General features: G+C 37.4%; 31 protein-coding genes, 12 long non-coding RNA genes, 1 other non-coding gene and 5 pseudogenes across 86 annotated transcripts; 20 read left to right on the forward strand and 29 right to left on the reverse strand.

Annotated features, from left to right (window-relative positions):
* Nucleotides 1–2233: 2233 nt before the first annotated feature.
* Nucleotides 2234–8115, reverse strand: LOC126591170 (oxysterol-binding protein-related protein 3C-like). Of its 2 annotated transcripts, XM_050256753.1 has the most exons (11): nucleotides 7797–8115; nucleotides 6741–6834; nucleotides 6422–6538; nucleotides 6247–6319; nucleotides 6042–6160; nucleotides 5606–5727; nucleotides 4965–5141; nucleotides 4414–4558; nucleotides 3375–3553; nucleotides 2931–3178; nucleotides 2234–2646 (listed from the first exon to the last, which is right to left on the reverse strand). In XM_050256753.1, exons 1-10 carry the CDS (start codon nucleotides 8093–8095, stop codon nucleotides 2932–2934), a joined length of 1572 nt encoding a protein of 523 aa, XP_050112710.1. In that variant the 5' UTR covers nucleotides 8096–8115; the 3' UTR covers nucleotides 2234–2646; nucleotide 2931. The 2 variants fall into 2 exon arrangements, with proteins under 2 accessions (XP_050112710.1, XP_050112709.1); XM_050256752.1 differs by having other exon boundaries at nucleotides 2234–3178; nucleotides 7797–8114.
* Nucleotides 8116–19598: 11483 nt separating this feature from the next.
* Nucleotides 19599–24252, forward strand: LOC126591172 (patatin-like protein 2). Its single transcript, XM_050256754.1, has 8 exons — nucleotides 19599–19643; nucleotides 19728–19886; nucleotides 21630–21829; nucleotides 22620–22857; nucleotides 23009–23155; nucleotides 23293–23598; nucleotides 23704–23882; nucleotides 23966–24252. The coding sequence occupies exons 1-8, from the start codon at nucleotides 19614–19616 to the stop codon at nucleotides 24012–24014; spliced, it is 1308 nt and encodes a 435-aa protein (XP_050112711.1). The 5' UTR covers nucleotides 19599–19613; the 3' UTR covers nucleotides 24015–24252.
* A 2445-nt stretch (nucleotides 24253–26697) lies between these two features.
* On the forward strand, nucleotides 26698–28905 carry LOC126591174 (uncharacterized). The gene is made up of 4 exons (XM_050256757.1): nucleotides 26698–27067; nucleotides 27361–27464; nucleotides 28300–28429; nucleotides 28551–28905. Exons 1-4 carry the CDS (start codon nucleotides 26945–26947, stop codon nucleotides 28587–28589), a joined length of 396 nt encoding a protein of 131 aa, XP_050112714.1. The 5' UTR covers nucleotides 26698–26944; the 3' UTR covers nucleotides 28590–28905.
* Nucleotides 28906–29019: 114 nt separating this feature from the next.
* On the reverse strand, nucleotides 29020–31997 carry LOC126591173 (PGR5-like protein 1B, chloroplastic). The gene is made up of 7 exons (XM_050256755.1): nucleotides 31668–31997; nucleotides 31488–31550; nucleotides 31265–31351; nucleotides 30392–30620; nucleotides 30142–30215; nucleotides 29946–30044; nucleotides 29020–29363 (listed from the first exon to the last, which is right to left on the reverse strand). The coding sequence occupies exons 1-7, from the start codon at nucleotides 31887–31889 to the stop codon at nucleotides 29271–29273; spliced, it is 867 nt and encodes a 288-aa protein (XP_050112712.1). The 5' UTR covers nucleotides 31890–31997; the 3' UTR covers nucleotides 29020–29270.
* A 123-nt stretch (nucleotides 31998–32120) lies between these two features.
* On the reverse strand, nucleotides 32121–32192 carry TRNAG-UCC (transfer RNA glycine (anticodon UCC)). The gene has a single exon. It is a non-coding gene; the product is annotated as a tRNA-Gly (tRNA).
* An 843-nt stretch (nucleotides 32193–33035) lies between these two features.
* LOC126590182 (probable xyloglucan galactosyltransferase GT11) lies at nucleotides 33036–45277 on the reverse strand (annotated as a pseudogene).
* Nucleotides 45278–49848: 4571 nt separating this feature from the next.
* LOC126591184 (RHOMBOID-like protein 1) lies at nucleotides 49849–53963 on the forward strand (annotated as a pseudogene).
* A 67-nt stretch (nucleotides 53964–54030) lies between these two features.
* Nucleotides 54031–57372, reverse strand: LOC126591201 (uncharacterized). Of its 7 annotated transcripts, none has more exons than XR_007612285.1 (6): nucleotides 57044–57372; nucleotides 56648–56723; nucleotides 55166–56562; nucleotides 55020–55052; nucleotides 54816–54912; nucleotides 54031–54504 (listed from the first exon to the last, which is right to left on the reverse strand). It is a non-coding gene; the product is annotated as an uncharacterized LOC126591201 (long non-coding RNA). The 7 variants fall into 7 exon arrangements; XR_007612286.1 differs by lacking the exon at nucleotides 54031–54504 and having other exon boundaries at nucleotides 54538–54912; nucleotides 55166–55758; nucleotides 55876–56562; XR_007612284.1 differs by lacking the exon at nucleotides 54031–54504 and having other exon boundaries at nucleotides 54538–54912; nucleotides 55166–56001; nucleotides 56491–56562; nucleotides 57044–57371.
* A 5047-nt stretch (nucleotides 57373–62419) lies between these two features.
* LOC126590183 (uncharacterized) lies at nucleotides 62420–72375 on the reverse strand. Its single transcript, XM_050255710.1, has 3 exons — nucleotides 71962–72375; nucleotides 65541–65650; nucleotides 62420–62741 (listed from the first exon to the last, which is right to left on the reverse strand). Exons 1-3 carry the CDS (start codon nucleotides 72373–72375, stop codon nucleotides 62420–62422), a joined length of 846 nt encoding a protein of 281 aa, XP_050111667.1.
* A 6079-nt stretch (nucleotides 72376–78454) lies between these two features.
* On the reverse strand, nucleotides 78455–79573 carry LOC126591203 (uncharacterized). Its single transcript, XR_007612289.1, has 3 exons — nucleotides 79243–79573; nucleotides 78772–78943; nucleotides 78455–78677 (listed from the first exon to the last, which is right to left on the reverse strand). It is a non-coding gene; the product is annotated as an uncharacterized LOC126591203 (long non-coding RNA).
* A 6067-nt stretch (nucleotides 79574–85640) lies between these two features.
* LOC126591193 (uncharacterized) lies at nucleotides 85641–187465 on the forward strand. Of its 5 annotated transcripts, none has more exons than XM_050256789.1 (4): nucleotides 85641–86147; nucleotides 86252–86297; nucleotides 87708–87836; nucleotides 187340–187465. In XM_050256789.1, exons 1-3 carry the CDS (start codon nucleotides 85841–85843, stop codon nucleotides 87829–87831), a joined length of 477 nt encoding a protein of 158 aa, XP_050112746.1. In that variant the 5' UTR covers nucleotides 85641–85840; the 3' UTR covers nucleotides 87832–87836; nucleotides 187340–187465. The 5 variants fall into 5 exon arrangements, with proteins under 5 accessions (XP_050112746.1, XP_050112748.1, XP_050112744.1 ...); XM_050256791.1 differs by having other exon boundaries at nucleotides 187345–187440; XM_050256787.1 differs by lacking the exon at nucleotides 187340–187465 and adding an exon at nucleotides 182203–182664.
* Nucleotides 94110–94642, reverse strand: LOC126591195 (uncharacterized). Its single transcript, XM_050256793.1, has 2 exons — nucleotides 94307–94642; nucleotides 94110–94224 (listed from the first exon to the last, which is right to left on the reverse strand). The coding sequence occupies exons 1-2, from the start codon at nucleotides 94640–94642 to the stop codon at nucleotides 94162–94164; spliced, it is 399 nt and encodes a 132-aa protein (XP_050112750.1). The 3' UTR covers nucleotides 94110–94161.
* LOC126591177 (probable LRR receptor-like serine/threonine-protein kinase At3g47570) lies at nucleotides 96607–100170 on the forward strand. Its single transcript, XM_050256764.1, has 2 exons — nucleotides 96607–99449; nucleotides 99565–100170. The coding sequence occupies exons 1-2, from the start codon at nucleotides 96731–96733 to the stop codon at nucleotides 99930–99932; spliced, it is 3087 nt and encodes a 1028-aa protein (XP_050112721.1). The 5' UTR covers nucleotides 96607–96730; the 3' UTR covers nucleotides 99933–100170.
* LOC126591211 (uncharacterized) lies at nucleotides 101350–102914 on the reverse strand. The gene is made up of 3 exons (XR_007612302.1): nucleotides 102827–102914; nucleotides 102392–102474; nucleotides 101350–101836 (listed from the first exon to the last, which is right to left on the reverse strand). It is a non-coding gene; the product is annotated as an uncharacterized LOC126591211 (long non-coding RNA).
* Nucleotides 121143–122532, forward strand: LOC126590185 (uncharacterized). The gene is made up of 2 exons (XM_050255711.1): nucleotides 121143–122198; nucleotides 122494–122532. The coding sequence occupies exons 1-2, from the start codon at nucleotides 121143–121145 to the stop codon at nucleotides 122530–122532; spliced, it is 1095 nt and encodes a 364-aa protein (XP_050111668.1).
* On the reverse strand, nucleotides 129255–153269 carry LOC126591191 (uncharacterized). Its single transcript, XM_050256785.1, has 4 exons — nucleotides 153109–153269; nucleotides 131763–131872; nucleotides 131149–131300; nucleotides 129255–130108 (listed from the first exon to the last, which is right to left on the reverse strand). Exons 2-4 carry the CDS (start codon nucleotides 131807–131809, stop codon nucleotides 129735–129737), a joined length of 573 nt encoding a protein of 190 aa, XP_050112742.1. The 5' UTR covers nucleotides 131810–131872; nucleotides 153109–153269; the 3' UTR covers nucleotides 129255–129734.
* Nucleotides 139732–154133, reverse strand: LOC126590186 (uncharacterized). Its single transcript, XM_050255712.1, has 6 exons — nucleotides 153935–154133; nucleotides 153276–153406; nucleotides 142110–142157; nucleotides 140669–140730; nucleotides 140389–140486; nucleotides 139732–140239 (listed from the first exon to the last, which is right to left on the reverse strand). Exons 1-6 carry the CDS (start codon nucleotides 154131–154133, stop codon nucleotides 140175–140177), a joined length of 603 nt encoding a protein of 200 aa, XP_050111669.1. The 3' UTR covers nucleotides 139732–140174.
* Nucleotides 168428–169205, reverse strand: LOC126591207 (uncharacterized). The gene is made up of 2 exons (XR_007612297.1): nucleotides 168985–169205; nucleotides 168428–168889 (listed from the first exon to the last, which is right to left on the reverse strand). It is a non-coding gene; the product is annotated as an uncharacterized LOC126591207 (long non-coding RNA).
* LOC126591205 (uncharacterized) lies at nucleotides 170329–175309 on the reverse strand. 5 transcript variants are annotated; one of them, XR_007612293.1, is made up of 6 exons: nucleotides 174441–174628; nucleotides 174117–174202; nucleotides 172789–173270; nucleotides 171670–172308; nucleotides 171532–171572; nucleotides 170329–170387 (listed from the first exon to the last, which is right to left on the reverse strand). It is a non-coding gene; the product is annotated as an uncharacterized LOC126591205 (long non-coding RNA). The 5 variants fall into 5 exon arrangements; XR_007612294.1 differs by adding an exon at nucleotides 175045–175309 and having other exon boundaries at nucleotides 170343–170625; nucleotides 170738–171572; nucleotides 174117–174529; XR_007612292.1 differs by having other exon boundaries at nucleotides 170343–170625; nucleotides 170738–171572; nucleotides 171670–172305.
* Nucleotides 178906–180761, forward strand: LOC126591192 (uncharacterized). The gene is made up of 3 exons (XM_050256786.1): nucleotides 178906–179396; nucleotides 180283–180351; nucleotides 180467–180761. Exons 1-3 carry the CDS (start codon nucleotides 179055–179057, stop codon nucleotides 180551–180553), a joined length of 498 nt encoding a protein of 165 aa, XP_050112743.1. The 5' UTR covers nucleotides 178906–179054; the 3' UTR covers nucleotides 180554–180761.
* LOC126591204 (uncharacterized) lies at nucleotides 179033–230037 on the reverse strand. The gene is made up of 3 exons (XR_007612290.1): nucleotides 229829–230037; nucleotides 179132–179187; nucleotides 179033–179045 (listed from the first exon to the last, which is right to left on the reverse strand). It is a non-coding gene; the product is annotated as an uncharacterized LOC126591204 (long non-coding RNA).
* LOC126591176 (putative receptor-like protein kinase At3g47110) lies at nucleotides 187185–305033 on the forward strand. 2 transcript variants are annotated; one of them, XM_050256763.1, is made up of 4 exons: nucleotides 187185–187886; nucleotides 240261–241500; nucleotides 303411–304295; nucleotides 304409–305033. In XM_050256763.1, the coding sequence occupies exons 1-4, from the start codon at nucleotides 187293–187295 to the stop codon at nucleotides 304774–304776; spliced, it is 3087 nt and encodes a 1028-aa protein (XP_050112720.1). In that variant the 5' UTR covers nucleotides 187185–187292; the 3' UTR covers nucleotides 304777–305033. The 2 variants fall into 2 exon arrangements, with proteins under 2 accessions (XP_050112720.1, XP_050112719.1); XM_050256762.1 differs by lacking the exons at nucleotides 240261–241500; nucleotides 303411–304295; nucleotides 304409–305033 and adding exons at nucleotides 190123–190364; nucleotides 242742–243069 and having other exon boundaries at nucleotides 187187–190011.
* LOC126591197 (uncharacterized) lies at nucleotides 227586–229248 on the reverse strand. The gene is made up of 4 exons (XM_050256795.1): nucleotides 228966–229248; nucleotides 228621–228662; nucleotides 228040–228283; nucleotides 227586–227949 (listed from the first exon to the last, which is right to left on the reverse strand). Exons 2-4 carry the CDS (start codon nucleotides 228643–228645, stop codon nucleotides 227925–227927), a joined length of 294 nt encoding a protein of 97 aa, XP_050112752.1. The 5' UTR covers nucleotides 228646–228662; nucleotides 228966–229248; the 3' UTR covers nucleotides 227586–227924.
* LOC126591198 (RHOMBOID-like protein 1) lies at nucleotides 233851–298708 on the forward strand (annotated as a pseudogene).
* LOC126591206 (uncharacterized) lies at nucleotides 239990–342907 on the reverse strand. The gene is made up of 3 exons (XR_007612296.1): nucleotides 342761–342907; nucleotides 302036–302256; nucleotides 239990–240125 (listed from the first exon to the last, which is right to left on the reverse strand). It is a non-coding gene; the product is annotated as an uncharacterized LOC126591206 (long non-coding RNA).
* Nucleotides 245632–254715, reverse strand: LOC126591199 (uncharacterized). Of its 14 annotated transcripts, none has more exons than XR_007612277.1 (12): nucleotides 254107–254713; nucleotides 253534–253758; nucleotides 252990–253047; nucleotides 252653–252749; nucleotides 252434–252549; nucleotides 252160–252248; nucleotides 250910–250981; nucleotides 250644–250727; nucleotides 250464–250525; nucleotides 247336–250334; nucleotides 247049–247213; nucleotides 245632–246696 (listed from the first exon to the last, which is right to left on the reverse strand). It is a non-coding gene; the product is annotated as an uncharacterized LOC126591199 (long non-coding RNA). The 14 variants fall into 14 exon arrangements; XR_007612276.1 differs by having other exon boundaries at nucleotides 252990–253099; XR_007612275.1 differs by having other exon boundaries at nucleotides 252990–253758; nucleotides 254107–254714.
* LOC126591187 (uncharacterized) lies at nucleotides 254774–329102 on the forward strand. Of its 2 annotated transcripts, none has more exons than XM_050256779.1 (2): nucleotides 254774–254902; nucleotides 328114–329102. In XM_050256779.1, exon 2 carries the CDS (start codon nucleotides 328213–328215, stop codon nucleotides 328990–328992), a length of 780 nt encoding a protein of 259 aa, XP_050112736.1. In that variant the 5' UTR covers nucleotides 254774–254902; nucleotides 328114–328212; the 3' UTR covers nucleotides 328993–329102. The 2 variants fall into 2 exon arrangements, with proteins under 2 accessions (XP_050112736.1, XP_050112735.1); XM_050256778.1 differs by lacking the exon at nucleotides 254774–254902 and adding an exon at nucleotides 326011–326397 and having other exon boundaries at nucleotides 326517–329102.
* LOC126591202 (uncharacterized) lies at nucleotides 259965–262235 on the reverse strand. Its single transcript, XR_007612288.1, has 2 exons — nucleotides 261265–262235; nucleotides 259965–260554 (listed from the first exon to the last, which is right to left on the reverse strand). It is a non-coding gene; the product is annotated as an uncharacterized LOC126591202 (long non-coding RNA).
* Nucleotides 295142–340513, forward strand: LOC126591190 (RHOMBOID-like protein 1). The gene is made up of 4 exons (XM_050256784.1): nucleotides 295142–295176; nucleotides 338382–338545; nucleotides 339494–339707; nucleotides 340124–340513. Exons 2-4 carry the CDS (start codon nucleotides 338392–338394, stop codon nucleotides 340374–340376), a joined length of 621 nt encoding a protein of 206 aa, XP_050112741.1. The 5' UTR covers nucleotides 295142–295176; nucleotides 338382–338391; the 3' UTR covers nucleotides 340377–340513.
* On the forward strand, nucleotides 299887–345503 carry LOC126591175 (probable LRR receptor-like serine/threonine-protein kinase At3g47570). Of its 4 annotated transcripts, none has more exons than XM_050256758.1 (4): nucleotides 299887–300000; nucleotides 301624–301969; nucleotides 342474–344799; nucleotides 344915–345503. In XM_050256758.1, exons 1-4 carry the CDS (start codon nucleotides 299888–299890, stop codon nucleotides 345280–345282), a joined length of 3153 nt encoding a protein of 1050 aa, XP_050112715.1. In that variant the 5' UTR covers nucleotide 299887; the 3' UTR covers nucleotides 345283–345503. The 4 variants fall into 4 exon arrangements, with proteins under 4 accessions (XP_050112715.1, XP_050112716.1, XP_050112717.1 ...); XM_050256759.1 differs by having other exon boundaries at nucleotides 301624–301834; nucleotides 342339–344799; XM_050256760.1 differs by lacking the exon at nucleotides 299887–300000 and adding an exon at nucleotides 301380–301436.
* LOC126591209 (uncharacterized) lies at nucleotides 305168–315535 on the reverse strand. 3 transcript variants are annotated; one of them, XR_007612299.1, is made up of 5 exons: nucleotides 315268–315535; nucleotides 314488–314583; nucleotides 313842–313901; nucleotides 307853–307958; nucleotides 305168–305536 (listed from the first exon to the last, which is right to left on the reverse strand). It is a non-coding gene; the product is annotated as an uncharacterized LOC126591209 (long non-coding RNA). The 3 variants fall into 3 exon arrangements; XR_007612300.1 differs by lacking the exon at nucleotides 305168–305536 and adding an exon at nucleotides 307480–307562; XR_007612298.1 differs by lacking the exons at nucleotides 305168–305536; nucleotides 307853–307958 and having other exon boundaries at nucleotides 313572–313901.
* On the reverse strand, nucleotides 333130–336196 carry LOC126591188 (uncharacterized). The gene is made up of 2 exons (XM_050256781.1): nucleotides 335055–336196; nucleotides 333130–333437 (listed from the first exon to the last, which is right to left on the reverse strand). Exons 1-2 carry the CDS (start codon nucleotides 335566–335568, stop codon nucleotides 333172–333174), a joined length of 780 nt encoding a protein of 259 aa, XP_050112738.1. The 5' UTR covers nucleotides 335569–336196; the 3' UTR covers nucleotides 333130–333171.
* Nucleotides 345504–361738: 16235 nt separating the features above from the next.
* On the forward strand, nucleotides 361739–365300 carry LOC126591186 (expansin-A6). Its single transcript, XM_050256777.1, has 3 exons — nucleotides 361739–362083; nucleotides 362389–362707; nucleotides 364583–365300. The coding sequence occupies exons 1-3, from the start codon at nucleotides 361930–361932 to the stop codon at nucleotides 364890–364892; spliced, it is 783 nt and encodes a 260-aa protein (XP_050112734.1). The 5' UTR covers nucleotides 361739–361929; the 3' UTR covers nucleotides 364893–365300.
* Nucleotides 365301–366028: 728 nt separating this feature from the next.
* On the reverse strand, nucleotides 366029–369790 carry LOC126591189 (uncharacterized). Of its 2 annotated transcripts, none has more exons than XM_050256782.1 (3): nucleotides 369277–369790; nucleotides 368974–369131; nucleotides 366029–366664 (listed from the first exon to the last, which is right to left on the reverse strand). In XM_050256782.1, the coding sequence occupies exons 1-3, from the start codon at nucleotides 369311–369313 to the stop codon at nucleotides 366146–366148; spliced, it is 714 nt and encodes a 237-aa protein (XP_050112739.1). In that variant the 5' UTR covers nucleotides 369314–369790; the 3' UTR covers nucleotides 366029–366145. The 2 variants fall into 2 exon arrangements, with proteins under 2 accessions (XP_050112739.1, XP_050112740.1); XM_050256783.1 differs by having other exon boundaries at nucleotides 368974–369108; nucleotides 369277–369789.
* Nucleotides 369791–370034: 244 nt separating this feature from the next.
* Nucleotides 370035–371062, reverse strand: LOC126590187 (probable LRR receptor-like serine/threonine-protein kinase At3g47570; annotated as a pseudogene).
* A 976-nt stretch (nucleotides 371063–372038) lies between these two features.
* Nucleotides 372039–375607, reverse strand: LOC126591183 (protein INVOLVED IN DE NOVO 2-like). 2 transcript variants are annotated; one of them, XM_050256776.1, is made up of 7 exons: nucleotides 375518–375607; nucleotides 374401–374433; nucleotides 373584–374170; nucleotides 373433–373489; nucleotides 373104–373337; nucleotides 372617–372838; nucleotides 372039–372463 (listed from the first exon to the last, which is right to left on the reverse strand). In XM_050256776.1, exons 2-7 carry the CDS (start codon nucleotides 374423–374425, stop codon nucleotides 372191–372193), a joined length of 1398 nt encoding a protein of 465 aa, XP_050112733.1. In that variant the 5' UTR covers nucleotides 374426–374433; nucleotides 375518–375607; the 3' UTR covers nucleotides 372039–372190. The 2 variants fall into 2 exon arrangements, with proteins under 2 accessions (XP_050112733.1, XP_050112732.1); XM_050256775.1 differs by lacking the exon at nucleotides 375518–375607 and adding an exon at nucleotides 375411–375502.
* A 16811-nt stretch (nucleotides 375608–392418) lies between these two features.
* Nucleotides 392419–398351, forward strand: LOC126591179 ((R)-mandelonitrile lyase 2-like). 3 transcript variants are annotated; one of them, XM_050256766.1, is made up of 6 exons: nucleotides 392419–392531; nucleotides 394548–394651; nucleotides 395635–395767; nucleotides 395893–396552; nucleotides 396893–397739; nucleotides 397927–398351. In XM_050256766.1, the coding sequence occupies exons 2-6, from the start codon at nucleotides 394625–394627 to the stop codon at nucleotides 398015–398017; spliced, it is 1758 nt and encodes a 585-aa protein (XP_050112723.1). In that variant the 5' UTR covers nucleotides 392419–392531; nucleotides 394548–394624; the 3' UTR covers nucleotides 398018–398351. The 3 variants fall into 3 exon arrangements, with proteins under 3 accessions (XP_050112723.1, XP_050112724.1, XP_050112722.1); XM_050256765.1 differs by having other exon boundaries at nucleotides 392468–392531; nucleotides 394575–394651; XM_050256767.1 differs by lacking the exon at nucleotides 394548–394651 and having other exon boundaries at nucleotides 392446–392531.
* Nucleotides 398352–440359: 42008 nt separating this feature from the next.
* Nucleotides 440360–444906, forward strand: LOC126591182 ((R)-mandelonitrile lyase 2-like). Its single transcript, XM_050256774.1, has 5 exons — nucleotides 440360–440438; nucleotides 442308–442441; nucleotides 442562–443221; nucleotides 443603–444440; nucleotides 444615–444906. Exons 2-5 carry the CDS (start codon nucleotides 442339–442341, stop codon nucleotides 444664–444666), a joined length of 1653 nt encoding a protein of 550 aa, XP_050112731.1. The 5' UTR covers nucleotides 440360–440438; nucleotides 442308–442338; the 3' UTR covers nucleotides 444667–444906.
* Nucleotides 444907–445403: 497 nt separating this feature from the next.
* Nucleotides 445404–446162, reverse strand: LOC126591196 (uncharacterized). Its single transcript, XM_050256794.1, has 2 exons — nucleotides 446077–446162; nucleotides 445404–445851 (listed from the first exon to the last, which is right to left on the reverse strand). Exons 1-2 carry the CDS (start codon nucleotides 446110–446112, stop codon nucleotides 445534–445536), a joined length of 354 nt encoding a protein of 117 aa, XP_050112751.1. The 5' UTR covers nucleotides 446113–446162; the 3' UTR covers nucleotides 445404–445533.
* Nucleotides 446163–454389: 8227 nt separating this feature from the next.
* On the forward strand, nucleotides 454390–461486 carry LOC126591180 ((R)-mandelonitrile lyase 2-like). Of its 3 annotated transcripts, XM_050256771.1 has the most exons (6): nucleotides 454430–454521; nucleotides 455834–455951; nucleotides 458863–458988; nucleotides 459112–459771; nucleotides 460101–460947; nucleotides 461119–461486. In XM_050256771.1, the coding sequence occupies exons 3-6, from the start codon at nucleotides 458886–458888 to the stop codon at nucleotides 461168–461170; spliced, it is 1662 nt and encodes a 553-aa protein (XP_050112728.1). In that variant the 5' UTR covers nucleotides 454430–454521; nucleotides 455834–455951; nucleotides 458863–458885; the 3' UTR covers nucleotides 461171–461486. The 3 variants fall into 3 exon arrangements, with proteins under 3 accessions (XP_050112725.1, XP_050112728.1, XP_050112727.1); XM_050256768.1 differs by lacking the exon at nucleotides 455834–455951 and having other exon boundaries at nucleotides 454390–454521; XM_050256770.1 differs by lacking the exon at nucleotides 455834–455951 and having other exon boundaries at nucleotides 454445–454530.
* A 5040-nt stretch (nucleotides 461487–466526) lies between these two features.
* Nucleotides 466527–467458, forward strand: LOC126591210 (uncharacterized). Its single transcript, XR_007612301.1, has 2 exons — nucleotides 466527–466911; nucleotides 467065–467458. It is a non-coding gene; the product is annotated as an uncharacterized LOC126591210 (long non-coding RNA).
* A 1729-nt stretch (nucleotides 467459–469187) lies between these two features.
* On the forward strand, nucleotides 469188–475488 carry LOC126591181 ((R)-mandelonitrile lyase 3-like). Of its 2 annotated transcripts, XM_050256773.1 has the most exons (6): nucleotides 469221–469296; nucleotides 470460–470637; nucleotides 472882–473016; nucleotides 473139–473798; nucleotides 474141–474987; nucleotides 475150–475488. In XM_050256773.1, the coding sequence occupies exons 3-6, from the start codon at nucleotides 472914–472916 to the stop codon at nucleotides 475199–475201; spliced, it is 1662 nt and encodes a 553-aa protein (XP_050112730.1). In that variant the 5' UTR covers nucleotides 469221–469296; nucleotides 470460–470637; nucleotides 472882–472913; the 3' UTR covers nucleotides 475202–475488. The 2 variants fall into 2 exon arrangements, with proteins under 2 accessions (XP_050112729.1, XP_050112730.1); XM_050256772.1 differs by lacking the exon at nucleotides 470460–470637 and having other exon boundaries at nucleotides 469188–469296.
* A 2951-nt stretch (nucleotides 475489–478439) lies between these two features.
* On the reverse strand, nucleotides 478440–484423 carry LOC126591212 (factor of DNA methylation 4). The gene is made up of 8 exons (XM_050256797.1): nucleotides 484030–484423; nucleotides 481416–482512; nucleotides 481125–481306; nucleotides 480571–480639; nucleotides 480194–480481; nucleotides 479543–479755; nucleotides 479102–479337; nucleotides 478440–478756 (listed from the first exon to the last, which is right to left on the reverse strand). The coding sequence occupies exons 1-7, from the start codon at nucleotides 484050–484052 to the stop codon at nucleotides 479107–479109; spliced, it is 2103 nt and encodes a 700-aa protein (XP_050112754.1). The 5' UTR covers nucleotides 484053–484423; the 3' UTR covers nucleotides 478440–478756; nucleotides 479102–479106.
* A 7029-nt stretch (nucleotides 484424–491452) lies between these two features.
* Nucleotides 491453–493099, reverse strand: LOC126591214 (uncharacterized). The gene is made up of 2 exons (XR_007612303.1): nucleotides 492990–493099; nucleotides 491453–491669 (listed from the first exon to the last, which is right to left on the reverse strand). It is a non-coding gene; the product is annotated as an uncharacterized LOC126591214 (long non-coding RNA).
* A 9385-nt stretch (nucleotides 493100–502484) lies between these two features.
* Nucleotides 502485–503071, forward strand: LOC126591215 (flowering-promoting factor 1-like). Its single transcript, XM_050256799.1, has one exon. The coding sequence runs from the start codon at nucleotides 502539–502541 to the stop codon at nucleotides 502914–502916; it is 378 nt and encodes a 125-aa protein (XP_050112756.1). The 5' UTR covers nucleotides 502485–502538; the 3' UTR covers nucleotides 502917–503071.
* An 18969-nt stretch (nucleotides 503072–522040) lies between these two features.
* On the forward strand, nucleotides 522041–525283 carry LOC126591216 (serine/threonine-protein kinase PCRK1-like). Its single transcript, XM_050256800.1, has 4 exons — nucleotides 522041–522590; nucleotides 523367–523627; nucleotides 523880–524002; nucleotides 524391–525283. Exons 1-4 carry the CDS (start codon nucleotides 522201–522203, stop codon nucleotides 524949–524951), a joined length of 1335 nt encoding a protein of 444 aa, XP_050112757.1. The 5' UTR covers nucleotides 522041–522200; the 3' UTR covers nucleotides 524952–525283.
* A 686-nt stretch (nucleotides 525284–525969) lies between these two features.
* LOC126591217 (probable serine/threonine-protein kinase PBL9) lies at nucleotides 525970–528744 on the reverse strand. Its single transcript, XM_050256801.1, has 7 exons — nucleotides 528414–528744; nucleotides 528096–528194; nucleotides 527570–527886; nucleotides 527346–527481; nucleotides 527110–527252; nucleotides 526902–527025; nucleotides 525970–526702 (listed from the first exon to the last, which is right to left on the reverse strand). Exons 2-7 carry the CDS (start codon nucleotides 528145–528147, stop codon nucleotides 526233–526235), a joined length of 1242 nt encoding a protein of 413 aa, XP_050112758.1. The 5' UTR covers nucleotides 528148–528194; nucleotides 528414–528744; the 3' UTR covers nucleotides 525970–526232.
* Nucleotides 528745–538278: 9534 nt separating this feature from the next.
* LOC126591222 (triosephosphate isomerase, cytosolic-like) lies at nucleotides 538279–541578 on the reverse strand. Its single transcript, XM_050256805.1, has 9 exons — nucleotides 541412–541578; nucleotides 540963–541038; nucleotides 540689–540812; nucleotides 540518–540602; nucleotides 540281–540413; nucleotides 539976–540070; nucleotides 539177–539255; nucleotides 538599–538681; nucleotides 538279–538504 (listed from the first exon to the last, which is right to left on the reverse strand). Exons 1-9 carry the CDS (start codon nucleotides 541448–541450, stop codon nucleotides 538454–538456), a joined length of 765 nt encoding a protein of 254 aa, XP_050112762.1. The 5' UTR covers nucleotides 541451–541578; the 3' UTR covers nucleotides 538279–538453.
* A 22361-nt stretch (nucleotides 541579–563939) lies between these two features.
* Nucleotides 563940–565417, reverse strand: LOC126591221 (probable LRR receptor-like serine/threonine-protein kinase At3g47570; annotated as a pseudogene).
* Between the last annotated feature and the right edge of the window lie 11299 nt (nucleotides 565418–576716).

Here is a 576716-nt window from a genome sequence, read left to right on the forward strand (position 1 = left end):
GGTAAAATTGATATATGCCATGTCATTATTCAGATACGGTGGCTGGCTCACCCATTCAACAATTAATTCGTTCTCTCACTGAAAAATCAAAACACAAGTCATTTTTTTATATTTTACAAAAAAAAAAGTTATAAAATTCGTTGGAGAGTACTTTTAAAATAAATATTTTTAATTTTTAATTTTTTTTAATTATTGCACGCTCTACTCAGGCAACCGCGTCTGTAGACTAAAGAAACCAAAGAAGCAGAAAATAAAAGAAACTCTTGGCCAAAGAGCACATGGTTAATGAGCTTTCTTATTTAGCCTGTAAAATAGTCTGAGAGGTAATTTTCAATTCCAACCAAGCATGGCATAATTGACTATGATATGTCATTGACCCATGACCTAATCCTATCCAGGTAAAGAGGAAGAAGATTGGAACAATATTCAAACTATTTATTTTCTTTTTCTTTTTTATTTATTTAATTATATCTCCAAAATAATTCCCAATAATTATTCCCACCCACATTGGAGATGAAGAACCTATTCGGATTTTATAGGTTTGCATGGTGCAATGCAAGACCCCAAGTTGCGTAAGGGATTATTATGTTGAACTTTTAATTTTAAGGACATTGAGATGATGCTAAAATTATTTATGTAAAGTTTTGCAACACTTTGTCACTTAGTATTACGGTTTAGTAAATTTCTTTTTATTTCTCAATGAGAGGCCTCAAGTTCGAATGTTGAAAATTGTGAGTTGGCAACTAATTTATTTCCCCACTCTTCTTAGAGTGTGTGTGTGTGTGTATCGTTGTGAGTGTAAATATATAGTTGTATATATATAAAATAAAAAAAATTGCAAGACTTATGACCACTATTGTCCACGGAAAAGTGGGTGACGGCCATTGTGAACTATTGATCGATCGAAAAAACTATTGTGTATAATCCGACATGATAAGCTGATGTGATTTTATCAATTTACTCAAATTACAACACGTAATCACCAAACATCTTTATACAAAGTGTATAACATTAATATTGCATGGTAAGCTAACGTGATATTATCAATTTATATACTTCGATTATAACACGTGGTGGACAACATCCTTATACCAAGCGTATAATATTAATAAACAAACACATGCTATAACTTGAATTAAATGGTAAATATCTCAATGGAACTAATAATATAATAGACACCCTAGATACTCATATTAATAGTGTTTTAGACGGTCTTTAATGCATGAGAAATACTCTCGTATAATCGGCGACGACACATGACAAACATCTATTTGATAATACTCTCTGAATACATAGTGTGCATTCACTAGACCTATGACGCCACTAAAATTTGCATTGGTTTCAAGATCATCTAATGTAATAACCAGATTGTCATATTTGAGTACACAAATGGAGGCCTTTATTAGGCAACTATTAGAATTTAGTTGGACACATAAACCAAACAAGCAAGTAAAGTGCAAGTGCCTTCAAATGTTGGGGTAGGACTCTTTGGGGTAGGACTTGGGAGTCGTAGGACCACCACTCTTTGTCTATTACATTTCTTTTGTAATTCAATTGTTTTAGGAAGATACCATTTTTCGGTCATTTGAAGTTTTAAATGCAAAGGGCGGAAAAGCTGTTGTTGATGGAGCCGTCAAATTTGTTAAATTGGAAGGGACACAAAATTTGAGAATCTCTTCACCAGGGTCCATAAATGATGGGGACATCACTATATTAAGACCCATGGGCCCTTGATTTGAAATGAATGTAGGGGCCATGATAACATGGGCCCAAGGTGCCATTGTGGTATTTGAGTTTCAAATGTAAACCATGGTTTTTCCAAGCCAAGAGGAAGGAATGCACAAAGAAATTTATGTTGGGTTGTCTTATTAAGACGACTTTCACACAGAAGAGCAATTAACATAGAACAGGTTCACCGTTGCATGGTTTTCTAGTCCAATAATATAATATCATGTGAAGAGAAACTTACACATAACATTGCATTATTGAACTAGAACAAGCCATAACAACAATGAACCCTTTCGTGTAACTCCTACACCGGGTGTGATAATCGCAAGCTTGGGTGAGAACAAAATACTTGAGGAATACCCTACGAACTTTGGTGGAATGACTTGGGTAGAAGGCACGACCACGTCATACATAAAGTACTTCTCATAGAACATGAGATTCCATGTGACACCACACCTCACACTGGTCTGGTTCGGTGTGAGAGCTGTCCTACTAAATCATAGAAGACAGCCAAAATGAATTCGATTATATTGGTCCTAAATTGAAGGATTATTTTCCTTTGTTCTATTCACTATGATCCATATTTCACAAAACATGAAAATGAAGGTTTCAAATTCTAAGTAGCCATACATCACCCCCTTAGAGCATATAGAGAACTAAGAGAAGGGGAAACAAAACCACAAGGGAAAAAAAAATATTCATATTTTTGTACAGTAAACTAGTGTATTTCTTACCCCAACTCGGGTGTCCGTAAAGCGATATACATCAATGAAGAAAGAAGAAGAAACATGGTCCATGTCTAGAAGGGAAGGGTGAAACCACCACCCAGTAAGAAGACATGACACCAACTCTTTCTCGAGGCTCAGAGCAGTGATGTTGCTCCGTGCACATAGCTGTTTCTACCGCACGTCAGAAGACCTGGCAATGCATCACCGCGATATCATAACATTTACCAGAGACCCATGTAACCTTTTCCATGTCTTTGCTTCTCTCTTTTGTAGACTACAAGATCTTGGTAACAAACAGGAAAAAAATTGGGGAGAGGGGGAAGGAACAAAGAAGAGCAAGGATCAACCGGAAAAGAATTATGGAACGGGATACAACAATGTACACATGCCAACAGAAGACAGACTGCTTCTACAAGCGAAAAAGTTCCAGAACTAGCAGCAAAATCCAATAAGCTAACACGAAGGTGGGTATACCTCATTCGGCAGACAGGTTACCATACTGCCATGGGTTGAATTCAATTGATGTAACATCAACTGCATCAATCGAGTCAGAGCTATCAATTGCGGCTCGGTGTTCAGTGTATTTATTGTTATATTGATAGACTTCCAAGTCACCCCAAGGTGTAGGTGTAACTTCCTCAGTCAAGTCAAACCATTTTGGTGTAAACTGATCATGCTTAGCTTCTCGTTCTCTCTTTTCAGCTCTCTGCCTCTCCTCCAATCTGAAAGAAAAATAAGGTAACAAAGGGACAGTCAGCTTTTTGGGGGAACATAGACTCAATGTATACATGATGACCGGTTATGTTAAACTGAAACAAACAAATGATGGAAGCCCATTAAAAAGACCATCACCATCTGATTCCTGAATGTAAATAACACTAAATCCTTTTTTTTTTTTTTTTTTTTTTTGAGAGAGACCTGCTTTTTTCTGCACCAGATTTGGATAGATCACCCTTCTCAAGTGCATATCTATCAGGCCGCAAACGAGAGTCTGATGCCAACAACTTTTTAGGAGCGGTGTCAAAGCTATTTAGTTTATGTGCAAAATATGTGTACTGAAATTTGTCGTCCTTTGGAACATCAGCAACATGCCAAACCTGCAGAAAAATAAATGTATGCTATTCAGTATTTTTACACAGAAAATTAATTAAAATCATACAAGGTCTGATCCAGTAAAAAACAATGTTCTGGAAAGAGAGCCAAGCGAACAAACTACTCATCATCTTCTTGAAACTGTTGTTTCTGTACCAAAGGACGCAGCTGAAACCCGACATACAAATACTAGTGAAGACCTTCACAAAGTAACAAGCCTTTACACCACTCTGGTGGGAGGCTAGTTGTCTTTAACTAATTGAGTGATGCTAGGGAGACTAAATTTGTAGACTAAATTTGCAAACTAAATGATGTGTCACCAATAGAAAATGAGCACATTTATCAACGTTTAAGTAATAATCCACCCATCAACTTCCATGTTATTTAGTTTACAAAGTATAGTCTCCCTAGCATTACTCTTAACTAATTGTACACAATGGGTCATCCATGAAATAATTGCATCAAATTCTCTTAATTACGGTCATACATCTATATCATCGTGTGTGTGGCAAGTGCGCCTGTGTACGTGTGTGATTTAACTCCAAGAAAAGTAAATGCACATGTTGCAGATTAAACTTAGGGTGGTGCTATCCACACTCCCATTCTTACCTCTTGCACACCCCTCTCAATTTCCGGCCGTTGGATGAATTGAAGAAGATCAATGGACAAAAACTAACAAGGGTGTGTGGAAGGTAAGAAGAGGTGTGCGAATAGCACTACCCTAAACTTAACTGACTGTATCAGAAAAAATAATAATGCCCAGGCTACAGATTTCACCCTTTCCACAGCACAATGACTAGAAATATTAGAACAAAATTTCAATAACAGACCAAATTATACAACAAAGACAGAGTCCATGAGTAACCTCTTTCAATTCTGTGCCTGGAAGGGGTTCCCCTTCCAAATCACATGGTTGATAACTCATTGACTCATTCCATTTCCCAGTCATCAGTATCTGAGGTTCCTCAGCAGCATTATAAACATATCCATCCACTTCATAGCGGCCAGCTCTGCAACCAAATACAACTTTTAATTGTACACCACTAGCAGGTGACAAGTGAGACAAAAGGACATGGATAACCACTAAGAGATCGTCGTATGCTCTAATTTTGGGAGCTACTGACGGAAGTCATGAAAGTGTAACAAATTTTTGCAAACTTTACTTGACTATACTGGAATAGATTATTTACAGAGGGATCCAATGAATCATTTAGAATGAAGCAGCCATCTTCACTTATTAGTTTATAGAGACATTTGAAGCCATACATTAAGAGAAAACGCAGGGTCAGAAATCTATTTAGCATTGTAGAAAGTTCTAATCTCACTAGACCAGTGAATCCAAGAGTAAGAATTAACAAGGCTACAAACAATTCATAGAAAGAAGAGCAGATGTTTCATAGACATTTGAAGCCATACCCAAACCAGCCACATGGCTGAAAATATAGCACAACTTTGTCCCCAGTCGTCAGATTGGTCATAATCATCTCCCCTGGTGAATCAACCCACGTCCGGCCAAATATCAAGTTGTTTACCTTTGTGGGAGGTGGCACTAAATCTAAGACTACACCATTTCTTTTAAGAGTCACACGTGTTCTGTAAACAAACCAATAGTACAAAAACATATAAAATACTGTTACCAAGATTCAAGCTTCAAAGGATGACCAAGAAATAGGAAAACGCAATGATGATAAAAAAAAGAGTACATGATGGTAATAAAATTTCAAAAAGCTAACCATATGCATCAACAAAAGTACAAACCAACAAAACTGAAATGATATAACATATATCCATAATTCGAAAACAGTTCATCTAATTTGTTGATATGTGTATTTAGTGGCCATAGAAAAATACAACTCTTATAATAGCAATGCGTAACCAGTTTAAGATCACACAAAGAATTGATTTAGAAATCATTAAAAAACAAAAGATGTGTAATAGAAAACCCTTCTATTCACACACGGTAATGGCATCCAAAAATGTAAACCATATTGTTGGGAGAACATAAAACACATACATAACTAAATATTTGTTAAAAAAACAAGAAACCTGTGTTCTACCTTCCAACAGGGTAAACATCAACAGAGTTCCCTAAAAATTTAGTCTTCAGTTTTGATGTCACATCATAAGTGAAATGATCATTTTCTGCATGCCCAGCACTCATTGGTGGATGATGACTCACCTGGAACAATGATACATGATGAATCATTTAACATTACTTCTTAAATCGAAGACAGAAGAAAATGCAAGAAAAAACTAACAAGGAAGTACTCGAATACAATAAAAGATTACTAGACACATAAAAGTAGCTTTAGCGTAAAAGATATTTTGCAAAGTTCTTGGAGAAAGGGTTTTTTGGAGAAGTCTAATATCAAGCTTATCCAAGAAGATGGTACTATTGCTTATTGAATGGGACAAAGGTCTAACAACCTCAAACACTCAAAAGCTCATACTTGGGACAACTAACATAGGTAAGACAGTGATATCCCAGCTCACCTGCTCTGCAACAAATGTAACCCCTGAGTGATTAACCATTTCATAAGTCTCCCCAAGGATAGGATTGAATGGCTTCCAAGTCCGCTGGTAGGCATAGTAGACCGATATCGCCCATGATGCTGCAACGGATAACATAAAAGTAATGCATCAAACAGTAATACTTGCATGTGAATCACAAAAAAGTTCAAATGAAAGGTATACTCACTGGCAAACACCAACTGCATATAAGGATCCTCATATTCATCGGCGCGATCCAGCAAGTGTGAATACTCCATTAACTGTCACAGACATTGCACAATTTATACCATACTCGACTATATGTACAATGTGCATAACAATCCAGGCATAACAACACTGCAAAGATATTAAGTAGCACAAACCTCGGCCATTTTCTGCAGCATTGTCATTGGCTCAAAAATAAGTACAGGAAGAGTCACCATTGATGTTACATCTGAACCTATATACTTCTGCATCATCCTCCAGTAACTGTCTCGTTCCTTAAACAGTAAAAATGCAGAGAGCCAATATGTCAGGATGTATAAGAGATGTCAGTTAAAAATGAACATTATAATTTCACATTTGAAGCATAAAAACAGAAAACTTAAGCCTTCCCAAACATGAAAATAGCTTACTAAACCAGAAAATGATAACTAGAATAGCACTTTAATTTCTGGAATTAAACATGAAAATGGCATATACCTCCTGCTTCCATCTTCCTCTTTGTGCTTCCTCCTCTGCATCTTCTTTGCCTCCCTCTGGATTTATGACTTCCACCCCTTCGTAACCAAGCAACCTAAAAGAGACAAGAGAGCCAGATTCTCAACTGACAAAATTCACTGCATAATAACATCTCATAAGGACAAGGACATCTTTTTCTCAATTGGTAAAGTACACAAGAAATGAAAATAGTGTAGAAAACGTACACAAAAAGCACCCATAATAACGAGCACAACAATAATGAACATGCAAGTTATACATAAGTCTGATTAATGGCTCAATAAGAGATTCAGAAGACGTGAAAATCACCTCCCTAAACAGAACCAAGCTATTAATACGATCACTCTTTGGTATATTTAAAAATTTCATCACAATTTTATTCCAAGTCTTAGACTACTTCTTTGTTTACCAATGGAGTGCTATCCAAGGCACCCTTTTCTAGCAAGTAATAAGCATTTCTTTGTTCGAATAATTTAAATTTAAGAGATCTATATAAGAACTGTTTAGTTTTAAATTAATTGTCCAAACTTTTAAACAAATCTAAATTGGTAGGACAATGATGATTGTAAATAACTACACACGCGAACACAAACGCACACACAAGCCGTCTCGCCAGCTTATTAAAACACTACCTCAAGTTAACTTGTATAGTAATTCAAGAGTTGATACAAAGACCACATTGTCTCTTTAAACTAACCTAATCATCCTAAAACCCTTCAAACTCACAATTACGAATCAAACCGCGAAAATCGAAAACAAAACTCTCCATTCAACAATTCACTCACAAAGTTGCATATCAATAACCATATAACCAAATACATCACAGTCTTCGCATGCAAGATCAAAATGTCACAGCTCAATCCAATTACGGGACCCAAATCAAAAAGTGATTAAGAGTATATCTACAGATTAAGCAAACAATCAGGATTTGACGACGCCGCCGCCGCCGCCGCCGCCATGATTCACCTCTAAAGGAAGATAATTTCAAACGGAATATTGAATTACGAGGAAGAAAGGAAGAAAAAAAAATAAGCTAACCCGCCGACGGATCGGTGCATGGCGTTGCCGAACATGGAGAGGCCAGAACTCATGGCTGCGAAGAAGCCCTTGTTCTGATCCTTCTTTGGGCTACCCATCTCTCTCTCTAGATTCTGTGTGAATCGTTCAAACCCTAATTCGAAAATTGGACGGATGAAGGGGAAAAAAGGGTACGAAAAACAGAGGAAAATCGTACGGAAATTTAAGAAACGAAGAACCCAGAAATTAGAGAGAGAGAGCGCGCGGGGGAAGGTGGGGGTAGAATTGTAATTCCAGATTACAGCGAGGACCTGACGCATTTTCGGTTTAGTTTTTGGGATGAGGATCCCATTCGGATTCAAATGGTGGGGATCTTAGTGATCCTTATATCCCAGCCGTTCATTATATATCATGCAGTCAAAAATTATTTAAATTTTATTATTTAAAATTAAATATAAATAGTACCTGATGAAAATGAACCGTACGATATACGATGAACGGATAAAATGTAAGGATTCCTATAACCTCTACCATTTGGATCCGGATGGGATCCTCATCCTGGTTTTTGCGCTCCCATGTAGGAACGCGTGTGTTCTTGCTCCTTAATGTGGTCATCCCATGCGTTGGAATGTTGTTTTGGGATATTGAGATTAGTAGACCTATTTCACGGATTGAGATTCACTCCAAATATTTTTATCTGGAACTTGAAAGTTGAGAGACTCATATCATTTAATTTTAATTTTACGGTTTTCATTAGTCAATTAATCTTATCGGTCTATTTCATAAAAATACAAAACTTGAACGGTTTAGATCTTTTTCTCCTTTTTAACGATCTGAATCTCTCAATATTCTGACTCTGAACACAAAAATATGGATTGAAACTCTTTTTATTTTTTATTTTTACAAACACACTAATTCAAATTAGCCACATATTTTTTTATTGTTACAAAATACTCTTAACTTATAGTCGATATGAATTCATATATTTTGCTTTAATTTATATTCAACTCCATATTATATTGATACTTATCAATGTACTGTTCTTACTGTCTTAAAAATAGGAGTGTGATATCCACACATCCCGTTTTACTTCTCACACACCTTTTTAATTTTCGGTCGTTAGATCGGATGAATTGAAGAAGATCAATAGACATAAATTATTAAAGGATGTGTAAGAAGTAAAATGAGGTGTGTGAATAACACACTCCTAAAAATATTATTAGTATTGTATCAATTTGTTGTCGTTATTGTATTATTGTGTTGTCATTTTCGTAGAAGTTAGCGGATTTGAGCAAAAAGGGTAGTGTAGATTAGTGTTTAGAACAGGGGTGCAAGGCAGAGGGCTACTAATTTTCCAATGTTCTTTGTCATTTTTGTTTATGTTCATGGTTGGATTCATCTACTATACGTCTGATAAAAGAAAATTTCTTAAAGAGATATATACTTCACTTCATTCATCCATCCACTATATGTATGGTAAAAGAAAGCTTCTCAAAGAGATGTATACTTTGCTTCGTCCATCAATTACACATCTGATAAAGGAAAGCTTCTCAAAGAGATATATACTTCACTTAATCCATCCATCCATCCACTATGTGTCTAATAAAGGAAAGCTTTTCAAATAGATATATACTTCGCTTTATCCATCCACTATACGTCTGATAAAGGAAAGCGTATCAAAGATATCAATACTTCGCTTCATCTATTCATCCATTACACGTATGATAAGGGAAAACTTCTCAAAGAGATATATATTTTGCTTCATCCATCCACTACACATCTAATATGGTCTGATTAGGGTTCTATCTTATTGGATTTTTACACTTGCAAAAGTAGGGATAAAAATACTAAAAATACTTGCAAGAGAAATATATAATTGTAGTATAAACGGCTCAAGTAAGGTCATTCTTCATAGGGATTGAATGAATAATTTGTATTTAACTTAATTCCTAATTAACTATTTAAAACAAAGTTTGGAAAGGGTTGATTTTATAACTTAAATTATTAAAAACCAGTTTAAATAAACTACCAAAGTAAAATTAACTAAAATGAAACCGTTTTGAAATTCAATTTAAGCACTAGGGTTCCACTATTATCTTACCAATCTTACATAGTTCTTCCAATTACTTATGACTTACACATACATATTGTGAATGTTAGGTTTTCCTAAAGTATGCTTTACTTGGATCGCCAATAGAACGTATATCAAACATGCAATCTGACTGTAGTATTCATATCAAATCTAAACATGCAAGACTCATTAAATTTTATGAAAACCCTTTGAAAAACCATGCAACCCTTAGGACGTAGTATTCATCATAAGTGAAATTACAACTATTAATCACAAAAAGCTTTCGCCAATTTCAAGGACAGCCCTCTAACTAAAATTGTATCAGAATTAATTTTCTAAATATCATACTGATTATTGCTTTTTGACTGTGATAGTAACATTTTCTCTGTGTGCTCTGATCATGTTACACGAAAGATGGTGCAGTAGTAGGAGCTTGAGTGTAATGAGATATTTGTTCACGATTCATCATTATTTTTATTTGTTTGTTATTTTTCTGATTTTGATTAGAGAGCCGTGAGCTCTAGGTTTTTAGATTTAGCTCAGATCTATGAACATATCATATACATGTCATGTACATACAATGAGCATATCCTGAAAATTCATCAAGCAAAAACTCAAATACAGTGAGCATTTCCTCTGCTTATAATTTCCGAAACGTTTCTTCTATCCTTCTGGAAATTTTCTTCCTCTGCAATCCAAAAAAATCAAAAACCCAATTCAAAATGCCTGGTTTTAGATCGAACCCACTAAAATGTTTGCTCCTTTTTCTCAGTTTGTACCTCCTCGTTGCTTTCACTTCAGCAAGCTCTTACATTTCCCACACAGGTACAGTGGGGTTTTTGAAAACTGTTTTTTTTTTTTTTTTTTTTTTTTGGGTTCTTTGAGAGAATGGGATTTTGAATCTTGAATTTTGGGGTTACTTTTGTGATTTTATCAGGTGGTGGGCGAGGGGATGATGGTGCTGGTGGGTCGGTCATATGGGGAACAATGAGGTTGCTTGCAAGGAACTGCATCGAACCCACTCGTCTCCGATGTTGGCTGAGGAGAGGACGCGCAGGAAGGACACGCTTGGCAACCCCAGAACTCGTCTCTGCTGTTGGCTGGGGGTGTTTTGCTGCTGTGATGGATGATTGAATTATACTAAATGCTCCTTAAGAACTTGATTGGATGCAGACTTGGACATGACTTGTTGAATGAAGATGTGTGGGTTAGGGTTATTTGAGTTGGGGATTGGGTGAGAGAGATTTTCAGAGAAAAGTGCAAATGACTTATGAGAGGAAAACACTCATTTATATACGAGGACAATTAGATCATTTTAAGATGTAGGAAAAATTATATTTCTGTTTTATTGTTGTGGATTATGTGCATGACCGATTTGTCTTATATTTTGAAATTAGATCATTTTAGAATTAATTATCTCTTTAAACTAACACAAACTCACACACAAACTATTTCGCCAGCTTATTAAAACACTACCTCAAGTTAACTTGTATAGTAATTCAAGAGCTGATACAAAGACCACATTGTCTCTTTAAACTAAGCTAATCATTGTTAAAAGCGCTCAAACTGACGGAATAGCCTGGACAGAAGGAATGTTATCATGGATAAAATATTCCTTGACAGCTAGGTTAGCATGTGAAGTTGTATCATTGTTCTGGACAGCAATGACACATGCATCGTGGACAGCAAGGTCACTGCATGTGTATTCTGACTACTGCATCATGGACAGCAAGAACACCACTTCCAGTGCCTTTGTTTATTGCATGTGTGTGTAATAAAATGTATATAAACTTTGCTGCAATTGTAGCAGAACATCAATTCAAAAACATATATTGGATCCAAGTTTAATATGGTATCAGAGCGGTTCTAATCCTTGCTCTGCTCTGCCTTCATTCTTCCGATGCCATAACCACCGTAGCCCCCCTTCATAACCACTACATATATCTCCCACAAACACCACTGTCAACACCATGACAGACTCAACCCAACATACCAAACCTGATGAGGAATTCTCAGACCCATACACCATACACCATTCAGATCATACGGGGCTTATCTTGGTTTCCAAAACACTTGACGGAAACCACTCGGGGCAATGGAGCCGTGCCATGTGCATGGGTCTCAGCGCAAAGAACGAGATTGGGTTCATTGATGGAACCATCAAAACTCCACCACTCTTGGACACAAAGTATACAACTTGGAAAAGATGCAACGACATGGTCACACTGTGGCTTGTGAACTCAGTTCACTCGGACATAGCCAGCAACATCATGTACACCGAAACTGCTGTTGCAGTTTGGAACGATCTCAAGGATAGGTTCTCACAAAGCAGTGACTCAAGGATCTACCAAATTCGACAAGAAATTGTCGAGAATCGTCAAGAGCAACTTTCAATTTCTGCCTATTACACCAAGATGAAGGCCTTGTGGGACGAGTTAGCGTCCTACCATGATCCACTCGTTTGCACTTGTGCAGGTTTGAAGGGGCTTGCTGAACGGCAAGAGAAAGAAATAGTCATGCAATTTCTGATGGGACTGAACGACTCTTACTCAATTGTACGAGGCTCGGTTCTGTTGATGAGCCCACTTCCTGAAACACGCCGAGTTCATGGTCTTATTCTCCAACATGAACGACAAATAGCTGTGGTCAATCGACGCAGTATGGGAACAAACTCCCATGCAATGCAGGTTCAACAAGCTTAAACGTCGCAATTGACTAACAACAAGCACTTCAACACATCTTCACGTAAGTCACTTAAATGCACTTACTGTGATGGAGATGGACACTTAGTAGACCGCTGCTACTACATCATTGGGTTCCCAGTATGACACAGATGGCATGGCAGGAACATGAAACCCAAGAACAAAAGGACAGTAACCAACAATGTCGAGATCATCACCTCCTTATTCACCAACAACTCGGCCGAATCTGTCGGTCCCATGTTCACTGCCGAGGAGTATAATTAGATCATTGCCATGCTCCGCAATGGTAATAGACAACCACTTGCAAATGCAACAGGTATTTTTTTCACCTAAATGCAACATAGCACAAACAGATCCACACTCGACTATATATTAGATTGTTGATAGCGGAGCAACCGACCATATATCGCATTCACCACCAACACACAGCATCATTGATGCTCATCATGAGTACGTTGGCTTACCAAATGGGGAGCAAGCAGAAATCAAACATATTGGTTCCATGAGATTGTCACATGATCTCTCTCTTGATAAAGTTCTTCACGTACCAAAGTTCTGCGTCAATTTATTATCTGTTAGTAAATTGACAAGAGCTTTGCATTGTAAAGTGACATTTTATTCCAATTTTTGTGTTGTGCAGGACATGGACACGAAGAGGGTGATTGGCCTGGGCAAGCATTTTGATGGGCTTTACTATCTTACACCAAGACAAAACCCCCATCTCGCCAACCACATTCATCATACCAATAGCTTCTGGCATAGGCGACTCGGACACCCATCATCCGCACCTTCCCTTTCGTTAGCCAAAAATAATGTTGAAATAATGTTTGATTCCACACACATTTGTGAAATTTGCCCTTTAGCCAAGCAAACTCGTCTACCATTTCATAATAGTGAAATCAAATCTTTTGCACCTTTCGACTTAATTCATTGTGACATTTGGGGACCTCACAAAGATCAAACACACACTGGAGCACGATATTTTCTTACTATTGTGGATGATTTCACTCGTTTCACTTGGGTACACCTTATGAATTTCAAATCTGACACACAAACGATATTGAAATCCTTTTTCTCTTGGGTCAAAACACAATTCCAATGTGCCATTAAAGCTCTTCGTGCAGATAATGGTGGAGAATTCCTTTCCCTACGTCCTTACCTAGACTCATGTGGCACCTCATTCCAACATTCTTGCCCTTACACACCACAACAAAACGGAGTGGTCGAACGTAAACATAGGCACCTTCTGAATGTTGGTCGTGCTCTTAGGTTTCAAGCCAACTTACCTTTACAATTATGGGGAGAAAGTATTCAAACCGCCTGTTATCTAATCAATCGTTTACCTACACCCTTACTTTCCCATAAATCTCCATATGAATTTTTGCATAGCACACCACCAACTTACACCCACGTACGAATTTTTGGATGCCTAAGCTATGCCACCAATCTCACACCCACCAAAAAGTTTGACATCCGTGCTCGTCGTTGTGTTTTCCTTGGTTATCCTCTTGGCCAAAATGGTTATAAGGTATATGATCTAGCCACACGTAGATTTTTCATCTCATGTGATGTCGTCTTTCATGAGCACATTTTTCCTTACAAATCCTCACCCACCATGGATCAAACCGACAAACATATTACTCATATTATTCATCCCACACACGACACCACCTCATCATTATCCCAAATCCCATGGTACTTAGCAGTGAAGTTGAGTCGTCTTCACCGACCAACCTTGAGCCTTCTCCACCCAACTCAAGCCTTCCCATATCACCTGCCACCACCGACACACCACATGAACTTGCCACTTACCACTTACCGCAACATCATTCCCCCATTCCTCCACCATCTGCACCAACACCCCCTGACCCACCCCCACTACGTCACTACACTCGTCCCACCAACCCACCTACTCACTTCAAAGATTATGTGGTTCATCATTCCACCTTGCTCACGCCATCGGAAGGCCTCTCTCTATCCATGTCTAGCACACGATATCCACTGCATCGGTATGTTTCCTATTCCTCCTTATCTCTTGGACATCAGCGTTTTGTTTTTCATATTTCACGCTTGGTAGAGCCTACTACCTATGAGCAGGCTTGTCAAAACCCTTATTGGGTTGCAGCGATGAAGGTTGAACTCACCGCTCTACAGGAAAATTAAACCTGGAGTTTTGTCCTTCTTCCACCAAGACAACGACCCATTGGCTGCAAATGGGTTTACAAACTCAAGTGCCAATCTGATGGCACCCTTGAACGTTACAAGGCACGTCTCGTTGCCAAAGGTTTCACTCAACGTGAAGGTATCGACTACAAAGAGACTTTCGCACCGGTAGCTAAACTCATTACTGTGCGTTGCCTCTTGACTGTGGTTGTTGTTCGCAATTGGCCCTTACATCAAATGGACGTTCAAAACGTCTTCCTTCATGGCGAACTTCAAGAGGCTGTCTACATGTTGCCTCCTCCAGGTTGTCATCGACAAGGGGGAGAATGTCGTTTGTCGACTCCACAAATCTCTTTATGGTCTTAAACAGGCGTCCAGAAGTTGGTTTCGAGCATTCTCGAAAGCAATATGCACCATCGGTTTCTGCCAATCCAAGGCAGATTATTCTCTGTTCACTCAAGTCAAGGGTACTTCACTCACCATTATATTATTATATGTTGATGACATGGTGATTACAGGTAACAATGAGGCAGAAATCAAGAACCTAAAGGCCTTCCTCAGCAGCCAATTTCGAATTAAAGATCTTGGACCTTTGAAATATTTCCTTGGAGTTGAGGTTGCAAGATCAAATCTGGAGTCACAATCTGCCAACGAAAATATACATTGGACATATTGGAGGAGGCTGGCCTTCTTGGAGCTAAACCCATGAAAGTCCCAATGGAGGCCGATTTGGTCATAACCCTTACAGGTAGCACTTCACTACAGGAACCTGCGAGGTATAGGCGCTTGGTTGGAAAATTAATTTATTTGACCATCACAAGACCAGAAATAGCATACACTGTCAACACATTGAGTCAGTTCATGAAAGATCCACAACGACACCATCTCGATGCAGCGTATCGACTTCTTCGATACCTCAAAGGAGCACCTGGACAAGGCTGAATGTTTTCTTCCCAAAGTGAATTGCATTTAATCGGTTACTGTGATGCAGATTGGGCACGTTGCCTCATTACTCATCGATCAGTTACTGGTTATTGTATCTTCCTTGGAAAGTCACTGGTGTCCTAGAAAAGCAAGAAACAAGTTACAATAGCTCGTTCCTCTGCTGAAGCGGAGTATCGATCTATAGCTGCAGCTACTTGTGAATTAAGTTGACTGCGATATTTATTGGAAGATTTACGTGTTGAGCATTCGCAACCGGCAAGGTTATTTTGTGACAACCAAGTGGCTTTACACGTAGCTGCAAATCCTGTGTATCATGAACGCACAAAGCATATTGAGATCGATTGCCACACTGTTCGTGAGAGGATTGAAAGGGGAGAAATTAAAACTTCCTATGTCAGAACAGGAGAACAAGTCGCAGACTTGTTTACTAAGCCACTTCGTGCGCCTATTTTTCAAACACATCTAGGCAAGTTGGGCGTCATTAACATTCACGCTCAGACTTGAGGGGAAGTGTTAAAAGTGCTCAAACTGACATAACAGCCTAGACAGAAAGAATGTTATCATGGATAAAACATTCCTTGACAGCTAGGTTAGCATGTGAAGATGTATCATTGTTCTGGACAGCAAGGACACATGCATTGTGGATAGCAAGGTCACTCCATGTGTATTTTGACTGCTGCATCATGGACAGCAAGAACACCACTTCCAGTGCCTTTGTTTATTGCATGTGTGTGTAATAAAATGTATATAAACTCTGCTGCAGAACATCAATTCAAAAACATATATTGGATCCAAGTTTAATAATCATCCTAAAACCTTCAAACTCACAATTACAAATCAAACCACGAAAATCGAAAACAGAACTCTCCATTCAGCAATTCACTCACAAAGTTGCATATCGATAACCCATAAAACCAAATACGTCAGTCTTCGCATGCAAGATCAAAATGTCCCAGCTCAATCCAATCACGGAACCCAAATCAAAAAGTGATTAAGAGTATATCTACAGATTAAGCAAACAATCAGGATATGCCACCGCCGCCATGATTCACCTCTAAAGGAAGATACTTTCAGGCGGAATATTGAATTACGAGGAAGAAAGGAAGGAAAAAAAAAAAAAAAAGCTATCCCGCCGACGGATCGGTGCATGGCGTTGCCGAACATGGAGAGGCCAGAACTCATGGCTACGAATAAGCCCTTGTTCTGATCCTTCTTTGGGCTACCCATCTCTCTCTCTAGATTCTGTGCGAATCGTTCAAACCCTAATTCGAAAATTGGAAGGATGAAGGAAAAAGAAGGGTACGAAAATCGTACGGAAATTTAAGAAACGAAGAACCCAGAAATTGGAGAGAGAGCGGGGGAAGATGGGGGTAGAATTGTAATTCCAGATTACAGCGAGGACCTGACGTATTTTCGGTTTAGTAGTTGCGCTCCGTTTTAGGAACGCGTGTGTTCTTCTCCTTAATGAGGTCATCCCATGCGTTGGAATGTTTGTTTTGGGAAATTGAGATTAGCAGCCTATTTCATGGATTGATATACACTCCGAATTTTTTTGTCTGGAATTGAAAGTTGAGGCATTCGGATCATTTAATTTCAATTTTACGATCTTCATTAATCAATTAATCTTATTGGTCCACTTCACAAAAATACAAAACTTGAATGGTTAACATCTTTTTTGTTTTTTTAACGATCTGAATCTCTCAATCTACATACTCTAACCACAAAGATATAGATTGAAACTCATTCCTTTTCTTTACAAACACACCAATCCAAGTTAGCCACGTATTTTTTAATTGTTACAAAATACTCTTAACTTATAGTCGATATGAATTCATATGTTTTACTTTAATTTATAATGAACTCCATATTATATTGATACTTATCAATGTACTGTTCTTACTGTCTTAAAAATATCATTAGTATTGTATCAATTTGTTGTCGTTATTGTAATAATATGTTGTCATTATCGTATCAATGAAGTTAGCGGTATTTGAGCAAAAAGGGTAGTGTAGATTAGTGTTTAGAACAGTGGAGCAAGGCAGTTTTTGGTTGGTAAGTTTGTAAGAGGGCTACTAATTTTCCAATGTTCTTTGTCATTTTTGTTTATGTTCATGGTTGGATTTCTATAAAGGTATATTTCATCCATCAATTCACTACAAGTCTGATAAAAGAAAACTTCTTAAAGAGATATATACTTCGCTTTATCCATCCATCTATCCACTACATGTATGGTAAAGGAAAGCTTCTCAAAGAGATGTATACTTCGCTTCATGCATCCACTACACGTCTGATAAAGGAAAGCTTCTCAAAGAAATATATCCTTCGCTTCATCCATCCACTACACGTCTGATAAAGGAAAGCTTCTCAAAAAGATATATATTTCGCTTCATCCATCAATGAATCCACTACACGTCTAATAAAAGAAAGCTTCTCAAAGAGATATATACTTCGCTTTATCTCTTAGTGTCATATATTTTCTTAATTTTATGTGGTGGACTTTTTACATGTTATAATTGTAAAATACATATGTTTCTATACAAACTTTCCTTTAGGTTAGATGACGTTATAATGCTCGGAAATTAGGATAGTTTAGAATAGAATATCTCATTGTAAAAAATCCTTAAAATGGGAACTTTAACGAAAAACTTTTAGATTGTAAGGTTTCATAGTTAAGGATTGTATTAGAAAAGTGATCAAAAGGAAGCTTACACGAAAGATGGTGCAGCAGTAGGAGCATGACTGTATTGATATACTTGTTCATGATTCATGTCCCTTTTACGAGAGTTTTAACGAAACATTTTCATTACTGTTCACTTTAACGAAAAACCACATTTTTACTCTGAAAAATCAATTATGATACCATTCACTTAATTACAACACATTTTTGCCATTTTCGTTAAAACTCAAAAGTTTTCAAACATTTTTCGTTAGTTTTCCTTTTTATTATATGCTCTGTGCAGGTGGGGTAATTTGTATTCCTCAAAGGGACTCCATATATATTGGGCGCATTGCAGCCATTCGTCTTTCTGATTATTGCTTTTGGACTTTGGTAGTTTTTTTTTAATATGACGGTCTTGTAGAAACTAAAAATGTTGTATCCAATGCACAAGGCTCCCGCTTTACGTAGAATCTGGAAGAGGTGAATGTCGGCTAGTCTTCTAGAAACTGAAGAGTAAAAACATTAACGCTTTAAGCCAAGATAGAAGAAATATTCACCGAGTAAGTATTCATCCTATAAAGATTGAAGATAACACTCAGTCACGTACATCACCATGAATAATTATCATGGCAGAGATCGAACTCGGCATCAGACATTGCATTGCGAATGTGTCCCTTGCAAATATAGCAATCTTGATCCATCAACCACGCTCACGTTGGACAAGTGATTTATTTAGACCCCTGAGTCCATACACAAATTTATAAAAAAAAAAAATTGGACTTGGTAGGAACTAGCCCGTTTTAAACACGTTGGATTAGGTCCGGATCTAATTTTAATTTTCAATTACATAACCCAGTCTGCCTCGCTTTATTTTCAAACAGGGTCCGGTCCAGTCCTTCTAATTGTAGGCCCAGCCCGACCCGTGCCCGTTCCTAGTTATTAATGCTTTAACATGAAAAGAGAGATGCTTTCCTATTCGTTAATCATTGCATAATTAATGCCTTAATTGACACGTAAAGAGAGAGCCTATTCGTCAATCATTGCACAAATGCCTAATCGGATGATTGGAAATTTTCTCAAAGAGATTAAGGCTTAAATCGTACAAAGGTTATTTTTAAAGGAAAACTTCTCAAAGAGGTGTACATACTTCGTTTCATCCATTCATCTACTACACATTTGATAATGTAAAGTTTTTCAAAGAGATATATACTTCGCTTCATCCCTCTATTCACTACATGTTTGATAAAAGAAAGCTTCTCAAAGAGATATATACTTCGCTTCATCCATCCATCCACCATATGTCTGATAATGGAAAGTTTCTCAAAGAGGTATATACTTCGCTTCATCTATCCACTACACGTCTGATTAGGGTTCTATTAAATGCTTTCTCCTTTCGTTCTCCTTATTATAAGGGTCATCATATACCATTGCTCCCAACTACATTAGTTTCTCAGACAACAATGGCAGCATTTAATCGTGGAAAATATACCACAATTCTCAGCATTGACGGAGGAGGAGTGAGAGGCATCATCCCGGCCACCATACTTGACTGTCTCGAATCCGAACTCCAGGTTATATATATTGTCTCTGTTCCCGCCTTTTATTCTTAGTTCTTCCTAACTTGAATATGTTCTTTAATTATGTACCAAATTGTTACCATTCTAAAATCTCCGTCTAGCATTGCCCAAGTGCTAGATGGTTGGGTATCTCCCCGATTAATTCCTAGGCATTTGAAACTGATAGACTTGCTTAGGCGTTCGCCTAAGTCGCGACTTTCACTTACATAGAAAATTGATAACTTTTATTTTGCAATTTATTTTTTCAATAAATAAAAGACTTGTTTAATACTGAAATAAACGATCATTATATGTTTGCTTCTCATGTTCTCAATATATTTGAATACTTTATAATTTATATATCAGTTATTTTGCAATTTATGTATCTTAATATAATTATGTGTCCCATTAAGTATAAATAGACACTTATTTATAATATATATAATAGGGTTAAACTCTGTTTACTACCCTGAAGTTTTATGGTTTTCAATATTTAGTACATCAAGTTTTTTTCGTCCCAGAGTCATACCTAAAGTGTAAATTTTGGGACAGTTTCATACATCCGTTAGTCAAACTGTTAAGTCTCTTGTTAACTGTGACGTGACACCCATGTGGACAATGACTGAGCGCCACATGGGTCCACGTGGATTTTTTTTTAGAGAAGGGATTTCAATTCAAAAAAAAAAAAATTCCCGCCCAAATTTTTTTTTCCCACAACCATGTACCTACAATTTGTTTCCCGTCAAAATTTTTTGAAATTTTTTTTCCTTCTTCTTCTTCCTCGGGGGGACGAACCGGGTTCCCCTTTCTTTTCTATATATTTTTTTTCTTCCTCATTCTTCTTCTTCTTCTTCTTCTGGGTTGCAGGGGGTTGGGTGGACAAACTGGGTTCAGTTTTTTATTTTTTATTTTTTTTCTTCTTCCTCCTCCTCCTCCTTCTTCTTCTTCTTCTTGTGGGTTGCATGAGGTTGGATTTTGGGGGGTGGACAAACTGGGTTCGGTTTTCTCTTTTTTTTTCTTTTTTTTTCTTCTTCCTCCTTCCTTCTTCTTCTTCTTCTTCTTCTGGGTTGCAGGGGGTTGGGTTTTTTTTTTTGGGGGGGGGGGGTGGACGAACTGGATTCGTTTTCTTCTTCTTCCTCGAGGGGACGAACTAGGTTCCCTTTTTTCTTCTTCCTCCTTCTTCTTCTTTTTCTTCCGGGTTTTTTTTTTCCTTCTTCTTCTTCTTTTGGGGTTTTTTTTTTTGTTCTTCCTTCTTCTTCTTCTTCCTGAGCGTGGAGTCGAAGATGGTGATGGGAGGGTGGGATTTGTTGAAGACGAAGAGGTGGGTGATGGGAGGGTGGGCACGGGTGGGATTTGGGGAAGGTGAAGGTTTTTTTTAAAAAAAATATATTTTTTTTATTTATTTATTTTTAATTTCCATGTGGATGACACGTGGCACCCAGTCATTGTCCACATGGGCGCCACATCACAGTTAACGGGAGACTTAACAGTTTGACTAACGAATGTATGAGACTGTCCCAAAATTTACACTTTAGGTATAACTCTGAGATGAAATAAACTTGATGTATTAAATGTTGAAAACCACGAAACATGAGGGTAGTAAACAATCTTTTGCCATATATAATATATTTGCTTAAATCTGCTAACCGCCTGGATGCTAAGCCCCACCTTGCTGCCCGACTAGCGCCTAACATTTTTTAGAACCTTGATTGTTACTGATATTGTTCCTCGCATCTGTGTGCATGAAAATTTCAAAAGAAACTGGATGGTGAAGATGCAAGGATTGCAGACTACTTCGACTTCATTGCCGGAACCAGCACGGGAGGCCTTATCACAACCATGCTCACCAAACCAGATGAAAAAAACAAACCTCTTTTTGCAGCAAATAAAATAGTTGAATTTTTTGTTGAAGAGGCTCCAAAATTCTTCCCTCCACCAAATTCTGTGGAGGAGCCAAGGTACGTATATATTGTTGGAGTAATAATAGAAAATGTGGAAATAGTACAAGAATTCCAATGATAATAGTCATAAAGAGAATCATAACATCGATTGTGTACAAGATTATTATAAACAATTAGGGAGAAAGTAAGAAAAATAGATGAACATGGAGATTGAGGCGTGCATAAATGCAATGTTTTAAAAACATAATTTCGCCCATACTCTTGTGCTTGTAGTTCGTTAGACATCTATTTCTCAGGATTCAACAATCTATAATATGAACTTCAGCTTGCCTAGACATGGTCGAGGTGCGCCTTAGGGCGTTTTGAGGCGGCTGAAAACCTTGCTTGAAATATTATGGGGACCCCTCAAAGTCGAAGGCTTGGGCCTCTGAGGCTCTGCCTTCTATTTTTTTTTTTGTTCAGTTGCAACGGCGGCGTCTTCATGAAGAAGATGATCGCAAAGTAGAAGACGAATGATTTTTCTTTAAGACTTGGGCAGAACAACGCCATTTTGTCCAAATCTAATATTTTTTTTTTTAAATAACCCACAATAGTCCCTAATTATTTAGGTCTCATAAGGCTTTGCCTCATGACTCAAGGCTTTCGCCTAGGCGATGCTATCCATAAAACGCCTCTGCTATGCTTTGCCTTTTACAACATTGCTCTTAAGACACGACTCAAAATTGAACAACAAAAAATAAGAGAAATAGAGCGGGGAACCCCTTGAGACCTATTTCTCAAGAGGGTTTTCTCGTGGTAAATCTAGTACTTACTATTTATTTATTTTTTCCAAAATTAAACAACAAAGAATGGGAGAAACAGACGGCATATTCTTGAAGAATTTTAGAAAGTTGAAGAGGCTGGCAGGAAACTATTTGCAGGAGGGTTTTCTACGGCTTACGGGACCAAAGTTCGATGGTGTTTATCTGCGAAACAAGATCGTGCAGACCCTTGGAGAAACAAAGATTCGAGATACCTTAACCAACATTATCATTCCCAGTTGTGATATGAAGTACCTCCATCCGGTCGTCTTCTCCACCTTGAAGGTTCGATTAGTAATGGTTTTCGAAGCATTTTTGTATAACTAATATTCGAGTTTCTTTTATGGATAACATAGTCTACACTAGCCTAAGTCTACTATAATATGAGTTTATTTCTCTAGTATTAGTACTCGTTAACATATAAATCATCATGCAGGCAAAACGAGACCACTCAAAGGATGTTCTGCTAAGAGATGTCTGCATTGCTACATCTGCAGCACCGTTCTATCTCCCTCCTCACAAATTTGAGCAGGGCACAATAAAATATGACCTAGTCGATGGTGGTGTTGCAGCCAACAATCCCGTACGTACTGCTGTACAATTTTAATACTTAATTTTGATGATCTTAATGATGGTGTATGCCATATATAAATTATAACAAATTCCATGAAGATTGCATTATATTCAACAAACATCTTACACTGTCACCAACGTTTCCAGACTCTGCTTGCAATCATTGAAAGTGCCAAGGAGAAGTCTGATAATAAAAGTGGGGCAGAGCGCCTGCATATTGATAGTAGTAAGCTTCTGGTTCTGTCCCTGGGAACTGGATCTGCAAAGAAGGGTGCGACGCTGGAAGTCGGAAATCGCGACGAGTGGGGAATCTTGAAATGGTTGGTGAATCCAAAAAGCAGCAGTATCCCTTTAATTGATGTTCTTACGACTCCAAGTGTCAACATGGTTGAAGTATACCTGTCTGCTTTCTTCAATGTCTCCGGCTCTGATGACAATTATCTCCGGATCCAGGTTTATTTTTCGATTGTTTAACCATGTCCATGCATGCTTTACTTCAATGTCGTCTCCGGATCTGCAGGCACACACCTTCTTACTTGCTGGTTATCCGTGCTGCAGGAGGATGGCTTGAAACCTGATGAAATTGATATGACTGATTCAAGTCCTGAAAATCTCAAAAAACTTGTGAAGGCTGGGACTGACCTCCTTGAAAAAACTGTCAGTGCAATGAACCTCGACACTGGCTGGTATGATAAACCAACTGACATGACATGCAAATACAAAGACGCAATTGCAGGGTGAGTGCCCACAAGAATCATTATGATCCCTTTCATAACAAAAAATGTGGGTGATATGTCTGTTTGTTTTATAATTTGTGCAGATTTGCCCAAAAACTGTCACGTGAAAAAAAGAGGCGAGCAGATACATGAAAATCGAACGTTCTGTTTTCGATAACCCTCTTAATTTGTGGTTTTATATCATAGTACTTGAAGATGACAGCAACGGAGTCTTGAAGACTCGTCTCTTACCAAGAAAGAGAGAAAATTTCATCTTGGAACAAAAAATAAATTAAAACGTATGCCTACTAGTAAATAAATTCAGCCATTTAAGGACTCGCTGAACAAATTTGGTGTAAGTTTCTCTTAAATGTTTGTAATGTGTTGTTAATTCTCTTGTCTAGAAGAAAGTAATTGTTATTAGCACTCTAAAAATCTCATTCTACACTCTAAACTTTCTATATTAGGAAAGAAAAATACACTTATCAGGAGTGTAGAGTGAGATTTTTGGAAAGTCAATAACATTTCCCTATATATATCTCTACTAATTAATAAAACACTCATTGTCAACAAAAACCCTATGAAATTACCAGTTTAACCCTCTAATTAAAATAGAACATGAATAAAAAATATATGGCAGAAATGTAATTTCACACAACCAAATTTTGCTTTTTTTATTCAAATTCTCACCTATATGTGATCATAACATATCTCTAATCATATAAAAAAAATTAAAAAAAAAAAACTTCCAACTCTCACATTCTCTATCACTCCCTTCCTTTTTCCTTCTATTTCAAAAAGAGTAAATTGTGGCTATGATCCCTTAACTTTAACTCAATTGGAGCAATGGTCCCTCAACTAAAAATTCATTACTATTGGTCCCTCAACTCATCAAAATGTGCAGCTATAGTCCCTCAACTAAAAATCCATTACTATTGGTCCCTCAACTCATCAAAACGTGTAGCTATGGTCCCTCAACTAAAAATCCATTACCATTGGTCCCTTAACTTTAATTCAACTGGAGAAATAGTCCCTTAACTTTAACAGAATTGAAGTAATGGTCATTCCAACATAACTCGTTTTGATAAATTTTTTTACGTAGTTAACGAAAATGACCATAATTACACACTTTAATGAGTTGAGGGACCCTAATTATATAAATGGTTATTCCAACATAACTCATTTTGACAAAATTTTGACGAAATTGATGAAAAAGACTATAGCTGCACATTTTGATAAGTTGAAAGACCAATGGTAATGAATTTTTAGTTGAGGGACAATTACTCCAATTTGATTAAAGTTGATGGACCATTACTACAATTCACTCGAAATAAAATGAGCTTGTTTCTTCTCGTTCTTGACAAGCGCGATTCGTGACAGACATCATTGGTGGTTCTCGATCGGGTATCGAGTCTCGCTTGCTATGAATATATATATATATATATATATATATATATATATATATATATATATAATCCTTTAGTTAATTAGATCTACTGCTTGACATCAGAGTACGCGACGAACAAGATTACAAAATAATAAAAATATTATTAAATAACAAAAATGTCGAAACGGTTACAAAATCCAAAAAAACTACATTGCGACTGATTTGTTTATCATACTAAACTACAAACTCTATTTATAGATAATCAAAACCTAAGAAACCCACTAGGCCTAAATCATAAACTAAAAAACAAAATCCAAATATTAAAATAAACTTATATATTAATATTTTTTTTAACACTTCCATCAAACTCATGACGGTACATGACATGAATTTAATAATTGACAATGTGGATACTTAAGATACTCAAAGAAATTTTGTCCTCGAAATTTGGAAGATCTTACTCCTTGTACAATTAAGAAACTCAAAGAAGAAAAGTTCCGAGTAAGTATGTGCTCTTACAAAAGTTCCGAGTAAGTATATCAAAGTGTAATATCTTACTCCTTAATCTCACAATTTCAATATCCTTTTGGTATCTACTTAATCACTACTGGATCGAGACTAAGACAATACCAAAGACTACGAATTTCCATACCTATCTCTAGCATACTTCACCTAGATACCTACATAGGACTATTTGATCCCAAATCTTATTCATACCAAAGAGTAAGATAATACCAAATATATTGGTCATTATATTTCATCAAATTAATTTCAACCCACACTAGATATTATTGAATCCTCAAATTGAAGAAGGGATGTGATTTTGTAAAAAAAACAATAAATTAAGGGTGCTTGTTATACCAAATTATTTCGAATTGGACTAGTTTTAAAGATTAAAGTGGCTTAAATAGATAAAATTGGATTGACTTAATGAAGCGTTTGGTGCAGTATCAGACTAAGCTTGACTAGCTATTGTAAATATTACATCTTTTTCAAGTTTCAATGAAACTTGAAAAGTTTGAACTTTGATAAAATAATAATAATAATAATAATAAATGTATAATCTGAAAAGGTCTTAAAAATGGAAAACAATCATTGCGAGATTCTTTTTATGTGAATTTTAAAGATTTTGTGATCGTAACCGTTCATCATATATCGTGAGATCAGAAATCATTTCAAATTTTAAAATTTAAAATTAAATATGAATAATACCTAACAAAAACTAACTGCACGATATACAATAAACGATTACGATCATAGAATTCCTAAGATGCCAAAAAGAATTCTGGCCGATTCCTTTTCCGAGAGGCGTCTGATTCTAGATTTTTCAAATTTTTTTATTTCAAATATACAACAATTTATATAATGACAACGGTGGTAAAAAGCCGTCTTCACTGAAAATTTTATAATGATTTGAGAGAAATGTGATGTCACGTGCAGTCTATAGCCCACACCCCAAAGTCCCAATCGCAATCTACAGCGAAGCTATTCCATTTTTCTATTCAATTATTCAATTTTATTTGCTTTTCAAATTTATTCACTTTCCTCTCTCTCTTTCTCTGTTCTCCGGCCAAATCCAAAAACCCTAACGAGCTCCGATCATCCCTCTGCAAGTTCGGCAGAAGGCCACTGAATTTTGTGAAGATTTTGGGTTGATTGTTATTGTTTTGGATAAAACTTTGTGATTTTTCAAAGCATGAAAGAAGGGAAATCGGTAAAATTGAACGGTCAACAGCCGCAGCCGCCGCAGCACCAGAACGGTCACTTGTCGCCGTTCAAATTCGCCAAGTTGTTGGATCCGGAAGCTTCCTGGGACAAGGTACTTCAACTTCCCGAGATTGTACGATATGTTTGGTTCCCGAGAAAGTATGATATGTTTGGTTGCCGAGAAAGTTTGATAGAAAACGAACTAGAAAAAGAAGTTTGAATCTTGGGTATCTATTGAAGCATCGGAATTTACAATGCGTTTCTGAAATTTTGGAATTGAAGGCCAATATTGAAACGGTCAAATTTATTGAATATAACGAGCAGAAAATTAATAAAATTCTGCATTGGTTAATATTTCTCATGGCTAACTTGAATGATTTACTCTGTGTGTGTGTGTGTGTGCAGGATCAATTGGGAGATGTCTTGCATTGGATTCGACAAGCAATGGCCCTCGCATGTGGGCTACTGTGGGGTGCAATACCATTGGTCGGAGGCATATGGTTCGTCATGTAAGTTGATGGTTGGACACCTTAATTGCTTGTCATAGTTACCGTTTACGCTTAATCATCATATGTTTGTGTTGCTAATCAGTGATCAGCTCATTTAACTTGAGGATCATTAGGAACCCATCAAATCAAATCTTGGCAAGGAATTTGCCCAAATGTAACATTGTTTGCTTAGTGTTAAGAAATCAGTGGTAATGGGACTTAAAACTCATTTTGTACTGCCCAATATTTGGATCATAAAACATATGAGTAAGTATGCTGAAACTTAGATTCTCTAGGTCGTCGGTGTTACTTTGAAGACTTCAGGAATCCTATTTAATCATAGGGGTGTAGAACTTCAGCTTCCCGTCATTGCCTAGAATCTTAATGGCCTATATGAACACTAGAGCATTATAATTTTAGAGAGTTTCTTTCAAAATCGACATATTAAATGAAGAGTTACCTTCGTGAGTTCAACTGTAAAGCTGGAGCATTCATCAAATTGTTTTCTGCAATATTGTAGTTCTCGGAAAGAGAGAATTACCTCAACTTTAGGGGGACTTAGTGCAGACAGTTTTCAATTTACCGTACCAACTTGATAGGTTTACGCAGGCATGTAATACAATTTAGATTCACACAGACAACTTATCTCTTAGTTTCAGGCCAAGAGAGAAGAACAAATGCCTGAGTTGGATGTCCTTGCTTCCCATCTACGTGTTTGAGAAATATGATTCGATGGTTTTGAGTTTTCTCTTATGTATCATATGCTTCCACCATCTTAAGATAACAATTTTCTTTTTCTCCAAACTAGTGTCATATATTTTCTTAATCTTTATGTGGTGGACTTTTTTTTTCACAGTTTTTTGGTAATATCGACTGGAATTATATATGGCTACTACGCAATGGTACTAAAGGTTGACGAAGAAGACTTTGGTGGCCATGGAGCTCTCCTCCAAGAGGGGCTTTTTGCTTCCATAACTCTTTTTCTGGTAGTTTTCAAACTTATATCGCCTCTTGCCCCTTGAGACTACCTTCTCAAATAAATTAAGATCAATGCGTTTCTTTTAGTCTCTTACCTTTTTCTCATTTCCGTTTCTTTCTGTTTTACAGCTTGCCTGGATTCTAGTATACAGCTTGGGACACTTCTGATCGGCTATCTATTCAATATCGCCGTCATTTCCATCCCCGGTGGTGTTCAGTTATAGGACTTTGGTTACATGAAGAATGATAACCTTGGATACGATGAGAAAGTTTCATTAGAAGTCATTAAGTCAGTACTGTTTTCTCGTTTCTTTATGTTAAGCAACATTATGAGTTGGTGATTCGATGTTCCGGTCAATGTTCCTTCAAAAACGTCCACGCAATGTAGCAACGATGGCCTGCAGAACTGATGATCAAAATTGTTTTAGTAGCCTCTAATAAAATTACCTTCAAGCATTGTTCTTGTGGATTTTGCTGACAATAATATGTGGTTGAGTAATTTTTAAGCATGACACCGCACAAAGTACCAACATTAGCGATTCAGATTGACAATTTGACAACATAACATGTCAGACTATATTCAAATTAAACATTTCCGTAAAGTGAAACTCATATTGTCATATACCGAACAATCATACAAGAATGCAATCGACGAAGCTCAACTGTCCAATGACCAACGACAATAACTTGTGGGAAATACATTTCCTTGACATGGTGGGATAGGACGACTCTATTCAGGTAAAATTGAGGTTTATTACATTATAATTTGGAAAAAGGAGGGCTTGAAAGAATTGTCCTACTGTATAGAAAGCTTCCAATATGCATTTGAACTTGGGATTTCGAAGACATTTATAGCCGTCTTTGGAGTTCGCTTCTGCCTCCTCGCGAAACAAGATAGATACGACCGTATACCCATCTTCTACCGAGTGGTGAAACAGATTTCTGCACAAAAATAACCTCCACTGTGAGCAAAAAACATACTGAGTCATTTGATTCCATAAAATGGCATTGGAACATGTATATTTCCGAACTCCTATATCCATTCAGTGTTCAGAGAGCCTATAAACATTTCAAAAAGATTAAAAAGAGGAAGCATTAACCGAGAGCCAATGACTTGACCCGGGCAGTTTTAGCACCGTGAGGAAAGGGGAAGGGGGCACTTTGCCAAGTGAGATAGTGAGGCCATTTGCTAAAAAACCTCACAACACCTACGATACACGACGTGGCAAGAGTGATGCTATATATACCACGTTTCTGACATTTTACATAAGCAGGACCTACTTGTATAGGCCAGTCACAGGTGGGTTTCACTTCCGTAAGGGAGATGATTAGCAATGTGATAAGTAAATGTAGTTTTATTGATGTAATAAATTGTCAAGAATGTTAAGTCCGAGGATACTTTCTAATCCTGATTGGTTACCTTTTACAGAACCCCATTTACAGTAATAGGTTCTCGTATCTTCGTTAAGATCCAGAATCCCTCAAATAAAATTTATGGAGTGAGAGAGAAGAAAACTAGGTTACCTCAACCTTGGTACGGAACTCTAACAAGCATTCACATACATGACAATTTGCTCTATGCGGGGAGTTATTAGACTGATCGGATTTCACAAATGCAAACACCTGCAGAAAGATGATATAGAAATCAGAAGAACAAAATGGATGCCGCAAAAATTATAAATTAAGAGTTGTTAGAAGTTCTCAGACTGAACCAACTGACCTCATCCCCGCAATTTGGGCATGCCCCTTTTAGTGCCACCAAGTCATTTCTCCACAGGCCTTTAAGTACTTTAACTGTGAGAAAGGCAACTTTAGTATATGCTGACACTTAAACAATTATAATAACATTGAAAGTTATACAAATTCATAATCAATATCCAATTTCCTCGATTTAACACAGAGCGCCCGCATTACATAGCACAAAAATTTGACATCATAAATGCTTTAGAAATGGATGCAGGTTAACTTACCAGAAGCTGATGCAATTGGGTAACCGATGACAGAACCCAGCATCATGAAGAGAATGGAATTTAGCATCGAAAGAGCAGGTGGTTGGTTTATATACGAAAATACTGGATTGAAAGCATCTTGATAAGCTAGGCCAACAGTGTAAAAAACAGGCACAAGACACACTGAACTGCCAAAAGCAAGAAATAGGATCCATATGCTCGCTAATGCAAAAACCTGTGAGAAATCTTCCTGCCCTAACATCCATGTCACTCAATATTCAAGCAGAGAAAGAACGATAGAATCCACTTTTCCATTTCACCAAATAACAAAGCATAACAGATGGTGCATTAACAACTACATTTTGGTTGACAAACTAACATTGCAGTTAAATAACTGAGACTACTGTTAACCATTGATGTATTCTGCAGTGCGTCTAAAGTACATACATTAACGATGACAAGCGTCCAAACAATTGAGCTAACATAAAGTTTGCTCATTAACAAAATGAGACGAATGTTAACTATTGATGTATGCGAGTTCTGCAGTGAGTCTCATGCACATACACCACTGAAGACAATCCTCCAAACATGTGAACTAACATAAAGGTTGCTCATTAGGGAGACGATTGTTAACCATTCCTGTATGAGGGTTCTGCAGTGAGTCTCAAGCACATATATTAACGATGACAATCATCCGAACACGTGAGTAACATATAGTTTGCTCATTAACAAAATGAATGACAAATTATCAAACCCAATTACCCCAACCCAATATCGATTCGAGCATAACCATACTTTGATTTCCTCTTATCTTCCCATGTTTTTAAGCAAAATTCATGAATTAATGCAAAACTTAGAAACAACACTTCAAAAAACTCAATAAAAACCAATTACCTCAGCATCTGCATAAGTTGATTGTCTCCTAAGACTACAACGTGGGTATTTCACGACGCATTTCGATCCGTACCATCTTAGCTTCATCTGTTCTTCCAATTAGTTGCAAAATTTGTCAACAACAAAAAACAAAACTTTGAAACCAAAAAATAAAAAAAAACATCGGCCTATCAAAAACCTATGAACTCATAAGTCACACATACATACATACATATATACATACCTCGACTCTGTCAAACATGTCATCGACAATCAAAGGGTCGCCACTGTAATACGCATCACTTGCCTACCACGTGCACCACCAACTAATCAGATTTCAAAATTTTATAAAAAAAAAACAGAAATTAAAATTTAAAAAAAGAAAAAAAAAAAAAAAAGGGAAAAGGGAAGAAGGGGGATTTACCTGACGGTGGAGGGCTTCGAGGGTTTCTTTGCTGGCGGTTTCGATCGGGCCGACGTAGATGCAGTAGGGGCCCTCGGAGAGCTTATCGCGGGTCGTCGGGTAGTTACTGCCTGAGGAGATTCGGACGGAGAACGGAGCTCCGGTGGTTCTAGGGTTTCTGGAAAGTTCGGGGACTGTGGACCCCACCAAGTGTGGAGTGAAGGAGGCGCTCGTGGCCGCCATGAAATTGGAGTGTGGAAGGTCACGCTCTGAAGTAAGCGGTTGGGAGAGGGGCGGGAGGGGGGGGGGGGGCGAGAGAGAGTTTGGGCCACGGAAATGGTTTTGGCGGGTAAATATCTGGTTGGTTTGATTGGCTGTGGTTCGATGGTTTTGAGGTCCGAAAGTGGGAGAGGATACTTCTCTACGTGACGTCGTTTTCACAAAAGAAAAAAAAAATTAAAAATTAAAAACTATTGCGTTTGCCGGGAGTCGAACCCGGGTCTATTGCTTGGAAGGCAATTATCCTAACCGTTGGACTACAAACGCTTGGTTGTTAAGTACGTTTATGTAACTGTTTAATTACGTTTAAAATACATGCAAGTTAAGCACTTTGCACAAAGGAGTTTTTCTATGCACAAATATCTAGAATTCCTTACCCACCGGGGATGGTTTTTAGTAAACTGCAAGCATCGGGTGCTGCAGCTAAAGAAACAATTAAAATGATTAATAGTGTAAAATTATTTTTTAATTGAGATTATGCAAAAGCTAGAAAGTATAGAAGATAGAATCGTTTCCTTGGAAAAATATGTAGCGCATAAAGTGGTAGATAAAAATGTAATTCCTTATCAAGACCGGTAACAAAATGATACAACAGATGTTAGATAGTGTTAAAAGAAGTAATCATAGTAAAAAAGATAGTAAGTATACATAAACGAAAATTATATTAATGTAGTGCTTTGAAAGAGCAGAAGTGTGGTTTTAGAAGCTTGACGTATAAAATGTTATATGGATCATTGATGATGTGATCAAGATAAGTAAGATTGCACTCTTTATTTGGCAAAGGAAGATGGAGGACTTTGCGACGTGATTTCAATAAAGGAATTGTTATTTCACTCTGAACAAGTTTTTTCAAACTCTTCCTTTGTAAAAATACGAGCATTGTAAGAAGTGCATGATAACTATTCTAAAGATCCGTTTTGTCATGTCTCAAAATATATTGAAGTTATATTGATCTCGTCAAAGTACCAATGATGAAAGAATTCCAAAGTTGAAGCTCAGTGATTCCAAACACCAATAAATTGTACGTGTGAGAGAAAAAGAACAAACTAGTTTACCGTTTCTTTGATTTGATTAAACTAGAGGCTCTCATCTGCCTAGCTAAGGCAAGATTTAAAAATGTTGTCTCTCAAAGAAAGGATCCCACTCAAGTTCCTCCACAGTCCCAAACAAATTGTACTTCCAACTCACTTTCTCTGCGTAATCGAAGCTTGTGTTCTTCCCTTCTCTCATGTCCTTCCTAATTGTTTCCACTCTCTCAAGAACCCCTTTAACCGCAATGTCGAATGCATCCTCCAGCGTCTCCAATCTAGAGCCTGGATCGGCGTATATCACTCTCGGAATTAGCTTCACAACCTCATTCTCATGTCGTAAACTTTCTGCCTCGGAATGTTATGGAGTGTGTTGAGAAAAAGGAGTAAAGTCAGCTGAAGATTTGATCTCCTATTCTCCGTGTATCATGCTTAATTGATTGTACATATTATATTTCCCTTTGTAAGCATTGTAAACTAGGCAACTACTTTTTCCTAGGCTTAGATATAGGATCGTGTTTTCCTATTTCTGTATAAAGGAAACTCATGTATGAGTTTGAAAACATTATCAAATTATCAAAGAATCAATTTCTAATATGGCATCAGAGCGAAACCGCTCTTGGTGACCAACACCCACCTTCCGCTAAAACTCTAGCCACTCCTAAACACAGACCAAAGGTCATCCATGGGAGACGACAACTCAACGAATTCCTCAGCCAAGCCTGTGGAAAACAAGTATGAAAATCCAAATGATCCTCTTTATCTACATCATTCTGATCAACCTGGTGCAATACTAGTCACTCAGTTGTTGAATGAAGAAAACTATGGGACTTGGAGCCGTGCCATGTTGATGGCTCTCAGCGCCAAAAACAAGGAGGGTTTTGTCGACGGTTCAATTCAGAAACCTTCGAAAACCTCTGTAACTGAACTGCAGCAATGGACTCGTTGCAATAACCTTGTAAAATCATGGTTATTGAATTCCATCACCAAAGAAATTGGGGCAAGCGTGATCTACAATGATGTGGCCCTTAATATTTGGACTGACCTCAAGGAACGCTTTTCTCACGTCAACAGCGTTCATCTCTTCCACATTGAACAGGCCATTCATGATTGTACACAAAGCAACATGACCATAGGTGCGTACTACACAAAACTCAAGGGCCTCTGGGATGAGCGTGATGCCTTATGTGCCATCCCATCCTGCACCTGCAGCACCATGAAGGAGGTTCTACAGTTTCGAGAAAATCAAAAGACGATGAAGTTCCTCATGGGTCTTAATGAAACATATGCTGCTGTTCGAGGACAGGTATTACTCATGGATCCATTGCCCACCGTTAACAAGGCACACTCACTCATCCTGCAAGATGAAAAGCAACGCACCCTCTCATCTGGCAGAGGAACTGTACCTGATGCTACTGCCTTTGCTGTTCGGGATAATAACCGAAATTCTGGGAGAAATTTCACACCAAAGAATCCTCATTTGAAGTGTGATCGATGTGATACAATTGGCCACACTTCAGAAGCATGTCGATCGCATCTCAAATGTGATTTTTGTGGGTGGAAAGGACACACGATCGATTATTGTCGCAAGCTCAAGAAGTCCAAAGAAAAAGGAGATGTTCAGGACCGACGTTCATTTTCTTCCAAAGCCAATCATGTTCAATCCAAGGAGGAAGCACAATCGCAGTCTAGTCCCATTAGTTTAACACCAGACCAATACCAGAATTTGTTGACCTTGCTTGGTAACAATAAATCGCCTTCTATGGCTAACTTGGTTGGTGGTTCATCTACCATCAGTAATCTCTCAGGTAAATCATTTCGTGGTATTGCACTTTGGAAAAATATAGCTTGGATTTTGGACTCTGGAGCAACAGATCATATTGTATGTTCAGCTAGCTTGTTTACCACTCATTCACCAGTGAAGAACCGAAGTGTGCGCCTTCCTGATGGCACAATAGCTCCTGTTACACATATGGGGAGCATTCAATTCTCCCATCATCTGACCTTACATAATGTTCTTTGTGTTCCCTCATTCCAATTGAACTTGATCTCCATTAGCGCACTTGTAAATCATTCAGATTATATCGCTATTTTTGCTAAGAATATATGTGTATTACAGGACCAACGCTTGGGGATGATGATTGGGACGGGAACTGAGAGAGGAGGACTCTACTACCTCAATATCACAGATGAGGCTATGTGTAATTCAGTTGGCACAGTCAAGACTTGTCTTTCTTCTTCTCGCCTTTGGCGTCAACGCCTTGGGCACCTTTCAAATAAAATTTTGAATTTAATCTCACATTATGTTAAGAACGTTGAATTTTGTGAGATTAATGATTGTTCAATTTGTCCTTTAGCTAAACATACTCGTTCTTCATTTTCCACCAGTTCTATAAAGACTCATGCAGTTTTTGAAATGATTCATGTTGATATTTGGGGTGGTTATCATGTTGCCACAAATAATGGGGCTCGGTACTTTCTCACAATCGTTGATGATTTCACTCGATGCACTTGGGTCTACTTAATGCACCAAAAATCTGAAACATTCAAGTACCTAACCAGTTTCATTAATTTTGTGGAAACGCAATTTTCTGCTAAGATCAAAGTGCTACGCAGTGATAATGGTCCTGAGTTTACTATGGCCAAATATTATTCCGATAAGGGCATTATCCACCAAACAAGTTGTGTTGCTAGCCCCCAACAAAATGGGGTAGCTGAGAGAAAGCATCGCCATCTTCTCAATGTTGCTAGAGCTCTTCTTTTTCAAGCACATTTGCCAAAACAGTTTTGGGGAGATGCCATTTTAACTGCCACTTATCTCATTAACCGTACTCCTACACCATTGCTACAAGGAAAAACACCATATGAACTCCTCTACTACAAACAACCAGCCTATGATCACTTGAGGGTATTTGGATGTTTATGTTTTGCATCCACTCATGACAAGCGTCCCACTAAATTTGATGCTCGTGCCTTACGATGTATTTTTCTTGGTTACCCGTATGGCCAAAAAGGATATCGTCTATACGATCTCGATACGGGTAAATTTTTTGTTTCTAGAGATGTTATTTTTTATGAGCACATTTTTCCCTATCCTCCTTCAAACATGGATTCCTCTATTGTTTTACCCACTACCCATGATACCACAACTTACATTGATGATACGGTTCTCCCTCCTCCTCATTCGTCTCCACCTGACGACAATGGCTCAGAGTCTCCTCCCATTGAGGTAACACCACCATCACCCTCTCCATGTATTGAAGCTCCACCACATCCTTCGCGGCCTACACGAATTACACAGCCTCCAAGTTATCTTAAAGACTATCATGTTGAAGTGTCCCTTCCCTCTCGTTCCCCCTCGTCATCAACCTCCGCTTTGGTTCGCAGCACAGGTATTTCTTATCCTTTGTCAGATGTTTTATCTTATGATCAACTATCACCTCAACATCGTGCTTTTACCGCCTCCATCTCCGTTGAGAAGGAACCAAGCTCTTTTTCGCAGGCTATACAACACTCCAAATGGCGTCTTGCAATGCAACAAGAACTTGCTGCTCTTGAAACTAATGGAACTTGGTCTCTTCAACCTCTACCTCCTGGAAAGAAACTTGTCGGCTGCAAATGGGTGTATAAAATCAAGTTTAATCCCGATGGCACGGTTGAACGATACAAGGCTCGATTAGTCGCAAAGGGCTACAATCAAATAGAGGGCCTAGATTATTGTGAAACATTTGCTCCTGTTGCTAAACTAGTCACTGTGCGTATCTTACTTGCCGTTGCTGCTACTCAGAATTGGCATCTTCATCAGTTAGATGTCAATAACGCCTTCCTTTATGGTGATCTCGATGAGGATGTCTATATGGCCCTTCCACCTGGGTTCGGACGAAAGGGGGATACACGTGTCTGCAAGCTTCACAAATCATTATACGGTCTCAAGCAAGCCTCTCGACAATGGTTTTTGAAGCTTTCTGCGGCACTCAAGCAAGCTGGGTATCAACAATCCAAAGCCGATTACTCATTATTCGTCCGTACCCAAGGTAGTACATTCACTGTCGTACTTGTTTATGTGGATGATATCATTTTAGCAGGAAATAATTTGGAGGATATTGAAGCAACAAAGTTATATTTGAAGCGGCATTTTAAATTAAAAGATCTTGGTCAACTAAAATACTTCTTAGGCATTGAAGTGGCTAGATCAACCAAGGGCATTGTACTTTCACAAAGGAAGTATGCATTGGAGATTTTAGAGGATGCAGGTTGTCTTGGTGCCAAACCAACGCCATTTCCCATGGAACAAAACCTGTCCCTTAGCAAAAATGATGGGAGCTTCATTGATGACCCATCATCATACCGAAGACTTGTTGGGCGTTTAATCTACCTAACCATTACGAGACCGGATTTAGCATATGTTGTGCATATCTTGAGCCAATTCATGGACAAGCCAAGGATACCACATCTGGAAGCAGCCCATAGAGTTTTGCGTTACATTAAGCACTCGCCTGGTCAAGGTATATTTCTTTCAGCGACAAGCTCAATACAGTTGAATGCTTTTTGTGATGCAGATTGGGCAAGGTGTCGAGACACTAGACGTTCTACCACTGGATATTGTATATTTCTTGGGAAGTCATTAGTGTCTTGGAAGACTAAGAAACAACCAACAGTGTCACGATCTTCAGCAGAAGCAGAATACCGGTCCATGGCTGCGACATGTTGTGAAATTACTTGGTTAAAATACATTTTGGCAGACTTGGGAATCAAACATGCACATCCTGTTAAATTGTATTGTGACAATCAAGCTGCCCTACACATTGCTTCAAATCTAGTTTTTCATGAGAGAACAAAGCATATAGAAATTGATTGTCATTTGGTTCGAGAGAAGATTCAAGAAGGCATGATCAAAACAGCACACATATCAACTGCACAACAACCAGCTGATATTTTTACTAAAGCCTTGAGTTCTTCTCAATTTTCGACTTTACTCGGCAAGTTGGGAATCATTAACATACATTCCAACTTGAGGGGGATTGTTGAGAAAAAGGAGTAAAGTCAGCTGAAGATTTGATCTCCTATTCTCCGTGTATCATGCTTAATTGATTGTACATATTATATTTCCCTTTGTAAGCATTGTAAACTAGGCAACTACTTTTTCCTAGGCTTAGATATAGGATCGTGTTTTCCTATTTCTGTATAAAGGAAACTCATGTATGAGTTTGAAAACATTATCAAATTATCAAAGAATCAATTTCTAATAGAGTGTCCTCTCAATGCTCACCTTCCCTTTCTGTATGCCGATTGCCAGTATGAGGACTGAGTATTTGGCGTAGTACTTGGGGAGATGCCATAGGTATTGAACATACGCGGACCCTGGGTGGAAGAACACTGGAATGCAGCCTGCGAGGATTGAATCGAAGATAGATCTTCGGGTTAGAGAGCCCCCGGGAGGCTGCAGGCAAAAGACGGAGCCTTGGAACATTTTCATGACAAAAACCGGCTTGTGGCACTTGTCCGGACCGGATGTGCATTCTAGGAGCTTGCATTTTCTGCTTGCTGCCCTGCATTGGTCTATGATTTCGTTGCGGATTGAGTTTTGGAGATTAGGCCTAGGGCCGCCCGCGAAGGAGAATAATATGTGCCGTTTTTGCCTCCTCATTCGGTTCTTCCATTGGAACACCTCAATGTCTTTTGAAGGGTGGAAGTATGTTGGATATGGTATGGCAAAGTCATTGCTGTTCCAAGGGCTGGATTCTATTGCCAACATTGTCATGTTTTTTTATTCGGGCAAAAGCATAAGCTTCGTTCCCCACTCCGAGTCCTTGTCAGTCCATCTCCGAAGATCCCAAGTAATTCTTCCTGCCACCATAAAATGATCTCTCCCCCACATTTTCTTCCACTCTGGTTTTTCTCTCAGCCATTTTGCAATCTCAAGTGAGCCAGAATCTCTCATGGAAATGCTCAATCCCCAAAGGTAGCGTGCGACGTCTAGGCCAGCGTAGTAAGGTACAAAAATGGCTGAAGCTAGGGATGAGTTTTTTGTCAAACAATTGTACTGCTTCATTCTGCTGTGAAATATGACATCTAACAAGAACTGATTTGTAGCAAACCAACCAGTGTTTGAGTAAACTTTTTAAAAATTCGAAACATGGGGACCAAGACCAAAGTTTGATGCGAGCTCACACATGTCAGTCCAATTGCTAAGCGAACCACATTTCTTCAACAAGTCCTTGTTAAACTTGCTAGGGATGTCATGAACATAAATGTATATTTACCTAAGCATGATTCAGAAATGGATTCCGAATCCGATTCAACCCTTTCAACCACATGTTCTTCTGGCTCAACGGCATCATCCCCTTTCTCGAATTGAGCTTTATTTTCGCTCAGATCGCGTGCTTGATCATTTCTGTCACGAGGCTCTGATTCCTACTTAGAAAGGTGCCCAAATTTTTCAAAGCCATGTTCTGTGATTCCGAAAACATCTTTCATTCTCAGATTAAAATCCCCAGCACTTCGGTCATTGAAAACAATGTTCATATGAGCATCATCTCTAGATTTTCTGCTACTACTTTCATTGATTTCTTCAGGCAAAGAAACCGAATCAACGGGATTATCAGACTCACTAGCAACATCGACAGAAATGTTGATATTGTGATTACCAAACAATGCAATCAGGCTCTTTCCTACCGTGAACTGCGAGTGGTATACACAAACTGTGGAAATTTGGAACCCAAAAAGGTTTGTATATTTCCCTATATGTTTTAGAACTACAAGAGAGGGCTCTATATAGAGACCGAAAAAGAAGGAGAATAAGCCATACTCCTTTTCACACTTACAATAAAAAAACAAGGAACAATTTACAAGAAAGATAAAGGGCAAAGATACTAAAAGACATAAACCCTAGAATTAAGGGATATGGACCAAGGAATGATTTGGTAGCAAAGAGAGGCAAAATGACAGTAGTGGCAGTAGCAACTCTACCCGAAAAGATGGGATAGAGTTGCAGCTGCAACTTGACATCATAGAGCATGTTGTGTCTAGTTTCAATACTCCCCCTCAAGCTGGATCAAGGGGGGTTAATTGATCCAAGCTTGCTCAGTAGCCTTTGAAGATGAGTAGAGTCCAAAGCCTTTGTGAACAAGTCTGCAAGCTGATCGTGACTGCGAGTGTAAATGGTGTTGATAACTTGGGATTGAACTTGAGCACGAATGTAGTGACAATCCACTTCGATGTGTTTGGTGCGCTCGTGAAACACTTGGTTAGAAGCAATATGCATGGCAGCTATGTTATCACAAAACAAGGACATAGGTTCATTGTCGATGTAGCCAAGATCTGTTAGAAGACGCTTTAACCAGATTAATTCACAAGCCATGGCTCTATACTCAGCCTCTGCACTTGATCGTGCAATCACAGTCTGTTTTTTACTCTTCCATGTCACGAGATTTCCACCAACAAACGTGCAGAACCCGGTGGTAGACTTTCGATCGAGTGCATTACCTGCCCAGTCAACATCTGTGTATGCCATAATGTGATTTGAGCCATGGTTCTTTAAGAGCAAGCCTCTGCCAATTGACCCCTTCAAGTATCTGAGTATTCTTTTGAAAATCTCCTAGTGGAGTAGAGTAGGAGAGTGCATGAATTGACTGATAAGGCTTACGGAATAAGCAATGTCAGGCCGAGTAATTGTAAGGTAGATTAACTTCCCTACCATACGTTGATAGACACTAGGGTTTGACAGAAGTTCACTAGAGGCATCAAGTTGGAGTTTGCTTACAAAGGGAGTGAGAGCAGCTTTGCAATCCAACATGTGAGCTTCCTCCAATAAGTCAAGCACATATTTGCGTCGATTTAAAAACAAACCCTTGGCAAAGGTTGCCATCTCAATGCCAAGGAAGTAATTTAGGGTTCCCAAGTTCTTGATTGCAAACTGTTGATGAAGAGAGGTTTTTAGAGTAGCAATCTCTTCTATGTTGTCCCCTGTTATAATGAGATCATCCACATATATAAGAACAATTAATTTTCCATTTGTACCACTGCGAACAAACAAGGAGGAATCGGTATGACTCCTCTTGAACCCCGCAGTCTCCAAAACCAAGCTTAACTTTGAGTACCAGGCTCGGGGGGATTATTTAAGTCCATATATGGCCTTGTGAAGTTGCATACTTTGTTAACTTCACTTTCTTGTGGGTGTCCAGGGGGGAGCTTCATGTATACCTCATCTTCAAGGTCACCATGGAGAAATGCATTCTTCACATCCATTTGGAATAGAGACATTTTAGCTACATGAGCAAATGTCTCCTTGTAGTCGATACCATAAGTTTGAGTGAATCCTCGAGCAACCAGTCGGGCCTTGTGTCGTTCAATACTACCGTTGGAATGGAACTTGATCTTATATATCCATCTACTCCCTACTGCCTTTTTCCCTTTGGGTAGATCAACTACACTCCATGTGTGATTGTCATTTAAGGCTTTGAGCTCTTCTTGCATAGCTTCCTTCCATACTTGACTGTGTGCAGCTTCATGGAAGTTCCTTGGTTCAACATTCGAGGATAACTGATTTAGGAATGCAGCATGGGATTTTAACAGTTTATGATATGTTAGGGCTTCTGAAATATGATGTCTTGCATTGTAAGTAATGTATTCTTGAAACCTTGGAAGAGGATGTCTGTCCCGAGTTGGGTTTCTTCGAGGAGCTACATACGGTTGTGGGGTAGGAGTTGAGCTTTGTTCACTTGTAGATGTTCCCTCACCCTCAAGTTGTTCCGACTCCAAGTGATGTTCGAGAGAATCATTATGAGAATGAGATTCAAGAAGATTTACTGGAGTAGGTAATGGAAAGATGTCCATAATATCCTTTCTCTGAGGCTCTTCACTGCAGTCTTTACGAAAGAAAGAAGCAAGCTCATCAAATGGACATCTCTGGAGACTCCAACCTTACCATTCTGAGGATTAAAGTATTTATATCCCTCTTGAGAGCTTGAGTATCCCATAAAAACACATTTGACAGCTCTAGGTTCGAGCTTATCTTGATGTGCTGCTTGAATATGAACATAGCAAGTGCACCCGAAAGTTCTGAGATGTGAGATGTCAATGTTTCTTCCCTTCATTACTTCAACAGGAGACTTTGAGTTTAAAACTCGAGTAGGTAACCTATTGATGATGTACGCTGCAGTGAGAAGTGCTTGTGACCAGAACCTTTTAGGCACATTCATTTAAAACATAAGAGACCTTGTTTTCTCCAACAAATCACGGTTCTTTCTTTCCGCTATACCATTTTGCTGTGGAGTACCAACACAATTGGTTTGATGCAAAATTCCATGATCACTTAAGTAATTAGACATGTTATTGGATGTGTACTCAGTGCCATTGTCCGATTGCAGTATGCTTAACTTAGATGAAAATTGATTTATGATGAGTTTATGAAAATCTTTAAAGGCATAAAAAAACTCACTTTTGGATTTCAAGAGGTTGACCCATGTAACCCGAGAGTAATCATCAATGAAGGTGACATAATATTTATATCCATCAAAAGAGCTTACACGAGAGGGACCCCAGATATCTGAGTGAACAATTTCAAACAGTTTACAGGTTCTAGACTTGGAGGAAACAAAAGGAAGCCCAGTAGCTTTCGACATTTGATAGATTTCACAACCATGTGTAGATTTACAACAATTAGGAAAAAGTTTGGTTATCACAGGTTCTGAGGGATGAGCCAATCGAAGATGCCAAATGTGGTATTCTTGAGAGAGACTAAGGCTTGCAAGGGGGTGCTTAAGAGACTTGGAATTCTTTGAGAGGTACTAGAGTCCATTTAGGAGATACCCTTCACCAATCTTCTTCCGAGTGACCTGATCCTGAAATACAACATTGTGAGGAGAGAATATGGCAAGGCAATCTAGGGTGCATGTGATTTTACTTATGGACATGAGTTGGAAAGGGAAAGAATGTACATATAAAGTTGTTGACTCAATCTTATCACTTAACAATTTAAGTTTCTCTTTTCCCAGAATAGGTTCTCTGTTCCCATTTGCAACAGACACCCGTGTAGACTCAGGCATATTGTGAAACTTATCCAAGCAAGAAAACTGATTAGTTATGTGGTCAGTAGCACCTGAGTCTATAATCTAACAATCATGCCTAATTTCATTAAGTGCAATTTTGAGAGCAGTGATGATACCTGAGACATTGTCATGAGTTGAGGTCTCAGCCAAAAAACCTAGAAATTTTCTGAGCATAGCAGTAGGAGTTGAAGTGGTCACTTCTTCGATTTGAGTGTTGCCTCCTTGTCTTTGAAGAAAGTTTGCAAATTCATTTATCAGATCTATTGGATTCTCAGTGAAATTTGAGATTCCACCCGTCGAAGAACTGGATGAGTGAAGGGCCTTAGGGTTGATTCATTTCCCTTCTTTGATCATTCTTCCTTCCTTATCAAATTTTGGTTTTAACTCTGGGTGCAAGATCTAGCATTTGTCCCTTAGATGACCTTTCATGTTGCAGTAAGTGCATTTCCAGTCTGCTTTCTTACTGGTAAAATTTTTTTCACCAGTGTTTTTATGATAGCTCGAGAAAACCCTAGCCTCAGGATTTGATTTCAGCTCAATGTGCATAACTTTTCTTCGAGTTTCTTCCCTTTGAACAGCTTGACAGACACCATTAAATGAGGGCATCTCAGGAGTCATCAATAAGTGGCTTCGAAGGTCTTCATATTAAGCTCCTAGACTTGCTAGAAGTTGAGCTCTTACTGGTAAAAAAATTTTCACCAGTGTTTTTATGATAGCTCGAGAAAACCCTAGCCTCAGGATTTGATTTCAGCTCAATGTGGATAACTTTTCTTCGAGTTTCTTCCCTTTGAACAGCTTGACAGACACCATTAAATGAGGGCATCTCAGGAGTCATCAATAAGTGGTATCGAAGGTCTTCATATTAAGCTCCTAGACTTGCTAGAAGTTGAAATACTTTGTCCTCATCAGCTCTTTTAAGGAGCACAGCGGAATCGGTTGAGTGTGGACAATACATGTCGAGTTCATTCCACATGGACTTGATGCTTCCTAGATGTTGCACGAAGGATTGATCACCTTGCCTTAGCCCAGCAAGATCTTTTTTTAGCTGAAAAATATGAGATGCATTATTTTGACTGCCATACATTTCTTTAATGGATTCCCAGAAAGTGGAAGATGACTCCGAGTAACTGAAGAGTTCAAATAACTTTGGTTCCATGGAGTTGAGTATTCAGGACATAACCAACTGGTCGTTTGCATGCCATGCACCATATGACGTGGATGATTTTTCAGGCGGTCTGATGCTTCCATTGATATACCCGAGCTTCGATCTTCCTCCTAGGGCAAGTGAAATGGCACGAGACCAAGGTAGATAGTTGAACTCGTTTAATAACACTGAGCAGAGACGCAAATTTGGATTGATTTCACCTTGAATGACGCTAGGAGATAAGGAGTTTGAGGAGCTTGTAGCGTCACGATTTGAGGAACTTTCTTCTATCATTGTAGTGAATGAGGCACGACTGAAACAAGGTTTTTGAATGAATGAACAAACAGAGACAGGACCCTATGGTTCCTACTTTGATACCATGTGGAAATTTGGAACCCAAAAAGGTTTTGTATATTTCCCTATACGTTTTAGAACTACAAGAGAGGGCTCTATATAGAGACCGAAAAAGAAGGAGAAGAAGCCATACTCCTTTTCACACTTAAAATCGGAAAACAAGGAACAATTTACAAGAAAGATAAAGGGCAAAGATACTAAAAGACATAAACCCTAGAATTAAGGGATATGGACCAAGGAATGATTTGGTAGCAAAGAGAGGCAAAATGACGGTAGTGGCAGTAGCAACTCTACCCGAAAAGATGGGATACAGTTGCAGCTGCAACTTGACATCATAGAGCATGTTGTGTCTAGTTTCAATACAAAGCAATAGAAACCAGATAAGGAATGAGGCACATACAAACCAGTATTGATTGCGGCACGCTGCAAACGTCACGAAAGGCCTTCCCATGGTGTCACGAAAGGCCCTCATTCGTAACCTTCTCCGATAAGCCGTCGTAATTGTCTACCTTGTGTAAATCTTGGATCAATGAGGATTAAGAAAACTCTATGGAACAGTGTGACAGGTGCAAGAAACGGAACCAACCCATGTGAGAAAAAAAGAGGAATATCAGAAGATTAATGGTGTTTTTGATTGAAAAAGATGAATATTTAGTGTGGAATTGATGCATTTAGAGGCAAGAAAATGAAATGCATGGGGTTGAAAAGGTTTGTATGTGTTTCTGCAGAAAAAATTGATGTCCGGATTGTTTGGAAAGGGGATCGGAAGAGAGAAATATTGAGATCTAATGGGGGACATTGCTAAGCAATTATACATGACTCGATCACTTTCAGTAGCAATGCCTTTTCCTTTTGTCACATGTTATCACTGGCCGTTGGATCAAAACCTTGAACTTGATGGGTTATTTCTAAAATGATTATTAGTTTTTGCTACTAACAATTCAGAAAATGTCATTATGTACTCTTTTAAATTAGTGCTGATAGGGGTGGGCATTGAGTGGGTTCGTTGGGTTAGACTTCAACCCTAGGGGTGGGCGTTGGGTGGGTTGGTCAGGTTAGACTTGAACCCTAGGGGGTGGGCATTGGGTGGGTTGGTCTGGTTAGACTTCAACCGTTTGACCAACCCAATAGGCTTGAGTTGGTATTATTGGAACTAATTTCGACTCAAGAAAATGGGCAAACCAACCCAACCCAAACTATTTTAAGGCAGGTTGGATTGGGCGAGTTCCATAGGTTAGAATTATTTTCTTTCCTTCTTATTCCTAAAGTGAGTATGAATAACAAAAAGAGTCTAAAATACATGTCATATTAACTTTAAATCATGTGAATTTAGTGTTATAGAATCATTACTTGTTACTTGATATTTAAATTCATTACTGAAATAAAGTAGAAACAAACAAGTGTGGTTATATGTATATGTATATATGTTTAAGAATTGTTGATATTTTGGTGGGTCAGTTTCAAACGGGTTAATAATACTTCAACCCAACCTACTTGGTGAACGGGTGGTCGGATTGTGTGGTCGGGATTTTACTCAAAAATAAATATATGAAGTTTACAGCCTAGCCCAACTCAACCGAATAGCCGAACCCAACCAAATTCGGTTGAGTTGGTCAGTAAACCCACTGAAGCGCCACCCTTAGATGCAATACTAATACATACTCTTATTGTGTTGAATTTTAGTGCACGTTGAAATTGTAATACATACTGTTACTACTCAATAAAAAACACATTTTCTTGGAAACCATTATATTTTAGTGAAAATCACTTCAAATTTAATATTTTAGCAAAATTACTTGGTTCAACAATATGTTTAGCGTTTAGTTAGTTCATCATTTGGGCCTTTGTAGATTCATCAATATGACCAATTTTTCGAGAAAATTTAGTGTGTGCGAAATTAAAAAGCGTGTGCTTATCATTATCCCCAAATAAATTATCATAAAATACACCAAACCGAATTAATTGGTCCTAGTTTTGGTTTGGTCGGTCTAAATGTAACACAACGTGAACGAGTTTGAATTTATAACGGGTCAAATGTAAATTTGGTATAATTTTTTTTAATACAACAATATATTTACACTAAGAAATGGAGAAGTATAACACTAAATTATATTACTAAGTAACAAATTTAATATGATTTTAGAATACTACAGGACACTTAGCCATCCATTTAGATCCGGGCATTACCCAAATTTTTATGGCTCACCCCAACATTCCCCGCTTGTATGACTGTTGCTAAGCAGTTTTTGGACATCAAACAGACCTCCCCATAAGGTAATTTTAATGTGGCAATTTCCCCTCTTTTGCAATCAGTTTTGTTACAGCACCTGCTGCTCTAGCTAATTGTCCACCCCTTCCAAGTATGATTTCTATGTTATGTATGGCCATGCCTAAGAGCATATATGTAGAAGTATATTCTTATTTTTTGATCAATCAAAACCCCATCCCAAACTGTATAAGCTTCTTCTGAAGCGTACGGCTTTCTAAATGTAGATGATGATATGGATCTTATATATATGTCATATAATTCTTATATAGATATCATATAATAAAGTACCACATAAGCATATATATAGGAATCAAAATATGTGATTGATTTCTAGGTTTCATCTGAAACCTAATTGGTTACTTCCAATTACGTAAATCAATAGTTCAAACCACTCTCAAAGATAGTCCAGGAGGATCTAGTTACAGGAGAACCAGGAATGGAGAATTTTCCTTCCTGTTCTACCCGACTCTTTAGTCTTAAAAATGCTGGTTTTAACTTTTAAGAATGAGTGATTGTTAGAAAATAATATCAAAATGGTTAATAACTGAATAGTCAATGTTTTTATATTTAAAATTTTACAATGACCAGCCAACATTTAATTTTAGGGAACTTTAACGAAAAGTTACTGCTACTGTTCACTTAAAAAAAATCACATTTTTACACTAAAAAGTCAATCATGGTAATATTCACTTTACCCTTTATTTTGTCCTTATCGTTAAAACTCAAAATTTTCAAGCCATCCTTTAATTTTATTGAAGTGGAGAACTGGAAAAGCCTAAACACATAGTACAAAACAGCAACCCAAGCACAAGAAAAACTAGTTAATCAAAGAAAGTGACTGAAAAACCAGCATGCATCAACATTAATCCAAACAATTAAAACCACCACATATACTACAATATAAATCTAGCTACAACATGCCACTTACTACGGTCTAAGGTTCTAAAATACGTTAGGCGTTGATTGGGCGGCAGGCTGGAGCCTAGCGCCTAGGCGGCTAGGTGGATTAGATGGATTTAAGTAAATCTATTATAGTTGTGTGAATAAATGTCTGTTTATACTTTAAATATATATAATTTCATCATAAACTACAAAATAGAATGACATATATATTATGAAGTATTGAAACATAATGAAAACATGGGAATAAGGATACAATGTGTGTTCATTTAAGTATGCAACAAGTCTCTTACAATTTATGGAAAAAAATAAAATGCAAAATGAAAGTTATCTATATTTTGTCTAAGTGAGTCACGACCTAGGCGAGTTTGGGCAGGCTAGGCGGACGCCTCAGTAAGTCTAGGCACCATTTCTTAATTTTCAAACACCTAGGCATTAATCGGGGCCTATGCGGAGCTAGGCAGGGATTTCTAGAACAATGCTACGGTCTAGTAGTATTCATTTTCACTTGTAAGTGAGAGGACTCAAGTCCGATTCTTGCCAAAGGAGAATTTGAACCACATTATTGTTAGACCATTGTGAGGCTAAGATCACCCCTTCCCATAAATAATATGCTTGTTAAAAAAAAAAATCTAGCTAAAACCTATGCTGGCACTTCTGTTTTTTCTTCTTCCTTCAATTTGTTTTAACCTGCAATTATGTGCTTTTTCTTCTTCTTTAACCTGCAGATGTTTAACCTAAGGTGGATATATGTCTTAATCTGCAGACAGAAACAAAGGATAAAATGATGGGAGTTTTAACAAAATACTTCCGATACTGTTCACTTTTAACGAAAAACCACATTTATATCTTTTTTTGGTACTATTCACTATACCTTTAAAAATGACTTTTCATTAAAAGGGAAGTTTTTTTAGATTTCTCGTTAGTTTTTCTTAAAATTTATGCCAAACGGAGTCTTCAACTCCAAGTACTTGTTTGGCAACGTGGTTTTGATTATTCCTAAACTTTCCTCGTTTGGTAGGGCATGTAATTGCGTGTAGGGCAAATAATAGCGTGATTGGAAGGTTTTGGACATTGCTTTTACTAATGCGTTTTCTTAAAGTTTTCCATTTCCTTCTTTCTTCATAATTATTCAATTAATCAAAATTTTGTGAAAAAATTATGTTGCTAATGATTTAGCTCATTTGGATTTATCATGCAGTTTGTATTCAATCTTTTTTAGCAAACTTCTCATTCTTGTCGTTAATTGCTAGTTGCAGACATAGCTGGAGTCTTGTGCCTCGTGATATTCTTACGTTTTTTTTTTTTGAGGCTTATATGCCTCGTTGTGAACCGGAAAAAAATAAGTTCAATTAATCAAAATTTTGTTCAAGTAGTAGAACCTCCTTAAAACCAAGAATCAATTTCTATTTCCAAACACCTTTGGATAATTTTGGAATTTCTCAATCGACAAGTCATGAACTTATTACCGAATGAGAAGGTTTGCGTCATGTAATGAAATTAGTATGTAAATTAAATGGGAGGTGAGAAGTGTCTTTAATCTTTTCGTGTCATTCTTATTTCTATTTCAAATTAACTCGTACAATTGACAAACACTAATTAGCTAATATGCAAGACATTCGAACACTAATTGCAAGACATCTTCAACATAACCTTTTAATTTGTAAATGATTGTAAAATGAATTTTGTACTCAATACAATCAACGAATATACTGATTACAACAAAATAGACAAAAAAAATCGATAACACACTAATACAAAACTAACATTCTTGCTAAAAGAGACTCACGAATTCTCCTCTTTTTTGTTTTTTTTTTTTTAATATTACAAACGACATTATTATTATGAGCTGTACTAAGAGAACGAGAGAATTTGAACCCAGAATGCATTGAGTTGAAAAAAAATGTTGTATTCACAATAACAATCTACCACTCAAAATCACGAATACTCTATTAGCGCATTATTGCTCGTGCCAAATGGGCTATTAAACAAATCTTAACAAATATAGAAATTGACGAAAAAATTTACACAGGTCTTAAATAGCAAAATGGCAACAACAATACTTGGTACCACATGACAATCTGCATAATTACAAAACTGGCGATGTAATTAACCAACTAATAAGAAAATCAAACAAGAACAAAAGAAGAAGGAAAGCAAAGTACACAGACACAGATAACCAAGACTACGTACCCAAAACAACAGTTTGTTCATAACTTGAAACCAAAGCAGATCCCACAAACACTTTCCAGAAAAATCTTAATCACAAAGCTAAAACTACTCAACCATAAAGCTTTCACATTCCCCTCCAACCCAAGAAACATAAATTATTTTTTAAAAGAACCCCAAAAAGTAGGAAAAAAGAAAAAAAAAAAAAAAGGAGGCAAAATTCAAAACTCATTTCATTCAATTTTGTCCCACATTTTGATTTCGATGAGATTCGAATCAAAACCCAAATGGGGTTTCTGGGTCTGAATCAAAATCCTTGATTGAAGACGATAAAACGAAAAAAGGGGAGATTTTTATGGAGAGAGGCCAATCTGCTGCGCCGAGCAGCTTAGAGATAAAGGTGGTGAGTCAACGGCGGAGCGACAACGTTGTGCACCCTGGGGGACAACCTCCGGAGACGACGACGCCACGGCGGTCGTTCAGCGACTACAGCCCGTTGAAGAGGTGGGTGTCATGGCTGGTGCCGTCGATTGTGGTGGCCAACATTGTGGTTTTTGTGGTGACCATGTTTGTGAACGATTGCCCCAAGAACTCCGACACTTGCTTTGGTCGGTTCCTTGGCCGCCTCTCCTTTCAACCCTTCAAGGAAAACCCACTTCTTGGGCCGTCTTCAACCACGTAAACCTTCACTCTTTTATTAGTTTCTCTTTGTTTAAATTTGTTGGGGTTTGCAGTTTTAGATTGAAATTTGTGTTCTGGGATTTGTTGGGTGCTTGCATGTGGAAATTTGAAAATTTTAGTTGTGAAATTTGGGGAACTGACGCAGTGGCGGTGAACACGTTTTGCTTTCGCTTGTGTATTTTTGGTGAAATTATGATGAGGAGCGTTGGATAGTTGGACTGGGGTTTATTTTTTTTTTTTTTTTTGTGAAATTAGAGTGGGATCAAGCAAGGTTGAGACTTTTTGTGAAAGGTATGTTTTTACAATTTTTTTGGTAAATTTTGTGGCTTGGTGGATTTGGAATTTTGGTTATATTAGATATATTTGTAAAGAAAATATTTGAACTACATGAAGCTTGATGTAATTCTGCTTTTAATCAATGTTGGACTTGGGAAAGTGAATATAGAAGCAAATCTACGATTAGTTGAGAAAAAGGAGCTTGACGGGTAATGAGGGTTTTAGGTATTTTGTGACATTCAGGCAATGCTTGATGTTTATTTGATGTCGGCATAATGCTTGAGCAAAGAAGAAAGGTGCTCGAAGAGCGGCATGTAGTGAACTACTTGGTTTGATTAGATTGCTATGTTAATCAAAATGTACAGTGTAATGTGTTACATGATTAAAGTTTTACATCAGTGTTCTTTAGCGACTTAGTTTCAAAATTTTCGTTCGACTTTCCTTGCTCTGTGAGGCCAATGGTAGAATGATTATGAAAAAATGAAATTGTTTTGTCTTAATATCTCTGGTAATAGCAGGTATGCATTCTTCAAGGACTTGTTTGTCATTCTATTGAGCTGTTTAATGTGCTCATTTCAGTATGCATCATCCAAAGTCTATAATTGCTAAAAGTAGCACTACAAGGGCGGGGGAGCTGTCATCTGTTTGGAAATAACAGCTATAGACATGCCCCTTAAGGGTCAATAGGTCTCGGTTGCATATCTAACTTGTTTCTCATGTGTTTTCATCCTGAAGATTGGAAAAGATGGGTGCTCTGGACGCGCAGAGAGTGGTTCATCAACACCAGGGATGGCGGCTGATCTCTTGTATGTGGTTACATGCTGGAGTTTTCCATGTGCTTGCCAATATGCTGAGTCTTGTATTCATTGGAATTCCGCTTGAGCAAGAATTTGGATTTGGTATGCATCGGGATTTTTAGTTTCATGTATGTTATCATGCATGTATAGCCACATCCATAAATGTTTGTAGTAAAAGATAAAGCACATGACATAAATTGTAGAATAATAAATTAGTTACCAAGAGCAAAACTTCTTTCATAATCTAGAAGAGAAACACTTTCCGGGTGGCTTTAGCTACCTTGTGATTAATCTACAGAGGATTTCTATGCATTTGTTTATTGAATTGTAATCCTAGAATAGTGGTCATGTGGTGCTGGTTGCATTATAACTTACACCAGTATGTTGCTAGGTTTTATGGAAACAAGAGGGCGTTTTATTTAGTGGTGAGCAAAGAAGAGTTTATACACCGAAGATGGGGTTCAAACTTTAGGTTTAGGCATAGTATTCCATTTTACAGAATAAAATTGCTTGAAATAGAAGCTGAGAGATTATTTTAGTTTTACATCACATCTGTGGGAACAAGGATTGTTTTGGATATCCTGTACATGTAGACATAGCGCCTCATTTTGAAATGTTTTGAGATGCTGTCTATTTGAAAAGATTGAAAACAAAAAATGGTTTGATGCTGATCTACATCATGAACAGTTGTTTTGATGAACTGTTATAACTATTTGGTTTGAAATTCTAATGTTTTTTTTATTTGTTCTTCTGCAGTTCGAATTGGTTTCCTATATCTCATGTCTGGTTTTGGTGGGAGTTTGCTTTCAGCTCTTTTTATTCAATATGGTATTTCTGTTGGTGCTTCTGGTGCACTTTTTGGTTTACTAGGAAGCATGCTTTCAGAGCTCATATCAAATTGGACAATGTATGTAAATAAGGTAAATAAAGTTTATGTATACTCAATGATGCACCTCTTTATAGTATGTGCACGACCCTTTGATCTTACAGTTTCAGATTTTTATCTGCAGTTAGCAGCATTGCTTACTCTCCTTTTCATCATCATAATAAACTTAGCAGTGGGAATTCTACCACATGTGGACAACTTTGCTCATATTGGAGGATTTGTCTCTGGATTTCTTCTTGGATTTTTGTTTTTGATCCGCCCCCAGTTTAAATGGCTTACCCAACGTAATGCTCCCGCTGGATGTGTTAGTACTCCAGTTAAATCTAAACACAAGACGTATCAATATGTATTGTGGGTCCTCTCTTTGATACTATTGATTGTTGGGTAAGCTTCCCTCGATCTCTGAAATTTAATTGTTTGACTTCATGAACCTATTTGATTCCCTGCATGAGAATCTGGTAGCCATGGTTGAAGTGTGCAATTTTTTTATTATCAAATCAGAGAACTGGACTTTTTGTAGATATGTAGATATCATGTGTCCTGTAACATGTCTTCATTATTGTCATTGCAAATAGTCTCTTATCTGCTTGTTTCTGATCAGAATGGTTTGGAGAAGGCATTGTGTTATTGCTATTCTCTTTGTAGTACTAATTCGTCACTTTTTTTTTATAGCGGCTTCTACTTTGTTGTTTTGGGTTGTATGTGTTGGCAGTACTTTGTTGTTTTGTTATTGGAAATAAAAGTACATTTTCCTCGTATCTGCATGGCAGGCATTTTCTAACAGTCGTCATGTTTTTGACAGGTATACTCTTGGCCTGGTTACTCTTTTTCGAGGGGTCAATCTAAACAATCACTGCTCCTGGTGTCATTATTTGAGCTGTGTCCCTACGTCAAAATGGAATTGCAAGTCACAAAATATTTATTGTTTGGTAATATGCTGTACTTCTTTTCTGTGCATATTAACTTCCGCCTTAATATTTGATAGATAGAAGTGCTTGCTTATTAATATGATCATGGTTGCATTCAGTCGTTCTAGTTTGGCATGCCGTTTAGTCTAATGCCTTAAAAAAGTGTAATTTAAGAAATGACTCACGAAATTCTGAGTCAGGAAATTGCTTCTACAATGTACTTTGTTAGTACTATAATTTGATTTTGTACTGACATATCGTTCTTTATATGCATACATGCACCAATCTTGCAGTCGAGCGAGATAGGGAATCAGCTGAACTTAACGTGCGTAAGCAACGGTAGAAATGGAACGTATTCGTTGTCGGATCCCAGCCCCTCTCGGACTCAGCAGCTATGTGCTGAGCTTTGCAGTTGACCATACATGTACAGATTTCAGAGTTGATAGAATGTTGATTGATATGCTTCATTCGTATAGGTAGTATTCTTTCTCTTTCTTTTGTTTTTTGTTGGGTAAAAATAGTCTTGTGTGTTCACCAAGCAATGGTTATCATTGTCATTATTCTTTTCATTCTTTTACTGCCTTTGTATCTCTTTTTCTACTATTCATGACAGTTGAAACTTGAAACTCATTCCGAAACTATGAAATTTACTCACCATATTCTTACTTTTGTGGTTTTCATTATTCTCCATGGAATGATCTTTCGTTTTCTTCTTTTGGTGTTTATCCTACACATAGGTTTGCTACTTCAGCTTTCTCCTTTGCTTCCATTTAACATGTTGAACTTCCTCCTCTTGGTGACTCCTATTAACATAGGGAACCATGTGCTGGCATCTTGGTTGGTGATTATGGTATTCACTCGCTTTGTTTAAATACTGATTTAGCCATGAAGATCATTTTTTACTAGAGCTCATTATTTACTAATCGATCTAAATTTTAAATCCAAAAAGTTCAATGCCTACAACCACTTTAGCCATGAAGATCATTTTTTTTTTCACAAGAGCTCATAATTTACCAGAGCTCATAATTCTTACCAAGGATCATTTATACCCTGCCGTTCCCAGGTTAAAAATTTCGATTCTGCAATCATGCTTGAATGAAATTGCACCCTCACCCATCCTAAGAAATAAACAGCAAACATGCTTAAAAAACTTTAGCAAAAGAAAAAATACACTACTTAACCATCTCAAAGAAGATTTGAATACTTCAGAATTCCTCATTTTGGTGGTGCAAATTGCAAAAGAAAACCTGATTTTTCTCTGCGCTGTGATGTTTTCTCCACCAGAAAACGTCTCCTGATTCAATACCTTAAACAAAAATGAGGAATTCCGTATGAAAAAAATTTGCACTCTCCTACATATTCAACTCAAATTACCCAAAATTTAACCATTTGAATGCTCAAATTACACGAAATTAGTGAAGAAACAAACCCCAAAATTTCTTCAATTCATGAGCAAGCAAGGCCTTGTCTTCAAATTTCTTTGAATGACGGTGTGTTCATTTGCACCATTTTAACATCTCCTCATCCTGCGGAATTGCATGTAAATAGCTGCTTGTTTAACTTTTCGTCGAATTTACATTAGCAAGGAGTGAAATCACAACTTTCTAATATAAAATTCAAATAATATGTATACCTGCACTTTCTATTTTTAAGATAACTTGTATATCTGCATTGTAACATGCAATATCAAATTACAGATAAATTATTTAAAAGCATTAAACAAAAGTGTGGCGTTCAGATATATTTTATGAATATATGATAAAGCATTTAGAAAGTTACTTTGCAGATAATTCTTCAATTCATGAACTTGCGCATCTTTGACAAACGAAACAGCGCAGCAGTCAACTTGATCGTCCACTCCAAATTTAATATCTTCCCAATATTTCTATGCAATAAATAAGTTTAGACATCTATATCGATTAGGAAAACGGATCATAAAGAAATAAAAGAAAAAATCTTTAATAGAATCTAAAGGATTTAATCGACAATATAGGAGTCCAACCAGTGATAGAAGGCGATGTTGCACTTTTCCTCACTTTTTCTTTTATGTTTGTATAGATTCCTTCAACAAAGATAATGCAGGAAAGACAGTGGCCACAACAATATCGACATGCGAATTTGTTTTTTAATTTCATAGGGGAGTGATACCGTAGTTCCCTCTAGTGGTAGGGTTAAACCGTTAAAGTCAAAAACACCATTCGGAATGTGTACAAAATTAAAAAGATACATGTAAGCCCATGCATAACACATAAAAACAAAATATGAAAGAATGATGATAGTCACAAAACCAGTAAAGTTATTCTTCTTCCTTCTTAATTTGCCTTTTTTTGCCTTCTCTCAATTTTCTCTTTTCTTAATTTGTGAGACATCAACTGTATCAAGAGTATTATGTGTTTAAGGACAGAAGACTAATAAGTTGATTGTATATAATTAATTATCACAAAGATAAAAGTTCTTGAAGCCCTTGACAGTGAAAGTTTGACAATTACCTGGTACATTATCTTGTACAATCTAGCAGCTGATGCATGAGATAACATGATATTATGAGCTGCCATGTACGGCTTGGTTGAGGAGTTACCTCTAGAACAGTTGACACCAAATGGAGCTGAACATCACTGTGGCGAAAGAAATCCAATATCTTAACCTCCAAGTATAAAAACATTAGGCTCATTCATTGTAGTCCAATGCAAAACTCTATCCTCAAAAATTTTTAAGCGTGTATCTGCAGATGCAGTGAAGTCTTTTCTACATCCACAAATATGTTTCATCATGATCATCTCAAATCCCATTTTCTGCATGTCCCATTTAAAACTCGCCCATAAATGTTAGGAACTAACATAGTTTTTCGACTAACTCATCCTCCACACTCATCGTCAAGTGCCTGTGGGAGATAACTGTAGTGTAAAGTAACATGTGGTTCGATTCTTGGTTGAAACAAACAACTTAATTAATAATGAACATAAAGAATTGTAGATCACTATAGCTACTAAATTATTAATAATAAGTAATATAGCTACTAAATTATTAATAACAAGTAATATAGTTACTAAATTATTGAAGTATAAGCAGGGAACTGTAGAAACATAATTTAGATAGACTGTAACCTGAGCTGATCAGTTCATCAATAAGATTGTTGTAATATCTTACATCCTTTGGATTGACAGGCCCTCTTCCGTCTGAGAGAAACAAACCGATTATTGTTTAAGTGTGAAAGCTACTTGTTTTGTTTAATCTGAGTTATAATTTGGTGAACATGCATACTTGGGATAAGTCTTGACCATGAGATGGAAAATTTATATGCCTTCAAACCAGTATCCACCATTCGTTGAACATCTTCCTGCAATGGTATATATAATATATATGATGCGTGCGTATCAAATAACATCAGCATGTTTCTAATTAGTATGATATGGAATTCTACAATACAAAAAAAACGCTTAGTCCAGAATCGTCTCAACAAATAAATGAAAGGATTTTCTCTATTTGCTGATAAAGAATTAGAGCAAACAAAGAGGGAATTAGCACCAGCATGTTTATTCTAATTTAATTCAATAAATTCCCCTAAAATCCCCAAGAACCCCAATTTGCAAACCCCAATCAAAGGCCAAAAGGAGAGAGAAAACCCAAATAAAGGGAAATTTGAGGAATTCAACATACTGTAATCAGAGGGAGGATGCTTTTTCGATGGCTGAATTCGTCGACGACGGCGGCGGCGGTTGTCAACCGTCGCTGTACCTCCAGTACGCATCCGCTATGTTTGAAGCTTGTCGACCGTCACTGCTTGGTTTGTAGGCTCCACGGAGAGAGATATGGGGAGCGGAGAGAAAGGAAAAGCAGAGGAAGATGAAAAATTATGGATTTTCCAGTAGAGAAGGAGAGAGAGAGAGAGAGAGAGAGAGCGAAGAGGGGGCTCCCCTTCTGAGATCGGTGAATGGAAGTAACTGGAAAAAGCGTAGCTTCTCCTTCCCTCATCACGATGACCAACACGCGTCCCTTCGAATTTTTTTATTTTTATTACACCGATGGCATGGCCGTAAATAAACTGAAATTCCTCACAAACACTGTTCATGCAATTTCCTCCCCTTCTTTAGACTTGAGTAATTCACATCCTCTTCACAATATCCCTTTTTTTGTTGTTGTTAATTTTGCATAATTCAACTATTTTGTTCTCAATTTGCTAATAATATTTTCTGATGTTTGAATGGCAAAATATGGTATGGGAGATGTTAATAACTGGATACGTCTATAGTTTTGAAATTCTCTTGCTAGATAGATACTTGAGCCTCCATGAAGTTTAAAAATTAAGAAAATTTGATCTCACCAGTAATAGTTACAATTTTTAAATAGGAAGACTAATGAAACGAGCTTCAAATCTTTACATTTTAATCAAAATTACCCACTAACTTTATATAATGATAACGACAAAAGCATAAAAATGAAAAATGAAAAACCCAACTTGCAATCGGCGTCCCACTCCCACCCAAACCCCCCATTTTCACACTCCACTTTTTTCTCGCAGCTACATTAATAAATTTTTATTTTTTTATTTTTTATTTTTGCTTAGAATAATAAAAAGACTTCAAATTTAATTACATTCCCCAGTTTTAATTTTGTGGTGTTGTTTCCTAATAGTAGTCATGATGACGAGAGAGTTTTCAATATGTTCAGAACACGGGTTATTACATCACGTGTCTTTATATAAGACGTGAGATTCTTGTGTTAAAAAAATTAATAACATAAAAATGCAATTTCCCACTACTTACATAATAACATGTGGTATATCATTTGTGTTACGGGCACAAGAAAAAATTTCTCTAAGATGACACCCAAGCTTAAGAAATTGGATGGATAGTTATATTTATTATTGTAGGTATGTAAAAAATGTGAGAAAATTTTAATTTGGTAATTGAAAACAGTTTTTTAAATATAATTACTGAGAACAAAATCTTCTCAAGGTTTTGATTTAAAGGGTCACTTATAGGTTCACTGTTTTTGGCGCTATGAGTGCTTTTACAGAACAAAAAATGGTCTAAGTTTCAAACCTTATGAAACTGAACCAAGAATTAAACACTATTTATAAAACTTGACCAATCAGTCGACATTATTCATGAAACTAGACTAATAAGTATACACTATTTATGAAACTGGACCAATAAGTAGACATTATTTATGAACGAAAACAAGAATTAGGCATTATTTCAAAAACTAAATCAATAAGTGGAAACTATTTATGAAACTAAACTATATACTATTTATGAAATTGGAGTAAGGACTAGACAATATTTATGAAACATGACCAAGAACTAGACACTATTTATGAAAGGATCAATAACTAGGCACTATTTATGAAAGTGAATCAATAACTAGGCATTATTTATGAAATCCGACCAAGAAAGAGATACTATGTGAAATCCCGACCCCAAAATTTCACTATTCATTATGTATCTTGTAATTTAAATTTGTATTTCACGTTTAAGTTATTTTTATTACTTAATTTTTAATTCCGTAAATTTTGGGAATTAAATTGAATAGTTATTGGGTTTGAATTTTCGAAATTAATCTTTAAGATTCGTTGACATTTTGAGGTCACAAATAACGTTTTCGAATAGATCTCGAAACCATGAGCACATAGGCGGAAGTCGTTTGAGAGTCCAAGTTTTAACGGTATAGTTACGAACATTTGAAGTTGTCACTAAATTATAGATTTTAAATTTATTTTAAAACTCCCACCTTGTGGGAAAGGAACCAAGGAAAAAAAAAAGGGCATCAGCCAATGAGGAAAGGGAATTCCCCCTCCATTCTGTCGACCCGTGCACCACCATCAACCTGGTTTAATTCCGGCAAATTTCGCCAATTTTTTCGTTGAATCACCACCATCCAACACCTGCAAAACACTCAGTGATTTCCCATCATCCATCTCCACCCAAATTTGAGGATATTTAAGTCCAAAACCATGTAAAATTGTGTGGGTGACCAATGGAGATTTGACGGCGATTCCACCATTCCGACGAGTTTCACCACCCACCACCACCCTGAATCAACTCCCTTTGGACCCAAGAATAAGACCCAATCAGTTGTAGGGGTGTTGGAACATCAAGGAAATCGAATCGAAGAACACCCATCTTAGGGTTTCCGGCGGGTTTGAGTGAATTTGGGGTTTTTCCCAGCCAAATTGGATTTGGCCACATGTATGAACTTGATCTACTCATTGAGATCTACATTTTTGTGAAATTTGGTAATTTTTGGAGTTAGTTGGAAAATTGGGTTTCCGTTCGTTGGAAACCGCCACTCTCGACGGCGCGTATGGTGGCGGGTGGCCAGTGGGTCGACGATATCTTTCTAAGTTCAATTAGATGTCCTGATTTTGTATTTAATATTCGTATGACATGGTTTGATCGTTTGAACCTAATTTTCACTTTGAGACATTACTTGATCAAAATATAAATCGACGATCCGATCGTTTGATCGTCACCAAAATTTAATATATTATAATACATAATATTTGAGGATGTTAGGAACTGACGGATCAGGAATCCAACGTATGGATCTTCCCGAATTGGATTTCTAAGTTTGTAAAATAAATTGTTGACCACCACCTAATTCTAGTAATTGGCAGAGATCCGACCATCAGATCGCGATGGGATTTTAGTATGTTGTTCTAGAAGTGTAATGGGGGCTTTGGGAGGTTATGGATCAGAAATCTGATAGGCGGATCTTTCGGGTTAAATTGCTAGGTTGTGGACCTTACCGTTGACTAAGAGTTGGCTTTTGGTCAGCATGTCTCGAACCATTTGAATTACAAAAATTAGTATTACTAGAGACTCAATGAAGCTTTGCGGACTTGTCTTGGTGAGTGACTTTAATATGTTTGATATGGTGATTACCATATTCTTTATATTAATATCCTTTGTGGATATGACATTGTTTTATAAATGTGTTTTCTATTATAATGTGATTCTTTTATAATTGGCCATCGATCTATTTTTATTAAATGTGATTTGATTCATGGATTGGTAATCATTGTGAAAAAGTGATTCGAATTGCATATTGAAATGTTTATGAATTGTGTTATAAATATACATTTGAAATGTTGAGAAATGCGAAGGCTAGTAGGGGACCGTTACCCTAATGTCACAGGGTTAGGTGACATCGAGTCTGCACCATGTAGCAGTGGTACATAGATGGTCCTGCTTGGTTAATCCATGATGGGGGACCATATTATTTATGGATCATGCTTGGTTAATCTGCGATGGGCGATCGTTATGGCCATGCATACTTAGGAGTGATCATGCTAACATCCAGGATGGGTGATCACTGCCTAACAGTTTTGTAGGTGTGACTCTGCTTAGTTAATCTGCATTGGGGGGTCACTACCTACTTGGTTATCTTGACCTTGCTTGGTTAATCCGCGATGGGGGGTTACTAGTGGTCCTGCTTGGTTAATCCGCGATGGGTGATCCTTATGGCCATACATACTTAGGGGTGATCATGCTTGGTTAATTCGCGATGGGTTATCACTGCCTAACAGATTCGTAGGAATGACTCTGCTTGGTTAATCCACGATGGGGGGTCACTACCTACATGGTTACTCAAGGGTGGCTCTGCTTGGTTAATCCACTATAGGGGGCCACTTCCTGTTTGGTTACTTATGTAGGTTTCGGCTGAACTGTGTCCCTCTAACCCTAGTTTTTAATGTACATATGAATGATGGATTTTGAGAATCTTGTGGTTTGAATTAGAAAAGTCGTTGAGTGCCTACCATTCTCATTATGTAGGCATTGACTTTACATATGACAGGTCTGGGTAGATTACGAGAAATTGCTTGATATTTTGGTTCCGTTGAGTGGTCCGGAACCCGATGTTGTTGGATTCCGTTAAGTGGTCCGGAATCCTTGCTCTTGTTCATTTCCGTAAAGTTATCTTAGAATCCCAAATTCGAGTGAATGAGAATTACCCACAATAGATCTTGTGAATACAAATTAGAATTGTTTGTACCATACTTGATCAATCTCGAAACTACTGAGCACCGATCAACGTTATACCGTCAAGGACCCATAAGAGTTTCCCTCCAACCAGGAGGCCAATCACAGCGCAACACGTGTTGACATCAGAAGCCAATCACAACGCAACACGTGTCGACATCAGAAGCTAATCACAGCGCGACACGCGTCAACATCAAAAGCCAACACAACACGACACGTGTCAATGTCAAAACAAAGCTAGAAACTCTTTTCTATAAAAGGAGATCATTCTCCCACAATATTTCCTAATGTCATTTGTACTAAATCATTCACTTGTACTCACTAAAGGAGAGCTTAAACCTATGTACTTGTGTAAACCATTCACAATTAATGAGAACTCCTCTACTCCGTGGACGTAGCCAATCTGGGTGAACCACGTACATCTTGTGTTTGCTTCCCTGTCTCTATCCATTTACATACTTATCCACACTAGTGACCGGAGCAATCTAGCGAAGGTCACAAACTTAACACTTTCTGTTGTACCAAAGTCCTCACTGATTTTGTGCATCAACAAGAATTATCATGTTATTATTCATAATCTAGCGAACAAGCCTATGCTACCATGGTTGTCGCAATATCCCTAGTAGCCTTGGCATCATTCTACTCCATACGAGTGTACTCAGCTACCAAGATCTCAGATTTCTGCATCATAGCAAGCAGGGAACCCATTTGCGACTGAGATTCACGCCTTCTGAAGAAATTGAAGTCGACAATCTTATTCACGCCATCAACAAACTTAGCGCATGCTTTCTTGTCCTCGAGCAGATCGGGCTTCAACAACTCATGGATCTCGAAAAACTCCCTAAGGCTGGTTTGGCAGGCTGATCATCGATGCTCATGCAGGCAGGCGTTTCCTTCTTAACATGATGGGTCAGCCATAGCACCGCCTTGGCAGTGAAATCACCACTTTCGCTCTTCGTCGCTGCATGCACCTTCAAAATTGGATCGAACTTGGGCACAAAAGGTTGTCTCGAAACAAACTAGGCACAGAGGGCACGACAGAACTCCTCCACTACGTAATCCTGTCAGCAACCGTTCTAGCAACCCTCAGAACAGCAGGCTTCGCAGGCTCAAGTCCAGTAGCATCTCTTTTCCTCTTGAAAGAAGTCAAGTCAATCACAAGCCTCTCAGCAGTGAACGAATTTTCGTGAGCAGCAGAGGAAGTCTTCGACCTTTTCTCCATCGAAGGCTCTCGGGCAAGCGATGAAGGTATCTTTCTCTTGCATTCACTTGCAACAGGCTTCACATTGGCAATCAAACAAGCAAACACATCACCTTTGATTCTTCTAACTTTCTCATGCGGGGGCAACCCGCCTTTGTCCCTATGAAGAGGACTGAGCAACCAACGTCATTCACGATATTCAGCAGGGATCCCCAAAGCGATGTGCACATTCTTCATGTCTGGAGAAGTCTTGGAAGTTGAACCGAATTCCGAATCTACATAAACAGACGAAGACAAATTAGAAGGCAGCTTAACAAAAGTATAAAACAGCTACATACCGTCGATAAAGGTAGTCGAAACGCTTAGCCCAGGCGAGGATTCAGATTCCCATTTTCCGCTGATCTCAAGGGTTTCCCTAGACTAATCATGATCCCCTTTGCTCGAGTGATTGAAGAGCTTATGGCGGGTCTTCAACTACCCAACACCATCGATGTGACCTAAGTCAAAGAAGTACCAAAAGTCATTGGCAGTCAAGTCCAAGTCAAAGAACCTGCTTAAGTTGTGGAACCTCACCATCACACAGACCGCGTTCGGGAAGCACTAAGCAAGAGCACACCTCATAGAGCATATCATCTCTTGGAAGAACCAAGGCATGGGAAAGGAGAACCCCAACACGAAGTAGTAAGGGTGAAACTTGATAGCTTTCCTAGACCCACACGATTCACAGCTGCTTCTATCCTTGACTTAGGGGTGGGTTTGGTTCAAATCGATTCGGTTTTTTGCCAAAATCGAAACCGAACCGAAATTTCGGTTCGGTTCAATTTTTTTTTGTACGGTTTTTTTTCGGTTCGATTTCGGTTTTTTTTTCAAAAAATGAAAAAATTTAAAATCTTAAATTTTAACATATCCAACACAATCATAACATAAATATTCCGAGTAGACTTAAAGATAATGAAAATAATAATTTAAAGTTCAACTAGAATTATAACATAAAGGTTTTCTTTAAATATTTTGGGTTTAAAGTTTAACTGTAAATAGATTTCTTTTTAGACGATGATGATGGAGTACGACCTTATTCATTCCTCTCTTTCTCTCAATCTCTCTCTCTCTCTCTTTATATACATGTATTCTTGACTAGCAATAAGATAAACATTCTATAATATACTATTTATTTTGATTATTGTCTAGGTAACAATTTTTGATATTTTCCTTATCTTTATGGTCCGAATTTTTTTTATCCATATATGTGGTTACATAATATAATTTCTACATTCTGTGTTCAGCTTCTACCACCAGAAAATTTTGAAGAGGTGTTCATCAATATTTTTGAATATATTGATATACTTTTCAAAATTGTTAGGCCACGGAAGCTACTATACTTGGCCATATGTGAGAAAGTTTGAATTTTGTTTTTGATCTCGTAGTGTTTAAAAAACTCATGAGACTTTTATACGTTGTTTGCTTTCCCTAATCAACTGCAGTGCAGTTGAGATATGTGTTCTTATATATGTGTTGCACTTAATGATATAAACTAGAAATATTGCATGTAATGGTATAAGTTCTAATTTTTGTTGTAGATGGAGAAGCTGAGAAGACAATTTGAATTGGAAAGCAAACAAGTCCTACCAAAGCAGCAATTCGAAGTATCATATTCTAATATAATAAAATCAAATAATTAAATAAATAAAATTAAAAAAATATTAATTTAATTATTTCGGTTCGGTTCGATTTGGTTCGGTTTCTAGACCACCAAAATCGAACCTAACCAAAAGAGTTCGATTCGGTTCGGTTCGGTTTTTTCAATTCAGTTCGGTTTTTTCGTTTGGTTCGATTTTTTCGATTTCGATTCGGTTCGGTTTTCGATTTTTTGAACCCACCCCTACCTTGACTCGCTTAATGCGGACCCCATAAGGAATTGCGTGCTTAAACATCTCGATGAAGTCCCTGAACTGTTCATCAGAACCTACCTTGACGTGAGCAACCCTAAAGTAACCTAGCTTACTTGCAGATCCGCCCTAGCGATACAACGACGGAATAAATTTATCATTCTTGTGGTTCGAGGAAGACATGTTCGAAAGAATCTAAAATGGCGCAAGGAAAAATTGTTAGAAGGCTGCTCGAGGAAGAAACAAAAAAAAACAAAAAAAAAAATAGAAAAGAGGGCCACAAAACCCCTCGCCAGGCCCCACGACCCAACCCACACGGTGTAGTAGCAAGGAGTCCAACCCGCGCTGGCTCCTCTATCTCTCTCTCTCTCGGCCCAATGGCCTTGCGGCCCAAACCAAATGGAGGGGGCTGGCGCCCCCGCGCCTCCCTATCTCTCGTATCCTTCTAACGCTGCATGGGCCCAAGCTCAGCAGTGCCTACAACCACACGGGCCCTTTTCTAGTGGCCCCTTTCGACTAGCCCAGGATCGGCGCCCCTGCACCCAAGTCCACACCATTATAAATTATCATCCATTTCATTTTTTTTTTTTTTGGTACAGAGGATGGCAAAGCCAGACAAGCAAAACAAAGACAAACAGAACTAGGCAAGAACAGCCCTGGGAAGGGCTCTGCCAATAGAATCAGAAGCTAGAAAATTAGTAGCAGAGGAAGGAGGAGAAACAAAAACATGAAGGCCAAGGGATAGCCCATGACCCAAGTCAGCCATATGATCAGCTGATGCATTATTTTCTCGATAGATATGAATCATCCATTTCATTTTTTTAAATCCACTAAAAAAAGCAAAAAATTAAAATGAAATTAAAAAAGTGAACCTGGTGGTCACCGCTGATGCCGCTGATGATGAGGAGGACGAGATCATGTGGTAAACTTCCTGCCTTGCAAGTTGGGCGATTCGTGGGGCGAGGTGGGCTGTCAAGAACTTAGCTCAGGCTTAGCAACGTCAAACCGCAAGACCATAACTAATGCAAGTTAGAATGTACCAATCAAATAATGGGTTTAAGGATGCATATCAGAACACTACATACCAAAAATGTCTATTCCAAGTTGAGCATAGATCGGAGAGAAGAAACCATCCACAAAGTGAATAAAACACCATGTGATATAGAAAGTGATCGCTATTGGAAATAGGATCACACTGCAAAAGTGCAAAAGAGCAAAGAGTGAGCAGCTAATATGATATATATATATATATATATATATATATATATATATATATATATATGTGAGCAAAAAGCAGCCTCAAAGAAGGAGAACGAAGCTTTGATCTCATTAGCTACTACATAATGGATGCATAAAAAAAAATCCACACATATATGACATTAGCGTAAAATTTTATAAAATGGGCTCAGTCTAAAACTTGTAATAAGCTAAGTTGTACATTTCTTGATTTCATCTGGCAAAAGGCTAGTTCTCTGTCTTAGCTAACTTGTAATATACTTCTACTTTCAGAAAAAGAGAAAAATAGATTATAAATACATGCCAACAATCTAAGTTTAAGTTCCTATCACTACTAAAGCTGTAAGGACCCGTATTTTCGAATATATATTTTTCCTAAACAAGTTTTAAGCCTATCCTTGCTTATAATATATTTTATTGTATATTTTCCTTGGACCTCAAGTCTTGAAGCCGTTCTATTTTACTATAAATAGGAGCTTTGCTCCATTGTTTTTGGAGCATAAAAAGAAGGAAACATGCAGAGCATGCATTACGTAGAGATTGGAGTGTATATACATACATACATACATACATACATACATACATACATACTTGTGTGTGTGTATATATATGTGTGTGTGTGTTGTGCGTATATATTTATATATACGTTAGAGTGAGAGCTTAGAAAGAAAAGAAAAGGGGAAAGTAGTTTGAGGTGTACGGAGATGTTAGTTGGGTTGTCTTGCCAAAGCTTGAATTATTGAGGTGAGTGGTTTATGTATTGTGTTTAAAAGTTCTTATTTTCGATAAATGAAAATCACGAACAATTGTGAGATTTATTCTATTTACAAATCCCGATCTATTTTAAGTCAAGCATGTTGGATTTGTTGAAATGCCTTTGGAATTATTAATATGGTGATATGTGGATTATTTGAATATGTTCATGGAGCATGAGAACTTTAGTATTGCATTAATCCGAGGGATAAATGTAAACTGCACACAGGGACATTAGGGCGGAAAGGCCAGTAGGGGTCACGTGGTGAGTTACAATTTATGAAGGATGTAATGAACACGTAAAGGGATGATGTGATATGAAATTACGTGGTTAAAGCTTCGATATTATTATTGTATTTTCTAGTGTGTGTAAAAAGGCATTGCTTGACTGGCATATTACATATTCTACTCACTGAGCGACGGTGGTTGTTGCTCACCCCTCACCTATTATTTTACAGATGAGTTATTTGGCAAGACAGGTGTTAGAAGAGCTAAGGTTGATATTGAGGAGAAGTTTAAGGATTTTAATTTATTATTTTTCTACACCCTGTAAGGATCTTGGAAGTATTTTTATAAGAGGAATTTATTTTTCCAACCTGTGTCAATTTTCTTTTATTTATTTTTACTTTTATTCGCGTTCTGGACGCAGGTCTTATTTTTCCGCCTACCCCGGATCCGGGGCGTGACAAAATGGTTCAAAGCTCCGAGGATTCGATACCCCTGGGCTTGTGGTCTAAGTTTTTCATTGTAGCCCAGTTATTAGATAACCTTGGGAAATTGTGGAGCCAGTTAAGTTGAATTAAATTGAGCTAGTGACATAGAATTTTAAGAGTAGACTTTCGGGAGTTAGGTTTAGTAAATTTCAAGGACGAAATTTGTTTAAGGAGGGTAGATTGTAAGGATCCGTGTTTTCAAATATATATTTTTCCTAAACAAATTTTAAGCCTATCCTTGCTTATAATATATTTTATTTTATATTTTCCTTGGACCTCATGTCTTGAAGCCGTTCTATTTCACTATAAATAGGAGCTTTGCTCCATTGTTTTTGGAGCATAAAAAGAAGGAAACATGCAGAGCATGCATTACGTAAAGATTGGTGTGACATACATACTTACTTATATATATATATATATATATATATATATATATATGTTGTGCATATATATTTATTTATACGTTAGAGTGAGAGCTTAGAAAGAAAAGAAAAGGGGAAAGCTAGTTTGAGTTGTGCAGAGATGTTAGTTGGGTTTGTGAACACGGAAAATTCCTGAAACGAAAGAGACAAGAACAACGTGCACAAACAAATATTTGTATTTTTGATAATTTTGGGTTACAATCTCTTTCTAATTTGATCCTCTGATTCGATCTCCGTAAGGTGTTGATTTGTGGATGTTTCGTTGATCCAATGGGCGTCGAGGCTTGATCTTGGATGAACAGTTGGACGTTTCTTCAAAGGGTCGTGGGCTTGATCTTTGAAGGTGGATTTGAGCGGATCTTCAAGGAGCCGTTGGGGCTTGATCTTGAGGATGAGTGTTTCTTCAAGGGCCGTTAAGGCTTGATCTTGAATAACGGTGATGAGCGGATCTTCAAGGGCTTTTGGGCTTGATCTTGAAGAACGGTTGGATGTGTGGATTTGTCGACGTTGTTGATCCAAAGGGCCGTTGGGGCTTGATCTTGGATGAACGGATGATGAACGATGGTGCTTTCTTCAAGGGCCGTCGGGGCTTGATCTTGAATTGGTGGATGGTTGATCCAAGGGCCGTCGGGGCTTGATCTTGAATTGGTGGATGGTTGATCCAAGGGCCGTCGGGGCTTGATCTTGAATTGGTGGATGATTGTTGATCCAAAGGGCCGTTGGGGCTTGATCTTAGGATGAATGATGAACGAAGAACGCTTTCTTGATTCTTCGGGAACCTGGATGCTTGAGAGCTTCGGAGTTTCAGAGCTTCAGAGCTTCAAGAGTTTTGCCTAATGATTTTGGTTCCCCCTTCAAATGAATGAAATGGGCTTGTATTTATAGAAATTTCCGAGGCCTAATTTTGAATATAATATTCCAGATGAAATAAGTCGTTTCTGCCAGGTGTTGACACGTGTCCTATTTGATGACTTTTCCAACTCGTTTCAATTTTCGTTGAATCACACGCTACGTGTAAAATTTATGTAATACATGAGCGTTGAAACTTTGATTTATCGGTCAACATTTATTTACCGAAATTTCGATGTCTACAAATGCCCCCACTTCAAGTCGCGTCGTGTACATGTGCTTGTCGCGTGTAGGAGATGCGTTTTGAAGTCCCTTACTGTAGATGTCGATCCAAGGGCCGTCGAGGCTTGATCTTGAACTGGGCTGGAGATTTCTTCAAGGGCCGTTTGAGGCTTGATCTTGAACTTTGTTTGAAATTTCTTCAAGGGCCGTCGAGGCTTGATCTTGAACTTTTGTTTGAAATTTCTTCAAGGGCCGTCGAGACTTGATCTTGAAGGTTGAAATTGGGCCACAAGGAGCTTCATGTGGTAGATGATCTTTGGCTTTGGTAGTGGATGAATCGGCACGTATTTTGTTACGCTTGTTGACTTTCCACAGCTTTGATCTTGAACTAGGTTGGAGGATTTTCTGAATTCCTCCAATTGTTGATTTTCCACAGCTTATTCTTGAACTAGGTTTTGATTCAAGGGTGGTAGACACTTGATCTTGAACCAGACTTGTGATTTCTTCCAGGGCCGTCGAGGCTTGATTTTGAATTTGGCTGGAAGCTTCTTCAAGGGCCGTTGAGGCTTGATTCTTGAAGGTTGACTCGAACATATGGCAAGCAGGCACGCGGTGAAGGTGACGACTTGTTGCTTTGTTCAATCTTTCTAATTCACACCTAAACAGTTTGGTCAACGATATGATCTTCAAGATTGATGGGTTCTTCTTCCAGTTGGTGACTTGATCTTTAAGGATTTGATTCAAGGGTGGTGAATCGGCACGTGCAGCCCACAACGCCTAGTAAGTCGACCCAAGAATTTGAGGGTCAAAACGAGTTCTTCATCTCAGACTCTTTCTGCCGAGTTGACTGTGCATGATGCATTCTTCTCTGCTTGTTTCTTCAGCACGTTGTCTCCACATGCTGCAAGGTATCATTTTCACTTGCCTTATCTGTTCTCCAGGCAGATGTGACAGCTTCTATGGAAGTACAGCAGCAGTGGGAGACGAGTACTCGAGAGCAGTGCTAGGCAGGCAATCAGGGAAGGGTTCCAAGCAGTCGGTTCCTTACCCGAGTTTGAGTGGAAGTTCCGGCATATTGTTTTCTTTATCCTTGTCTTTGTAGGTAGGAGCAAGGACAAAGGAAACGACAGGGAGAACGCATGATATGAGATACTCTTGCTTTCTACCCTGGTGATATGAGATACTTTTGCTTTGAAGTTATTGGCTTACAGAGGTACCCCAAGGAATAAGGAACACCAAGTGACTCGAGAGGCTTCGTTGGGAAGGCATTCTCGGAGATGAAGAAAGGTTCTGTATGTCTGCCTTGCTATGGAAGGTGAAGGTGGACAGTTATAGGAGGTCCCTTAATACCTGTAGATGTACTATTCTTTCACTTGTGTCGGCAACTAACGCGTGATTGAACAGTAAACTTTCACGTGCTTTCTCCTTCACCGAAAATCTTCGACAAATTGCCCGTGATTTGCGCAAAGTTGAGTGTGCATATGACAGGTGATGACGCGGCTGAAAAAGACTGGCGCCTCTTCGATATCTGGGATCGGCGCTTCGACAAATTACCCGTGATTTACGCAAAGTTGAGTGTGCATATGACATGTGATGACGCGGCTGAAAAAGACTGGCGCCTCTTCGATATCTGGGATCGGCGCTTCGACAAATTACCCGTGATTTCCGTAAAGCTGAGTTTGCGTGTGACGGGTGCCGACGCGTCTGGAAAAGACCGGCGCCTCTTCGATATCTGGGATCGGCGCTTCGACAAATTACCCGTGATTTCCGCAAAGTTGAGTTTGCGTGTGATGGGTGCTGACACGTCTGGAAAAGCAAGATGCCTCTCCGATTTCTGAGCTTGCCTCTTCGATTTTTTTTTGAATCGGCGTCTTCGAATTCTGAGCTTGCCTCTTCGATTTTTGAATTGGCGTCGAATGCTGATTTTTTTCTTTATAGAGGCATGCAGTTTGTTTCAAAGCACACTTGAATTTTTGCTTGTGAAAACTCCCTTCTTGCACTTCTAAGATCTTGATTTGTCCGTTTTCTTCTTCCTTCAATACTTTGAAAATGTCTGGACCCTCCGACCGTCGTTTTGACTTGAATCTTGGTGAAGAGGCAGTCCCTTCTTCTCCAGACAACATATGGCGCCCATCCTTCATATCCCCCACTGGTCCTCTTACCGTTGGGGATTCAGTGGTGAAGAATGATATGACCGCTGCGGTGGTGGCCCGGAACCTTGTCACTCCCAGAGATAACAGGCTACTTTCCAAACGATCTGATGAGTTGGCTGTTAAGGATTCTCTGGCTCTCAGTGTGCAGTGCGCGGGTTCTGTGTCCAACATGGCCCAACGCCTATTTGCTCGAACCCGTCAAGTTGAATCGTTGGCGGCTGAAGTGATGAGTCTCAAACAGGAGATTAGGGGGCTCAAGCATGAGAATAAACAGCTGCACAAGCTTGCACACAACTATGCCACCAACATGAAAAGGAAAATTGACCAGATGCAGGAATCTGATGGTCAAATTTTACTTGATCATCGGAGGTTTGTGGGTTTGTTCCAACAACATTTGCCTTCGTCTTCTGGGGCTGTACCGCGTAGTGAAGCTCCGAATGATCAAGCTTTGGCTCCTCTTCTTCCTGGAGTTCCGCCGAGTGGTGAGGCTTCAAACAGTCAACCTCCAGCGCCTCTTTTTCCTAGAGCTCCACCGAGTACTGAGACACCACCTGAGCAATAAAGACTCCCTCCCGTTTGTTTGCACATTTGTAAATTTTTTTTTTTTTTTTTTTTGTAAAAATTCCCAGAAAAATAAATAAAATGGACTTTATTTCTCTCAATACATTTTTTTTGCTATATACATACATATATTATGTACATACATGTATATGTATATTTACATGGTGCAATCCGCACCATCCCACCTTCCTACTTGCTTTCCCTTTTTTTATTCTTTATTTTTTTTATTTTTTATTTTTTTAGGTATGGTGACAGATCAATCCAGATTTCCTTTTTTTTTTTTATTATACTTTCCTGCGGTGCCAGAGGCACCATTCCTTCTCCTTTTTTTATTTGTATATATATATATATATATATATATATTTTTTTTTTCGGTGGTACTCACACATGGTGCCATGATGAATCAAGATTCCATTTTTTTTTTTTCACATGGTGCCAGAGCACCCAAGACTCCACCATCCCTTCTTTATTCTTCTGGCATACATGTGTATATATATATATATATGTATTTATATATATGTATATATATATGGATGGGGAATAGCATGGAGGAAGGCAAGGGCTGAGGTCGTTGCGGCAGAGACGGCAAGGATGCACAGAAGCTGGAGCAGCGGGAGAAGCATAGCCGTGAAGTTTGGACGGAAGAGGTGATAACGCCGGCGTTTTGGGGCTGCTGGTCGGAGAACTCCTCGAGGAAGGTGATGACGTGGAGCTTGAGGGACTCGAGCTTGAAGTGGATGAGGGCGGACGGGACGGGAGATTTGCAGGAGGAGCAAGGAGGATGACGGATGAAGCATACACAGAAGCTGGAGCAGCGGAGGGCATGAATAGGTCCTTTCTCTGCATGTACTGACGAGTATGAGGAGCCAGTGACGACGATGCAATTTCTGTGTTCGAGGAGTTCTTCTTGAAGAGGCTCCGCGTTGTCCACGACGGCTCATGCAGGTTCGGTGCTAAAGCCATGAACACCGTCAGCGTTGATCGACGGTTGCTGCTTGCAAATATCTCCATCGGTGGAGACGAAGAGGATGCAGAGCTGGTGTGGAGACGACGACGAGATTGCGTTACCCCGTGTGGATGATGCTGATGGTTAGGCAGACCTATAGCCTCTCAGAGTTCCAAGCCGAGCTTATCCAGCTTGCACCTCAGCTCAATGGCGATCACGTCCTCAGCACCTACCTTAACATTAGCGAGACCATGACAGTGCATGAAGCAACCATTTACGTAGAAGTTCGTGCATGGAGGTTCACGGACACGGCGATTGGGGTCTTTACCGAAGTTGCACATGAACTCGACTTCGTAGGAGGAGGAGGAGAACAGTGGGAGTAAAAGTTGGTGGCGTCGGGAGTGCTAGAGCTCCCGGGATCCATAGAGGAAGAGCACCGGTGGGCCCACTCCAATTGAATAGAAGTTAGCGGCGATTTCTATGTAAGTCACAGCTTTACAAACCTCATCGACGCTAATTATGGAAGTCGAACTGAATGGACAGAGACGACGGAGCTCAGCGGTTCGTCGGATGACGTGCTTGGAGTCGTCGAGGTCGAGCTTCGAATCTCTCTGCACACCCATTCTCAAAAGCTTCCTCTGGCATGGCGGCGATGGGCCTGGTGTTGGTCGAATCTCTTTGCACACCCATTCTTAAAAGCTGCTTATTTACTGTGCAGGATCTTTGAAGGGTGGCCTCTTTAACAGCATTCAAATCCAGGTCACTTTGTTTATAGGACCGGGCTTTCTAAGACATCGGGGAAGAGCTTTCTTTTACCGCAATGCAGAAGAGATCTTTTGTATGTCTCTGACGCGAAGAGGGAGATGTGGGTGGTGTGTTGTCTAACCCCAGCAAGTAGAATCCTTGGTTTGCTGTAATTCCAATAAGCGCAAGGAGGAAGAACAGGATGAGAAAGTTTAGAGTGATTGCAGGCCTGTCCTTCTTCTCTAGAAAATAGGCAAAGGGAAGGAGGAGGAGAAGAGCGATGATGTTTCTGTAAACTGGGAAAACGAGCTTGCTAATGCCCATGTTTAGGGCAGCTCTTAAGACGACATGAAAACCTGCATAGCCAAACTGCAAGGCCAGCATGGCACCATGCAGTTGGAGCCTCTCAGGCACCGAACACATTCTCTTTGCAGAGGCCAAACCTGCTGCGTCCGCCATTGGTCAATCACCTAATTAATCTAGCTGATTAAGTCGCCATGACTTCGTGGAGCTCGACGATGTTGACGTATGAGAAGGATGTTGCGGGGTCGAAGATTGGCTCCTTCTGTTTGTAACATGATTTAGCACATGGGCGGCATTGGGTCCACGTCAGATCACTCCCCGTGTCGAAAATGAGGGAGAGCATCTTCTTGGGCGAGCCCAGGCCCACGCTGACAATGTAGTTTCCTGAGCCCACTACGCTTCCGGACTGGGCTGGGATTTTGGTATCGACGGATAGGCGGAGTTTGTCGACGGTGGCTGCGGACGGTGATTTCTTGGTGTCGTGACCTTTGGCAGAGGAGCTAGGGCTGCAGGAGGTTGCTGGCAGCAGAGAATTGAGTTCAACTGTATGAGCATGTTGATGGAGAAGCTGGTTTTCTTCCACGGCAAAGCCCTTCTCCAAAGAGCTGATAAATAGGGTTAGAAACACAGAAAAGCCAAGCAAATAGCTCATGAGGGAGGAGTGGCATTGGAGCTGGGCCCTGATTTGTAGGTGGGCTCGCTAGGGAGAAAGAGCTGCGAGAGATTTGGGCTTTGACAGCCGGGCCTGGGCTTGGAGTTTGGGCTTTTTTTTTTTTTTTTTTTTTTTTTTTTTTTTGTAATAATGTTTGTAATAAAAATTGACTTTCATCAGTCAAACATTTAATACAACCCTTTTTTATTATTATTATTATTATTTATTATTTTTTTTTTTTTGATGTGACTGAACTCGAAAAATTGAACATTCGAGCTGCCTACGTACCCCTCCAAAGAAGAGATCAAGTCGTAACGTAGTTCAAATACATACATATATATATATATATATATATATTTTGTGCCGTTTGCAGTTTCAACTCATGCAAGCAAGGAGCGTTGGTGTTGCCTTTTATGCTCGTGCAGACTAGGAGCGTTGTGCTATGTTGCAGTTTCAGCTCGTGCAGGCAAGGAGCGTTGGTGTTGCCTTTTATGCTCGTGCAGACCAGGAGCTTAGTGCCATGCAGTTTAGGCTCGTGCAGGCGAGGAGCCTTGTGTCCTACAGTTTAGGCTCGTGCGGACAAGGAGCTTTGGTGAATTTGTCAAGCAATTTTGGAAAGGCGTTCCTCACAATCTTCATAGCAAGGAGCCTTGACCGCGTGATTGAAGAAGTCTTCGGGTAAGAAATCGCGCATTGTGATGGGGACGGACGATCTTCGTGTCGAAGTTTCATCATCCTCAACACGTTCACGTTGCTTTGAAGGTTGACAAGAGTTGCTTTGCCCCCTTTCCGATTGGCGGACTTGTGGAGGAGACGTATGCTTCTTGTGCAATTTCTTAGGAGTGACTTGAGTCCATCCTTCAACTTTGCTTGTCTTGGAGTATGCCCCCAGCGGTTGAGGTGAAAACTTTGAGTCGGAAGAGCCAGAAGTGAAGGTGGTACAGTTTGACTCCCCCACATCGTCAAGATCTAGCTCGATGATTCCTTTCTGAGCTAGCTTCATGATGAGATCTTTCAGCACGAAACACTTTTCTGTCGGATGACTGATGAAGCAGTGGAATTTACAGTACCTTGGACTGTCGGTGCGATTCATTTCTTCTGGCCGTCTGCACTCAGGCAAGCTGATCACCTTCTTTTCTAGCAAGTCTTCTAACATGGCAACCACATCAGAGTCGGGGAATGGATAAGTTTTCTCCTCGAGCTCCTTCAAAGTGCGTCTACGCATCTCTTGATCACGAAAGCCTTCGGCTTGAATTGCCTTGCCTCGTATGGATATTTTGATGGGAGATGTGTTGACCGTCATCACTTCCTTGGTGGGTTTCCATGCAGCCTTTTCCACCTTTATCCCAAGAGCTTTGTCGTTCTTGTAGTCGGCGATCGGTTCTTTCTTCCCATGATGGGCGATGCTCAACTCCATGTCATGGGCGCGAGTGGCCAATTCCTCGAAGGTCCGCGGTTTAATGCCTTGAAGGATGTATTGCAAACCCCATTGCATGCCTTGGATGCACATCTCGATTGAAGAGGTTTCCGAGAGCCTGTCTTTACAGTCGAGGCTTAGAGTGCGCCATCTGTTGATGTAGTCAATGACTGGCTCGTCCTTCCACTGCTTTGTGCTCGTTAGTTCTAGCATGCTCACAGTGCGGCGGGTGCTGTAGAAGCGGTTGAGGAATTCCCTTTCCAATTGCTCCCAGCTGTTGATGGACTCAGGCTCTAGGTCCGTGTACCACTCAAAGGCATTTCCTTTCAGCGAGCGCACAAACTGCTTGGCGAGGTAGTCTCCATCCGTCCCCGCGTTGTTGCAAGTTTCGACGAAATGTGCAACGTGCTGCTTTGGGTTTCCTTTTCCATCAAACTGCATGAACTTTGGTGGTTGATAACCCCTTGGCATCCTTAGGGCATCAATCTTCTTGGAATAGGGCTTCGAGTAGAACAAGGAGGTATGTGAGCTCCCTTCGTACTGTGCCTTGATGGTGTTGGTGATCATCTCCTGCAGCTGCTGGATAGAAAGAGATCCCATGAGTGCCGCTGCTTGGTCTGGCTCCGGCTTCCCATCGATTTTCTTCACTGGGGGTTCTTCGTCTCCGCCAGCTCCTCCCTTTAGTGGATCATCTTCTGGGTCGGGTTTATCGCCGTCCTGCGCCTCCAGTCGGTTGACTAGTGCTGCAATTTGCAAGTCTTTTTCTTCCACAGTTCGGGTTAGCCTTGCGATTGCTTCATTCATTTGAGCCAGCTGCTCATCGATTGAAGTTGCTCCAATGGTCATGACTTGCATGGCTGAACTGTCGCTTGAATCGGCATCGGAGAGCATGGATTCGGAGTGTTTCCTTGGGCTTTCCCCCCTTGGTGCCCTTAGTGAGGCTAAGGTGATCAAAGGCTCGTGCCTTGGGTGCTTTTGTTCCCTTGGCAGAGTTGATGCAGAGGTGAAAGAGGCGGTAGAAGTAGCTCTTGCCATGCTTCGAGTCGTGATGCCCAAAGTGACACCAGTTGCGACAAGGACGTTTTTGTTCTTTGCGCCGGTTGCGGGAACAGTTTGAGCCTTCCTTGATGCCATTAATTTTAGAAGTGCGCTTGAATTTCTTGAACGGAGAAAGAGATGAGAGGCAGAGATTGTCCCACTGGGCGTGCCAATTTGTGAACACGGAAAATTCCTGAAACGAAAGAGACAAGAACAACGTGCACAAACAAATATTTGTATTTTTGATAATTTTGGGTTACAATCTCTTTCTAATTTGATCCTCTGATTCGATCTCCGTAAGGTGTTGATTTGTGGATGTTTCGTTGATCCAATGGGCGTCGAGGCTTGATCTTGGATGAACAGTTGGACGTTTCTTCAAAGGGTCGTGGGCTTGATCTTTGAAGGTGGATTTGAGCGGATCTTCAAGGAGCCGTTGGGGCTTGATCTTGAGGATGAGTGTTTCTTCAAGGGCCGTTAAGGCTTGATCTTGAATAACGGTGATGAGCGGATCTTCAAGGGCTTTTGGGCTTGATCTTGAAGAACGGTTGGATGTGTGGATTTGTTGACGTTGTTGATCCAAAGGGCCGTTGGGGCTTGATCTTGGATGAACGGATGATGAACGATGGTGCTTTCTTCAAGGGCCGTCGGGGCTTGATCTTGAATTGGTGGATGGTTGATCCAAGGGCCGTCGGGGCTTGATCTTGAATTGGTGGATGGTTGATCCAAGGGCCGTCGGGGCTTGATCTTGGAAGAACAATGAACGAAGAACGAAGAACACTTTCTTCAAGGGCCGTCGGGGCTTGATCTTGAATTGGTGGATGATTGTTGATCCAAAGGGCCGTTGGGGCTTGATCTTAGGATGAATGATGAACGAAGAACGCTTTCTTGATTCTTCGGGAACCTGGATGCTTGAGAGCTTCGGAGTTTCAGAGCTTCAGAGCTTCAAGAGTTTTGCCTAATGATTTTGGTTCCCCCTTCAAATGAATGAAATGGGCTTGTATTTATAGAAATTTCCGAGGCCTAATTTTGAATATAATATTCCAGATGAAATAAGTCGTTTCTGCCAGGTGTTGACACGTGTCCTATTTGATGACTTTTCCAACTCGTTTCAATTTTCGTTGAATCACACGCTACGTGTAAAATTTATGTAATACATGAGCGTTGAAACTTTGATTTATCGGTCAACATTTATTTACCGAAATTTCGATGTCTACAGGGTTGTCTTGCCAAAGCTTGGATTATCGAGTTTAGTGGTTCATGTATTGTGTTTAAAGGTTCTTATTTTCGATAAATGAAAACCACGAACTATTGTGGAATTTATTCTATTTACAAATCTCAACCTATTTTAAGTCAAGATGTTGGATTTGTTGAAATGCCTTTGGAATTATTAATATGGTGATATGTGGATTATTTGGATATGTTCATGGAGCATGAGAATTTTAGTGTTGCATTAATCCGAGAGATAAATATAAACTGCACACGGGAACATTAGGGCAGAAAGGCCAGTAGGGGTCAAGTGGTGAGTTACAATTTATGAAGGATGTAATGAACACGTAAAGGGATGATGTGATATGAAATTACGTGGTTAAAGCTTCAATATTATTATTGTATTTTCTAATGTGTAAAAAGGCATTGCTTGACTGACATATTACATATTTTACTCACTGAGCGACAGTGGTTGTTGCTCACCCCTCACCAATTATTTTAAAGATGAGTTATTTGGTAAGACATGTGTTATTTGGCAAGACAAGTGTTATTTGGCAAGACAGGTGTTAGAAGAGCTAAGGTTGTGATTGAGGAGAAGTTTAAGGATTTTAATTTATTATTTTTGTACACCTTGTAAGGATCTTGGAAGTATTTTTATAAGAGGAATTTATTTTTCCAACCCGTGTCAATTTCCTTTTATTTATTTTTACTTTTATTAGCGTTCTGGACGCGGGGTCTTATTTTTCCGCCGACCCCGGGTCCGAGGAGTGACAAAAGCATTCCATCTTTCAACTCTAAATATTAAGAATAATCAGAAATCCACCAACTTTAAAGATATTTGACCCTCCCCAAAACATAGAATTGATGGTTTACACACACAGTATCAAACAGAAAATAGTATTGCATATGAACATGATTTGAACGAAATAGGAGCCAGAAGAAAGAAATGGCCACCATCCTGTCATGAACTTTTTTTATGCCCAACTTCTAACAACTTTTGAAAACGTCTGCACAGAGATAAAAAGAGATCAGAATGATTGGTATGAAGTTTAAAAAAAAAGGAGCAGAAACACTCAAAGCATCGGAAACTTATGCCCCAACTTAGGCCACCAAAAAGTAACAAAATTTGACACACTGTAACCGTTTGTTCTTCTCCTTCCGATTCAGAGTGTATTATGCGTCTTGCCCAGTTGTATTATGTTGAAAAGCTGGACTGGGCATTCGTGTGGCTTCCCTTTCTCAGGCCAAAACCAAACAACAGCTTGCTCATCCTCTGCAATTAAAATACCAAAAAATTAAAAAAAAATCAAAATCAAAATAATAAGTTAAAATTTAAAATTTAAAATCTCATCTGGTATGTTGGGTTCGATATTTTACCAATTGTTGTTTCTAAGTTGTGTTTTTTGTGGATTTTCACAACAAAAAATAATCCTTAATACCCAGGCCTAAATTTCTTGTTCGGATTTTATCAGATTTTTTGTACTGTATAACTTACCAATTTCCATTGTATTTGGGAAGATAAACTGTTTTTGTAAAGAACTTTAGAATTCTAAATTAGGATAAATTGCTTACCTTTAGCAAAATGGATTCTACTGTTGTTCTTCACAGGCGACGGTGAATGTTTGGGTGCCGCTGCTGGTTGGGATTGTGCTAGTTGTTGCACACGCGGCGTTGAGGTGGACCGATGGGTTGCCGTGGACGAAGAGAGCTCTGCGTTGTTGATTGGTTATGCGGCACGATTCTGCGAATTCATGGATTTGGATGAATTAGTGATGGCGGTGGTTTGGGTAAAACTATTTGGAGAAACAAATTACAGTCTCACACAGTGGGGAAGCATCCAAAGAAAACGTGGGTCGAAAGACTGAAACGGTGTGGGGAAGAAGAATCCAAAAATGAAATAAAAGACCAAAAAACTAAAGCAGGGCTAAAGACGGAATCTCATTGTACAATAAACAGTGGACAGAAAAAAAGAAGGGTTAAAAATGGAATAACATTCTAGAATAAACAGTGCTGTAGGCAATTTTGTCTTTTAGTGTACACTAGAATTTGTACCCGCAACCTAAATGAAAAATTATGCAATTTCAATCTTGATAAACAATGTTTGAATAAAAAACTGAGTTACCAATGTCAATGCAAATTATACACAATTTCATCATGAATGAAACAAATTTAAATATCAAAAGAGAAACATATTTTGTCTATTAAAAATATTACGAAGTTGTTTGGATACGAAAAAACACATTGTTTCATGTCCAAGAACATTAATAGGTAATGTTGTTTACTGCAATACTAAAAGTTGTCCTATGCTATGTTGGTCATTAAGGAAGCATCTCAGGGGAGAAAAAAAATTGAAATAAATTTATAGACATATCATGAACAAAATAAGGGTAATGTGTATTTACCTAATGTTTTTGTGTGCAGAAAATAGTCTGATTTTGCATGAAATGAGGATGATCTTCTCTGGCAATTTTATAGGACGCGATCAAACTTTTGTGAGTTTCCAACTTGCTTTACAACCAAGTTTCTACAAAAATAGATCGAATTCAAGAAACTAATTAGATCAAGGCGTAAGAGATTATAAGAAAACGTATAGAAAATATAAACCACATATACCACTAAAAATGGAATAACAGTGTTTTAGGCAATTTTCACTTTTAGTGTATATATATAATTTGCGTAGTATGTAGCAGTGTGAGAAAAATAACATGTACTACAATAACACAAGAACTACTAAGTCTACAACCAATGAAGGTTGGTCAGAGTGGAAGGGGCTCTGGTCGCTTAAGCAAGTGGTCTCGGTTTCGAGCCCTTGTGGATGCAGAAAACTTTCTTGGGAGAGGTCCCCGCATATGCGCCCGACAATACCTCGAAGGATTAGTCCTGGGCTTTGCCTGGGGATACCTTGGGAAACCAAAAAAAAAAAAAAAACTACTAAGTCTACAACAACAACAACAACAACAAAGCCTTTTCCCACTAAGTGGGGTCGGCTATATGAATCCTAGAACGCCATTGCGCTCGGTTTTGTGTCATGTCCTCCGTTAGATCCAAGTACTCTAAGTCTTTTCTTAGAGTCTCTTCCTAAGTTTTCCTAAGTCTTTCTCTACCCCTTCGGCCCTGAACCTCTGTCCCGTAGTCACATCTTCGAACCGGAGCGTCAGTCGGCCTTCTTTGCACATGTCCAAATCACCGGAGCCGATTTTCTCTCATCTTTCCTTCAATTTCGGCTACTCCTACTTTACCTCGGATATCCTCATTCCCAATCGTATCCTTTCTTGTGTGCCCACACATCCCACGAAGCATCCTCATCTCCGCTACACCCATTTTGTGTACGTGTTGATGCTTCACCGCCCAACATTTTGTGCCATACAACATCGCTGGCCTTATTGCCGTCCTATAAAATTTTCCCTTGAGCTTCAGTGGCCTACAACGGTCACACAACACGCCGGATGCACTCTTACACTTCATCCATCCAGCTCGTATTCTATGGTTGAGATCTCCATCTAATTCTCCGTTCTCTTGCAAGATAGATCCTAGGTAGCGAAAACGGTCGCTTTTTGTGATCTTCGCTAGATTGCTCCGGTCATTAGTGTGGATAAGTATATAAATGGATAGAGATAGGAAAGCAAACACAAGATGTACGTGGTTCACCCAGATTGGCTACGTCCACGGAATAGAAGAGTTCTCATTAATTGTGAAGGGTTTACACAAGTACATAGGTTCAAGCTCTCCTTTAGTGAGTACAAGTGAATGATTTAGTACAAATGACATTAGGAAATATTGTGGGAGAATGATCTCGTAATCACGAAACTTCTAAGTATCGGAGTGTGGTATCGTCTTGACTTGCCTTATCTGTCTCATAGGTAGATGTGGCATCTTCTCTGGAAGTACTTTTCTTCCATCCAGAGGTGGTATCTTTAACTGGTGGAGATGCACAAGGTAATGTATCAATTTCACTTGAAGCTTACTTGTAGTTTCAGGCTTGGTCAAGCGCGATACAAACCATGTAGTAGGAGTCCCCCAAGTCACCGAGCTAGGGGATCTGCTGAAAGAGGTGACATACAAGGTAAGCAATCAGAGCTCCGGCTGATTGTTCACCTTCTCCCCATCTTGCAGCAGCATGAAGGATAAAGCAAAAAAAAATGAGAAGAGATGATATGGGATACTTTTGCTTTTGAAGAAGTAACTTTCCACAGGCTTATTCTTGAACTGAGCTGGAGGGTTTTCTGGTTTCCTCCAGAGTATAAGGCCGACGGAAGAATTTGAGGGTCAAAACAAGTCCATCAAATCTAGAGTACGTTCAACCCTGCTGATATGGGATACTTTTGCTTTTGACAGAGTAATGGATGTATCGGCGCGTGTGCTGTTACGCTTGTCTCCACATGCTTCCTTGTATCCTTCGCACTTGCCCTATCTGTTCCTAAAGCAGATGCGGTATCTTCCCTGGAAACATAAGATGTTGAAGATGAGTACTCGAGAGCAATGCCAGGTAAGTAATCAGGTAAGGGGTTCCAGGCAGTCAGTTCCTGGCTGGAAGCTTGATTCCAAGTGCTGACTGATTGCTCTCTTTCTCCTTGTCTTGCAGGTAAAAACAAGGCCAAATGAAAAGATAGGGAAAAAGCATGATATGGGATACTCTTGCTTTTAACCCTGATGATATGAGATATTCTTGCTCTAGTATAGCTTGTTTGCAGAGGTATTATCGGGGGGAAAGAAATCTGAATATTTCGAAAGGCTTCGTTGGGAGTGCCTTCTCAGATATGATGAAGGGTTGAGCATTTTTGCAGGTCTGCCTGTCCGTTGGGGATGGAGGTCGACATATATAGGAGTCTCCCTAACAACAAGTAGTAATGCTATTCCTTTACCCTGCTTGGTCATAGCATGGTAGTGGGAGCTGCCAGCTTCACATGTTTTAACTCTGTCAGAGCACTTTGAAAAAGTGGTCTGTGGTATCTGGCTCTCGAGATTCGGAGAACGATGCCTCTTCGATTTTTGAGAAAGCAATCATGCTGGGGGTCTGGCTCTCGAGATTCGGAGAGCAGTGTCTCTTCGATTTTTGAGAAAGTAATCATGTTGGGAGTCTGTCTCTCGAGATTCGGAGGGCGGTGCCTCTTCGATTTTGGAGCAAGCAATCTTGTTGGGAGTGTTTTCTCGAATGTGAGTAAAGGTTGGGCATGTTTGCTAGTCTACCTTGACACGAAGCACAGAGGTTGACACACAGGGACTTTCCAATTATCTAGCAATGGTACTGTTCCTTTACCCTCTCTTCGATTTTGAGAAAGTAGTCATGTTGGGAGTCTGGCTCTCGAGATTCGGAGGACGGTGCCTCTTCGATTTTGGAGCAAGCAATCTTGTTGGGAGTGTTTTCTCGAATGTGAGTAAAGGTTGGGCATGTTTGCTAGTCTACCTTGCCACGAAGCACAGATGTTGACACACAAGGGCTTTCCAATTATCCAGCAGTGGTACTGTTCCTTTACCCTTGTGGATAATAATATGGTAGCTAGACCTTCAAAATTTATGTGTCTAAACTTTGTTAGTGCTGTTTCTTTGCTATTCTTTTACCTTTCTTGGTCAGAGCGATGTAGTGGGAGCTGCAAGCTTCACGTGCTCAACTTGGCAGAGAACTTTGGCAAAGTTATCTGTGGTACCCATGAGCTATTGTTGCGTGTGAGAAGTGGGTGATTGAACAGTAAGATTCATGTGCTTTCTACTTCACCAGAAGTCTTCGACAGAATGCCCATAATTTCCGCAAAGCTGAGTGTGCATGTGACAGGTGCTGACAAGGCTAGAAAAGTAGGTGCCTCTTCGATTTCTGAGATCGGCCCTCGTGGTCTCTGAGCAGCCCAGCTTTTGAGAAAGCGAGCGCCTCTTCGATTGATTCGGAGAACGATGCCTCTTCGATTTTTGAGAAAGCAATCATGCTGGGGGTCTGGCTCTCGAGATTCGGGGAGCAGTGTCTCTTCGATTTTTGAGAAAGTAATCATGTTGGGAGTCTGGCTCTCGAGATTCGGAGGGCGGTGCCTCTTCGATTTTGGAGCAAGCAATCTTGTTGGGAGTGTTTTCTCGAATGTGAGTAAAGGTTGGGCATGTTTGCTATTCTACCTTGCCACGAAGCACAGAGGTTGACACACAGGGACTTTCCAATTATCCAGCAATGGTACTGTTCCTTTACCCTCTATTCGATTTTTGAGAAAGTAGTCATGTTGGGAGTCTGGCTCTCGAGATTCGGAGGACGGTGCCTCTTCGATTTTGGAGCCAGCAATCTTATTGAGAGTGTTTTCTCGAATGTGAGTAAAGGTTGGGCATGTTTGCTAGTCTACCTTGCCACGAAGCACAGAGGTTGACACGCAGGGACTTTCCAATTATCCAGCAGTGGTACTGTTCCTTTACCCTTATGGGTAATAATATGGTAGCTAGACCTTCAAAATTTATGGGTCTAAACTTTGTTAGTGCTGTTTATTTGCTATTCTTTTACCCTTCTTGGTCAGAGCGATGTAGTGGGAGCTGCAAGCTTCACGTGCTCAACTTTGGCAGAGAACTTTGGCAAAGTTATATGTGGTACCCATGAGCTATTGTTGCGTGTGGGAAGTGGGTGATTGAACAGTAAGATTCATGTGTTTTCTACTTCCCCAGAAGTCTTCGACAGAATGCCCATAATTTCCGCAAAGCTGAGTGTGCGTGTGACAGGTGCTGACAAGGCTGGAAAAGTAGGTGCCTCTTCGATTTCTGAGATCGGCCCTCGTGGTCTCTGATGAGCCCAGCTTTTGAGAAAGCGAGCGCCTCTTCGATTTCTGAGATCGGCATTCGTGGTCTTTAAGCAGCCCAACTTTTGAGAAAGCAAACGTCTCTTCGATTTCTGAGATCAACCCTCGTGGTCTCTAAGCAGCCCAGCTTTTGAGAAAGCAAACGCCTGTTCGATTTCTAAGCAGGCGCCTATTCGATTTCTAAAGCTCTGTCGAGTGCAGATTTTTATAGGGGCTGTCATTAAGTTCCAAAGCACACTTGAATCTCCACCAGTAGAAGCTCCATTCTTGCACTTCTAAGATCTTGATTTGTCCGACCTCTTCTCTCTTCAACACCTTTGAAAATGTCTGGCCCCTCCGACTGTCGTTTTGACTTGAACCTTATTAAAGAGGCAGCCCCGCCTTCTCCAGACAACATATGGCGCCCATCCTTCGTCTCCCCTACTGGTCCTCTTACCGTTGGGGATTCCGTGATGAAGAATGATATGACCGCTGTGGTGGTGGCCAGGAACCTTCTCACTCCCAAAGATAACAGACTACTTTCCAAACGGTCTGATGAGTTAGCTGTTAAGGATTCGCTGGCTCTCAGTGTTCAGTGTGCAGGTTCTGTGTCTAATATGGCCCAACGCCTATTTGCTCGGACCCGCCAAGTTGAATCATTGGCGGCTGAAGTGATGAGTCTCAAACAGGAGATTAGAGGGCTCAAGTATGAGAATAAACAGTTGCACCGGCTCGCACATGATTATGCTACAAACATGAAGAGGAAGCTTGACCAGATGAAGGAAACTGATGGTCAGGTTTTACTTGATCATCAGAGATTTATGGGTTTGTTCCAAAGGCATTTATTGCCTTCGTCTTCTGGGGCTGTACCGCGTAATGAAGCTCCAAATGATCAACCTCTGATGCCTCCTCCTTCTAGGGTCTGTCCAGTACTGAGGCTCCGAATGATCCCCCTCCGGTGCCTTCTCTTTCTGGGGCTCTACCGACTGCTGAGACTTCTCCTAAGCAACCTTTGTGAAGTCTCCCTCTTGTTTGTTTATTTTGACTCATGTATATGTACATATTTGTAGCTTATCGGGGATATCAATAAATAAGCTTTGCTTGATTTCAACGTATTGTGTTAAATACACCAAAGCTTTATTCGCTAAGTTCTTTGAATTTTCTTTTGTTGAAGCTTGTATGTTGAAGCTTTCACCAGATCAATTTTGTGATAAGTTTTTCGTACCTTTGAACTAACCCAAGAAACATAAATTTTTTTTTAAACCCCAAAAAGTAGAAAAAAAAAGAGGCAAAATTCAAAACCCATTTCATTCAATTTTGTCCCACGTTTTGATTTCGATGAGATTCGAATCAAAACCCAAATGGGGTTTCTGGGTCTGAATCAAAATCCTTGATTGAAGACAAAAAAATCGAAAAAAGGGGAGACTTTTATGGAGAGAGGCCAACCTGCTGCGCCGAGCAGCTTAGAGATAAAGGTGGTGAGTCCACGGCGGAGCGACAACGTTGTGCACCCGGCGGGACAGCCTCCGGAGACGACGACGCCGCGGCGGTCGTTCAGCGACTACAGCCCTTTGAAGAGGTGGGTGTCATTGCTGGTGCCGTCGATTGTGGTGGCCACCATTGTGGTTTTTATGGTGACCATGTTCGTGATTCGTGAACGATTGCCCCAAGAACTCCGACACTTGCATTGGTCGGTTCCTCGGCCGCCTCTCCTTTCAGCCCTTCAAGGAAAACCACGTAAAGCTTTCACTCTTTTGTTTGTTGGGGTTTGGAGTTTTGGATTGAAATTTGTGTTTTGAGATTTATTGGGTATTTACATGTGGAAATTTGGAAAATTTTAGTTGTGGATTGTGGGGAACTGCCGGAGTGGCCGCAAACCCGTTTCATGTAAGTTGATCTCGTTTGTATGTTTTTGGTGAAACTATGATGAAGAGGGTTGGATAGTTGGATTGGTTTTGTTGTGAAATTAGAGTGGGATCAATCAAGGTTGAGACTTTTTTAGGGAAGAGTAATTGTGAAAGTTATGTTTTTACCATTTTTTGGTAAATTTTATGACTTGGTGGATTTAGAATTTTGGTTATATTACATATATTTGTAAAGAAAATAGTTGAACTGCATGAAGCTTGATGTAATTCTGCTTTTAATCAATGTTGGACTTGGGAACCCTAGTGAATATAGAAGCGAATCTACGATTAGTTGAGAAACTTAAAGGAGCTTGACGGGTAATGAGGGTTTATGTATTTAGTGACATTCAGGCAATACTTGATGTCTATTTGATGTCGGCATATCGGAAATGCTTGAACAAAGAAGAAAGGTATTTGAAGAGCTGCAAGTAGTGAACTACTTGGCTTGACTAGATTGATATGTTAACCAAAATGTCCCCTGTAATATGTTACAGGGTTAAAGTTTTACACTAGTGTTCCTTTAGAGATTTAGTTTAAAAATTTTAGTTCGACTTTCCTTGGTCTGTGAGGTCAATGGTAGAATGATTATGGAAAAATGAAATTGTTTGTCCTAATATCTCTGGTAAGAGCGGGTATGCGTTCTTCAAGGACTTGTTTGTCATTCTTTAAAGCTGTTTAATGTGCTCATTTCAGTATGTATCATCCAAAGTCTATAACTGCTAAAAGTAGCACTACAAGGGCGAGGGAGCTATCATCTGTATGGAAATAAGAGCTATAGACTTGCCCTGTAAGGGTCAATGGGTCTCAGCTGCACATCTAAGTATCTAACTTGTTTCTCATGTGTTTTCATCCTGAAGGTTAGAAAAATGGGTGCTCTAGAAGAGAAACACTTTCCGGATGGTTTCAGCTACCTTGCGATTAATCTACAGAGGATTTCTATGCTTTGTTTATTGAATTGTAATCCTAGAGTAGTGGTCATGTAGTGCTGGTTGCATTATAACTTTCACCAGTATGTTGCTAGGTTTGATGGAAACATGAGGACGTTTTATTCAGCGGTGAGCAAAGAAAAGAGTTTATACACCGAAGATGGGGTTCAAACTTTAGTTTTAGACATAGTATTTCATTTTATAGATAAAATTGCTTGAAACAGAAGCTGAGAGATTATTTCAGTTTTCCATCACATCTGTGGGAACAAGGATTGTTTTGGATATCCTGTACATGTAGACATAGCGCCTCATTTTGAAATGTATCGAGATGCCGTCTATTCGAAAAGATTGAAAAAATAATACTTTGATGCTGATCTACATCTGTACATCATGTACAGTTGTTTTGATGAACTGTTTTAATTAATTGGTTTGAAATTCTAATGTTTTTCTGATTTGTTCTTCTGCAGTTCGAATTGGTTTCCTATATCTCATGTCTGGTTTTGGTGGGAGTTTGCTTTCAGCTCTTTTTATTCAATATGGTATTTCTGTTGGTGCTTTCAGAGCTCATATCAAATTGGACAATGTATGTAAATAAGGTAAATAAAGTTTCTGTATACTCAACGATGCACCTCTTTATAGTATGTGCACGACCCTTTGGTCTCACAGTTTCAGATTTCTATTTGCAGTTAGCAGGATTGCTTACTCTCCTTTTCATCATCATAATAAACTTATCAGTGGGAATTCTACCTCATGTGGACAACTTTGCTCATATTGGAGGATTTGTCTCCGGATTTTTTCTTGGAATTTTTTTTTTGATCCGCCCCCAGTTTAAATAGCTTACCCAACGGAATGCTCCCCCTGGACGTGTTACTACTCCAGTTAAATCTAAACACAAGACATATCAATATGTCTCGTGGGTCCTCTCTTTGATACCATTGATTGTTCCTCGATCTCTGAAATTTAATTGTTTGACTTCATGAACCTAGTCAATTCCCTGCATGAGAATCTGGTAGGCACAGTTGACGTGTGCACATTTTTTTTTTATCAAATCAGAGAACTTGATTTTGTGTAGATATGTAGATATCATGCGTCCTGCAATATGTCTTCATTATTGTCATTGTGAATAGTCTCTGTATCTGCTTGTTTCTGATCAGAATGGTTTGGAGAAGGCATTGTGTTATCGCTATTCTCTTTGTTGTACTGATTGGTCACTTTGTTGATATCGGCTTCTACTTTGTTGTTTTGGGTTGTATGTGTTGGCAGTACTTTGTTGTTTTGTTATTGGAAATAAAAGTTCATTTTCCTCTTATCTGCGTAGTATCAGAATATGCAGGCATTTTCTAACAGTCGTCATGTTTTTGACAGGTATACTCTTGGCCTGGTTACACTTTTTCGAGGGGTCAATCTAAACAATCACTGTTCCTGGTGTCATTATTTGAGCAGTGTCCCTACGTCAAAATGGAATTGCAAGTCACAAAAAATTTATTGTTTTGTAAATTAACTTCAGCCTTAATATTTGATAGATAAAAGTGCTTGCTTATTTATGCGATCATGTTTGCATTCAGTCGTTCTAGTTGGCATGCCATTTAATCTAATGCCTTAAAGAAACGTAATTTAAGAAATGACTAAGAAATTTGAGTCAGGAAATTACTTCTACAATGTACTTTGTTAGTACTATAATTTGATTTCATACTGACATATTGTTCTTTATATGCATATATGCACCAATCTTGCAGTCGAGCTAGATAGGGAATCAGCTGAACTTAACGTGCGTAAGCAACGGTAGAAATGGAACATATTCGTTGTCAGATCCCAGCCCCTCCTGGACTCAGCAGCTATGTGCTGAGCTTTGCAGTTGACCATACATGTACAGATTTCAGATTTGAATATTTCAGAATACTTCTTTGTCTGTTATGTTGCAGAATACTTTTTTGTCTGTTATGTTGCAGAATACTTAACATTTGATAAAAAAAACATAATGATGCACCTCTTTATAGTATGTGCACGACCCTTTGATCTTACAGTTTCAGGTTTCTATCCGCAGTTAGCAGCATTGCTTACTCTCATTTTCATCATCATAATAACCTCAGCAGTGGAGTTCTACCACACGTGGACAACTTTGCTCATATTGGAGGATTTGTCTCCGGATTTCTTCTTGGATTTTTGTTTTTGATCCGTCCCCAGTTTAAATGGCTTACCCAACGGAATGCTCCCCCTGGACATGTTACTACTCCAGTTAAATCTAAACACAGTATGTATCAATATGTATTGTGGGTCCTCTATTTGATACTATTGATTGTTGGGTAAGCTCCTCCTCGATCTTTAATTTAATTTTTTGACTTCATGAACCTAATCGATTCCCTGCATGAGAATCTAGTAACCACAGTTGGCGCATGCACATTTTTGTTTATCAAATCAGAGAATTGGATTTTGTGTAGATATGTAGATATCATGTGTCCTGTAATATGTCTTCATTGTCATTGCGAATAGTCTCTGTATCTGCTTGTTTCTTTTCAGAATGGTTTGGAGAAGGCATTGTGTTATTGTTATCGCTGTTCTCTGTGTAGTACTAATTGGTCACTTTGTTGATTGCGGCTTCTACTTTGTTGTTTTGGGTTGTATGTGCTGGCAGGTTGTTGTTTTGTTATTGGAAATAAAAGTTCATTTTCCTCGTATCTACGTAGTATCAGAATATGCACGCATTTTCTAACATTCGTCATGTTTTTGACAGGTATACTCTTGGCCTGATTACTCTTTTTCGAGGGGTCAATTTAAACAATCACTGTTCTTGGTGTCATTATTTGAGCAGTGTCCCTACATCAAATTGGAATTGCAAGTCACAAAATATTTATTGTAGGGCGATGTACAAAATTGCATGAACTATAGGGGTATTAAGCTAATGAGTCATACAATGAAGCTCTGGGAGAAAGTCATTGAGCATAGATTGAGGCAAGAGACACGGGGTTCGGACAACCAATTCGGGTTCATGCCAGGGCGCTCAACCATGGAGGCAATCTATCTCTTACGAAGATTGATGGAAAGATATAGAGATGGGAAAAAGGATTTACACATGGTCTTTATAGATTTGGAAAAAGCGTATGATAGGGTTCCAAGAGACATTCTTTGGAGGATTTTAGAGAAGAAAGGAGTACGAGTAGCATATATCCAAGCTATACAGGATATGTATGAAGGAGTAAAGACTGCCGTAAGAACTCATGAAGGACAAACCGAAAGCTTCCCCATAACTGTAGGATTACATCAAGGCTCATCCTTAAGTCCTTACCTTTTTGCGTTGGTAATGGATGAGGTAACATGACATATTCAAGATGATATTCCTTGGTGTATGCTTTTCGCAGACGATATAGTGTTGATAGATGAAACTCAGGAAGGGGTAAATGCAAAGCTTAACCTTTGGAGAGAAGTGTTGGAATCTAAAGGTCATCGCCTAAGCCGATCAAAGACAGAATATATGGAGTGCAAGTTCAGTGCAAATGGAGGCCAAAACGAGTTAGGGGTGAGGATCGGAGATTAAGAAATACCAAAGAGCGACCGTTTTCGTTATCTAGGATCTATCTTGCAAAAGAACGGAGAATTAGATGGAGATCTCAACCATAGAATACAAGCTGGATGGATGAAGTGGAAGAGTGCATCCGGCGTGTTGTGTGACCGCCGTATGCCACTGAAGCTCAAGGGAAAATTTTATAGGACGACAATAAGGCCGGCGATGCTGTATGGCACAGAATGTTGGGCGGTGAAGCATCAACACGTACACAAAATGGGTGTAGCGGAGATGAGGATGCTTCGTTGGATGTGTGGGCACACGAGAAAGGATAAGATTAGGAATGAGGATATCCTGGGTCAAGTAGGAGTAGCCGAAATTGAAGGAAAGATGAGAGAAAATCGGTTACGGTGGTTTGGACATGTGCAAAGAAGGCCTACTGACGCTCCGATTAGAAGATGCGACTATGGGACAGAGGTTCAGGGCCGAAGGGGTAGAGGAAGACCTAGGAAAACTTTGGAAGAGACCCTAAGAAAAGACTTAGAGTACTTGGATCTAACGGAGGACATGACACAGGACAGAACACAATGGCGTTCTAAGATTCATATAGCCAATCCCACTCAGTGACTTGGATTTTCCAAGTCTTCAACCGAGAAGTTTTCCTTACTCGGGAAATTAAGGGAACACTACCTCAACCTACATGCTCCACTCACAAAGCTTCAACATACAAGCTTCAACAAAAGAAAGTTCAAAGAACTTAGCAAAGAAGGCTTTGGTGTATTTAACACAATACGTTGAAATGAAGGAAAGCTTATTTATTGATATCCCCGATAAGTTACAAATATGTACATATACTTGAGTCAAAATAAACAAACAAGAGGGAGACTTCACAAAGGTTGCTTAGGAGAAGTCTCAGCAGTCGGTAGAGCCCCAGAAAGAGAAGGCACCGGAGGGGGATCATTCGGAGCCTCAGTACTGGACAGAACCCTAAAAGGAGGAGGCATCAGAGGTTGATCATTTGGAGCTTCATTACGCGGTACAGCCCCAGAAGACGAAGGCAATAAATGCTTTTGGAACAAACCCACAAATCTTTGATGATCAAGTAAAACCTGACCATCAGATTCCTTTATCTGGTCAAGCTTCCTCTTCATGTTTGTAGCATAGTCATGTGCGAGCCGGTGCAACTGTTTATTCTCATGCTTGAGCCCTCTAATATCCTGTTTGAGACTCATCACTTCAGCCGCCAATGATTCAACTTGGCGGGTTCGAGCAAATAGGCGTTGGGCCATATTAGACACAGAACCTGCACACTGAACACTAAGAGCCAGAGAATCCTTAACAGCCAACTCATCAGACCGTTTGGAAAGTAGTCTGTTATCTTTGGGAGTGAGAAGGTTCCTGGCCACTACCGCAGCGGTCATATCATTCTTCATCACGGAATCCCCAACGGTAAGAGGACCAGTAGGGGAGACGAAGGATGGGCGCCATATGTTGTCTGGAGAAGGCGGGGTTGCCTCTTCAACAAGGTTCAAGTCAAAACGACTGTCGGAGGGGCCATACATTTTCAAAGGTGTTGAAGAGAGAAGAGGTCGAACAAATCAAGATCTTAGAAGTGCAAGAATGGAGCTTCTACTGGTGGATATTCAAGTGTGCTTTGGAACTTAATGTCTGCCCCTATAAAAATCTGCACTCGATGAAGCTTCAGAAATCGAAGAGGCGCCTACTCGGAAATCGAAGAGGTGTTTGCTTTCTCAAAAGCTGGGCTGCTCAGAGACCACGAGGGTCGATCTCAGAAATCGAAGAGGCGTTTGCTTTCTCAAAAGCTGGGCTGCTCAAAGACCACGAAGGCCGATCTCAGAAATCGAAGAGGCTTGCTTTCTCAAAAGCTGGGCTGCTCAGAGACCACGAGGGCCGATCTCAGAAATCGAAGAGGCACCTACTTTTCCAGCCCTGTCAGCACCTGTCACACGCACACTCAGCTTTGCGGAAATTATGGGCATTCTGTCGAAGATTTCTGGCGAAGTAGAAAGCACATGAATCGTACTGTTTAATCACCCACTTCCCACACGCAACAGTAGCTCATGGGTACCACATATAACTTTGCCAAGGTTCTCTGACAAAGTTGAGACACGTGAAGTTTGCAGCTCCCACTACATCGCTCTGACCAAGAAGGGTAAAAGATTAGCAAAGAAACAACACTAACAAAGTTTAGACACATAAATTTTGAAGGTCTAGCTACCATATTATTACCCACAAGGGTAAAGGAACAGTACCACTGCTGGATAATTGGAAAGTCCCGGTGTGTCAACCTCTGTGCTTCGTGGCAAGGTAGACTAGCAAACATGCCCAACCTTTACTCACATTCGAGAAAACACTCCCAACAAGATTGTTTGCTCCAAAATCGAAGAGGCACCGCCCTCCGAATCTCGAGAGCCAGACTCCCAACATGATTACTTTCTCAAAAATCGAAGAGAGGGTAAAGGAACAGTACCACGGCTGGATAATTGGAAAGTCCCTGTGTGTCAACCTCTGTGCTTCGTGGCAAGGTAGACTAGCAAACATGCCCAACCTTTACTCACATTCGAGAAAACATTCCCAACAAGATTGCTTGCTCCAAAATCGAAGAGGCACCGCCCTCCGATTCTCGAGAGCCAGACTCCTAACATAATTACTTTCTCAAAAATCGAAGAGAGGGTAAAGGAACAGTACCACTGCTGGATAATTGGAAAGTCCCTGTGTGTCAACCTCTGTGCTTCGTGGCAAGGTAGACTAGCAAACATGCCCAACCTTTACTCACATTCGAGAAAACACTCCCAACAAGATTGTTTGCTCCAAAATCGAAGAGGCACCACCCTCCGAATCTCGAGAGCCAGACTCCCAACATGATTACTTTCTAAAAAATCAAAGACACCGCTCTCCGAATCTCGAGAGCCAGACCCCCAGTAGGATTGCTTTCTCAAAAATCGAAGAGGCATCGTTCTTCGAATCTCGAGAGCCAGATCCCCGACAGGATTGCTTGTTCGAAAACCGAAGAGGCACCACTTTCCCAACTTCAAGAGCTGGATCTCCTTGGATAAAACTTGTCTGTAATCTTCACACGCAACATCAGCTTTCCAGATACCACAGACCACTTTTTCAAAGTGATATGACAGAGTTAAAACTTGTGAAGCTGGCAGCTCCCACTACCGTGCTATGACCAAGCAGAGTAAAGGAATAGCATTATTACTTGATGTTAGGGAGACTCCTATATATGTCGACCTCTATCCCCAACGGACAGGCAGACCTGCAAAAATGCTCAACCCTTCCTCTTATTTGAGAGGGCACTCCCAACGAAGCCTTTCGAAATATTCAGCTTTCTTTCCCCCCGATAATACCTCTGTAAACAAGCTATACTAGAGCAAGAATATCTCATATCATCAGGGTTAAAAGCAAGAGTATCCCATATCATGCTTTTTCCCTGTCTTTTCCTTTGGCCTTGTTCTTACCTGCAAGACAAGGAGAAAGAGAGCAATCAGTCAGCACTTGGAATCAAGCTTCCAGCCAGGAACCCCTTACCTGATTACTTACCTGGCATTGCTCTCGAGTACTCATCTTTAACACCTTATGCTTCCAGGGAAGATCCCGCATCTGCCTGAGGAACAGATAGGGCAAGTGAGAAGGATACAAGGAAGCATGTGGAGATAAGCGTAACAGCACACGTGCCGATACATCCATTACTCTGTCAAAAGCAAAAGTATCCCATATCAGCAGGGTCGAACGTACTCTAGATTTGATGGACTTGTTTTGACCCTCAAATTCTTCAGTCGGCCTTATCTCTGGAGGAAACCAGAAAACCCTCCAGCCCAGTTCAAGAATAAGCCTGTGGAAAGTTACTTCTTCAAAAGCAAAAGTATCCCATATCATCTCTTCCCATTTTTCTTCTCTTTATCCTTCATGCTGCCTGCAAGATAGGGAGAATGTGAACAATCAGCCGGAGCTTTGATTGCTTACCTTGTCTGTCACCTCTTTCAGCAGATCCCCTAGCTCGGCGACTTGGGGGACTCCTACTACATGGTTTGTATCGCGCTTGACCAAGCCTGAAACTACAAGTAAGCTTCAAGTGACATTGATACATTACCTTGTGCATCTCCACCAGTTACAGATACCACCCCTGGATGGAGGAAGAGTACTTCCAGAGAAGATGCCACATCTACCTATGAGACAGATAAGGAAAGTCAAGACGATACCACACTCCAGTACTTAGAAGTTTCGTGGTTACGAGATTATTCTCCCACAATATTTCCTAATGTCATTTGTACTAAATCATTCACTTGTACTCACTAAAGGAGAGCTTGAACCTATGTACTTGTGTAAACCCTTCACAATTAATGAGAACTCCTTTATTCCGTGGACGTAGCCAATCTGGGTGAACCACGTACATCCTGTGTTTGCTTTCCTATCTCTATCAATTTATATACTTATCCACACTAATGACCGGAGCAATCTAGCGAAGATCACAAAAAGTGACCGTTTTCGCTACCTATGATCTATCTTGCAAGAGAACGGAGAATTAGATGGAGATCTCAACCATAGAATACAAGCTGGATGGATGAAGTGTAAGAGTGCATCCGGCGTGTTGTGTGACCGTCGTAGGCCACTGAAGCTCAAGGGAAAATTTTATAGGACGGCAATAAGGCCAGCGATGTTGTATGGCACAGAATGTTGGGCGGTGAAGCATCAACACGTACACAAAATGGGTGTAGCGGAGATGAGGATGCTTCGTGGGATGTATGGGCACACGAGAAAGGATAAGATTGGGAATGAGGATATCCGAGGTAAAGTAGGAGTAGCCAAAATTGAAGGAAATATGAGAGAAAATCGGTCCCGGTGGTTTGGACATGTGCAAAGAAGGCCGACCGACGCTCCGGTTCGAAAATGTGACTACGGGACAGGTTCAGGGCCGAAGGGGTAGAGGAAGACCTAGGAAAACTTTGGAAGAGACCCTAAGAAAAGACTTGATTTTGGATCTAACGGAGGACATGACACAAAACCGAGCGCAATGGCGTTCTAGGATTCATATAGCCGACCCCACTTAGTGGGAAAATGCTTTGTTGTTGTTGTTGTTGTTGGTAAATTAACTTCCGCCTTAATACTTGATAGATAGAAGTGCTTGCTTATTAATACGATCATGGTTGCATTCAGTCGTTCTAGTTTGGCATGCCATTTAATCTAATGCCTTCAAGAAACGTAATTTAACAAATGACTCACGAAATTTTGAGTTAGGAAATTGCTTCTACAATGTACTTTGCTAGTACTATAAATTGGTTTTGTACTGACATATTGTTCTTTAATGGGGACTGAAACCTTCATGTTACAATTTTCAATCGATGCTCTCGAGTCTTGAGCCCCCATGAAGTTTTAAAATTAAGAAAGCTTGATCTCATTAGTAACTATTATAATTTTTAGAAAGGTTGCATCCACACCAAGCTTTCTTGCAATGGTACTTTAGGGAACTGTGAGAAAATCAGCAATGTCACAGTCCAGCCCCTCAAAAAACGTAGAGACTTCAAAATTTCCATTCATAGCTAGGGTCGCCTAGCAAGGTAACTTTCATATTGACACCAGCGTGACGTTATAGGAATCCATGTATTTGTTTTTTTTCATTTTGGATGGTTGCCAAATTTTTCCAGTCAGTTTCTGGAGTCAAGGTGCTCTAATGGTCTTGGTCCTTGGCGTACCGAAAGTGCCAGACAATAGGTCCCAGTAGTGGAAGTAAACTAGTGAAGTCGTCTAAAAAAACAAGCCAAAGTTGTTATCATTTACTTGGACTTATTCCTTTTCATATTTGAATTTCAAGAACCAGAAACTGTCGTGTAAGTTCCTCCTATGATCCTATCCTCTATAAAGTTCCTTGTCAAGCAACAAATGGAACTCACCAAATTCACAACTCAACAACCATCTCTCTATTTCTTTCTGCTTCTCTCTCTACTTATATAGTTAACCAGATCAGGAATGGGGGTTTTGGTTTTGAAATTAATCTTAATATACTTGCTTTTCAGTGCAGTGTTTATTTGCTGTTGTAGCTCCCTGCAATTGGGACTCGGAGGGAATGCGACGGATAGGTTGGCGCTGCTTGCCATCAAAGCTCAAATAAAGCAAGATCTCAATACTTACAACGTGATGAGCTCCTGGAATGAATCCACGCACTTTTGCATGTGGCATGGTGTGACGTGCAGCCGACGACATCGCCAAAGGGTCACTAAGCTGGACCTGCAATCTCAAAATCTGGTAGGGAAACTATCCCCAAACATAGGAAATCTAAGTTTTTTAAGGCAGCTGGGGCTGATAAACAACAGCTTCAGTCATGAAATTCCTCCACAAATTGGGAATTTGCGTAGATTGCAGGTATTGCGATTAGACGATAACTCGTTTAGTGGCAGTATTCCACACAGTATATCATATTGCTTCAACCTTATCAATGTGGATTTCAGTCGCAACATGTTGGTAGGTAAAATTCCTTCAGAAATTGGATTGTTGTCGAAACTGCAAATCTTTGTATTGGAAGAAAATAATGTAACGGGACAGGTCCCTCCTTCCTTAGGGAACCTTTCGTCTCTCCGGGCACTAAGTCTTTTTAGTAATAACTTGATGGGAAACATCCCCAGTTCTCTAGGCCAATTGAAAAAATTAACCTTCTTGGGATTGGGGTTAAATCAGTTGTCTGGTAGCATCCCTTCCTCCATTTATAACCTCTCTTCTCTTGATACATTTTCCATGCAAATTAACCAAATTCGAGGGAGTATTCCATCAGATATTGGCAAAACTCTTCCTCATCTCGAAGTCTTCAACGTCAACTCAAACCAACTCACTGGGTCCATACCTCCCTCAATATTCAACGTCACAAGTGTTGGGACATTTGACGTTGGGAGTAACAACCTAATCGGACCGGTACCGAATCTCCAAAAGCTTCACAACCTCTGGCATTTCAACGTTCAAGTAAATAATATTGGAAGCGGTAAAGATGATGACTTAAGTTTTCTCTCGGACTTGACCAATGCCACGCAGTTAAAAAATTTGATTATTAACAACAACAATTTTGGAGGGACATTGCCCATGTCAATATCCAATCTCTCAACCAAACTTGAAATGTTTTGGGTTCAAAATAACCAAATATATGGAAGCATCCCATCTGGGATTGGGAATCTGGTGAGCTTGGAAATGTTGGTTTGGGGGAATAATAGCTTCACAGGTAACATCCCCTCTGACATGGGTAAGCTTTCAAACCTTGGAGTATTAGAAATTTTCAAGAACAAATTATCAGGAAATATTCCGTCATCCTTAAGAAATTTAACCAAGTTATTCCATCTTATGTTGGATGAAAATTATCTTGAGGGCAGCATTCCTTTAGGTCTGGGGGAATGCCATGGGTTGCAATTGTTGAATCTTTCTTATAACCTTCTTAATGGCACAATACCCAAACAAGTTTTTAGACTCTCCTCCCTATCGATTTCTTTGGACTTGTCTAATAACCTCTTCACAGGTTCCCTTCCCCTGGAGGTTGGGAATGTCCATAGTCTAAGTGAACTGTATCTTTCTGATAACATGTTATCTGGAGAACTCCCTAGTAGCCTTGGTGGTTGTGAGAGTTTAGAAGTCCTGCATTTGCAAGGAAACTTCTTCAACGGGTCCATTCCTTTGTCTATGAGTTCAGTGAGAGGGATTCAAGATCTAGACTTTTCTCGCAATAATTTTTCAGGTGAAATTCCACATTTCTTAGAAGGCTTTAGAATCCTGAATAATCTGAACTTATCATTCAATCAATTTTGGGGAGTGGTACCAACTGGAGGTATTTTCAAAAATGCGAGTGCTATTTCAGTTGTTGGCAACACTAATCTGTGCAGCCTTGTTGCTAATTTAAAGCTTCCCAAGTGCAAGTCTAAAGAGACCAAGAAAAGAAGATTGTCTTGTAGCTTGAAACTAATACTCCCTTTAGTATTTGGACTTGCTCTTCTAGGAATAGCCATGGTGTTCTCCTATTTCTTTCTTTGTTCATCAAGGAAGAAAAGGAAAGAAATTTCATTGAGCACTTTGGGGAACACTATTTTGCAAGTGTCATATGCTACTCTGCTCAAAGCTACTGACGGGTTCTCAGAGGCTAATTTAATTGGTGTTGGTAGTTTTGGGTCTGTGTATAAGGGAGTTCTTGATGATGATGATAAAGCTCAACTTGTTGCTGTGAAGGTGTTTAACTTGTTACGCCATGGAGCTTCGAGGAGTTTCATAGCCGAATGTGAAGCTTTGAGAAATATTAGGCACCGAAATCTCGTCAAGATTATAACTGTGTGCTCAAGTGTTGATTTTCATGGTAATGATTTCAAGGCTCTAGTTTATGAGTTCATGGACAACGGGAGCTTAGAGGAGTGGCTACATCCACCTACTGGAACTGAAAAGTTAAGAGATCATGTACCCAAAAAGTTAAGTCTTCTTCAGAGGCTAGAAATTGCCATTGGTGTTGCTTGTGCACTTGATTATTTTCATAATCATTGTGAAATGCCAGTAGTTCATTGTGATCTCAAGCCAAGCAACGTTCTCTTGGACAACGAATTGACTGGCCATGTTTCTGACTTTGGATTAGCAAGGTTTCTCTCACAAGTAAGGAGTAATGTTGCAACAATTCAGAGTCAGACAAGTTCTGTTGGAATAAGAGGAACAGTTGGTTATACAGCTCCAGGTATATATATATGTTAGATATACACTTCATTATATTTCCTTTTTTATTTTGGAGTATTGAATTTAAAAAATTTAAACTGAACCATTTATACACAAATGTGATGTTTGAATTGTAGAGTATGGCATGGGGAGTGAGGTGTCAATGAGTGGTGATGTCTACAGCTTTGGCATTCTCTTGTTGGAGATGTTTACAGGGAAGAGACCCACTGACAACATGTTTGGTAATAGCTTGAACCTTCATAATTTTGTCAAGATGGCTCTCCCCGAGCGAGTTACTGAGATTGCAGACACACCACTTCTTCAAGGAGGCACGAACGAGAATCCCAATCAATGTAGTGCGAGAATTCATAAAGTTGAGGTGTGCTTGAGTTCAATATTTAGAATTGGAATTGCTTGTTCTGCTGAATCCGCAACAGATCGACTAAAGAATATCAATGATGCTGCATCTGAACTTCATTCCATTAGGAATACTTTTCTTGGATAGAAACTCTTTTTTATGCGCTTTTGTGATCAGAGAAATTTCATGTTTTGCCTGAGAAGTCTAGCTTTTTCGTTACCATAGTAGGTGTGGAAGTTTGCAATGTAAATAATCACCAATGAGGTTCATTGTGTGAATAGTGTTTACTACTTCTTGTACTTGGTATTTTTGTGTAATATGCACATCGATTATAGTCTAGTTCATGCCATGAAATTGTTGAATATACACATTGACAGATACCAAATTTTCGAAAGATTCATAACCTCAAGACCCTCAAGATTCAATAAAATCTTGGAAGCGGTAAAGATGGTGATTTGAGTTTCCTATCATACTTGACCACTATCAGTGTAAGGTGTTTTCGAAAATCAAAGTGCTATTTCCTAATCTCAATTGCAAGTCTAAAGAGTTCCAAGAAAAGAAGATTAGCTGACGAAAGGGGCATTTGATGTTTGGACAGACATAGTGATGGTGCTAGCTACCTGCTTCTTGGTGTTTTTTCAAAGAAAATAAAAAAAAAACGAGAAAAGGCTTATTTGCACCCTTTGGATATTATGATGCCAATTTGCTTGGTTGAGAAACTTGTGGCTTTTCTAATGGAGATTGCGTAAAGATGCAAACAATTTGTTAATGGTTGCGCAAAATAGGTTTCTTACTAGAAAAAATGTCCGCGCTCCGCCAAGGGTTTTGAAATCGTAACCCACAATTTAACATACCCATTTCTAAATTATTCAGAAATCAATCAGAGAAAACTTCAAGTAGAAGAAAAATGAGTTCTCAATCAGAGAAAACTTCAATTTCATGCAAGTTTTTTTGTTCTAATTTCAGGGCTTAACAATGCAAGATTGGAATTTGCATTTGGTTCAAAGAAGTAAGATAAAATTGATAAGCAAAATGAACTAAAAAAAATAGAATCTATTCCAATTTGATTATCCGTTCAAGTTCAAAAAGACAAAACGAAGAATATTTTTAAGCATCCAAACATCAGTTAAAACCAAACAATTAAAAGCAATAACACTAAAGCATTTCATTGAAGACACATATAACATATTTGGTTCTTTGTACCTAAAATGGAAAACATTTGCTTTCCTATATGCTCTGAAGTTTGCATAAGTGCTGGAAATTTACAATATATAAAGAGACAATCTCAGAATGAAAGACATTTGAGCTCTGTAAATCAAATATATAGGAAAAGATCAATAAAAAGTGAATTACAATTTCTCAAATCAGAAAGTAACATTTATTTGAAAAGATTTAGACTCATTTTGGAAGATAAACAATGGCATGTTAAAAACCAAAATGATAAGGCATTCAACATTCAACATTCACCTAAAAAAATGATATACATGTTATCCACCAATGTTTTGGTAACAAATGCCCAAATTGCTCTATCTACCAAATATTTGCAGATTTATAGTTATAGATGTTCACTTTTATGATATTCAACCCAATACCCACATTTTTGGCAAAACGACATTGTATAGATCTTTTGAGCACCCGAGCCAATGACAATAACATTGAAGGCAACTACAAAAACTGTACATTATATAAAGAGGCAATCTCAGAATTAAAATTGTCAAAATCAATATTTTATGGCTACATTTTTTCATCAGTCAATCAATACACACAGAACACAGAATCACATACTCGACAAAAATTCAAACCCATAAATCCGAAATTAGCAATGTTATTTCTTACCCCCCCAAAAACAATCCAAATCTTAGTGGTTACATTCATTCGTCAAGCACTCAACCACTCAGGTACATCGACTACAAATTTGGAATGTTATGCAAATCTTAGGCAGCTTGAATCATTAAATTTGAGTTGGAAGAAGCTCTGTTACCTGATCTGCTAGTTAAGGAGTGTCACCAAATTTGGCACTATCATCAGCATCAACACATTTCACACTCCCGCTTCCAAAACATTTCACAAAATCGAAAACCAAATGAGACTATGTAGCAGAAAAGATTGACGGAAAAATAGATTAAGAAAAGCAATTAATATTAAATAGAGGATGAATGATGTTGTCCAACAAATAAGACAGCTGTATGTATTTCTCGACCATAAGAAAACATCAAATTAATAGAGCCATTAATCCTAAGTTTTCCATTCATTGTTGTTGGTCTAAACTTGATGACATATTGTAAAGTCCTCTTACATACAGATTAATGAAATATTAATTTATTTCCATGAGTTATTTGACTTTGCAAATTCAAAATAATTGAAGAATACTGAAAATTACTTAAACCCCATCACAACATCCCATTAGTGAAAAATCAAAGACAAAAGTAAATTACTATCTTTCTAAGCATCCAAAGATAGCATACCCAAAATACCAAATTCAACTCCAATATAATAAAAAATTAAAAAAAAAATTAGCCAAATTGGAATAGTTAGATCAAATAAAGATTTAAGTCAACCAATTACACAAGATAATTCATGCAAAGTAGGCTCCTAAGAAAATATACCACTATGGTGGTGGAGGAGCCCAGGCTCAAATAGTGGAGGACACTAGCATTTAAATATACTGTAGCAGCATGGAATCCACGAACTGCATAATCAAAACCAAAATTTTAAAATTTATGTTTAAATTTAAATTTGAAAAAAAAATGCAGTAGAATTGTATAATAAGAAATTCTCCAATGTGGATAAATTAATCTTGCGGGCTGCGATCAGTTGTATTGGGCTGGCAGCCGGCTTATGCTCAAATCCCATTAAATTTATCATACACCCTTCCAACTACAATTCAAAGGAAGAAGTTCCAAGTCCATGCATAATGTTTGCTCAACTAAATTAAATTACTTTTCATGATTAAAATAGTCAACCAACCAACACTCATTTGATAGAATTGAACATTTGGAGTTACATATCCACATATTCCACAAATTTAAGATCGAACAAACCTTCTCATGAAGACCACCCAAAGGTCCATTAGTGAGTTGTGTGACCAGAGGATTTACTGCACTTGAGTTTCCTTGTGCAGCTGCAAGGGCTATGAGCTTACGTTGACCGTCAGTCACTTATCCACTTAAGGATTGAGTCACCGATGATGCATAATTAATGAAATAAGAAACCTTAATTTGTTAAAATGTGAGTAATTACACTTTTCTCAATTGATTAAAACATCATCCGATGGTGTTTTCTAGGCCATGATTTCATTAGCCATCTGCATAATTGCAATTGATAGAAACGGTGTTCTTTGAAATAATCATAACACTTCACAACACAATGGCCGCAATTTATACAAATTCTAACAACAAATTGTCAAAAACAATGAGAACAATTACCAGAAATTTCAAATCTTTTGGGGGTTCAGAGTAATTACCAGAGAGACAAAAGCTAAAATCAACAATATTCCAATTTTTTTCAAAATAAGAACATCTCCGATCTGAGAAATACAGTGCAATTTCTAAAGAAAAAAAAGGAAAAAACCCTAAAATCCATAAGAACCCTAATTTATAAACCCTAAACAAACACAAAAGGAGAGAGGAGACTCAATTAAAGGGAAAATCGAGAAATTCAACATACCATAATCGGAGCGAGGACGTATTCCGACGGCCAAATTCATCGACACCGGAGGCGGTTGTCGACCGGCACTGTACCTCCATTTCGCCTCCGCCATGTTTGAGGCTTTCGACCGTCACTACTTGGTTTGTGTGCTTCATGTGGAGATATATGGGGAGCGGAGAGAGGAAAAGCAAAGGAAGATGAAAGATTGTGGGTTTTCCAGTAGAGGAGGACAGAAACAGGAAGAGTGAGAGATGAGAGGAGAGCGCATGAGTCTAAACCATCGCAATCCGTTCTAAACCATACAGACAAAATTACCCTATCAACTTTTGAGAATTACCATTCCAACCCAGCCCCATTTGGCTGACATTGTTGTAAATAGCGTGAAATTGAGTGGCAAAGATTTGACTGTAGCTGTCAGTTGCTCCTAAACTTTAGAATAGACTTGAAATTACGTCCATGTGTTGATGCAGGAACCAGTTGTTTCAGGCATAATCGAATAAATAAAACATATTTAAGTTGAATAAATTCAACACAATTATGAACAAATAGATGGATACATGAGTGAATGAGGTCGATAAGATAAGCAGTTTTGCTTTTATATACATTCAAGTGAGTAGGCATATAAATACATTGTACAATGAGTGAAAAGAAACTGAACGTCTTTGATTAGAAATATATGGTTTCCAAAAAAGTTCTGTTTCCTTAAGAAAGAGAAGAAACATGTAGTTCACACATAATATGTGTCCTGCAGTGTAGACAGCCATTTCAACAGGTAATGCCAAGAAAAGAAATTAAAATATTAGGCATATGAGTGCAAGCTTACAGAAACATTGTTTTTGTACACTTTCTTCTCCATTTAATGACAGTTTGTTTCTTATCCAGAAAAATAAAATGAGCAGGTCAATGATACTCACATGTGCAAAATGCTAATCCTATGGTCTAAAGCTAACTTCAGTTTTTAAGTGTAAAATCCCTAATTTCACTACATTTGGATTGATCACAGTTCGTGACTTGTTAAACTTGATATCCCCATGTACATTTTGGTAACTTGACAGCTTAAAGAAGTGCTCATAAAAACAAATTACACAATATCTACTAAAAAGCTTAGAGAAGTGACTCAATTAGTCAACAAACAGGTGTCTCACACTTGAATATTAAAGACCAAAGAGAGAAAACCAAGCCGAACTCTTCAAAATTTGTTGGCACACATGCTTCATTGGCTCAATTGAATATATAATGCATACTTAGATACAACAATTCGAACAATATCTCAGAAACAGTGCTGAAATTCCTTTAGCACTAATCACACACTGCAGGAACAAAGATCCTAGCAAAGCTACACCAATTAAATGACAAAGACTAAAAACCACAAACAGGAAAAAAAGAAAAACAGAGTTTTCAGACAACATGATTTAAAAGCAGGTCTTTCTTGATTAGAAGCTCATATGTCTTGCACCTAATTTTCAAACACTCAAGTGTCAGTGTCTTAGAGCAACTCCAGCTGTGCTGGTTGCTCAGGCATCAGGCGAGGAGAAAGGGCCCTCGGGCCGGTGGGAGCAAATCCAGCGGGGGAGGGCCCGAGTGAGGGTGGGAGGTCGAGTGGGAGGCCCGTGGAAAATCGACCGGCCTGGCCCCCGAGCCTTGTGACGTCAGGCTGACGCAAGGGCTGGGTCCGACCTTTTATTTTTTATTTTTTTTGTGTCAGGCACGTGCCCCTCACTCGCGAGTGGGGGCGCGTCGCCCGACAGGATTTCAGGCACGATGGCCCGCGCGCCAGTTACCGTTGGGAAGCCACGTGGCTTCCCACGGTCCGTTAGATCCCAACGGATCTTTAATAAGAATTGTCCGATTTACAACGGTAAAAAAAAAAAAGCTGATTTTATATCAACCGTTCGATCTGAGATCAACGGTTGATAATAATCTGCTTTATAAATTTAAAAAAAAAAGAAAAAATAGTTTTAAAATTAAGAAAAGTTACCTTTGTGACACGTGGCACAATCTGGAGTGTTGGAATTCAAATTTTTTAAATCCAACGGCAGAGATTAATTATTTGAATAAAAATTAAAAAAAATGTAAAAAATCCGAAAAAATTGTAAAAAATCTGAAAAAAAAATGTAAAAATTTGTTTTTACTTTTCTATAAATACCACTTCTTCTCCATCTACCTTACACCACAATTTTATATTTTCTCAACTACTTTCAATTAAATTCCTATCTTTCTCTCAAAGTTTCAATCCAATTTTTTTCCACAAAATGGCTACTGATGCAGGTTCGAATTGGTTGTTTCTTGAAGATGTTGCGTTGTGCACTAGCTGGGTTGAAGTTACTCATAATTCCCTTACGGGTAATGAGATGCAATTGCGAGAAATGTGGAGTATAATTCATACCAAATTTGTTGAGCAAATGAGTGGGAAAAGAACCAAAGAATCGATATCCAGTCGTTGGAAAATACTTAGCCATTCCTTTAGTACGTGGAGAGATGCCTTGACACAAGCTAGTAATAATGTTCGAAGTGGGGCAAATTATGCGGATGAGGTAAGAATATATTATAATTATTTGTTTGTATTATTATTTTGTTACCTAATTTGATTATAATTATTTGTTTGTTTCATTTATTTGTTACCTAATTGTTTGTATTATTTATTTGTTTGCAATATTTATTTGTTTGCAATATTTATTTGTGACCTAATTTCATTATTATTATTTGTTTGTATTATTTATTTGTTTGCAATCTTATCGAAATCCATCGCTAAATAATTGTTTGTTTTTATAAAATGACACGTGGCGCAACGAGAACGATTTAAATAATCTTATCCGAAATTACAAATAATTTTATTTTGTATTATTTAAACAAACAAAAAAACTAATATTTTATTGCCTATTGCCTGGGGGGAGGGCTCCAAGGGTGGAGATGCAAATGACAATTACTGTTCATTAATGGCAGTTACTATTTATTTAAGGCAGTTACTGTTCAAAAGGGTGGATTCAATAGTGAATTGCCAGGGGGGAAGACTCCATGGGTGGAGTTGCTCTTAATGTTAATACTTCTAACCCACAGTTCAAAACAGAAAGAACCTCATTTGATGAAAATGCCAAAATTTTCTAAGAATGGAGTCCAAAAATTTATAACATCAACCTCATGCGGGGACTTGGCTAAAATTTATTTTTAAGCATCGAAAAAGCCATTAAACTAAACTTACTTAGTTCTTCGTACCTTTGTATGAAGATCACACGGGAAAACATTAGCATTCCTACATGCTAGGTTGGAATTTCGGGGGTTAGATTAGAGCCACACTTGAGTTCGACATCGAAAGTGAGGCCTTGCTGGCGTGTTTCCACACCACATGCTCTGCAAAAGAGACACAATCTCAGAATCAGAAACACATAAATAAGAAATCTACACACTATATATATAGCAAGAGAAACTTAAGCAACGAAAGGTTCAATCAAAGTTAGTGAAGTGAAACTTTTTTCTTTTTTTAACCCAAAGCATTGAAAGTAGCACAAACCATTCTTTTGTCCTCTTTCTCCCCTCTTCCCGTGTCCCTCACTCTTTTTCACCCTTTGAAACAATAACTGATAAGGAAAAATAAAAAATTACTATTGAATAATCTAACAAATCATTTAGCACCATCGGTTGCCAACCTGCAATCTTGAATCTGCTAACATTCCAAAATTATTACCAGTAAGTCTCCATATAACCTTTTTATTCGCTTCTTTTCCTCCTATTTCCCAACCAACGACACATTTCTTATCATCTTTCTTATTCATATATATGACAATAAATAAAAAAAAAACAATGTGCAAAAGATACAAAAAGTAACAATAGCACCTTCATATTTACCGTTTACACTTGCAGCAAAATCTCAAAATATTTCAGAAATATCATATGAAATGCACAAGGTTACAGATAAAATTGATTAATTAGCACACAAAAAAAAATTGATAGTTGAGAACAGGAAATAACTATAAAAAATTAAAAATATCAATAGACCAGGAGAAAACTACTTTAAACAAAATGAAAACTCAGAATTTAGGATAAAAAGAAGGAAAGAAATCAAACAGAAAAGAAGACAAAAGAGAAGAAAAAAATTAAAGCAAAATACCTGAAGCTCGGTGAGATTCAAGCTTCGAATTGAAAAAAGAAACATTCAGTGGTCAACACCCAATCACTAATTAATTAAGTGGTGACCATGAACAATTGTAGAGGTTAATTATACGGAATCCTACCACAAAAAATAAAAAAATAAAAAATAATTGAAATTATGTGTTGCGCACAGTGATATCGAAGAAGAATAATTTCTATTTAACTGAAATTAAATCCGAATAAATGATTCATAAAATTAAAGATTTTCAATCAAATGCGGAATATACACAACAATTTTATATTTGATTTGAATATAACCAACTACATCCCAAGTTGTATCAGTATCAATGGATCTAACATGGTGACCATTTGCCCCTCAAGTATTCATATCTGAAAACCCTCGTCTAAAGAAAAATTCATCCAGAAATTAATCACTGAGTATCAAGGTTGGCATGCATATTCACGTTTAATCGTGGGCATGCTGATAGGAATTAAAAAAACACGAAAATAGGATTGATGTACCTTTACTTAGATTTCAGGGTTCTAAATGTTGGAATTTTTGGATCGCCGGGCCCGCCCCACTCTAACGACATTGATATTGTCCCCAACTTTACCACCTGCCCAATCCATCAGGCAGAGGCGGAGCCACAGTGGGGTCAATGGGGTCGCACGACCCTTTGGAAGCCATGGAAATAACCTTAGAGGTCCTTTGGAGCTGCTGGTGTGACCCCTTGGAGCTGCTGGTGCGACCTCTTAGAGCTGCACACCACTTGTTGATGCGTAAAATAAGTTAACACACAAAATTAAACCCTCTTTTTATCAAATGTAGTAAAGTATGTAAGTAGGGATCGTTCTAGGCCGGGGATTAGGAGGGATTGCTAAACACTTGAAAACTGACTTAAAAACATAAAAACAAAATTTAAAACACTAAACTAGACTCAAAGAATGCAAAACTATACTTTAAAATACTTAAACAAACATAAAACTCAAAACAGCAACCTAATGACTCAAAACTGCCTAAAAACCACTTTCTGGGCAGTTTTGAGAACCTAACAAGAACTTGGACGAAGTTGGATGAAAACTTGAATCAAAACACTTAGAAACACAAATCAAAACACTTTCTAACTAATCTAAGACTTCAAAATAAAGGGGGATTTGTTTTGGACGAAAATTGAAAACAAAACAGAAACTTTAAAACAAAACAGATTGTAAAACGTTTTTGGATGAAAGGGATGGATAAAAGGCTAGTTAGGAGGTTCTTCTCCACACATGACACACTTGCAAACAAAATGATTTTCAGTTGTTCTTTCAATAAATTATGAAACTCAACACCCCAAGTTAATTAGATACGCTTAAATTAACCTTCAAGTTCTCCTTAAGTTAATGAATTGGATGGAAAAGCGCATACAACAATTCAAAGCATTCCTCAAAGGTTCCTTACGTGATGAGCACAATAAAGATACAATCAAGAATCATGAAGCACAATGAGAACTATAAGTGTTGACGAGGCATTCGTTACTATGATGAGCATGAAACTAGTGCCAAGAATTCATTCAACGCTATCGTTTTCAAGCGACCTTCACTACTTGTGATTATAAGATTGTAACTATTAGGTGAAACTCCCTCATAATCTAGCATCATATTCATGCATGAAAACTAAGCGTGCACTCTCAATTAACATACACAAATAAGTTATCAATCAAGTAGATGAACGAATTGAATCCGCAACTTATGAAATAACAACTGAATGTAATCAAATCATATTGCAAGCATGTACATGGTTTCGAATCACCCCCCAACTAAGGGGGTTTAGTTCCTCATTCTTGCAATACAAAGATACATAAAATTAGACATTAAAATCAAAGGAAAGAAAACACCTAAAATGCTCCAACTTGGAAAGCAAGTGCATCAATGGATCTCCCTTCCTCCTTGTTGCGGCATGAAGCTTGTGGACAGATTTTTGGGTGGATTTATGGTGTAGAATGGATGGGGAATGATATGGAGGGGTTTAGGGTGAGTGTGGAAGAGTGTTTGATGGTTGGAAGGTGGTGGAGAACTAGGCAAAGAGGGTGGAAGAAGGTGGAGTGGCTGTTATGTTTTCTAGGCACTAGAATGGTGTTTTTGGGGTGTTTTGCTTCCTAGGGTGTGTATGGACGAATTTCTGTGATAAAATGATGAATATGGGGGATTATCCTTTGGCCAAGGGGTGTAAACATGTATTTATAGGCCCCAAAAACCTTAGAAAATCAGGTTAGGTTAAGGATGAAATGCATGGCAATTTGTGTGTGTGGTGTGCAATGGTCCAAGGGTGAAAATGAAGTGATGATGCAAAGTGTGAAGGGTAAAATGGAGTGGTCTTGTAGCTAGGGGGCATGAATGATTGTGTACATTGCATAGAGATGGAAAGGGAGGTGAAAATGTGTCAATAAATGGGTCAAAGGTGCAGCAACATGTGGTACACAAGGCATGAGATTCCAAATGTGAATGATGGAGCATCGGTGCATGTAATGGATGTAAATGTTGTCTAAAATCTAATGAGTGAAGGGAACAAGAGGTATCAAGCAATTGAGTGTAATAATTAAATGAATTGAAGCATGAAATTAGAAATTATGTAGGGGACAAGAGTGATCAAGCATGGCATGGAATCCAAAGGGAATTCTATGTGGTTTGCATGGCAAGGAATGCAAGTTGGGGTGACAGATTTTTGGGCTGTTTTCTTCATCTTTTGGACCATAATTCTTCATATTCTTGGCCTCTTTAGTTCTCAAATTCGTCCATCCACTTGGCCCATGCATTTGCTATCCATTCCAAGCCCGAAACATGCTCCAAAGGCCTCCAAAATGCATCTTCTTGCATACTTTGTACTTAGAGTCTGAAAACACACGAAAATGACTTTAAACATTAAAATAACTAAGGAAACACGACATAAATGCACAAGAACAAGCCAACTAAGTCGCATAAATATGCTCCTATCAAATTCCCCCACACTTAGCTTTTGCTAGTCCTCGAGCAAAACAAAGAGATAAAACGAAACAAAGTAAATAAAACACAACCTAAACCTTCCAACATTTGCCTCAGGGATTTCCAATGCACATGACATGTTAAAAATTATTATCCCCACAGATTTGAGTCATCTTCACACTTAAGAACGTACTTAATCATAGTCACCACTTACTTGTTCACAATTAATCGATTAAAATAACGTTTTTGATGTAGTAACATGCCTTAGAGAAGTCACTCAATTCCTTACAAGATATGCACTCAATTTTCACTCAGATTTCTAACTACACACCCTATACTAGTTATATGTGAGAAGATTGATGTAGATATGAAAACGAACGCTCACATATATGTATCACAAAGAAAGCAATTTCTGGAGTTAATAAGCATGTTTAGATATGATCTCATGAATGGAATGCTACTACTTAGATGCGAGAACCAGTGACACCATATGCTCATATCAATTTCAAACTTCACATATTGAAACGCATGACACTCAAGATGAAGTTAAGGGTTGTAACGGGGCTTAGGGTGATGGCTAACAAATGAAGGATAAGGATAACAATCGTTCTTAAAGCAATAGCAAGTAAAGTAATGAAATTGAAACTTAGAATTCACTTAGATTGCAGAAATCAGCTTTTAGACACGAAGGGAAAATTCAAGCAATAATTAGGGCCGAATTCTATGTTTTGGACCCTTTCTTCAACAAGCAGCACTTTAAAACTCTTTTTCGCATATTTTTCAACTCTTTTTTTTTTTTTTTTTTTTTTTTTTTTTTCAACTCTTCTTTTCTTTTCAACAAGCATAATAACTCACACTTCCCCCACACTTGTTTTCTGCCATACATTAATCAAAAGAAATTCAATTTGAATCGTGTTTTACTATGCTTCAAGAATAAGGGTATGGATGGTCCTAAACTATGCTAGGTAAGGATAATGTGGTTTAACAAAGAATGTAGGCTATCAAGGCTCAATGGGGTTAACTTAAACATATAACGATATGGGATACATGGCAGTTTGGCTTTGGTGGTGGTAACTACACAACTTCATCTTGAATATGTTTTATGCAAATCAATAGCATGCTTTGAATGAAATAGGCATGAGTTCTAGCATTTGGAACTAAATGATGAAACGCCTTCTAAGTAATAACCAAACAAAGAATAATGAGATCATGCAACGACTTTAGAAAACAAGAATGCACAGATTTTAACTCTCCAAATAAACGTTTAAGCTCAAGTCTCACAAGGTTGTAGCGTTAGTTTGAGTTCTTTCCTTCAAGCATGTTACAAAAACTAATTTTTTTTTTCTTTTATGATTACATGTGATTTCATAAGTTATAACCACAATCACGCATAAATAAAGAGTAAATCAAACTTTTATCCATGTTTATAACTCTCTTTAACAGTCATGCAATTACAAACTGAATCCTCATCATTGTGTTGGAAGGTACCCTAAGACACAAATAAGCGCACAAAAACAACTCTTTTTGGGATTTTCAAAAACAATTTTTCAAATTTTTATGAATTTTCGGATTTTTATGTCAAAACACACTGAAATACTCCAAAACAGCTTAAAAAAAATACTTAAAACAGTAAGGAACAACACTAGAAGTAATGGGTGATAATTTTCTACGAATTTTATGCAAAACACTAGTTACCCCCCCCACACTTAAGTCAAACATTGTCCTCAATGTTTCAAGCATATACTCACACCAAAAACAAGCAAATAACAAACGACAAATAAACATGACAAATATGGCAAAGTAAAAACCAGACAGAGTAGAGTTTAAGAACGCAAATCTGGTTTTGGAGATAGTTGATCTTGTTGACTTTCCACAGCTTTGATCTTGAACTGGTTTGGAATTCTGAGCGGGGAATATCAGAGTGCAGTCTGCATTCTTCTCTGCTTGTTTCTTCTGCACGGCGGGCAGGCACGAGGCAAAGGTGTTGGTCTGTTTCTTTCTTCAATCTTTCCAAGTGCCCCCACCTCTTGCTCTCTTTCTCCTTGTCCCTAGTTGAGGATGAATCAACACGTTGTCTCCACATGCTTCGAGGTATCATCTTCACTTCCCTTACACGTGAGAGACGAAGCGGAAACATAAGATGATGAGTACTCGAGAGCAGGTGCTGGCTGGAGAAAGGACAGGGAGAAAACATGATATGAGATACTCGTGCTCTCAACCTTTATGATATGAAATACTTGTGCTCTGGATGGGTTGTTTGCAGGGGTATCCCAGGGAATAAGGAACACTGAGTGACTCGAGAGGGTTTGTTGGAAAGCCATTTCAGAGAGATGAAGAAGTGCTGAGAGGGTGTGCCTTTGCTGTGGAAGGCGAATGTAGATACTTATAGGGCTTTTCTTCACAACCGGAACTATTCTCTCACTCATTGTCGGCAGCCGGTGGATGGATGAATAGTACAAATTACGCGCTTTCTGACAAAGCTGCCCGTAATTTCCGCAAAGCTGCAAGTTGCATGTGACGAGTGACGACACGTCTGGACAAATTGATCTTTTGAAATCCGGGGTTCGGCTCGTGGTTTCTGAGCAAGCCCATTTTTTGAGAAATGAAACGCCTCTTTTGAGAAAAGAATCTGACTTTTGAGAAAGGAGCCTCGACTCTTCGATTTGCGAGAGGACGCTTCTTCGATTTCTGAGGAGCGCCTCTTTGATTTCTTATTTTTATAGAGGCGTTAATTTTGTTCCACAACACACTTGAGCTCCCTCCTGTAAACACTCCCTTCTTGCACTTCCGAAATCTTAATCTGTCCGATCTCTTCTTTCTCCAAAACCTCTGAAAAATGTCTGGCCCTTCTGATCGTCGTTTTGATTTGAACCTTGGTGAAGGTGCAGCCCCGCCTTCTCCAGACAACATATGGCGCCCGTCCTTCATATCCCCTACTGGTCCTCTTACCGTTGGGGATTCGGTGATGAAAAATGACATGACCGCTGCGGTGGTGGCCCGGAACCTTGTCACCCCCAGAGATAACAGACTGCTCGCTAGACGGTCTGATGAATTGGCGGTTAAGGAGTCTCTGGCTCTTAGCGTGCAGTGTGCGGGTTCTGTGTCCAACATGGCCTAACGCCTATTTGCTCGAACCCGTCACGTTGAATCGTTGATGGCTGAAATACAGAGTCTCAAAGAGGAGATTAGAGGACTCAAGCATGAAAATAAACAATTGCATAAGCTTGCACACAGTTATGCCACAAACATGAAGAGGAAAATTGACCAGCTGCAGGAAACTGATGGTCATATTTTACTTGATCACCGGAGGTTTGTGGGTTTGTTCCAACAGCATCTGCCTTCGTCTTCTGGGGCGGCAGCGCGCAATGAAGCTCCAACTGATCAACCTCTGATACCTCCTCCTTCCGTGGCCCACCGACTGCTGAGACTCCGCCAACTACTGCAACTCCGCCGACTACTACGACCTCTCCCAAGCAGCCTTTGTGAAGGCTCTTCCTCTTGTATTATGCTATGTTTCTTTATTTCCCAGATTCCTGTTCATTTCATGAAGTTTAATGTCAAAAATCCCTTGCATATTTGTTAATATTTCAAAATAGAAAATCATAACCAAAAATAATTAAACAAGTAATAAAATTGACAATCAAGCAGAATAAATGGGTTGCCTCCCTTAAAGCGCTTGCTTTAACGTCTTCCAGCCAGACGATGAACAACTTCACTTCTCCTTGGAACCCACGGCATGCAGTGGGATATCCTCCACAACATGCTCCACAAAGTTCTCGTAGATTACATCCTTGAACGGAAATGGATAGTGATGTTTGTTGATGGGTGCGTTGTGTTGCCTAAGGTTCATGTTCATACGCCCACCATCGGGGATTTGCTTGGGTACCTGCACCAAAGAAGGGAACCACCTATCAACTTTAAATGGCATTGGATTTGGATTAGGTGGCTTACCTATGTGATGTGATGAAGTGGCAGCAATGTGAACATTCTTCCCCATGGTGCTTTCGGCCACTTTGAGCATTTTGAGGGCAGTGGCCATATGGTCCTTGTACTCCACTTCAAGTCCCTCGTCTTGCATGGTTCTTGATGCATCCTTCGTGCTTGGTGCTGAATGGTCCGGTCTTATCTTTTCAATTTTACCAATGGCACAACAAGAATGAACAATATTAGGAGTCTCAATGGATTCATAAATTTTAAAACTAATCATGTCACCACCAAATGCCATAGTGACTAATCCTTTGGCCACGTCAATCTTCGTTTGAGCCGTTTTCATGAATGGCCTTCCAAGGAGGATGGGCAATAAAGGGGCATGGTCCGATTCATCCATTTCGAGGACATAGAAATCCGCTGGGAAGACTAAATGATCAACCTGCACTAAAACGTCTTCCAAAACTCCCTTTGGATAAGCGTTAGATCTATCGGCCAATTGTATGATTACACCATCATGTTTAAGTGCTCCTAGATTCATAGATGCATACACAGAATATGGCATAACATTAATAGATGCTCCTAAATCTAGCATGGCAGATTTGAAACGGGTATTACCAATGACACATGGAATTGTAAAACTTCCCGGGTCTTTGCATTTCGGGGGTAGTTTATGTTGCAAGATGGCGGAGACATTCTCACTTACATGTACCACCTCTTTCTCCCGGACACGTTTCTTTGTTGTACAAAGCTTCTTTAAACACTTGGCATACTTCGGGATTTGCTTTATGGCATCAAGGAGGGGAATGTTGACATGCACCTTTCTAAATGTCTCTAGAACATCTTTTTCCTCCTCTTCGTTCTTTGATTGCAAAAATCTGCTAGGAAAGGGGACATTGGGCAGATTAGTGTTCGAAATCACAACATTTGGAACATTCTTACCTGAGGTGGACGGATGGGATGTCTTAGATGGCTGCGGCATGGGTGATGGTACCCTTGCCGTGGGGTAGGTGTTATCATCTTCTTCGAGTTGTATCTTCTCATCTTCCTTGTTTCTCACCTCTTTTCCACTTCGTAATGTGATAGCCTTTGCAGATTCGAAGCCACCCTTTGGATTGACCACCGTAGTGCTTGGTAACTTACCATTTTCACGGAATTGCCCCAAAAATTCGGCCATTTGGCCCATTTGCTTCTTCAGCTCATTAACCTCCTTTGCTTGGTTCTGCATTCCCTGCGCCATGGTGGTTAGTAACTGATATGTTTTATCATCATTCATAGACATACCTGGGTTAGTTTGGGAAGATTGTGCCTGAGGAGGTGGTTGTGGTTCCATTGGCCTTGGAAAGAAACCCGGGGGTTGTCGGAATCCACTTTGTTGGCCATATTGTGGTGCATCTCTCCATCTGAAATTGGGGTGGTCACGCCATCCCGGGTTGTATGTATTGGAGAAAGGATCATTCCTTGGTTGGTTTTGATTCCCATAACCCACAGCATTGGCCGATTCCCATCCTCCATTCTCAATTAATTTAGGGCATTGATCAGATTGGTGTCCTTGAATGGAGCATACACCACAGATTGTAGTTCCTTGCGTTTTGGGGCCTTCAACCAACTGCGATAACATAGACGTAAGGTTAGCCATTTGGGATTGTAACTCAGAAATAGAACTTACCTCATTGACATGATGTGGCCGTGGGGTGTCTCTTTGCCCAACACCTTCATATTGTTGTGCATTGAGTGCTCAATTCGCAATGAGAGTTTTGGCATCCCTAGGTGTCTTATCCACTAGAGCTCCTCCCGCGGAAGCATCCAACATTTGCCGTTTAAGTGGTAAAAGACCTTCGTAAAAGTATTGAAGAAGTAACTCCTCCTTCATCTGATGCTGTGGACAAGAAGCAACAAGTGATTTAAATCGTTCATAATAAGATGGAAAAGATTCACCTTGGCTTTGCTGAATTCCACTTATTTTTTTACGAAGAAGAATGATGCGAGAAGTTGGGAAAAACTTCTCCAAAAACGCCCTCTTCATACTCTCCCAAGATGTAACTGTACCGGGAGCCAACTCGTATAACCAATCCTTGGCTTTGTCCATTAAAGAGAATGGAAAAGCTTTCATCTTTAAAATACTTCCGTCAACGGTAACTGGAGTCATACTTGAGCATACCACTTCAAATTCCTTCAAATGTTTGTTCGGATCCTCCATGGACAGCCCATGGAACTTTGGAATGTGGTGGAGCAAACTTGACTTTAACTCGAACTCTTCAGTTTTACCTTGAGCAGCCATGGGATATTGAATACACAATGGTGCGGCATTATCCAAACCCGAGGCGGCAAGCTCCTTGAGCGTACGGTTGTCCATGGCTATACCTTGCTCTTCTCCACCCACTTGTGCCGTGGCCTTCTCTTCAACCTCAACTTCTTGCTCTTCTAATTCAGGCTCGGGACTAGGAGGATTAGACTCTTGCAATTTCTTTTTCCTTCTCAAAGTCCTCTCAAAATCACCGTCAAAGTCGGAGATATGCTCACGAACAGGTTGTGAGCTACGGGTCATAAACTAGTACCTAAAAACAAAGAAAACAAAACAAATCAGCAACTTAAACAGAAACTTAAACAAAATACAATAATTCGAAAGAAAACAATCCAAGAGATTAGCAAAGTTGCTAATCCCCGGCAACGGCGCCAAAATTTGATGCGTAAAATAAGTTAACACACAAAATTAAACCCTCTTTTTATCAAATGTAGTAAAGTATGTAAGTAGGGATCGTTCTAGGCCGGGGATTAGGAGGGATTGCTAAACACTTGAAAACTGACTTAAAAACATAAAAACAAAATTTAAAACACTAAACTAGACTCAAAGAATGCAAAACTATACTTTAAAATACTTAAACAAACATAAAACTCAAAACAGCAACCTAATGACTCAAAACTGCCTAAAAACCACTTTCTGGGCAGTTTTGAGAACCTAACAAGAACTTGGACGAAGTTGGATGAAAACTTGAATCAAAACACTTAGAAACACAAATCAAAACACTTTCTAACTAATCTAAGACTTCAAAATAAAGGGGGATTTGTTTTGGACGAAAATTGAAAACAAAACAGAAACTTTAAAACAAAACAGATTGTAAAACGTTTTTGGATGAAAAGGATGGATAAAAGGCTAGTTAGGAGGTTCTTCTCCACACATGACACACTTGCAAACAAAATGATTTTCAGCTGTTCTTTCAATAAATTATGAAACTCAACACCCCAAGTTAATTAGATACGCTTAAATTAACCTTCAAGTTCTCCTTAAGTTAATGAATTGGATGGAAAAATGCATACAAAAATTCAAAGCATTCCTCAAAGGTTCCTTACGTGATGAGCACAATAAAGATACAATCAAGAATCATGAAGCACAATGAGAACTATAAGTGTTGACGAGGCATTCGTTACTATGATGAGCATGAAACTAGTGCCAAGAATTCATTCAACGAGATCGTTTTCAAGCGACCTTCACTACTTGTGATTATAAGATTGTAACTATTAGGTGAAACTCCCTCATAATCTAGCATCATATTCATGCATGAAAACTAAGCGTGCACTCTCAATTAACATACACAAATAAGTTATCAATCAAGTAGATGAACGAATTGAATCCGCAACTTATGAAATAACAACTGAATGTAATCAAATCATATTGCAAGCATGTACATGGTTTCGAATCACCCCCCAACTAAGGGGGTTTAGTTCCTCATTCTTGCAATACAAAGATACATAAAATTAGACATTAAAATCAAAGGAAAGAAAACACCTAAAATGCTCCAACTTGGAAAGCAAGTGCATCAATGGATCTCCCTTCCTCCTTGTTGCGGCATGAAGCTTGTGGACAGATTTTTGGGTGGATTTATGGTGTAGAATGGATGGGGAATGATATGGAGGGGTTTAGGGTGAGTGTGGAAGAGTGTTTGATGGTTGGAAGGTGGTGGAGAACTAGGCAAAGAGGGTGGAAGAAGGTGGAGTGGCTGTTATGTTTTCTAGGCACTAGAATGGTGTTTTTGGGGTGTTTTGCTTCCTAGGGTGTGTATGGACGAATTTCTGTGATAAAATGATGAATATGGGGGATTATCCTTTGGCCAAGGGGTGTAAACATGTATTTATAGGCCCCAAAAACCTTAGAAAATCAGGTTAGGTTAAGGATGAAATGCATGGCAATTTGTGTGTGTGGTGTGCAATGGTCCAAGGGTGAAAATGAAGTGATGATGCAAAGTGTGAAGGGTAAAATGGAGTGGTCTTGTAGCTAGGGGGCATGAATGATTGTGTACATTGCATAGAGATGGAAAGGGAGGTGAAAATGTGTCAATAAATGGGTCAAAGGTGCAGCAACATGTGGTACACAAGGCATGAGATTCCAAATGTGAATGATGGAGCATCAATTGGTGCATGTAATGGATGTAAATGTTGTCTAAAATCTAATGAGTGAAGGGAACAAGAGGTATCAAGCAATTGAGTGTAATAATTAAATGAATTGAAGCATGAAATTAGAAATTATGTAGGGGACAAGAGTGATCAAGCATGGCATGGAATCCAAAGGGAATTCTATGTGGTTTGCATGGCAAGGAATGCAAGTTGGGGTGACAGATTTTTGGGCTGTTTTCTTCATCTTTTGGACCATAATTCTTCATATTCTTGGCCTCTTTAGTTCTCAAATTCGTCCATCCACTTGGCCCATGCATTTGCTATCCATTCCAAGCCTGAAACATGCTCCAAAGGCCTCCAAAATGCATCTTCTTGCATACTTTGTACTTAGAGTCTGAAAACACACGAAAATGACTTTAAACATTAAAATAACTAAGGAAACACGACATAAATGCACAAGAACAAGCCAACTAAGTCGCATAAATATGCTCCTATCACTTGTTCGACAGAATGTTTGAAGGAAGAAAGAAGGCAGACTTGCAGGTTGAAGAAAGAGGAGCCCGCACGGGCCTTTTTTTTAAACAGCCTGGGCAAAACGACGTCGTTTTGGCCCAGGGATTTTTTTTAAATGACCTGGCCAAAAAGACGTCGTTTTGGTCCAGGCAATTTTTTTTAAATGACCTGGCCAAAACGACGTCGTTTTGGGGCAGGTCTGAAAAGAAATAAAAAAGCAGCTGTCTTCTTCTTTCACAGATCCGACTCCCCCATTCTAAAACCCCCAATTTTCTTTTGTTTTCTCCTCTCCAACCCTAAGTTCCAAACTCAATCCCCCCCCCCCAAACCCTCAACTCCATCTACTCCCTTGTTGCCGCCATTGAGGTGCCGCGCTGTAGTGGTGGTGGTGCCGCGCCAGCTACTCTCTTTGTATTTGCTCATTGACATTGTTATTGTGAAATTTCACAATTCAAGTAAGTTCTAAACCTTATGTATAATGTATGATATGTTTAATTTAATTGAGACCTAATTCATAGTTATTTTGATTATATTGGTGGTTTGATTATATGGTGAGTTTTTATTTTCATTATTTTGTATATGTAGAATATATTTAATTTAATTGAAATTCAATTCATATTTATTTTGATTATATTGATGGTTTGTTTATATTGTGAGTTTTTATTTTCATTATTTTGTATATGTAGAATATATTTAATTTAATTGAAATCCAATTCATATTTATTTTGATTATATTGATGGTTTGTTTATATTGTGAGTTTTTATTTTCATTATTTTGTATATGTAGAATATCTTTAATTTAATTGAAATCCAATTCATATTTATTTTGATTATGTTGATGGTTTGTTTATATTGTGAGTTTTTATTTTCATTATTTTGTATATGTAGAATATATTTAATTTAATTGAAATCCAATTCATATTTATTTTGATTATGTTGATAGTTTGTTTATATTGTGAGTATTTATTTTGAATATTTTGTATATGTAGAATTATTATGGAACGGTTTTTTAAGAGAAAGTCATCATCGGGTTCGGGTAATTCGAATAATGTTGATAGTTCAAATACTATTGGTAGTTCAAGAACTCCAAGTTCAAGACAAAGTCAATTAGATGGTGTTTTGGGTAATCTTGAAGCGGATTCTGGATTGAGAACTCGAATAATAGATTATGATGCTAATATGAGAGATGAGGTCCGAAGATCATATCTACAAAAAGGACCTTGTTAACCTAGAGGTCATAATTTCCCAATAACTAATATGTCGGGAATTAATCGACGCTTCATTCCCTAATGGTTTGATGAGTTTGATTGGTTGGAGTATAGTATATCTAAAGATGCGGCATTTTGTCTCTATTGCTATCTTTTTAAAACCAATTTTGCACAAGTGGGTAGTGAAGCTTTCACTGGAGATGGATTTAAGACTTGGAAGAAAGGGAGAGAAAGATTTAAGATGCATGTTGGACCAGTTGGGAGTGTTCATAATAAGGCTAGAGAAGCTGCTATAAATTTGATGAATCAAGCTACACATATTGAAACGGCAGTGAGCGAACACTCCGACCAAGCTCGTAAGGCTTATCGCACATGCTTGAATGCATCAATTAAGTGCATTAAGTTTTTATTGCGACAAGGTCTTCCTTTTCATGGCCATGATGAAAGTGCCACTTCAAGCAATAGGGGAAATTACTTGGAGCTATTGCAATTCCTTGCAGATAATAATGATAAAGTTAGAGAAGTTGTGATGGAAAATGCTCCGGGGAATCTCAGATTAGTAGCTCCTAGCATTCAAAAATAAATTGTGAATTCATGTGCCCTTGAAACACTTGATGCTATCATGGATGGTCTAAAAGATAGATTCTTTTCAATATTGGTGGATGAAGCACGTGATGTGTCGGTGAAAGAGCAAATGGCTATGGTGTTGCGTTATGTGGATGACAACGGGCATGTAATTGAAAGATTTGTGGGTATCCAACATGTTACCAACACTACTTCAAGTTCACTAAAGGATGCTATTGACACATTATTTTCTCGCAACGGTTTGAGCATTTCCAAGCTACGAGGACAATGTTATGATGGTGTTAGCAATATGAGAGGTGAGTTGAATGACCTTAAAACAAAGATATTGAGAGAACAACATTGTGCATATTATGTTCATTGCTTTGCTCATCAACTTCAACTAGCTCTTGTTGCCGTAGCAAAGAAGAATATAGACATTGCCTCTTTTTTTGCAATGGCTAATAGTGTGGTTAATCATGTTGGAGCATCTTGTAAGCGGGGTGATTTACTTAGAGGGCAACTTCAAGAAGAGCTTGTGATAGCTTTTGAAAATGATTGTCTTATAACGGGGCGAGGCTTAAATCAAGAAATAAGTCTCAAACGTGTCGGTGACACACGATGGAACTCACACTATGGTACCTTGATTAGCATAATTTCCATGTTTTCATCCGTGGTTCATGTGCTTCAAATGGTTATTGATGATAATCCCAATGAAAATGCGGGTGAAGCAAATAAGTTAATGAGAGATATACGTACTTTTGAGTTTGTGTTTCACCTTTTCTTGATGAAAGTCATATTGGGACTCACAAATGGTTTGTCACAAGCATTGCAAAGGAAAGATCAAGAAATTGTGAATGCAATAGCTTTAGTGAAATCATGCAAGGAAAAGCTACATTGGATGAGGAATAATGGGTTCAATGCATTGGTTGATGAAATATCTTCTTTTTGTGAAAAACATTATATTGATGTTCCTAACATGGAAGAGGCATTTATACTTCCAGGGAGGTCAAGGCGTAATGCTCCAATAAAGACAAATCATCATCATTATCGTGTGGAGCCCTTTATTTATGTCATTGATGAGCAAATTACGGAGTTAGAGGATCGCTTTAATGAGGTAAATACCGAGTTGCTTATTTGTTTGGCATGTTTGAGTTCGAAAGATTCATTTGTAGCTTTTGATAAACCAAAGTTACTTCGTCTTGCTCAATTTTATCCTCAAGACTTTTCGGATGAGGATCGTTTGACACTTGAAGATCAACTTGAGATTTATATTCATTATGTGCGTTCCAGTAGTGATTTCTCTCAATTGGAAGGGATTGGTGATCTTGCAAAAAAAATGGTGGAGACAAAGATGCATCAAGTATTCAATTATGTATATTTGCTCATTACATTGTCTTTAGTTTTACCAGTTGCAACTGCTTCAGTGGAGAGAGCATTTTCTGTCATGAATATTGTTAAGGGTCCACTTAGGAATAAAATGGGAGATCAATGGTTGAGTGGTAACTTGCTTGTTTATATTGAGAGAGATATTTTTGCTTGTATTGAAAATGAAGCTATAATGCTTCGTTTTCAAAATATGAAACCTCGTCGTGGACAATTATAGCTTGTAATATTGTTTCCGTTATGAATTATGAATGAAAGTACTATGATTTCATTTTCAACATGTTTTCCATCCTAAATTTTTTTTTGAACTTTTACACTACGACCCCTTGTGGTAAGATTTCTGGCTCCGCCACTGTCGTCAGGTGTGGGGTTTTACCACGTGTAACCTCATTTAGTGGTTCACACGTAGAGATCCACATCGGTAATTGAAACTCAGAGGTCGGCTCACGTTGGGCCCACTTGTTTTCAATTAGAACTCAGCGGTCGTCTCTATATTAAGAGCTCAGACTTGTTTCCTTCCGGGTGGTGACAAGCTCATTGGCTTGCACACAAGCTCGTTGGCTTGCACGGGCCCATAACCGTGGGCTCTGATACCATGTTGGAATTTTTGGATCACCGGGCCCGCCCCACTCTAACGACATCGATATTGTCCCCAACTTAACCACCTGCTCAATCTGTCAGGTGTGGGGTTTTACCAAAAAATGCCTCGGTATTAGTTAGAATGGGGTAATACTATTTAAACCCCTTTGGTTTTCTTCACCCCACCGATGTGGGACAGTTTAACACTAAAACCTGTTGCTAAGATTTGAGAAACATAGGAAATGTGTTTCATGATTTCAAATTAGATTTGCATTAGAGTTCAAAAACACATACATCCCTTCTTTTCATTCCCCTAAACGCTAAACGCTAAACCCTAAAGCCTAGGCTTTCAACACCAAAACACCCAAATAGAACCAGAATTTTGCAATGTGCAGGGAATATACTAAAAACACTTAAACCACAATCAAGCATCATCTATCTAAACAAAATCAGAACCCAAACCACATACAAAATCTCTAAAATCTATTTACCTAACCCCTAAATATATAATAATAATAATAATAATAATAATAATGATTCTAGTAGAAATTCCAATCCATTACAATAAAACACAGAGCTAAAACAACAAAACACAGAATACCAGGTATTGCTGGATGTAGATATCCAAAACAGCGGCACCCATCAATTGATCTAATTATGTATCCATTCCCTATCCATGGCATACAAAGTATGTACTCCCTGTTTACATGTTATAATACATTTAGTAGACCAGCAATCAAAATTAACAACCCTAATTGTTGTATACACTATACACTAAGCTCTCCAACTGAAAATGTTTAATTAAATTTTCCAACTTAAAACCCTAAATTAAATCCTACAAATTGAAATAGCAGAAACAAAATTAGAGAGAAGGAAGAAATCACTGACCTTCGAGTTGTTGAAAGCTCCGATGGATGTTTCTTTTCATCCAGCCCTAAAAACAGAACCCACAATTGTAATATAATATCCAATCATAGGTCAACAATCAAATTAACCCAGCCTGTGTGTAGAAAAATTGAACAAATTTAGACATTTATATGTATGTATATTCTAGTAAAAAATAATGAAATGCACTTAACCCTAAATTGCAAAACTACGTCAGACTGATTGAAGAAGAGAAACAGAGAGGGAGAGGGAGTGGGACGGAGAGAAAACCCTAAAAACAGAACCCTATGGCAACCTAATACAAAATCAAGCCAACAAATTCCATTTCAATTTTGACAAAACAAATCGAAAAAGAATAATGAAAACCTGAATGAATTACAGATGAACTGATGGGTTTATGCATCAGCAACATGATAAAACCTAGAAACACAAAACCTAATATGTATCAGCTACAAAAACCCAAATAAATAAATAAAACACTCCAATTTCTTTGTAAAAGCGAACATATTTTGACCCCAAAACGAAGATGTCATAGATGGAGGAAGAGAGAAGCGACAGAGAGGGAGAGATACTAACTCAACCCCACCATCTCTCTGCAGCCAACACACTTATTCCCTCAACCCTACCCTCAAATCTTGTACATAATCAACTCTCTTACTGTCCCCCTAATCGTGCACCTGCCATCACCTTCTCTCTGCAACCAACCCCTTCTCCTCTCTTCCCCATATCACACCCCCACCCTGTGAGGGCACTGACAACAGACCACTTGATAAGATCCAATTCTCAATTCCCTTAATCAACCTGCAAGCAGCACAAGGAAGCTATGGAAGAAGAGGGAAAGAGAGATGAATGAGAAGAGCTCCAAATATTTTTGTATTTAATTTCTTTCTTTGTAAATTCTGTTCTACCAGAAGGAGTTGGGCTCCTTTTATACACTTTACTTCTTAAAATGCCAACTGGCATATTTAACAATTCTTAACAATTCAATTAAAGCATAAACCTCAATTACATTTTGGGTTCATAATAATATTCCCCCTTGAAAATTAGCCTTGTCCTCAAGGCTTAAAAATGGAATTGTGAAAGTCCTCCCAATTAGCTGTTATCCTCAAAGCAACAAGAAGTTGAATCTGCAGAAGGCACTCATTGGCAGATTCCTCCCAACCTTCTTCGAGTCAAGCTCCTGAACTTCATTAATCAACTTAAGGCGAATCCCAATAGATAGGGAGAAGATTGATAAATTATCTTTCTGAAAAACTAGCATCTTCACTATGCAAACAGAGAGACCTACAAGCTGCCAACCTTACAGATAGGTCGTTGTCCTGTAGCAATTTGATCAAAGCACAGTAAACTAGCATTTTTGTGTCCTTTTTAATATCAGAAACCCATTGTCCCAATATCAATGCAACTTCCTAGGGGGTGATACGCATATTTGGATGATCAATATGAACTAAGAATTCTAAGCATGGTAGTGAACCAACCAAAACAGATGACTGCAAAGTGTAATACTATCATTATTTTCAGCAACAAGATTAGCATTGTTTTGTAACAGAACTTCCACTGCATCTTGGTGACCATGACCAACATCCCAAATTAAGGGACTTCCAGCGTCTCGTGGTGAATTAACATAAGCATCTTGGGGTTCAAACACCTCAGTCCTTTTTGAAGGAAATTTTGTGAAAAACATGTTCATTTGAGCAACATTTATGGCATGCAATTAACATTTAAAGACGGAATCATGCTTGTATGCACTCAAAACAAAACATTACCCATGAAATTCAAAGCCTAGTAGTTGTGTGAACCAAGACTCAACTCAAAACAAAGTGAGTTGAGAAACTTTATACCTTTGAAGATTCCTCTTTGCATAAGCAAAGGCTAATCACCCAAGGAGAGGGTCTTCATTCCTTGCTTCTTAGCTCCATGGATTTCTTAGATGAGGATGGTTGAAAGGATTCTCCAAGTTTCCAAAGTTGAGAACCTCTAAGTCTCCACACCAAGGTAGGACTTGAAGAATAGATGAGTGACCTAGAGGAAGTAAGATTGCTAGCTAAAATCCTCTAGGATGACCGGCCTCTTAGAGAGAAAAGGGAGCTTGTGTTCTTATCTTTTCTCCAAAAGAAACCCTAAGGATGAAATGACTATAAAGTTGCCTTTATACCACCTCATAATGGAGTGGCAAACTTGCAATTAAGCCAAGTTCACTACCCTTCTCTATATGGCCGGCCATTTAGGGTTCATTGGGATTTCAAGCCCTTTGTGGTTTCAAGTTGTCATACAACTTGAGTTAATGGGCTTGACATTCAAATCCCATTGGGCCTTGCGGCCCAAAACTAACCCGAGGTCTATAACGAACTTATTCGTTTGATTAATTAACATATTAATTAATCATTTCCATAAATAATTAAACTATTTAATTATCCTTACTCATCTATGTTGTTTCTTCAATCTCTACCTTACACGGTGTACGATCCATTAAGTTCCTTTTAGCCAGGCAGTGGGCGATTAGAACTCTTTCAAATCGATTATGAATTCAACCTTACTTTCAATTCTCCCTTTAGTGATTAATTATACACGTTTAGGGCTTCCACAAACCATGAGTGACACCTAGCAGTATGTCATGGTTACCCAAGCTAATCAGAAGAGGTGGAGAACCTATTCAGTTTAGGATTACAATGCAATACGGTATTTCTCTAATACAATACTCTTGACCACAATGTTTGGTTTGATAGTTTATTCATGTCTACTATCCAATGTGATTCATTTACTTATATGATTACCTTAAATGTGATTTGGAACGACTTCCTAAATCTCATTCATACTCTGGCCAGAGATTCTTAATCATATCATAAAGTATTCTCCCTCAAACAGTTTGAAGGTTAGAGATCCCTTGTTGCGCATTCACTTGCCTCCATGGCTAAGTGGCTTAACCTCAACTATGTCGTGGACACCCTCGGATGAAGTGACTTTGACATAGTCAAAGATCAAGGACCTAACCACAAGACAACTATGATGCCTCAGGTCAAATGACTCCTTTGCATTATCCCAACCATGAGTTCTCATGTGACATGAGTATGAGAACTTCTTGTTGATCGCGTTCAGTGAACTCATTCTCTATTGAGCACCTACGTACTTGTCTTAGTGTCAGTCACACCAATGACTCGAGACCAGTCACTCTCCCTAAGAGAAGTCATAGCACATACTGATCTTAACGGACTGTCAATGCCCAATTGGCAATCCCATGATCAGGAACGTTTAGGATATGTATACAAAAGAGAATGGTCTCATGAATCTAACTTCTTTAGATCGCATTCTCCCAATTACATATTCCTTGGACTTATCGTTTAAGCGTATAACATTTATATGAAACAGCTTCAAACAATAATCTTTGCCCTTTATATTAAACTATATTAGTTTAACATGTGAAACGTCCGTAAAGTATCATCATATGATTGGTTTTAGGGCACATTTCCAACACTTTTGTCAACCAACTCTGCCAATTCTATGTTCCCATAAATCCTACATGTAAAAAGCAGAGATCCCCATATAACCACATCAGGTTGAGTAGGAATATCTCTGATGAACCTTTCAGCCACATTTAACAGATTAGCACGGCTAAGAAGATCCACAATGCATCCATAGTGTTCAATACGAGGATTGAGTTTATGATTTTCAAGATCCATGCTATGTATCCATTTATCAATGAATCGGAGCAACCATGACAACCCTCAAAGAAATGATTTAGTAATGCATTCCCTCTGTAACAAGCTATGAATGTGTCCTGCATAAAGCACACATGAAATAGCTCCATGTAGTAATAATCGAACCGGTTGTGCTTGAGAAATCTGAGCCGTTGCTTTTATCTCCTATGTCTCCCTTAATTGTTTTTTTGAAAGCATGTCAACAAAACTTTGACAGCAAGATTTTAACCATATTTTTCTGACCTCATCACCAGTATTGCATAGCAATCTTATGCAGAGGACCATCCCGACCTAAAAATCACTATCAATTGGATGTGGAAGAACTGGAGATTGTCTTAATTGAAACATAGAGACAACAATCAACACTGCTTGTGAAAATGCTTTATTCACTTCAACTTTTGATGGTTGGACCCCTTCCAATCTCAGGGCAAGCTTGGTCATAATATATGCAACAATTGTCCCAAGGAAAAAGTCACCAGTGAGAAGCAGGGATCTCAAGTTCCCAGATGCCACGGATCCTTGAAAAGGGTAGAAGGAGAGAAAGCAATTCCAAATGCAGCATGATGTGTGGCATAAGTTCCATCAGCAAGAATAGTAGGTCTTTTAAAAGGCACGGTCATGGAGTTTACCTGCTAAACCTTTTGTGAAGAATCATTACTTTCTTCTTCTGAAACCGAGAGAAAAGGCAATTCGCTTAGGCACCGTTTAATTGATGCAGTTCCACCTTTAAATTCAGGAAGTGACGTGCAACATGCTCCAAAAATCCAAAGGCCGGAAGAACAAACCCGTGATGCTCAGATTTGGTAGAAGGTGTCTAATAGCTTTGTTATTATAGGTACATGTCACATTTGAGGGAGCTGGGCTCCTTTTATACACTCTACTTCTTAAAATGCCAGATGATATATTTAACAATTCTTAACAATTCAATTAAAGCATAAACCTCAATTACATTTTGGGTTCATAACACCACCTCCCAAAAAACCGGCCCTAAAAATCCATACCTCCCTTACCAGTTCCCCTTAACCTTCGCATAAAATCCTCCCATCTCTCTCTCACCCTTGTCCCATCTCTCTGTCCCTGCAAATTGCAGAAAACAAACACTAAACCAAATCCCTAAAATCCCGCCTAAATCCTCCCACACTTCTCTTGGACACTCCCTATCTCTCTCTGCAATTCGTAAAACAAATCTCCTAAATCCTATCTCAGACACCCCCATCTCTCTACAAATCGCACAAACAAAACCCCAAACCTAATCCTTGAAATCCCACCCAAACCTAATCCCTGAAACCCTTTCTCTCGGACATCCCACACCATAGAAAATGCATCTGAACTTTAGTTTAGAAAATCGCAGGCTGCCTTCTCTCTTCCTACCTTTTAACAATTCACCTGTAAGATTATCTCAATAAAAACTTATATTAGCAAGTCCAGTGACGAATGATGTGAAACTGAAGCTGTAATGAAAGCTTATTTTGAGAGAGAATGAAAAGCCATCTTTCTACAGCTTGAAACCAAAATTTAAGTGAATGGCCCTGTAACTAAGGTTATTGAACATGATTAACTATCCGCAATATGACAACTATCTGCAACCCTCAACCTTGTAACCTGAATCAAGCTGGTTTCACACATACCAATAGAAAACCAAAATATCAATGTTTGGGGAAGTTACCTTATTTGAAATACCACTAAAAAACAGAGTACACTTTTAGGCAAATATTGTTTAAACACCCAAACATAATTCATGATATGTGCCAAAAAGAAAATACCTCTCGATTAGATTTCTTTTGTTCACGAACTTTCTCCCTGACAAACTCTTGAGATAGAACCAAAAAAGAAAATAAGTCACAACTAATGCAAGGAGAGGGGCATGAGGCAGAGAAAAGTAGGAATTTATGAGTACACCACTCTTGTTTTAGGTTCCCAACTTATAAGGATGCTAACTTCATCACATAGGACTACCGTTAAACTCATTTCTTTCCAAAATTAAATTAAGAAAAAAGTTCGACACTCACATGCCACAACACAATGTTACATAAAGTAATCTTACCATCACAACCAAATTGACACAAAACTTCTAACAGTCCTTTTGAAAGTGAAAATCAAGCGATTAATCAAATACTCATTTTCCGAAAAAGAAAAAACCCAACAAAAATATATAAAAAGTAAAAGTACCTAAGTTCCCAATAGTTCAATCCATCAGAAAAATACAAACTTGGACATGTTTGAGTATAAGGACCATAAGAAAGAAGCAGGGGATGCAAAATTTTGAGAATGGGTCTAATAATACTCATCAAGTACAGATAATCAAAGTTAAAAGGAGGTAATAAAGGTATAGACAAAAGAAGAATATATTCTACAAATGAATGAAACAAAAGATGGTGACACTGGAATGGAAACACTTCAGGAGGCCAGAGGAAGAGGGACAATACTATAGCAAATAAATTGATAATGCTTGTGCTCTCCTCTGTTCTTTCCCAAGTTGATCCTACAAACAAAAGCACAGACAAAACTTAAAAAATGATGCCAATCAATGAAAGCTAAATTATCCCCATCTTGAATCTTTTATAAAACAAAGCACCAAGAAAATTTCAACAAAAAATATTTCATACGATAAACAAAACGATGAAATAAATTTCAAAATAGGCTTGTTTCAGACATTAACATCTTACTTTGAAATTTCTCCCATAGTTCGTTGACAGTCATTGTAGAGTAAACATCAGGTGGACAACTCTTTGACTACGTCATTAGACAACTACAAAAGCTTACTTTCCATAAGCTTGTAACTTACAAATTCCAAACTACATGTATCATTTGTGTGTCCTCAACTTTCATTCTGTAATCACATTTACGATTGAAACATTAACCAAATCCCAAAAAACAAAAATGTGACGCTCTCTCTCTCTGTGGCTTTCTTATAACACAAAAATATCCCTAATTAGAGCATGCCACACATCAACACATTGCTATTATAGAAGTATTTTTCTTAGTGGCAAGTATTATACTCTCATTTGGCCAAGAGGATATGAAATTGGTTGAGTATACTGCTCTAGCCATTTGGATCAATAAGCTCTAGTTTGTATAGTACAAAACCATAAGTACTCAGACGTATGAAATCCAATCTTTCACTTTACAAATAACATATGGGTAAATTAGCTCTGAAGAAACGGAAAGAAATAGAAAGCTTTAGAACACAAATATACTTGAGGTGCTGAAATATGAGATGAGGAAATGTTTTCTTCTTATTTTGATAACATTAATGATGATATTCAAAGAATTAAAAAAAAAGTATGATTTTCTCTTCTTCTATTCCTCCCTCGCTTTCTCTCACACTTTTTATTTTGTCTTTCTCTCTCTAAAAGTTAATATAAGATATTAATGTGACTTAATCGTAACCGTTCAAAATCACAAATACTCCAGATGAATTGAAAAACTGCAGAGATTAGTTTCATGAATACATAATGAAGCAGAAAGCCATAGTTAATCTAAAAAAGGGTTTAGTTAATCTAAAAAGAGGCATACACGTACTACCAATCCTCTGAATGTTCTCTGCACGATGTTCTGCTTTAAAACTAAGGTCGCGATTCAAGCCATGCCTGACAATGTCCCCATCAAGAATGTACAACATATTCTCCTGCGGTACAAATTCCCACTCAAAGCACACGCCACCGTGCTCTTCCCTGAACAAACAAAATAAATTATACGCAAGTAATGAGCAACTTTCTTTCGGCACATTGTCTAAGTTCATACTTAACCTTTAGCATCGTTCAATCATATACTACCAGTATGTTGACCCAGGTATGATTCTAATTTACATATGTTCTTTTAAAAAAGTTTATACACATAAATTTCAATATGTCTGCTTACAATTTTTAAAGGGATTAGTGGGGATAAGATTAGGGATATGCTTTAGACATCAACCCCTTCTTAATCCTTCAATTGCAATCTAGTCCTTCATATTAAGCATGGCCTAAATGCTTAACAATCAGGGATAACTTGTATGGAAATGAACTGACAATGAAGGTGGGTTTTTGTCTTTTGGGTGATCTCATGATGCAAACATATAATGGAGGATAGGTAGCTAAAGCTATTTATGTTTCGTTCACTTTTTAGTATCTATTTGTACAGTGCAAAGTTCTTACCTCAAAGTTTGCCTTATATGTGACAGCTTTCTCCATGTATGCACCATTGAAAGTTGAACCACTGAAATCAGATTCCCTCATATCCGCTCATGTTAAATTGGCTAGCTCTTCTGCATCTGTCAGTTTACATTGATGTGAAAATGCAGATACTAATGACAAAATTAGTCTTGTTCTTTTCAAACCAAATACATAGCTTTAGCAGGTCGTTCATTATGGAGGGTAGCAGACAAATGCAACAAAGAAAAACAACAATTTGCGGAAAGAAAGATATTAACAAAACAAAAAAATTTAAGAAAATAAAAAATTGGTTTTTTTTTCTCATGTGAGGGACCATACCAATATTTGATTCAACCAAGGGTTTTTCTCTGAGCTAAAAGTTCGGACTTCCACTTTTCAACTGAGGATGAAATAACAGAGAAAACGCACAAAATAAAAGGCCTAATTCCAAATTATTTAAAGGAAAATAAAAAAAATTAATTTGAATCAAACTGAAGAAAAAAGTTCAAATTAAGAAAATCCTAGTAAGTGGAAAAGGATATGGTGAGTGACTATTTGCCTTGAAAACTCACATAGTTTGGAATGGATCATCAATAATCTCTGGAGTCATCAAGTGGCAGCATCAGCTTCACATCCAACAACAGGAAGTAACTTTGTATTCTTGTATAAAAGAGTGTGCTCATATGGGTTAGCAAGAGTGGGGCATTGAGTCTGCCAATCGAAAACCTTAACCTCCCACTCCCTGTAAGCAGTAGGTACAACATTCTCGGGAAGTTCTATTGGGCACCCTTCCCTTGTGAAGTCTGCTCCATGGCCATCCCATTCACCGGACACATTCCTGGCAAATTTGGACCAAACACATAAAAGAGAAATTGAATTACAGCAGCACGTGAAATATATTAATTTATAGATTCTAGACTTCTAATAGTTAACATAACAAATACAAATTCAACCATCATCTCTCTTATCCATTGCCTTTTCTACTATAAATGAAACCGGATATTAAATAACCCATCGTTTTAGATTGGCAGATTGCAATTTCTTTGGAAATTAGTCATAAAAGTTAATACATTTCATCACTCCATTTCTGACTTACCTCTTATCAACTGTTGTGCACCCTAATCCAAAGAATAGAATTTTACCCGCCAAATATCAAACTGGATATCTAACAACTGGAAATTTTCCATTGGATATCTAATAAATTTCAATTATTCGATTTCTATACAACCCCAAATCCAAATACCGTATGTTGCTCCAAATATCAACGAAAAGATGCAAACTTTTTTACGCTACAACAACAACCATACGATTTTAATAAAACCCACAAAAACCAAGTAAATAAGCAGATTTTTGGCAAAAGATCTTAAAATACACTCATCAGAAGCAAAAGTGGAAATGGGATTGAAGCCATTGCTGCGGTCCTCCTCCTGGAGCTGCAGCTTAACATCTGACACAGCGGTGTTGGCGGAGGAAGAGGCAGCGCTCTGGACAATCTGACCTCTCTGGCGGCAGTGGTGAGGCAGTTGGAATCTATAGGCCTCGGTTGATCCGTTGTTGTTTTTTTTCATTGGAACTCCCATTTGGTCTCACTGTTGTTATTTCCGTTTTTGTTCTTCGTTGTCAATCAGGATCTGCACGCCTGAAAACCCACAAAGTGTTATAGCTGTGATTATCTTAATCACAAGCTTAGTTTTTAAATAAGTATTTTGGATTAGTCATGCCAGCTGGCTTGTAGTGTTTGGGAAAAAATATATGTAACCAATTGTGGTAGTATTGAACACACAGATATATTCATAAGAAAATATTAAAAAATATATTAAAAAATATTCGACATTGGACAGAGGTTCAGGGCCGAAGGGGTAGAGGAAAACCTAGGAAAACTTTGGAAGAGACTCTAAGAAAAGACTTAGAGTACTTGGATCTAACGGAGGACATGACACAAAACCGAGCGCAATGGCGTTCTAGGATTCATATAGCCGATCCCACTTAGTGGGAAAAGGCTTTGTTGTTGTTGTTGTTGTTGTTGTTGTATATCTCTTCTCTCTCTATCTCCTTCTTCCTTTTATCCCTCCATTACTGCTGCAACTCGTAGGTTGAGTTGAGTGATTTGTGAGTAGCTGCATATCAATTGGTATCAGCCTTCTCGATCCTTGATTCCCTCTTGTATGCCCCGTCACGCTCCAACGACTAGATTAGCTGCCATAGACGCTCGTCTCTCTGTCGTTGAGGAATAATAGGCGGATCTTCCCAATTTCATTCTTTCCTCCATCGCCACCGCGAACGCTAACCTCAAGGCTTTTCTCTCTGCCGATTTCGAGGCTAAATTAGCCTTCTCATTCGAGCAATTTCACTGTGAGCAGTCCTTTCAGGGAGGGGCTGGATCTTCCAATCGTGGCAGATTCTGATTTGGAGACTTCGCGTCCGGCTCGGCGTGATCAATTCGACACTGGCGGGGGACAACAGCGACTACCATGGCATCAACAATTTTCCACGTTTCTCAGAGGGTGACGACTCTCTCAATTGGATCTATAAGGCGGAACAGTATTTTGTTTGTTACAATACTCCAGATCCTCAGAAAGTCCTTACAGCCTCTTTTTACCTTGACAATGAAGCAATGCAGTGGTTCAAATGGCGCGATTGCCTTCATACTACTCCTACATGGGAGGAATTTACTGGTGAACTTTGCAAGGAGTTTGGGCCTTCCGAATTCGAGGATTATACAGAGGCTCTTTTCAAATTGCGCTAAACAGGTACTCTCAAGGACTTTATCACTAAATTTCGTAGACTTGCTAATCGTGCTAGAGATGTTGGCCCTGTGCTTCTTAAGAGTTGTTTCCTTGGTGGATTAAAACGTGAATTGATCTATGATGTCAAGTTGTTACGACCTGCTACTGTCCACGATGCCATATCCATTGCTGTTCAGGTCGATTCTAAGCTATCTTAATTACGTGAGCTCAATCCTCGAACCCTTCCGTCCGCATAAATTACTCCACTCCCCATACTGCCTCCCAAGCTTAAAACCCCTATGCTCCCATATCGAAAACTTACCCCCGAGGAGGTTCAACGCAAGAAGGATAAATGGGAATGTTGGTTTTGTCCTGAAAAGTGGGGGAATGGGCACAAGTGTGGCCACAAACAGCTACTTTTGTTGGATGTGAGTGATGAGGGTGATTTATGTGAAGATTTGGATGAGGAGGTACCGGCTGAAATCCAGGGCATGGCACTGAGTGAATGTGCATTTTTTGGGGTGCAAGGAACAGAGTCTTTACAAACTATGAAGGTTTTGGGCACTGCCAATAACCACTCAGTGCTCATACTTTTGGATTCTGGTAGTACGCACAATTTCATTGACTCTAGGCTTCTTAAGACATTGGGGTGGTCTTTGCAAGCAACCAAGCCTTTTGAGGTAATGATTGCCGATGGTGGGAAAATTACGAGCCAAGGGTGTTGTAGGCACATACCATTGGAGGTGGGTGGATATAATTGTCACACTGACTTATTTTCGCTTCCATTGGGGGGTTGTGACTTGGTCTTAGGGGTGCAATGGTTGTCTATTGTGAGTCCTGGGCTTTGGGATTTCCAGTTACTTACAATGGAGTTCCAAGTGGGCAAAAAGAAGTTTAAATTGACTCACAGTTCACCACCATAGCTGACAGTTCACGAAATGGCCCTGCAGCAAGGTGATAAGGAGCTCTCTCAGTCTAATGTTGGAGTTCTATTGTATTCTCTGGAGTCTAATGAAAAAGGTGAATGATACTTTTAGTTCTCAACAAGTAGATGAGCTACAGGCAGTTTTGCAACCATTTGATACATTGTTCCAAGTTCCCTCTCAACTACCCCCATATCGACCACAAGATCACAAAATCCCACTCATTCCGGGGTTAAAACCCCCAAGTATTAGGCCTTATCATTACGAATCTGCACAGAAGGATGAAATTGAGAAGGCAGTGTAGGAGCTTTTTAAGTCAGGATTCATATGTCCTAGCCATAACCCATTTTCCTTTCCGGTGATGTTGGTAAAGAAAAAGGAAGGAACATGGAGATTATGTGTGGATTATCGAGAGTTGAATAGCATCACAGTTAAGGATAAGTACCCCATTCCATTGATTGATGATCTACCTGATGAATTATATGGGGCAAAGTACTTCTCTAAGCTTGATCTTAGATCCGGGTACCATCAAATTAGAATGCAAGAAAGTGACATTGCAAAAACAGCTTTTAGAACTCATGATGGACACTATGAGTTTCTGGTAATGCCATTTGGCTTTACTAATGCCCCTGCAACATTTCAAAACCTCATGAATGACTTATTCAACCCCTATTTGAGGAAGTTTATCCTTGTGTTCTTTGATGACATTTTAATCTACAGTGCTAGTTGGAAGGAGCACTTAGTACATCTACAACAAACACTGGAGTTGTTACTCAAGCATCAACTGTTTCTCAAAAAACAGAAGTGTTTATTTGGAAAGCAGCAAGTGGAGTATTTGGGTCACATAGTGTCCACTGAAAGGGTTTCTGCAGGTCCTACCAAAATTAAAGTTATTGTCGATTGGCCTGCCCCTAAGAATGTGAAGGAATTGAGAGGATTTCTGGGTTTGACTGGTTATTACAGGAAATTTGTTCCTGGTTATGGCAAAATCTGCCAACCATTGTACAAACTTACAGGTAATGGCCGATTTCTTTGGACACAAGACACAGAGGAAGCCTTCTAACAACTAAAAAAGGCCATGACTTCACCCAAACTCCTAGCTCTGCCAAACTTTGCTGAGCCATTCATTGTAGAGTGTGATGCTTCTGGTTTAGGCATTGGAGCTGTTTTGCAGCAAAAGGGTCGACCTATAGCTTTTGCAAGTCAGACACTTGGTCCTAGAAATCAGGCCTTGTCCACATATGAAAGGGAACTCATTGCAATTGTGTATGCAGTTAAAAAATGGCAGAGTTATCTCCAAGGGCGTCATTTCATCATTAAAACTGACCACAACAGTTTGAAATATTTCTTGAGTCAAAGGGCAAATACCCCGTTTCAACAAAAATGGGTTTCTAAGCTGTTGGGGTTTGATTATGAAGTACAGTATAGACATGGCAAGGAAAATATTGTGGTAGATGCTCTCTTCAGAGCCCCAGGTTCAAACTCCCTTCCTGAGCTACCCTTGGAAGAAGATAAGGAAGTGTTAGCTATCACCTATCCCTACTTTGGGTGGTTAGATGAGTTAAGAAAAGATTTAGAACTGGATCCTTGGGTTAAGCTAAAAAGACAAGAAGTTGAAAAACAAGCTTAAGGCACTGGACAAGGTGTAGTTCCCTCTAAGTATCACATTGACAATGGGTTTTTGAAGTACAAAAGGAGAATTGTTTTAGGTGTGGATTCAGTTTGGAGGAGAAGGGTATTTGAGGAACATCATTCCACTCCCATGGCAGGTCATGAAGGTGTACTGAAAACTTATCAGAGGCTGAAAAAAAGGTTTTTATTGGGTTGGGATGAAGAATGATCTCAAAGCTTGGATATCCGAGTGCAGAATTTGTCAACAGAACAAATATGAAACTATCTCACCACCTGGGTTATTACAACCCCTTCCAATACCACAGCAAGCATGGACAGATATAAGCATGGATTTCATTTGTGGCATTCCCTCTTGCAAAGGGAAATCTGTAATTTTGGTGGTAGTGGATAGGCTATCAAAGTATGCACACTTTATAGCTTTGGGACATCCTTACACTGCTAGCATGGTAGCCCAAGAATTTGTGGAAAATATCTTTAAGCTACATGGCATGCCTCAGACCGTTGTTAGTGACAGGGACACTATTTTTCTCAGTGCTTTCTGGAATGAGTATTTTAAACTGCAAGGTTCAAAATTGTGCTTGAGCTCAGGGTACCATCCTCAAATTGATGGCCAAACAGAAGTTGTCAACAGGTGCTTAGAGACTTATTTGCTGTGCTTTACTAGTTCTTAACCCAAGAAGTGGCTCCAATGGCTCATATGGGCTGAATTGAGCTATAACACCTCCTTTCACATTGCCTCCAAGTTCACTCCCTTTGAAATCGTGTATGGTTTCCCTCCTCCACACATTTCTTTTTATGAAATTGGTACGGAAAAACTGGAGAGTGTGGAACAAGGCATGATTGCTCAGGATAAAATGTTGAAAATGCTTAGAACTAACTTGGCCATCGCGTAGAATAGGATGAAGGTGCAAGCAGACAAACACAGGAGTGAGAGAACCTTTGAGGTGGGAGATTTGGTTTATTTGAAGCTCATTCCCTATCAACTACAATCACTAGCAACTCATGCACATCATAAACTGCACCCTAAGTTCTATGGGCCTTTTGAGGTGTTGGAGAAGGTTGGTGAGGTGGCCTACAAGTTAAAGCTTCCTAAGGCCTCCAAGATACACCCAGTTTTCCATGTTAGTTGCTTAAAGAAACACATTGGTCCTGATGTTAATCCGGTCTCATTGTTGCCATTGGTGACTGATGATGGTTTACAGGTCCAAGAACCTATGGCAGTGCTGCAAAGAAGGATGTATAAGAAGAATAATGCGGCTGGGGTGCAATTGCTGATTCATTGGAAGGACAAGGATGTTGAAGAATCAACTTGGGGAGGACTATGATGAATTCATTGCAAGATTTTCAGATTTTAAGTTTTAGTTGCAACCTTGAGGACAAGGTTTAAGTGAAGGATGGGGCAATGTTATAGCTATGATTATCTTAATCACAAGCTTAGTTTTTAAATAAGTATTTTGGATTAGTCATGCCAGCTGGATTGTAGTGTTTGGGAAACAATATATGTAACCAATTAAAGCAAAATACCTGAAGCTCGGTGAGATTCAAGCTTCGAACTGAAAAATGAAACATTCGGCGGTCAACACCCAATCACTAATTAACTAAGTGGTGACCTGCTGACCATGAACACGTGAATAAAATTGTAGAGGTTAATTATACGGAATCTTACCGCAAAAAAAATAAAAAACTAATTCAAATTAGGGGTGGGTTCAAAAACGAAAACCGAAAATCGAACCGAACCGAAATCGAAAAAACCAAATCAAATTGAAAAAATCGAACTGAACCGAATTAATTAAATTAATATATATTTATTTATTTAATTATTTGTTTTGGGTATTATTTTTTAAACCCAATTTGTAAGCCCAATGTGTTGCCCAAAATCAGAAATTCCAAATGCAACGCTACTTTTCCATTAACTACAAGGAAGAAGTCGTATAAAAAAGCAAGACCTAAAATAGTGATAACAAAATGGTGCTAACTCCTGACACAGTACTGTTAGTTCCTTATTCTTGTTTAATTTGGCTTCTTGCTTCAAGTATTTGTATGCTTATTCAATACTTCATTGCTTATTGTTATATGCAGTGATCAGGTATTGGTTTTGATCAAGTGTTTTCCCATTTGATATTACTTCTTCCGACTAAATAGTAAATTACATTACTAAATGACCGATAATACATACAAAGAGAGCATAATCGATATATGACCCTCGTTGGTTCAAAGTGGGTTATAGTATGATAATGCTCTCATTGTACATACTATCGTGATAAAATAATCAGCACATGTTCACCAACATACACCAGCTCTTTATATTATTCATGGTTAAGAGTTCAGGTGTGAAGAAAATGGTAAAAAATTTTACTTTTCTAAAAAGAAATCTATTTACAATTAAACTTTAAACACAAAATGTTAAAAAAAACCTTTATGTTATAATTCTAGTTGAACTTTAAATATTTATTTTCATTTTCTTTGATTCTAGTTGGAATATTTATGTTATGATTATGTTGGAGATGTTAAAATTTAAGACTTCAATTTTTTTCATTTTTTGAAAAAAAAAAAAACCGAAACCGAACTGGAAAAAACTAAAAAAAAAAATGAAGAACCAAAATTTCGGTGATTTCGGTTTTGGAAAAAAACCAAACCGATTTGAACCGAACCCAGCCCTAATTGAAATTATGTGTTGCACACAGTGATATCGAAGAAGAATAATTTCTATTTAACTGAAATTAAATCCGAATAAATGATTCATAAAATTACAGATTTTCAATCAAATGCGGAATATACACAACAATTTTATTTCTGATTTGAATATAACCAACTAAATCCCAAGTTGTATCAGTATCAATGGATCCAACATGGTGACCATCTGCCCCTCAAGTATTCATATCTGCAAACCCCCGTCTAAAGAAAAATTCATCCAGAAATTAATCACTGAGTATGCAAGGTTGGCATGCATATTCACGTTTTATCGTGGCCATGATGATAGGAATTAAAAAAACACGAAAATAGGAATGATGTACCTTTACTTAGATTTCAGGGTTCTAAAACCTGTTGCTGAGATTTGAGAAACATAGGAAATGTGTTTCATGATTTCAATTTAGATTTGCATAAGAGTTCAGAAACACATACATCCCTTCTTTTCATTCCGCGCCTAGGCTTGCAACACCAAAATAGCACCAGATCTTTGCAATGTGCAGGGAATATACTGAAAAAACTTAAACCACAATCAATCATCATCTATCTAAACAAAATCAGAACCCAAACCCCTAAATATATAATAATAATAATGATTCTAGTAGAAATTCCAATCCATTACAACAAAACACAGAGCTAAAACAACAAAACACAGAATACCAGGTATTGCTGGATGTAGATATCCAAAACAGTGGCACCCATCTATTGATCTAATTACGTATCCATTCCCTATCCATGGCATACAAAGTTTGTACTCCCTGTTTACATGTTATAAAAGATTTAGTAGACCAGCAATCAAAATTAACAACCCTAATTGTTGTATACGCTAAGCTCTCCAACTGAAAATGTTTAATTAAATTTTCCAACTTAAAACCCTAAATTAAATCCTACAAATTGAAATAGCAGAAACAGAATTAGAGAGAAGGAAGAAATCAATGACCTTCGAGTTGTTGAAAGCTCAGATAGGTGTTTCTTTTCATCCAGCCCTAAAATTAACCCAGCCTGTGTATAGAAAAATTGAACAAATTTAGACATTTATATGTATGTATATTCCAGTAAAAAGAATGAAATGCATTGAACCCTAAATTGCAAAACTACATCAGACTGATTAAAGAAGAGAAACAGAGAGGGAGAGGGAGTGGGACGGAGAGAAAACCCTAAAAACAGAACCCTCTGGCAACCTAATAAAAAATCAAGCCAACAAATTCCATTCCAATTTTGACAAAACAAATCGAAAAAGAATAATGAAAACCTGAATGAATTACGGAGGAACCGATGGGTTTATGCATAAGCAATGTGATAAAACCCAGAAACACAAAACCTAATATGTAACAGCTACAAAAACCCAAATAAATAAATAAAACACTCAAATTTCAAACGAAGATGTCATAGATGGAGGAAGAGAGAAGCGATGGAGGGGGAGAGATACTAACTCAACCCTACTATCTTTCTGCAGCCAACACACTGATTCCCTCAACCCTACCCTCAAATCTTGTACCCAATCAACTCTCTTTCTGTCCCCCTAATCGTGCACCCGCCGTCACCTTCTCTCTGCAACCAACCCCCTCTCCTCTCTTCCCCATATCACACCCCCACCTGTGAGGGCACTGACAGCAGACTACCTCCCTAGAAACCGGCCCTAAAAACCCATACCCATACCTCCCTTACTCGTTCCCTTTAACCCTCGCATAAAATCCTCCCATCTCTCTGTCTCTGCAAATCGCAGAAAACAAACCCTAAACCAAATCCCTAAAATCCCACCTCAATCCTCCCACACTTCTCTTGGACACTCCCTATCTCTCTCTGCAATTCGTAAAACAAATCTCCTAAATCCTATCCCGGACACCCGCATCTCTCTACAAATCGCACAAACAAAACCCCAAACCTAATCCTTGAAATCCTACCCAAACCTAATCCCTGAAACCCTTTCTCTCGGACATCCCATACCACAGAAAATGTATCTGAACTTTAGTTTATAAAATCGCAGGCCGCCTTCTCTCTTCCTACCTATTAACAATTCACCAGTAAGATTATCTCAATAAAAACTTATATTAGCAAATCCAGTGAAGAATGATGTGAAACTGAAGCTGTAATGAAAGCTTATTTTGAGAGAGAATGAAAAGCCATCTTTCTACAGCTTGAAACCAAAATTTAAGTAAATGGCCTTGTAACTAAGGTTATTGAACATGATTAACTATCCGCAACCCTCAACCTTGTAACCTGAATCAAGCTGGTTTCACACATACCAATAGAAAACCAAAATATCAATGTTTGGGGAAGTTACCTTATTTGAAATACCACTAAAAAACAGAGTATACGTTTAGGCAAATATTGTTTAAATACGCAAACATAATTCATGATATGTGCCAAAAAGAAAATACCTCTCGATTAGATTTCTTTTGTTCACGAACTTTCTCCCTGACAAACTCCTGAGATAGAACCAAAAAAGAAAATAAGTCACAACTGATGCAAGTAGAGGGGAATGAGGCAGAGAAAAGTATGAATTTATGAGTACACCACTCCTGTTTTAGGTTCCCAACTTATAAGGATGCTAACTTCATCGTATAGGACTATTGTTAAACTCATTTCTTTCCGAAATTAAATTAAGAAAAAAGTTCGACACTGGCATGCCACAACACAATGTTACATAAAGTAATCTTACCATCACAACCAAATTGACACAAAACTTCTAACAGTCCTTTTGAAAGTGAAAATCAAGCAAATACTCATTTTCCGAAAAAGAAAAAACCCAACAAAAATAAACAAAAAGTAGAAGTACCTAAGTTCCCAATAGTCCAATCCATCAGGAAAATACAAACTTGCACATGTTTGAGTAAAAGGACCATAAGAAAGAAGCAGGGGATGCAAAATTTTGAGAATGGGTCTAATAATACTCATCAAGTACAGATAATCAAAGTTAAAAGGAGGTAATAAAGGTATTGAAAAAAGAAGAATATATTCTACAAGTGAATGAAACAAAATATGGTGAAACTGGAATGGAAACACTTCAGGAGGCCAGAGGAAGAGGGACAATACTATAGCAAATAAATTGATAATGCTTGTGCTCTCCTCTGTTCTTTCCCAAGTTGATCCTACAAACAAAAGCACAGACAAAACTTAAAAAACGATGCCAATCAATGAAAGCTAAATTATACCCATCCTGAATCTTTTATAAAACAAGGCACCAAGAAAATTTCAACAGCAAATATTTCATACGATAAAGAAAACGATGAAATAAATTTCAACATAGGCTTGTTTTAGACATTAACATCTTACTTTGAAATTTCTCCCATGGTTCGTTGACAGTCATTGTAGAGTAAACATTAGGTGGACAACTCTTTGACTACGCCATTAGACAACTACAAAAGCTTACTTTCCATAAGCTTGTAACTTACAAATTCCAAACTACATGTATCATTTGTGTGCCCTCAGCTTTCATTCTGTAGGTTGGGATGAAGAATGATCTCAAAGCTTGGATATCCGAGTGCAGAATTTGTCAACAGAACAAATATGAAACTATCTCACCACCTGGGTTATTACAACCCCTTCCAATACCACAGCAAGCATGGACAGATATAAGCATGGATTTCATTTGTGGCATTCCCTCATGGAAAGGGAAATCTGTAATTTTGGTGGTAGTGGATAGGCTATCAAAGTATGCACACTTTATAGCTTTGGGACATCCTTACACTGCTAGCATGGTAGCCCAAGAATTTGTGGAAAATATCTTTAAGCTACATGGCATGCCTCAGACCATTGTTAGTGACAGGGACACTATTTTTCTCAGTGCTTTCTGGAAGGAGTATTTTAACCTGCAAGGTTCAAAATTGTGCTTGAGCTCAGGGTACCATCCTCAAAGTGATGGCCAAACAGAAGTTGTCAACAGGTGCCTAGAGACTTGTCTGTAGTGCTTTACTAGTTCTTAACCCAAGAAGTGGCTCCAATGGCTCATATGGGCTGAATTGAGCTATAACACCTCCTTTCACATTGCCTCCAAGTTCACTCCCTTTGAAATCGTGTATGGTTTCCCTCCTCCACACATTTCTTTTTATGAAATTGGTACGGAAAAACTGGAGAGTGTGGAACAAGGCATGATTGCTCAGGATAAAATGTTGAAAATGCTTAGAACTAACTTGGCCATCGCGTAGAATAGGATGAAGGTGCAAGCAGACAAACACAGGAGTGAGAGAACCTTTGAGGTGGGAGATTTGGTTTATTTGAAGCTCATTCCCTATCAACTACAATCACTAGCAACTCATGCACATCATAAACTGCACCCTAAGTTCTATGGGCCTTTTGAGGTGTTGGAGAAGGTTGGTGAGGTGGCCTACAAGTTAAAGCTTCCTAAGGCCTCCAAGATACACCCAGTTTTCCATGTTAGTTGCTTAAAGAAACACATTGGTCCTGATGTTAATCCGGTCTCATTGTTGCCATTGGTGACTGATGATGGTTTACAGGTCCAAGAACCTATGGCAGTGCTGCAAAGAAGGATGTATAAGAAGAATAATGCGGCTGGGGTGCAATTGCTGATTCATTGGAAGGACAAGGATGTTGAAGAATCAACTTGGGGAGGACTATGATGAATTCACTGCAAGATTTTCATATTTTAAGTTTTAGTTGCAACCTTGAGGACAAGGTTTAAGTGAAGGATGGGGCAATGTTATAGCTATGATTATCTTAATCACAAGCTTAGTTTTTAAATAAGTATTTTGGATTAGTCATGCCAGCTGGCTTGTAGTGTTTGGGAAACAATATATGTAACCAATTAAAGCAAAATACCTGAAGCTCGGTGAGATTCAAGCTTCGAACTGAAAAATGAAACATTTGGCGGTCAACACCCAATCACTAATTAACTAAGTGGTGACCTGCTGACCATGAACACGTGAATAAAATTGTAAAGGTTAATTATACGGAATCTTACCGCAAAAAAAATAAAAAACTAATTGAAATTAGGGGTGGGTTCAAAAACGAAAACCGAAAACCGAACCGAACCGAAATCGAAAAAACCGAATCAAATTGAAAAAATCGAACCGAACCGAATTAATTAAATTAATATATATTTTTTTATATTTAATTATTTGTTTTGGGTATTATTTTTTAAACCCAATTTGTAAGCCCAATGTGTTGCCCAAAATCAGAAATTCCAAATGCATCGCTTCTTTTCCTATAACTACAAGGAAGAAGTCGTATAAAAAAGCAAGACCTAAAATAGTGATAACAAAATGGTGCTAAATCCTGACACAGTACTGTTAGTTCCTGATTCTTGTTTAATATGGCTTCTTGCTTCAAGTATTTGTATGCTTATTCAATACTTCATTGCTTATTGTTATATGCAGTGATCAGGTATTGGTTTTGATCAAGTGTTTTCCCATTTGATATTACTTCTGCCGACTAAATAGTAAATTACATTACTAAATGACCGATAATACATACAAAGAGAGCATAATCGATATATGACCCTCGTTGGTTCAAAGTGGGTTATAGTATGATAATGCTCTCATGTACGTACTATCGTGATAAAATAATCAGCACATGTTCACCAACATACACCAGCTCTTTATATTATTCATGGTTAAGAGTTCAGGTGTGAAGAAAATGGTAGAAAATTTTACTTTTCTAAAAAGAAATCTATTTACAATTAAACTTTAAACACAAAATGTTAAAAAAAATCTTTATGTTATAATTCTAGTTGAACTTTAAATATTTATTTTCATTTTCTTTGATTCTAGTTGGAATATTTATGTTATGATTATGTTGGAGATGTTAAAATTTAAGACTTCAATTTTTTTCATTTTTTGAAAACAAAAAAAAAAAAACCGAAACCGAACCGGAAAAAACTGAAAAAAAGAACCGAACCGAAATTTCGGTGATTTCGGTTTTGGAAAAAAACCAAACCGATTTGAACCGAACCCAACCCTAATTGAAATTATGTGTTGCGCACAATGATATCGAAGAAGAATAATTTCTATTTAATTGAAATTAAATTCGAATAAATGATTCATAAAATTACAGATTTTCAATCAAATGCGGAATATACACAACAATTTTATTTCTGATTTGAATATAACCAACTACATCCCAAGTTGCATCAGTATCAATGGATCCAACATGGTGACCATCTGCCCCTCAAGTATTCATATCTGCAAACCCTCGTCTAAAGAAAAATTCGTCCAGAAATTAATCACCGAGTATGCAAGGTTGGCATGCATATTCACGTTTAATCGTGGCCATGATGATAGGAATTAAAAAAAAACACGAAAATAAGAATGATGTACCTTTACTTAGATTTCAGGGTTCTAAAACCTGTTGCTGAGATTTGAGAAACATAGGAAATGTGTTTCATGATTTCAAATTAGATTTGCATAAGAGTTTAGAAACGCATACATCCCTTCTTTTCATTCCTCCAAACGCTAAACGCTAAACCCTAAAGCCTAGGCTTTCAACACCAAAACACCCAAATAGTACCAGAACTTTGCAATGTGCGGGGAATATACTAAAAAAACTTAAACCACAATCAAGCATCATCTATCTAAACAAAATCAGAACCCAAACCACATACAAAATCTCTAAATATATAATAATAATAATAATAATAATAATAATAATAATAATAATAATAATAATAATAATAATAATTCTAGTAGAAATTCCAATCCATTACAACAGCACACAGAATACCAGGTATTGCTGGATGTAGATATCCAAAACAGCGGCACCCATCAATTGATCTAATTACGTATCCATTCCCTATCCATGGCATACAAAATATGTACTCCCTTCTGTTTACATGTTATAAAACATTTAGTAGACCAACAATCAAAATTAACAACCCTAATTGTTGTATACACAAAGATCTCCAACTGAAAATGTTTAATTAAATTTTCCAACTTAAAACCCTAAATTAAATCCTACAAATTGAAATAGCAGAAACAGAATTAGAGAGAAGGAAGAAATCATTGACCTTGGAGTTGTTGAGAGCTCTGATGGGTGTTTCTTTTCATCCAGCCCTAAAAACAGAACCCACAATTGTAATATAAGATCCAATCATAGGTCACGAATCAAATTAACCCGGCCTGTGTATAGAAAAATTGAACAAATTTAGACATTTATATGTATGTATATTCCAGTAAAAAAGAATGAAATGCACTGAACCCTAAATTGCAAAACTACGTCAGACTGATTGAAGAAGAGAAACAAAGAGGGAGAGGGAGTGGGACGGAGAGAAAGCCCTAAAAACAGAACCCTCTGGCAACCTAATACAAAATCAAGCCAACAAATTCCATTTCAATTTTGACAAAACAAATCGAAAAAGAATAATGAAAACCTGAATGAATTACAGAGGAACTGATGGGTTTATGCATCAGCAACGTGATAAAACCCAGAAACACAAAACCTAATATGTATCAGCTACAAAAACCCAAATAAATAAATAAAACACTCAAATTTCTATGTAAAAGCGAACATATTTTGACCCCAAAACGAAGATGTCATAGATGGAGGAAGAGAGAAGCGACAGAGAGGGAGAGATACTAACTCAACCCCACCATCTCTCTGCAGCCAAGACACTTATTCCCTCAACCCTACCCTCAAATCTTGTACCCAATCAACTCTCTTTTTGTCCCCCTAATCGTGCACCCGCCGTCACCTTCTCTCTGCAACCAACCCCCTCTCCTCTCTTCCCCATATCACACCCCCACCCTGTGAGGGCACTGACAGCAGACCACCTGATAAGATCCAATTCTCAATTCCCTTAATCAACCTGCAAGTAGCACAAGGAAGCTATGGAAGAAGAGGGAAGGAGAGATGAAGGAGCAGAGCTCCAACTATTTTTGTATTTAATTTCTTTCTTTGTAAATTATGTTCTGCCAGAATGAGCTGGGCTCCTTTTATACACTCTATTTCTTAAAATGCCAGCTGGCATATTTAACAATTCTTAACAATTCAATTAAAGCATAAACCTCAATTACATTTTGGGTTCATAACAATATTCCCCCCTTGAAAATTAGCCTTGTCCTCAAGGCTTAAAAATGGAATTGTGGAAGTCCTCCCAATTAGCTGCTATCCTCAAAGCAACAAGAAGTTGAATCTGCATAAGGCACTCATTGGCAGATTCCTCCCAACCTTCTTCAAGTCAAGCTCCTGAACTTCCTTAATCAACTTAAGGCAAATCCCAATAGATAGGGAGAAGATTGATAAATTCTCTTTCTGAAAAACTAGCATCTTCACTATGCAAACAGAGAGACCTACAAGCTGCCAACCTTACAAATAGGTCCTTGTCCTGTACCAATTTGATCAAAGCACAGTAAACTGGCATTTTTGTGTCCTTTTTAATATCAGAAACCCATTGTCCCAATATCAGTGCAACCTCCCAGGGGGTGATACGCATATTTAGATGATCAATATGAACCAAGAATTCTAAGCATGGTAGTGAACCAACCAAAACAGATGACTGCAAAGGTGTAATACTGTCATTATCTTCAGCAACAAGATTAGCATTGTTTTGTAACAGAACTTCCACTGCATCTTAGTGACCATGACCAACATCCTAAATTAAGGGACTTCCAGCATCTCGTGGTGAATTAACATAAGCATCTTGGGGTTCAAACACCTCAGTCCTTTTGTCAACCAACTCTGCCAATTCTATGTTCCCATAAATCCTACATGTAAAAAGCAGAGATCCCCATATAACCACATCAGGTTGAGTAGGAATATCTCTGATGAACTTTTCAGCCACATTTAACAGATTAGCATGGCTAAGAAGATCCACAATGCATCCATAGTGTTCAATACGAGGATTGAGCTTATGATTTTCAAGATCCATGCTATGTATCCATTTATCAATGAATCGGAGCAACCATGACAACCCTCAAAGAAATGATTCAGTAATGCATTCCCTCTGTAACAAGCTATGAATGTGTCCTGCATAAAGCGCACCTGAAATAGCTCTATGTAGTAATAATCGAACCGGTTGTGCTTGAGAAATCTGAGCCGTTGCTTTTATCTCCTCTGTCTCCCTTAATTGTTTTTTTTTTTTGAAAGCATGTCAACAAAACTTTGACAGCAAGATTTTAACCATATTTTTCTGACCTCATCACCAGTATTGCATAGCAATCTTATTCAGAGGACCATCCCAGCATAAGAATCACTATCAATTGGATATGGAAGAACTGGAGATTGTCCTAATTGCAACATAGAGACAACAATCAACAGTGCTTGTGAAAATGCTTTATTCACTTCAACTTTTGATGGTTGGACCCCTTCCAATCTCAGGGCAAGCTTGGTCATAGTGTATGCAACAACTGTCCCAAGGAAAAAGTCACCAGTGAGAAGCAAGGATCTCAAGTTCCCAGATGCCACGGATCCTTGAAAAATGGTAGGAGGAGAGAAAACAATTCCAGATGCAGCATGATGTGTGGCATAAGTTCCATCAGCAAGAATAGTAGGTCTTTTAAAAGGCACGGTCATGGAGTTTACTTGCTGAACCTTTTGTGAAGAATCATTACTTTCTTCTTCTGAAACCGAGAGAAAAGGCAATTCACTTAGGCACCGTTTAATTGATGCAGTTCTACCCTTAAATTCAGGAAGTGACGTGCAACATGCTCCAAAAATCCAAAGGCCGGAAGAACAAACCTGTGATGCTCAGATTTGGTAGAAAGTGTCTAATAGCTTTGTTATTATAGGTACATGTCACATTTGAGGGAGTTGGGCTCCTTTTATACACTCTACTTCTTAAAATGCCAGCTAGCATATTTAACAATTCTTAACAATTCAATTAAAGCATAAACCTCAATTACATTTTGAGTTCATAACACCACCTCCCTAGAAACCGGCCCTAAAAACCCATACCTCCCTGAAACCCTTTCTCTCGGACATCCCATACCACAGAAAATGCATCTGAACTTTAGTTTATAAAATCGCAGGCCGCCTTCTCTCTTCCTACCTTTTAACAATTCACCAGTAAGATTATATCAATAAAAACTTATATTAGCAAATCCAGTGAAGAATGATGTGAAACTGAAGCTGTAATGAAAGCTTATTTTGAGAGAGAATGAAAAGCCATCTTTCTACAGCTTGAAACCAAAATTTAAGTGAATGGCCTTGTAACTAAGGTTATTGAACATGATTAACTATCCGCAATATGACAACTATCCGCAACCCTCAACCTTGTAACCTGAATCAAGCTGGTTTCACACATACCAATAGAAAACCAGAATATCAATGTTTGGGGAAGTTACCTTATTTGAAATACCACTAAAAACAGAGTATACTTTTAGGCAAATATTGTTTAAACACCCAACCATAATTCATGATATGTGCCAAAAAGAAAATACCTCTCAATTAGATCTCTTTTGTTCACGAACTTTCTCCCTGACAAACTCCTGAGTTAGAACCAAAAAAGAAAATAAGTCAAAACGGATGCAAGTAGAGGGGAATGAGGCAGAGAAAAGTAGGAATTTATGAGTACACCACTCCTATTTTAGGATCCCAACTTATAAGGATGCTAACTTCATCATATAGGACTACCGTGAAACTCATTTCTTTAAAAAGGTCGTACCCAGTGCACAAGGCTCCCGCTTTACGCAGGGTCTGGGAGAGGTAAATGTCGGCTAGCCTTACCCCCATTTATGGAGAGGTTGCTCCCAAGTCTCGAACCCGAGACCTACCGCTCATGGGCGAAGGCACTTGCCATCGCACCAAATGCGACCTCTGTTAAACTCATTTCTTTCCGAAATTAAATTAAGAAAAAAGTTCGACACTGGCATGCCACAACACAATGTTACAAAAAGTAATCTTACCATCACAACCAAATTGACGCAAACTTCTAACAGTCCTTTTGAAAGCAAAAATCAAGCAATTAATCAAATACTCATTTTCCGAAAAAGAAAAAACCCAACAAAAATATATAAAAAGTAAAAGTACCTAAGTTCCCAATAGTCCAATCCATCAGAAAAATACAAACTTGCACATGTTTGAGTATAAGGACCATAAGAAAGAAGCAGGGGATGCAAAATTTTGAGAATGGGTCTAATAATACTCATCAAGTAAAGATAATCAAAGTTAAAAGGAGGTAATAAAGGTATAGAAAAAAGAAGAATATATTCTACAAATGAATGAAACAAAAGATGGTGACACTGGAATGGAAACACTTCAGGAGGCCAGAGGAAGAGGGACAATACTATAGCAAATAAATTGATAATGCTTGTGCCCTCCTCTGTTCTTTCCCAAGTTGATCCTACAAACAAAAGCACATACAAAACTTAATAAACGATGCTAATCAATGAAAGCTAAATTATCCCCATCCTGAATCTTTTATAAAACAAAGCACCAAGAAAATTTCAACAACAAATATTTCATACGATAAACAAAACAATGAAATAAATTTCAACATAGGCTTGTTTCAGACATTAACATCTTACTTTGAAATTTCTCCCATGGTTCGTTGACAGTCATTGTAGAGTAAACATTAGGTGGACTACTCTTTGACTACGTCATTAGACAACTACAAAAGCTTACTTTCCATAAGCTTGTAACTTACAAATTCCAAACTACATGTATCATTTGTGTGTCCCCAGCTTTCATTCTGTAATCACGTTTACGATTGAAACATTAACCAAATCCAAAAAAACAAAAATGTGACGCTCTCTCTCTCTGTGGCCTTCTTATAACACAAAAATATCCCTAATTAGAGCATGCCACACACCAACACATTGCTATTTTAGAAGTATTTTTCTTAGTGGCAAGTATTATACTCTCATTTGGCCAAGAGGATATGAAATTGGTTGAGTATACTGTTCTAGCCATTTGGATCAATAAGCTCAAGTTTGTATTGTACAAAACCATAAGTACTCAGACATATGAAATCCAATCTTTCACTTTACAAATAACATATGGGTAAATTAGCTCTGAAGAAACGGAAAGAAATAGAAAGCTTTAGAACACAAATATACCTGAGGTGCTGAAATATGAGCTGAGGAAATGTTTTCTTCTTATTTTGAGGGAAGAAAAATGCAGCTCTAAATTTGGACCCATTTTCTTAACCCTTGGTTCCTATAACCCATAAATAATTTTAGTGTCATTCAAAATCACAAATACCCCAGATGAATTGAAAAACTGCAGAGATTAGTTTCATGCATACATAATGAAGCAAAAAGCCATAGTTAATCTAAAAAGAGGGTTTCGTTAATCTAAAAAGAGGCATACACATGCTACCAATCCTCTAAATGTTCTCTGCACGATGTTCTGCTTTAAAACTAAGGTCGTGATTCAAGCCATGCCTGACATTGTCCCCATCAAGAATGTACAACAGCTTCTCCTGCGGTACAAACTCCCACTCAAAGCACACGCCACTGTGCTCTTCCCTGAACAAACAAAATAAATTATACGCAAGTAATGAGCAACTTTCTTTCGGCACATAGTCTAAGTTCATACTTAACCTTTAGCATCATTCAATCATATACTACCAGTATGTTGACCCAGGTATGATTCTAATTTACATCTGTTCTTATAAAAAAGTTTATACACATAAATTTCAATATGTCTGCTTACAATTTTTAAAGGGATTAGTGGGGATAAGATTAGGGATACCCTTTAGACATCAACCCCTTCTTAATCCTTCAATTGTAATCTAGTCCTTCATATTAAGCATGGCCTAAATGCTTAACAATCAGGGATAACTTGTATGGAAATGAACTGACAATGAAGTTGGGTTTTTGTCTTTTGGGTGATCTCATTATGCAAACATAAACTGGAGGATAGGTAGCTAATGCTATTTATGCTTCGTTCACTTTTTAGTATCTATTTGTACAGAACGAAGTTCTTACCTCAAAGTTTGCCTCATATGTGACAGCTTTCTCCATGTATGCACCATTGAAAGTTGAACCACTGAAATAAGATTCCCTCATATCCGCTCATGTTAAATTGGCTAGATCTTCTGCATCAGTCAGTTTACATTGATGTGAAAATGCAGATACTAATGACAAAATTAGTCTTGTTCTTTTCAAACCAAATACATTAGCTTTAGCAGGTCGTTCATTATGGAGGGTAGCAGACAAATGCAACAAAGAAAAACAACAATTTGCAGAAAGAAAAAAATTAACAAAATAAAAAAATTTAAGGAAAAAAAAAATTGGTGTTTTTTTTCTCATGTGAGGGACCATAACAGCATTTGATTCAACCAAGGGTTTTTCTCTAAGCTAAAAGTTCGGACTTCCACTTTTCAACTGAGGATGAAATAACAGAGAAAACACACAAAATAAAAGGCCTAATTCCAAATTATTTAAGGGAAAATAAAAATAATTAATTTGACTCAAACTGAAGAAAAAAAGTTCAAATTAAGATAATCCTAGTAAGTGGAAAAGGATATGGTGAGTGACTATTTACCTTGAAAACTCACATAGTTTGGAATGGATCATCAACAATCTCTGGAGTCATTGAGTGTCAGCATCAGCTTCACATCCAACGGCAGGAAGTAAATCTATATTCTTGTGTAAAAGAGTGTGCTCATCTGGGTTAGCAAGAGTGGGGCATTGAGTCTGCCAATCGAAAACCTTAACCTCCGACTCCCTGTAAGCTGTAGGTACAACATTCTCTGGAAGTTCTATTGGGCACCCTTCCCTTGTGAAGTCTGCTCCATGGCCATCCCATTCACCGGACACATTCCTGGCAAATTCGGACCACGCTCGAACACATAAAAGAGAAATTGAATTACAGCAGCACGTCAAATATATTAACTTATAGATTCTAGACTTCAAATAGTTAACATAACAAATACAAATTCAACCATCATCTCTCTTATCCATTGCCTTTTCTACTATAAATGAAACCGGATATTAAATAACTGACCGTTTTAGATTGGCAGATTGCAATTTCTTTCGAAATTAGTCATAAAAGTTAATACATTTCATCACTCCATTTCTGACTTATCCTCTTATCAACTGTTGTGCACCCTAATCCAAAGAATGGAATTTTACCCGCCAAATATCAAACTGGATATCTAATAATTGGAAATTTTCCATTGGATATCTAATAAATTTCAATTACTCATTTTCTATACAACCCCAAATCCAAATACCGTATGTTGCTCCAAATATCAATGCAAAGATGCAAACTTTTTTACGCTACAACAACAACCATACAATTTTAATAAAACCCACAAAAACCAAGTAAATAAGCAGATTTTTGGCAAAAGTGCTTAAAATACACTCACCAGAAGCAAAAGTGGAAATTGAAGCCATTGCTGCGGTCCTCCTCCTGGAGCTGCAGTTTAACATCTGACACAGCGGTGTTGGCGGAGGAAGTGGCAGCGCTCTGGACAATCTGACCTCTCTGGCGGCAGTTGTGAGGCAGTTGGAATCTATAGACCTCGGTTGATCTGTTGCTGTTTTTTTTTTCATTGGATCTCCCATTTGGTCTCACTGTTGTTATATCTGTTTTTGTTCTTCCTTGTCAATCAGGATCTGCACCCGTGAAAACCCACAAAGACATTAGAAATGGAACCCTCTGCATATCTTATGAAAATAACGTTGAGCCTTGAGGTGTCCTCGCAACCCTAAGGTAAGGCGCAGTTGGAGTTTTCGACTACATGAGGTGTCCTTGCAACCTTCTCCGGATCTCTGTGTACGAAGCTGACAAATCCACACAACTCATTTTAAATCATATGATTCTTATTAGCCATTCTACTCACCTTCTTAACACAAACCACGAGTTAAGATCTCCCTCTTTTTAACGACTAGATATCCAAGTTCTTGAACTTCGAAAACAAAAATCCAAAGAGTATCTCGACTCCAAATAAGGTAGCTTTTCTACTGTGCATGTAGCTAGCCCAAAAAATGAGGGAAACCCAACCCCACCCCCCCCAAAAAAAATCCTCCCACAACAAAGTACAACTATAAGAAAAGCTTTATGAGGGGTCACTCTAAAATTGATCTTAAAATTAACTAGTCAGTCATTCCAAAAATTGTTGTGACAATGTTGCATTTAAAATTGTCTAACAATATAACATTATTTTGGGCAAATATTTTGTATAAATTATAAGTTCAAACAAAAGACATTATACAGCTTCTTCCTTACTATTTTAGGTGTATACTCCATTGTTGAAAATTCTATTATGCTCATCATAATTCTTGCCAATCCACCAAGCAATTGGGTTAAATTACCCTTGACCAAAAAAATGAAGGTCCATCGATGCCAAATTGGGCAGGCAATTGGTGGGCTCCAAGAAGCTCGTTGAACTACCATTGCAGCCCGTTGGCAATAAGTAACGACGGGCTTGATGTCAAGTAACAGAAGGCTGGCCCCAACCCCGTGCACCAAAGCGAACGAAACAGCTCCAATTTAGGAGCCCCACGGCTATTGGATTTTCAACAATTTGTTGATCTAGACCATTAAATTTCAAACGATACAACAACAACAAAGCCTTTTCCCACAAAGTGAGGTCGGCTATGTGAATCCTAGAACGCCATTGCGCTCGGTTTTGTGTCATGTCCTCCGTAAGATCCAAGTACTCTAAGTCTTTTCTTAGGGTCTCTTCCAAAGTTTTCCTAGGTCTTCCTTACCCCTTCGGCCCTGAACCTCTGTCCCGTAGTCACATCTTTGAACTGGAGCTTCAGTAGGCCTTCTTTGCACATGTCCAACCCACTCATTCCTAATCTTATCCTTTCTCATGAGCCCACACCTCTAACGAAGTATCCTCATCTCCGCTACACCCATTTTGTGTACGTGTTGATGCTTCACCGCCCAACATTCTGTGCCATACAGTATCGCCGACCTTATTGCCGTCCTATAAAATTTTCCCTTGAGCTTCAGTGGCATACGACGGTCACACAACACGCCGGATGCACTCTTCCACTTCATCCATCCCGCTTGTATTCTATATATTCTATCTTTGATCGGCTTAGGCGAAGACCTTTAGATTCCAACACTTCTCTCCAAAGGTTAAGCTTCGCATTTACCCCTTCCTGAGTTTCATCTATCAACTCTATATCGTCTGCGAAAAGCATACACCAAGGAATAACATCTTGAATATGTCGTGTTAACTCATCCATTACCAATGCAAAAAGGTAAGGACTTAAGGATTGTTGATGCACAAAATCAGTGAGGACTTTGGTACAACAGAAAGTATTCAGTTTGTGACTTTCGCTAGATTGTTCCGATCATTAGTGTGGATAAGTATGTAAAAGGATAGAGACAGGAAAGCAAACACAATATGTACTTGGTTCACCCAGATTGGCTACGTCCACGGAGTAGAGGAGTTCTCATTAATTGTGAAGGGTTTACACAAGTACATAGGTTCAAGCTCTCCTTTAGTGGGTATAAGTGAATGATTTAGTACAAATGGCATTAGGAAATATTTTGGAAGAATGATCTCCTTTTATAGAAGAGAGTTTCTAGCCTTGTTCTGACATTGACACGTGTCGTGTTATGATTGGCTTCCGATGTTGACACGTGTCGCGTTATGATTGGCTTCTGATGTCGACACGTGTCGCTCTGTGATTGGCCTTCTGGTTGGAGGGGAAGCTCCTCCGTTGGGGATTTGCAAGATCCAAGCCGCTGAGTAATCCCGAAACTTCTAAGTACCGAAGTGTGGTATCCTCTTCACTTGCCTTATCTGTTTCATAGGTATATGTGGCATCTTTTCTGGAAGTACTCTTCCTCCGTCCAAGGGTGGTATCTTTAACTGGTGGAGATGCACAAGGTAATGTATCAATTTCACTTGAAGCTTACTTATAGTTTCAGGCTTGGTCAAGTGCGATACAAACCATGTAGTAGGAGTCCCCCAAGTCGCCGAGATAGGGGATCTGCTGAAAGAGGTGACAGACAAGGTAAGCAATCAGAGCTCCAAGCAATCAGTCCCATATCAGAAGTTTGATTTCGAGTTCTGGCTGATTGTTCTCATTCTTCTTATCTTGCAGGCAGCATGAAAGATAAAGAGAAGAAAATGAGAAGAGATGATATGAGATACTTTTGCTTTTGAAGAAGTAACTTTCCACAGGCTTATTCTTGAACTGGGCTGGAGGATTTTCTGGTTACCTCCAGAGTATAAGGCCGACTGAAGAATTTAAGGGTCAAAACAAGTCCATCAAAGCTAGAGTACATTCGACCCTGCTGATATGGGATACTTTTGCTGTTGACAAAGTAGTGGAAGTATCGGCACGTGTTCTGTTACGCTTGTCTCCACATACTTTTTTGTATCCTTCTCACTTGCCCTATCTGTTCCTCAAGCAGATGTGGTATCTTCTCTGGAAGCATAAGATGTTGAAGATGAGTACTCGAGAGCAATGCCAGGTAAGTAATCAGGTAAAGGGTTCCAGGCAGTCAGTTCCTGACTGGAAGCTTGATTCCAAGTGCTGACTGATTGCTCTCTTTCTCCTTGTCTTGCAGGTAAGAACAAGGCCAAAGGAAAAGACAGGGAAAAAGCATGATATGGGATACTCTTGCTTTTAACCCTGATAATATGAGATATTTTTACTCTGGTGTAGCTTGTTTGCAGAGGTATTATCGGGGGAAAGAAAGTTGGGTATTTCGAGAGGCTTCGTTGGGAGTGCCCTCTCAGATATGAGGAAGGGTTGAACATTTTTGCAGGTCTCCCTGTCCGTTGAGGATGGAGGTCGACATATATAGCAGTTTCTCTAACAACAAGTAGTAATGCTATTCCTTTACCCTTCTTGGTCATAACACTGTAGTGGGAGCTGCCAGCTTCACATGTTTTAACTCTGTCAGAGCACTTTGAAAAAATGGTCTGTGGTATCTGGAAAGCTGATGTTGCGTGTGAAGATTACAGACAAGCTTTATCCAAGGAGATTTGGCTCTCGAAGTTGAGAAAGAGATGCCTCTTCGGTTTTCAAACAAGCGATCCTATCGGGGATCTGGCTCTCGAGATTCAGAAAACGGCGCCTCTTCGATTTTTGAGAAAGCAATCCTGCTGGGAGTCTGGCTCTTGAAATTCAGAGAGCGATGTCTCTTCGATTTTTGAGAAAGTAATCATGTTGGGAGCCTGGCTCTCGAGATTTGGAGGGCGGCCTCTTCGATTTTGGAGCAAGCAATCTTGTTGGGAGTGTTTTCTCGAATGTGAGTAAAGATTGAGCATTTTTGCTAGTCTACCTTGCCACGGAGCACAGAGGTTGACACACAGGGACTTTCCAATTATCCAACAGTGGTGCTGTTCCTTTACCCTTGTGGGTAATAATATGGTAGCTAAACCTTCAAAATTTATGTGTCTAAACTTTGTTAGTGTTGTTTCTTTGTTATTCTTTTACCCTTGTTGGTCATAGTGATGTAGTGGGAGCTGCAAGCTTCACGTGTCTAAACTTTGTTAGAAATCTTTGGCAAAGTTATCTGTGGTACCCATAAGCTGATGTTGCGTGTGGAAAGTGGATGATTGAACAGTAAGATTCACGTGCTTTCTACTTCACCAGAAATCTTCGATAGATTGCCCGTAATTTCCGCAAAGCTGAGTGTGCATGTGACAGGTGCTGACAAGGCTAAGAAAGCAAGTGCCTCTTCGATTTCTGAGATCGGCCCTCGTGGTCTCTAAGCAGCCCAACTTTTGAGAAAGCAAGCGCCTCTTCGATTTTTGAGATCGGCCCTCGTGGTCTTTGAGCAGTCCAGCTTTTGAGAAAGTAAACACCTATTCGATCTTTGAGATCGGCCCTCGTGGTCTCTGAGCAGCCCAGCTTTTGAGAAAGCAAACGCCTCTTCGATTTCTAAAGCTCCGTCGAGTGCAGATTTTTATAGAGACTGGCATTAAGTTCCAAAGCACACTTGAATCTCCACCAGTAGAAGCTCCCTTCTTGCACTTCTAAGATCTTGATTTGTCCGACCTCTTTTCTCTTCAACACCTTTGAAAATGTCTGGCCTTTCCGACCGTCGTTTTGACTTGAACCTTGGTGAAGAGGCAGCCGCGCCTTCTCTGGACAACATATGGCGCCCATCCTTCTTATCCCCTACTGGTCCTCTTACCATTGGGGATTCCGTGATGAAGAATGATATGACCGCTGCGGTGGTGGCCAGGAACATTCTCACTCCCAAAGATAACAGACTTCTTCCCAAACGGTCTGATGAGTTGGCTGTTAAGGATTCTTTGGCTCTCAGTGTTTAGTGTGCAGGTTCTGTGTCGAATATGGCCCAACACCTATTTGCTCGAACCCGCCAAGTTGAATTATTGGCGGCTGAAGTGATAAGTCTCAAGCAGGAGATTAGAGGGCTCATGCATGAGAATAAACAGTTGCATAGGCTCGCACATGACTATGCTACAAACATGAAGAGGAAACTTGACTAGATGAAGGAATCTGATGGTCAGATTTTACTTGATCATCAAAAGTTTGTGGGTTTGTTCCAAAGGCATTTATTGCCTTCGTCTTCTAGGGCTGTATCGCGTAATGAAGCTCCAAATGATCAGCTTCTGATGCCTCTTCCTTCTAGGATTCTGTCCAATACTGAGATTCCGAGTGATCACCCTCCGGTGCCTTCTCTTTTTGGGGCTCTACCGACTACTGAGACTTCTCCTAAGCAACATTTGTGAAGGCCCCCTCTTGTTTGTTTATTTTGACTTATGTATATGTACATATTTGTAACTTATTGGAGATATCAATAAATAAGTTTTGCTTCATTTCAACGTATTGTGTTAAATACAGCAAAGCCTTATTCACTAAGTTCTTTGAATTTTTCTTTTGTTGAAGCTTGTATGTTGAAGCTTTGTGAGTGAAGCATGTAGGTTGAGGTAGTGTTCCCTTAATTTCTCGAGTGAGGAAAACTTCTCGATTTGAGACTTGAAAAATCCAAGTCACTGAGTGGGGTCGGCTATATGAATCTTAGAACGCCATTGTGCTCGGTCCTGTGTCATGTCCTCCGTTAGATCCAAGTACTATAAGTCTTTTCGTAGAGTCTCTTCCAAAGTTTTCCTAGGTCTTCCTCTACCCCTTCGACCCTGAACCTCTATCCCATAGTTACATCTTCTAACCGGAGCGTCAGTATGCCTTATTTACACATGTCTAAACCACCGTAACCGATTTTCTCTTAGCTTTCCTACAAATTCGGCTACTCCTACTTTACCTTGGATATCCTCATTCCTAATCTTATCCTTTCTCGTGTGCCCACACATCCAACGAAGCATCCTTATCTCCGCTACACCCATTTTGTGTACGTGTTGATGCTTCACCGCCCAACATTCTGTGCCATACAGCATCGCCGGCCTTATTGCCGTCTTTTAAATTTTTCCCTTGAGCTTCAGTGGCATACGGCAGTCACACAACATGCTGGATGCACTCTTCCACTTCATCCATCCAGCTTGTATTCTATGGTTGAAATCTCTATCTAATTCTCCGTTCTTTTGCAAGATAGATCCTAGGTAGCCAAAGCAGTCGCTCTTTGGTATTTCCTGATCTCCGATCCTCACCCTTAACTCATTTTGGCCTCCATTTGCACTGAACTTGCACTCTATATATTCTGTCTTTGATCGCCTTAGTCGAAGACCTTTAGATTCCAACACTTCTCTCCAAAGGTTAAGCTTCACATTTACCCATTCCTGAGTTTCATCTATCAACACTATATTGTCTGTGAAAAGCATACACCAAGGAATATCATCTTGAATATGTCCTGTTAACTCATCCATTACCAACGCAAAAAGGTAAGGACTTAAGAATGAGCCTTGATGTAATCCTATAGTTATGGGGAAGCTTTCGGTTTGGTTTTTACGGCAGTCTTTGCTCCTTCATACATATCCTTTATAGCTTGGATATATGCTACTCGTACTCCTTTCTTCTCCAAAATCCTCCAGAGAATGTCTCTTGGGACCCTATCATACGCTTTTTCCAAATCTATAAAGACCATGTGTAAATCATTTTTCCCCTCTCTATATCTTTCCATCAATCTTTGTAAGAGATAGATTGCCTCCATGGTTGAACGCCCTGGCATGAACTTGAATTGGTTGTCCAAAACCCGTGTCTCTTGCCTCAATCTATGCTCAATGACTCTCTTCCAGAGCTTCATTGTATAACTCATTAGCTTAATACCCCTATAGTTCATGCAATTTTGTATGTCGCCCTTATTCTTGTAGATAGGCACCAAAGTGCTTTTTTGCCACTCATTTGGCATCTTCTTCGTTTTCAAAATCCTATTGAAAAGGTCAGTGAGCCATGTTATACCTGTCTCTCCCAAGACTTTCCACACTTCGATCAGTATATCATCTGGGCCTACTGCTTTTCTATGCTTCATCTTCTTCTAAGCTACAACCACTTCTTCCTTCCTAATTCGACGATAAAAGGAGTAGTTTATACACTCTTTTGAGTTACTCAACTCCCCTAAAGAAGTACTCCTTTCATGTTCTTCATTGAAAAGATTATGAAAATTACCTCTCCATCTGTCTTTGACCGCGTTCTCTGTAGAAAGAACCTTTCCATCATCATCCTTGATGTACCTCACTTGGTTTAGGTCCCTTGTCTTCTTTTTCCTTGCTCTAGCTGGTTTATAAATATCCAACTCTCATTCTTTGGTATCTAGTCGCTTATACATATCGTCATAAGCCACTAACTTAGCTTCTTTCACAGCTTTCTTTGTCTCTTGCTTCGCTTTTCTATACCTTTCACCATTTTCATCGGTCTTATCCTTGTATAAGGCTTTACAACATTCCTTCTTAGCCTTCCCCTTTGTTTGTACCTCATCATTCCACCACCAAGATTTCTTTTGGTGTGGAGCAAAGCCCTTGGACTCTTCTAATACCTATTTTGCTACTTTTCGGATACAACTAGCCATGGAATCCCACCTTTGGCTAGCTTCCCCCTCTCTATCCCACACACATTGGGTGATTACTTTCTCTTTGAAAATGGCTTGTTTTTTTCCTTTTAGATTCCACCATCTAGTCTTTGGGCACTTCCAAGTCTTGTTCTTTTTTCTCACTCTTTTGATATGTACATCCATCACCAACAAGCGATGTTGATTAGCCAAGCTCTCTCCCGGTATAACTTTGCAATCCTTACAAGTTATACGATCCCCTTTCCTCATTAGAAGAAAATCTATTTGTGTTTTTGACGACCCACTCTTGTAGGTGATCACATGTTCTTCTCTCTTCTTAAAAAATGTGTTGGCTAAGAAGAGATCATATGCCATTGCAAAATCCAAGATAGCTTCCCCATCCTCGTTTCTCTTCCCAAAACCATGGCCACCATGAAAACCTCCATAGTTGCCTGTCTCCTTGCCCACGTGTCCATTTAAATCTCCTCCTATAAATAACTTCTCCGTCTGAGCAATTCCTTGCACCAAGTCTCCAAGGTCTTCCCAAAATTTCTCCTTCGAACTCGTATCCAACCCTACTTGAGGTGCGTACGCACTAATCACATTGATGAGTTCTTGTCCTATTACAATCTTGATTGCCATGATTCTATCTCCTACCCTCTTGACATCTACAACATCTTGTGTCAAGGTCTTGTCCACGATGATGCCAACACCGTTTCTCGTTCTATTTGTGCCCGAATACCAAAGTTTAAACCCTGAGTTTTCTAGATCCTTTGCCTTAAGACCAACCCACTTAGTTTCTTGTAGGCACATAATATTTATCCTCTCCTCACCATAACTTCCACTACTTCCATAGATTTTCCCGTTAGGGTTCCTATATTCCACGTTCCTAAACGCATTCTACTCTCTTGAACTCTACCCTTCTGTCCTAACTTCTTCAACCTCCCCCATCTAATAGGATTAAAGTACTTCTTTTGTGTGTCTTGTGTAAAGTTGATAGGAGCATATGCTCCCAAACAACTTTGAGTGGAGTCATTCAAAAAGAAGTTTCTATAGCCCTCTTGCTCATTTAACACTGCATCCGGGTGCCGATGGAAATACAGCAACCCTTACTCACTTATCACGGTGCTCGGGCCACACAGTGCGCCACTTACGGGTGACGCCCTAGCTTTAGCGCGATTTCGTTCTAGATTCATTTTCATAAGGATTCGACGTAACCTATGAGTGTCGGCTGTCGACTACCTGACGCCCTCCCCCTCCTCCTTTATCCGGGCTTGGGACTGGCAATGTAAGATAAACTTACACAAGCGGAGTTTTTCAATTTGTCAAATAAACTAAAATTTTAAGCAATTTGTCATACCAACTTTCTGAAATCATCAATTTATCATCTCATCCTAACTCTGTTAAGTTTTCTATTCAAAGTGAGTCATGTGCGAGGCACATAACTTGTGTTCAGCGTTATTTCTATCATTTTAACACCTCACTTCCTTTTATGCATTCGATTAAAATAATTATAGGGTTTCTAAAGCCTCAAAAAGAGACTGATATACAATACATGGTTTGAGAGTTTTCGTTCAAAAATGAGAACGACGACGCTTGTGTGTGTTTCGAATTGAAGATAGCTTAAGAATAGAGTCACTGCAAACCCTTCAATCTATATGATAAAGTTGGATGAAATTATTTATTATGGCTGTCTACGACAATGAGAAATTTGATTCTTCTAGTTGTAGATAGTCCCGTTTTCTATGTTTATTTGCATTCTTATTTGATGGAATGGCGTTTTACCATGAGATTGAATGGTATCTTATTTTGTTGTTTGATTAGTTTGAACTAGAAAATTTGCCCGCACTTTGTTGCGGGTTTTGAAACCATTATCTACAACAGGCATGAATAATTTTCATAGAAAGTAACTAAAAAGACGGTCTAGCACCTAAGAACCAATGAAGTGAAACTTTGCTTGCTATATATGGATATACATGCTACAAGGAACCATTCATATTCAGTTCCAACGACAATATCGCTTTTCTTGAGTCCCTTTTGTGGCTTTGGACCGACACTTACATATAAAAGATTACAAAACATTGTTTTATTTACCCGAAGAAAAATGCAAAATATTGTTTTACTTAGTTACCTTTCAGAAATTAGAACGACATAGTACAAAATGCTAATCCTATGGTCTAAAGCTAACTGAGTTTTTTAGTGTAAAATCCTTAATTTCACTTCATTTGGATTGATCACAGTTCATGACTTGTTAAACTTGATATTTCCTCGTACATTTTGGGAACTTGACAACTTAAAGAAGTGCTCATAAAAGCAAATTACACAATATCTACTAAAAACTTAGAGAAGGGTCTCAATTAGTCAACAAACAGGTGCCTCACACTTAAATATTAAAGACCAAAGAGAGAAAACCAAGCCAAACTCTTCAAAATTCATTGGCACACATGCTTCATTGGCTCAATTGAATGTATAATGCATACTTGGATGTAACAGTTCGAACAATTGTTAGAGATTGAAATAAGCCTCCAAACTTGAAAAAAATTTGAAACCTTAAGAAAGTAGAACCTGTTTTTCTTCATATTTGTGCTGTTTCAATTAGCTTATCTTGATTCATTAGTTCTAAAGGAAGTTCTAATCACTACAAAAACAGCTTAATAACAGTTGATTATCTCTAAAGCAAAAGGGAAAACATAGAAATACTTTCTGTACTCAAAATCCCAAATGTGTACCGCATGGTTGTAATCTACCCTGATTTCAAAATTTAAAATTCGACACAAAAATGAAATTTGGAATGATTAGCAGGGAAATAAGAGAGAGAAGTGTGAGCAAATATACCCATGAGGCCTTCGGATTCAAGTTCGGAGCTGGAAGCGACAGAGGTTGCAAACCCAGAGCATGGAAGAAGCGGGAAGGATTTTCCTCTGTGCTGCCTCATGCACGTGTCTTCTACTATTTATCCAAGCATTGACTGTGTCAAATATTGGTAGTGGTAATCTTAAAACTGATATAATCATATAGAAATATTTTTGTTCAATCTTTCAGGATCTTAGCAACATTTCTTTTGTTTCATGACTTCTCAACAAAAGATGTGGCATCATCAATATTTGTGATGTTAATTTTGAATCATGTCTCTATTTTAGATTGAGAGAGAGAGAGAGAGAGAGAGAGAGAGAGAGAGAGCATGATTTAAGCGGGAACTATCTCAAGCAATTTTCCTATCTAGCAAATGGTTAAGACAGAAAAATCAATCTTCGATATAGAAAACATCTTGAGCTTATAAAAACCACCAAATCAAAGTTATGTTTTTTTATGTGCTTGTTTGCAACATGGCATATTTATTGCTTTCCAGGGTATAAATGGTTATCAAGCAAAATGAAAAAGAAGTTAAAGACTTCCAACAATGGAGAGCATACCACCATCATATGTGATCAAGGGCAACACTATAAAAGCATGCTTGAATTAGAGAGATGAGACTGGTGGTTAGTGGCATATTTTGATTAGCATTACCTCCAAGATAAGTCGACCTCTCTGATCATATGGGAATCTGCAACGCATGGATTTCCTGTAGATATCTTTTGCATCATTATAGTCATTATCAAAAAGGTAAACAAGATCACATGTTTTAGGACAACATACAGAACACACGTATACACACCCTAATTGCAAACTCTGCAATGAAAGGACCAAAATAAAATAAAAACTTTAGTTAAACTAAAACAATTACAAAATCCAAAATTCAATTCTTTCTTTTTTTGCAAACTATTCAATGAAAATGACCAAAATAAAATAAAAACTTTAGTTAAACTAAAACAATTAGAAAATGCAAAATTCAATTCTTTCTTTTTTCTTGTGTCAAAATTAAATTATACTAACAAACCTTCATAAATGCATCAATTTCTGGATCTAGCTATAAAATCCAATGTTTCTCTTCCAGTCAGCTCTGGAAAATGATTATCTGTTCGGTGGATTTATGCCCCGAAATTCGAACACCAGAGTTTCCTGAAAGCAAAAAATACTGAAATCAGACAGTCACACGCAGCATCTGAGCACACATACAAAACCCCCCAAATTACAACATAAAAGCAATTGTAGGCTCACTAGAAAAGTTTTTTTTTTTTTTTTTTGTGGAAATGCTAATAGATTCATTTTCCAATCCTCAAATCTATTTCCCCACAAAACCAAAAACAAAAGGTTAGTTTGCTCCCCTCCGAAGCAAAGGGAATGGAAGAATGGAAGAGCAAAACTGCCCTGCAGCCCTTCAATCTCAGCCGCGTGATCCTAACCCTAGATAGATATTTCTGTCATTTTAGCACTCTAAGGGCCAGCCTTATTTGAGGATTCTATGAAAGCTCATCAAACACATGATGGGCGGCCCAAAACAAAGTAACCCAACCCCCAAAACACACTAACCCACCCAGCCGCAATTTGATGGCAGTGGCGTAAATAAAGTAAAATCAATTGGCAAACAATTGACTGTAGCTCAATTCACTCCTCAACTTTAGAATAGATAATAACGAGAAAATATGCCCCGTGCGTTGCTGCTGGAACCCGTTGTTTCAGGTGTAATCGGATGACTAAAACACATTTAAGTTGAATAAATTCAACACAATTATAAACAAACAAAGGGATACATGGCATATAAACACATTGCACAATGAGTGGGAAGACATTGAACGTCTTTGATTAGAAGGAGATGGTTTCCAAAAAAGTTATGTTTCATTAAGAAAGAGAATAAACATGTAGTTCACACATAAAATTTCAGTTACCAAATCCAAAAACAAAAAACAAAAAAGGTAAATTACATAGTAGCCCCTCAGATTTAAGGTCTATTACAACTCCATACAACATCTTTAAAACATTTCACTTTCATACCTCACGTACTATTTTATTTCAAAATAATACAACCGTTACATTTTCCATCCATTGATCTGTTAAGTGCTGACGTGGCTGCCACATTTGTGCCATGTGGTTGCCAAATGTGTGCCACATGGCAAAAATAATAATTTTTTATTTTTTTTTTTAAAAACCTGAATCTTCTAAAAATAAAATCAAAAATCAAAAGCTGAAACCTTATTCCCCCCTCTTCCTCCTCTCTTCTCCCTGCAACCCCCAAACCCAAAAACCTTATCCCCCCTCCTCCTCCTCTCTTCTCCCCCATCTTCATATTTTTCCCTTGCAACCTAGAAATAAAAAAAAAGAAAAAAGAAAAAAAAGCCCTTCAGTTCGTCTTCCCCACCCCTCCTCCTCCTCCTCCTGTCTTCTCCCTCATCTTCATCTTCTTCCCCCTGCAACCCAGAAAAAAACAAAAAAAACAAAAAAAAAAACCTTTCAGTTTGTTTTCCCCTCCTCTTCCCCTCTATTTTCCCTCATCTTCATCTTCTTCCCCCAACCCCTATACCCACAACCCAGAAGAAAAAAAATCAGATATCGTCTACGCCGTCATCGCCGGGTTCGTGAGGTGGGAGGAATGGATGTGGATTTAAGGAGTGATGGGTGTGTAGAGGAGAGGGGGTGGGGTTGTAAAGGAGGGAAGATGGTGGGTGCGGAGGGAGGGATGTGGGTTTCTAGGTGAGGTGGGTCGTGGGAGGGTCCCCGGGGGGGGGTGGCAGTTGTTTTGTTTCTGGGTCTCTGGTTTGGGGGGTTCACGGGGGTGGGTTTTCTTTCAGCTGTTCTTTTGTTTTTTTGTTTATTTTTTGTTAGAAGATTTAGGTTTTGTTTTTAGCTTCAGCTTTCCTATCTCTATCCATTTATATACTTATCCACACTAATGACCGGAGCAATCTAGCGAAGATCACAAAAAGTGACCGTTTTCGCTACCTAGGATCTATCTTGCAAGAGAACGGAGAATTAGATGGAGATCTCAACCATAGAATGCTGGATGGATGAAGTGTAAGAGTGTATCCGGCGTGTTGGGTGACGGTCGTAGGCCACTGAAGCTCAAGGGAAAATTTTATAGGACGGCAATAAGGCCAGCGATGTTGTATGGCACAGAATGTTGGGCGGTGAAGCATCAACACGTACACAAAATGGGTGTAGCGGAGATGAGGATGCTTCATGGGATGTATGGACACACGAGAAAGTATAAGATTGGGAATGAGGATATCCGAGGTAAAGGAGGAGTAGCCAAAATTGAAGGCAATATGAGAGAAAATCGGTTCCGGTGGTTTGGACATGTGCAAAGAAGGCCTACTGACGCTCCGGTTCGAAAATGTGACTACGGGACAGAGGTTCAGGGCCGAAGGGGTAGAGGAAGACCTAGGAAAACTTTGGAAGAGACCCTAAGAAAAGACTTGCGTACTTGGATCTAACGGAGGACATGGTACAAAACCGAGCGCAATGGCGTTCTAGGATTCATATAGCCGACCCCACTTAGTGGGAAAAGGCTTTGTTGTTGTTGTTGTTGTTGCTGTAGAAGATTTAGGTTTTTTTAAAAAAAATGTTATTTTTACCACGTGGCACAAATGTAGCAGCCACGTCAGCACTTAACGGATCAATGAATGGAAAATGTAACAGAGGTATTATTTTGAAATAAAATAGTACGTGAGGTATGAAAGTGAAATATTTTAAAGATATTGTATGAGGTTGTAATAGACCTTAAACTTGAGAAGCTACAATGTAATTTAACCAAACAAAAATGTGACTCTCTCTATGGCTTTCTTACCACACAAAAATATCCCTTAGTTAAAGCATGCCACACATCATCACATTGCTATTATACGAAGTAAATTCCTCAGTGGCAAGTAATATACTCTCATTAGCCCAAGAGGATATGAAATTGGTCTAGTACACTGTTCTAGCATTTGGATCAATAAGCTCAAGTTTGCATTGCACAAAACCCTAAATACTCGGACATTGAAAGCGAGAGAGCTTTCCAAATTTTGAGCAAAATCCCCCTAAACTACGACGTATATAGCTTCAGTTGGGATACATGTAAACAAATTCAAAGGTCAAGGCCTGAAACTGAGCTCAAAAATTGGAAATCTCACTTCAATTAAGCAGTTTTTCAGATGTTTACAGCTTAAATATGCATGATAACAAAAAAGAAGCATCCCTTCTTGACCAATCGGACACTAACAGAAAAACCCTAATTCATATTATTCAGATTACAAATACACAGGCGACCAAATAGCTAATAAAGCTGGACAATTTGACCCTAATCCAACACAAAAAATGTTGTGGTTATACATGCAATACCTGCCTAAAATATCCACAATTCCAAATTAAAATGGAAAATGAAATGAAGCAACATAGATTGAATACAATTTGGGGAAAATTATCTCACCTGGAGCTCCGAATCTCCAAGAGGTCCCAATCCGAGCAGGCTCCGAATTGGGCTGAAGCCATTAGGTTTGGGGGGAGAAGAACACAGAGCTACTGTGAGAGAGAGAGAGCATGCGTTGTCCTTTTCTTTTATACAGCAACTGGACCGCAGTTCCTTCACAAAAAATTATATGCATGTGTTAGTTTTTCAAGTTCTAGTCTTGCAATCGACTAAAGAACACCATAATCGAAGAGTTTGAAGGGGTTTACCTTTGGATTCTTCCGCTTTCAGATGGAGTTGCTTGGTGTATCAGACTTCTGAGCTTCTTCTTCTATAAGACCTTTTGGTCCTCCGCCTTCGTCATTTCCTCCTCATCGCCTAATTCCCCATCATCTACACGCCAACACTGCCTCTAGAAGAGCCTTACTAATAACCAAGTTAATAAGCATAAGTTCAAACATTAAACGAATATAAAATGATATATGTACACAAAAAAAAAGTTCCATTTTTACATGAACAACTTGTTAGGATTTTGGCTCGTCAATTAATGTCCTTTTCTGTTTAGGATTGTTTTAGGGAAAAAAAAGGGTGCACCAATTCTTCTCCTAAAAGAGCTAGGAAAGAATCTTAGTTTCCTTATTCAATTTAGATTAGAAATCCTAGAAGTCTATTTGGAATTGGAAAGGAAGTCTAATTTCCTATTCCACTTAGAATAGGAATTATAATCTGTAAAGGACATGTAAACTGCACCCTATGCTTATAAATAGGGTGCGGCAAGGCTTAAATTGAGAGAGAAGAAAACTGTGACAGCCAAGACAAGAGAGAGATTAGTTCTAGGGTTTGCAAAAGTTCTGTAATCTCTATTATTAATCAAAGGAGCGGTGATTTCTCTACCTAGAGAAATCATAACTGGACGTAGGCATAAGTTCTGCCGAACCAGTATAATTCTTGTGTGTTTCTAAGTTTTTCTATATTTGCTAGTTTAGTTGGTTACATCAAAGAACAAGGTCTAGTGTGCGGGTTTTTTAACACAACTAAGCAAAAACATTATTACAACTAAGCATAAATTTTGAGGACAAACCTAAACCAAATACTTTCATCGTTAACATGAATAACCATCTATATGAATACTAATTGCATACTCCCTCAAGGTCCTATGGATAACTATGAATGTTTTCAAATTCACCTGCCAATGACAAACACAAAAATAATACAAAAAGTTTAACATGAATCAAAACATATGTATACGAAATGGTAAGCATATTAATCCATAAGATATTGATGATATTCACATACAGCCAATAAGAAAAGTATCATATAGGTGTTGCATAAATAAAATGACATAGTAATTTGAACAACCACTACAAATGGCAATGCCATTACGAAATAACGCAACTTTCTTTGGATCAAGAACTTAAAACACCAAGCAAATTCACATTGTTCAACAAAAATCAGAAACCAATAATTCATACACATTCACAGATCTTCATAACAATTGAACAACAACAAATTAAACTAAGCAAATAAAAAAAATTCTTGGAATTCAATCGAAATCAGTAGAAGATCAAATTACGCAAAAGAAATGCACAGTCATGGCATTGAAATTGAAGTACCTATTGTGGTGTAGCTGGCCCAGTGTCCACCATTTCAAAATCCCCAAATCGGCTTTGAACTACAAAACCCAAATCGAACAAAAACTAAGCAAAATGAGTAGGATTAAAAAATTCAAAGTTGAAAGCACCAAATGAAAGAAGGTGAACCAGTAGATCTACTTTATTACCCTCAATATTCGACATTGGAATGCAATGCAAAACTACAAATTACGAACAATAAACATGAAAAAAATAAAACCCTGAAAAGGATACGGCAATGCATCGGCGGCATGATCCAAATATACCACAAAAACTTTCCTGCACGCCAAAACAACAAATTGCCACTGTATATATTTCAGATGTATTCAAAAACCAAAATTGAAGCCATGGAAACACTTGAAAACCCAGAATTCAGAGTGAAATTTTTTACCTTCAGATGAGCTGGATATACTCAGACATGCCATTGCAGTAAGCGGTCTTTCCTAACCCAGGCAGGCCGATCACCACTTGCCCAAAAAATCATTTTTGGGTTTTAACATTGAGCAGTAATAAACCCAACAAAGAAATCAGTCAGGTAAAACTAACATCTCATTTCAATTTTTCAATTGACTATTTAATTATGTAAATCTCACCTCCAAGTGTTTTAAAATCACAGAAGTTGTTAACTATGTAATCTGATAATCAATAAATTTAAGAAAATTTAAAATGAATTATATTCACTCCAAATGCTTATATTATATGTTCACATATATATTCACACCAACAAAAAATTCAATTTTGAGCAGCTGGGATCAAAATAAAAACAAAAGACACTAATTTCAGTGCCTACACATAAACATTGCATAAAAACACTCATTTTCAAATGGGGGGCAATCTCATATAAAGTTATATGTTTATATGGGTAGCAAATAAGCAGTACAGATGCAGGCACATTTATAAAGCTAAACCACATTGATTTCATAAGCATATTTTGCTCAAGCTTTTATCAAGGGAGACATGCAAAATCATACAGAAACATCCATGAGCAAACTGGATAATTTCAATATATATGGAAGCACGTATGAAATCATAATGAATTACCAGAAGCTCACACTCAACATATCCTAGTACTTTAATGAAGCTGTCCATTTATAACTCAGGCACAAAACTATACAATGCTTGCAAACATTTAGCCATAAACCAAACATCATAACTGAATCTACGATTTGAGGATCGATCACATACCAGCTTGACAGCCACCTCCTCCCCAGTGTGTTCATTTACACCTAACACCAGAAGAGCAATTTCATTACAAAACACATTAAATTAACACAATGAATAATTTTCTAAGGAAAAAAGGATATCAAGCACTGATTACCATACCTAAATAGAGTTCTTCGAAAGACCCACTCTCAATCTTCCTGCCCAGCTTCAACTTCCCAGCAATCACATGCTCCATGATGCAACAATGTCCAATAGGATTCGACCCACATGCTCAAACTGGCTTTATTTCACAGCAATTTGTGCAAAATTCTGCCTTCCCAATCAAATCCAGCTGCACGACATGCTCAACCGGCAAAATATGCATATCCCCTTCTGATTCATCCACTCTGAAATCTGCAACCTAAAACACATTATTACAAAAGCAGAGGAATTTCCAATTACTTATGATACAAACAAACACTTACTAACAAAAATGCTAATTCCCTCTCACTCACTTTCTTTAACTAAAATTTAATTACTTTGATGCTTCTTTCAATTTTCTTTCATTTTCTGAGCAACCAAACAAGGGATAACACAAATTGCAAGGTAAGAAAGAAAGATGGAAACTGGAGGGCTTGGGAGAAGCATTTCCGCTTTCGGAGGTCATGAATGATGCGCTGAAGCTCTGTGACTCGGACTTTGTTGCCATTGTAGACGCAGTCGTTGAGCTCTGGAACCACATTCAAGCTAGGGTTTTTGAGCGGGTTGATTTTGTTGTAGAGGGTCGGCTACCTGGTCCTGCTCGTATAGTAGGTCCTGCTATTATATTGGGAACGATTATAATAGCACGTATTAAATAAACACACAATCAAGAAATCAAAGGTAGTTTTTGGATAGGAAGGAAAAAAAAAACAACAGTAATCTGTTATCCTTTTCGACCACGAAATTTTTCAGAGCTTCAATTAACTTTATAGTCATAATTCATTTTGTTAAATATTTTCGTCCTGGAAAGAAAAAATTAAAAAGATTAACATTCCCAAAACACGAATAAGCAGATTCAAAGATTAATCTCCACATGAAACACTTCCAGTAGTAAGAACAACAAACACACTCATTTCAAAACATAAATAAGCAGATTCAAAGATTCAACTTTTGTACAGAAATGAGCCAAAAGCACATGCCGCTTTAATGTATGAGCCAAAAGAACTTTTAGCTTTAGCAGCCCATTCCCGACACCCCAAATTTGAGATATATTTGAGACTCAAAAGTGTTTACACAGAAACAACGCAGATCTCTAACCTGATCCTTGTGTGCATCTCGCTGTCATTCTCGCTGAAACTTCTGCATCAAAAGCATCAACAACCTCTTCAATTCTGAAACAGCTACACTGGGAACATCTTTTGAATCTTTTCCCTCTTGACGTTATTGTAAACGCATCGCCAAATCAATATTTGCAGGCACACCAAAAGCTGCCTAACAAAAGAAAAAAAAATTCACAAATCACCCAAATGAAATTCAGTGCAAAATTCCAAAAAAATTGAAAATGAAAGTAGGAAAGAGTGAGAGTAGTGTCCCAGGCCGATGTCCGATTCATTATGGAGCTAGAGCATATCTCGGAATATGTTTCGACCGGCGGAGTCCAGACTGGTTTTTCAGCTCCTCCAAAGGGCCTAAAGATTGTACTTCACCGACTCTTTCGAATTGGACCAGACCAGTAGCGGCAAAAGGTTTAACAACATGTGGCTTTGCCATTGAAAAAAGAACGAAGAAGAAGACGACAACTGAAGTGAATAGAAGGAAAAGCATCAATATTTGAATAAATTCAATGTGTTGCAACATGAGTTTTTGGATCCATTTATATATTAGATTTCCCTTAAAAACAGGACATTTGGGAAAACAAATTATACCCAAATCTCAACATTAGTGTAGTAGATGAGTGAATAATATATGATAAAAAAATTCAATGGTGCATACTAAAAATGAGTGAATAGAGTAAGACATAGTACATGAGTGACTTTGAAATCAATGAATTAAATTCCAAAAGTGAGTGACAAAGAATAGCTAAGGCAGAAGCTTAACTACCCTATCAATTTTAAATTCAATGTCTGTTCACTGCATATGCCTTCACTTATATATTAAATTTTGTTCAAATTCAATGTATGTTCACTGCATGCTAATCTGTGTTTCGGCACACTCTTACAGGGATTTGGTCACAAAACTACAACCATTTTTACAAATTCCATAAGCCAACAACGGAAAATGAAACTCACGAAGCAACCTAGAGGAGGCAAACAACAGAAATCAAAGACGGAACAGGTGAGAACCAAAACGTTAAAAATAGCACATACCCATTTCAAAGACCAAAAATCATGCAAAGATATAAAAAAAAATCCCAAAAATTCAGTATATTAGCACTCCCTGCAAAAGTCCAAAATCAGAGAATTAGAAAAAAAGAATTTGATAACATTATACTTTAAAAACACTAAAATTTCCAGTCAAAGGAAAAGCATTACCTCTGCAAAAAATAAAAATAATCAGGAGATAAAAACTCAAATCGCAAAAAATAAAATCAGCAAAATAAATCCTATAGTTTGATAAAAATTTAGGAGAAGGGTAAGATTGGATACGCAAAGAGAGGGCGGCCTTGTATTTCTGCTACTTTGAAATGCAATCCTCCTTGTCCCAGGGCCCTTGAAACTTCTCCGAGTAACACCTGCACACAGAAACAATATCCATTTACCCTATTCAGAAATCAAAAAATGGATTTTAGAGAGAGGAGAGATAATTAGGGTTTAAGAGTAATTGTGGAAACTAATTGTGCTGAGAGGAAGCAATTGTGGTCCGCGTCTTCACACAACAAATTGGAATGTGGGATTGCATACATTTGGGATTTTAACAGTAACCAGCAGTCATTCAAAATTTACCAATCACAATTAGAGCTTAAGTGATACCTTGATTACAGTCATCAATACGCCTGCTCACATACTAAGACCTAAACCCTAAATCATTCTGATCCTTCTCCTTCTCCTCCTTGGAGATTCTGATTCAAGTAAAATCAAACATTCAAACAACTCATCTCTCATTTGATTGATTGGTACCAAATGAAGGTCAATAATACTTATTTGTAATTTAATTAAAAAAATAAATGCTTGAATCAAAAAGTAAGAAATTAAAAAAGAAATGGAGAAATACTTGGAATGGAATAAGTGAATCGTAGGTGAAGGAGTTTATGTTTTTGTTTCTGTTTTGAAACCAGAACCAAACCAATTTGGGACAAAAAAGAACAATGCTTTCAATTTTTTTCAAGAATTTAACAATTGACCTAAATCAAAATATTAAGAGGCGAAGAGCTAACGTAAGTATTAATCAAGAAACAAACAAATTAAATCAGTGGAAGACCCTAATTCACAAAAACAGAGACATAATCCTAGCATCCAACTCAACAATTTATAAACATCCATTACAATTTGAATGAAAGAACAAAATATAAATGAAAATTGTAACAAAGCAAATGGCAATTAGACACTAAACAATGAAAAAAAAGTAGTGCATTACCTTTTGAATCAAGGGAGAAAATTGAAAACCCAGACCCTGCCATTCATCCATCACCCATCCCCTCCTCACCGACTCCGTGCGTAACCCGTTAACCCTAAAGAATACACACACCCATGCTTTCCGCTCTATATCTCTCTCCTTGCCCATCTCTCTCTCTCTAAAATGGGAGAAAATCCCATAGATCCTGGCAGAGCACCTACCTAAATCTCTCTCTCATTCAGTCCAAACCCGTAGCTCCAATCTCTCTCCAATCTATCAGGCCCTGTGTCTCCCTCCTCTGTAGTCGCTCTATCCCCCTCTCTCCGCTCACCAGAGGCACACCTAGCTGTGTTCGAGTAAAAAATGGGAGCAATTGTCTCTCTCTAATTTGTCAGCTGTGATGTCCCCCTTCCCCTCTCTCTCGCCGAGTCAAAGGTGAAATGCAACCAACGGCTGAAAATAGGTTTTTTAGCCTGAGTGGCAATTTTGTAAATTAAGTGAAAGTTGGTTAAAAGCATTCGAGTGGCAAGCTTGTAAATAAACTGAAATGTGGTGCAAAACACTATTCATTTGTATAGTGCAATTCAAAAGCCTTCTTTAGACTAAAGTAATGTATGTGTGTAGAATGTCGACTACTGATTTTATATTAATGTCTTCATGTGTTTTGTTTAATGCTTTTATGTAGAAAACTTATAATAGGGAAATTGAATTGTATAAGTCGTAACTCATATTCATTCATTGACAGCGTATAAATATATTAGATTACAAAGAGTCCTATTGGGATACAAAGTAAGGAAAACTAATGAAAAAGACTTGAAAACTTTGAGTTTTAACGATAAGGACAAAATAAAGGGTAAAATGAATAGTAACATGTTTGACTTTTTAGTGTAAAAATGTGGTTTTTCGTTAAAGTGAACAGTACCGCAGGCTTTTCGTTAAAACTCCCTACAAAGTACTCCCATCTATATCTCAAATAAAAGCTGACAAATCAACATGATTTGGTTTGTTTACAGAAGGCGGATTGGATTGGGACAAGGTCTCTTGTTTAACATTCTATGTATCGAGTCGAGAATTTGAGAATTTTTATCTTTTTTTTAGATATATAAATGGTATTCATTGAAAGTTGGTGATTATGGGGGCAAGTCAGACTTTAAGTGTGACTTGAACACTCTGGATCTCAAAATTTAAAGTACTAAAACCTATTTTCATGTCCATGCACTTTTATGTTGATGGTTACTTTGTATCTAAGTAAGGAATGTTCATTTGATTTGTCATTTTATCGATTGCTTAAACTTTGATCTGTAACATCCCACATCGACCAACGAAGGGAGGGTGATGTGTCTTATATGCACATGCCTACCTCCATATAGTATGAGGCTTTTTGGGAACTCACTGGCTTCAGATTCCATCGAAACTCCAAAGTTAAGCGAGTTCAGGCGAGAGCAATCCCAGGATGGGTGACCCACTGAGAAGTTATCGCGTGAGTTCCCAAAAACAAAACTATAAGGGCGTGGTCGGGGCTCAAAGTGAACAATATCGTGCTACGGCGGAGCCGGTCTGGGATGTGACAGAATGGTATCAAAGTCACTCTGCCGTGTGGTGTGAGTATGCCGACGAGGACGTCGGGCCCCTAAGGGAGGTGAATTGTAACATCCCACATCGACCAACGGAGAGGGGTGATATGCCTTATATGCACATGCCCACCTCCATATAGCCCGAGGCATTTTGGGAACTCACAGACTTTGGATTCCATCGGAACTCCAAAGTTAAGCAAGTTCAAGCAAGAGCAATCCTAGGATGGGTGACCTACTGGGAAGTTCTCACGTGAGTTTCCAGAAACAAAACCATGAAGGCGTGGCCGGGGACCAAAACGGACAATATCGTGGTACAGCAGAGCCGAGACTATGATGTGATAGAATGGTATCAGAGCCACTCTGCCGTGTGGTGCGAGTGTGCTGACGAGGACGTCAGGCCCCTAAGGGGGTGGATTGTAACATCCCACATCGACCAACGGAGAAGGGGTGATGTGCTTTATATGCACATGCCCACCTTCATATAGCACAAGACCTTTTGGGAACTCACTGGCTTCGGATTCCATCGGAACTCTAAAGTTAAGCAAGTTCAGGCGAGAGCAATCCCAGAATGGGTGACCCATTGGGAAGTTCTCACGTGAGTTCCTAGAAACAAAACCGTAAGGGTGTGATCAGGACTCAAAGCGGACAATATCGTGCTACGGCGGAGTCAATCTGGGATGTGACATGATCACTTATCTTGTACAGATAAATCAAAGTTGTTTACAATGGAAATGCACCATGAAGGTCACTTTATAGAAGCCTGTAATGGGACAATGACTTATGTTGGTGGTCATGTTGCTTGGTTTGACAATATGAACTGTGATCTAATGTCTAGGTGGGATATTGAGGATTATGCCAAGAAGTTAAGGTATACTAAGATTGCTAAGTACTATTACACATTGCCAAATGACAGAACTTACAAGTCTATGGTTGCTGATAGTGATTTTTGGACTCTAGCTACTCTATTGCCCCTAAATAGAGTGGTACTTGTGTGCATTGTTAATGATGTCCAACTGATCAATTAAGCCCTAAACATTGAAATTCAAGCTTCAGCAAACTCTTTTGACATTCCTCACCCCAAACAATGAAATTCAAGCTTCAATTTAGAATTGGAATGATATTTACCAATAGAAAGGAGTTCAGACAAGTGTATTATGGCTGTGTAAATGGAAGACAAATAAGATTCCCAATAAGAGAGCGTTATAAAGTTCAGGGTAAGTGTACAAATGAGGGATGTCCATGGGTGATTTAAGCAAGCAAAATAGATACGAGCTCTGCACTTAAAGCGAAGACACTCAATGATGCCCAGAAATGTCCGACAGAGGAAAAGCTCAGACTATGCACCTCAACTTGGGTATCACATAGGTATGGTGAGGATTTGCTTGACAATCCTATATGGGAAGTGTCAAAATTTCAACAAACTGTTCATAAACAATACAATTTGCACGTAACATCGGCTCAACTTTATAAAGCATGGTCATTGGCAGCTAAGAAGAGTGAAGGGGCTTATGTGGAGCAATATGCAAGGTTACGGGATTATTGTGAGGAGCTCAAGCGAAGAAATCCTGGCAGTACGATTTTGGTGAAGACTGAAATGGAAAGAGGAAGGCCTAGGTTTCAGAGGTTTTATGTATGCTTTGCAGCATTGAAAAAAGTTTTTTGGAAGGTTGTAGGCCAGTGGTGGGATTGGATGGATGCCACATTAAGGGTCCACATCGAGGCCAATTGCTTACTGCCATTGGCATAGATGCCAACAATGGCATGTATCTAGTAGCATATGCAATTGTTGAAATTGAAGATAGAAGAACTTGGACTTGGTTTCTCTAGCTACTCATCGTTGATTTGGGTATTGAAAATGGGTTAATAGAAGCTGTAAAGGACCTTATTCCAACTGCTGAACACATGCATTGTGTTCGACACTTATATAACAATTTCAAGAAAACACACGGTGGCATTGCATTGAAACAAATTCTTTGGTCAGCAGCTAGAGCAACCACCATTCCACGATTTAAAGCAGAGATGACTAAGATGGAAGTTGAAGATGGATTGGCTATAAGTTGGTTTGATGACAAACTAGCATGTAATTGGAGCATATCTTATTTTAGGACATCATCCAAGTGTGATATCTTGTTGAATAATCTATGTGAGTCTTTTAATAGTGCAATATTGGGAGCAAGAGATAAACCAATATTAACTATGGTGGAGAGGATTACGACATATCTAATGGTTAGAATGGCAAGAATGAGAGAAGCAGCAGATGAGTGGAAAAATGAGGTTGGCCCTAGAATATTTAAAATGCTTGAAAAAATAAATTAGAAAGTGGTTCATGAATTGCTTGGTTGTCTGGTGATAAGGAGTATCAAGTGAAGCATATGAGTGGAGCACAATATGTGGTTAATTTAGCAAAACACACAAGTACATGTAGAAGGTGGGATCTCACTGGAATTCCTTGTGCTCATGGAATTGCTGCAATCTATAGAAAGGAGGACGATCCATGCAAGTATGTTCATTCTTGTTACAAGAAAGCAGCATACTTCGAGAGCCTACACTCCTTATATCCATGCCATGCCTAGTCAAGAATTTTGGCCACCTACAAATCACCAATTCGTTGCACCTCCAAAGTATCATAAGCAAGCTGGTAGGCCAAAGAAGGTGAGGGCAAGAGAGCAAGATGATCCACAACCACCATCAACCTTAAACAAATTGCCTAAATGCTTCAGCAAGGTCACTTATGGAATGTGTGGCAAGAAAGGTCATAATCGTATCACATGCGGGAAGAAGCAACGACAAGCTTCACAGGTAAAAGTGTTGAATCCCACATCGGTTGTAGTAAAAAGATAAGTAAGAGTTTAAATACCATAATCCTACTCTAACTAATACCGAGGCCTTTTGTGATAAAACCCCACACCTGACGGATTGTACAGGTGGTAATCACCAAGTTGGGGACAATATCGGTGTTGTTGAAAGTGGGCCGTATGGCCCGTCTCTCTGATAATTCTACATGGTATTAGAGCCAGGGAGCAGGCCTGTATTGTACTACCACGTGATGGGTGGGTCCCCTTGGCCCCGCGCGATGATGGTGAGTCCCTTGGCCCTGCGTGTAGGGTGAGTCCCCTTGGCTCCACGTGGTTGTCGGTGTGTGGATCTCCCACGTGTAACCCACTAATTGGGTCCCACGTGATGGGGTGTGTTGAAATGTCCCACATCGACCGTATCAATGACAAAATAAGAGTTTAAATACCATAATCCTACTCCAACTAATACCGAGGCATTTTGTGATAAAACCCCACACCTGACAGATTGTGCAGGTGATAATTACCAAGTTAGGGACAATATCGGTGTTGTTGAAAGTGGGCCGTATGGCCCGTCTCTCTGATAATTCTACAAAAAGTAGCTTAATGGTTTCACTTATTTGCATTTTTAGTCACATATGGTTGTTTAATTTGGGGAATATCATCTCATAGGCCTATGGAGAAGATGGGAGAGGACAAACTTGTGGGACAAATGAAATTGCCCATAACTCACCAACAAACTTTTGGGACAAATGAAATTGCCCATAACTCACTAACTACTTAAAGTGGGCAAACACAAGCAATGATGTGCTCATTGAAAACTTTGGTATTTTAAATTTGTCTTGTATTTATAGACGGATGTATGTGGAACTCTTTTATTGATCATTTTGTAGCATGCCATTGGAGGAAATATGGGAAGTGAAACTCCACCAAATCAGGGACAAGAACAATCTGCATCTAATGCAAGTTCTTTTGATCTATGTCCTTGTCCCTTTCTCGTGTGTGTTTTTATAACCCAATGCCATTTGATAATTTTTCAGGTTTTTTTTTATTTTTTTATTTTTTTATTGTTTGTAGGTTTCTAAAAGGGGTAGAGTGAAACAAAATGGAAGGGGCAAGTCAGTGCACAATTCAAGAAAGTCACCTGAAAACCGTAGAATCTAAAGGAAATCATTTGGAAATTTAGACTTTTTGTTAATGTCAATTTTTTTTTTTTTTTTGGATGAAGACAATGTTGTTTAAGCCCTCAGTATTTGGTGTTTTTGATTTTGAACATAACCAAGCAATGAAACAATATTTTTGATATGGTAGCAATGAAATGATCAGGCATTGCTTTCTCTTATGGTTGCTCAAAATATGTTAAGATACAAAAGTGAGTGTGTTCAGTTTAGCATGTCACGAAATCAAATTTTATATAGGCTCTGTAATATGAGAAACGAGTGGAGGTTTGGTGCCAGAAATGGAGTTGTAGATGCTTATGCGCTACTCGATCACAACTATCCGCATGAATACTCTCTAACACAAAATTTAAGGGTTTTACTAAAGAAAAGTAAAAAACTTGTTAAAAGATCTTAAAATGACAGAAATAACCTTGAACACAAGTCATGGGCGAGGCGCATGACTTATTTTGGATAGAAAACTTAACGGAATTAGGGTGAGATGACAAATTGATGATTTCGGCAAGTTGGTATGACAAATTGCTTAAAATTTTATTTATATGACAAATTAAAAAAGGTGTACAAGTTCATATGATATTTCAAAAAAAATCCCCTTGGAAAATTATGGTCCCTACGTCCAACCAAATAATAAGGTTTTTGATGAGACAATGCATGCCAACTTGAGCATTATGATGTTCATGATTTTGTTTGCGTCTATACATATGTTTACTCCGTAAATGTAGATTAGGTCGGTTATTAAGGCATTATATCTGTCTCGTTCTTATATTCAAGTTTAAATTCTTCTCTCGTAAGTTATAGCTTATAATATCGTCTTACCAAAACTAAAGATACTTATTTTTAGTGGGATATATTTTGCTTAAGTATGTATGTTTGCAAGATTAAATGAAAACCTCCAAAACGTATGAGGTTTAATTGAATTCTAACCACCACCACCACCCTCATATAATTAGGGCAAAAGGCGAATTTAGGAGAGCTCCTTTCAATCATTTTGTACCCATGCATATTATTGTGATTCAATGAAGCTCCCCGTTAAATGAACTGCACCAAATAGGGGAGACATTCTCCAGCTGTCCGAAGCCCACAAACACAGCGATCGTTGAAGCTTGCTTCTTCTCCAGAGTTTTCTTGGTCATCAATACGACATGTCCTTAATAAAACCGATTTGATTCTCTGAACAATCGGAATTTCGTAGTTTTGTCTCCACACCACTCATTTTAAATCATGCGGTTCTCATTAGCTCATTCTACTTGCCTTCCTCACACAAACCACGAGTTCAGATCTCCCTCTCTTTAACTACCCGAATATCCGAGTTCTTGAACTTTGAAAACAAAAATCCGGAGAGGATCTCAACTCTAAATAGGGTAGCTTGCTTTCAGCTCTTTGTTCTTCTGCAGTTCGAATTGGTTTCCTATATCTCATGTCTGGTTTTGGTGGGAGTTTGCTTTCAGCTCTTTTTATTTCCGTTGGTGCTTCTGGTGCACTTTTGGTTTAATAGGAAGCATGCTTTCGGAGCTCATATCAAATTGGACAATGTATGTAAATAAGGTAAATAAAGTTTCTGTATACTCAATGATGCACCTCTTTATAGTATGTGCACGACCCATTGATCTTACAGTTTCAAATTTCGATCAGCAGTTAGCAGCATTGCTTACTCTCCTTTTCATCATCATAATAAACTTAGCAGTGGGAATTCTACCACACGTGGACAACTTTGCTCATATTGGAGGATTTGTCTCCGGATTTCTTCTTGGATTTTTGTTTTTGATCTGCCCCCAGTTTAAGTGGCCTACCCAACGGAATGCTCCGCCTGGACGTGTTAGTACTCCAGTTAAATCTAAACACAAGACGTATCAATATGTATTGTGGGTCCTCTCTTTGATACTATTGATTGTTGAGTAAGCTCTTCCTCGATCTCTGATTTAATTGTTTGACTTCATGAACCTAATCGATTCCCTGCATGAGAATCTGGTAGCCACAGTTGACGTGTGCACATTTTTTATTTATTTTTATCAAATCAGAGAACTGGATTTTGTGTAGATATGTAGATATCATGTGTCCTGTAATATTTTCATTGCGAATAGTCTCTGTATCTGCTTGTTTCTTATCAGAATGGTTTGGAGAAGGCATTGTGTTATCGTCATTTTCTGTGTAATACTATTTGATCACTTTGTTGATAGCGGCTTCTACTTTGTTGTTTTGGGTTGCATGTGTTGGCAATACTTTGTTGTTTTGTTATTGGAAATAAAGGTTCATTTTCCTCGTATTTGTGTAGTATCAGTATATGCAGGCATTTTCTGACAGAAGTCATGTTTTTTATAGGTATACTATTGGCCTGGTTACTCTTTTTCGAGGGGTCAATCTAAACAACCATTGTTCCTGGTGTCATTATTTGAGCTGTGTCCCTACATCAAAATGGAATTGCAAGTCACAAAACATTTGTTGTCTGATAATATGCTGTACTTTTCTGCGCATATTAACTTCCGCCTTAATATTTGATAGACAGAAATGCTTGCTTATTAATATGATCATGGTTGCATTCAGTCGTTCTAGTTTGGTATGATGTTTAGTCTAATGCTTTAAAGAAACATAATTTAAGAAATGACTCGCAAAATTCTGTGTCAGGAAATTGCTTCTGCAACGTACTTTGTTAGTACTATAAATTGGTTTTGTACTGACATATTGTTCTTTATATGCATATATGCACCAATCTTGCAGTCGAGCCAGATATGGAATCAGTTGAACTTAACGTGCGTAAGCAATGGCAGAAATGGAACATATTCATTGTCAGATCCCAGCCCCTGCCGGACTCAGCAGCTATGTGCTGAGCTTTGCAGTTGAGCATACATGTGCAGATTTCAGAGTTGATAGATGTTGATTGATATGCTTCATTCTTGTAGTAAGTATTCTTTCTCTTTCTTTTGTTTTTTGTTGGGTAAAATAGTCTTGTGTATTCACCAAGCAATGGTTCTCGTTGTCATTATTCTTCTCATTCTTTTACTGCCTTTGTACCTCTTTTCTGCTATTCATAACAGTTGAAACCCATACCGATAACTATAAAATTTACTCGCCATATAGAACTACTCAGACACGCAATTTACTCACCATACCTAAGTTTGTTGAATGTGGGATGTTACGAATCCTCTCAATCGGACCTTTGCGCTCTACTTTCTCGGCTTTCTCTCTCATTCTGCAATGTTGCAAGATGATCGGACACATGTATACTTTCTAGTTCATCCACTAGAGGCGAACTTTTAAAAAAAATCAACTAAATAAAAAATCGTTTAACCATTTAATTAACATTATCAAAATTTCAGTATTTAATTGAAAAACATAGTTCATTTATTTATTATTGGATAACAATTAGATGAAAAAACAAGTAAGAATTAATTTGGTTTTTGGCGAAGTTGGACTTTAAAGGGTGACACAGAAATAGACAATTTTACGGAGTTAGTGCCAATCTCCAAATGCAAGTGCAAGTCCAATAAGGGAGGATCATTTCGAATCTTGACATTAAATAATCCCCTTTAGTGTTTTGTCATATTTCTTTCTTTCTTCGTCAAGAAAGGTAAGGAAAGAAATTTCGTCAAGTACAATAACAAACTCTTATTTGCAAGTTTCATATGCTTACTCTGCTAAGAGCTACCGATGGGTTATCTGGGGCTAATTTGATTGGTGCTGGAAGTTTTGGGGTTGTGTACAAGGGAGTTCTTGATGTTGATGATAGAGCTCAATTGGTTGCCCCCGTAAAGGTGTTTAACTTGTTATGCCATGGAGCGGCAAAGTGTTTTATATCTGGATGTAAGGCTTTGAGAAATATCAAGCATCGAAATCTCGTCAAGATTATAACTGCATGTTCAAGTGTTGATTCTCTTGGTAATGATTTCAAGGCTTTGGTTTATGAGTACATGGAAAAAGCAAGCTTAGAGAAGTGGCTGCATCTACCGACTGATATTGAAGAAGCAAGAGAGGCACCCAAGAGTTTAAATCTTTTGCAAAGGCTCAGCATTGCCCTTGATGTTGCTTGTTCTTTTGATTAGTCGATTATCTTGATAATCACTGTGAAACACAGATAGTTTATTGTGATCTGAAGCCAAGTACTGTTCTTTTGTACAAGTCAAGTACTAGACATGTTTCTGACTTTGATTAGCAAGGTTTCTCCCACAACTGAACCGTATAAAAGCTTCAACAAATCAGACAATTTCCGCCGGAATAACAGGAACGATTGGTTATGTGGTTTTTGGTAAATATTCACATCCTCTCCACAATATCTTTTTTTTTCTTTTAAACTTTTGCATAATTCAACTATTTTGTTCTCAATTTGCTAACAATATTTGGGAAGTGAGGCGTTAATAACTGGATACGTCTACAGTTTTGGAATTCTCTTGCTAGAGACTTGAGCCCCCATGAAGTTTAAAAATTAAGACTTGATCTCACTAGTAATTGTTACCATTTTTAAAAAGGTTGCATCTAGAGATGGGCAAAATACCCATGGGTTTGGGTAACCGCGGTTACCCACCCATTTAAAGTTCACAGTTACGGTAATGGGTAACCGTTTAGACGAACAAACAGTTATGGGTATAGCCGTTTATCCGTGAAATTTAAATGGGCGGTTATGAGTATTACCCGCGGTTATAACGGGTCTCCATCGGTTATGGGTATTATCCGTGATTATAACGGATATCCATTTACCCATTTAATTTAATATATGTAAATTTAAAAAAAAAAATTAAAAAACCTTAATTTTTCAATCTCTCCGCCAGAGTCTGAAACGCCCCGTCCCTGCTCATCTCTCCCTCCTCGCTGCCCTCTCTCATCTCTGCCGCCCTCTCTCTCATCTACGCCGCTCATCTCTCTCTCAAGATTCTTACGTCGAAAAGTGTCTCTGTACGTTCCCCTCCTCTCTCTCTCTCTCCCGGTTTCTCTTTGGGTTCAGTTTCCATATTTTCTTGCATTTTCTTAGAAACCAAACAGGGCATCAAATTTAATTTTTCTTTTTAACTCTTATTAGGTGCTGGGTTTTGATTGCTCATTATTTCAAGTTTCATGGATTGGGTTTCTCCAAGAATTGCGATATTTTTATGATTTTTTGTGCTTTAGCAATTGATGAAGCTTGAATTTCTATATAATTGATTACGTGTTAAAGAATAATCATACTTTTTTTTTTGTCAATGGAGAAAAGAGGGTCTTGATATGATTTTTAGATGTTCAATTTATGCTGGGCAGCCTTCTAACTTTGTATTTTATAGGATTAAGTATTATGTTTTCTATGGTTGATGATCTAAAATGTCGAAAAAATGGGTTTTCGTTAATGTTGTATATGCTCTGAAACAAAATGCAGTGTGTGACTCTGATGTTTAGTCGTCTATCGAGCCTTCGAAATCTTCGAATTTTGTAATTTTCAAGTTGTTAAACATGTAGACGGGTGAAAAAATGGGTAAATAGGTAAAAAAAGGATAAACAAATTCAAAAACCGGTAAATGGTTATGGTTAAATGGGTAAACGGTTATGGTTAAATGGGTACACGGTTATGGGTATGGTTAACCATTTATAAACGGTTATGGGTATGAGTATAACCGTTTATGCAATTACCCAATGGGTAAACGGTTATGCGGGTATAAACATAAACGGTTATGGGTAAATAACCGCGGTTCCCGCCCACCATAACCATTGCCCATCCCTAGTTGCATCCACAATAAGCTTTCTTGCAATGATACTTTTAGGGGAACTATGAGAAAATCAGCAATCTCACAGTCCGGCCCTTCAGAAAACGTACAGGCTTCAAAATTTCCATTCATAGCTAGGATCGCCCTGCTAGGGTAACTTTCATAGCTGGTGACACCAACGTGACGTCTGATGTGAGAAAATATTGGGTTCCATGTATTTGTTTTTCCATTTTGGATGATTGCCAAAATGAATTATGGATGATAATGCTATTATGTATGGTTGCCAAATGTTTCCAGTCAGCTTCTGGACTCAAGGTGCTTTAATGGTCTTGGTCCTTGGCGTTCACCGAAAATGCCAAACAACAGTTCCCAGTAGTGGAAGTAACCTAGTGACAGTTCCCAGTAGTGAAGTCGTCTAAAAAAACAAGCCAAAGTGGTTATCATTTACTTGGACTTATTCCTTCTCATATTTGAATTTTCAAGAACCAGAAACTGTGGTGTAAGTTCCTTCTATGATCCTATCCTTCTATAAATTTCCTTGTCGTTTAGTGGCAGTATTCCTCCTATGATCCTAGGGTAACTTTCATATTAAGTGACACCAACGTGACGTCTGATGTGAGAAAATATTGGGTTCCACGTATTTGTTTTTCCATTTTGGATGATTGCCAAAATGAATTATGGATGATAATGCTATTATGTATGGTTGCCAAAATGTTTCCAGTCAGCTTCTGGACTCAAGGTGCTTTAATGGTCTTGGTCCTTGGCGTTCACCGAAAGTGCCAAACAACAGTTCCCAGTAGTGGAAGTAACCTAGTGACAGTTCCCAGTAGTGAAGTCGTCTAAAAAAACAAGCCAAAGTGGTTATCATTTACTTGGACTTAATCCTTCTCATATTTGAATTTTCAAGAACCAGAAACTGTGATGTAAGTTCCTCCTATGATCCTATCCTTCTATAAATTTCCTTGTCATGCAACAAATGGAACTCACCAATTCACAACTGAACACCCATCTCTCTATTTCTTTCTGCTTCTCTCTCTAGTTATATAGTTAACCAGATCAGAAATGGGGGTTTTGGTTTTGAAATTGATCTTAATATACTTGCTTTTCAGTGCAGTGTTCGTTTGCTGTAGGAGCTCCCTGCAATCGGGACTCGAAGGGAATGCAACGGATAGGCTGGCGCTGCTTGCCATCAAAGCTCAAATAAAGCAAGATCTTCATAATTACAAAGTGATGAGCTCCTGGAATGAATCCACGCACTTTTGCATGTGGCATGGTGTGACGTGCAGTCGACGACATCGCCAAAGGATAACTACCCTGGACCTGCAATCTCAAAATCTGGTAGGAAAACTATCCCCAAACATAGGAAATCTAAGTTTTTTAAGGGAGCTGTGGCTGCAAAACAACAGCTTCAGTCATAAAATTCCTCCACAAATTGGGAATTTGCATAGATTGCAGATATTGCGATTAAACAATAACTCGTTTAGTGGCAGTATTCCACACAATATATCATATTGCTTCAACCTTATATTTGTGGATTTCACTCGCAACAAGTTGGTGGGTAAAATTCCTTCAGAAATTGGATTGCTGTCGAAGCTGCAAACATTTTTATTGCAAAATAATAATGTAACGGGACAGGTCCCTCCTTCCTTGGGGAACCTGTCGTCTCTCCAGCTACTAAGCCTTGGTAGTAATAACTTGATGGGAAACATCCCCAGTTCTCTTGGCCAATTGAAAAAATTAACCTTATTGGAATTGGGGTTAAATCAGTTGTCTGGTAGCATTCCTTCCTCCATTTATAACCTCTCTTCTCTTGTTATATTTGACATGCTAGCTAACCAAATTCAAGGGAGTATTCCATCAGATATTGGCAAAAATCTTCCTAATCTCGGATTCTTCGGCGGCGGCTCAAACCAATTCACTGGGCCCATACCTCCCTCAATATTCAACGTCACAAGTGTTTGGTATTTTGATGTTGGGGGCAACAACCTAGTCGGACCGGTACCGAATCTCCAAAAGCTTCACAACCTCCAGGATTTCAGCATTCAACAAAATAATATTGGAAGTGGTAAAGATGGTGACTTAAGTTTTCTCTCGGGCTTTACCAATGCCACACAGTTGAAAACGTTGATTATTAGCAACAACAGTTTTGGAGGGACATTGCCCATGTCAATATCCAATTTCTCAACCAAACTTCAATTGTTTTGGGTTGGCGATAACCAATTATATGGAAGTATCCCATCTGGGATAGGGAATCTGGTGAGCTTGGAATCGTTGTATTTGGGGGAAAATAGCTTCACAGGTAACATCCCATCTGACATGGGTAAGCTTTCAAACCTTGGAATATTATATATTTCCAATAACAAATTATCAGGAAATATTCCGCCTTCCTTAAGAAATTTAACCAAGTTATACGATCTTTCGTTGAATGGAAATCATCTTGAGGGTAGCATTCCTTCAAGCCTAGGGGAATGCCATTGGTTGCAATCGTTGTCTCTTTCTTATAACCTCCTAAATGGCACAATACCCAAACAAGTTTTTAGACTCTCCTCCTTATCGATTACTTTGAACTTGTCTAATAACCTCTTCACAGGTTCCCTTCCCCACGAGGTTGGGAATTTCCATAGTCTAAGTGAACTGGATCTTTCTGATAACATGTTATCTGGAGAACTCCCCAGTAGCCTTGGTGGTTGTGAGAGTTTAGAAGTCCTGCATTTGCAAGGAAACTTCTTCAACGGGTCCATTCCTTTGTCTATGAGTTCAGTGAAAGGGATTCAAGATCTAGACCTTTCTCGCAATAATTTTTCTGGTGAAATTCCACATTTTTTAGAAGGCTTTAGAATCCTGAATAATCTGAACTTATCATTCAATCAGTTTTGGGGAGGGGTACCAACTGGAGGTGTTTTCAAAAATGCGAGTGCTGTTTCAGTTGTTGGCAACACTAATCTGTGCAGCCCTTTTGCTAATTTAAAGCTTCCCAAGTGCACGTCTAAAGAGACCAAGAAACGAAGATTGTCTCGTTGCTTGAAACTAATACTCCCTTTAGTGTTTGGACTTACTCTTCTAGGAATAGCCATGGTGTTCTCCTATTTCTTTCTTTGTTCGTCAGGGAAGAAAAGGAAAGAAATTTCATTGAGCACTTTGGGGAACACTATTCTGCAAGTGTCATACGCTACTCTACTCATAGCTACTGACGGGTTCTCAGAGGCTAATTTAATTGGTGCTGGTAGTTTTGGGTCTGTGTACAGAGGAGTTCTTGATGAGGATGATAAAGCTCAACTTGTTGCCGTGAAGGTGTTTAACTTGTTACGCCATGGAGCTTCGAGGAGTTTCATAGCCGAATGTGAAGCTTTGAGAAATATTAGGCACCGAAATCTTGTCAAGATTATAACCGTGTGTTCAAGTGTTGATTTTCATGGTAATGATTTCAAGGCTCTAGTTTATGAGTTCATGGACAACAGGAGCTTAGATGAGTGGCTGCATCCACCTATTGGAATTGAAGAGTTAAGAGATCATGTACCCAAGAAGTTAAGTCTTCTTCAGAGGCTAGAAATTGCCATTGGTGTTGCTTGTGCACTGGATTATCTTCATAATCATTGTGAAACGCCAATAGTTCATTGTGATCTCAAGCCAAGCAACGTTCTCTTGGACAACGAATTGACTAGCCATGTTTCTGACTTTGGATTAGCAAGGTTTCTCTCACAAGTAACGAGTAATGTTTCAGCAATTCAGAGTCAGACAAGTTATGTTGGAATAAGAGGAACCATTGGTTATGCAGCTCCAGGTACATATGTTAGATATATACTTCATTATATTTCCTTTTTTATTTTGGAGTATTTAATTTACAAAATTCAAACTGAACTATTTATACACAAATGTGATGTTTGAATTGTAGAGTATGGTATGGGGAGTGAGGTGTCAACGAATGGTGATATCTACAGCTTTGGCATTCTCTTGTTGGAGATGTTTACAGGGAAGAGACCCACTGACAACATGTTTGGTGATAGCTTGAACCTTCATAATTTTGTCAATATGGCTCTCCCCGGGCAAGTTACTAAGATTGCAGATGCACCACTTCTTCAAGGAGGCACGAATGAGAATCCCAATCAATGCAGTGCGAGAATTCATAAAGTTGAGGTGTGCTTGAGTTCAATATTTAGAATTGGAATTGCTTGTTCTGCTGAATCTACAACAGATCGACTAAAGAATATTAGTGATGCTGCATCTGAACTTCATTCCATTAGGAATACTTTTCTTGGATAGAAACTCTTTTTTATGTGCTTTTGTGTTAGAGAAATTTTGTGTACTGCCTGTGAAGTCTAGCTTTTATGTTACCACAGTAGATGTGGAAGTTTGCAATGTAAATAATCACCAATGAGGTTCATTGTGTGAAGAGTGTATTACTACTTCTTGTACTTGGTATTTTTGTGTAATATTCACATCGATTAAAGTCTAGTTCGTGCCACGAAATCGTAGAATATTCACATTGACATATTCCAAATTTTTGAAAGATTCATAACCTCAAGACCCTCAACATTCAATAAAATCATCTTGGAAGCTGTAAAGATGGTGAGTTGAGTTTCCTATCAGACTTGACCACCATCCGTGTAAGGTGTTTTCGAAAATCAAAGTGCTATTTCAATTGTTGACAACACTAGATTCTGCAAGGGAATTCCTAATCTCAAGCTGCCCAATTGCAAGTCTAACGAGCTCCAAGAAAAGAAGATTAGCTTATAGCTTGAAATTAATAATCCCTTTAGTATTCGGACTTGATCTACTTTCTCAAAAGCCATTGATCGGTTTTCTTCAGTTAATTTGACTGGTGTTGGCAATTTCGAGTTTGTATACGAAAGGGTTCTTTATACTGAGAATAGAGCCCGGCTTGTACTTGTAGCTATGAAGGTGTTTAGCATGCTATGTCACGGAGCATCAAAGAGTTTCATAGCCGAATATGAGGCTTTGAGAAATATGAAGCATCAAAATCGCGTCAAGGTCATATCTACATGTTTTCTCGATGATGATTTCAAGGCTCTAGTTTATGAGTTGATGCACCAAAGGAGTTTAGAGGAGTTGCTGCATGATTTGCATCCACCTCCTGTAATTGAAGAGGTAAGAGATCAATACACCTAAGAATTAATATCTTCTTCAAATGCTAGATGTTGTTATTAGTGTTGCTATTGTGCACTGGATTATTTTCATAATCATAGCGAAACACCGATTGTTCATTGTGATCTAAAGCCAAGCAATGTTCTTTTAAACACCAATGTGATTGGACATGTTTATTGAAAGTGGACTAATCTCATAATGTTACTTATTTGAACTCCTCCATATAAGTGAAGGGGAATTGGTTCAAGTTGGTTGGTATGGTTACTAGGGTTTGCAAATGGTCATTTTTTGTAGAATTTTAACCCCATTTTTAAAGCCCATGGGCTATTGACAAATCGAGGTTGTCTAGCATTGTTGATATCAATATTCGCCATGTGCATTCTGAACTCAAATCCAATGGTTTTAGCAGTCGTTCTACCAATCTTGACAATAAAAGAATTTCTATTAAACCCGCAAAAATGAAAATTCTTAGCCGTTCATTTCTGGATCTGAATTCAGATTTATTACAATCGATAGAGATTTTTTTTTTTTTGGGCAATCAATAGGATACTAACAAATATGTTTTTACAACAAAAATACGTCACGATAATGTGACTTATAGTCGTGTCACAAACCTTTTAACTTATTGACCTATCTTTAACGTACTCCAATTATTATTGTCTTCCAATTGATAGTATTTATTGAATTACATCATAAATTGTTCCCAAAATATTAATTATCAAAGCAAATAAGCTTGATTGTGTTATAAATTTATTGTGAGCCAGTTGGTACGATTAGGAGAAAAATCAATTTTGTTCAAAATTTTCATGACTTCCAAGTAAACAAGAGGCTATATAAGGGAAGTTCCAAAGGATACGGTGGTGTAATTTGGTCCATGAATTGTCTCGTCCAATTTGCATGCATGCGGTGGGTGACTGACTCCCAAATAATTTTCATTACCAAGCAAATTAAATACCATTAATTAAGAGCTTAAAAACTCTTTAATTATTACCTCCCTATTTTGCTTTTGCAATTAGGAAGCTTTCCCCTTTTGTGTACAATATTATAGGAATATTTGTGTTCTCCACACTCAAATGATGGTGATGCTCACTACCTTATTTATCACCATTATATGAGTTTAATACCTTGGATAGACATAAATCTCAAAAATTTAAACTCATCAAATGGTAATAAATAAGATGGTAAGCATTACCACAACTTGAGAGTAGTGACTAAAAATCACCCCAATAATATAAGTAGTTAAGTTAGTTGGTGTGGTAGTTGGTCTTTAGCAAGCTTCTTATAGAAAAGAAGAATCTGGGTACTTCGGCCGTTTTGCAGAAGAAAAAGAAAGAAAGGGGCATTTGATGTTTGGACATACATAGTAATGGTGCTAGCTGCACCTGCTTCTTGGTGTTTTTTACAAGAAAACAAAAAGAGAGAGAGAGAGAGAAAAGGCTAATTTGCACCCTTTGGATATTATGATGCCAATTTGCTTGGTTGAGAAACTTGTGGCTTTTCTAATGGAGATTGCGTAAAGGTGCAAACCATCTGGTAGTGGTTGTGCAAAATAGGTTTCATATTCGGGAAAATTATGGTCCCTACATCCAACCAAATAACAAGGTTTTTTATGAGATAATGCATGCCAACTTGAGCATTATAGTGTTCATGTATTTTATTTAAGGGTAAAAAACTGTTTACTACCCTCATGTTTCATGGTTTTCAACATTTAGTACATCAATTTTTTTTCGTCTCAGAGTCATACCTAAAGTGTAAATTTTGGGACTGTTTCATACATCCGTTAGTCAAACTGTTAATTCTCTCGTTAAGTGATGACGTGGCGCCCATGTGGACAATGACTGGGCGCCACGTGTCATTAAAAATATTAAATTATTATTATTATTTTAAAAAAAAAACCCTATCTTCTTCCCCACCCCGACCCCCCTCCCTTCTCTCTCCCTTCTCTTCTCTGCACCTACGCAACCCCCAACCTCTGCACCTTCCCCCACCCCCTATATTCCCCCACTGCACATCCAAAACAAGTAAATTAACCCGTCTTCCACCTCCCTTCCTTCTTCTCTATGCAACATTCTCTTCGGCTCCCCCTTTTCTCTCCCCCATTTTTATCTCCCCCACATTCCTCCCTCTTCACATCTCTCTCTCCCAAGCACCCTCCCTCTTCACCTCTCTCTCCCAAGCACAGTCGATTGGAGGGTCCATCATCGAGTTTGGATCCGAGCTTCTCCATGTCCAGTAGGTGCCGAAGATTTCGTCCTCAGAGCTGCCCAGCTCATTGAAGCTGCAGGACGGGCTTCAAACGGGTTCTAGAGCAGATCCAGGTCGTCGGGATCAGAAAATGGATCTCGGATTGGGTTCGACGGTGGTAGGAGGCGCTCGGAGTTGCGTCTGGCAACGGCTGCGCCATGCGTCTTGAGAGCTGGAGCTCAGATCTGGTTTCGGGTTGGCTGGATCTTGCATTTTGTCAAGTCCAGTTTCGGGGTGGGGGAAGGTGCAGAGGTTGGGGTTGGGTAGGTGCAAAGAAGAGAAGGGTATTTTGTCGAGTCCAGTTTCGAGGTGGGGGAAGGTGCAGAGGTTGGGGGTTGGAGAGAGAATGGATGGGGGGTCGGGGTAGGGAAGGACAGGTTTTTTTTATTTTATTTTTTTATATATATTTTTTTATATAATAATAATAATAATATTTTAATATTTTTAATGACACATGGCGCCCAGTCATTGTCCACATGGGCGCCACGTCATCACTTAACGGAAGAATTAACAGTTTGACTAACCGATGTATGAAACTGTCCCAAAATTTACACTTTAGGTATGACTCTGAGACGAAAAAAAATTGATGTACTAAATGTTGAAAACCATGAAACATGAGGGTAGTAAACAGTTTTTTACCCTTTATTTAATTTTTTTTTTGTCGAAAGGTAGAAATAGAAGAGAATGCTCTTTTTGGAATAATTGTATGTTCTATTCATCTCTCAAGGAGGGGTTTATAAGATGTTACGATCCTATCAATAAGGAAAGAAATAATTTACATAAAAACATATTAAACTAAGAATCCCAATATTACAGGAATACACACAAACAGTCAATACTCCCCCTCAAGTTGGTGCATATATGTCACACATGCCCAACTTGTGTAGGAAACTTGAAAACTTATGACTTGAAACAACCTTTATGAGGATATCTGCCAACTGATCTTCCGTTCTTATTGCCGGTACCTCAATTATCTTCCCTTCCAATTTTTCTTTGATGAAGAACCGGTCAACCTCAACATGCTTTGTTCTATCGTGATGTACTGGATTATGTGCAATGTAACAGGCAGCTTTATTATCACAAAATAATTTCATAGGCTGATCGTGTTTTATATCCAAATCCCTTAGCAGAAGCTTAAGCCATAAAATTTCACAAATCCCTAAGGCCATACCTCTGTATTCAGCTTCCGCACTAGACCGGGCAACCACATTTTGTTTCTTACTCCTCCATGCAACCAAGTTACCCCCAACGAATGTAAAGTAACCTGATGTTGAGCGTATGTCATCCGCTGATCCTGCCCAATCTGCATCAGTATAACCTTCAACTCTAAGATGATTATTCTTTTTAAACAATATTCCTTTGTCTGGGCTTCCTTTCAAATATCTCAAAATCCTCATCACTGCATTCATATGATGTTCTCCAGGATCATGTATGTATTAACTCACTACACTCAAGGCATATGCAAGGTCTAATCTTGTGTGTGCTAAGTACATTAAACAGCCTACTAACCTTTAGTATCTCCCCTTGTCAACTGGTACTTGATTAGGATCAACACTAAGCTTCAATCCTTCCTCTAATGGTGTAGCTACTGGCTGACAAGCTGACATGCCGGTTTCGTGTAGTAAATCAATAATATACTTCCTCTAAGACAAGTAAATTCCAGAATTGCTTCTCGACACCGAAATCCCTAGAAAATATTTTAGGGATTCAAGATCTAAGATCTTTCATCTCAAATTTTGTATACAAGTATCCTTGTAAGGCCGTACGTTCTTCCGGATCATTCCCTGTTACAACCATATCATCTACATACACAATGAGTGCAGTAAGCTTCCCATTTCGTCTTTTCAAAAACAGAGTATGATCGGAATTACTTTGTGTGTAATCAAATGCTCTCATAGATTTTATGAATCTTCCAAACCATGCTCGAGGGTACTGTTTCAAACCATAAAAGGATTTCTTCAACCTGCATACCTTTCTTTTGTATTTATCCGGAGCACTACATCCTGGTGGAAGATCCATATAAATTTCGTCTGTCAAATCTCCATGCAAGAAGGCATTCTTCACATCAAACTGTTGTAAGGGTCAATTAAGATTCGCAGCCAAGGACAACAAAACACGAACGGTGTTAATCTTGGCTACAGGGGCAAATGTATCTGTATAATCGATTCCATATTTTTTAGTGTACCATTTTGCTACCAGTCTTGCCTTGAAACGATCCACTGTCCCATCAGCTTTGTACTTGACAGTATAGACCCATTTTCATCACACAGGTTTCTTGCCATCTGGCAAGTCCGTGATCTCCCGGGCAGCATTCTTCTTCAACGACTTCAATTCTTCATTCATTGTTGCTTGCTAACGTGGATCAGCTAAAGCCTCCTGCACACTGTTAGGAATAGATACAGTAGATAATTAAAACACAAATGACTTATTTGATTCTGATAGGTGGCTAGTAGACACATAATTACCTAAAGGGTATAACACATTAGATTTTTGGTTGGGTCTATTCATCGAGTACCTAGTTTTGCATTTAGGATCAACTTCGTAAGTAAGTTTAGGAATACCTCGGTTGACACGGTTAGGGAGACGATGTGGTGGTAGTGTATCCGGAATAAAAAACGATTGATTATGGTTATTGGGGCTCAAGGGTGGTGAGACCGACTGTGAGGTAGCTGTCAATGAGTTATCCAACGGTGAGGAAGGCAATGAATTTTCCGACGATGTCGACTCATCAACATCGTTTTCATGTGAATAATCACCACTTAACTCCAAGGCATTACCACTTAATTCCCAGTCATTCACATCATTATTTTCTTGCGAATCATCACCACTTGTTTCCAATACATCACCACTTAAGTCCAAATGATTCACATCATTATGTTTTTGTGAATCATCACCACTTGTTTCCAATACATCACCACTTAAACTCAAATGATTCACATCAGGAATAGTATAATCAAGAGTTTGAACTTCTGTCTTATTCTCCCCCTGAAGTGCAGACTCATAATGGGCAAAGTACATGTCGTTTTCATGAAATGCAACATCCACAGTGACAAACAACTTTGTTGTCGGAGGATGATAGCAGCGATATCCTTTCTGATTAGAGGCATAACCCACAAACATGCACCGTAAGGCTCGAGGTTCAAGCTTACTCCTCTGCTGTTTATGGAGATGAACGAAAGCCACACAACCAAACACGTGAGGTGGAAGATTTGGAACTGCAAGAGCATCAACATGTAAGGAGAGAGCCTGAAGAGGCGTCCAAAAATCAACTGATCGAGATGGAACACGATTAATGAGATATGCAGCCGAGGTGAGAGCTTTTGAAATCCCGTTCCTGGATCTCATTATTATAATCTACGTATTGGTATTATAGAGATTTTATATTTTTTTGGGAAATTAATTATTTAAAATCTGTAAACCATTCGAGGTCACATTTTATATTGTTGAATAGATATCGAGATCACGAACGCATAGGCGAAAGCTGTTTGTAAGTCCGGATTATAACGGTATAGTTACGGACGTTTGAATTTGTTACAAACAAAATGAAAAAGAAGAGAAAGCCACGAGAGTGGCTGAAGGAAGGGAGGGAAAGAAAGCCACATGAGAGTGGCGAGAGAAAAGAAGAAAAACCCATTTAGGGGCGAATTAGACCCGTTAACCCGCAAACTTGATCCGCTCATATCTTCTTCATCCGAACTCTGTTTTGGGTGATCTTGGTGTCCATGGAAAGCCCTTGATGAGCCCTACATCTTGGTAGTGTTTGATTTCCCAATTTCTTTCCCATTTTTCCAGTTCGAAGCCACAAACCCACGGGTGTTCCGGCGACCTTATCCCTTTTCCCGGTGGCTTTGGCAAGTTTCACCGTCCATGACCACCACTAAAAGACTTCCCTCAACCCCAGGAACAAGGCCTAAGCAGTGTTGGAGGCGTCGGAGTTCGATTGGAAGCCGAATCAAAGCACACAATTTTCAAGGGTTTCGGCGGGTTTGAGTGAAATTGAAGTGTTTCCCGGCCAATTTGGACTTGGCCATAGGTATAAAGTTTGCTATACTCTTTGAGATTTTCATTTCTGTATTTTTTGGTAATTTTTAAAAATAGTTGAATTTTCCGGCAAGTTGGGGCAGCCGACCGCCACCCGTTGCGGCGCGTGTGGCGGCAGCCTGGCCAGTGGGCCGACGATGTTCTTTTAAGTTCAATTAGATGCCCTGATTTCATAATTGATATCCGTATGACGTAATTTGATTGTTTGGACTTAGTTTCATTACGATACCTTACTTGGTCAAATTTGAATTGACGATCCGACCGTTGGATCGTCACTAAAACTTAATGCGTGATAGAATATAATATTTGAAAATCATAGAAGTTTACGGATCTGGAATCCGACGTACAGATCTTCCTTAATTGGATTTCTAAGTTTGTAAAATTAAATGTCGATCGCCACTTGAATTTTGAAATTGGCGGAGATCCGATCGTCGGATCATGATGAGATTTTAGTATGTTGTTATTTGAGCATAATGTGGACTTTGAGAAGTTATGGATCCAAAATTCGATGTGCGGATCTTTCGGATTGAATTACGAAGTGTTATGGACCTTACCGTTGATCGAGAGTTGACTTTTGGTCAACATGTCTTGAAACATTCTAAATACTAAAATGAGTACTACGGGAGACTAATTGAATTCTAGTGGGCCTACATTGGTTAGAGAGTGACTTGAATATAAATGTGATATGGTTATCACCTAAATTTCTTATGTTAATATCATATGTGAATATGTCTTGGTCTTATAAATGTGATTTGTATTGAAATGTGATGTCTATATATTAGCCATAGACTTGTGTTCATTAAACTTGATTTGGCTTATGTATTGATGATGATTGTGATATATATATGTTTAACTATTTTTTTTAGTAATGTGAAAGATAGTAAGATATATGTTACGACAATGTGACCCTAGAATCATAATAGAAGTATTCTGTGGAACTTATATACTTGTGTGGCATAGTAATGGTGACCTTGAGAAGTTGATGGTGTAGGTGACTATGTTGTAACTCATAAAGATTGAGATGTGGATAAGTTGAGGTGTTGAATTTACTACACCATGTAGTAGTTGTACATTGATGGCCCTGCTTGGTATATCCGTGTTGGGGGTGAAGGATTTATTTTGTAAAACATGTTCATTTGAGCAACATCATATAACATGCAATTAACAATTAAAAGGCGGAATCATGCTTGTATGTACTCAAAAACAAAACATGACCATGAAATTCAAAGCCTAGTAGATTGGTGAACCAATAATCAACTCAAAAACAAAGTGAGTTGAAATTAATACCTTTGTAGATTCCTCTTTGCATAAGCAAAGGCTAATCACCCAAAGAGATAAGGGCCTTCATTCCTTGCTTCTTAGATCCATGGATTTGGATGGAAGAATAGGTTCTCAAAGTTCCCAAAATTGAGAACCTCTAATTCTCGACACCAAGGTTCGATTGTAGAAGAAATGAGTGACCTTGGAGTAGTAGGATTGCTAGATGTACCCTCCAAGGTGTTGGCCTCTTTAGAGAGAAAATGGAGAGACAATTCTCACCTATTTTCCCCAAAAATAAACCCATTTTTCACTTTATGAATATTTGGCTATAAAATCATTTATATAGTCACTTCTTTAAGTGACCTAAACAACCAAAACCCTAATTCATTTCATCATGGCTGGCCATTTAGGGGATTTTGGGCTTTTGGGCTTTAATGAATCTTCATTCATTAAATTGTCATACAACTTAAGTTAATGGGCTTGACGTTCGAAGCCCATTGGGCCTTAAGGTCCAAAACTATCCCGAAGTCTTTAACGAACTTATTCGTTTGATTAATTAACATATTAATTAATCCTTGCCATAAATAAATGATTAAACCATTTAATCATTCTTACTCATTTCCGTTTAATCTCCAATCTCCACCTTTCACGGTGTGCGATCCATTAGGTTCCTTTTAGCGAGGTAGTGGGCGATTAAAACCATTTTACATCGATTGTGAATTGAAACTATTTTCAATTCTCCCTTTAGTGATTATACACGTTTAGGGCTTCCACAAACCATGAGTGACACCTAGCAGCATATCATGGTTACCCAAGCTAATCAGAAGAGGTTAGAGAACCTATTCAGTTCGAGATTACAAATGCAATACGGTCCTTCTCTAATCTAATACTCTTGACCACATTGTTTGGTTTGATAGTTTATTTTCTCATGTCTACTATCCAATGTGTGTCTTGTGCTTATATGATTACCTTGAATGTGATTCGGAACGCATTCCCTAATCTCATTCATACTCTGGCCAGAGATTCAAATCATATCAGAGAGTATTCTCCCTCAAACGGTTTGAAGGTTAGAGATCCCTTGTTGCGCATTCATTTGTCTCCATAGCTAAGCGGCTTGACCCCAACGATGCCGTGGACACCCTCCTGGTGGGATGACTTTGACATAATCAAAGATCAAGGTCTTAACCACAAGACAACTATGATGCCTCAGGTCAAAGGACTACTTTGCATTATCCCAACCATGAGTTCTCATGTGACATGGAATATGAGAACTCTTCGTTGATCGCGTTCAGTGAACTCATTCTCTATTGAGCACCTACCGTACTTGTCTTGATGTCACACACACCAATGACTAGAGACTAATCACTCTCCCTGAGAGAAGACATAGTACGTACCGATCTTGACGGACTGTCAATGCCCAATTGGCAATCCTATGATCAGGAACGTTTAGGATGTGTCTACGAAAGAATGGTCTCAAGAATCTAACTTCATTAGATTACATTCTCCCAATCACATATTCCTTGGACTTTATCGTTTAAGCATATAACATTTATATGAGACGGCTCAAACAATAATCTATGCCCTTTATATGTTAAACTAGATTAGTTTAACATGTGAAATGTCCGTAAAGTATCATCACATGATTGGCTTTAGGGCACATTTCCAACAATCTCCCACTTGCACTAGAGCCAATCAGCTTGATCATCAATGATGATATCTCTTCTGTAGTCATTTCATAAATGGCTGAATAGTAGGCCTAGGCAGTGGATATCTATATGTGTTATCCACAGAAGCAACCTTGAGAATAACGACGTCACCATTATACATGATTCTCAATCATGTGGTTCAGTCTCTCATTTGTGTTCGGATCTTGATGAGACCTTGATTCCCAGGCTTGAGCTATCGCCCCATTAGTGTCAAACACTTTCTGGTTGGAACCGAATAGAGAGTTCATAAATGAACTTTCCCATCCAAACAACATTGTTGTAAACTTCTATATGGCAATATATCTTGCATTCATAATGGAACACACTAAAGTCATTACTTTAATGTTTCCATCCAAATATCTCTTTAGTCATAATAAAGAGATATTCGTTTATCTCTTCATTCGTAATGAAGAAACATCCAATGATGGATTAGATTCATAATCTAATACATTTACGCTTCCATTACGTTACTCTAATTCTTCCTCGATCTTTGAGGAATTTATCCTTTAGTATTTCTTAAATACTTAAGGACTCACTTGACAGTTGCCATGGTTCTGATCCTGGGCTTGCATTGATATCGTCTTGTACCGTTCTAGGTACAACTCATATCAATGTTTTTCATACAATATGAAATACATAAATCACCTTTCTGCATATGCATAAAGGATTCAATTTACGCATTATTTCTTTGGGAGTCAAAGGGGCACGTTCCCTTTGAGAAGGGCAACTTGCTAGTCTTACTAGAGTCATCCTTCTAATTGAAGTTTATCATCATATGAGAAACTTCCTAGCATCCATTGTCTATTATTAGGGATTGATATAATCCAATTATATCATGAAATATATCATTATAGATTTCATCCCATGTATATAGACTATATCTCCCATATACATTCTATCTTCATATAATGTATTAAAGTCATAACTTTAACAAAGAAGTATTCTTTTCATTTCCAAAATTAATATATCATATATATTTATATTTTTAGGAACATGATTAACTCCCACTAATCTTTTGTAAAACTAGTAAACAAAAGATTCATTTACATCTTTATGAGAAATCAAACGATTTGATCCTTTTTCTCATAAAATGCAAATAGCTCCCACTAACTTGCTAAGATCCATGATGGATGGATCTCTACAACTTACATGTCTTGTGATTAGTAGTTTTACACATATATTATCAAGACTATCTTAATAATGGTTTCGGAAACCCATATTATGTCAAAACATTGAATCACCATTTAGTTGTAGCTAGCAATCTTCGAATTAATTGAAACTAAGACTACGTCAAAAATGGTTCCTTTAAAGTCAACCATTCTCTTTGATTGTAGTCACCTTAAGCTACCAATTAGCTTTGAAGGTTTCATTATTTCGAGTCAAATGGTACTTTACCATTTCCTTGAGTATATATCGTATATGCACTCAATGTAGTCATAAGGATTTTCATTCTTATTTCTTTCGAATTAAGAGGTGGAACTCTATGACATAGTCATAAAGTTCAAAACCATTCAACTGAGACGGTTTATAAATCCTTATCGACTACCTTGGAGCTTGTGGTATAGGAACTAGGTTGTTATATTTGTTGATTACTTTCTTGTCTCTCAAAGAACCCATTCTTTGAGTTCTATCTCTCGTTCATTTGCTTTTAGGCAAATCACATTGTAGAATTACAATGAACTACCCAACAAAACAACATTTGTTAGTTGGTTTATAGAAGCGATATCCAAAAGTTATTTTAAGGATATCCTACAAGATTATTATCAAACAAATATTGCTTGTTAGCACACAACCCCAAATCTTTAACATGCTTAAGATTTGTCTTTCTTTCCAACTACATCTTATGGAGTCATAAAAATATTGGAAGATCTTCTCATTGACAATCATATTGTTTTTAGAAGTATATATCCTATATATGGGTAATAGATAACATCTAACGAACTAAATCTTATTCAAGTTCGTTCTTCTCCTAATGGAGAAATACATTATCTTATGATGCTATTTTCCTTGATATCTTTCAAGGAAACTTATCTAAAGTGTTACCTTTCCTTGGATCAAATCTAAGGAGGTAAATACTTTTAGATGTCTTACTCATCAACTTACATTTCTTGAATTCTTTGAAACATTTTTCAAAGTATTCGGACTTGTGTTTATTCAAAATAAACTATAGTCCAACCGAGAGTGATCTTCGGTGAATGTTATCCAACATGAGTAGTATTATGTTTGTGGACAAGTGCCACTAACATCTAAGTGAATTAACCTCAACAACTTTGTGATTCTTTCTTCTTCCAAAAGAATAAAGATTCGAACATTTCGCCTCCATACAATTTTAACAAGAAGGTATTGGATCCGGACCTTACGATCCAAAGCGTCCATCTATGACCAACTCGTAATTTATGTTTTAGACGTATCACAACTTTAGTTGGGATTAGTCACTACCTTGCAACCTTTTGGGTTTTAAGCATCATTATTTTCTAAACAGTTTAACACTACCATATCATCTCTACTATAGAGATAATTAATTAGATTACCATAATCCAATCATTGATTAATAAAGAACATTGTTTTGTCAAACAAAACATTTATCCATTTCACATAGTGACGGAATTTAGTTCCTTAAAATTGGAATATAAAGACAATCTATGTTTTTCCAATTTCTTTGGTAGTTCATATGAGGAAGTAAGTACCATCTGCTTTCGCAGAGATCTACATTTGATTCACGCTTCGAATGTGAAGTACTTTCTCTTCTCTCATTAATCTTCTACTTCTTATTAGCCACACTTTTACAACGATTGTAAAACATAGTCACTAATACGGAATCATGCATTCAAGTAGAAGAACCAACTGTTTTGAACTATTCAAGAACAATTTACAACACCTTCGAAAGGTGTGTCCTTGACACTTGCAAGACATTTCTTGCAAATACCCCTTCCAATATCCATCCTTTCATAAAGAAAGTTTGTTCCCTTGGAGTTATTTATCTTCTTTATTTGACTTTCACCTTTGACTACATTAGTCATGGTCCCTAAACTCCCACTATCTCTCTTGAAACCTTTTTTCAATTGTGTTATACACATCAAACAATTTTGGAGAGTATGTGGTTATTGTTCACTATATAGTTTACAATAAACTTAGTGAACCATTAGGATAGGGACACAAAGGTGAAGTCCTTGCCTAGTTTCCGTCTCGTTAAGTGGTTTATCACTTCAACATTCAATGATTCAAAATCATCATAAGTCCATGTTAATGGACTATTTTTGTCAACCAACCATTATGTTCTAAACATAATTACAAACCTTCAAGAGTTGTACAAGGCAACTCTCATTTCTTCATACAACAATTTGTAAGTGAAGAAACATGGCACATAAAGTGTTCATGCCTTTGTGCTTTCTTCTCAAGTTCTTTGTTCATTTAACAAAGAAATAAGCACTAGTGTTTGCATTGACTAAGAGTTGTTCAAAGCAACTCCTATTTCTTCATACAACAAATTGTAATTGAAGAATTATGACATTAAAAGTGTTGTCCTCTTTATGATAGACCTTTTCTAACATATTCTTCTAATGATACATTATCAATAGTAAGATTGTGAGGATGAGACTACTTTGGTAATTTTACAAGCCATTAAAGACAATCTATGGTTTTGTAGTACCAAGTCCGTAAACTAAACGTTCGGCTTTTATTTGTCAAGTGTTGGATAGCGTTTGCAAATATATTGGTAATCAAATACATAACGAATATAAATTGATTGATTTTAAGCCATTTGATTTGGGTCTTTAAATCAAATAGCACCACCCACTATTTTTGGCAAATTCCATATCCCTCATAGGAATTCGAGAGTTTTGGATGAAACTCCTAGTAGGTTATGGGAGGCTCACTATTACCAAGCCCACCTCACGATGATACGATATATGGCTAGCAACAATAATAATGAGAGAGTACGCTTACTCATTTGCAACTCATGCAAGTACCCATCTTATTTGGCCTCTAGAGAATGTAACCTCACAATGATATGATATTGGTTCCATTGCACTTAGTTAAGTTCTTCCCACCATGCTTAGTGTGTGAAGGGGTTCAAGAATAGCCTCACGATGATACGATATATAGCTATCCTCGTTGCCTACACTCACCTCATCATATGTATATGGATTCCTCCTGAGTATAAGCATGCACTGTGTACTCCCCCATGATAGGGTGAAGCCGGTGTACAAGTCATAAACGATTGGATCCCACCACGGTGGAAGGCCACGAAGAGATATTCTAAACATCTCTCGCTTATCAACTTAATATTGGTTTGGTTGAGGGTTTTGTGTCTCATCACATATAAACATACATTTTAATCTCTATTAAAACAATTTTGGTCCTATTACAACTATTGGTCCATCCCTTTGTTTTAGTTGTACATAATACTCCCACTATGCTTTTAAAACGATTTTTAAAGCAAGAGTATATGATACTACTAACATAAACTTTGCATTCATTTGATGGACTACATAGTTGCCTTAGGGCCTAAGGATGATTATGAACCTTTGTTTAGATTCAACACGAGCCTTGTGTTGAACCTCGGTCTAGGAATGAAGATTGATTTTAGTTACGCGTTTAATCACATTAAGGCGTGTTGTCTTATGGGCGTTGGACCCAACTACTTCATTTTCATGCATATCGTATAAAGCAAGAAAGAAGTACTTCAAAGTAAAGGTGAGCTTATGCTCATTACAACATTTGCATATAACAAATTACTTTAAAGTAAAGAAGAGCTTAAGCCCTTTTACAACATTTGATCAAATCAAATTACAACCAAAATCTAATCTACACATTCCCATGGTTCAAACAAATTTGAAACGCCTTTCACATAGCTCAATTATATTAGGCTTAGGTTCATAATCACCCTTTAATTAATTAACACTTTAACTAATTAATAGAATGCAACATTTTCATTTGGTTTTTGTATCCATAAGATTGATTTAAATGGAGCTAAACAAAATGAAAATCCAATTCTCATTTAAAGAGACAAAACAATTTTGTTCTCATCCTATTTGGGCCATCTTGCAATTAACCTCAACTTTTGGGCCATATTGCAAATACAAAAACTTTTGGGGTCACTTTGTATAATACACAAAAGTCACAACTTCATGTAAATACAACTAGAACCCAAACTTTTAATAATGCAAAAACATCATTAAAGGAACAAAACAATTTGTCCTTTAGCGTTTTTGGACCTAAACGTAAAAACGTAAACTTTTGGGCCAAAGTGCAAATACACAAAAGTATCAAAACTTTATGTAATTGCATAAAAGCCCCAAAAGTACTCCCTTTGAGGGAGTGGCCGGTTTTAGGGAAGATAAGGTGGGAGTGTGTGTTGATTTGTGAGTTTTGTCAAAAACAATCATGCAAGTGTATGTAAGATAAGTTTTTGAAATAATTCAATCACAATTATTTCAATCATCATTTATACAAATATCTAACACTTTAAATACATAATAAATCATTTAAAAACATATCACATATACTTTATGAAATAATTCAAAACTTTGAATCAATACACCAAACCTTTTTGTTCTTGGCAAGAACATCAAGAACAATGAAGAACATCCATGAAAAACCCAAATTTTTCCATGAACTTTTTCCACCCAAAAACATTCCAAAACCATTCTTACTTAAGGGAAATAACATCTAACCAAACTAGGGTACTTAGGGGTTCCAAAGAACACATTAAAACACTTTTAACAAGTCAAACAAGAACCCAAAAATTCACCCTTTGATTTTGGCCGAATTTTCCCAAAAGCATGGCACCAAATTTTAGCTCCAATATTCATGCTCATATGAACAACATCTACAACATTTGAGATAGCAAATTTTCCAACAAAATTTACTTTCAAAGAAGCAAGAATAAAGCTTGTAACAATTACAACTTTTAGATCACAAACTTATGAACTACAAAACACAAAAGGATTCACCAACTACTAGACCTAGGCTCTGATACCACTTGAAGGATTTATTTTGTAAAACATGTTCATTTGAGCAACATCATATAACATGCAATTAACAATTAAAAGGCGGAATCATGCTTGTATGTACTCAAAAACAAAACATGACCATGAAATTCAAAGCCTAGTAGATTGGTGAACCAATAATCAACTCAAAAACAAAGTGAGTTGAAATTAATACCTTTGTAGATTCCTCTTTGCATAAGCAAAGGCTAATCACCCAAAGAGATAAGGGCCTTCATTCCTTGCTTCTTAGATCCATGGATTTGGATGGAAGAATAGGTTCTCAAAGTTCCCAAAATTGAGAACCTCTAATTCTCGACACCAAGGTTCGATTGTAGAAGAAATGAGTGACCTTGGAGTAGTAGGATTGCTAGATGTACCCTCCAAGGTGTTGGCCTCTTTAGAGAGAAAATGGAGAGACAATTCTCACCTATTTTCCCCAAAAATAAACCCATTTTTCACTTTATGAATATTTGGCTATAAAATCATTTATATAGTCACTTCTTTAAGTGACCTAAACAACCAAAACCCTAATTCATTTCATCATGGCTGGCCATTTAGGGGATTTTGGGCTTTTGGGCTTTAATGAATCTTCATTCATTAAATTGTCATACAACTTAAGTTAATGGGCTTGACGTTCGAAGCCCATTGGGCCTTAAGGTCCAAAACTATCCCGAAGTCTTTAACGAACTTATTCGTTTGATTAATTAACATATTAATTAATCCTTGCCATAAATAAATGATTAAACCATTTAATCATTCTTACTCATTTCCGTTTAATCTCCAATCTCCACCTTTCACGGTGTGCGATCCATTAGGTTCCTTTTAGCGAGGTAGTGGGCGATTAAAACCATTTTACATCGATTGTGAATTGAAACTATTTTCAATTCTCCCTTTAGTGATTATACACGTTTAGGGCTTCCACAAACCATGAGTGACACCTAGCAGCATATCATGGTTACCCAAGCTAATCAGAAGAGGTTAGAGAACCTATTCAGTTCGAGATTACAAATGCAATACGGTCCTTCTCTAATCTAATACTCTTGACCACATTGTTTGGTTTGATAGTTTATTTTCTCATGTCTACTATCCAATGTGTGTCTTGTGCTTATATGATTACCTTGAATGTGATTCGGAACGCATTCCCTAATCTCATTCATACTCTGGCCAGAGATTCAAATCATATCAGAGAGTATTCTCCCTCAAACGGTTTGAAGGTTAGAGATCCCTTGTTGCGCATTCATTTGTCTCCATAGCTAAGCGGCTTGACCCCAACGATGCCGTGGACACCCTCCTGGTGGGATGACTTTGACATAATAAAGATCAAGGTCTTAACCACAAGACAACTATGATGCCTCAGGTCAAAGGACTACTTTGCATTATCCCAACCATGAGTTCTCATGTGACATGGAATATGAGAACTCTTCGTTGATCGCGTTCAGTGAACTCATTCTCTATTGAGCACCTACCGTACTTGTCTTGATGTCACACACACCAATGACTAGAGACTAATCACTCTCCCTGAGAGAAGACATAGTACGTACCGATCTTGACGGACTGTCAATGCCCAATTGGCAATCCTATGATCAGGAACGTTTAGGATGTGTCTACGAAAGAATGGTCTCAAGAATCTAACTTCATTAGATTACATTCTCCCAATCACATATTCCTTGGACTTTATCGTTTAAGCATATAACATTTATATGAGACGGCTCAAACAATAATCTATGCCCTTTATATGTTAAACTAGATTAGTTTAACATGTGAAATGTCCGTAAAGTATCATCACATGATTGGCTTTAGGGCACATTTCCAACAGGGGGGCCATACTTATTCTAGGAGTGATCATGCTTGGTTAATCCGCATTGGGTGATCACTGCCTAACAGTTCTTTAGGTGTGACTCTGCTTGGTTAATCCGCGTTAGGGGTCATTACCTACTTGATTATCTTGACCCTACTTGGTTAATCCGCATTGGGGGGTCATTAGTGGTCATGCTTGGTTAATCCGCATTGGGGGACCATACTATGTATGGATCATGCTTGCTTAATCCGCGATGGGCGATCATTATGGCCATGTATGCTTAGGAGTGATCATACTTGGTATAATTGCGTTGGGTGATCATTGCCTATGATATTAAACTATGTATATGGTTCTGCTTGGTATATCCACGTTGGGGGACCATATGCATTATAGAAGTGAGGAAGATTAATTGTACTTGGTACATTTGTTGGACGATCATATTTTAGTTTGGTTTCGTTGAGAGGTTCGGAACCCGATGTTGATGGATTTCATTGAGTGGTCCGAAATCGCATCATTTGATTCATTTGAGACAACTTCAAAGATGTAGGCTTCGGCCGAACTGTATCGCTCTAACCTGCATTCGATGAATTGTATGTGTTATTGATTGATGTGATGATTGGATGGTGTTGGAATGTATATGTGTGGATGAATGACGATATGACTAGAGAATTTTTATTGTGCTTGTTAAATGTTCCTTGAGATGCTACATATTTGAATTGTGGCATTATGGTGAGACTTATTGGTTTATATATTGAATGTCCTAGTGTAGTAAAGGAATCCAAGTAGGAAATGATATAGAGTTCCTTGGTTAAATTCGTGAAATGATATGTTACTATTGATTAACATAAGTAAATGCTAAGATCATATATCTTTGATTCATAAATTGATTGATTGACGGGATTATGGAATGACTTTGGTTATGGTTGTTATTATTCTGAATGTTTTAGTTGATCAATGTGGCTTGAGAATAATATGAGCTTCACTAGTTATTTGATATGTTACATGATGTGGATGGAAGTAAGGTGTTGAAAACATGGAAATTATATGATGGGTGGAACGAGAATCTTGAGCAGCATGTTGATTTGTTTTGTAGCCTGAACTTGGTAATGTCATGCTTGTCAAGTTCTAAGAATTGATTTTAGTATGCTACGTATTCCTGTTAGAACGCACTGGAATAAAGGTCTAAATTGGTGAATGGCGAACTACGAATGGCTTGATCCCTATTTAGGGTACGTAGGCAGTCTAACGAGGAAGTTGGATGCAACCATAAATTGTACGAAAAATGCTATGAAATTTAAGTCTTGATCTATGCTTTGTACATATCCCGGAGGCGGGGTATGTTAAATATACGAGTTTTTGGTGACGTCACGTGTCGATCCTAGACGTATGTTGGGATCGGGGCGTAACAGAGCTTCTCCCTAATAGGATAACGGGAGACGCCCATCGAGTAAGGAAGCATGGACAACCTCCAGAAGGTGACGGTTCTTGCACTCTGCAACCCCATTTTGTTGTGGAGTGTATGGACATGTAGTTTGATGAACAATACCATGATGATCCAGAAAGGCACGAAGTTCAGAGTTCACATACTCGCCACCATTATCACTTATGAGAACCTGTATTTGTGACTTATACTGTACTTGCACCATTTTGTGCAATTTCTGGAACAAGGAAGTAACTTTACTTTTTGACTTCATCAAACAAACCCAAGTCATACGTGTGCAATCATCAACAAAACTAACGAACCAATAAGCACCACCAAATGTAGCAGCTTTAGATGGTCCCCAAACATCAGAATGGATTATCATAAATGGAACAGAACTTTTTGTCAAACTGGACGGAAACGAAGTACGATGACTTTTAGCTAGTTCATAAACACCACATTTAAAGCTAGAAACATCATTCTTAACAAATAGGCTAGGAAACAACCTCTGTAAATAACTGAAAGAAGCATGTCCAAGTCGGCGATGCCACAACCAAACCTCCGAAGCTTTATTCCGCTCCCACCGAGATCCTTCCACAGTAACAGCTTGAGTCAACACCTGGGTATGGTTCGATATCAGCTCCAAGTAGTAAAGCCTCTCTTTTCTGATACCATAACCAATCGTCTTGCGAGTCCAAATATCCTTAAAACACACAAAAAGAAGGCCAAAAAATAACAAGACAATGTAGGGCAACGGTTATTTGAGCAACAGATAATAAATTATAATCAAGAGAAGGAACAACAAGCACGGTATCAAGATTAAGGGTATCTGAAAGGGAGACAGCACCTTTCCTAATAATGGGGGCAGGATTACCATTGGCAACACTTACAACAGTTTTGGTGAATGGTTTTAGGGTTTGTACCTGTCTAGAATCACAAGTCATATGTTCAGTAGCACCGGATTCAATTATCCTTGTATTATTCGTAACAGATGTAGAAACCTTTAAAGCCTTACCATCGTTAACTGTATGTTCAGAATGTACCTTAGTTTCAACAATCAATACACGCGGCTTATTACACTGGGGATCACGAGTCTTGTCCCAATTAACAGGATAGCCAATAAGTTCGAAACAACAATTTTTGGAATGTCCTCTCAAGCCACAATAAGGACAATTGCTGGATGGATGATAGTAAGAACCACGGGTCCGAGCAGTAATGATTTCATTGCGAGCCATTTTAATTGTAGTGTGTGGGCCACAAAAAAAAACAAAAAGCAACTCAAAAAACAATGCTTTTCCCTTTTTTTTTTTTTTTTTTTTTTTTTCCTTTTTTTTTTTTTCATTTTTTTTCATTTTTTTTTCTTTTTTCTTTTTCTTTTCTTCCTTTCCAACGCAGCAACTCTTCTGCGTTTTCCTTTTTCAATTGTTTCATTTCTTCAGTCCGCACAAATACTATGGGATTGTAGCAGATGGGATTTGTGCAAGCAAAAAACTTGCAGCAAATGGTTTGTGGACTGGTGCGATAGTGGGTGCGAGCAAGTTCAGTGGCGGATCAGACGTGGCTGGTTGGTTCAGGTAACGAGGTTCGGCAGCGGAAACGATTGTCGGGTTCGGATTGCAGCAGGCGACAGCCAACAGTGGGAGATATGGGGGTCTGAGTTTTGGGCTTCAACACAATGCGTATAGACTCTAGTGCGACGAAGCAAACAAACAGGTGGGTTCGATCTAGAAACGACGGCGTCGCTCGCTGGTTATACGGCGCACAACACAACTGGCGGTGTGGTTGATGATCGGACGGCGTGCTGCACAATCTGGCCATGCGGCTTGTGATCTGGATTCTGCACACAGCAGTGGGGGGTATTTTTTTTTTTCCTCTTAACCTAGGCTCTGGTGCCAATAAGAGAATGCTCTTTTTGGAATAATTGTATGTTCTATTCATCTCTCAAGGAGGGGTTTATAAGATGTTACAATCCTATCTATCAATAAGGAAGAAATAATTTACATAAAAACATATTAAACCAAGAATCCTAAGATTACAGGAATACACACAAAAAGTCAACGGAAATTATTGAATTTGAATAGAAACATTAACATCTGATGTCAAAGTATTAAATAGCCACTTTCGCTCGAGACAGTCCCAAGTATGGGAGCCCCCCATACGAGATACAAACAAAGCCACATGATTTTGTTTGCGTCTATACTTACATTTACTCTGTAAAAATAGGTTAGGTCGGTTGGTAAAGACATTGTATTTGCCGCGTTCTTACATTCAAGTTTAAAGTCTTCTCTCGTATATTATAGCTTATAATATCGTCTTACCAAAACTAAGGATACTTATTTTTAGTGGGATATATTTTGCTTAAATATGTATGTTTGCAAGATTAAATGAAAACCTCCCAAACGTATGGGGTTTAATTGAATTCTAACCACCACACCACCCTCATACAATTAGGGCAAGAGGCAAATTTAGGAGGGCTCCTTTCAATCATTCTGTACCCCTGCATTTTATTGTGATTCAATGAAGCTCCCAGTTAATCAACTGCATGGGCATGTCGGTAGCCCCAAAAATATCCTTAAGTACAAGTATAACAAAAGCTTTATGACGGATCGCTCTAAAATTGAAACCTCAATCTTGAAATTAACTAGTCCATCGTTCCTAAAATTGTTTGGACAATACTACATTTATTCGAGTGTATTTTACATACTTTGTTCTAAAAATCCCCGCCTAGCACTGCCTAGGTCCCGTCTTAGCGCTAGGCGGCTGGTCACTGCCTCGATTAATGCACATGCGTTTGAAAATTAAGAAATGGCGCATATACATGCTGAGGCACCCGCCTAGCCCGCCCACACCCGCCTAGGTAACCACCTAGATTGCGACTCACTTAGAAGAAAATAGGTAACTTTTATTTTGCATTTTATTTTTTTCAACTTGTTGAATACTTAAATAAATACACATCATCTACTTGTTCCCTATGTTTTCATAATGTTTCAATACTTCATAATATATATATATATATATATATATATATATATATATATATATATATCATTCTATTTTGTAGTTTTTGATTAAATTACATATATTGAAGTATAAAATGACACTTATTTACATGAAATATAGTAGATTTACTTAAATCTGTCTAGTCCGCCTAGGCTCCGCATAGTCGCCTAGGCGCTAGGCCCCAGCCCGTCGCAGACTAGCATCTAGCGTCTTTTAGAACCTTACTTCAACGAGATTTGTTGCTAGAATTTAGTAGCTCAAAATTGTCTGACAATATAACATTATTTCAGACAAAACTTAAACGGTGTAAATGATAAGTTTTTTTTTCTCTGAAAAAAGAGGGACAATTGGTGGCAAGACACGGTTATCCACCATTTCCAGGGACTAGGAAGACTCACAAATTTCAATCTCTCCATGGCCATAAGTCTGCTTCCACACCAGCAGCAGGTTTCGAACCTGAGACATTCAACTTCTAGTTTTAAGGAAACCTCGTAATATGTCTTTTATCACTGGACCATCAGCTCGTGATTGTATAAATTATAAGTTCGAAATAAAGAAACTATGCAACAATTGTCGGGCCTTGACCTTGCTGGCAATTGGTGGCATCGGGTCTGACTTCAAGTAATAGAAGACTGGGCCCACCACGTGCATCAAAGTGAGCCAAACAGCTCCAATTTGGGCGCGCCACATCCGTTGGATTTCCATTGGTTTGTTGATCCGGACCGTTAGATTTCCAATGGTAAAAGAAAATTGGAAAAAAGATGCTGATGTACCACGTAGCGCTTTGTGGTGCATCTGATTTCAAAAAAAATGAAAATTTCAACAGCCAGAATTAATTTAGTGGTAAAAAAATCTAAAAACCTTACAAAGTTCACGCTTGAACAAAAATCAGAGCGAATATTACTAACAGATAATGACATGTAGCGCAACAAAAGTAACTAAAAATCTCATCAAAAATCTAAACTGATAATGACATGTGGATGATAAAGCCAAGAAAATATTGAAAGAATAAAAATATATTTGTGAAGAGTAATTCAACCTAGCCTTGCCATTTCTTTTCAAACGGATAAACTTGAACAAGTACAATTACTGTCTTACCCTTGCCCTCCTAAAAGCTAAAACGAGTGAACTTGCTCAGGTACACTAAAGCATAATAGCAATTCTACCATTGCATCCATCTCTTTCTTTTTTCAGTTTCTATATATCATGTTGATTTCTGAAAAAGCAGCCCTGCTCTGCTTCACTGGCAGCTTGTCTACCTCCTCTCCCTCTAGTCAAACTGCCTTACGGTTCCATGTTCCTAAGTCCCCGACCACTTATTCCAAAGTGCAAGACCTTGTTCCAGAAAAAAATCAGTCAATTATTCTAGTAAGCTTTTGCAACTCCACTGTTGTCTTTCTGAAAAAAATATCATCTTCAGATCCCTTTCTCATAATCCATCAAGTTCGAGAATCTAGATTATTAAAATGTATTCCAACGATTAAAGTTATTATAACTTTTAAAGTGGGCTCCTGTTTGTAGCTATTTGATCAAATTTTAATGGTCTGAATCCCCGAACTTGATGAATTAAGAGGAAGAAATCCGAAGAAAATATCTTTTTCTTTTTCTGCATCAACGTGAACCCTCATGTCAGTACACATGCAAATTAACCCTACTCCACATATACATCCAAATAATAATAATAATAATAATAATAATAATAATAATAATATCGGAAGGAAATTTGATTATTTACAATATAAATGATTATATATACATGACCCATATTTTCTTCATTTATTTTTGAGGTCACATTCACGGGCCACAAAAGCCTCAAAATTCGACAAACAAGATGATGTATGAAGGATTTATTTTAGATTAAGATCACATAGGAATAGATCGCAGATAAGGATAGGAGATGTATATGCGTGCAAAACTATATATTTTGTGGGGGCATATTTTACTTGTTCCCTTTGCCAAGTTTCTTCTCTGATCTGCTTGTCCTCCCACCCACATGAATATATGTTTACCTTTCTTGTTATCTTCTCCACATGGAGTGCTACTCTATATTCATATGGGACGTTACATGTGATAGTGTTCCTTTGAAGCTCCTTTCAAACAAGTCGAAGATATTCAACAAGAAATTAAACCACATCCCATTCCCATTTGGTTATGACAATTTGGATTTTTTAAGTGAATTTTTTATATATATAATAGGGATTTCGATATTGACACACCCTAACCCGAAGACTAGGACGTGCTGGCCGTCACGTGAGCGTGACGTAACCATAAACGCAAGCGGAAACGATTAAATAAAATACGAGTAAACGAAAACCACTAATTGCAGTTATTTACAACCTAGCATTCTATGTGCATAAGAGTGTACTAAACACACATAAACAGAGCATAAGCGTCTAGGTGCAGTCAAGTAGGACCATAACTAATTTACAACACCCTCGGGTGAATCCTACATTTATTTAGTCTGTCAGAACGCCAAAGCAGTCCTCGTAGGCCACCAACGCCTCAACTATCAACTAGAACCTGGAGGGGCGAAAAATAGAAAACGTGAGTGGGCGAAAATAAAGCTTTTCCAAATCATTTCATAAATCCACATTTATAACCCCTTTTTGAAAAACCTGTATACTTTCCCAGAAAAATAGTATATAAGCATATATATATCTCAACCATCTCAATCATCAATCTCATGAACAGATTCAATAGAAACGTGCCATGTCAAATTCAACAGTTTAGTATGAATGCATCAATACAAATCAGGTGGAAAGATAAATCAACCGGAGACCCTGCAATGGTCCTGTACGGCTGAATCTAGAGCTCAAAATATCATCTAGCCGGAGTCACCTAGTATGACCTGTACGGCATTACACTGCACATAAGTCGGAATTACCTAATGTAATCTGTACGACTTAATGGCGTAATAATATGCTCTAGTGCTTTTCTCATCAATCATTTGTGCATATAATCTAAGGTCACCTACCAGTCGGAACCCCTCTAATGGTCTGTACGACTGGCATGTCGGAACCACCCCCGGTGGTCTGTACGACTAGCATCTATTTGGATCCAAGGTGAGCATGCGATGCAGGGTGAATAATATAAGCACTAATACCAAGGTGCAGTTTATGAGCTCAACATATCTCAACATCATCATAACAGTAATAATACTCACCTGATACTCACATGTGCGTCCACCGCACCATTTCACATATATGCATCATACAACAATTCGTAATATTCATGAAATTCTATGCATGGCAACCAACTATATTCCATATCACAATTCAACATACTTTTCATTTAAGTTGATTTCTGGGGAAATCAGGTATATAGGTATATATATAGAAAGCAATTGCCCACTCACTGGTATGTCGCTGGGTCGTAACCCCCTTGACGCCCCTGGATATACTCCTCCTCGCTATAAGTCTCACCTTCCAAAAATTCCAAAAATCGGCCAAACGTCGAACTCAACGATCCCGACGTCCAAAACTTCCAAACGTTACACTTCGAGCATCCTTGGAACTTCCTAAGACTCGCTGTGATCTTAGTTTGGCCTTAAACTGGTACCTACGTGATCGTGAAGTCCTCAGGAGTGCAATGGTGGTCTTAAATGGAACGTTGGTACAAGATTGTGGTGGTTCTTGGTGGTTGCTGTGAGTTCGAGAGTAAGAGAGAGAGAGAATGAAGTCTGAGGAAGAGAGAGAGAGTGACTGAGGAGATGAGAGAGACAACAAAACGGGAAATGGGGAGGGATTTAGGGTATAGGACCCCACCTAAAGTCCAAACACAAAATTATTAGTCCAAGTTTAAGTCTAACTAACAATAGCTTAGGAACTTTAGATAAAACTAAATGTCAAATTTACGCACCTTAATCCCGTTTAAGGTCACTTTTGTAATTTCACGTCCTCGATATTAGTAGTTCCGGGACGGGCTGTGACAATCTCCCCTCCTTATAGAATTTCGTCCCCGAAATTCCAGTCACTAACCAGTATCAAAACTCATAAAATAGCCTCGGATACATATCCCTCATCCGTTCTTCTGTCTCCCATGGGCTTCTTCCGTTGTATGGTTTCTCCACAATACTTTTACCAAGCTCACTGTCTTATTCCTCAAAGTCTTATCTTTCCAATCCAGTATAGTCACTGGTTCCTCGTCGTACGTCAAATCCGGATTAATTTCCAATGGTTGAGGAGGAATCACATGTGAAGGATCTGAAACATAATGCCGAAGCATCGAGACATGGAACACATTATGTACCTTAGACAACCCTGGAGGTAGCTCCAACCTGTAAGCAACTTCACCAATCCTCTCAGTGATCTCATAAGGTCCAATGTACCTGGGACTTAGCTTTCCTTTCTTTCCAAAGCGAACCACCCCTCTCCAAGGCGATAATTTCAAAAATACATAGTCGCCCACATTATACATTCTATCCGTGGTATGTCGATCCGCTAGGCTCTTTTGCCTATCCTGGGCCACTTTCAGGTTAGATTTAATTACCTGAATGTTCTGAGTAGTCTCATCCACAATCTCTGGGCCCTCAAGTATTCTTTCACCGACCTCTGACCAACATAATGGAGTACGGCAAGCTTTTCCATAAAGTGCTTCAAATGGAGACATTCCAATACTCGAATGAAAACTATTATTATAGGCAAACTCCATCAAATCCAAGCGATCATGCCAAGAGTCACCAAATTGCATTACAGAGGATCTCAACATATCCTCGAGTGTCTGAATAGTTCTCTCTGACTGACCATCTGTCTGTGGATGATAAGCTGTACTGTAAAGCAATCTAGTGCCCAAAGCTTCTTGAAAAGCTATCCAAAACTTAGAAGTAAACCTCGGATCTCGATCAGATATGATATTCACTGGGACACCATGATACTTTACAACCTTCGAAATGAATAACTTAGCCAACTTATTTAAAGGATACTTCTCCCTTACTGGGATAAAATGTGTTGATTTGGTAAGTCGATCTACAACCACCCAAATGCCATCAAAACCATTTTGTGTACGAGGCAGCTTATACACAAAATCCATCGTTATATTCTCCCATTTCCACTGGGGAACGGGAAGTGGTTGCAATCTTCCAAACGGTTTCTTTCTTTCAGCCTTAACCTGCTGGCAAACAATACACCTACTTACATACTCCGCAATCTCCCTCTTCATACCCGGCCAATAGTAAAATGGTCGAATGGTATGATACATTTTAGTTGCCCCTGGGTGCATAGCATAAGCCGAACAATGTGCTTCATCCAAGATTTGTTTCTTCAGTTCCTCATTATTAGGCACATACATTCTGTTCTCTTGCATAAGCATACCATCTGATCCTCGGATCTTGAGATCTTTCTTCTTCCCTTCATTTCTTAAACTGATCAACTCTTGGATTTCTTCATCCAACGATTGAGCTGCAAGCACCCGATCAATTAAAATTGGCTTGACTTGAAAATTGGCAAGAAAAGCTTCGCTTTGCTCTTCCAATTCTAACTCTACTCCAGTAGATCTCAACTCTGCCAGAAGAGGAACACGACTGGCATACAAAGCGTTAAGTCGCCCTTGAGGTTTCCTACTCAGAGCATCAGCTACCACATTTGCACGACCCGGATGGTACTCAATCGTGCAATCATAATCACTTAACAATTCCAACCATCTTCTCTGACGAAGATTAAGATCATGCTGAGTGAAAAGGTACTGAAGGCTTTTATGATCTGTAAAAATCTTACATTTCTCGCCATAGAGATAATGTCTCCAAATCTTCAAAGCAAACACAATAGCTGCCAACTCAAGATCGTGAGTCGGATAGTTTCTTTCATGAGTCTTCAACTGCCTAGAAGCATAGGCAATCACTCTACTATGCTGCATCAAAACACAACCCAAACCATTCAAAGAAGCATCACTGTAGATCTCGAAGTTACCATTATCATCAGGAAGTACTAACACCGGTGCATGAGTAAGGCAATATTTCAATTGCTGGAAACTTTGCTCACAACTTTCATCCCATTCAAACTTAACATCCTTCCTGGTTAACTTTGTTAATGGCAAGGCAATCATAGAAAAGTCTTGAACAAACCGTCTATAATAACCTGCCAAGCCAAGAAAACTCCGCACCTCAGTGACCGTTCGAGGTTGTTCCCAATTTTCCACTGCTGCTATCTTTTGAGGATCCACTTGAATTCCCTGAGCTGATACCACATGTCCCAGAAATGCCACTTGATTTAGCCAAAACTGACATTTACTAAACTTGGCATATAATCGGTGTTCCCTCAATTTCCTTAACACCAAGTTAAGATGTCGAATATGGTCTGATTTCGACTTAGAATATACCAGGATATCATCAATAAAAACAATAACAAACCTGTCAAGATATTCCTGGAATACTTCATTCATCAATCTCATGAAAGCTGCAGGAGCGTTTGTCAATCCAAATGGCATAACCAAAAACTCATAATGCCCATAACGAGTCCTGAAAGCCGTTTTATGAACATCCTCATCCTTAATCTTTAATTGATAATACCCAGATCTCAAATCGATCTTAGAAAACACACAGGCACCTTTGAGCTGATCAAACAAATCATCTATACGAGGCAAGGGATAACGGTTTTTAATTGTTACCCGATTCAATTGCCTGTAATCAATGCACAATCTCAAAGTTCCATCTTTCTTTCTTACAAACAACACCGGAGCTCCCCAAGGTGAAGAACTAGGCTGAATGAAACCTTTATCAATTAACTCTTGCAATTGAATTTTCAACTCTCTTAATTCTGCTGGTGCCATTCTATAAGGAGTCAATGATATAGGGTTCGTACCTGGAAGTAATTCAATCGAAAACTCCACATCTTTATCTGGAGGCAATCCAGGTAAATCATCTGGAAATACATCTGGATAGTGTCTGACTACTCCGACTTCCTCCACACTACCGTAATCAACATCATTCAACACCACATGTGCTAAGTATCCCTGACAACCCTTGGATAACAACCCTTGGAGACGGAATTGTCCATATCACCAAGCCAGTTCCACCATAATTGTCTATACAAACCATGTGGGACAACACCATCAGCTTAAAATTGTGTTGTAACGAGGAGAATAACTTATTACATGGCATGGATATGCGGTGACATGACATCTTATGTTAAGAAAATAAGGACATATAGACATATAGACATATAGACATAAATTTACACATGTCTTTATTTCATTAGCACGGGACGCAATCGTAGCAGTGTATTAAAGGCTTCAAAATTAAAGATTAAAAAAATATGTACCAATGAATTAGATCTGTAATACGTGCAAACGGATTGGAATATTGAGTTGCAACAAGGAGGACATGATCTTTCTTTGGCCAAATTATATTTATACCCTTGTGGTGTGGTTCTTCAGATATTTCGCTTAAAAGGGATAACTAGTTTCAATATTTGCAATTGAAATAGTGTAATTTGCGCAAGCTTTCAATTAAGGACAATCCATTATATCATGAAACGAGATTTGATGTTCTGATCACAAGATAAAATAACATATGGAATGGCAAATTGACCATTAATTAATTCGGAGCGTGGTAATCAGTACATTATACATATACTAAAACCCAACACAAAAATTTACTGTTCATTAACAGTGTGATTCCCTTTTTGCCCCTTCTTGATTTGTTTAATTTAGTTTGGACCATTTTACACGTGTTGTCTCTGGTTCGTTTTCCTTTTTGATTTTGCTCTGCTTTTTCGGCCCCTGTCTCCCATTTTTGCATCTCTCTCTGCTCGAGCTGGTTAGCCAGTCTATGGAAATTTCGTCTTTCTGTCGTCGTTTTCACCGCTTGCTATCAAAGGTTTTGTCTGCTGCTTTCTGATTTGTCAATCGTTATTACTGGGTTTTTAATTCTGTTTTAGCCGCTGCATCTGTCCTTTTCTTGGTGAGTTTTAGGACTTTCTCGCTGTCGTTCATTCCATTTTTTTTATGTTGAATTTCCACATTTGCATGGATTTTATGTATGAATTTCTTTTTTGTGCATGTCCTTAGACCCCTGGACTGGATGTATGATTTGGTTTTGTTTTTATATCAGGAGACGTGGATGTCCGTTTTTTGGGAAGCCTTCTCTGCGTATGTGAAGCTAAGGAACAGGTGGTCACATCGGAGGATTATTCGGTATTTGCTGTGGCGTTTTTCGTCTTTGTGAAGGTATGGTGCCAGTATGATTGTTTATGGTCAGAGTTAAACATTAATGGGTTGTGTTTATTGTTCAAGGTTTTCTGCAATTGTAAACTTATACGAGCTAGAAGCCCTTTTTTGCAATTTATTTGGGAATTTCTCTCTCACACTCTTGCAGATCCCTCTTCACATTTTTTGCCAGAGAATCAATGTCGCCGGCCTCTGTGCCCACCAGCCATCACCACTTTAGTATTACACATGAAACTTAGGACATGCAAAGTATGTATGTCCCTCAGATCTCATATTCTTTCATTTACTTCAAATTTTTATTAGATTTTACAGAAGCATTTATTTCTATGTTTGTCTTGGTTTATTTTGTTCTTGGTGTCTATCAATTGGTGACAAATTTGGCATGTGATATCTCTCCGAAGACTTATGCGAAGGTTAACTGTAACCTCATAGCTTCAAAGGTACTGCCTTTTTTTAATCTATGTTGTTAGATTTTTACTTTGTTTTTTCGTTTTTTTAATGTTTAATTGATAACTTGAGATTTTCTGCTAAAAGATTAGGATTGAGGGAATTTGAGAGGGATGGATCACATTTTGACATATGAAGTTTGTGTAATTGATGCTTATGTGTGGAATAAGGTGGTGAAAGCTGCCTCTAAGCATTTCAAGAAAAAAGAAGATCAGATGGATCATGTGATGTTCTTCACTTATTTAAGCATTTCAATTGGTGACAAGTTTGTGTAATTTGTTAAATTCGTTTAATTGTCTTCCTAATATGCATTAGGAGTAGGAGTGACATTACTTTGTAGAAGAAATATGTTCTTTGGTTATTTTAAAATTAATTATGTGTGAATTTACTTGGAAATGTTCATATGAATTTGGCATAATAGCATTTCACTGTTTTTTTTTTTTTTTTCAGACAACTTGGTGGAGATCAGATATCTGATGTGTTTGATCAGCATCTCCATGTTGCTTTGAGTAAGCGCCTCCTGTTTATATGGAAACACTAATTGAGTAATGTGAAATATGTGTAACTGTTGAGTCATGTTTCTTTAAAATATTATTTATAAGTATACAGTTTCAGAGATACGCACATTTATATGTATAGATTAATAATCGTACGGTAGTCCAAACCTTTAGTTTTGTGTTGAATATCCATAAAGAAAAAACCATTTCAAACTAATTTATGCTTCCCAAAGATACACTAAAATCATCTTTTCAATTTTCTTCCCACCAAACAAACAAGTTAAACAAGATGAGAAGAGATTAATTAACTAGAAGTCCAAATTTCTAAACCCACTAAAAACCCTCGAGTCAAACAACAACAAACTTTCTTTCACTAAATGGGATCGGTTGTATAAATCTTAGAATGTCATTGTGCATGGGTTTTGTGCAAAATCTTTCCTCAACTCCAAGTACTTTATGTATTTTTAAAAGTCTATTTTCAAGTCTTCATAGATTTTTCTCTACCCATTTTGCCTTGAACCTCTGTCTCATAATGGTATTTTCTAATCGGAACATATGTAGCTATAGGTCTTCATTTCACATGTCCAACCACCTTAATCGATTTTCTCTCATCTTATCTTCAATTGCGGACACTCATACTTTATCTAGAATATCCTTGTTCTTAACCTTATCATTTTTTCATGTGCACACATATCCAACAAAGCATTTTCATCTTCGTTGCACTCATTTTCTTCACGTGTTAATGCTTGACAGCCCAACATTCCGTGTCGTAAAGCATTGTTGACCTTATTGCAGTCTTATAAAATTTTTCCTTGAGCTTTAGTAGCATACGAATGTCACACAACACACCCGATACACTTTTCTACTTCATCCATCCAACTTGTAAACTATGGTTGAAATCTCCATCCAGTTATCATTTCTTTTGCAAGATGATCAAAGATAACTAAAGGGTTCACTCTTTGATACTTTCTGATTTCCAATCCTTATTCTATCTCATTTGAAACCCAATTTTCATTGAATTATTTCGTATACTCTGTATTGAATTACTTAAGTAAGTAAAGACCTTTAAATTCCCACTAAAAATCCTCGAAACAAATGCAAAATTCCAGATTGACGTTCACATGCACGGTAGACATGGCTATATTGTTAACTTGGTGAGCTATAAATCGGAGATCATTTTTCTAGGGATCCTGTGATTTCATTCGTTCATCATATATCGTGCAGTCAGTTTTCGTTAGGTATTATTTATAATTAATTTTAAATTTTAAATTTTAAAATAATTTATGACTGTACAATAATTTATGACTGTACGATGTAAGATGAATGAATGAGATTACGGGATACCTAAGATCTCTAAGAAAATAATCCTTTTCCCTATAAATCAAGCAAACAATGATGAAAGCTCACATGGTTGCGAGTGCGTCTCACGCTCTAATCAGAGATCATAATCGAATGTCAGGCTGGTCCCGCACACATCAAACCTCTGACTCCCACCACCTACGTGGGAAAGAGTTATTGGTCCACGTGTAAGGTCTTGTCCAAAATAGAATCAAGAGTGAGGTGGGAAGCACATGGGGCGCTAAATTCGTGGACGTGACCCATGACGTGGGGGTTCAAGGAACATTTTTATATTCTTCTACATTATTTTACAAAAAATGAATTTTATTTCAAACATCCTAATGATTAAGGAAGTTTGTCTCAACAATTTTGGTAGTAGACAAGTGAGAATGTATCAATTAAAAAGGTAAAATCTCGATCACAAAATTCACAAGAAAAGATTTGGCTTTTGCTAGAAATTAAGCAACATGTTATTTCTAATTTGTTTCATTAAGACTATAATTTTATATGCTTCAAAGCTAAGTTCTAAAATGATAATTTGGTATCAAGTAGGTGTTTTATAATAGTTTCTGAGATTGACATAACTTTTTATTTTGATTTATAAGATTTGAGATCGATAGAAGTAGTCATGAGTTTATCAATCATCAATCATTTTGACCATTCTGTAAAAAAATATCTGTTAAATAAGGACAAAAATGATAAAAATATTTTCAATTTAATAAATAATGGGTTAGAATGATTTGACAAAATTGAGAGTATTTTTTTTTATTTTATCCTTATTTAAGGAGGTTTTCACGAAATTACCAAAATGATTGATGATGGACAAACTCAAAGTTCAATCTCAGAACCAAATGAAGAGTTATATCAATCTCAAAAACTATTTTGATTATAAAATCTTTAATTAGTTAAGTATATTTACTGTAAACTTCAAATCTTATGTTCACTTTCATTTTGTAAAGAATTGAATCTGTGCAGCATTTATACATTGAGATTATTTTTTTTTTGGTAAACATTTATACATTGACATTTAAACGATAATAAATAGTGCAGACTCAACACTACTATAAACAAATCACAACTAATTATAACAACTACAACTACTCTAAAACCTGTTCTGGTGTGATTGATGTCCAAGAGCAATCAATAAGCATGCATTACACCCTTCACCTCTCCCTAATATCGCGTCTATAGGAAAAACCATCATTTTTTGCTTTAGCTAATATAAGGGGTGGATTCGTGATACTATTTTTTACATTTGACATACGTTTTTTATGTGGCATACTCTGTAATGTATTTTAACGATCTGACTCGTCTATCTTTTAGAACATCATTCATAGATCATCTTACAAAAAATTAAACAAATCCAAAACTATTAAAACATTCATTTGTAGTGAAGAGAACAGTTATACAAAGAAACCCTTTATCCAACGGTCGTATGAGTTTCAGATTTGGATGTTTTTTTGGTAAACATGATCTTTGAGGGAATATCTAAAATATAAACGATTCGGATCATTAAAATGCACTACGGAGTGGGATCTACAAAAATGTGTTAAAAGTCATGTAAAAAGAGTAATGTCACGTATCCTCCCATATATATATGTATATATTTGTACTGTACTAATATTTTACTTTGATAATCAGAGTTATACCAATTGGTGAATTTCTAGGTGAGTTTAAATCTTTTGCAAAGGCTCAGCATTGCCATCGATGTTGCTTGTGCTCTTGATTAGTCGATTATCTTCATAATCATTGTGAAACATCGATAGTTCATTGTGATCTGAAGCCAAGTACTGTTCTTTTGGACAACATGTTGACTAGACATGTTTATGACTTTGATTAGCAAGGTTTCTCTCATAACTGACCAGTATAAAAGCTTCAACAAATCAAACAAGTTCCGTTGGAATAACAGGACATTGGTTATGTGGTTTTAGGTAAATATTCACATCCTCTCCGCAATATCCTTTTTATTTATTTATTTATTTTTAAATTTTGCATAATTCAACTATTTTGTTCTCAGTTTGCTAACAATATTTTATGATGTTTGAATGGCAGAGTATGGTATGGGAAGTGAGGCGTTTATATCTGGATATGTCTATAATTTTGAAATTCTCTTGCTAGAGATGTTTACAGAGAAGAGACCCACTGACAACGTGTTTAATGGAGACTTAAATCTTCATGTTACATTTTTCAATCAATGTTGTTGAGTCTTGAGCCTCCATGAAGTTTAAAAATTAAGAAAACTTGATTTCACTAGTAATTGTTAAAATTTAAAAAAAGGAAAACTAAAGAAAAAAAAACTTGAAAACTTTGAATGTTAACCAAAAATCATATAATAACTTTATTTAATGATTAGAACAAAAATCAACATTCAACCGGTGTAATCAAAATGGCACAAACAATAAATTTTCAATTTTGCCCCTCATGGCATGCCCTTCCCCGTTTAATGTCTCTCTCCCCCTTTATCGATCCTCCATCTTTTCTCTGCTATTGCTTTTATTTCCAATTCAATTTCACTTCCTTTGCAATCTCTCTCTCTCTCTCCAGCCAATCTCTCTTTCATTTTCAATTCGAATTCCACCGGTTCACAAATCAATTGAATCATCGAATCTGATAAGCCCGGGCAAGCAGCTCAGTATCGAGCCTCTGGAGCTCAGTTTTTCCTGTCAAATAGTACGCTCTCTTCTTGTTTCGGCTTCTTGTTTAAAAGATTTGCATATTTCTGATTTCGTTCCTGATTTCAATTCATGGTTTCTTTATTTTGTTATTGAATTTCTCCAATCGAATTAAAGATGAAGGTGAAGACTCCGGCAACCGGAAGCTGGAGCTGCTAGGCTTGGAGGGCAAATGACAAACGAGGAGGTCAAGAGCTTGAACAGACGGTCAGAGCTGTTTCTTCATGCTTTTGCTTTTCAATTTGTTAGGTGCTTCATTTGGAACCTCCTTTTTAATACGAGGGATGAGTTTTTATTATCTAATCATCTCTTAAAATTTCTTTTAATTACTTTTCCAGTACATATACATCTTAAATAGTTTTGTCGCAATCATCCAATTTCCATATGGGTTTGACCTCTTTTCATTGTTGACGTGGGATTCTAACTTTGTGAATGTTGATCTATCCCGAATGAGTTTTTAACTCGATTAAACTATAATACTATGTTTGATGTGTTCTGGATGGAATGAGTGGGTTGGGGCTTGTGGTTTTCAAATTTCATTACAGGAAGTTGTATTTGGGAATAGCATTGCATTGTTGTTATGAATTCTAATCTTGATTCTGAACAAACAAGCAAACAAAATCGTCAAATGTTTTTACATTTTTAGGATTGTTGGCAAATTGCTTAGCTGAGCAGGATGCACCAGCCTTTTCCTGGGCGACTCGCATTGCCTCACCTACATTTAGGTGCCTGATCATAGTTTTCTGAGACCTTTCTTTTTCCCTTTTGTTGTGGTTTGGATTGGGGGATGGTGTTTGTCTAAGCATTTAAAAGGTAATTGATATCCCATGTTTGACATGATAAGTGAAATTATTTTGGAGCTCAAATGGTAAGCTTGTGGATGAATGGTTGATATAATGGACAATTTAAAAAGTTTGATCCTTATCCTACCTTAACAAATACGTTCATTCTTATTAGTTCAAAGCATTCAATCCCTTTAGACTTCGGTCTTGGATCAGGAGGAATTTTGATCACAAATCTATTTGCCTTTATGGTCACGGTGATAAGTTAGAAAAATTATTTATCTTCTGGTTACTTGTTATCAGCGTTACATTGCCAACGTGGGTGGGTGTACGCTGGGTGGGTGTGAGAGGGCTCGGGAAGAGGGAGGTCCGAGAGTGAAAGGGAGAGTACTTGGGAGGGAGAGACGGGAGAGGAGTGAGAGTGATAGAGAGCTGAGGGAAAAGTAAGACACGCGGCCAAATGGGAGAGGGGACCAACATGGATGGGTCCCACAAACACAGATAAAATATACAATATTTAAAATATCCCTCAAGATTCGTAGTTTCATAAGATCTTCGTTTTAGCTCCAAACTGAGATCCGTTTGCGCCTACGCGTTTGTTCTATCGAGAACTACAAGGATACGCTGAGAGAATGGATCCTATGTCTCTCTAACCAAAGGCCAACGATAATGAAAAAACTTTGCATCTAGGGCATTTTCGTCAAACCACGTTTTTAAAATTAGTAAAATTGTAAATGTAGGGACGGATTGTCACGTAATTTTCAAGTAGGATGCACAATGGTTTAGTAAACCTTTCAAACACCCAACGATATAAGAACAAGCTCATCAATGCATCAATACACATGCTATATAGGAAAAAGGAAGATATAAGAGATTTTGCATATTCAAGATGAAATATGAACAAAGACAAAGAACTTGACATTAAAAAAAAAACTGATTAACTTTCAATTTCTACCGATATTATGTTCCCTATTAATATGAGATGGTGTACAAGATCTTCAACCTAATCAAAATTTCATACCCACATGAATGGTTGATGACTCTTTAGTCAACCTGCTACCCGAATCAAGGTCAGACCAAAACATGTTCTACAAAAATGTATAAAATGGGTTTTCACATTTCGACTCCATGAAATTGATTTTCTCTTAAACCTAATGAATTGCCTAAATGACTCAATGATATACACAAGTGTGCACCTGAACATGAAACTCCACATGATGCACACAAAAACTCAATTCAAATCTCGAATACCAGTTGGGTCCTACAATTTGCAAACAAACAATGTCAAACACGGAAAACATTGAGAATTAAATTAGCAATCGGCTTGAACACCAATAATCAATTTACTTACAGGCACACGCCGAAACGCTTCGTCAATCTCTTCTTTTGTGAGACCCTTCTTCTCGAAAAAATACCGTCTGTAAACAACAAGAGAGAGCCCCTAACTTTCGGGTGTGAAAGGAATTTCACAACATTTTGCACTTGTTCCTCCCTCATTGGTTCGGAATTCACAAACACTAACAGTGTAGAACTTTCCTGAGCGGGCTCTACCCGATCATCTTGCTGACCCACAATTATGAGTTGAGCAAGCCCTGCTGCTCAAGTTAACAACCACTATTATTATTTTCACATAAATTAGACTGCAGTTAATTTTGCAGAAATTGTGATTTCTTTCATAGGCCATCAATTCATTCAATCAATTCCACCAGGAACTAAATTTCCCTAAGCAAATTTTCAGTAAATTAACAAAAAGAAAACAATAATTTACATAACTAATAGAATATTCAAATTGTTCATTAAGTTTGCAATTGCATACTTAAACTATAAAAAGCCGTACCCAGTGGAAAATAAATAATAAAATTAAAGTAAAAAATGAAACAAAATTTAAGGAAATAAGAGAGAGAAAGAGAAACAGAAGGAGAGAGATGGCACCTGGGTTCTGCTCTTTGTCCTTCATGATGTTCCTAAGTCCAACTGAATCACTCAGCAGACAGAAAAAATACAAGAAAAAGTAAAAAAAATGAAAAAAATAATCAACAAAAACAGAATAAAGGCTTCTAATTGACAATAAAAAGCTTCTAATTTAAGGAAATCAGCCATCAGCAGCATCTCGGCCGGCCTCCTATTAACCTCAAACAAGAACACAGTCCTTCATACAAATCTCGGTTAATTTGATTCTATGAAGCAAAATCCAGATAAGACTTGAACATAAAAGCAAAACTCATCGAATCAAAATCAGCAATGCACAAACCCCAGTTTTTGTCCATCTTCTAGTACCTTTTGCAGTCGCTCTTCAAGCCATCTCTAATGATGGTCAGAACCATCTGCAACTCCTGTTTATCGGTGGAAGACTGGTCGAGATCGTCTCAGGCTTCTCGAACTCTTCCTCGTCCTTCACTTCCTTGTGGTCACGAGGGTAGCGCCCTCGCCGTCGTTCACGATCATACCGGGCTTACAAAATGAGAAAATAGCAAAAGAGAAAAGGATAACAGACTAAGCAAACAGGGAAAGGTATTGCAGTCGGGGTAAAAGCGGAAACTCACTGCTTGGTTCAGTTTTATTGGACTGGTTTGATTTTGGATTTGTCATAACCATTAAATAAAGTTAATAAATAATTTTTTATTAAAATTCAAAGTTTTAAAACTCGTTTTATTAATTTTCCTTTGAAAAAAAGGTTTTTTGGAAGGTTGAAAGGTTTTTTGGAAGGTTGTAGGTCAGTGGTGGGATTGAATGGATGCCACATTAAAGGTTCACATCCAGGAGAGATTTTTCAATGCGATTGATACATTGGATGGTACACAATGTGTCACTATACAAATGGTGAGATATGTGTACTAAAAAGTTAGTAACTTAAAAAATAAAAATGTTCACTACTTCTATTAAAACACGTAATGTACCACTTTTGTACTCATCACAATGAAAAATTTCTCCACAATATGTGGTTGATTTAGCAAAACACACATGTACATGTAGAAGGTGGGATCTCACTGGAATTCCTTGTGCCCATGGAATTGCTGCAATCTATAGAAAGGAGGACGATCCATACAAGTGTGTTCATTCTTGTTACAAGAAAGCAGCATACTTGAGAGCCTACAGTACTCCTTATATCCATGCCATGCATGGTCAAGAATTTTGGCCACCTACAAATCACCAACCCGTTGCACCTCCAAAGTATTATAAGCAAGCTGGTAGGCCAAAGAAGGTGAGGGCAAGAGAGCAAGCTGAGCCACAACCACCATCAACCTTAAACAAATTGCCTAAATGCTTCAGCAAGGTCACTTGTGGAATGTGTGGCAAGAAAGGTCATAATCGTACAACACGCGGGAAGAGGCAACGACAAGCTTCACAGGTTAAAGTAGCTTAATGGTTTCACTTATCGGCATTTTTAGTCACATATGGTTGTTATAAATTGGGGAAGATCATCTCATAGGTAGGGATGGGCAAAATATCCCGTTCATTTAAACTTCACGGTTACGGTTATGAGTATAATCGTTTATCCGTGAAATTTAAATGAGTGATTATAGATATTAACCGCAGTTATAAACAGGTAACCGTTTACCCATTTATTTCATAAATGGATGGTTATGGCCACGTTGATTGCCATTTGGCTGCTGCTGCTGCTTCATTATTGTTAGTATTTTTTATTATTTCTGGTGATGATCCGATGGTGTTCGTAAATGGTGAGCTTTTAGTGATTACTGTTTATGAAATTTTAGTAGTGGTCTGAGGGCTCAAAACATCATTTTTTTTTTTTGCTCTGGTCGACCATCGTGTGAGTGACTGCCTAATTTTTTCAATAAAAATAAATTCTATTAATTTGTTATACATGGGTTAGTAGATAGAAAAATATTATACACATGGGAAAAAATGTGGATAACCTTTCTTACGTGTAGACGGGTGAAAAGGAATAACCTTTTGTTATGTGTAGACGGGTGAAAAATGAGTAATAGTAAAAAAAAAGATAAACGGGTTAAAAGGGGTAAATGGGTAAACAGGTATTAAATGATTACGGTTAAATGGGTATGCGGTTATGGGTATGGTTAACCGTTTATAAATGGTTATGGGTATGAGTATAACCGTTTAGACAATTATCTAACAGGTAAACGGTTATGCGGGTATGAGCATAAACGGTTATGGATAAATAACCGCGGTTACCCGTCCGCCATAACCGTTGCCCATCCCTACTCATAGGCCTATGGTGAAGTTGGGAGAGTACAAACTTGTGCAACCAATTAAATCGACCATAACTCACCAACTACTTAAAGTGGGCAAACACTGAAGAAAGTTGAAGTTCCACCATAAAACCAATTGACAATATGAGGAGTAGCCCAACTTGTTATAAGCCCATGCAAGGTCCATCATTCCATCAATGTGAGACTCATTCTTAATACGCTCCTCAAGTGTGGTGAATTTTCAAGCCTAACACATGGACAACACAACGGGGTGACGTGGCGCACGTGTGGCCGTTGGACTTCACACGTGGAACAACCTGCTCTGATACCATGAAGAAAGTTGAGGTTCCACCATAAAACCAATTGACAATATAAGGAGCAGCCCAACCTATTATAAGCCCATGTAAGGTCCATCCTCCCATTAATGTGGACTAATTCTCAACAAACACAAGCAATGGTGTGCTCATTGAAAACTTTGGTATTTTAAATTTTAATCTTGTATTTATAGACGGGTGTATGTGTAATTCTTTTTATTGATCATTTTGTAGCATGCCACTGGAGGAAATATGGGAAGTGAAACTCCACCAAATCAGGGACAAGAACAATCTGCATCTAATGCCATCTGTTAATTTTTCTGGTTTTTTATTTTTACTTTTATTGTTTGTAGGTTTCTAAAAGGGGTAGAGTGATACAAATTGCAAGAGGCAAGTCAGTGCACAATTCAAAAAAGCCACCTAAAAACCATAGAATCTGAAGCCACCTAAAAACCATGGAATCTGAAGAAATCATTTGGAAATTTAGACTTTTTGTTAATGTCATTTTTTTCTTTTTTGGATGAAGACAATGTTGTGAACGTTAAGCCCTCAGTATTGGTGTTTTTTATTTTGAAGACAATGGATGAAGACAATGTTGCTCAAAATATGTTAAGATACAAAAGTGGGTGTGTTTAGTTTAGCATGTCACGAAATCGAATTTTATATAGGCTCTATAATTTGAGAAACGGGTTGAGGTTTGGTGTTAGAAATGGAGTTGCAAATATATATACGCTACTCAAACACAACTATCCACATGAATACTCTCTAACACAAATTTTAAGGGTTTTACTAAAGAAAAATAAAAATTTGTTAAAATATCTTAAAATGACATAAATAACCCTGAACACAAGTTATGTGCGAGGCACATGACTTATTTTGAATGGAAAACTTAACGGAGTTAGGATGAGATAACAAATTGATGATTTCGACAAGTTGGTATGACAAATTGCTTGAAATTTTAGTTTATATGATACATTGAAAAAGGTGTGCAAGTTCATATGACATTTTAAAAATTTTCCCTTGGGAACATTATGGTCCCTACGTCCAACCAAATAATAAGGTTTTTGATGAGATAATGCATGCCAACTTGAGCATTATAATGTTCATGATTTTGTTTGCGTCTATACATATATTTACTCTGTAAATATAGATTAGGTCGGTTGGTAAGGCATTGTATCTGTCGTGTTCTTATATTCAAGTTTAAATTCTTCTCTCGTAAGTTATAGTTTATAATATTGTCTTATCAAAACTAAAGATACTTATAGTGGGATATATTTTGCTTAAGTATGTATGTTTGCAAGATTAAATGAAAACCTCCAAAATGTATGGGGTTTAATTGAATTCTAAACACCACCACCACCCTCATATAATTACGGCAAAAGGCGAATTTAGGAGGGCTCCTTTCAATCATCTTGTACCCCTGCATATTATTGTGATTCAATGAAGCTTCCCGTTAAATGAACTGCACCAAATAGGGGAAACATTTTTTGATCTCTGTGTCCGGAGCCAATAAACACAGAGATCTAGATCACTCATTTTAAATCAAACGATTCTAAATAGCTCATTTTATTTCCCGTTCTCACACAAAGCACGAGTTCAGATCTCACTCTCTTTAACTACCTGGATATCCGAGTTCTTGAACTTCGAAAACAAAAATTCGAAAAGGATCTCGACTCCAAATAAGGTAGCCCCAAAAATAAGGGAAACCCCACCCCACCCCCAAAAAAACACCCACCCACAACAAACGTACAACTAAAAGTAAAGCTTTATGAGGGGTCGCTCTAAAATTGTTCTTAAAATTAAAGGAAAACTAACGAAAAGTCCAAATTTTTTTTAGTTTTAATGAAAAATGACAAATAAAGGTGTCGTGAATAATGACAAATAAAGGTGTCGTGAATAGTACCAGGGAAAGGTAAAAATATGATTTTTGGTTAAAAGTAAATAGTATCAAAGTGTTTCGTTAAAACTCCTTAAAATTAACTAGTCCGTCATTCCAAAAATTGTTTTGACAATGTTGCATTTAAATATTGTCTAACAATATAACATTATTCCGGACAAAACTTTTGTATAAATTATAAGTTAAAAAAAAAAGACACAATACAGCTTCTTCCTGACTATTTTAGGTGTATACTCCATTGCTGAAAATTCTACCATGCTCATCATAATTCTTGCCAATCCACCAGGCAATGGGGTTAAATTTCCCTTGACCAAAAAAATGATGGTCCATCGGTGCCAAATTGGGTAGGCAATTGGTGGGCTCCAAGAACCTCGTTGAACTACCCTTGTAGCCAGTTGGCAATAAGTAACGATGGGCCTGACGTCAAGTAGCAGAAGGTTGGCCCTAACCCCGTGCACCGAAGTGAACCAAATAGCTCCAATTTGGGCGCCTCATAGCTGTTGGATTTGCAACCGTTTGTTGATCCGGACCATTAAATTCAAACAATAATAGAAATTTAAAAAGATGATGTTGTGCCACGTGGCACTTAGTGACGCATTTGATATTAAAATTTTGAAAAATTCAATGATCAGGATTAATCCCTTGGTAAAAAATCCAAAAAAAAAAAAATGAAAAAACTTACAACAAAAAATATCTAAAAAACTTACAAAGTTCACACTAAAACAAAAATGGGAGCAATATTACTAATAGATAATGACAACGATGAAAGTGGATGAAAATCTCGTCGCATCTCCTTTCAACCCTTCAAGGAAAACCCACTTCTTGGGCCGTCTTCAACCACGTAAAGCTTCACTCTTTTATTAGTTTATGTGTTTAAATTTGTTGGGGTTTGCAGTTTTGGATTGAAGTTTGTGTTTTGGGATTTGTTGGGTGCTCGCATATGGAAATTTGGAAATTTTTAGTTGTGGATTGTGGGGAATTGACGCAGTGGCGGTCCTATTTCATGTAAGTTGCTTTCAAATGTGTGTTTTTGGTGAAATTATGATGAGGAGGGTTGGATAGTTGGACTGGTTTTATTTGTTATGTGAAATTAGAGTGGGATCAATCAAGGTTGAGACCTTTTTAGGTAAGAGTAATTGTGAAAGTTATGTTTTTACAATTTTTTTGGCAAATTTTGTGACTTGGTGGATTTGGAATTTTGGTTATATTATATGTGTAAAGAAAAAGTTGAACTGCATGAAGCTTGATGTAATTCTGCTTTTAATCAATGTTGGACTTGGGAAACCTAGTGAATATAGAAGCGAATCTACGATTAGTTAAGAAACTTAAAGGAGCTTGAGGGGTAATGAGGGTTTTAGGTATTTAGTGACATTCAGGCAATGCTTGATGTCTATTTGATGTCGGCGGATAGGAAATGCTCGAACAAAGAAGCAAGGTGCTCGAAGAGCTGCAGTAGGTAACTACTTGGTTTGATTAGATTGCTATGTCAAACAAAATGTCCCCTGTAGTATGTTATAGGGTTAAAGTTATACATTAGTGTTCTTTAGCGACTTGGTTTCAAAATTTTCGTTTTCGTTCGACTTTCCTTGGTCTGTGAGGCCAATGGTAGAATGATCATGGAAAAATGAAATTGTTTTGTCTTAATATCTCTTGTAAGAGCGGGTATGCATTCTTAAGGGACTTGTTTGTCATTCTTTTAAGCTGTTTAATGTGCTTATTTCAGTATGCATAATCCAAAGTCTATAACTACTAAAACTAGCACTACAAGGGCGAGGGAGCTATCATCTCTTTGGAAATAAGAGCTATAGACATGCCCCGTAAGGGTCAATAGGTCTCAGTTGCATATCTAACTTGTTTCTCATGTGTTTTCATCATGAAGGTTAGAAAAGATGGGTGCTCTAGACGCGCAGTGAGTGGTTCATCAACACCAGGGATGGCGGCTGATCTCATGTATGTGATTACATGCTGGAGTTTTCCATGTGCTTGCCAATATGCTGAGTCTTTTATTCATTGGAATTCGGCTTGAGCAAGAATTTGGATTTGGTATGCATCTGGATTTTTAGCTTCATGTAGTAAAAGATAAAGCACACGACATAAGTTGTAGAATAATAAATTAGTTACCAAGTGCAAAACTTCTTTCATAAATCTAGAAGAGAAACACTTTCCGGATGGCTTTAGCTACCTTGCGATTAATCTACAGAGGATTTCTATGCATTTGTTTATTGAATTGTAATCCTAGAGTAGTGGTCATGTAGTGCTGGTTGCATTATAACTTACACCGGTATGTTGTTTCGTTTGATGGAAACAAGAGGACGTTTTATTCAGCGGTGGGCAAAGAAAAGAGTTTATACACCAAAGATGGGGTTCAAACTTTAGTTTTAGACATAGTATTCCATTTTACAGAATAAAATTGCTTGAAACAGAAGTTGAGAGATTATTTCAGTTTTCCATCACATCTGTGGGAAGAAAAAGATTGTTTTGGATATCCTGTACATGTAGACATGGCGCCTCATTTTGCAATGTTTCAAGATGCCGTCTATTTGAAAAGATTGAAAAAATAATAGTTTGATGCTGATCTACATCATGTACAGTTGTTTTGAAGAACTGTTTTAACTAATTGGTTTGAAATTCTAATTTTTTTTTTTCGAATTGGTTTCCTATATCTCATGTCTGGTTTTGGTGGGAGTTTGCTTTCAGCTCTTTTTATTCAATATGGTATTTCTGTTGGTGCTTCTGATGCACTTTTTGGTTTACTAGGAAGCATGCTTTCAGAGCTCACATCAAATTGGACAATGTATGTAAATAATGTAAATAAAATTCCTTATACTCAATGATGCACCTCTTTATAGTATGCGCATGACCCTTTGATCTTACAGTTTCAGATTTCGATCCGCAGTTAGCAGCATTGCTTACTCTTCTTTTCATCATCATATCTTGGATTTTTGTTTTTGATCCGCCCCCAGTTTAAATGGCTTACCCAACAGAATGCTCCCCCTGGACGTGTTACTACTCCAGTTAAATCTAAACACAAGACGTGTCAATATGTATTGTGGGTCCTCTCTTTGATACTATTGATTGTTGGGTAAACTCCTCCTCGATCTTTGATTTAACTGTTTGACTTCATGAACCTAATCGACTCCCTACATGAGAATCTGGTAGCCACAGTTGACGTGTGCACATTTTTTTTTGATCAAATCAGAGAACTGGATTTTGTGTAGATATGTAGATATCATGTGTCCTGTAATATTTTCATTGCGATTAGGCTCTGTATCAGCTTGTTTCTCATCAGAATGGTTTGGAGAACGCATTGTGTTATCGCTATTCTCTGTGCGATACTAATTGATCACTTTGTTGATAGCGGCTTCTACTTTGCTGTTTTGGATTGCATGTGTTGGCAGTAGTTTGTTGTTTTGTTATTGGAAACAAAGGTTCATTTTCCTCGTATTTGCGTAGTATCCGTATATTTAGGCATTTTCTGACAAAAGTCATGTTTTTGACAGGTATACTCTTGGCTTGGTTACTCATTTTCGAGGGGTCAATCTAAACAACCATTGTTCTTGGTGTCATTATTTGAGCTGTGTCTCTACATCAAAATGGAATTGCAAGTCACAAAATATTTATTGCCTGATAATATGCTGTACTTTTCTGCGCATATTAACTTCCTCCTTAATATTTGATAGACAGAAGTGCTTGCTTATTAATATGATCATGGTTGCATTCAGTCGTTCTAGTTTGGCATGCCGTTTAGTCTAATGCCTTAAAGAAACGTAATTTAAGAATTGACTCGCGAAATTCTGTGTCAGGAAATTGCTTCTGCAACGTACTTTGTTCATACTATAAATTGGTTTTGTACTTTGTATTGACATATTGTTCTTTATATGCATATATGCACCAATCTTGCAGTCGAGCCAGATAGGGAATCAGCTGAACTTAACGTGCGTAAGCAATGGTAGAAATGGAACATATTCATTGTCAGATCCTAGCCCCTCCCGGACTCAGCAACGATATGCTGAGCTTTGCAGTTGACCATACATGTACAGATTTCAGAGTTGATAGAATGTTGATTGATATGCTTGATTCTTGTTGTAAGTATTCTTTCTCTTTCTTTTGTTTTTTGTTGGGTAAAATAGTCATGTGCATTCACCAAGCAATGGTTCTAATTGTCATTATTTTTTTCATTCTTTTACTGCCTTTGTACCTCTTTTCTACAATTCATAACAGTTGAAACCCATACCGATAACTATGAAATTTATTCGCCATATAGAACTACTCAAACACGCAATTTACTCACCATAGCTAAGTTTGTCGAATGTGGGATGTTACATATCCTCTCAATCGGACCTTTGTGCTCTACCTTCTCGGCTCTCGCTCTCATTCTGCAATGTTGCAAGATGATCGGACATATGTATAGTTTCTAGTTCATCCTCTAGAGACCAACTTTGAAAAAAAATCAACTAAATAAAAATCGTTTAACCATTTAATAAACATTGTCAAAATTTCAGTATTTAACTGAAAAACATAGTTCATTTATTTATTAGATAACAATTAGATGAAAAAACAAGTATGAATTACTTTGGTTTTTTGGCAAAGTTGGACTTTAAAGGGTGACACAGAAATGGACAATTTTACAATAAGGGAGGATCATTTCGAAACTTAGCATATGAAACTTTAAAGTGTTTTGTCATATTTCTTTCTTTGTTCGTCAAGAAAGGAAAGGAAAGAAATTTCGTCAAGTACAATAACAAACTCTTATTTGGAAGTTTCATATGATACTCTGCTAAGAGCTACTGATGGGTAATCTGAGGCTAATTTGATTGGTGCTGGAAGTTTTGGGGGTTGTGTACAAGGGAGTTCTCGATGTTGATGATAGAGCTCAATTGGTTACCGCCGTAAAGGTGTTTAACTTGTTACGCCATGGAGCAGCAAAGTGTTTTATATCTGGATGTGAGGCTTTGAGAAATATCAAGCATCGAAATCTCGTCAAGATTATAATTGCATGTTCAAGTGTTGATTCTCTTGGTAATGATTTCAAGGCTTTGGTTTATGAGTACATGTAAAAAGGAAGCTTAGAGAAGTGACTGTATCCACCAACTGATATTGAAGAAGCAAGAGAGGCACCCAAGAGTTTAAATCTTTTGCAAAGGCTTAGCATTGCCATTGATGTTGCTTGTGCTCTTGATTAGTTGATTATCTTCATAATCACTGTGAAACACCAATAGTTTATTGTGATCTAAAGCCAAGTACTGTTCTTTTGTACAACAAGTCGAGTACTGGACATGTTTCTGACTTTGACTAGCAAGGTTTCTCTCACAACTGAACAATATAAAAGCTTCAACAAAACAGACAAGTTCCGCCAGAATAATAGGAACAATTGGTTATGTGGTTTTAGGTAAATATTCGCATCCTCTCCACAATCTCTTTTTTTTTTCTTTTAAACTTTTGCATAATTCAACTATTTTGTTCTCAATTTGCTAACAATATTTGGGAAGTGAGGCGTTAATAATTGGATATGTCTACATTGGTGGAATTCTCCTGCTAGAGACTTGAGCCCCCATGAAGTTTAAAAATTAAGAAAACTTGATCTCACTAGTAATTGTTACCATTTTTAAAAAGGAAAACTAACGAAAAGTCTAAAAAAAACTTCCCTTTTAATGAAAAATCTTTTTTAAAGGTATAGTGAATAGTACCAGAGAAAAGTAAAAGTGTGGTTTTTTGTTAAAAGTGAACAGGACCTGGAGTGTTTCGTTAAAACTCAATTTTTAAAAAGGTTGCATCCTCAACAAGCTTTCTTGCAATGATACTTTACGGGAACTATGAAAAAATTAGCAATCTCACAGTCTGACCCCTCAGAAAACGTAAAGACTTCAAAATTTCCATTCATAGCTAGGGTAGCCCTGCTAAGGTAACTTTCATATTAGGTGACACCAACGTAACGTCTTATGTGAGAAAATATTGGGTTCCATGTATTTGTTTTTCCGTTTTGGATGATTGCTAAAATGAATTATGGATGATAATGCTATTATGTATGGTTGCCAAAAATGTTTCCTGTCAGCTTCTGAAGTCAAGGTGCTTTAATGGTCTTGGTCCTTGGCGTACCGAAAGTGCCAAACAATAGGTCCCAGTAGTGGAAGTATGGTAACGATGTCGTCTAAAGAAACAAGCCAAAGTTGTTACTTGTTATCATTTACTTGGACTTAATCCTTCTCATATTTGAATTTTCAAGAACCAGAAACTGTGGCATGGTGGAACGAATCACCAAGCATTATAAGGATATTATGGATGGTTGCCAAATTGTTTCCACTCAGCTTCTGGGATAAAGGTGCATTAATCATCTTGGTCCTTGCTTTTCACTGAAAGTGCAGTGAAGTCTTCTAAAAAAGCAGTCAAAATGGTTATCATTTACTTGGGCTTTTTCCTTCTCATGTTTGAATTTTTCATGAACCAGAAACTGTGGTGTAAGTTCCTCCTATGATGCTATTCTTCTATAAATTGTCTTCTCATGCAATAAATGGAACTCACCACTTTCACAACTCAACACCCACCTCTCTCTTTCTTTCTGCTTCTCTCTCTAGTTATATAGTTAACCAGATCAGGAATGGGGGTTTTGGTTTTGAAATTGATCTTAATATACTTGCTTTTCAGTGCAGTGTTCGTTTGCTGTTGGAGCTCCCTGCAATCAGGACTCGGAAGGAATGCGACGGATAGGCTGGCGCTGCTTGCCATCAAAGCTCACATAAAGCAAGATCTCCATAATTACAACCTGATGAGCTCCTGGAACGAATCCACTCACTTTTGCATGTGGCATGGTGTGACGTGCAGTCAACGACATCGCCAAAGGGTCACCAAGCTGGACCTGCAATCTCAAAATCTGGTAGGGAAACTATCCTCAAACATTGGAAATCTAAGTTTTCTAAGGGAGCTGTGGCTGCAAAACAACTTCTTCAGTCATGAAATTCCTCCACAAATTGGGAATTTGCGTAGATTGCAAGTATTACGATTAGACGCTAACTCGTTTAGTGGCAGTATTCCACACAATATATCATATTGCTTCAACCTTATCCATGCGAATTTCACTCGCAACAAGTTGGTGGGTAAAATTCCTTCAGAAATTGGATTGCTGTCGAAGCTGCAAATGTTTGTATTGAAATTTAATAATGTAACGGGACAGGTCCCTCCTTCCTTGGGTAACCTTTCGTCTCTCCAGGGACTAAGTCTTGCTGGTAATAACTTGATGGGAAACATCCCCAGTTCTCTTGGCCAATTGAAAAAATTAACCTTCTTGGGATTGGGGTTAAATCAGTTGTCTGGTAGCATCCCTTCCTCCATTTATAACCTCTCTTCTCTTGTTACGTTTTCCATGCCAGCTAACCAAATTCAAGGGAGTATTCCATCAGATATTGGCAAAAGTCTTCCTAATCTCGAAATCTTCAACGTCGACTCTAACCAACTTACTGGGTCCATTCCTCCCTCAATATTCAATGTCACAAGTGTTTGGTTCTTTGACGTTGGGAGTAACAACCTAATCGGACAGGTACCGAGTCTCCAAAAGCTTCATAACCTCCTTTTTTTCAACATTCAATTTAATAATATTGGGAGCGGTAAAGATGGTGACTTAAGTTTTCTCTCGGACTTGACCAATGCCACGCAGTTAAAAGAGTTGATGATTAACAACAACAGTTTTGGAGGGACATTGCCCAAGTCAATATCCAATCTCTCAACCAAACTTGAATTGTTTTGGGTTGGCGATAACCAAATATATGGAAGTATCCCATCTGGGATAGGGAATCTGGTGAGCTTGGAAGGGTTGTATTTGGGGAATAATACGTTCACAGGTAACATCCCCTCTGACATGGGTAAGCTTTCAAACCTTGGAAAATTAGATATTGTCATGAACGAATTTTCAGGAAATATTCCTTCTTCCTTAAGAAATTTAACCAAGTTATTATATCTTGGGTTGGATAGAAATCATCTTGAGGGCAGCATTCCTTCAAGCCTAGGGGAATGCCATGGGTTGCAATGGTTGAATCTTTCTTATAATCTCCTTAATGGCACAATACCCAAACAAGTTTTTAGACTCTCTTCCTTATCAGTTGCTTTGGTCTTGTCTAATAACCTCTTCACAGGTTCCCTTCCCTCGGAGGTTGGGAATTTACAAAGTCTAAGTGAATTGGACGTTTCTGATAACATGTTATCTGGAGAACTCCCCAGTAGCCTTGGTGGTTGTGAGAGTTTAGAAGTCCTGCATTTGCAAGGAAACTTCTTCAACGGGTCCATTCCTTTGTCTATGAGTTCAGTGAGAGGGATTCAAGATCTAGACCTTTCTCGCAATAATTTTTCAGGTGAAATTCCAAATTTTTTAGAAGGCTTTAGAACCCTGAATAATCTGAACTTATCATTCAATCAATTTTGGGGAGTGGTACCAACTGGAGGTGTTTTCAAAAAATGCGAGTGCTATTTCAGTTGTTGGTAACACTAATCTGTGCAGCCCTGTTGCTAATTTAAATCTTCCCAAGTGCAAGTCTAAAGAGACCAAGAAACGAAGATTGTCTCGTAGCTTGAAACTAATACTCCCTTTAGTATTTGGACTTACTCTTCTAGGAATAGCCATGGTGTTCTCCTATTTCTTTCTTTGTTCGTCAAGGAAGAAAAGGAAAGAAATTTCATTGAGCACTTTGGGGAACACTATTTTGCAAGTGTCATATGCTACTCTACTCAAAGCTACTGACGGGTTCTTAGAGGCTAATTTAATTGGTGCTGGTAGTTTTGGGTCTGTGTACAAGGGAGTTCTTGATGATGATGATAAAGCTCAACTTGTTGCCGTGAAGGTGTTTAACTTGTTACGCCATGGAGCTTCGAGGAGTTTCATAGCCGAATGTGAAGCTTTGAGAAATATTAGGCACCGAAATCTCGTCAAGACTATAACCGTGTGTTCAAGTGTTGATTTTCATGGTAATGATTTCAAGGCTCTAGTTTATGAGTTCATGGACAACGGGAGCTTAGAGGAATGGCTGCATCCACCTACTGGAACTGAAGAGTTGAGAGATCATGTACCCAAGAAGTTAAGTCTTCTTCAGAGGCTAGAAATTGCCATTGGTGTTGCTTGTGCCCTAGATTATCTTCATAATCATTGTGAAACGCCAATAGTTCATTGTGATCTCAAGCCAAGCAACGTTCTCTTGGACAACAAACTGACTGGCCATGTTTCTGACTTTGGAATAGCAAGGTTTCTCTCACAAGTAACGAGTAATGTTTCAGCAATTCAAAGTCAGACAAGTTCCGCTGGAATAAGAGGAACGGTTGGTTATGCAGCTCCAGGTATATATATGTTAGATATATACTTCATTATATTTCCTTTTTTATTTTGGAGTATTTAATTTACAAAATTCAAACTGAACTATTTATACACAAATGTGATGTTTGAATTGTAGAGTATGGCATGGGGAGTGAGGTGTCAACGAATGGTGATGTCTATAGCTTTGGCATTCTCTTGTTGGAGATGTTTACAGGGAAGAGACCCACTGACAACATGTTTGGTGATAGCTAGAACCTTCATAATTTTGTCAAGATGGCTCTCCTTGGGAGAGTTACTAAGATTGCAGATGCACCATTTCTTCAAGGAGGCTCGAACGAGAATCCCAATCAATGCAATTCGAGAATTCATAAAGTTGAGGTGTGCTTGAGTTCAATATTTAGAATTGGAATTGCTTGTTCTGCTGAATCCGCAATAGATCGACTAAAGAATATCAATGATGCTGCATCTGAACTTCATTCCATTAGGATTGCTTTTCTTGGATAGAAACTCCTTTTTATGTGCTTTTGTGATAGAGAAATTTTGTGTACTGCCTATGTAAGTCTAGCTTTTATGTTACCATAGTAGATGTGGAAGTTTGCAATGTAAATAATCACCAATGAGGTTCATTGTGTGAAGAGTGTATTACTACTTCTTGTACTTGGTATTTTTGTGTAATATTTACATCGATTGAAGTCTAGTTCCCGAAGTTGTTGAATATTCACTTTGACAGATTCCAAATTTTTGAAAGATTCATAACCTCAAGACCCTCAACATTCAATAAAATCATCTTGGTAGCTGTAAAGATGGTGAATTGAGTTTCCTATTAGACTGGTGTAAGGTGTTTTCGAAAATCAAAGTGCTATTTCAATTGTTGACAACACTAGATTCTGTAAGGGAATTCCTAATCTCAAGCTGCCCAACTGCAAGTCTAAAGAGCTCCAAGAAAAGAAGATTAGCTTATAGCTTGAAATTAATAATCCCTTTAGTATTTGGACTTGCTCTACTTTGCAAGTGTCATATGCTAATTTCTCAAAGCCGCCGATCGGTTTTCTTCAGCTAATTTGACTGGTATTGGCAGTTTCGAGTTTGCATACAAAAGGGTTCTTTATACTGACAATAGAGCTCGGCTTGTACTTGTAGCTATGAAGGTTTGAGAAATATCAAGCATCAAAATCTCATCAAGGTCATATCTGCATGTTTTCTCGATGATGATTTCAAGGCTCTAGTTTATGAGTTGAAGCACCAAAGGAGCTTAGAGGAGTGGTTGCATCCCCCTTTTGTAATTAAAGAGGTAAGAGATCAATACATCCAAGAATTTAAAATCTTCTTCAAGGGCTAGATATTGTTATTGGTGTTGCTATTATGCACTGGATTATTTTCATAACTATTGTGAAACACCGATAGTTCATTATGATCTAAAGCCAAGCTATGTTCTTCTAAACACCAAGTTAACTGAACATGTTTATTGAAAGTGGACTAATAGCATACTGTTACTTATATGAACTCCTCCATATAAGTAAAGGGAATTGGGTTGAAGTTGGTTGGTATGGACCGTATGGTTAATAGGGTTTGCAAATAGCCATTTTTAGTATAATTTTAACCCCAACTTTAAAGCCCACGGGCTATGACAAGTCAAGGTTTTCTAGCAATGTTGCTATTAATAGTTTTCCATGTGCATTCTGACTTCTAATCCAGTGGTTTCAGCAGTCGTTCTACCAATCTTGACAACGAAAGGGTTTTTATTTTTATTTTTTGAACAAATGATATTATCTACACTAAGGAGAAGGAGATAGACTTAGCCTCACAATTGGCTAACAATAATGTTGTTCAAATTCGTCTTTGGCGAGAACCGAACCTAAGACCTCTTATTTATAAGTGAAGAGAATATCACTAGACCGTAATACTAAGTGGCATGAAAGAGTTTCTATTAAACCACCAAAAATGAAAATTCTTAGCCATTCATTAATGGATTTGAATTTAGATTTAGGAAAACTAATGAAAATGGCTTGAAAACTTTGAGTTTTAATGATAAGGACAAAATAAAGGGTAAAGTGAATAGTACCAGAATTGACTTTTTAGTGTAAAAATGTGGTTTTTCGTTAAAGTGAACTGTACCGGGTGCTTTTCGTTAAAATTCCCTTTAGATTTATTACAATTGAAAGAGATTTATTTTTTGGGCAATCAGTAGGATACTAACAAAATTGTTTTTAGAACAAAGATACGTCACGATAATGTGACTTGTAGCTGTGTCCTATCTTTAACACTCCAATTAATATCACCCACTAATTGTTAGTATTTAATGAATCTCATCATAAATTGTTACCCAAATATTAATTATCAGAGCAAATAAACTTGATTGAGTTATAAATTTATCGCAACCCAATTGGCATGGTTAGGAGAAAAATCAATTTTGTTCATAATTTTCATGTCTTCCAAGTAAACATGGGGCTATAAGTGAAGTTCCAAAGGATACGGTGGTGTAATTTGGTTATTGAATTGTCTCCTCCAATTTGCATGCATGCTGTAGGTGACTGACTCCCAAATAATTCTCGTTACCAAGCAAATTAAATACCATTAATTAAGAGCTTAAAAACCCTTTAATTATTACGTCTCTATTTTGCTTTTGCAATTAGGAAACTTACCCCTTTTGCGTACAATATTATAGGAATATTCTTGTTCTCCACACTCAAATAATGGTGATGTTCATTACTTTATTTATCACCGTTATATGAGTTTAATCCCAGACACAAATCTCAAAATTTAAACTCATCCAACAGTAATAAATAAGGTGGTAAGCATTACCACCACTTGAGGGTGGTGACTAAAAATCACCCTAATAATATAAGAGGTAGTTAAGTTAGTTGGTGTGGTAGTTGGTCTTTAGCAAGCTCATTATAGAAAGGAAGAATCTGGGTACTTCGGCCGTTTTGCAGAAGAAAAAGAAAGAAAGGGGCATTTGATGTTTGGACAGACACAGTGATGGTGCTAGCTACCTGCTCCTCGGTGTTTTTCAAAAGAAAATAAAAAAAATGAGAAAAGGCTAATTTGCACCCGTTGGGTATTATGATGCCAATTTGCTTGGTTGAGAAACTTGTGGCTTTTCTAATGGAGATTGCGTAAAGGTACAAACAATTTGTTAATGGTTGTGCAAAATAAGTTTCATACTAGAAAAAATGCCCGCGCTCCACCACGGGTTTTGAAATCGTAACCCACAATTTAACATACCCATTTCTAAATTATTCAGAAATAAATCAGAGAAAACTTCAAGTAGAAGAAAAATGAGTTCTCAATCAGAGAAAACTTCAATTTCATGCAGGTTTTTTTGTTCTAATTTCAGGGCTTAACAATGCAAGATTGGAATTTGCATTTGGTTCAAAGAAGTAAGATAAACTAATAAGCAAAATGAACTAAAAATTCAAACCCATAAATCCGAAATTAGCAATGTTATTTCTTACCCCCCCCCCCCCCAAAACAAAAAAAAAATCCAAATCTTAGTGGTTACATTCATTAGTCAAGCACTCAACCACTCAGGCACATCGACTACAACTTGGGAATGTTACGCAAATCTTAGGCAGCTTCAATCATTAAATTTGAGTTGGAAGAAGCTCTGTTACCTGCTCTGCTAGTTGAGGAGTGTCACCAAATTCAGCATTATCCTCAGCATCAACACACTTCACACACTCCCGCCTCCAAAACATTTCACAAAATCGAAAACCAAATGAGATTATGTAGCAGAAAAGATTGACGGAAAAATAGATTAAGAAAAGCAATTAATATTAAATATAGAGGATGAATGATGTTGTCCAATAAATAAGACAGCTGTATATATTTCTCGACCATGAGAAAACATCAAATTAATAGAGGCATTAATCCTAAGTTTGCCATTCATTGTTGTCGGTCTAAACTTGATGACATATTGTAAAGTCCTCTTACATACAGATTAATGAAATAATAATTTATTTCCATGAGTTATTTGATTTTGCAAATTCAAAATAATTGAAGAATACTGAAAATTACTAAACCCCATCACAACATCCCATTAGCCATTAGTGAAAAATCAAAGACAAAAGTAAATTACTATCTTTCTAAGCATCCAAAGATAGCATACCCAAAATACCAAATTCAACTCCAATATAATAAAAAATTAAAAAACAAATTAGCCAAATTGGAATAGTTAGATCAAATAAAGATTTAAGTCAACCAATTACACAAAATAATTCATGCAAAGTAGGCTCCTAAGAAAATATACCACTATGGTAGTGGCGGAGGCCCAGGCTCAAACAGTGGAGGACAGCAGCATTTAAATATACTGCAGCAGCACGGAATCCACGACCTGCATAATCAAAACCAAAATTTTAAAATTTATATTTAAATTTAAATTTGACAAAAAAATGCAGTAGAATTGCATAATGAGAAATTCTCCAATGTGGATAAATTAATCTTGCAGGATGTGATCAGTTGTATTGGGCTGGCAACCGGCTTATGCTCAAATCCCACTAAATTTATCATACACCCTTCCAACTACAATTCAAGGGAAGAAGTTCCAAGTCCATGCATAATGTTTGCTCAACTAAAATAAATTGCTTTTCATGATTAAAATAGCCAACCTACCAACACTCATTTGATAAAATTGAACATTTGGAGTTACATATCCACATATTCCACATATTTAAGATCCAACAAACCTTCTCATGAAGACCACCCAAAGGTCCATTAGTGAGTTGTGTGACCAGAGGATTTACTGCACTTGAGTTTCCTCGTGCAGCTGCAAGGGCTATGAGCTTACGTTGACCGTCAGCCACTTCTCCGCTTAAGGTTTGAGTCACCGATGAAGCAGAATTAATAGCTTCCTGCAAACAAGTGAAATAAGAAACCTTAATTTGTACAAATGGCAGCAATTTATACAAATTGTCAAAAACAATGAGAACAATTACCAGAATTTTCAAATATTTTGGGGGTTTAGAGTAATTACCAGAATTTTCAAATGGCAGCAAGCTTACAGAAACTTTGTTTTTGTACACTTTCTTCTCCCTTCAATGACAGTTTGTTTCTTATCCAGAAAAATAAAATGAGATGGTCAATGATAATCACATGTGCAAAATCTTACTCCTATGGTCTAAAGCTAACTAAGTTTTTAAGTGTAAAATCCCTAATTTCACTGCATTTGGATTGATCATAGTTCGTGACTTGTTAAACTTGATATCTCCTTGTACATTTTGGGAACTTGACAGCTTAAAGAAGTGCTCATAAAAGCAAATTACACAATATCTACTAAAAACTTAGAGAAGGGACTCAATTAGTCAACAAACAGGTGCCTCACACTTAAATATTAAAGATCAAAGAGAGAAAACCAAGCCGAACTCTTCAAAATTCGTTGGCACACATGCTTCATTGGCTCAATTGAATGTATAATGCATACTTGGATACAATAATTCGAACAATTGTTAGAGATTGACATAAGCCTCCAAGCATTGACTGTTCAAATATTGGGTAGTGGGTAATGTTAAAACTGATATAATCATATAGAAATAACTTTTTTCAATCTTTCAGGATCTTAGCAACATGTCTTTTGTTTCATGACTTCTCAACAAAAGATGTGGCATCAACAATATTTGTGATGTTAATTTTGAATCATGTCTCTATTTTAGATTGAGAGAGAGAGAGAGAGAGAGAGAGAGAGAGAGAGAGCATGATTTAAGCGGGAACTATCGGGCAATTTTCCTATCTAGCAAATGGTTAAGACAGAAAAATCAATCTTCGATATAGAAAACATCCTGAGCTTATAAAAACCACCAAATCAATGTTATGCTTTTTTGTGTGCTTGTTTTCATCACGGCATATTTATTGCTTTCCAAGGTATAAATGACTATCAAGCAAAATGAAAAAGAAGTTAAAGACTTCCAACAATGGAGAGCATGCCACCATCATATGTGATCAAGGGCAACACTATAAAAGCATGGTGGAATTAGAGAGATGAGACTGGTGGTTAGTGGCATATTTTGATTAGCATTACCTCCAAGATAAGTCGACCTCTCTGATCATATGGGAATCTGCAACGCATAGATTTCCCGTAGAATGTCGACTACTTGTTTTATATTAATGTCTTCATGTGTTTTGTTTAATGCTTTTATGTAGAAAATCTGTAACAGGGAAATTGAATTGTAGAAGCCGTAGCTCATATTCATTCATTGACAGCGTATAAATATATTGGATTACAAAGAGTCCTACTAGGATACAAAGTATTCCCATCTATATCTCAAATAAAAGATAACATAAATCAACATAATTTGGTTTGTTTACAGAGGGCGGATTGGATTGGGACAAGGTCTCCTGTTTAACATTTTATGTATCGAATCGAGAATTTGAGAGTTTTTTATTTTATTTTTTTTATTTTAGACATATAAATGGCGTTCATTGAAAGTTGGTGATTGTGACTTGAACACTCCAAATCTCAAAATTTAAAGTACTGAGACCTATCTTCGTGTCCATGCACTTGTATTCTGATGCTTACTTTGTATCTAAGTAGGGAATGTTCATTTGATTTGCCATTTTACCGATTGCTTAAACTTTGATCACTTATCTTGTACAGATAAATTTGAGTTATTTAAAATGGAAATGCACCATGGAGGTCACTTTATAGAAGCCTGTAATATGAACTGTGATCTAATGTCCAGGTGGGATATTGAGGATTGTGCGAAGAAGTTAGGGTAACTGAGACTGCTAAGTACTATTACACATTGCCAAATGACAGAACTTACAAGCCTATGGTTGCTGATAGTGATTTTTGGACTCTAACTACTGTATTGCCCCTTAATAGAGTGGCACTTGTGTAAATTGTTGGAGATGACCAACCGATCAATTCAGCCCTAACATTGAAATTCAAGCTTCATCAAGCTCTTCTGACATTCCTCACATGTCAGCCCCAAACATTGAAATTCAAGCTTCAACAAACTCTTTTGACATTCCTCACACGTCTAATCCTTTTGGCATATTTGAGGGATTTTTGGAGCAAGCTTATGAAGGAGATCGGGAACAAGACAATCTTGTTGAGGTAGGTATACATAACGTGGAAAAGGAAGAGATAGATGGCGATGGCAATTCGGAAGATTCAGATTATCGAGACTCAGACTATGAACTAAGTGATGTCAATGACAACTTATTTGACTACAATGTAGGGAAAACTAAAGGGAAAAATACCAGTGGAAAATGCAATGGAAATAGGAAAGCACTGAACCCTTCCCTGATTTAGGATTTGGAGATGTTGAAACAGACAACAAAGATTCTGTTGGCTTTAGAAGTGGTTCTAGCTGATCATCTGAAGGTGAACAACCAGTGAAGCGGAAAAGTAAGAAGAAACTGCCCAAACTCATTCCTTTTAGAAGTGACTAGAAAAAATGTTCGCGCTCCGCTGCGGGTTTTGAAATCGTAACCACAGTTCAACACACCCATATCTAAATAATTCATAAACCAATCAAAACAGCTGAATTCACATGGTAAAATAAGTCTTCAATTTGCATCCTATGTACATCCAAAAGGGCGGATTTCTAAGTCCAAGTTATATACAATTTGCATGAGTTTTTCATATGAATTTGAGAATGATGGTGATGTGGCTAAAATGCACTTGCACATATATCCAAAATTGAGTCCTGAATCCTTGTAGCATAAGTATAAAAGGAGGTGATGCGAGACAATCTGTTAGTGAAAAGTAACTCTTACAAACTCTAATGAATTACCATCCTTCTTTTTCTTTGTCTTAGTGTTCTTTGACTTAACTACAGTAAAAAGAAAACCTCAATAAGTACTTGCAATCCAATGACTCGACACTCAGATCAAATAAAAGTTGTCGCTTCACAATTTCCAATTTCAATTCCTTACCAGCCTTAGTGAGCATCTCACCAATTTCATTCTCTTCTTGAGTTTCAAATGAATTACCATCCTTCCTTTCCTATTTCTTAGCTTTCTTTGACTTACCTACGGTAAAAAGAAAGCCTCAATGAGCACTTGACCTTATAACTATATACTACAACAAAAGTTCCATCCAATGACTCTGCACATCAAACAAAGGTTGTCACTTACTAATTTCCAATTTCAATTCCTTACCAGCCTCAGTGAGCATTCCCCAATTTCAATCTCTTCTTGAGTTTCAAATGGGCTAGGATCGGCTACTCCATCATTTAATAGAAAAAAATTAGATTAATCAAGTTAAAAGAAGGAAAGGGTTCTATTGTCGACACTTCAAAAGCACCCAAGCATTTTCATACAACTTGAGTTGAAGATTACCGCAGACGATAACGAACTCTAGCTCCACCACAAAAGGAATATGATCTTCCTCTCAACTTGTATTTGCAGTTGTTACTGTAACATCTGCAGACAGCATACATAAGCACTTATTTGATAATTCTCCAAAAAAAAAAAAAACACTTATTCAATAATATACCAAATCCAATCCAAAAAACAAAGAGGGTGCCATATCCCTGGATTAACAGAGCATCTTTCTTTGTGTTAAAACAAATTGTGATTTGGTTTTGGTAAAGCAGAAAGATTACCAAATATCTCGGGCATAATCGCAATTCTGTTCCATTATTCGAGCATTTTACTGTCCTTCTAGTTCTAGCTCTCTACATGGGAAATACAATAAGACAGAAAAAATAGAAGTTAGTGATAACTATTACATAGTGAGAGCAAATAAGAGTTTTGATTTTAATCTCAAAATAGAAGTAAGCGATGCAGGCTGTGATTCTCTGACTGTATCGTAGTCTCCAATACATACGTAAGGTATGTGAGCTGAACACAGAAAAAAGATAAAAATGATACATAAACGATGTTTTGAGGGGAATGCCAGAACTGAACATAATATATTGGGTGAGGGGAAAATAGTAGTTAAAATTTATATACCAATAACAAAGAGCTAAAAAGGAATGAAAACTCGTCTTCAAGGTGTACTACAAAATTGTTTGTAATTTTGTCCTAGTAATTATAGTCCAAGTCTTCCATGTATAGCAATTATATTCTAACTCTTCCACATAAGGCTTTTCTTTTACTTAAAACTTCTCAACATCCACTGGAACATCCAGAACACCATCATCAGAACCGCTAGAGCCCTAAATGTTTTCTCCTATTTTAATTAACACAACATTCTTTAAGCATAATGTGATATAAAATATGAAATTAATATGGAACAGAAATCTAATTACACCATGAAAGTGCAAACACATGTTAAAGCTACGCAATGTTTGTACTATCCATTATGCACACCTTTGTTATACATGTATCATATTCATACGTCTTTTCGCTAAATACTGCATTTTCTATGTACTTCTCAAAAGAACAAAAAAATACAGGCAACAATATGTAAAAAAACATGACTAGTTTTATCTGTTTCAATGCCTAATCTATATTGTACCAATTGCTAAACTTAGGATTCACATACCTACAATCCAAAAATCGAAATACAACCATGAATCACAAAACCACCAAATATAGATTCAAATCTCAGAAAGTTTGAATGTCATAAATAAATTAATAATTAGTTTCCAAAAAAAAAAAAATTAATTAATAATTCTTATCTAAATACAACAAAAAATAAACATTTGTTCCTGTAAAAATACCCAAACCAATGCAAACCAAAATCTGATGGGGTTTCCATTGTCAAGTACCAAAACCAACAATTAATGATATCAAGAGCCTTGCGATCATGTAATATATAAAATTACAACAATGAATCAAGCGATTCACAGATACAAAAATTACTTATAAAATAATTTTGAAAGTAAGTAAAAAAAAGGCTATTGCTAACCTTTCATTCTAAGTTTGGGGGTGGAGGATCCAGGCAGCACAGAGGTACTTTTGTTCAAGCCCAAATCACAGATCCAACATGCAGGCATTCTGTTCAACATTCACCAATTTGTACATGAAAACAAACAGAGCACATCCATGAGCATATTAGACAAATTCAAGATCTAGGGATCAGTGAATGAGATCACACAGAGATCACAGACTTTATTCACGGATGCAAAGACTAAAAAATTCATCTAATCCAAGTAATATTAGTGCAGAACCAGGGCTCATACCTTTTCCTTTTGAATCCGTAGGCCTTGGCTTCTACACCGCTATTTTTTTTTATTTCGTTGGATCTCATATTTGGTCTTACTGTTGTTATATCCGTTTCTGTTCATCCTTGTCAATCCTGAAAACCCACAAAGACATTAGACATGGAACCGTCTGCATATCTTCTGAAAATGAGAATGACAGGACAGAGGGGGATTTTTTTTTTTTTTTCAGCGTTTTACCTTTGTGGGTGTCGGAGACCTGCGATTTGATTCCTGCATAGCTGGGTTTGGTTTCGGCTTTAGGTAGTGCGAGGGGAGATGTGGAAAACAGGGAGGGCTCCAGAACGAAGATGCATATAAATACAACAACCACATCAACTTATTATGAAAAAAATGCATCTTATTGCAACGCACCAACAAATACTCAATCAACATAACTGAATCTACACAATCATATAGTATCAATGCTTTTGTTCTCTATTAATTAATCAACCCAACATTTCACATTTCCTTTCCTCATGTACGATAAGTATTCAAAGTCATACCATCCCAATTCCACATAAGATAGTACACAAACCTTCAGAAAGATGCCAGCGGATAGCCGAAAGCTGGGTTTCGTGTTACAGCAACGAGACCTTCCATCGTTCATGAATCACAACAAAACACCATAAAGTTCTTATGCCTACACTACATTTACCAAATCAATTCAAAAGGGTCCTTACAGTAAAGAAAATGATCTATAAGTAATGCATGGTGTCACTGTCAACTATATTAATGTCATTATTATGTGAGAAAAAATAAAAACCCAGAAATTGAAAGAAACAACGCGGAAATTCCAGATCAAAGCGACAACTGAAGACGCCCAAAAATACCAATTTGGGAAATCATGAGAGCAAGGATCAACTAAGAACTCACCGAAATCGAATCCAATGAAGAGAACAAAGAAAATATTCTACAATAAATACAGAAACAGAGTTTCCTACAACACATAATAAGATTCCAGAGGTGCACCAATGGAAACGTAAATCACCATATATAAGTAGACAAAGTTTCTAGCAATATATACGAAAACCTCTAAAAAATCTACCTAAACTCAAAAAGGAGCAATTCCATTTCCTTACATGGTGCGACACACAGTGGGTTTCACCGCTATTAATCAAAATATGCAACATGAAAGCCTGTTTGATCACTGTGTCAGAGTTTCCGCTTGTCTGCAAAATTGGCAAAATTGGCACACAGGTTCACAACTCGTCGTCTTCCCTTTATCAATGGCTCCTTTAAATATCCAAATGATCAAGGTCGATCATGCTCGCTGAATACTTTATGAGCTCCTTTTGGTAATCCACCTAAAACAAATAAGCACAATATCTTTGTAAACTGGTATTTCACTCAATGATACATTAGTTATGGCATCTTTGGAACTAAATGACTTCAACCTTAATATCCTATAAGCAGTATGTTTCTATATTTTAAATCATGCTATGATAACGGGTAAATGTAGATGATACAAAAGTAATTTTTCCATCATGCATACTTTCGCACTATTTAGCAGAGAACTTGGCCGGACTCGATTACGAACAACATTCACAATTTCATATAGAACTTCAAAAGCCAGAGACTTTAGTGTAAATTACAATAAAATTTCACAAAGAAAGCAAATTGTAATAGAAGTCTGATCTACAATTAGGATTTACCTAGATATGGTGATTTAAGAGAGAGGGCAAATTGGGGGAAAATTAATTTCAGAACCCTAACCCTAAATTAGTTCTGAGCATGGATTTGTTCATATGGGGACCTATTCACCCCACTCCTCCCTCTTTTTCTGCCTGTCTCTCTTTCTCCCTGTAACCTTTCCCCTCACCGAATCTCACACCCATCCCTCAATCTCACCGACAGCAACCACCCTCTCCCAAATCGAAATGACAATGGATGCAATTGGAGATTCGACATTCAGGAAGCAAATGGAAAACGAACCACCCTCTCCCTCTCTCTCTCTGTTGCTCTGTCTCTCTATCTCGACCCAGAGCGGCATGCCCTCCCATCCCCCCAACAACCCTCTGACCGATGCATCAGCCACAGGACACCCACCCGCACGTCCCTGCCGAAAATCCTCTCCCCTAATTCCCGGCGAACGTCTCCCTCCAATGCGTCGTCAACCCTTCTGTACGTCTTCCCTCTCTCTCCTCGAGTCAAAACCCAGCTCCAACCGAAAGACTGAAAACCTCTCAAGCCCAGTGGTAATCTTGTAAATAAAGCGAAATTTGGGCTGAAATCAGCCCGGTGGCAAGATCGTAAATAAAATGAAATGTATCCAAAATTTCACAGTGCCACTTCCCCCCCCCCCCTACTTTAGACTATAACGTAATTTGGATATGAAGAACCCACAATTTAGAGCTGGAATGATATTTGCCAATAGAAAGGAGTTCAGACAAGCAGTGACATATTATGGTTGTGTGAATGGAAGACAAATAAGATTCCCAATAAGAGATCGTTATAAGGTTCAGGGTAAGTGTACAAAGGAGGGATGTCCATGGGTGATTTATGCAAGCAAAATAGATGGGAGCTCTGCACTTATGGTGAAGACACTCAATGATGTCCATACATGTCCGAGAGAGGAAAAGCTCAGACTATGCACCTCAACTTGGTTATCACATAGGTATGCTGAGGATTTGCTTGACAATCCTAAATGGGAAGTGTCAAAATTTCAACAAATTGTTCATAAACAATATAATTTGCGCGTAACACCATCTCAACTTTATAAAACACGATCATTGGCAGCTGAGAAGAGTGAAGGGGCTTATGTGGAGCAATATGCAAGGTTATGTGATTATTGTGAGGAGCTCAAGCGAAGAAATCTTGACAGTACAATTTCGGTGAAGGCTGAAATGGAAGTAGGAAGGCCTAGGTTTCAGAGGATGTATGTATGCTTTGCAGCATTGAAAAAAAGAGAGCTTTACTAAAAAGGGTTTGAGCTAACTTTGATTTAATCAAAAACCACATACTAATTCTAATTAATGAAAATATCATGGCTTTTAATGAAAAATGACAAAAACTGAAAGAAAACAAGCCTAAATAAAAGGCCCACAAGCTGGAAGCATGCCCAGCGTGCAAAACAATTTTTTTTCTTTTTCCAGTCCATACCCCTGATGAAATGCCACTTCCGTCACCCAAAACGTTAGAATTTTGAATGTCCAAAAGCTATTTGCTTAATTTGTCTTGTTGTAGAATTTTGAATGTCCAAAGCTATTTGCTTAATTTGTCTTGTTGTAGAATTTTGAATTTCCAAAGCTATTTGCTTAATTTGTCTTGTTGTAGAATTTTGAATTTCCAAAGCTATTTGCTTAATTTGTCTTGTTGTACTGCAATTGCATGCGCAATTGGCATGAGTTTGTCATAGTTTCATACATCAAATTATATTTTTTTCTGCCATCATTACTACTGCCGTCCTACTCTTTCTAAATTCTTTCTTTCCACTAAATTACTCAACCATCCACTATAGTGTTGTAAAATCGACTGTGGGTGCAGTGGAATAAATGAAACAAGACACAAAATTTACGAGGTTCCTCTACAGTCAGTGTGACTGGAGTACGTCCTCAGGGCAGCAGCGGCGCTTTCATTATAATTTGAAATAATAGGAGTACAAAGATAACTCTCTCTATTATCTCCTCTCATCTTCCTCTATTCTCTCTCTTCCTCTTCCTTCCTTCCTCTCTTTCTTTCCCGTGAACTCTTCACATCTATCTATCCCTTTGTTGTGTTTCATAAGGCTTGTTTTTATACAAGTAAATCACATGCTAAATAGTGGAAGGGCAACTTGCCCATTATTTGAGTGGACATCCATTTCTACAACACTCCCCCTTGGATGGCCACAAGTCTTCGATTGACTCGTTAAAATCTTGATTTGTTTTGAATGCTCCCCCTGATGAGTATCTCCCCCAGATTTCAAATCATTTAGGTTGATCGTTGATCGTTCTGCTTTAGTCTCTTAGTAAGAAGAGTTGCTAAAAGAGTTGCTTTACTTGTTGTTAACTTTCCACAGGCTTTTTCTTGAACTGGGTTGTAGGACTTTCTGCTAGACTAGCATCCAAAGGTCTGAATTTACTCCTTTTATCTGGAGCGGAATTTGATTCAAGAGTAGTGAACACTTGATCTTGAATCAGACTTGTGATTTCTTTAAGGACCTTCGAGGCCTGATCTTGAATGAAATTGGACCATGAGGAGCTTCATGTGGCAAGTGATCTTCAGTTTTGTCAGGGATGAATCAGCACGCGTTTGTTGCGCTTGTCTCCACATGCTTCAATGTATCATTTTCACTTTCCTTACTTGCTCCCCTTGCTTAAGTAGTATTTTCACTACTTTTCCCCCCATGCATATGTGGCATCTTCTCTTGTAGGATTTGTCCCCTGGTGCAGAAGTGGAATGCAAACCCTTGCATTTGGATGGTTCATCACTTCTTGGTGACTGGAGACCCAACTCCAACCGTTGAAGATGACTACTCGAGAGCAATACTAGGTAAGCAATCAGGAAAGGTTCCAGGCAATCGGTTCCTTACCGGGAGTTTGAGTGGAGGTTCCGACATATTGCTTTCCTTATCCTTGTCTTTGCAGGCAAGAACATGGACAAAGGAAAGGACAGGGAGATTGCATGATATGAGATAATCTTGCTCTGGTCCCTGAAGATATGTGATAATCTTGCTCTAGTGTGACATGTTTGAAGAGGTATTCTCGGAGAGGAAGAAAACTGAGTATTTCGAGATGCTATGTTGAAGATGCATTCTCGGAGATGAGGAAGAGTTAGGTATTCTTGCAGTGTTGCAGGTCTGCCTTGTTATGGAGAACAGAGGTCGACATATATAGAGATTTCTCAATAGCAAGTGGTGGTGCTGTGCTTTTACTCTTGTCAGCAACTGTGGTGTAAATAGAACAGTAAGATTTACGTGTTTTCAACTTTGTCAGAGATCTTTGACAAAATTGCACGCGACATCTGAAAAGCTGGGATTACGTCTGAAAAATGCCAACGAACTTTATTCAGGAAAATCTGGCTTTTTGAAATTCGGAGAGCCGTGTCGCTTCGATCTTTGAACAAGCGGCTCTGTTGCCTCTTCTTTTATAGAGACATCAATTGCGTTCAAGAGTATGCTCAGAAAGTTGCTGCCTGAGAAATTTCCACCTTCTTGCACTTCTGAAATTTTATTTGACCTCTGTTTTTCCTTCATCATTTCTGAAAAATGACTTGCCCATCTAACATTTGCTTAGATTTGAGTCTTATGAGTGATACAGACGAGCAGCGTCAGGATAATATATGGCGCCCGTCCTTCTTATCTTCTAATGGTCCTCTTACGGTTGGGGACTCTGTGATGAAGAATAACATAACCGCTATTGTGGTAGCTAGGAATCTTCTCACTCCAAGGGATAACAAGATCCTTTCAGAACGGTCTGAAGAGTCGGCCATTCAAGACTCCTTGGCTCTCAGTGTTCAGTGTGCTGGCTCTGTGTCCAATATGGGCCAACGCCTACTTGCTCAAACTCGCCAAGTTGAATCATTGATGGCGGAGGTGGCAAGTCTTAAACAAGAGATCAGAGGGCTCAAGCACGAGAATAGGGTGTTACACGTGCTTGCAAATAGTTACTCTACGAGCATGAAAAGAAAGCTCGTCCAACTGCAGGAATCCGAAAGTCGGATTCAAAGTGATCACCAGAGGTTCGTTGCTAGATTCCGAAAGCAACTGATGCCTTCCCCTTCTGGTGTTTTGCTAAGTACTGGGGTGCCACATGATCAATCTCCAGTGCCTCCCCCTTCTGGGGTACTTCCGAGTACTGAGGCTTCACATGAGCAACCTTTGTGAAGGCTCCATCCTGTTTGTTTGTTTTAACTCATGTGTATGTATATATCTGTAATTTCTTGGAGATATTAATAAATAAACTTTATTTCATTCAATGTATTGTGCCAAATACAATAAAGCATATACTTCACTAAGATGTGGTACTTCTGGACCAAATATTAATTTATCTTTACCCTCACGAAGATAAATGATTATTCTTAGTGTCTTCATCATATGAGTATTCAACTCATAATCTTCAATCCATATGATTCTTTTAATATCATAAATATCATGGATAAGATTCGTGTTGGTAGATTGTTCGATCTGCAGCTCGAGACAATAATTCCTTCAACACTTTATAATTTTTCTAGACTCTTCAGGAGTCCCAATTTAATATCATCAACTCTTCAAGAGTTATAATTTAATGTCATTGACTCTTGCAAGAGATTTTAGTATGTTGCAACAGTATCATAATGATAGTACTCACTAAGGCAATTTATATCATCCATTGGTATTGAGTACATATTTTATGTTTTACCCTTCAGAGGCTTACTTCAAGCAATTTGAATCCTTCAAGGGTTTTCTACACTTCATGACACATTTTCCTTTGGAATTTATACAGAGCAATTTGCTCCCATGTATACTTGAGGGATTTACTTATGGAGATATAATGTGGGCGACTCACAACCCTTCGTATATAATTCTCCATTCATATGAACTCGTTTACAACCTTGTGTCATATCATGTAAGTGTATTACACTATATTACAAATGCCCATATATAACCTCATTGGTTTAACATCATTTGGCTATTTGTATTGTATTCAAATATATATAGGTTCATTTGCCCACGTTCTTACAAAATTTGTAATGGAATTGCCTTTCTCCATTTTTGGCCAATAATTTTTCTTTTGTCGACGAACAAAAGAACGTGACTTAATATTAACACAGCTTATTGATGAATTTAGTAGTTACTTGTAAAAACCAAAATTACCATTGGTTATCATCAATCCGTGATCCCATATTCTCATGTGCATGCGCATGCATAAAAGCTTTTCATTTCTTTGGATATCCATTGCCTCTTCAAGGGCATTACACTATCTCTTCCAGGATAGTCATAGTTTAGAGAATGCGGATCATAACCTCTTCTTGAGCGTTATAGAGCTTGGATTTTAATCTCCACTTCCAAGAGTTGAGTCATTTAGAACCTATACGTCAATCATGCTTCATGCATGAGACATCAATATTCCCATGTCTGTGGATTGTCCTATCTGGGACGTGTATCCACGCGGCGACTGTCATGCTTCTGGCATGCAACAGTTATGCTTCGGGAATGCAATAGTTCAGTAGTGCCATATTATTCTTCTTTCGAATAACTGAACCTTTTGAGTCTAAAAATCTGCCACGCTTCAGGCGTGCAACAGATAAATCATTTACTATCTCATTATTTTATCCAACAGAGACATCAATTCTTGTAGGCACATTTGCAGTAAGTATATATGATTTCATCACTTTCGTTGCATCATTCAATTATTCATATTTCATTTTCTTATTGATTGCTTCGTGAATCAAAACAAGACAAATTCTCTTCGTTCTTCTGGAACGGTCTTTTCTCATCATTCTTTTGGAATGATATTTTCTCATCGTTCTTCTGGAACAATATTATTTTCTCCCCCTAATGGCAGGAAAATTGTCTTATCAAAATGACAGTCCGCAAACCATGCGGTAAACATATCCCCAATCAAGAATTCCAAATATTGAATGATAGATGGTGTTCAACATCAATGCCTAATCTGCAATGATGCCTCATTTCAGTACGTTGTGGCAGTCTTACAGGCACATAGACAACACAACCAAAAACTCGTAAATGTATAATGTTTGGTTGGTTCCAAACCCGAGTTGTACTGAGAAGTATTGATGGTCGGTAACATGTCTCAACCGAATTAATAATGCATCATGTAAAGTTTACATGTCCTCATGTAGAAAATTGGCAATTTCGTTTTCATGAGCAGAGCGCGGGAAATCAATTTCATTCGCTTAATAAAGGCTTCTGCTAAACCATTTTGAGTATGGATATAAGGAACTTCTGGTCCTTATTTAATAGTCTGTAAACTAAGACTCTTATGGCTTTTATTACAATTAAGTTAAGGCACTGCGGCACTTCAAACTTACGGTACTCATCTAGGAACTTCATGTCCTGATCTTCAGGATCAAGGGACTTCATGCCAGATCCTTTTGTATGATGGAACTTCGGGTCCAATCATTTTATATGATGAGGATCAAGAAACTGCAGGTTCTGATCTGATCAAGGAACTTCAGGTCCTGTATATACTCATAGTAACAAAAGATAAGTACAATAAATAAATTAAAGCACTAGGCGGTAATTCCAACCATAGTAAATAAATTGCATTTAAGTAAATAAAGCTTGTGACAAGGGCTTTAATTCAGCACCATTCACATAAATCAAAACTTAAAGCAGTAGGCGGTAAAACCGTCCATGGTAAATAAATTGCTTTAAAGTAAATAAAGCTTGTGACATGGGCTTTAAACCAACACCATGTACATAAATATCAAAGCTTTAAAGCAAAGGGTAATAATGCTACCCACTGTAAATAAATTGCTTTAAATAAATAGAGCTTGTGAAAGTGTTTTAAGCCAACACCATTCACATAAATAAATATATATTTTCGTTTCTTATTCATTCACATGGTGCCGTGTACCATCCAATAATATTTGTTCTTTTCTCCTTTTGTGACAACATCATGCACCAAAAATCCACCTTTCCAATTTTTTTATTTATTTTTTATTTTTTTTTTTCAGAATGGTGCAACTCACTTCCAAAACCTTTTTGTTTTCTTTAAATAGTCCAACCGACACACCATCCATTTGCTCCCTTTTTCAATTTATATATGTATATTTTTCTTTCTTTCCAACTACCCAAAATAATCACACTTTTCTTTGTCTGCCACTTATAAGAAGATCAAACCGTTAGATTTAACTCAAAATTTAGTATGATATGGATAAGAAGATACCAAACAACTTTCGTGAAGAAACAGTTTCGAGCTGAGCTTCTGAAAATGAAGGTTTGGTACTCATAAGATGGCTGTCCAGTTTTCTGCGGAAATGGAAGCTGAGTTGAAGTTTCAGTCATCTACGACGATCGCACCGTTGACAATTTCTGAAATTTGGATATGTTCTAGGTACTAGGCGGACAAACAACTTTCAAGAAGAAAGTATTTCAATCGGATGTCAGGAAGTTGGAGTTCAGTGGCTATTTACATGGCTGCCAAATTTTCTGCGGATTTTGAGTCTGTAGTATTATTTCTAAGATATGGAATGATTTAACCGTTGGATGGTTCTGGAATTTTGGTATGTTATGGGAGAGAGGATAAGGAACAACTTTTATGAAGGAATGGTTTCTGTATGAGCACTGGAAGTTGAAGTTTCAAAGCTCATATGATCGTCGGATTTTCTGCCAATAATAATGACAATACTTATATAACCACATGTATATTTACTTTAAGAAAATTAGTCATTTAGAGATATGAGAATGAAATGAAAAGATTTTCTTATCTGTGAGATTCCAGCCGATAGATGTGAGAGGTAAGTAGTGCTTTCCACCGACATGAGAGCTTCTCGTGCTGATAACGTGTTGTAAAATCGACTGTGGGTGCAGTGGAATAAATGAAACAAGACACAAAATTTACGAGGTTCCTCTACAGTCAGTGTGACTGGAGTACGTCCTCAGGGCAGCAGCGGCGCTTTCATTATAATTTGAAATAATAGGAGTACAAAGATAACTCTCTCTATTATCTCCTCTCATCTTCCTCTATTCTCTCTCTTCCTCTTCCTTCCTTCCTCTCTTTCTTTCCCGTGAACTCTTCACATCTATCTATCCCTTTGTTGTGTTTCATAAGGCTTGTTTTTATACAAGTAAATCACATGCTAAATAGTGGAAGGGCAACTTGCCCATTATTTGAGTGGACATCCATTTCTACAACATATAGGACATTTTTCCCATTAATTTCTTAGTTTATAGACGAGTAGTTATGTAAACTGCCATCAAATTAAAATTGCATGACAACAATATCCCATCAAAGTATGATATACATCAACGAATTAGTTGTCTTAGATTGCAGTTTTTCAAGTCGTCTTGTTACATCCTAGCAACAACCTGAAAACAAATGAACCAAAAATGCGTCAAAATCATACTAAAATTTTGATACTTCACAATTCTTCAAGTAAAAAGAAAAATGAAGCGTTAATGAAAAATGCTTGAACTAACATTAATTTAACAAAAACCCACCTTAAACAAGGCTTGACAACCACTTGAATTAGCTTAATTAGGTCCCTTCTGTTCTGCTTTCATCTCTTTCGTCATCACATTGAAATGCAGCTTGTGTCAAAGATTCTGACATAGCCATTGCATCAACGGTTGTTCTATCACACCAACCTCTTCATATCTAATTTATTCACATATACATATTGTGGGAAAAATCAGAATAAACATACTCAACAAAGAGTTAGCCTGATTAGCGTCGGCATGAATGCTTACGCATTTCTACTTGTGGCTACACTGCCATGTGCCAAGCCAATGGCATGCTCTCACCCCATTATTTTTTTAAATCACATGAAATTAATTGACGTATTATTGCACTAAATTAATAATATGAGCAACATAAAGTACAAACACATGTCTCTCATTTTCTACTATAATCCACACAACTTGGGATTTCCAGATGAAGAAAATTAATTGCAGAAAGAAATAAAAAAGAAATTCTGTTATTTTTGTTTTTAGTCCATCAAGAAGAGGAGAGGGAATATTATTTTATTATTTTATAATTTTTTTTTGATTATTTGAAGGAGAACTGATATAGGAAGAAGAGTTTTAATAAAAATAGCTTGAGCCAAGAATATTTTAATCAAAAAACAATTACAAAGACATAAACTTGGTGTATAATTATAACAAATAGTAAACACAATCATGTATGAATTATAACTTTCACTATTCACGATATCCTTTTTTCTTTCTTCTACTACAGATGTTGAGGGACGAGCTCGAGATTCTGAGAGTAAATGTGAATGTTTTCAACTAATTGAGTTACAAGTCTTTGTTATTTTAGCCATATTTAAAAGGACGAATTTAGTTAAGTCCGGGATATATGAATACTAGTAGGAATGTAGGATGTCTAGATGCTTATGTTGTCAAATTGTCAAATTGTACCATTATTGATCGTATATATATTTTTTATTTTATTTTTTTATCAGGATATGTCACTCTAATCCTCCTTAAAATAAGGAGACACTATTTATGAAACGGGTTCAATAAGTAGACATTATTTATAAAACCAAATCAACAATGAGACACTATTTCTAAAACTAAACCAATAGGTGAAAACTATTTATGAAACTAGACCAAGAAAGAAACACTATTTATGAAACTAGACCAAGCAAGATACATTATTGATGAAACTGTACCAATTGCTATACACTATATATGAAATTGGACCAAGAACTAGACATTATTTATGAAACTAGACCAAGAACTAGCCACTATTTATGAAAGTGAACCAAGAACTAAGCACTATTTATGAAACTGGACCAAGAACTAGGCCATTATTTATGAAAGTGAATCAAGAACTAGACATTATTTATGAAAATTGGATCAATAAGGAGACACTATTTATGAAACCAAAATTAAGAATAAGACACTATTTCTAAAACTAAACCAATAGGTGGACACTATTATGAAATTAGACCAAGAAATAAATGCTATGAAACTAGACCAAGAAAGAGACGTTATTTATAAAACAATACCAATTATTATACATTATTTATGAAACTTGACCAAGACTTAGACACTATTTATGAAACTGGACCAAGAACTAGGCCACTATTTTACAGTAGTTCCAAAAATAGTGTAGATTATTTTGGTTCAGATTCATAAATAGTGTGGTTATTTTGTTGTAGTTCTAGAAACAGTATTTTTTTTGTTCTATTCCATATATATAGTAAGTTATTTTGGTTCAATTTTTTTAAATAGTGTGTAATTTTGTTGTAGTTCCAAAAATAGTGTGGGTTATTTTGGCTTAGTTTCACAATTTTGGTTCAATTTTCATATCAAAGCCACCTTGGTTGACATGATTTCATGTACTAGATTAAAGATCCATTATGTGCATAAATGTATGCACAAGCACAGGAAATTCAAGAATCAGAATAGTTTCGATATTTATTTTATGTGGATGAAGAGAAATACTTTTTGGTAGGTTACTACATGGGGGGTTTGTACTAGTGCCCATGTTTAGAATTAGAAAATAGACAACGGATTTTTCATTGTCTATTTCTTGATTCAACTTTGCAAACTAAACTAGGGGTCGCTCACATGCTCAAAAATCATTTGATGTAATTACAAGAAAACTTCAGGAACTAGACTTAAATTCCTCCAAAATTTTCCACCAATAACGAATTTACGCCATCGTAATTTCAAGTAGAACGCACAATGGTTTAGTGAACCTTTCAAACACCGAACGATATAAGAGCAAGTCCACCGAGGCTTGCTTTGCCCAGCCCCCAGCACAAAAAACAACCTGGCCCTCAGTCAAATTGCTCCAGCCCACAAAGTTGCCTGGCACCCAGCCTATGCCAGGCAACAGACCAGCCTAATTTTGAATGACCCAAGAGCCGGCCTATTTGGCTGGCGCGTGCACAACACTCGCGCCCAGGACGAGTAGCTGACAAGAATGCAGAGGGCTGTCAGCCCACTTGTGCGCCGGATTCCATGAGTGACGCGGCACGCTTATAGCCGTTGGATTTCCAACGGCTAGTTTTTCTAGACCGTTGGATTTCCAACGGTAAAAAAAATTTAAATTTGAGTTTTAAAATGGACCGTCCGATCACAGATCAACGGTCCAGATTAATTAACTTAATTAAAATTTATTAAAAAATACATAAAATTTTTAAAAAAATTATTATTTTTTCTATAGTTTATTTGATGAGTTTATGTAATTTTATTTTAGTGTGTTTTTTTTAAGTTTATTTGATGAGTATGTAATTTTATTTTAGTGTGTTTTTTTTTAAGTTTATTTGAAAATTTATCCGAAATTGGTTAAAAATCTTATCCGAAATAAACTTAAAAAAAAAAACACACCAAATAAATGCGCTGGGTGCCAGCGCATTTTTTTAGGGGTGGAGATGCCTTGGCCTATTATTGTTCACTTGAGTGGATAAATGCGATGGGTGCTGGCGCAAAGTCCTTAGGGGTGTACTTGCTCTGAGAAGCAGCTCATCAATGCATCAATACACATGCTATATAGGAAAAAGGAAGATATAAGAGAGTTTGCATATTCAAGGTGAAATACGAACAAACACAGAGAACTTGACATTAAAAAAAAACTGATTAACTTTCAATGTCTACCGATATTCTGGAGAAATTTTTAGTTGTGATTGGAATACGAATGGTACATCACATGTTTTTATGTAAATGGTGGAAAATTTTAATTTTTTAAGTTATTAACCTTTTAACACACATATCTCACCATTTATATAGGAACACGTGATATACCACCTCTTGTGACGGTCACACTGAAAAATCTCTCGATATTCTGTTCCTATTAATATGAGACGGTGTACAAGATCTTCAACCTAATCAAAATTTCATACCTACATGAATGGTTGATGACTCTTCAGTCAACCTGCTACCTAAATCAAGGTCAGACTAAAACATATTCTACAAAAATGGGTTTTCGCAGTTCGACTCCATGAAATCTATTTCTCTCTTAAACCTAATGAATTGCGTAAATGGCTCAATGATATACAAATGTGTGCACCTGAACATGAAACACCACACGATGCATAAAAAAACTCAGTTCAAATCCAAAATACCAGTTGGGTCTTGCAATTTGCAAACAAACAATGTCAAACACGAAAAACATTGAGAATTAAATTAACAATCGGCTTGAACACCAATAATCACTTACAGGCACAATCCGAAACGCTTTGTCAATCTCTTCTTTTGTGAGAGGCTTCTCGAGAAAAGACCGTCTGTAAACAACAAGAGAGAGCCCCTAACTTTCGGGTGCGAAAGGAATTTCACAGCATTTTTCACTTGTTCCTCCCTCATTGGTTCGGAATTCACAAACACCGACAGTGTAGAACTTTCCTTAGCGGGCTCTGCCCGATCATCTTGCTGACCCATAATTATGAGTTGAGCAAGCCCTACTGCTCAAGTTAACAACCACTATTATTATTTTTCACATAAATTAGACTGCAGTTAATTTTGCAGAAATTGTGATTTCTTTCATAGGCCATCAATTCATTCAATCAATTCCACCATGAACTACCTAAGCAAATTTTCAGTAAATTAACAAAAAGAAAACAATAATTTACATAACTAATAGAATATTCAAATTGTTCATTAAATTTGCAATTGCATGCTTCCTCAGCAACTATATGGACAATAAATAATAAAATTAAAGTAAAAAATGAAACGAAATTTAAGGAAATAAGAGAGAGAAAGAGAAACAGAGAGAGAGAGAGAGATGGCACCTGGGTTCTGCTCTTTGTCCTTCATGATGTTCCTATGTCCAATTGAATCACACAGCAGAGACAAAAAAAATACAAGAAAAAGTGAAAAAAATGAAAAAATAATCAACAAAAACTGAATAAAAGCTTCCAATTGACAATAAAAAGCTTTTAATTTAGGGAGTTTTAACGAAAATGGCTTGGTACTATTTATTCTTAACCATAAGGACATTTTATGTATGAAAAGTCTATAATAGATCAAACTCTTCTCTTTATTTACTCTTATGCCATTACATGCAGACCACAACGATGTTGACATTTATGTCTGGAAATACATTATGATGTTATTCATCTTATGCTAATTTACAGCTAGTTCTTCAAGCTTCCATCATGTTGTCGATGTTATGCAGCTCTTCTTCTGACAAATTATTCAAATACTGTTCATCGCCTTCTACTAGCTTCGCATCTCTTTCTCTATCTTCTTTCACCTTGTAATATATTTCCGCTGTTTCTTCTTTGAAATTCTGGGGCTTCCAATAAGGCTGATGATTGATTCTTGTCTTGCTGTAAATATACATCTCTTATTCTTCTGCTACTAGTACCATATCATACCTAAAATCTTCAAACTCATCTAAAGCAAACATTTGGATCCCTCTAAATTTTAAAATATCTTTGTATGAAGGAGTCCACCTATGTGAGGAAACAGGGTTTAGTCTAAAGGACTCTTCATTGATCATGGCTATATGCCTAGCTTTCTCCTTATGCATGTGTACATACCAATATGGAGGACTACTAATAAAACTTATGCAAATTTCTTTCCACATTTCTAGACAATCTTCTGCTACTTTTATAAGCTTTTCAGGAAATGATTCTAGTTGAGAAATACGGTTAATAAATATTTTATCCAGATAACCAAACTCTAATAGTAAGGCAGGGGTAACTTCTACCACATTATGCTTTTTATGATGCTCATAACTAAAATGCCATGATTTAAAATCGCTCATGTCAATCCTGGCTATAGCTATGCTAACCTCTGGTTTACAAATACAATTCTCTGTACTATCACAAAGACATGGAGGATACATCTTTGTAATAATATCCATCCCTGGTTTTGGATCAAAGATGGACTGATACAAGGCGCATTGTAATTGTAATTGTAACTCTTTCATGGACTGTGATGCTATGCTCAGGATCTCATTTTGCATATCTGTTGGCATTATTCTTAGTTTTGCTTTTGAAATTTCTTCTAATAAAACATCATCTAATATTACTTCTGAAGATATGTTCCTAAGAAAACTTTCATATTTTTCTTGTTTTTCTTTGTCACTCGGAACCTGATGTTGCTCATTATTTTGATGTTGCTCCATTTCAACGTCTTTTTCTAAGAACTCAATCTTAATTTCTTCTATGGGCTCATTAGCCTCTTGTTCTATGGGTTCAATAACCTATTTTCCTTTATTCTTATGCTGATCAATTTCTAAACCTATTTTCAATTCTCTTTTCAAGATGTCACTTGCCTTTTGCTGCATTCTAAGAGATTGGAGTTCTTGGTTCATTTTGGTAAACTTACCAAGTAATGACTCATGGTCCCTAGAGATTACTTGAAGGTTGTGCTCAAGAGAATGAATATGCTGCTGGTTTTGGTGGAAATTAATTAAAGCTATCAAACTCGTGTTCCAAGGCTCTAATTAATTTTTCATGACCTAACTTCATGCTTGGCTGCTTAATTTGGATATTCCAAAAATTATCTAAGAGAACCTGCTACCTATCAGAAAGCCCTGGTACTCTTGACCTGTATCTCAGAGTTGGATTTCTGATTCCTTCAACAATATTGCCATTAAAGTTGAACGTGGGCACTGGTGGTGATGTTGGTCTGCTTATGCTATTTTGAAATCCATTGAATGATGGAGGTTGATGGTGCATCATCATGTCATTGAAAGAAACTTTTCTGCCTTGCGGCCTTGTGCTATTTGCTGATGATGGTCCACGATATTCCATACATGTTCAACAAATTAATCTTGATAAGATATCAGCTAATGTATTGTCATTACCTTTTATATGTTCAAAAATTGGTTTAAAACCATTTCCTGTAATTGAATCAACAAAATTAACCCATCTTCGGGCTGCCTGTTTATTAGCATGTATCTTGTTATAATGAGAAACTATATTTTGACAATCTGTTCTAATCGTAAATACTTCATTATGTAAAAATAAAGAAAATGCTTCAAGTGAATTAATTATCCCTAAAATTTCTAAATCTGTTGATGGTGATCTTGACTGTACATCACTAAACTTTCCTGAGGAATATCTACAAACTTGTTCGTCAGACTTTGGAGACTCCCTATGCTTTTTCTGGTATAGTATACCTGCCCATCCTAATGATGAAGCATCTGTTTCAATTATTTTGTAACTATCATCTAATGGTAATGTTAATGGCTTAAGTTTAGTAATTTCTTCTTTTATTTTTTGAACTAATTTAATATCTTCACTATTAAAATATTTTTGTCCAGTTTTGCTAGTTTTACTGTGTAATACTGCTATTTTTCTTGCTAAATCAGGGATAAAATTTCTAGCATAATTTAACAAACCTAAAAAAGCTTGTAACTGTTTCTTATCTTCTAATTTGTCTGGAAATTCTAACACCTTTTTAGCTATATGATCTTGTAATTATATCGTACCTGACTTGATATACATTCCAAAAAATTCTATATCTTGCTTTTCTAATGCTATTTTATTTTTGCTAATCACAATCCCATTATTAATAAATTCTTGTAAAACTATCTCTAAATGCTTCCTATGTTCATTTCAATTTTTACTATGTATTAAAATATCATCTACATAAACACTACAAAAATTATCATATTTCTTGAAAATTTGATCCATCTTTCTTTGAAAGATCGATGGAGCATTTTTAAGTCCAAATGGTATAACAAGCCACTCAAAATGTCCTTCTGGGCAAGTAAAAGTTGTCCACTCAATTGATTCTTTTGCTAATCGTATTTGCCAAAATCCTGATTTGCAATCAAATTTACTAAAATATTTACTTTGTTGAATTTTATTTATAAGTTCATTATTTGGTAACTTATAACTATCTTCATATGTATTATCATTTAATCTCTTATAATTATAAACTATTCTAGCCTTTCCTCTTTTTAGCTCTGAATGTTTTCTTACTACAAATGCTGCTTATCTGTGTCTGGACTTAGAGGGTCTAATTACTTTTAAATTTAACAACTCTTTTATTTGTTGCTTAAACTCTTGTTTATCTAATAAACTGCAAGGCATGTCAGCTGTCTTAATGGTTAAATCTGGATTAATTATATCTAATTTTGCTAGTATTTTATTTTTGTTCCAATGTAACTGTGGGTCTTCTCCTATAATCCTAGTTTGTTCTGCTAATTGTAATAATTCTTCTAAACTCTTTGGTCTATCTAACTGTAAGATTTCTATACGGGTTCCTTCATCTATAATTGGATATTCGTGTTCAAATATTTCTTCATCAAACTCAAACTCTTTTAGATTATTATGCTCATAATTTTCTTTTGAATTTTCCAAATAATAACTGTCTTGACTACTAGATTCTTCTATACTTATACTTTTGTATGATTCTATAGTATTACTTTGGTCAGTTATTGTAATACCTCTTTTGAAAAATGTTATGCTAGGGTTCATAAATAAAAAACCTTGTAAACTTTTCAAAAAGTTTAAACCTAGAATGAATGGGAATGATCCTACTGGTGAGACAAATGTTAATGGTAGATTAAATTGTTGTTTTTCCACTTTAATGGACTCATTATTAATGCAATGTGTTAAATAGACTGGTCTTTCATCAAACTGTGTTATTCTCACTGGTTTTGCTAATTTTTGTCTATATTTTTCTGGTACTAACTCCTCTCTTATGACACTTTTTGTACTTCTTGTATCTATCATAGCTGTTGTTTGTATCTTATGTTCTTTTGCTAATTCTATTTCACAATTTATGGTAATTAAAGAACTATTTTTTGGCTTTTCTATACTATAAACAGTATTTCTTAATATTTTAGTACTTTCTTGTGATTCTGCTGAATTAATTTCTAATAACTTATTATTATAACATTTTCACACAATACTAAATATGTATTATAGTATTTATTTGCAACTAATTTACTACACTTATGATATTTTTCTGGCCAACCTAAATTAATGTATTTATATTCCTCTTCATGCTGTTCTTCTATGAAGGCACACATATATTCTTCTAGATCACTATTTGTGCTACTTGAATCTTCTGAGTCTGAATCTATCATATTAATATTTTCTATACTATAAATGCTCTCATTATCACTTCAATTATCTAAACTGTATATTGACTGAATATCCTCATCTTCTTCTAACTTAAGTAACTCCATCAAATGTACTTTCTCTTTCTACTGTTTACCTAGTTTTGGACATTTAGGTCTAATATGTCTAGCTTCTCCACATGAATAACAGTTACAATTACTCTTATCTTTTGGTGCTTTATATTTTCCAATCCAAGGTCTGCCACTTCTTTTTCTAAATTGTTTTGGAATATTTTTTCTCTTCCTATATGTTCTTGAAGGTCTTATACTGAAATTTTTATGCTGTTTGTAGGGTTTATATGACTTATATTTCTTTTTGTATATTTTCTTATGCTTATTTTTCTTATGACAACCATATTGTTGTGGTAAATCTATATTTTTACAACTCATGTAAAATTGTTTCCTAATTTGTCTCTTTGCTTTTATTTGACTACACTCTTGTCTAAGTATATCATATACAGGTTGAATTCTAGGTCCTATTGCAATATCATTTTTCTTTGGATGCTTTTGCCATTCATTCCAAATCGTTTCTCCTATTGGTCCTTTTATTTTTGTCATATAAGTATCTAATAAATTAATATCACTAATTCTACATGTTCTACCTAAATATTTAAAGAAATCAGTAGTATATTCAGCTATATATTGTAAATCACAAATTTGTAATTGTTCTAAATTTCTAATTGCCCTTTTCTGCTCTTGTTCACTTCTGTCATCTAACCTATTATGATCTAAAAATTCTTGTTTAATCAAAGTAACAAAACCATCAATATTAAAATGTGTTTTAGCTGCCTTATGTTGTTCTGGATTTTGGACTTTCCATGATTGGAAATAATCAAAAACTAAACCATCTAAAGTATGCTCAAAATAATCTAACATATTTTGTGAATTACTAAAATCTAACATCAATGTTGCATGTACGCAACCTTTTTCCCATCTTTCAATTGTTCTTTCCCAATCTTGTGGATCTACATTGTCTAAGTTTAATATATTATCAGCTATATTAATTTGTTCTAACCCTCTCAAATATGGAATCCTATTTTTTCTAGGTTTTATCATGTTTTCTTCTATGTGGTCTACTCTTGCTCCTTCATTATAGTGTTCATTTGTTGGTATCAAAAATTGTTGATCAGTTCTACTTGTTTGTCCTGGATTTTCTACTCCTGATGTACTACTTTCTTCTGATGGATTACATTCTTCTTTTAATTCTAATAAATTATTATATTCTTTTGATCCTAAAATATGTTCTACTCCTATTTCTAAAATTAAATTTTTCATCTCCTCATCTGAAATTTTATGTAGTCCTAAATCATATGTCTTATATTTTTCTAAGTACTTTTCTTCATCTAAATGATCAATATCTTCTATAAGCTTGTCTACAATATGATCAAAAAATTTCTCAACTAAATTAATATCTAGATTATCAAAAGGCATATGTATATTCTCATTTTCGATCTCACTCTCATCCTCTTCTATTTTTTCTAGTTGTTTATAATTACTAAACCTAATTGTTGCTTGACCTGTGCTAGTTTCATATATTTGTACTTTGTCTGGTTGTCTATTTCTTGCTACTTGTAAATTAGGTAATGTCCACTGAGTTCCTTCTAAAAAGCTATTATCTACGGGTTTTGCTTCTATCATATTTACATGTTTACTACCAAATGTTTGAACTAAATTTTGAAACTCTAAATTAAACTTATGATTATATCTATCAGACACTTTACCTATATACATTAGGCTAATACACAAATTTTTATATTCTCCTTTCATATTATAATTTTTTGTTCTTATGGTCACTTTAATATATTTACTAAATTCATTAATTGTCATAACATAATTTGGAATACATCCTATGACTGCTAAGTTTGAACTTAAGTCTACTTCGGCTGTTGCTATTGCTGCTTGTTGGTGGTTATCCCATCTATCATCATATATGTATACTAATGCTTTTGTGCCTACTTGTGCTCTGGTTAATCCTGATATTCCAATTAATATCGTACCTGAATGAATTTGACTAAATTGTGATTTTCTCAAATGAGTAACTGCTTCTTTACTAATTAAATTAAGCGTAACTTCTTTATCAATACAACTAACTTCATGTTGACTGATGCTACTTACTATTCTGCTTCTATTTTCGAATAAACCTAATTGGTACAAATTATATTTATTTTTCTGTGTTCTCTCAAATCCTCTTCTAATGAATTCTTGTGCTTCTTATTCATTTGGATAAATATCTTCAGCTCTAACTACTTCTTTTCCTTTTCTCTTAAACAGTCCCATTTTCGGTTATCAAAAGGATTTATCTTAGGTCTTCTAATATTATTATTTGCACTTAAAGTTAAATTTTCTAATTTGTCTAACAAAGATGGTGGAAATGACGAAGTTGAGTTATGTAAAACTTGATTTATTTCTGCTATTTGTTCTTCAACTTGGTCTAATTTCTCAGCCAATCTTAAAACTAATTGAATAATTAAATTATTTTGTCTAATGGGAATATTACTACTAGCTACTTGTGTTGAATAATCTGTTAAACCTACTGGTTCTTTATCTAACTTACTAATTTCTTTCAAAGCTTGGATATAATTTCTGCTAGTTCTAGAATCGGTCATTAAACTAATAATTTATCTATCTTAGTATGCAATTTATCTACTTGTTCGCTCAACTCTTTTTGCACTAATTGAATTTTTTGAACTTCTAATTTTAACTGCTCAATTATTTCTAATGACCTAAGTTCTACTTGCTTCGGCTTACTATCTATGAGGTCAATAAACTCTTTTATCTCTTTTTTGCTAGGAAACCTTTGGATATTTTTATTATTATCTTCTAACTGCGATGTAATATAATCTAAATTTTGTCTAATTATTTTTATGGAATTTTTCTGAAGATGTTCTAACAACTTGTTTAACAAATGATTATGCTTATTATTTTCTGATTTTATATTTTCTGCTTGACTGATAATAAGATCTACAATACTATTGGTTTGTGGATTTTCTTCACTATGCAGAATATGATTATGTTTTTTCAATGGAAAATAACAAACTAAACTATTTTGGTCTAAAGTTATTTTTCTTTTTTGTGGTTCACTAATTTCTAAATTAAGATAGTCTATCATATACTACAGTCTACCTTTCTCTAAATTTACAGCTAACTGGTTTCTTAGAACCTCTCTTTCTTCTCTCAGGGTCTCTAAAACTTGATCAGTTACTCTTTTTGCTTCTAAAACTTTATGCTGCACTTCAATGTTATTATATTTACTAATAAATGAAGGATGTTCAAGATAACCAAGATAAAACTTTTGCTTCTTCAAAGTCCTTCTAATTCTTTTGGATATAAATGATAATCTTCTCTTTATGCTATTTATAGTTGGATGTCTAGGACAATAAATACCTGGTAATTGTGGTTGACAAGGTCTACAGGGACAATAATATCTGTTATTCATACAAAATAAACAAGTGTGATATCAGCTGCTTTAATGACTTTCGTCCTCAAGGTACTTTACTATTATAATCATACTATTAAAACGCTAAACTTGGCTCTGATACCAAATTCGAAAAGCATGCTCGGTTAAATAGTCGGATGACCATTATAACAACTAGACATAGAACCTTGCACATGGAACTCGACATGTTTCAGCATGACGGCCACTCACAGTACAAGTATAAGGCCTTAACGGCTGAACTCAGATGTACGAAGAACTCAGAGGTACCCTGGTTGATGTCCAGTTATTTGTTTGGCAAAGATTCAACTATAACAGAGTGCTCGAACAAAGTATGATCGTCAGTTTAGCAAGTTAATAATATAACCACAATAGTGTTTCCCTGTTTTGGACTAGAAGTCTAATTAAACAAACACACTAAAGAAGGAAAAGAAAACTTACTTAAGACTTGGAGATTGCTTGAATATTTACACTTGAACTTTTATTGATATATGGAATGTTTACAGAGATGGTTGTTTACAAGAAAGTGATTACAAAGAAGTGTTTACAAGGATGCTATGAAGGCTACGAATGCTTGAGTGTATGGTGTTTTCAGATATTGAGAGATGTGTGTGGTATTCAAGTGTCTTCTGTATGGGAGGAAATGCTCCCTTATATACAAAAGCTGATTCCTAAACAACAAAATAATTTTTCAATATTTACAACTTTTTGATAGCGACAACACACTGTTTCTGAAAGCTGCTGATGGCCACGTGAATCCATATTGTCTTGGTTGCTGCAAAGTTTGCCACCTTATCTTTGGCATGCAAAAATTTTCTGAAAATGTCATCTTCATTGCTGAGCAATCTTGTATGGATGTGTGAAGGGCATGATTGGCATTTTTGCTAAGTTTTGTCCTGATGATTAAAGTGAAACTTTTGAGGGTGTTTTGGTTAGTTTTCCATTTAATTTAAGGACACAGTCCTTCATACAAATCTTGGTTAATTTGATTCTATAAAGCAAAATCCAGATAAGAGTTGCACCTAAAAGCAAAAACTCATCGAATCCAAATCAGCAATGCACAAATCCAAGATCATACAAAACTCAATTCTAAATAATACAAGAGATTTGATGGCAAAACCCCAGTTTTTGTCCATCTTCTGGTACCTCTTGTAGTCGATCTTCAAGCCATCTCTAATGCTGGTCAGAACCATCTGCAACTCCTGGTTATCGGTGGAAGACTGGTCAGGATCGACCCGAGCTTTTCAAACTCTTCCTCATCCTTCACTTCCTTGTGGTCACGAGGGTGGCGCCCTCGCCGTCGTTCACGATCATACCGGGCTTATAACAATTTCAAGAAAACACACGAATTATGGTTGTGTGAATATTATTGTTGTGTGAATGAAGACAAATAAGATTCCCAATAAGAGGGCCTTATAAAGTTCAGGGTAAGTGTACAAATGAGGGATGCCCATGGGTGATTTATGCAAGCAAAAGTTATGGGAGCTCTGTACTTATAAGGGGCGTTTGTTGCGTCGAACTATCTCGGACTGGACTAACTTTAAGGACTAGACTGGACTGACTTAGACTAGATTAAGTTGGACTAATTTAGTGAAGCGTTTGGAGTAGTGTCAGACTAAAAAACTGGACTAACAACAAATTATTATTATATTTCAATTTATTTTCTATCAAAATATTAAAATGAATAAATGGAAAAATAAAGGGGCATGGCCCTCTGCTTCTTCTTCCTCACGAACTGCCCATGCTCCTCTGCAACTTGGAGAATTATCGAATTATCAATAACAAAATTAACCCCCAATAAAAGCCCAGAAAATAAAGATCCAAATTTCCAATAACAAAGAGAAAATTTTGATTATTACAAATAAAAAATACCCTAAAAAGACCCAATTAATAGTTGGTGCTCCTCTCCAAGCTCGGGTGTTGTTGAATCTGATCTGAAACCCAAATCCATATTCCAATCTTGTCTGTAACTTAAAAAATGAGATGGAGAAGATGCTCGACTGCATATCTGCGTCGGACTTGACCAAAATCAAGGCCTCTAACAATTAATTTCAAGCTGAATCAGTAATTTTGAATTAAAAACCTTTGTAGGTTCAGGTCGTTCTGGGCCGTTTCAATTTGCAGAGGTTCATATCATATGTGAAGAATAGTGGGACGAATGAGGTGCAATCAAAGTTTCAGAGAGAGAGGTTAATTTCCGCGACTAAGGAAGAAAGGCAAGCAGATGAGGGCGAGCAAATACAGATGAGGGAAGACGCAGAGATGAGGGTGAGGAGGACGACGATGAGGGAGTAGGGCAAGGAAGGAGTGATGTGCAACGAGCAGGACGAGTGACATTGGGGTTCTTGGATGAGCAACTCTTTCGCGGTTTTCTCTCTATCAGAAGGGCTTACGAGTCCGGTCGAAATTGGGGATCTTTGTTAAGAACTCATAGTGAGGTGTATAATCCGAGCGAGTCTGATATAAGCTCATTAAACCTAATCCTTGTCCAAGCCAAACAAGGGACTATAGTCTAGTCTAGTCTAGTCCAGTCCCCCTAATCCAGTCAAACAAACACCCTTATAGTGAAGACACTCAATGATGTCCATACATGTCCGAGAAAGGAAAAGCTCAGACTATGCACCTCAACTTGGTTATCACATAGGTATACTAAGGATTTGCTTGACAATCCTAAATGGGAAGTGTCAAAATTTTAACAAACCAAGGTTCTAAACGCTATGCGCTAGTCTGGCGGCGGAATGAAGCCTAGTGCGTACATGGTTTGGCAGGGCCTAGGCGGGTGCCTAGGCGGACTAGACAGATTTGAGTAAATCTATTATATATCATAAAAATAAGTGTCTGTTTAGACTTAAAAAAATATACTTATATTGAAAATTTGAAAGAGATAAAATTCAAAATAGAAATATCCATAAACTAGAAAGAATACAATTAATATTTTATTTTTAAAAGAGAGCTTTAATGAAAAGAGTTTGGGTTAAGTTTACTTTAACCAAAAAACATCATATACCATTATTTAACCAAAATGGCTTTATATTGGATAATACAAAGTACCCAATTTACTGACCATTTAATTTCGCCCAATAATTTTAGAACACATGTCATTTAATTCTCTTCCAATATTTTGCCATCCCTGTAACCAAACACATTTTATACCCGAGACCAAACACCTCTCTTCTTCTCCATCTTCTTTCCTTACCCCGCACAATCCCTCATCTTCTCCAGCGACCATCTCCGTGCCTTTGCTTCACTTTTGTTGATGCAATGGCAGATCCACCAAAGGTTCTTCATCTGCCTAACCACCCATGTCTCTTATACCTTGTCATCGACACCCATGATCAATCTGTTACAGGTTGACTAATTGTTTTTGTCAAAATCACTTGCTGATTGAGGTTGCAGAGAATTTGGAGAAGAGGATGGCGTTCAGATCGATGAGGGAGAGTTAGGTAGAGTGAAGGTGTGTCGTTATGGTTGACGGTTGGAAGACTGGGGCTGACGGTTGGAGAAGGGAGCGGAGATGGAGTCCACGATTGGAGGAAAGAAGTTGGAAGAGGGTGGGATGGTAATCAGGGGATATATCAGAACCATCTGGCATGGCAAGGAAAAAGGATGGAGAAGAAGAGAGGTGTTTGGTCACAGGTACAAAGGGTGTTTGGTTACAGAAATAACAAAATATTGGAAGAGAGTTAAAATGACAAGTGTTAGTTTTTTTTTTTTTAGGTCAATATGACAAGTGTTAGTTAAAATGACAAATGTTTTAAACTTATTGGGCCACGTAAGATGGTCAACTAATTGGCTACTCCCGAGTTAGTATGCAAGTATTATCCTAAAACTATTACATATCAGACCGTATAAACCTTGAGTACACATGGGCTGAATTAAAAGCCCAAAACAAAATATATTTTTTTTCCAGCTCTTACCCCTAACGAAACCCTACTCCGTCAGCCACTCCCGTTCAAAATAGACTTTCCTTTTTTAACAAGTATGCCACTTCCTCATTAAAAAAAAAATTGAAAAATAACCCCCCAATAATTTATACGATCACAAATCCCATCTTGAATTTTGTTTGTTTTTGCTTCGTTAATTTTAAATCGGAGGGAAAAATGTTAGGACCTGCTTGGTTGCTCAGAAAATATCACTGAGATTCTGTTTTTTGTTTAGAGTTTGAAACTTGCAGAGTTAATTTCAATGGAGGAAGCTCAGCATGTGAGGAGCCCTCATTTTTTGCATTTTATTTTGCTGATTTGAGCTCCGAAAGACTGAAAATCCCATAAAGATTCATGAGAAAAATGGAAGGCAGAATAACTGGGTTTGTTTTGTTGTTCGACCCTAGCGGCAGTGCGTGGAGTGTTGAATTGATTCAACAGAATGGTGGTTTGTTCTTGCACATGGTGGCCGACGTTTATGGTAGACCATTACGTAGAATGATGGGACTTCTTGATTTTTAGCCGCATCATCTGGCAATAAGTTGGTTGATGGTGCGACGAAGAAGATGAGAAATGGCTTTGTCTCAATTCCAGTTAGAATGCATCGATGAGGGCTGAGAAGAAGCAACTTGTTCCAAAGAAGAAAATCCACATGAAAAGCCTGGGTTGGATGTTGTACTATGAAAAGCCTGGGTTGGATGTTTTACTATGAAAAGCCTGGTTTGGATGTTATTCTATATATATAAAGCAAAGTTTCAAAGAAACGAGACCATAATAAAAGATCTCGTTGAGCAGCACCCACCATTAACATTCCATCCTGCGCCACAATGCTGGCAAACACTAGGGGTGTGTTTGTTTGACCTCTTTAGACTTCACTGGATTAGACTACACTAAAAATTAGGATAATCATGTGTTTGTTCCCTACCCGGACTAGTTTTAATGGTATTAAATGGAACTCGCCTCGACAAAACAGCTCGCTAGCTGGTCTTAGCGAATCCCCTCGCAAAGCATAGGATTGCTAAGACCGTCATTCGCGTTCATCTGTTTCGCTTCATCAAGTGCCTTCTCGATCTGACTACACAGCTCAGCTTTACGTTTCACAATCTGCGTATCTTCCAAAGGCACTACCTTAGGCTCATCGACCTCGATTCCAGACGGCAAGGCCTTCGGGTGCGACTTTACCTCTGCTCTGGATCTAATCCAACGCCAAGTTTTGATACGGCAACAACAAGATCTCCATGACTTGAAGAATGAAGCTAACTCAGTGAATCTAAAATTGAGCTGACGAAGAAGATCGTACCTTTGAAGCGGAACACAGCGTCTCCGAGTGTTGTTAAAAAGGTGAGACTTTAAGATTTCTTACAAAATCATTAATTCTCAATGATTAATTGGGGTTTTAAATCCTTTTAAACTGTTTTGATTAGTTTTAGTTTGTAGGTTTCCTATTCTTTGATCGATGGTGTTTTTACTTTTCTGGGTTTTCAATTTTGTGCAGTGGCTATTCATCTGAGAATTTTGCAGTGGCTATTCGTCTAGGTTTTCAATTGTGTGCAGTGGCTATTCAATTTTGTGGGTTTCCTGTTCTACTGGTGATGCTCCTGTACTCAAGCAAGCCAAATTCAAGTTTTGCCTTTTGTGGTTACATACTTACAGTATGTATATGAATCTTGCAATTATCTTGCTACTTAGAATTCGAACAAGTTCAGAATTTTGATTATGATTGATGGAGCTGTGTGAAAATATTAGCCCTCTAAAATTTGATTATATTCTTCAGATGGTTGGCTGTTCATTCTGCAGATCCTAAAAAAAAAATTTGTTTATTTGTAGTTTTGAATCATTGGGGGTAATTGGAATTAATTTGGAAGGCTAGGAATTGAACTAGAACTAGAAGTTAGTCTAGGTTCTTAGTCCGACACTATACCAAACGCTTCACTAAGTTAATCCAGTTTAGTCTAGTCTAAGCTAGTCAAGCTTAGTCCCTAAAGCTAGTCTAGTCCGAGATAGTCTGATGCAACAAATGCACCCTAGTAATACTAGTGCATTGTTATAGTACTTGTGAGCCATTTATCCAAGTTTCCTTGAACGTGCTTGTTACTTGTTTGATTTTCATATAAATAGCATCAGCATAGCACACATGACTAAGATGACTTGTCGTGAGGGTGGTGGGTTAGGATTAGCTAATTTGGTAATCCAATTTCCGGTTGCCTAATTGACTAATAGTCTAATAATTAAAGCCAATGTCGTAAGTGCGTTCATTGTTACTTATTAGGATGGGTTATTTTGGTTATGTTAAAAAATAGTCGGTCAATTTAATAAATAGTGTAGTACTTGTGTCAGTTTAATAAATAGTGTAGTACCCATGTCAGTTTCATAAATAGTCAATCAATTTAATAAAAATAGTGAGTGCCTGTGTCAGTTTCATAAATAGTGTAGTACATGTGTCAGTTTCATAAATTGTCAATCAGTTTAATAAATAATGTTGTACCCATATCAATTTCATATATAGTTAGTAAATTTAATAAATAGTGTAGTACCCGTGTCAATTTCATAAATAGTGAGCTTAATAAATAGTGTAGTACATGTGTCAGTTTCATAAATAGCCCGTCAGTTAAATAAATAGTGTAGTACCCGTATCAGTTTCATAAATAGTGAGTTTAACAAATAGTGTAATACCCACATTAGTTTCATAAATAGTCAGTTTAAGAAATAATCAATATTCAGTTTAAGAAATAGTGATAGTACTAGTACTCAGTTTAAGAAATAGTGATGGTATCTGTGTTTAGTTTCAAAAAATAGTAAGTATTCAGTTTAAGAAATATTGTAGTATCCGTATTTAATTTCAGAAATAATCTGTTTAAGAAATAGTGTAGTATACATTTATAGTTTCAGAAATAGTACCTGTGTCCAGTTTTAGACATAACCATTTAAAAAAAAAAGAGTTTAATGAAATGGGTTTGAACTAATTTTATTTTAACCAAAAAATATCCTATAATCTTTTTTAATATAAAAGGCTTGAAATTTAATAAACAGGACAAAATACAATATAACAAAAACAAAAACTAAAGCCTTATAGGTAGGAAGTAAGCCCACATGCAAAACTAAATTTTTTTATTCCAACCAGTACCCCTGACGGAAACTCCACTCCGTCAGTCCAATTCCATTAGAAAATTGAATTTTCCCAGGTTTGAACTGAGTGAAAGGTTTGTCGGGCCACACTCCCATTAAATATTAATTTGGTTGTGTCTGTATCTGCATGTCCATGAGTTTTAGCCTCCAACTCTCTTTTCCCAGTATTTTAGCCAATAAGATGTGTCACATGCCCCACCGCCTTCTCTAATCTTAAAAATTAGGGTTCTTTAGAAAATGGCCCTTGAAACTCTTATTTTCCAAACAAAAACCCACATAATATTAAATATCCAAATAAAACCCAAATTTCAAATAGAGTACCATGTAGACAAATATGTAACCAATTATTATCACATATTTACAACTTATGCCACAAAACTCTAATTATGTCAATAAATATTATTACTTACCCTAATTATGATTAGTAATTAACCCCATATGGAAAATTTCACCTTTCTTGTATGGTAAATATTAGGAATATATATATATATATATTAATTTAACCATGTTCATAAACAATTATGGGCACATTTTTCATATGAAAAAAAAAATCCTTGTACAATCAGTTATTTTGCATCAAATAATATTGTTGGATAAAAAACAATAAAGAACCAATTAATATTCTTTTATGTTGTAGGTAAATTATTTTACCTAGATTATTACATACGTTAGGCATTTTTTGTTTGTTATCATATATGCTTGTTAAAAATAATTTATCTATATTTGTATGTAAAATATAAGTAAATTAATTTTGAATCAAATAACATTTATTTTGTAGGTAAATTAAAATAGTAGTTCCATTATTTTGGTAAAGTTAAACAGTGCCTAAATTATTTCGTAAGAATTAAACCAAGACAAATTATCTCTACTAAAATAAAACAGTAGATATTCGACAAAAAATAAATAAAAAATAAAACTATAGATACATTATTTTCTTATAAGATTAAACAATAGGTAAATTATATTGTAGGTACATTATGTTTGTAATATAAAAAAAAGAAATTGAAATTTATAAACAAAAAGTAGTAGATATATTATTTTTTAATCAAATTTCCTTTATTTGTAGGTGAATTATATTGTAGGTGCATTATGTTTGTAATATAAAAAAAAGAAATTGAAATTTATAAACAAAAAGTAGTAGATATATTATTTTTTAATCAAATTTCCTTTATTTGTAGGTGAATTATTTTCATGCATTATTATATATATTGGCCACATTTTACTACTAATATATATGTGTGCAATAATTTACCTATTTTACATGTATCATTACATATACAGGGCAAATTTATTACTAATACACATGTCCAAATAATTTACCTATATTTTTTAAATATAGCTAAATTATTTTATAGTGCTCTTTCATATTTTCATTTGGTAAGAAAATGACATGATTAAATTAAAATTGTCTAATTTTATGCAAATTTGAAAAACAATTACGAAATCTTAAGGAAAGTATAACATTATTAGTTCTTTTTTTCCTTAACATACAATTTGTTATGAAATATTATTATTTTAAACATTAATGCATTTTTTTCCCATTAATCTCTCCTTTCAAATTTGCATAGAATTAAATGTTTACATTAAAACGGTAATTAGGGGTATTTTAGGCATCTGCAAAATGTAAAATGTGTAAAGGCAAACAAAATTAATGAATTTGCTTATGTGGAGCCTAGTCATTGGGTTTTATTCAGATAAAAAGACTATGTCGGGTTTTATGTAAAGAAACTTGAGTTTCAGGGGCTAAAGTCATATTTTCAGTAAAAATTAGAACCTTCATCCCCAATTATTACTCCGTTGTTATTATTTTAATTATTAATTTATTAGCACTATAATTAGGCATATATATGTAAGTATATCCACCACAAAATAGCATATTAAATTTCAAGTACACCAATCTTTCCCATTTCTCAAACACACCATAGAAAGCAATAGCAACTTCACTCATTTTTTCTTTTTACTCAAACATTCTTTCATTTAACCCGATTTCCGACACAATCTGAAAAAGAAATCGAAACCGAGAGAGAGAAGTGTTTGGCGTGTACCGCAGGTTTGTTAGGTATTTTTGAGCACGGCACAAATTGCTTCCCTCTGCATCTCCTCTCTTTAGTGTCTGATTTTGGTTTGAATGCATGTGATGTGATGTGATAAGTTCTTCCTTCCTTCCTCATCCTATATACTATCTTTTACTAATTAAATTTAGAGCCCAGTCAACATCTTCCTCATTCGTTTGCCATATCCATATACTCTTTTACTTGCGGAACATTAATCATATATAATTAAAATTGAATTGATTAAATCTCGATTGGTCTCAACTTTCAAGAAAAATAGAGGAACTAAAATGAGAAAGAAGGATTGCTTATTTACTAATTTATAAAATAGTAAGAAATTAGAGGAATTGAATTAAGAAGGATTTAGACTGAGGAAGATTCAAAATCAAAATCATGTTAAATGCTTATTGACATATTTATAGAATCAAAGTAAGATTAATATAAATTTCATATAAGCTATTTATAAGTTAAACACTGATTATTTCTTAAACACACACACTCTCTCCCTCACTATTTTTAAACTGATTATTTAAAAAAAAATGAACACGGGTACTATAGTATTTCAGAAACTAAACTCTAACTATTTATGAAACTAAACACAGCTACTACACTATTTCTGAAACTAAACACTGACTATTTATGAAACTAAACACGGGTATTATCACTATTTCTAAAATTAAGCAATGATACTATCATTATTTTTTAAATTGATCACTACTATTTTTGAACTAAACACGAGTATTACATTGTTTTTGAAACTAAACACTTACTATTTCTAAAAATTGGCCAGGAGTATTATCACTATTTCTTAAACTGAATACTGGTACTATCATTATTTCTTAAATTGATCATTGGCTATTTCTGAAACTGAACACGGGTACTTCACTATTTCTGAAACTGAGCACAGATACTACACTATATCTGAAACTGAAAACTGACTATTTCTGAAAACTAAACACGAGTATTATCACTATTTTTTAAACTGGCCATTGACAATTTCAGAAAATTAAAAACCTTGATCATACAATATGCACTCCTGCAGATACAAATTCAAGATCAAATGTGTATGAACCTTGAGTATTGATTTCTTTCGTAAAAGGACACAACAAAATCAATATCCCTTAGGGAAAAGTGCAAAGAATATGCCTGCCCTTTACACTAGCGCAGAGTTCCATTGACTCTAGCTTGGCAGCAATTCGTGCTACGCAACCTTCCACAACAAATATTGTTGAGATATACCAACGGGGTATTTCTAATCAGCTGCAGGAATCAAGAGGACAATGAGAGTGCATCATAGGCCAAATCAAAATATTAAACAAAATAAAAATTTAAAGCCAAATTGAATGCTTAAGTTTCATGAAGAAAAATGGTACTTCGGTGACATCGTTCTTGATTGCAAATTTGACTTGCATATTTATCTTCTATTGCAGCAAGCTATGAAAACAGATTCAAATGTTCAATTCTACTGCAAACCAACCAATCTTTACATTTAAAAAATAATTCATTTATTAATTTAAACAATAAAAGTTCTACAAATCAAAAGCAACCAAAAAACTCCAAACACTTAATCATTTCATCTTCTTAAAAAATCACTTGAAAAAGATACGAGTAAAATATTGCAAAAGCCCAGAAATAGTCAACATAATCAAAACTAGAAGACCCCAAATATGCAGAAAATAAATAGAGAAAAACAAATCCACACTTTTTCACAAATTCGCAACCAAACATACCTCTTGGAGTCCATCTTTAAGCTATCTCTGATGATTGTCAAAACTCGTTCGAACTCCTAGTTATCAGTGGAAGACTGGTCAGGAGCGTCCCGAACTTCTCGTACTCTTCTTGGCCTTGACTTCCTCATGGATCACAAGGGTGGCATCATCTCCATCGTAGACGATCAGATCAAAATTATAAATCGAGAAAATAACAGAGAGAAAATGATATGAGATCTGTAGAAACTGTAAACCTTACTGTATTCTGATAAAGAAGAGAGAATGAAGATGAAAGAGGGAAATGTTTTACAGAGGGAGAGAGAGAGAAAGAAAGACCTTATTCGTATTCAACTTCACACACAGAATGATTACAGTTAGTTAGAGTTTACATGTTTACACATTCCTTATAACTACCCAATCTAACTTCCTTCCTTATCTAATGACAAGTGGCATCTTATAAGCCATTGGATCACTATCCTCCACATCCCCCCGCAAGCTCAGGAGAGGAGTAACCTAACCTGAGGTTGTTACAATGCGTTTGAAACAATGGAGCAGATAATCCCTTAGTTAAAATATCAGCAAACTGATCACCAGAGGTAACAAATTGAACCTGCAGCAACCTTTTAGCAACTCGTTCTCGCACAAAATGGATGTCCACCTCAATGTGTTTAGTTCGCTGATGCAAAACTGGATTACACGACAATGCTATTGCTGACATATTGTCACAGAAAAGAATAGGTGGAGTAGTAACTTGAATTTTGAGGAAGTCAAGTAATTGTTTAATCCAATCAAGTTCAGCTGCAGTGGTGGATAAGGCCCTGTATTCAGCCTCAGTAGATGATCTAGAGATTGTTTGCTGCTTCTTAGAAGACCAAAAGATGGGGTTATGACCAAGGAATACTACAAAACCGGTTGTTGATCTCCTGTCATTGGGATCACCAGCCCAATCAGCGTTTGAGAAAGCATGTAAGTCCATAGAACCGGGCACATAGTTAATGCCAAGCGTGACAGTACCCTTAAGGTATCTGAGAATCCTTTTTACTGCAACATAGTGTGATTCCATAGGCTTGTGCATGAACTGACACACCTGATGTACTGCAAACACAATGTCCGGCCTTGTAAATGTTAGGTATTGTAAAGCTCCAACTATACTCATGTAAAGTGCAGGATTGTTGAAAGGTTTCCCATCATCCAACAGCAACCTATTATATGGTAAACAAGGGGTTGCACAAGATTTTGATTCTAACATCTCAGTTTTTGTAAGAATATCAGTAACATACTTTGTTTGTGATAGGAATAAGCCATCTGGATGTTGAATGATCTGAATCCCCAGAAAGTAGTGTAAAGGACCTAAATCCTTGATTTCAAATTCCTTGGTTAATGCAGCAATGACATCAACCATAACAGATGCAGTGTTTCCAGTGATTATTATATCATCCACGTATAATAAGAGAATCACAACTGAGGAACCACCTTGCTTCACAAAGAGTGATGAATCTGCATAAGTTGCATTAAAGCCAAGAGTAGGTAGAAAACTGGTGAATCTGTCATTCCAAGCCCTCGAGGCTTGTTTAAGGCCATACAGAGACTTATGGAGTCTGCAAACATAATCTGAACGGTGAACATCAAGAAATCCAGGTGGTTGAGACATATAAACCTCCTCTTGCAATGTGCCATGAAGAAATGCATTCTTCACATCTAGTTGTCTTAGTGTCCAACCAAAAGTAGCTGGTAAGGCCAACACAAGTCTTACAGTAGTTGGTTTGACTACGGGACTAAATGTTTCCCCATAATCAACGCCTTCTTCCTGATTAAAACCTTTAGCAACTAGCCTAGCCTTATACCTCCCAATTGTTCCATCAGCATTCTTCTTAATCTTGAATACCCATTTACATCCAACTAAGTTTTTAGTTGGAGGTAAAGGTACTAAAGTCCATGTGCCCTGAGAATGTAATGCAGAAAGCTCTTCCTTCATTGTATTGACCCAAACTTCACTCTTTAATGCTGACTTATAGGTGGCAGGTTCAATAGTCGATAAGTCTACCCCCTCATTCTCATGAATTGTTGCTAAAAGAGCCTTCTTCTTGGAAATCCCACTTTTGACTGAGTTTGCATTGGATGCAAATTTAATGGAGGAATGGGGAGTACCACTTGTAAGTGCTCTGGTTGGAAATCAAGGGTCATAGGGATAACGGAAGAGGATGACTGTTCAATTACAGTAATGGATTGTGAAGAGTGTTGCACTACTGGAGGATCAGGGGATGGTGATATGAAAACAGGTGGTGGAGAATCTGGAGGTGGTGAATGTGGTATTAAGGTAGGCTGAGAAAGACTAGAGTGTGATGGGAATGAATTAGGGGTATGTACAATCGGAGATGTAAGCACATTTTGAAGATTAGGGACAGGTATAGGTATTGATGCTGATATAGATGATGATCGAGACACTGGTAATGGATGTGGAACAGCCAAAGATGAGTAAGGAAACTCCTTCTCATCAAAGAGGACATGTCGAGAAATAAAGACTTTCTTTCTGGACACTTCATAACATATGAAACCTTTGTATTTGGAAGCATAACCAAGAAAGACACATTTACTGGTTCTAGGTTGCAACTTGGTTAAATTAAAAGGCCTTAACAGTGGGTAGCATGAGCAACCAAAAATTCTTAAATGGTTAACTTCAGGGACATATCCAAATAGGACTTCAAATGGTGATTTATGATGAAGTGTTTGAGTAGGCATTCTATTAATGAGATAGACTGAGGTTTGACACGCAAAGGACCAGAAACTTGGAGGTAACTTAGCTTGTTGTAACAGGGTGATGGATGTTTCATTAATGTGTCTGTGCTTTCTCTCGGCCAGACCATTTTGTTCAGGTGTGTGAGGACATGACATGTGATGAGTTATTCCATTTTGAACTAGAAATGACTGAAATTGCTTGCCTATGTATTCACCCCCACCGTCACTTTGTAAGGTTTTAATGGAAACAGAGAAATGATTTAACACATACTGATAAAAGGCAGCAAAGAAAGAACAAACAGCTAATTTATTAGTGATAGGAAAAATCCAACAGTACCTTGTATACTCATCTATGAAAGTGACATAGTATTTAAAACCTTCTATAGACATACAAGGAGCAGGGCCCTACACATCACTATGAACAATCTCAAATGGTTTATTGGATTTTGACAAAACAGGCATAAAAGGTAATTTGCTAAATTTTCCCTCTAAGCATGTAGTACACAACATTGGAGAAGAATCTGGTACCACATGTATGTTAGATTTTTTAAGAATGAGAGAGGTTATGGGATTAGAGGGATGACCTAGTTGGCTATGCCATAAGCTAGAGTTGACTTGATGACCAAGAAATGCAGCGGCTGGAAAAATTGGTTTGGATGATGCAGATTTTGTAGGCATAGAAATAGGGTACAATCCATTATTGCATAGGCCTCTGAACAGTACTCTCCCTGTGACTTTGTCCTGAATCCAAAAACAGAAAGCATAAAAAATTAGCCAACAATTGTTGTCAAGACATAGTCTATGTACTGAGAGTAAGTTTTGAGTAAGTTTAGGCACACAAAGCACAGAGTTCAACTTTAATTTGTGAGCAGAAGTTTGTAAAACAGAAGAGCCCACATGGGATACGCTCAAACCTTCACCATTGGCAGTCTGAATCATTTCTGTGGATGGATATGGTGTAGCTAGAGACAGATTGCTTAGATCAGCAGTCATATGGTTAGTAGCACCTGAATCAGTGAGCCATACTTGTGGATTCAATTGTTGTTCCAAAGGTGGTGTTGAAGCATTAACATGATATGCATTCATGGATGACTGAGAAGTTGGACCATTGGAATTTCTGAAGTGACAGAACTGAGCACTGTGGTTTCTTTTTCCACAGATTTGACAACCATCAGGAATTGGAGAATCAGTGTTCCTAAATCTGCATGTATCAGCAAAGTGACCATATTTCCACAAATTTGACATGGTGACACCTGAGAATTAGAGGAAGAGTATTGGCTTGATGGAGAGGTACCAAGGATCCCTCGAGTTGAATTGTTATAAAACTGCTTGCCATTGAAAGACTTAAAATTGGAACCATACTGAAATTTCCCCCTTCCTTTATTCTTGTTGTAGAAAGGCATGTAGCTCGAAGGATGATAACCAGATGAGTTACCATCAGAGGATCCACCTCTAGAGGTGAAATGATTCCCAGTTTTGAACCCTTTTTCCGTGGACTGTACATCAGAATCTCTAGCTACCATAGCAGACATCAAGGGAGTAGCAGATATATTTTCAAGCATGGCTTCCTCAACAAGAAGTTGAGACCTAAGATCTTTGAGGGAAATTACACTGTCTCTTCCTCTAATAATCGAACGGATGGTATTAAACTTAGCAGATAAGCCATTTAGAGTAAGAATTACTATATCCTCATCATCAAATTTCACACTAGCAGCAGACAAGTAATCTCTAGCCTCTTTGATCCTTTGCAAATATAGAGAGATCGAATCATTACCCTTTTTAATGTTTTGAAGTGCAGATTTCATTTGAAAGATACTGGTACGAGTCACTATCGAAAATTGTTCCTTCAATCGATTCCAGAGATCTTGAGCACTTGTACTACCAATAACACACGACACTGCAGGTGGTGAAAGAGTAGTCGTGATCAATTGCATGAGGGCACGATCATGCATCTTCCAAATCTTATAAGCCTCAGAGTCAGCTTGAGTGAATGAGGTACCAGAATTAGTCTCTTATTCACTGGAAGTAGCTGTGAGAAATCTTGGAGGACAGGGCATTGAACCATCAACAAACCCCATAATGCCATAACCTTCGAGCATTAATTGAACCTGGAAATTCCAAGTCAAGTAATTGGATTCATCCAGCTTAACCGTTACATAAGTAGAAACTGTGGAGATAAGAGACGTAATCGGGGACTGAATGATTTGTAGTTGAGAAGCCGTCACCATTATGAAGTAATTCGACAAATAAGAACCAAGAAACTTTTGACAAACACCTGGTGTGCAAGAATGTGTTTCTTGCAGAAAGAGAGAAAGAACACGATGAAGACCCAAAAAAAAAAAAATCAGAATCAATTGTTTTCAAGAAGAAACTAATGGAGATCAGGAAGAAAGGAGATGGAAAGCGGAAGCGGAAGCAGTATCACCAAGATCGATCACCGAGCGACAAGCTATTCCGGCGATGATACCATGTAAACCTTACTGTATTCTGATAAAGAAGAGAGAAGGAAGATGAAAGAGGGAAATGTTTCACACACAGAATGATTACAGTTAGTTAGAGTTTACATGTTTACACATTCCTTATAACTACCCAATCTAACTTCCTTCCTTATCTAATGACAAGTGGCATCTTATAAGCCATTGGATCACTATCCTCAACAGAAACTTGTAGAAAACGTACCAAAGTTTTTTTTATTTCATCCGAAGTGAAACGGATTAAATAAACGGGTGAAGGTGTTGCCATCAGGGTAAAATCGGAAACTCATTGTTTGAGCCAGTTTTGATTGGGATGATTTAATGTTGGGTTTGTCCTAATCATTAAATAAAGTTAATAGGTGGTTTTTGGTTAAGATTTAAAGTTGTGAAGCCCTTTTCATTAGTTTTCATTTTTTAAAAAGACTGCATGGGTTAAATGATGTAAAGAAACAATTTTATCGGAACATAAACTAAAGGATACAATTAATATTTTTTTAATTAAAAAAGGTTGTATGGGTTAAAGGAACCGTAGAGAAACAATTTAAAATGAAAATGTGTTGACATTGGTAGCTGACTCATTAACTCTTGTGAGTGGTGACTCCTCAAAGTGAACGCCTCTTTGATAAAAACAGAAACATACGTGAACCCATTGCCCTCTTGTTCTCCCTCTGAAGTTGCAAACTAGGTGCGGTGAGATCGTGAAAGATGCGATGTGAGACAGTGCAGAGATGTGGTGCAGATGCAACAGGGTGCAAGTCTAGGAGATGTAGTGATTGCGAAGATGTGAATGCGAAGGGATGAAGAAAGCTTGCAATTCACGACGAAAGTGCATAATCGACGACAAGATTTCAAAATCGTGGACCGCCTAGACTGGCCGCCTACCGCCCTCTACCATCGCCTAAACCACCTAGAACGCCTAGAAAGCGCCTAGGCAGCCGCCTAAACCCTCCCTAATTTTCATCAACGATTTGGCCTAAATCGGATCGGCCTTTCACCGTTCAGCACCTAAGCGGCCGCCTAGGCCGACTTTTAGAACACTACAACAAACTGTTCATAAACAATACAATTTGTACATAACACCGGCTCAACTTTATGAAGCACGGTCATTGGCAGGCTGGCAGCTAAGAAGAGTGAAGGGGCTTATGTGGAGCAATATGCAAGGTTATGGGATTATTGTGAGGAGCTCAAGCGAAGAACTCATGGCAGTACAATTTTGGTGAAGACTGAAATGGAAGGAGGAAGGCCTAGGTTTCAGAGGTTGTACGTATGCTTTACAGCATTGAAAAAAGGCTTTTTGGAAGGTTGTAGGCCAGTGGTGGGATTGGATGGATGCCACATTAAAGGTCCACATCCAGGCCAATTGCTTGCTGCCTTTGTTATTGATGCCAACAATGGCATGTATCCCGTAGCATATGCAATTGTTGAAATTGAAGATAGAAGAACTTGGACTTCGTTTCTTGAGCTACTCATCGCTGATTTGGGTATTGAAAATGGGCTTGCTTGGGTTTTTATGTCAAACAAACAAAATGAGTTATTAAAAGCTGTGAAGGACCTTATTCCAACTGCTGAACACATACATTGTGTTCGACACTTATATAAAAATTTCAAGAAAACACACGTTGGCATTGCATTGAAACAAATTCTTTGGTCAGCAGCTAGAGCAACCACCATTCCAAGATTTAAAGCAGAGATGACTAAGATGGAAGTTGAAGATGGATTGGCTATAAGTTGGTTTGACGACAAACCAGCATGTCATTGGATCAGATCTTATTTTAGGACATCATCTAAGTGTCACTTATTTGCATTTTAAGTCACATATGGTTGTTATAAATTGGGGAATATCATCTCATAGGCCTATGGAGAAGCTGGGAGAGGACAAACTTGTGCGGCCAATGAAATTGGCCATAACTCACCAACTACTTAAAGTGGGCAAACACAAGCAATGGTGTGCTCATTGAAAACTTTGGTATTTTAAATTTTAGTCTTGTATTTATAGACGGATGTATGTGTAACTCTTTTATTGATTATTTGTAGCATGACACTGGAGGAAATATGGAAAGTGAAACTCCACCAAATTAGGGACGAGAACAATCTTCATGTAATGCAAGTTCTTTTGACCTATGTCTTTATCCCTTTCTCGTGTGTGCTTTTTATAACCCAATGCCATCTGTTAATTTTTCGGGGTTTTTTATTTTTTAATTTTTTTAATTTTTTTAATTGTTGGTAGGTTTCTAAAAGAGGTAGAGTGAAACAAAATGCAAGAGGCAAGTCAGTGCACAATTCAAGAAAGCTACCTCAAAACCGTAGAATCTTAAGGAAATCATTTGGAAATTTAGACTTTTTGTTAATGTCAATTTTTTTTTTTTGATGAAGACAATGTTGTGAATTTTAAGACAATGTTGTGAACTTTAAGCTGGTGTTTTTTATTTTGAACATAACCAAGCAATGAAACAATATTTTTGATATGGTAGCAATGAAATGATTAGGCATTGCATTCTCTTATGGTTGCTCAAAATATGTTAAGATACAAAAGTGGGTGTATTCAGTTTAGCATGTCACGAAATCAAATTTTATATACACTTTGTAATTATGAGAAATGGGTTGAGGTTTGGTGCCAGAAATGGAGTTGTAGATGCATATGCACTACTTGAACACAAATATCCGCATGAATACCCTCTAACACAAATTTTAAGGGTTTTATTAAAGAAAAGTAAAAACTTGTTAAAAGATCTTTAAATGATAGAAATAACCCTGAACACAAGTCATGTGCGAGACACATGACTTATTTTGGATGGAAAACTTAACAGAGTTAGGGTGAGATGACAAATTGCTTAAAATTTTAGTTTATATGACACATTGAAAAAGATGTACAAGTTCATACAACATTTCAAAAAAAAATTCCTTGGGAAAATTATGGTCCCTACGTCCAACCAAATAATAAGGTTTTTGATGAGATAATGCATGCCAACTTGAGCATTATAATGTTCATGATTTTGTTTGCGTCTATATATATATTTCCTCCCTAAATGTAGATTAGGTTGGTTGGTAAGGTATTATATTTGTCGCGTTCTTATATTCAAGTTTAAATTCTTCTCTCATAAGTTATAGCTTATAATATCGTCTTACCAAAACTAAATATACTTATTTTTAGTGGGAAATATTTTGCTGAAGTATGCATGTTTGCAAGATTAAATGAAAACCTCCAAAATGTATGGGATTTAATTGAATTCTAACCACCACCACCACCCTCATATAATTAGGGCATAAGGCGAATTTAGGAGGGCTCCTTTCAATCATTTTGTACTCCTGCATATTATTGTGATTCAATGAAGCTCCCCGTTAAATGAACTGTACCAAATAGGGGAGACCTTCTTCGAATCTCTGTGTCCGAAGCCGACAAACACAGAGATCCAAATCACTCATTTTAAATCATATGGTTCTCATTAGCTCATTCTACTGGCCTTCCTCACACAAACCACAAGTTCATATCTCCCTCTCTTTAACTACCTGGATATCCGAGTTCTTGAACTTCGAAAACAAAAATCCAGAAAAGATCTCGACTCCAATTAGGGTAGCTTTTCTACCATGCATGTAGCTAGCCCCAAAAATAAGGGAAACCCCACCCCACCCCCCAAAAAAAACCCACCCACAACAAAAGTACAACTATAAGTAAAGCTTTATGAGGGGTCTCTCTAAAATTGATCTTAAAATTAGCTAGTCCGTCATTCCAAAAATTGTTGACAATGTTGCATTTAAAATTGTCTGACAATATAACATTATTCCGGACAAAACTTTTGTATAAATTATAAGTTCAAACAAAAGACATTACAGAGCTTCTTCCTGACTATTTTAGGTGTATACTCCCTTGCTGAAAATTCTACCATGCTCATCATAATTCTTGCCAATCCACCAGGCAATTGGGTTAAATTGCCCTTGACCGAAAAAAATATGGTCCATTGATGCCAAATTGGGCAGGCAATTGGTGAGCTCCAAGAGGCTCGTTGAACTACCCTTGCAGCCCGTTGGCAATAAGTAACGATGGGCTTGATGTCAAGTAGTAGAAGGCTGGCCCCAACCCCGTGCACCAAACTAAACCAAACACCTCCAATTTGGGCGCCCCATAGCTGTTGGATTTTCAACAACTTTTTGATCCGAACCATTAAATTTCAAACGATAAAAGAAATTTAAAAAGATGATGTTGTGCCACGTGGCACTTTGTGACGCATTTGATATTAAAATTTTGAAAAATTCAATGGCTAGGATTAATCCCATGGTGAAAAATCCAAAAAAAAAAAATAGAAAAAAACTTAAAACACAAAATATCTAAAAACTTACAAAGTTCACACTTAAACAAAAATATGAGTTGATATTACTAATAGATAATGACACGTGATGCGATGAAAGTAGTTGAAAATGGAAAGGGATCCTCTCCAGCTCTTTTTCACCAAATCCATCAAGTTTAGATATTCAAACTATTGAAATTTGATCTAACAATTATAAACATAACACATTATAAAAGTTATAATAGGTTAGATCAAATTTTAAGTGTCTGATCCCGGTCTTATGGATTTCGTGGAAGGGATTTGGAGTCCTTTCCGTTGAAAATCTCATCGCCCTTCAAGGAAAACCCACTTCTTGGGCGTCTTCAACCACGTAAAACTTCACTCTTTTATTAGTTTTTGTGTTTAAAATTGTTGGGGTTTGTAGTTTTGGATTGAAATTTGTGTTTTGGGATTTGTTGGGTGCTCGCATGTGGAAATTTGGATAATTTTAGTTGTGGATTGTGGGGAACTGACGCAGTGGCGGTCCCATTTCATGTAAGTAGCTTTTGTTTTTGTGTTTTTGGTGAAATAATGATGAGGAGGGTGTGATAGTTGGGCTGGTTTTATTTTTTTTTTTTGTGAAATTAGAGTGGGATCAATCAAGGTCGAGACTCTTTTAGGTAAGAGTAATGTGAAAGTTATGTTTTTACAAAAAATTTGGCAAATTTTGTGACTTGGTGGATTTGGAATTTTGGTTATATTAGATATATGTGTAAAGAAAATAGTTGAACTGCATGAAGCTTGATGTAATTCTGGTTTTAATCAATGTTGGACTTGGGAAACCTAGTGAATATACAAGCGAATCTACGATTAGTTGACAAACTTAAAGGAGCTTGAGGGGTAATGAGGGTTTTAGGTATTTAGTGACATTCAGGCCATGCTTGATGTCTATTTGATGTCGGCGTATCGGAAATGCTTGAACAAAGAAGAAAGGTGCTCGAAGAGCTGCAGTTGTTAGCTACTTGGTTTGATTAGATTGCTATGTTAATCAAAATGTCCCCTGTAGTATGTTATAGGGTTAAAGTTTTACATTAGTGTTCTTTAGCGACTTGGTTTCAAAATTTTCGTTTTCGTTTGACTTTCCTTGGTCTGTGAGGCCAATGGTAGAATGATCATGGAAATTGTTTTGTCTTAATATCTCTGGTAAGAGCGGGTGTGCATTCTTAAAGGACTTGTTTGTCATTCTTTTAAGCTATTTAATGTGCTCATTTCAGTGTGCTTCATCCGAAGTCTATAACTGCTAAAAGTAGCACTACAAGGGCGAGGGAGCTATCATCTGTTTGGAAATAAGAGCTATAGACATGCCCCGTAAGGGTCAATAGGTCTCAGTTGCATATCTAACTTGTTTCTTATGTGTTTTCATCCTAAAGGTTAGAAAAGATGGGTGCTCTAGACGCGCAGAGAGTGGTGGTTCATCAACACCAGGGATGGCGGCTGATCTCATGTATGTGGTTACATGCTGGAGTTTTCCATGTGCTTGCCAATATGCTGAGTCTTGTATTCATTGGAATTCGGCTTGAGCAAGAATTTGGATTTGGTGTGCATCTAAATTTTTAGCTTCATGTATGTTATCATGCATGGATGGCCACATCCATAAGTGTATGTATTAAAAGATAAAGCACACGACATAAGTTGTGGAATAATAAATTAGTTACCAAGTGCAAAACTTCTTTCATAAATCTAGAAGAGAAACGCTTTCCGGATGGCTTTAGCTACCTTGCAATTAATCTATAGAGGAAATCTATGCATTTGTTTATTGAATTGTAACCTAGAGTAGTGGTCATGTAGTGCTGGTTGCATTATAACTTACACCGGTATGTTGTTTGGTTTGATGGAAACAAGAGGACGTTTTATTCAGCGGTGAGCAAAGAAAAGAGTATACACCGAAGATGCGGTTCAAACTGTAGTTTTAGACATAGATTTCCATTTTACAAAATAAAATTGCTTGAAACAGAAGCTGAGAGATTATTTCAGTTTTCCATCACATCGGTGGGAACAAAGATTGTTTTGGATATCCTGTACATGTAGACATGGCGCCTCAATTTGAAATGTTTCAAGATGCCGTCTATTTGAAAAGATTTAAAAAATAATAGTTTGATGCTGATCTACATCATGTACAGTTGTTTTGATGAACTGTTTTAACTAATTGGTTTGAAATTCTAATGTTTTTCTGATTTGTTTTTCGGTAGTTCGAATTGGTTTCCTATATCTCATGTCTGATTTTGGTGGGAGTTTGCTTTCAGCTCTTTTTATTCAATATGGTATTTCTGTTGGTGCTTCTGGTGCACTTTTTGGTTTACTAGGAAGCATGCTTTGAGAGCTCACATGAAATTGGACAATGTATGTAAATAAGGTAAATAAAATTCTGTATGCTCAATGATGCACCTCTTTATACTTTATAGTATGTGCACGACCGTTTGATCTTACAGTTTCAGATTTCGATTGGCAGTTAGCAGCATTGCTTACTCTCCTTTTCATCATCATAATAAACTTAGCAGTGGGAATTCTGCCACACGTGGACAACTTTGCTCATATTGGAGGATTTGTCTCTGGATTTCTTCCTGGATTTTTGTTTTTGATCCGCCCCCAGTTTAAATGGCTTACCCAACGGAATGCTCCCCTGGATGTGTTACTATTCCAGTTAAATCTAAACACAAGATGTATCAATATGTATTGTGGGTCCTCTCTTTGATACTATTGATTGTTGGGTAAGCTCCTCCTCGATCTCTGATTTAACTGTTTAACTTCATGAACCTAACCGACTCCCTGCATGAGAATCTGGTAGCCACAGTTGACGTGTGCACATATTTTTTTTTATAAAATCAGAGAACTGGATTTTGTGTAGATATGTAGATATCATGTGTCCCAGACCCTGCGTAAAGCGGGAGCCTTGTGCACTGGGTACGACCTATGTAGATATCATGTGTCTTGTAATATTTTCATTGCGAATAGGCTCTGTATTTGCTTGTTTCTCATCTGAATGGTTTGAAGAAGGCATTGTGTTATCGCTATTCTCTGTGTAATACTAATTGATCACTTTGTTGATAGCGGCTTATACTTTGCTGTTTTGGATTGCATGTGTTGGCAGTACTTTGTTGTTTTGTTATTGGAAATAAAGGTTCATTTTCCTCATATTTGCGTAGTATTAGTATATGCAGGCATTTTCTGACAGAAGTCATGTTTTTTACAGGTATACTCTTGGCTTGGTTACTCTTTATCGAGGGGTCAATCTAAGCAGTCACTGTTCTTGGTGTCATTATTTGAGCTGTGTCCCTACATCAAAATGGAATTGCAAGTCATGAAATATTTATTGTCTGATAATATGCTGTACTTTTATTTGCATATTAACTTCCGCCTTAAGATTTGATAGAGAGAAGTGCTTGCTTGTTAATATGTTCATGGTTGCATTCAGTCGTTCTAGTTTGGGATGCTGTTTAGTCTAATGCCTTAAAGAAATGTAATTTAAGAAATGACTCGAAATTCTGTGTCAAGAAATTACTTCTGCAACGTACTTTGATAGTACTATAAATTGGTTTTGTATTGACATATTGTTCTTTTTATGCATATATGCACCAATCTTGCAGTTGAGCCAGATAGGGAATCAGCTGAACTTAATGTGCGTAAGCAATGGTAGAAATGGAACATATTCATTGTTGGATCCCAGCCCCTCCCGGACTCAGCAGCTATGTGCTGAGCTTTGCAGTTGACCATACATGTACAGATTTCAGAAGTGATAGAATGTTGATTGATATGCTTCATTCTTGTCGTAAGTATTTTTTCTTTCTTTTTTTTTTGGTTGGGTAAAATAGTCTTGTGTATTCACCAAGTAGTGGTTCTCATTGTCATTATTCTTCTCATTCTTTTACTGCCTTTGTACCTCTTTTCTACTATTCATAACAGTTGGAAACCCATACCGATAACTATGAAATTTACTCGTCATATAGAACTACTCAAACACGCAATTTACTCACCCTACCTAAGTTTGTCGAATGTGGGATGTTACGGATTTAATTGGACCTTTGCGCTCTACCTTCTCGGCTCTCTCTCTCATTCTGCAATGTTGTAAGATGATCGGACACATGTATACTTTCTAGTTCATCCTCTAGAGACAACTTTGAAAAAAAAAAATCAACTAAATAAAAAATCATTTAACCATTTAATTAACATTGTAAAAATTTCAGTATTTAACTGAAAAATATAATTCATTTATTTATTGAATAACAATTAGATGACAAAACAAGTACGAATTACTTTGGTTTTTGGCGAAGTTGGACTTTAAAGGGTGGCATAGAAATAGACAATTCAGATTATTGTACAGCATTAAGATAAGAAAAGCAAAGAAATTCGATAACTGGCAACATCAGGCTTTACGGAGGTAGTGCCAATCTCCAACTGCAAGTGCAAGTGCAAGTCCAATAAGGGAGGATCATTTCGAAACTTGACATTAAATAATCCCCTTTAGTGTTTTGTCATATTTCTTTCTTTGTTCGTCAAGAAAGGAAAGGAAAGAAATTTCGTTAAGTACAATAACAAACTCTTATTTGCAAGTTTCATATGCTACTCTGCTAAGGCTAATTTGATTGGTGCTAGAAGTTTTGGGGTTGTGTACAAGGGAGTTCTCTATATTGATGATAGAGCTCAATTGGTTGCCGCCGTAAAGGTGTTTAACTTGTTACGCCATGGAGCAGCAAAGCGTTTTATATCTGGATGTGAGGCTTTGAGAAATATCAAGCATCAAAATCTCGTCAAGATTATAACTGCATGTTCCAAGTGTTGATTCTCTTGGTAATGATTTCAAGGCTTTGGTTTATGAGTACATGGAAAAAGCAAGCTTAGAGAAGTGGCTGCATCCACCGACTGATATTAAAGAAGCAAGAGAGGCACCCAAGAGTTTAAATCTTTTGCAAGGGCTCAGCATTGCCATTGATGTTGCTTGTGCTCTTGATTAGTCGATTATCTTCATAATCACTGTGAAACATCGATAGTTTATTGTGATCTGAAGCCAATTACTGGTCTTTTGTACAACAAGTCGAGTACTGGACATGTTTCTGACTTTGATTAGCAAGGTTTCTCTCACAACTGAACAGTATAAAAGCTTCAACAAATCAGACAAGTTCCGCCGGAATAACAGGAACGATTGGTTATGTGGTTTTAGGTAAATATTCACATCCTCTCCACAATCTCTTTTTTTTTCTTTTAAACTTTTGCATAATTCAACTATTTTGTTCTCAATTTGCTAACAATATTTGGGAAGTGAGGCGTTAATAACTGGATATGTCTACAGTGGTGGAATTCTCTTGCTAGAGACTCGAGCCCCCATGAAGTTTTAAAATTAAGAAAACTTGATCTCACTAGTAATTGTTACCATTTTTAAAAAGGTTGCATCCACAACAAGCTTTCTTGCAATGATACTTTAGGGGAACTATGAGAAAATCAGCAATCTCACAGTCCAGTCCCTCAGAAAATGTACAAACTTCAAAATTTCCATTCATAGCTAGGGCTAGGGTAACTTTCATATTAGGTGACACCAACGTGACATCTGACGTGAGAAAATATTGGGTTCCATGTATTTGTTTTTCCATTTTGGATGATTGCCAAAATGAATTATGGATGATAATGCTATTAAGTATGGTTGCCAAATGTTTCCAGTCAGCTTCTGAAGTCAAGGTGCTTTAACGGTCTTGGTCCTTGGCGTACCGAAATGTCAAACAATTAGTCCCAGTAGTGGAAGTAAGGTAATGATGTCGTCCAAAGAAAAAAGGCAAAGTTGTTACTTGTTATCATTTACCTGGACTTAATCCTTATCACATTTGAATTTTCAAGAACCAGAAATTGTGGTTTAAGTTCCTCCTATGATCCTATCCTTCTATAAATTTCCTTGTCGTTTAGTGGCAGTATTCTTCCTATGATCCTAGGGTAACTTTCATATTAGATGACACCAACGTGACGTCTGATGTGAGAAAATATTGGGTTCCATGTATTTGTTTTTCCATTTTGGATGATTGCCAAAATGAATTATGGATGATAATGCTATTAAGTATGGTTGCCAAATGTTTCCAGTCAGCTTCTGAAGTCAAGGTGCTTTAACGGTCTTGGTCCTTGGCGTACCGAAATGTCAAACAATAAGTCCCAGTAGTGGAAGTAAGGTAATGATGTCGTCCAAAGAAAAAAGGCAAAGTTGTTACTTGTTATCATTTACTTGGACTTAATCCTTCTCACATTTGAATTTTCAAGAACCAGAAATTGTGGTTTAAGTTCCTCCTATGATCCTATCCTTCTATAAGTTTCCTTGTCGTTTAGTGGCAGTATTCTTCCTATGATCCTAGGGTAACTTTCATATTAGGTGACACCAACGTGACGTTTGATGTGAGAAAATATTGGGTTCCATGTATTTGTTTTTCCATTTTGGATGATTGCCAAAATGAATTATGGATGATAATGCTATTATTTATGGTTGCCAAATGTTTCCAGTCAGCTTCTAAAGTCAAGGTGCTTTAATGGTCTTGGTCTTGGTCCCAGTTGTTACTTGTTATCATTTACTTGGATTTATTCCTTCTCGTATTTGAATTTTCAAGAAACAGAAACTGTGGTGTAAGTTCCTCCTATGATCCTATCCTTCTATAAATTTCATTGTCGTGTAACAAATGGAACTCACCAAATTCGCAACTCAACACCCATCTCTCTATTTCTTTCTGCTTCTTTCTCTAGTTATATAGTTAACCAGATCAGAAATGGGGGTCTTGGTTGTGAAATTGATCTTAATATACTTGCTTTTCAGTGCAGTGTTCGTTTGCTGTTGGAGCTCCCTGCAATCGGGACTCGGAGGGAATGCGACGGATAGGCTGGCGCTGCTTGCCATCAAAGCTCAAATAAAGCAAGATCTCCATAATTACAACGTGATGAGCTCCTGGAACGAATCCACGCACTTTTGCATGTGGCATGGTGTGACGTGCAGTCGACGACATCGCCAAAGGGTCACTAACCTGGACCTGCAATCTCAAAATCTGGTAGGGAACCTATCCCCAAACATTGGAAATCTAAGTTTTTTAAGGGAGCTGTGGCTGCGAAATAACAGCTTCAGTCATGAAATTCCTCCACAAATTGGGAATTTGCGTAGATTGCATGTATTGCGATTAGATGTTAACTCGTTTAGTGGTAGTATTCCACACAATATATCACATTGCTTCAACCTTATCCTTGTGAATTTCACTCGCAACAAGTTGGTGGGTAAAATTCCTTCAGAATTTGGATTGCTATCGAAGCTGCAACATTTTTCATCAAATGTTAATAATGTAACGGGACAGGTCCCTCTTTCCTTGGGCAACCTTTCGTCTCTCCAGAGACTAAGTCTTGTTAGTAATAACTTGATGGGAAACATCCCCAGTTCTCTTGGCCAATTGAAAAAATTAACCTTCTTGGCATTGGGGTTAAATCAGTTGTCTGGTAGCATCCCTTCCTCCATTTATAACCTTTCTTCTCTTGTTACATTTTTCATAGGAGGTAACCAAATTCAAGGGAGTATTCCATCAGATATTGGCAAAAGTCTTCCTAATCTCGGAGTCTTCGACGTCGGCTCAAACCAATTTACCGGGTCCATTCCTCCCTCAATATCCAATATCACAAGTGTTTGGTCATTTGAAGTTGGGCCAAACAACCTAATCGGACAGGTACCGAATCTCCAAAAGCTTCACAACCTCCTGTATTTCAACATTCAATTTAATAATATTGGAAGCGGTAAAGATGGTGACTTAAGTTTTCTCTCGGACTTGGCCAATGCCACCCAGTTAGAATGGTTGGTTATTAGCGACAACAATTTTGGAGGGACATTGCCCATGTCAATATCCAATCTCTCAACCAAACTTGAAATGTTTTGGGTTGGCAGTAACCAAATATATGGAAGCATCCCATCTGGGATAGGGAATCTGGTGAGCTTGCAATCGTTGCCCTTCGGGATTAATAGCTTCACAGGTAACATTCCCTCTGACATGGGCAAGCTTTCAAACCTTGAAGCATTACAAATTTCCATGAACAAATTATCTGGAAATATTCCGTCTTCCGTAAGAAATTTAACCAAGTTATACTATCTTGCGCTGGATGGAAATCATCTTGAGGGCAGCATTCCTTCAGGTCTGGGGGAATGCCATGGGTTGCAATTGTTGAATCTTTCTTATAACCTCCTAAATGGCACAATACCAAAACAAGTTTTTAGACTCTCCTCCTTATCGATTTCTTTGGACTTGTCTAATAACCTCTTCACAGGTTCCCTTCCCCCGGAGGTTGGGAATTTCCAGAGTCTAAGTGAACTTTATCTTTCTGGTAACATGTTATCTGGAGAACTCCCCAGTAGCCTTGGTGGTTGTGAGAGTTTAGAAGTCCTGCATTTGCAAGGAAACTTTTTCAACGGGTCCATTCCTTTGTCTATGAGTTCAGTGAGAGCAATTCGAGATCTAGACCTTTCTCGCAATAATTTTTCAGGGGAAATTCCACATTTTTTAGAAGGTTTTAGATTCTTGAATAATCTGAACTTATCATTCAATCAATTTTGGGGAGTGGTACCAACTGGAGGTGTTTTCAAAAATGCGAGTGCTATTTCAGTTGTTGGCAATACTAATCTGTGCAGCCCTGTTGATAATTTAAAGCTTCCCAAGTGCAAGTCTAAAGAGACCAAGAAACGAAGATTGTCTCGTAGCTTGAAACTAATACTCCCTTTAGTATTTGGACTTACTCTTCTAGGAATAGCCATGGTGTTCTTCTATTTCTTTCTTTGTTCGTCAAGGAAGAAAAAGAAAGAAATTTCATTGAGCACTTTGGGGAACACTATTTTGCAAGTGTCATATGCTACTCTACTCAAAGCTACTGACGGGTTCTCAGAGGCTAATTTAATTGGTGCTGGTAGTTTTGGGTATGTGTACAAAGGAGTTCTTGATGAGGATGATAAATCTCAACTTGTTGCCGTGAAGGTGTTTAACTTGTTACGCCATGGAGCTTCGAGGAGTTTCATAGCCGAATGTGAAGCTTTGAGAAATATTAGGCACCGAAATCTTGTCAAGATTATAACCGTGTGTTCAAGTGTTGATTTTCATGGTAATGATTTCAAGGCTCTAGTTTATGAGTTCATGAACAACGGGAGCTTAGAAGAGTGGCTGCGTCCACCTACTGGAACTGAAGAGTTAAGAGATCATATACCCAAGAAGTTAAGTCTTCTTCATAGGCTAGAAATTGCCATTGGTGTTGCTTGTGCACTGGATTATCTTCATAATCATTGTGAAACGCCAATAGTTCATTGTGATCTCAAGCCAAGCAACGTTCTCTTGGACAACGAATTGACTGGCCATGTTTCTGACTTTGGATTAGCAAGGTTTCTCTCACAAGTAACGAGTAATGTTTCAGCAATTCAGAGTCAGACAAGTTCCGTTGGAATAAAAGGAACGGTTGGTTATGCAGCTCCAGGTATATATATGTTAGATATATACTTCATTATATTTCCTTTTTTATTTTGTAGTATTTAATTTACAAAATTCAAACTGAACTTTTTATACACAAATGTGATGTTTGAATTGTAGAGTATGGCATGGGGAGTGAGGTGTCAACGAACGGTGATGTCTACAGCTTTGGCATTCTCTTGTTGGAGATGTTTACAGGGAAGAGACCCACTGACAACATGTTTGGTGATAGCTTGAACCTTCATAACTTTGTCAAGATGGCTCTCCCCGAGCGAGTTATTGAGATTGCAGATGCACCACTTCTTGAAGGAGGCACGAACGACAATCCCAATCAATGCAGTGCAAGAATTCATAAAGTTGAGGTGTGCTTGAGTTCAATATTTAGAATTGGAATTGATTGTTCTGCTGAATCCCCAACAGATCGACTAAAGAATATCAATGATGCTGCATCTGAACTTCATTCAATTAGGAATACTTTTCTTGGGTAGAAACTCTTTTTTATGTGCTTTTGTAATAAGAGAAATTTCGTTTACTGCCTATGAAGTCTAGCTTTTACGTTACCGCAGTAGATGTGGAAGTTTGCAATGTAAATAATCACCAATGAGGTTTGTTGTGTGAAGATTGTATTCCTACTTTTTGTACTTGGTATTTTTGTGTAATATTCTCATCAATTAAAGTCTAGTTCGTGCCACAAAATTGTTGAATATTCACATTGACAGATTCCAAATTTTTGAAAGATTCATAACCTGAAGAGCCTCAACATTCCACAAAATTATCTTGGAAGCTGTAAAGATGGTGAGTTGAGTTTCCTATCAGACTTGACCACCATCAATGTAATGTGTTTTCGAAAATGAAAGTGCTATTTCAATTGTTGACAACACTAGATTATGCACGGCAATTCCTAATCTCAAGTTGCCCAATTGCAAGTCTAAAGAGCTCCAAGAAAAGAAGATTAGCTTATTGCTTGAAATTAATAATCCCTTTCTCAAAGGCCACTGATCGGTTTTCTTCAGCTAATTTGACAATAAAGCTCGGCTTGTACTTGTAGCTATGAAGGTGTTTAACATGTTACATCATGGAGCATCAAAGAGTTTCATAGCCGAATATGAGGCTTTGAGAAATATCAAGCATCAAAATTCGTCAAGGTCATATCTGCATGTTTTCTCGATGATGATTTCAAGGCTCTAGTTTATGAGTTGATGCACCAAAGGAGTTTAGAGGAGTGGTTGCATGATTTGCATCCACCTCCTGTAATTGAAGAGGTAAGAGATCAATACACCCAAGAATTAATATCTTCTTCAAAGGCTAGATATTGTTATTGGTGTTGCTATTGTGCATTGGATTATTTTCATAACCATAGCGAAACACCGATAGTTCATTGTGATCTAAAGCTAAGCAATGTTATTTTAAACACCGAGGTGACTGAACATGTTTTTTGAAAGTGGACTAATCTCATACTGTTACTTATATGAACTCCTCCATATAAGTGAAGAGGATTGGGTTCAAGTTGGTTGGTATTGTTACTAGGGTTTGCAAATGGTCATTTTTTGTAGAATTTTAACCCCATTTTTAAAGCCCATGGGCTATGAAAAATCAAGGTTGTCTAGCATTGTTGCTATAATTATTCGCCCATGTGCATTCTGAATTCAAATCCAATAGTTTTAGTAGTCGTTCTATCAATCTTGACAATAAAAGAGTATTTATTTTATTTTTTCAAACAAATAGTATTATTTCCACTAAGGGAAAGGGGATAGGCTTAGCCTCACAATGATGTAGTTCAAATTCGTATTTGGCAATAATCGAACATAAAATTTATCAGTTACAAGTTAAGAAAATACCATTAGACCGTAGTACTAAGTGGCATAAAAGAGTTTCTATTAAACCAGTAAAATGAAAATTCTCAACCATTCATTAATGGATTTGAATTTAGATTTATTACAATTGATAGATACTTTTTTTGGGCAATCAATAGGATACTAACAAATTTGTTTTTAGAACAAAGATATGTCACGATAATGTGACTTAAAGCTGTGTCATTGGCCTTTTCACTTATTGCCCTATCTTTAACGCACTCCAATTAATATCGTCCACTAATATTAGTATTTAATGAATCTCATCATAAATTGTTACCCAAAATATTAATTATCAAAGCAAATAAACTTGATTGAGTTTTAAATTTTTCGTGACTAACTCCCAAATAATTCTCGTTACCAAGCAAATTAAATACCTTTAATTAAAAGCTTAAAAACTTTTTAATTATTACCTCTCTATTTTGCTTTTGCAATCACGAGCGTACAATATTATAGGAATATTTTTGTTCTTCACACTCAAATGATGGTAATGCTCACTACCTTATTTATCACCATTATATGAGTTTAATATCTTGGATAGACAATTATCAAAATTTAAACTCATCCAACGGTAATAAATAAGGTGGTAAGCATTACCACCACTTGAGGATGTTGAATAAAAATCGCCCCAATAATATTAGTTAAGTTAGTTGGTGTGGTAATTGGTCTTTAGCAAGCTTCTTATAGAAAAAAGAAGAATCTGAGTACTTTGGCTGTTTTGCAGAAGAAAAAGAAAGAAAGGGGCATTTGATGTTTGGACAGATATTATGGCTGTTTGGATGAAATTATTTATTATGGCTGTCTATGACAATGAGAAATTTGATTCTTCTAGTTGTAGCTAGTCCCGTTTTCTATGTTTATTTGCTTTCTTATATGATGGAATGGCGTTTTACCATGAGATTGAATGGTTTTTTATTTGGTTCTTTGTTTAGTTTGAACTAGAAAAATTGCCCACGCGCTGCTGTGGGTTTTGAAACCATAATGCAGAACATACTACGAATATTTTCGACAGAAAAAGACACAAATTATTTAGATTCAGTTCACTTCACATCAACATAGTGTGCATAATGAAGAGAGCGTATATTTGAAAGTTTGAATTAATGAAAGATAAAAAAAGGTCGTACCCAGTGCACAAGGCTCCCGCTTTACGCAGGGTTTGGGAGAGGTAAATGTCGGCTAGCCTTACCCCCATTTATAGAGAGGCTGCTCCCAAGTCTCGAACCCGAGACCTACCGCTCATGGGCGAAGGCACTTGCCATCGCACCAAGTGCAACCTCTTTGAATTAATGAAACATGCAACAACGAAATATAATGTTTTTATCCCCCCCCCCCCCCCCCCAGAGTCCTATAAAAAGAAGCATAAATGGAAAGGATGGTTCCCAAACTTTGTTTCAATTTAAGTTTTATGGCTTTCCTACTCTGCCCTACATCACAGAACAAAAAGAAGGTTACCTAAGAATTCATGCATTCATCTTCTAAACATGCAACAGAAAAGCACTCATGCATAATAAAGGGTACATTGACATTAAATAGATCAACTTAAGTGCTAACAGCCAATCAACAAATTGAACATAATTGAAGTTTTAGTAGAATGAGTTAACAAAAAGGAAGCTTGGTTTCCGCATGAAAGAAAAGATCCGCTTGAAATGGTAGTCATTCAAGATGTTTTCTGGTATTTATGCGAATTTGGAAATGCTATAAATGTAAAAGTTACCTCAAAAGCCTTTTCTGCGTTGGTTTCTGTAATCACTCCTACTGCAGCATTTGCAGTCAGTATCATGAGAATAACATGTGTCTGAGACCAAGTTGTATCCCACGTGCTTAATCAACAACAAACATAGAAAACAGTTATCATATATCATAAAATTCCAAGTCTTAACTTGTAAAGTTTCAAGTGCTCAACAAATTTTGAACAATGTATGGTTCAAAACTTTAAAAAAAAAAGACATGCATCAAAGACTTTAGGGAGAAAAAATATGCATTGGCTGAAATAGATAATTAGGATTTTAAATGTTAAAATTTTCTTTTTGGCTCACTAATTAGATGCAAAAGTGAGATTGTATGAACAATTTTACACCCGGAAACATGAACTATACATAATCACAACTAATCTAACAATGAGAAAGTATATAAGACAAAACACTAACAGAAGGCTAAAACACTCTTTTATTTGATCTAACAATAGGGTAATAGGATTAACTAAATCATTAGAGACTGCAACAATGAGAAAGTCTGAAGATTAAAGTTCTTGTTGAATACCTTGAAAAACATTTTTAGTAAATCCGTTCAGGAAAATATAGAAACTTAAGATTCTATGCAATTCCATCATCCGGGATAGCACATATTTACTTGGAATCCAACCTTAAGCCAACATTTTTCTATCTATAGCATCCATCATACCTAAGACATTTCTCAGTAGGGGCACATGAACAATCATAATTGAGATTTCATAAGTTTATTTTTTTGTTAACTATAGTGAAATTTATAAAACAATTTTAGCAAAACTCGAGTGTAGATAATGGACTTTTGTTCCAGTTTAAAAAATATTGACTTGTGTTCTAAGCAACATAATGCATTCACATTTCAATTGTCAAAAGGCATCACAGTAATCCCCAACAACAACAACAAAGCTTTTTCCTACTAAGTGGGGTCGGCTATATGAATCCTAGAACGCCATTGCGCTCGGTTTTGTGTCATGTCCTCCATTAGATCCAAGTACTCTAAGTCTTTTCTTAGGGTCTCTTCCAAAGTTTTCCTAGGTCTTCCTCTACCCCTTCGGCCCTGAACCTCTGTCCCGTAGTCACATCTTCGAACCGGAGCGTCAGTAGGCCTTCTTTGCACATGTCCAAACCACCATAACCGATTTTCTCTCATCTTTCCTTCAATTTCGACTACACCTACTTTACCTCGGATATCCTCATTCCTAATCTTATCCTTTCTCGTGTGCCCACACATCCAACGAAGCATCCTCATCTCCGCTACACCCATTTTGTGTACGTGTTGATGCTTCACCACCCAACATTTTGTGCCATACAGCATCGCCGGCCTTATTGCCGTCCTATAAAATTTTCCCTTGAGCTTCAGTGGCCTACGACGGTCACACAACACGCCGGATGCACTCTTCCACTTCATCCATCCAGCTTGTATTCTGTGGTTGAGATCTCCATCTAATTCTTCGTTCTTTTGCAAGATAGATCCTAGGTAGCGAAAACGGTCGCTCTTTGGTATTTCCTGATCTCCGATCCTCACCCCTAACTCATTTTGGCCTCCATTTGCCCTGAACTTGCACTCCATATATTCTGTCTTTGATCGGCTTAGGCGAAGACCTTTAGATTCCAACACTTCTTTCCAAAGGTTAAGCTTCGCATTTACCCCTTCCTGAGTTTCATCTATCAACATTATATTGTTTGCGAAAAGCATACACCAAGGAATATCATCTTGAATATGTCCTGTTAACTCATCCATTACCAACGCAAAAAGGTAAAGACTTAAGGATTGTTAATGCACAAAATCAATGAGGACTTTGATACAACAGAAAGTATTAAGCTTGTGATCTTCGCTAGATTGCTCCGGTCATTAGTGTGGATAAATATGTAAATGGATAGAAACAGGAAAGCAAACACAAGATGTACGTGGTTCACCCAGATTGGCTACGTCCACGGAGTAGAGGAGTTCTCATTATTTTTGAAGGGTTTACACAAGTACATAGGTTCAAGCTCTCCTTTAGTGAGTACAAGTGAATGATTTAGTACAAATGACATTAGGAAATATTGTGGGAGAATAATCTCGTAATCACGAAACTTCTAAGTACTGAAGTGTGGTATCGTCTTCACTTGCCTTATCTGTCTCATAGGTAGATGTGGCATCTTCTCTGGAAGTACTCTTCCTCCATCCAGTGGTGATATCTTTAACTGGTGGAGATGCACAAGGTAATGTATCAATTTCACTTGAAGCTTACTTGTAGTTTCAGGCTTGGTCAAGCGCGATACAAACCATGTAATAGGAGTCCCCCAAGTCGCCGAGCTAAAGGATCTGCTGAAAGAGGTGACAGACAAGGTAATCAATCAGAGCTCCAAGCAATCAGTCTCAGATCAGAAGTTTGATTTCGAGTTCCAGCTGATTGTTTTCATTCTCCCTATCTTGCAGGCAGCATGAAGGATAAAGAGAAGAAAAAGGAGAATAGATGATATGAGATACTTTTGTTTTTGAAGAAGTAACTTTCCACAGGCTTATTCTTGAACTGGGCTGGAGGATTTTCTGGTTTCCTTCAGAGTATAAGGCCGACTGAAAAATTTAAGGGTCAAAACAAGTCCATCAAATCTAGAGTACGTTCGACCCTGCTGATATGGGATACTTTTGCTGTTGACAAAGTAGTGGATGTATCGGCACGTGTTCTGTTACGCTTGTCTCCACATGCTTCCTTGTATCCTTCTCACTTGCCCTATCTGTTCCTCAGGCAGATGCGATATCTTCTCTGGAAGCATAAGATGTTGAAGATGAGAACTCGAGAGCAATGCCAGGTAAGTAATCAGGTAAGGGGTTCCAGGCAGTCAGTTCCTGACTGGAAGCTTGATTCAGCTGACTGATTGCTCTCTTTCTCCTTATTTTGCAGGTAAGAACAAGGCCAAAGGAAAAGACAGGGAAAAAGCATGATATGGGATACTCTTGCTTTTAACCCTGATGATATGAGATATTCTTCCTCTGGTGTAGCTTGTTTGCAGAGGTATTATCGGGGGGAAAGAAAGATGAGTATTTCGAGAGACTTCGTTGAGAGTGCCCTCTCAGATATGAGGAAGGGTTGAGCATTTTTGCAGGTTTGCCTCTCCATTGAGGATGGAGGTCGACATATATAGGAGTCTCCCTAACAACAAGTAGTAATGCTATTCCTTTACCCTGCTTGGTCATAGCACGGTAGTGGGAGCTGCCAGCTTCACGTGTTTTAACTCTGTCAGAGCATTTTGAAAAAGTGGTCTGTGGTATCTGGAAAGCTGATGTTGCGTGTGAAGATTACAGACAATCTTTATCCAAGGAGATCTGGCTCTCGAAGTTGAGAAAGCGATGACTCTTCGGTTTTCGAACAAGCAATCCTGTCGGGGATCTGACTCTCGAGATTCAGAGAATGGTGCCTCTTCGATTTTTGAGAAAGCAATCCTGCTGGGAGTCTGGCTCTTGAGATTCGGAGAGCGGTGTCTCGTCGATTTTTGAGAAAGTAATCATGTTGGGAGTCTGGCTCTTAAAATTCGGAAGGCGGTGCCTCTTCGACTTTGAAGCAAGCAATCTTGTTGGGAGTGTTTTCTCGAATGTGAGTAAAGGTTGAGCATGTTTGCTAGTCTACCTTGCCACAGAGCATAGAGGTTGACACATAAGGACTTTACAATTATCCAGCAGTGGTGCTGTTCCTTTACCCTTGTGGGTAATAATATGGTAGCTAGACCTTCAAAATTTATGCGTCTAAACTTTGTTAGTGTTGTTTCTTTGCTATTCTTTTACCCTTCTTGGTCATAGCGATGTAGTGGGAGCTGCAAGCTTCACGTGTCTAAACTTTGTCTGAGATCTTTGGCAAAGTTATCTGTGGTACCCATGAGCTGATGTTGCGTGTGGAAAGTGGATGATTGAACAGTAAGATTCACGTGCTTTCTACTTCACCAGAAATCTTCGACAGAATGCCTCGCAAAGCTGAGTGTACATGTGACAGGTGCTGACAAGGCTGAAAAAGTAGGTGCCTCTTCGATTTCTGAGATCGGCCCTCGTGGTCTCTGAGCAGCCCAGCTTTTGAGAAAGCAAGCTCCTCTTCGATTTCTGAGATCGGCTTTCTTGGTCTTTGAGCAGCCCAACTTTTGAGAAAGCAAACGCCTCTTCGATTTCTGAGATCGGCCCTCGTGGTCTTTGAGCAGCCCAGCTTTTGAGAAAGCAAACGCCTCTTTGATTTCTGAAGCTCTGTCGAGTGCAGATTTTTATAGAGGCTAGCATTAAGTTCCAAAGCACACTTGAATCTCTACCAGTAGAAGCTCCATTCTTGCACTTCTAAGATCTTGATTTGTCCGACCTCTTCTCTCTTCAACACCTTTGAAAATGTCTGGCCCCTCCGACCGTCGTTTTGACTTGAACCTTGTTGAAGAGGCAGCCACGCCTTCTTCCAACAACATATGGCGCCCATCATTCTTATCCCTTATTGGTCCTCTTACCGTTGGGGATTCCGTGATGAAGAATGATATGATCGCTGCGGTAGTGGCCAAGAACCTTCTCACTCCCAAAGATAACAGACTATTTTCCAAACGGTCTGATGAGTTGGTTGTTAAGGATTATCTGGCTCTCAGTGTTCAGTGTGCAGGTTCTGTGTCTAATATGGTCCAACGCTTATTTGCTCGAACCCGCCAAGTTGAATCATTGACGGTTGAAGTGATGAGTCTCAAACAGGAGATTAGAGGGCTCAACCATGAGAATAAACAGTTGCACCGGCTCGCACATGACTATGCTACAAACATGAAGAGGAAGCTTGACCAGATGAAGGAATCTAATGGTCAGATTTTACTTGATCATCAGAGGTTTGTGGGTTTGTTCCAAAGGCATTTATTGCCTTCGTCTTCTGGGGCTGTACTGCATAATGAAGCTCCAAATGATCAACCTCCGATGCCTACTCCTTCTAGGGTTCTGTCCAGTACTGAGGCTCCGAATGATCCCCCTCCGGTGCCTTCTCTTTATGAGGCTCTACCGACTGCTGAGACTTCTCCTAAGCAACCTTTGTGAGGGCTCCCTCTTGTTTGTTTATTTTGACTCATGTATATGTACGTATTTGTAACTTATCGGAGATATCAATAAATAAGCTTTGCTTCATTTCAACGTATTGTGTTAAATACACCAAAGCCTTCTTCACTAAGTTCTTTGAATTTTTCTTTTGTTGAAGCTTGTATGTTGAAGCTTTCATTCAGTTTATTTCACTTGTCCATTGGAATTTTATTCAAAGAATTATCAAATAAAGACAATAGCATGCCAAAGATTAAAAACCCTCATTTCAAACTTTGCTAATGCATAACTCTGTTTGGTTTTCTTCTCCGAATACCAGACTGAGAGAGGAGTCAAGTTCTCTAGTGCACCATCAATCTCCTGTTTGAGAAACCATCACCACAGCCACTCCCTTGAGGCACCACCATCGCCATTTTTCACGGAGAACAACGCCACCACGAAACCACCACCATTAATCTCGCCACCTACGCAACTTTTACCATCCCCGAACCCACCCTCTGCAAATTGCCCTCATCCCTTCTAATTTCATTTCTTGCATTTCTTGTATGGTATCCATTTCTTGCACACTCAAATATTTATATACCAACTGAGAATAACAATATAAATCCCACACCCACCCCTTTTCCCCACTTGAAAAATTCACCAAAAGACCGCATTAACCACCATAGTTTAAGAATCCAGACCCCAAATTTCAATCTAATTAATTAAATTACAGATGATTCTATCTACCTCATGAAAACAAATATGTTCAGTTAAAGAAATTCCATAATCACTGCATCTTAAACCACTTCTTAAATATGTCCGCCATACCAATCTAATAAAAAATCCATGTTCAATCGATTCTTATTAATTCCAACACCAAGTATTTCAGCATCTAGATTATAGAAAAATCACAATAAAACAAACTCAGAACACCCAGATTCCAATCTTGGTGCTAAAGCACACTTTGTTAACCTCACCTTCATCAAGTCCATGTTTCCTGCCATGAGATCTTTCTCTTTATCCAGACTTGCCTTTAGCTGCAAGATCAAAATAATGAAGCATTCAATTCCATTTCTATACTCATAAAATTAAAAATTGAAATATGTCATAATTTACTCGGAATCTTCATATGTATTATGAAAGCATATGAACAGATACATTTGAAAACTTATAACGCTACCTAATAAAGTTGAAAAGTAACTAATTAAGATCAAGTTCCAGTGCATCCAGTGAGCCTTCCAGGGAAAGATGGCCCCATGGACTTAGACCTTGAAAACTGAGGCTTGTTTTGCCTTGTAATTGTATGATCAGTAGCATCCTTATGGATTGCAATTGTATGATCAGTAGTATCCTTATGGATTCCCAAATTAATCCTCAAAATTTTGTTCTCATCCGATAGCTTATGCACCTGGGACAAAAGCCGCTCAATTGTTTCACTATTCTCCTTGTTTCTCTTTATCAACTCAGCCCGGTGCTGCATATTTTCGTCAATGAGTTCTTAGATCTTTTCGTGCAACATTTTCTCTTTTTCAACCACATTACCATCACATTCTACACCATTATCAATATTCTTCTCTTCCATATATTCTTCGAATGTACACAAAACCTTTTTTTAGGACATACCAGCATTTGTTTGTTTTGATGGCTCTGATTTTGGTTTCCGTTTTCTCTTTTGTGGTGGTCTAATCAAGATGCACTCCAAAACACTAATTTGAGTGCCTACACAGATGAACATCGCATAAAAATCATAAAAAAAAATCCAAAACAGCAGCAGAGATAAAAAAATGATAATAACTCTAAAAAAAATTTAAATCAAAAGCTAAGACTAACTCACAGAATTTTTGGGCAAAAAAATTTCTTTAAATACTAATTTAATGCAATCCAGGAGCTAAATGCTTAAATCAGAAAAAATCCTTTAACCCAGATACTCCTATGGTCACAAATACTGATTTTGTGCAGTGCAGCAAAGTTTTTCTTGAAACTTGACGTATGTCACTACAAAATTATCCCAAATATATCTCAGAGATTGCAGAAATTCAGACTATCAATAATGAGACAGCCGGAATGTTTTACCCTAATCTTATTAGGATTTTTAACTAAACAACTTGCTCATGTAACAGCTATATTACAGCATAAATATTCATGAACACTCATCACCAATAGCAAAAAGGAGCAAAGTACTATTACAGAAATCTAAAGATACCCATCAACAATATAACAAAAAAAAATTGCGGTGAGATTTTAAAATACCAACTTTATTCGATATTACAATGAAATATAACAAAAAGAAAAATAAAAACAAAATGTACAAAAATCATTATTTTCATAAATAGACAGTGGAATAACAGAAGAAGCCAAACCCAGAAAAATTAAAAACATAGAATCACAGTAGAAGAAGCACACCATTTCAGATCTTTTTATCCTCTTTGAAGATCGATCGATTCCAGAGAGAGAGAGAGGAGGAGGGAGAAGACAAATGGGAGAGGAGGTAGATGGAGGCGAGAGGAGGAAAACGACGGAGGTAGTTTATCGGAAGCATGTCTTGTCTTGCGTTGCTAGTCAACAAGTCAGTGGAATCCTCACAAAATCCCTCACTCAATCGGGTCAGTGACAACTCCCTCAATTTTCTCCCTCTCAATCTCTCAATCATCGACAACTACCCATTAATTAAGGCTTCTAGTGGCAATTTTGACCAATCCCTTAATCCCGACACCAACCCTTGATTTGAGGAGGAAAAATCAACCCTAACCCCCTTTATGGCAACCTTACTAAGTCACGCCTCCCTCTCACTTCCCCTCCCTGCCATCCCCCAACTATCTCCCTCTCTGTCTCTGCACCCCATGCTTTTTGGCAATGGCACGAATGTAAATAATACAAAATCAAAGGATCATTTCAAAACAAACATAAATAGACTGGCAAAACCGTAAATATTTCGAAATCTGTTTAGATACAAAATTACCTTCCTAACTTTTAATATTTACCCACCAACCCAGTCTCAAATTTGATGGCAATGGTGTAAATAAAGCAAAATCGAGTGACATGTAGAATAGGTAATATCTATGTGTAGAAAACCTGTAACGGGAAAATTGAATTGTAGGAGCCGTAGCTCATATTCATTCATTGATAGTGTATAAATATATTTGATTACAAAGAGTCCTACAGGGCTCCAGTTCTGCTGTCCCCTTTTGTGTGTCTCCTTTATGTTTCAACTTTCATTGCTAATATTTTGACACATGTCTTCTAGCTTAACTTAGTTTCTAACTTTGTTAACTTTTTATTTAACATTTAAAAGTAAAAAGAAAAATCCAAAATAATCTGACTGTTGGGTTCTCGAGGTCTGCAAATCCAAAAATAGAATTCTTTCTGTGGCTGTCGGGTTACCAACGTGAGCAAACCTCTTCCCAATTTTTCTCCATCGTTGTACTGCTTCTTCACTTCTTTCCAGGCCAGCTCTGGTTGAGCTTGGATTATGTCCAGTTGAAAGTTGAAAACAAGCTTACCATGAGACCCCATATCCTGCCAACTTTCTCTACCAAATATGCCAAAAGCTGTTGGCTGAAGTCAATGAGAAGATCATGGAATATGGATTTGCTGAGAGGTGGTAGAGTGAGAGATTTTTCAGGTGTGAAATCCCATTGTATTCTAGGAGTCAAGGATTCTCTGGGAATTCTGGATCGAAGAAGACTTATAAATTGTTTAGTGAAGACGGAAACGATTCGAAACAGTGGGACAAGCATACTGGGTGAATAGTTGAGTAAGCGAACGGAGGGCTTTATTCATTATCAATTGTGTGTATGTTGCTGTTGTTACTGTCGTGCAGAAAATCTCAGTTTGAGGTGACTGAGATTACAACAAATATGAAATCATCCCTCACAGTTGTAGTGCTCTGTATGTCCTTTAAATGCAAGAACTGATTTGTGACTCGAAGAAAGCTCTTGCAGGGTTCGTTTGCTTGGTGTCAAACGAATTTCACTCTAAAAACAAAATAAAATTCTTTTTTCTCAATCAAACTATTTTATGAGTCATCAGAAAATCACAAGAATTGATAGTCGCTACTACTTTCCAAACATCAAACTATTAAACTAAACATGGTAAATACCAATATTAAACTAAACATGGTAAATACCAATAATATATGATAATATTTGGGAATTTATTATATTTCATTAATCTCCAAAGTGGAGTATATATAGGAGTTACAATTGGTATTACATATGTACTTCACAAATGTGGGACAATAAACTACTATTTACATTTTAACTAATGTATAACTCGCAACACTCCCCCTCAAGTTGGTGCAAAGATGTCACGCATGCCCAACTTGTCAAGCGAGTCGGAAAATGCACTATTAGACACAGCCTTAGTAAGAGCATCAGCCAGTTGATCTTCAGATCTCACAAACGGAAACATAATAATTCCAGCATCCAATTTTTCCTTAATGAAATGTCGATCAATCTCCACATGTTTTGTTCGATCATGTTGCACTGGATTATGAGCAATCTCAATAGCAGCCTTGTTATCACAATGGAGTTTCATAGCACTTTTGTGTTTAAACCCAAGATCTCTCAACAATTTTTTCAACCACAACAACTCACTTACACTATGAGACATACCACGAAACTCAGCTTCTGCACTTGACCTAGCCACCACTTTTTGTTTCTTGCTTCTCCAAGTAACTAAATTACCACCCACAAACATAAAGTATCCAGATGTAGATCGCCGATCAGTGATAGAACCAGCCCAATCTGCATCTGTATACCCTTCGACATTCAAATGATCATTCTTGGAGAAAACCAGGCCTCTGCCATGAGCCATCTTCAAGTACCTCAAAATACGAGTTACTGCATCCATATGAGCTTCACTAGGTGAGTGCATAAACTGACTTACCACACTAACTGCATAAGCAATGTCAGGGCGAGTGTGAGACAAATAAATTAATCTCCCCACAAGCCTCTGATACCGTTCCTTATGAGTTGAAACTTGATCTGGAAATAAGCCCAGACGATGATTCTGCTCAATCGGAGTATCAACAGGTTTGCAATCTAACATACCTGTTTCAGCTAACAAATCAAGAACATACTTCCTTTGAGATAGAAAAATACCATGCTTGGATCGTCCAACCTCGATTCCAAGAAAATACTTCAATTCACCCAATTCTTTCATCTCAAACTCAGTAGCTAGGTACTTTTGAAGGTGTTGTATCTCCTTTTGATCATCACCAGTCACTATCATGTCATCAACATAAATAATCAATGCAGTTAGCTTACCATTTTGTCGCTTTAGAAACAAAGTATGATCTGAATGACTCTGGATATACCCAAACTTCTTCATTGAACTTGTAAACCTCCCAAACCATGCTCTAGGAGATTGTTTCAAACCATACAAGGCCTTTCGTAACCTGCATACAATACCTTTTCCAGGAGATGTTCCAATACCAGGTGGGAGATCCATATACACTTCCTCCTTAAGATCACCATGAAGGAAAGCATTCTTAACATCAAACTGCAACAGAGGCCAATCCTGGTTTGCTGCCAAGGACAGAAGAACACGCACAGTATTAAGTTTGGCAACAGGAGCAAAGGTCTCCTGATAGTCCACCCCATAGGTTTGAGTATAACCCTTAGCAACTAATCTGGCTTTATACCGATCAATAGAACCATCTGCTTTGTGCTTAATAGTAAACACTCATCTACATCCAACGGCTTTCTTCCCGTTTGGTAACGGAACAAAATCCCAAGTAGAATTCTTTTCCAAAGCTTCCATCTCAACTTTCATAGCATTAACCCACTTAGGGTCAGACAAAGCATCTTGCAATTTTGTTGGAATTGATACACTAGATAGCTGACATATGTAAGATGCATATGGTTGGGACAAACGATGAGAAGACACATAATTGTTGATAGGATATTTGGCTTTGGCATGCATATCAGACTCATATTGTACTTTAGGTTTTCCACGATTAGCTCGTGGAGACAACTGATAAGTAGAAGAATCGTCAGAATTTACCTCATGTATGCCACCATCTTGTACCAAACAGTTAGAAGAATCATCACTGGACGAACCATCATCAGGCAACTCGTTAGACATATCAGCAGCAGGCAACCGATCATCAGAAGGTAATTCATCAGATATATCCGCAGCAGGCAACCGATCATCATCTGTAGCCGACTGATTAGTATCACACAAAATAATATGTTTTGTTCCCAACTCTGTCTGTAACACATCATCCATATCATCTCTTCGAATCTGCACTTCACTCCCCCTCTCCCCTTGAAGTGGAGAGTCGGAAGAGGGCTTCACAAAATACGAAACTTCCTCATGGAAGGTGACATCCATGGTAATATAAGTTTTTTGAGTCGGAGGATGATAACACTTATAGCCTTTTTGATTGTTAGCATACCCAATAAAGACACACCGGAGAGCACATGCATCAAGTTTACTCCGCTGATGAGAGTAGACATGCACATACGCAATACACCCAAACACTTTCGGAGGAAGCTTTGAGACAGAAACAAGAGAAACATGTTTTTGTAGCACATCAAACGGTGTCTGAAAATCAAGAACCCGACTTGGAACACGATTGATCAAATACACAGCAGCCAAAACAGCATGACCCCACAAATGATTAGGAATACATTTATCTAACATCAAGGAGCGAGCAACCTCCATTATTTGACGATTCTTCCGTTCGGACACACCATTTTGTTGGGGTGTAAACGGAGTAGTCGTCTGGTGAATAATACCATGATCACGGAAAAAACATGCCAAAGTGTGATTCACATATTCTCCTCCGTTATCAGACCTGAAGACCTTAACTTTGGTCTGAAACTGAGTAGATACCATTGTACAAAATTCTTGAAGAAGTAACGGAACATCACTATTATTTTTCATCAAGAACACCCAAGTTACCCGAGTACAATCATCAATAAAAGTAACAAACCAACGGAATCCATTAGAAGTAACTTTTGCAGGACCCCACACATCAGAATGTATCAAATCAAATGGTAAAGTAGCTTTAGAATCACTTACAGGAAAGGAAGCACGATGACTCTTAGCCATGACACATGTTTCACACTTGAACTCTGAATCACTACAAGTGCGAAACAAAGAAGGAAATAGATGCTTCATATAACTGAATGATGGATGTCCCAATCGTCAATGCCACAACCAAATTTGATGTCTGTTATCCACTTTAGCACTTAAAACTTGATGATGATTTGAACCGGAAACAACAGTATCCTCCATAGTCAAGATGTACAAACCCCCTATCCTTTTACCATAACCAATTATCTTCTGAGTTTGAATATCTCGAAAATAACAATACGTAGGATAGAAGTGAGTAGAACAATATAAAGTATCAAGAAGTTTTCCTACCGACAAAAGATTGCACTTAACATCAGGAACAAGTAAAGCACGGACCAGTGATAAGGTTGGAGTCAAAGAGATAGTGCCTTCACCCTTCACAGGGGAAAGTGCTCCATTTGCACTAGTAATATACGGATCACGAACATAATCACATAACTCATCAAACACTCTAGGGTCACTTGTCACATGATCAGTGGCCCCAGTATCAATTATCCATTTATTTGTTCCACCAAGATGCATAACAACACTATGATTATATTGAGCTATTGAACAAAATCACGAACAATAAAGGCACAAAAGATACGCAGCGGAATGAAAACAATTTACCAGAGACTGTAGCAATCACTGTTCACGCACTGTAGCAATACCATTCACGGCACTGTAGCAAATAACAATCACTGTTCACGCACTGTAGCAATCACTGTTCACGCACTGTAGCACGACACTTTTTTTTTTCACACGGAGGAAATCACGAAAAATGTGGCACAAAATTTAAAGCACATAGGTCACCAAGAGCGAACTGCTCTGATGCCATATTGAACTAAACATGGTAAATACCAATATTAAACTAAACATGGTAAATACCAATAATATATGATAATATTTGGGAGTTTCTTATATTTCATTAATCTCCAAAGTGGAGTATATATAGGAGTTACAATTGGTATTACATATGTACTTCACCAATGTGGGACAATAAACTACTATTTACATTTTAACTAATGTATAACTCGCAACACAAACCAAATAAAATTAATCTTTAATAAAAAGTATTAACTGAAACTTTAGTCCCAAAACAGAGTAAATTCGTTGAGCATTTTTCTCATAGCATCTTGCACTTTCATATCATTATCATGAGTCTTTGTGGTGCTTGTCATTTGAGAGCTGATCAAAGCCTAAATCCTTCTTTGGTGCTTTTCATATGCTTCGGTTCCATTGGCTTCACAGGGATTATTTTCTCCGTCCATGTCCTTGAGGAAAAATGAAAAATACAATATGAGAGCCAAATTTATATATGAATAAGAAGCAAGAAAACTATAGATGATTCAAATATATATATCCTATACTTGATTCGTTGCTTAACTTCTCAAGGATAAACTATAGAGAAAACGCGGTACAACCATGGCGAAAACGAACTCCTATAAGAGCTTGTTTTCAAGTTTCAACTGGACAAAATCCAAGTTCAACCAGAGCTGGCTTGGAAAGAAGTGAAGAAGCAGTACAACGATGGAGAAAATTTTTGGAAGAAGCTTGCTTATGTTGGTAACCCAACAGCCACAGAAAGAATTCTATTTTAGATTTGCAGATTATTTTGGATTTTTTTAACTTTTAAATGTTAAATAAAAAGCTAACAGAGTTTGAGATTAGGTTAAGTTAGATGACATGTGTCAAAATATTAGCAATAAGACATACACACAAAAGGGGACAGCAGACTTGAAACCTTCATACAGGGATACAAAGTATTCCCATCTATATCTCAAATAAAAGATGACATAAATCAATATGATTTGGTTTGTTTACAGATGGCGGATTGGATTGGGACAAGGTCTTTTGTTCAACATTTTATGTATCGAGACTAGAAATTGAGAGTTTTTATCATTTTTTTTTCAGACATGTAAATGGCGTCCATTGAAAATTGGTGATTGTGGGGGCAAGTCAAACTTTAAGTGTGACTTGATCACTCTGAATCTCAAAATTTAAAGTACCGAAACCTATTTTCATGTCCATGCTATTGAATTATCAGAGAGACGAGCCGATGGCCCAACTCCAACAACATTGATATTGTTCCCAACTTGGTAATTACCACCTGCACAATCCGTCAGGTGTAGAGTTTTATCACAAAAGGTCTCGGTTTTAGTTGAAATGGGATTAGAATATTTAAACTCTTCTTTTCTCATTGATACGGTGGATGTGAGGCATTTTAACACGCATTCTCACGTGGGACCCAATTAGTGGGTCACACATGGAAGATCCACACATCGACAACCACGTGAAGCGAAGGAGACTCACCCAACACAGGGGGCCAAGGGACCCACCATCATCGCATAGGGTCAAGGGGACCCATCCATCACGTGGCAGTACAGTACGGGCCCTCTTCTTGGCTCTGATACCATGTTGAATTATTAGAGAGATGGGCCGAGGACCCAACTCCAACAACATCGATATTGTCCCCAACTTGGTAATTACTACCTGCACAATCCGTCAGGTGTGAGATTTTATCACAAAAAAAACATCGGTTTTAGTTGGAGTGAGGTTATGGTATTTAAACTCTTATTTTCTCATTGATATGATCGATGTGAGACATTTCAACACATGAACTTTTATGCTGATGGTTACTTTGTATCTAAGTAGGGAATGTTTATTTGATTTGTCATTTTACCTATTGGTTAAACTTTGATCACTTATCTTGGACAGATAAATCTGAGTTATTTACAATTGCACCATGGAGGTCACTTTATAGAAGCCTGTAATGGGACAATGACTTGTGTTGGGAAAATTTTTAGTTGTGACTGGAACACAGATGGTGCATCACGTGTTTTTATGTAAATGGTGAAAATTTTTAATTTTTAAATTATTAACTTTTTAACACACATATTCAACCATTTACATGAATATATATGGTATATCGTCTTGTGTGATGGTCACACTAAAAAATCTCTCATTGTGTTGGTGGTCATGTTGCTTGGTTTGACAATATGAACTGTGATTTAATGTCCAGGTGGAATATTGAGGATTGTGCGAAGAAAGTAGGGTCACTACTAGAAAAAGAGCTACAGGACACCGTTCTTTATATTCTATTCCCAAATCGTGCATATTTGAAGAAAGTTGTCACCGTGAAAAAACATTGGTGCATTTTACATTTTTTTACACTGAAAAACGGTGCCCAACAGATATTTGACAGATTTTTTTGGGAAATTATTAACTTTTACTGGTGTCTATATGGATTATGGAGCGTGCCCTGACAACTTTTATAGTCGAGTAAATTGTAGTAATGATCTATTAACTTTAATCAAATTGAAACAATGATCATTCAACTAAAAATCCATTACTATTGGTCTTTCAACTTATCAAAATGTGTAGCTGTAGTCATTTTCATCAATTTTATCAAAATAAGTTATGTTGAAATAACCATTTATATAATTATGGTCCCTCAACTCATCCAAATGTGTAATTATGATCATTTTCGTCAACTATGTCAAAAATTTTGGCAAAACGAGTTATGTTGAAATGATCATTGCTACAATTGGGTTAAAGTTAAAGGACTATTTCTTCAGTTGAATTAAAGTTGAAGGACCAATAGTAATGAATTTTTAGTAAATGAACTATAATTGCATATTTTGATGAATTTTTATAATCAAACCGATTTGATATTGTATAGAAAATTGGAATACAAAAGATGCTGTAGATGTAATTATTGATTCCATACTGATGAAACCAGGTCATTGTAAAACGCTCTCTCTAAATCCAATCCAACCATGTGGCTGTGAGTTTCTCAATTTTTTTATTATTATCAAAGTATGGACTGGAGCACAAAAGTAAAGTAATAAACAATATTTCACCTCCACTCCTTTTCATATCAGTTTCCGGATTCCTCTTCTCCTAAAAGCTTCTACAGTTTTTCTCCCAACACCTCAAGCGGTTGCATGGCGTCCTCTAGATCAGCAGCCTCTCATCCGCATGTCGTCAACAATATGCATGTAGTCCTCTGTGTTTTTGTCGCCCTCTGAGTTTTAAAGTTGTTGGGATGTGAAAGGCTGAGTCCACGAGAGATTTGTTTACTGGGTTCGTAAGTTGTTTGATGGGAGTTTGATTGACTCTTAAACCTGGTAAAAAGTTTCCTTGCTTCTCTCTGTCTCTTCTCTTGCTTTATATATTTTTATTTTTTTATTTTTTTAATTTCTAATTTTTATTTTTGGTTGAAGTTTAAAACTTAGGCAAAAGACTGTTTACTACCTCATATTTCGTGGTTTTCAACATTTAGTATATCAAGTTTTTTTCGTCCCAGAGTCATACCTAAAGTGTAAATTTTGGGACAGTCTCATACATCTGTTAGTCAAACTGTTAAGTTTTCCGTTAACTGATGACGTGGCGCCCATGTGGACAATGACTGGATGCCACGTGTCAATAAGGGTCCCACGTGGATTTAAAAATTACAAAAAATTACAAAATTGCAAAAAAAAATAAATAAAAAAAAAGCTGTTGTTGTCTACGCCCACCAAACCCTCTATACCCGACCCATCTCCCTCTCCTCCACCCTTTGCAAAAACCCTAACTCCCAAAATCTTTTGAGTTTTCAAAAAAATTGAGCAAACCGAGCATGAAATCCCTAATCCCCAAAATCTTTCCGACCCGTTTGAATTTGACTTCAATTTCATCAAACACATAATGAAAACACAAAAAGACTTCGATTTCGTCATACCAAAAAACTGATCAGTCAGGACTCGGACATTCATTTTCGTTTTGTTCCCCCCAAATTTTCTCAACAACCAAACAGTCCATTTCAAATTATAAACAACAAAAGCAGCAGAATCACAAAGATCAATACACAAAATTTGAAATTTCTTAGCTAATCCTTAACTCTGTTTGCGGGAAACAAAGCAGCTCTAAATCACTCGCCTTTGAGTTCGAAATGCATACCTCGATTTCTTAGAGATAACGACGCTTTCTCAAACGTCGTCTATGAGAAGGCCATCCCGGCAATGATCAGCGAAAATCGGGAAATGCAGTGAAATTGGAAGCTGAAAGGACACCGTGACCTAGTTGGTGGCCAGACGACGGCAGATATGATGAAATTGCGGCAGAGAAAATGGCTTTTAGGGTTTTAGAGAGGCAGTGAGTGAGGTGAAGAATCTGGAATTTTAGAGAGAGAGAGAGAGAGGAGAAGGGGGTCTCTACAGCTTGAAAATGGCCTCAGCAAAGGCGTAGCGTTGGTGAATCGCCTCGTCGAGGAAGCCACAGCGCTCCCGGCATAAGGCGACGGCCAGAAGATCGTCGAGCTTGGAGCTCGTCCAGCCCATTGGGTTGGGTATGGAGGGATTATGAGAGGGATGGGTCGGGTTGGGAGGTGGTGGTGAGGGAAGAACGAGTGCGAGTGGGGAGAGGGACGGAGGGGGGAGACCAAGTCGCTCGGGGTGGGGAAGACAAAAGGGATCTGGAGAAGGATGGATGTGCAGATGTGCATAAGGATTTAGGGATTTGGGTAGTGAGAGCGGAGAGTGAGAGCGAATGTGCAGAGGTACGTGTCACAGCAAATCGCTCGGGGTGGGGAAGACAAAGGGGATCTGGAGAAGGATGGATGTACAGAGGTGCAGAGGGATATGGGGATTTGGGGAATGAGAGAGAGCGGAGAGTGAGGGTGAGAGCGGATGTGCAGAGGTGCATAAGGAGAAGGGAAGCGGATCGGGGTGGGGAAGACAAAGGGAATCTGGGGATTTTATTTTTTATTTTTTTTATTTTTATACTTTTATTTAATTAAAATTTTAATTGTTTATTTATTTATTTATTTATTTTTAAATTTCCACGTGGATGACCCGTGGCGCCCAGTCATTGTCCACATGAGCGTCACGTCATCACTTAACGGGAGATTTAACAGTTTGACTAACGGATGTATGAGACTGTCTCAAAATTTAAACTTTAGGTATGACTCTGAGACGAAAAAAACTTCATGTACTAAATGTTGAAAACCACAAAATATGAGGGTAGTAAACAATCTTTTACCCTTAAAACTTTCTTTTAAAAGACTCATTTTCTCTAAAAAGTAATAATAAAAAGGGATATCAAATGAAAGGCTCTGGTAGTCTTGAAATACGTGTATTGTAGTTTCTCTATGTATATAAAACAAGAACAATTGATAATCTGTATCTTTGGAAACCAACCATAATTCTCAGTTCCCCTCCTCTCTCAGAGTGCTCTCTCCCTCTCGTCATCACGAGTAAGGCTAGATCTAATGATCTGATTTCAACGACGCCTCTGGCTACCAGATCTGGTACTGGCAACCATTTTTGCTTGGATCTCGCTCTCTCTCCCTCTCGAGCTAAGCAGACGCACCTCCATGGAAGAAGATGGATGCTCGACGTCAAAATGATGGATGTAAGTTGACTGTAGAGATCTGATTTCCTGCTGCCTCTCCACCTCGTTTTCATCATGATGTGCCCTAAACCTAATCTGGTAGGTATTTATTTGGGTATTTTTTTTATCTCGGTTTCTTTTTCTAATTCATTTTCAGATCGTTGGAATGTATGTATATCAAGTTCTATTTCTATTCTCTCTTTTTAAATCATTTTCAGATATTCGGGATTGTTTGAGAAGACCTATGAGAATCCCACTTACAAAATTTGTGAGCAACAAACTTAAGTGTTGAAACATTGTTTGTATTTTCTATTTTTCGTCAAAGTTATTATTTTTTATTTTCTGTTTTTGTATGCTTAATGTTGACTCTTTTGGTTGTATTGTTATGAAGGTGAATCTGGAAAAATATGTTCATTCTAGAATCGTTACTCGAGTTCTTGGATGGATGGGAAGGTTGTGGAACTCTCCTAGGTTTAAATGATTAATTTTCATCCAAAGCATGTGGTATTAATCGTGGACTTCGTCAATGGGAGCTCAGCGGGCTCCCTCTTTTTACATACATAAATTGCAATTTGGACACTGATGCTAAAAGGCATATTTTATCTGAAAAAATATTTAATCTTTTAATAAACAAATAAACCAAAATATAATAATCTCATATATCTACTATTCCTTTGCCCACCAATGTATAAATGGTGGTGTTTGTTACAAAAGAGACTTCTGTAGAGGACATGGACCCTAATTTAGTGGCTGCATGATGGCTGTTTATGCTTGCCACCGAATTCAGTGTCCAATGTTTCCAATGGGCACCAATAAGATAGTGTTTTATAGCTATTTTCTAAAGAAAACTAATGAAAAAGACTTGAAAACTTTAAGTTTTAACGATAAGGATAAAATAAAAGGTAAAATGAATAGTATCATAATTGACTTTTTAGTGTAAAAATATGATTTTCGTTAAAGTGAACAATACCATGAGTTTTTCTTTAAAACTCCTATTTTTCTATTTTTCTAGTAGTGGGTATACTAAGACTGCTAAGTACTATTACACATTGTCAAATGACAGAACTTACAAGCCCATTGTTGCTGATAGTGATTTTTGGAGTCTAGCTATTGTATTGCCCCTAAATAGAGTGGTACTTGTGTACACTGTTGATGATGTCCAACTGATCAATTCAGCCCCAAACATTGAAATTCAAGCTTCAGCAAACTCTTTTGACATTCCTTACATGTCAGCCCCAAACATTGAAATTCAAGCTTCAACAAACTCTTTTGACATTCCTCACGTCTGATCCTTTTGGCATATTTGAGGGATTTTTGTAGCAAGCTTATGAAGGAGATCGGGAACGACAACCTTGTTGAGGCAGGTATACATAACATGGAAAATGAAGAAAAAGATGGCGATGGCAATTCGGAAGATTCAAATTAGTGAGACTCAGACTATGAACAAAGCGATGTCGATGACAACTTATTTGACGACAATTTAGAGAAAACTAAAGGGAAAAATACCAATGGAAAATGCAATGGAAATAGGAAAGCATCACGTAATACTGAACCCTTTCCTGATTTAGGATTTGGAGATGTTGAAACAAACTACGAAGATTCTGATGGCTTTAGAAGTGGTTCTAGTTCATCATCTGAAGGTGAACAACCAGTGAAGCGGAAACGTAGGAAGAAAATGCCCAAATTCATTCCTTTTAGAAGTGATTTGGATATGAAGAACTGGAATGATATTTGCCAATAGAAGGGGGCTCAGACAAGCAGTGACATATTATGGTTTTGTGAATGGAAGACAAATAAGATTCCCAATAAGAGAAGGTTATAAAGTTCAGGGTAAGTGTACAAAGGAGGGATGTCCATGGGTGATTTATGCAAGCAAAACAGATGGGAGCTCTGCACTTATAGTGAAGACACTCAATGACGTCCATACATGTCCGAGAGAGCAAAAGCTCAGAGTATGCACCTCAAATTGGTTATCACATAGGTATGCTGACTATTCATAAACAATACAATATGCATGTAACACCGGCTCAACTTTATAAAGCACGGTCATTGGCAGCTGAGAAGAGTGAAGGGGCTTATGTGGAGCAATATGCAAGGTTATGGGATTATTGTGAGGAGCTCAAGCGAAAAAATCCTGGCAATACAATTTTGGTGAAGACTGAAATGGAAGGAGGAAGGCCTAGGTTTCAGAGGTTGTATGTATGCTTTGCAGCATTGAAAAAAGGCTTTTTGGAAGGTTGTAGGCCAGTGGTGGGATTGGATGGATGCCACATTAAAGGTCCACATCCAGGCCAGTTGCTTGCTGCCATTGGTATAGATGCCAACAATGGCATGTATCCAGTAGCATATGCAATTGTTGAAATTGAAGATAGAAGAACTTGGACTTGGTTTCTCGAGCTACTCATCACTGATTTGGGTATTGAAAATGGGCATGCTTGGGTCTTTACGTCAGACAAACAAAAGGGGTTAATAAAAGCTGTGAAGGACCTTATTCCAACTGCTGAACACATACATTGTGTTCGACACTTATATAACAATTTCAAGAAAACACACGTTGGCATTGCATTGAAACAAATTCTTTGGTCAGCAGCTAGAGCAACCACCATTCCAGGATTTAAAGCAGAGATGACTAAGATGGAAGTTGAAGATGGATTGGCTATAAGTTGGTTTGATGTCAAACCAGCATGTCATTAAAGCAGATCCTATTTTAGGACATCATCTAAGTGTGATATCTTGTTGAATAATCTATGGGAGTTATTTAATAGTGCAATATTGGGATCAAGAGATAAACCAATATTAACTATGGTGGAAAGGATTACGACATATCTAATGGTCAGATTGGCAAGAATGAGAGAAGCTGCAGATAAGTGGAAAAATGAGGTTGGCCCTAGAATATTTAAAATGGTTGAAAAAAATAAATTAGAAAGTGGCTCATGTATTGCTTGGTTGTCTGGTGATAAGGAGTATCAAGTGAAGCATATGAGTGGAGCACAATATGTGGTTGATTTAGCAAAACACACATGTACATGTAGAAGGTGGGATCTCACTGGAATTCCTTGTGCTCGTGCAATTGCTGCAATCTATAGAAATGAGGACGATCCATACAAGTATGTTCATTCTTGTTACAAGAAAGCAGCATACATGAGAGCAAGAGAGCAAAATGAGCCACAACCAACCATCAACCTTAAAAAAAATTGCCTAAATGCATCAGCAAAGTCACTTGTGGAATGTGTGGCAAGAAAGGTCATAATCGTACAAGCGGGAAGAGGCAACCACAAGCTTCACAGGTAAAAGTAGCTTAATGGTTTCACTTATCTACATTTTTAGTCACATATGGTTGTTATAAATTGGGGAATATCATCTCATTGGCCTATGGAGAAGCTGGGAGAGGACAAACTTGTGGGACAAATGAAATTGGTCATAACTCACCAATGGGCAAACACAAGCAATGGTGTGCTCATTGAAAACTTTGGTATTTTAAATTTTAGTCTTGTATTTGTAGACAGATGTATGTATAACTCTTTTATTGATCATTTTGTAGCATGCCACTGGAGGAAATATGGGAAGTGAAACTCCAAATGAGGGAAAAGAACAAACTGCATCTAATGCAAGTTCTTTTGACCTATGTCTTTGCCCCTTTCTCGTGTGTGCGCTTTTATAACCCAATGCCATCTGTTAATTTTTCAGGTTTTTTTTATTTTATTATTGTTTGTAGGTTTCTAAAAGGGGTAGAGTGAAACAAAAAGCAAGAGGTAAGTCAGTGCACAATTCAAGAAAGCCACCTGAAAACCACAGAATCTGAAGGAAATCATTTGGAAATTTAGACTTTTTGTTAATGTCAATTTTTTTTTTGGATGAAGACAATGTTGTGAACTTTAAGCCGTCCGCTTTGGTGTTTTTGATTTTGAATATAACCAAGCAATGAAACAATATTTGTGATATGGTAGCAATGAAATGATCAGGCATTGCATTCTCTTATGGTTGCTCAAAATATGTTAAGATACAAAAGTGGTGTGCTCAGTTTAGCATGTCACAAAATCAAATTTTATATAGGTTCTGTAATATGAGAAATGGGTTGAGGTTTGGTGCCAGAAATGGAGTTGTAGATGTATATGCGCTACTCGACCACATTTATCCGCATGAATACTCTCTAACACAAAATTTAAGGGTCTTACTAAAGAAAAGTAAAAACTTGTTAAAAATCTTATTTTGGATGGAAAACTTAATGAAGTTAGGGTGAGATGACAAATTGATGATTTCGGTAAGTTGGTATGACAAATTGCTTAACATTTTAGTTTATACGACAAATTGAAAAAGGTGTACAAGTTCATATAACATTTCAAAAAATTTCCTTGGGAAAATTATGGTCCCTACGTCTAACCAAATAATAAGGTTTTTGATGAGATAATGCATGCCAACTTGGGCATTATAATGTTCATGATTTTGTTTGCGTCTATACATATATTTACTCCGTAAATGTAGATTAGGTTGGTTGGTAAGGCATTGTATTTGTCGCATTCTTATATTCAAGTTTAAATTCTTCTCTTGTAAGTTATAGCTTATAATATCGTCTTACCAAAACTAAAGATACTTATTTTTAGTGGGATATATTTTGCTTAAGTATGTATGTTTGCAAGATTAAATGAAAACCTCCTAAACGTATGGGGTTTAATTGAATTCTAACCACCACCACCACCCTCATGTAATTAGGGCAAAAGGCGAATTTAGGAGGGCTCCTTTCAATCATTTTGTACCCCTGCGTATTATTGTGATTCAATGAAGCTCCCCGTTAAATGAACTGCACCATATAGGGAAGAACTTCTCCGGATCTCTGTGTCCGAAGCTGACAAACACAGAGATCCAGACCACTCATTTTAAATCATGCAGTTCTCATTAGCTCATTCTACTGGCCCTCCTCACACAAATCACCAGTTCAGATCTCCCTTTCTTTAACGACTTGGATATCCGAGTTCTTGAACATGGAAAACAAAAATCCGGAGAGGATCTCGACTTTAAATAGGGTAACTTTTCTACTGTGCATATCGCTAGCCCACCCCCCCCCCCCCCCCCAAAAAAAAAAAACCACCCACAACAAAAGTACAACTATAAGTAAAGCTTTAGGGGTTGCTCTAAAATTGATCTTAAAATTAACTAGTCCGTTGTTCCAAAAATTATTTTGACAATGTTGCATTTGAAATTGTGTGACAATATAACATTATTCCGAACAAAACTGTTGTATAAATTATAAGTTCAAACAAAAGACACAATACAACTTCTTCATGACTATTCTAGGTGTATACTCCATTGCTGAAAATTCTACTATGCTCATCATAATTCTTGCCCTTGACCAAAAAAATGATGGTCCATCGGTGCCAAATTGGGCAGGCAATTGGTGAGCTCCAAGAAGCTCGTTGAACTACCCTTGCAGCCTATTGGCAATAATTAACGATGGGCCTGATGTTGAGTAGCAGAAGGCTGGCCCAAATCCCGTGCACCAAAGTGAACCAAACGGCTCCAATTTGGGCGCCCCAGAGCTGTTGGATTTTCAACAGCTTGTTGATCTGGACCATTAAATTTCAAACGATAAAAGTAATTTAAAAAGATGATGTTGTGCCACGTGGCATTTTGTGGCGCATTTGATATTAAAATTTTGAAAAATTCAACGGTCATGATTAATTCCATGGTAAAAAAAAATAGAAAAAACTTCCAACAAAAAATATCTAAAAAAACTTACAAAGTTCACATTTTAAAAAAATAATCTGAGCTGATATTACTAATAGATAATGACATGTGGGTGCAATGAAAGTGATTGAAAATGGAAAGGATCCTCTCTCCGGCTCCCATTCACCAAATCCATCAAGTTCGCTTACTGAAATTTGATGCAACAGTTCCAAACAGAAGCTACTGTAAAAGTTATAATAGGTTAGATCAAATTTCAATCCCGGTCTTATGGATTTCGTGGAAGGGATCCGGAAAGGACCTTTCCGTTGAAAATCTCATCGCCTCTCCTTTCAACCATTCAAGGAAAACCCACTTCTTGGGCCGTCTGCAACCACGTAAAGCTTCACTCTTTAATTAGTTTCTGTGTTTAAAATTGTTGGGGTTTGCAATTTTGGATTGAAATTTGTGTTTTGGGATTTGTTGGGTGCTCGTATGTGGAAATTTGGAAAATTTTAGTTGTGGATTGTGGGGAACTGACGCAGTGGCGATCCCATTTTATGTAAGTTGCTTTTGTTTGTGTGTTTTTGGTGAAATAATGATGAGGAGGGTTGGATAGTTGGACTGGTTTTATTTTTTATTTTTTTTTGTGAAATTAGAGTGGGATCAATCAAGGTTGAGACTTTTTTAGGTAAGATTAATAGTGAAAGTTATGTTTTTACAATTTTTTTGGCAAATTTTGTGACTTGGTGGATTTGGAATTTTGGTTAAATTAGATGTATGTGTAAAGAAAATAGTTGAACTGCATGAAGCTTGATGTAATTTTGGTTTTAATCAATGTTGGACTTGGGAAACCTGGTGAATATACAAGCGAATCTATGATTAGTTGAGAAACTTAAAGGAGCTTGAGGGGTAATGAGGGTTTTAGGTATTTAGTGACATTCAGGCCATGCTTGATGTCTATTTGATGTCGGCATATGGGAAATGCTTCAACAAAAAAGAAAGGTGCTCGAAGAGATGTAGTAGTTAACTACTTGTTTGATTAGATTGCTCTGTTAATCAAAATGTCCCCTGTAGTATGTTATAGGGTTAAAGTTTTACATTAATGTTCTTTAGCGACTTGGTTTCAAAATTTTCTTTCGACTTTCCTTGGTCTGTGAGGCCAATGGTAAAATGATCATACAACAACAACAACAACAACAAAGCCTTTTCCCACTAAGTGGGGTCGGCTATATGAATCCTAGAACGCCATTGCGCTCGGTTTTGTGTCATGTCCTCCGTTAGATCCAAGTACTCTAAGTCTTTTCTTAGGGTCTCTTCCAAAGTTTTCCTAGGTCTTCCTCTACCCCTTTGGCCCTGAACCTCTGTCCTGTAGTCACATCTTCGAACCGGAGCGTCAATAGGCCTTCTTTGCACATGTCCAAACCACCGTAACCGATTTTCTCTCATCTTTCCTTCAATTTCGGCTACTCCTACTTTACCTCGGATATCCTCATTCCCAATCTTATCCTTTCTCGTGTGCCCACACATCCCACGAAGCATCCTCATCTCCACTACACCCAATTTGTGTACGTGTTGATGCTTCACCGCCCAACATTCTGTGCCATACAACATCGCTGGCCTTATTGACGTCCTATAAAATTTTCCCTTGAGCTTCAGTGGCCTACGACGGTCACACAACACGCCGGATGCACTCTTACACTTCATCCATCCAGCTTGTATTCTATGGTTGAGATCGCCATCTAATTCTCCGTTCTCTTGCAAGATAGATCCTAGGTAGTGAAAACGGTCGCTTTTTGTGATCTTCGCTAGATTGTTCCGGTCATTAGTGTGGATAAGTATATAAATGGATAGAGATAGGAAAGCAAACACAAGATGTACGTGGTTCACCCAGATTGGCTACGTCCACGGAATAGAGGAGTTCTCATTAATTGTGAAGGGTTTACACAAGTACATAGGTTCAAGCTCTCCTTTAGTGAGTACAAGTGAATGATTTAGTACAAATGACATTAGGAAATATTGTGGGAGAATGATCTCGTAATCACGAAACTTCTAAGTACCGGAGTGTGGTATCGTCTTGACTTGCCTTATCTGTCTCATAGGTAGATGTGGCATCTTCTCTGGAAGTACTCTTCCTCCATCCAGGGGTGGTATCTTTAACTGGTGGAGATGCACAAGGTAATGTATCAATTTCACTTGAAGCTTACTTGTAGTTTCAGGCTTGGTCAAACGCGATACAAACCATGTAGTAGGAGTCCCCCAAGTCGCCGAGCTAGGGGATCTGCTGAAAGAGGTGACAGACAAGGTAAGCAATCAGAGCTCCAAGCAATCAGTCCCAGATCAGAACTTTGATTTCGAGTTCCGGCTAATTGTTCACATTCTCCCTATCTTGCAGGCAGCATGAAGGATAAAGAGAAGAAAAATGAGAAGAGATGATATGGGATACTTTTGCTTTTGAAGAAGTAACTTTCCACATGCTTATTCTTGAACTGGGCTGGAGGGTTTTCTGATTTCCTCCAGAGTATAAGGCCGACTGAAGAATTTGAGGGTCAAAACAAGTCCATCAAATCTAGGGTTTTCTGTTTGTTTATTTTGACTCATGTATATGTACATATTTGTAACTTATCGGGGATATCAATAAATAAGTTTTCCTTCATTTCAACGTATTGTGTTAAATACACCAAAGCATTCTTCGCTAAGTTCTTTGAATTTTCTTTTGTTGAAGCTTGTATGTTGAAGCTTTGTGAGTGGAGCATGTAGGTTGAGGTAGTGTTTCCTTAATTTCCCAAGTGAGGAAAACTTCTCGGTTGGAGACTTGGAAAATCCAAGTCACTGAGTGGGATCGGCTATATGAATCTTAGAACGCCATTGTGCTCGGTCCTGTGTCATGTCCTCCGTTAGATCCAAGTACTCTAAGTCTTTTCTTATAGTCTCTTCCAAAGTTTTCCTAGGTCTTCCTCTACCCCTTCGGCCCTGAACCTCTGTCCCATAGTCGCATCTTCTAATCGGAGCGTCAGTAGGCCTTCTTTGCACATGTCCAAACCACCGTAACCAATTTTCTCTCATCTTTCCTTCAATTTCGGCTACTCCTACTTTACCCCGGATATCCTCATTCCTAATCTTATCCTTTCTCGTATGCCCACACATCCAACGAAGCATCCTCATCTCCAATACACTCATTTTGTGTACATGTTGATGCTTCACCGCCCAACATTCTGTGCCATACAGCATCGCCGGCCTTATTGTCGTCCTATAAAATTTTCCCTTGAGCTTCAGTGGCATATGGTGGTCACACAACACGCCGGATGCACTCTTCCACTTCATCCATCCAGCTTGTATTCTATGGTTGAGATCTCCATCTAATTCTCCGTTCTTTTGCAAGATAAATCCTAGGTAACGAAAACGGTCGCTCTTTGGTATTTCTTGATCTCCGATCCTCACCCCTAACTCGTTTTGGCCTCCATTTGCACTGAACTTGCACTCCATATATTTTGTCTTTGATCGGCTTAGGCGAAGACCTTTAGATTCCAACACTTCTCTCCAAAGGTTAAGCTTTGCATTTACCCCTTCCTGAGTTTCATCTATCAACACTATATCGTCTGCGAAAAGCATACACCAAGGAATATCATCTTGAATGTTAACTCATCCATTACCAACGCAAAAAGGTAAGGACTTAAGGATGAGCCTTGATGTAATCCTACAGTTATGGGAAAGCTTTCGGTTTGTCCTTCATGAGTTCTTACGGCAGTTTTTGCGCCTTCATACATATCCTTTATAGCTTGGATATATGCTACTCGTACTCATTTCTTCTCTAAAATCCTTCAAAGAATGTCTCTTGGGACCCTATCAAAAGCTTTTTCCAAATCTATAAAGACCATGTGTAAATCCTTTTTCCCATCTCTATATCTTTCCATCAATCTTCGTAAGAGATAGATTACCTCCATGGTTGAGCGCCCTGGCATGAACCCGAATTGGTTGTCCGAAATCCGTGTCTCTTACCTCAATCTATGCTCAATGACTCTATCCCAGAGCTTCATTGTATGACTCATTAGCTTAATACCCCTATAGTTCATGCAATTTTGTACGTCGCCCTTATTCTTGTAGATAGGCACCAAAGTGCTCGTTCGCCACTCATTTGGCATCTTCTTTGTTTTCAAAATCCTATTGAAAAGGTCAGTGAGCCATGTTATACCTGTCTCTCCCAAAACTTTCCACACTTCGATTGGTATATCGTCTGGGCCTACTGCTTTTCTATGCTTCATCTTCTTCAAAGCTATAACCACTTATTCCTTCCGGATTCGACGATAAAAAGAGTAGTTTCTACAATCTTCTGAGTTACTCAACTCCCCTAAAGAATCACTCTTTTCATGTCCTTCATTGAAAAGATTATGAAAATAACCTCTCCATCTGTCTTTAACCACGTTCTCTGTAGCAAGAACTTTTCCATCCTCATCCTTGATGCACCTCACTTGGTTTAGGTCCCTTGTCTTCTTTTCCCTTGCTCTAGCTAGTTTATAGATATCCAACTATCCTTCTTTGGTATCTAGTCGCTTATACATATCGTCATAAGCCGCCAACTTAGCTTCTCTCACAGCTTTCTTCGCCTCTTGCTTCGCTTTTCTATACCTTTCACCATTTTCATCGGTCCTATCCTTGTATAAGGCTTTACAACATTCCTTCTTAGCCTTCACCTTTGTTTGTACCTCCTCATTCCACCACCAAGATTCCTTTTGGTGTGGGGCAAAGCCCTTGGACTCTCTTATTACCTCTTTTGCTACTTTTCGGATACAACTAGCCATGGAATCCCACATTTGGCTAGCTTCCCCCTCTTTATCCCACACACACTGGGTGATTACTTTCTCTTTGAAAATGGCTTGTTTTTCTTCTTTTAGATTCCACCATCTAGTCCTTGGGCACTTCCAAGTCTTGTTCTTTTTTCTCACTCTTTTGATATGTACATCCATCACCAACAAGAGATGTTGATTAGCCACGCTCTCTCCTGGTATAACTTTGCAATCCTTACAAGTTATACGATCCCCTTTCCTCATTAGAAGAAAATCTATTTGTGTTTTTGACGACCCACTCTTGTAGGTGATCACATGTTCTTCTCTCTTCTTAAAGAAGGTGTTGGCTAAGAAGAGATCATATGCCATTGCAAAATCCAAGATAGCTTCCCCATCCTCGTTTCTCTCCCCAAAACCATGGCCACCATGAAAACCTCCATAGTTGCCTGTCTCCCTGCCCACGTGTCCATTTAAATCTCCTCCTATAAATAACTTCTCTGTCTGAGCAATTCCTTGCACCAAGTCTCCAAGGTCTTCCCAAAATTTCTTCTTCGAACTCGTATCCAACCCTACTTGAGGTGCGTAAGCACTAATCACATTGATAAGTTCTTGTCCTATTACAATCTTGATTGTCATGATTCTATCTCCTACCCTCTTTACATCTACAACATCTTGTGTCAAGGTCTTGTCCACGATGATGCCAACACCGTTTCTCGTTCTATTTGTGCCCGAATACCAAAGTTTAAACCCTGAGTTTTCTAGATCCTTTGCCTTACGACCAACCCACTTAGTTTCTTGTAGGCACATAACATTTATCCTTCTCCTCACCATAACTTCCACTACTTCCATAGATTTTCCCGTTAAGGTTCCTATATTCCACGTTCCTAAACGCATTTTGCTCTCTTGAACTCTACCCTTCTGTCCTAGCTTCTTCACCATCCCCCGTCTAATAGGATCAAAGTACTTCTTTTGTGTGTCCCGTGTCAAGTTGATAGGAGCATATGCTCCCAAACAACCTTGAGTGGAGTCGTTCGAAAAGAAGTTTCTATGGCCCCCTTGCTTATTTAACACTGCATCCGGGTGCCGATGGAGATACAACGACCCTTGCTCACTTATCACTGTGCTCGGGCCACACAGCGCGCCACTTACGGGTGATGCCCTAGCTTTAGCGCAATTTCGTTCTGGATTCATTTTCATAAGGATTCGACGTAATCATGGAGTGCCGGCTGTCGACTACCTGACGCCCTCCCCCTCCTCCTTTATCCGGGCTTGGGACCGGCAATGTAAGATAAACTTACACAGGCGGAGTTTAATGGTAGAATGATTATGGAAAAAGGAAATTTTTTTGTCTTAATATCTCTGGTAAGAGCGGGTATGCATTCTTAAAGGAAATTGTTTTGTCTTAATATCTCTGGTAAGAGCGGGTATGCATTCTTAAAGGACTTGTTTGTCATTCTTTTAAGCTGTTTAATGTGCTCATTTCAGTATGCATCATCCAAAGTCTATAACTGCTAAAAGTAGCATTACAAGGGCGAGGGAGCTATCATCAGTTTGGAAATAAGAGCTATAGACATGCCCCATAAGGGTCAATAGGTCTCAGTTGCATATCTAACTTGTTTCTCATGTGTTTTCATCCTGAAGGTTAGAAAAGATGGGTGCTCTAGATGCGCAGAGAGTGGTTCATCAACACCAGGGATGTCGGCTGATCTCATGTATGTGGTTACATGCTGGAGTTTTCCATGTGCTTGCCAATATGCTGAGTCTTGTATTCATTGGAATTCGGCTTGAGCAAGAATTTGGATTTGGTGTGCATCTGGATTTATAGCTTCATGTATGTTATCATGCATGTATGGCCACATCCATAAGTGTTCGTAGTAAAATATAAAGCACACAATATAAGTTGTAGAATAATAAATTAGTTACCAAGTGCAAAACTTCTTTCATAAATCTAGAAGAGACACTTTCCGGATGGCTTTATCTACCTTGCGATTAATCTACAGAGGATTTCTATGCATTTGTTTATTGAATTGTAATCCTAGAGTAGTGGTCATGTAGTGCTGGTTGCATTATAACTTACACCGGTATGTTGTTTGGTTTAATGGAAACAAGAGGACGTTTTATTCAATGGTGAGCAAAGAAAAGAGTTTATACACCGAAGATGGGGTTCAAACTTTAGTTTTAGACATAGTATTCCATTTTACAGAATAAAATTGCTTGAAACAGAAGCTGAGAGATTATTTCAGTTTTCCATCACATCTGTGGGAACAAAGATTGTTTTCGAAATCCTGTATATGTAGACATGGCGCCTCATTTTGAAATGTTTCCAGATGCCGTATATTTGAAAAGATTGAAAAAATAATAGTTTGATGCTGATCTACATCATGTACAGTTGTTTTGATGAACTGTTTTAACTAATTGGTTTGAAATTCTAATGTTTTTCTGATTTGTTCTTCGGCAGTTCAAATTGGCCTATATCTCATGTCTGGTTTTGGTGGGAGTTTGCTTTCAGCTCTTTTTATTCAATATGGTATTTCTGTTGGTTCTTCTAGTGCACTTTTTGGTTTACTAGGAAGCATGCTTTCAGAGCTCACATCAAATTGGACAATGTATGTAAATAAGGTAAATAAAATTCTTTATACTCAATGATGCACCTCTTTATAGTATGTGCACGACCCTTTGATCTTACACTTTCAGATTTCGATCCGCAGTTAGCAGCATTGCTTACTCTCCTTTCATCATCATAATAAACTTAGCAGTGGGAATTCTACCACACGTGGACAACGTTGCTCATATTGGAGGATTTGTCTCCAGATTTCTTCTTGGATTTTTGTTTTTGATCTGCCCCCAGTTTAAATGGCTTACCCAACGGAATGCTCCCCCGGGATATGTTACTACTCCAGTTAAATCTAAACACAAGACGTATCAATATGTATTGTGGGTCCTCTCTTTGATACTATTGATTGTTGGGTAAGCTCCTCCTCGATCTCTTATTTAACTGTTTGACTTCATGAACCTAATCGACTCCCTGCATGAGAATCTGGTAGCCACAGTTGACGTGTGCACATTTTTTTTTTTATCAAATCAGAGAACTGGATTTTGTGTAGATATGTAGATATCATGTGTCCTGTAATATTTTCATTGCGAATAGGCTCTGTATCTGCTTGTTTCTCATCAGAGTGATTTGGAGAAGGCATTGTGTTATCGCTATTCTATGTGTGCTACTAATTGATCACTTTGTTGATAGCAGCTTCTACTTTGCTCTTTTGGATTGCATGTGTTGGCAGTACTTTGTTTTGTTATTGGAAATAAAGGTTCATTGTCCTCGTATTTGCGTAGTATCAGTATATGCAGGCATTTTCTGACAGAAGTCATGTTTTTTACAGGTATACTCTTGGCTTGGCTACTCTTTTTCGAGGGGTCAATCTAAACAACCACTGTTCCTGGTGTCATTATTTGAGATGTGTCCCTACATCAAAATGGAATTGCAAGTCACAAAATATTTATTGTCTGATAATATGTTGTACTTTTCTGCGCATATTAACTTCCGCCTTAATATTTGATAGACATAAGTGCTTGCTTATTAATATGATCATGGTTGCATTCAGTCGTTCTAGTTTGGCATGCCGTTTAGTCTAATGCCTTAAAGAAACGTAATTTAAGAAATGACTCGCGAAATTCTGTGTCAGGAAATTGCTTCTGCAACGTACTTTGTTAGTACTATAAATTGGTTTTGTACTGACAGATTGTTCTTTATATGCATATATGCACAAATCTTGCAGCCGAGCCAGATAGGGAATCAGCTGAACTTAACGTGCGTAAGCAATGGTAGAAATGGAACATATTCATTGTTGGATCCCAGCCCCTCCCGGACTCAGCAGCTATATGCTGAGCTTTGCAGTTGACCATACATGTACAGATTTCAGAGTTGATAGACTGTTGATTGATATGCTTCATTCTTGTACTAAGTATTCTTTCTCTTTCTTTTGTTTTTTGTTGGGTAAAATAGTCTTGTGTATTCACCAAGCAATGGTTCTCATTGTCATTATTCTTTTCATTCTTTTACTGCCTTTGTACCTCTTTTCTACTATTCATAACAGTTGAAACCCATACCAATAACTATGAAATTTACTCGCCATGTAAAACTACTCAAACACACAATTTACTCACGATACCTAAGTTTGTTGAATGTGGGATGTTATGGATCCTCTCAATCGGACCCTTGCGCTCTACCTTCTCGGCTCTCTATCTCATTCTGCAATGTTGCAAGATGATCGGACATATGTATACTTTCTAGTCCATCCTCTAGAGACCAACTTTGAAAAAAAAAGTCAACTAAATAAAAAATCGTTTAACCATTTAATTAACATTGTCAAAATTTTACTATTTAACTGAAAAACATAGTTCATTTATTTATTGGATAACAATTAGATGACAAAACAAGTATGAATTACTTTGGTTTTTGGCGAAGTTGGACTTTAAAGTGAGGCGTTAATAACTGGATATGTCTACAGTGGTGGAATTCTCTTGTTAGAGACTTGAGCCCCCATGGAGTTTAAAAATTAAGAAAACTTGATCTCACTAGTAATTGTAACCATTTTTAAAAAGGTTGCATCCACAACAAGCTTTCTTGCAATGATACTTTAGGGGAACTATGACAAAATCAGCAATCTCCAGTCCGTCCCCTCAGAAAATGTACAGACTTCAAAATTTCCTTTCATAGCTAGGGTTGCCCTGCTGGGGTAATGTTCGTATTAGATGACACCAGCGTGACATCTGATGTGAGAAAATATTGGGTTCCATGTATTTGTTTTTCCATTTTGGATGATTGCCAAAATGAATTATGGATGATAATGATATTATGTATGGTTGCCAGTAGTGGAAGTAACCTAGTGAAGTCGTCTGAAAAAAACAAGCCAAAGTGGTTATCATTTACTTGGACTTATTCCTTCTCATATTTGAATTTTCAAGAACCAGAAACTGTGGTGTAAGTTCCTCCTATGATCCTATCCTTCTATAAATTTCCTTGTCGTTTAGTGGCAGTAATCGTCCTATGATCCTATCCTCCTATTATGTATGGTTGCCAAAAGTGCCAAACAATAGGTCACAGTAGTGGAAGTAAGCCAAACTTCTTACTTGTTATCATTTACTTGGATTTATTCCTTCTCATATTTGAATTTTCAAGAAAAATAAACTGTGGTGTAGGTTCCTCCTATGATCCTATCCTTCTATAAATTTCCTTGTCATGTAACAAGTGGAACTCACCAAATTCGCAACTCAAAACACCCTTTTCTCTATTTCTTTCTGCTTCTCTCTCAAGTTATATAGTTAACCAGATCAGGAATGGGGGTTTTGGTTTTGAACTTGATCTTAATATACTTGCTTTTCAGTGCAGTGTTCGCTTGCTGTTGGAGCTCCCTGCAATCGGGGCTCGGAGGGAATGCGACGGATAGGCTGGCGCTGCTTGCCATCAAAGCTCAAATAAAGCAAGATCTCCATAATTACAACGTGATGAGCTCCTGGAACGAATCCACACACTTTTGCATGTGGCATGGTGTGACGTGCAGTCGACGACATCGCCAAAGGGTCACTACCCTCGACCTGCAATCTCAAAATCTAGTAGGGAAACTATCCCCAAACATTGGAAATCTAAGTTTTCTAAGGGAGCTGTGGCTGCAAAATAACAGCTTCGGTCATGAAATTCCTCCACAAATTGGGAATTTGCGTAGATTGCAGGTATTGCGATTAGATGTTAACTCGTTTAGTGGCAGTATTCCACACAATATATCATATTGCTTCAACCTTATCGTTGTGGATTTCACTTCTAACAAGTTGGTGGGTAAAATTCCTTCAGAAATTGGATTGCTGTCGAAGCTGCAAAAGTTTGTATTGCAAGTTACTAATGTAACGGGACAGGTCCCTCCTTCCTTGGGGAACCTTTCGTCTCTCCGGGTACTAAGTCTTATTACTAATAACTTGATGGGAAACATCCCCAGTTCTCTTGGCCAATTGAAAAAATTAACCTTCTTGGGATTGGGCGGAAATCAGTTGTCTGGTAGCATCCCTTCCTCCATTTATAACCTCTCTTCTCTTGTTACATTTTCCATGCCATTTAACCAAATTCAAGGGAGTCTTCCATCAGATATTGGCAAAACTCTTCCTAATCTAGAAGTCTTCAACGTCAACTCAAACCAACTCACTGGGTCCGTACCTCCCTCAATATTCAACGTCACAAGTGTTTGGTTTTTTGACTTTGGGAGTAACAACCTAATCGGAGGGGTACCCAATCTCCAAAAGCTTCACAACCTCATGCGTTTCAACATTCAATATAATAATATTGGAAGCGGTAAAGATGGTGACTTAAGTTTTCTCTCGGACTTGACCAATGCCACCCAGTTACGAGTGCTGGTTATTGACAACAACAATTTTGGAGGGACATTGCCCATGTCAATATCCAATCTCTCAACCAAACTGGAAATGTTTTGGGTTGGCGATGACCAAATATATGGAAGTATCCCATCTGGGATAGGGAATCTGGTGAGCTTGGAATCGTTGCTTTTGGAGAATAGTAGCTTCACAGGTAACATCCCCTTTGACATGGGTAAGCTTTCAAACCTTGGAGAATTAGATATTTCCATGAACAAATTATCAGGAAATATTCCGTCTTCCTTAAGAAATTTAACCAAGTTATTCCATCTTGCGTTGCATAGAAATCATCTTGAGGGCAGCATTCCTTCAAGCCTAGGGGAATGCCAGGGGTTGCAGTTGTTGAATCTTTCTTATAACCTTCTAAATGGCACAATACCCAAACAAGTTTTTAAACTCTCCTCCTTATCGATTTCTTTGGACTTGTCTAATAACCTCTTCACAGGTTCCCTTCCCCCGGAGGTTGGGAATTTACAAAGTCTAAGTGAACTGGACATTTCTGATAACATGTTATCTGGAGAACTCCCCAGTAGCCTTGGTGGTTGTGAGAGTTTAGAAGTCCTGCATTTGCAAGGAAACTTCTTCAACGGGTCCATTCCTTTGTCTATGAGTTCAGTGAGAGGGATTCAAGATCTAGATCTTTCTCGCAATAATTTTTCAGGTGAAATTCCATATTTTTTAGAAGGCTTTAGAATCCTGAATAATCTGAACTTATCATTCAATCAATTTTGGGGAGTGGTACCAACTGGAGGTGTTTTCAAAAATGCGAGTGCTATTTCAGTTGTTGGCAACACTAACTTGTGCAGCCTTTTTGCTAATTTAAAGCTTCCCAAGTGCAAGTCTAAAGAGACCAAGAAACGAAGATTGTCTCATCGCGTGAAACTAATACTCCCTTTAGTGTTTGGACTTATTCTTCTAGGAATAGCCATGGTGTTCTCCTATTTCTTTCTTTGTTCGTCAGGGAAGAAAAGGAAAGAAATTTCATTGAGCACTTTGGGGAACACTATTTTGCAAGTGTCATATGCTACTCTACTCAAAGCTACTGATGGGTTCTCGGAGGCTAACTTAATTGGTGCTGGTAGTTTTGGGTCTGTGTACAAAGGAGTTCTTGATGAGGATGATAAAGCTCAACTTGTTGCCGTGAAGGTGTTTAACTTGTTACGTCATGGAGCTTCGAGGAGTTTCATAGCCGAATGTGAAGCTTTGAGAAATATTAGGCATCGAAATCTGGTCAAGATTATAACCGTGTGTTCAAGTGTTGATTTTCATGGTAACGATTTCAAGGCTTTAGTTTATGAGTTCATGGACAACAGGAGCTTAGAGGAGTGGCTGCATCCACCTACTGGAACTGAAGAGTTAAGAGATCATGTACCCAAGAATTTAAGTCTTCTTCAGAGGCTAGAAATTGCCATTGGTGTTGCTTGTGCACTAGATTATCTTCATAATCATTGTGAAGCGCCAATAGTTCATTGTGATCTTAAGCCAAGCAACATTCTCTTGGACAACGAATTGACTGGCCATGTTTCTGACTTTGGATTAGCAAGGTTTCTCTTACAAGTAACGAGTAATGTTTCAGCAATTCAGAGTCAGACAAGTTCCGTTGGAATAAGAGGAACAGTTGGTTATGCAGCTCCAGGTATATATATGTTAGATATATACTTCATTATATTTCCTTTTTTTTATTTTGGAGTATTTAATTTACAAAATTCAAACTGAACTATTTATACACAAATGTGATGTTTGAATTGTAGAGTATGGCATGGGGAGTGAGGTGTCAACGAATGGTGATGTCTACAGCTTTGGCATTCTCTTGTTGGAGATGTTTACAGGGAAGAGACCCACTGACAACATGTTTGGTGATAGCTTGAACCTTCATAATTTTGTCAAGATGGCTCTTCCCGGGCAAGTTACTGAGATTGCAGACACACCACTTCTTCAAGAAGGCACGAACGAGAATCCCAATCAATGCATTACGAGGATTCATAAAGTTGAGGTGTGCTTGAGTTCAATATTTAGAATTGGAATTGCTTGTTCTGCTGAATCCGCAACAGATCGACTAAAGAATATCAATGATGCTGCATCTGAACTTCATTCCATTAGGAATACTTTTCTTGGATAGAAACTCTTTTTTATGTGCTTTTGTGATAGAGAAATTTCATGTACTGCCTGTGAAGTCTAGCTTTTATGTTACCACAGTAGATGTGGAAGTTTGCAATGTAAATAATCACCAATGAGGTTCATTGTGTGAAGAGTGTATTACTACTTCTTGTACTTTGTATTTTTGTGTAATATTCACATCGATTAAAGTCTAGTTCGTGCCACGAAATTGTTGAATATTCACATTGACGAATTTCAAATTTTTGAAAGATTCATAACCTCAAGACCCTCAACATTCAATAAAATCATCTTGGGAGTTGTAAAGATGGTGAGTTGAGTATCCTATCAGACTTGACCACCATCAGTGTAAGGTGTTTTCAAAAATCAAAGTGCTATTTCAATTGTTGACAACACCAGATTCTGCAAGGGAATTCCTAATCTCAAGCTGCCCAATTGCAAGTCTAAAGAGCTCCAAGAAAAGAAGATTAGCTTATAGCTTGAAATTAATAATCCCTTTAGTATTCGGACTTGATGTACTTGCAAGTGTCATTTGCTACTTTCTCAAAAGCCACTGATCGGTTTTCTTCAGTTAATTTGACTGGTGTTGGCAGTTTCGAGTTTGTATACAAAAGGGTTCTTTATGCTAACAATAGAGCTCTGCTTGTACTTGTAGCTATGAAGGCGTTTAGCATGTTACGTCACGGAGCATCAAAGAGTTTCATAGCCGAATATGAGGCTTTGAGAAATATCAAGCATCAAAATCGCGTCAAGGTCATATCTACATGTTTTCTCAATGATTTTTTGAAGGCTCTAGTTTATGAGTTGATACAGCAAAGGAGTTTAGATGAGTGGCTGCCTGATTTGCATCCACCTCCTGTAATTGAAGAGGTAAGAGATCAATACACCCAAGAATTAATATCTTCTTCAAACACTAGATATTGTTATTGGTGTTGCTATTGTGCACTGGATTATTTTCATAACCATAGCGAAACATCGATTGTTTATTGTGATCTAAAGCCAAGCAATGTTCTTTTAAACACCAAGGTGACTGGACATGTTTATTAAAAGTGGACTAATCTCATATTGTTACTTATTTGAACTCCTCCATATAAGTGAAGGGGATTGGGTTCAAGTTGGTTGGTATGGTTACTAGGGTTTGCAAATGGCCATTTTTTGTAGAATTTTAACCCCATTTTTAAAGCCCATGGGCTATGACAAATCGAGGTTGTCTAGCATTGTTGCTATCAATATTCGCCATGTGCATTTTGAATTCAAATCCAATGGTTTTAGCAGTCGATCTACCAAACTTGACAATAAAAGAGTTTCTATTAAACCTGCAAAAATGAAAATTCTTAGCCGTTCATTAATGGATCTGAATTCAGATTTATTACAATCGACAGAGATTTTTTTTTTGGGCAATCAATAGGATACTAACAAATATGTTTTTAAAACAAAAATACGTCACGATAATGTGACTTATAGTATAGTTGTGTCACAAACCTTTTAACTTATTGATCTATCTTTAACGTACTCCAATTATTATTGTCCTCCAATTGATAGTATTTAATGAATTACATCATAAATTGTTCTCAAAATATTAATTACAAAAGCAAATAAGCTTGATTGAGTTATAAATTTATCGTGAGCCAGTTGGTACGGTTAGGAGAAAAATCAATTTTGTTCATAATTTTCATTTCTTCCAATTAAACAAGAGGCTATATAAGGGAAGTTCCAAAGGATACGGTGGTGTAATTTTGTCCATGAATTGTCTCGTCCAATTTGCATGCATGCGGTGGGTGACTAACTCCTAAATAATTCTCATTACCAAGCAAATTAAATACCATTAATTAAGAGCTTAAATACTCTTTAATTATTACCTCCCTATTTTGCTTTTGCAATAAGGAAGCTTTCCCCTTTTGTGTACAATATTTTAGGAATATTTGTGTTCTCCACACTCAAATGATGGTGATGTTCACTACCTTATTTATCACCATTATATGAGTTTAATACCTTGGATAGACATAAATATCAAAATTTAAATTAATCAAACGGTAATAAATAAGATCGTAAGTATTACCACCACTTGAGAGTTGTGACTAAAAATCACCTCAATAATATAAGTAGTTAAGTTAGTTGGTGTGGTAGTTGGTCTTTAGCAAGCTTCTTATAGAAAAGAAGAATCTGGATACTTTGGCCGTTTTGCAGAAGAAAAAGAAAGAAATGGGCATTTGACGTTTGGACAGACATAGTGATGGTGCTAGCTGCACCTGCTTCTTGGTGTTTTTTAAAAGAAAATAAAATAAAATAAAAGAGAAAAGGCTAATTTGCACCCTTTGGATATTATGATGCCAATTTGCTTGGTTGAGAAACTTGTGGCTTTTCTAATGGAGATTGCGTAAAGGTGCAAACAATTTGTTAGTGGTTGTGCAAAATAGGTTTCATATTGGGGAAAATTATGGTCCCTACGTCCAACCAAATAATAAGGTTTTTTTATGAGATAATGCATGCCAACTTGAGCATTATAATGTTCATGAATTTTTTTTATGTTTTTTTTGTTGAAAGGTAGAAATTATTGAATTCGAATAGAAACATTAACATCTGATGTCAAAGTGTTAAACAACCACTCTCGCTCGAGAGAGTCCCAAGTATGGGAGCCCCCATACAAGATACAAACAAAGCCACATGATTTTGTTTACGTCTATACTTATATTTACTCCGTAAAAATAGGTTAGGTCGGTTGGTAAAGACATTGTATCTTCCGTATTCTTACATTTAAGTTTAAATTCTTCTCTCGTAAATTATAGCTTATAATATCATCTTACCAAAACTAAGGATACTTATTTTTAGTGGGATATATTTTGCTTAAATATGTATGTTTGCAAGATTAAATGAAAACCTCCTAAACGTATGGAGTTTAATTGAATTCTAACCACCACACCACCCTCATATAATTAGGGCAAGAGGCAAATTTAGGAGGGCTCCTTTCAATCATTTTGTACCCCTGCATTTTATTGTGATTCAATGAAGCTCCCAGTTAATCAACTGCATGGGCATTGGGCATATAGGTAGCACCCAAAATATCCTTAAGTACAACTATAACAAAAGCTTTATGACGGATCGCTCTAAAATTGAAACCTCAATCTTCAAATTAACCAGCCCATCGTTCCTAAAATTGTTTGGACAATACTACATTTATTCGAGTGTATTTTACTTTGTCCTAAAAATCTCTGCCTAGCGTCGCCTAGGTGCTAGGCGGCTGGTCACCGTCTTGATTAATACACAGGCACTTGAAAATTAAGAAATGGTGCATATACCTGCTGAGGCACCCACCTAAATTGCGACTCACTTAGAAGAAAATAGATAACTTTTATTTTGCATTTTATTTTTTTCAATAAATTGTAAGAGAGTTGTTGAATACTTAAATAAATACACATTATCTTATTGTTCCCTATGTTTTCATAATATTTCAATACTTCATAATATATATATATATATATATATATATATATATATATATATATCATTCTATTTTATAGTTTTTGATTAAATTACATATATTTTAAGTATAAACAGACACTTATTTACATGAAATATAGTAGATTTACTTAAATCCGTCTAGCCCGCCTAGGCTTCACTTACCAGCCCGCTGCCCGACTAGCGCCTAGTGTCTTTTAGAACCTTACTTCAACGAGATTTGTTGCTAGAATTTAGTAGCTCAAAGTTGTCTGACAATCTAAAAAACTTACAAAGTTCAAACTTGAACAAAAATCAGAGCAAATATTACTAACAGATAATGGCATGTTGCGCGACAAAAATGGCTGAAAATCTCATAAAAAATCTAAACCGATAACGAAGGTCAAGAAAATATTGAAAAAATAAAAATATATTATGTGAAGAGTAATTGCACTTAGCCTTGCCATTTCTTTTCAAACGGATAAACTTGAACAAGGACAATTACTGTCTTACCCTTGCTCTCCTAAAGGCTAAAACGAGTGAACTTGCTCAGGTACACTAAAGCATAACAGCGAATCTACCATTGCATCCATCCCTTTCCTTTTTCACACTTTCTATATATCATGTTGATTTCTGAAAAAGCAGCCCTGCTTCACTGGCAGCCTTGTCTACCTCCTCTCCCTCTAGTCAAACTGCCTTACAGTTCCATGTTCCTCAGTCCCCGTCCACTTATTCCAAAGTGCAAGACTTTGTTCCAGAAAAAAAGAGTAAACTGCCGATTTATCCCTTAAATTATCACTCAACTTTCGATTTCCTTCCTGAACTTTTTAATTAGAAAATTAAGAACTTAAACTACTTTTTTTGGCCGATTTTCCCCCTGCTGTTAATTTTTCATTTATTCCATCCAAATCTCTGTTAAATGGAAACATGTGCACAACATGTGTGGGTAGTTCGGTGGCTTCATTCTTTAAAATAATTGAAAACCTTATATTTCTAAAATATAAACCTATGCAAATATGTATGATTCTATAGCTTTTGTGTTTGAAGGTCTAGCGAAGTGATGTTTTTGTCCATAAAGGAGAGTTACGTGGTTTGCACATAATAATAGTTAACGTTAATTTAGATGAAATCTATGAAAAACTAACGGTAGGGGGGAAATCGGCCAAAAAAATTAGTTTAAGTTCTTAATTTTCTAATTAAAAAATTCAGGGGGAAATCGAAAGTTGGATGATAGTTTAGAGAGCAAATCGGCAGTTTACCCCAGTGAATTATTCTAGTAAGCTTTTGCTACTCAACTGTTGTTTTTCTGGAAAATATATTATCTCCAGATCACTTCCTTTTAATCCATCAAATTCGAGAATTCAGACCATTGAAATTTAATTCAACGGCTAAAGTTATTATAATTTTTAAAGTCAGCTCATGTTTGTAATCGTTGAATCAAATTTCAATGATTCAAATTTCCAAACTTAATGGATTAAGAGAAAGGAATCTGAAGATGATCTATTTTCTTTTTCTGCACCAACGTGAACCCTCGTGTCAGTACACATGCAAATTAACCCTACTCCACATATATATCCAAATAATAATAATAATAAGATCGGAAGGAAATTTGATTATTTACAATATAAATGATTATATATATGACCCATATTTTCTTCATTTACTTTTGAGGTCACATTCACGTGCCACAGAAGCCTCAAAATTCGACAAATAAGATGACGTATGAAGGATTTATTTTGGATTAAGATCACATAGAAGAAGATCGCAGATAAGGATAGATGTATATGCGTGCAAAAGTACATATTTTGTGGGGGCATATTTTACTTGTTTCCTTCTCCAAGTTTCTTCTCTGATCCGCCTGTCCTCCTACCCACATGAATATATGGGTATATATGTTTATCTTTCTTATTATCTTCTCCACATGGAGTGCTACTCTGTATACATATGGGACGTTACATGTGATAGTGTTCCTTTGAAGCTCCTTTCAAACAAGTCGAAGATATTCAACAAGAAATTAAACCACATCCCATTTCCATTTGGTTATGACAATTTGGATTTTTTAAGTGAAATTATATATATATATATATATATATATATATATATATATATATATAATAGGGATTTCGATATACTATAACAAAAATAAAATAAGAGTAAAAACAAAATAAGTTATCGTTGTTTATCTCTTACTTGATATTTAGGCCTGCAAGTTTTAGGTAATACATTATATGAGCGATATATGGTGATAACCTATCTCGTTTTTACTAGTTCAACCCAATTCCCTTTATGAACCTCCTATATATATATATATATATATATATATATATATATATATATATATATATATATATATATAGGAGTATATAGGAGTTCAAATTGAGGTTCTCTTTTTATATGGGAAGAAATAATCAATAGACGAAAAACTAGTTGGTGTAAAATGGACAAAGTTTTACCTAGGGTTACGATAGAAACTATTCACATTACATTTATTCTTCGCATTAGGTTACAGTTTATACGTGTCAGGTAGGGTTTGCGTGACATTCACTTATGCAAGTGGATTCCAAATTATATGCAATAGGTAAACATGGTACATGTAACATTAGTTTTTCATCATTGAGACCCTTTCATGCCTTCATGAGTTAAAGAATCACCAAGCCAGTTCCACCATAATTGTCTATACAAACCATGTAGGACAACACCATCAGCTTAAAATTGTGTTGGAACGAGGAGAATAACTTATTACATGACATGGATATGCAATTACGTGATGTCCCATGTTAAGAAAATAAAGACATATAGACACAAATTTACACGTTTTTATTTCATTAGCACGGGACGCAATCGTATCAGTGTATCAAAGGCTTCAAAATTAAAGATTAAAAAAAATATGTACCAATGAATTAGATCTGTAATATGTGCAAACGGATTGGAATATTGAGTTGCAACAAGGAGGACATGATAGAATACTACCTTTCTTTGGCCAAATTATATTTATACCCTTGTGGTTCTTCTGATGTTTCACTTAAGAGGGATAACTAGGTTCAGTATTTGCAATTGAAGTCGTGTAATTTGCGGAAGCTTTCAATTAAGGACAATCCATTATATCGTGAAATGAGATTTGATGTTCTAGTCACAAGATAAAATAACATATTGAATGGCAAATTGACCATTAATTAATTTGGAGCGTGGTAATTAGTACATAAATACTACTTTGGAAGGGCATAACAGACTATTCCTAGTTGAAATCGTAAACTTACTATAAGTCTACAAGGCCTCAAGTGCCAAAGTAAAAACTACAAGTCTTTAAGTTAAAGAAATGTGAAACTACAAGGACTACAATTTAATTTGGCCTTTTTCTTTTCTCATATTTGAATTTAAAGGTTACTATTTTTATTTTTATTTTTTTATCAAAGGTTACTATTTTTATGGGGTGACAATAAAATATATATTTCGTTTTATAAAAAATGATGATGGAATTTTTTTTCCATAAGTGAAACTTTAAAACTAATTTAGAAATGATTTCATAACAATTTAATGTTTTGTTTCGAAAAATAGTACACGTGTTTAATATTTTAGGGTTCATTTTGAAAGTGCTTTTAAAATAGTTAAAAGTTTTTTATGAAAATGATTTTGAAACCAATTCTTATTAAAAATACAAACATATCCTAAAAAAGTACTTGAAGTGCTTTTAGAACCAAAAAACATTTCTCTTAAAACAATTTTAATCATTTTAAAAACTCTTCTAAATTGGCTCTTAGCTTCATTATCTAACAATATTATATATACTAACTGAACTACCTAACAAGAGAACTTTTGAGATTTTTTTTAACAAACCATTTTATTTATGATTTGTAGGACCCACATTCAAAATATAAACGATGGCAATTGAAGCAAGCAAGTGAATAAATTAATCAAGTATGACAGCCTCAGGTAAAGAACAAAAGGAGCCGCTCGGTTGATATGCTTGGTCTATTATAAGCCAAATCGAAACGTTCCACCAGTATAGGTCAAACTCCTTTAATTTGTTTACTTTTTAGAATTTGGTTGCAATACTTATATATATTCGATATAATTATCATTTTGACAATTAGATGCGCTGTCATTTATTGAGCAACGCTCTACATTCTCACAAACTCTCGCAAATACGGCAACATTAATTGAGTAACGTGAAACATATGTGACTGTTGAGTCATCATGTTTCTTTAAAATATTATTTATGATATTAGGAATAAGTATATAGTTTCAGAGATACGCACATTTATATGTATAGATTAATAATCGTACGGTAGTCCAAACCTTTAAGATAACCTTCATTGTCAACTTTTTGCCCCTTTTTTCCTATTTTTCCCTTTTTTTATACACAATATTTAGGAGGGCAAAATAGTAATTTTGCATCTTTTGAGAAAATGACAATCATATCTTTATTTTTCCTATTTTACCCTCACTTTTGATACACAATATTTACATAAGTAGGACAAAACAGTAATTATATAATATTAAGATAAAATATGCACTTATTAAGAGAAAATTGTCTCACCATCATTATTTCATACTCTTTTTAAAATTTTAAAAACTAATCACACTCCTTGATAAAATAAAATAAAATGAAATTGTTCACACACACAGAATGTGTGCTCATCTGTCCCCCCACATCCCGAGCTCGACTCCATCGTAACACGATATTATCCGTTTTGGGCCCCGACCACGTCCTCACGGTTTTGTTTCTGGGAACTCACACTACAACTTCCCAGTGGGTCACCCATCATGGGATTGCTCTCACGCGAACTCGCTTAACTTCGGAATTCCGATATAATCCAAAGTCAGTGAGCTCCCAAAAGGCCTTTTGCTAGGTAGAGATGAGAATATACATATAAGGCTTACAAGATCCACTCCTATAGGCGATGTGGGATGTTACAATCCACCCCCTTTAGGGGCCCGACGTCCTCGTCTGCACACTGCCGACCAGGGATTGGCTTTGATACCAAATTGTCACATCCCGGCCCGAGCCCCCATCACATCCCGGACTCGACTCCACCGTAACACGATATTGTCCACTTTGGACCCCGACCACGCTCTCACGGTTTTGTTTATGAGAACTCGCACGAGAACTTCCCAATGGGTCACCCACCATGGGATTGCTCTCGTGCGAACTCGCTTAACTTCGGAGTTCCGATGGAACCCAAAGCCAGTGAGTTTTCAAAAGACATCTTGCTAGGTAGAGATAGGCCTTTTGAGAGCTCACTGGCTTCGTGTTTCATCGGAACTCCGAAGTTAAGCGAGTTCGTGCGAGAGCAATCCCATGATGGGTGACCTATTGGGAAGTTCTCGTGTGAGTTCCTAGAAACAAAACTGTGAGGGCATGGTCAGGTCGGGGCCAAAAACGGACAATATCGTGCTATGGTGGAGTCGAGCCCAAGATGTGGTGGGGGCCCAGGCCGAGATGTGACAATTTAGTATCAGAGCCAATCCATGGCGAGAAGTGTACTGACGAGGACGTCGAGCCCCTAAAGGGGGTGGATTGTAACATCCCACATCGCCCATGAAAGTGGATCCTCTAAGCTTTATATGTACATGCCCACATCTTCCTACCACGATGCCTTTTGGGAGCTCACTGACTTTGGATTATATCGGAATTCCGAAGTTAAGCGAGTTCGCGTGAGAGCAATCCCATGATGAGTAACCCACTGGGAAGTTCTCGTGTGAGTTCCCAGAAACAAAACTGTGAGGGTGTGGTCGGGGCCCAAAGCGGACAATATCGTGCTACAGTGGAGTCGAGCCCGGAATGTGGTGGGGGCCCGGACCGGGATGTGACATCATCTGCTAGCATCCATAAAGAAAAAACTACTTCAAACTAATTTATGCTTCCCAAAGATACTATAGTCATCTTTTTAATTTTCTTCCCACCAAACAAACAAGTTAAACAAGATGAGAAGAGATTAATTGACTAGAAATCCAAATTTCTAAACCCACTAAAAACCCTCGAGTCAAACAACAACAAACTTTCTTTCACTAAATGGGGTCGGTTGTGTAAATCTTAGAATGCCACTGCGCATGGGTTTTGTGCAAAGTCTTTCCTTAACTTCAAGTATCATTTTTAAAAGTCTATTTCCAAGTCTTCATAAGTCTTTCTCTACCCATTTTGCCCTGAAACTCTGTCTCATAATGATATTTTCCAATCGGAACATCTGTAGCTATAGGTCTTCATTTCACATGTCCAACCACCTTAACTAATTTTCTCTCATCTTATCTTCAATTGCGGTTACTCGTACTTTATCTAGAATATCCTCGTTCTTAACCTTGTCATTTTTTCATGTGCCCACATATCCAACAAAACATTTTTATCTTCACTACACTCATTTTATTCACGTGTTAATGCTTGACAGCCCAACATTCTGTGTCGTAAAACATTGTTGACCTTATTGCAGTCTTACAAAATTTCCCTTTGAGCTTTAGTAGCATACGAATGTCGCACAATACACCCGATGCACTCTTCTACTTTATTCATCCAGCTTGTAAATTATGGTTGAGATCTTCATCTAATTCTCTTTTCTTTTGCAAGATAGATAAAAAATAACTAAAGCGTTCACTTTTTGATACTTCTTGATCTCCAATCATTATCCTATCTCATTTGAAACCTCATTTTCATTGAATTTGCATTTCGTATTCTCTGTATTGAACTACTTAAGTAAGTAAAGACCTTTTAATTCCCACTAAAAACCCTCGAAACAAACGCAAAATTCCAGATTGACGTTCACATGGACGGTAGACATGGCTATATTGTTAACTCGGTGAGCTATAAATCAAGCAACAATGATGAAGGCTCACATGGTTGCGAGTGCATCGCACGCTCTAATCAGAGATCATCATGAATCCAATGTCATCCTGCACACATCAAATCTCGGACCCTCACCACCAACGTGGGAAAGAGTTATTGGTCCACGTGTAAGGTCTTGTGACTCTTGTCCAAAGTAGAACAAGAGTGAAGTGGGAATCACATGGGGTGCTAAATTCGTGGACGTGACCCATGACCTGGCGATTCAAGCAACTTTTTTATATTCCTCTACATTATTTTACAAAAATTGAATTTTAAGTCAAACGTCCTAATGATCACAAAATGCAAATTCAATTAAAAAGGTAAAATCTCCACAATTTTCATAGTAGACAAGTGAGAGCGTATCAATTAAAAAGGTGAAGTCTCGATCACAAAATTCACAAGAAAAGATTTGGCTTTTGCTAGAAATTAAGCAACAATTTATTTCTAATTTGTTTCATTAAGACTATAATTTTATATGCTTCATAGCTAAGTTCTAAAATGATAATTTTTTTTTTTTTTGGATAAATTTCTAAAATGATAATTTGGTCTCAACACTACCATAACAAATCACATCTAATTATAACAACTACAACTACTCTAAAACCTGTTCCGGCGTGATTGATGTCCAAGAGCAATGAATAAAGCAATCAATAAGCATGCATTACACCTAGGGGTGGGTATGGTTTGGTTCGATGCGGTTTTGAGTGAAATCAAAATCGAAACCGAAATTTTTTACGGTTTGGTTCGGTGTGGTTTTGAAGCCAAAACCTAAATGAAACCAAACCGTTTGGTTCGGTTCAGTGCGGTTTCAAATGGTTTCGGTTTGGTTTTTAAGAAAAAATGTACAATTTGCAATTTAACATATTAATAAGCATTTCCCAGTAGTAATAGGAAAAAGACATTTGTTATGTAAACAATTAGCATGTTGCATGCAGTTGTGATGTTAAAATATGTTTGTGCAACAAAAGGGTGTCCCATACAAGGTATAACATAAAACAAGTTGAATAACTTTGAATTTATTAAAGGTGAGCGAAACTTTCATACTAGATTATGTGATATCATGCTTCAAATGAGTGGACTTCATTAGATCATTGTTCGACTCTTGATAACAAGATTAGTCCACCCTTGTACATATGTGTGTGTGTGTGTGTGATGGTATAAAATAACAAAGGTCATTCGAGTTAATGAACAAAAGAAAGTGATGAATGATGATATTCTAGTGTGACTGAGTCCATACTAAAAGTATGGATTCTAACAAACAACCAATTAAAACATGAAATCTAATATGGACATTTAATTAAATGTTTATTAATATTTTTTGTTTGGTTTGGTTTCGATGCGGTTTTCAAAAGCCAAAACTGAAACCAAACCGTTTTCTATGCTGCGGTTCGGTTTCAAAACTGAAACCGTTTCAAAACCGCAAAACCAAACCGTTCGGTGCGGTTTGATTTGGTTTGTGTTTCGGTTTCGGTTTTCGGTTCTAAGTGCTCACCCCTAATTACACCTTTCACCTCTACCTAATATCGCGTCTATAGGAAGAACCATCATTTTTTAACTTTAGCTAATATAAGAGGCAGATTTGTGATACTATTTTTTATATTTGACACACGTTTTTTATGTGGTTTAATTTGTAATATATTTTAATGATCTGATTCGTCTATCTTTTAAAATAAGGAACTTTAACGAAAATCACTCAGTACTGTTCACTTTAATGAAAAACCACATTTTTACACTAAAAAGTCAATCATGGTACTATTTACTTTACCCTTTATTTTGTCCTTATCATTAAAACTCAAAGTTTTCAAGCCTTTTTCATTAGTTTTGCTTTTAAAATATCATTCATAGATCATCTTACAAAAAATTAGACAAATCCAAAATTATTAAAACATTCATTTGTAGTGAAGAGAACAGTTCTACAAAGAAACCCCTTATCCAATGGTCATATGAGTTTCAGATTTGAATGATTTTTGGTAAACATGATCTTTGAGGGAAGATCTAAAATATAAACGGTTTGGATCATTAAAATATACCAATCGATTCAACCTCTGATAAAAAAGATATACCTTGATTATATTTCATCTCTTCAACAAGTTTAGTAATGAGCATAACGGCCCTATTGTTCCTATGGAGAGAAGAACACACAATTAGTTTTTCGGGAAATTTCCAAACGAACAATTTCAACGAAATCTTTCAATTTCTTATTTTACTATGTTCAACTCTATGCACGGAGTGGGATGTACAAAAATATGTGTAAAAGGTCATGTAAAAAAAGTAGTGCCACCCAGCCTCCCATATATATATATATATATATATATATATATATGTATATATTTGTACTGTACTAATATTTTACTTTGATAATCAGAGTTATACCAATTTGTGAATTTCTAGGTGAGTTTTCTTTGTACCTTTCACTGATGGATTCTCCTTTTTCTAGGATGGGCATGTTAAAAGCTAAAACACACTGCAGCTGCATTGTTGGATCACTGTAAATGTAACGGAGTCCAAATGTAAGCTTCCCACCAAAATTTGGCCCCAAAAGATTCGAATTTTCTTGCAAAGTCCCCCATAAAATCCACCCTTCCTCTTCTTTTGATGTCAATAGTTCGATGTGTTGACAAACACAGAAGGTTCCTATTTTTTTCATGATTTATAAAGCAAAGGAGGGGAAATGATAAAGGGTAAGGTTAATCATAATCATTATCAACATTCACTGTCCTTGTTTCTAATATATATATAGCATGGGTATCCAATGTAGTATTAATTTGCATAGTATGTAGTACTGTGAGAAAAATGACACGTACTACAACAACAAGAACACAAGAACTACTAAGTTTTATTTCACTAAGTGGGTTGACTATATAAATTCTAAAATGTCATTAGGCTGGTTTTGTGATAAGTTTTTCGTTAGCCTCAGGTATGGTCTAAAATATCCATAATATCCCGATATTTCCATCGAAATTTTCGTGTTTTTGGACTACCGATATTTTTTTGGATTACTGATATTTCCGATATCATCGATATTTTAGACCTTACTAAGTCACTCATGTATCTTACCATGCAATGTATAAAGTGTAAAATATTGTACTAATTCATTATATATAAATGATTATGGTGTGTTTAAACTTCTTTCATTAATTACTATATATTTTTTATACTCACAATGTTTGCCAGCTCGCTATATAATCAACTTAAATCAATTATATCTATCATGCAATGCATTTCCTTTCAAATTTTTGTGATAAACTAATAGATAATTGACTAAATAAGCATCCTGCAAAGTTTCAATAAAATTTTTCAAGTTTTTCTTACAATTTCCATGGTTTTTATTCAATTTTTATCGATATCGATAATATCCCGATATTTCCATCGAAATTTCCGTGTTTTTGGACTACCGATATTTCCGATATCATCGATATTTCAGGTACTTCATATCTTTTCTTACAATTTCTTTTCAAGTGTTCCTACATCTTCCTCTACCCCTTTTGAACTAAACCTCCGGCTTATAATCGCATATTTTAACTAGAACATTTGTAGGTACAATCACCTGCAAAACTATGTAATAAGTTAAACTATTCTCTATTTGTGAGGTTCCAGAACCTAAAGTGTTGATTATGGATACATATAATCACTGACAAACCGTATATATCAAGTAAATTGAGATGCTTGTAAGTATTCTGTGTTTGTGAGATTTCAAACCCTAAATGTTGGATTATAGATACATATAATCACATGTAAACCACATTTGTCAAAGTAATTTCAGATGCTCATAAGTATTCAAACATAAAACATCTTAACTTGTCACAAATAATCCCGCAGTGGGCCGTAAGCGTAGCTAGGTTGCATGCAGCTAAAGAAACTTATAAAGCTAAAGTGGGACAAAAGGTGACAGGGAAAATACATGCATGCATGTAATTATGTAAAATAATAGGCTGGCCAAAGTAAAAGTAATGGAGTTTAGTCTACGACATTACAAAAATTGGACCACTGTCTGTTATACAACTGCTTGCTTGCTGGGGTTGTGGCTCGAGAATGAGAGGCCTAATTATGTTATTTTATAATTTGCCTTGTTGATATGTGTTGCATCATGCCATTGTGTTGTGTTTGTGATTGTGATTGTGCTTCTGGCCCCCACTCATAGACTCACAGTGAAAGCCAGCCGGGCTATATGGACCGATGATTACGGGATTAAGTGGGTCCTACAACCCACGCTGGATGCCCTCTCAGTCACCATCTCCAATCAAAGTTATTTTCTGTGCATTCCAAATATGAAAAACTTTTACCACTTTTCAATTTGTAATACAATTATATGTAATTTTTTTTTTTTTTAATTTTTTTTTTGCAAATATTGGCGCTAAATATGTTCTATATAAATTGGCTTGGTGCTTGGTCTCTAATATAATATAATGGAAAATAATACAGTCTAGAAGTGAAACATATCAACTTTATTGTTTACTCATATTATAATACGTGAGATTGCTAAGAACATGTGGCATTATCCAATAATACAGTCTATAAGTAAAACATACCAACTCTGTAGTCTATTCATATTATAATAGATGAATTGTTAACAATGTGACAATCCAAGGTACATGTAAAATTTTTTACTCTCAAACTCTCATTAATGTCTACTTTAGTTGGCTTTGCCTCATTTTAGTTAAAGTAATTTTCATTGTAGTACTCTTAAAATTTTCAAATTTCGCACTTTACAACATTTTTTGTGTCTCACTCTCAGACCTAAAAATTAATTTTTCTTCCATTTTCATACTTATGTTAGTTCTATCAAATATTCCGTTAACTGACGAGAACTTGCAATGGCCTCTCAAGTTTGCCACCTAGACTGGCAAATTAAATTATTTGAAAATTAGAAAACAAAGTCTCCCTCTCCCTTCTCTTTTTCCCTTTCTCTCTTCGAATCCCAGGATGGACTTGGGCTATCCGCCGCCCCACTGCCGTTTAATAATGTTCTTGGTCTTCATCATTTCTCTAAGAATTCTTCTTATCTCTATTTAAAATTAAGAAATTTAAGAAAATTCACCAAACAAAATCGCAAATTTTGATTATTATTATTATTATTATTATTATTATTATTATGGGATGTGCTATCCACACACCTCAAATTACTTCTTACACACCTCTTGTTAATTTCTGACCATTAATCTTCTTCAATTCATCTGATCCGACGGTCGAAAATTAGAAGAGTATGTGAGAAGTACAATGCGGTGGATATCACACCACATTATTATTATTATTTTGTTGAGTTTGTGCTATGTGCAATCGAAAAGAAACAGAAGTGGGAATATAGGATAGTGGTTCGATAACACGATCTGAGAGATACATGTTGACATCGATGCGGTATCGATCCGTAGAAGGCGATCCATTCGAGAACGAGATCTGAGATCTCGAATTTCGACTCACAACGAGCTGGTTCTGGACCCTATAGTGGTTGCACCGTCGCAGCGAAGACCACCCTATAATAGTTCTTAGAGGAGGATGACGATCGCAAACTCTCCGTCAGCAAAGACGACCCGAGTGACGAGACCCGATCGCCTATTTGGGTCAGCTTGCTTCTGGCCTTGGTTGGCACTAGAATCTTGAAACAGGCTTTCCAGAATAGGGGTTTCCGGGTCATGTCGTTTCTCAGACTCGGTCTTCTACCCTGGTGGAAGAGCCGTCACGAATTCGGAGAAGGAATCCTCGACGATCTGAATGGGTATAAGGGTTTCGGTGGCACATGAAGTTGGATAGGGTTGACAACTGAAGGGAGAGTGTTTTTTTCATTAATTTTAGGATAATATCGGGAAATTAAAATTTTAAATTAAATTTACAAATTAAATGATGTGTCATTTATAAGAAATAAGCACATTAATTAACGTTTAAGTAATAATCCAATTATCAACAACTACATCATTTGGTTTGAAAATTTTGATTTTTTAACATTATTCTTAATTTTAATTGTGTTCAAGCCACAACAAAATTCCTTAAACTTAAGTACGAAATTGACAAGAAATGTAGTGAAGTAAAGTGGGGACTTTGAAAAACTTAAGGATTGGGCACACACACTCATATGCAATGGAATATGTAGCTAATGGGGCTTGGATTGTATTTGCATAATTTTGTATCCCTCTCATGCCCCATGAAATCTTTTGTTTGGTCCCCTAAAAGAATGTCCTCAAATCACAGCCGCTGATCACGCCTCAACTTCAGAATGACTCAAAGTTGCTCATCCATTGAGTCCATGTCTAAAGACCTCTCAAGTCTGAAGCCAACCTCCATAAGTAGTCCACCACCCCTCCTTTAACTCCTCACCCTATCAGTACCTCACTGACTCACTTTCTCTCTGTCTGTTTCTCTCTCTCTATTTTCTGTTTGTTTCTAGGGAAAATTTAGAAGAAAAAGAAAATGGGCGTGGTGAGTGTTTCTACTTGCATTGCTTCGCTAATCATCTCACTAATGTGGGTGGCTGAAGCAAGAATCCCAGGAGTCTACACTGGTGGTGCATGGCAAGGCGCTCATGCCACCTTCTACGGTGGCTCCGACGCCTCCGGAACCATGGGTACGTCACCAAAACCCTACATTTCCCCTTCAAACTCTTCACCATCTGCCTCAACTTTTCATTTTTCTTAATGTACACAATAATGCCACATTCCTTTTAAAGAAGAGAAACTTACATGCACTAGGAATGTCATTGTGTCAATATCCTAATCATGCGCTGCATGCATTATGGTTTTTACACGTAACGTTGCATGATTGAGTTGAGATACTGTAGCGAAATCCAACAAAACCCATCAAAGATCTGAAACCAAGAACTTAATCAAGCTTAATTATCAATTAATTAACTAAAACACTTGAATTTTTCAGGTGGGGCTTGTGGATACGGAAATCTATACAGCCAAGGGTACGGAGTTAACACGGCGGCACTGAGCACAGCGCTGTTCAACAATGGCCTCAGCTGCGGAGCCTGCTTTGAGCTCAAGTGTGCAGAGGACCCCAGCTGGTGCCACGCCGGAAGTCCATCTATTTTCATCACTGCCACTAACTTTTGCCCTCCCAATTTTGCCCAACCAAGCGACAATGGCGGATGGTGCAACCCTCCTAGGCCCCACTTCGACCTCGCCATGCCCATGTTCCTCAAGATTGCCGAGTACAGAGCTGGGATCGTCCCTGTTTCCTACCGTAGGTTAGTAAAGCCCACATCTCTGTTTTTCTTGCTCTGTTTTTGTTCTCTGTTTTCCTTGCTCTATATTTAGGTTTGGTTATTTAGTTTAACAATTTGAAAGTAATAATCTTGGATTTGGAAGTATTCGAACAATTTTTTTTTAACAAAACGAATTACTATTTTTTTACATCTATGTAAATTGAAATTCGACCGTGAGTTCCGAAAACTAATTGACCTAACTCACGTCGATTACTTGTTACTTTGAAAAACAATAGTTGTAACTTTTTAGCCCAATGAAATGTGGTTTCCAAAATTCCTACTTAGACCACTTTTCTCTCCAATATAATTCTACTGGAATTGGTTGTGTGAGTGTTTCTGTTTTCCTTTTTTTTCTTTCTTCTGATTTAATTTCTTTTCATATGAAATAAATTAGACTACTTATCTTTTTGCTCAAAAGCTTTTTGTGACCTTTCTCAATCTTGCGGGTCACACCTGTGGTACAAGTGAATTGGATTCTGGTCTGAGTTTTAATTGCTTTCGCAGAATGTATATGGTTTCTATCGACCAAAATTCTGTGGTATTTCGAAGTATACAATATTTTGGATTTCTTAAATAATATAAGTTAAAAAATTCGAAGTATCACATGTTTGATAGCACCATAGAAAATCCAAACAATGTATTTACTGACCACGTGGAAAGAGCTCACTTGAAATTGACTAATTGCCCCAAATTCTTGATATTTCTTGTGGTAGTTAATGGGTTAGTTAATTTCGGTTCTTTCAAAAGTTTGGATTTTGCCCAATTGGTCCCAAATGCTGAAAGCAAAATAAGAATGGGCAGTAGGGAATATTTAACTCCCCAAAAACCATAGTTTTAACATATGCCATTATGTCATCCTTTGGCCTCACCCTTGGCCTTTTTGTTATCTCCAGTAGATGAGGATTCGCGTTCTAGGCGTGCAATGCATCACTACATAAGGATAAAACTAAGTTTCCAAATTTAGAACAAATGTAAACTGTGATGCAAATGTCGGTTAGGTCTGTAGGTCGACGTTGTCTGTCTAACTCCTTATTCAAGTTTGGGTCGAGTTCGATCCTCTTTTCATAGGCTCATAGCTTAGAATACCTTATAAAAAGAACAAAAGAGGGAAGATGCTAAGGAAATTCTGTCAAATTGAGACTTTAAGATTAATTCTTATGCTAACTTGGATTATATGTCACCTTACAGTTTAATGTTAATTCTCATACCAACATTATAAAATATTATGCTAAAAATATGAGATACCAGACAGTTTATAAAGAATTTCATTTTTAGTGAGATAGTCTCTTTAACATTGCTGGAGTTGCTAAATTTGACTTACAGTTCACTAAACTTGCATCCAGCTACCAAACTTGCTTCTAGCTACCAAACTGGGCTTTTTTCATTGGATTATGGTCTTCGGTCTACAGCAAGATCTACACCGTACGTACTTTTTGATCGGTAAATCATTAAGGATTTTAACAAAAAACTCTCAGTACTATTTACTTTTAACGAAAAATCATATTTTTACACTAAAAAGTCAATCATGGTACTATTCCTTTTACCTTTTATTTTGTTCTTATCATTAAAACTCAAAATTTTTCAAACCATTTTCATTAATTTTTCTTAAATTCATGCTATCACAAAGTACGATGTGCATGTAGTCACAGTTCCCTACGTACCAAATCGAAGACCATTCCAAAGCACAGTCCCCAAAATTCCGAGACTCGTCGATAAATGTGAAAAGACCATTTTAGTGTTCAATTTGATTGGCTCATTTAATCATGCCCGCCGTAAAACACGGTCCGTGATCCACGTTGGCACAAACCAAGTGAAATTTCCGAACATGCCCTCACGATTTTTGACTGTTTTCCTCAGGGTGCCATGTCGGAAGCGCGGAGGGATCAGGTTCACAATCAACGGCTTCCGCTACTTCAACCTGGTTCTGATCAGCAACGTGGCGGGCGCAGGGGATATCGTGAAGGTGAGCGTGAAAGGCGCCAGGACCGGCTGGATGAGCATGAGCCGCAACTGGGGTCAGAACTGGCAGTCGAACTCCGTTCTGGTTGGTCAGTCACTTTCCTTCAGGGTCACCGGCAGTGACCGACGCACTTCCACCTCGTGGAACATCGTCCCCGCACACTGGCAGTTCGGTCAAACATTCACCGGAAAGAACTTCAGAGTCTGACGAACGACCATCCAAAAGTCAACATATTTATGATTTTCCCGCCATATTTATGTATTTCCAATTTTACCCTTCCTTGGCGCCATTTTAGTTGCTTTTACAAGATGCTGTTTTTGATGGGCGTTGGAGAATGCGAAAGTGTTTCAGGGGGCAAGTTTGACTTTTTGATTGGTAGGATTTGGTGTGACTTATTTGAGTGGGTATGATGCGTAGTGGGTGGGTATAACAATGTAACGAGTGCAAGGGTAATTTGGGAATTAAATTTAAAAGCCCAATGTGGGCAAATTGTAGGAGAGGTTGAGGCGGCCGCAGAGAATTGTAGCCCGCACCGTATTAGTACTTTGCCAAAAGTAAAGTTGTAGTATATATTCATATGATCATATATATGCATGAGAAGTGTATTTGTATTAACTATTTTGTTAATTTTCTTTTTCAGTTGGAAATTTGCCTAATTCAACAAGCTTTACGTGATTGTGTTGATGATGGATAACCAAAAGCACTTGTAAGTTTTCGGGGTTTAGCTCGAACGTCGAGGCGATTGAAAAAATGGATCAGAATTAGGATAGGTTAACGATTCGTTTTCTTTCAATGTAATTTTAAGGAGTTTGCATAAATATTTAAAAGTGCAGACAGATAAAAAGAGAGCGCGCCTAAATCACACATCATATAGTGAAGGAAAAGCTTCAATTAGTGAACCCATAAGTCCAAATGGGTCAAATCAAAACCAAACCTGCACGTGGGTGGGGTTGGGGTTATTGTGGGTATCTGGGTTTTGTTGCTTGGTGAATTTATTATCCATCTTCTTCTGTCCTTTAGAGGACAAACATCTTTGGATTCCAACTACGACAAAAGTAAAAGCACAAAGCAGTAAGCATTGGATACCTTATGCAAAAAGCCAATTACTTTCTTGGTTGAGCTTCCACGTCAAGGTTTTTGGATTTTTGTTTTAACAGCCGTTTGATAACCATTTCATTTTAGTTTCATTCCGTCCACATTTCTTCCGTCATCCTTTATCCTTCTGTCGCATACTTTTCCACTATTTATAACACAAAATGAAAGCTTAAAACGAAAACCGAAATGATTACCAAACGGATCTAAGGTTTGAAATTTAGAATCTTTTAGGCAATTAGTTACGAAAGTGGGAGAGAAAATAATTTTGGTACGAGAAAAGTAACAACATTATTCAGGTTAAATCTCACTTCAGAGTTCGATATCTATATAGAAGCTCACACAGCCTCACTGCGGTTCTACAAGAGTTATGAATTCCAACCCTGATATCTCCACTGCGACTGCCAATGGCTGTTTGTTGCACTTGTTCCAGCACCATGTCTCCTCGCCGCGGCAACAGCTTCAACGTGCCTTTGTCCGGCACGATGATTGTTGAAATCCATCTCACTCAGACACACCACATTACATAACGCGCATGTCCTTAAAGCGTCGGGTGCTGCCCCACTTTCAAGAACCTTCCTTTTCTTAGTTTCTAAATCCTCTGGAGGTTGATCAGCTGCTCTCTTCTTGCTGTTTTCTCCAGGGATCTTTTTGCCCTTCAACTTATCCAAATTCATCTTGTGCTTTTTCCCCTGTTTATGCTTATTGAGCACATCCTTGGTGTCGCAATAAATATTGCATACCTCACAATGCAGTTTCGGAGTACCATTTCCAGAAGGCCGAGGAATAGCATTTCCAGCTGGCCGAGCACTAGCGTTACTCCACGATGCAGCATTCGGATTTGCAGAAGCATAATGCTCTGTCCCATTTGATGGGATTGAGAAACCCTGAAAGAAGGGGATTAACTTTGACACGAACAAACAATACATTGAATACAACACCAACATGAAATGCATCCACTGATTGACGTAAACTCAATCCATATTAAATATTCTTCCATCGGTTGCTAACAGCTACATCTTTGGACTCTTCTACCATGCAGGGATAAAAGTCTCTATGGAAAAATACCCTCAAAGGTTGCGGTTTTGAAATACGTAATTTTTGTCTACCGTTTGAGATTAATTTTGAAATTAACTAGTATACAACACAGATATGCAATGCATGCAATGATCGATGTAATCTGAGTTGGTGTTTTCATAAGTGCAGTTGGACACAAAGCATATGCCTTGAACCATAAAAATCAACCCCATACCAAATAGCTTTTCAGCAGAACAAAATACCAGCACATCAAAATAATAGCAATGCAAACGCCATAGACCTGCTAAATAGACTAGCAAAGAAAAGCTCCAAACAATGGCAACAAAACAGACCAAATAACACTAGTAGAATGAAGAAGAAATGTGAAAAGAGAAACGTAAAAACAATAAAGCTTCCTCTAAGCTAGTGGGGTGATACTGAAACCTCCCCTAAGCTAGTGTGTTGTCACCAAAATACTCCAAGGCACTGTTTTCCTTGAGAAATTTCATGGTTTGCAGTGAAGAGCTTTCCAAATTCCCATACATGAAAAGACTTAAAAGGAATTTTTTTCCCAATGTTTTCAGACGATCTATCAGGAGAAGAAAGGGGTTTTCCTCTGACTTCGTTTGGTTATATTTACATTGGAAGTTGCATACCCCATGCTGTTGTTTAGACCTGGAACACGGCAAAAATATAACAGTAAAGTAATTGCATGAGTGGTTTACACCCCTTCTCAAAAAATAGGAGATGAGGTGTACACGACAACAGAAAGAACTTACGCCTTTGGGGCATTTTGGCAACTAAATGAGTGACTTGGTCATTTTCCAATTGGACTATCCATGAGATTATTCTCAAAACTCATTTGTCCCCTAAACAACTACAAGTCATGTTTTAAATTACCCCTTCCTGTTCTGTCAAAATTTTCATCTTTTTTGTTAGCCAAGCTGAGGAGGTGACTATATGGCAAAATTTTGATCTGCATTTTGGTCCTTCAACACCTGTCTCACCTCTCTTCTCTTCTCCGTTTCTCCCTTCTCTCTATTCTCTCACATGTTTTTGCCATATATCCTTCTCTGTCTTCCAGGGATGGAGACTATTTTTTTCCCATCCGAAATGAAAAAACGTATGTACATACATAAAAATATGTTTACTAAGCTAGGACTTGTTAATTAAGGCTACTTATCAATGTATAACATGATACAAACCTTAAATGTCCAAGGTCCACAAGGAAGACAGCTAGACAACACGATCGAGGGAAGACTACTCGATGATACAGTTGAGAAAATAAAGGACTAGTATAGAACCTAACAGCTAATGGATAGACATACCATTCACAATCCTTGATGTCGATCTATCAGTACTACACAAGGGGAGAAAGGAACACTAGAACGGAGCGGTAGTGGAGTAGGCTGTGTTAAATAGCTAAAATATACACCTAGAAATGATTTTTATTTTTTATTCCTGATATGACCTGGGCTACACATTGTTCCATTCCTGCTCTCTTATGTGTCTGATTTTCTAAATAAATAGGTATATAGTTATTCTCTTACTTTTTTCGGTGTTCAACCATTTTAAGCAGCCACATTAACTTTTTCTGCTCCTCCAATTATTTTCCAACAAAGTGGAGAAGGAGAATTTGTCACTGTATAACATAAACTTTGAAGCTTGCTAAACAGATATGGGTCTTCAAACATGAAATTGAATATTTGAAAAAGTGATGCTGACAATAGTGTTATGCTTTAGGTAAGTACATTCAACACCATGAAATACCACAAAGCAGCACAATAAGGAAATAAAATAAAAGAAGATAACAAAATGTCTAAATTTGCATTGAAAGGGTGTGCGATCTCTAAATTTCTGCAAACAAATCTCAGAACAATAATCATTTATTTCTTTTGTGTTTGGAAAGTCCTGAAAATTCAGTTCAAACATGGCTTTCAATTGGAAAGACTACGCAGAACCAAGCGGGAGAGGAGTATCCGATAGATCCCTTTTGTTTTCGTTGAACATCACATAAGTACTGGAACAACTAGAAGTCTAGAACAAATGTGAGGATTGAAGAACCCCAATGGCAATGCAATAACTTGAAATTCAGATCACATTCAAACCAACACGAAAATGCATCATATGCAAAACCAAAGTTAACTTGATGTATGTTGAGAGAACAATAATTAGATACCATTTGTTGCAGATGAACCTGCCGCTGCTCGTTTTCTCTGCTAAGATCTTTCTTAAGATCTTTCCACTGAGCTTCAAATTTCAACAGGGCCCTGCCCTGCTCTAAGAAGGACTTCTCAAGGTGGTACCTCAATTCCTGAAAGTTTTGATGCAATTTTGCTATTTAACAGCATAAAAATGAACAAAAATAAATCTAGTAAGCCACTACAGGCCAATCAAATTGTAACAAAAAGAAGTGAAATTTAAAACATGCAGCCATTATCAAAGGCAAATGGAATCATGGGTATTTGATAAAAAAACTCACCAATTGCATTATCCAATTCCTCTGAGCAGTTGGCCATTTCAGAGCTCCAGCACAAAAACCCACCTGGGTTTTGTGCCTTTATGGCAGATTAAGCTTGTGGGGGGATCTCTGAAACTGCAGTTTTCGGGGAATTAGAAGATCCCACATGCAAAAAAAAGTGCAATTGGGTAGAAAGCAAAAGCAGATTGAAGGAAGAGGAAGCAAACTTTACAGTCAACTATGGTGACTGTAATGGAAATTGAGGGCAGTAGGGTGAAGGGGGCTTCGATTCCTCCGCCCACCAATTAGCTCTCTGTTGCATGAATTCATGAGGAGAGCTGGGCTTTTATATTTTATATTTTTTTATTTTATTTTTTTCCCATTTTTGGGGTGAGAAGAGAGCTGGGTTTTGTGAGAGAAGAAAATCATAGAGCAGTTTGTATGACCAAAGTGGACTGTGATGAACAGAAGACTAGGAATTCTTGGGAGGATTTCTTAACGAGAGGAGGAAGAAGGTTGGCTGCTTCTCGGCTCAGGCCCACCAGCAAGTCTATTGGTGGGCCGATCCCACTTTCTATTTCACTGAAATAAATATAGAGTAACGTTATTCGAATACCTCTTTTTACTTGTTACATATTTTTATTAATTTTGATCCTTTGATTTTCTTATATTCATTTAAATTGACGGTCGAAAATTAAGAAGAATGTGTGACAAGTAAAAATGAGTGTGTTGATTGCACCATTCTAAATATAATTTGAATAGAGTTTCACATATAGAACCTAAGACGTGATATCGATAGGGGATTGGCAGGGAAGACTGGCAAAGGCATCACCGATACTCTGCGGGCTGTCCATAGGGGATTCAGAAGGATATGTGATTCAAATTATAAAAATTGAGCTGAAACAGACCTCAATCTTCTCAACTCTCGCACTGTATTGATCAGGAGTTTCTTCAATGCCTCCTTGCAAGAGCAGTGAATCTGCAATCTCCATTACTCGGTTGGGAAACGCCAACTCCATAAAACTATGAAGGTTCAAGTCGCCGGGAAATCTGTCGTCAGCCGGCCTTTTCCCTGTCAACATCTCTAACAGAGAATCCCAAACCTGCAGACGTCTCCATTTGTGGACACCTCACCTCCCATACCATACTCAACTCATACGAAACAAAACAGTCACCGCCATTGTAAACAAAATCTAGGATGAGGATATTTACCTGGAGCTTGTCTGATTTGCAGAAACAGTGGTTCGTAGTGAGAGAAATTTTGCTAGTCTGAAGTTGGAAACATTTCCAGCCAACTCGTTGTCCAAAAGAACATTGTTCAGTTTGAGATCACAATGAAGTATTGACGTTTCACAATGGTTATGGAGATAATCTAGTGCCCATGCAACATCAATAAGATGTCTAACCTCTGAAGAAGAATTAAACTCTTGGTTGGGGGATTTATTACTTCGTCATCTCCAGTAGTTGGATGGAGCCACTCCTCTAAGCTCCCATTCTCGAAGAACTCATAAACTAGAGCCTTGAAACCATTACCACGAAAATCAACACTTGAACAAGCAGTTATAATCTTGACGAGATTTCGATGCTTGATATTTCTCAAAGCCTCACACTCGACTATGAAACTCTTTGATGCTCCACGGTGTAACAAGTCATACACCTTAACAGCAACATATTGAGATCTATCATCATCATTGTCAAGAACTCCTTTGTGACGTAGGAAAAAAAGGAGGTTCGGGGAGAACGGGGATAGATAACCTGGGATTCGCTTAACTAGGGGCAACGAAACTTGCTTGACGTTGCTAATCATAGATTCACTCAACACGACCAAGCCAATGCTTGTTTTTGAAGGAGAAAATCATTCTCTTCTTAGATTAATTTTTAATTCACTAATCAACTACTTTAAAAATACATATGGAACCCTTTAATGGCTGGTTTGGTATTGCTGTGCTTTGAAAAAAAGCTGTTTCTGCTGTGCTGTGAGAATAAGCGGATGTGAAATAAAGTTGTAGAGTGTTTGGTAAACTTTTTTGTAAAAATGCTTTTGAAAAAAAAAGCAGTATTATAATGTTTGGTAAACTTTTATGTAAAACAGATGTGAAAAAAAGCCGATTTTTCAAAGCTGGGTTTTGCAGCTTCTTATTTTTGGTTTTTTTTCACCCAAAACTGTGAAAAAAAAGCTGAAGCTGAATGTTTACCAAACACAAAAGCTTTTTTTGATACCAGCTTTTTTCAAAATCACCTCAGTACCAAACCAGGCATAAATAGAGGGATTATAAAGCATTGGTAGGATAAATATCATATTTAGTACTAGGATAGCTACTAGGGAACTCAATTAAAATACTGTAGACACATCCATTTGTGAGGTTTTTCGAGACTCCGTGTAGTTACACCCCTTGATCCAGAGGCACCACTTCAGGAAAGAAGTCCACTCATTTGAATCCATTCTCAAACTTCTAGAACATGTTTCAGGAGTGATTTTGATACTATATAAGAAGTATCAAACCTTTGAACCTAACAAACACAACTCCGCCTCCGAAGAGGGGTGAAAGTTTGAATTCTGGAAACCAGGAAGACCGGTAGCCCGATAGAGCCTACCTGTCGTAGGTTTGCAGAGAGCAATAATCTTTGCTTCTGACCCCATCGACTGGTAGCCCAGAACTGTCTTCCTTTCCAAATCTTCACTTTTATTTTTGAAAATATCTAACAGCTCGAACGTAACCTGTTTACAATGCATAAAAGCCAAATAGCCATATTCGTGTATCTTAAGAAATTACTCTCCGACATGAACAACTAGCCATAAATTATCTGCATTAAGTTTAGGTCTCATACATTGAAGCATATAGTTTCTATCTCAATATGGTCCTTAACAATAGCATTATAACAGATAGTTTCAGTGACTTCTCTGTTTAATTAGAACCAAGTTGCCTCGTACAACTTACCTAGTTGGAGACCTTAACTGATTGTTTAGGATCTGAGAGCTTCTACGTGTTCTTATATTTGGTTTCCAAAGGTTCATCAAATACGAGACTCCTTCTGCTACCGTTGCCTTCCTTTTTTCCTTGAAGTTCCAAAGCTCTGGCACGGGAAACCTGCCGCTGGGATTGTACTCATTCAACTCTGCCAAGGCAGTTTTCACAGCTTGAAAAACTTGCTCACCAAACTCCTCCCTTAAGCCCCTCAACTTTTCATCTTGTTCATCAATGAATTCCTGCACACCAACATCCAGTATAAAATCAGATAGCAAGGTGGATGGAAAGTATGCGGTGCCTTAAAACAAATTACAGCTTCGAAGTACAAGAAGAATGGGCCGGAAAATTGGACAAAACTTAAATGACTTGTGGAAGTAGTAAGCACTGAATACCGTTGGCTTTTGTTGCTCATTCATTATAATCCTGAATGGTTGCCAATTTGGATCTCTCAGATGCTGCTCCCATAGAGAACATAGCTTCTTGGCCTTACCATCTAGACCGGCACCTCTTTTTGAAGGACAGGGCCTTTTGAGCGCACTACGGAATGGTTTATTGTCAAGCTCTCCCATTCTCTTCACGCCGATACAAGTTTGGCTTTTTGAGTCACTTAGTCCCTGCAAGGGGGAAAAATTAGACATTACAAGGAAGTAATAAGAACATTATCACACGAAAAAGAAACCAGCTTCCTTCAGCAAGTCACACCTACTTTGTACTGTACAAAACGTTAACCAAAAAGTCTGTAGGCATGAACTTATGAAGACAAAAAAGGTTGCCATATATACCTCAGTTCCATCCAAAGAGGGATATTAATAGACAGAAATCAATAGGAAATTAAACTGCAGGTGAACATTCAAACCCAAGAATAGCAAATATACATACAATGATGAGCGCTTTGCGAGCCTCCTGCAGCTCAACATTCTTTTCATGCTCGTTGACAATAAGTACTCCATTAAGGGCTTTGTTATTGCCCAATTCCTCTTCCAGTTCCTTAAACTTCCCTTCAATTTCATGGATCTTAACTTCCAGCTCATCTACATGTTTGCTGTTGGTGTCACGCTGCTTTTCCAATATGCTGATTTTGTTGTGAAGTTTAACCTCTTGGTCCCGCCATTGCTAATCAACCATAGAACAACATTTCAACGGATCACACTCATATGATATTCATTAATCCGAATCTCTACCTAAACATAGTCAATGGGAAAGCCAACCTTTCGTTCGTCTTTCAGCCATTCCACTGTTTCATCAGCATTATGTTGCAGCTCATTCTGAAACAAAAGGAATATATACAAGTGGAAGTTCATGGCAGCGTCAAACTGTATACATAAAACCAAAGTTAATGGATTTAAGTTGAGAGAATACCGATTCTTGCAGTTCTACCTCTTTCTGATAAAGATCTTTCTCGAGCTCTTTGTTTTCTGCTTCCCTCTGCTGAAGATCATTCTTAAGCTCTTTCTTTTGATCTTCACTCTCCTGAAGATTTTTCGTAAGCTCTCTCTTTTCAGCTTCAATCTTCTGAAGATTTTCATTTAACCGGTTAATTTGTGCTTCACTCTGCTCAAGTTGTTTCTTGACCTCATTGTTTTTAGCTTCACTCTGAAAAAGTTGGTTCTTAAGCTTGTTCTTTTGAGCTTCACTGAGTTCAAGTTCTTTCTTAAGTTCTCTCCCTCGAGCCTCACAGAACTCGAGTTCTTTCTTTAGCCCTTTATTCCCATGATAGTTTTCAAGCTCTTTGTTTTGAGCTTCACTCTCTCCACGATCTTCCTTATTCTTTTGAGCTTCAGTCTGCTCAAGTACTTTCCCAAGTTCTTGGCACCGAGCTTCACTCCGCTCAAGCTCCTTGGTAAGATCCTTCTTCCGAGCTTCAGATTTTATCAAGGCTGTGTACTGGTCCAATACTACTTTTTCAAGGTGGTCGCGTAGTTTAATTACATTTAGATGCAGTTTTCCTATTCAACAACATAAAATACAAAAATAAGTAAGCAATTACAGAAATGAAAAAGAAGAAGAAAAGTTCAGTCATACACTCAGTCTATAAGAAAAACACCCAAAAAATGAAGCAAATGCCATTTCAGTTAGTAAACTTTCCACCCTTTCCAAACCCTCGAAACCGACATCAACATATTAAAGTCGAATCAGAAATTTTAACTTCAATGAAGAAAAAAAAAATCAGACTGACCAATATCTGGTTCTTCTGAAGACATTGTAAAACCTGCAATACAGAACAAAATACCGAAGATTCGGAAATCAATCTTATCCATGCAGAGCAACTACAAGAAGGAAATAAGGTATAAAATATATAAACATAAATGAATGAGTTTTTCGGATACAAGTAAAGGAGTTCTCTAATTGTTGGTGTGTAGCTAAGCCAAATGGTGAAGGCAACACTACACCTAATTTCAACCGCAGGTTCCGAAAGATGAGAAATGCAAGGTAGTCTCAGAACACTAACATTATATTTCATCATCCTATTTCTCCGATTTTGCTTAGCAACCAAACACAATGCAAACCAGAAAAAGGTAGTCTTTTTGTGTTTGGTTGCTACGAAAAAGGTCAGAAAAACAGGAAAGTTGATGAATGGCAGAGTCATAAGTCCTGAAGTTTCAATGTTGACTATCAGTAACATTACTATTAATTGATTTTCCATTTTGTTCTTAATTTTTCTTAGCAACCAAACACAATGGATGTTATTTTCTAAAATAAAAAGCAGCAGATGCCCAAAATAAATCAACGTGTAAACCAAAACAAGTGGTCTTTTGTGTTTGGTTCCTATGAAAAATTCAGATTGACCGGAATTTTTTATGAATGGCAGTGTTCTGAGTCTTAAATTTTCAACTTTTCACTTTCAGAACACAACCACATGAACTGATTTCCCACTTCTGTCAAGACCTTTTCTCGGCAACCAAACACAACTCATGCTATTATTAATATACAAAACAGAATAGACCCAAAATAATCAAGATTTAAACCCCAAAAAGTGGTATTTTGTTGTTTGGTTGCTAAGGAAAAAGTCAGCTTGCTACGAAAATCAATGGATGATAGGGTTCCTGACTCAAAGTTTCACTCTCACTTTCAGAAGACTGCCATGAACTGATTTTCCTCTTCTTTCTGACATTTTCTTGACAACCAAACAAAATGTATATCATTTCAAAAACACACCATGAACAAAATCATCCACAAAATTCTCACCTTGAAACAGAACGCCCAAGAAAAATCTCAACCTTTTGAAATATTTAAAAAAGAAGTGAAGTTTTGGAGTGAAGTGGTTGAAGGGTTTTGAAAAAAATGAAGTTTACCTTTGCTTCAAGAGATACTCAGAGTTGCATAAGAAAAGAAAAACATCTAAAACCCAAAGAAGCTACTGATCCTTACCCAGAACAATAACAGACTCTATCTCTCTCTCTCTCTCTCTCTCTCTCTCTCTCTCTCTGTGGTACAGTGGACCGTTGAGACACGTGTAACGAAGAGAATGGGTAACAGACATATGCCTATTGGCAGAGTTCAGCTTTGACCATCAAGGACTCAAGATAGCAAATGGCAAATGGTACTTTGTTTAAAAGTGGATAGAACTCCTTAGTCTTCAGTCACGGACATGGAAATCTTGAGCATTAAGGTTATCTGAAAAAAAATATTGTCCATTAATGCAGCCCTGATGGAAATCCGAAGTACAAGAAGCAAAATAGCAGGAAGGAAAAAGTTAATGGACCAAAACCACAACTAAACCCCTGTATCTTCCTATTAGGCCTTATGAATCTTACTCAACCAATAGTTAAAGAGGGTAAAAAAAGTTTTTATTTTTGTTTTATACGAGGAACTTCAAAGGTTCAAGAAGAGAGCAACTTACATGAAATGGGTTCACCACCACGTGGAGTTTCGATTCAATAATACATTGTCATGTGGAGAAAAACTTGCACGTAGAAATAGATTATTAAACAAGGTGATAGTGAAACAGTTCCATGTAAGTCATTCTCGTACAAAATGGAGCTTTATTCATGATTTGAAAAAAAAGAAAACACGGTTAGGGGGACTAAAACCAGTTGACATGATATCACAAATAAGGACATGCATACTTACTAGTCCAATAATTGAAGCACATCATAAACAAATCATGAAGGAGTACAACTGCTCCCTTTCAACAAAAAATAATAATTTTAAAAACTAAAATAACATTTACATTTTGGTCGAAAATAATTAGCATAGTCTAGGAATTGGTGTAGGCCAACATGGGAGCGATCGAAAGGGGAAAAACGTACGTCCAAGGATCAAACTCAGCAGACTCAGCACCATCTGACCTGTTTCTATAGCTCTCTTGAACGAAGTTCTTGTCCGAAAGTTACACGCTACAATATCTCCATCGAAATCTAGGTACAAAATATCCTCATCGTTGGGGTCAATGGCCACCGCCCTACTCCTTAGCCACCTGTTTCTCTCTCGCCATTCAGCAATTCCTGGATTTTCCACCAGCATTTGGTTCAAGGAAACCTCTTTTAGCAAGCACCATTTTTCAATTTGCCTGCGATTCCATCGACCTGCTGATCATCTTCTGCTTCTTTCAACTCCCAAACACACAAAATGTCAGTGTCGCTTTCGCTGTGCGGCTTACATCCAAATCGAAATGGCACATCCTCAAACGCCCTTGACACACACTAGGCATGGAAACATTGAATGTCGAAACTCAGGCTTTTGATATTCAATGAAACGACATAATTCGTTATTATCAACTATTTCACCGCTATTGGCAGTAGTATCGATAGTGGTATTAAAGTTGTTGAACGGATCCACCCCAATGAGAATGCCACGATAATCCAACCAGTACACCATTCTGATGTGTGCAACGCTTGGAGAAAGAGCGTAAGTAGTAAAGCTAAAACCTAGGGAGTGTGATATAACTGTCTCTCTCCATTCATTAGTCTCAGAAGAGTAGAATTCCACTGTAAACTCGGCAGCATTAATTTCAGTTTGAGGCATCCGCACAACAATGCACCAGTACTCTGCATTAAGCTCGACTTAGAACTTGTATTGTCACCGTTGTGTTCCTCGCGGTTATACTAGGGATGGTCGCATGTGAATCCCATTTGTACTGATCCTTGATGAACTCTAGGTGGGTGAGGAATAGCAACCCATAGCTTGGTGAATGGGTTGCACATGTAGTATTCACATTCATAACATTTGGTTGGTCAGCACAAGAGTAAGTCATTATATGTTCCTAATAGGGCTCCTTTTGCTTGGTTTCTTCAAAACAAGGGAGGAAACGCAGAGATAACTTGCATGTTTTCGAACCCTTGCCGGAAGCGAGGACACGGTAAATGACTCCCAAGTCGCATCCCGTATTCTTTTTGGGTTATAATAGATACTGTTTTTCGAAGAGAATAATATCGCGTCCACATCAGTATCTCTTTCGATTACTAATAGATCATGCAGAAGATCATCAATATACGTGTTTAATTTTGAAGATGTTGATCCAGGAAGGGATTGGGATGTACTACTGCTTCCTTTGGTACCTGTCATGGCTAGGAACTTTTTGGAAGACTATGCGATACAGTTCTTACCCCAAGAAGCCCGTGTATTTGAGGATTGCAACGTGTGATCATCAATAAATCACTATCATTTTTTTACTCGAAAAATATTTGAAACGCAAGAAGGGATGCGGAAGCTATGGATTGCAATGCTTCTTGAGTTGAAACTTGGAAATTAACGACAAGTTTCCTTCATCTAGAATCACATGAATCAACAATGGCAATGGCAACGGTTTTCAAAGTTCATGAGTTTGTTTTGCCTGCGATTTGGTTCAAGATGTGATCAATTGAAGAAAATTGAATTAGAGACGGAAGAAGAGAATTGAAGATGTGATCAATCATCTGCATCAACTAGAGAATTGAAGATGTGATCAATCATCTGCATCAACTTATGGACAACTCAAGCTTAGACATGTTGATTTTATTAGCTCAACTTAATGGGAATTCCCTAAAACACTCCAATAAAGAACGGAATAATTGTTCCACTAAATTTTACTAAAGTTCCAAGAATACATGTTCTTGAGTTTCCGAAGTCTCTAGAAGAAAAATTGACGTCTTTAAGAACTACCAATCCCACCAGCAGTAAAGATTGCTCAGTGAGCTACATTATTACACAAGAAAAGGACCACAATTACCAAAAATATAAAGACTAAAATCCTCATCTGTTTGAGCAAGATAATTTAAAAGATAGAAAATTTGGAGGCAAATGAACAACGGTTTGAAACCCCCAACACCTTGACCTCTCTCAACAAAACTCAGTGGCGCAAACCCAAAATGATTTATCCTTCCCTTTCAGCAAGCCATTTCTTGGCTCATCTACCTTTTTGGTCTCCAATCTGCAATTTAGGTTTCAGCGATTTCCTTAGCTTCTTTAGACTTAACCTCATGATATCTTTCCAGCATGATAACCTTCTCCCGGAAGTTGTTGCCTTTCTTCATCTCACTTCATTTAAATTCCGATAACTTATCACTAGTGCTCTCAATGTTTTCCTCATTTTCATCACATACGTAATTCGTAATTGTCGATTGTTCCTTTCCTGATATTTTCCTCTCGTAATCATCCTCTGCCACATACATTCCAGAACCCCTTCCGTGAAGGGCGTCATGTTGTCCACCAGAGAAGATGTGAGTACTCAACGCTTCCCGCCTGGCCACTTCTCTGTTCTGTAATTGATGTTTCAGCATTTTTTTTAGCTCCCTCAGACTCTTCTGCATGATATTCTTTTCAGTCATGCTTGATTCTTCTACACTTGCCACATCCTTGACTTGAAGATTTAAATTGGTATTGGTACTATTTAAATTCTTCAAGCCATAATTTGTGGCAGCAGTTTCTTGGACACGTGCTTCGCCATCTGATCCTAGCTTCTTCCCATCAAGCTTCTTTTCCAACTCAAGTTTTCTTCGCCCATGAGCAGTAGGTCTCGGGTTCGAGACTTGGGAGGAGCCTCTCCATAAATGGGGGTAAGGCTAGCCGACATTCACCTCTCCCAGACCCTGCGTAAAGCAGGAGCCTTGTGCACTGGGTACGACCTTTTTTTATCAGAACACTAAAACAACATTCAAGGTTCACGCATATGGTTGGTTTGTCTACATGCAAGGGTGGACCCACTCTTGGACCTGGGTGGTCTCGGAACCATCCGGACATCCGAAAAAGCGCGTGTGAGAACCTATGAGGACCACCCAATGGTGTGAGCGTGTAGTGGAAGACAAAGCCATAGTTGCTTTTCTGTTCTTGGACCTTGGTTACAATGAAGAAGAAAGATTTTTCTCTGCATTTCCCAAGTAACCAACACTCATTTTTTTTAATTGTTGTCCCGTCAAGTTGTGCAACCCTAGCATTTTAATTAGCAAACGGATGGTGCATCACTCAACAAATATTTTTATACCATATGTTTGACACCGTTACTTTTAAAAAGTGCCTGTAAATTCATACGACTTCTGAAAAGTATTTCGTAATGTACTAAGAACTCGTAGTCACTTTCACTTTCATCTCATACCATCAAATTCATTAAAATACTAAAGCAAAAATTCTGATATTTTGTATGTTATATATTGAATAATAAGCCTAATTTAAATAAACCTCAAATTCTCAATACAAGTATATATTTTTGTAAGTGTAAATAGGCACTTACTTGTATAATATGTAGTAAGTTTACTTAAATCCACCTAACCTACCTATGCCTTTGCCTAGACTCCGTCTAGGCGCATAGGAGGCCTCGACCCGCCTCTGGATTAGCGCCTAATGTACATTGATTAGGACCACTTAAAGTTAGAATCATGGATCCGCCACTATCTACATGGCAGAATATTTGAAATTTGAGTTTTATTTGGAGAGGTTTTCAGTGTGCTTGAAACATGAGGCGTCATATGTTATTATTCAAGTAGAGGGAAGTTTTTTGTTCAAGTGTCCCTCCACTTGTATAATAACATATATGCCCATAGTCCGAGCACACTAAAAAATCTTTCTTTTATATGATGTTAATTTTTTTTTTGAGTGCATCGATATATTTTTACACTAAGGGAAGGGGAGTTTGGCTAAGCCATACAATAGGTAACCTAATTTGGTATCGAATTCGCCTTCCACGAGATTCGAACCTAAGACCTCTCACTTCCAAGTGAAGAGAAATACCATCAGACCTAATACTGAGTGACACTCGCTTAACTTTGGAGTTCTGATGAAATCTAGTGCATGTGAGTTGGTATGATCGCATCTTATATGATGTCAAAATTAGATGAGTTTTTGTTTGGAAAATAGGAGTTTCAAACCTATCATAATATAACCCTTAAAAAATGAACACATAACATTTAAAAAGTGAACACATAACATTTAAGAAGAATTGGCATGTTTTCACGCTAACACGTACTAAGATTTATCAACCCTACAAGGGTTACGTGAAAGTGAACTAAAACTTCAAGAGGTGTTCGTGTTATCTTTCAAACTTGTGGGGTTTTGTGAAACACGATAAATCTTAAGGACTGTTAGTGTAATTAACCCGAAAAAAGACTTTTGCAGAAGGAGAATCTTTGTATATTAAAACCAGAAGAAAATCGGAGTTTCGCATGAGAAGGTATTAATACTTCACTACATAACGTTCCATAAGGATACTTCAAAATATCAGAGGTCTACTTCGAAATATTTCTTATCTACAGGTTTACACATCATACAGTAATAAATTTCACTGATAAATTATCATCGCTTACATAATCAACACATTTCTTGTATATTAGTTCCGCTTCTCGTTTGATTATCTCATGCTTTTGCTTATCCATGGTTATTACTTCACTACAAAATTACCTTGCTTTCAATGCTATCCAAATCGTCAACCTCACCCTCAAAATTGTTGCAAAGTATGTAGTCTTTCCCAAAGAGCAGATGTGGAAGAAGTCTTCACCTTTCACAATGTTAGCCAAAGAGGAGATCTTTCTTGATCATTAGAGCTGCTTCAGCTTTACTCATGGCTGTCTCATAAGGCTGCCGGAGATATTCAATCTTATTCAGTGCCAAAATCGAAGCGTCTCTAGAAAATAATTTGGGGAGCAAAAACTAATCAAGATAATTATGGAGGTGCATGTGAATTTTTGGGTTAAAATGACAAAATTACTCTCGGGCACACCAAGATTTCCACTCTCATGCAACGAATAATAACGGCTCAATCAAGGAAGAGTAAAAAATGATCAAAATGATATTTATTCAGATTCCTCTCATCACTCCTCATCAAATCCTTATTCAAAATGTAACTCCCAATTTTCCTATTTAAATTAGGATTAATTGGCATGGTAATTGCAAGATATTATTTCACATAATATCTTGCAATTATTCAAACAAAATCACCATATATGCCCAACCACTATTCTCCAAATAGGGTCAACCACTCCCCTATAAATAGTCATATTCTCCCACTAAAAAGCCAAGTCATTTGCTACCCACAAACACCTAAACACATTTTTTTCAGAATTCTAACTTTGACATCGGAGATTCTTCGGCCAAAGCCCCCTATTCATTGTGGGTGCATGAGGTTTTTGGCTTTAATCTTAAGAGTTATTATTTTGCAGGTGCATTTTCATCAAAGGAGAAGACGGTGGAAATTTGCATGCAGAAATTGGTGCTTTCATTGAGAGTTTGATTCATACACTCGAAGAAGACTCTGGCATTCAACGTTCCTCATTTCTCGTTCGTTCATAAATTTTTCATACTTTCTTATTCCTAGAATTTTTTAATTCTTTGAATAGAGGTGAGGAAAAAATACAATGACGGAAAATCGAAAACGATGATGAACAGAACTTCCTACGTTCAAAGATCCAGATCAAATAATGAAGGACGAGATATAGCCCCACTATGACGATCCATGAGGCTCAATACGATGGCAAGATGAGCAATTTTACCACCAAGGAACACCACCACCATGGTAGCCAGGAAGACCACCGTTGTAGCAAGCAGTGGGCTAGCTCCATGGTAACAAGCCCACGGTGAGTAGGGAGTAGCGAGGCAGCCACAAGCCCAGGCTCATGCCACTTTGCAACAGCAAGCCCAGACCCTAAAAGCAGCCCAAGCAGCTGCCCTAGCAACCTAATCTACAGCCCAAGCTGCAAGGCAACCGAGCTAGGCCTAACACGAGCAGGCCCGTGCCATTACCGTAGCAACTCAAGCCCAATCAGCTACAGTAGGAGAAGCAGCCCAACACTCGCGGGCCCAAGGCCAGTGTTAGCTCAACACGATGCCGAGCTAAGCCCAGGCTCAGCGCCCACGCGCACTGTACACTCATGTGGTCCAGCCCACTCGTGTGGCCCTTCATGCAATCCCAATCAGCCCAAGACTGATTCAACCATCCCGGCTTTAGATTTCTGGACTGACGATTGAACCGAGGGTAGTTTCACCATATTTCTCTGCAGATTTGACATATCCCAACTTAAATCTTGCGCCCGGAGTCTATTACACTTCCACTACTTAATGAGATGCATGTCAGCCAAGTTCTTCCAACCCAAATGGTGAACAACACTTGTCTCGACAAGTCATAGAGTTGACAAGCGCATTTGAGCAGTAGACAACCTTGGTGAATTAGCTCTTGCAGCATACTGAGATGCAGCGTCCCCCAAACAAGGTGTTCCAAAGTAGGACAAGGGCATACGACAAATTTCTCCAGCAGCATTCGGCAAGTAGCCATTCAACCATTCACGAACCGAGCGTTTTTACAATGTACACTTCCGACTAGGCCCCCAAGATAACATATACTCTTGTCTTAGGGTGCGGAGGAATATGCACTCTCGATTAGGCCCACGGATGAGCATACATTCACGGTTAAGGCCACACTCCGATAATCAACATAGGCAACCTTCTAGGCGAAGTGTTCATTCGCAGCTAGCCCGTATGGAGCATCATCCACCTCACATCGGAATAGGCAACACGATGAACAGAGAGAAGCCATCACTCAATCCGGCTCAAGTTCAACCGGAAGCCTACGAGGAATTCGCTCGCCTACTAGGAATGAACAACATGCACCACAACCACGGTATAGACGAGCCGAACACATGGAAGAGACGCGAGAGAGGAAGAAGAAGACACGAGGTAGGGTATATAAACACAAACATATCGGCTACAACTGACATGAAGTTTTAAAATATTTAAAAATAATTATTAATGTTGGGTAGAATCGACACGATTTTCTTTTTAACCGACATTAACTTTATGTTGGTCGAAAGCGACACGATTCCTTTTTTTTATACGACACCACCATTTAAAAGATTAAAAACTATGCCGGCTATAAGCAACATTAACAACCAATATCAGTTATAAGCGACAAAAACAATCTATGTCGATTATAACCTACAGTAATTCCGACACCATGTAAAGCGGCTATTGAAAATGTCTTATCCGCCAGTATATTATATAAAATTGACACTAACCGTTGACACAATAAGCCATTTTCTTAGTAGTGAATTGAATGGGACCTTCACATGGAAGCCCTTCTAAAATCATCTCATAACGGTTTAATCTCCCCACATGTGACACATATCAATATTACTACAGGGTTTCGTGCCATATATGATATGTGGGAAGACCTTGCCTTATTTCACCAGTTTTTCTAGGTAGTTCCTCCAAGTGTAGCAGTCGTTAGTTGTGTGACCAGAACCTCGATGGAATGCACAGTACTTGGTGTGGTCCAACTTAGAGATATCTCCACTTGATTACTTCGGTAGCTTGAACCATGGTTAACTCTTGATGTTGTGAAGGATTTGGTGGATCAGGATCGAGAACTTAGAGTAGTTCTTGGGTGTTGGGGCTCCTTTAGTTGAGGATCAAATCTTACGCTTGGCTTCTTGCCTACTTTTGTTGTTGTACTGTTTCCCGTCATCTTTTTGTTGTGCTACTGCCGATTCTCTTCGAGGCTGCTTGGGTGCCTTGTCTGCTCGCCAAGCCTCGTCCCAAAGTGCATGCTTCTCTGCCAGAGTGAAAGAGTCTGCCAGAGTGAAAGAGTCTGCCAGAGTTAGATCTTCTTTCATGATCAGTTCTCCAAACAATTGGTGGTCTGCTTAGAGTTCTTTTTGGAAGGCTGCAGTAGTTATTAAGTCGTTGCATCCGACTATCTTTGTTTTCTCTGCTTTAAACCTCTTCATATAGTCATGAAGCGACTCATTTGGGTTCTTCTTGACATTGAACAAATGGTCGGACTTCTTCCTAATTGAGTGGTAGGATGAATACTCATTGGTGAAAACCAAAGAAAGCTCATCGAAACTCTGGATGAATTGTGGCGGTAGGGTATGAAACCAATCTTGCGCCTCGCCTTGTAAAGTGGTGGCAAATATTTTTTACATGAGTGCGTCATTGTTCTAATAAAGGATCATTGTGTTTCGGTAGTGCATTAGGTGTCTTTCTAGGTCTCCATCTCCTTTGAAGGGTGTGAAATGTGGCATGCTGAATTTGCATGGAGGCTCTACCTGTTCGATCTTGTCCGTGAACGGTGACCTGTTTATATTGATCATGTCCCTTCTTAGTGCCTCGTTCATCCTCATTTATTCCTTCTTCTTCACAGTAAGTTTTTTTTGCTTCTAGTATTTTTATTTTCTCCTCTTATATTTAATTTTTGTTTACAATTTAATTTTGTAGGTTTATTTGAGTTGGTTGAGTACATAAAGAATTGATTGACGATAGAATTCTTCCATAATTCAGGTTTCTATCACTAAATTCCTTAATTTTAAATGGTATAATACACAAGTTTATTTATTTAAATTTTTTAATTTAAGTAATTAGATAAATTTGTAGTATTAATGTTAAATTAATAAATATTAAATCAAAATAATTGAATTTGTCACTCGAATTGTTATGAGAAAATGCAAATGAATAATATTTATAATTTTGGGAGGGAATTTTGGGGGGAAATTTAAAATTTTGAGAGGGAATTTTGGGGGGGGGGGGAATTTAAATTTTTGAGGGAATTATTTAAATCGTGACAAAATTTTGGGAGTGAATTTTGGGGGGACTTTTGCCGCCATTCTTAGTACCGTTGGTTATATCGGACGGTAATAGTTTAATATTATTTAGAAAAAGCTTGCAGTCGATTTTAACCGACAGTAATACAAATTTTTCAGAATAAAACCCCTCCCTCCCTTCCTTGCGCTGCTGCCTTCTCCCTTCCCTGTTTCCTTCTCCTCTCCTCCTTCTTTCCTTCTCCTCCCCTTCTCTTTTTCCCCATGGATGAATAATTCAAGGAGCAACATTCCAAAACTAGTATGTTTTAAATTATTTGTATTACGTTTAGTTTGTGTTTTAAATTTTGATTATGTTATTAAATCTAGTTTGTATTTTGAATCTTGACTTGAGATACTTATCAAATATTATGCATAAATTGAAAATTGGTCTTTGTTTAGAGCTTTTATGTAGGTTTTGTTTTTGTAAATATGCATCAAAAATGTTTTTTTTTTTTGTTATTAACAAGGAGCAATGCCTCAACGGAAAACTTGGAGCTGTGGAATCCCAATTTGTATATTTTTCCTTTTATGAAGGATTGTCGCTTGATTAAGGAAGATGAAAAGGAAGTCAAATGTAGGTATATTTTTTCTTTTTCTTACAAATTGTATAATTAGTAAAAGATTATAAATATAATTAATGAACTTTTATATATATGAATATATGTTTCTTACAAATTGTATAATTAATGAACTTTTGTGATTTTTTTTATAAGAATTATCAGTTAGAAACCGAGACAAGCTTTTTTTTATTATTATTTATTAATGATTTGTGGTGTCGGTTATGGGCGATAGTATAGTTGTTTAATTTATTTATTAAATAGTTAAGTGGTATCGGTTAGGGCCGACACTAATCTGCTCTAATCCGACATTATTTCTTAGTATTTAATGTCGCATGTATCCGACGTGAGTTTCAATATCACTTTTATCCGACACTACTATCCTTTTTTATTTTATATAGCTTTCCTTTTTCTTAGCGGATTAAGGGGACTAACCGACATCAAAAGCATTTTAGTGACGCTACCAATGATGTCGGTTCTTTTATCTGACATTACATAAGTTTATGTTGGATTTTTCCTAAATATCCAAAATAAATGGGTTTGTCTTGTCGCTTTTTATAGTGACACTGCTGGGTACTTTTGTAGTACTGATTACTCAACGACTTGATTCAAATGTAATTGTGGATAATTCTGTTTCAGATATGCATCACTTTGTATGGGACTCTTATCTATCTACTTGTACCGTGATAATGAATCAAGAAAGCCTAAGCCTTCCACAAACATTAAATAGCTCTTGCTATCTCCTTCTCTGTCTACTGTGTTTTTCTACAATTTCATCGTCAAAACTGTCGTTGTAGCCGTACTCTGAAAAAAAAAAAAAAAAAAAAAACCTAGATTTCCTATGGGTGGGGAAAGGGACCCTGCCAGCTTATGAGATTATAGTTCCAACATTGTGACCTTTTGCGGATGTTGCCGACTACCTGCGACACCTTGCTACATTCCAACGCGAAGGGATTCGTTCCAGGAGCTCATTACATCATGAGCATCTTGCTTTGTTCCAGCTTTGAAGGCTAAGAGGGCCAATCTATCTGGTTCATTCCAAGTGTCCATCCACCATTGTCGGTATGTATGGCACATGGTTCTTCAATTGCTAATTTTCTAACCCTTTTTAAAGTAAAAAAAAAAAAAAACAGACAAAATTTCTCATAAATTTTAACAATGAAGACAAAACTCAAAATCACCGGTGCAAACATTCATTTCGCCTGAAATTGGAGACATCTTAGGACTGAAACCTGCGATACAGAAAACGGAAAAAATAATCAAATGTTCATATGAATCAACCCTACTCTAAAATGCAACTAAACAAGGAAATTATATGAAAAAATAGACATACATAAACTAGAAGGATCAATCTCTTATGTTAATCTTGGTAAAACATGTAGTAGACGCGGGTGTAGCCATTTAGCTAAAGTGGACGTTGTTATCCCTATGCAACCGAGTTCGAATCCCTCACTTCACAATTTAGATTAAATTAATGTAAAATATCCTTTTCATATAAATTTAAAAAAAAAGAGTTTTAACGAACACATTTATTTGTCAATTTTCATTAAAACTAAAAAATTGTTTAGACTTTTTGTTAGTTTTCCTTTAAAAAAAAAAAAACTTAAAACAAGTAAAGAAAAGGATAAATAATACAATACAAGACCGTATATAAAAGAAACCGTGCCAATACTAATTTGAATCTTTACTTTCAAAGCACAATACAAGAATTGATTTTGTGCAAGAAATGTACTCTTGCATTTTATTTTTTTTGGTCAAGGAGGACTTATATAAGGCCATCTCCAACCGATGGCTGGCCAGAGGGCTCGTTTTAGCCCTCTGGCCCTCCAAGATTCTCCAAGATATTAATATTTTAATGAACAGTACAGGGCCATATTTGCCTCCGTCTCCAACCGAGGGCCAGAGGGCCAGAGGGCTCGTTTTAGCCCTGTCAAAAAAAACCGTCTCCAACCGAGGGCCAAAGGGCCATAGGGCCAAACATAATTTATTATTTAAAAACTACAACTTAATTTTATTTAAAAATCATGTTGGTTAGTGTTGTATAATTTTTATGTCGGTTAATGTTATTTAATGTTGTTTCATATTGTTTAATGTTGTTTCATGTTACTTAATTTAATTTAATGTTGTATAATGGCTTAGGAAGTTATAGGAAAAAATTAGAATTTAAAAAAAATATGAAACAAATTTTGTGAAATAGAAGTTATAGGAAAAAATGGAATTTAAAAAAAAAATATGAAACAAATTTTGTAAAATAGAAGTTATATGAAAAAAATATGAACCAAATTTTGTAAAATATAAGTTATAGGAAAAAAATAGAATTAAAAAAAAATTGAAACAAATTTTGTAAAATAGAAGTTATAGGAAGTTATAGAAAAAAAAAGAAAAAAAAAGGTTTAAATTCATAAAAAAAAAAGGTTTAAATTCATAAAAAAAAAAAAGGATTTACAACGGCTAGTGGCGCTAGCCGTTGGAAGTTTGAATTCAAAATGTTATTTCTGTCGGTTGTAACCGACAGAAATAATATATATTATATTATTTCTGTCGGTTATAACCGACAGAAATAAGAAACATTAAAAAAAAAATAGCCAGCCCGGGGCTGGCTGGCTGGCCGAAAGCAGCCAGCCCTCCAGCCCTCCAGCCCTCTCCGATCCCGTGGGGCCCTCCCAGATTCCCGAGCCCTCTGGCCTAGCCCTCGGTTGGAGACGGTTTTAGGGCTATTTTCGGCCCTCTGGCCCTCTGGACCCTTCGGTTGGAGATGGCCTAACAAAGTCCAAACGGACACAGTACAAAGACAACAACCTCATAACTGAGGAAAGTACAAAAGAGACGCCACATATGCATTGATCGCATGAGTAAAGGTTCTCAATTATACCTAAAAAACAAAAAATTACATAAGATATGGCTCGGCCCAAAAGCCAAAGTCCACCCGAAGAGGCCCAAAAGTGACCAAAACCTGATAACCCCTATACCACTATAGAAATCAAAAGCTTTGGACATTGGCCAAGATAACTTGGTCTCTACATAAAAAGTTTGGATCCGGGTAAGATTGTGGAAAAAGAGAGTCCAAATACAAACATAGTTGAATTTTCAAAGGGGTACCTGTCACATTCATCAAACTATATATTAAGGACAAGGATTGTCTGACCTCCTTGTTCCTGTGTCCTCTTATTTTGTATGATCACGGTTAAGCCACGTCAACATTTTATATTATTTTTATATAGAGATAATAAGACAAAAATGAATAGTAATATAAAATGTTGACGTGGCTTAACCGTGACCACACAAACAGAATGGCATGGGAGGGCACGAGAACAAGAAGTGCAGACAATCCTTGTCCATATATTAATAATGTCGCTATTTAGTTGATAGTTGGTGTCAGAATGTTTTGACAGAAAAAAGGTGAGAGAGATATTTGGAATAGAGGAATCGGAAAATGAATCGTCTATTGTATATTATATGGTTAGTTTTCGTTAGGTATTATTTACATTTAATTTTAAATTTTAAAATATTTCTGATCGTACGATATAAGATGAACGGTCCCAATCCCGGAATCCTTAGAATCTTTTTTCGGAATCTAAATCCTCTTTATAAGGATCTTAAAAATTTATGAATCGTGTTCATTCATCATATATCGTACGATCAAATTTTTTTTTAATTGCCCGTATCTTGATCTAGATGAATTAAATGAACAAGGATCCGAAATTCAACCGCAACTCAAAACTATAGGAAGGCAGACTGATCCGTGCGCCATCTACCCTTCAGATGGCTATCCGTCCTTTTTCAAACAAATTAAAAGCCTATCTAGGCTTATCGCATCATCACAAAATGCCAAGCTAACCTGGGATGAAGCCATCTATCCATCAGATGGGTATCCGTCACTTTTTCAAACAAATTAAAAGCCTACCCAGGCATATCGCATCATCACCAAAAGTCAAGCTAAACTATGTTTCTTTCTGGAAGCACTTTCACCTCTTTCAAATTCCTAAGGGATAAAAGATTAAATCACCTCCCTCCCCTAAAACTCTTCCATCCCATTCTAATTCACTGGACTATGAGCAGGCCTAGTTGTTCACTTAAACTAAAATCTACTAGATTAACCTTTAGGTCATGTTCTGTAAGGCTGACGTCAGTTATAATGAAAAAATAATAAAGATTAATTAAAAATACAAAAAATTATAAAAAAATCATAACGAAAAATATAAAAATAATAATTTTTTTTATAAATACCTAACAATCTTCTTCCATATTAGACCATATTTTAATATTTTAATCATTTTTTATTATAATCTGAAATTAAAAATAAAATTTTATTTATTTATTATTTTATAAAAAAATAATAATATTTTAATACGAATTAATTGCTTTATTCATTTTAAAAATAAAGATGCAATTAGACATTTATTATTCACAAAAAGCAATTAATATTCAATTAGAAAGGTCAAATTGTCTATTGTCCAGAAGACTTTTAGTTTTAGGTGTGAAAATGCAATTCACCTTTATCCCATACATGCATGCATTAATTTATGAAAGCATTTTTGCCCACTATCTTAAACTATAATGTATACGTACACATTATTAGCGATCAAAATGTCCCATCTCTTAACCCTAGTAAACTCATTGACTATATATATGATTTTCAATTTTTAAAATTAATTTTAAACATTAAATTAAACATAAATAAGTAAATAAAACTCAAACCCAGATGTGCTTCAACTTCCCTACCCAGCCAAACCCTACACCCACCCACCAACGCCAACCTTCTGTTGATTCTTCAAACCCAAATTCACCATGGCCTTCCTCCTAGCCTAATGGAAAAGTGCACAAGCATGATTCATGTAAGGTCTGGGTTCGAGGGTTGGTATCTTGCGAATTTGGTGCTTTTCATTCTTCACGATCACCCACCCACCCAGCCAATCTTCCTCTTCGGGTGACATGGTGAATCTTGCCATGTCTCCGTCCTCCGCCGTCCCTTCTTCTTCTTCCAGCCATATGATTTTCAATTTCTAAAATCAATTTCACCGTCATCATCGGTATCTCTCTATAAATTTCAGAACCCAAAAAATGGAATTTGAGATCTCAAAATCTCGGAATTGGGTTTTTGATGTTTTAGGCTTGTAAGCTTCTTCTTCTTCCGAACGAACTCACTGATTTGGTTTATGTCTCACTATCGAATCAGTTGGCTTTCTCTCTCTAGAAATTTCAGAACCCAGAAAATGGAATTTGAAATCTTGGAATCCGGGAGGTTGGTTTTATTGATCCGTTAATTTTCTTTTCTTTTAATAAAATGACTTTTCAAATTGTGATTATCTCTCCTCGTAACGATATAGAAATAATTAAAAACATATGATTTAACTGTGAGAGTAGAATTCTCTACCCTCCTAATCTCTCTAATCTTCCATCCCTCTTATTTGAACAGTTATGGTTAAATTATGTCAACATTTTATATTGATTTTTTTATAGAGATAATAAGACAAAAAATAATATATGAGAGGAGATGATGAAAATGAATGGAAATAAGAGAGTAGAGAATCCTCCTCTTTAACTATGGTTAGGCTGGTGGACAGATGTTAGGTTTGAAGGTGAGGTGAGCATACATTATTGTTTGGGATAATGAACAAAAATGCTACCTTAATCCATCAGTAGTTGTCTTGCCACGTCAACATCCTTGACTACGCCACTTTTCAGTTCACACCAATGTTTTAAAAGACGCTATACGCTAATCAGACGACAGACTGGAGCCTAGTGCCTAGTCGGCTAGACAAAGCTTATTTGGATTTAAGTAAATCTATTGTATTTTGTGTAAATAAATGTTTGTTTATACTTAAAATATATATAATTTCATCATAAATTAGAAAACAAAATGATATATATATATATTATGAAGTATTGGAACATAATGAAAACATGGGGAGCAAACATATAATGTGAGTTTATTTAATTGTTCAATAAGTCTCTTACAATTTATTGGAAACAATAAAATAGAAAACGAAAGTTATCTATTTTCTATCTAAATGAGTTGCAACCTAGGCAGGTGTCTAACGGGTCTGGACGGGTTAGGCGGGTGTTTAGGTGGTCTAGACTGGCATGTCTAGACGCTCTTTCTTAATTTTCAAACGCCTAAACATTAATCGGAACTATGGCTAGCCGCCTAGCGCCTAGCCAGAGTCTACGCGGCGACAGTGGTTCACACGCCAAGCATCCCAAATCAGTTTGAAGTTTGAACAGTACTGCTTACTTCCAATAAAATATCAAGATAATTCGTTATTAGAAAATTATTATTACGATTTGAAACCACAATATTATTCTTAATAATACTAAAATTATCATTACTTTCAACTTTGCTCATTCAATGGGACAAAGATTGTCTGCCCTCCACTTCTCGTGCCCTCTCTGTGCCCTCCTATTTTGTGTAGTCACTGTTAAGTCACGTCAATATTTTATATTATTTTTTTATAGATATAATAAGATAAAAATGAATAATAATATAAAATGTTGACGTGGTTTAACCGTGACCACACAAACAGAAAAGCACATGGAGGGTACCGAAAGTGGAGGGCAGACAATCCTTGTCCTACTCAATGACCGTCCGACGGGGTGTATATTGGGTCCACTTATCAATAAATGGATGGTGACAGATGCCTCGTATCTTTGGCGGCCTAGCGAGCATTTATATAAGAAGGAATAAGACTCAGCAAGTCTATGCCATTGCCTTGCGGGCAAAGGAGTTCTCGGAAGTAGCTTCAAAATCACCAAAGGCAATATTGTGGTTTCAGGTAAGTCTTGTCTGTTTTTTTTTCACTAACAGTATAATTCGATATTATCAATAACATGTTATTGTTTTTAAGTTTAAGAAATGAAGGGCCGTGAATAAGTCGAGAAAGGGAAGGCAAAGTTTGTCATTCATTCCCTTCAGTCTATGAGATATACAGTGTTTCTTCTGCTTTCCTCTTCCTTCTCTGCTTTCTTTTATGCTCTCTGTAACTACCTTAACATGGTATTTGAGTCACGTTGACTCGTGTGTGAAGCAGGGGCATATCTATTAATGGATCCGGATGGTCCCAGAACCCTTAAAAAACTCCGAGAAACACTTGTGAGGACCTTGGAGGACCACCTGATGGTCTGAACACGTTCTTTTTGGTACTGTTTGGTACATGGGACAGGACAGAACGAAGTGGGACGAGGTGTTCCGTCTTACGTTTGGTGTGTTTAAAACGGATGAAACGCGCTATTTCATGAAACGAATTTTGGATGAATTTTCATTTCACCTCACCTCCTGGAAAGACCCGTTCCACATCCGTGGAACACAAAATTATGATCTTTCCGTCTCTTTCTTCTTCCTCCTTGTTTCCATCCAAAAGCATCTTTGCTTCCGTTCCGTCTCGTCCTGTACCGTTTCGTTCCGTCTCATCCGGTCTCCATACCAAACAATACATTTAATGATCTGACCAAAATGACATAATTTTGGGCCAGGCCATTTGGAAAAACATTAAAACTCTTTCATTTACAAACTCGAGGCTCAACTATTTTCATGCAGTTCCCTTATTTAATTAACACTTAAACCGTTAGATATGATAATCTTGAATAATCACTTGAATAGAATGGATTTGACGATGAAATTCTGTTATATTTCGGATATAGAAAAAAAAATCAGCCTATACGGCCGCTTAGGCACTACACAGTGCCCAGTCACTTCGATTAACCCATAGTCAGGGATGAAAATGGGCAAAGGAGGTTATGTGGGCGCCGAGCGGCCTAAGCGGTGCTTGAGCGGGCTAGGCGGGCGATTGGATGGCCTGGGCGTTTCAAATATTTTTTGGAGAGCAGCTGAGTATGGTTTGCACTCTGGTTCTGGTTGTGGGTTCCGCTTTTCAAACTTCTATGCCCATCGAAGAAGACGAGAGGAGGAAGAAGAGACAAATGTGTGTGTGTGTCTCTCTCTCTCTCCAATTCCCATCCACGTGATAGACGTGACCAACGACCACTCCACATGTTTTTTAATTTTTTATTAAATCCCCTTTTATGTGGCCCATTTTCCCTCACCTCTACAAGTCTATAAGACTATAAGACTATAAGACTATAAGACAATAAATTCAAAATCTTTGAAAAAATATTTACTAAGTGATTGAACTTATAATCACTTTCATTCTATTAGTTCAGCGATATTAAAGATATATAATAAATTTATTTAAATTTGCTTACACACCTAGATGTTAGACTCTAGCTCTTTGTTTGACTAGAACCTATTACTTTGAGAAATAAAAAAGTATTTTGTGGGAGAGATCAATGGTGCTGACGGGAGAGATCAAATATTAGCCAATATCATCAATGTATATATCTATTATATTATAACGACTAAATTAGTATCTATTATATTATAATGCATCAATAGAATAAATATATTTTTGGCATTAATACAAGAATTATATTATAATGTCTTCATTAGTACATATGATTTATTATTTTTTATTCTGAATAGTTTCAATTTGAATTGGCTTTGGTTTTACCGGTTATAACTACTTTAGTGAATAACACATTTTTCACCACGAATATCATTAAGTATTCACTCCTCAACAGAATGGAAGATTAATGATTAAGTGATAGTTTAGTTGTTTCGTAAGACCATTTTTCTTGTATTGATAATGAACATTTTCAAAGTATAAAAACTACGTCGTAGACAAATTTAGTATTTGTAGTGATTTAAGAATGAAAAGTATTTATTGTTAAATTTTTCAATGTTATTTGCATCTAAGATTTTTTTTAACTTTTACATTATAACCCTATGATGCTAGAATTCTGAATCCGTCATTGATATGAAGGTCACATGCAGTAGCGGAGGGTAGGGAAGAGAAGGGAGGCGAGGTGTCCAATGGGTTCGCATAACCCAAAATACTCTGTAATGATTCCATATAAATTTTGCCACTGATCCCAATACCCTAATAAGAACTTCCAACAATTAGCTTCAAATTAAAGTTATATGCAATAGTCTTCATGCGTTTGAATTTATCATTTGATTTCCATTATTTCTCAACACTATATTAATCAATAACCTTTCCTAGTGAGTTAAGTCAATTGAAAAGATTGATCAGTAGACTTTCACAAAAGTTGTATTTGCTCATGTGTATAGAGAGAGGCTAATTTTGTGACAGATGTTTTTGCTCATCTTAGTCATTATATACGATTTGATTATATTTGGTTCAATCTTGTTCCAACCAGCGTGAGGCATGCCTTACGCTTTGGCTCCCTTATTTAATCATTTATTTAAAAAAAAAAAAAGTCTAATTGCACATTGAACGTTATTTAAATTATTGCGATCCTTAAGTGAAAATAGTCTAATTGCACATTGAACGTTAATATGTGGTTATAATTTGGTTGTATATGTCGAAATAAGTGAAAACACTGTCGATAATGAGTTATATATGTATAAATAAAATGTTAAAATATCGATAACCTCGCCTACTTTTGAAGTTCCCTTTTATTCTATCTTATTACCATATTATTCTTTCAAAATTTACAATGTGATTTTAAAATATTATAACTTCATATTATTCTAACTTTAAAAGTTTACCTATACAATAACTTAATATTACGGTCTAGTGGTATTCTCCTTCATTATTAGAAATAGCAATTTGAGAAGTAGTTCTTAAATTTGGGAATGTAGAAATTGAATTTTTAGCACCAAATGGACATGAATTGGGAGACGATTTGGTTGGCAAACTCTAAATTTAGAGAAGGGCTCTTTCTACTCTATATATGGAGCTCAAAATATTTTTTTGTGGGAAGTTGTGTTTTTAGAGTATGACTCGAGAGCAATTTTATTCAGAAAGTCTTTACTTGAAGAACATGAAACTAACTTTTCTTTTAATATAATATTTTTAGGAGAAAAACATGTCTTGTTTCGAAAACAATATGGAGAAATCAGCAATTGCTGCTATATTATTGCTTTTGTACTTTTTTGTCTTCTGCCCTCAACCAATGGTTCACTCATTCGCCACTCCATATGACGTCGAAGGTACTAAATATATTTTGAAAGTCTAATTGGTTCTTCGAAGTAACTTACATAACAAATAAAATTAATAACAAACCAGTTCTCTTTATATAATCTTGTTTCCTCATCTCTTTATTCATATAATGCAGATTTTAGCTACTTGAAATTTGTACGTAACGCAACTGATCTACCATTGCAAGAAAAATACGACTACATTGTGGTTGGAGGGGGCACGGCAGGGTGCCCATTGGCAGCAACTTTATCCGCGAACTACTCCGTGCTCCTCCTAGAAAGGGGAGATATTCCCACAGCATATCCAAACGTGTTGAGTAACGCTGGGATTCTTGCAAATTTCATGCAAGAAGATGACGGTAAGACGCCGGCCCAGAGGTTCACATCAGAAGATGGTGTAGCTTTTGTAAGAGGACGGGTCCTAGGCGGGTCAAGTATGATCAATATTGGTCTTTACTCAAGAGCCGACAGTGAATTCCTCAAGAAATCAGGAATTAAATTGGACATGAACTTAGTCAATAATTCATATGAATGGGTTGAAAACACTCTAGTGTTCCGTCCGAATTTATCACACTGGCAATCTGTTGTGAAAGATGCATTGTTAGAAGCTGGTGTTCGTCCAGACAATGGACTTACTTTGGATCACATTAAGGGAACTAAAATCACGGGTACAATCTTTGACAATCGTGGAAGAAGACATGGAGCTGTGGAACTGCTTAATAAAGGACATCCAAAAAACCTGAGAGTTGCAATTCATGCCGCAGTTGAGAGGATCCTTTTCTCTTCCAAAGCATCAGGTATGCTAACATTTGATATATACAATTAAAGGCCATTTAGATTTCTATACTTGGATAAGATGAGTTAAGGTTTTTCATATTTTTCATTAAATCAATTTTAGATTGGATTTTGATTGGACTTTGATTTTGACCTTGTATGTTGCGTACATATTACTGTGCATATACATATGTGTAAGTACATTAATATGTTTCGAAAAACAAAAACCAAATCTATCATGGCGTTACAAAGAAAAACTCTTTAATACATTTAAAGAATTTGAATTTGAATTTGAATCTAATCTATATATTTAATTACTTGCAAATTAAATATTAGTTCAATTCTAATATCGATTTAATGCAGGTTTGTCAGCTAAAGGAATCATATACAGTGATCTTAACGGGAGGTCTCATCGGGCATTGATACGTGGTAAGGGTGAAGTTATATTGAGTGCAGGGGCAATTGGGAGTCCTCAACTTCTGCTACTTAGTGGTGTTGGCTCGAAGTCCTACTTTTCATCTCTTAAAATCCCAGTTGTTCACCCACAACCTTACGTTGGGCAGTTTATGCGTGACAATCCTCGTAATTACATTACCATTTTGCCCCCATTTCAACTAGAACCTTCTACTGCACAGATTGCTGGTATCACAAGTGATTACTATATAGAGACTTTCTCCGGCTTGCCATTTTCTACTCCGGCCTTTAGTCTTTTCCCTAATCCAACCATTCCCATGACGATAAATTCAACTTTCGGGCACATTGTTGTAAAACATCCAGCACCCTTGTCCTATGGTTCTCTTAAATTGCAATCTTCCTCTGATGTCAAAGTCGGCCCAAATGTCAAATTCAACTACTTTGCACAGAAGCCAGACCTTTCTCGTTGTGTTAGTGCCGTGAGGAAAATTGGTGATTTATTAAAAACAAACTCATTGAAACCGTTTAAGACTCAAGATTTACCAGGTGAAGAAGGTTTTAACTTTTTTGGACCGTCTTTACCAATGAACCAGTCAGATGTTGCATCATTTGAAACCTTTTGTCGAAATACAGTAGCCACATTTTGGCATTACCATGGTGGATGCCTGGTCGGAAGGGTAGTTGATGGAGATTTGCGGGTCATGGGGATCAAGGCATTACGTGTTGTTGATGGATCTGTATTCAAAAGTTTATCACCAGGGACCAATCCTCAGGCTACTCTTATGATGTTAGGCAGGTATGCATGCTACATACATTCAAATAAATCCATAAGAAATTACCTTTACTTAATACAACTACTTAATCATTTTTAACTAAATAATCCTCCGAAATATAAATTATTTGGTTATTTTGTTTTCCTTTTTTTTTTCATATAAGAATATATTGTTGTTGTTTTCCCACTCCAAATTCTGTTCTTCGGGCAGGTACGTTGGCCTTCGAATGCTGGAAGAAAGATCAGTCTGCAAGGTCGTTGATCATAATTCAACATTTCAACCGTATATTGGATTTCTTTAATATCAAAATGACACGTTTCTTTAAGGGGTGTGTTATCCACACACCCCATTTTACTTCTCACACACCCCTTAATAATTTTTATCTGTTGATCTTCTTCAATTCATCCGATCCGACGATCGAAAATTAAAAAGGTGTGTGAGAAGTAAAATGGGATGTGTGAATATCACACCCCTTCTTTAAGACTATAGTTAATTTGTCATGTAATAAATTGAAGATTATTCAATGGTTTAGTGTTATGGTTTTTACTCAAGACAAACTCAGTTAATAAGGTCATGATGTCGCTTCAATGACCCAACTGCAAAGCCAGCAATAAAAATTAGCCCTACTCCTGAAATTCATTATGTACTAAATTGTCCGAATGTTGATATTTTATCTGTTATTGATATTTCGTCGATGCATTTTTATATTTTGTCGATATGGATAAATCCTAAGTTAAGAAAATTTCGTCAAAAAGAGCTATAATTGAATACATTTTTTAAGCAGGGCTATTTTTTATTGGTGATTTTTTTGCCAAGGCTATTATTAGACCAAATTTCCCTTCGTTTTATCTTATTTTTTTTCCTTCTTTTTAAATTGTTTTTAGTCAATATATACTTGTCTCAGTTGACCTTCAAAGTAATTTTTTTGGAGGACTTCTCAAATTAACGAGAGCAAGTTTATATTAAAGGAGACGTTGGATGTGATCTCTAATTATTAATGTTTTTTAATTAAAATCTTTGTGGTTTTCAGTTTTTGATCGAAGTCTTTGACATTAATGTAATAATGTATTTTTAATTTTTAAATAAAACCCATTATTTATGGGATAAAAAATATTAAAGATAAATTATACTCTCCAATATATTGTGTATATATATATACACATGCATGGGTATGTTCATCAAAACTAACCAAAAAATTATTGCACCAAAACATGGGATACATTTTTCAAATATATATATATATATATATATATATATATATATATATATATTAGGCTTAATAACATTATTAAATTTCTTCTATTAAACTTGACATGGATACATTCTCAAATCATAGAATGTACCCATATAAGTTAAAAAAGTGGATTAGAAAAAAGATTGAATGAATTTTATATTTAAAAAAAAGGTACATTAAAATTGAAGAATTATATGAATGGGTACATATAAGATAAAAAAATTGAACTTTTTTATAAAAAAAATTAATGGGTACAAACTTATTCTAATTTTATTTTTTTATATTTTGGAAATGTTTTGAATTGAAAATTAATTAGGAGTTTAATAAATATGTGAGTATTTAAACCCTAAATCAATTACTAATTTTTATTTTAAAAAATTATGTAACTGACATTTAATTCATTAATACATTAATACTAGAGACTTTGATTGACACATCCCGACCCGGAATGTCCACAAGGACTCCGAATCGAGCTGTGTTGGCCGACACCTAGAAGGTGACGAAGCCACAAAGTGTAAAGATGTGGAAAAATATGAATAAATTTGAACCTCAGAGTGCCTAAATACCAGAGTGCGCTGTGAGCGGAAATGAACCCATTTCACACGTGACGTTAGAGCATAAGTAAAGTACAGTAGAGTAGATTGAAAATCATACCATTAAGGGTAATCTCCCATATCAAGACTTGCCCCAAATCCTCGTCGATACGAAAGCTCAGCTAATAAAACCTGGAGGGTGAAAACAAAATAAAGGTGAGTGGTCTTGGTAATAAAATTTTAATAGAAACCATATAGAACATTATAACTCATCGCTACAACACCTGTATAGTTTCCAGAAAAATCATAAATATACCACAACACAAAATCTCATCAGCAATATCAATAATCGTGTGATTAATAACCCATACTAGCACGCAAGTCAGAGTCATCTATGGTGACCTATACGACTGCACCCATATCTCATCAATCGATGTTAACTCATAAGTCAGAGTCACTTATAGTGACCTGTACTACTTACCCATATCTCATTACATATGCTAGTTCATCACATATGCCAGCTCATCACATTTTTCATCACATATGCTAGCTCATCACATATTTCATCATATATGCTAGCTCATAAGTCGGAGTCACCTCTAGTGACCTGTACGACTTATCCATAGCTCAATAAGTATACCTGCACACGAGTCGGAACCACCTAAGGTGGTTTGTACGACATGATTGAGTGTAAATAAATACGCTTAAGTGCTATGAACACGTGAAGACTGTGCGAATAATCGCGGGTCACCTACGAGTCGGAACCACCTATAGTGGTCTGTATGACAGGACTGTGCACCTACCTTGGATCCAAGGTGAGCGTAAGGTGCGGGAGGTGAACATCACGTGAATGATTGTGCCCTGGCCACGGGCGGGAGCACTAACACCAGGGTATAGGTCTATGAGCTCTCAATCCATCTTAACATAACATGTACGATTCATGGGCAACCCGTATGACAATGTCGGAGTTGCTTAAAATATTATATGGTCATGCCATAACTCCATCATTTCAACTAATACCATAAACTCACCTGAACTTACCTGAATGTATTGTGTTCACCTTTGCACTCCAAGCGTTCACAATAATTATGTGCAGGTAATATACATATAGATAAACCATGATGCAATCTAATACTCAACCATATTATAGTATTTTCAATTATGTATATATATATATATATATATATATATATATATATATATAATATGGCATAAAAATGCATAAGCTGTAACGCCCTACTCTCAAACTATTTATTTTCAGGAATAATTATCAGTGTTAAGCCCAACTAGACACTAGTTTAATTAACTATCATTACTTACATTTCCTTACTTCAAATTCTTAATTCTTCACACATTGATTTTTGACCACCAATTAATCACCAAGTCATAATGTTAACTCTCACATTTTCCACCAATGTCCCTCACATTACTCAATTTCCTAAACAAGACTATTGCCTCAATTATTTAGTCTCCCTTCTTCTATGGCTGCATCTAACGTCTCGTTAGACTGCCTACATACCCTAAACAGGGATGAAGCCATTCGTAGTTCACGATAGTATTTCAAAGCATTTACAGTAATTATATGCAATAATTCAATTTATAAACGTTTATGGAATTGTCAATCATAATCATATATATATATATATATATATATATATATATATATATATATATATATACTATACGATAGAAAGGAAGAGATCCACTCACCTGAGGTCCGCGCTATGACTCCCTAACACGCATATCGAGATGTCACAAACCATTGTCGCCTATGACCAATTATCAAATCACATCTCAGAGTTCTGACTGATAAAAATACATAATTTACATGATAAAAATACATAATTTACATAAAACACACCCCTAAGATTTGATCCGGAAGATCCGCATCATGGATTTCAGATCCGTTACTTCCAAAGATCCACATTATGCTTCTAGAATAACATCCTAAAATTTCATTACGATCCAATGGTTGGATCTCCGCTAATTGTCAAAAACCAAGTGGCGGTCAACATTTTATTTTATGAACTTACATATCCAATTTGGGAAGATCCGTTCGTCAGATTCCCAATCCATAAGTTTCTATGGTCCTTAAACATTATGTACTATAATGTATAAAAGTTTGGTGACGATCCAACGATCGGATCGTCGATTCACATTTTTACCAAGTAACGTAATTTAGGTCCAAACGATCAACCTACGATATAAAATCACCAAAACTGAACTCAAGACATCTAATTTAGCCTAAGAATAACATCGACGGTCCCCTGGCCACGCGCCGCCGCGATTGGCGGTCGACCGCCCCGACTCGTCGAAAAATCCAACTATTTCCAAAAATTACCAATATTTACAGGAATGACAATCTCAATGAGTGGAACAACTTTCATACATATGACCAAAGCCAATTTGGCCGAGAAAAGCCTCAATTTTTCCAAAACCTGTCGGAAACCCTTGAATTTGGGTGTTCTTGATTCGACTCCAATGTAACTTCGACGCTCCAATCAATGTTTGGGCTTTGTTCTAGACCTCAAGGAGAGTATAATGGTGGTAGTAATTGGATGAAATCATTTCAGATTTGGAGGATCGAAGACACGGATTCATCACGCCTATGGGTACGGTTTTCATCAAATCAAAGCCAAACTCCATAAATTTTGGGTTGTAATTGGTAGAGGAAAGGTCATGGAGTGTTTCCTAAGTGTTAATTTGACATGAATCGCCGGAAAAATGGGTGAAAATTGGCTGGAATAACCCCGGCCGAACGGGTTGGGTGTTATGGGTACACGGGTCCAAAAAGAAGAGGGGATATTGGTTCCCTCATTTCCCTCCTTAATCTCTTTTCTCATCGGTTGCTTGGTCCTTAGTTCCTTTTTATTTGATTGGTCCCTTGTACTTTAATTTAATTGGTCCTCATCCCACAAGGTGGGAATTCAAATAATTTATAACTAATCTTTGAATAACCCAAAATCAAACGTCCGTAACTATACGTTATAATTCGGACTCGCAAACGGCTTCCGCCTATGCGTTCGTACTAATGAGTACTACGAGGATATGTTAATAGAATAAGTCATACGTCTCACTATACGTTGGTCAACGTAAGTCAATACCCTCGCCTCTTAGGGTATTTAAGTACACTCACACCTTTAAAATTTATAAAATTCTAGAACTAGGGACGGGTTGTCACAATCTATCCACCTTAAAAAAATTTCGTCCCCGAAATTTGAAATCACTAGTTATACATAAAATGCTCCAAAAAATCGTAAGAAAATGTACACATAAGAAGAAATCAAACTAGAGCGGTTGCATAAAATAGAATGTCATTCTATCGCGATCGGAGTGCAGTAATTCCTCTTTTATGCTTCCAAGCTCAAACTTTCCTTCTCTTTCACTACCATGCCACAAATATAATAATTACATTATCTCTCAAATGATGCCATACTCCTAATAAAAAATGTAACTGTAGATACACATAACTCTAACAAATTAAGCGTCTATCAAATATGCAATGTGCATAAAGTCTTTGCATGTCGACTCCAATGGTACCATCGCTAAACCAAAATTGTAACCGTGTTTACAAGCAACTAAAATAGAGACAATGGTATGTTGCAACCAGGATAATGGTGGAACGAACAAGATGAAATTCGTCCACTAAGGTCTGAGTAGCTAGTTTCGAGCTAATAATTAGTTTAGGGGTAGAAATGTGATACTAAACAGCATCTAATATTCATAACCTTCATAAAGACTTCCCAAGGGTTTGGAAGTGAAACAGGTAGCACGATGAAATATAAATACACCAAGATGATAATCTTGTTGAATTTCTGTTTGCCTGAACTGGTATCAAGAAGGCTTCCCAAACACTTGTAAACATGCATCCCAATAAGATGTAATAGTGACATACCTGTTATGTAGTCGAGCTAACATAGTTTGCAACGCTTTATCAAGTAATTTTATAATGAAGTTCCCTCGAACTTAGTGAGAAAGTGATAATGTCAAGAAGGGTAGAAGAATACTCGAGAATTTGGGGATCAAGGCAAGTCCGTCAAATTTAGAATAAGAGATAACTAGACTGAATACATAACATCGAACTACGACAATAGCTTTTGAGATATTCGATCGCCACGGTAAAATTCGTTCAACTGAGAGTTTACTGGGTGATTAAGTAATTAATGGTTACAACTACACTTTCAATGTTAGTGGTTCTTCTTGACAGTGCTTCCGTTTAAGGCAATACAAAGTGTAGTAGGGTAGACACGTACCTAAGGTTAACTAGAAGACATTCCAGTACAAAGAAGTGAAAATATTGTCCTTTTGAACCAACGGAAAGCGAATTGACTTGTCACATCAATCGACAATCACCATACATCACCAAAATCTCCATATATAGGTGTCATCTAGCTTCCGAAATAAGATGATGACTGTTGACTTTAGGTCATGAATAAGATGGTTCGTTTCGAACGGTTCTAACCGTTGGAAAATAAAAGCAATACTCGTCATGTTACCTCTGCCCAGTCGAAACATCCAACGAACACGTCACACTGGATTTCGAAATGATCAGAGTCAACAAAAGGTGTAAAATAGGGGTAAGATAAGACAACACTTCAGTTGTCAGGTACTTTAATCATTTCTAATAACCCACTCTAATTTAACTTTCCTCGGTCATAAGTGAGGAAAACACTGTAGCCGAAAGGTTTGAGGTTCCTACGCTAAAGTGTTTGGTTCCAGTTTGGGTAAATTCCTAATTGGTAAACTTTGTAACTAAGTTTCTCAACGACGTCAAAAACGTTTGATATGAAGTAAGGAAAATTAGTGTAACACTAGGAGGTGAGTTGATGATGTACCTCACTTCATAATTTGGTGATATCCCATCTAAGATTTTGGAATATGACGCTAAAAGTATACGTCCGCGAAATGCACTGTATTACTAACCAACTCTACGACACGAACTAAAGTGATCAAGATGTGGCTAGTCAAAGAGGTTTTATTTACCTAGGTAAGTGATAAGGTAAAAACAACCTTGAGTTAACTATTCTAATACAAAGCTTGTTCCTAAGATTCCACGATCCTAGTTTATTCGGCTCAACGAAGTAGTTCATTGATCCTAGGAGGACTTGATAACTGCTTTTCGGATTTCTACTACTCCTAGGATATGACAACTTACACTCGCAAGCCTATTCTCACCCATTTAATAAGTATAACAATAAAAGCACCATCTGGAATTGAGCGTTGGTCGAAAAATTCCACGGCTGAAAAAGACTTTGCTAAAGATTTATTTTCAAAAAGAACTTTATTGAGAGTCGACCTTCCTCTTGAAGATCCAACATGAACACAAGCACGTTTGAAAATATTAGTGTTAATAGGGACTAAAAGTAATTATCCCTAAGATGATCTTCCGTGAAATGCTACCAAGAAATCAAGACTAGCTGAGATTTCCCAATCTCAAAAGGATCAATACTAACGATGGAAGAATAATGGTATAATTATTTGGTAAAATCTTTGGTGATACACGGTTAACAATACATTAACTTAGGCCATCAACTTACCTCAAATCTATACCTTTCATTGGCAAAAAAGTTCTTTGCTTATAATCTAGAGACACTCGCCAAAATGATCTTCTAAAGATCGACGAGTCGTCAAATCTGCCCAAACTTAGGAACAACTAACATATTTTCCGTATTTGACGAGGCGGCAAGATTCAAACAATAGACTCGAGAACCAAGAATACTCACATCACGCTGTGATAAACACAATACTGCAAAACTTATGCTCTGATACCAAACTGACACACCTCAAGGCATCCTAATCGAGCTGTGCTAGCCGACACCTGGAAGGTGACGAAGCCATAAAGTGTAAAGATGTGAAAAAATATGAATAAATTGGAACCTAAGAGTGCCTAAATACCAGAGTGCGCCGTGAGCGGAAATGAATTCATTTCACACGTAACGTCAGAGCATAAGTAAAGTACAGTAGAGTGGATTGAAAATCATACCATTGAAGGTAATCTCCCATATCAAGACTTGCCACAAATCTTCGTTGATACGAAAGCTCAGCTAATAAAACCTGTAGGGTGAAAACAAACCAAGGGTGAGTGGCCCTGGTAATAAAATTTTAATAGAAACCATATAGAACATTATAACTCCTCGCTACAACATTTGTATACTTACCAGAAAAATCATAAATATACCACAACACAGCATCTCATCAGCAATATCAATAATCGTGTGATTAATAACTCATACTAGCATGCAAGTCGGAGTCACCTATGGTGACCTATACAACTGCACCCATATCTCATCAATCGATGTTAACTCATAAGTCGGAGTCACCTATAATGACCTATACGACTTACCCATATGTCATTACATATGCTAGTTCATCACATATTTCATCGCATCTGCTAGCTCATCACATATTTCATCGCATATGCTAGCTCATCACATATTTCATCGCATATGCTAGCTCATCACATATTTCATCGCATACGCTAGCTCATCACAAATTTCATCACATATGCTATCTCATCACATTTTTCATCACATATGTTAGCTCATCACATATTTCATCACATATGCTAGCTCATAAGTTGGAGTTGTGGATGCAAATTTCTTCCTCCTTGATCTTGGACAATTTTGCACCTACAAAACAATTAACATCTTAGGTTAAGGCCAAGAGCCTCACGCGCCCACGATGAATGGGGGGGGCTTTGGCCGAAGAACCTCCGATGCCAAAGTTAGAATTTAGAGAGAAAGAGTGTTTAGAGAATTTTGGGATTTTTGCCAAAGTGTTGGAATTAGCTTTTTGGTGAGAATGGGAGTATATTTATAGGGATAGGAGGTGGCTAGGGTTTTTAGGTTTAATTTAGGTTTAATTAGCCAATTTATTTGGCTATTAAACATAAGATGAATGTTTTGGTGGTTTTTGAATTTATTGGGTAATAAAAAGAAAGAAATGGTGAAAAAGGTAGAAAAAAGTGATGGATTAGGTTTTGAAATGGGGATAGCCGGCCATGTGGTGTTTTAGGGTTGAATTGGATGTATTTTGTAGTTATTTGGATATAATGGATGGTTTAATTGACAATTAATGGGTTAATTAGGCAATAAACCCATTAATTAGCCAATTAACATAATTTAAAAGGAATGTGTTTGGGAATTACCTTGTAGAAAGGATTTGATGAGATGGACTTTGAATTGTTACCTATTTTGAGCACTTCTGTCTTGGTTGAAAGAGGGTTGCCCGCTGCTTGCGCGTAGGAACCTCGTTGTACTGCATGGGTATTTTTGTCATTTTTGTCCAAAAATCCACGTGTCGCCCTGTGAATATTTTTGGCTCCACAAATGCCCCCACACCTGTTGGGCTGCTCGCAGAAAAGGGCAGCAGGTGTAGAGATCTTCTTGCTTTAGGAAACTTAGGACTGCTTCCTATTTTGATGTAGATTCTCTCTTTAATAGGAAATTAGATCCTTCTAGGAAAGAGAAATAAATTTCTCTCAAAGCCTATTTAAATCCACCTTAAATGGGTTATTAAATCAACTTTGGAGAGCGATTTATTCTACCCTACAAGAGAGAGATAGCTTAGAGGATATTTGTTCCCCTTCCTCTAGCAATCTTCTACATCTTGCCCGTGCAAAGGACCGTCTTTCGTTGATTTCTTCGTCTTCTTCGTGGATAGTGCTACTGCGGGGCAGCCGTCGGGGTGGTGCGGCACGTCGGCTGGCATGGGCCATGAGTCGACTCGGCATGGGCCGATGAGGTATTGTGGCAGGGACCACTGCTTTAAGCTGCTCGACTTGGCTAGAACCAAGGGCAGCTTGTGTGGTTGGGACCTCGGATTGTGGCACTGGGGCGCAATGTTAGGCAAGTCACATGGCTCATGTCTTTTTAGGCTTTTGGACATGACTCGAGCTAGGCTGGTGATTGAGAGAAATGAAGAGGTTGCGAACCACATGAACTGCTGGAATGTTGGGTTGAACTTCCCTGCTAGGTACCACGAATGATGTTGGCTACTTTAACTCTTTTCATCAGGAGAAACGTGGGCTGTTCCCAAAAGATGAGGGGAATAGGATCAAAGCGGATGCACTGGCTCGTCCAATCACTGTTGTGGATCCTGCTGCAAGTGAAGGTGGGAAAATGGATCTTCTCTGCTTGCTCAAGAGATGTCGGCTGAGAAAAAAACCAAAGACTTCTTTCGCTGCTCATGAGGGTCTGTTTGCTACCAAGAGGTATGTGATTGACATGACTTCTTCCAATGGGAAGAAATGTAAGGCTGCTAGATCTGAGCATGTGGCGTCTTCCATGTTGAGAATGGCTAGTACAATTGTGGATAAGATTACTCAGCGTAAAGGTTTTATCATGCCCCCAGTGCCGAAGTCTGTACCAGGACGTTCTTTGGGAGCCAAGTCCGGTTCACCTTTGTAGAGACTTGCTATTATGAAGAGTGGTAAGGTGGACTTTGCTACTAAAGTGGCGCTAAAGCCTGCTCCCTTTGCTGCTGAGATTGATTCGCCTCAGATTCAAGATCTTAAGCTTGCAATTTCTAAGCTTCGTTTCGCTACTTATGCTAAGAAGAGAGTGGATGAGCTGCAGCGCGTCCGTGTTAGTCTGCTTAAGAAGAATGAGCAACTGAAGGGTGAGAAGGATGGGCTTGAGGTTTTAAGACCTTTTCTATTTCTCCGGAAGACTTGCTTGCTTTTACTTTTAAAGTTTCCATTGGTGAAGTAGTTGGAGAAGTTAGTGCCCAGACTGGGGCAACCAGGGGTGAAGCGTCGGATGATGCCGCTACTAAGAGCGTTACGGCTGTTAAAGGTGTGGCGACCGAGTAGTCGTGGGATGTCCAAGCTGCTGTAGTGTAGTATTTTAGGTAGCCTTTAGGATTTTCTTTGTTTTTCCTTGTAGCTTTTGTTTTGCTTGAACTCCTTCGGCCTTTGCTAGTTGTTTAAAAACATGTTTTCCTTCGTTTTTCTTCATCTTCACTTCTTTTGTTCATGCCCTAACCTTTAGACTTGATAGACCAGTGGTAGGCATGCTACTTTTTTATAAGCAGACAAACTCGTGTAGCCTATGCAGCCGTAGGTGTTGGTGTAGAACTTTGCAAAGTTGTTAGCCATAGGGTTGGCAGCCGGATGCCTTACTTACAGAAGCAGACAAGTCCGCGTAACCACTAGGCTGTTAACCTTGACTTTCTTCAATTCCGTATGTTGCGTAGCAAGTATCACAACACTTTAGGACTTGGTGTAGGTTGTTCCGCGCTTGGCAGAGGTGAAGCTTATCGACTACGTAGCATGTCGGCAGTGGATAAAACTTCGTATATGCGCGCTAGCTTGTTTAACCTTTCACAAGAATGTGCGGTTGTATAAGTCTAGTGCGGCTTCACTGCTCGAAAGGCAAGCCGTAGGCAGTCTTCCGGAATCCGTAGGCTACCTTAGTGCACTCGGTAGCAGCTTTTGGATTCCAGGGTAGCCGTCCATCGGATGTAATGCGTAATGTGCCCTCTCCGTCTCTAGGGCCCGGTTCCCCACGGATTAGGCCAAGAGACCCAAAATCCTTCAGTTAGCTAAACCTTGAAAAAGACCATTGCGGTTACTTCTAGGAATCCCGGCGCAAGCCATCGTGCATCTAGTTATACTAGGGCAGCCAGGCTCATCCACGTCTGGATATTCGGAGTGTAAAGTTTATCCTCCCGTCTTGGAGAGCTGACCCATATGGGTGTCGGAGAATTGGTTTACCCTCTCGCACTGGAGAGCATGGTTGGTCCCTCGGGGGGCGCAATTCCTGCGATGAGTCCCTAAGAAGGGCGCAGTCTTCTTTTGAAGTGCAGGGGTGATTAGTTGTTGTAAGCATGCAGCCAAGCCAAGTTGTGATTACTTCTAAATTCCTCATTGAAAAACGAGTGAAACGAACGAGAACTTTAGCTGTAAGGTAGGAACTACATAACAACTGGATAGTCCTCAGCTTGTGAGGTGGTGCCCGTCGAGCTTATTGAGTCTTCGGGTTTTGATATAGCGGGAGGTCACACATGGTACTTCTTCAGATTGTAGGCCATCCATTTCTTTTCAATCTTTTTGCCGCTTCATGGTGGTAAGGGTGTAATTACTCTTGCCCCCTACTCTGCTGATCTTGTACGGACCTTCCCAGATGGGATCCATCTTTTTGGAGCCTTCTCTGCTGGCAGTGATGAAGGCTTTTCTGCGTCGTCGACATGCAAATGCCAGAAGTCTCCATCGGGTGGAGTAGGCGCAGCTAGAGTGTGCTCGGCTACTTCTGAGGCATCGTTGGGCCGCTCTGTTGCGTCACCTAGGCTCGGCGTGAAGACGCAGTAGGGAGCTGTGGAGATGGGGCCATGTCATACGCAACAGGAGATGCTCAACTGCCGGTATTGGGCCACTCTAGAGTTGAATCATTGAGCAAGGGTCGGCTAGGGCCATGTGATGCGCAACAAGAAATGGTACTCAACTGCCGGTACATGTTGCTCCTATGTAGAATCTTTTAGGGTAACGAGGACAAAACTTGCTTTCGAGTGTGTCCTTCTAGTGTTGCGTTCGTCAGAAAACTTTACATCCGCCAGGGTCTACGCCTTTATCGTCGCGCGTCTGGATTGGGCAGAATAGTACGTCATTAGGATGATTGCATGCGTTTGAAAGTAAAACTTGTGCTTCTGGGTTACAACAACTATCGCCAAAGTTAGCTTTTGAATTTTTAATAACATTGAGGAGAGCTTTTGAACTGTAGAATACAGGTAACTGTGGACTACAGGTAGTCGGGCCCCCATCTCTTCTCGCATGATGGTAGAGCTTATTGCTACTTTAGATACCGTCAAACATGTGAATAAGTCCTCCGCTGCTTCTAGGGAGGTGATGTCGGGTACTTCTTCAAGTCATTGAATGTGCATTGGCGAGCCTCATCCCAAAGTGCATACTTCTCTGCCAAAGCAAAAGAGTCTGCCAGAGTTAGATTTTCTTTCATGACCAATTTTCCGAATAGCGGGTGGTCTGCTGGAAGTCCTTTTTGGAAGGCTGCTCTAGCTATCGAGTCGTTGCATCCGACTATTTTTGCCTTCTCTACTTTGAACCTCATCACATAGTCGCGAAGTGACTCCTTTGGGTTCTTCTTGACGTTGAACAAATGATCGGATTTCTTTTTGATCGAGCGATAGGATGAATATTCTTTGGTAAAAACCAAAGAAAGTTCGTAGAAATTCCGGATGGATTGTGGCGGCAGGGTGTAGAACCAATCTTGCGCCTCGCCTTGTAGAGTGATGGCGAATATCTTGCACATAAGCTCATCGTTGTTTCGATAAAGGATCATTGCGCTTCGGTAGCGCTTTAAGTGTCTCTCCGGGTCTTCATCCCCTTTGAAAGATGTGAAATGTGGCATGATGAACTCTCGTGGAGGCTCTGCCTGCTCGATCTCGTCCGTGAAGGGTGACCTGCTTATGTTGGTCATGTTCCATCGTAGTGCCTCGTCGGTGACCTCGTTGCATTGGAAATCATGCAATCGCTTGGTCAAGAGTCTATCTACTTCTTCCTGAATTTGCCTTTGTTGGGGTAGCGGAGCTTTCGGCTGCCCCCAGCCATGACTTGCTGGTCTAGACTGTTCTTCCATGTGTTTGGCTCGTCTACGCCGCAGATGCAATGCATGTGGTGCGTTCCTAGCAGGCGAGCGAGTTCTTCGCAGGCTGCTAGTTGAACTTGAGCTGGATTGAGTGACTGCCTCTCTCCGTCCGTCGTGCTGCCTACTCTGATGTGAGGTGGATGATGCTCCTTGTGGGCTTAGCCGCGAATGAACACTTTGTCCGGAAGGTTGCTCATGTTGACTATCGGAGTGTAACCCCAACCGTGAATGTATGCTCATCCGTGAGCCTAGTCGAGAGTACACGCTCATCCGCGCGCTAAGACGGGAGTATACGCTATCTCGGGGGCCCAATCGGGAATGTACACTGCCTGAACGTTCGGCTCGTGGCTGGTCTAATGGCTGCTTGCCGGGACGTTGCTGGAAAGGTTTGTCTGCCCTTGTCCTACTTCGGGATACCTCGTCCGGGGCACGTTGGATCTCGATGCGTTGCAAAAGTTGATTCACCAAAGTTGTCTGTTGTGCAAGGGCGCTCGTCAACTCTATGACTTGTCGGGACAAGTGTTGTTCGCCCTTTGGATTGGAAGAGCTTGGAAGGAATGCGCCTCCTTGGGCAGTGGAAATGTGGTAGACTTCGGGCGCGAGATTTGAATTGGGAAATGTCAAATCCACGAAAAAATATGGTGAGAATGCCCCCGGCTCGATGGTAGGTCCGGATGGTTGAGATAGTCTTGGGTCGACTTGGGCTGCTTGGAAAGCCACTGGAGCATGATGGGCCGTGAGAGTGGGCTGCTCGTCGGGAGCAGGCTGGGTCACGAGAGCAGGCTGCTCGGCAGGAGCAGGTTGGGCCGTGAGAGTGGGTTGCTTGACGGAAGCAGGGTGGATCACGGGAGCAGGCTGCTCAATGCGCGGTGCATGTGAATGCGAGGCTTGGGCTTGGGTCCACGTAAACTTAGATGGCACGGCTTGGATCGTGGTCTTGGTACCGTGAGCCTTGGATGGCACGGCTCGGGCCGTGGTGAAGGCTCCATGGACCTCGCCACGAGTGGCTACCGAAGTAGCCACTGCGGTGGTTCCCATGGTGGCCGTGGTGAAGGCACCATGGACCTCGCCGCGGAAAGCTACCGAGGTAGCCACCACGGTGGTTCCCATGGTAGAAGCTTGTGGTGATGATGCCGCTCCCCTTATTGTCGCATTTTGCCTCACGGATCTCCGAGCCGTGGTGAAGGCTCCATGGACCTCGCCACGAGTGGCTACCAAAGTAGCCACCGCGGTGGTTCCCATGGTGGTCGTGGTGAAGGCACCATGGACCTCGCCGCGGGTGGCTACCGAGGTAGCCACCACGGTGGTTCCCATGGTGGAAGCTTGTGATGATGATGCCGCTCCCCTTATTGTCGCATTTAGCCTCACGGATCTCCGCAATCCCATTTCTTGAACATTAGAATTTTCACTTGTGGAATTTTCTAAATTTCTAGCCATTATATTTTGCTTATACGTTTTATCAAAGAACCTTTGCAAGTAAAAAATTCTAATAATAAGAACGTATGAAAAATATTCAAATGGACTAGAAAATAAAGAAAAAACCTTTTTGTGCGAGAGTCTTCTACGAGTATGGATTTCAACTCTCAATGAAAGCACCAATTTGTGGATGCAAATTTCTTCCTCCTTGATCTTGGACAATTTTGCACCTACAAAACAATTAACATCTTAGGTTAAGGCCAAGAGCCTCACGCGCCCACGATGAATGGGGGGGGCTTTGGCCGAAGAACCTCCGATGCCAAAGTTAGAATTTAGAGAGAAAGAGTGTTTAGAGAATTTTGGGATTTTTGCCAAAGTGTTGGAATTAGCTTTTTGGTGAGAATGGGAGTATATTTATAGGGATAGGAGGTGGCTAGGGTTTTTAGGTTTAATTTAGGTTTAATTAGCCAATTTATTTGGCTATTAAACATAAGATGAATGTTTTGGTGGTTTTTGAATTTATTGGGTAATAAAAAGGAAGAAATGGTGAAAAAGGTAGAAAAAAGTGATGGATTAGGTTTTGAAATGGGGATAGCCGGCCATGTGGTGTTTTAGGATTGAATTGGATGTATTTTGTAGTTATTTGGATATAATGGATGGTTTAATTGACAATTAATGGGTTAATTAGGCAATAAACCCATTAATTAGCCAATTAACATAATTTAAAAGGAATGTGTTTGGGAATTACCTTGTAGAAAGGATTAGATGAGATGGACTTTGAATTGTTACCTATTTTGGGCACTTCTGTCTTGGTTGAAAAAGGGTTGCCCGCTGCTTGCGCGTAGGAACCTCGTTGTACTGCATGGGTATTTTTGTCATTTTTGTCCAAAAATCCACGTGTCGCCCTGTGAATATTTTTGGCTCCACAGGAGTCACCTCTAATGACCTGTACGACTTATCCATAGCTCAATAAGTATACCTGCACACGAATCGGAACCACCTAAGATGGTCTGTACAACAGGACTGAGTGTAAATAAATACGCTCAAGTGCTCCAATCACGTGAAGACTGTGCGAATAATCTCGGGTCACCTACGATTCGGAACCACCTATAGTGGTCTGTACGACATGACTGTGCACCTACCTTAGATCCAAGGTGAGCGTAAGGTGCGGGAGGTGAACATCACGTGAAGGACTGTGCCCTGGCCATGGGCGGGAGCACTAACACCGGGGTGCAGGTTTATGAGCTCTCAATGCATCTCAACATAACATGTACGATTCATGGGCAACTTGTACGACAGTGTCGGAGTTGCTTAAAATATTATATGGTCATGCCATAACTCCATCATTTCAACTAATACCATAAACTCACCTGAACTTACCTAAATGTCATGTGTTCACCTTTGCACTCCAAGCGTTCACACTAATTATGTGCAGGTAATATACATATAGATAAACCATGATGCAATCTAATACTCAACCATGTTATAGCATTTTCAATTATGTACATATATATATATATATATATATATATATATATATATATATATAATATGGCATAAAAATGCATAAGCTGTAACGCTCTACTCTCGAACTATTTATTTTCAGGAATAATTATCGGTGATAAGCCCAACTATACACTAGTTTAATTAACTATCATTACTTACGTTTCCTTACTTCAAATTCTTAATTCTTCACACATTGATTTTTGACCACCAATTAATCACCAAGTCATAATGTTAACTCTCACATTTTCCACCAATGTCCCTCACATTACTCAATTCCCTAAACAAGACTATTGCCTCAATTATTTAGTCTCCCTTCTTCTATGGCTGCATCTAACGTCTCGTTAGACTGCCTACGTACCCTAAACAGGAATGAAGCGATTCGTAGTTAACGATAGTATTTCAAAGCATTTACATTAATTATATGCAATAATTCAATTTATAAACGTTTATGGAATTGTCAATCATAATCATATATATATATATATACGATAGAAAGGAAGAGATCCATTCACCTGAGGTCCGCACTACGACTCCCTAGCACGCATATCGAGACGTCACGAACCATCATCACCTATGACTAATTATCAAATCACATCTCAGAATTTTGACCGATAAAAATACATAATTTACATAAAACACAACCCTAAGATTTGATCCGGAAGATCCGCATCATGGATTTCCAATCCGTTACTTCCAAAGATGTACATGACGCTTCTAGAATTTGGCCGAGAAAAGCCTCAATTTTTCCAAAACCCGTCGGAAACCCTTGAATTTGGGTGTTCTTGATTCGACTCCAAAGCAACTTCGACGCTCCAATCAATGTTTGGGCTTTGTTCTAGACCTCAAGGAGAGTCTAATGGTGGTAGTAATTGGATGAAATCATTTCAGATTTGGAGGATCGAAGACACGGATTCATCACGCCCATAGGTACGGTTTTCATCAAATCAAAGCCAAACTCCATAAATTTTGGGTTGTAATTGGTAGAGGAAAGGTCATGAAGTGTTTCCTAAGTGTTAATTTGACATTAATCACCTGGAAATGGGTGGAAATTGGCCAGAATAACCCCGGCCGAACGGGTTGGGTGATATAGGTACACTAGTCCAAAAATAAGAGGGGAGATTGGTTCCCTCATTTCCCTCCTTAATCTCTTTTCTCATTGGTTGCTTGGTCCTTAGTTCCCTTTTATTTGATTGGTCCCTTGTACTTTAATTTAATTGGTCCTCATCCCACAAGGTGGGAATTCAAATAATTTATAACTAATCTTTGAATAACCCAAAATCAAACGTCCGTAACTATACCGTTATAATTCGTACTAGTAAACGGCTTCCGCCTATGCGTGCGTACTAATGAGTACTACGAGGGTATGTTAAAGGAATAAGTCATACGTTTCACTATACGTTGGACAACGTAAGTCAATACCCTCGCCTCTCAGGGCATTTTCGTAAACTCACACCTTTAAAATTTATAAAATTCTAGAACTAGGGATGGGTTGTCACATTGATCAAAATCTAAAAACTGATAAAGTCTCAGTCAAAGAACATTAGAAACTAAGGACCAGATACTAATTTTTCGTTATATTAAATACAAATTTGAATAAAAGATTGTTATGGGGACTCCAATATGTTCATTATGTGCTACAATTTTTTAATATTTAAAAAGAAAAACACACTTGTGAAAGGTGCACAATGAGATTTTTAGAATGTCAATAACAGTTCAATTTAAATATAGGTGCTAACAAAAAAAATACCAACTTTAAGGAACACTATAAAAATAACCTATTATATTATAGAACTTATTCTATTTGGATTAAGTCCCAATTTGTGGGACATGACATTTATAAGTGTGGAGTCTAAAATAATCCTAAAAATTCTGGAGGTGACACGTGGACTTTTGCTCAAGAAAGATAAGATTGCCCTCACTCATTAGATGGTAGGTCTCTTAGATACTCCCACACACAGCTCAGCATCCCAGAATGTTTAAGCAACTGAATTTGATTGCTCATAGCTCTCCTACTCATGGCAAGGAAGTCAAAAACATTAATGTCACATCCCGGCCCGAGTCCCCACCACATCCCAGGCTCGACTCTACCGTAGCACGATATTGTCCGCTTTGGGCCCCTACTACACCCTCACGGTTTTGTTTATGGGACAAATGAGAACTTTCCAATGGGTCACTCATCTTAGGAATGCTCTCGCATGAACTCGCTTAACTTCAAAGTTCCGATGGAACCTGAAGCTAGTGAGCTCCTAAAATGCCTCGTGCTAGGTAGAGATGTGAATATACATATAAGGCTTACATGATCCACTCCTCTGGGCGATGTGGGATGTTACAATCCACCCCCTTAGGGGCCTGACGTCCTCGTCGGCACACTTCAGGCCAGGGATTGGCTCTGATACTAAATTGTCACATCCCGGCCCGAGCCCCTACCACATCCCGGGCTCGACTCCACCATAGCGCAATATCGTCCGCTTTGGGCCCCCACCACACCCTCACGGTTTTGTTTCTAAGAACGCAGATGAGAACTTCCCAGTGGGTCATCCATCTTGGGAATGCTCTCGCGCGAACTCGCTTAACTTTGGAGTTCCGATGGAACCCGAAGCTAATAAGCTCCCAAAAGGCCTCGTGCTATGTAGAGATGAGAATATACATATAAAGCTTACGAGGATCCACTCCCCTGGGCGATGTGGGAAGTTACAATTAAATATAGGGATTAATTACCAAATCATATCTTTAATACATTTCCAATTAAAGATCAACTCTATCAAGTAAGTAATCCTTATTTCAATCAATTTGGGATACTTCCACCATTATCTCAAGATATTTTTTCTATTTAATATCTTGAAAATATTCCTTTTCCTCACACCTTGGCCACTATGATGCTGCCACGTGTAGGATAAAACCCTAACATTGTGTCCGGCTCTCTCCTCCTATAAATACTTCCATCTCTATCAAATTTTGGTAAGCTTTTGCTACCTAAATGCTCTAAGCACTCACTCTTTTCAGAGAAACTAACATAGGCATCAAGGATCCATTAGCCTAACCCCCTCCCCCAACCTCGTGGGCGCGTGAAGCTTAGTTATTTGATCAAAAGTGTTGATTGTTTTGTAGTTACATTTTAATCAAAACTGAAGAGGGTGGAAATTTGCTACCACAATAAGTATTGGAACATTTACATTCTTTTCCACCATTACAGATGACCCACAAGGATACTTACCACTACTCATCCAATTCCCACAAGATAGAGAATTGTAAACTTCATCGCCGAACTCATCATTTAACTTTTCAATTTTTCATCACTCAAATTTAGAGAAGCAGATGTAAATGAGAAGTACTAGGTCACATTATGTTGGAGACACAATTCCTTATGCGAGTGTTTGTAACTTTTATTAGTTTACAATGCCTTGTAACACCTTAAGTAGGCATGAGGCTCTTTTAAATTAGTGATTTGCTATGGTAGGCGTGCTGTTTGCAAATACCAACAGAATTGTTGAATAGTAATGTTATTTGAATGTAAACTTGCACCACAAGTAAATTCAACTTCTAATCCAAAGGTTGTGCAATGAATGGGGTTTAGATCCATGTTTGGTTCTTTTCTATGCCTTGTTTGTGAAGGGACTTCAAACATTTTCTTTGTGTAGGCTAGATGATAACTACAAACTGATTAACTCACAGTTTAGCTTAGTTTGCAATTCTCACATAGGTATGATCACATAAATGTATGAAAGATCATAAGAAAAATGACATAATAGATAAGTATTTAGCAAATAACCAAATACCAAATAATAAGTTAATAGAAATACCAAATACAAGAGATTTTACAGTCTATTGATATTCCTCTTTAATTGTAAGTGAGAGGTCTTAGGTTCAATTCTCACTAAAGATGAATTTGAATCCCACTCTTCCACCCTTAGTATGCATAATATCGTTTGTTAAAAAAAGAAGTTGTAAACATGTTTGTAGTAATTGTTCCAAAAATCTCTCTTTTATTCGATGTTAAAATTAGATGAGCTTTTGTTTGAAAAATAGGAATTTCAACCCTATCACTATGCAACTCTAAAAGATAACACATAACATTTAAAAAATGATAAAGTCTACTCAAGTATTGGATAGATTTGTCATTTCAATTTTGATCGAAAATAAAGCTTCATTCATGAAAGGTACATTACAATCTATGCAAGATAGGCCTAAACCCAACCAAAACACAAAAACATAAGACCCTACATAAAAAAGCAAGACATAAAATAAAAACAAGCCCAAACAAAGGGAGAGTAAGAACCCAATATATAATGGGATGCCCACATAAACTTAGGTCCGTAGGCAAAGTAAGAAAAGACAACAGCAAAACCCTATTCTCCATCATCACAACAACAGTCACTGCTGCTGCCACCACCACTGCAGCCGCCACGAAGGAAAACATCGCCCCAAACTGAAAAAAACACACTAACCAAAAGATAGATCTAAGAGGTTGTGCAGAACCCATCCCCCAATAACCAAAACTGACACAGCACCTACAAGAAAGGACACAAACCGTAATGGGATAAGGGGAGGGTGAATGCTGTGTGAGTTGGGACTATTGTCAAGATAGAGCCCAACAATCCGAGACCTAATTTTTGATTAAAGGTTGGGGAATATGAGGGGGAGCAAGGGGAAGAAAGGAAAGAGGGGTGCGATAGGGAGGGAAGATGGTTTTGGCGATGCACTACCATTGAGTGAGGAGATGGTCCAAAACTGAGATAAGAGCTCAGAAAACTGAAACAAATTCAGATGAAAGCATAGGTGAAGAAGAAGGGAGGAATAAAAGAAGAAAACAAGAGAAATCAGGGGGCTGCCACCGACCCTAAAGCCAAAGGCTAGGGCCGGCGGCTATGTGATGTTTTCTTTTGGGGTTTTCCTTCTGCTGAGAGAGAGAGAGAGATTCTAGAGAGAAGGGGGCTGGTGTAGGTGTATTAAGAAGATGTGCCATCTCTTATGACCAGTTTTGTATTGTCTTGTCAATAAAACTAATAATGGCGGTAGCAATTAAAAGTGCTAAGAAAAATTGACGTGGGGGGAAAGGCTTTTGTAGAAGGAGAATCTTTGGAAATTAAAATCGTCAACCTCACCCTCAAAATTCTTGCAAAGAGTAGCTTCTTCTCGTTTCAAATATGCAAGTTTTACTTGCAAAGCATGTTGTCTTTCCCAAAGAGCATAAGTGGAAGAAGTCTTCGCCTTACAAAATGTTAGCCAAAGAGGAGATCTTTCTTGATCATTAGAGTTGCTTCAGCTTTACTCATGGCTGTCTCATACGGCTGCCAGAGATGTTCAATCTTATTCAGTGCCTGTCTCTGTGTAGAAGATAATTCACCACACTTGAACAAAATGCTGGTTAGCATGTAGCATCAGCAATGGCATGTCAGCAGGTGGTTAGTATGTCAGTTAGGATTGTTGAAATGTTTGTTAGAGTGCTTAAAGAAGAGTAAAGGAGAGGAATGATTAGTTTGAGTATAGTATCTTAAAGAAGAGTAAAGGAGAGGAATTTACTTCTTCAGGAGTTTCAGTGGAGGTTGGCTCAGGGATAACGTTCTTCTCCCTATTGCATTCAGCTGGTGAGTTCTGTACAGAAATAAAGATCAGTCACTAAATATTAAAAAACCTAAAGAGCCGGTCTACTCAGTCTACATCCATAAGGAAATAGACTGCCAGGTTCTGTGGCAGGCTCATTGGAGCTATTACCCTATTCGAACGGAGTTCAGACAGTGAATGTCAATATGAACGCTAAGGTACCATTTTAAACACGGCATTACATGAATGCTAAGGTACCATTTTAAACACGGCATTACATTCACAAAAGGGAGAACTAAAAGATAGATAGCATGGAAGAGAGGTGGTCGAATCTTCGAGAAAATTCTACAAATTGGACAGAGTTGTTCTATAAATCTTTGATAACTCTACAAACGAATAAAGATGAGTATGAGTATTTCTTGATTGGAACAAGAAAAATGCAAAAGGAAACTTCAGAACGTTTAATCCAATATCAATGCATTGAAACGAAATCAAGTACGTAATCGAACTGAAATCTGCATATTATATTTTGTCCAAACAACCCCCAAAGTAAATTGATTTAAATTATGTTGAGAATGAATCTTACATTGATGAGAGGATGGACCTTGCATGTGCTTCTAAGAGGTTGAGCTACCCCCCATATTGCCAATTGGTTTTATGGTGGATCCTCAACTTTCTTTATGGTATCAGAGCAGGTTGTCGTCCCATGTGTGAAGCCTAACAACCACACGTGCTCCAAGTCACCTGAGTTGTGTTGTTCACGTGTTAGGCTTGAAAGTTTCCCACATGTGAGGAGCATGTTGAGAATGAATCACACATTGATGAGAAGATGGACATTGCATGTGCTTATAAGAGGGTGACTACTACTCATTTTGCCAATTGGTTTTATGATGGAACCTTAACTTTCTTCAAATTAATTCCAATACCCTTTTTGCTCTTTGCTTAGATCCTTGGTTGGAGCTTCACTTGGCTCAAGCCCTTTCTTAATTTCTTTCCCTTGAGCATCAAACTTTGAGAAGGCCTTTTCCTCTAAGAGCGTATGGATTTTATCTACCCTAAGCGGAGGGAGATGGGTTTAGACTCATAATGAGCTAATAATAATGTGGTTCAAATTCACCTTTGGCTAGACTCAAACCTAAGACCTCTCACTTACAAGTGAAGAGGAATACCACTAGATCGTAATACTATGTGGCAAAATGAAAAGTAAATTAAGGTGCTACAAAGGTGCTACAACAAATGGTTCTTCAATTGCTAATTTTCTAACCCATTTTCAAGTCTTTAAAAAAGGATAAAAAAAATAAAAGATAAAAAAAAAGCCAAAAAAAAATCTCTCATAAATTTGAACCTTTAATGAAGACAAAACTCAAACTCACTAGTGCAAAACATTCATTTCGCCGGAAATTGGAGACATCTTAGGACTGAAACCTGCAATGCAAAAATTAAAAATAATCAAATATTAATTTGAATCAACCCTACCTCTAAAATGCAACTAAACAAGGAAATTAAATGAAATATAGATATAAATAAACTAGATGGATCAATATCTTGTGTTAATCTTGGTAAAACATGTAGTAGGCGTGAGCGTAGGCATGTTGGTTAAAGCGAAAATTGTTATTTTTATGCAACTGAGTTCGAATCTCCTACCACACGATTTAAATTAAATTAATATAAAATATATTTTGGGCCAATACGAATTTGGATATATACTTTCAAAGCACAACACAATAATTGATTTTGTGCAAGAAATGTACTCTTGCATTTGCATACCGCTTTGGAAAAAAATATTTGGATTTTGGCCAAGATAACTTTGTCTCTACCATGTACTCTTCTTAGTTACGTATATTCGGGGAGCCTGTTTTTAATCCAAATTATTCGGACAAATCTTCTCTGTATTTATAAACAGGGAGAAAAATTGCTTTTAATGTTTTTCCTTAATAAAAAAATAAAGAAAAGATAGTACTAAGGACTTGTCACTTAGTATTATAGTCTAGTGGTATTCATCATCACTTATACTATGGTCTAGTGGCAAATTTGAACCACATTATTGTTAGCCCATTGTGAAACTAAGCCCATCCTCTCTCCTTAGTGTAGAAAATATCATTTGTTCAGGAAAAAAAAAAGGACCTAATATGAATATTGATTACAAAGTGTAAATTAGTCCAGATACAAAGGAATGAAATTATTCAAGCACAATTAGGAATTAAAAAGTTTGGATCAAAGTTGGCGGCCCTAATATTTTGAAAAAACAAAGTCCAAATACAAACGAATAAAACTAATTAAAAAAATCTAATGAAAAGGATTTTAAAATTTTAAATTTTAATTAAAAAATATTTAATATTTTTTTATGGGTTTTATCACCAATGGTCCTTGAGATTGGCCAAACTCATCATTTTGGTCCCTCACTTTCAAAATCAATCAATGTCGTCCCTGACATTCACCATCGTACATCAATTTGGTCCTTCCGTTTAAATTTCGTCAACTTTTTCTGCTAATTTGCATGTGGGACCTACAAATACAATAAAATGGTGACATGTGGATTACACAAAAGAAGGATTTTTATCACAAATGATCCCTAACATTGATCAAACTCCTCGTTTTGGTCCCTGAGTTTAAAAAATCAATAAATTTAGTCCCTGACTTTCACTACCGCACATCAATTTAATCATTCCATTAAAATTTCGTCAATATTTTTTGTTAGTGTAATAATATGGTCACACTGGTCCAATCATATGACACCACATGGATTAACTATAAAAAAATATTTTTTTTAAGATTTAAAACTAAAAGTACTATAAGAAATTTAAAATTAAAAAAAAAGAAAGAAAAAAGACATCATCGTCTTCATGTAGGTATGCTCAAAAAGAAAAGGAATGCACCATGACACCACTAAAGCTCTTGTCCTCCGTGAACTCACTTCTCAATCTCTCTAGTTGGTTATAATCCTATCAAATTTGGATTCAATTTTATTGAATTTAGATTGAATCTTATTTTCCAATTGAAAATGTGGGATGCGAGAGAAATGTCAGCGCAGAATATTCGTCAGTTGGTTCACTCTAAAAAAAATTAGTTTCTGATAGTTAATCCACTTGGCACCATATGATTGGATTAGTGGGACCACATCAGTACACTAACAAAAAATATTGACGAAATTTTAATGGAATGACTCTATTGATGTGCGATAGTGAAAGTCAGGGATCAAATTTATTGATTTTTGAAACTCATGGACCAGAATGAGGAGTTTGATGAATGTCAGAGACCATTTGCAATAAAAACCCTTTTTTGTATAATCCACATGTCACCATTTTATTGGATTTGTGGGTCCCACATGCATACTAACAGAATAATTGACATAATCTAAACAGAATGACCAAATTGATGTGTGGTAGTCAATTTCAGGGACGACATTGATTGATTTTGAAAGTGAGGGACCAAAATAATGAGTTTGGTCAATCTTATGGACCATTGGTGATAAAATAAGGATAAAAAATGAAAAGAAAAATGACAAAAAAAAAAACTAATGAAAGCACGTGCAACTCAAACCTAGTTGCCAACTTGCTCTGTCTCCTCCCATCACTTTGTTTTGCAGCAATCCCTTCTAACAAATTTCATAGCCGAGTCTCCTCTATGACGCAACGATTAGGTGCGGTGCGATTCAGACACACTTTTCAAGGCCTTCGTTGAGCACTACTACATGTTGTTTTATGCTAACCGCGCGACCTTGGCTAATCTATACCAGGAAAGCTCAATGTTGATCTTCGAAGGTCAGAAGATCCAAGGAAGACTCTTGGGTATATTCGTTTCAGCACAAGATGGAACGTATATTTGATTTGGCTAATCTATACCATGAAGGCTCAATGTTGAGCCTCGAAGGTCAGAAGATCCAAGGGTCACAAAGCATCATGGCCAAGCTTAATTACCAACCTCCCTTTTCCAGCAGTGCTAGCACTACTATGATTTTGGCTATGGTTTTAGTGATTTTGGCTTTTGTGATTGAGGTTTAGTCCTCGATATGCTTGAAACTTGATTTTGGCTTTTTGGATTTGAGTATTTCATGAAAAGAATGTAAAAAAAGGAGGAAGCACTGGATATCTCATGAAGAATGCCAAGAGCAAGGGCATCACCATGGTTGTTGCTTAGAGGATGCAGCGAAATCGGAGAAGACACTATTTCTAAAACTAAACAAAAAAATGGACCAAGAAAGAGACACTATTAATGAAACTGGACCTGAGTTACTATTTATGAAATTGTACCAATTGTTATACACTATTTATGAAACTAGACCAAGAACTAGACACTATTTATTAAACATGACCAAGAACTAGGCACTATATTTGCAAGTGGACAAAAAATTAGGCACTATTTATGAAACTTGACCAAGAATGAGATATTATTTATGTAATTGTACTAATTACTATACACTATTTATGAAACGGGACTGAATAACTAGGTACTATTTATAAAAGTGAACCAAATATTAGGCACTATTTATGAATATAGACCAATAAATAGTGTAGTACCGTTCAGTTTCATAACTAGTATAGTACCTTCAGTTTTATAAATAGTATAGTATTGGTCAGTTTCATAAACAGTGTTCAATTTCATAAATAGTATAGTACCGTTCATTTTTATAAATAGTGTAGTACCATTAAGTTTCATAAACAGTGTAATACTGTTCAATTTCATAAACAATGTATGTGATGGATTCGCGGTGCGGATCCCACACGTCAGGTTTTTATTAATTTTTTTTATATTAAAATTGTGTCATTTTCATTCAAATTTAAATTATTTTGTCCTCTTTATTAAAAAATTTCATTAAAATCCAAGTTTTTTTTTCTTTAAATAAAGTTATAGCATGGTTTTTTGTTAAAATAAACTTAGTCTAAGTCATTTTCATGAAAACTCTCTTTAAACTATGCTACATCGGATAATTAAAATTTAAAAATTTGAATATTAGTTGGCGCATTAATATTGCAGTTGTTTTCCAATTGTAAATAGTAGTCAAAACACAAAGGAGTGAAATTATGCTAGCTCAGTTAGATTTAAAAAGTTGTTTACGAGTTGGTGCCGAATCAACCTTAAGAAATAGTAGTACTAAGGACATTTAATATTTAATATGGTAGTTGCTTACAAACTGTAGGTACCAACAAATACAAACGAATGGAACATTCACAGGTTTTAAAAATGTAGATATACAAGTTGGTGCCCTAAACTTAATGAAAAAGAAAATAATTAAGGATTGAAGTATCAGTGACACCTAAATATGCTATTGTAGATAATGGCGTGCATCCTTTGCCAATTCAGTTTTAGGGTTGGCAATTTAACCCATTAAATTCGATCCTCGTAAGTAACCAATCTGAATGTGGTTCGGTTTCGAGCATAAAATTTCGGGTATTTTACGGTTATGGGCAACCGTCGGGTAAATTTTCGATTTCGGGTTCGGTTATGGTTATTGGGGTATCCGTCCCAAACACATATCTGAAACCGAACCATTTCATTTATGAGTAAAAAATATAAATATTTATTATATGAAAAGGGGTTGTTCACCATCATGCATTATTAAATATGAAATTAATTATTTACTTTTATATCATTAATAATAGGAATTATATGCTTATAATTTTTAAGAGTGTAAATGTTTTCTTAGTAATATAAATTTTTAATATTACTTATTAGATGCATTGTATCAATTGTATTAATAATAGCAATTTATTTAATATCATTTTTTCTTAATATTCTTCATTTAGTTAATAACATAAATAAATATATAAATATCATAATGGGGAAAACCGTTCCCCGATAAAAAATTCGTCAGCCAACGGGTTCAGTTATGAAAAAAACACGTTCGTGGATTCTACGGGTTCGGGTTTAGAAAGAATAAACGGTTCGGATTTGAAAATGGCACATCCAAATTCAATCCGCCCAATTGTCATCCCGATTCACCTTTCAAACCCCCATTGGATCATGACCAATATACCACTGATCAGCTTGTGAAAACCATGTCCTATGACATATATATGACAATTACTGAGCAATAAAGTATTCATGCAACATCAAACATCTTCTTGGGAATTGGATCCCCTCCTAAGCAAATGATGGGTATTCTCATGACCCACTAACATGAGCTGTTGTATTTTGATCTAACGGTTACAATTATTATAATTTTTAGAAGAACTCTTTGTTTGTAGTCGTTAGATCAAAATCCAACGGTGAATGTTAGTATCATGAGGATCCCCTTCATTTGCTCAGGAGGGGATGCAATTCCTTCTTCTTGGATTCGTTGGTTGCAGGTCTAAACCTGGTCAGATCGAGGCGGCGGAGACCTCATTGGATCATGTGACCAAATAATGGATTAGTTTTAATTTGTTGACGGGTGAGGCTAATTGTAGTGTCCTAATTAATTTGCTTCGTGGTCTGAAAACTCAATCAGTGGGCCATATAGCATGACGATTTTAACACTAAATTAACAAAAAAATATGTGTTGTTGTAAGTCGTAATCACAGGTCAACAAATCTTCAATGGTTTGTTTATTAATTCGTAATAAATATAAGTGAAATTGAATAGCGGAGTAGGTTGAAATGCATCTTTAAATCTTTTTGGCTCTCAAAAATGTGGCCTGCCATGTCAAAATGAACTTAGCAACCAGCTGCTTCCTTGAAAAGAAAAAAAAAAAGATAAATAACAAGTGAAGAACGAAGATTCGTATGACAAAGTGCCTTGGATCTTCAGCGGCCCAGCGGGCATTTATATAAGAAGGAATAAGATACAGCAAGTTGCACGAAATCTATGCCATTGCATTGCGCGTAAGGAGTTGTTCGAAATAGCTTCAAAACCGAAGGCAATATTGTCGTCTTAGGTAAATCTTGCCTCTTTTATGATTTAAATGTTCTCTAAATTTGAACTTTGTTTCTTTAACAAACAATATAATCCAATATTACCAATAAACATGTTATTGTTGTTAAGTGCAAGAAATGAAGGGCCGTGAATAAGTACAGAAAGGGAAGGCTAAGTCTGTAAAAAAATGTTGGTTTTTACATCGACTGCGATAGCTTCTTAGCCGTGTAATGAAATTTTTGTGACAAATGAAACAAAATACGCGTACAAAAGAATTATTTGTGTTAAACGAGAAATTAGGTTACAACCTCTAATACAAAAAATTGATCCTCGGATACAATCTCCAAGATGCAAAATGTATATGTAGGGTGGTTGATCCGAGGGTCTATTGGTATTCATTTTCACTTATAAATGAGAGGTCCTATATTCGATTCTCGCCAAACGCAAATTTAAACCATATTATTGCTAGTCCATTGTGAGGCTTAATTCAATCCTCCAGCCCCTTAATGTAGAAAATATCGCTTGTTTAAAAAACAAAAACAAAAAATTTAGCTAGGGTTGGATTAGGTTGTGTGTTCTTGATCTCAAAAGGGAGAAAGAACACCCTTTCGAACTTAGACCATATACTTGTGAGACATACTCCAACCTCTGGAGTAAAATTCAGATTTTAAGTTTTAAACCTACCCCAACTTGATCAAACCCTTGAGGCAAATATGCAATTTTGCTGGTTATTTTTGTATATAAATATTTAAATATATATTTATAAATAGTTTTTTTTTTTTATGAAAAAAAAATATAACGGACATTGATCGTGGTCAATAAGTAATTCACAAAGGTCATAACACATAGTTACAATCTAGCATGGACACAATCTGTGGTTACATCACATTTGACAACAAGAATTGCATGTGGTAGAAACTGAAACTTTTTATCACGTCCAGACTACTAACGGGCACAATGTCTGTATTGGATGGCAATCTACTATGGGAATCAACTGTGATAGATGACTTTTTTTCTTCTAGTGTGTTCTTGAACGAATGAACACTGCAAGAGTATGGCTTATGGCGATGGAGGAACCGGCAAATGTAGTGGTGATTGATGGTTCTTCACAAGTGTGGCGAAGGATGCAAAGAGCTTTTTAAGTCTTCTGAGTGTGTATTGAGAGTTTAAGCGTCTGAGTTATTTCTTGCTATTCAAGTGTGAGGATGTGTATGAGGACGAGTTTGAGGACTCCTTCTTTGTCTCGGAGCCTTGTATTTATAGGTATCTCCATGTCTTGATTGAGATTTGATTTGGTCTTGATTTTTGACTTGATTAATTAATGAAAGAAACAAGACTTGATTTGGACTTGGTTCGTGATTTGACTTCATTAAATATTCTCGATTTGATCAAATAATCTTTAATTTAATCAAATCAATCAATCACCTTTCATCCTTAATTAGGTCATCCGTAATTTGGCTAATCACCCTCGATGTGGCATTCATTTTATTTGTTTTAGTTTAAATCTATTGATTTATTTGGTTTAAATTAAGATTAATTAAAGATAACTCTTTAATTTTTTTTGCCAAACGTTGGCACATGTCACTCATGATGACTCGCCCTTTTTTTATGAGACACATGCCATGCGTGTGATTTGTGACACTCCCTGGTTACGTAGCCCTAAAATGTCAAAACTTTAATTTGTTGATGAATAATTATTTCACAGAAATTTACATGTCTACTGGTGATTGTTTTTCATTCCCTTCAATCTAGGACATATACAATCTCTCTTATGCTTTCCTCTTCCTTCTCTGCTTTCTTTTATGCTTTCTATAACTATCTTAACATGGGATATTAGAGTCAGGTTGATGTGGATGCAAATTTCTTCCTCCTTGATCTTGGACAATTTTGCACCTACAAAACAATTAACACCTTAGGTTAATGCCAAGAGCCTCACGCGCCCATGATGAATGGGGGGCTTTGGCCGAAGAACCTCCGATACCAAAGTTAGAATTTAGAGAGAAAGAGTGTTTAGAAAATTTTGGGATTTTTGCCAAAGTGTTGGAATGAATACTTGGTGAAAATATGAGCCTATTTATAGGGCTAGGTTGGTTTAGGTTTTATTTTGGTTTAATTAGCCAATTAATTGGCTAATTAAACATAAAAGAAAATATTTTTGTGATTATGGAATTAATTGGCTAATAAAAAGGAAGAAATGGTGAAAAAAGGTAGAAAAAGTGGTGGATTAGGTTTTGAATGGGGATAGCCGGCCATGTGGTGTTTTAGGGTTGAATTGGATGTATTTTGTGGTTATTTGGATATAATGGATGGTTTAATTGACAATTAATGGGTTAATTAGGCAATAAACCCATTAATTAGCCAATTAACATAATTTAAAAGGAATGTGTTTGGGAATTACCTTGTAGAAAGGATTTGATGAGATGGACTTTGAATTGTTACCTATTTTGGGCACTTCTGTCTTGGTTGAAAGAGGGTTGTCCGCTGCTTGCGCGTAAGAACCTCGTTGTACTGCAAAGATATTTTTGTCCTTTTTGTCCAAAAATCCACGTGTCGCCTTGTGAATATTTTTGGCTCCACAAATGCCCCCACACCTGTTGAGCTGCTCGCAGAAAAGGGCAGCAGGTGTAGAGATCTTCTTGCTTTAGGAAACTTATGACTGCTTCATATTTTGATGTAGATTCTCTCTTTAATAGGAAATTAGATCCTTCTAGGAAAGGGAAATAAATTTCTCTCAAAGCCTATTTAAGTCCACCTTAAGTGGATTATTAAATCAACTTTGGAGAGCGATTTATTCTACCCTACAAGAGAGAGATAGCTTAGAGGATATTTGTTCCCCCTCCTCTAGCAATCTTCTACATCTTGCCTGTGCAAAGGACCGTCTTTCGTTGCTTTCTTCGTCTTCTTCGCGCCACACTGAGGTAAGAAAAAATTAATTTTCCTTGTCTTCTTCTTGGATGGTGCTACCTCGGGGCAGCCTTCGGGGTGGTGCGGCACGTCGGCTGGCATGGGCCAGGAGTCGGCTCGGCATGGGCCGATGAGGTATTATGGCAGGGACAACTGCTTTAAGCTGCTCGACTTGGCTAGAACCAATGGCAGCTTATATGGCTGGGGTCACGGATTGTGGCGTTGTGCCGCAGTGCTAGGCGAGTCACATGGCTCATGTCTTTTTAGGCTTTTGGACATGACGCGAGCTAGGCAGGTGACTGAGAGAAATGAAGAGGTTGCGGGCCTCATGAGCTGCTAGAATGTTGGGTTGAACTCCCCTGCTGGATAGCACGAATGGCGTTGGCTACTTTAACTCTCTTCGTCAGGAGAAACGTGGGCTGCTTCCAAAATAAGAGGTAAATAGGATCAAGGTGGATGCATTGGCTCGTCTAATCACCGTTGTGGATTCTGCTGCAAGTGAAGGTGGGAAAATGGATCTTCCCTGCCTGCTCAAGAGATGCCGGCTGAGAAAAAACCAAAGACTTTTTTCGCTGCTTATGCAAAGGATGAAAAGTTGATTGCTACTTATAATCAAGTGATCCACTTCAAGAGAATCGTTGATAGGCTTGAACCCCAAGTGTTGGAACTTCAAGGTGTACTGAAGATCAACGAAAGTTTGAAGAAAGAAGTGGATGAGCTGCAGCACGTCCATGTTGGTATTGGTGAAGTAGTTGGAGAAGTTAGTGCCCAGGTTGGAGCAGTCGGGGGTGATGCCGCTGCTAAGAGCTTCGCGGTTGCTGAAGGTGTGGCGACCGAATAGTCGTGGGATGTCCAGGCTGCTAAAGTGTAGTCATCTAGGTAGCCTTTAAGATTTTCTTTGTTTTTCCTTGTAGCTCTTGTTTTGCTTGAACTCCTTCGGCCTTTGCTAATCGTTTATAAACATGTTTTCCTTAGCTTTTCTTCATTTTTGCTTCTTTTGTTCATGCCCTAACCTTTAGACTTAATAGACCAGTGGCAAACATGCTACTTTTTTATAAGCAGACAAGCTCGCGTAGCCTATGCAGCCGTAGGTGTTGGTGTAGAACTTTGCAAAGTTGTTAGCCATTGGGTTGGCAGCCGGATACCTTACTTACAGAAGCAGACAAGTCCGCGTAACCACTAGGCTGTTAACCTTGACTTTCTCCAATTCCGTAGGTTGCGTAGTAAGTATCACAACACTTTAGGACTTGGTGTAGGTTGTTCCGCGCTTGGTAGAGGTGAAGCTTATCGACTACGTAGCATGTCGGCAGTGGATAAAACTTCGTATATGCGTGCTAGCTTGTTTAACCTTTCACAAGAATGTGCGGTTGTATAAGTCTAGTGCGGTTTTACTGCTCGAAGGGCAAGCCATAGGCAGTCTTCCGGAATCCGTAGGCTACCTTAGTGCACTCGGTAGCAGCTTTAGGATTCCAAGGCAGCCGTCCATCGGATGTACTGCGTAATGTGCCCTCTCCGTCTCTAGGGCCCAGTTCCCCACGGATTAGGCCAAGAGACCCAAAATCCTTCATTTAGCTAAGCCTTGAAAAAGACCATTGCGGCTACTTCTAGGAATCCTGGCGCAAGCCATCATGCATCTAGTTATACTAGGGCAGCCCGGCTCATCCACGTCTGGATATTCGGAGTGTAGAGTTTATCCTCCTGTTCTTGGAGAGCTGACCCATGTGGGTGTCGGGGAATTGGTTTACCCTCTCGCGTTGGAGAGCAATTAGTTTACCCTCTCGCACTGGAGAGCATGGTTGGTCCCTCGAGGGGCGTAATTCCTATGGTAAGTCCCTAAGAAGGGCGCGGTCTTCTTTTGAAGTGCAGGAGTGATCAGTTGTTGTAAGCATGAAGCCAAGCCAAGTCGTGATTACTTCTGAATTCCTCATTGAAAAATGAGTTAAACGAACGAGAACTTAGATGTAAGGTAAGAACTACATAACAACTGGATAATCCTCGGCTGGTGAGGTAGTGCCCGTCGAGTTGCTTGAGTCTTCGGGCTTTGATGTAGTGAGAGGTCACACATGGTACTTCCTCAGATTGTAGGCGTTCCACTGTTTTTCGATCTTTTTGTTGTTTTATGGTGGCGATGGTGTAATTGTTCTTGCCACCTACTCTGTTGATATTGTACGGACTTTCCCAGATGGGATCCATATTTTTGGAACCTTTTCTGCTGGCAGTGATGAAGGTTTTTCTTATGACCAGATCTCCAGGCTGGAATTGCCGGATCTTGGCCCTTTTGTTGTAGCTGGAGAGGAGCTGATGCTGGTAGGCTGCAATGCGAGTGATAGTCTGTTCGCGCCTCTTTTCTGCCAGATCTAAGCTTGTGGCCATCTCTTTTCGGTTGCTCGTCTTTTGGTTGTGCGATATGCCCATAGACATCCTTGGAGTTCGTTTGGCCGTTTTCTTTTCTTATTGGTGGGGGATTTCTTATGGCAGTCGAGGATCATCTTAGTGGATGCTTTGGCCCGCCTATTGCCTTGAGGATATCTTGGCGTAGACATGTGCTGCTTGATGCCATATTTTTTGAAGAACTTCGCCAAATCTTAGCCCACGAATTGCGGGCCGTTGTCGGTGATGATGGATTAAGGGATGCCAAATCGGCAAATTATACTCCTTCATATGAAGCGCTCTATGTCCGTCTAAACCATGATCGTCATGGGCTCTGCTTCTACTTATTTGGTGAAGTAGTCGGTTGCCACGATCATCATGCTTTTGTCCCTGGTAGTCTGGCTGGTGATTAACTAGGACTCGGAATGAATGGAAAGCTTTTTCACCACCAAGTCTTTTGTCATTCGAAGGCCTGCTAGTGGGGCTTCGTACTCTGCTTCGTTGTTAGATGCTTTGAAGCTTAGAGTGATTGCCTGTTTAAGCATTGAAACGTCTGGGGTGGCAAGAACCACGGCTGCTCACGAGCCTTTGTAATTGGATGCATCGTCGACATGCAAACGCCAGAAATCTCCATTGAGGGAGTAGGTGCGGCTAAAGTGTGCTTGGCTACCTTCGGGGCGTCGTTGGACCGAGTTGTTGCATTCGTCAGAAAACTTTGCATCTGCCAGGGTCTACGTCTTTATCGTCGCTGGTTTGGATTCGGCGGAATAATGCGTCATGATGATGACTGCTTGCATTTGAAGGTAAAATTTAAGTCTGATGTGAGGTGAAGGATGCTCCTTGTGGGCTTAGCCGCGAATCGACACTTTGTTCGGAAGGTTGCTCATGTTAACTATCGGAATATGACCCCAACCGTGAATGTATGCTCATCCGTGGGCCTAGTCGATAGTGCATGCTCCTCCGTGTGCTAAGACGGGAATGTACACTGCCCAAACGTTCGGCTCGTGGCTGGTTGAGTGGCTACTTACCGGGACGCTGTTGGAAAGGTCCGTCTGCCTTTGTCCTACTTCAGGATACCTTGTCCGGGGCACGTTGGATCCCGATGCGTTGCAAAAGTTAATTCACTAAGGTTGTCTGTTGTGCAAATGCGCTCGTCAACTCTATGACTTGTCGAGACAAGTGTTGTTCGCCATTTGGATTGGAAGAGCTTGGAAGGAATGTGCCTCCTTGGGCAGTGGAAGGGTGGTAGACTCCGGGCACGAGATTTGAGTTGGGAAATGTCAAATCCGTGAAAAAATATGGTGAGAATGCCCCCGGCTCGATGGTAGGTCCGGATGGTTGAGATAGTCTTGGGCCGACTTAGGCTGATTGGAAAGCCACGGGAGCAGGCTGGGCCGTGAAAGTGGGCTGCTCGACTGGAGCTGGCTGGGCCACTGAAGTAGGCTGCTCGTCGGGAGCAGGCTGGGTCACGAGAGCAGGTTGGGCCACGGGAGTGGGCTACTCGACGGAAGCAGGCTGGACCACGAGAGTGGGCTGCTCGTCGGAAGCAGGCTGGGCCATAGAAGTGGGCTGCTCGTCGGGAGCAGGCTGGGTCACGAGAGCAGGCTGCTTGGCAGAAGTAGGCTGGGCCACGGGAGTGGGCTGCTCGACGGAAGCAAGCTGGGCCAAGGGAGTAGGCTGCTCGTCGGGAGCAGGCTGGGTCACGAGAGCATGCTGCTTGGCAAGAGCAGGCTGGGCCGCGAGAGCAGGTTGCTTGGCGGGAGTAGGCTGCTTAGTATGTGATGCATGTGAATGCGAGGCTTGGGCCCGGGCCCGTGCAAACTTCGATAGCACGACTTGGGCCGTGGCCTTGGTGCCGTGAGCCTTGGATGGCACGGCTCAAGCCGTGGTGAAGGCACCATGGACCTCGCCACGGGTGGCTACCGAAGTAGCCACCGTGGTGGTTCCCATGGTGGAAACTCGTGGTGGTGGTGCTGCTCCACTTATTGTCGCATTTAGCCCCACAGATCTCCGCAATCCCATTTCTTGAACATTAGAATTTTCACTTGTGGAATTTTCTAAATTTCTAGCCATTATATTTTGCTTATACGTTTTATCAAAGAACCTTTGCACGCAAAAAATTCTAATAATAAGAACGTATGAAAAATATTCAAATGGACTAGAAAATAAAGAGAAAAAAAAACCTTTTTGTGCGAGAGTCTTCTACGAGTATGGATTTCAACTCTGAATGAAAGCACCAATTTGTGGATGCAAATTTCTTCCTCCTTGATCTTGGACAATTTTACACCTACAAAACAATTAACACCTTAGGTTAAGGCCAAGAGCCTCACGCGCCCATGATGAATGGGGGGGGGCTTTGGCCGAAGAACCTCCGATACCAAAGTTAGAATTTAGAGAGAAAGAGTGTTTAGAGAATTTTGGGATTTTTGCCAAAGTGTTGGAATGAATATTTGGTGAAAATATGAGCCTATTTATAGGGCTAGGTTGGTTTAGGTTTTATTTTGGTTTAATTAGCCAATTAATTGGCTAATTAAACATAAAAGAAAATATTTTTGTGGTTATGGAATTAATTGGCTAATAAAAAGGAAGAAATGGTGAAAAAAGGTAGAAAAAGTGATGGATTAGGTTTTGAATGGGGATAGCCGGCCATGTGGTGTTTTAGGGTTGAATTGGATGTATTTTGTGGTTATTTGGATATAATGGATGGTTTAATTGACAATTAATGGGTTAATTAGGCAATAAACCCATTAATTAGTCAATTAACATAATTTAAAAGGAATGTGTTTGGGAATTACCTTGTAGAAAGGATTTGATGAGATGGACTTTGAATTGTTACCTATTTTGGGCACTTCTGTCTTGGTTGAAAGAGGGTTGCCCGCTGCTTGCGCGTAGGAACCTCGTTGTACTGCAAAGATATTTTTGTCCTTTTTGTCCAAAAATCCACGTGTCGCCTTGTGAATATTTTTGGCTCCACAGTTGACAATGAAAATGAAATCAGAACTCTAAATTTAGAGTTAGGCTCTTTCTACTCCATATATAGAGCTCAAAATGATAGTTTTTTTTTTCTTTTTTTTTTCTTTTTTATTTGTGGGTATTTGTGTTTTAGAGCGTTGCTCCAACGGAAGTATCTATTTAGGGCCTCTCACCACCACTTTTGAAGACTCGATTAGAGATTTAGAGGAAATTTTTGTGTCACTAAAGAAATATTGCTTCCAATATGAGAGTTCTTATAGTAGAAACCCTAAATTTGAGATTCATATAATTTTGTCCCCCATTGATCTCCAACGGTAAAGAAGAAAAGAAACCCATATTAAATAAAACCATTGATTTTGGTAGAGTATCGAGCTTGAACGGAGCTCTGGAAGTCGAGCCCAGGAATCGACCAGTTTCAGGCCTCGAGAGGAAGGCAAGTATGCCTATACTCGCGAGCGCGTGAGGCTGCGTGTGGTGCTGCAGTGCTTGGTGTGTGGAGCACACGAACCTTCCTGGAAGTACCGTGTAACGGTTACGCCAGCGACTCAATTCGGTGTGTGGCAGCGCTTGCGGTGACGCGTGGCCTCCTAAGGAGCCGTCCCGTGGTAGTGTGTGCGGCGGTGCGTGGGGGAAACAGATGTCCCTTCTTAGGTTTTTCGACGTCACGGATCCAAATGCGACGTCCATTTTCCCAAATTCAATCGTTTTAGTAGGGTTTTACTGATTGGTCCTTTTATGTACTTAGGTACGTTTGTTAATGGCGACTCTATCCTCTCTAGTTTGCATGGCTCTTCAGCAACAAAGTTTATATGAGTGGACCCCTTCTTAAAATGCATGATTTTAAATGCTAGGATTGCATACATGAAAAGCATGGTTTCATGATTTACATTTCATGAAGGATTTACGAACTATTGCTTTTACGCCTTTCAAGATATTATGGATTTGTGAATATGGTTTATGATATGATGATTTGAGCTAGAATGCTCATATGGATTTATGATATGATGCTTGAGCTTTTGAGCTTCGATGATTTGATATGAAAAATGTGATTTATGTTTTCTGTGCTTATTTAGTAGGTAATCATACAACACATACACACAACACGAGTACGTACCTATATATAGCCATATGACACAGTTGATGAGTAGTGAGATTTATGACATACTCCCATCTTCGTTGGAAAAACCAGTGTCGGATAGTTTCACTAGCAACAACTAGCGTCGATGTGTTATGTACCTTTTCTTCTCTGGCGTAACCCAGAGTCGTACAGCTTCACATTCGGGTGATGGCGCCTACCATATTTCTTCACTAGCGTAATCCAGTGTCGTACAGCTTCACCCTTGGGTGATGGTTATGCCTTCGGGCGACTATGATACCCCTAGTTAAGTACACTATCTTATGCTTTACGAAGGTTTTATGGATTTGCCTTCGGCCGACTATGTTACCACTCTTGAGCACTGTTTTATATATACATGTTTTACAATGGTTTTATGGCATGTTAGGGTTTTCAGATAAACCTACTAGGTTGTACTATATTGGGTTATCAAAATAGGGGGTTATGTTCAAACGAAAAATGGTTTTACAGCTGTTTATTTTCATAGTAGAGCAAATGTTGTTTTTTTTTAAAAAGCACAACAATACTAAATTAGCCTATAAACAAAAAAGAAAATAAGGCATAGTAGTATAGTAGTATTAGTAGTATTAGTGAAACCTAAATATGCTAGTGCTTACTAATCTTTATATATAAAGCCAACAACTCATTTTGGGGTCACAAGCTTGACCAAAAAGTTTTGGACAAAAATGTTCCCAAAACAAAAAATTTCAAAAGCAACCCAAAATAATGCACCAAATAATGTATGGGTATTTTCATCATTTTAACAATTTTTTAAAAATAATTAATTCTTTTTATACAGTTTTTTTTTTTAATTAGTACATCACAATAGGTTAGCAATAATGTGATTCAATTAGTTGTTCATTAAATATTATTTTCTCTATTTTAAACACGTTCAAAATATCTTAAAAGGCGTTTAATGCTGGTTATAAAAAGGACTTTCGCACTTGCATAATAATGTGATTAAATTAGTTATCAAATGATTAGTTTTTTTTTAAACAAACGATATTATCTAAACTAAGGGGGAGGGGGCAGGCTTAGCCTCACAATAGGCTAGCAAAAATGTGATTCAATCAGTTGTTTATTAAATACTATTTTCTTTATTCTTAATGTAAATTCAATAGAATGTAGATGGAAATTGAAAGACCAATTTTATTATGTAAATTCAGCTACTTTGATTGGTTTGTGGGGGGTTTTTTTAGCATGATCTATGATTATTCATTTACTTCAAGCATTTGACTTTCCTTTTGTTAATTCACGCATATAAATACATTTAAATCGTGTAATTCATACATAGCACACTGTGATTAAAAAAATATCTTCTGCCCGCACTTGAAGGCTAGTTGTAGATAATGGCATCCATGCTTTGACATTTCAGCTTTCATACCCCATTTTATCATGACCAAATCTACTACTGATGCAATGCAACATCAGCTTCCACTTGGCCAATATTTTCCTACCTGAGTGATCAGCTTGTAAAAACCATGTCATATGACATATCACGGATTTGGATCTCATTCGGATTCAAGTTGTGGGAATCTTAGGGATCTTTGTCGTGAGGTTAAAAATTATTTTGAATTTATTTATTTAAAATTAAACATAAATAGTATCTAACGAAAATTAATCACACAATATACAATAAATGACCATAATGTGAAGATTCTTAAAATTCTCGACTATCCTCATCCATATATCACAACTTCAGTCAACTGAGCATTCTACTACTCATGCAATATCAAACATCTTCGTGGACTTTATTGTGGCCCATTGATTGGTCACGGTCTAAACCTCCAGGTCAGATCGTGCGACGTAGACTGATAAAGATAAATGTGTGATTGTGATATTGCTAGAAGATTAGATAGTGAGTTAGTTTGTTAGGATATTGTGAAACGGATAAATACCTTCTCACCGTGCTTTCGTAATTGCTAAGAAATCAATACAAGAAAACTTTCATATCTTCTCCTCTTTCTCTCTGAACCTCTCGAACCTCTCCTTCTTCATACTTTCACCTGCTACATTAACAGAGACCTCATTGGAATACCGGACTAAATAATGGATTAGTTCTAATTTGGTGACAACTGAGGATAAATTTTGTCCTAATTTGTTTCGTGGTGGGTTAAAAGCATCAATCAGTGGGCCATATAGCACGACCATTTGAATGGTAAGTTGATAAAAATAATGTATGTGTTGTTTTAGGTCGTAACCATCGACACCAAATGTCCAAGTGCAGTGGTGGACTCGCCTACCACTTTTAAATATACAAAGGTGTTTGAACTTGCCACGACATTTTTCGCTTGGTTGAGTTTTCATGGGGTACATGTCACATTCATCAACTATGTACATTTTTTTTTTCAAAGGCATCTTCATCCGCTAATTTCAACCATGTGTGTTCTAGATATGTTGGATCAGTTATGAATGACCACAATCCCACATGTTGACCATGACTGGAAGGCACTCATTCTTCAATCACAGGAGTTATTCTCACTCATGTCCGTCGCCAGCCAAACGGAGCTGCTCACTGGCTTGCACGTTTTGCTCTTCTATCAGCTCAAATTGTAATTGAGATCGCGTTCCTCCCGACCTGATTTCAGATATTTTGTTTGAAGATCTATCATGTAATTTGCTACTCTTTTGAAATAATAATCTATCGCCTTTTCATAAATTTAAAAAAAAAATTGTTTTATGAAATTACGTTGTTATCCTTAACTAATTTTGTTGTGATAGCAAACACAAATATATTTTCATCAACTGACAAAGAGAGTTTCATTAATGTGTAGTTTAGATAATTTTAAAGAATATTTAAATTGGAATCCATAATAATAACAAAAATTAAAAAAAAATTTGGTGACTGAAAACTCCACTTTTATTGAATAATAATTGATAAGATAACACACTTAAATGTCATATTTATACCACTTAGTACTACGGTCTAGTGATATTCCTCTATATTTGTAAGTGAGAAGTTTTAAATTCGATTTTCGCTACAGACGAATTTGAACCACATTATTACTAGCCTATTGTGAGCCTAAACTCACATGCTCTCCCTTAATATAGATAATATTGTTTTTTTTTTTTTTAAAAAAGGTCATATTTATAACACCTCTTAGGCCTAGAAATTCTTTGAAGTCTAAATACGAATAAAATTAAACAAATTACAAAACATCAAAACGTCCTTAAAACTTAAAAAGCCCATACATCATTGCAAGGCGATGAGTTTCATGTGCATTGCTAGTCTCTTTAAAACAATAGGTAACGGGTCAAATCGGACACCTACAGTTCAAATCTACAAAGGTTTATTCCTTCTACTTGATTTTGTGCCTTTCGAATCCTCAGTCTATTTCGTGATTAATCTACATCAGTCTAATCTCCTTCTCCTACACTTAATTGGTGAGACTTCTTTTAATCTGGTTCATTCATATTATATATCATGTCTTCATTTTTTCCTTCGTTTTTTTTTTTTTTTCAGTTTGAATAGATTGGAGGAGGGCTGACAACTAAAAAGTACTCTCAATTTAATAAACAAGAAGTCAAAATGATTTGATGAAAATCGAGGGTATTTTTGTCATTTTATTCTTATTTAATGGAGATTTTTTCACGGAATGACCAAATTAATAGTGGACAAATTCATGGACCAAAATGATGAGTCATGCTAATCTCAGGAACCATTTTAGCTACAAAACCTTACTATAAACAAAGTTTAGTTTGAACTTGCAGAATTCCATGCTGTGCCATTTTTCGCTTCGATGGAAACAATTAGAGTGATTCTAGGTAGACCAACTTTTTAGATCAAATTTACAAATTATGTGATGTCACCAATAGAAAATAAGCATAGTAATCCATAGAAGTGGTCCTTGAGTTTGCCACCATCAATCATTTTAGTTATTATGTGAAAAATTTTGTTAAATAAGGACCAAAATAATAGAAATGATTTGATGAAAATTAAGGGTATTTTTATCATTTTATCCTTATTTAATTGAGATTTTTGAAGAAATGAGCAAAATGATTTGAAAAGTAATTTGATAAAGAAAATGTATGTGTTGTTAAGTAGTAAACCCCCAAAGCCACCAAATGTCCAAGTGCAGACTGGTGGAATAACTATATGTATATAACCAAAGTTTAGTCAAAATTGCACAATTCCATGCCGCGCCATTTTTCACTTAGATGGAAATATTTTATGTACTGAATTCACATAATTGATATTTAAACGGGGTACCTGTCACATTGATCATTAAACTATACATATTAATTTCGTCGCTATTTTACTTGTTCTCAAGGACATTTTATGAACGACCGCAATCTCAATGGTAGTAGATAAGATAATGCAGACCCATAAGTTCTTAGAAGTCTAAGTAAGACTAAAATTAACAAGTGAAGAACGAAGACTTGTATAAGAGATGCGATATCCACACATCTCATTTTACTTCTCACATATCTTTTTAATTTTCGGTCATCGGATCGGATGAATTGAAGAAGATCAACGGACATAAATTATCAAGGGGTGTGTGAGAAGTAAAATGAGATGTGTGGATAGCAACCCCTTGTATAATAAAGGAAAGTGACAGATGCATTTATGCCTAGTATCTTCAGCGGCCTAGCGAGCATCTATATAAGGAAATAAGATCACAGCAAATCTACGCCACTGCATTGCGGGTAAGGAGTTGTTGGAAATAGCTTCAAAACCAAAGGCAATATTGTGGTCTCGGGTAAATCTTGTATCTTCTATGATTTATTTTTGCTCTAAATTTCAAGTCTTTTTTGTTTTCACTAACAATACAATCCGATATATTCAATAAACATGTTATCGTTGTTATGCTCTCTAAACTATTTTAATATGGTAAAGTGTCTTGTAATTTAATCGGTTAAGAGTATTTCCTAGCAGTTTAGGCCTTGTATTCGAATCTTCTTTCACATAGTTTAATGTAAAGTATCCTATCATTTGTGTAATAAAAAAATTAATTAATTAGAAATTTGTAATGGTATAACTTTTTTGAGAAAAAAGAATGTTTTATTTTAAATTAGTATATGCCCATGCCCACAAGCAAAGTGTGTGAAATGTCTTATCTTTGTTTTTAAAATTGAAGAAAATATGAAGAGAGTAAGAGAGAACGTGGGAATGGAGAGAGAGTGGAGAGAAATTATAAAATGGTAGTGTAGTACCACGTGGCAAGGCCAAATGATAGTACTTATTAATCATATTAAGACACGTGGAATTGTGAATTGAATAATCAGTTAATAATTTATTAATAATGCGTTTAACTCTTCACCGCCTCAACTTCGTCGGTTGTCTTCTGTCTCCTCCCACAAGACAATTCCTTGAAGCAAAGCTCCAGACTTTCATTGAAGAAAAGCCCCAGACCTTGAAGGTTGCTGCAAATCTACAACTTTCAATCCTCCCACTATTTTTCAACTGCCAAAAAAATCTGAAAAATGTTTCAATTTTCCAAACCTTCAAGATTGGTACAAATCCAAAAATACAATTTTTCATCCTTTCACTAATTTTCAGCTGCAAAGAATCTGAAAAGTGTTTCAAGTTTCATCTTTTAATTTCTTGTTTTCATTGTTTCGTGTTTTTCTTTCTAAACTGTCGCCGAGGGGAACCGAGAAGAGTTTGACGAAAGTGAGCGAAGAGTTCAAATAAAAAAAAGTTTTAGTCCTCACCGTCGGTTCTATGGTGAACAGTCGGGATTAAGTGGTCCAGAGGGTCCATATGAAATTTGTCCGGAGAGGATCTAATTCCGTCGGCCGGTCATTAAAAATATGCAATATTTGGTGAACGTTTTAAACCCAACTCATTTCGGACAGGGACCTCCATGATTCAAAAGTCCCATTTAAATTTTGATCAGTAGTCATTCACCGGTAGAACGCACGGATGACGAGGTTCTGCGACAGAAAGAAGGCAAGGAGGAGATGGACGAAGAAGAAAGAGATGAAGTTAAAGATTTCTTGATGAACAGAAAGAAGCGGGAAGCGGCCGGAGAGGTTTCAGATTTATTGATAGTTAATGAAATAAATAAAAAATTATAAATATTTATATTATCTCACAATTACACGTGTCTTAATCTGATTAGTAAGTCCTTGCCGCAGGGTACTACAGTACCGCTCTATAATTTATCGAGAGAGGGAGGGTGGTTTAGTTTTATTCTTTATTTTTTAAGAGATGTTAAAATCACTTACATGTGATATTTAAACAACAAGCCGCAAGATTTTGTTTTGCGAAATTATCTTATTATTTTTAATTTTTTGTTGTAATAGAAGATTAAGTAGTTTTTTTATTATTTTTTTATTGACAAAAAAAATTATATTAATATGTAGCTTAGATTATGATAGAATTATTGTTATTAGTTAAAATGTTATAAAACGATATGATGGGAAATATAATTTCTTTAGACTAACTCCATTGGAGAGTTGCCAAATGCAAAACTCGGCACACAAAAGACAAATTAGGTTGCCAAACTGTTTTTCTCCTCCCGTGTAGAGCTAAAATTTAGAGTTTTGATCGAGAGTAATTTCACTTCAAAACTCTTTACTTGAAGAACATGAAACTAACTTTTCTTTTAATATTTTATTTTCAGGAAAAAACGTATATATTGTTTTGAAAACAATATGGAGAAATCAACAACTGCTGCTATATTATTGGTCTTTTACATTTTTGTCTTGTGTCCTCAACCAGGGATTCATTCACTTGCTCCTCCATCTGACGTTCGTGGTACTAAATATATTTTGAAAGTCCCATTGATTCTTCGAAGTAACTTACGTGATAAATAAATTTAATAACAAATAATTCTCTATAAACTTTTTCCCTCTTCTCTTCATTCTTATAATGTAGATTTTAGTTACTTGAAATTTGTACGTAACGCAACTGATCTACCACTACAAGAAGAATATGACTACATTGTAGTTGGAGGAGGCACGGCAGGGTGCCCATTGGCAACAACTTTATCTGCAAACTACTCGGTGCTCCTTCTAGAAAGGGGCGATATTCCAACAACATATCCAAGTGTGTCGACTGTCGAAGGGATTCTTGAAAATTTCATGCTAGAAGATGACGGTACGACGCCGCTCCAGAGGTTCGTATCAGAAGATGGTGTAGCTAATGTAAGAGGACGTATCCTAGGCGGGACAAGTATGGTCAGTGGTGGTGCATACTCAAGAGCCGACAGTGAATTCTACAAGAAATCAGGAATTAAATTGGACATGAACTTAGTCAATAAGTCATATGAATGGGTTGAAGACACTATCGTATTCCGTCCGAATGTATCACAGTGGCAATCTGTTGTGAAAGATGCATTGTTAGAAGCTGGTGTTCGTCCAGACAATGGATTCACTTTGGATAGCGTTGAGGGAACTAAAATCTCGGGTGCGTTGTTTGACAATCTTGGAAGAAGATATGGAGCTGTGGAACTGCTAAATAAAGGACATCCGAAAAACCTGAGAGTTGCAATTCATGCCACTGTAGAGAGGATCATTTTCTCTTCCAAAGCATCAGGTATGCTAACGTTCGATATATACAATTAAAGGCCATTGAGATTTCCATCCTTGGATAACATGAGTTAAGGTTTTTTTTTTTTTTCATTAAACCACTTTAGATTGGATTTTGATTGAACTCTGATTTTGATCTTGTATATATGTTCCAAAAATCAAATCTATCATATCATAGTGGTGGAGGGGAGTGTTGCCTTTGTACTATGACGTGGGTTCATAACCCATCGGCTCTCTAATCTAACATCTAATTTAACAAATCTATCGTTTTACAATAAAAAAATCTATCATGGAGTTAAAAAGAAGCATATTTGAGGGATTTGAATCTATTCTATATATTTAATTGTAAACTAAATATATGTCCAATTCTGATAACAATTTAATGCAGATCCGTCAGCTAAAGGAATCATATACAATGACTCAAACGGGAGGTCTCACTGGGCATCGATACGTGGTAAGGGTGAGGTTATATTGAGTGCAGGGGCAATTGGGAGTCCTCAGCTTCTACTACTTAGTGGTGTTGGCCCAAAGTCCTACCTTACATCTCTTAAAATCCCAGTTGTTCACCCACAACCTTACGTTGGAAAGTTTATGCGTGACAATCCTCGTAGTAACATTATCATTTTGCCCCCATCTCCAATAGTACCTACTTATTCTCAGATTGCTGGTTTCACAAGTGATTTCGATATAGAGTCTATCTCTGGCACGCCATATTCTAGTCAGGCCTATAGTATTTTCCCTAATCCAACTATTCCCGTGACGATAAATTCAAGTTTCGGGTTCTTTATGGTCAAAGTTAGAGGACCCATATTGTCCCATGGTTCTCTTAAACTGCAATCATCGTATGATGCCAAAGTAGCCCCAAATGTCAAATTCAACTACTTTGCAAAAGAGGGGGACCTTTCTCAATGTGTTAGTGCCATGGGGAAGATGCGTGATTTATTAAAAACAAACGCGTTGAAACCATTTAAGACTCGAGATTTGCCAGGTCTAGAAGGTTTTAACCTTTTTAAACCATCTTTACCAATGAACCAGTCGGATGATGCATCTTTTTGTCGAGATACAGTAGCCACACATTGGCATTACCATGGTGGATGCTCCGCCGGAAAGGTGGTTGATGGAGATCTCCGGGTCACGGGGATCAAGGCATTACGTGTTGTTGATGGATCTATATTCAATTCATCACCAGGGACCAATCCTCAGGCCACTCTTATGATGTTAGGCAGGTATGCATGTTACGTGCATTCAAATAAAACCACATGGACATTACCTGTACATAATACAACTACTTTAGTTTTCAATATTTAACTAAATCATAGTAACTAAATCCTTAGTTTGGACGTGAATAATAAGAATATATTGTTGTTGTTTTCCCACTCCAAATTTTGTTCTTTGGGCAGGTATGTTGGCCTTCGAATACTGGAAGAAAGATCAGCTAGCAAGGGGCGTTGATCATAATTCAACATTTCAACCGTATATTGGATATCTTTAATATCAGAATGACACGTTTCTTTAAGATTTTGATTAATTTCTCATGTAATAGGTTGAAGATTATTCAACAATGTTTAGTGTTATGGCCAATTTGGCATGTAATAAGTTGAAGACTATTCAACAAGGTTTAGTTATGGCCAATTTGGCATGTAATAAGTTGAAGACTATTCAACAAGGTTTAGTGTCATGGTTAAATTGTCACGTAATAAGTTGAAGAGTATTCAACAAGGTTTAGTGTGTGTGTATATATATACATATACTGTTATATGTCTTGAAATTATTGCATTGAACGAAAAAGGGAAAATTTTACAGACTGAGTTTTCTTTCTAGCTAAGTTTCTTTAAGGTTTGCCTCTAAAATGCAACTAAACAATGAAATTGTGTATTCCAAAAAAACCAAAAAACAATGAAATTGTTTACAAACAATATTTGTCAGTTTTTTTCATTTCTGTTAATTTCCCCTAAGTTTTATCAGTTTTTTTTCTTCTTTTTAAATTGTTTTCAAACAATACTTGTATCAGTTGACTTCTCGAAGTAATTTTTTTTGGAAGACTTGTCAAATTAATGAGAACAAAGTTTGGGGATTTTAAAGATCCCGTGATCGCGATCGTTGGTAATATATCGTGCGGTCAGTTTTTATTAGTTACTATTTATATTTAATTTTAAATTTTAAAATAATTTTTAACAATATAATTCCGATCATGAGATCCCTAGGATCCTCAAGAAAAGAATCCGAATTCAGCTATATACCAATTTAAACAATGCATATATTATTGACACTTTAAAAATTTCATTCTATACTGTATACTCTGTACTCTATGATGAAAAATCAAATTCCAAATTTCCATCCCAATTTTTCCGAGAAACAAGCTGAATATTCTCTTTCCAGGAAGGCAAAGAAGCCGAAAAAGAAGAGCATCGCCGCTGCGTCGGCGGTGGGTATGGTGGCGTCTCTACTCGATTTCAACGCCAGTCCGAGTCTTTCATCACAGAGCTTTGAGCCACCATTTCCATGGCCGACGGCAAAGTCTATCGCATATGAATTCTTCTTGTCCGTCAATGGCAAACCCGTCTGTAAGCAGATGACGTCTTCAATTTTTTTTCTTCGAACCCCGGTGTGCCCGCATCCCGCCCCAGATCCGTCAATCTCCATCCCAAAAGCCAAAAAAATGAAAACGTATCATAATTTTCCACACTCAGTACAGAAACAGAGAATTCCTACCCAATTTCTCTCATTTTCCATCTAACCAAACACACCCAATTTTCTTCCCAGACAACATGCAGAGCCTAAACCACCCGTTCCACTTCAAATTCTCAAAAACCCAGCTAAATCCATAAACCAAAAGCTAAAAGAAATAAAAAAATTTCTCACTGAGGAAGACGCTGAGGTTAGGGTGGGGTTCTGCATTTGCAGTAGGTTGGGTGGAAGTGGCGGTGAAGCAGATTTGGGGTTTTTTTTTTTTTTCATTTTCTATTTTTAAGCTTTTAATTATTAAAAAAAAAACCTAATTTTTATTAATTAAATATTTTTTAATAGTTGTTTGGCCATGTGACCCAAGTTTAGTAGTCACGTGTACAAATATGGAAATCATTATTACCACATCATTACTTAACGGTTAACTTAACATATTTTTATGATATTGAAATAAAATAAAAGTAAATGTATGAGATTGAAATGTTTGAAAGCTGTTATATGAGATTGTAATTGCACCCAAACTTGAGGATGCCAAATGTAATTTACCCTAAAACAATTTACATTTAAAGTTTAAGTTGAGTGTAGAGTAAAATTATATGGGTTCAAATAAATGTTTCTTGAAAACAATTCACATTTAAAATTTGTTAGGTGTAGTGTGAAATTATATGAGTTCAAATAAATATTTCCATAAAACAATTCATATTTAAAGTTTAACTTGGGAGTAAGGTAAAATTATAGGAGTTCAAATAAATTTTTCCTAAATCTTTTTACAGAGAAAGGGCATTAATGTTATAAGCTCAATGCACATTAATGTTATCTTATTCTATTCGATTGTTCATATACAAATAATTGTGCGCGAATTTAATTCTAACAATTAATGGTTTATTGAGAAATGAATTCACATGCTTCCTTGAACAATCACCGTACCATGGACGACAAACAGTGACGTTGAGAGAAGAACTATTTTCTGCTGCTAACAAATAAGGACAAGGATTGTCTGTCCTCCCACTTTTCATACCCTCTCGTGCCCTCCTGTTTGTGTGGTCACAGTTAAGTCATGTCAACATTTTATATTACTATTCATTTTTGTTTTATTATCTCTATAAAAAAAATAATATAAAATGTTGACGTGGCTTAACCGTGACCACACAAAACAGGAGGGCACGGGAAGGCACCGAAAGTGGGAGGGCAGACAATCCTTGTCCAACAAATAAAGGCTACCAATGCTGCCATCCCTGTACAAACACTTAACGTCGCTAATCATTTATGCGCCACATGCTGTCTGATATGAAAGGAGTGACGAAGAAATTCTTAGGGGTGTTCATAATGGAAAATGAATCATTTGCGGATCTCTTCTTTCTAATACATTAAATCAGGGGACTATTAAAATCTAATTCAATGATTGCAAACGGGAGTTCACTTTAAAAGTTATAATAAATTTAGCCGTTGAATCAAATTTTAATAGTTCGAATTTCCTGATTTGATGAATTAGAAAGAAGAGATCCGGAGATGGTCTTTTTCCATCGTAATGTTTAAAGTTATTCCCAAATGAAGATCGTGAATAACCATGAAGTATTATGATTCGTACAAAGTTAAAAGGGAAGTCCTGCTTTCTTTTATCATTGGCGTATGAGTCTATTTGATTATTTAATTAGTTGTTCCAAACAATTTCTTTGTTTAATGTCGAAAGTTTGAAATAATTTAATCCCGAAGGGAGTTCGGACTGGTAGACGTGGACCCACTCCAACTCACTCAAATTCTTAGAATAAAACTCCAATTTTATGTTCTAAACTTATTTCAATTTGCTCTTACTCTTGGAACAAATATAAATTTTAACTCAAAACTCATTTCTATGGCAAATTTAGGCCATTATTTCATCTAGGTTAGTGGGGCTGACCCACCATATATGTATTTTTTTTAATTTTATATTTATAAATTAATTAAATCCAACAGTTGAGATCTAATATGATTAAATCCAATGGTAAAAAAAATCTAAACGGTCCAAATTTAAATCTAATTGCTATAGTAATTTAAAAAATTATTTTATGTGTTTCATATTCTTTCATAATGTTCCATGATGTCGGTTTATTGATTTTTTAATATTTATCGGAATCTAAATGTTTTGACGTTAAAATGTTCAAAAAATTAAATTAGGATGGTATACATAATTTTTTTTTAAATGTTAGTTTAAGAAAAAAAAAAGGTATCCTAAATTCATTCTTTAATAATTTCGGGCTAAAAATTTAATCTAGAATGATTAAACGAGAAAAACTGTTTACGTGTTAAAACCTAAATATCACACGGGTTAAAATTTTTAGGTTTTAACGCAAGAGTTAGAGATGGTCTTAGTGTCAATATAGGATTCTAAGGTACCATTTTAAACACGGCATTACACTATAAATATATATGACAAATGGTTCTTCCATTCCTAATTTTCTAACCCTTTGTAAAGTCCAAAAACAAAAATATTTCTCATGAATTTTAACCTTTAATGACAAAACTCAAACTCACCATCGCAAACATTCATTTCGCCCGAAACTGGAGACATCATAGGAATGAAACCTGCAATACAAAAAACGGAAAAATAATCAAATATTCATATGAATCAAGCCTACCTCAAAACTAGAAGGATCAATCTCTTATGTTAATCTTGGTAAAAACATGTAGCAAACGCAGGCATAGCCATGTTGGCTAAAGCAAATGTTGTCATCCCTGTGCAACCGAGTTCAAATTCTTCACCTCACAGTCTATATTGAATTAATGTAAAATATTTTTCGTATCAATAAAAAAAGCCAAACTTGGTAAAACCAGTAAAGAAAAGGCTAAATAAAATGATACAAGACTGTCTTTAAGAGAAACCAGGTCAATATTAATCTGATTATACACTTTCTGTTGGAAATTTTAAGTTGATATTTCATTGTCTCACATTGGTCACCACCAAAATGTTCCCTCATTTTATAAGGCTTTGTCCTTTTTAGAAAGATATTTCATTGTCCCACATTGGTCACCACCAAAAGGTTCCCCCACTTTATAAGGCTTTGTCCCTTTCAGAAAGTGATTGGAGTTATGGAACATGGAGAATAAAGTTATACTCAACCTTGGATTTGGACTTTGGGATGTGCTAATTAATTGATTATTTGTGACAGCCCGTCCCTAATTTTAAGATTTTTTAAAGTTTTAATAACGGATTTTACAAAAATGTCCGTTGAGGTACGCGCATTATTCGAGGTTAATCATTGTATCATGCCATCTAAGATTTGTTTTCTTGACATATCCTCGTAGTACTCGTCGCTACGGACGTGTGGGCGCCGACGGTTCGTTATTTGGAGTTATAACGAAAAAGATTTTAAAGTTTGAAGTTTGGGCATTTTATAAATTTTATTATTAAAATTTGGATGGTCCAGATTTAATAAAGAATTAAATGGATGGCTGGGATGAGAGAAGAAGGTTTGTATGTGTGTGTGCGTAAGAAGAAGAAGAAGAATGAGGATTGGGCAGTCGGGAGGAAGGAAGAAAGGAAAAAAAAATGGGATTGGGCAAAACTGCCCAATCTGAAAGAAGAAGGAGGGGACGAATCAGGAGAAGAGAGAAGGAGAGGATGGGCAATCGGAACAGAGAAAGGAGGAAAGGAGAGAGGGCGAGAAGCGGAGGAGAGAAGGAAGAAAAATGGGTCTTCATCCGCGACCCGTTTCCACCCGCGACACCCACACCCAAATTCCGACAATTTTCACCGGAATTCTCACAAATTGGATCAAGGTACCACTTCCAATCAACACCTAGGCCTTCCCTCTTCATGTTTCACCCCAAAAATCATGAAATTTCGTGGTGATTTCGTGAAGAACACCCACACGGGTGCCTCAACTTTCTTGTTCAAAATTCGCCCAATTTCGAAGCAATTTCTTTCAATTACTAACACCATTAGCATTCCCTTAGGACCTGGAACAAAGACCAAGCATTAGTTGGAGCATCGGAGTGGTTTTGGAGGTCGAATTGAAAACACCCATTTCTAGGGTTCCGCACGGATTTTGGTGAAATTGGAGCTCTTCCAGGCCAAATTGGCCTTGGCCTTAGGTATAAAGTTTACTTTACTCATTGAGATCTTCAATTCTGTATTTTTTGAGAATTTTTGGAAATAGTTGGATTTTCCAGCGAGCCGGGGCGGCCCGTGCGGCGGCGCGTGGCTAATGGCCCGCCAATGTCATTCTTAGCATGTGTTTAAGGTTCTAGGTTCAGTTTTAATAATTGATGGACGTAAATTGAGTAATTGAACCTAAGTTCGTTACGATTCGTGGTTAGGCCTAAAAGGTGAATCGACGATCCAACCGTCGGATCGTCACCAAACTTTGATACATTATAATACGTAATATTTGAGGATTATAGGAACTTACGGATCAGGAATCCTATTTACGGATCTTTCGGAATTGGAGTTGTAAGTTCATAAAATAGAATGTTAACCGTCACTTGGTTCTGGAAATTGACGGAGATCCGACCGTTGGATGGTAATGAAATTTTAGGATGTTGTCCTAGAGGTATATTGTGGACCTCTGGAAGTTATGGATTTGAAATCTGAGTTGCAGATCTTCCGGATTGAACTACGTAGTGACGTGTTTTATATAAGTATTATATTTTATCGATATGATTTCTGAGGTTGGATTTGATTATTGTTCTAGGCGCCGATCGTCATGACGCCTTGATGTGTGGTGCTAGGGAGTTGTTGGGTGAACTCCAGGTGAGTGGGCAATATTTATGTTTATACATATATACTATTGATATTTTTCCCAGAAATTGAGTTTAAATGAAAGTACGTTTTAAAATGCCATGCATGCATATTATGAATTATATGATTTGGTATATGATGCATATATGTGAAATGGTGTTGTGGACGCACAGGTGAGTATCAGGTGAGGTTTATGTTGTTCATGTGATTTATTGATGATGTGAATTGTGTTGAGAGCTCACAACCTGCACCCCCGGTGTTAGTGCTTATGTTATTCACCCTGCATCACACGCTCACCTTGGATCCAAGTAGATGCTAGTCGTATAGACCACTAGAGGTGGTTCCGACATGCCAGTCGTACAGACCATTAGAGGGGTTCCGACTGGTAGGTGACTTTAGATTATGTGCACAGATGATTGATGAGAGAAGCACTAGAGCGTATTATTTCACCATCTTAGTCGTACAGACTACTATAGGTAGTTCCGACTTATGTGCAGTGTAGTGCCGTACAGGTCACAGTTGGTGACTCCGACAGGGCCGTACAGGTCACAGTTGGTGACTCCGGCTGGATGGGATATTGAGCTATAGAATCAACCGTACATGACCACTATAGGGTCTCCGGTTGATTTATTATTTCACCTGATTTATATTGATGCATTCATATTATATTTTGGCATATGGCATGGTATATTCTTTCTAAAAAGCGTTGAAGAATTGTGATTTGAGCTTTTGATGATATATATATATATATATATATATATATATATATGTTTATATACTTTTTTTTTCTGGGAAAGTATACAGGTTTTACAGCGAGGGGTTAGAAATGTTTTCGAAAAACTTTGTTTTACTGACCCACTCAATTTTGTTTTGCGCCCCTCCAGGTTCTAGATAGCAGAGCTTTGGTGGCCACGAGGAATCCAACGGTGTTCTGACATAACTCACAAAAGTAGGACTCACACTCGGGTGTTTCATCTTAATAATTGTATTTTTAAAGTTTCCGAACTGCGTAAATGGTTACGTCACTCTCACGTGACGGCCAGCATGCCATCCTTCGGGACGAGGTGTGTCATTATTAATATATATTTAATATATAATTGAATTAATAATTAATATCTTTAATTAATTTCGGATTTAATTAATTAATTTTTATATCAACAGACTCATTTTCCAGATGAAGTCTGAAGTGATGAAAGAATGCCAGAGAGCAAAGCACCCCTCTAAGAAGACGTAAAGATGAGTTTGAAGTGATGAAAGAATGCTAGAGAAAAAAGCACCGCTATGAGAAGATGTCTCCCAACAGACACATCTCATTCTCATACCTATTCTGAACAGGCATAAACCTATTATATAACATTCATCTGCATGGCATTTAGAACACACAAAAAATCAAATTCTTCTTCTACAATCCCAAACCTTCTTACTAAGAGAATCACAAAGAAATTTGGCAGAAGTCTAATTTTCCGATGCTGGAATCTTGACTTAGATCGTTGAATCCCTGTGAGACAGACGTCCATAGAACTACAAGTACAGAGTAAGGACGAAATTTTTGTTTCAAGGACATTACAGTACGCAAGCCTCAATATTCAGTTTGTCTGTTTAATATTATTTCGTTTTGTTCATACTCAATTAAATTATTTATTTACATTTATTATTTATTAGCATATATAAATTTAGCATTGATTGTTAATATTTATCCCACACTTTCAAAGCACAATACAAGAATTGATTTTGTGCAAGAAATGTACTCTTGCATTTGCATACCTCTTCAGAACTCAAATGATTTTGGCCAAGATAGCTTTGTCTCCATTATATACTCTTCTTAACTGTATATATATTCGGCAAGCCTTTTTTTCATCCAAATTATAAGGCCAGATTTTCTCTGTATTCCTTAACAGGGCGAATAATTGCTTTTAATGTTTTTCCTTAATGAAAAAAAATTTGAAGAAATGATACTAAGGACCTAATATGACAGTTGATTACAAATCCGAAATAATAGTCCAATACAAAGGAATGAAGTTACTCTAGCACATTTGGAATTAAAAAGTTTGGATCCGAGTCGGCGGCCCTAAGACTACGAGTTGGCGCAATAATATTGCAGTTGTTTTGTAATTGTAAATAGCAGTGGAAATACGAAGGATGGAATTATTCACAGGATTTACAAACTCTTAAGTATACAAGTTTGTGCACTAAACTTGATGAATAAGAAAATAACGAATGGTACTGTCAGTGACACCTAATTGTAGATACCGGCATCCATGCTTTGCCAAATCATGACCAATCTACTGCTGATGCAATGCAACATCAGCTTCCACTTGGTTAATATTTTCCGAGCTGATCAGCTTGTATAAACCTTGTCATATGGCATATCACAACCGCTGAGAAATCTAATATTCAAGCAACATCGATCATGTTCGTTGTTCGTGGACTTTATTGTTTGATGAAATATACATTGGTCAGGGTCTAAACCTGCTGGTCAGATTGTGTGGCTCAATCAGTCGACTATATGGAATGACGATTTAAAAACTAATTTCATATAAGAAATGTACGTGTTGTTAAGCCGCAACCCCCCAAGGCACCACAAATGTCCAGGCGCAGACTGGAGGAAAAATTATGTATGTGTGTGTGTATAAACAAAGTTTAGTCAGATTTGCAGAATTCCATGCCACGCCATTTTTCGGTTAGATGGAAATAATTTATGTACCTGACATAGACGTAGTCGACTTTTCAAGGGGTACCTGCAAGGCTGTAACATTCTTCAAACTATACATATAAATTAAATCGCTATTTGCTTTTTTTTAAACATCTTATGAGTGATCGCTATCTCAATGATATTGATAAGATAATGTAGGCCCAGAAGTTCTTAAAAATCCAAGTAAGAACAAAATTAAATAAATAACAAAAGTCAAAAACATCTTTAAAACTCAAAATTCTAATATAACACTATGACGTTACGCACAGTCACGCAACCATTGGTGGTAGAAGAGCTGAACAAACACGATGAGTTTTGGCAACAACACAAAAATAAATAAATAAATAAATAACCAATACTTCATTGCAAGGCTATAAGTTTTAACTGTCTACTAAAAAAAAATCATGTCATTGTCACTTAGTACTACGATTTAGTGGTATTTCTCTTCGCTTTTGTTTGTAAGTGAGAGATTTTAGATTCGATTCTCGTTAAAGACGAATTTGAACTACACTATTACTAACTCATTGACTTAACATATCTCTCTCCTTTAATGTATATAATATTGTTTGTAAAAAAATTTTTAAAAAAAAGGTCATTGTTCAAATCGGTTACCAAAGTCCGAATCTACAAAGCTTTATTTCTTCTGCCGGCTTTTGTGCATTTTTGACTTGATTTTCAATCTATTTCGCAATCTAATCCATCAGTCTCTTCCGTAAAGGATTTCTCTCCTACCCTTAAATGGTGAGTCTCTTATTTGGCAATTATTTTGTACGCCAAACTCATTGTAACACGTACTTCTCCATTATCAAATTTAAAATGCCAACCAACTTCTCATGTCGACTTAAATTGTTAAATCCTGATTAAACGAACGTCCATCGAACTATAAACATAGAGCAAGGACAAGATTATGTTTTAAGAACATTGCGGTACTCAAGCCTCCATCATTATTGTATCTGTTTAAAGTTAATTTAGTTTTTTTCATACTCAGCCAAATTATTAAGTTGCATTTATTATTAGTATATTCGAATTTATTTATATATATAAATTGTCATAAATTGTTGCTGATTATTCAACAACAGATGCTTTGAATCTTCAGCGGCCTAGGGAGCAGTTATATAAGGAGGAATCAGATACAGCAAATCTATGCCATTGCCTTGCCGGTAAGGAGTTCTTGGAAATAACTTCAAAACCAAACGGGATATTGTCGTCTCGGGTAAATCTCGTCTCTTTTTTTCACTAACGGTCTAATCCGATCTTGTCAATAAATATGTTATTGTTGTCAAGTGTAAGAAATGAAGGGCCGTGAATAAGTAGAGAAAGGGAAGGCTAAGTTTGTAATTCATTCCCTTCAGTCTATGAAATATACAGTGTTTCTTCTGTTTTCCTCTTCATTATCTGCTTTCTTTTATGCTTAACGTGGTATTTGAGTTTTTATGCTTAACATGGTATTTGAGTCAGGTTAACTCATGTGTGAAGCCAGGACGAATTTATTAACAAATCCGGGTGGTCTTGGGACCTTCTGAAAGTTCTAAGAAGCACCTGTGAAGACCTTTGAGGACCACCTAATGGACTGAATACGTGTTGGTTTTAGAACTCTATAGATTGTAGCGCATCAACCAGCAGAGGGTTAATGAAGAAGATGAAGAAGTCTTAATTCAAAAATGATACTCTTATCATATATTTGTATCATTTTTTTAATAGAGATGAGATATACATACGTTGGCGGGCTGCCCTACCTCTACTAGAAATATAATACAAATAAATAATAATTGTAGCATTACTAATCTTAATTTTGATTTTAATGACCTGGTCAAAACAGTATCGATTTGGGCAAACCACTCTTAAAAAAAAAATTAAAAGTCTTTTTCATCTACAAATCCGAGGCCCAAGTCTTTTTCATGCAATTCCTTCATTTAATTAACACAAACCCAAATCCACCCATCCAACCCGAATCCCAATGGAAACCCACCACCATTAATCCACCTCTCTCCACCGTCACATGAGATTTTATATTTTTGTCTTATGTGTACTAGATGAAAATATTGATATAATTATTGTGATATGGTTTGTTATTTTTTTACTAATTTGATCATATGCTGGTTAATTCATATATACATTTTTATGTCTTCATTAATGCATATGATTTATTATTTTTTATTCTGAATAATTCCAATTTGAACTGGTTTCAGTTTTATCAGTTAAAGATGTGTTAGTGAATAGTGCATTTTTCGCCATGAATATCATTAAGCATTCACTTCTCAACAAATGAGAGACTAATAATTAAGTGATACTTTAGTTGTTTAGTAAAATTCTTTTTTTTTTTGTATTGATAATGAAACGTTTTTGTAGTATGAAACTTTGTCGTAAACAAATTTAGTATTTGTACTATCATGATTTAGGAATGAAAAGTATTTATTGTAAAAAATTAAATGGTATTTGAATCTAAATTGTTTTAAAATTTGTACATTAGAAAGCTCACACTATTGAAATTCTAAATCCACCACTGATGTCAAGTTCACATGCAGTAGCGAGGGGAAGGGGGAAGGGGTTCACATGACCCCAAAAACTCTATATATCATTCCAATAGACTTTTTGCTACAGATCCGAATACCCTAGTAAGAACTTCCAACAATTAGCTTCAGTGTAAGTTTTATGCAATAGTCTTCATGCGTTTGAATTTCTTATTTGATTTCCAGTATTTCTCAACACCATTCATCAATTGTCTTTCATAGTAAGTTCAATCAATTGAGAGGATTGATCAAAAGACTTTCACAAAAGTTGTACTTGCTCATGTGCGGAGGGAGGCCAATATTGTGGCAAATGCATTGACTATTTTAGGGCTAGTCTGACGTTTTTGTGCTGTTAAAAAAAAATTATTGTTTTCATAAGCAAGGGTTTTCTACTGTTTTAGACTCATGTTTTGAAATAAATAAATAAACAAATTTTTTTTTTATTTATCAAACACAATTTTAGCTCCAACTTTTTTTAAAAATGACTTTGAAAAAAACATTCAGGAATGTGAAACCAACCCTTAATCATTCTATTCGGTCTGATTATATTTGGGTCAATCTTGTTCCAACGAGCATAAGGTATGCTTTGCACTTCGACTTCGTTTTGTACTGGTTGCCCAAGAGGCTCGATAATATAATCTCTTCGTTTCTCCAAAAAAAGGAAGTTGTATTCGCTTATGGCAGCTAAATTAATGGTTGTGATCGCTTAAGTGAAAATAGTCTAATTACATAGTGAAAGTAAGTATGTGGTTATAACTGTTATAATTTGGTTGTATACGTCGAGATAATAAGTAATGACACTATCAATAATGATATTGTAGAACGACGAATCCAAAATATAACCCCCAGTTATGAATTATAAATGTAATTTTAAAATAATATAACTTCATACTATTCCAACTCTAAAAGTTTACTTGTCCAATCATACTCTATATGTCACACTTCATAATCGAATATTCCAACAAAATTCTATTTCCTAGTTCTATTTTTATTTGGGTGTGAAATTCACACACATCTTTTTAGTTCTCACATACTCCTTATTAATTTCTGTTTTTGATCTTCTTCAATTCATTCGATTCGACGGTCGAAAATTAAGAGAGTATGTAAGAAGTAAAAAGAAGTGTGTGGATAGCACACCCCTTTTATTTTGTGAAAATATTCTTCTTCCTTTTTATTTAGGAAAAATTAGAATCCCCTACAGTTTTTCTATATTATTTAGATTCAACATCTGTGCCTTTTTAAAATTTGATTAAAGTACTTTGACCAATAATCGCCTCTATTTTTTTAAATTAAAATAATTTTTGAATTTATCCTTTTATCTGCATGATGCACTTTTCCTTATTTAGTGGAGATATTATTAATTAAATTATATTTTCTCTTCTTTCAAATATGTTTTTCGATCACATTTTTTATGCAAACATTTAATATTATTTCTTTTTCCAAATGTTTTTTTTTCTTTTTCAAATAGTTGGTGATCAATATAAAAGCTCCGTGTAATTTTTTCAATTTTTTTTGTGAAATTATATACATATATATATAATTTGTTGTTGTTTTTTTTTTTTTTTTTTGCTGTTTTTTATTTAAGTATAGTTGTTGACGAATTATTATTAGGTACAATACATTACATATATATTATCTGCGGGTACTTTTGAATTTACAAAAATCATTAATTGGTATGTTTATTTGAAATTTTGGTACTTTTGATTTGGATTTAGGTATTGTTAATATTGTTAATATTGGTACATTATTTTTATTTTGGTATGTTTTATTTTGTACACATTGTGTATTGGTACGTTTATATTATTCTCAATCCTATTTTCTCTAAACATAATAAAAGAAGAACTTATTTCGATACGTTTGATTTTGGGGATTTAAAAATATTTTAAACTATTTTGGAAAGAAAATATCTTAAATCGTAAATAATTATTGCTAAATTGTAGCATTATTGTGAAAATAATTTTGAATCTATCCATTTTTCTTTTGACAATTATCTCTAACGGATAAGAGTGTAATCAAAAGGCTAGATTATAGGAAATTTGTTACAAATTGTGACTCAATTGGTTAAGAGTATTCTCTCTTGCACTTATATTAACTACAAAATTATATTAGTTTATATCTGAAGGATTAAAATATTATCCTTTTGTTTGTAAAAAAAAATCTTTATTAGAAATTTGTAATGGTATAATTTTCTTGAGAAAAGGAACGTTTTATTTTAAATTATGATAGAATATTTGTTAAAAAGAAAAAATGATTGAAGGAAAATAAGATTTCTTTAGACCAACTCCGGTGGGGAGTTGCCAAATGCAAAATTTGGCAAACAAACAAATTTTAGGTTGTCAAATTATTTTTCTCCTCCAACTCTGCAATGCTAAAATTTAGCACTATAGCTATTTTAAATGTCAAACAAGTAGTTTAGTCTCAAATTTCTTTTGTTAACTTTTTTTTTTTCAAATAAATTTTGTTTTCTTAAGTTATTTTTATGAACATTTTAACTTTAAAAATTTTAATTCTGACAAGAAGTCAAAATCGCATAATTTGTGACAATATTGACTTCAATGTTGAAAATAGGAAATGTCTGAAAAAAAAAAACCAAGGAATATATCATATATATGCCGCAATAACATGACCAACACAAGAGACTTGGTCCTTGCTTTGAACCAGCTTGGGCGCAAACTTTTTTCAAGTTTTCTGCATGCTAAGTGAGACAGCGTTTGCGTGCCTCCCAGCGCGTCCACATCAAGCCCAGTCACACCATTCAAGTGCTTTTGATGGTGGGAACCATTAGAAATAGCAACTTGAAAAGTAGTCCTAAAACTTGGGAATGTAGAAATTGAATTTTTAGCACCAAATGGACATGGGTTGGGAGAGGATTTGGTTGCTAAACTCTAAGTTTAGAGTCGGGCTCTTTCAACTCCATATATGGAGCTCAAATAAAAACTTGTGGGAACTTGTGTGTTTTAGAGTATGGCTCGAGAGCAATTTACTCCAAAAGTCTTTATTTGAAGAACAAGAAACTAATTATTCTTTTAATATTTTATTTTCAGGAGAAAAACGTTTCGAAAATAATATGGAGAATTCAGCAATTGCTGCTATATTGTTTCTTTTGTACTTTTTTGTTTTCTGCCCTCAATTAGGGGTTCACTCATTCGCCACTCCTTCAGACGTCCAAGGTACTAAATATATTTTAAAAGTCTCATTGGTTCTTCAAGTAACTTCCATGACAAATAAATTTAATAACAAACAGTTCTCGTTATATAATCTTGTTTCCTCATCTCTTTATTCATATACTGCAGATTTTAGCTACTTGAAATTTGTACGTAACGCAACTGATCTACCATTGCAAGAAAAATATGACTACATTGTGGTTGGAGGGGGCACGGCAGGGTGCCCATTGGCAGCAACTTTATCCGCGAACTACTCCGTGCTCCTCCTAGAAAGGGGAGATATTCCCACAGCATATCCTAACGTGTTGAGTAACGCTGGGATTCTTGCAAATTTCATGCAAGAAGATGACGGTAAGACGCCGGCCCAGAGGTTCACATCAGAAGATGGTGTAGCTTTTGTAAGAGGACGGGTCCTGGGCGGGTCAAGTATGATCAATGTTGGTCTTTACTCAAGAGCCGACAGTGAATTCCTCAAGAAATCAGGAATTAAATTGGACATGAACTTAGTCAATAATTCATATGAATGGGTGGAAAACACTCTAGTATTCCGCCCGAATTTATCACACTGGCAATCTGTTGTGAAAGATGCACTGTTAGAAGCTGGTGTTCGTCCAGACAATGGACTTACTTTGGATCACATTCAGGGAACTAAAATCACGGGTACGATCTTTGACGATCGTGGAAGAAGACATGGAGCTGTGGAACTGCTAAATAAAGGACATCCAAAAAACCTGAGAGTTGCAATTCATGCCGCAGTAGAGAGGATCATTTTCTCTTCCAAAGCATCAGGTATGCTAACATTTGATATATACAATTAAAGGCCATTTAGATTTCCATCCTTCGATAGGTTTTCTTATGTTTTTCATTAAACCCATTTTAGATTGGGTTTTGATTGGACTTTGATTTTGATCTTGTATGTTGCGTACATATAACTGTGAATATACATACGTGCAGGTACATTAATATGTTTCGATCGAAAAACAAAAATCAAATCTATCAGGGCGTTAAAAAAAAAAAAAAAATATGCCTAGATATATTTGAAGAATTTGAATCTATTCTATGTATTTAATAACTTGTAAATTAAATATATGTTCAATTCTAATATCGATTTAATGCAGGTTTGTCAGCTAAAGGAATCATATACACTGATTCTAACGGGAGGTCTCATCAGGCATTGATACGTGGTAAGGGTGAGGTTATATTGAGTGCAGGAGCAATTGGGAGTCCTCAACTTCTGCTACTTAGCGGTGTTGGTCCGAAGTCCTACCTTTCATCTCTTAAAATCCCAGTTGTTCACCCACAACCTTACGTTGGGCAGTTTATGCGTGACAATCCTCGTCATTACGTTACCATTTTGCCGCCATCTGAACTAGAACCTTCTACTGCACAGATTGCTGGTATCACAAGTGATTACTATATAGAGACTTTCTCCGGCTTACCATTTTCTACCATGGCCTTTAGTCTTTTCCCTAATCCAACTATTCCCATGACGATAAATTCAACTTTCGGGCACATTGTTACCAAAAATCCAGCACCCTTGTCCTATGGTTCTCTTAAACTGCAATCATCCTATGATGTCAAAGTCGGCCCAAATGTCAAATTTAACTACTTTGCAAAGAAGGCAGACCTTTCTCGTTGTGTTAGTGCTGTGAGAAAAATGGGTGATTTATTAAAAACAAACTCATTGAAACCATTTAAGATTCGAGATTTGCCAGGCGAAAATGGTTTTAACCTTTTTGGACCACCTTTACCAATGAACCAGTCAGATGTTGCATCCATTGAAACATTCTGTCGAGATACAGTAGCCACAATTTGGCACTACCATGGTGGATGCCTCGTCGGAAAGGTAGTTGATGGAGATTTCCGGGTCAGGGGGATCAAGGCATTACGTGTTGTTGATGGATCTGTGTTCAAAAGTTTATCACCAGGGACCAATCCTCAAGCCACTCTTATGATGTTAGGCAGGTATGCATAAAACCATGAGAAATTACCTATACATTATACAACTACTTAATTATATTTAACTAAATAATATCTACTAAATCATCCGAAATATAAATTATTTGGTTTTTTTTCTTTTCTTTCTAATAATATGATATTGTTGTTTTCCCACTCCAAATTTTGTTCTTTGGGCAGGCATGTTGGCCTTCGAATGCTGGAAGAAAGATCGGCTTGCAAGGGGCGTTGATCATAATTCAAGATTATGGTTAATTTGTCATGCAATAAGTTGAAGATTATTGAACAAGGGTTAGTGTTATGGTTTTTACTTAAGACAAACTTAGCTAATAAAGTCATGATGTAACTCAAGACTCAAGTGGTACTGGATGGATAGAACAATTGAATCGAAGCTATAGGCACATTAGTTTTAGGGAAATTGGTTCGATTACCCTATTGCAAAGCCCTCTTCCTAAAATTCAATATGTATCCATATGTTGTCCAAACGTTGATATTTCATTAATATGCTGTTGATATTTCGTTGATATGTTATTCATATTTTGTCGATATGGATAAACCTAAGTGAAGGCAATTTCCTCGAAGAAAGCTCTTATTGAATAGAAGTAGGGTTTTTATTGGTATTTTTTCACCAAGGCGACCACATTTCCCTTAGTTTTATTGGTTTTTTTTTTCTTCTTTTTTCTTCTTTTTAAATTGTTTTCAATTAACACTACAAAAAATTCCTTGCCAGACGAAATACTTTTTTTGGGCTAAATAAGGATTCGTCACCTAAAATTTCAATGGACGAAACAAAGTCTTCGGGTAAAGGAGCGTTGACCACCCTTGGTTGACGGATATATCTTGCTCGACGACATAATTTCGTCAAGTTTTTGCAAATTAAATACTTTAGCCAGACGAAAGCAACTGTTTAACAAAACTAAAATAAAAATGCAATAACAGTTTGCTTGACGAATCTGTTCGTCGGGTAAAGCCATTAATTTTTTTTATTGGAAATTAAAAATAATGTTTAATTTAAATTATTTAAATCTTTTTATATTAATCTACAAAACTAAAATAAATCACATCTTTCAAAGCACAATATAAGAATTGATTTTTTGCAAGAAATGTACTCTTGCATTTGCATACCTCTTTAGAACTCAAATGATTTGGATTTTGGCCAAGGTAGCTTTGTCTCCATTATGTACTCTTCTTAGCTATATATATATATGTCTCCATTATGTACTCTTCTTAGCTATATATATATATATATTCGGCGAGCCTTTTTTTCATCCAAATTATAAGGCAAGATTTTCCCTGTATTCCTTAACAGGGCGAATAATTGCTTTCAATGTTTTTCCTTAATGAAAAAAATTAAAGAAATGATACTAACGACCTAATATGACAGTTGATTACAAATCCCAAATAATAGTCCAATACAAAGAAATGAAGTTACTCCAGCACATTTGGAATTAAAAAGTTTGGATCTGAGTCGGTGGCCCTAAGACTACAAAAAAGAGAGTTCAAATACAAATGAATGAAACTATGCTACTTCGGATAATCAAGATTTAACAGTTTGGATACGAGTTGGCGCAATAATATTGCAGTTGTTTTCTAATTGTAAATGGTAATCGAAATACAAGGGATGAAATTATTCACAGGATTTAAAAACTCTAAATATACAAGGTTGTGCTCTAAACCTAATGAATAAGAAAATAAAGAGCAGTAGTGTTAGTGACACCTAATTGTAGATAATGGCATCCATGCTTAGCCAAATCATGACCAATCTACTACTGATGTAATGCAACGTCCGGTTCTATTTGGTTAATATTTTCCGAGCTGATCAGCTTGTATAAACCTTGTCATAAGGTATATCACAACTACTAAGCAATCTACTATTCATGCAACATCGATCATCTTCGTGAACTTTGTGGAGCCAAAGAATCACAAGGCAACACGTGGATTTTTAGGTTAAAATGACAAAATTACCCTCGAGGCATACCGCGATGCCTACGCGCGAGCAGCAGACAATCAACCCTCAACCAAGTCAAAAGTGCCAAAAATAGGTAATAATTCAAAACCTATTTCATCTATCCTCATTCCTCATCAAATCCTCTCCACAAGGTAACTCCCAAATCATTCCCCTTTTATTATATTAATTAGCTAATCAATTAGGAAATTATTCTATTAATTAGCTAATTAATTGATTTATTATTCAATTATTCCTTATTAAACACAAATCAAGAACCTAGCCACAAAATGAACCAAGTGGCCGGTCCTTTCTCTCCCAAAGGGGCCGGCCACACCCCTATAAAAACTCTATCATTTTCTCCAAAACTCAATTACAATTCTCTTACTAAATTCTCAAAATTCTCCAAACATTTTTTCTCTCTAAATTCTAATTTTGGCATCGGAGATTTTTCGGCCAAAGCCCCCCATTCATCGTGGGCACGTGAGGCTCTTGGCCTTGACCTAAGATGTTATTTATTTTGTAGGTGCAGTTTTATCCAAGAATAAGGAAGAAGAAATTTACATTCACAAACTTTATTGTTTAATGAAATTTATTGGTCAGGGTCTAAACCTGCAGGTCAGATCGTGTCAATCAGTCGGCTATATAGAATGACGATTTAAAAAGTAATTTCATATAAGAAATGTATGTGTTGTTAAGCCGTAACCCCCAAGGCACCACAAATGTCCAGGCGCAGACTGGAGGAATATATATATATATATATATATATAAACAAAGTTTAGTCAGATTTGCAGAATTCCATTCCACGCCATTTTCGGTTAGACGGAAATAATTTATGTACCTGACATAGACAAAGTCGACTTTTCAAGGGGTACCTTTCTTCAAACTATACATATTAATTTAATCGCTATTTGCTTTTTTTTTAAAGACATCTTATGAGTGACTGCAATGTCAAAGATATTGATAAGATAATGCAGGCCCAGAAGTTATAGAGTGAGTTAAGAACAAAATTAAATAAATAACAAAAGGTCAAAAACATCTGCAAAACTTAAAATTCTAATTCATAAAAAAAACCTTAAGGGAGCGTTTGTTTACTCTTCTTAGCCTTCACTAGATTGGGTTGGATTGGAATGTAGTCTTGTGTTTGGTGGCTTGTGGGACTAGAGTTAATGAGATTAACTGGGACTTGCTTTCACTAGAGGCGTCGCTAGCCGGTCTTCACGAGTCCCCCAAAAAACCACGGGATTAGCTAGGAACTTCGCTTCATTCTGCTTGATTCACCTCCTCGACCTCGATTTCGATGGCATCTCACTTCGTCCTGCTTGATTCACCTCTTTGACCTCGATTTTGACAGCAAAGACTTCGGGCACGACTTCATCTCCAACGCCAAACTCGTCAACTGCAATTCTTTTTTCTGGATAAAAAAGAAACAAAATCTGCAAATTCCCGATGAGCCCACATCTCAGATTTCCCGACGAACCCACAACCTTGATTTCCCGACGAACCGACAAAAGAACACTTGGTCAATATGCAGAAATGGGTTCTCCATTTTCTTCGATTGAACTTGAATCAGACCCAGAAAACAGAGATCGATCTTCGCTTGAAGAACTTAAGATCCGAGAACGATCTTCGCAATTTGAAATCTCTCCGCTTACCTGCAACTCCGGCTCCCACTTCAAGCGCTTCATATTAGGTGAAACAAAATAAATACAAACGGAGAGAGGGGGGAGAGGATAGTGGTACAAAGGTAAAACGGGAGAAAGGGAGGGGGCGGAGTAGAAAAAAGAGGAAAAGGGGAAAGTGGAGGGCGACATTGGCGGAGTAAACAATGAGAAAAAAAATTGAGATGTATAAAGATTAGAGAAGAAGATGACTCTAGAAAAATGGAAAATGATAAAGAAATAATAAATATTAATTGATATAAGATTAAATTAATAATAAAATATCAATAGATATAGATTAAATAATATAATATTATAATCCGGCTTCCTAGTTCGATACTGCAACAAACGCTTCACTAAGCTAGTCTAGCTTAGGGCTGGTTGGGTATTGCTGTGCTTTGAAAAAAAGTTGTTGTGAGAATAAGCGGCTGTGCTGTGAGAATAAGTGGCTGTGAAATAAATCAGCAGAGTGTTTAGTAAACTTTTTTGTAAAAGTGCTTTTGGAAAAAAAAGCAGTCTGATAGTGGGTCTTTTCATTAAAGGAGCACTGTAGCTCCGTGTGCTTTGAAAAAAAGCCAGTTTTCCAAAGCTGCAAATAGCAGCTTTAGCTTTTTCCTTTGATTTCAGCTTATTCTCACAGCAGCTTCCAAAATAAGCCATTTTTTTTTCAGTTTACCAAACACCTAAAACCTCATAACTTTTTTTCATGGGTGCTTTTTTTTTAAGCACCTCACTCCCAAACCACCCCTTAGTCTAGTCTAAGCCATTCCAGCTTAGTACATGCAGCTAATTCAGTCCGAGACAATCCGGTGCAACAAACGCACCCAAAATTCTAATATAACACTATGACGTTATGCGCAGTCACGAGCATTGGTCACCGGTGGAAGCGCTGACGGTAGACATTATGATTTTTGGCAACAAAAATAAAACCATACTTCATTGCAAGGCTATAAGTTTTATCCGACTATTAAGAAAAAAACTATATATCATTATCATTTAATACGATCTAGTGGTATTATTCTTTAGTTATAAGCAAGAGATCTAGGCTTAACCTATCTCCCTCTCCTTTAGTATAAATAGTATCATTTGTAAATAAAAAAAAACAAACAAACAAACAAACAAGTCATGGGTTCAAATCCATACGAGTCTCTTTCGTAACGAATATCTCTCTTACACTTAATTGGTGAGATTCTCTTAGCAATTATTTTGTAGGCTAAAGTCATTGTAACCAAGGATTTAAATATCGGTAATATCGGAAATATCGGTAGTCCGAAAACACGGAAATATCGATGGAAATATCGGGATAATATCGATATCGATAAAAATTACATGGAAACCACGGAAATTGTAAGAAAAACTTGGAAATTTTTATTAAAACTTTGCAGGATGTTTATTTAGTCAATTATCTATTAATTTATCACAAAAAATTGGAAGGAAATGCATTGCATGATGGATTTAACATTATCAAGTTGATTATATAGCGAGCTGGCAAACATTGTGAGTGTAGAAAATATGTAGTAATTAATGAAAGAAGTTTAAACACACCATAATCATTTATATATAATGAATTAGTACAATATTTTACACTTTATACATTGCATGGAAAGATACATGAGTGACTTAGTACCACATAGAGTTCCTATGAGGTTCAAAATTTTCACCTTGGTGTTTTTTAAAATATAGAAATTTATCCTAGATAATAAATATTAGCTTGCAAACCTTGCAGACATCTTAATGACCATATAAGGCTGAATATGTAATCACAAACACATCTGTAACGAGTTGGATAAGGCCCAGGTACGTGGTTGACAAAGGAAGGGTTCAAATATAATCTGCTTGCTTAGTTAAAAAAAAACAAAATATTATCTAAATAATTTATAATTTATATAACATTTATATATATATATATATAATATATCCTAAACTTTTAAAAATATAAATGGATGGCCTTCATTATTAAAAGTTAAAACCATGCACCTCTTTCACGTCACTTGTCTAAAAGTTTTAGACTAAAACCATCAAAGCCAATTGTTTTGTTTTTTTTAAGTCTCCCGTCCCACCAAGGTTTTCTCTCTCTCTCTCTCTCTCTCCCCGCACCGTCCCCTCCTCCTCCCTCATCTTCACAGATCTATGTTCCTCTCTCTCTCCCCGCATCACAGATCTCTGTTCCTCTCTCTCTCCCCGCATCGTCTCCTCCTCCTCCCTCATCTTCACCGATCTCTGTTCCTTTCTCTCTCCCCGCACCGTCTCCTCCTCCTCCCTCATCTTCACAGATCTCTGTGAAATGTTTGCTCATTGATCTCTCAACTCCGTCCGATCCGTGGCCTTCCAAATATGATGATCTTTAGCACTGTAACTGCCGGTCAGGTACTCGATTTCTCAGCTTCTACTGTTTTCTTCCAGATCTTGCTCGAATTCAAGCCCTTGCTTCTCGGATTAGTGTAATTTTGTCATTGATTTTGGTATAAAGTGGTGATTTTTGTTGAAAGATAGTGATGATTTTGTTCCGTGTGGTTGTAGGTTTCGTTCTTGCTCGGAGTTATTCCGATTCTCCGGCGAGGTCGTGCACCTCCGGCGTTGTAGCAGTTCAAAAAATATCGCGATATTATCGATAATATCGCAATATTTTGACGAAAACCATCCGGATACCTATTTAAATATCCATTGCGCGAAAAACCGATAATATCGGCGATATTTCGCAGATATTATTGGCATTTTCTTCCATGATTGTAACACATGTACTTCTCCATTATCTATCTATTCTATTAAGAGAAGAGGGCTTGTCAACTTTTTGCCCTTTTTTTTTCATTTTTGCCCTCACTTTTGATACACAATGTTGACAAAAATGAGGGCTAAATAGTATTTTTGTATATTTTGACAAAATGACAATTATATCCATATTTTTCCTATTTTACTATGTTTTTTTTTTTGAGAAAATGACAATCATATACTTATTTTTCCAATTTTACCCTTACTTTTGATACACAATACTTACATAAGGAGGACAAAATAGGAAAAAAAGAGGAAAAAGTTGACAAGGAGGCCTCTCTTAATAACACTTTTGATACATAAGAAGGACAAAATAGGAAAAAAAGGGGGAAAAAGTTGACAATGAGGCTTCTCTTAATATAATAGTATAGAAATAAAATATGCACTTATTAAGAGAAATTGTTCACATACACAAAGTGTGTGCTCTCTCTCTGCTAGTTATATATAAAGAGAACACAAAAGGTGAATAGTGTTTCGATGTCATAATGCTTTACCAAAAATAATTGGACAAAAATGCCCCCAAAACAAAAAACTTCAAAGGCATCTCAAAATAATGCACCAAATAAGACAAGGGCATTTTCGTCATTTTAATATTATTTTTTTAATAATGAATGATTTTGTGGTTTTTTTTTTTAAATTAGTACCTCACAATAGGCTAGTAATAATGTGATTCAATTTATTTATTTTTAAACACATTCAAAACATCTTAAGAGACGTGTAATGCCAGTTATAAAAAAGATATTTCGCACGTGGATAATAATATGATTAAATTAGTTGTCAAATGATTTTTTTTTTGTAAAAAAATGATATTATCTATACTAATGAGGAAGGAGGTGGGCTTAGTCTCATAATGTGATTCAATTAGTTGTTTATTAAATATTATTCTCTTTATTTTAAACACGTTCAAAACATATTAAGAGACCTGTAATGCTAGTTATAAAAAAGTATTTCGCACGCGGATAATAATGTGATTAAATTAGTTGTCAAATGATTTTTTTTTAACAAATGATATTATCTACACTAAAGGGGAGGGGGTGGGCTTTGCCTCACAATGGGCTAACAATAATGTGATTCAATCAATTATTTATTAAATATTATTTTCTCTATTCTTAATGTAAATTCTATTGAAACTGATTTTATTATGTGAATTCAGCTGCTTTAATTGGTTTATGAGGGGTTTCTTTTAGCATGATCGAAGATTATTCATTTACTTCAAATATTTGACTTTTCTTCTAACATGATTTAAAACGTGTAAGTCGCGCATAGCATGCTGTTATTCAAAAAATACATTTTGCATGCGCGTGTATGAAGGCTAGTTAAAATTAAAATGTCAACCAACTTCGGGCGCGTGCATGAAGGCTAGTTAAAATTAAAATGCCAACCAACTTCCGGGACCAAGTAAAGGCTGAACAGGACAAATTCTAAACCTGGTCCTCCTCCTTCGCAAGTAAACGCTGAACAGGATAAATCCTAGACCATGTCCTCCTCCTTCCCATGTCTTACATAAACAAGTGAAGAACGAAGACTCGTGTAATAAAAGATAAGTGACAGATGTTGGGAGTTTTTTTAGAAGAAATCTCATTCTACTAGAAGTCAAGTTTTCCGATGTTGGGATCTTGACTTAGATCATTGAATTTTGGTGAAGCGGATGCCCATCGAATTACAAGTATAGAGTAAGGACAAAATTATGTCTTAAGAACATTGCGGTACATAAGCCTCAATCATTATTTTATCTATTTGAAGTTAATTTCGTTTTGTTCATATTATTGAGTTGCATTTATTATTAGTATATTCAAATTTATTTATATATGTAAATTGTCATTAACTGTTGATAAGTATCCAACAACAGATGCTTAGAACCTTCAGCGGCCTGGCGAGCAGTTATATAAGAAGGAATAAGATACAGCAAATCTATGCCATTGCCTTGCGGGTAAGGAGTGCTTGGAAATAGCTTCAAAACCAAATGCGATATTGTCGTCTCGGGTAAATCTTGTCTCTTTTTTTCACTAACAATCTAATCCGATACTAAACATGTTAATGTTGTCAAGTGTAAGAAATGAAGAGCCGTGAATAAATTGAGAAAGGGAAGGCTAAGTTTGTTATTCATTCTCTTCAGTCTATGAAATATACGGTGTTTCTTCTGCTTTTCTCTTCCTTCTCTGCTTTCTTTTATGCTTAACATGGTATTTGATATTTTATGCTTAACATGGTATTTGAGTCACGTTGATTCATGAGTGAAGTAAGGGCGAATTTATTAATGGATCCGGGTGGTCCCGAAACCTTATGAAAGCTTTGAGAAGCACCTGTGAAGATCTTCAAGGACCACCCGATGGTCTGAATATGTGCTGGTTTTAGAACTCCATAGATTGCAGCGCAGCAACCAGCAGAGGGTTAATGAAGAAGATGAAGAAGTCTTAATTAAAAAATGGTACTCTTGCCATTGTACTATTACTCGTCTTAATTTTGTTTTTAATGACCTGGTCAAAACAGCATGGTTTTGGGTAGGCCATTCTAAAAAAAAAAAAAATTAACACTCTCTTTCGTCTACAAACCCGAGGCCCTACTATTCTTCGTGCAATTCCCCCATTAATTAACACAAACCCCAAATCCACCCATCCAACCCTAATCCCAACGGAAACCCACCACCATCAATCCAGCTCTCTCCACCATCACATGAGATTTTATAATTTTTGTCTTATGTGTATTAGATGAAAATATTTATATAATTATTGTGATATAGTTTGTTATTTTTTTATTAATTTGATCATATGCTGGTTAATTCATATATACATTTTTATGTCTTCATTAGTGCATTTAATTTATTATTTTTTATTCTGAATAATTGACTTCGGTTTTACAGTTGCAGATGTGTTAGTGAATAGTGCATTTTTCACCATAAATATCATTAAGCATTCACTCCTCAACAAAATAAAAAATTAATGGTTAAGTGATAGTTTAATTGTGTAGTAAGATTTTTTTATTCTTGTATCGATAATGAAATATAATGAAACATTTTCGAAGTATGAAACCTTGTCATAGACAAATTTAGTATTTCTACTATCATGATTTAGGAATGAAAAGTATTTATTGTTAATTTTTTTTTAAAGTTATTTGCATCTAAGTTTTATTTGAAACTTTTACATTAGGAACCCCCAAAAGTTCTAAATCCACCACTAGCGTGAAGTTCACATGCAGTAGCGAGGGGAAGGGGAAGGCGGAGGGGTCAATGGGTTCACATGACCCCAAAAACTCTATATAATTCCAATATAATTTTTGCTACAGATCCCAATACCGTAATAAGAACTTCCAACAACTAGCTTCAGTGTAAGTTTTATGCAATAGTCTTCATGCGTTTAAATTTCTTATTTGATTTCCATTATTTCTCAACACTCTATTTATCAATAGTCTTTCATAGTAAGTTCAATCAATTGAGAGGATTGATGAATAGACTTTCACAAAAGTTGTATTTGCTCATGTGTGGAGGGAGGCTAATATTGTGGCAAATGCATTGGCTACTTTAGAGCTAGTTTGGGGTCTCTGTGTTGTGAAAAAAAATAGTATTGTCTTCATAAGCAAGAGTTTTCTGTTGTTTTGGATCCATGTTTTGAAAAAGAAAAAAAAACATTTTTTTTTATTTACCAAACACAATTTTAGCTCAAACTTAAAAAAAAAACGACTTTTAAAAAAAAATTCAGGAATGTCAAACCAGTCCTTAATCATTCTATTTCGGTCTGATTATATTTGGTTCATTCCAACGAGCGTAAGGCATGCCTTACGCTTCGACTTCCTTTTGCACTGGTTGCCCAAGAGGCTCGATAATATAATCTCTTCGTTGTATTTGCTTATGGCAGCCAAATTAATGGTTGTGATTGCTTAAGAGAAAATAGTCTAAATACACAGTGAAAGTTAATATGTGGTTATAATTGTTATAATTTGGTTGTATACGTCGATATAAGTGATGACATTATCAATAATGATATAGTGCAACCACGAATACAAAATATAACAACCAGTCATGAATTATAAATGTAATTTTATAAATAATATCACTTCATATTATTCCAACTCTAAAAGTTTACTTGTCCAATCATACTCCATATTTCACACTTCAAAATAGAATATTCCAACAAAATTCTATTTTCTAGTTCTATTTTTATTTGGGGTGTGAAATCCACATACTCCTTATTAATTTTTGTCCTTTGATCTTCTTCAATTCATTCAATCCGACAACTGAAAATTAAGAGGGTGTGTGGACAGCACACCCCTTTTATTTTTGTGAAAATATTCTGCTTCATTTATAATTGCACTCACACCTCATCCTCTTTCTCATTTTATTTTTCACCTTAGGCTTAAATTAAAGATCTTAATAGCAAGTGACTTGTAACTCAGTTGGTTAAGAGTATTCTCTCTTGCACTCATTTAAACACAAGATTATATTAGTTTATATATAAAGTATTAAAATATTATCCTATTGTTTGTAAAAAAAAATCTTTATTAGAAATTTGTAATGGTATTGAGAAAAAAGAATGTTTTTATTTTAAATTATGATAGAATATTAGTTAAAATGCAAAAATGATTGAAGGAAAATAAGATTTCTTTAGACCAACTCTAGTGGGGAGTTGCCAAATGCAAAATTTGGCAAACAAAAGACAAATTTTATGTTGCCAAACTGTTTTTTTCCCCCAACTCTGCAATGCTAAAATTTAGCACCTTAGCTATTTTAAATGTCAAACAAGTAGTTTAGTCTCAAATTTCTTTTGTTAACTTTTTTTTTTTCAAATAAATTTTGTTATCTTAAGTTATTTTTACGATCATTTTAACTTAAAAAATTTTAATTGTGACAAGAATTCAAAATTGCACAATTTGTGACAATATTGACTTCGATGTTGAAAATAGGAAATGTTTGCATAAAAAAACAAGGAATATATTATATATGCTGCAATAACATGACCAACACAAGAGACTTGGTCCTGCTTTGAACCAGCTTGAGCGCAAAACTTTTTTCAAGTTTTCTGCATGCAGTGCGACAGCGTATGGGCTCAACTCACCATACGTTTGCGCGTGCCTCCCAGCGCGTCCACGTCAAGCCCAGTCACACCATTCAAGTGCTTCTGAACGGTGGGAACCATTAGAAATAGCAACTTGAACGAGAGATTTTTCAGTATGATTTGTATACGGAGTGGTACATCACGTGTTATTATACAAATAGTAAGATATGTGTGCTAAAAAGTTAATAACTTAAAAAAAAAAAAAATTCACCACTTCTATTAAAACACATGGTGTACCTTGTGTTCTCATCACAATGAAAAATTATCAACTTGAACAATAGTCTAAAACTTGGGAATGTAGAAATTGAATTTTTAGCACCAAATGGACTTGGGTTGGGAGAGGATTTGGTTGCTAAACTCTTAAGATTAGAGTTGGGCTCTTTCAACTCTGTAAATGGAGCTCAAAAAAATACGTGTGGGACCTCGTGTGTTTTAGAGTATGGCTCGAGAGCAATTTTACTCCAAAAGTCTTTACTTGAAGAACAAGAAACTAATTTTTCTTTTAATATTTTATTTTCAGGAGAAAAAAGTAGATCTTGTTTCGAAAATAATATGGAGAAATCAACAATTGCTGCTAGATTATTGCTTTTGTACTTTTTTGTCTTCTGCCCTCAATTAGGGGTTCACTCATTCGCCACTCCTTCTAACATTCAAGGTACCAAATATATTTTAAAAGTTTCATTGGTTCTTCGAGTAACTTACATGACAATAAATTTAATAACAAACAGTTCTCGTTATATAATCTTGTTTCCTCATCTCTATATTCATATACTGCAGATTTTAGCTACTTGAAATTTGTACGTAACGCAACTGATCTACCATTGCAAGAAAAATATGACTACATTGTGGTTGGAGGGGGCACGGCAGGGTGCCCATTGGCAGCAACTTTATCCGCGAACTACTCCGTGCTCCTCCTAGAAAGGGGAGATATTCCCACAGCATATCCAAACGTGTTGAGTAACGCTGGGATTCTTGCAAATTTCATGCAAGAAGATGACGGTAAGACGCCGGCCCAGAGGTTCACATCAGAAGATGGTGTAGCTTTTGTAAGAGGACGGGTCCTGGGCGGGTCAAGTATGATCAATGTTGGTCTTTACTCAAGAGCCGACAGTGAATTCCTCAAGAAATCAGGAATTAAATTGGACATGAACTTAGTCAATAATTCATATGAATGGGTGGAAAACACTCTAGTATTCCGCCCGAATTTATCACACTGGCAATCTGTTGTGAAAGATGCACTGTTAGAAGCTGGTGTTCGTCCAGACAATGGACTTACTTTGGATCACATTCAGGGAACTAAAATCACGGGTACGATCTTTGACGATCGTGGAAGAAGACATGGTGCTGTGGAACTGCTTAATAAAGGACATCCAAAAAATCTGAGAGTTGCAATTCATGCCGCAGTAGAGAGGATCATTTTCTCTTCCAAGGCATCAGGTATGCTAACATTTGATATATACAATTAAAGGCCATTTAGATTTCCATCCTTCGATGACACGAGTTAAGGTTTTCCTTTTTTTTTTTTTTTCATTAAATCCATCTTAGATTGGATTTTGATTGGACTTTGATTTTGATCTTGTATGTTGCTTACATGTTGCTGTGAATATACATACGTGTAAGTACATTAATATGTTTCGATCGAAAAACAAAAATCAAATCTATCAGGGCGTTGAAAAAAAAAAAAACTCCTTGATATATTTGAAGAATTTGAATCTATTCTATATATTTAATAACTTGTAAGTTAAATATATGTTCAATTCTAGTATCGGTTGAATGCAGGTTTGTCAGCTAAAGGAATCATATACACTGATTCTAACGGGAGGTCTCATCAGGCATTGATACGTGGTAAAGGTGAGGTTATATTGAGTGCAGGGGCAATTGGGAGTCCTCAACTTCTGCTACTTAGTGGTGTTGGCCCGAAGTCCTACCTTTCATCTCTTAAAATCCCAGTTGTTCACCCACAACCTTACGTTGGGCAGTTTATGCGTGACAATCCTCGTAATTACGTTACCATTTTGCCCCCATCTGAACTAGAACCTTCCACTGCACAGATTGCTGGTATCACAAGTGATTACTATATAGAGACCGTCTCCGGCTTGCCATTTTCTACTATGGCCTTTAGTCTTTTCCCTAATCCAACTATTCCCATGACGATAAATTCAACTTTCGGGCACATTGTTACCAAAAATCCAGCACCCTTGTCCTATGGTTCTCTTAAACTGCAATCATCCTATGATGTCAAAGTCGGCCCAATTGTCAAATTCAACTACTTTGCAAAGAAGGCAGACCTTTCTCGTTGTGTTAGTGCTGTGAGGAAAATGGGTGATTTATTAAAAACAAACGCATTGAAACCATTTAAGACTCGAGATTTGCCAGGCGAAGATGGTTTTAACCTTTTTGGACCGCCTTTACCAATGAACCAGTCAGATGTTGCATCCATTGAAACATTCTGTCGAGATACAGTAGCCACATTTTGGCACTACCATGGTGGATGCCTCGTCGGAAAGGTAGTTGATGGAGATTTCCGGGTCATGGGGATCAAGGCATTACGTGTTGTTGATGGATCTGTGTTCAAAAGTTTATCACCAGGGACCAATCCTCAAGCCACTCTTATGATGTTAGGCAGGTATGCATGTTCATGCATTCAAAGAAAACCATAAGAAATTACCTGTACATAATACATAATATCTACTAAATCCTCCGAAATTATTTATTTATTTTGTTTTCCTTTTTTTTATAAGAATATACTGTTGTTGTTTTCCCACTCCAAATTTTGTTCTTTGGGCAGGTATGTTGGCCTTCGATTGCTGGAAGAAAGATCAGCTAGCAAGGGGCGTTGATCATAATTCAAGATTATGGTTAATTTGTCATGCAATAAGTTGAAGGTTATTGAACAAAGTTTAGCGTTATGGTTTTTACTTAAGACAAACTTAGTTAATAAGGTCATGATGTAACTCAAGACTCAAGTGGTACTGGATGGATAGAATAATTGAAAATCGAAGCTAAAGGCACATTAGTTTAGGGAAATTGGTTCGATGGCCCTATTGCAAAGCCCTCTTCATATAATTCAATTTGTATCCATATGTTGTCCAAACATTAAGATTTTATTAATATGTTGTTGAGATTTCGCTGATATGTTGTTGATATTTTGTCGATATGGATAAACCCTAAGTGAAGGCAATTTTCTCAAAGAAAGCTCTTATTGAATACATTTTTGAAGTAGGGTTGTTTTTTATTGGTATTTTTTAACCAAGGCGAGCACATTTCCCTTAGTTTTGTCGGTTTTTTTTTTTCTTCTTTTTAAATTGTTTTCAATCAACACTACAAAAAACTCTTTGTCAGATGAAATAATTTTTTCGGACCGAATATGGATTAGTCGCCTAACATTTCAGCCGACGAAACAAAGTCTTTGGGTAAAGGAGCATTCACCATCCTTGCCCGACGAATATATCTTGCTCGATGACATAGTTGCGTCGAGTTTCTACAAATTAAATACTTTAGCCAGACGAAGGCATCTGTTTAACAAAAATAAAATAAAAATACAACAAAAGTTTCTTCAGGTAAAGCTATTAATTTTTTTTATTCGAAATTAAAATAATATTTAATTTAAATTATTTAAATCTATTTATATTAATCTAAAAATATTGTATTAAAAATAATATATTTCTTTCAATTTATGTAGCAAAAATTAAACTAAAGTACAACTACTGGGGTGGCTAGTGGAATGGTGCTTGAAGATCGCTCAAATGCTCGGGAATGCGAATGCAAGAAGCTATCATTGCTTCTCAACAAATTGTACTATTACTGGGGTGGCTAGTGGAATTGTGCATGAAGATCGCTCAGATGCTCGGGAATGCGAATGCGAGAAGCTGTCATTACTTCTCAGCAAATTGTACTATTACACTTGGTGTAATGGGCAGTGTTTACGACATATTGAAAATTTTCCCATAAGAGACAAGGTAGTTAGAAGTTTTTCTTTGTGAAGTGTTTGGCTAAATTTTTCTTTTTAAGTTTGAATTTCGTAGATAAGCGAATTTCATATTTATTATGACTTAATACACTAAGAAATTGTGTTTGTCTAAATTTTCCTTCAAAGTAATTTATGTTTGTTACTATACCAATATAAGCTCTCGTGTGGACCCGAATGCAAGGGGTCCTCTTAGGCCATCTCCAACTGAAGGAGGGTCAGAAGGCTTGTTTTAGCCCTATAGCCCTCCAAGAAATTAATATTTTAATGAACAGTGACATACCATATTTCTTACCATCTCCAATCGAGGGGCCAGAGGGCCATAGGCCAAACATAGCCTTGTGACAAAAAACCATTTCCAACCGAGGGGTCCAAAGGGGCATAGGCCAAACATAATTTATTATTTTAATTTAAGAACTACTACTACTTAAACTTAAAGTCTATAATCATCATCATCATTATCTGTCATTGTAGGATTATAGTTGGAGGTCAACAACTCCCGTCGGGCCATAATATCCCTTTTTTTCCTAACAAAATAGGCCTTACTCATTAAAGTGTAATTTGAAGTGTTCCCTTGCATATTCCTATCATCCATCTCTTCTAGTATTTGTTTGGCCCGTTCTTGCCTACGGTTCATTTCTTCTGCGGCAATGGCATTTTGCTTCGCCATAAATCGCAAAGAGGCCGCCATTTCCTATTGAAAGGTGTAATCATCCTTTGCCTTGCCCTTTTCCTTCAATTTTCAGGCCTTGTTTCTTCCCATAGCCCTAGGTATGGAACCTTAACCAAGAGACAAATTTTCTAACCTTGTTTCTTGAACGGTAGAAGATCCATCTTCATCCCCATATGCAATTGAGGATGCATTTCTGAACACCGGTGTAGGACCAACTCTTTGTTGAGGTGGATCTTCAAATAACACCCACCCTTTACAAATTTCCCAACAACTGTGATGATTAAAAGGTTTCGAGTTGTCCTCCATATACAATCCCTCCACTTGGCATACCTAGAAAATATAATTACAAAAATTAAAGAAAATTAATTTATGAAATTAAATGTAATATAATTAAATATTTAAAATAAATTGTGAAAATACTTACTTCGTCGTAATAATTGGCGTCGCTTTCATATCTGCTTGCGGCCTTTACCAGTGCTTGATGCCATTTATTCAAACTTGGATGAAGATGTTTCTTCCATTTTGAAGAACAACTCTCGTGATTTCGGGTATTCAATGGAGTGGTGCCTTCGTAGAACTCATAGTATTTTTTGAACGTACGAGTTCAAACACCTTCACTTGTTCGAGAACTTCCCCTCACACTATCTTCTGAGACCCATCTATAAGCCCTGCAAAGAGCTTCATCTTCTTTTCGGGTCCAAGCCCTACCTTCCATTGCCGATATGGCCATTTGAAAATTATTGAAAAAATTGAAGGAAATATTATTGGAAGAAGTAAGAGAACAAAATGTGAGGAATTGAAATAGAATGAAGTAAGATAGTATGGAATGGTGAAAATTATGCGAGAAATGGTGTAGGAATAGCTTAGGTATTTATAGGAAAAAAAAATCCAACGGTCACCTAGCTTCATGCTGACGCCAGGTAACTGTTGGATTCAAATGCTTGGGCCAGCTAGTTGGTCTGTTTTCCCTTTTTTGGTCTGATGGGGCCCACGAGCTCTTTGGTCTAGCTCTCTGTTGGAGACGGTTTTCGTGTCATTTGAGTTATTTTCGGCCCTCTGGCCGGATTGGTTGGAGATGACCTTATGTGTGTCCTTGGAGCTGATATGACACAACTATCCTTACCCAAGACTTTCTTTAATTACAAAACAATCTATCTTTCCTTGGACTAAAGAGAAACTTTGTCTTGGACTGATTCATATGAGACATGATTTTCACACCCTGCTTTTAGTCTCTCACACACCGTGTTTGTTTTTTTTTTTTTTTTTTTTTTTTTTTTTGCCATCAGAATGAATAAATCACACACAAATAGCGGCAATTAAACAGGCGTTTGTGAAAGGTTAAAAAGGGTTTGTTTATCATTTCCATTTTCATAAACGCTATATTTTAATATAATCATGCCAAGTAATGAGTGCAACCTGTCACTGAAAAATGAAACGATTTGGCAGAACTATGGGGTTCTTACTTCCTTTGCCGAAAAGCTCAGAGACAAAAGACCAACCTGAAGCCTATTTTTGTGGTCCAAATATGACATGCAAAGTAGTGTGCTGCAACATCCAATAACTAATACAAATTTGAGTGGTAAATCTGTCCTCACTAATCTTACCATATCTGATGCTGAAATGAAATTCTTAAATTTGTTCAGTCTCGCAATCTGACATCGGATGAAGCAACAAAAGAAGATTTAACAGCGGCTAATCGACACTTAGCAGTAACCGAAGCTCTTTAAGCAACCCATCCATGTTCCGCTCGGTCACCTACAAAAACCACATTCAGGTCAGAGTTAGCCGAGGAAATAAACCCATGCATAAGAAACAACAGTCGAATTACAATGTGAAACCACCATATAGCGACAAGCAACAGTCGAGTTACATGCTATGCATGATGTCATAATTTCCTAATATACAGTCTTCATACTAATCTATCAAGTTCGAAATTGATTTGTATCATTTAAGCATATACTAAATGATTACTATTTTCAACAATGTAACTGACCTCAACATCAAATCATTAAGCAATATTCTTGAAAGAATTCGAATATCTCAGTCTGAAAGCTATGTATGATTCAAGATAGATTTGCAAAGCAAGATTTAAATGCATGCCTTGTTTATCTTCTCCGTTTCCTAAGCGGTTTCCACTTGTTTAGCATAAATACTACTCCCTCCTTCAAGGAAGCCTTCCTTCCTTCTTTGAAGTTCCACAGCTCAGGTATTATATAGCGTCCACTGGGATTATACTCATTCATTTCTATCAAAGCAGTTGTCACTGCCTTGTATACTTCATCACCCAGCTGATTCTTCAAATCCTTCAATTTGTCATCATTTTCATCAATAATTTCCTGTACCCACATCCAACAAAACCCAGTTAATGGAAAGTAAGAGCAACAGGAATACCTCAATCGTTATAAACCACCAGCATTCATTATGAGTTGAACTGTTATAACAAGAGCAACATGTAAAAGATAGTCGTCAACAATGGTATTCTATGTATTTATTTATCGAAAGGAACCCACAATACATATTGCTTGATTGTTGAATGTATACCTTAGGCTTTCCTTCTTGGTCCGTAATAATCTTGAAAGGATGCCAGCTTGGATCCCTAAGATACTCCTCCCACAGAGAGCAGAACTCCACGGCCTTCTCATCTGCTGCTTCATTTGAGTATTTCTCCTTGGTTGCAATTTGAAATGGCTTCTGGTCAAGATCTCCCATTCTCTTCACGCCAATAGTAGCACGGTGGGTTGAATCCCACAGTCCCTGCATATAACAAAAGTTAGACTCCCACAACACCACAAGAGCAGAGACCACGTTTGACAAACCATATTGATAAGCAAGGACCCAGATCAACAAACCATAAGCATGGATTGTGATCAGCGATCCACACTAATTCATGTTCAACAACTTAGTCACATTGCTAATGTGATTTTCTAGCTTAAAAGAGAAACTAATGCCTACGAAACCCCATAAACCAGCTTTCATCATGGTTCCAGCATGCTAATATATACATGTTATTCAAACTCATGCACTGTATGATCCATAGTCTATAGTATCAAGGCATAATTGTTTCATAAAAAATTAATTCTATATCAAATGCATGGAAATATTTAGAAGGAAAAAAAAAATTAATAGCATATTGCAGAGAATATGATTCAATAAAACCCCCAAGATCTAGACCAGAAAAATAAATGTACATACACTGATTAGTTCCTTACGAGCCTCCTGCACTTCATCATTATTCCTCCGCTCCTTAACAAGAAGTGTTTTGTAAAGTTCCTCTACATCGGTATACTCCTCCTCCTTCTCCTTTAACTGGCTTTGTATTTCCTCCACCTTCTTCTTGGCTTCCAAATCCTCATCCTCCTCCATGTGTTTCATCACCTTTACAGCACCTTTCATTCGCTCTATCTCAAGCTCCAGTACCTGTTTGGCATCGAGCTGCTTTTCCAATTCAATAATTCTCTTACGAAGTGTCTCCTTTTCTTTCTGCAATTGCAATTAAAGCAGCATACAAAATTTTTCAGAGTTTCATTCATTCAATTCCCAAAGTTTCAAAATAATAATGGAAAACAAACCTTCTGTTCTTCTGCTAACCATAACATCTTCTCATCAGCTGTCTTTTGTTCCAAGGTAGCGCGCTCATTCTAAAAGCCAAAAAAAAAAAAAAAAAAACTGTATTACGCTGTACTGAATAATAATTGCCAAGAATATCACAAGCAATGATAGATGCCAAATTAAGGCAAACGAAACCAGACATTCACAACAATAACTGCTATGCCATAGGTCAACTCTGTACAACCTCAACTTACCTTACTGACTCCACCAGAAGCATGTGGGACACGAGTATTTAACTAGTCTGTGTTATTCTCATGGAATACCAAATATGTGGGACAGCAGAAAAATGTAAAAGTAAACTAAATGTACATGTTTTGATTTGTTAATCTTATTCTCTTTGTTCTCTCTTTCTCTCTTCTCCTCCGGAAATTCTGATTCCCTGATGTTAGTGTATCTACTTACAAGCTATCACTTTAAATTTATACAAGTCAGAAGTCAATGCCATTGGTACATCTGCACAATATTCAAACAGAGCCTATGTTTATTAAATTTAAGATGGAAACAACAAGATTACCATTTCCCTTTCGTGATAGAGCTTCCTTCTCTCGCTATCATTTTGTGCACGGTGTTCCTGCAGTTGTTTCTCACGTTGCTGAAGCTCTTTCTTTTTAGCTTCCAACTTCAATGCGGCTTTCTTGTGGTCTAAGCATATCTTCTCCAGGTCTTCACGGGCAGCTTTTTGCATTCTTTCTCTTTCTACCAACATAACAAATATATTATAAAGTAAGCAAACACAGGAATAAAATGAGGAACTAAGACAATTTAAAGTATTTTCATAAAGCTGGGGATGTTTTGAGCAGCATACTTTCATTGATAGCTTTGAGCATCTCCTCCTTTTTATTTAAAACGCTTGCTAATTTGTTTAGATCATTGTCGGTCTTGAGGTATTTTCTTTCCAATTCCTCTACTAGTGAATTCTTCGTCTCCAGGGTGCTAGCTAGATCGGAAACCAGTTTTAAATTTTTCCTCTGTTCTTCTGCTTGTTGGGCAGAAACAGTTTTCAGATCTCCGTTCCTACGAAGATGATCACCCAGAATGCTACTCGAGCTGTAATCATCATCCCGAGCAACCCATCCATATAAGTTATCTCCTCGATTCCTAGCTAGAGTATAGTCCCGTTTTCCACAGTGATCAACTTCAAAACTCTTCTCAAAGGACTTTGCATCATGGAAACCTTCCCAGCTTTTCTCGAACTCAACAATAGCATACCCAGAGTGACCCCTTCTACCCCACAAAGGATGAACCCTCACAGGGTTAAAACCTTTACTTGCCAGCTCAGTTTTGAGTTTGGTACCACTTTCCCCAACATGTCTCCCGTCCTTGAATTCAGTTTTAACATTTGCCACAACACCCATCCAAGGCCATACAAACAATTGGTCATTGTCGTGTACAGTAGGGTGAACACCAGCTGAAGAAGCTGTGGTGGGTTTGGCCTTGGGGTAGGGGGTGGGAAGCTTGGGGGCTAGGGGCGGGCAAGCAGTAAGATGGGATTCGGCTGGGGACTCAGAACGATTACTTTTTTCTCTGATTTGGGGTTGGCTAGTGACCACCCCAGCCACTGCATCAGTCCTTCTGTGCAATTTTCGTCCAGCATTAGGTGCTGATTCTATCCTACTCTTCACATCAAGATATCTATCTATATACCTCTCCAAAGCCAAGTGCTTTGCTTTCTCTTTTAAAACCCTGCTGTCTCTGCCAATATCGGAAGCGTGTAGTGAAAGCTCTTTTAGTCGGTAATCACGCCTCCTCTTCTCATCACAAAATGGGCATCTGTAAGTTGAATCAGAATTTTTCACCTTATAACTGCCTTTCTTTAACAGATCGTAATAGTCATATTTATAGTCTTCTAGTTCAGACCGGCTAAAACCCTTTTCTTCTTTCAATCTGTGAGACATGTCAAGCCTGCAATGCAGATCATTTCTATCACTTCAAAGCAACCAAACAAGGCAATAAGGTACAAAAATATCCAGATGAAAAACAAACCCCAACACATGTACTATGAAATAAAGATTGGACTTTCAGTGCTTGCTAAATATTGAACATACTTTAAACGCAAACAATATGTCTGACCAATTACTGAATAACGGTCTTCTACGATATGATCTGTTATCTTCCCCTTGTCATTAACAATAAAAAACATTTTAAAATCCAAGCTTATAAAACTTCAGAAACATTTGGCTGACATAGATAAACAAAGTAATCATGGTTTAGGGGCATGGGAATACACACTTTACTACTACCATTTTGTCATTTCCTTTTTCCATTATCTTACATAACTAAATTTTTCTAGCTGCATTTCACCAAGGCATGAATTGCCAAGGATAATCCATTTCCTGACATTGCATATAGGCACTCTAGACGCATTCAATCTCTATCCCGCGGCGAATATGTTTATCTCACTTAACACCTTCAGCAACCCAAATTTCTTCTACTTTCCCGGGACCAAATACCGGTGTCACCACCTTAGTGGCAGCATATACATTAACTTGACAAGCATCTGATTACTCCCAATTTTTATCTGTCTGACCTCTAACCATAGACCTCCTGCTGCTGTGCGTCGCATATGTTTGATAACACAACATAATTTACCGCACTCATGTTTTGTAATTAAACATATTTTCAAAGATGGTTCCATCTAACTTATTTGTAGAGTTATACAACAAGCTTTTAAAGAGTTATATACGATACATCTTCGTTAATGGTTTTCAGAGGTTGTTAATGCAGCACATAGATATGTGTCATTGGCTACAAGAGTCTATATTTACAGCTTCAATATAGACGCATCTAACAAATTAATTTTGTTATTCATTACATGTCGATATAGACAAAATCGTTATAGGTTTCAGAGTTATTGGTTTTAAAATGTATCATTACATAAATAAAAAATTTTGATAACTCGAAATCTAAACTACACTTGGAGGGGATTCCAACTCGGGTGCCTGGGTGAGAACACAATGTTGTAGCCAAACGGTCTAACGCACATCTGCTATTTTGTATATACATTCTTTTAAGAATTCTTTTCTTAAAAGGCGATAATCTAAACAACTCAAATCTACGCGGGAAGAAGATCGTACTGACCATGAGCTATTTATTATTTAAAATTAACAAGCATAGCATTTGCAAGGGCAAATGTGTCAAGGTGTGTCTGGTTTAGATTTAAATAAAACCCACCTAATCAGCTCAGTAAGACTTAAAACACTCATTTTCCTTTCGTCTCCCCCCAAATTTTCTCAGCAACCAAACAGTCCATTACAAAGTATAAACAACAAAAACAGCAGAATCACAAAGATCAATGCACAAAATCAGCAATGTCTGAGCTAAACTCTGTTTGGTTACCCAAAAATACAGAATCCCAACTCTGTTCTCCTCGGGAAACCAAGCAGCGCTAAACCACATGCATTTGAGTTCGAAACTCATACCTTGGTTTCTTGGAAACAGACATTTCGAAACCCTAGCCGGTATCGGAAATCTGAAGTTCTGGACCGGCGACCTAACGACGCCGTTGATGTTGACGAAGCAATGATTTCAGCCTCGGAGCTTAAAACGACGGCGTTGCCTGAGGTACGAAGGATATAACGACGCTCCCGTTGAAGTCGCCTACGAGAAGGCCATTCGGACGACGATCAGTGAAAAACTCGGGAAATGGGATGAAATCGGAAGCTGAAACGAAACGGTGGCCGTGTTGGCGGCCAGACGACGGCGGAAAGGACGAGACTGCGGCAGAGAAAATGGCGTTTAGGGTTTTAGAGAGAGAGAGAGTGAGGTGAAGAGTGAGGAGTTTGAGAGAGAGAGGAGAAGGGATCTCTGCAAATTCATCACACCATTTACCCTTTCGTTCCCGAAAACATCCGTTCTTGAATTTCTCCCTATTTTTCGAATTTTTTGCTTTTGCCATTTCTAGAACCATCTTCCCGAGTGTGTAATATTTTCTTGTACTCGCCACGGATTATACGGGATTTTAGTGACTTCTTGATCGGACGGCTAGATGTTAGCAACAAAAGAGAGAGCGGATTTTAGGGAAACTAGTGGCGTTGGGGGTGGGCGCTACCACATGCTTTGTGTGACCAACCTTGTGGGGCATGGACGACACGTGGAGGCTAGATAATGGATATGCTTATTGGCGAGTACTGTACCAACAGTTGACCCAAGAAGAAATTTGCTGGAAATTGGATAAAATCATATAACCACGATTTTGTGTAAGAATTCTTGATCGACATTTTAGTTAAAATGATCTTTCAGAGATTCATATAACATCTTATTTTGATTTTTGTTAGTCAAAATTAATAAAAGTGGTTCCTGAGTTTGTCAACCGTAAATCAATTTAGTTCTTTCGTAAAAAAATTGTCACTATTCTAATTGTGTGGAGGGTTGGTTTGACAAAATACTTTTAAAAAGGATAGTGAAGATTTTTCACAAAATAATAAAATGATTTACAGTGAACAAACTCATGATCACTTCTATCGATTTTCATTATCGGTGACCAAAATGAGGAGTTATGTCAATCCTAATAATCATTATTGCTAATGCACTGCAATTTTTGTGTTGTAAAGTGTAAATTGTTATAATATGAAAGTTTCAGAAAGATGGGACATAGTTTATCATTAATCGCATTGATGTCACTCGTGCATCTAATAAGCGTTGAGTTTTTATGAAAAATGTCAAATTGTAACTTGAAGACCTGGCATTCGTGTCTTGTTTTTCGTATTCGTGTCGTTTTCGTGTCATACTCGATATCTTAACGGGTCGTGTCGTGTAACACCCGTTAAAATAAACGGGTAAAATGACCCGACCCGATAATATTAACAGGTAATATGACCCGACCCGTTACCCGTTAAGGAAAAAATATTTTAAACCAATAAATAATCAAATGAAAAACATAATACTAAATAAGTATATACATTCCATATTATCACATCCAAAACATAAAAACGCAATTTTGTTTTAAGTATATTTTCGCTTACCTAAAGTCTTTAATAGTTTTTTAATTAATGTAGAAGTGTAAAAAAATATAGAAAACAAATATATAAACACTCGTAATGACAAGCTTTATAACTTTCATGAAGAGCTTAACTTCAAAATTTGCCACTATAATCATATAAATCATAGATCAAAATTTAACCGTTGATTGTTGTTTACATTTATGCTTCATTATTCTCATCAAATTTCAATTTTTTAGATTTTCTTTTTTGAAAACATGATCTATTAGAGGGTGCAGGTAGATGAACGGTTTGGATCGTTGATATTATATTTAGAGTTTTACGGTTAGTGAAAATATTGCTTGATGTTTATAAAGTTTCTACAAATTATATGACATTGACTCATATTTCAGTTAACCGTAAATATCGAAACGTGATATCATCTTCTTAAATCCGCCAGATGATCATGTTTTCAAAAAATAAAATTTTAAAAATGAAATTCAGTAAGAAGAATAAAGCGTAAATGACAATCGACGGTTAAATAAATTTAAGGTTTTACTACTACAAAATTATCTATTGTTGGCGGTCCAAAAACTTTTTTCAACGATTCAACCGTCAAACTTATTTGTACACATTCCAAGATTGCATACGTAAAAAATCGTAAAAAACAAATATTCAGAGATTACGTAACGGAACAAAAGTTTTCAACGGTTATAAACGAAAAATCACAATTTAACGGTTATTTTAGCTCCGATTTTGATGATTTTTTACAGATACACTCCTCGACCCTATAAGAATGTAATGAATAAATTTGATCTTTAATTTAAAGTATTTACACTTGTGGATACCACAAAACTTATTTTATACTCAATAGAAGTATAATATTAACTCTAAGTGTTTGTATAATCTACCGTTTTGACGCAATATGCATTCTACGAAACTTTTTTCAATGATCCAACCGTCAAACTTATTTTTACACATTCCGAGATCGCATACGTAAAAAGTCGTAAAAAACAAACATTCAGAGATTACGTAATGGAACAAAAGTTTTCGACGGTTATAAACGAAAAATCACAATTTAACGGTTATTTTATATCCGATTTTGATGATTTTTTACATATACACTCCTCGACCCTATAAGAATGTAATGAATAAATTTGATCTTTAATTTAAAGTATTTACACTAGTGGATACCACAAAAACTTATTTTATACTTAATAGAAGTATAATATTAACTTTAAGTGTTTGTTTAATCTACTGATTTGACGCAATATGCATTCTACAAAACTTTTTTTAACGATCCAACCGTCAAACTTATTTGTACACATTCCGAGATCGCATACGTAAAAAATCATAAAAAAAACATTCAGAGATTACGTAACGGAACAAAAGTTTTCGACGGTTATAAATGAAAAATCACAATTTAACGGTTATTTTAGCTCCGATTTTGATGATTTTTTACAGATACACTCCTCGACCCTATAAGAATGTAATGAATAAATTTGATCTTTAATTTAAAGTATTTACACTAGTGGATACCACAAAAAACTTATGTTATACTTAATAGAAGTATAATATTAACTCTAAGTGTTTGTTTAATCTACCGTTTTGACGCAATATGCATTCTACGAAACTTTTTTCAACGATCCAACCGTCAAACTTATTTGTACACATTCCGAGATCGCATAAGTAAAAAAACGTAGAAAATAAACATTCAGAGATTACGTAATGGAACAAAAGTTTTCGACGGTTATAAACGAAAAATCACAATTTAACGGTTATTTTATCTCCGATTTTGATGATTTTTTACAGATAGACTCCTCGACCTATAAGAATGTAATGAATAAATTTGATCTTTAATTTAAAGTATTTACACTAGTGGATACCACAAAAACTTATTTTATACTTAATAGAAGTATAATATTAACTCTAAGTGTTTGTTTAATCTACTGTTTTGATGCAATATGAATTCTACAAAACTTTTTTCAATGATCCAACCGTCAAACTTATTTGTACACATTCCGAGATCGCATACGTAAAAAATCATAAAAAACAAACATTCAGATATTACGTAACGGAACAAAAGTTTTCGACGGTTATAAACGAAAAATCACAATTTAACGGTTATTTGAGTTCCGATTTTGATGATTTTTTATAGACACACTCCTCGACCCTATAAGAATGTAATAAATAAATTTGATCTTTAATTTAAAGTATGTACACTAGTGGATACCACAAAAACTTTTTTTATACTTAATTGAAGTATAATATTAACTTTAAGTGTTTGGTTAATCTACTATTTTGACGCAATATGCATTTTACGAAACTTTTTTTAATCATCCAACCATCAAACTTATTTGTACACATTTCGAGATTGCATACGTAAAAAATCGTAAAAAATAAACATTCAGAGATTACGTAACGGAACAAAAGTTTTCGACGGTTATAAACGAAAAATCACAATTTAACGGTTATTTTAACTCCGATTTTGATGATTTTTGTACAGATACACTCCTCGACCATATAAGAATGTAATGAATAAATTTGATCTTTAATTTAAAGTATTTACACTAGTGGATACCACAAAAACTTATTTTATACTTAATAAAAGTATAATATTAACTCCAAGTGTTTGTTTAATCTATCGTTTTGACGCAATATGCATTCTACAAAACTTTTTTCAACGATCCAACCGTCAAATTTATTTGTACACATTCCAAGATCGCATACGTAAAAAATCGTAAAAAACAAACATTCAGATATTACGTAATGGAACAAAAGTTTTCGACGATTATAAACGAAAAATCACAATTTAACGGTTATTTTAGCTCCGATTTTGATGATTTTTTACAGATACACTCCTTGGCCCTATAAGAATGTAATGAATAAATTTGATCTTTAATTTAAAGTATTTACACTAGTGGATACCACAAAAACTTATTTTATACTTAATAGAAGTATAATATTAACTCTAAGTGTTTGTTTAATATACCGTTTTGACGCAATATGCATTCTACGAAACGTTTTTCAACAATTCAACCATCAAACTTATTTGTACACATTCCGAGATTGCAAACTTAAAAAATCGTAAAAAACAAACATTCAGAGATTACGTAACGGAACAAAAGTTTTCGACGGTTATAAATGAAAAATCACAATTTAACGGTTATTTTAGCTTCGATTTTGATGATTTTGTACATATACACTCCTCGACCCTATAAGAATGTAATGAATAAATTTGATCTTTAATTTAAAGCATTTACATTTTTTTTATATATGAGTGATTGTATATATATATTTTTACATTTTTTACACTTCTACAATAATTATTATTAATTATTATTAATTTTGCCCTCAAATAAAAAACATTATTCATGAGGGTTTGAAGGATTTTAAAAATCTAAACGATAATATAAGTGTAACAATTATCTATTTGTAGAGGAATAATGACAAATCCCGAGTGTTTATATATTCTTTCACATTTTTCATACTTGTATGTATGTCTTCTTAGTTCTTGCATATACAAATACTATACTAGTATATTTTAATTTTGGAAAAGAATATGTTATGTAAAATTTATCCTAGTAATGATAATAAGGAACTCTCATAATAAAAATAAATAATGACTAATTTTTTTTTTTTTTTATAATTTATATAGAACAATAATACAAAACTATATATTTAATATAGAATATATTGTAGATATTAATATGACTATTGTATTTTATAATAAATCTTTTAGTAATTAAACTTTAAAATTATTAAAATAATTTTTTCTTAACGGGTCGAAACGGGTTACCCACGTGTTACCCGCGTGTATACCTGTTAAGAACCCGTTATTAACGGGTTCTTAACGGGTCACCCGATAGTGACCCGATAAGTTATCGTGTTGACCCGAAACCCGTTATTTTCGTGTCGTTTTCATGTCGTGTCAAAAACTGCCAGGTCTACTTGAAGTAGAACCATTTAATATAAATTATGATTTGTTTTATATGATGGCGGTAGAACTTTTCATATTATTTAACAATATATTGAATAGTCATATTATGATCATAAAACTAATATAGTATAGAACAAAAACTAAAAACTAATTTTTTTCCACAAACTTCAACACAATTCATAATAGAAACCAAATTATGTTAGACTTTATATATTTCATAAATAACTAAAAACATTAACTTGGAAGAGTCCATAAATTATACTCAATTGATAGAGTACTCGAAGTCAACATGGCATGTAGGAAAGATGAACATGTTTGACAGAACCGTGCAGAATAGTCTCAACCATGGACTTCTCCTTCGGTGGAAATCATATTGGAATCCTGCTGAATAATATGTTAGTTGACCAAAGTCTTCTGCACACTCAACACTCCTTTATACTCGAACTAATAGGGTGTTCATATGAGTTTCTATGTGTTGTGAGAGCAGGGACTTTAGCCTTGTATTTATATGGACTTAACCCTAATGAATCTTCCCATAATAATGTCATTAGGATTCCTTGCAGTCCAAGGATAATTGATACACCAAATCTCATGCCAAATAGGATAGAATTAAGAGCCCTTATTCCCTAAGGAAATCTGGAATATATTAGCTTTACTTAGGGTACAAGCTATAACTATTAACTAAATCATAATCTTATTTATACTCCAAGCAATCCTTAAATTAACTGTGTAGACCTATTAATCGTAAGATTATGGTTCAACGTCCAACAAATTAGACATACAAATCAATGGAAAAACTAAAACACAAATTTATGTTATCCCATTGCAATTGTATTGCAGAAAATACAAGAACATAATTTTCAAAAACCCTAAAGTAGAAACCAAATTAGACATACAAATCAAAGATTAAATAGAAGAAAAAACATACATGTTAGAGAAATTGACGATTTGAGCGGACCACATAAAAGATTTCACTGAATTAAATCAGAAATTTGTAATGAGAAAGAGGAGTGAAAAGAGAGGAAATCATCTCCAAATTAAAATTACCTTTAGTTTAGTAGCTCCTGGAGAGTGACTCTGCTTGAATAAACATGAACAACTAAAGGAGAAAGTCAAGTGAATAAATCGCCTGAAGAGGAGGCAAGTGAAGTTGACGGATGGGGAGAGAACAACGACAAATAAGAGTGGAAGATGAGAACGCGTAATAAAAGTGTTGGAAATATATGTAAACTAATAACTTGATGAAGATGAGTATTTATCTAATATAGTAAAAAATTAACCTTTAATTTCAAAAATGTCATTTTTTATAAAATCTTTCAAATACATCCAAAATTCCACCTAAACAGACACAAATACCCTCAAATTTAACAATCAAATAAATTAAAGGCTTTCAATATGATTTGTGACATTGACATAACTTTTTAACCTGGTTCTTAACAATTAACGATAATCAATAGTAATGTTCTTGAATTTGTCTATCGTGAATCATTTTAGTCTTTCTTTGAATTTGTCCGTCGTGATCATTTTAGTTTTTTCGTGAAAACTCTGTTAGTGTGATAATGTGGCACCACGTGGGTCTCACAAATACAATCATATAACGACATGTGGATTAACTTTAAAAACTATTTTTATATTTAAAACTAAACATGATATTAGTAAGAAAAAAGGCGTTGAATGCATGATTGAAATTATGCTGCTCCCACTTGCTGTCACTGCGGCGACGCTCAATGTCGGTGATGAGGGGGTCAAAGGGGATAAGGTTGTGGTGGTGGAGTGTAGAAGCAAAGGTGAAGTTGGACCGGAGCTTGAGGCGACAGTAGCTAAAAAGCATTTAATTTATTTTGACACGCCCCGATCCCGATGTCCGGGGGATGTCGAGATGGCCACGTGTTGGCCAACACCCGAGGGTGACGTAAGTCATTTAATGAATGCATATGCTGATAACATGTGAAACATGCATGTAAATTTCGCGTGAACTACGCAATATAATATTCCAACATAAACCTTATAAAAATAATATAATAATATTCAACTGCCAACAATGATAATGATAGTGATAATGCATGACATGTTCAGAGCATACACCTAAATAAGAATACAAGCGGAATGTGCTATTACAAGTGATGACAAGCAGAGAGGATGACACGATATCATTGGTAGGGAAATGCTTCGTAGCTCGGATCGTAAGCCGCGTTCCTGTGTCCTGAGGGGGCGCAAAACAAACATGAGTGGACGAAGTTGATATATATGTAATACGGAAACATTTATTCAACAACATACTAACCCCCAAAGTTTATGACAACTAATAGCATAATATGTGATAGGTTTTCCGAACACCCTAGCATGCCATAAAAATAAAAATAAAAACCTTTCATAAAACATATATCATAAATAGTGTGCTAACTAGTGGTATTATAATTGCCTGGAGGCTCTCCATCACGCGCCCGTAGGCAGAACCGTCACGTGCCCGTAGGCAGAACATACGCCCATATGCAGAACATACACCCGTAGGTAGAACATATGCCCGTAGGCAGGACAATGACACGCACAAACACATTGAATATAATCTTTCCAGCATAAGTACATATATCTCAAATCATCTACATAGTATATAGTCATCCATCATATGTACTACAAAGAGTGTAAAAACATGTTCATAAAGAGTATATAGTCATCCATCATATATACTACAAAGAACATAAATTCGATAAAATATGGTATTCCAAAATATTCTCAGTAAAACATGATAATCATAAAGTGTAAATCTAATTTACTCATAAAACGTAACCATTAAATCATGCTTCTCATGTATGAATTTCTACTATTAAAACATGTAATTTAGAAAGGGTCCACTCACAAATACTCCGTCTTCAATGAGCCGTGCGAAATAGAAAGGACAGAATAGTCGTTAATAGTCGCACCTAAGCACATAAAGAGTCAAATTAATAAAACTCTATCATAATGATTGAATTTCAAGAAATGGACATCATAAACGGATTCAGGATGTCGAAAAACATAAAGGGGGACCTCGGGTACCCCTACGATTCGCCATGGGTCGCCGAAAAAGTCGCTGGCGGAGCATGAGACGTCAACTCGGCCTCAAATACCCCTACGCACGGCCTGGGTTACTGGGATCCGACTGCACTGGGCCGGATCCAGGCATGGGCCTATTGGATTTGGGCTTTGGTTATTAGGCTGGTAACCCGGCCCAAGGGAAAATGGGTTTTGGGTTTAACGAGCCGAAAGCCCTCGGTTTGGGCCTAAAAGTTCGACCCAAGGGTTTTTGGGTTTGGCTTATATAAATGGGTTTGGGTTTGGGGTTTAACGGGTTGTAGGCTTGAGCTGGCACGGCCCAAAGGCCCTGGTTAATTGGGTTAAGGGTTTCGGGTTTGGGTCAACTGACTCGTTTCTCATCGAGGAAGAATGCCGGAGCCTTCCGAGCTCCGGTCGATGCCGATTCACCACTTAACCCTAAGATCTACCTATTAAAATGAAGGTATAAATGAGAGGGAGAGATTCGTACCTTCGTGGTCCCTCGTCGTGGCTAGGAAGTGGCCGAATTTGGTGCTTAAAGTCGTTGGACTCGCCGGAGATCCTCTGTGCTCCACAAAGATGAAGAGAGAGAATGAGAGAGAAAGCTAACGTGATGATGGTGGTGGTGCGGCCATCGTTGTCAGGGTGTGGGTGTTTGGGTGTCACAGGGAAGGAGAGGGGGAGAAAGGTCCGAGAGAGAAAATGTGTGAGTTGAAAGAGAGAGTTGACTCGGGAAAGAAGAGAGAAGAAGAGAGATAGAGATATGAGATGGGTGTGCCACGTGGCAAGCAAGGAAATGAGGAGAGTTAGGTGTAAATCCCAAAAAGAAACCAGATTGGGTAGTGGATAGGAGACAAAAAGGTAATTTCAAAATTCCCGTTAAATGAAATTACAATTTGTTTAGGGCGGAATTTCACAATTTACCCCCTTAAAAGAATTTTGTCCCCAAAATTACAACCTTAAATAAATAAATACTGGTACTGGGTCCTCATCAGTTCCTCCATTTCCCATGTCATTTCCTCGATTGCATGGTTTCTCCACAATATTTTTACCAACGGGATGACTTTGTTCCTCAGAGTTTTATCTTGTTGGTCAATGATCGTCATTGGTTCCTTGAAATAACTCACATGTTGAAGTGAGAGGGATCTGATACATACTTCCGAAGTATGGAAACATGAAATACGTTGTGAATTTGTGACTGCTCTGGCGGTAGTTCTAACCTATAAGCAACTGCACAAATTCTCTCCGTAATCCAGTAGGGACCAATATATCGAGGGCTCAATTTCCCTCACTTACCAAATCGAACCACGCCCTTCTAAGGCGACAACTTCAAGAAAACAAAGTTACCGATCTCATACTCACGATCCCTGGAATGTCGGTCCGTAATGCTTTTATGTCGATCTTGTGCTGCATTCCGATTTTTCTTTATCAACTATATGTCAGTATTAGTGGTGTCAACAATTTTTGGTCCCACTAACACCCGTTCACCGACCTCCGTTCAACCTAACTGCGTCTGACACGTTTTCCCATACAGTACCTCGAACGATGCCATACCAACACTAGAATGATAGCTGTTGTTGTAGGCAAACTCGATTAGAGGCAAATAGTTATCCTAACTACCTTTTCATTAGAGAACAGACACTCATAACATGTCCTCCAAAGTTTGAATCGTCCTCTCAGATTGACTATCAGTCTATGGATGATAGGTAGTGCTGTACAACAACTGAGTATCCATGGCGTCATTGAAAGCTCTCCAACCTGGACTTGAACCTTAGATCCCTATCCGAAATAATGGTAACAGGTACCCTGTGGAGCTTGACAATATTGTCAATGAACAATCGTGATAACCTCTCCAGCGTGTAGGTTTGTCGAACAGGTATGAAGTGAGCAGTCTTGGTGAGTTGGTCTACTATTACCCATATGCCATCAAACCTCGACCGTGTGCTCAACAAACCATACACGAAATCCATGGTGATGTTTTCGCACTTCCACGTAAGTATAGGAAGGTTCTGCGTTAGCCCTTTAGGTCTATGTCTGTCCACCTCCACTTGTTGGCAAATAAAGCATCTCCTTACATACTCTGCCATATCCCGCTTCATCCTGTACCAGTAGTAGAACGGACGGATAGTGTGATACAATTTGGTACTCTCCGGATGCATGGCATACGCCGAAATGTGGGCTTCATCAAGAATTTCCTTCTTCACCACTTCATTGTCTTTAGGCACAAACAACCTATTTCCCATCACCAATGCTTCATCTCTCTAGATTTTCAAATCTTGCCTAGAACCATTTTGCACCAATTCCTTTCGGTCTGCACACTGTTGGTTAAGCTCATGAGCTTCCCGAACCAAATGCACCAACACATGCCTAATCTGGAAGTGTGCTAACAATGATCCCTATGAATCTGGTGTCACTGCAACGCCGGTCTCTCAAAGAGAAAATAATAGCGAAATATGGATAGCTCGAAGAAAGGCAAGTTGTCTATAGGATTTTCGGCTAAGTGAGTCCGTTACGACATTTGCGTGACCAGGATGATACTCAATAGTGCAGTCATAGTCAGTATTGAGTTTCATCCACCTTCTCTACCTCAAATTTAGCTCATTTTGGGTGAAGACATACTTTAAACTCTTGTGATCGGTGAAGATGCGGCATTTCTCATCGTACAAGTAATGTCGCTAGATTTTTAGAGCAAAAACCACTGCTCTGAGTTCCAGATCATGAGTGGGGTAGTTTTTCTCATGAGTTTTGAGCTGCCTAGAAGCATAGGCGATGACTTTCCCATGCTGCGTCAGAGCACAACCCAACCTTGATAATGATGTATTACTGTAAATTTCAAACTCATCGCCATCGTCAGGAAGAACAATGACAAGGGCGTGAGTAAGACGCTGCTTAAGCTCCTGGAAGCTTCATTCACAACTCTCATCCCACTCAAATTTAACCCCATTCCGGGTCAACTTAGTAAGAGATAGGTCGATTGCTGAGAAATCCTGCACAAAACGTCAATAATATCCAGCCAATCCCAGAAAACCCCTCACTTCAGTAACATTCCTCGACTATTCCCACATATACACTGCAGAAATCTTCTGAGGATCCACACTAATTCCCTCAGTAGAGACCACATGCCCGAGGAAATTGATTTGATCTAGCCAAAATTGACACTTACTGAACTTCGCATATAGCTAATGTTTTCTCAACCTCTCTAACATGAACTTCAAATGCTTCATGTGCTCGGCATTACTTTTGGAGTAGATCAGGATGTCATCAAGAACATAATCACAAACCGATCAAGATACGGTCTGAAGACTATGTTCATCAAATCCATGAAAGTTGCGGGTGCATTCGTCAACCCAAAAGGCATAACACAAAACTCATAGTGTCCATACCTAGAGTGAAAGGTAGTATTTGGTACATCTTCATTCCAGATCAGTAGCTGGTGATAACCCAAACGAAGGTCGATCTTAGAGAACACATAAGCACCCCTCAGTTGGTCAAACAGATCATCAATCCGAATGAGGGGATAACGGTTCTTCACCGTCACTTGATTAAGTTGTTTGTAGTCAATGCAAAGTCTTATCGACCCATCATTCTTCCTGAAAAACAGTACAAGAGCGCCCTAAGGAAACGTGTTGGGCTGGATGTAGCCTTTATCTATTAGCTTCTGAAGTTGAATCTTCAATTCCTTTAACTCAGCAAGTGCTATTCGGTATGGTGCCAATGAAATGGGGTTGGTACCTGGAAGTAAATCAATCGTGAATTCGATTTCCCTCGCAGGTGGTAACCCTGGAAAATCCTCGGGAAATACATCAATGAATTCATTCACCACTGGCACATCTCCAGCACATAAAGAAGGTTCATCTTACGTGACACAACCCTTATGTAATAACTTAGTCGTGTGGATGGCTGAAATGATACTATTTGGGAGGATCCGTCGCTCACCCTGAAATGTGATCGCTGGTCATCCAAGCTGATTAAATGTCACAAATTTCTTCCTACATCCGACATAGGTATTGTGCCTAGACAACCAATCCATTCCCAAGATGACATTGAACTCCACAAGTTTGAAAGGAATTAAATTGGCCTCCAAGATTTCCCCTTCAACAATAACTGGGCAGTCCTTAAACTTCCATTGTGCACAGAATAGATCTCCAGGTGGTATTTGGATGAACATATCAAATCTGAGTTATGTAGGCTGTAGGTTTACCACCTTTGCAAATGGTGAGGATATAAAAGAATAAGTGGCTCCCGAATCAATCAGAACACGAGCCCAATTACCACAAACAAGTAACGTACTAGTAATAACTCTGGGGTCCTACTCCGCCTTCTGCTAAGTCATGGCATTGATACGCCCATGAGCCTGACGTCCCAAACCATTGTTACGGCCACCTCGAGTCCTAGGACCTTGGCTGTTGCGGCTTGCTCGGTTCCTTTGAGTACGACTACCTGAAGCTGTTCCAGAAAACTGATGTTGCCTTTGAGCGGGGATCTGAGTACTCTGGTTGTTACTGCCACCATAACTCTGAGTAGTCGAATAATTACCCCTATCGTAACTCTAGGTACTCTGGTTATTTCTTCCATCGTAACTCGAACCAAAAGCGAAATCATCAAATGTAGGTGAAGTACTGCAATTTTGGGCTATATACCTAAAGTCGCCCCACCTGTAACACTCAGCCGGATTAGCCGTACTCAGATTAAAGTGGCTGAAAGATCGCCTCGCCGATTCACTGCATGAGCCTTCACTAAATGATCCTGGACCCTGGCTCTGTTGCTTGAATGACTAAGAGTGTCAAGGGCTGAAGGAATTAGAAGAAGTATAAGGCTTACTCATACTCCGGGATCGGAATCCACAACCCCGCTGACTCTGGTTCCGAGGCTAGTTCTAGATCCGCAACTGATTCTAGTTTTGAGACTGATTATGATTAAGTTCATTCCACCTCATCTGTTCAATTCTCAAAGCCACCTCAATCATTTCCTCGTATGAGGTATGCCTCTATGGTGCCAGAAGCTCGCAAAAGTCATGGTTCATAGCAATATGCAGCTGAATCATCATCGCCCGTTGGTTCCTATAGGTTCCCTCATGGTGCCTCGCCAATCGCCGAAAAATGCAATCAAACTCTGTAATACTCAAGCTGCCTTGGCGAAAATCTAGAAATTCATGTCTCTTCCTCAGTTGATACCTAGGACTTAGAAAGTGTTTGCTGAATAGTCTTCTGAATGTAGCCCAAGTCATTAAAAAGTGACGTGGTGCGAGAACCCGTCACTGACTTCCACCAATACCTCGCGCTCCCCTGAAGGAAGTAATGAGCGGTATTCACCCATTCAGACCCTAGGCATCTCATATTCTCCAAGGTGTCATCCATCTTTTCCAACTAATCCTCAGCCTCCTCACATGCTCCAACTACATTAAGTTTCATAACGTCGTGGCTACGAGCGATCTCCATATATGTACAACTCGATTTGCTACTACCAGGAAAAACATTTCATAGCGCGGAGGTCAATTGTTGAATTCCTCCCATTAGACCAGAACGAGGTCGTCGAGGTACATTCCCACCAGCATGATCCATGATTTTGATAAGAGGTAAACAAGATTTAGAATGATAAAAATTATGGCTACAAGAAAGCTTATGATTACCAAATGGAAGAATGAAGTCCTAAGTATGCCCTGATACCAATCTGACATGCCCCGATCCCAATGTCCGGGGGACATCGGGATGGCCACGTGCTGGCCAACACTCGAGGGTGACTCATGCCATTTAATGAATGCATATGCTGAGAACACGTGAAACATGCATATAAATTTCGCGCAAACTACGCAATATAATATTCCAACATAAACCTTATAAAAATAATATAATAATCTTCAACTGCCAACAATGATAACGATAGTGATAATGCATGACATGTTTAGAGCATACATCTAAATAAGAATACAATTGGAAGGTGCTATTACAAGTGATGACAAGCAGAGAAGATGGCACGATGGCACGAGTAGGGGAATGCATCGTAGCTCGGATCGTAAGCCTCGTTTCTGTGTCCTGAGGGGGGTGCAAAACAAACATGAGTGAACCAAGTTGATATATATGTAATACGGAAACAATTATTCAACAACATATTAACCCCCAAAGTTTATGAAAACTAATAGCATAATATGTGATAGGTTTTCCGAAAACCCTAGCATGCCATAAAAAAATAAAAATAAAAATAAAAAAATAAAAAATAAAAAACCTTTCATAAAACATATATCATATATAGTGTGCTAACTAATGGTATTATAATCGTTTGAAGGCTCTCTATCACGCACCCGTAGGTAGGATATACGCCCATAGGCAGGACCGTCACGCGCCCCGTAGGCAGAACATACGTCCGTAGGCAGGCAGGACATACGCCCGTAGGCAGAACATACACCTGTAGGTAGAATATACGCCCATAGGCATGACAGTGAACACTAGATATGTACAAAAACATTGAATATAATATTTCCAGCATAAGTACGTATATCTCAAATCATCTTCATAGTATATTGTCATCCATCATATATACTACAAAGAATCTAAAAACATGTTCATAAATAGTATATAGTCATCCATTATATATACTACAAAGAACATAAATTCAATAAAGTATGGTATTCCAAAATATTCTTAGTAAAACATGATAATCATAAAGTGTAAATCTAATTTACTCATAAAACGTAACCATTAAATCATGCTTTTCATGTATGCATTTCTACTATTAAAACATGCATTTTAGAAGGGCACTCACAAATACTCCGTCATCGATGAGCCGTGCGAAATAGGAAGGACGAAATCGCAGTTAATAATCGTACATAAGCACATAAAGAGTCAAATTAATAAAACTCTATCATAATGATTGAATTTCGAGAAATGGACTTTATAAACGGATTCAGGATGTTGAAAAACATAATGGGGGACCTCGAGTAACCTCACGCGCCGCCGTGGGTTGTCGGAAAGTTTGCCGAAAAAGTCGTCGGCGGCGCATGTGCTCCACGCGCCGGCACCGGCTCGGCCTTATGTGTGCCCACGCGTAGGTCCACGCATGACCTGGGTTCCTAGGATCCGACTAGGCTGGGCCAGATCCAGGTATGGGCCTGGGCTTGGGCCTATTGGATTTGGGCTTTGGGTATTGGGCTAGTAACCCAGCCCAAGGGAAAATGGGTTATGGGTTCAACAGGCCGAAGGCCCTGGGTTTGCACAACTGGGTTTAGGCTTGAAAGCCCGGCCCAAGGGTTTTTAAGTTAGGTTTATATAAATGGGTTTGGTTTTAACGGGCCGTAGGCCCGAGCTGGCACAGCCCAAAGACCCTGGTTAATTGGGTTAAGGGTTTCGGGTTTGGGTCAAATGACCATTTCTCGTCGAAGAAGAAAGCCGGAGTCTCTCGAGCTCCGGTTAACATTGATTCACCACATAACCTTACGATCTACCTATTAAAATGAAGGTAGAAATTAGAGGGAGAGATTCGTACCTTCGTGGTCCCTCGTCATGGCCGGGAAGTGGCCGGATTTTGGGCTTGAAGTTGTCGGACTTGCCAGAGATCCTCTATGCTCCACAGAGACAAAGAGAGAAAGAGAGCTAACACGGTAATGATGGTGGTGTTGCCGTCATTGTCGGGGTGTTAAGATTTGTAGTATGGGTGTTTGGGTGTCGCCGGGAAGGAGAAGGGGAGAAAGGTCCGACAGAGAGTGTGTGAGCTGAGAGAGAGAGAAAGAGAGAGTTGACTCGGGGGAGAAGAGAGAAAAAGAGAGAAGGAGATATGAGATGGGTGTGCCACACGGCAGGCAATGAGATGATGAGAGTTATGAGGAAATCCCAAAAAGAAACCGGATTAGGTAGTGGATAGGGGACACAAAGGTATTTCATAATTCCCATTAAATGAAATTACAATTAGTTTAGGGCGGGGTTTCACATATTTAATTCTTAAATTTGAGGGTATTTATGTCTATTTAAGTGAAATTTTGGATATATTTGAAAGTTTTTATAAAAAGTGACATTTTTGAAATTAAGAGTTAATTTTTGGCTATATTTGATAAATACTTGATGAAGATTTTGAGATTTCATTAAAGTTCATAGCGCCTCTTTCAGATTTTTGATTTGCACATAAACGCACTAACAAATGACTCATTTGGAAGTACTTTTAAAGGAGTAGGATTTTCTTCCTTCTTAATTCCCTCCCTTTCCCTCCCGTCCTCTCTCACTTTCTTTTTTGTCTTTCTCTGTATAAATAGGAAGGGAGAGAATCATACTCCACTTTTAAAATGACTAAAAGTGTTTTTGGGTTCTAAAAACACTTCAAGTGTTTTTTCATGATTCATTTGCATTTTTACTAAGAATTGGTTTCAAAAACACTTCTATTAAAAGTGATTTCAATCATTTTAAAATTACTTCTAAATACACTTAAAAGCAGCATTTTTACTACTTTTAACTCAAGCTTTATTTCGACTTTCTCCCACTAGAGCTAACCAAACACTATAGCAACTTAAAACTTTTGAAAAAGGAAGAAATAGCTCCAAAAAAGCAAACGGGCACTATTTTGAAATTGCACATTCCAAAATATCTTTATTTGCTTTGCTTTTAGTGATAAGTAAAAGTGATAATGACGCGCGGCAGAATCATGTTTTTACCATTCTTTTTAGGGAGTTTTAACGAAATAATTTTAGTATTGTTCACTTTTAACGAAAAATCACATTTTTATCTTTTTTTTATACTATTCACTACTCATTTATTTGTCATTTTTCATTAAAACTAAAGTTTTTTGAAGTTTTCGTTAGTTTTCATTTTTTTTATTACAATGTTACACGAGCACTAATAAATTACTTTAATTTACATAAAGAAAATTTTAAGTTCTTGGTTAAAAGACGGGTTCTACATCCGTATCACAACTGTTTTAACTCACACACATCAAATGAGAGAAAGACTTTCATAAGCGAGTTTATTTTTTATTTTTACTAAATTACTTTAATAAATACTTCTTGTTTTCTATATTGCCCACCGGTTCTTCCATGTTGGGTTACAACTTACAACTGAGATATAGCAATTCTATCATTTTTATTTATTTTGATCTTGCTTTTAGCTCTGATTTCTTATTGGAATTGTAATCTAATTACTTAAAGTTAAAGGTCAATCTAAGCAAACATTCATATTCTTACTTGGAGGGCAAGAAATAATCTCATATAAATTGGAGGAAAACTAACGAAAAATTCAAAAACAAAAACTTTAGTTTTAATGAAAAAAAAAACAAATAAAGGTGTAGTGAATAGTACCATAGAAAATATAAAAATGTGATTTTTCGTTAAAAATGAACAGTACCAAAAATGTTTCGTTAAAACTCTCATAAATAGGTCCTTACGCAGCCCTAGTTACAACATATACAACAAATACAACAAATAAGAGAATTAAATCTTAGAGGGAGAAAGAAAAGTTTATCAAACAAAGAGGGAGGGAGAGAGAGTTTCTGCTAGGCATCTTAACAGTATGTCTAGAAGCTAAACCAATATCAATCCCACAACTCGAAGCAAAGATGCCAAATAATTTAAAAATACCAGGAAGAACATATTTTTGTAAACCACATCTATATCATATTTCTAATAGATATGAGACTTACTTGTAAACCCCACTCTGTTAGAAAAATGTGTTGAAGGTGATTTCCGTAGCATCACCGCTGACAATTTTGAAATCATTTATTACTATTGGTTGTCCTTCGGCTAGCTATAAGTAGAATATGACATTTTTCAGTGTGATCGTCACACGAAATGGTACATCACGTGTCCTTATATAAATGGTGGGTTATATATGTGTGATAAAAGGTTAATAACTTAAAAATTAAAATTTTTCATCACTTACATAAAAACACATGATGTACCATCCGTGTTCCTGTCACAACTAAAAATTTCTCGTAGAATAGGGTTTTACATACTTTCCCTACAAAAGACATAACCATACTTTCTCCTGACCAACCATACTTCCTCTTCTACTCTCCCTGTCTCACATTGCCTTCAATATCTTCACCAGTCCCGTTACACACAACAATGTCCGGAGTGTGGATATTTGACGAACACGGCGTCGTTCGGCTGATCACGAACCCAACTCGGGAGTCGTTTGAGCAAAAAGAGCCGCAGAATCCGGGCACAGCCACCGCACCTGGTGCTCGGCCCAGAGTCTTGGTCTACCTCCCAACCAACCAGGTCATCCGCTCCTACCCCGAACTCGAGCAGCGACTCACTGAACTGGGCTGGACTCGCTATCCCAACTCGTGTCGGCCTGACCTCCTCCAGTTCCACCGCTCCGAGAACTCAGTCCATCTCATCTCGCTCCCCAAGAATTTTGCCAACCTCAAGTCCTTCCAGATGTACGACATCGTCGTCAAGAATCGCTCCTTCTTTGAAGTTCGTGACGCTGCTGCATAATAAATTTGTGGTGCTTCATCCATCATCAACATGCATATTTCATTCATCATGTAAAATACCAAGTTTGCGTCACCAATTTAACAGTGACAATTGGTAATGTTAAGGAGATTAATTTTGTAAACAAAATTTACAAATTAAATAATGTGTTACCAATAGGAATGAGCACGTTTATCAACACTTAAATCATAATTCAATCATCAATTTCCATGTCATTTAGTTTATAAAATTTGGTTTACCAATTTAGTATCCCTAGCATTACTTATGACAATAATAATAAGGATAATGCTAAGTAGACCAAAAGTTTAAAACTAAATTTTAAAATCAAATGATGTGTTACCAATAAGAAATAAGCGCGTTAATCAACATTTAAGTAATAAACCAATCATCAACAATTACATCATTTGGTTTACAAAATTAGGTTTAAAATTTTGGTCTTTTTAGCATTACCAGTAAATAATATTGGTGCATGTTTTTTTATTTTTTTAAGTCAAGTTTTTTAAATTTACATGATGAATCTAAACTTTGATTCCAGTTATTTTCAGTCTTTCTTTTTCAATTTTATCATTTGGTGCTTGTGTTTTATTTTTTAGGGCTAGTTGTAACTTTTTGTTTAATTTTTTTAATTTTTGTATTCATTTAAAAAAAAATTTGATAAATGAAAACTTGTTTGGTTACTTTGAAAATTAAAAAATGAAAAAAAAATACTAAAAGCTATTTTCTTGAGTTTCATAATTTAGCTTTCATTTTTTTTAATAGAAAAAAAAAGTTATTAAACAAGTTTTCAGTTTAAAAAGAAAATATAAAAACTAAGTACGAAATTATTATTAAAATAGTTTTTAGTTATTTATTATCGAATTTTCTTGTGAGAATTAGGATAGGAGAAAAGCGATGTGCTACTAGGTCGACAATGATATTACATAATGAATGTTGTAACAAAAGAAGATAATTGTTGTATGTCAGGTTCTGATCTCTAAGATAAGAAAGAGACTAACCACATACCAAGGGGTATAGGTAAATCTTCCCCAAAGATATCCATTTTGATGGCTTGTTTTAACTGCTTGCATGCATGTGCCTAAAAGGTTAAAAGGAGAAGCCTTATGATCACAAGCAGTAGCATTTCTGAGACTGAGAGAGTAACAAGTGAGCCCCTACATGCATTAATGATTGTTAATCAAAACCAAGAAAAAAATCAACTGGGATTATGAAATTTATAGTCATCAAGAACTTGTAGCTAGCTCGCTACCATTTCCTTTTGATTGTTAGTTTCAGAAGGCAGAAGTAACCAGCAACGAGCTGTAGATTAATGCAGAAGGTATATATGGAATAGTAAAAACACAAGAATATATATATATATATATATATATGTGAGTGTGTGTGTGTGTGTGTGCAAAAGCTGCCTTGTGGACTTGGTAGTTGCTGACTTGCTGTGTGTAGAAAATATTGAACAGAACCCGTGTTAATTGTACAATGTATGATGTGGTCATCATTATTGCAAGCTCTGAGACGTAGCAGAAAACTAGCAACAGCTTCATAAATGCAGATCATATGATGATATGATCCTTTCCTTCCCTTCAGCCCCATGGGGTATCTCTCACGAGGATCCTCGTCATATCCAGTTTTTAGGAAATTCTTCAATTATATCTGTTTATCATATATTGTATGGTCATAAATTATTATAAATTTTTTTATTTAAAATTGAATATAAATAATATCTGATAAAAATTAATCACACCATGTACGATAAACAAATGTAATTGAAGAATCCGACGAGAAGGGTATGTTTCTCTCTGTCTCTCTCTGTCTCTCACTTCAATTATCAGACTGTTCATCTCACTCTGTGGTCAAAGAAAATCAGGTTTGTGCAAAGGTGTGTGGTTCGAATCTTGAAGTGGCCCCATTAGATATGGTTCTGGTGGAATCTTCGAGGGCAGATAGCCTGGGAAATGAGGGATTGGAGCAATAGAGCACGAAAGAAGAAAATAACTTATACGTTACGTACGAATATACTGTTACTGTTATGTTTTATATTAATAATACAGCACCGTGTCTAAGTTTATTTCCTCATAATAAACTAGCTAGCTCGTGATTAGACACATCGAGCTGCTCAATTCACAAAGGTGTCACAACCATCTGCATAACGTACAGATAGTAATCAATATTTAGGCTCAGCTTTTGGTCAACCTTGATGATACGCTATAGTATATAGCTACCATGACACCATCCCAAGCCTTGTTCATCAATTAAATATTGCATCTAACTCTTGTTAATTGGTTAATTACTTCTATGTATGCAAAACATGACAGATTAGTGGAAGTTAGCCAAAGATTATATATCATATCATATGTGTATGCAATTAGAACAATGGTATACGTTTTAGAGCATGATATTACCAAGGATTAAATACGATTTTGGTCCTTGTGCTTTGCTCAAATTTTTATTTTGGTGTTTTGAATTTTACCAATTTTTATCCTTGATTTAAATCGTTAACCATTTTGATCATTTTGCATAATTTGACATTAATCTTTTTTTTTTAATTAAAAGAAACTTTATTAAGAATGGTCAAGAACTTACATTAGATATGACAAACGTGATTTTTAGATCGATCTTTTGAGCAAACTAAGAGGTCACACATGCCAAAAGAAACAGCACAAATTGACAATTAAACAAATCAGAAATACAATATAATTCCTCAACCACGGAGACCAAAATGCAATCAACATGACAGATAACACTCATGAGGACAAAACCTTGCAAGTCGGAGAACTAACGTAAAGTTACCACAAGGAAAAGACAGCACCACCCTTTGATGACCTTGCAATCGTTGACAAATAAGCCTTCTTATGAGTTACCTCCACTAATGTTGAGCCTCCTCCTCATAGTCTTTTACCAAGCGCAAATATAAAAAAACTACCCACCTCAACTTTGAAATATTCGAAGCAATGAGCCCTAACCGTTACAAAAAGTTGTACTTGACAGAGCGAAAGAGTGACCACAATTGCAAGGCTCTACTTGACACAGTGAGGGAGCAATCATTACCAGAAACACAGATAAAAGGAGATGTGAAAAATCAAGAAGTATTTCCGTCGATCCAAGACCAAAAGTAGGGTTTTAGATGTGTGAAGGCTTGTTGTCAAATGACCCCCAACTATTCATGCTTGTCGACCAACCTACGTGCAAAGAAAAGAAACAAAGGTTAAGGCCTTAAGAGCACTTCCACTCACAATTGACGTGGCTAGATTCCAAATCCAACTGAAAACACACCTCCGCCCTATTTTTGGATCACCAAGGCTCATCAGCCATGTCCATTTTGAGTCCAAGTCAAAATCCTTGGCGCTGATGTCAGCGAGTGCCTTTTAAGTTTTTTTTTGCCAGGTGTGTGCACCACACGCTCCCAGCTCAAAGAGTGGCGCGACAGATTATGTTGCATGGGTCCCACCACAACGGTCTCGGACTTCGATTTGACACATGGCCAAATCTCAGACCTCTATTACAAATTCTTACTTTAATCCAATGGTTTTTATTATTTTTCGTAATAATAAATTTTAAAAACGTAAAAAATTACAAAAATAAAAATAAAAAATATTGATAAACATGGACACATGGCACAAGTGTAGTCACATATTCTAAATTAATCTCATATGTTCAATAATTAAAAGGTAAATTACACAGTAGCCCCTCAGGTTTTGAGATCTATTATAACTCCATACAACAACTTTAAAACATTTCACTTTCATATCTCAAGTACTATTTTATTTCAATATAATACATTCGTTAGATTTTTCATCCATTAATCCGTTAAATGCTGACGTGGCTGCCACATTTGTGCCACATAGCTGCCAAATGTCAGTCACGTGGCAAAAAAAAAAACCAAAATTTTCTCAAAAAAAAAAATTGAAACCCACATCTGCAAGAAGAAGAAGAAGAAGAAGAGGGAGGAAGAAAGAAAAAGAAAAAAAATTGTCCCCCCCCCCCAGTGACCCAGAAGAAGAGGAAGAAGAAGAGAAGAAAAAAAAATTGAAACGAAACCCACATCTGCGACTAGAAGAAGAAGAAGGAGAAAAAGAAGAAGAGGGAGGAAGGTCACCAGGTTGGGGGGGGGGGGGGACCGGAGGTGGGTCGTTGGGCGGGGGGTACGACGAGAAGAAGAAGAAAGAGAAAAAGAAGAAGAGGGAGGAGGGTCGCCGGGCCGGGATGGGGGACCGGAGGTGGGTCGCTGGGCCGGGAGAGGTGCGATAAGAAGAAAAAGAAAGAGAAAAATAAGAATAGGGAGGAGGGTCGCCGGGCCAGGAGGGGGGACCGGAGGTGTGTCGCTGGGGGGGGGGGGGAGGGACAAATTTTTTTTTTCTTTTCTTCCTCCCTCTTCTTCTTCTTCTTCTTCTTCCTCCTCTTCTTCTTCTTCTTCCTCCTCTTCTTCTTCTTCTTCTGTGTCGCTAGGGTTGGGGGGGTTAGGGACAATTTTTTTTTTCTTCTTCTTCTTCTTCTTCTGGGCCACTGGGGGGGAGGACAATTTTATTTTTCTTTTTCTTTCTTCCTCCCTATTCATCTTCTTCTTGCAGATGTGGGTTTTTTTTTTGTTGAGAAAATTCAGGTTTTAAAAAAAAATTAAAAAAATATTTTATTTGCCACATGGCAGACATTTTGCAGCCATGTGGCATATATGTGGCAGCCACGTCAGCATTTAACAAATCCATGGATAGAAAATGTAACAGATGTATTATTTTGAAATAAAATAGTACTTAAGGTATGAAAGTGAAATGTTTTAAAGATGTTGTATGAGGTTGTAATAGACCTCAAACCTAAGGGGTTACTATGTAATTTACCCATAATTAAATAATTGAATTGTAAATTAGAAATAAATAAATCATTGTAATTGTCACTATTCACAATGTGTGGAGAGTGAATAGTATCTGTCAGTTTACTATTTAAATGAATGATATTTCCCAAGTCTAATCCTAGATCCAAAATGGATGGAAATGCACGAAGGAAGCCTCATATATAAAAATGAAAATTAATGAAAAAAACTTGAAAACTTTGAGTTTTAAAGATAAGAACAAAATAAAGGGAAAGTAAATAGTACCATGATTAACTTTTTAGTGTAAAAATATGATTTTTTTGTTAAAGTGAACATTACCTGGAGCTTTTCGTTAAAGTTCCTTATATAAAATGGAGTAGGATTCTTTCCCTCGATCGTATTCTCATTCTCTTCTCTCACCCCATCACATTTTGCTTTTTGAGAGAGACTAGAAGGAGAGGGAATGAAAGAGAGATTAGGAAAAAAGAGAATCCTCCTCCATATAAAATTTACAATCCAAGTTTAGTGGACTAGTTCTATTTTAGTCTTTCATATTCGGTTGTATTTTAACAATCCTGATTATATGATGAGAGGGTGTGAATTCGGTACCATTTTCAAACAAAGCAGAAATATATACCACTAAACTCGTATGGATGGATTTAACATAATCTTGCTCAATAAAGTCATGATGGTGTTGGTGAAGAAAAAGAAAGTAGTGTTTAGTGAGCAAATTGTAATGGCATCATGACATATAATCTACTGTGAAAAAAAAATAGTGTTGCCATTAAAATAATGTTATTTAGACTCACAAAATTAATCACACTATTGATGAACCCTCTAGTACAAGTAGGTGTCACATACAATAGCTTATGATCTAATTGACAATATTTTTGCAACGTGATCAGTTTTTTAGAATGTGATTAAATTTGTGTGTTTAAATAACATTGTTGCTACTAAGTACATAGTAATGCAAGATGTAGATTTGAATTAATTTTACAAAATATAAATATTGAAATAATAAACTGTTTATCTATCCATGAACGAACAATCTGCAAATATGACGATACTATCAAACTATTAATTCGGATACAAGTCTTCGAGGAATCGATAAGCAATTAATTGTTTTTGCATGCTCTTTCTAGTGTTATTTTCAAACTAACTTTTCATATGTACGGTTTTAAGATCCGTTGCGAATACTCGTTCTAATTCCACGTACTTTTCTTAACTTCTGGTCAAAAAAAACCTTGTAGTGACCCTCTTGTAGGTTTTCAATTTTACTGCTCATGAAGACGGTACCCGAGTCATCCTTCTGCTTGTGTATTAAAATTTATGATTCATTGGAAGAAAAATAAATAGAATAAATAAATAAGAAGACATTCTTGACCGCAGTTATCATTAGAAATTCTGTCTTTGACTTTTGAGTCAGCTGGAATTTATCGGACCTGGTTTCTCTGCCCTCTTAGTTTTCATACATTTTTATCCCCTTCTATTTGTGCGGTCACGGTTAAGCCATGTCAATATTTTATATTATTATTGTTTTTTGTCTTATTATCTCTATAAAAAAAATCAATATAAAATGTTGACGTGGTTTAACTGTGACCGCACAAAATAGGAGGGGATGAAAGTATGGAAATTGGGAGGGCAGAGAAGCCGGGTCGGAATTTATCCTCTGTGCAAGTAATTAGTCGATGACAACTTCTCCCACCCACTCCAACAATCCAAGTCTTAAAAAGACCACACCATGCACACTTCAGTTTGTATAAACGTTATGGAATCTGCATAATTCCCCAACAACATTTGTTTTACAAAACCAGAGCTTAAAGTCGCTCAAGTATTTGTTGAAATATATAACTTGGAAAACACTCTATCGGAAGCGCAAGTGATCAAGATGTGAGACCCCCATCAATCAAAGTCTTTTTGTAGGTAGGTAGGCAGTGGAAATCAATGTTCAAATTTGAGATTTCTTCCAATATCAATAGAGGATGCAGATGGAACTAAGAACAAGTCCACCACTAAAGACTTTGTGCCAGCACTTAGCCCATTTATCTACTTCAGTGAACAGTAACAGACTCCAATGAACAGTAACAGACTCCAATGAACAGTAATAGGCCAATGCATCTCCACCCCTAAAAAAATGCGCTGACATCCAGTGAAAAAATACGTTGGCACAAACGATCTCCACCCCTACAAAATGCGCTGGCACCCAGCCCATTTAAAATATTTTTAAATTTTTTCTAAAAGAATAAAAAATAAAATAGTTTTAATTTCGGATAGATATTTATAGAAAAAAAATAACTTTTTAAAAATTTTACTGTATTTTTAAAAAAAAATTTATGTATTTTTTTATATTTTTTAATTAATTTTAATGTAGTTAATTAATCTGGACCGTTGGATTTGAAAAATATTCAAATCCAAGAGCCCAGGATCGGCCACGTGGCCAACGGTCATAAATCTGACCGTTGGACCCTTTTTTTTCTTTTTTGTTGGGATAAAACATAGACCGTTGATCTGTGATCGAACGGTCCAGTTTAAAAGTAAAATTTAAATTTTTGTTACCGTTGGAAATCCAACGGTCTAGAAAAACTAGCCGTTGGAAATCCAACGGCTCTAAGCAAGCCACGTTGCTGCAGCAAAAGTGGGCTGACAACAAGCTGACACCCACTGCCGGCTTGTTTCCTATTCGTTGCCAAGCGAGCGTGCAGTCCACGCGCCAGCCAAATATGCCGGCTCTTGGGTCTGTCAAAAATGGGCTGGTCTGTTGACTGGCATGGTCTGTGTGCCAGGTAGCCCGACCGGCTGGAGTGAGTTCCCTGACCCTCGACTTGTTATTTGGACAGGGTGCTGGGCAAAAACCACTCCGGTGGACTTGCTCTAATGGCTAATGGTTTTGTATGTGTCTGGTTAGTGGTTACTAAGAATTTTTTTTATAACCAGCAAAGATCATTTTTAATGTATGTACAGTTAGTACATTAAAATTGTAATCCATGGACTTCTGCATGTATCATTTCTCTCATTGCATACCCATGTTTATGCCAGCAATTTAAATTGTATAAATTAATTAAAAGATAATTAAAAAATTTAAGTAAACAAGAATGTGCTAAAATAGAAATAACTGTGTTTTAAAGCCTGGAATTATGCCCTTGATCTATTAGTTTGTTTCTCATTTGGATGTATTTAAAGTCAATGGCGGAGTTAGAAATTTACAATAATGGGTCATGTTTTCCTCTTTTCAACCAGACAGGCAGGGGCGGAGGCACTAATAGGCCAGTATAGGCCAAGGCCTACCCTCACTCTTTCAACCAAATATAATATTTAGTATTATATATATTTTTTAAAATTAGTAGTATACTTCTTTTAATTAGTTCATACAAAACTCTTAAATTATTCATCAATAGTTAAAATAGGGTGAATTGTCAATTTAGTCCCTCAATTATTACCTTTAGTGAAAATTAGGTCTTTAAACTATATTTTTAGGAAAATCAGTCCTCAAACTAATAAAATTTGCCAATTTATTCTATATTAACTTGGGTACAGTGTGACCATCTCCTTGAGCCATCTTTCGAGAACTCGTGATGATATAGTTGTTAATGGTTGAACTAGTACTTTAAATCAATAAAGAAGAAATCTAATCATTAAACATCACATTATGTGGTATCCAAAATATGGCCTAAAAACATGTCTTCCTAGCGTTTTTAATTGATTTGATCATCTTTAATTTAACTACTCTCTATATTAACTAGATATTGGAAGGTTAATTTCAACATGAAAAAGTATTTAGTGCCTAAAAAAATTTAATTAGCTCAAACTCCAGGCATGTATTATACTTTCTTGTAAATACTATCTTTTTTTTTTAACATTTACATGAGGCCTCTCCTCACGTAAAATCATGGCTCTACCACTGCGAACAGGGCGGCCTTGATTGCGGGCATCACCTTAATACGAAATGAAAATAATTTGAATCACTTAAGTCATGGCTGTGTGATTTAATATGAACATTTGGACCGCTAGATTAAAACTTATAATCAATTAAGACTGGAATTGTAAATTCAGGTACAAACAAGTCATGAACAAGAAGCTTCTAAAAATTAATCATACTTTCATTTATAATTAATTGTCCATCACATGTTCTCATGCTATAGAAATGTCGTATCACAACATAATTATCAGTAAAATGAAATACATTTCTCATTGTATACAACCAAATTATCATTCAACCATTGATTTATCATATAATGTGAATTCTTCACAATATTAATCACTAAAAACTTCTCTATTTTGGAAAGGTTATAATTTTGGTATGTTTCAATTTAAAAAATGGTCTCTCTATTTTGTTTGCCTCAGCTAGTATAGGGTCATATAAAAATTATAGGGTGAAATACATTAAGAAAACCCAGAAGCAGAAAACACCCCAACATGACAGAGGCCCCACCTGGAGCTTGAAGAAGGTCAACGAATCGGGGAAGAGGTGAGGACTGGCGCCTGGCGGTGGTTGGTTGCAGGGGAGGTTAGGCTGGGATTGAAGGGGTGGTCCACCTTTTTTTATATTTTATGTTATTTGTTTTAATTTATTTTCTTTCTAAATTGATTTTCTTCCTAAATTGTTTTTCCTTGTGACAAAATTTTGACATTCACATCAGCATAAATGTGAGTTCTAAGTACGTCAAATCATCACTTAACGATCATACAAACAAATTGATTAATGGATCTATGACACAAGAATAAATTGTAAGTTTGTGTATGACATTGCAATATTTTAAAATATATGAAGATGCAATTGCACACAAATTTGAAAGTGTAAAATGTAATTTACCCAAAATTAAAACGGAGATAATTTAAATTGTTGGGATCAATTGCAACCAATTCACCATGTTAGCTCTGCCAAAGGAGTGGGATTTAGTTACCATTGTGAGGACCAGGAGACACGATCATGATATTGCACCCCATTTTTATGGTTAATCGATGTGGGCAGTTGCTTGTAATGCTGGGAAGACGAAGACTAATGAAGAAGATAGTACAATATCATTGGTGTACATCATCATATATGTTTTAATCCTTGTATTTGGGGCAACCTCATCCTATATGATGTATTCAGTCACACAACTTATTATTGTTGCCTACCGAGCTGTACATCCTCATCATCAATTCATCATTGTCTGAGAGCAACTCCAACTTACTATGTCAATTGCTGTCCGGGCTATTGAGCAAAAGCAATAGACAGTAATTATCCGAGTACATGTCCACCGCATAATAAATTGCCCCATCAATTGGTATTAAAAAAAAAAATATTTAAATAAAATTAATAAAGAGTAATATTATTTTGTTATGTTGTAGTTTATTTTATCTGACAAGGTTAAAGGGGCCGGCGAAAAGGGTAGAGAGATTGAGAGAGATGTGTTTGTATAATTGTAGGGGAATGTGTATGTTATTCCTCATACATAGTACCTTTATTTATCCCTCATACATAGTGTCTTTATTTATAGTAGCAAAAGGAGAGAAGATATTCCTTCATCCCCAAGGAATATAAGATGTAATTGGAAAAGATAACTAGAATCAAATCTAATCTAGGATTTACATGATCACACTTAAACTAGGAATGTTTATAACACTTCCCCTTGAGTGTGTAAATACTCAAGGTAGATTTAGCATCATGTAGAAGTTGAGGAAGTTGACTCATTGTCACTGATTCCAAGGAACAACGTTTATTCTCAATAAGGTAGGAACTTGCATAAGTAAGTAAGTCTCACTAAAAAAACCCTAAGGCTATGGCAAAAATCCGAGTAGGGACAAAATCCATAGTCTAAGGAAAAATGCGTGAGAAAAGCAAAGTCAAAAGAAACGTCTACGGGACGTCATCAGGGATATGACCAGCCCAAGGTGGGTGCCTCGTTAAAACCTAGTTAGGTAGCAAAAACCCAGGGGAAAAAATGCTCCTAATCATAGAGAAAAAGAGTACATTAAGATCAAACAAGTATCTTCAAGATACTCCTTTTGAGTTTGACACAAGCTTCTGAAGCGTCGTCTTCGGCAATGATTTGGTGAAGAGGTCGGCCAAATTGTCTTGTGAATGGATTTATGTGACTTCAATCTTCTAATGCTCTTGTTGTTGATTTGAAAAAAAGAAAAGAAAAAAAAACTTCGGCGCAATGTGCTTGGTGTTGTCTCCTTTGATATAACCCTTCTTGAGTTGTTTGATGCATACTACATTGTCTTCAAAGATCGTCGTTGGGACATCAACGGTGGGATAAAGATTGCAGGAGCTTCGAATATGGTCCACAACTGCTCTCAACCAAAATCATTCCCGAGTTGCTTCATGTAAGGCGAGAATTTCAGCATGGTTAGACGAAGTGGCAACTAAGGTCTGTTTAGTTGACCTCCAAGAGATTACGGTGCCTCATACGGTAAAGACATAACCCGTTTGAGAATGCATCTTGTGCGGATCAGATAAGTATCCTGCATCGGCATAACTAACAAGGTGAGAATCGACTTGAGAAGCAAAGGGTGCGTCATCACTTGAGGATTCATAGGGATAGAATAAGCCCAAATCCGTAGTACCCTTAAGGTAACGGAAGATGTCTTTCATGCCAGTCCAGTGTCTGCGTGCTGATACATTACTATATCTTGCCAAAATATTAACAACGAAGGAGATGTCGGGTCCAGTGCATTGAACTAAGTACAATAAAGCGCCTATCACACTTAGATAAGGAACTTCAGGCTCCAAAATCTCTTCATCATCCTCATTCGGACAAAAGGGATCTCATTTTGCATCTAGCGATCAAACGAACATAGGAATACTCGAAGGCTTCGCTTTATCCTCATTAAAGCGGTGCAACACCTTATGGGTGTAGTTCGATTGATGTACTAGGATTCCATCCGAACAATGCTCTATCTCGAGGCCGAGATAGTATCGAGTCTTACTTAGATCTTTCATCTCAAATTCTGACTTCAGGTGCTCGGCAGTTCTCGCGAGCTCTTTAAGAGTTCCGATGAGGTTCATGTCATCGACATATACTGCAACAATCGCAAATCCAGAATGTGACTTCTTAATGAACACATAAGGACATAGTTTGTTGTTCACATATCCCTGACTAGTTAAATACTTACTCAGATGGTTATACCATATTCTTCCAGATTGTTTCAAACCATATAGTGAACGCCTCAGCTGAATTGAGAACGTGTTCCAGGATTTGGAAATATTTGAGCCAGTTAATGTAAGTCATTCGGGAACTTTCATATAAATTTCTGTATCAAGATCCTCATAGAGATTTGCGGTTACTACGTTCATCAGCTGCATACTCAGTTTTTCAGAAACTACCAAACTGATAAGGTAGCGAAAAGTAATCACATCCATAACGGGTGAATAAGTTTCGTCATAGTCAATCCCGAGGCATTGTGAGAAGCCTTGTGCAACAAGACGAGCTTTATAATGCACAATTTCGTTTTTCTCATTACGCTTCTGAACGAAAACCCACTTGTAGCCAACATGCTTCACATGTGGAAGAGTATGAGCTACAGGTCTAAACACCTTACGTTTTGCAAACGAATCGAGTTCAACTTGGATTGCTTGTTTCTAGTTTGACCAATTAGTTCTACGTCGACATTTATCAACATAACGTGGTTCAATGTCATTGCTCAACATGATCTCAGTAGCTACTGCATATGCCAATGCATCGTCGATAATCATCTCATTTCTACACCACACATCATCTAAGCTAGCATAATAGATCGAAATCTCACGATTCTCGGGATGAGGATTCGTCTCTTCAATGACGCTTCCATAATCTAGAATTTCTTCATGAGTTGGATAGAATGAGTAAACGATAGTCTGATTCACGGTAGGTTCTTTAAGACTTTGTGTCGTGGGTTTCCTCTTCCGGGGGTGTGAATCCTTTGAACTAAGGGGTCTGCCACGTTTTTAGGTAGGGGCAGATGATTGGCTAGCCACTAATGTACGTGGATCACTAAGATTGGCGTCTCGGGCCTTCAGGAGGGAAGCCGACATTTGGGGCGTATTCGCAGCTGGAATATGTGATCTTGCCACACGCGCTAGATTAGTGAAGGCATCTGGCATGCTTTGAGCTATGCTCTGGAGATCTAATATGCGCTGCACTTCAAATTTAGACTGAGCGGTCCAGAGATCTAAATAAGACAAAGTGAAAGTCATCCACGATAATTCGTGTCGTTCTTCAGGAACATTGACATTCTTATCTCTCCCTAACGACGGGAAAATTATCTCATAGAAATGACAATCTGCGAAACGAGCGGTAAACATATTGCCTGTCAAAGGTTTTAAGTAATGAATAATCGAAGGAGAATCATATTCGACATAGATTATCATCATTCGTTGATGCCCCATTTTTGTCTATAAGGGCGGATCAACACATATACCGCATAACAAAAAACGAGCAGATGCGATATGTCGGGTTCGTATCTGGTAACCAACTAAATGACATTAAATGGTTGTGTCGCAACAGGCCTCAAGCGAACCAATTTCGCTACGTGCAATATTGCATAGTCTCAAGCAGCGATGGGATCTTGGTATGTATGACCAACGATCGAGCAATCATTTGTAAGTGCTTAATGAAAGCATCTGCCAGGCCATTCTGGGTGTAAACATGGGGTACATAATGTTCAACTTCAACCCCAACTGACATGCAATAGTCATCAAAAGTTTTATATGTGAATTCTCTAGCATTATCCAATCTAATAGATTTGATTGGATAATCAGAATGGTGAGCCTTGAACTTGATAACCTGAGCCAACAATTTGGAGAATGTAGCGTTCCTTGTGGACAACAAGCACACATGTGACCACTGTGTGGAAGCGTCAACCAAAACCATAAAGTATCTAAATGGTCCGCATGGAGGGTGAATCGGTCCACAAATGTCCCCCTGAATTCATTGTAGAAAAATGGGAGGATTCGAAAGAATCTTGTCAGAAGAAGGCTTAGTAATAAGCTTTCCCATATAACATGTTTGACATGTGATTCCTTGGATCAAACCTAAACTTCGGGTTAGTGGATACCCGTCTGATGATTTGAGGATACGGCGCATCGCTATTCGTCCAGGATGTCCTAAACGATCATGCCAAAGTGTAATTTTGTGCGCGGTCCCAATAGTAAGGCCGGCCACATAGTGGCATTCTATGGGGCGTATGGTCGTAGTAAACAGACCACTTGAGATACACTTCATCTTCTCTAGAATACGCTTTTGAAAATATTCGTAAGAAGTTATGCACAAAAATTCAACTTCGTTTTCTACGTGGGTTTCAGCGTGGTAATTTTTATGTCTAATGTCCTTGAAACTCAACAACTTTCTTCCGGAATGTAGAGAATAAAATGTCTCATTATACGTGCCTTACCGTATCCTTCTATCAGGGTAGATGGGCCTGAGAGGGTTGTCAGATGTGCATTCTTAGGTATGAAGTTAGTGAAATAGATGTGTTCACGCAAAATAGTGTGCGTGGTTGCACTATCTGCTAGACAACTAACTTCCCCACTAGTCATACCTAAAATGAAAAATTAATTTGAATCGGTCACATGCATAAAAGTTCTAAAAACAAATATCAATTCAAAATAATTTCATTTATTCAAGGATGGTAATTAATTAAAAACTTAATATCCAAAAAAAAACCAAATCACCAACAAATAATCCAAACATAAAGGAAAATTGTTCAAAAATCAACCAAAAACAAAGGGGGGTTCGGCCATTAGGTGGAATTCGGCCGCATTGTCTTATTTCAACTAAAAAATAAGTCTGTGTCTAAGATTCTAATACTCCATAGGGGTGGTATCCTTTTGAAAGTTAGAAACCTCCATCTTTGTAGTCTCTGGTTCGTCCACTTGCACGAAGTTTGATTCAAACCTCTTAGGACGAGAATGATATTCAGCTACAACCTTATGGGGAGCTCGGCAAATACAGGACCAATGGTCCTTTGAACCACAACGATATCACATATCCGCATCTATGGTTTCAGGTGCTTTGCCCTTATTCTTGAAGTTTGGGGCCTTGGGAACGAGGTTTGGGCGCTTCTGGGCTTTGTTTCCTCCCTTGCATAGACATTGACTTTGTTAACTTTCATGGGGTGGCTTCTGGCTGCCCCTAGCACGCCTCTTTTGGCGTTTTGGGCGTTGGTTTGTGCTATAAGGTGCTTCAAACACAGTAATCGTCGAAGTAGGTCGAGCTTGATGATTCTTCATCAACAGTTGGTTCTGCTTTTCAGCGAGAAGTAAAACAAAGATCAAATTTAAGAACTTAGTGAACTTTTGAGCTCTATATTGTTGCTGCAGGACAATATTAGATGTAGAGAAAGTCGGATAGGTCTTCTCCATGAGATCGGTCAAAGTTTCATTACAAAACTTGAGAAGTGATCAATTTCGTCAAACTTCATAATTATATTCATTCACAGACTTAAAGTCTTGGAAGCGCAAATGATGCCAGCCATGTCTTGCTTTAGGCAAGAATATGTTCTTTTGGTGATCAAAACGATCAGCCAAAGCGATCCATAGTGCACGTGGATCCTCCTCAACAAGATACTCAGTTTGCAAGGCATCATGGATATATCTTCGGATGAAGATCATAGCAGTGGCTTTTTTAGCTTTACCAACAGGGTTGTTCGTCTCTTTTTCAATGGCGGGACACAAGTTCTTTGCAATGAGGTGGAGCTTCACATCTTGGACCCACTTGAGGTAGTTTCTTCACTAGAGACCTCCAAAGCGATGAAGTCGAGTTTGTTCAAATTCGACATGTTCTTATCACAAAATAGATGGACAAGATGTGATTAGTGTAATGGATAAAAAAAAATCAATCTATTCACATAGGAGTAGAACATACAGGTTCTAATAGACATTATTGGTTTAATTTTGCATGAAAAAACTTCGGGTTTTCATGGGTGATGTTTTTAAGTGAAAACTTCAGGTTTTCAAACAAGGCATGTTTTTAAGAAACTTTAGGTTTCGAAATAATTATGAACTTCAGGTTCATATGTTCATGCAGGCAAACACAAATATATACACAAAAATATGCAACAAGACTATGCAAAAATAGAACTTTAGGTCTATAATTATAATTGAATTAATTAGTTGAACTTCGGGGAAAATTTAAAGTGTGGGTGAAAAAATATAAAACCCATTGGGCCTAAAATAATTAGGCGAATAAACTTGGGGTCCAAAAGAAGGCATAAGCCCACATGGTGGGCTAAAAAAATGTTGGACCATGTAGCCCAGGCCCAAAAATTAGGCTGGGGTGTCTCGGGTGGGACTGCAGGCCCATGGCGAAGACCGGCCAGGGAAATAGGCTACTACAGGCAAGCCCAAAAACAATATTTTTTTTATATGGGCCGCTTCAGGCAAGCCCAAATTTTTTTTTTTTTCTTTTGCAGGCCCAGGGAAAACGGTTGGGCCAATAAAACTGTTATGGGCTACAGCATGCAAGCCCAAAACTGATGCTAGGTTTTAGGTTTAGGCCGAGAAGAGGCCCAAAGGGCCGCGGGTCGCAAATTCCAACCATACTGGGTGTGAGCATTGGAGAAGATGCCCGGTGCTGCAGCTTCTGGCGGCTGTGTCTGGGTTGTTGGGTCTCGGGGTGAGTTATGGTAGTCATGGACAACCACGGAGATAATTTAATCTCAATGTTTCAACAACCAAAAACCCTAGAAAATTTAAATCGGATTTTCGAAAAATTAAGATCAGATTCAATTGAATCTCAGTCCAATTTTCGACGTGGGACGACTTCTGGTCGTCGACGACATGAACCAAAGGTTCAGGGTAGTGGCTGCAGGCCATGCCCGTGGTTGATGTGGACACGAACACCATCAATGGTGTCGGGTCTTTTGGGTTTCAAAGCTCGAAGCTTCTGACTCCGTGGTTTGGTGGTTCTCAGCTTAGCATGGGGAGCCCAGTGACATGGGGTCAGGCTAGGAGCCGATGGCTCTGGTTGTGGCTCGACGCAACTCAGCTTGCAAGTTGTAGGCTTGGGCGAGGTCGGGGGTTCGAAAAACCCTAGCGCGATTCTTGTTTTCCCTTTTTTTTTTTTTTCAATTCAATTCATATACAATTTAATTTGATGCATATGCAATTCAATATTTTAATGCATGTACATATATTTGATACAATTCATGGAAAATATCAAATTCACATAATTCAACAATTATGAATATAATGCATACACAATTTATGTAGAATCTAAAATTCGAAAAATGTAAAGTTGGGTCATGCATTATGGTGAATGTTCATGCTATTAGGGTTGCAAAAATATCGACATAAAAATCGTTGTTTTGAAAGAACCTGATTGAGTGATGATATGGATGAACTGGCTTGATGCAGAAAAATTCTTCAATGTCAGATTCCTAAGCGCAACGGTAGGAGCGGGCTGATAATGTGTTGTAGTCTATTTTATCTGACAAGGTTAAGAGGGGCCATCAGCAAGGGTAGAGAGATTGAGAGAGATGTGTTTGTATAATTGTAGGGGAATGTGTATGTTATCCCTCCTATATAATGCATTTATTTATAGAAGTAAAAGGAGAAAATATATTCATTCATCCCCAAGGAATACAAGATGTAATAGGAAAGGATAACTAGAATCAAATCTAATTTAGGATTTACACAATCACACTTAAACAATGTTTACAACATGTTACTAATTTTGGTTTCTTTTTTTTTTATTTCTTTTTTTTTTCTACAACCTCTCCCTCTCTCTAGAAGCATCTGTTTCGCCCCCCCTTCCTCTCCCTTTGCTTTTTCTCCGTGGGGCTATGGTGGCCACCTCTCTTTTGCATGCCCTTTCTTTCAAACCTCACCATCCTCATAACTAGACTTAGGAGAAAAAGGCCGGAGCTTGGATAGTTTGATCTGTTCATCCCGTCGTTTGTGTCGTTCGATTAGAACTAGACTCTGGGGAAGAAGACCGGAGTTTGGATCTATTGATGGAGAAGAAGACATCTTAGGTCATTTAAGAGAAAAACAGATTAAATCAGAAATTCTTGAGTTCCCAAATTGTTATCAAACAAATAAGCGAACGTTATTGTAATGACCTAGCAACTCCAAAATAATAGTTTTTTACAGAAATAATCATTCAAAAAAGATCTCGCCAAATGAACAGCTTTAATCAATTTACTAACGTTTTAAAATAAAACGTAAAAAAGAAGTAGGTATCCTCTATATGTTCGATTAACAAAGATTAACATGTTAAATTATCAGATTATTAATCTAAATAGCACAAATGCATTAAGCATATTTTTACCATATTTTTAAAGGAATGATTTTGCGCACGCATTTCTAGAAGCCATGGACTGCAGGACAAGTTTGAGGATAAAGAAAGAGAGACTTGGAGGTGACCGAACAACCGAATCCGGATCCTCGTTGGATTTTTTTTGTAAGGATCTTGAAAATTCGTGAATCATATCCGTTTATCATACATCGTACGATCATGAATTATTTTAAATATTTTTTATTTAAAATTAAATATAAATAGTATATGATAAAAACTGACCGTACTATATACGATAAACGGACACGATGTAGATTCTCACCAACTATCCTCACCAAAAGGGATCTTGTTGGCAAACAACTTGACCTAATCAAAATTCAAAAGACCAAACAAGCAGACACGTAAAATACCTATTATACCCTTCAACGAACTAATGGGGGCCCTCCTACAAAAGCTGACACGTCAGAGCAGTAAACTCTGCAGTCGCTCGTGATCCACTGCAAAAACGACACACAAAATACAACAAATGATAAAATAAATAGATCGATAAAAAATTTGCAATACTTCCACATGGTGGAGGCTAATAAACTAAATCATTGTCAATTGAAACAATATTTCCAGTCTGAATGGTTACTTGGCACATCAAATATTTCGTTATGAATTTATAAATGTATTGAGAATACGTGGGCATTTAGTAAAAAATAGAACGAGATTCGTCTTCCAAATAGAAACGATAAACGACATTTGAAAATTTTATAATAATATTTTTGAAGTGTTAATAATAATTTTTGCAATAATTTCTTGCATTTTTTTGTTTATACAGAAGCTTAAATTGAACTTATTTTTCTAGCGAGCTTAATCGTTGTTCAACCCGGCTCATTTATTTTTACAAATCGAACTTGAACAAGTAAAAACCAAGGCGAACAAGAGTTGAAGTTCAACCGATTAACATCCCCACCTAAAACTAGCTTGTTTCGATTATTGTACTCCAATGTTGCTTCATATTGAAACAACGCACTTTTTGGTTGGCATCTGCCTTTTTTATTGAGAAATGTTTTATGAAAACACGTTTCGATACACAAAGTATAGTAATAAAAGTAAAATCTCACTCTTTTTATTTTTCTCAACAAAATCGCCGCCCAATTTCTTAAAATTCAGCATTTTAAAATATAAAGACAAAAATATATTGTCCAACTTCGTTGGTCTGACTTGTGATCCAATTCCAAGCCCCTCTCTCTTGACGCTCTCTCTCTGCAACTTTTGAACTTCGCCGGATTTTCTTCTGAGCTGATGAAGTGCTTCCATTTCACTAACGGGGAGGGGCGGGACAACGAGGAACCCGGCGTCATTCCCCGGGCGACGTCGAAGGTGTCGTGGGTGCGCTCCCTCAGTGTGGCCTCCAGCAGCTACGGCACCACTCGGCGGTCCGAGTTCGACTCGGACTCGAGGGACCTGTCCGACTCGGTGGCGTTCCAGGAGCTGCTGAGTCTGCGGCGGGCCAATGTTCTGAGGGTGTTCACGTTCTCGGAGCTGAAGGCGGCGAGCAAGGGGTTCAGCAGGGCGTTACTGATTGGAGAAGGTGGTTTTGGGTGCGTTTACAGAGGAATCGTCAGAGGCTGTAACGTCGGCGACGGGAAAATGGACGTCGCTATCAAACAGTTGAATCGGAATGGCTTCCAGGCATGCTCTTTGATCCCCTTTTAATTTTTGTTTTGAATTTTTGGGTTTGTAATTGTCAAAAATGTTGATGGTTTTGCGAAAAGTTTGGAATTTTTAGTGTTTTAATCGCTAGAAAATGTAGTATGGGATTGCAATTTTACAAATTTTTATTTGGCAATTTTTTATATTTTTTATTTGAATTTCTCAAGCCATCCACTTTAACTGTTTGGGAATCAATTTTGTTCAGTGTTCACCTTTGTGCTTTTTTTTTTTTTTTTCTGTGGCTTTTGCTTTGTGGGTTCTGCTTTGTTTTTGTTTCTTGTAAAATTTGTGGGGTTGGAGTTGAAAGTTCGCTTGAATTAGAGATGGGATTTGTGTCATTTCAGCTAGTTGAAGGTTGTTAACATTGCTGGTACACTGACTGTTGTATAGATTTAGGGCTTGTTTAGAGCTGCTTTTAAAATGGCTGAAAGTTTTTTTGTGAAAATGTTTTTGGAACCAATCTTTAGTAAAAATGCAAGTGAATCAATGAAAAGCACTTTGAAGTGCTTTTGGAACCCAGAAACATTATCTCTAAAAGTGTTTTCTGTCATTTTTAAAACACTTCCAAACGAGCTCTTATGCTGCAAGTGTGTTTTGCTTGTAGGATAATTTGATTAGTGGTTGGTTTCGATTAAGGATTTATTTGAACGGTCTGAATGTAGCTTTACTTTACATGCTCTATATTTGAGATTGTAGGTTTTCAAGTTTTTGAGGTTGTCTAACGGGGTTGCAGTATTTTACGTTCTAGTATTCAGGGGCATAAGGAATGGATTAATGAAGTAAACTTGTTGGGCGTTGTCAAGCACCCAAATCTTGTTAAGTTAGTAGGATACTGTGCAGAAGATGATGAAAGGGGGATTCAACGGCTATTGGTTTATGAACTTATGCGTAATAAAAGCTTGGAGGACCATCTATTGGTTCGATCTTCATCATCTCTCCCATGGATGACAAGACTAAGAATCGCTCAAGATGCAGCCCGCGGATTGGCATATCTACATGAAGAGATGGATTTTCAGGTATGCTATATTGTTTATGAAGACACTGTTCTCACGTTATTCTGTGGTGCATTTCTAACTTAGCCTATATCCCTTGGCACTTGCAAATCCCTCCAAACAGTCTTTTGTGCCTAAATTTTCCCATTTTTATAGCAGATGATATCTGCAAGTAAATGCTTCCCATTACTTTTCTTATATCCGGTAGTCCGTATTGTGTTTAGGTTACTTAGCTGTTCGCTGATATGATTTGGATCTTCCTTGTAACTGGTGCAGCTAATATTCCGCGACTTTAAACCATCAAATATTCTGCTAGATGAGGACTTCAATGCAAAGCTTTCAGACTTTGGACTAGCGAGGCAGGGACCTCCAGAGGGGACAAGCCACGTTTCAACAACAGTAAGTTGTATTATCTTTTGGGTAGAGCGGTTTGTCTTTCTAGAATGTATTTGGGCAGATCGTGCTCTTTAGGTGTTGGGAGTTTTGGGACACAAGTCACTCGTTTCAGTGTTTCACCAAGGAGATATTAGTGATAAAAGTAAAAGTAAATGGTTGTCTGAAGATTCTAGGCCATAAATGGGGGTAAGGCTAGCCGACATTCACCTCTCCCAGACCCTGCGTAAAGCGGGAGCCTTGTGCACTGGGTACAACCAACTTAACTGATGGTACACTCCTGTGAAATGGGACCTGTTAATGATGGAAACCAACTTCTTTGCTTGTTTCTGGTGAATTATAAGTCCTGCATTCTGGGAAATGCATTACTTACCATGAATATTCGCTTTTATAGGTTGTGGGAACAGTAGGTTATGCGGCTCCTGAATATGTACATACGGGGAAGCTGACTGCTAAAAGTGATGTGTGGAGCTTCGGAGTGGTTCTGTATGAGCTCATCACAGGAAGGAGGGCGGTGGAGAGAAATTTGCCCCGCAGTGAGCAAAAGCTTTTGGAATGGGTCAAGCCCTATGTTCCAGACTCAAAGAAATTCCACCTTATTTTGGACCCTCGGCTTGAAGGACAGTATAGTATCAAATCAGCTCAAAACCTTGCATCGTTAGCTAACCGGTGTCTATCAAAGCAACCAAAGTCTCGCCCAAAAATGAGTGAGGTGGTTGGGGTTTTGGGATGCATCATAGATGAGCTGTCTCCTCAAGACGAAGTAGTCCCTGAACCTGTGATTGAAACTGAAGAATCAAATGAAGAAACCGTGGAGGAGACTGAGATCGAGTCTACCAAACAAGGAAACAAAAAGAGGGTTTTCGACATAAAAGACATGGTTAACTTTAGAAACAAATCTATTGGGAAGTTGGATTGGAGAAACTGGACCCCGGGGTTGATAAGAACTTGGTGATCAAGCATTCAGCCAGCTTGTGGCAGAAAAGAACCAACAGGCGCATTTCGACCTTGACATCGAGAACAACAGATGCTTCTTGTTCAAATCTTACAGAGGTACAGGATTCCCTATCCATTCTTTTTCCTTTTCGGTAGATGGCTGTAAATATAATTTGTAAAGGGACACTGCACATTTGAGGCACGCGTCCGTTTCATTAATGCACAAAATGTGTGGCACAAGTTCATTCTCTCTTCCGTGTAACGAGTCCTCACACGTCGTAGAGGTGAGCGGGAACGATGGCAGTCCAATGTCAAATGAGTTTTGTAATCCAAATGTGAAAGCTTTCCTTATAGATGTCTCTACGTTCAAAGAAGAATTCAAATTACGGCAAGCTCACTCCACAAGGAGGGAGGTTCCAAGCCCATAAACGATAGAATATTCCTGGGCCTAATTAAGCCGAAGGAAACATTCCTAATCAAGCCGGACCTCATTTTCTTACCGAATGACATGAACCGATAATATTGCAACACATATTCATTTTCGATGTCGCCAATGAGCTTTTGCTCTAGGGTTCTCCATTCCTCCATTCATTTTCCATCTTCTGTTCTTCCTCGAAATCCCTTCTCCATGCTTACATTCATTTTCCATCTTCTGTTCTTCCTCGAAATCCCATCTCCATGCCTACTCTCACTAATGAGTGCCGCATCTTCAGAATTGTAACATTCCCATGGCATATAAGCTACTAATACGTTTTTCTCCTAAAGCGAGTTCGCCACCAGTTGGTCAAGTCTAGTATGGATCGTCACCAGTTGGTCAAGTCTAGTATGGATCGTAGGACTAAGTTGGAGTCGGCAGCTCTTCTTGAGTTCTCTCATCTGTGATCCTTGTGGAAAAAGATCAAGGGTCATCCTGAAACGCAATGAGTTGAAGAGAAAGATCATGATTCCTAACCAGTTGAGCATTCCATTGCTTGCATACTTGTTTACTGTTTATTATTGTTGATTACTGAAGTTTTCATGCTTTTGAGAAAAATATAGAAATTGAAGAAATCTCCATTTACCAGGACCAAAAGTATTTAGGTATAAATAAAGAAAAGGTTAAAAAAATGCAGCTATGCAGGAAATGGAACAGCTAAAGTTACAATTTGGTGATTAAGAAGGTACAACATCGTCACAAGCTCACCTAATTTGTCAATAAAATGCTGAATTTTGAATAACATTTAGCCGGAATATACTGTACGATCACCGGACAAACATTCGTATATTGCAGCAGCGTTTTCCATTTACTTCGACTCTATTCTCAAGCGTAAAGTGGGGAAGCAGATGGCCGAGGATAGGCGACGGTATTCGTTGCCTTGTTAGCTGCCCTTAAGGCATCATCTGCTGCGCGCTTGGCATTGTTAGCATCGTCTGCACTTCGTCTGCGCATCCTTTGACCATTACTCTGAGTGCCTCCGGTGGCATTAGAATCTTGCAGTTGTTCAAGTGTAGTTACGACCTCGTCCATGTTTGGCCTGAGCTTGGATTCTGCGGATATGCATCGTGCTGCAAGGGTAGCCGCCTTGTGAGCTCCGTCCATTGAATACTGGCCTTCCAGACGGTTGTCTATGATGCGAAAGATCTTACGCTTGTTTGCCAAGAAGGGTTTAGCCCACTCCACCAGATTGTGTTCTCCGGATGGCCGATTCTTGTCAACTGCTCTCCGGCCAGATAACATCTCCAACAAAACGACTCCGAAGCTATATATGTCGCTCTTGGCAGTCAGATGACCTGGAATCAGTGAAAAGTGGAGCCGTTACACAGGCATCGATTTTGATATACGCTAATCAGGAATATGAACCAAAGCACATGGCAAGATTCCAAGTTGAATTGTCAAAAAAAAACTAGAGATTCCAAGTCAGTTGACCACTTAAAATGAATATATACTCCCGGATCGGAGATGCCAACGGGCGGAATCGAAGTATAATACCTGTGGCTAGATATTCTGGAGCTGCGTATCCGTAGGTACCCATGACCCTCGTGGAGACGTGGCTTTTATCACCCGTTGGCCCGTCCTTGGCCAAACCAAAGTCGGAAAGTTTTGCATTGTAGTTCTGGAATTACATCACAAATCAATGGAATTCTCAGGATATCACAAATCAATAATATTGCAATGAACACATTCGATAGTCACATACCGAATCAATCAGGATGTTTGACGTCTTGAAATCTCGGTATATCACTTTTGTTTCAGCACTGTGAAGAAAAGCAAGCCCCTTTGCAGCACCAAGGGCAACCTTCATCCGGAGGTTCCAGGAAAGAGGTTGGAAATAAGAGCCTCCTGGTACAATATCAGTTCAAGACTGTCAATACATTAACTTCTCAAAACAATCTCGTTTCAAAGGTATCCAGACATGTTGCTAAACGAACTTACTCCTGAACAAATGGTTTTCCAAGCTGCCTCGAGGCATGAATTCGTACACCAGAAGTCGGTGTTCATCCTCCAAGCAGTAGCCGATTAGTTTCACGAGATTCGGATGATAGAGCTGTCCTAGATAATTCACTTCTGCCTACAAAACCCAAATGGAAGCACACGATAAGTCATAAATGCGCAAGTTTTCGTTCTGTGAGAAGTATACGGTCGGGAAAAGAACTCACCAACCACTCTCGGTGACCCTGAAAACTTTCTTGGTTAAGCCGTTTCACAGCCAAAACTATGCCACTCCCGGGCTTTGCAGCAGTGAACGAATTTTCATCAATCCACCCCTTGAAAACCGAACCAAATCCACCTTCTCCCAACACACTATCAGGACGGAAATTCCTGGTGGCCAATTTGAGGTCATTATAACTAAAGCTCTTCAGATTGGGAGACTTCAAGATCTCTCCCTCGCTCCGAGGAGTTGGAGGTGCCGAAAATGATGAGACCTTACTGCTTGTGCTGCTGAGGTTCTCATCATTGCTAACAAATTTTGAACCTGCACAAGTAAACGTGAAGCGGAAATCAATTTATACAGCCCCCGACAAGGCATCGATAAGAAAACACACAACTGAACCGAAATCAAGCAAGTACGCAAGTGATGGATTGCCCTTGCGAATAAGGCCTTCTTCAATCCACTGTTTCCCGGGTTCCAACCTCCCCATGGAGTAATGATATCGATTGTAATAAAAAAAATAAAGCGAGTACCTGTATTAACAGAGCTCTCAGCTTTGATTCGGGCGCTCAGGCAGACCCCCATGAAACCTTACTCTAGAAAAACCAACCAGCTTTTTTCAAATTCTCCACCTGCAGATCACACAAATTTTGTTTCAGCTGAAAGCACTTCAGATGAACTTCAAAACTGACAGATCTAGAGTAAAAGCAGTAACTTTTCAACCCGAAATTGACTGGTTTTAACTGAAAATTCAATTTGTTTTTCTCCGAAACAAGAAAGAAACTTTCTTAATCTAAATACAAAATTAACAAAAACCCATGAACTACAAAACCATGAATCCAAAAACCAACCTCTTTTTTTTTCTTTCGAAAACTGGAATGGAGTCAGAGAGAGAGAGAACAGAGAGGGAGGTGGGTTGTTTATGCTTTTTAGTGTGCTGGTTTCTACTTTCCAATGCGCAGAGATGCAGAAAAGAAAGAGTTTCTTTGTTCTGAGTAGGAGCAAGTTGACTTAAAGCTTTTGGTTTGATGGAGCGAGGGTTGGGCTGTAAAGGAAGGTGGGGAACAATGCATTGATGGCGAGCTGGTCCCGCTAGCTCTTCAGCTCAATGTTTTCTACAGCTCTGTTCTTTGGTTTTGCTCTCTCTCTCTCTCTCTCTCCTCTCTCTCTCCTCCTCTATATTATTCAGTGAGTCACTGCAGATAAGGCTGCTCATATCTGCTTAAGCTTTCTTTTAGCCGTTTGATTTGGTTTTCAAAGATCCCAATCTTCTAAGAGCAGCTCCAGCGGGAGCTCCTGCTCGAGGGACAGGCTCTGGAACAGGGCTTGATTGCCCGAGGGAGGAAGTCCAGCGTTGGCTGGCGAGGGAGCCCGAGCACCCCCGAGCGCCAGGCCCGTCGATTCTCGCCGGCCCGAGAGCCTGAGGTGGGTCTGACGTTAGCTGACGTCAGACGCCTGTTTTAATGTTTTTTTTTCTGTCGAGCCTCGAACTCCTCCAACATCTTGCCGATCTCGTCCACTATCCCATCCTCTCCAGCTCCAGCGGTGGTCACGGTGGAGGAGGAGAAGGAGCTGACGGAAGATTCGGAGCATGCGATTTCGGCACCAAAATTGTGATCTGATGATGCATGCAAGAGAATGAGAGAGATTAAAGAGAGAGAGAGGTTTCAGAAATGAGGGGGGTTGCGTCGTAGAGAGAGAGAGAGAGAAAGGAGAGACAGAGGGCTAGGAAACATGAAGAGTGTTCTGGAAAAAAATGAGAGAATGGTTGTCGGTTGAGTTTGGAAAAATGAAATGGAAAAGGAATAGGAAAAAAGAAAAAGGAAAACAATTAAAAATGATTTTGTATTATTTTATAAATAAAAAAAATACTAATATTTTATTGCCAATTGCCCCGGCTATTCAGTGCAGGGGTGGAGATGCAAAAGACAATTGCCAGGGGAATGCACTATTTATTAAATGCGATTACTGTTCATTGGGTGGATTAAATAGTGAATAGCCTGGGGGGAGGGCTCCTACACTGGAGTTGCTCTAAGCATGAGAAATGGGTGAGATGGCTCGGCTTTAGCCTTGGAGCTTTGGGACTCTGCAACTTAATTTAATTTAGCACTGACTTTTTCCGTACTTTTTCTTTTTCAAATTTGATTAAGTGTCCATTTCAAAAGAAAATTTTGGTTAATTGTCCACCTTCTATGCACATGCACATGCACGTGAGAGTTATCGGATATCGTATTGTGGGGGAGAAAAAATAGAAAAAATGGTGTGTTGCAAAAGCAGAAAATGATGCATATAAAACTTAGGGTAGTGCGCTCCTTCTTATCTCTACGCTCATGTTTTAATAAAAATTTAATTGCAAGTTTGTCTATTTGTAAAATAACTGATAAAGATTTTTTAATTAATAATATGTTGAGCGCGAAAAGGTAACAGGAATCAGGAGCCCTAAACTTACGTTAAGCTATGAAAGGAATGGACAATAGGTAAGCAAAATTCACAAAAAAGGCATAAAGGACGAGGATAAAAGAAATTCTAGAATGAAAGATGCCTTTTCTAATTAAAGGGTAAAAAGCTAACAACTAATAATGATTGGATATAGATGGTAGTTAGTAGGGCGCCTAATCACAAAACAGCAAAACATTTGAAGAGTCATTCATTTGCTAGTAGATATTCGTCGAAAAAAACTTCGTTGTTGAGGAAATAACATTTCAATTTTTTGGGAACAGTAGTGGATGGGGAAATCGTATTTCAAATTTATAACTTTTTATGATGAGTGAGATTATAATGTGAGTGGAGAAATTTGACACTAGGGTGGGTCTAGCAGCTCTAGAAAATTATCATAGGGTTAGAATTGTTTAAAATATTACTTTTTCGTTATTAATATTACAATTCAATGCATTTTTCTCCATTGTAGGTGAGAGTTTAGCTAATATGAATGACAAATTTGGTATCCTATGTCTGATTTATTATGTGGTGTAGTTCGAATTTTTTTAGAGTGTCGCTAAATCCACTCATTTGTCTTATTTTTCTACCCACATCAAGTTAAATATTTTGTTGACAAATTTATCCTCTTGCAATAATATTAAATTTGAAAATGCTAAAAATAAAAATCCTAACGTCGTCACCCCCACAAACCAACCTTGACAAGCCAACCCATCACCTAACCCCCCCCCCCTCCTCCCCCTCTCTCGTGATAGTGTGCCATATTGATTTGAATTCGAGACTAGAAATGTGTACATAGGAGGCCTACATGGGTGGAGGTAGACAGTTTGTGGTGGTTCTGCAAAATTTGGGACTGGGGTGGGTTCTGGGAATTGGTGGGCGCACCTGTGGTATCGGGGGTGGTCGTGCAGGTGGATTTTGGGAGGATGGGCGGCTGGGATTTTAGGGGGAGGGGATGGTTCGGCTAGGTTGCCGTTGTTTTTACTTTTAGGTTATTTTAGGCGGGTGGCAGAAAAGTAAAAAAAAAAAAAAAAAAAAAATTTAAGAATTAAGGTTATTTTAGAAATTATTCTGAGTTTTTTTTTTAAATTTTTTTATATTTTAATCGAGCGATAACGTTAGTAAATTAGATGTTAGATTAGTATGTTGAGTGTTGAAATAGTACTCCATAGTTTTTAGCTTTAATGGTTGGTGGCAAAATATATGGAGGCGGTAAAAGACGGTGGGCATGGTAGCACTTCTCTTTTAAGCTAAAATATTGTCGTGCAAAAGAAAACCACTTTATAATTAACAAAATATTATTAAAATTTAATAGTAGTATAAACCTAGCACCCAACAAGAAAATATGTTAAAGTAGCCTGATATTATCTGCAAAACATGTGCTATTCTTGCATCATGAATTAAAATATGTTAATATAATTCAAGTGGGCAAACATACCATCATTTGCAATCCATCCATCAAAGAGTTCGTCACCTTCTTTTGACCCATTTTTGTTTGTTTGCATATGACACGTGTATATAACGTTTTCTTTATAACAATCGGTTAGTAATTATCATTGAAAGAAATGATTTTGAAGGGAAAATAGTTATGCAGTTTGTTTGATTAAGATTGTATATATGCAATTATACGTGGTTAATAAAGGTTAATTATGTTTTGAGCCCTTTTGATTGGTGTTAGTGATAGTTTTGTCATTGTCTTTCAAAAGTTGGCAAAAAATATAAAACCTAATCACTGTCCCAATCTCTTAGTCCCAAGTGAATTTGCTACGTCTACCGACATGCCTTCTAAACAACAAATAAGAACTTTCCTTTTAAAGGAAACCTTAACCTTATGAGAGATAAAAAAATGTGCACCCATCATTGGCGTCACCGGCACATATTAACTATGGTTGTGTCCAGAAGACACATAAGTGATTAGCACGACTGAGGGTACCACTCCCCATCCAAAGCAAAAAATAGGGTCATCGAGTGTTCCGTTAAAGAGTAACGTTAATTTGACAAAGAAAACTTTTAAACGTCATGGTCCAATTGTCATGTAATGGTACTTATCTATGCATTATATAATATGATAGAGTATTAATAAATAGAGATATACATATTACAATATGACCAGATTAGTAATATCACGTCATAATATAACGATCATATTAAAAAACTTATCAGTTGATAGTTTCATGGACGAGAACCAATAATGATATAACCACTTAAAGGATTGTTTTTACCAATGTTTAAAGGACACTGTAATTACGTGCCCTAAACTATATGAATGCACATTGTAATTAACCCAAAAAGAAATATAAATATATATATATATATATATATAAATAATATGAAGGAACATGTATACTCTTGCGGCCTTGCTTGCCCTACAAAAGAGTAATTTATTTTAGGCGTGAGCCCCATAACATACGTTTTTCAAACAGAATGATTGGTTCCTGGGACCATCTATGAACCTTCTCATACTCTCCCTCCCTCCCTCCATCCACATCTTTTTATAAGTTCTAGTTTTCTGGATTTTACTGGCCCTTCATGTCTTTTCACCAAATATAAGCCAAGCAGAGTATTGCCAATGGAGGAAGGTTCCCTCGTGAAAGTTGCCTCACCACCCACCCATTGCGATTCTTGTGAGACACCATGATCAGTGTCGATCAAAAGTTGAAAAACCATCTGCCTCACTTACCAAGAAAACGTAGAGAAAATCACTTAGCTGTAAAGTGCTGAAACCATCACGTATAGCTTACGTGACTCCATGTGTTTTCCCCTTCCTTTTACCTCAATCATTCCAAAAATTTCCAACATTATTGATCCATATTTGATAGATCTCCTAACCAGTTCGACTATTCATATGCTCAATACATAACTTTTTGGAAGTGTCGTACTAATGAATACAGTCATTTATGTATGCGTTGGCTATTAAAAACGGTTGATTGATGAATACCATATATATGAGATCCATACACATTAACAAATGGTCATTTGTGATCATTTGTTTGAAGCAGTGTGCCTAACTAATTCATGCATGCACATGTTACGTTATATGATCAATATGAATTATTAGTTAAGTGAGCTTCCATTATCTTACCGTTATTGAATCAACATATCCAACCAATAAATATCATCTACATATAGCATCTTCCAAGACAACGTCAATCTACCACTGCACATCATAAACGGGCAACGGGGCAACAAAAGTTATAGCCGACCTCAGTAAAAAAATTTGGTTGTGCTTTTGCATGCATGTACACGAAAAATGGCATGGATGACTCGTGGCTCATATTGCTATCTTTGTAAAGCAAGAAATTCCTAGTTGCTGGCATAAGGGCCTACATAAATTGAGGGGAGAAATGCCCTAGCTATGCTTTCTCTTCCCGACTTTTTGAAAACCCTAAATCCCGTGAGGCAGTGGCATATACCAAAACCAACTAAACACATTGATTTTTTTTTTTTTGGTAAACGATAGATTTTGTTAGGTCAAATGTTAGATTAGTCATCGACAGAGTTCGAACAACGCCGTCATGCAAGAGCTCAACATTTTTTCACTATTATGATAAAATGCCACTTGCTAAATACATTGATTTTTAGGTTCTCCAAAAAATATTTACATTTTCAATCTCCACGGAAAAAGTGGATAAAATATAACATTGGAAGATCTTTCAATGTTTCAAAAAATACGACTTAGTACATAGTACATCAAATATCATAATACAATAATTAAATATGTGAAATAAAAATATTGTGACACTTAGTGCACCGACTGCGTTCCAACACAGTAAAATTTCTCCCAACTATTGCCCAGTGCGGTGGCTCACCTTTAAACAGACAAATGACGTATTTCCATTGGTATGCCTTACGTATTCCTCCTGTACGCATGACGTCACACTTATTTTGACAAAATTACAGCCGTCCGAAATGCCCATTTTTCACATTTGTGATCATCATGAACCTTAACCGTGATCGTCCGACCACAACTTTCGGATTACGCACGAAAAGTCTTGTATCGGGACCCACTTGACCAGGGTCCCACGCAGGGGCATGTCTGCCAAGTGTCGTACCAGCGGAACTGTGGAACGTGGCCCAGAAGTCGGCTGGAGGGAGCGAGCCGAGAATAAGCCGTGGGAGCTGAGCTGGCTGTCTGGAACGGTGCCGTCAAGACGACTTCGAGAACTTGCGTAGCAAATTGGAAGAGTAGCGAGAAAGCAATTTTAAGTTGGCCACAAATTATTAATTCACGTATCCATAATTATCCTTGTCAAAAAAATAAAATAATTAACAAACAAAATAATTACTTGATTCTTTTCCTTTGGAAAAAATGTCGAGGAGACTCATCGAGACATTTTAACTTTCGTCTAACATTTTAAACAATAATTACTTGATTCAGTGAAGGTTTCTTTGTTTTAAAAAATATTTTTATGAAAAAAAAAATCTCGTTTTCATTTGTTAATTTTTTATTGATTAGTAAGGGGATAGATAAGGTGAGTGAGCATTGCTTTTTGTTTCAAAAATGAGTTGAAGGAGAAAGAAAAAACAAGAGTTGAAATATGAAATGAATTGGAAGGGTATATTACGAGTAAACACTTTTTTTATGATGATTGTTCTGGTGACGAGTGCATAATAACTTATTTGAAGTGACTTTTTTCTTTTGTAAATATTACGTGTTTAAATGTTCCCTCTTCTCATAATAATATTAATATATTTATGAAAGCAATGTCCAATGTGTGTGTTAAAATGAACAACCCCAAATTAAGGGAGATGAATAAAAAGCAAATTATATTATACAACGTAAGGCTAGAACTGTGAGAAACCAGTCAAAAGGTGATGCCAATATGTAGACTCGAAAACGAGATTGACGGGGAACTAAAGTCAGATTCCGTACATTCTCATTGAATTACTTTTAGAGAGTTTTAACGAAAAGCTCACGATACTGTTCATTTTAACGAAAAATCACATTTTTACACTAAAAAATCAAACATGATACCATTCACTTTACCCTTTATTTTGTCTTTATCATTAAAACTCAAAGTTTTCAAGCCATTTTCATTAATTTTTCTTTACTTTTATGTCGCCATGCATATGATAGTGTATTTTGTCAAGGATGATATAAGGTGGCTAAATAATGGGATTAGGGCTGTGGATGCATAATAATACACATGTTTGAGAAATGGAAAACCTCGAGTTAAGGCTCACAATCCTAAACCCTAAATCATAAACCTAAATCCTAAACCCTAAACCCTAAACCAAAACAATAACCAAGTGACACATAAAAAAAAAACATTTTAATGCTCACATCACAAAGAGAAATGATATGATGCATATAAAAATGGATGGACTATCAATTTAGTTTCTGAATTATCATTTGAGTGAAAATTAGGTCTATAAACTATTTTATTAGAAAAATCAGTCATTGAATTATAAATATCCGCCAAATACATCCCTAATATTATATTCGAATCTGCTATATTCAATTTTTCATTAATTTAAGTCACGTTACTTGTATGTAATACACGTTAGAGGGTAGATTGACAATTTTTCAGAAAGAAATAGTACATGAAGTTAACTTTGGAGGTAAATTAGATGTTAAATTCGTAACCTATGTGAAATGTTAATGGCTTGTTGGCGAGAAAAAGACGGTATTACAGTCTAAAATGTGTTAAGTAACTTAAGATTAATTGCTAAATTCTTAAATATTACAGTCTAAAATGTGTTAATGGCTTGGTCTATCTAACTACTTTAAATATAATAGTAGAAATGAAAATTAGCAATTTTTAATAAATTTAGGAACTTCTTTCACCGAAAAAATAATTTAGGTACCTAATAACATTGTCATATGTTTGTAAGTGAACACCAAGCAGACAACAAATCAAAATTAACACAAACTACTGAGGTAGATTTTCTTTTCTTTTCTTTTTGTGTGGATCTACTTACTGAGTTTGAACCTTTTTGAACATATTCAACGTCCAATATTCTTGGATCAGGATCCTCTCCTGAGCAGATAGAGAGGATCCTCCTGACCAGGCCCATCGGGCCGTTCATTTTTTATCTAACGGTTATAATTATTATAACTTTTAGAGGGGCCCCCTGTTTGTAACTATTGGATAAAAAATGAACGGTCCGATGGGCCTGGTCAGGAGGATCCTCTCCATCTACTCAGGAGAGGATCCTGGTCCCAATATTCTTATCTACATGCGCCGAATCAAAATTTCCTTTTCACCATCGTGTGGGATAAGTAGTTAGATAGACCAAGCACACAGTTACAGTAGTGTTTCAGTTTAATAACGCAAAAATATGTATAGTAAAATTAACATGACATTGTACTGGACTGAAACGTCATTGTGATGTACTCAGTACATTAATGCATTTGAACATTAAATATTAAGAAACAGGACTGCCCTATTTTTCTTTTGTTGGTTTAGCTGTTTGAATAAATAAGCAAAAGAGATTAATCTTAGCTTAGCCAACAAACAAATAAATGTTATCGGATCTACTAAACTATAAGTACAAGTGGAAAAAGCACTTTAAACCACATGTGCTTTTACAACTTTTTGTTGGTCTAAGCAGATATGGGTTGGTGTTAAGACTCTGACATAAGATTAACGAGTGTCGGTTGTTATTTAGTATTGGTATTAATCACACATGTAAGGGAAAATCACATATCCACCTTAAAGTGCTCCTTCCACTTCACTGCATATGTAAATTGCCCAAAAAAGCAATTAAAACCTCATTGTATATAAGCCACAAATAAGATAAACAAGTTATTGACACTTCCTGAATAAAAGAGTACAGACAATATTTAGAGATTGCCAACACCAGTAGTGTGTGAGTGCATGATGCAATTTCACCATCATTCATTTGTGTCAACATAGAACTGATACTAGCACAACTCGTAGTATTTATAGACGAGTTGCATTGCTTTTACGTGTCAATAATACGAGCATAGGAGTATACGAGTGGAAGGCGAAGTTCACTCGACGATATTTAGCAATTCAGCAAAAGTCAAATACTAAGTGACGAAACGACCCCCGGCTAATGCCGGTCCTGAGAGTGTGCAAGTGATGCCACCGCACAGGACCCCCAAATTCGGAACGACCCCGATTTACGATTTTACTTTACCTGTATATTTCATATATAAATTTAAACGTGCAACAATATACTAAATTGTTCTCTCAGTGCAATTGTCTTGAGCATATTATCCCAGATCCAGGAACTGGGTTTGAGTCTTCCTAGTGGTGACTTTTTTGTGTGTTATTTTTAATTATTTTGGTATCTAAAAGCATGGTTTAGTGTTTTATTTTAATTTTTTTTTTGGTATTTAAAATAACAGCATGGTGTTTTGAACCCAAAAACTTAGGGGAGGCAAATAGGCACCTAGCTACCGCACCAAGATTTTTTTCTTTCTTTTATATTATCATTTTTATGATTAAAAATGTAAAAGAAAACATAGCAACTATAATGTTAGACCTTTTAAGGGTTTTATTCATTTTTTTTCTTTTGTATTTATAAATAAGGAGTTTCTAACTCAAAAACATAGAGATGCAAATAAGTACCTAACCACCAGTCCACCACACCTAAATTTGTTTTGTTTTGTTTTTTTATCTCAATTCATACATAATCATAAAAATTAAAATGTAAAAGAAAACATAGCAATAAAAATTATATACAATTTAAGGGTCTCTGTTAAAGTCTCGCACAGGACCTCAAACATCTTAGGACCGGCCTTGCCCCCGGCACAAGACCTCCGATGGTCATGCTTCAAATGAATGTTTTGGGACCGTACAAAACGGTGTACTACAGGCCGCTCTTATCTGCAGATGAATTATTGCAATGACAACAGTCAACCGACATTGTGCACTCAGGCTCATTAGGTCAATGCGTTTGACATTAAGCGCACTTGAAATAAATAAACTATTGCAAACAAATTATCATATTTTTGTCGACCAGAAAAATATTCTTTTTGATTCAAATACATATTAGCACTCTAGCCAAATCCGAAATTTTATATCAAATATAAATCGCTCTAGAGTTCAATCCAAGAACCAAATCACTTACAGAGAAAATATGAAAAGCGAAAAGAACCCCAAATGAAACACAACTGCAAAACCAGGTACACATAATCAAGTCTCCTTTTAAGGTTTCGACACTAGAGAAGGCAGTATTCTATGGTAGGAGAGATTCTTGTGTCCGCCGGTCAGTATGCCATGACAAGACACAATGAGGTCGGAGCCGGGTGCTTATGACAACCCGAAAAATTTCTCTTATAATCAGGCCTTCTGTAGGAGAAAAACATTTTATCTACAAATTCACAATCATACTTCAACTGAATCAAATTACATTCGTTACAAAGGAATTGTTACTTATTACATTGAGAGTGTGCTCGGCAACACAACCACAAGGTTTTCCTTATTCGCAGCTGATACAATTATAAGTTTATAACTCAAAGGCTTTTTTTTTCCTCTTGACCTCAATCATTCTTCTTCACTGTAGCTGACTCGATAATGTCAATGAACTCCGGCTAACCAAAGAAAATGCGCGTGAAAGAATCAGAAACCAAACTTGAAGAGAAACCAAACATATAATTGAGACGCGGCGCAGAGAAAAGTTATCACCTTAAGGGAAGCTCCGCCAACCAAAAATCCATCCATATCTGGCTGTGTTGCCAACTCCTTGCAGTTTGCTCCATTTACAGAACCTGACCGTGATTGCATGCGATTAACAAATTTTTGCACAACCAGGAGGAATTATGTCGAGTGATTCACTCCTCTCGACAATTGGTTTTATTGTGTTCATTTTGTGCCACGCGGGGATATTTATCTACACATATGACTAAAAGAGTGAAGGGTGCATCTTTATTGGTTCTCAACCTAAAAGTTGAAGCAACCCAAACAACAAAATTGTTTCCGGTTTATCTTGGAAAAAACAGTTTGAATTCTCAGAGATCAATATATTTCAGATTCTGGTTTGATCTTCAGTATTCTGTATTCAGGTATGACTAACAGAGCTGAACCACTGCAATAGCCAACCACCCCCCACCCCCCACACACATGATAATAAGATGATTCCTTTTTAAGTTTTAACACTTATGCACAACTTGCTTTTTTAACTGATTAGTCAGTAATTTTTACACTTCTCTCCAGATAAAAGACATAGCACACACATAGTATTCATACTAATATACGAAGAATACCTCCATAAATAATTCTGGTTGATGCAGCGACTTCAGCGCCAACATTGTCATGAAGCCATTTCCTCAATTCAAAATGGACCTGGTAAGAAAGCTCTTCAGCAAACTTGATATACAAGACTTGTGGGGATCTAACAACTGCTTATGAGAAATGAGACTGTTTATGCAAAAACTTAACAAAATATAGAACATCAAACACACAAATCACATATATTACATTCAGATGAGGATCGAAGAATGGGATTGTAAACAAAATTGTACACAAGTGAAATCATATTGGAAACTGTTCATTTGTTTCCCAGTAAAAAAAGAATGAAATAAACCAATGTAGTTATACTATCATATACATCAGTATGACAGAACCAGCAACTATAAAAGGATTCTCCTCTCAAAGTTCCGAATCTGGCATAAATGTACTCAACAAGCTAACATAATATAAACTGATGTCCTACATAAAGGTCATCGATACTGATGTAGTGATGTTACACAAGACAGACAGATGTATTGTTTACGAATGTAACAGACTTACGAGGGCACTGGAATTCCAGATGTGACAATAACAGTTCTTGCAAGCATAACAATTCACCATATCAGCATTGTAATGCATACAGCATGAGGTTTTTTCTCAAAGCGCTAACATTCGCAAAAGCAAGATTGCTCTATGAATATACCTTTACAATAAAATATCAATTTTAAACAGGAGTCACACCTGAGCTACAGCATCCTTGCAAGAACAAGGATAACATTCACTGAAACAACAAAACATACAAGATAAAACAATGTTTCATCCATCCAAACTTACTTCCTGAGCCTGAGCAGGGCTTGCAACCTTGCCAGTTCCAATTGCCCAAACTGGCTCATAAGCCAAAACAATGTTCTCCCAGCTCGATACTTTAACTGGAAGAGAAAAAAGAGTCAACTCAGCTGGTCAGGTATCAAGCGGAAAGAAACGAAGAAAGTCATACGATGTAAACCTTGCAAACTTAGAACCCAGACAGAAGCAAAAATCAGAGATCCTGGAACCAATCGGTACTATAGGAATGCCTCCAGACACCCCAAAAAACATAAGATACAAAACAATGAACATGGGAAATCTTTCTTCGTCACCTGCAATTGCTTTTGTTTGCGCGGAAACAACAGCCACTGTAGATCCTGATTCTCTCTGCACAAGAGTCTCCCCAACACAAGCTATAACCTTTAAGCCTTGAGAAAGTGCATAAGCAACCTTGTCCCCAACAAACTGGGTGGAAACAGAACCACAAGAGCATAAAGGATTGTTTAAAGCTGTACTCTACCACAAGCCGGAAAGAGAAGACTCAAAGGTCGTATTGCATCAGTTGTTACCTCATTGGACTCATTTAGAATAAGTCTTCTTTCAGAGTGACCAATAATTACCCAGGGAATGCCCAAATTCACCAGCATCTCCGCACTGAGCAAACAAGAAACCGATCATTTTGCGAAAATTACTTGTTCCGTAAAATTAGACAGGGTTTGATAAATAGCTCACAAACATACCTAACCTCTCCGGTAAAAGCACCACCTTTCCGCACCCAACAGTTCTGTGCCGCGACATGGAAATCAGACCGCAATAAACTTTTCACTAAAGAAAGAAACACAAACGGAGGGCTCACAACAACCTCTGCAATAACAGAAAAAACCACAACTATATCAAACATCGAAATACTTTCCCGACAAATGAGCTTTCTTTACATTGTATTTCTTCAAAAAAGCTACCTGTTGTTAATCAAAAAGTCGAAAACAACCAGCTAAACCAAAGTCTAAAACTTACCCACAACATCTTCTGAAGGGACTTCAGCTTCATTCAATGTAGTAATAATCTTCTTCACCTCTGCAGTTGTCCCATTCTGCAACAAATAAATAAAGTAATAAAAGGTTTTTTCAAATATAAGCCATTGATAACATCACAATTTAGAGAAAAAACACTTCAAGCTAAATACTTTTGGTGTTTTTTGCTTTCTATTTTACTAAAAAAAATGAAAAAAAAAACCCAGAAACCACAACGTTTGTGATACTTATCACAGATTCCAACCCAACATACTTTTTTTATCTGAAAATTCACACAAATTCGAAATCTTCAAAGCTACGAAAAATCTATACAAAACGAGACATCATTCTAAACCCACCAAAACAAACCAACGTCTAAAAATTGGAAGGCACTATTCAAGAACGAAAAGCACAGTAGGAAATTAGGAATCACGAAAAATAGAAGAGACATACGCATTCCCAGTTGCCACCCACGAAGAATTTTCTGCCCATCTTTTCTTTAACTGTGATTATTAACAACTCCAATTGAAGATCAAGGTTCTCTGTTTTACGAGTTAAAAACTTGCGTCTGGAGTCCTCTGGAATCTGGCTTTACTTTTGTATTTTGTAGTGCAACTGTGTATATGGAAGGCAGCTAGCAATGATATTGTTTAAATTCGTATTTAACGAGAAACGAACTTAAAATTTCTCACTTATACATGAAAAAGAATATCATTAAATTATAGTACTAAGTGGTTACCTACTATTATTTTTTAAATATCTAATATGTTATTTCCCAATCCACTATTATTTTAAAAAAATTGAAATGATATTTCACCAATTATGAAGTTTCATTCCACGATAATTTACCAGCAAATAAATGTCCTTGAAATGGTTATTGTGTGATTATTGACAAAAAAAATATTCAATTATCATTAGTTGTTAGTTTTTTACCTTGCATCTACATTTTTTTTCCATAATTGCTTCTGTCCTAATCTTTATGCATTTTTGCAAATTGTCACTCATCTCATATCTCATGTTTTAAACATTGTAAATTCATACCTTAACTTAAGAGGTAGTCTCTTCAAATTTTATAACCTTCTTGGTAATTTATAGTATTTCTTTATTTTTAATTAATAAAATATAATTTATTATATTTCGTTTGTTCATCACGTAGTCTAATTTTCAGCTATAGGGTTGTTAGTCAAGTCTATCTAGCGGTGGTTCCCCACCAAGATTCAATCGAGATGTTACTTGCCATTTTGGTTTCATCCTTATCAATATATAGTTCTAGAGATGGACACGTTGTAATGTATTTTGTATAAGCTTGTATGGTCAACTAAAATGACACTATCTTGGTAATAATTTTAGAAAATCAATGAAAACGGACTCACAAACCTTTATTTTAATTTCGAAAACAATTCACGAATTTTCTTTAATAAGAAGGATAAGAGGTGGTGGCAATTTCGTAAATAAGTTAATGTTGCTAGTTTTATGAAAAAACAATTGTCGGCATCGTCAAACTTCAACTTATTAACGACACTTTACCGTCTCCACATTTTTGTCCTCATTATTACTAAAAGTTGCTAAAGTGTTTTTTGAAATTGATGCTATTAACATTTAAGTGACAAATTGTCACATCTCGGCCCGAACCCTCACCACATTCCGAGCTCGACTCCGCCATAGCACGATACTGTCCGCTTTGGGTCTCGACCATGCCATCATGGTTTTGTTTCTAGGAACTCACACGACCACATTCAGAGCTCGACTCCGCCATAGCACGATACTGTCCGCTTTGGGTCTCGACCATGCCATCACGGTTTTGTTTCTAGGAACTCACACGAGAACTTCCCAGTGGGTCACCTATCATAGGATTGTTCTTGCGCAAACTCGCTTAATTTTGGAGTTCCGACGTAACCCGAAGCCAGTAAGCTCTCAAAAGGCCTCGTGCTAGGTAGAGATGGGAATATACATATAAGGCTTACATGATTCACTCCCTTGGGCGATGTGGGATGTTACAATCTACCCCCCTTAGGGGTCCGACGTCCTCGTTGGCACACATCCGGCCATGGATTAGTTATAATACCAAATTGTCACATCTCGGCCCAGGCCCCCACATCCCTGGCTCGACTCCGCCGTAGCACGATATTGTCCGCTTTAGGCCCCGACCATGCCCTCACAGTTTTGTTTCTGGGAGCTCATACGAGAACTTCCTAGTGGGTCACCTATCATAGGATTGCTCTCACGCAAGCTCGCTTAATTTCGGAGTTCCGACGAAATCCGAAGCCAGTGAGCTCCCAAAAGGCCTCGTGCTAGGTAAATATGAGAATATGCATATAAGGCTTACATGATCCACTCCCCTGGGCAATGTGAGATGTTACACAAATCCCTAGTATACCATATTTGAGCAATTTCTTTTGTATATTTTTCTTTTCTTTTTTTCATTTCTTACCATATATTTTGTATATCTTTTTATATTAATCTTGTTATGTTCATTTTGTTTTGAACATGATAAATGCAAAGAAGCAAAATCAAATATACTTTAATTTTTTGTTTCAATTTCTTTCATATTTATGCATAAAAAATCCTTCTATATCAGATTTGTTTTTTAAATTTTGTATTATTCTAAGGCTAGATACAATGTATAAAGAAAAAACATTCCCATATATTCATAAATACTATGTTGAGTTATTGAAATAAAGGAAAAAAGAAAATTTGCACGAGGCTTTTTAGAAAAAATATATCATATTAAGAAATGTTACATTTTTTGTTCATTCATAATTTTATAGCCATAGTTGTCGAGGCCTAACTCATGGTAATCCATCCCACAATTTTAAGGGCTTAATTATGAAAATAAAAATAAAAATAAAAAATTTCAACTTTCTCGATCGATGCTGAGATGCTAGTGAATTTGGGCTTCCTTGGTCATTTGTTGCTACTCACATGTTGTTATACACCCATCAGTATGCTTTAAATAATAAAATTTTATTATTACTAATTTCAAACATGTTTAACATATAATAGACTTCAATTACTTGCTACTTAGTACTACAGTTTACATTATTGTTAGCCTATTGTAAGGTTAAACCCACCCCTCCTCCTTAATATAAATGATATTTTGTTCAAAACAAAAAAAACAAAAATTTCAATGTACTTAAGGTACCATTGTTCATTCTTGTTGTAACCGATCTATGTGATTGCCCTTAACGTACTTCTTTCCATACTTTTTGGATTGATGCGGTATTCCAAGGTATTCTTTGACAGACTTTTCGGAACGATATATTGTTCCTTCCAGGCTTTTATAATACTGCACAAAAATGTTAACGCGTGAGTTAGTTTTTATGGAAAAGCAGTTACACATATTCAACAATTGCATATGTGAATTGATAAAATTGACACGCTCTCTTTAATATTGGGAAGGCCTACGATTGTATCCGGGTCTCACTTGTATTGGAAAGTGTATGAACAACTATGTCACTATTTGCGCTCACAAAACATGTATACTTGCTGAAAAACTTTAAAATAAAGGAGAACTTACCGATGTGTGTGTGTGTATGCCATATTTGTATTAGAGAGTGAGTTAGTTTGATGTGTCCAAATTGTGTGACCCTAATACAATAAAAGTGTATTAGTACTTGTTTCATACCTTGTCAACATGAACATGACCAGATTAATGTCTTGGTCTCTGGGTTGCTGCGGTTTACGTTGTAGTAAACCCACGCGGAAGGCAACCAATTTGTTCGTGTATCTTCCACCACGGATGGTTGCATCATGTCCAATATTTGATTATTTTTGTCGTCATAGACGACCTCAGCATGCGATTTGAATGATTCATCTGACAATGGATTCAGGTCAAAGTCATCGTTGGGTGATATGTCAACGAAAACTGTTACGCAAAAATTGAAAACAGTCAATAAGGATCGTTAACTTGCTCTTACAATGACTAAAATTATTTTTGTTATTAGACGTGAGAGAAAGTAATAAAATTTCAATTAAGATTGCTAGATGTGATTGTGATGTAAAATGGTTAGCTTTATTGAGTTTTGTACCTTCCATGTAGACCGTTATGTTTGTTGGCAAGATCAATGTCAGTGTGCATTACTAATTCTTATGAGGCTGCATATACTAACTTAGCAGTTACTTAGTCATAAATAAATATTGAAAAAAAAAAATTAAAACAATAAGAACAACATAAAAAATTGTTTCAGTTCTAAAAATAAACATAAATTTAGGAAAGTATTCTTCACAATAATGTATTAGATAATGAGTCAGTTTTGTATGTACAAATATCGTGACCCTATAACATTAAAAGTGTATTAGTACTTGTTTCATACCTTGTCAACGTGACCAAAAGTCAGTCTCGGGGGTGTTACGAGTTACGGTGTAGTAAACCAACGTTGAAGGCAACCAATCTGGTCGTGTATCTTGATCCTCCATGGCCTGTGGCTGATCTTTGTCTGCCATTGCTGGTGGTTGATCTTGATTTGACAGTATTGGTGGACGATCTTGTTCCACCATAGATGGTTGCATCATGTATGTTGCATTTTGTCATTAAACATGAGAGAAAGTGGTAAAATTTTAATTAAGATTTGATATATGTGATTCCATGTACACCATTATGTTTGTTGGCACAAAAATAAAAGGAAAGTGTTATTCACACACTTATTTTGACCTGCCATACATATTGTTAATTTTTGCCAATTGATCTTCTTCAATTTATTTGATTCGACGATTGAAAATTGAGAGAGATGTGTGAGAAGTAAAAAGAGCAAAAATTTCTTCTTGATTATAAATGTAAGTATAATTTAGGATTAAGGTAAACTGAATTTGCAAAAGTGTTGTGAGTATAAAAATCAACGTCAACATTTGGTAAACGTTTTATGTAAAGAGGTTGTTAATGAGTATAATGATCAAACAAGACATAGTCCTAATTAAGATAAACAGGTTGGGTTATTACTAATTATACCTCTGGTAAATCAACGATTTGATTATGCATTCCAGTTGTAGAATCATCTTCCTCTTAATCGTGGCTTTCAGAAGAATTTAGAACCTTCACCATATTCTTTCTGTACGAAAGCCAAAACCTTGTTGGTAAGACGACATGTTTATGCACATACCAACTCATGAGTATTTGGTATTTATATAGATGAAGTTGAGTATTCCATTTTTGCAAATTTGCCTTTATGCATTTTCCTGTTTATTTTCGTTTTTTACCATATCAAAATATACATATGTGTGTGTGTATATATATATATATTATATTTATCCGATTATCTTAGAAAATTTAATATCATAAATGCAAATAAGCAAAATCTCTTATATTACACATCCCGACCCGGAATGTCCACCAGGACTCCAAATCGAGTTGTGCTGGCCGACACCTGGAAGGTGACGAAGCCATAAAGTGTGATGATGTGGAAAAATTGTGAATAAATTTAAACCTAAGAGTGCCTAAATACCAGAGTGCACTGGTGAGCGGGAATAAACCCACTTCACACGTGACGTTAGAGAATAAGTAAGTACAGAAGAGTGAATTAAGAATTGTACCCTCGAAATAAACTCCAATACTAAGAATCGCCACGAATCTTCGACGATAAGAAAGCTCAGTTGATAAAACCTGGACGGTGAAGACAAGATAAGGGTGAGTGGCCCTGTATGTAAGATTTTAATAGAAACCATATAAAACATTATAACCCCTCACTGCAACACATGTATAATTTCCAGAAAAATCATAATATACCACAATACAGCATCTCATCAGTAATATCAAATAATCATGCGATTAATAACTCATACTAGTACGCAAGTCGGAGTCACCTAGGGTGACATGTACAACTTACCCATATCTCATCACATATGCTAGCTCATCACATATTTCATCATATATGCTAGCTCATCACATATTTCATCACATATGCTAGCTCATCACATATCTCATCACATATGCTAGCTCATAAGTCGGGAGTCACCTCTAGTGACCTGTACGACGTATCCATATCTCATCAATCAATCTAGCCGGATCACCTCTAGTGACCTGTACGACATATCCATATCTCATCAATCAATCTAGCCGGAGTCACCTATAGTGACCTATACGACATATTCATATCTCATCAATCAATCTAGCCGGAGTCACTTATAGTGACCACAGATTTAAATATCGATATTATCGGCGATATTTCGCCGATAATATCGATTTTTCCGGTCGGCGATATTTTAACTGGTTTCCGTGGGGTTTTCGGCCAAATATCGCGATATTATCGATAATATCGATAATATCGCGATATTTGGAAATTATCGGCGAAATATCCATGGACGGTGGAATCGGAATCCGAGGCGACGTCGGAGAAGAACGCCGGAGACCGTGGGGCGATTCCCGGGCCGGTTTCGTCCCAAAAACCTTGCAAAAACACAAATCTTAACATTAATTTCACAAATATACATCAGATTTCACAAATATACAAACGATTCAAGGCAAGGTGAAGTCGGAGAGATTAGGGTTTAGGGTTTCATGGAATCTCACCTGACGAAGCGGAATACGAACGATCCTTGCTCCGCGGCGCACCTCTGACTTCGCCTGAGCCACGATCAACGGCGATCTGTGTGTGTGTGTGTGTTTGGGAGAAGAGAGATCGAAGAAGATGGATCCAGAAACCCGATCGAAGAAGAAGGATCCAGAAACCAGATCGAAGAAGAAGGATCCAGATCGCGGGAGAGACGAAGACGGAGAGACCGAGGGAGAGACGGAGACGGAGAGACCGAGGCAGAGACGGAGACGGAGAGACCGAGGCAGAGATGGAGACGGAGAGACCGAGGGAGAGACGGAGACGGAGAGACCGAGGCAGAGACAGAGACGTAGAGACGGAGATGGCGATGAGGTGGTGTCGCCGTTGATGTGGTGTGGAAGTGAGGGTGTGGGTTGTTCACGGGGAGAAGGAGAGAGTGCAGAGAGTGCAGAGAGTGCAGAGAGGGCGAAGAGGGAGAATGAGGGTTGTTCACGGGGAGAAGGAGAGAGTGCAGAGAGCGATGAGGGGGTGTCGCCGTTTAAGTGGTGTGAAAGTGAGGGTGTGGCGTGTGGGTTGGTTCACGGGGAGAAGGAGAGAGTGCAGAGAGAGAGCACGGTAGAGATGAGAGAGTGAGGGAAAAGAGATATCTGAGAGAAAAGAGAGACGGTGACACAAAAGCAAGGTGGGCCCTGGGCACACCTATTAAGATCAAAAAATAATTTTAAAAGTAAGATAAATGAAAATACAATTTAAATTGGGGGTGGGTGTAACAATCTACCCCTCTTAAAAGAATTTCGTCTCCGAAATTTAAAATTACTTACTAAACTGAAATACTAGAAAATAGGAAGAAGAATATATGAATAAAGAGAAATCAAGTCCAAATAATTACATCATATTAAAATTTGATTAATTTTTTTTTCAGTTACATATATTCTATATGATAAATTTCTATTTTAAATCAAGTCCAAATAATTACATCATATTAAAATTTGATTATTTTTTTTCAGTTACATATATTATATATGATAAATTTCTATTTTAAATCAAATCCAAATAATTACATCATATTAAAATTTGATTATTTTTTTTTTCAGTTACATATATTATATATGATTAATTTCTATTTTAAATCAAGTCCAAATAATTACATCATACTAAAATTTGATTAATTTCTTTTCAAGTATCTACTTTTGAACTACTCACCGCGTTCATTCTATGTGATGCTAAGTCACTCATGTATCTTACCATACAATGTATAAAGTGTAAAATATTGTACTAATTCATTATATATAAATGATTATGGTGTGTTTAAACTTATTTTATTAATTACTACATATTTTCTACACTTACAATGTTTGCCAGCTTGCTATATAATCAACTTAAATCAGTTAAATCCATCATGCAATGCATTTCCTTCCAATTTTTTATGATAAACTAATAGATAATTGACTAAATAAACATCCTGCAAAGTTTCAATAAAAATTTCCAAGTTTTTCTTACAATTTCCGTGGTTTCCATGTAATTTTTATCGATATCGATATTTTACCGATATTTCCATCGATATTTCCGTGTTTTCGGACTACCGATATTTCCGATATCACCGATATTTTCTTCCTTGATAGTGACCTATACAACATTACGCCTGCACACTAGTCAGAACCACTGTAGTGATCTGTACGACAAGACTGGGTGTAAATGAATACGCTCAACTGCTACAATCACATGAAGAGCCACCTACGAGTTGGAACCACCTATAGTCGTCTGTACGACAGGCCTGTGCACCTACCTTGAATTCAAGGTGAGCATATGGTGCGAGAGGTGAACATTACGTGAAGGACTGTGCCCTGGCCACGGGCGGAAGCACTAACACCGAGGTGCAGGTTTATGAGCTTTAAATGCATCTAATACAACATGTATGATTGTACGACAATGCCGGAGTTGTCCACTATTGCAACCTGTACGACAGTGTCGGAGTTGCTTAAAACGTAAATTTAGTCATACCATAACCCCATCAATTCAACTAATACCGCATACTTACCTGAACTTACCTGTGTGTCATGCGTTCACCTTTGCACTTCGGAGTGTTCACAATAATTATGTGCAAGGAATATACAGATGGAAATACCAGGATGTAGTCTAAAATTCAACATATCATAATATTTCCAGATATATAAACATATAAACAAATAGTCTAGAATGCATAAACTGTAATGCTCCATTCCCAAACTAGGCTATTGTCTCGATTATTCATTCTCATTTATTATATGGCTGCATCTAACGTCTCGTTAGACTGCCTATGTACCCTAAATAGGGATCAAGCCATTCGTAGTTCACATTGTCCTACAAAGCATTCCCATAAATTATATTAAATATTAATTTATAAACGTTTGTGGAGATGTCAATCTTATATAAATAAATAAATATATATATATATATACACACACACACACACACGATAGAAGAGAAAAGACCTACTCACCATAGGTCTGTGCTACGACTCCCTCATAAGAATATTGAGACATCACGAATTATCGTCGCCTGCGACCAATTATCAAATCATGTCTCAAAGTTCTTATTGATAGAATACATAATTTTACATAAAACATTTCCTCAAGGACCTTCAAGAATAATTTGAGACCCATTGACCAAGAGTCAATTGTCGATCGAAGATCGACGGTTGGGTCCACAACCCTGCAAAAATCGATTCGGAAAATCCGCATTTCAGATTTCCAATCTGTAACTTCTCATGATACACATATGCTTCTAGAACAACATACTTAAGTTTTAGTATGACCCAACGGTCGGATCTCCACCAATTTCCAAAACTGATTAGCGGTTAACGTTTTATTTTATTAACTTACAAATCCAATTAGGGAAGATCCGTACGTCGGATTCCCAATCCGTAAACTTCAAATATTACTTACTACAATGTAACAAAGTTTGGTGACGATCCAACGGTCGGATCGTTGATTCACATAAATACCTAATAACGTATCGTAGAGAATTTAGGTTCCAATGATTAACCTACATTATTCAAATATCAAAACTGAATTCAAGACATTTAACATAGCCTAAAAATAGCATTGGCGGCCCACTGGCCACGCGCTGCCGCACACGCCGCTGTGGGTGGCGGTCGGCCGCTCCGAGTCGCCGGAAAATCCAATTATTTCCAAAAATTACAGAAATGAAGATCTTAAAGAGTAGAGCAAACTTTATACTTGCAACCAAGTCCACTTTGGCCTGGAAAGGCCCCAATTTCATCAAATCTGCCGAAAAACCCTAGAATTTGGGTGGCTTCAATTCTCGCTCCTCGGTGTTCCACCGCCCCTATAACTGATTGGGCTCTATTCAGGGGGTCAAGGGAAGTCTAATGGTGGTGGAGATCGAGGAAATTCATTTCAGAAATGATGGATTTCGCCACCATACACCGCGCACCCCTTCGGTGCTATCTCACGAAAATGTGATCCATTCGTGTTGATTTATGGCTGAATATGGAAGAGGAGATGATGCTGAGTTGATTCCAAGTGGTGGGTGGCTGAAATTTGTTGGAGGAATGGTGCAAAACCATCGGAAAATCACACGAGGTGGTCGGGTTTTGAAACGGGTCGTGCGAGTTGAAGGGGAACCCGGCCAATTCCTCTCCTTCTCTCCTTCCTCCTTTCCCCTCATTTCCCTCCTCTGATTCGTCCCTCACTTCTCTCTTCTTTCTGGTTGGCCCAACACCTTCCTCTCTCCTGTTCCGATTGGGCAGCTCTGCCCATTCTCTTTTTCTCCCCCCTTCGTCTATTCCCCGACTTCCTCTTTTTCTTTTTCCACTTAGCCACACACATGTGTCATAAAAAAATGGTGTTTTATTCAAAATACTTTGGGATTCGTAACTCAATAAAACTTTAACCGTAACTCAAAATTCACTTCTACTTGTGCCTAAGCATCCGTATCATTGAATACTTCAAGAATTCGCTAAGGGAATATTTCGTACGTCTCACTATACATTGGTCAACGAGAGTCAACACCCTCATTTCTAGGGCTTTTAAATTTATGAAATAATAAAATTTGGTACGGGTTGTCACATATATACTTTATTTTTTGCTTCAATTTCTTCCATATTTATGCAGAAAATTGCCTATATATATCAGATTTGTTTGCATAAATTTATAGTTATGCAAAGAAAACCACAAATACGGTAAAACTAGAATTGCAAAATCCCTAGTATTGCATTTTTGTGCAATTTCTTTTTGTGTATTTTCCATTTTTCATTTCCTACCGTAGCAAAGTTTCATTTAACTCAATCTCTTGTGCTTTATTTTTCAATTCAATATCTATATGTTCCTTCTATATCAGATTGGTTTCTTAAATTTACAATTATGCATATAATTACCAAAATGATAAAAATTGCTATGTTTATCAAACGTATGGGGTAGACTATAATAACTGATATAGAAATGCTACATGACATTATTCTAGTGGTTGAGTTTGTTAATATAGTTAAAAGGGTATTATTGTAATTTAGATATATGACTATATAAGAGATTGTATAACTATCATTTCCTTAAGTTCAGTTGTATATATTTTCTCCAATCAATCAATACAACCTCTCTTGTTTCACTATCATCTTCCTCTTCCTTTGTACTAATTCTTCATCTTTTGCAATGTAGTTAATAGACTATGGACCATTATGTGTATTGATGTATATTCTTAGGCACAATGTTCTGGTAACAACATTCACCTATTTTTATACAGCTTTGTGACTCGTAGAATAACAAGTTAGTTAAAATATAGTCTCTTCAGATCTTATGACTTTCTTGGCAATTTGTAGTGTTTCTTTATTTTTAAATAATAAAATATTATTCGTATTTTTATATTTCATTTTTTGGACACGTAGTCTAACTTTGCAAGTATAAGTTTGCTTGTCAAGTTTATCTAGCGGTGATTTTCCACACCAACATTCAATCAAGACGTTACTTGCCATTTTAGCTTCATCCTTATCAACATATAGCTATAGAGATGGGCACAGTGCCACGTATTTTGTGTAAGCTTGTACGGTCAATTAAAATGACTATCTTGGTAATATATTTAGAAAATTAATGAAAAGGAATTCAGAAACCTTTTCTTATTTTATTTTCGAAAACAGTTCATGATTATGAAAAAATTGTCAGCATCGTTGTCAAACTTCAACTTCTTAATGATACTCCACTGCCTACTTATTTTTGTCCTTGTTATTACTAGAAGTTGCTTAAGTGACAAATCCCTAGTATACAATATTTGAGCAATTTCTTAGTATTTTCCTCTTTTGTTTTCATCGCCTACCATATATTATGTATATCTTTTTATATTAATCCTGTTATGTTAATTTTGTTTTGAGTATGATAATGCAAAGAAGCAAAATCTCATATACTTTATTTTTTGCTTCAATTTCTTCCATATTTATGGATATATTTTTTTAATATGATAACTCCAAAGAAGCAAAATCTCATATACTTTATTTTTTGCTTCAATTTTTTTTCCATATTTATGGATATTTTGTTTTGAATATGATAAATGCAGAGAAGCAAAATCTCATATACTTTATTTTTTGCTTCAATTTCTTTCATATTTATGGATAGAAAAAAATCCTTCTATATCAAATTTATTTCGTAAATTTATAATTATTCCATATAATTATCAAAACAAAAAAAAATTGCTATGTTGATCAAATGTATGAGGTATGGAGTATGGACCACTATGTATGTTGATTTATATTCTAAGGCTGCATACAATGCACAAAGAAAAACATTCCCATATATTCATAAACCCACCCATATGCTTAAATAATGAAATTTTATTTTTACTAATTTCAAACACAGTTTTACATGGAATAAAATTTCGGGTAAATTACATAGTAGCATCTCAGATTTGAGGTCTATTACAATCGCATACAACAACTTCAAAACATTTCACTTTCATACCTCAACTACTATCTTATTTCAATATAGTACCTCCGTTATATTTTTCATCCATTAATCCGTTAAACTCATCCCTCACCCACCCCAGCGACCTCCCCAGAAACCTAAAAAAAAATTGAAACGGAAGAAGAAGAAGAAGAAGAAGAAGAAGAAGAAGAAGAAGAAGAAGAAGAAAAGCCCAAAACCCTTCCCTCTCCCCCCCCCCGCCCCCCCGCCCCGCCGCGACCCATCTCCCTTCCTCCCCCGGGCTACCTTCCGATGACCACACCCCCCTGGGCCGCCAGATCCTTTCCTCCCCCCGGCTACCTTCCGGCGACCACCCCCCGCGCCAAGATCTCGTGATTTTCAATGTGGGTGAGTTTTGAAAATACTTTGAGTTTGAGATGATTTTTGGACTGGTTTTGTGGTAGATCCACCTAATCTCGAGTGCAATTTTTAGGGTTGGGTAATGGGGGATGGGAGAAAGGGGTGGCTCGGGTGGGATGGACTGGGGCTTTTTTTTTCTTTTTTTTTTCTCCCCTCTTATTCTTCTTCTTGTTGCAGGTTTCTGGGGAGGTCGCTGGGGGGTGAGGGATATGGGTTTTTTTTTCCTTCTTCTTCTTCTTCGGCTTTTTTTTTCTTTTTTTTTTCTCCCCTCTTCTTCTTCTTCTTCTTCTTGTTGTAGGTTTTTGGGAAGGTCGCTGTGGGGGTGAGGGATATGGGTATCCTTTTTTTTTCCCTTCTTCTTCTTCGCTGGGGGGTGGGTGAGGGATGAGGGATATGGGTTTCAAATTTTTATTTTTTTTGAGAAAATTCAGGTTTTAAAAAAAAAAATTAAAAAATATTTTATTTGCCATGTGGCATATATGTGGCAGCCACGTCAGCATTTAACGGATTAATGGATGGAAAATGTAACGGAGGTACTATATTGAAATAAAATAGTAGTTGAGGTATGAAAGTGAAATGTTTTGAAGTTGTTGTATGCGTTGTAATAGACCTCAAACTTGAGGGACTACTATGTAATTTACCCTAAAATTTCAAAGGTACTTAAAGTACAATTGTTCATTTTTGTTGTATATGCTGGCCCTTAACGTAATTCTTGACATACTTTTTGGAGGAATGTAATATTCCGAGGTAGTCTTTCACAGACTTTTCGGATCGATGCGTTGTTCCTTCTGGGCTTTCAATAAAACTGCATAAAAATGTGAAGGCATGAATTAGTTTTTATGAAAAAGCAGTTATATATATATATTCAACAATTGCATATATGAATTGACAATATAACATTTGAAAAAATATATATTGAAAAATGTTGTAAACTTTCCTAGTTTAAGTATGATTGTGTAAATCATAAATTAGATTTGATTCTAGTTATCATTTCCAATTATAACTTGTATTACTTGGGGAAGAAAGAATATCTTTTCTCCTTTTACTACTATAAATAAAGGCACAATGTAGGAGGGATAACAACATACATTCCCTTGCAATTCTAGAAACATATCTCTCTCAATCTCTCTCCCTTTGCCGCTGGCCCTTTATCTCCCTATTAGATAAAATAGGCTACAACACATTGTTAGCATGCTCATACCACTGCACTTACTATATGGTCGGCCCTACTACTAGGATCGTGCACGAAATTACATTGGCATGATTGTTTGGGACATCATGGACGAATAGTGATGTGCCATATCCTCAAATCTTCACACAAGCATCCACTAACCCAAAGTTTAGATTCAATCCAAGGAATCGCATGTCAGACATGTTCTATGGGAAATCTTATTACTAAGCCTTCTTATGACAAGATTCGTTGGAATCCTCCCATTTTTCTACAACGAATTCAAGGGGACATTTGTTGACCGATTCACCTTCCCTGCGGACCATTTAAATACTTTATGGTTTTGGTTGACGCTTCCACACGTTGGTCACACTTGTGCTTGTTGTCTACAAGGAATGCTGCATTCTCCAAATTGTTGGCTCAGGTTATCAAGCTCAGGGCTCACCACCCTGATTATCCGATCAAATCTATTCAATTGGATAATGCTGAAGAATTCACATCTAAAACTTTTGATGACTATTGCATGTCGATTGGGGTTGAAGTTGAACATTCTGAACCTCATGTTCACACCCAGAACGGCTTGGCAGATGCTTTCATTAAGCACTTATAAATGATTGCTCGATCGTTGGTCATATGCACTAAGATCCCGATCGCTGCTTGGGGCCATCCAATATTGCATGCAGCAAAGTTGGTCTGCCTGAAGCCTGTTGCGACACAACCATTTAGTGCCCTTCAGTTGGTTAACGGATACGAACTCGACATATCGCATCTGCGCGTTTTTGGTTGTGTGGTATATGTGCCGATCTCGCCTCCTTTATGTATAAAAATAGGGCCTCAACGAAGGATGAGAATCTATGTTGGATATGATTCTCCTTCAATTATTTGTTACTTAGAACCTTTGACAGGCGATCTGTTTACTACTTGTTTCGCGGATTATCACTTATATGAGACAGTCTTCCCGTCGTTAAGAGGAGATAAGAACGACACAAATTATAATGGACGACTCCCACTCTATCTCATTTAGATCCTCGCACCGCTCGGTCTGAAATGGAAGTACAATGCATATTAGATCTCCAGAGCATAGCTCAGATCAAGCCAGATGCTTTCACCGATCTAGCGCACATAACAAGATCACATATTCCAACTGCAAATACGCCTGCAAAGATAGATGTACCAAATGTACAATGGACTTATCTCCTGGAGGCCTGGGGTGCCAATCTTGGTGATCCACGTATATTAGCAGCTAGCCAATCATCTGCCCCTATACAAAAGCGTTGCAGACCCCTTGATTCAAAGGGTTCACACCCCCGAAAGAGGAAACCCACGACATAAGGTCCTGAAGAGCTTACAATGAATCTGACTATCACTTACTCATTCTATCCAACTCATGAGGAAATTCTAGATTATGGAAATTCTATTATGCTAGCTTATATGATGTGTGGCATAGAAATGAGATGATTATCGATGATGCATTAGCATTTGCAATAGCTACTGAGATCATGTTGAGCTATGACTTTGAATCACGTTCCGTTGATGAATGCCGACGTAGAACTGATTGGTCAAACTGGAAACAAGCAATCCAAGTCGAACTCAATTCATTTGCGAAACGTAAGGTGTTTGGACCTGTAGCTCCTACTCCTCCACATGTAAAACTCGTTGGCTACAAGTGGGTTTTCGTTTGGAAGCGTAATGAGAAGAACGAAATTATGCGTTACAAAGCTTGTCTTGTTGCACAAGGCTTCTCATAACGCCCCAGGATTGACTATGATGAAACTTATTCACCCGTTATGGATGTGATTACCTTTTGCTACCTTATCGGATATGTAGTTGATGATGGATGTAGTAACCGCGTATCTCTATGGGGATCCTGATACGAAAATTTATATGACAGTTTCCGAAAGACTTACATTGATTGGTTCCCCGGAACATGTTCTCAATTAAGCTGAGGTGTTCACTCTACGGTTTAAAACAATCATAAAGAATGTGGTATAACCATCTAAGTGAGTATTTGACTTATGTGAACAACGAACTATGCCCTTATGTGTTCACTCAGACAATTATACCACATTCTTCCAGATTGCTTCAAACCGTAGAGTGAACGCCTCAGCCGAATTGAGAGCGTGTTTCGGGGTTTAGAAATATTTAAACCAGTCAATGTAAGTCATTCGAGAACTTTCATATAGATTTATGTATCAAGATCCCTATAGAGATACGCGGTTACTATGTCCATCAGCTGCATATCCAGTTTTTCAAAAACTACCAAACTGATAAGGTAGCGAAAAGTAATCACATCCATAACGGGTGAATAAGTTTCATCATAGTCAATCCCGGGGCGTTGTGAGAAGCCTTGTGCAACAAGACAAGCTTTGTAATGCATAATTTTGTTCTTCTCATTACGTTTCCAAACGAAAACTCACTTGTAGCCAACGAGCTTCACATGTGGAGGAGTGGGGGCTACAGGTCCAAACACCTTACGTTTCGCAAGCAAATCGAGTTCGACTTAGATTGCTTATTTCCAATTTGACCAATCAGTTCTACGTCGGCATTCATCAACGGAACGCGATTCAAAGTCATCGTTTAACATGATCTCAATAGCTACTGCAAATGCTAATGCATCGTCAACAATCATCTCATTTCTACGCCACACATCATCTAAGCTAGCATAATAGACTGAAATCTCACAATTCTCGGGATGATGATTTGTCTTTTTTGTGTAGGGCCAGATGATTGGCTAGCCGATAATATACGTGGATCACCAATATTGGCGTTCTGGGCCTCCAAAAGGGAAGTTCATCGTACATCTGGTACATCCATCTTTGTAGGCGTATTCGCAGCTGGAATATGTGATCTTATCACGTGCACTAAATCGATGAAATCATCTGGCATGCTCTGGAGATCTAATATGTGTTGCACTTCAATTTTAGAGTGGTACGGGGATTTAAATGAGGCAAAGTGAGGGTCGTACAAGATAATTCGCGTCATTCTTCAGGAACGTTGACATTCTTATCTCCCCCTAACAACGAAAAGGCTGTCTCATAGAAGTGACAATCCGCGAAACGAGCGGTAAACAAATCGCTTGTCAAAGGTTCTAAGTAACGAATAATCAAAAGAGAATTATATCCGACATAGATTCTCATCCTTTGCTGATGCCCCATTTTTGTACGTAAGGGCGGCGAGATCGGCACATATACCACACAACCAAAACGAGCATATGCGATATGTCAGGTTCGTATCCGGTAACCAACTAAAGAGCACTAAATGGTTGTGTCGCAACAAGCCTTACGCGGACCAACTTTGCTACATGCAATATTGCATGGCCCCAAGCAACGATCGGGAGCTTGGTACGTATGACAGACGATCGAGCAATCATTTGTAAGCGCTTAATGAAAGCCTTTGTTAAGTCATTCTAGGTGTGAACATGGGGTACATAATGTTCAACTTTAACTGCAACCGACATGCAATCATCAAAAGTTTTAGATGTGAATTGTCCAGCATTATCTAATTGAATAGATTTGATCGGATAATCAGGGTGGTAAGCCCTGAGCTTGATAACCTGAGCCAATAGTTTAGAGAATGCAGCATTCCTTATGGACAACAAGCACAAGTACGACCAATGTGTGAAAGCGTCAACCAAAACCATAAAGTATCTAAATGGTCCGCACATATGGTGAATTGCTCAACAAATGTCCCCCTGAATCCGTTGTAGAAAAATGGGAAGATTCGAACGAATATTGTCATAAGAAGGCTTAGTAATAAGCTTTCCCATGGAACATGTTTGACATGCGATTCCTTGGATCTAACCTAAGCTTTAGGTTAATGGATACTTGTGTGATGATTTGAGGATACAACGTATCGTTATTCATCCAGAATGTCCCAAACGATCATGCCAAAGTGTAATTTCGAACACGATCCCAGTAGTAAGGTTGGCCACATAGTGGCATTCTATGGGACGTATGGTCGTAGTATACAGACCACTTGGGATACGCTCCATCTTCTTTAGAATACGCTTTTGGCTATATTCATAGGAAGTTATGCACATAAATTCAACTCTTTTTTCTACGTGGGTTTCAGCGTGGTAATTTTTATCTCTGATGTCTTTGAAACTTAACAACGTTCTTCTGGAACGTGGAGAATATAATGCCTCAACAATGGTCAAGATTGTACCATTGGACAACATTATACGTGCCTTCAATCGGGTTGGATGGGCCTGAAAGGGTTGTCAGAGGTGCAATCTTAGGTATGAAGTTAGTGAAATAGATGCGTTCACGCAAAACTGTGTGCGTGGTTGCACTATCTGCTAGACAACTAACTTCCCTACTAGTCATACTTAGAATGAAAAATTAATTTGAATCGGTCACATGCATAAAAGTTCTAAAAACAAATATGAATTCAAAATAATTTCATTTATTCAAGGATGATAATCCAAAAACAAATCACTAACAAATAATCCAAACATGAAGGAAAATTGTTCGAAAATCAACCAAAAACAAAGGAGGGGTTTGGCCACTAGGTGGAATTCGGCCCCATTATCTTATTTCAACTAAAAAATAAGTCTATGTCTAAGATTCTAATCTTCTGTAGAGGTGGTATCCTCTCGAAAGGCAGAAACTTTTATCTTTGTAGTCTCCGGTTCGTCCACTTGAACGAAGTTTGATTCAAACTTCTTACAACGAGAATGATATTCATCTACGACCTTCTTAGGAGCTCATCAAACACGGGACCAATGATCCTTTGAACCACAGCGATAACACATATCCGCATCTATGGTTTTAGGTGCTTTGCCCTTATTCTTGAAGTTCGGGGCCTTAGGATCGAGGTTTGAGCGTTTATGGGCTTTGTTTCCTCCCTTAAATGTGCCTTGACTCAGTTGACCTTGCTGGGATGGCTTTTGGCCGCCCCTACCACGCCTCTTTTGGCATTTTAGGCTTTGATTTGTGTTATAATGTGCTTCAGGCATAGCAGTCTCCCAGTAGGTCGAGCTTGATGATTCTTCATCAACAACTGGTTCTGCTTTTCAACGAGAAGTAGAGATCAAATCCGAGAACTTAATGAACTTTTGAGCTTTATATTATTGTTGCAGGACAATATTAGAAGGTTGAATAGGTATTCTCCAGGAGATATTCTTTGGTTAAAGTTTCATTACAAAACTTGAGAAGTGATCGGATTCGACAAACTGCAGAATTATATTCATTCACAGACTTAAAGTCTTGGGAGCGCAAATGTTACCAGTCATGTCTTGCTTTAGGCAAGAATATGTCCTTTTGGTGATCAAAATGATCAGCCAAAGCGACCCATAGTGCACGTGGATCCTCATCAGCAAGATATTCAGTTTGCAGAGCATCATGGATATGTCTTCGGATGAAAATCATAGCAGAGGCTTTTTTCAGCTTCACCAACAGGGTTGTCCGTCTCTTATTCAATAGCTGGATGCAAGTTCTTTGCAGTGAGGTGAAGCTTAACATCTTGGACCCACTTGAGGTAGCTGCTTCTAGAGACCTCTAAAGCGGTAAAGTTGAGTTTGCTCAAATTCGACATGTTCCTATCACAAAATAGATGGACAAGATGTGGTTAATGTAATGGAGAAAAAAATCAATCCATTCACATAGGAGTAGAACATACAGGTTCTAATAGACATGTATTAGTTAATTTTGCATGAAAAACTTAGGGTTTCATGGGTGATATTTTTAAATGAAAACTTCAGGTTTTCAAACAAGGCATGTTTATAAGAAACTTCAAGTTTCAAAATAATTATGAACTTCATGTTCACATATTCCTGCAGGCAAACACAAATATATATACAGAAATATGCAACAAGAATAGAATTTTTGGTCTATAATTATAATTGAATTAATTATTTAGGCTTCAGGCCAAATTAAAGTGTGGGTAAAAAAAATATAAAACCCATTGGGCCTAAAATAATTAGGCAAAATAAAACTCGGGGCCCAAAAGTAGAAATAAGCCCAGGGGTGGCTTAAAAAAAGTGATACATGTGACCTAGGCCCAAAAAATTGGGCTGGGTTTGGTCTCGAGTGGGACTGCAAGCCCACAACGAGTAGGTACGGATTTGGTGTGGCGCAAACATTGAAACCAGGGGGAAGGGGTAACAGACCGGGCCTAGGTATTGGGTTGCTTCGGGCTAGCCCAACAAAAAAAAAACCTTATGTTTGCGTGGGCCACTTCAGGCGAGCCTTAAGAAAAACTTTTTTTTTTTTTTTCATGGGTCGAGGGAAACGGCTTTAGGCTAAAATAGGGAGCCCAAATGGTTTTCGGTCACTGCAGGTGATCCCAAAGAGAAAAAAAAAGGCCGAGAGAGGGAGCCCAAAAGGGCTCGGGTTAGGTCCAAAAGACATCTTAGCCGTAGATGGGTGTGTTCGCCGGGGAAGAAAGCCGACCCCACTGCTTCAGGCTGTCGTGCTTTCAGACAATGGTGCTCGAGGTGAGTCTATAGGTCGTGGGAGACCTCAAAGGTGAACGGAGATTCGAAAAAAAATCTCAACATTCTTTGTAAAACCCTAGAACTTTAAATCGGGTTTTCGAAAAATTCGATGAAAGGATGGGCTGCAGGCCGTCTTGCGATGGTGGAGACGCCGTGGAAGGCATCGGGTTTCTGGGTTTTAACCTGGAGCCTGCGGATCCGGCTTGGGAACTCGGTGTGGCCATCCAAGCTTCAGGCTTGGTTTAAGATGCAAGGTCATGGGTTCAAAAAACCAAAATTGTGCTTCCTAATTTTTTTTTTTCAATTCAAATATAATTCAATTCAAAGCATATTCAATTCAATATTTTAATAAATGTACATTTATTTGATGCAATTCATGGCAAATATCAAATTCACATAATTCAACAATTATGAATATAATGCATAATGATATACTTCCCCTGTTTTTGTCAATTGTTTTATGTTGTAGCATACATGAATGATTCGGTACGGTTAGAGAGGGAAAGGAACATAAGGTCGGATCCAGAAATTGATGCATTTGTGAAGGTTTGTTATTATAAATTAATTTTGACACAAGAAAAAAGAAAGAATTGAATTTCTCATTTTGTGATTGTTTTAGTTTATCTAAAGTTTTTATTTTATTTTGGTCATTTTCATTGCAGAGTTTGCAAAAAAGAAAGAATTGAATTTTGGATTTTGTAATTGTTTTAGTTTAACTAAAGTTTTTATTTTATTTTGGTCATTTCCTTTCTTTTTTTTCTGCAAAACGGCCACAGTACCCAAACTCTTATTTTCTATAAGAAGCTTGCTAAAGACCAACTACCACATCAACTAACTGAACTACTTATATTATTGGGGTGATTTTTAGTCATCACCCTCAAGTGGTGGTAATGCTTACCATCTTATTTATTGCAGTTGTATGGGTTTAAATTTGAAGATTTGTTCCATCCAAGGTATTAAACTCATATGATGATGATAAATAAGGTAGTGAGCATCACCATCATTTGAGTGTGGAGAACAAAAACATTCTTATGATATTGTACGCAAAAGGGGAAAATTTCCTAATTGCAAAAGCAAAATAGAGATGTAATAATTAAAGAGTTTTTAAGCTCTTAATTAATGGTATTTAATTTGCTTGGTAACGAAAATTATTTGGGAGTCGGTCACCTACCGCATACATGCAAAATGAAGGAGACAATTCATGGACCAAATTACACCACCATATCCTTTGGAACTTCACTTATAGCCCCATGTTCACTTGGAAGACATGAAAATTATGAACAAAATTGATTATTCTCCTAACCATGCCAACTGGGTCATGATAAATTTATAATTCAATCAAGTTTATTTGCTTTGATAATTAATTTTTGAGGTAACAATTTATGATGAGATTCATTAAATACTAACAATTAGAGGACAATATTAATTGGAGTGCGTTAAAGATAGGGCAATAAGTGACACAGCTATAAGTCACATTATCGTGACATATCTTTGTACTAAAAACAAATTTGTTAGTATTCTGTTGATTGCCGTTAAAAAAATCTCTATCAATTGTAATAAATCTAAATTCAAATTCATTAATGAACGGTTGAAAATTTTCATTTTTGTAGTTTTAATAGAAACTCTTTCATGCCACTTAGTACTATGGTCTAGTGGTATTATTTTCACTTGTAAGTTGGAGGATTTGGGTTCGATTCTTGTCAAAGACGAATTTGAACCACATTATTGTTAGTCCATTGTGAGGCTAAGTCTATCCTCTTCCTATTAGATAATATCATTTGTTCGAACAAAAAAAAAAATTAAAACTCTTTCATTGTTAAGATTAGTAGAACGACTGCTAAAACCATTGGATTATAATTCAGAATGCATATGGGAGAATATTGATAGCTACAATGCTAGAAAACCTTGATTTGTCATAGCCTATGGGCTTTAGTTGGGGTTAAAATTCTACAAAAAAATGGCCATTTGCAATCCCTATTAACCATACCAATCAACTTGAACCCAATTCCCTTCACTTTTATGGAAGAGTTCATATAAGTAACAGTCTGAGATTAGTCCATTTTCAATAAACATGTCCAGTCAACTTGGTGTTTAGAAGAACATTGTTTAGCTTTAGATCACAATGAACTCTCGGTGTTTCGTTATGGTTATGAAATAATCCAGTGAATAATAGCACCACCAATAACAATATCTAGCCCTTGAAGAAGATTTTATTCTTGGATGTATTGATCTCTTTCCTCTTCAATTACAGGAGATGGATGCAAATCATGCTACCACTCCTCTAAACTCCTTTGGTGCATCAACTCAAAAACTAGAGCCTTGAAATCATCATCGAGAAAACATGCAGATATGACCTTGACGAGATTTTGATGCTTGATATTTCTCAAAGCCTCATATTCGGCTATGAACCTCTTTGTTAAACACCTTCATATCTACAAGTACAAGCCGAGCTCTATTGTCAGTATAAACAACCCCCTTGTATACAAACTCGAAATTGCCAACACCAGTCAAATTAGCTGAAGAAAACTGATAAGTAGCTTTTGATAAAGTAGCATATGACACTTACACTAATGGTGGTCAAGTCTGATAGGAACTAGATTTTAATTGATGTGAATATTACACAAAAATACCAAGTACAAGAAGTAGTAATACACTCTTCACACAATGAACCTCATTTGTGATTATTTACATTGCAAACTTCCACATCTATTGTGGTAACATAAAAACTAGACTTCACAGGCAGTACACGTAATTTCTCTATCACAAAAGCACATAAAAAGGAGTTTCTATCCAAGAAAAGTATTCCTAATGGAATGAAGTTCAGATGCAGCGTCATTGATATTCTTTAGTCGATCTGTTGCGGATTCAACAGAACAAGCAATTCCAATTCTAAATATTGAACTCAAGCACACCTCAACTTTATGAGTTCTCCCGCTGCATTGATTGGGATTCTCGTTCGTGCCTCATTCGAGAAGTGGTGCATCTACAATCTCAGTAATTCGCCCGGGGAGAGCCATCTTGACAAAATTATGAAGGTTCAAGTTATCACCAAACATGTTGTCAGTTGGTCTCTTCCCTGTAAACATCTCCAACAAAAGAATGCCAAAGCTGTAGACATCACCATTCGTTGACACCTCACTCCCCATGCCATACTCTACAATTCAAACATCACATTTGTGTATAAATAGTTCAGTTTGAATTTTGTAAATTAAATACTCCAAAATAAAAAAGGAAATATAATGAAGTATATATCGATCATGTATATACCTGGAGCTGCATAACCAACCGTTCCTCTTATTCCAACGGAACTTGTCTGACTCTGAATTGCTGAAACATTACTCGTTAATTGTGAGAGAAACCTTACTAATCCAAAGTCTGAAACATGGCCAGTCAATTCGTTGTCCAAGAGAACGTTGCTTGGCTTGAGATCACAATGAACTATTGGCATTTCACAATGATTATGAAGATAATCCATGCACAAGCAACACCAATGGCAATTTCTAGCCTCTGAAGAAGACTTAAATTCTTGGGTACATGATCTCTTAACTCTTCAGTTCCAGTAGGTGGATGCAGCCACTCCTTTAAGCTCCCGTTATCCATGAACTCATAAACTAGAGCCTTGAAATCATTACCATGAAAATCAACACTTGAACACACGGTTATAATCTTGACGAGATTTCGGTGCCTAATATTTCTAAAAGCTTCACATTCGGCTATGAAACTCCTCGAAGCTCCATGGCGTAACAAGTTAAACACCTTCACGGCAACAAGTTGAGCTTTATCATCCTCATCCAGAACTCCTTTGTACACAGACCCAAAACTACCAGCACCAATTAAATTAGCCTCTGAGAACTCGTCAGTAACTTTGAGTAGAGTAGCATATGACACTTGCAAAATAGTGTTCCCCAAAGTGCTTAATGAAATTTCTTTCTTTTTCTTCCTTGAAGAGCAAAGAAAGAAATAGGAGAACACCATGGCTATTCCTAGAAGAGCAAGTCCAAATACTAAAGGGAGTATTAGTTTCAAGCTACAAGACAATCTTCGTTTCTTGGTCTCTTTAGACTTGCAGCTGGGAAGCTTTAAATTAGCAACAGGGCTGCACAGATTAGTGTTGCCAACAATTGAAATAGCACTCGCATTTTTGAAAACACCTTCAGTTGGTACCACTCCCCAAAATTGATTGAATGATAAGTTCAGATTACTCAAGATTATAAAGCCTTCTAAAAAATTTGGAATTTCACCTGAAAAATTATTGCGAGAAATGTCTAGATCTCGAATCCCTCTCACTGAACTCATAGACAAAGGAATGGACCCGTTGAAGAAGTTTCCTTGCAAATGCAGGACTTCTAAACTCTCACAATCACCAAGGCTACTGGGGAGTTCTCCAAATAACATGTTATCAGAAAGATAAAGTTCACTTAGACTTTGGAAATTCCCAACCTCCAGGGGAAGGGAACCTGTGAAGAGGTTATTAGACAAGTCTAAAGAAATCGATAAGGAGGAGAGTCTAAAAACTTGTTTGGGTATTGTGCCAATTAGGAGGTTATAAGAAAGATTCAACAATTGCAACCCACGGCATTCCCCCAGACCTGAAGGAATGCTGCCCTCAAGATAATTTCCATCCAACGCAAGAAAGAATAACTTGGTTAAATTTCTTAAGGAAGACGGAATATTTCTTGATAATTTGTTATTGGAAAAATGTAATATTCCAAGGTTTGAAAGCTTACCCATGTCAGAGGGGATGTTACCCGTGAAGCTATTATTCCCCCAAACCAACGATTCCAAGCTCACCAGATTCCCTATCCCAGATGGAATGCTTCCATATATTCGGTTAGAGTGAGCCCAAAAGATTTCAAGTTTGCTTGAGAGGTTGGATATTGACATGGGCACTGTCCCTCCAAAATTGTTGGTGCTAATAATCAGCCTTTGTAACTGGGTGGCATTGGTCAAGTCCGAGAGAAAACTTAAGTCACCATCTTTACCGCTTCCAATATTATTAAATTGAATGTTGAAATTCAGGAGGTTGTGAAGCTTTTGGAGATTCGGTACCTGTCCGATTAGGTTGTTACCCCCAACAATAAATAACCAAACACTTGTGATATTGGATATTGAGGGAGGTATGGACCCAGTAAGTTGGTTTGAGGCGACGCTGAAGGCTCCGAGATTAGGAAGACTGTTGCCAATATCTGATGGAATACTCCCTTGAATTTGGTTTAATGCAATGGAAAATGTAACAAGAGAAGAGAGGTTATAAATGGAGGAAGGGATGCTACCAGACAACTGATTTAACCCCAATCCCAAGAAGGTTAATTTTTTCAATTGGCCAAGAGAACTGGGGATGTTTCCCATCAAGTTATTACTACCAAGACTTAGTAGCTGGAGAGACGACAGGTTCCCCAAGGAAGGAGGGACCTGTCCCGTTACATTATTATTGTATGATGCAAATTTTTGCAGTTTCGAAAGCAATCCAATTTCTGAAGGAATTTTACCCACCAATTTGTTGAGAGAGAAATTCATATGGATAAGGTTGAAGCAATATGATATATTGTGTGGAATACTGCTACTAAACGAGTTAACGTCTAATCGCAATACATGCAATCTACGCAAATTCCCAATTTGTGGAGGAATTTCATGACTGAAGCTGTTGTTTTGGAGCCACAGCTCCCTTAGAAAACTTAGATTTCCTATGTTTGGGGATAGTTTCCCTACCAGATTTTGAGATTGCAGGTCCAGGTTAGTGACCCTTTGGCGATGTCGACCGCACGTCACACCATGCCACATGCAAAAGTGCGTGGATTCGTTCCAGGAGCTCATCACGTTGTAATTATGGAGATCTTGCTTTATTTGAGCTTTGATGGCAAGCAACGCCAGCCTATCCGTTGCATTCCCTCCGAGTCTTGATTGCAGGGAGCTCCAACAGCAAACGAACACTGCACTGAAAAGCAAGTATATTAAGATCAATTTCAAAACCAAAACCCCCATTCCTGATCTGGTTAACTATATAAGTAGAGAGAGAAGCAGAAAGAAATAGAGAGATGGGTGTTGAGTTGTGAGTTTGGTGAGTTCCATTTGTTGCTTGACAAGGAAATTTATAGAAGGATAGGATCATAGGAGGAACTTACACCACGGTTTATGGTTCTTGAAATTCAAATATGAGAAGGAATATTAGGACCTATTGTCTGGCACTTTCTGTACGCCAAGGACCAAGACCATTAAAGCACCTTGATTCCAGGAGCTGACTGGAACCATTTGGCAACCATCCAAAATGAAAAAAACAAATACATGAAATCCTATATTTTGGTTACATCAGACGTCACGCTAGTGTCAATATGAAAGTTTGAAGTCTCTACGTTTTTTGAGGGGTTGGACTGTGAGATTGCTGATTTTCTCATGGTTCCCCTAAAGTACCATTGCAAGAAACCTTTCTAAATATTGTAACAGTTACCAGTTAGATCAAGCTTTCTTAATTTTTAAACTTCATGGGGGCTCAAGATTCGAGAGCATTGATTGAAAATTGTAACATGAAGGTTTAAGTCCCCATTAAACACGTTGGCAGTGGGTCTCTTCCTTGTAAAGCAATCTAATCAAACCAAGTAGTTCACTACTGTAGCTCTTCGAGCAGCTTTCTTATTGTTCAAGCATTTCCTATACGCCGACATTAAATAGACATCAAGCATTGCCTGAGTGTCACTAAATACCTAAAACCCTCATTACCTCTCAAGCTCCTTTAAGTTTCTCAACTAATCGTAGATTCGCTTCTATATTCACTAGGTTTTCCAAGTCCAACATTGATTAAAAGCAGAATTACATCAAGCTTCATGCAGTTCAACTATTTTCTTTACACATATATCTAATATAACCAAAATTCCAAATCCACCAACTCAGAAAATTTGCCAAATTTTTTGTAAAAACATTACTTTCACAATTACTCCTACCTAAACAGGTCTCAACCTTGATTGATCCCACTCTAATTTCACAAAACAAATAAAACGAGTCCAACAATCCAACCCTCCTCATCATAATTTCACCAAAAACACACAAACGAAAGCAACTTACATTAAATAGGGCCACCACTGCGTCAGTTCCCCACAATCCACAACTAAAATTTTCCAAATTTCCACATGCGAGCACCCAACAAATTCCGAAACACAAATTTCAACCCAAAACTGCAAACCCCATCAAATTTAAACACAGAAACTAATAAAATAGTGAAGCCGAAACGGCTACAAAAGCTTAAGAGGCTACATTGTGACTAGCTTATTCTAAATTGAATAACAAGCATGCTATTTATAATAAACTAACTCTAACCTAAAAAGGTAAGAAACCGAAACCCTAATGTTAACGGGCTAAGCCTAGAAAACCAAATATTCAAATAAACTAAAATCCTAATATTTTCCAACATTTACGTGGTTGAAGACGGCCCAAGATGTGGGTTTTCCTTGAAGGGCTGAAAGGAGAGGCGATGAGATTTTCAGCCACGGTACTAGCAATATCTGTTTATATTTTTGTTTAAGTGTGAACTTTGTAAGTTTTTTATAAGTTTTTTTTTTTGAATTTTTTACCATAGAATTAATCTTGACCGTTGATTTTTTCAAAATTTTAATATCAAATGCGCCATAAAGTGTCACGAAGCACAACATCATCTTTTTAAATTTCTTTTATCTTTTGAAATTTAATGGTCCAGATCAACAAACGGTTGAAAATCCAACAGTTGTGAGGCGCCCAAATTGGAGCCATTTGGTTCACATCGGTGCACAGGATTGGGCGCCCAACTTTAAATTTTAATTAAAAAAATATTTACTAACTTTATTTAATTGAATTTGGGCTTCCTTGGTCTTTTTGGCAACTCACATTTTGTTGTACACCCACCAATATGCTTAAATAATGAACTTTTATTATTACTAATTTCAATCATGTTTAACATATAATAAAATTTGAAAGGACCAGTTGGTACTAAGCACTAGTATTCTTCTTCACTTGTAAGTGAGAGGTTTTAAGTTCAATTCTCGACAAAGACGAATTTAAACCACATTATGGTGGTTGTTCTTGTTCCATCACCAATGGTTGCATCATGTCTGGTGTTTGATTTTTTCTACTCGTATAATTCATGTAGCGATCTATTCATGTCACAGCCATCGCTGGGTGATATGTCAACGAAACTGTGATGCAAAATTTGAAAACACATTAGAGTCAATAAGGATCATCAACATGCTCTTACAATGATTATGAACATTAATTTTGTCATTAGACGTGAGATAAAGTGATAAAATTTCAATTAAGATTGCTATATGTGATTCGTGATGTGAAATGGTTAGCTTTCTTGAGTTCTATACCTTCCAATTTGTATAGAACATCTAATTTTTAAACAAAATTTCATTGTGCTCGGAACACCACATGCTATTGTTAATTTTTTTTAAATAAGTATTTTATCACTTCTATAATGACACGTGATGAACCACTCGCTAAAAAACCTCTCTTTATGTTTGTTGGCACAAATAAATGACAATGTGCGTTACTAATTCTTATGAGGCTACATACAATGTTTGTAACGTGGCAGTTAGTTATTCATAAATAAATATTGGAACGAAAAAATTAAAAAAGAATAAAAATAACATAAGAATTGTTTTAGTTCTGAAAAATACACATAAATTTTCAACAGATAAAAAAAAATTACCTTCGTTTGAAAGTAGATGTTTGAAAGTAGGATTGATGATAGATTCACCAAATAAATTTCCCTTTTGTATCAGTGTACTGTGTACAGGCAAAATTATGATTGAAAATTAAAAAATAAAAACTTTATTCTTGACTCCAATGTAAGAATAATTTAGAGGTTGGGTAAACTCGATTTGCAAAAGTGTTGTGAGTATAAAAATTAACGCCAAGAGCATTTGGTAAATGTGTATGTAAAGAGGTTGTGAATGTGTATAATGACCAAACAAGACATAGTTCTAATTAAGATAAAAATGTTGGGTTGTTACTAATTAAATCAACGATTAGATGATTAGTTTGAACAATAAGTTATGTATTCCAGTTGTAGAATCTTTAAAGGATGGGTTTGAAATTTGATACCATATATGGTAAAGATAGAATTTCAAAATCCGCAATATTCCATTTTTTCAAACTTGTCCTTGTTTAAAGGGATTTTTAACAAAACACTCCCGGTACTATTCACTTTTAACGAAAAACCACATTTTTACATTTAACTGACAATATTAAGTATACCTTTAAAAAGGGTTTTTCGTTAAAAGATAAGTTTTTTTGAAATTTTCGTTAGTTTTCCTTTGTTTATTTCCTAATTTTTTTCATTTCCTACCATATCAGATGATATTATATTTATCCTACTATCTTAGAAAATTTTCAATATCGTAAATGCAAATAAGCAAAATCTTATATACTTTATTTTTTTGCTTCAATTTCTTTCATATTTATGCAGAAAATTTTATAACTATGCAAAGCAAAATACAAACATGTAGGACTAGAATTGCAAAATCCCTAGTATTGCATTTTTGTACAATTTCCTTTTGTGAATTTTCCATTTTTCATTTCCTAGCATATCAAGTTTTATATTATTTTATAATCTTTATTATTATGTTAGAGAATTTCAAATATGGTAAAGCAAAGATGAAAAATCGCTTATGCTTTATTTTTGGCTTCAATATCTTTATGTCTATGCAGAAATGTTCCTTGTATATCAGATTGGTTTCTTAAATTTGCAATTGTAGATGTAATTACCAAAACGATAAAAATTGCTATGCTTATCAAATGTATGTGGTAAAGTATGGACCATTACGTGCATTGATGTATATTCTAAGGCATAATGTTCAAAGTAACAACACTCACATATTTTAATTAGCTCTGTAACTCGTAAAATAACAAATTAGTTAAAATGTAGTCTCTTGAACTTTCTAAGGCACAAAGGTCATTGTACATACTTTTAGACCACAGTATCAAGTCGCACAACAACCAAATTGCTTAATTGATTACAAATATCTAATTTTTTTATTACATATTACATATTACATATTACATATTACATATTACATATTACATGTTATAGACAGGTGTACCGTAGGCCATTAGAGAGAGAGAAAAAAAACCCACAAATATTACTCCAAAATCCCTGCTAGTATACCGCATTTGAGAAATTTCCTTTTGTGTATTTTCCTTTATTCGTTTCTTACCAAATATTTTATATATCTTTTTACACCAATCCTGTTATGTTAATTTTTTTTATTATGATAAATGCAAAGAAGCAAAATCTCATATAATTGTTGTGGTCTATTTTATCTGACAGAGAGACTAGAGCCGGCGGCAGAGAGAGAGAGGAGAGAGATGTGTGTTTGTAGAATTGTAGGAGAATGTGTGTGTTGTTATCCCTCCTACATTGTGCCTTTATTTATAGTAGTAAAGGGAGAGAAGATATTCCTTCTTCTCCAAGTAATACAAGTTGTAATAGGAAAGGATAACTAGAATCAAATCTTATCTAGGATTTACACAATCATACTTAAACTAGGAATGTTTACAACACTCCCCCTTGAGTGTGTAAATACTCAAGGTAGATTCGGCATCATGCAGAAGTTGAGGAAGTCGACTCGTCGGCATTGATTCCAAGGAACAATGCTTATTCTCAATAAGGTAGGAACTTGCATAAGTAGTAAGTCTCACTAAAAAACCCTAAGGCTATGACAAAAACCCGAGTAGGGACAAAATCCATAGTCTAAGGAAAAATGCGTGAGAAATGCAAAGTCAAAAGAAACGTCTACGGGACGTCATCAGGGATATGACCAGCCCAAGGTGGGTGCCTCGTTAAAACCTAGTTAGGTAGCAAAAATCCAGTGGGAAAAATGCTCCTAATCGTAGGGAAAAAGAGTACATTAAGATCAAGCAAGTATCTAGAAGATACTCCCCCTGAGTTTGACATAATTCTAAAGAGAAATAGCAAAGTTACAACTCAGAAAGTTTACGCATACCAATTACATGAACAAGCTTCTGAAACGTCGCCTTCGGTAGTGATTTGGTGAAGAGGTCGGCCAGATTGTCTTGTGATCGGATTTGCGTGACTTCAATCTTCTGATGCTCTTGTTGTTGATGTGTAAAGACGAACTTCGGCGCAATATGCTTGGTGCTGTCTCCTTTGATGTAACCCTTCTTGAGCTATTCGATGCAAGCTGCGTTGTCTTCAAAAATCGTCGTCGGGGCATTAACGGCAGGATGAAGATCACAGGAGCTTCGAATATGGCCCACTACTGCTCTCAACCAAAAGCATTCCCGAGTTGCTTCATGTAAGGCGAGAATTTCAGCATGGTTAGACGAAGTGGCAACTAAGGTCTGTTTAGTTAACCTCCAAGATATTGCGGTGCCTCCAACGATAAAGACATAACCCGTTTGAGAACGCGCCTTGTGCGGATCAGATAAGTATCCAGCGTCGGCATAACCAACAAGGCGAGAATCAACCCGATGAGCATAGGGTGCGGCATCACTCGAGGATTCGTAGGGATAGAATAAGCCCAAATCCGTAGTACCCTTAAGGTAACGGAAGATGTCTTTCACGCCAGTCCAGTGTCTGCGTGTTGGTGCATTGTTGTATCTTGCCAAAAGATTAACAGCGAAGGAGATGTCGGGTCTAGTGCATTGAGCTAAGTACAATAAATCGCCTATCGCACTTAGATAAGGAACTTCAGGCTCCAAAATCTCTTCATCATCCTCCTTCGGACGGAAGGGATCTCGTTTTGCATCTAGCGTACGAATGACCATAGGAGTACTCGAAGGCTTCGCTTTATCCTCATTAAAACGGCGCAACACCTTCTGGGTGTAGTTCGATTGATGTACTAAGATTCCATCCGAACAATGCTCTATCTCGAGACCGAGACAGTATCGAGTCTTACCTAGATCTTTCATCTCAAATTCCGACTTCAGGTGCGAAGCAGTTCTCGCGAGCTCTTCAGGAGTTCCGATGAGATTCATGTCATCGACATATACTGCAACAATCGCAAATCCGGAATGTGACTTCTTAATGAACACACAAGGGCATAGTTCGTTATTCACATATCCCTGACTAGTCAAATACTCACTTAAACGGTTATACCACATTCTTCCGGATTGTTTCAAACCGTATAGTGAACGCCTCAGCCGAATTGAGAGCGTGTTCCGGGGTTTGGAAATATTTGAACCAGTCAATGTAAGTCCTTCGGGAACTTTCATATAAATTTTCGTATCAAGATCCCCATAGAGATACGCGGTTACTACGTCCATCAGCTACATATCCAGTTTTTCGGAAACTACCAAACTGATAAGGTATCGAAAAGTAATCACATCCATAACGGGTGAGTAAGTTTCGTCATAGTCAATCCCGGGGCGTTGTGAGAAACCTTGTGCTACAAGACGAGCTTTGTAACGCACAATTTCGTTCTTCTCATTACTCTTCCGAACGAAAACCCACTTGTAGCCAACGGGCTTCACATGTGGAGGAGTAGGAACTACAGGTCCAAACACCTTACGTTTCGCAAGTGAATCAAGTTCGACTTGGATTGCTTGTTTCCAGTTTGACCAATCAGCTCTACGTCGACATTCATCAACGGAACGTGGTTCAATGTCATCGCTCAACAAGATCTCAGTAGCTACTGCAAATGCTAATGCATCGTCGACAATCATTTCATTTCTACCCACACATCATCTAAGCTAGCATAATAGACCGAAATCTCACGATTCTTGGGAGGAGGATTCGTCTCTTCAAGGACGCTTCCATAATCTAGAATTTCCTCATGAGTTGGGTAAAATGAGTAAGCGATAGTCGGATTCACGGTAGGCTATTCAGGACCTTGTGCCGTGTTTTTCCTCTTCCGGGGGTGTGAATCCTTTGAACCAAGGGGTCTGCCACGCTTTTGTGTAGGGACAGATGATTGGCTAGCCGCTAATGTACGTGGATCACCAGAATTGGCATCCCGTGCTTCCAGGGGGTAGTCCGTCGTACATTTGGTACATCTATCTTTGCAGGCGTATTCGCAGCTGGAATATGTGATCTTGTCACGCGCGCTAGATCGGTGAAAGCATCTGGCATGCTCTGAGCTATGCTCTGGATATCTAATATGCGCTGCACTTCAGCTTCAGACTGAGCGGTGTGTGGATCTAAATGAGACAAAGTGGGAGTCGTCCACGATAATTCGCGTCGTTCATTAGGAACGTTGACGTTCTTATCTCCCCCTAACGATGTGAAGACTGTCTCATAGAAGTGACAATCCGCGAAACGAGCGGTAAACAGATCGCCTGTCAAAGGTTCTAAGTAACGAATAATCGAAGGAGAATCATATCCGACATAGATTCCCATCCTTCGCTGAGGCCCCATTTTTGTACGTAAGGGCGGCAAGATCGGCACATAGACCGCACAACCAAAAACGCGCAGATGCGATATGTCGGGTTCGCATCCGGTGACCAACTGAAGGGCACTAAATAGTTGTGTCGCAACAGGCCTCAGGCGGACCAACTTTGCTGCGTGCAATATTGCATGGCCCCAAGCAGCGATCGGGAACTTGGTACGTATGACCAACGATCGAGCAATCATTTGTAAATGCTTAATGAAAGCCTCTGCCAGGCCGTTCTGGGTGTGAACATGGGGTACATGATGTTTAACTTCAACCCCAACCGACATGCAATAGTCATCAAAAGTTTTAGATGTGAATTCTTCAGCATTATCCAATCGAATAGATTTGATCGGATAATCAGGGTGGTGAGCCCTGAGCTTGATAACCTGAGCCAACAGTTTGGAGAATGCAGCGTTCCTTGTGGACAACAAGCACACGTGTGACCAACGTGTAGAAGCGTCAACCAAAACCATAAAATATCTAAATGGTTCGCAGGGAGGTTGAATCGGTCCACAAATGTCCCCCTGAATCCGTTGTAGAAAAATGGGAGGATTCGAACGAATCTTGTCATAAGAAGGCTTAGTAATAAGCTTTCCCATAGAACATGTTTGACATGCGATTTCATGGATCGAACCTAAGCTTTGGGTTAGTGGATGCCCGTGTGAAGTTTTGAGGATACGGCGCATCGCTATTCGTCCAGGATGTCCCAAATGATCATGCCAAAGTGTAATTTCGTGCGCGGTCCCTGTGGTAGGGCCGGCCACATAGTGGCATTCTATGGGGCGTATGGTCGTAGTATACAGACCACTTGGGTTACGTTCCATCTTCTCTAGAATACGCTTCTGGCCATATTCGTAGGAAGTTACGCACAAAAATTCAACTTCGTTTTCTACGTGGGTTTCAGCGTGGTAATTGTTATCTTTAATGTCCTTGAAACTTAGTAACGTTCTTCCGGAACGTGGAGAATAGAGTGCCTCAGCAATGGTCAAGATTGTACCATTGGACAACATTATACGTGCCTTACCGTATCATTCGATCAGGTTGGATGGGCCTGAGAGGGTTGTCAGAGGTGCATTCTTAGGTACGAAGTTAGTGAAATAGATGCGTTCACACAAAACAGTATGCGTGGTTGCACTATCTGCCAGACAACTAACTTTCCCACTAGTCATACCTAGAATGAAAAATTAATTTGAATCGGTCACATGCATAAAAGTTTATAAAAACAAGTATCAATTCAAAATAATTTCATTTATTCAAGGATTAAAAACTTAATATCCAAAAACTAATAATTTCGCATGAAAAACTTCGGGTTTCATGGGTGATATGTTTAAGTGAAAACTTCAGGTTTTCAAACAAGGCATGTTTATAAGAAACTTCGGGTTTCAAAATAATTATGAACTTCAGGTTCATATATTCCTGCAGGCAAACACAAATATATATGCAAACAAATATGCAAAGAATATATGCAGAAATATTGTATAATGATAAGTGAATTAATTTATTTTTGGTCTTCGGGGCCAAATTAAAGTGTGGGTGAAAACATAAAAACCCATATTATTTAAAAGTATTAAATAATAAGATCTCGGGGCCTAAAAATATAGGCCGAGTACCCCCGGGTGTAGGCTGCAGGCCCACGGGGTGAGAAGGGAATGGGCTGCTGTGTGCAGCCCTAAAAAAAAAATTTCTCTTTTTTTTCTTTTTCGTGGGCGGGCCACTTCAGTTGGCCCAAAGAAACAAAAAAAATGCTCTTTTTTTTTTCTGGTATGGGCCGCTGCAGGTGAGCCCAGGAAAATAAAAAAAAATTGTTTTCTTTGCGGGCTGGGCCGCTGCAAGCGAGCCCAGCAAAAAAAAATTGTTGTTTTTTTCTTTTGTTACACGGGCCGAGAGACAGAGCCCGAGTAGGGTTCAGGAAAGAGACCCAAAAGAAATCCCAGCCGTGCTGGGTGTGTGATGCCGAAGAAGAAAGCCGGAGTTCGTGGACGACGCCATGGCAGGCGGTGTGT

The sequence above is a fragment of the Malus sylvestris genome, chromosome 11, assembly GCF_916048215.2.
Source record: "Malus sylvestris chromosome 11, drMalSylv7.2, whole genome shotgun sequence".
NCBI classification, from domain to species: domain Eukaryota; kingdom Viridiplantae; phylum Streptophyta; class Magnoliopsida; order Rosales; family Rosaceae; genus Malus; species Malus sylvestris.

Coding starts and splice junctions, on each gene's coding strand:
- LOC126591189 (XM_050256782.1), bottom strand. CDS start 369,313: ATGGCCAACTGCTCAGAGGAATTGGATAATGCAATTG. Junction 369,132..369,276: donor GGAATTGGATAATGCAATTG/GTGAGTTTTTTT, acceptor GCTGTTAAATAG/CAAAATTGCATCAAAACTTT. Junction 366,665..368,973: donor AGGTTCATCTGCAACAAATG/GTATCTAATTAT, acceptor CCCTTCTTTCAG/GGTTTCTCAATCCCATCAAA.
- LOC126591196 (XM_050256794.1), bottom strand. CDS start 446,112: ATGCAGAACCCCACCCTAACCTCAGCGTCTTCCTCA. Junction 445,852..446,076: donor TAACCTCAGCGTCTTCCTCA/GTGAGAAATTTT, acceptor TTTGGGATGGAG/ATTGACGGATCTGGGGCGGG.
- LOC126590185 (XM_050255711.1), top strand. CDS start 121,143: ATGGATGGTCTAAAAGATAGATTCTTTTCAATATTGGTGGATGAAGCA. Junction 122,199..122,493: donor TAGAGGATCGCTTTAATGAG/GTAAATACCGAG, acceptor TAGTTTTACCAG/TTGCAACTGCTTCAGTGGAG.
- LOC126591191 (XM_050256785.1), bottom strand. CDS start 131,809: ATGGTGCATACATGGAGAAAGCTGTCACATATAAGGCAAACTTTGAG. Junction 131,301..131,762: donor CATATAAGGCAAACTTTGAG/GTAAGAACTTTG, acceptor TTGTTTGTTCAG/GGAAGAGCACGGTGGCGTGT. Junction 130,109..131,148: donor GAACATTCAGAGGATTGGTA/GTACGTGTATGC, acceptor TTTTGTTTGTAG/GATCAACTTGGGAAAGAACA.
- LOC126591181 (XM_050256772.1), top strand. CDS start 472,914: ATGGAGAAATCAACAATTGCTGCTAGATTATTGCTTTTGTACTTTTTT. Junction 473,799..474,140: donor TTTCTCTTCCAAGGCATCAG/GTATGCTAACAT, acceptor GGTTGAATGCAG/GTTTGTCAGCTAAAGGAATC. Junction 474,988..475,149: donor ACTCTTATGATGTTAGGCAG/GTATGCATGTTC, acceptor TTCTTTGGGCAG/GTATGTTGGCCTTCGATTGC.
- LOC126591215 (XM_050256799.1), top strand. CDS start 502,539: ATGTCCGGAGTGTGGATATTTGACGAACACGGCGTCGTTCGGCTGATC.
- LOC126591190 (XM_050256784.1), top strand. CDS start 338,392: ATGGGTGCTCTAGATGCGCAGAGAGTGGTTCATCAACACCAGGGATGT. Junction 338,546..339,493: donor TGAGCAAGAATTTGGATTTG/GTGTGCATCTGG, acceptor TAATAAACTTAG/CAGTGGGAATTCTACCACAC. Junction 339,708..340,123: donor TTGATACTATTGATTGTTGG/GTAAGCTCCTCC, acceptor TGTTTTTTACAG/GTATACTCTTGGCTTGGCTA.
- LOC126591216 (XM_050256800.1), top strand. CDS start 522,201: ATGAAGTGCTTCCATTTCACTAACGGGGAGGGGCGGGACAACGAGGAA. Junction 522,591..523,366: donor TGAATCGGAATGGCTTCCAG/GCATGCTCTTTG, acceptor TCTAGTATTCAG/GGGCATAAGGAATGGATTAA. Junction 523,628..523,879: donor ATGAAGAGATGGATTTTCAG/GTATGCTATATT, acceptor TAACTGGTGCAG/CTAATATTCCGCGACTTTAA.
- LOC126591177 (XM_050256764.1), top strand. CDS start 96,731: ATGGGGGTTTTGGTTTTGAAATTAATCTTAATATACTTGCTTTTCAGT. Junction 99,450..99,564: donor AGTTGGTTATACAGCTCCAG/GTATATATATAT, acceptor TTTGAATTGTAG/AGTATGGCATGGGGAGTGAG.
- LOC126591183 (XM_050256776.1), bottom strand. CDS start 374,425: ATGTCTTCAGAAGAACCAGATATTG. Junction 374,171..374,400: donor TTCAGAAGAACCAGATATTG/GTCAGTCTGATT, acceptor GTTGTTGAATAG/GAAAACTGCATCTAAATGTA. Junction 372,839..373,103: donor CTCGCAAAGCGCTCATCATT/GTATGTATATTT, acceptor TCCCCCTTGCAG/GGACTAAGTGACTCAAAAAG.
- LOC126591174 (XM_050256757.1), top strand. CDS start 26,945: ATGAAAGAAGGGAAATCGGTAAAATTGAACGGTCAACAGCCGCAGCCG. Junction 27,465..28,299: donor GGAGGCATATGGTTCGTCAT/GTAAGTTGATGG, acceptor TTTTTTTCACAG/TTTTTTGGTAATATCGACTG. Junction 28,430..28,550: donor CTTCCATAACTCTTTTTCTG/GTAGTTTTCAAA, acceptor TCTGTTTTACAG/CTTGCCTGGATTCTAGTATA.
- LOC126591179 (XM_050256766.1), top strand. CDS start 394,625: ATGGGTTCGCATAACCCAAAATACTCT. Junction 396,553..396,892: donor TTTCTCTTCCAAAGCATCAG/GTATGCTAACAT, acceptor GATTTAATGCAG/GTTTGTCAGCTAAAGGAATC. Junction 397,740..397,926: donor ACTCTTATGATGTTAGGCAG/GTATGCATGCTA, acceptor TTCTTCGGGCAG/GTACGTTGGCCTTCGAATGC.
- LOC126591193 (XM_050256789.1), top strand. CDS start 85,841: ATGGAGAGAGGCCAACCTGCTGCGCCGAGCAGCTTAGAGATAAAGGTG. Junction 86,148..86,251: donor AGCCCTTCAAGGAAAACCAC/GTAAAGCTTTCA, acceptor GGAAAATTTTAG/TTGTGGATTGTGGGGAACTG. Junction 86,298..87,707: donor TGGCCGCAAACCCGTTTCAT/GTAAGTTGATCT, acceptor GTTCTTCTGCAG/TTCGAATTGGTTTCCTATAT.
- LOC126591186 (XM_050256777.1), top strand. CDS start 361,930: ATGGGCGTGGTGAGTGTTTCTACTTGCATTGCTTCGCTAATCATCTCA. Junction 362,084..362,388: donor CGACGCCTCCGGAACCATGG/GTACGTCACCAA, acceptor TGAATTTTTCAG/GTGGGGCTTGTGGATACGGA. Junction 362,708..364,582: donor GTCCCTGTTTCCTACCGTAG/GTTAGTAAAGCC, acceptor TGTTTTCCTCAG/GGTGCCATGTCGGAAGCGCG.
- LOC126591170 (XM_050256753.1), bottom strand. CDS start 8,095: ATGCGTCAGGTCCTCGCTGTAATCTGGAATTACAATTCTACCCCCACC. Junction 3,554..4,413: donor CAGGCACAGAATTGAAAGAG/GTTACTCATGGA, acceptor ATTTTTCTGCAG/GTTTGGCATGTTGCTGATGT. Junction 3,179..3,374: donor TCTGGTGCAGAAAAAAGCAG/GTCTCTCTCAAA, acceptor TTTTTCTTTCAG/ATTGGAGGAGAGGCAGAGAG.
- LOC126591180 (XM_050256768.1), top strand. CDS start 458,886: ATGGAGAATTCAGCAATTGCTGCTATATTGTTTCTTTTGTACTTTTTT. Junction 459,772..460,100: donor TTTCTCTTCCAAAGCATCAG/GTATGCTAACAT, acceptor GATTTAATGCAG/GTTTGTCAGCTAAAGGAATC. Junction 460,948..461,118: donor ACTCTTATGATGTTAGGCAG/GTATGCATAAAA, acceptor TTCTTTGGGCAG/GCATGTTGGCCTTCGAATGC.
- LOC126591187 (XM_050256779.1), top strand. CDS start 328,213: ATGACGTCCATACATGTCCGAGAGAGCAAAAGCTCAGAGTATGCACCT.
- LOC126591217 (XM_050256801.1), bottom strand. CDS start 528,147: ATGGGGGTCTGCCTGAGCGCCCGAATCAAAGCTGAGAGCTCTGTTAAT. Junction 527,482..527,569: donor AGGGTCACCGAGAGTGGTTG/GTGAGTTCTTTT, acceptor TGGGTTTTGTAG/GCAGAAGTGAATTATCTAGG. Junction 527,253..527,345: donor GGAAAACCATTTGTTCAGGA/GTAAGTTCGTTT, acceptor ATATTGTACCAG/GAGGCTCTTATTTCCAACCT.
- LOC126591192 (XM_050256786.1), top strand. CDS start 179,055: ATGGAATTGCTGCAATCTATAGAAAGGAGGACGATCCATGCAAGTATG. Junction 179,397..180,282: donor AGCAACGACAAGCTTCACAG/GTAAAAGTGTTG, acceptor ATCATTTTGTAG/CATGCCATTGGAGGAAATAT. Junction 180,352..180,466: donor AAGAACAATCTGCATCTAAT/GCAAGTTCTTTT, acceptor TATTGTTTGTAG/GTTTCTAAAAGGGGTAGAGT.
- LOC126591172 (XM_050256754.1), top strand. CDS start 19,614: ATGTCTGATAATGGAAAGTTTCTCAAAGAG. Junction 19,644..19,727: donor ATGGAAAGTTTCTCAAAGAG/GTATATACTTCG, acceptor CCTTATTATAAG/GGTCATCATATACCATTGCT. Junction 19,887..21,629: donor GTCTCGAATCCGAACTCCAG/GTTATATATATT, acceptor AAATTTCAAAAG/AAACTGGATGGTGAAGATGC.
- LOC126590186 (XM_050255712.1), bottom strand. CDS start 154,133: ATGGGAGATCCAATGAAAAAAAAAACAGCAACAGATCAACCGAGGTCT. Junction 153,407..153,934: donor AATTTCCACTTTTGCTTCTG/GTGAGTGTATTT, acceptor TATGTGTTCGAG/CGTGGTCCGAATTTGCCAGG. Junction 140,487..140,668: donor GAGCTTTCAACAACTCGAAG/GTCATTGATTTC, acceptor ACATGTAAACAG/GGAGTACAAACTTTGTATGC.
- LOC126591188 (XM_050256781.1), bottom strand. CDS start 335,568: ATGCTTTTCGCAGACGATATAGTGTTGATAGATGAAACTCAGGAAGGG. Junction 333,438..335,054: donor TAGGAATGAGGATATCCGGG/GTAAAGTAGGAG, acceptor AGGATATCCGAG/GTAAAGTAGGAGTAGCCGAA.
- LOC126591176 (XM_050256763.1), top strand. CDS start 187,293: ATGGGGGTTTTGGTTTTGAAATTGATCTTAATATACTTGCTTTTCAGT. Junction 241,501..303,410: donor GGGAGTGGTACCAACTGGAG/GTGTTTTCAAAA, acceptor TACCAACTGGAG/GTGTTTTCAAAAATGCGAGT. Junction 304,296..304,408: donor GGTTGGTTATGCAGCTCCAG/GTATATATATGT, acceptor TTTGAATTGTAG/AGTATGGCATGGGGAGTGAG.
- LOC126591222 (XM_050256805.1), bottom strand. CDS start 541,450: ATGGGCAGAAAATTCTTCGTGGGTGGCAACTGGGAATGC. Junction 541,039..541,411: donor TGGGTGGCAACTGGGAATGC/GTATGTCTCTTC, acceptor TATTTGTTGCAG/AATGGGACAACTGCAGAGGT. Junction 540,071..540,280: donor GCAAACAAAAGCAATTGCAG/GTGACGAAGAAA, acceptor TTTCTCTTCCAG/TTAAAGTATCGAGCTGGGAG.
- LOC126591197 (XM_050256795.1), bottom strand. CDS start 228,645: ATGAAGGACAAAGAGCAGAACCCAG. Junction 228,284..228,620: donor GGACAAAGAGCAGAACCCAG/GTGCCATCTCTC, acceptor TAACTTGAGCAG/CAGGGCTTGCTCAACTCATA. Junction 227,950..228,039: donor AAGCGTTTCGGCGTGTGCCT/GTAAGTAAATTG, acceptor TGCAAATTGTAG/GACCCAACTGGTATTCGAGA.
- LOC126591175 (XM_050256758.1), top strand. CDS start 299,888: ATGTTTCTGACTTTGATTAGCAAGGTTTCTCTCACAACTGAACAGTAT. Junction 300,001..301,623: donor GATTGGTTATGTGGTTTTAG/GTAAATATTCAC, acceptor CTTGCTTTTCAG/TGCAGTGTTCGTTTGCTGTT. Junction 301,970..342,473: donor GGAATTTGCGTAGATTGCAT/GTATTGCGATTA, acceptor CGTAGATTGCAG/GTATTGCGATTAGATGTTAA.
- LOC126590183 (XM_050255710.1), bottom strand. CDS start 72,375: ATGGAGATATTTGCAAGCAGCAACCGTCGATCAACGCTGACGGTGTTC. Junction 65,651..71,961: donor CTCCCGCTGCTCCAGCTTCT/GTGCATCCTTGC, acceptor GCACTTTTGCAG/TGTGATCCTATTTCCAATAG. Junction 62,742..65,540: donor ACTTGGAATAGACATTTTTG/GTATGTAGTGTT, acceptor TTGGTTGCTCAG/TCCTCTTCATAGGGACAAAG.
- LOC126591212 (XM_050256797.1), bottom strand. CDS start 484,052: ATGTCTGTTTCCAAGAAACCAAG. Junction 481,307..481,415: donor GCTCAAAGCTATCAATGAAA/GTATGCTGCTCA, acceptor TTATGTTGGTAG/AAAGAGAAAGAATGCAAAAA. Junction 479,756..480,193: donor CTCGTAAGGAACTAATCAGT/GTATGTACATTT, acceptor TGTTATATGCAG/GGACTGTGGGATTCAACCCA.
- LOC126591195 (XM_050256793.1), bottom strand. CDS start 94,642: ATGATATGGGATACTTTTGCTTTTGAAGAAGTAACTTTCCACAGGCTT. Junction 94,225..94,306: donor GTACTCGAGAGCAATGCCAG/GTAAGTAATCAG, acceptor CTTGTCTTGCAG/GTAAGAACAAGGCCAAAGGA.
- LOC126591173 (XM_050256755.1), bottom strand. CDS start 31,889: ATGGCGGCCACGAGCGCCTCCTTCACTCCACACTTGGTGGGGTCCACA. Junction 31,551..31,667: donor TCGAAGCCCTCCACCGTCAG/GTAAATCCCCCT, acceptor TGCACGTGGTAG/GCAAGTGATGCGTATTACAG. Junction 31,352..31,487: donor ACATGTTTGACAGAGTCGAG/GTATGTATATAT, acceptor TTGGAAGAACAG/ATGAAGCTAAGATGGTACGG.
- LOC126591182 (XM_050256774.1), top strand. CDS start 442,339: ATGGAGAAATCAACAACTGCTGCTATATTATTGGTCTTTTACATTTTT. Junction 442,442..442,561: donor TCCTCCATCTGACGTTCGTG/GTACTAAATATA, acceptor CTTATAATGTAG/ATTTTAGTTACTTGAAATTT. Junction 444,441..444,614: donor ACTCTTATGATGTTAGGCAG/GTATGCATGTTA, acceptor TTCTTTGGGCAG/GTATGTTGGCCTTCGAATAC.